Below are 576,716 nucleotides of genomic sequence, written 5' to 3'. Positions count from 1 at the left end.
GTACATTCCTTCAGTTATTTTTTGGATTTTAACATTATCTGAGTTTCAGGAAGTCAGAAGATGCCTATCAAACAAGGAAGACATGCCAATTTGGCCATTCTGAGGTTAGCCCTTACGAGACCTTACATTTTTACCCCCACCCCTTAGATCCTCAAAGGAGGAGAGCATTGCAGAAAGCAGAGCCAACATATATTTATTGAGTGCTCATTGCATGCTAGATACTCTTCTCATAGTGGGGAAGAGCCGTGAGAAGAGACAGTACCCCTGCCTTTAAGGTCATAATGGGGAAGCAGACAACAAATAGCCGAACAGTGACAACAGCAACAACAACAACGAAACCAAAAATTTGAGAATATGGTAAGTGCTATCAAGGAAATTACTAAAGAAACATGATTTAAAAAAATTAACCAAGAGTGTGTGTGGGTACATATGCAGAGGTTTATTTTAGCTAGGATGCATAGGGCAGATTTCTGAGCTGAAAAGACATTGAGGTTTAAGCTGAGACTTGACAGGTCAAAGTTGAGACAGTTATGGGAGTTTCTGGAGAAAAAGCATTTGAGGCAGTGGAAACAGCAAGTGCAAAGACTCTGAAGTGGGAATGACTTTAAGGATTCAAGAAACAAAAAGAGTCAGGGTAGCCTGAGTACAATTGAGGATGGACAAGATAGGGTAGGATAAATACACGGGAACTAGATGATGTAGGATTAGCAGACAGGGCGAAGAGTTTGAATTTTATGCTGAGAGTGAAAGGACATCTTTCTATTAATATCATCATCTCTTTACTATAAAACCTTGACATTTACCAAAAAAGTAGAAAGGCTATTCTTTTTAATATTATTTTAATATTTTAAAATCAGACACTAATATACACAGCATTCAGTTTAAAAAAATTTGCTGTGTCTGACAATCTTGGTTCATCTGTACCTCCTACTCCTCCACTCCAGATTATTTTAAAGAAATTCCAAATGTCATAGTTTTATCCATAAATACTTCAGAATGTCTAAGAAATAAGGACTAAAAATTACAACTGAAATATTGCCATGACAATTGAAAAATTGATAATAATTTATTAATATAAAATTGAAATCTCACAAATGTCTTTTTTATAGTTGGTTTGTTTGAATCAAAATACAAAACAAATAGGTAGATATATTTCTTAGATCTATAACAGTATCCACATGCTTCTCTTTCCCTTTCTCTCTCAATCTTAATTAACATTTACTTACTGGAAAAACCAGATAACCTGTTCTATACTATTTTCCAACTTTGCATTTTGCTCTTGGTTTCCTCCAGGACACTTAACACGCCTCTCTCACCCCTAAAATTTCTTATAAACTGGTTATTAGATGTAGGGGCATGATCATATTGTTTCAATTTTCTGGCAAGAATACTTCACAGTGGTGCAATGAACTGCCTGTTATATCATTTCACAAAGCACGTAATGCCCAATTGTTTCTCTTTTCTTGATGCTAAGATAGATCAGTGGTTTCAGATGTTGTCAGCCAGATAAAATCATTATGAACTGGAGAGTGGCAAGCCATGGTTTATACTGTAAAGATCACTCTAGCTAGTATGTGGCCAAGAAAAGTTGAAGACAGGGATGGTAATAAAAATATTTAACAAACTATATGGCATAGGTTTTGACCAACTATTGCTGCTGCTGCTGCTGCTGCTAAGTCGCTTCAGTCGTGTCCGACTCTGTGCGACCCCATAGACGGCAGCCCACCAGGCTCCCCCATCCCTGGGATTCTCCAGGCAAGATCACTGGAGTGGGTTGCCATATCCTTCTCCAATGCATGAAAGTGAAAAGTGAAAATGAAGTTGCTCAGTCATGTCCGACTCTTCGCGACCCCATGGACTGCAGCCTACCAGGCTCCTCCGTCCATGGGATTTTCCAGGCAAGAGTACTGGAGTGGGGTGCCATCGCCTTCTCCGTTGACCAACTACAGTGGACAGCAAATTTACTCATGGATTCTCAGCCCTCATTGTAGGAGTAGATGCTTAGGAAGCAATTAAAGGTCACTTGCAGTGGTGCATGTGAGAGATAATGGCAACTTAGATCAGGGAGGAGGCAGTAGAGATGGAGAGAGTAGTGAATTCAAGTTTTGGAAAGATCTAGTGGTGCCCAGTGCCTGGGTTTTCCTAACTGGAGTTGTCGTTTCTGTCTAGAAATCAGGTATTATGGGGCCCCTGAATTGAAGTCCACCCAACTTATTGTTACTAGGTTCTCCTACCATAGTCCTAGAACAAAGCCTGGTTCTAGAAACAAAAAGATGTTCGTTCTCATTGGTCTTTGAGACACCAACTGAGTAGGAAATGAGAATTGATGTAGCGCTGATGAAGAGGGAAAAAAAATCTGTTGGAGTTCTTTTTAAACAAAAAAGAAAAACATTTAAGAAATCAAAATATTAGTATGGTATGTGCTGTTGGGAGGTGTTTCAAATCATAAATTTTAATAAGTATATAGAAATAATTTTTATGTTTGCTATTGGCATTAGGAAAACAAAGTGAATCACATACATGTAAAACTCACTGATGATGTATCTCATTGCTGCTTCCTGCTTAACTCATCTCTTAATGAAAAAATGGTATGTGTCACCACAATAACTTGCCTTTAACCACAAGTGAAGAACTAAGTTTTATTTCCTAGACAAAAATGTAAGAGCCAATATTATTCACTTTTTTTCTCTCCAGGTGTAACATCTTGGGAATGGCCAATGACACTTTCCTACTGAGAAAGAAAACTTTTCATGGTAGTAGTAACCACAGGATCGGTTGATTACTCACATTACAACATTAGTAATATCTTTCGCTCTATACTCCACACAGGAAAAAAATGCTGAATGCAAAACCACAACCTCAGCTGTTGGTGGAAATGATAGTTAACGGCCCCTTGCTGCTGCATCAGTGGGCCAATTCTTGGTAGAGAGGATTACTTTGAATGTGGTTTCCAAGTCAATGGATAAGAGCTGTGGCAAAAGTCCAATGATCCAATTGCTCATCAGTCTTTAAACATAGATTGATTAATTTTCTTGGTAAGGGAAATCTGGTTATAAATTATATAAATAAACATATGCAGATACATTCTGTAAATAAGCATGTATATAAACTTAAAACAATTAAAAAAGAAATCCTTAGGGAAAGAATCAGTTTGTGCTTTCTAAACGTTATTTTGAAAGCAACTCTAAGTTATGGTGGGAACAATTAGAGGCCTCAAAGTATCAATTTAGAAATCTAATAGCCTATATTAGAGAGTTCAGGTCATCAAAAGAGCCAAGAGAAGTCCTAAGAAAATATAGACTTAGCAAATAGTCTGTCAAATTTCACAAATATCACTGAAACAAAATATGTTTAACAATAATGAAGCTTTTCCATTAACTATTTCTGCATTATTTCTAAAAATCTTAGGATTCAACCTGAAACTATCACAATGTTTTTAATTGGCTGCACTCCAATATAAAATAAGAAGTTACAAAACAAAAGATTAAAATCGTAGGATAATATTTTTCCCTTCAAGCATCACTTAAAAGACAGCTTTTCAGCATTTAATCCATTTGGATTTTTTATTTATCCATAGCTTTTCAATTCTATTCTCCAAGAGTGTTGTAACAGTAAATCTTAAAATTTATTATTTTAAATTTGTCATATAACAAGACATTTTACTTCAGAGCCCGTAATTTGGTGACAGTACTATCAAGTGTACAAAAAGTCAGTTATAGTATTGTGTAATGAGGAGTTATTAGTGTCACCATTGAAGTAGCAATCAGTAATAATGTGACCAGCAGAAACTTTAGGTGAATTATGATAAACATTTTAAGATAATTTTTGCCTATTTCCTACTAGTGAATATCTCAAATATTGATAATAAGTTTAATTTATTATTAAATAAATTGATTAAATAATAATCAATTTTTCTTTAAGTGATTCATCATTTTCTTTTTGAATAATTATTTTTGAAGAGAACTTTCCAAGATATATTACATAGTGAAAGTGAAAGTTGCTCAGTCCTGTCTGACTCTTTGTGATCCCATGATACAGTCCCTGGAATTCTCTAGGCCAGAATACTGGACTGGGTAGCCTTTCCCTTCTCCAGGGGATCTTCCCAATCTGGGGATTGAACCCAGGTCTACCGTATTGCAGGCGGATTCTTTACCAGCTGAGCCACAAGGGAAGCCCAACGTATCATGGGTTTACTCTACTTTGAACTCTGATTCCTACTTACTGAAATGAAGACATCCAGTTCAGTTCAGTTCAGTTCAGTTGCTCAGTTGTGTCCAACTCTTTGCGACCCCAAGAATTGCAGCACGCCAGGCCTCCTTGTCCATCACCAACTCCCGGAGTGCACCCAAACTCATGTCCATCGAGTTGGTGATGCCATCCAGCCATCTCATCCTCTGTCGTCCCCTTCTCCTCCTGCCCCCAATCCCTCCTAGCATCAGAGTCTTTTCCAATGAGTCAACTCTTCGCATGAGGTGGCCAAAGTACTGGAGTTTCAGCTTCAGCATCAGTCCTTCCAATGAACACCCAGGACTGATCTCCTTTAGGATGGACTGGTTGGATCTTCTTGCAGTCCAACGGACTCTCAAGAGTCTTCTCCAACACCACAGTTCAAAAGCATCAATTCTTTGGTGCTCAGCTTTCTTCACAGTCCAACTCTCACATCCATACAAGACCACTGGAGAAACCATAGCCTTGACCAGACGGACCTTTGTTGGCAAAGTAATGTCTCTGCTTTTGAATATGCTATCTAGGTTGGTCATAACTTTCCTTCCAAGGAGTAAGCATCTTTTAATTTCATGGCTGCAATCACCATCTGCAGTGATTTAGTGCCCCCAAAAATAGTCTGACACTCTTTCCACTGTTTCCCCATCTATTTCCCATGAAGTGATGGGACCAGATGCCATGATCTTTGTTTTCTGAATGTTGAGCTTTAAGCCAACTTTTTCACTCTCCACTTTCGCTTTCATCAAGAGACTTTTTAGTTCCTCTTCACTTTCTGCCATAAGGGTGGTGTCATCTGCATATCTAAGTTTACTGATATTTCTCCTGGCAATCTTGATTCCAGCTTGTGCTTCTTCCAGCCCAGCTCATGATGTACTCAAAATATAAGTTAAATAAGCAGGGTGACAATATACAGCCTTGACGTACTCCTTTTCCTATTTGGAACCAGTCTGTTGTTCCATGTCCAGTTCTAACTGTTGCTTCCTGACCTGCATATAGGTTTCTCAAGAGGCAGGTCAGGTGGTCTGGTATTCCCATCTCTTTCAGAATTGTCCACAGTTTATTGTGATCCACACAGTCAAAGGCTTTGGCATAGTCAATAAAGCAGAAAGAGATGTTTTTCTGGAACTCTCTTGCTTTTTCCATGATCCAGCAGATGTTGGCAATTTGATCTCTGGTTCCTCTGCCTTTTCTAAAACCAGCTTGACCATCTGGGAGTTCACGGTTCATGTATTGCTGAAGCCTGGCTTGAGAATTGTAAGCATTACTTTACTAGTGTGTGAGATGAGTGCAATTGTGCAGTAGTTTGGGCATTCTTAGCTGGGCTTCCCTGGTGGCTCAGAGGTTAAAGCGTCTGCCTGCAATGAAGGAGACCTAAGTTCGATCCCTGGGTCGGGAAGATCCCCTGGAGAAGGAAATGGTAACCCACTCCAGTATTCTTGCCTGGAGAATCCAATGGATGGAGGAGCCTTGTGGGCTACAGTCCACGGGGTCGCAAAGAGTCGGACACGACTGAGCAACTTCACTTTCACTTTCACTTTGGGCATTCTTTGGCATTGCCTTTCTTTGGGATTGGAATGAAAACTGATCTTTTCCAGTCCTGAAGCCACTGCTGGGTTTTCCAAATTTGCTGGCATATTGAGTGCAGCACTTTCACAGCATCATCTTCCAGGATTCGAAATAGCTCAACTGGTATTCCATCATCTCCACGAGCTTTGTTCGTAGTGATGCTTTCTAAGGCCCACTTGACTTCACATTCCAGGATGTCTAGCTCTAAGTCAGTGATCACACCATTGTGATTATCTGGGTTGTGAAGCTCTTTTTGTACAGTTCTTCTGTGTATTCTTGCCATCTCTTCTTAATATCTCCTGCTTCTGTTAGGTCCGTACCATTTCTGTCCTTTATTAAGCCTATCTTTGCATGAAATGTTCCCTTGGGGTCTCTAATTTTCTTGAAGAGATCTCTAGTCTTTCCCATTCTGTTGTTTTCCTCTATTTCTTTGCATTGATCACTGAGGAAGGCTTTCTTATCTCTCCTTGCTATTCTTGGAACTCTGCATTCAGATGTTTATATCTTTCCTTTTCTCCTTTGCTTTCGCTTCTCTTCTTTTCACAGCTATATGTAAGGCCTCCCTAGACAACCATTTTGCTTTTTTGCCTTTCTTTTCCATGGGGATGGTCTTGATCCTTGTCTCCTGTACTATGTCACGAACCTCCGTCCATAGTTCATCAGGCACTCCATCTGTCAGATCTAGGCCCTTAAATCTATTTCTCACTTCCACTGTATAATCATAAGGGATTTGATTTAGGTCATACCTGAATGGTCTAATGACTTTCCCTACTTTCTTCAATTTCAGTCTGAATTTGGCAATAAGGAGTTCATGATCTGAGTCACAGTCAACTCCTGGCCTTGTTTTTGCTGACTGTATAGAGCTTCTCCATCTTTGGCTGCAAAGGATGTAATCAATTTGATTTCGGTGTTGACCATCTGGTGATGTCCATGTGTAGAGTCTTCTCTTGTGCTGTTGGAAGAGGGTGTTTGCTATGACCAGTGTGTTCTCTTGGCAAAACTCTATTAGCCTTTGCCCTGCTTCATTCCGTATTCCAAGGCCAAATTTGCCTGTTACCCCAGGTGTTTCTTGACTTTCTACTTTTGCATTCCAGTCCCCTATAATGAAAAGGACATCTTTTTTTGGGGTGTTAGTTCTAAAAGGTCTTGTAGGTCTTCATAGAACCGTTCAAGTTCAGCTTCTTCAGTGTTACTGGTTGGGGCATAGACTTGGATTACTGTGATATTGAATGGTTTGCCTTGGAAACGAACAGAGATCATTCTGTCATTTTTGAGATTGCATCCAAGTACTGCATTTCGGACTCTTTCTCTACTCTGAGGGTAGTAGTAGATATAATGGTCATCTGAGTTAAATTCACCCATTCCAGGCCATTTTAGTTCGCTGATTCCTAGAATGTCTACATTCACTCTTGCCATCTCTTGTTTGACCACTTCCAATTTGCCTTTAATAATGGACCTAACATTTCTGGTTCCTATGCAATATTGCTCTTTACAGCATCGGACCTTGCTGCTATCACCAGTCACATCCACAACTGGGTATTGTTTTTGCCCTGGCTCCATCCCTTCATTCTTTCTGGAGTTATTTCTCCACTGATCTCCAGTAGCATATTAGGCACCTACTGACCTGAGGAGTTCCTCTTTCAGTATCCTATCATTTTGCCTTTTCATACTGTTCATGGGGTTCTCAAGGCAAGAATACTGAAGTGGTTTGCCATTCCCTTCTCCAGTGGACCACATTCTGTCAGACCTCTCCACCATGACCCACCCGTCTTGGGTGGCCCCACATGGCATGGCTTAGTTTCATTGCGTTAGACAAGGCTGTGGTCCGTGTGATTAGATTGACTAGTTTTCTGTGATTATGGTTTCAGTGTGTCTGCCCTCTGATGCCTCTCGCAACAACTACCGTCTTACTTGGGTTTCTCTTACCTTGGACGTGGGGTATCTCTTCAGGGCTGCTCCAGCAAAGCACAGCCACTGCTCCTTACTTTGGACGAGGGGTATCTCCTCACTGCTGCCCCTCCTGACCTTGGACGTGGGGTAGCTCCTCTTGGCTGCCGCCCCTGACCTCGAGCATTGGGTAGCTCCTCCCAGCTGCTGCCCCTGACATCCAGTTCAGAGACTACTAAACTCCCTCACAGCTCCAGTGTCTCCTACTGGCCCCAGGCATGCTGGCCTGTGGGTATGTGTGTGTCATATTTACTCCTTCCTTCCTGAGTCTGTCCATATATCTTTTCTTTTCCATAGGAGGACTTCTGCCAATGGCTCCCTCTATAGGTATTAATGCAGAGGTGATATCCCCCTCCTCAGTCTAAATGGAGCCTGGGGCTCCTGTCCTTCTGGGAAATAAGATTATTGTTCCCTCAACCTCCATACAACCCATGGCAGAAGTGAAGAGAGGAGCCATATCTCTGTGTCCTTAGTAGGATCCTTAACATTCATAGCTTCCCCACCACTCTGAACTCTGAGACCCCTAAGGATAATCCCATGGTGATCTTACCCTTGTTTAAGACAAATGCTATAGAAGCCCATCCTCCCAGATCCCTTCTCACCCTTGGGCTTTTCATCTCCAGAATGGCTCTGCACGTCATTTTCTCTGATTCCATTGCCAATTTTTAGAACCCACCCAATGTGTCCTCTGAACTCACTGTCAGTCACCAGCAAAACCCTTTATGTCTTTAACATTTTCCTTAAGCTTTGCCTTCTTGTTGCCACTGACCCAACTCTTCCCTGGTGATCTGGCTTCCTTGCAGCTCTCTCTACAAGAGGCTGCTCTTTCCCCCTTTCCTCTCTGCCCCTCTGTATGGGGGTGGAGGGAGTTTGCCCTTTTGTGGTTCACCACAAGTATCCACACCATTCTCCTTCCCTTCTTCCTAAAATGCATTAGCTTCTTCCTGCTTTAAGGACATATGTCACCCACTGGTCCTCTGCTGGTCACCACACACTGAGCTTTCAGTCACTCCTCCTCATTCTAGAATGATTTTACCTACAGGTTTGCTGTCATTCTCTCCAGCACCACTTCTAACATAAGCTTTTAATATGTATATAGATAGTGCCTTAAACATGTTGATCTCTTAATTCCATAAGCTCTATTTCACCAAGATCTTGCCTTTTATCCTCCTCAGCCAGTTTTCCTCATGGACAGAGTCCCATAACTCGCATTGTAACAACATCCCGCATTCCCCATATTATCTTTGTTTCATAAATCCTACTTTATGACTTCCCTGTTTCTCCCCTCTGGTACCCATTCCAGCAATCATTCAATCCCAATGACATAGAAAATCCATTAATCCTTACATCTTTTCCTTGCCCTCACCTTTTCTTATGTCTTTACCTCTCTTAATATCCAGCTTAGGGTTCACGGTCTGTCATCTGCCTTTCTCTTCCTTCTTCATATTCCCCTGGCAAAAAACTCAGTTATGGCTAAAATCCAGCTCTCTGTTGCATACCCTAAGCTCTGCATCTGATGGCAGTTTCTCAAGTCATAGGAGTGATATTTATCTCTTTGTAGCATTGTATTAGAAACTAAAGCTATGAGTGCCGGTCATCATAATCATCATTAATAACAACAACATCCTAGCTTACTCTCTTCCAGCCAGGACCAACATGATTGTTCATCACAATAACTCTATGAGATAGGTGCTATTATATTCTGTATTTCTAAACTGAGGAAAGTAAGATCCGGAGAGGCTAAGTAACTTGCTTAAAGTCACATAATCAGTAAGTAGCGAAGTTAGGATGTAAACCACAGTCCTCTGGTTCTAAGGTCTGGGCCATCTAAGGTCTTTTAATTGCCATCCCAGTAGCCTCCTGACTAAGGACTCACACAATGAAAAGCATAAATTGAACCAAATCAAAAATGTAAAGAAAAAGTAGATGTGTTTTAGTAGAGATGTTGTGCTAAGTGCAACCCTTATAGGGAGCCAGTGTTCCATGCATGTCCAGCAGGCTCTCTGAAAGTCACTTCATAGAGCCATCTTTATGTGTAGCCAGCATGAAATGCTCTGTGATCTTGCTGTGCACATACTGTGATATCTTCACTTCTCCTCTATTTTTGCTCCTATTGTTGGGATGGAACTTTTCTCTCTACCCCTTTTTAAGGGAGCACCATGAGTGTAACCCACCTGGTCTCTCTCCACTGTCTCACTCACTCTGCCCCCTGGTGTTGAGTGTCCCGCCTGGCTGCCATGCCCAGGAGGACAAACAGGGCATACACATTTTAGTCTCCTCCTTTTCTCTCTTCTTTCCCTCCTGGGAGTGACCACCTTAGGTTCTGTTCTGCTCCCTCCAGGGGCTTGTGTGTCTGTCCTGTCTAGCAACCCAGGGTGGGTAAGTCTTTAGTTCTGAGATTCAGCTTTAAGATTCTCACTTGCCCACAGATTTGAGCCATGTTTACTAATACCAGTCCAATCAGCAAAAGAATGATACTTCGCTCTTCTACTGCTCCCCCCTTTTTTAATCTTATTTTTCAACTGGCACAGAAACAGGAAGAAAAGAGGGATGTTATTTATTGGATGTTACATTGAACTCTAAAATGCACTCGACTTATAGCAAGAAATCCAGCATTTCCTTCTTACCAGTTCTTCAAACTTTGTGTTAGAAAAGCTTTGGGGACTTATAGATCCAAAAGGGTAGTTGCACAATGAAGTGGCTCTAGTAGTGGTAGTTCCACAGTGAATGGCCATTTCCTCTGCTGCTACTTATTGAAGAGTGGCCCTGAGCTGCCTGATGGGCAAGACAGCAAAGATCCTTGCACAGCCCACTGAAGCACTCCAAGGCGGGTGATTTCAGTCTTCCTATGATGAACTGCCCAATGTACCCCAACTTCAGCTTCAACCTTGCTGCTCTTTTTTTTATTTAAGTTATTTAGTTATTTTTGGCTGTGTTGGGTCTTCATTGCTATGCACAGGCTTTCTCTAGTTGTGGCAAATGGGAACTACTCTTCATTGTGGTGTGTGGGCTTCTCATTGTGGTAGCTTCTCTTGTGGAGTGCAGGCTCTAGAGACCAGGCTTAGTGGTTGTCATGGGCTTTAGTTGCCCTGAGGCATATGGAATCTTCCTCGACCAGGGATTGAGCTCATGTCCCTGCATCGGCAGGCAGATTCTTAACCACTGTACCACTAGGGAAATCCAAAGTTGCTGCTCTTAGTCCTCAGTACTTTCCGTCCCCATTCACACCTGGCCACCTCTCGTGTGCCTCCTGCCTCAGGAACACTTCCTCAGAACTGGTTCCAGCATCTGGCCCCTCATGCACTCAATGACCCTCTGTGTCCCAAGATTCATCCATGGTCATGACAGCTTTTCTCTTTTCAGTTATCAAAATACAAAAGGTCTGCTATTCTCTTTATTTTTGTCTTGCTGCATAATGGCAATATTCGACCTATGTTATTGTTCTGTGACTGATCATCTGCAAAATGGAAATAAAAATAGTACCTACTTCATAGAATTGTCAGAGGACTACATGAGTTAATACACACAAGTGGTATATAGTAAGCATTTATTAACTAATTTGACAATGTCTATCATTATAATTTCTTGTTAGAAGAGCAGCAATGACCTCCCTACTTGATAGAATGTAATTGATGAGGAAAATAGCTACGTGTGCATGAAAGGTAGTTGTGCTGGGTTGAATAGCTTTCTCCCCAAATTCTCATCCTCCTGTAACCTGTGACCTTATTTGGAAATATGGTCATGGGAGATAAAATCTAGGTAAGAGGAGGTCATGCTGGACTAGGGTATTTCCTAATCCAATGACTGATGTCCTTTTAAGAAGAGGGAAATTTTGACACAAATACACACAGGAGGGAGTCAGCTCATGCAGATTGAGGCAGAGATAGGAATAAGGTAGCCTCAAGCCAAGAAACACCACAGGTTGCTGGTAAAAGTCAAAAAAGGATTCTTCTGTAGAGATTTCTGAGAAAGTATGTCCCCGTTGATACTTGATTTTGGGCTTCTAGCCTCCAAACTTGTGAGAGCATACATTTTGGTTATTTAAGTCACTTGGTTTGTGGAAATTTGTTATGGCAGCCATAGGAAAATAATACATTGGTAAAGACAAAGGATCAAGAATGAAACATTTACCAAATAAACCCTTCCTTGTCTTGAAGAACCTCCTAGCTTAGTGGAGAAAGCATACACATAAACAAAATTATAATATGATATGTTTAGTTATCGAGATATACACAATACATTGAGAGTATGAAGTGAAGTGTTAGTTGCTCAGTTGTGTCTGAATCTTTGTGACACCATAGACTGCAGCCTGCCAGGCTCCTCTGTCCATGGGATTCTCCAGGCAAGAATACTGGAGAGGGTTGCCATTCCCTTCTCCAGGGGATCTTCCCACCCCAGGGATTGAACCTGGGTATCCTGCATTGCAAGTGGATTCTTTACCATCTGAGCCACTAGGGAAGCCCCAATTGAGAGTATAGAAGAAGGAAACTGTATTCAACTTGAATGAGTCCATGAAAGCTTCCTGGAAAAGATGTTCAAGATGAGTGTCAAAAAGTAGGAGTTATCAGGTGACAGAGGATTCACCAGGAGGGGGGGACTGAACTTACTTCGATGATTCTGGAGCTTAAGATATGAGTCAGAGAGTGCTGAGACAAGGACGGACAGGTGGTCGGAAGCTCAGGGATGGTCTCTTGTGTCACATTAAAGAACTTGTTGTGAAGTGTGGGCCGCTCAGTCGTGTCCAACTCTTTGCAACCTGGTAGACTGTAGACTTCCAGCTCTTTTGTCTTTGGGATTCTCCAGGCAAGAATACTAGAGTGGGTGGCCATTCCCTTTGCAAGGGGATCTTCCCAACCCAGGGGTTGAACCTGGGTCTTCTGCATTGCAGGTAGATTCTTTACCATCTGAGTCACCAGAGAAGCCTCCTTGTCATGAAGAGTAGTTCTTATTTGAGGAAAGGCATGCCTCAGTCATATTCAACTTTGAGAAAAGAATCTACATTTGGAAAGAGTTGAAAGGATCATGAACAGAGACCAGGAAATGGTTAGGCAGCTATAGGGGTTTAGAAAAGATGACAAGACTGTTTCCAAAGCATGGTGTCTGTCTGTGTGCTCAGTCATGTTCCCATGGACTGTAGCCCACCAGGCTCCTCCGTTCATGGGATTATCCCTGCAGGAATACTGAAGTGGGTCACCATTTCCTTCTCCAGGGGATCTTCTCAATCCAGGGATTGAACCTGGGTCTCCTGAATTGCAGGCAGATTCTTTACCACTGATCTACTTGGGAAGCCTTTCCAAAGCATGGGCAGGAGGCTGATAATATTAGATTAGGAGATAAAATTAGAAGACCTAAGAGATTGATTAAGTGTTGGCTATTTCTAAGTAAAAGGGACACCACCATCCCAGAGAAGGAGACAGAGAGAGAGAGAGAGAGAGAGAGAACGAGTTGAGGCAGGTTAGGTTAGATAGACTATGTCAGGAGTCAGCCAACAAACAGCAGGAAGCTCAATTCAATGTCTATTCCTCACTCACAATTGTCCCCTTTGCAGTTCATCCTGTACCTGGCAGCTATGGTTTGGATTTCACAGATGTAACAGTCAGGGTTTAGTGAAGAAAATGGAAGCTGCTTTAGGTATTTCATGTAACAAGGTTTTAATGATGGGAATTAGAATTTGATTCAATCATTGTTGGGAGATTTGGTCAGCCTACAGCAATGAGCTGTGTGGTTTTTAAGACTGGCCTGAAGCAGCTGTGAAGCTTAAAAACCTGTAGGAGGCTTCTATGCACCATCTCAGTTTGTAGCACTGACGTGGGAAATTCTCTGGAAGCTTGTTCAGAAGCCACTTTGAGCCTCATATCCGTCCATGTGTCTCCCTCAAGAGGATATGGCCTCTCCTCTCTTCTACCTTCTAAATCTTACTCAAGTGCCTTAACTGGCACACTCTAGCCAAGGAATAGACAGAGAAGAGGCTTCTGGGAAATGTAGTTACTGGCTTCATTGCATCACAGGGTATAGAGACCCTAGAATGCATGTGGGTTCTGCAAGGTTGACAACAGGCGAACTGGATGGATCATTTAATCCTATTGGAAATTTGATTTGTGATTCAGAGACAGTTGAGTCTCTGCCTCTGGCTGAAACCACAGGACAAGTAAAGACTCTCAAGCTGTGAGATGCCCATTTTTTTGTCCTGTGAGAGAACAAACAAATATGCAGGAAAAGAAAGATGAAGCAAATAAGCAAAGAAAGGTGATAAGAAATCATGTAGCCTATAGTGAGAAAGAGACATACAGAGAGAAGAGGTCTCTTGAACCATGGCTGAACTTTTTGCCTTGGAATGTCTAAGCAAAACATGGGTCCTTAGAATAAATTATGTTTGTTTGTTTGTTTGTTTCTTAAGCTAACTCAGGTTGGTTTCTAATCCTTCTTGAAAAAGGAGTCTTAAGTAAGTTAGCATCCATCTAGGGGTGTCTACTCAACAGTGGCATGAGTGGGTCAGAGGTCCTGGAGAGAGAGGTCTCTGCTGAAGGTAGAGATTAAGAGGCCATCAGTATATAAAAGTAGCAGAACTGTGAGAATGAAGAGTTAAGACAATGGCTGCTATATTCAAAGGTGAAAGATAATGTGGATTTTGAAAGAGTTATTAATATACATGAATCTTTAAAATGCTAGTGCTACTATGTAAAAAAGATAAACAGTGTTGTATGAACTAATGAATAAAATTATAGTGTGAAATGAAGTTCCAAGGATGAATAATATGGACAAGTATATAAATAAATGTCTTACTTGATAAATGCTATAGTGAAGTATATTTACCTCCAGGAGAGACTTTCACACTTTGATTTTTGGCATGCTACTTCTTGATAATTAATGAAAAGAATCTAATTTTAAACATCTTTTCCAATACACTGGGTAATAATTTTGAGCTTAGTGGGTTTTGTTGTTGTTGTTGTTGCTGCTGTGTTGGGCTCTAAGAATGCTGAGCCTTTTTTGTGATAGATTATAAAAACTTAAAAATTACCAATTAAATATTAGCATGTGCACTTAAAAGATGATGAGATTATCATCAAAGCAATATTTTCATGGGTTTTTTTATTTTAGGAGGAAGATGCAATCCTAGCTTCAAAAAACAGAAATTTCACAGCTGTAATATTTCTTTTACACACTAATATTGAAATATGATCCTAAGTTAAGAGGATACAATTATCTAACTTTTAAATAATCACTTTTTGTCAGCTAATTTGTCAATTAAACCTATGTGATGGGCACCTACTATTTGTCTGTCCAGCAACTTTCCTTCTTTATTTAACCTGGTTTATCTGGTATATGTGGTTTATTGGGAGAGCATCATTTTTTACATGACTGCATAGCTAATTGTCTCTGGGCTAGAGATTATGAAACCATCAGGGGACTTCCCAAATGGTCCAGTGGCTAAGACTCCATGGTCCCCAAGCAGGATGCCTGGGGCACTTGACATAAGTTTGACCTTTTAGAGCTTCTTTTGGAATTTTCTGGATCACTGCAGGGGCCTCTTAATTGGTCTCTCAGTTCTACTTTTGCCTCTCTGGAGTTAATTTCCTTTCACCAGCCCATAAAGATCCTGTTAAAACGTATGTCAGATCACTTCACTCTCTTGCTCAAAACCCAGTGGAAGCTACTCATTTGTTAACTAGAATAAAATCCACTTTTTTCCCCTATTACCTGGTCACTAGCTATTTCTCTAACCACACTACCTACTCCACAGGTCTGGCCACACCAGCTTTCTTGCTCTAACCCAGCCCGAGCTCAGGACGTTCCCATGTCGAGTGTTTTTACGTCGCTATTTTCTCTGCCTAGTCACAATCCTCCCAGTCACGACATTGACTCCCTAGAGTCAGGTCTCTGCTCAAATGTCCTTTCCTCACAGAAACCTTCTTTGACCTGTCTGTCTAAAGAAGCTCTGTCCCTTGTTCACTGCAGCATTAGTCACGATAGCTAAGACAAGGAAGCAACATGGATGAAGAAAATGTGGTATCTGTAGATAGATACGTAATATACCTGTGCTGTGCTTAGTCACTCAGTTGTGTCCGACTCGTTGTGACCCCGTGGAGTGTAGCCCACCAGGCTTCTCTGTCCATGGGGATTCTCCAGGCAAGAATACTGAAGTGGGTTGCCATGGCATACTCCAGGGGAACTTCCCAACCCAGGGATCAAACTCAGGTTTCCCGCATTGGAGGTGAATTCTTTACCATCTGAGCACCAGGGAAGCCCATCTAGATATATCTAATGAAATATTATTCAGCTTTTAAAAAAGGAAATTCTGTCATTTGTGATAACATAAATGAACCTGGAGGACATTATGCTAAGTGAAATAAACCAGATATCAACAAGTATTACATGATCTCACATGTGAAGTTAAAAAAAAAGAGTCAAACCCATAGTAACAGTAGAATATTGGTTTAATGAAGCTTAAATACAAGAAAAAAGGGGAAGCTTTTTTGTTTTTAAAGGAAAATAGAATGGAGTTTGCCAGGGGCAAGGGGGAGGCAGTCATTGGAAGATATTGTTTAATGGGTATAGAGTTTCAGTTTTGTAAGATGAAAAGAGTTCTGTAGAAGGATGGTGCTTATGGTTGCACAACCATATGAATGCAGTAATACTGCTAAACTGTTCACTTGAATATAGTTAAGATATCAAGTTTTGTGTCATATATACTTTACCACAAAAAAAACACAAAAAAACAAAAACAGAAGCCCTTTCTCTACTTACTTTTTCAAACAGTAGTCCCTTTCTGACATTATTTAAATAACTGTTTGTTTATGTATTGTCAAATCCTTCCACCAGTATGTAAGAGCCATGCGGACAGGGGTTTTACCTCTTTTTAAAATTATTGTTGCATCCTCAATGCCTAGAAGGATGTTTCTAGCACATTACCAAGTATTTAATGAATTAGTACAATGTTTCAAACAGGAACTGAAAAACAAAGTTAGTCTATTTCTGGGGGAAAAAATATGTGAAATATGTAACTTTGGAGGAATGCTTTGATAGCCAAATTTCCTTCCAGGTGGAGGATGCTGCTCTGTGGATGGTGAGATTGAAATTGTCTCACCAAGAGAAGCAGAGATGAGAGCCAGGGAGATGAGTCCTTGTCAACTGGGGTCTCTTGCTCCAGCTGTCCCTGAGGTTCTCCCTCTGTTACCCAGGTTCCTTCCAATAAACACTCTCTTTGATTAAAATGGTGTAGCTGGAATTTCCATCCCTTGCTACCTAGAGAATCCTGACAAATGCAACATATCAGTGCACTGTTATTATGACTGAAAAATAAAGGGTATAATAAAAATGGGAAAAATTATTGGGGAATAATTAATGGAGTGTTAACAGAACTGACTACAATAAACTCTGCTGGTGTTTGCCCTTACCTTCTCAGCAGCCTTCCTTCCTGTTCTTACTCACTGCATTAAACAGTAACAATTTACTGTTCTTGGTCTGAGGGTTTCTCTCTGTCCGCACTGGGGAAGGCTGAAAGTGTTAGGAGGTTAGTGCCCTGGGAGCAGCTCTCAGATAGTGAAGAAGTCAGAGGATAAATACCCAGCTTTCTTGGTGCTTGGGTAGGATGTCTGTTAGGTGTGATCTATGCCCTCACCCAGAGGTCTTCTGTGGGTTGAGTCCCAGTTGCATAGAGTGGCTCCTGTCTGTTGACCTGTTTCTCTGGACTTTCTCCCTTCCCCTGCGTCACCTCGTGGCTCCCTGCCTGTGCTTCCTGGCATCATCACCCAAATGTTCCTTGGCTCAGGCTCTACTTCTGGTGTAACCCAACATAATGCAGTTTATCTATATAAAATTTTCCTTTAAGTAAACAAATAAGTGAAACATGAGGAAATGCATAAATAAAAGTTTTGTAAGTCAGTTTGTAAATAAAAGGGACTTTCCTGGTGGCTCAGATGGTAAAGAACCTGGTTGCAATGCGAGAAACCCAGGTTCAATTTCTGGGTTGGGAAGATCCCCTGGAGGAATGAATGGCTACCCACTCCAGTATTATTGCCTGAGGAATTCCATGCCCAGAGGAGCCTGGTGGGCTACAGTCCATAGGGTTGCCAAGAGTTGGACATGACTTAGTGACTAACACTTTCACTTTTTAAAGTATAAATGAAAAAAACAAAAATGAAATAAAAATAACGAACATGCTTAAAAATAGTGAAGCTTGTGCTTACTACATGCACAAGCTTCATTCGTTTGATTCTCACAAATGCCCTGTGAAGTAGATGCAATTTTTAACAGCTAAATTCAGAGAGTTTGAGAACTTCTCCTAGGTTCACACAGCTGGTAGAAGATGGAGTCAGAATTCAAACTCAGTCTGGTTTCTATGTCTGTTCTGTTAGTTGTGATATGAAGTTGAAATAATTTTAAAATTTATTTTTTATTAATACCATGTCATCAAGCAAATATTATACACAATTAAATTGTTTGTATATATAGTATACATGAATAATATAGAGAACTAGTGATATTTAGATCACTGTATTCAAGGAAGAGGGTCACCATATAAATAGGTGCAGTTATGACACAAACACTTTCTTTAAATCCCACATTAGTCAATCATCGTTCCTGAGAGAGGTTTCTTAGTATGTAATAGTGAAAGACCATTAGCAGCTGATTCTGTGACTGGTGGTGAAACAGCTCTTAGGAAAACAGAGGCAGGTGTGCTAAGTTGCTTCGGTCGTGTCTGACTCTTTGCGACCCCATGGACTGCATGCAGCCCGCCAGGCTCCTCTGTCCAGGGGATTCTCCAGGCAAGAATACTGAAGTGGGTTGCCATGCCCCTCTCCAGGGGATCTTCCCAACCCAGGGATCAAACCCGTGTCTCTTACGTCTAACCCGCATAGGCAGGTAGGCTCTTTACCACTAGCACCATCTGGGAAGGCGGCAGGTATAACATAAAGCTAAAACCAGCATGTATAATGAGGGACTGTTTCCCACATGGATTTGGCACTAAAACAGATACAAAATTGAGGTCTCTTTGAGCTTGCAGTCCTGATCAAGTGGCTTCATCCTTGATGGCTTCCTCCTTCAGGCTGGTGGTAAAGAGTTAATGGCCGTTACTGGGCACCCATGTAAAGCTGGCACTTTGAGAGAGAGAAAGGAAAGAGTAAGATATAGTGCATACCCGCTAAGACCTTAAAATGTAATGATGAGACAGGCATGTGAAGATAACTTGGATTTTCTTCTTTTATGAGAAAAGCTTCCCGTGAGGTTATTCAGAACATTTAGCTTCATATAGATTTAGACCCTTTTGCCCGGTTTCTCCTCCTTGGCTTCAGCTGTTGCAGCTGTGACAGTGAGCGTGGTTCCCTCAGTAGAGGGAAGATGCAAAACCAACGGTTGCAGCCCTGGGAACTCTGCAGGTGGTTTTCTTATAGTTCTTCAAGTAAGAGGAAGTCAAAAAGCCTCAAGACTCCACGACAGAGAACACTGCCTGGCAACCGTCTCACCAGAAGCCTTGGTCCTCTTGCAGAGGCTGAAGCGTCTGTGAAGTGCCTCAAAACGCTGTGCCCGTGAGAGGAAGTCTGACATCAGGCCAGGTCCCAAATTAAAGCCATTTCCTTCTTTCTCAGGGTGACCCACAGGAAGGAGAGGGGAAGCCAGGTCAACTTGACTTGACACCTCTGTCCTGGGAAGTCCTATCAGGTGACTGAAAAGAAACCCTAACCCGCCAAGTCACTGCTTATTGCCAAGAGATGGAAGGCAGCTTGGGGGAAACCCCCGACCACAGGCCAATAGAAGAGAGTGGAGGAACTAGTCTTGCTGAGAAAGCAGACTAGAAAAGTATTTCTTCAAATTACATCTGGAGTGACAAGAAATATTTCCGTCTTGACTCTTTTCACTTTCCTAATGGAAGCATAGTCTGAATGCTTTGTAATATGTCATTTAGATTTCCCCTCTTGCGATTGACTTTTTTTTTCTTCTTTGAAAGAAGATAATCTGAGAGGATGCAGGGCATTTTTTTGGGGGGAGGGGTGTGGGTTTAAGAAATTTCCCAATGAAATCGGAAGCGTAACTAGAATATGTCATGATCAATGATTCTAATTAACAGATGATGTTTCTAATTTTCAAAAAGGGCAAATCATATATCAAGTTTGGGGATGCTGAATCTTAATTAAAGACTTTGATGTATACTTAGCTTCATCTGGAGTAATAAATCTGCTATGATTGGAAAGAAGCAAGATTACTTGAAATGAGAACTTTAGTTTTCTTACTTGGCAGTGTGGTACCTTTGCCTTTTAAAATAATAAGAATAGGCAAAACCTTTAAACATCAGTCACCTCAAATCCTTTGTAGAACTAGGAACATTCTATTAAAACAAGCAAGCAGACAAACAAGAACAAAAAAAGAAAAAAATATCAGAATGTGAAAAACAAAATTAGAAAGCGTGTTGAGTAGCAAATAAACAGAATGGTTTCATAGGCTTCTCAAATTGAAAAAGTCTTAAGAAGAAACTCCCAAGAGGAAAGTATATTAATAAACACCTTTCAGTGTTACAGTAAATATGAAGAGAATGGGTTTTAAGTGACAGGTAGTGACAATGTTTGCTTCAAAGGCTTTAAAGAGCATTAAATTTTTTTCCTTTAAAATATACATTTCTTTATATAGGTAAAAGCTGTAGTCAAGATACAGGGCTTCAAATCTATATTAGTTGATGTAATGTGAATGCCTACCAAATGTATAAATGGCTAAAACCTAAGAGAAGTTTATTTATTACTCATGTAAAATCCAGAATGTATCAGAGCAGCAAGTATTTTTCTTCTTGCAGGACTGGATGCCTTTCATTTTATGGCTCCACCATCTTCATTATTCGGATTGTGAGATCACTGTGTGTGTTTGTATCAGGCTGGTAAACACAGGAGAATTAACATACTCCATGGGCTAGAACTCAGTCATTTGTCCACATGGTGCTGAAAGGAAAGCTGGGAAATGTAGGTGAGATCTGCACCAGGAAGAAGAAACAGGTTTGATGAATGTCAGGTCGGTGTTAGCCCCAGAAGTCTTAAAAGGTGGAAGGTACATAAGCTGACTCAATATCTGAGCACTCACTGCAGAGATGAGCTTCTTTGCTATTGTTCATTCGAGTGCTAAAAGTTTCAAAGATTGTCTTAGAATGTCAAAAAGAAAGATAGTTCATAAATTCCACTAAAAGTTTTGTCATTCCATGAGGTCCTCTGAAAATCCATTCCTTAGAGGTCATTTTTCTTCTTTTGACAATCAAATATCTTTCCCCTTTCTCATGGTGCTATGGCTTTCTTTCGGAGAATCTCAACATCTATATGGGTAGTCAGGCTGGTAATCTGGGTTTAATGCACTCCCATCATAAAATTCTAAGGGAAACCTGGAAGATCCTTCTACCATATTTCTTTTTTCCTTCTTTTCTTTCTTGTGTCAACTGACACAAGATCAGTCAACTTTGACTTGATCCCTTGGGGTTTGATTCTGGAGCAGGGATGCAAAGATGGAAACAAAAGCATTAGAGTTTCTAGATTCATTCCTTCCTGGTGCCCTACAAAAGTATTGAGTAGTTTCTGGGGCTGAGACCTTCTGGAATTGCCAGGTACAGTCTACCTGTTTCGAGCATAGTTCTTCAGCTTTGTCATCCATTCATCCAACTCTCCATCCAGCTCCTACATATACCTTCAATAAGTGTTATCTTTTAACTAATATTAGTCAGAGATGTTTTTTAATTGAACCCAGGCCTCCCACATTACAGGTGGATTCTTTACCATCTGAGCCACCAGGGAAGCCCTAGAATACTGGAGTGGGTAGCTTATCCCTTCTCCAGGGAATCTTTCTGACCCAGGAATTGAACCGGGGTCTCCTGCATTACAGGCAGATTCTTTACCAGCTGAGCTACCAGGTAAGATTTTTAATACATATGAACAAACAACCCTAAATGATATAATATTAATTGCATCAAGCTTTTAGGACCAAATGAGGGATTAGAAGACATTCCATGATCAATTGCTAGCTTCACTGGAGCAGAATGGTTACCAGCTTAAGCAATGAATTCAGCTGCAACTGGCTTTGTCATTTATTAACTCAGTGACTTTGGACAAGTTAGTGAACCCCTATAAACTTCACTTTTCTCCTCTATAGAATGAAAATAAGTGTATCTTCCTTAAATGCTTGTCACAATTAAAGAAAATGATGTGCATAAAGCATTACTGTGGGTAGCTCTTACTTACTATTAAGTAAGTAAGTAAGTAAGTGTTAGTCGCTCAGTCGTGCCCAGCTCTTTGTGACCCCATGGACTGCAGCCCACCAAGCTCCTCTGTCCATGAGATTTTCCAGGCAAAGATACTGGAGTGGGTTGCCATTTCCTTCTGCAGGGGATCTTCCCAACTCAGGGATCAAACCCGGGTCTTCTGCTAGGTACCATTAGTTTTACTCACAGATATATTTGGCGGTACAAAGTTTTATCTCTAAGCTCCATTTCCCTGAGGCTAACTATACAGATTCATTGAGATTTTCTTGGACTTTGAGGCTAGGAACCTTCAATTTACATACTACTTTGCTTACAATGACCTCAGCTAAATTGGGAAATTATAACATATCAGTGAGGCTCACCCTTAGTAACCGCAATAAAGTAACAGTAATGAATATATCACACACTGCTGAAGCCTGGCTTGGAGAATTTTGAGCCTTACTTTACTAACTTGTGAGATGAGTGCAATTGTGCGGTAGTTTGAGCATTCTTTGGCATTGCCTTTCTTTGGGATTGGAATGAAAATTGATCGTTTCCAGTCCTGTGCCCACTGCTGAGTTTTCCAAATTTGCTGGCATATTGAGTGCAGCACTTTCACAGCATCATCTTCCAGGATTTGAAATAGCTCAACTGGAATTCCATCACTTCCACTAGCTTTGTTTGTAGTGATGCTTTCTAAGGCCCACTTGACTTCACATTCCAGGATGTCTGGCTCTAGGTCAGTGATCACACCATCATGATTTTCTGGGTTGTGAAGATCTTTTTTGTACAGTTCTTCTGTGTATTCTTGCCACCTCTTCTTTATATCTACTGCTTCTGTTAGGTCCATACCATTTCTGTCCTTTATTGAGCCCATCTTTGCATGAAATGTTCCCTTGGGATCTCTAATTTTCTTGAAGAGATCTCTAGTCTTTCCCATTCTGTTGTTTTCCTCTATTTCTTTGCATTGATCATTGAGGAAGTCTTTCTTATCTCTCCTCGCTATTCTTTGGAACTCTGCATTCAGATGCTTATATCTTTCCTTTTCTCCTTTGCTTTTTGCTTCTCTTCTTTTCACAGCTATTTGTAAGGCCTCCCCAGACAGCCATTTTGCCTTTTTGCATTTCTTTTCCATGGGGATGGTCTTGATCCCTGTCTCCTGTACAATGTCACGGGCCTCCGTCCATAGTTCATCAGGCTATGAACTACTCTATCTATCAGATCTAGTCCCTTAAATCTATTTCTCACTTCCACTGTATAATCATAAGGGATTTGATTTAGGTCATATCTGAATGGTCTAGTGGTTTTCCCTACTTTCTTCAATTTAAGTCTGAATTTAGCAATAAGGGGTTCATGATTTGAGCCACAGTCAGCTCCCGGTATTGTTTTTGCTGCTGCATAGAGCTTCTTCATCTTTGGCTGCAAAGAATATAATCAATCTGATTTCAGTGATGACCATCTGGTGATGTCCATGTGTAGAGTCTTCTCTTGTGTTGTTGGAAGAGAGTGTTTGCTATGACTAGTGCGTTCTCTTGGCAAAACTCTATTAGTCTTTGCCCTGCTTCATTCCGTACTCCAAGGCCAAACTTGCCTGTTACACCAGGTGTTTCTTGACTTCCTACTTTTGCATTCCAGTCCCCTATATCCGTGAACGTTCAGATGTTCAAGCTAGTTTTAGAAAAGGCAGAGGAACCAGATATCGAATTGCCAACATCTGCTGGATCATGGAAAAAGCAAGAGAGTTCCAGAAAAACATCTCTTTCTGCTTTATTGACTATGCCAAAGCCTTTGACTGTGTGGATCACAATAAACTGTGGACAATTCTGAAAGAGATGGGAATACTAGACCACCTGACCTGCCTCTTGAGAAACCTATATGCAGGGCAGGAAGCAACAGTTAGAACTGAACATGAAACAACAGACTGGTTCCAAATAGGAAAAGGAGTACGTCAAGGCTGTATATTGTCACCCTGCTTATTTAACTTATATGCAGAGTACATCATTAGAAACGCTGGGCTGGAAGAAGCACAAGCTGGAATCAAGATTGCCAGGAGAAAAAAAAAAAAAAAAGATTGCCAGGAGAAATATCAATCACCTCAGATATGCAGATGACACCACCCTTATGGCAGAAAGTGAAGAGGAACTAAAAAGCCTCTTGATGAAAGTGAAAGAGGAGAGTGAAAAAGTTGGCTTAAAGCTCAACATTCAGAAAATGAAGATCATGGCATCTGGTCCCACCACTTCGTGGGAAATAGATGAGGAAGCAATGGAAACAGTGTCAGACTTTATATTTTTTGGGCTCCAAAATCACTGCAGATGGTGATTGCAGCCATGAAATTAAAAGACGCTTACTCCTTGGAAGGAAAGTTAAGACCAACCTAGATAGCATATTCAAAAGCAGAGACATTACTTTGCCAACAAAGGTCCGTCTAGTCAAGGCTATGGTTTTTCCAGTGGTCACGTATGGATGTGAGAGTTGGATTATAAAGAAAGCTGAGCACAGAATTGATGCTTTTGAACTGTGGTGTTGGAGAAGACTCCTGAGAGTCCCTTGGACTGCAAGGAGATCCAACCAGTCCATTCTAAAGGAGATCAGTACTGGATGTTCATTGGAAGGACTGATGCTGAAGCTGAAACTCCAATACTTTGGCCACCTCATGTGAAGAGTTGACTCACTGGAAAAGACCCTGATGCTGGGAGGGATTGGGGGCAGGAGGAGAAGGGGACAACAGAGGATGAGATGGCTGGATGGCATCACTGCCTTGATGGACATGAGTCTGAGTGAACTCCGGGAGTTGGCGATGGACAAGGAGGCCTGGCGTGTGCTGTGATTCATGGGGTTGCAAAGAGTCAGACATGACTGAGCGACTGAACTGAGCTGAACTGAACTGAATGAGTACATCTATCATTCAAAGAATAGTTTTTTTTTTTTTAATGATTTTACTTGTATCAAAGTAATACATGTAAAGGTATTATTGCTTTAACATTTTATATATTCTTGAAAAGCTTCATGTTCTCAAAATCTCAAACTAAAAATAACAGGACCCATGGGGACAGTTAGATTTGGGACCATCCATTTGACCGCTATTGAACTTTGTAATCAGAGTATCAACAAGTAAAACAACAAAACAATAAAAATTCTAATCAAACTACAAGCATTGTTAAATCTTTAGGGAAGTTTCCCTCTACCATCACAGTGAACCAATTCATTGCAGCCTTACAACTTGGCCTGCAGCTTCCTCCTTTGAGATGCAGTACATTTGCCTTTGATAGAGAATGTTTGCATCCCAATTAGAAATGCTATCTGGGATGCAGCCATTTTTCTTAACCCACTGTTTTTTAACTGGAGGGAAAATCCTTTCAGCTTCTTCATCTGTACTTGCTGCTTCCCAGATAGTGAAAGGTACAGCACTATGTGCATTAAAGTAAAACACTTCTGTAACCTTTGACTTTTTATCTAAGGTCTTCATGTATTGCTAAGGCTTTCTTTCAGTGGTGACAAAACTTGTACTGAATTGCCTTGATTGTGCTTGATTAACATGCTGGGAGAAATCCAGTATGAACCAAAATGAATTCTGAATTATATCAACATCATTTTCCTATTTGTCATTTGGGTATGAGGCAATCATGTAAAAAGAAAACAAATGTTACGGTAGAACAAACTACAGAAAAAGCAATCAATACTGTGCAGTAATGGATTAACCTTGTCTGGAGAGAGATGTAGGAGATGCAGGAGATGGAGTCACTATCCCTGGGGTCCGGAAGATCCTTTGGAGTAGGAAACAGCAACCCGCTCCAGTATTCTTGCCTGAAAAAAAAATTCCATGGACAGAGAAGCCTGGTGGGCTACAATCCACGGGGTGGCAAAGAGTCAGATACCACTGAATGATTGAGCAGGCACGCAGAGGGATGTGGTCTTTGCTGTCAGCAGCAGGGAGGTACCACTGAAGCCTTTGGACTGTTCTGTCTGATAAGAGTATCATTGTTTATGGGGACCTTGCGGCATGTCAGATTGTTGCTACTACCAGTGTGCCTTGGGCTTTCCTAGTGGCTCAGACAGTAAAGAATCTGCCTGTAATGCAGGAGACCTGGATTGGATCCCTGGGTCATAAAGATCCCCTGGAGAAGGAAATGGCTACCCACTCCGGTATTCTTGCTTGGAGAATTCCATGGACAGGGGAGCCTCAGGGGCTATAGTCCATGGGGTCACAAAGACTCAGACACAACTCAGCGGCTAACGTTTCACTTTACACTTTGGGGGTATAGGTATCAGTTTGACCTCTGGAAGGGCTGAAGACTAAGGTCAGTCATGTGATTAGTCAAGCATGTCTATATGACCAAGCCCTAATAAAAACTGCTTCCCTTGTAGCTTACTTGGTAAAGAATTTACCTGCAATGCAGGAGACCTGGGTTCTATTCCTGACTTTGGAAGATCCCCTGGAGAAGGAAATGGCAACCCACTCCAGTATTCTTGCATGGAGAATCCCATAGATAGAGGAGCCTGGCAGGCTACAGTCTATGGGGTTGCAAGAGTTGGACACCACCCAGGTTGACAATACTCCATGCTTATTGTCACACATCATTACCGACAGAAGTTTGTACTGTTTATGACCCCACTGGGGGAGGGAAAATGAATGCTCTGCATATGGAACACTCCTGGATCCTGTGCTCATTTGCTGATTTTAATTTGTATTCTTTTGCTGTAATAAACCATAATCGTGGATATAATGGCTTTTCTGAGTTCTGTGATGGCTTTCAGCAAATTATTGAACCTGGAGATGGTCTTGGTAACTTCTGAACTTGAATTTGGTGTCAGAAATGAGGGTAGTCTTGGAAACTATAAAACTTCACAAATACAATAAAGCTTATGACACAAAGTCAGTAGCTCTCTCTGATCTGTGCATTTCTATTTCTGAAACACACGTCCAAGATAATCACTTTCAATTCACTTAGCTTTCATTTTTAGCTCAATTTCTATTTAGCTTTAAAGCACTAAAAATTTCTTACCCACTTTAGATAGCATCTATACACTTCCTACTATAGTAAATTATGACTGACTTACTTTTACCCTATATACATATACTCGACTACCCACTCTCCTATCTTCCCATGATAGCTATATTTACCTTTTGTTAGAGTTTATATGATTATGACTAGGTAAATATTGTTCACAATATTTGTTGTACATTTTTACTTTTTTTTCTTGCACAACATTTGTTTTTCCAAAAATTAATATTATAATTGGTGTTTGGTTGGTTTCCTTAGTTTTACACATATCCAGCGCCAAGTCACCATCTCTTCACCCTAAACTCTGATAAAGCTGACATTTTTTTTAATAGTACAGTCAAACACATTTAGTTACTTTTTTTTTTTTTTCTTGGAGACATCCCTCTAGGACTCTTTAGTTCTTCAGTTCCAACAAGCTGCTGGTTGTCCTGTAGGCCTGCTGCACATCTATCTCTAAGAGCACAATCTTTGCAACACACTTGGAAATCTCTTAGCTTCCTCCCTGTGTTGGATCCTCCGTTTCCTTGATCCCAGATCTTCTTCCGTGATTTAGTTTTTTATTTTGGTTAAATACTTTCTCAGCTTTCTCAAGTTCCTTTATGAGAAATTGTACATGGGAAATAAAGCTATGAGATCTTGCATGATGAAAAATGTCCTCATCTTAACAGTTGATTGATAGTGTGGCTGAGCATAAATTTCAAGTCTGGGCATGATTTTATTCAGATTTATTCAGACATTTGAATATATTTGTTGTAGGAAGGGGGGACACCTACAGGGCCCCAAGAGCGGGCTCTTGTCTAACACTCAGAAAATAATTGTCCGAGGAGACACATGCTGACCAACCAAGATATTTTACTGGGAAAAGGCACCCGGGTGGAGAGCCGTAGGGTAAGGGAACCCAGGAGAACTGCTCTGCATGATGTTCTTCCTCTTTCTAATCATGTCTCCCTGTACGGCTATTAATCTCTCCCTAAATGAGGCATATACGCTTGCAAACCATACTGCTTCTCGACTCAACCTAACCAGCCCCTTCTGGATCTGCAGTAATGGCAGAAGTTGGGGGTATGTCCAACCTATCCCAGGGTATCAATGGCCCACCCTTCCAGCTGAGCTACATGCTGTTACCCAGCGCACCCCATCTGGTCGTGGTATGCCCTTTTGGGAAAAAGGGGAAAAAAACTTCATGCCTTGGTATCAGCAACAACTGTCTATAACTACCCCCTCAATAATATCTGCAATCCCACCTGAGCCCTTATTTTCTCTTTTGACTAACATTCCCCAAGTGACCTTCCCTATCTGTCTAAAAAGCGACTCCTTGCCAGGGGTGTCAGTGGGAAATCTAGGCAACTCACAATGTGCGGTGACCTTCACTGTTGAAACTGATGGGAAAAACCGGGACCTAGAAATTTCACTAGGGCATTACGATTTAGCCCAAAGTCTGGGAACTAGAGGTTCTGGCAGAACTGACACACTATACCTATCCCCAAACATGAGGCTCTCCTCGGATGCTATTAACCAGTCTTGAAAATACATGTTCTGTTCTGGACGACCAAAGAACCACATCCGTTCATCCTGGTTTCTAAATCGGGCAGGCAACTCTGACCACTGTTATTCCCTTGTAGGGGTACCCACCCCTGAAAACCTAACCCTATGGTGGGAGCCTAAACGAAATACTCTTTTCCTTGAGTACAAAACCCAGGATGCCTCACAGCACTTGAATCCCTTCCTAAATGCCCTCACTGCTGCCGGTTTTGCGGCAAGTGGAGTGACAGTCTCCTCCCAGCTGCTAAAGGACTGCCCCTGTTCCATTATGCCACGTTCCAGTTGCAAGGCAGATGGAAATCCTGTTCCTCTTTGGCAAACCTGTTTTGGTGCCCAGCTTAAACCCAGTCATGGTGTCTATTTCACATGTAGGGATAAAGCTTATTTATCCCTACCACCTTTTTGGTCAGGAACTTGCTCCCTAGGGTATGTTACACCCCATTTGGATCTGGCCTGGAGTAATATCTCTTTGCCTTTACTAGTATATACCAACCAGAGGATATGTCGTGCGGTAATACTTACCCCTCTTTTCCTGGCATTAGGACTGACCGCTGGTTTGACAGGAGCTGCCATGGGGAGAACTTCTTTACATAAATTTCAGCAGCTTTCTACCGACACTGCTGTATCCATAGAAAAGACGGTGAGGACCCTCCAATGCCTACAATCCCAGTTAGACTCCCTAGCTGCAATGGTCCTACAAAATCGTCGGGCCCTAGATTTACTGACTGCAGGACAGGGGGGCACTTGTCTCTATCTAAAGGAAGAATGCTGTTTTTATTACAACCAGACTGGGCAGGTCCAAGAAGATATCAAGGGGCTTTTGGAACAGGCCACAAAGATCCGGGATTTGAGTTCAACAAGTGTATGGAGTTCTCTTTCTTTCCCTTCTTGGCTCCTACCATTCATGGGTCCAGTGGTAACTATCTTATTAGGCCTCCTATTTGGCCCCTGTATACTCCAACTCCTTACAAAGTTTATTTCCAGCAGACTCCAGCAGTTCCAAGCCAAATTGATGTTACTACAAGGGTGGAAGCTGGTTTCAGATGTGGAACACCCCAACTTAGATGGGGTAGAGAGAGACTTCTGCTCTGCTAGGCAGGCCTACGCCCACGCACAGCAGGAAGAAGTTGCAGAAGAAAGAGACCTCTGCCCCAATTCCCAAGAAGTATCTTGAGTATGAAGTCTCTCAGTGGGGGAGTTGTTAGGGGAAGCACACTGATTGAAACCGCCCACCCTGGCCAGGCACCATAGTAACCATTTGCATGAGTTGTTTTATGACAGGAGATCCTGATAAGGAATATGGAACTAATAAGCCACCACCAACCGGAAGAGTTCAGGAAAGGTCTAAAGGAGACACCGCATGTCCGTCCACTTCCCAGAATCCCTCTCGATAGCCTCCATCTTGGCTGAGCAATGCGTGCACCACCAGGAAAGACTCTGAATTAGAATGATTGGCCAAAGACTACCCAGAAACTAATCTCATCACCATAAAACCCGACATTGTGAGCCACACGGCAGAGCAGTTCTCCTGGGTTTCCTTACCCTACTGCTCTCCACCTGGGTGCCCTTTCCCAATAAAATCTCTTGCTTGTCAGTACGTGTCTCCTCAGACAATTCTTTTCCAAGTGTTAGACAAGAGCCCGCTCTTGGGGCCCTATAGGGGTCCCCCCTTCTTACAACATATTGATCTCTAGCTTCAAGAATTGCTATTGAGAAATTTGATAGCATTCTCTTTCCTTATCATTTGAATTTGACCTGTTTTTCTCTCTTGAATTTTGAGAATCTTCTTTGTTTACAAAAGTCTCTGAAATTTAAAAATATACCTTGGGGTCCATATTTTTAAATTCATTTTGCTAGAAATTCATTGGGTTTTTCATTTTGGAAACTCACATGTTGCAGTTATGAGAAATTTTCTTAAAGTTCCTTGATAATTTTCTTCCTTTGTTCCTTTGCTTTTTCGGAGCTCTCATGATTTAGGTGTTGGAGTTTCTGAACTGTTTATTTCTTTAGAAGTTTTTGTAATTTTCTTTACATTTCCAAGCTCTTGGTAAATTTGTTTATTCTTGAAGACTTCCGCAACTTTATCTTTCAACCCTTCTACTGATTTTTAAATGTCTGTTGCTATGGTTTTAAGTTCTAAGAGATTCTTTTTCTATTTTCTTGGTTCATGAATCTTCTCTTAAAAATATTTTTTTTTCTTTTGCTTTGTCTTTGTTTCCTCCAAACTTTGTCCTTTCTTTGAATTTTATCTTTTATCCCAAAGTATTTTCTAAAGCATTTTGTGTTCATTCATATTTTCTTGCATAATAATGTACTGCGAATTATTGGAATGGGGCTTCCCAGGTGGTTCCCAGTGGTAAAGAATTCACCTGGCAATGCAGGAAATGCTGGAGATGTGAGTTTGATCCCTGGGTTGGGAAGATCCTCTGGAGGAGAATATGATAACCCACTCCAGTATTCTTGCCTAGAAAATCTCTTGGACAGAGGAGTCTGGTGAGCTACAGTCCATGGGGGTTGAAAAAGAGTCAGACATGACTGAACGACTGAGCTGCTGCTGCTGCTAAGTCGCTTCAGTCATGTCCGACTCTGTGCGATCCCATAGACAGCAGCCCACCAGGCTCCCCCGTCCCTGGGATTCTCCAGGCAAGAACACTGGAGTGGGTTGCCATTTCCTTCTCCAGTGCATGAAAGTGAAAAGTGAAAGTGAAGTCGCTCAGTCGACTGAGCACCTCTATATTATTCATGGAAGTTGATTGGATGCACTGATGTGAAACCTGCAGGTATGGAGAGCCCACTGAACTATACAATTTTATAAAGTGGACATGAGCATCTGTGGGTTTTGGTATTCACTAAGGTCCTGGAACTAATCACTTGTGATGCTGAGGGATGGCTGTATTTTTGTTTGAATTCCTAAGTCTATTGGAATCTCTATCTCATATAATATTAGTTCTCAGTAATATATTCCTCATAAATCATAGTTGTAGAAACACAGACTGTTAGAAATGGAAAGAAACATAGTTCATTGAACCCAACTCTTCAAATGTTAAGATGTAAAGCATGGGTAAAGGCTTTGCTCAAATTCCCACATCATACCAGTAGTAGATTCTAGGACCAAAAATTGAGACTCCTTCTCAGGCCAAAGGTCTTTCCCCTATATTACTTTATGAATTTTAATTTTTCTCTATTACTAATGTTCTTGGAGGAACAGTTTTTATATTTTGCTTCTTTGTAAGAACTCATCTCAATCAGAGGCATAGCAACAAGTAAACCTTTGCCCTAAGAGGATAAAGAGATAATGAAACACTAATGAATTGGTAGATTTCAGTGCTGAAAAAGATTTGGAGTCTACATCTTAACTTAATAGGAAAGAACGCCAAAGCTAACTAGTGACATCTGCCAAGGCTATAGAGGGAGGGAATGCTAGGCATGTCAGATATGTGTTTTTCTCTCTATGCAATAATCAGTCTTCTTTACTTATATGAACCCCCTGGGAAAGATGTACATATATGGAGAATAATAGGAGAATATAGATACCTACCCAGTAACCAGAACAATGGAATCAACCCTAGCTCCCAATATGGTGACATAGGCTCCTGCCAGCTAGCCTCACTGTTAACTTCTTAGGTTATAGACATGGAGCTTTTGTTTTAGTAGCGAAGTTGTGTCCAATTCTTTTGAGACCCTATCTATGCTTGGAGTTGTGTGTGTTAAGTTGCTTCCATTGTGTCTCAACAAAACTGTCCCATTCCTGTGTCAGTCATAGTACTTAGCACTCAGTAGATGCTTTAAAATTCCTTGTGGAATAAAAATATGACCTTCAACACATGACCGTGAATCCCTAGATGAACAGCGTACAATTTCCTTTGACATAAAATTGAACATATTGTAAGCTGATGACTGTACTACATAAGTGTACATTATACATAGAATATACAAGTATACAGCATACAGTATGCAGAAGCATAATGTTTCTTACATTGTTCGAATCAACTCTCAAAGTTGCCCAGAGGACATGAAAGAAAAAGGGAGATTCAGAAAACTCTGCTCTAACATGGGATTTTTGAGTCAAATTGCGGGGAAAATCTGACTCCGCGTGGACTTCCATTCTGTAAATCACTTTCTTCCGTAGGCTCAGCTTGCATGATGTCAGGAGTTCCGGGAGTCAAGACAGCGTGGGGGCATGGATCCAATATTGACTCATACTTGGTGGAAGAAATCTACCCCAAAGTCTGGAAGAGATAATTCGATTGTGAGCACTAGGGATATGACTCTGACCGCAGAGGAAAAAAGGGCAACCGAGGTGTAAGTTTTGTCTTACGACTACCTACTCAGTGAGGCCTGAGGATAGTATGACATACGATCGAAAATCTTGCTGACGCTTAATGCATAGCCATGGCCAGTTTTTAGAAAGAAGACTGCCTGAAGAGAAAAAAGAAAGTTTTCAGTCCCTTCATGTTAGTAATTTGGTCACACTTTGGCTCCTGGTGGGTTTGTAAAACTTGTAAAGGATCTCTTGTGTGGTGAATGATCCTTCAGTCACAGTATTGGCTGAAGCATCAAAGTGTGAAACCTCTAGTTTGCATGTGCAACAGAAGGTGTTTCACAGGCAGAAAAGAGAGAGAACCACCTTCTTTGGTAAAGTTGACAAGACAGGAAAAGATCAAAAAATATACCATTGTAGTGACAACATACTAACTAAACGAATCATATGCTGAAAAAAAAAAAAAAAAAAAAAACCCCAAACCATGAAACTCTCACAGGATGAGATTCACTTCCATCCTGTGAGATGGGGGACCAGTCCTGGGATGCTGAACCAGTTACAGAATTTGTGGGAACCAGTGCAAAAGGAAAATGGGAGCCCCTTATTTAAAACTTATTAAGAATTTCAACAAGGTAACCACAGAGCAGTAAACCAAATGGGCTTCTCTAAGTGTGGGGTCTTGATAGACTGTGCAGGTTTTATGTACATGAAGTTGGGTCTGCTGGGATGTCTAACCAATAATTTCAAAACTTTTATTTGCAGTCTTACTATTTTTTAAGAATTTGAAGAGTGATTATTTTTGTAAAAATTTTTTATTGGGATATAGTTGATTTATGAAGAGTGACTATAATCTCACAAATTCTGCAGAAAATAATCCCAGAAATTAAAGCCTGATAGAATGTAATTATCTGAATTCACATGTCTAACACGATTATTGGCACATATAGTTGTTTTAATGGCTACTGACTGGGGACAGGTAGATTAAGGAAAAGGTTTTGGTTCTAAACTTAGCTCTGCATTGTCCAGTTGAAGGAATTTAAGCACAGCACTTCAGTTTTTTCCCCTTGGTCTTACTTTATAAATCTAAAAAATGATGGGCTAGGCAATAGATAATCTCTATAATTTCCTAATTCTGTGCTGTGCTTGGTCATGACATCAAGAGGTAATTAGAGCTTGAATTTTAGTTTTGTATTTACTAATCCTAAACATCCTAAAAATTAAACAAATTTTTAAATATGTCCCTAATGTATGTATACATTTGTCATTGTTTACTTGCTAAGTTGTGTCTGACTATGACTCCATGGACTGTAGCCCATCAGGCTTCTCTGCCCATAGGATTCTCCTGGTAAGAATACTGGACTGGGTTGCCATTCCCTCTTCCAGGGGATCTTCCTGACCCAGGGATCAAACCTGCGTCTGTTTTGTCTAACCTGCATTGGCAGGTGGATTCTTTACCACTAGTGCCACTTGGAAAGCTCCATATATGTATATGTACATATGTAATTTTGAATAGGAATTCACAATTTACAAACCCCAGATGATGAGTAACTCCCCAAAATGGACCTCACTATTATTAACTGCCTGTGCGTAACACCATAAATCAAGAGATGAGTAGAAGAAATTTTTACTTCTTTCCAGACCATTAGTAATTTTCCTTCCAATAACTTGGAGTTTGGTCACAGGTTTCCTGAATAGTATTGAGTGCATGCACTTGTCTCAAGTCTCCGAAAAGGGTTTCTTGTCACTGAGACACCCTGTAAACATATTATGTGGGCTGTTTTTTTTTTTTTTGCTTGAGAGGGGCTACAATAAAGCAACAGGGCAGCAATGTAATTTCCACTCTCCTCATTTACTTTACATGAGGCTTTGGTCCCACAAATACTCTTTGACTTTGTTTTTGGGAAGATAGTTCCTCAAAGGATTTTCTGGCCTTTGTCACAAAAAATAATACATGGAATTTTTCCAGTAAGCCGGAGTTGGCTAAAGAGACATAGCATCATGTTTCCAACATTAATCATGAACCCTCTTTAATTAAACACAAGCTTCCTACAGGTTAGTGCTGATAGCATTGGGGTTAGAACTTAAGGAAAATTGTGCATGTGTGTGCGTGGGAATGGAGAAGGCAATGGCACCCCACTCCAGTACTCTTGCCTGGAAAATCCCATGGATGGAGGAGCCTGGTCGGCTGCAGACCATGGGGTCGCGAAGAGTCGGACAGGACTGAGCGACTTCACTTTCACTTTTCCCTTTCATGCATTGGAGAAGGAAATGGCAACCCACTCCAGTGTTCTTGCCTGGAGAATCCCAGAGACGGGGGAGCCTAGTGGGCTGCTGTCTATGGGGTCGCACAGAGTCGGACACGACTGAAGCGACTTAGCAGCAGCAGCAGCAGTGTGTGGGAAGCCCTGAGGAAGATTATCTTGAGAGAAAAGTAGGCCCTGAATTAAGCATTCAAGCTCACTTTTATTCAGTGCTGTCTGTGGACAAATCTTCAAGCTACATGGCCTTTAGGAAAGAAAACGGGGCTGTAGAAGTGATGAAACAATATCTGATTTTAGGGAACTCGGTGCAGTATGGGAGAAGATACATAACTAACTCTAATATGAGATTGAAGGATCAAGACTCTAATAAAAATGTGAACCACTCTCCTAGGCCTATGTAGAGAATATGCAAGATTACTTTTAAGAAGGATAGTTTTGAGAGAACTCATGGAGATAATGATTTTTTAGGCTGGACTTGAATGGCTGGGTACCACTCTGAGAGGCACACATGTGGGAAATCAAGGAACAGCATGAGCAAAGGTTCAGGGTGTGCTTTTTTAGGAATGACTAGTCACCCCACATTCCTCAATTAGGAACAGTTCACTTCTACTGAGTGCTTACTATATGACAGGCAGAAGTCTTAGCACTTCATATCACCTGACAATTTTCAACTAAAGGCTGGAGGAGATATTAATATTAGGCTCATTTTAATGATAAGGAAATCTAGCTATAGAAGAGTTAAAAAGCTTACTCAAGATTAAATAGCTAGGTAGCCATGAAGCCAGAATTCAAGCCTGCATTCATAAATGCAATACTGCTGTGTATACACTGCAGGTTGAGACACAAGGTGGGCTGGAACCAAATAGCAGAGGGTCTTCTGTGGCATCCCTAAGTACTGTATTTCATAAATAAATTACTAAGGGAGGAGAAAATATTCTTTTTTTTGTGTATTTGAAATGAAAAGAAATAAAAAAGTTAAAAAAGAATCCATTATTAGTGATAATTTGGAACAATTGATCATCTAGTGCTTTGCTGTTCAATATGGTAGCCTCCGTCTGCATGTGGCTACTGAGCATTTGAATACGGCCAGTCTAAATTGAGATGTGCCATATGTATAAAATGAACTCCAGATTTCTAGAATTTAGTATGACAAAAAAGGATGTATAATATTTTATTAATATTTTTCTGAATTGATACATATTGATACATTTTGGATATATTGTCTCAAGTAAAATGTATTTTAAAATTATTTTTCTCTGTTTCTTTTTACCTTTAGTAATGGAGCTATTAGAGAATTGGCTTGCATTATATTTCTGTTGGGCATTGCTGGTCAAAGCAACATAGAGTTACGGTGGATATTATACTAACTGTCTTTGATAGAAGGACTTCCTACCACATTGGTTTTCTAACCACATTCTTTCCTTGCTTTCTGGCCATTTGCAAGAAAAATTTTAAGAGGCACCCCCTCTGTAAAGGTTTGAGAGCCCCTAGAATTTCCTTTTTAACTTGGTTCAAACCACAAAAGAATGATCAATGTAATCTCTGGATGAGGAGTCAACATTTTACGAGGGCAAAGGGAGGAGGTGTACAAAAATTTCCAATCCCTGGATGGTGTGAAGTGAAAGTGTTTTCAAAGGATCCCACAAGAATGGCATGGGTGGGCATAATGGGTCTGTCTCCTCGTCAAAAGACCCAAGGAGTTGAAAGGAAACTCTAACTACAACACCAAAATGCCACAAAACCATAGTTATTAATACCAACTAACTAGCATCTCTGTCTATCTGTCACCATCTCATCTTAAAAAACTTGTGAAAATACGTAATCTTGATGAGACTTCAATTAGGTATAAATACCAGCACCAAAAGGAGACACAGTACATTCTTCTGATCATCTGCAGATCAGCAATTAGAAAAGAAAGATCAGCTACCTCCTTGGGACCTGATCATAACACAGGAGCTACCGATTTCAACTACTCCGGCCTAACTCTCTCCTAAACAATGAAATATACAAGCTATTTCTTAGCTTTACTGCTCTGTGTGCTTTTGGGTTTTTCTGGTTCTTATGGCCAGGGCCAATTTTTTAGAGAAATAGAAAACTTAAAGGAGTATTTTGTAAGTATGATCTTTTAATGAGACTTTCTTGTGATTGAAATGACTTGATGTTTGATGTTGACTTGGAATTCTATCTATGATGGGCTCTCATCTCTAGTCTTCAGTCATTTTGAGAAGACTTGCTGTTATTGTGACTGTTAGCTAGATGTGTTTGTTTGTTTGTTTTGTTTTTTTCTGACTAAACAATCTCTGCTCAGTTTGCTATAGAGATTTAGAAGGGATTCATGAATCTTCCAAAAGATGGGCATAATATGTGTATACATCATAGTGTTGATATTTTGTGATAAGAATCCATTCAACTATGATGTTAAGTAGCAAGCATACTGAAAAGACAGCTGAGTCTTAATTTTTGATTTCTCATGTTACTATAATGATGACAGTCAGAAGTCAAGATCAGCATTAAAAATGGTCATTTGACATAATTGATCAATTAAAGAAGATGAGGTCCTTAAATATTTGGCTTAAAAACAAAAACACTTATAGGTGTTTTTCTCTAAAAAGTCATTTTAAAATTTTACTATCCCATCTAGATTGTCTGTGAATTACTCTTGGACTCAGTCACTTGCTGAGATTTTTTTTGTAGGAGTTATAATCTAGTTTATATTTTAAAAAATTTTTTGTCTTGTTTTAGGAATTTCTTAAAAATTTATTTATGGTTAATTAAAATAGCTTGGGCATTTTAAATATTTTATCATATATCCAAATTTAGCTGTTATAATTATAGCTGGAGCTATCTTTTAAAGGCGATATAATACCTTATAGGAGGACACAGGTAGAGGTTATGAACCGTATACCATAGGGGGGCAGTATTTTATAGTGAGATGATGTTGTTGTTTTTTTTTTTTTTTAACTATACCTTTTTCTTACCATAGTAATTTGGGACAGTTGAAGTATCATCAGTCTTGAATGAGTTCATTGTGATGTTATATTAGTAAATAAGAAAGCAAAAATCACATGATAGTCTTTGGCTGTTATCCAACCGGGTAGCTTTTGTGAATATTTTTTGTTAAAACTAAACAGTGTTGAAAAGAAAATCAGTAAATAGTGCCAGCATCCAAGTTCAATAAAACTTGAGGTACATTTTTACAGCAATTTATGGACTAATTTTAAGCCAATTTTTTATTGTGTTGTTTTATTTTCCAGAATGCAAGTAACCCAGATGTAGCTAAGGGTGGGCCTCTCTTCTCAGAAATTTTGAAGAATTGGAAAGATGTAAGCTGAACATTTCCATTTGGCTGATTTTCCTGTTGCTTTTTTTCTGATGGATAAATTCACATCAACCTCTCTTTGTGCTCTTTTCTCCCAAGGAAAGTGACAAAAAAATTATTCAGAGCCAAATTGTCTCCTTCTACTTCAAACTCTTTGAAAACCTCAAAGATAACCAGGTCATTCAAAGGAGCATGGATATCATCAAGCAAGACATGTTTCAGAAGTTCTTGAATGGCAGCTCTGAGAAACTGGAGGACTTCAAAAAGCTGATTCAAATTCCGGTGAGATGATCTTAATGCTTTCTTTGGTATCATTGCAGAGGCTCTTACAAAGCACTTCATTCCCAGAAAATAGAAATTAGATACCAGGTGTAAAGCTCTGAAGTGAACTTGTGGTCAAAATGCCTCTTTGCTAGTTCTCTTTTGACTTGGGTGACTTTGCAGAGTCAGTTATTGGAGGCACTTAAGTCTGTGATTTTGGGAAAATACTGGCATTATGCCTATCGCACAAAGATGGGTGAATGGACAAATCAGTGAGGAGGAAGCAGAGAAGGAGTTGGGGTGATGGGGACAGAGTACTGAAAACCAGTTCTCCCATTGCCCCTTGTCTGTGTGTTGGAAATTCTCTTGCTTTGAATAGGTTGCATGTCTTAATGGAAAGAGCAGTGGGAGGGAGAGGGAAGAAGATGTGTGCTCCGCCCAGCTTAGCCACCAAAGAAATGTGTGACTTCAGATGAATCACAGGCCTGGCTGGGGCTGTTTCCTCATCTTAAAAGGAGCCTGTTGAGTTCACTGTAATTTCTACGGTCTCCTTTGCTCTAAAATTCTACAATGCCATGGAAAGAAAATGAGAATGAGATAGGAGAAAGGAATAGCCTTTGAGGAGACAAAGGCCCTCCCACTGTCGAACTCTGGTCAATCACCCAGATTGTATAGCCCAAGGAGAGGTGACTGCGTTTGTTTTTAGAAAGAAAATAGGTAGAATTGTCCTATCAATGAATTTTTAAAGTTTTTAGAAGCTGAAAGATCACTTTGAAGCATAAGGACAAGTCACATTTTCCAAAATTTCATCTAAGGGACAACGGTCTCCAGATTTTTTTGCGGGGGAGAGTTGGCTTTTGTATAAATAGGCTTGGGTGAGAAGAGGAGGGGTCCCATTATGACTTGTGCTTTCAGGATTTGTACCAGCTCTTGCTCTAACCTGGTCTGCCTCTCAACAATCTCATATAAGCTCCCAGGAACTGAAATAAGTGGTTGCTCTTCAAGATTTCTCTAGTCTCCCATATATTAGATGGTATGAGAGTGGCTTGGAAAAATTATATGTAATGTTTTCCATGTTCAGCAGATCTCCATTGGTTGCAGGCTAGAGAATGAAAAGGCACTGTTCCTGACCCAGTGCTGCCTCTGGTTGCTGTTCAGTCCTAGAGAAGTCCCTTAGTTTCTTGGTGATGCTTAGAAAACTGGAAAGTTATCACTTGTAAACACACAGCTGGTAGAAATTTTTCTACTCATTTGTAACTGGGCCTTGAAAACAATAGGTTGGTCCCATCCTTCTGGAAGCTCCAAGCCTCCTTCTTCACAATGTGCAATCTTGAGTGAGTGCTCAACCATTGTCGTCTTTTGCTCAAATGTGAACATATTTAAGGCATGTTTTGCCTTTTTGTCTTGTAACTTAGAATCTCCTAGTCATTCTCAGAAATGTGGCAAGGTGGCTGCAGTGTTTCAGCTTTAGAAAGAAATGTAGTGGCAGAGCAAAGATGAAAGCAAATGGTCCTCATTTTATGAAGCATGAATTCACCTATATTGTCCTACTGGGAAGAGTGAGAAAATAGTTCAATTTGCTGGAGTGGAAGGCAGGGTACCGGGAGATTGCTTTCATTTCTAACTTTATTATATAATACCAGTAATTGATTATTACCTTTAAATAAGATCTGTGTTTATTTTTAATCCCATCATGGAAACAATGAGACTGACCTAATTTGGAGGAAATTAAAAATAATGGTTTTCCTCCTTCTAGAACTTGGTGTTTATAAAGTACTGAACCTATACCAATGGTTTTCAAACTTGGGTGGTGCCTAAATCACCTGGTGATGTTGGTAACCACACAATGGCCCAGGCCTAGTCCGATTTCACCCATCTGGGTGTCAGAGTTCTTCATTAGGTCCTCAGGTTACTCTTTTACGCACCAAACATGAGAGCCATTGGCTATAGTAACTCATTTGATGCTTACAGTGAAGACTAAGTACTAAGTGATAGAAGTGACGGAGACCCTAGGGATCATCTAAACACTCTCCTCATACTTAGTGGAGAAAACAGAGATCTGGAGAGCCTCAGTGACTGGTTTAAAGTCAGATGTATTGCACACACAGAATTCACACCCACATTTTTCTGTCACTCTACTTCTGGGGTTTTTTCACTATATAATTTTCAGATGTCTGAAGTGGTAAATTTATGAATATGTGATGTGCTCCATCCTGTTACAGTACAACTATCAGTTGAATTGTTATAATTTTAGTTTTTATCACTGAAGAAACCAACATTACATATTAAGGTTCATTACTGCTAGTGAAAATAATTTGTTTTAAAGAATACTTTGATTTTCTTGGGCCTAGACAGCAGAATATCCTAATGACTCATAGGCCTGAAATTAATTTTGCTGTTTTCTTTCCCAATAGGTGGATGATCTGCAGATCCAGCGCAAAGCCATAAATGAACTCATCAAAGTGATGAATGACCTGTCGCCAAAATCTAACCTCAGAAAGCGGAAGAGAAGTCAGAATCTCTTTCGAGGCCGGAGAGCATCAATGTAATGGTCTTCCTGCCTGCAATATTTGAATTTTTAAATCTAAATCTATTTATTAATATTTAATATTTTACATTATTTATATGGGGGATATATATTTAGACATCAAAGTATTTATAATAGTAACTTTTATGTCATGAAAATGAGTATCTATTAATATATGTGTTATTTATAATTCCTGTATCCTGTGATTATTTCACTTGACCCTTTTTTTTCTGAGTAACTAGGCAAGTCTATGGGATTTCAAGGTTTTATCTCAGGGGCCAACTAGGCAGCTAACCTAAGCAAGAATCTGTGGGTTGTGCACTTATTTCACTTGATGATGTAATGAATGCTGATAAATGAAATGATGCCATCTAGTCACTACTTATCTGAGACTAGATCTGGATTCTGAGCCACTACTTTGATGGCATGTCAGACAGCACTTGAATGTGTCAGGCTATATGACTTGTGCCCTGACAAAAACATAGCATCTCATCTCACCTTATACCTGGCGCTTCAGGATATCACTGACAATTGTGATTACACCCAAATGGAAAGTAATATGTTTGTTTAGTTTATCAATATTTAATATATATGAATAAAGTATAATTTCATAACTATGTATGTTGTGTCAGACTTTTTCTAAAATGGGGGCTGGGTTAAATGAAACACAGACTAATAAATTAATAGGAGGAGAGTCAATTTAACTGTGGAGATACAAGAGTTGGATTAAAATCTGCTCAAAGTGGTGTCTTTCTTCACTGACAATTTGCTGGTTTCCACTGTTCCCTTTGGTAGTTGTTTGAATGATATTTTCACAGCTGTGGAAAGTAGTCCAAACTGTTTAGCTTGGCACACAAATATTTACTTCTACTTTATCCCTCCTCAACTCCTCAGGGTATCCCTCATCTTGGTATCCCCTATTTCCTCCGGCCACTTTGGGTAAACACTGTTAGGTATGGAATAGTGAGTGGAAACTCCAGGGTGGGAAGCTTGGATTAGAATCTTAGTCCTGCCATTACAAGTGGTGTGACTTTTATACTCTCTAAGCTTCACTTTCCTCTCTGATAAAGAAGAATAATCATGCCTTTCTTATAACATGGTAGGCTTCCCAGATGGCTTAGTGGTAAAGAATCCGCCTGCCAATGCAGGAGACACAAGAGATGTGGGTTCAATCCCTGGATCGGGAAGATGCTTTGAAGGAGGATATGGCAACCTACTCCAGTGTTCTTCTCTGGCATATCCCATGGACAGAGAAGCCTGGTGGGCTACATAATATTGTAGTGAGACTTTATCCTTTCACTCAAGATATATTTACTAGAGCGCCTACTATGTGCCTGGTGCTGTTCTAAGTACTTGAGATTCATTTGTGAGCAAAACAAACAAGAATACCTGCCCTTTGGGAATTTCGAATTTAACAAAGGGGAGATAGATAGTAAACAAAATACGTAATATGTTAGTAAATTGCATGCTATGTTAGAAGATGATTGGTGCTACAGAAAAAACGTAAGAAAGAATAGGGGAACTGGGAAAACTATTGGACAGAGCAAATGGGCTAGGGATTAAACTGAGCAATTATACTTGGCTTCATTAAAGAGATAACATTTGAGGAAACACTTGTGAGAGCTAAGAGAGGATTTTTGGCAAAGGAAACATTCTTGCAAAGGCTCTAAAGTGGAAATTTGCCTTGACTGGTAAAAGAAGTACCAGTAGTCCAGTGTGGTTGGAGCAAAATGGGTCAAGAATAACTCTTAAGTTTTTAGTTGAGCAACTAAAAAAGTGAAGTTGTCATCAACTGAAATGGGGAAACTAGAGTGAGCAGGTTTGGGGTGGAAAATCAGAAATTCAATTTCGAACGTTAAGTTTAAGGAATCCATTAGATTTTAAAGTGGAAATGACGAGTAAACTATTGAATAGATCAGTCTGGAGTTGGGAGAGAACTCTGAACAGTTGATATAAATTTAGAAATTGAGGGTATTCAGTTCAGTTCAGTCGCTCAGTCGGGTCTGACTCTTTGTGACCCCATGGACTGCAGCATGCCAGGCCTCCCTGTCCATCACCAACTCCTGGAGTCCACCCAAACCCATGTCCATTGAGTCGGTGATGCCATCCAACCATCTCATCCTCTGTCGTTCCCTTCTCCTCCTGCCTGCAATCTTTCCCAGCATCAGGGTCTTTTCAAAAGAGTCAGCTCTTTGCATCAGGTGGCCAAAGTACTGGAGTTTCAGCTTCAACATCAGTCTTTCTAATGAACACCCAGGACTGATCTCCTTTAGGATGAACTGGTTGGATCTCCTTGCAGTCCAAGGGACTCTCAAGAGTCTTCTCCAACACCACGGTTCAAAAACATCAATTCTTCAGTGCTCAGCTTTCTTTACAGTCCAACTCTCACATCCATACATCCACTGGAATAACCATAGTCTTGACTAGACGGACCTTTGTTGACAAAGTAATGTCTCTGCTTTTTAATATGCTGTCTAGATTGGTGATAACTTTCCTTCCAAGGAGTAAGCGTCTTTTAATTTCATGGCTGCAGTCACCATCTGCAGTGATTTTGGAGCCCAGAAAAATAAAGTCAGCCACTGTTTCCATTGTTTCCTCATCTATTTGCCATGAAGTGATGGGACTGGATGCCATGATCTTAGTTTTCTGAATGTTGAGCTAGCAGGTATTTAAAGACCTAATACCTGTTGAACTCATGAAGATCATGAGTTTACATAGTGAAGAGAAGGAAAGAAAAGTATTGAATCTCAAGGTACACAATTGGCTTTGGGGTGTATAGTGAGGGCAAGATTGTGAGTGTCAAGGGGAGAAAAGGTTAAGTATCTGGGGCTTCCTTCTGAACTATTCTATTTAATGCTCCATTTAATTCCAATTAATAATAATAAAGTTAAATGAAATAATTCATGTAAAAGTATCAGTTTAGTCCTTGACAATAATCAGAGATTATTATTTTGATTATTGGATAGTAGTTGAGTAACAGTGGTTGAGACTCAATCCCCATTCCCTGGGGTTCCTCTTCCAGTCTAAGGTTTATCAATAATTTCTAACAGTCAGTATTACCCATAAAACAATCGAATCATTGTACCAGCTACTAAAAAAGAATGTCTTTTCTTTTTGGTTTATGACCTTTTTATTTTTCACTATAATTTTATGTGTTAGACATTCTTAAACAGTTACACTGAATGGATAGTTGATTGAAATAATTGGGCAAGATTGAGGTTATTTTGGCCTGTCTAGAATTCAAGTGGCATCTGAATGCTTGTAGGGGAGGAAAATTATTTTTTTTTTTTCTCTACTCTTCTAAAGTCTTGATTGGGATCCCATAACAAAAGACAGATTAACAAAAGGAAAGCATACATGTTTATTTAAATTATATGTGACACAGGGATCTTCATAAGGAAATAAGGACCTGAAAAAAAAAAAAAAAAACACAACAGTTAAACCAGAATGTTTTTGTGCTAGATTTGGTGAAGAATGGAAAATCATGGAAAGATATGGTAGGACAAAGGTGAGCTAAGTGTGGTAAGTGGTGCAACACTTAGCAAGATCTGCCGCTGTTCACATTCCCCTCTGATTTCCTTGTCTTTAAAGACGAGAATGCTCCCTTCTTCTGGTTATATGACCTACTTCAGGAGAAGGTCAGAAAGCCTTTTCTGCATATGCCCTTTCTCAGATTCCTTCAGCTTGAAATATTCAATATATCAAGGTGACATATTATGGGATATCATGTCCTGTACCGTGTCAGGCTCACAGAAGAAAATACAAAGGCAAGAGTTTCTTATCTTGCTCTCTTCACCTAAACTGAGAACCTGGCAACCCCACGACAGTGCTTCTTTCGGGCAGATGGTGATGAAGGATCAAAGGTGAAAGTGCCATCGTGATCAGAGCTGCAGATGCAAAGCCACATCAGAGAACCATTGACATCCTGGGCACAGCCACCCCCCAGGGATGTGTAATAGGCTGGTGTAAAATAATACTAATGAGTAACCAGTGAACATGTGCTAGGGTTAAGAACTCTTTTTCAGTAGAGCCCAAAGGGTAATAATGGTCTACTTCCTTCTTGAGTCAACTTGCTTATTTGGGGATTTTTGTTTATGGTCTCAAGCCTGTACACAAATAAACCTTCAAAAAAGTATCACAAAAAAGAACTCTTCTTTAGGATTCAATTAGACCTAGATTTTTATTAACTGTAAAACTTTAGGAATGTTATTGACTATTTTCAAGCCTCTTTGCTTTCATCTGTAAGATGGGAACTATAAAGTCATTGTGAGGATTACATTTTTTTTAATGTAAAATGTTGGAAGATAGAAAATGCTTTGTCAAGAGTAGCTATTATTATTAATGCTATTTTATTGAATAAATCAATGAATTACTGTTATTAACCCTTCCACCACAATGAGTTCTGTTTAGTTTTTCTTGATCTGAAAATTATTTTCCTTCTAGAAGAATAGAAAGAGCAAGCACAATTATGGATAGAAATTTGATCATTCTTATACCTAGAAAAATCAATGGCCATGTTGGGATTAAAAACTCTATTTTATTAAGATTATGTTTCTTCTTGGGCTTCCCTGGTGGCATAGTAGTAAAGAATCTGCCTGCCAATGCAGGAGATGTGGATTCAATCCCTGATCCAGGAAGATCCCTTGAAGAAGGAGATGGCAACTTACTCCAGTATTCTTGTCTGGGAAATCCCATGGATAGAGCAGCCTGGTGGGCTACAGTCCATGGGGTCTCAAAGAGTGGAACACGACTTAGCAAGTATTTTGGAAGACCTGACACTGTCACTCATCAGTTATGTGACCTTGACTAACTCAAAAGGTATTGTAAGGATCAAATGACACATTGTTTGTGATTTTCAATTGGAAATTTCTGTGTAAATGTGAGACGTGCTTATTATCACAGTGGCAGTTGAAAAATAGTACAAAAAATGCAAGCATGCAAGAATAGGAATAAAGCACTTGTTCTTTAACCATGATAAAAATAATATTAATGCTGAATGAAGAATAAAAAATAATCTCTGTATGTTCATGTAACTTTCACATACTGCTATGGGTACATCAAAACTTTTATTAGTACAGATAGAAAAAAAAGGATAGTCACAGTAGCAAAATTATGGGTAGAAATTTGACCATTCTTATGTCTAGAAGAAGCTTCTGTGCGCTGGAGTACATTTTTGATAGAATCCAACAGCAATTTATAAGTGTTTCTTGGCATCCATACTGCTTGGGGACACCCACCAGCAGATGCTCAAGCACACCATTATTATTTGCATGTCCTTAGCTTTATGAGGGTGAGTTTGCTGCTCTCTAGGAAGTACTGGTTATTAGCATATTCACTAGGTTGGGCTACCTCAGCATCCAAGCATATCACTTTATTTAGTCTTTCCAAATATGCTAATCCTCTTTGCTGCTCAGGTGTTCTGAGGACTTCACCTAGACAACTGGAAATCTTTCTGAAAATTAAGGCATCCATTGGTGAGCTAATAAGAGACCTAGTGCATATATGATCTATAATGTAGGCCTTCAGGTTCAGGGAAAATGAGTCAATATTGTGTATTACGGAAACTTAAAAAAATGCTAAACAAATATAAGAGAGCAGGTCGTGCTGCGTGGTTGTGTGGGTGGTCCTACCTTATTCAGATTGGTGAAGTAAAATTTATGCTTAGCTTTGAAGAGCAAGCAGCATAAAATATACAAAGACGTTTCAGCAGGCTAGACTTCAAACGTGGGGAAGTGAAGTAAGCTGATTCAAGGGAAAAGCAGTTTGTCTCTAAGGTAAAGGTGACTAGTCCAATTCACACCTCATGGGAAGGCAAGAAGAGGACCAATCAATTCAATGGAAAATTTCTAATTGTTGATAATTCATTGCCCAGTTCAGTTACAATGTTCAATCATTTAGACCCATAGGGGTGAACAGATTCATTTTGATCTCTCTTTTTCAAGCTTATGTAGTTTTGCAACACTTGCACTTGGCCATGGGGGTTAATTAATACATCTTGACACTGTGCTACTTTCAAAAACCTGGGAAATGGAAATATTTTTCCATTATAAGCCATTCAAAGACCACGGTTATTTCCTGGTTAAAGTAAATAGAACTCAGTATTTGTCCTAATAATATGCTCTCATGAAAACAACTTACCTTCAGGCCTATTGCTTAATTGAATGCTCAAATCCTACCATTCTTAAAGAAAAGAGATCCTACTAAGGCATAGCCTATTTACTCACATATAATTGCAGTAGAGAAAACAGAAATGTTTTAAATTGATGGGGAAAGATAAATGAATCTTCTGTGTCTCACAAGATTTTACTCTGTGATTTAAAAACAAGTGAGAAGTACAAAGAATGCTCCTGAAGCCTCACAAAGTATACTCAGTGGATCCCAATAGGGTAATGGCTCAAAATCACGTTAACACAATTGTGAGGGTCATATGAACTTTCAAGGAATTTTATCAGATTTTACCAAGACTATTTCTCTCCATTTAAAAATAATATGTCAGATACATCTCAATTTTTAAAATATTTTAAAAATAATTTGAGTAATTAATCTTTGAGCCTTTCTAGGAGCTTTCTGGTATTCCAAATGATTTCTCACTACCTTAGGTGGTGAATCATTTTTTTAAAAAAAAGCTTTTAATTTTATATTGGAGTTAGCTGATTTAACTATGCTATGATAGTTTAAAGTTGACAGCAAAGGGACTCCGCCATACATATACATGTATCCATTCTCCCCAAACTCCCTTCCCATCCAGGCTGCCACCTAAAACTGAGCAGAGTTCCCTGTGCTATACAAGAGGACCTTGTAGGTCATCCATTTTATTTATTTATTTTTTAAGACTTATTTATTTGGCTGTGGTGGGTCTTTGTTGCTGCACATGCTCTCCGCTCTCTAATTGCAGAGAGCAGTGTGGGCTTCTCCTTGTGGTTACTTCTCTTGTCGTGGAGCACAGGCTCTAGGTGGGCGAGTTTCAATAGTTGTTGTATGTGGGTTCAGTAACTGGCTTGTGGGCTCTAGAGCACTGGCTTTTGTGGCCCAAGGGCTTAGTTGCTCTGAGGCATGAGCGATCTTCCAGGACCAGGGATCAAATTGCTGGCCCTTACACTGCAAGGTGGATTCTTAACCACTGGACTACCAGGGAAGCCCGTCCATTTTAAATATAGTAGTGTGTACATGTTAATCCCAAACTCTCTAACTATCCCTTCCCCCTACTCTCCCTCCCATCCCCTGTAACTGTAAGTTCATTCTCTAAGTCTGTGGGTCTGTTTCTGCTTTGTAGATAGGTGCATCTGTATCACTTCTTTGTGGATTCCACACATAAGGGATGTTATACAACATTTCCCCTTCTCTGTCTGACTTACTTCACTTAGTATTGGCAATCTCTAGGTCCATCCATGTTGCTGCAAATGGCATTATTTCATTCTTTTTAATGGCTGAGTAATATTCCACTGTATATATTTACCACATCTTATCCATTCCTCTGTTGCTGGACATTTGGGTTGCTTCCATGTCTTAGCCATTGAAAACAGTGCTGCAGTGAACACTGAGGTGCATGTATCCTTTCGGACCATGATTTTCTCTGGGTATGTGCCCAGAAGTGAGATTGCTGGAGCACACGGCAGTTTTATTTTTAGCTTTCTAAAGAACCTCCACACTGTTCTCCATAATGGCTGTAGTTGGTGAATCATCTTTGATGTTTTAATGCAGGTCTCTGGGAGGGTCTTCATCCATCCCTCAGGGATTTGAGCAAACCAAAAGAACTGAAAGAAGAGTATTGTTTGGATGAGTCAAACAGAATGGTGAAGTTTCAGGATAAAGAGCTTCAAGCAATTAGGAGGGAAGGGAAAGGCTACCCACTCCAGTATTCTGGCCTAGAGAATTCCATGGACTATATAAGCCATGGGGTTGCAAAGAGTCAGACATGACTGACCGACTTTCACACACACACACACACACACACACACACGCCTTTCAATTAGCTTCCAGAAGAGCTTGTCTGATGGCAATAAAAGAGTTATCTGTAAAGTCACTATATAAACTAAGAAAAGTACTGTATGTGAGTTACATGGGACACAGGGAAATTCTTCATTGCACAGAATTGTCTCATGCATTACAAGACTTCTAACGCCCTAGGTTACTCTACCTGTGAAATTCCAGAGGAATCTTTGGAATCATTGTGATAATCAGAGTTTCCCTTTACATTTCCAAAGTTACTTTAGTGGAGGGAGGTAGGTATCACTCATTTAGATCTAGGACCATTGACCTAATTGAATTCTAAAGAGTTTTTCAGATCTCTGCATGTATGAAGCCATACTTTGCATCCTTGCCTTTTCTCTTGTTTTGAATCAATAATATATGATTAATCCTCCAATGTGTTTGGCAAGATAATTACAGATATTTTCCATTTAGTTTTTTGTTGTTGTTGTTTATTGACAGTAGTATGCACCAATATACACTGAGGTACAGGGCACTGAAAACATCAGGGGAATAAGAATCATGAACATGAATAACAGATACTGTGTTAGCTGGGGGATGCCAGATATCTTGGGTGGTTAGCTCTTAGCTATTCTTGTTTTTATCACTAAGTTGAAGAACCATGACCAGAGTAGAAAATGCTGCATAATTGGAAAATGACATGCTGGAAACTTTGGCTCAGGAGTCAGGAAATCCCCATCATCAGTTTATTTAGGCTAACACACTGGGGTTGAATTGGACATAAATGAAGAGGCCATATCAGTCTGCAAGTGTACCCCTGTCTATATATTGGGTTGCCAGAAAGTTTGTGTGGGTATTTCTGTAACATGTTATAGGCCAATCCAATACAACAGGACAATATGACTTTGATTAATTTACAGAATAACAACAGTGAATGCTGTTTATCATAATGTATTTAAGCCCAAGAATTGTTTCCCTGAGTTCTTTTTCTATTTTAATTTCTGACTTAAGACTGCTACACGTGAATCAGAAAATCAGAAAACATCAACTCAGAGGAGGCAGCAACAAAGAAGAAACACCATGAATCACTGAAAAACCACAAACGCCCAAAATGTCCATATGACTCTCAGACAGTAGTCTTAACACCTTGGATTTGGCATTTTTTCAAGTACATCAACTTGTAAGATTTTTAGCCTATATACATATCAGAGAAAAACGAACTGTCTCATTGAATTCTGGTTTGACTTCTGTTTACATGTAGTTTTTTATCTTTTAAAGGTAAGTCTGTGGTTGCTGCTGCTGTGGGGCTGCTGTTTCAGCCCCATTGCCCAAGAGCTCAGACAGGGTGACTCAAAGAAAGCCAGTTCAGGTCTGAAATTTAGAGAAATATATGTTGACCAGTGACGACCATTTTCATGATGGGACGGTAACCCACAGTCCATCTTGAGGTGGGAAGAGGAGTAAAGAGGGGTTAGGAGAAGATTCCAAGGCTTAGTCAGGGAAAGGATTGTTTTAAAAATCTCGAGGTGAGGACAGATTGAGTTGGGAACGATGTTCTACTCTTATGAGATTTTTTTCCCTGCCAAATACCTTAAAGGTCACATAGCTATTAGTATAAGAATGTTTTTAACCACATAAGTTTCAGTAAAATCAAAATCAAATGCTACTAAGGAAATCAGTTAAAAAACTTTTTTTAACAGTAGGTTAGCAAATAAGGAAAATAGCAGCCTCTAGGGCTGAATGACTTGACGTTGTGAATGGCATAACACTGCCAGGGAAACCGCAGTCTGGGTTTTCTACCTTAAAATGTGAAAACATATTTATTTTCATCTTTTTCCTATCTCAAAGCTAGATGAGAATGTTGGTGTTAAAACCCTAGTCACCAAAACAGTGACACTCAAAACGGCAAAACATGGAGGGACTTGCTCCGGGCAAGCCAGGGACTTCAGGTGTGGCTGGAGAAGCAGTTTCCTGATTCTGCTGACAAGGAGGGTTAGATGTTTGCTTTCTGCTCCTCACTAGAGACAGTCAGTGGGAAAGAGGTAGTCTTTGATGAGATGACAGGAAATGGCTTCTCAGAAGTGAAATGAGAGGCCATGTCTAGATTTATTAGATGGGAGAGGTAAGGGGGGACAGGAAAGCAGGCTGGTGGAAGAATCCAAGAGTAGGCAAAGGAGAGCTATGCTATCTTGCTGTGCTGGATGGAGAGAATGGCATTGGCAGGGCGATCAGGTTGGCTGAAATGGAGTGCTCCCAGCTCTAGGGCAGACAGTAGTGAAGGAGGAGAAGAGGTGGGACTTTATGTAGAGCCTCTGTGACTCGGAGATGCTAGGAATGCATTCCTTACCCCCTCCTTCCTTACTGTTTCCAAAGAGTGAATATGATAACACAAGTCACTAAAACTCTGTAGCACAGTGGCTGCCACAAAATAAGCTGTCATAAATGAAAGTCATTATTTTCTCATTATCACTTTTCATTTTAGTGGAGGGTTTTATTTCCAGCCCATTGGTGGGCACAAAGTAGTTTCTTAACTAACACTGGTCGGTTGAATGATTGGTTGAAGTAGTCACAGAGGTAATAATGGTAGCAAACATTGACTCTGTGCTTACTATGTGTGGCTTCCCAGGTGGCACAGTGGTAAAGAATCCACCTGCCAATGCAGGAGACACAAGAGATGCAGGTTTGATCCCTGGGTTAGGAAGATCCCCTGGAGTAGAAAATGGCAACCCACTTCATTATTCTTGGTGGAAACTTCCATGAACAGAGAAGCCTGGTGGGCTACAGTCCATGGAGTTGCAAAGAGTCAGGCACAACTGAGCCCTTAACCCAGGTGGGAGCAGACAGGGGTCTGCAGGGCCAGGGCCAGAGGTAGGGCCAGCAGGCATTTACTCTGTGGGTGTGCCCTCCACACAGGCCTCCTCACCTACCCCTCACTCCTGGGGCTGCAGCTCCCAGGCACCACCTCTGAAGCCATGAGAAGAAGCAGCTTGGACAGAGGTTATGGCAACCACAGTAGCAGGAAAGAACTAAATGCAATTTGTGGAGAAGATTTAATAAGGTGAAAAATATAACCGTGGAAAGAGCAATGGAGAAGAGTCCCATGTCCATCACAGGCCTGTGGTTGTAACTAAAATCAGAAGAAGAAAAAAGAGCACTGAGAATAAGGGTCACAGCTGCATTAATAAAACAGACATTGGTCTAAAGTGCGATGCTAAACAGGAGAAGTGATCACGGGGAGCTTGAGCCCTTAGAGGTCTGCACACAGAGCCCAGGGGAAAGTTAAAGCTAGGTGAACATAGAGCTCTGGGTAAATCTGCGGGCTAGGAAACATGCATCCTAGCCCCATTCACTTTCTCTTTGCCAGCCTCCTTCCTTACACCCTGATTTGTTCTGGACCTCAAAGCCCTTTGTTCAGGATCCCTCAGCGTGATGGTTCACTTAGGGCTGCCCTTTGTCCACAAGGCCTCTTGCCTAGAGAGCACCCTCCTGGTTTCTCCCATCACAACTTCACTTGTCTGTGATGCCCTACCTGGCTTGCTCAGCTGGAAGAAATCTGATAGGCAATTTAGCCAGATTGAATACAGGCCTTTAAGTGACTTATCCTAGAGATATCGATATTTTTAAAGAATATCCCTGAGTGTCAATGTCAGTTTAATGAATCAAATACTAAGGGAGGTGCTTCATGTCCTGGAGCGGCAGCCAGAGCACTTTTGCACATCGCATTAATCACAGGGCACCAGTGACCAATCAGTCTGCTCTTCTCCAAAGCTGTGAGATCTTTATGGCAAGAATTTTAAATGAAAGGCCTGGCCTAATGTATTTCATTTAATGCTTTCTTGTGCTAGTCTCCATTTTATTTCTCAAATGGATTACCAGTTTTACAGACACAGAAACAATTTCTCATACATTTCTTGTGCCACATAATAGTGTGGGAAGATATTTCACAAACAAACACCCCAATGTGTATTCAAGTGGGAGTATAGTGAACACTGTAGAAAGATTCATTTTAGGAAAAAAAGGAAATCTTAAGAGGGACATAACCCAGAGCAATCCCACCACAAAGATGAAACACTTTGGGAACTTCTACAAATTTAGTTTCATCAAATCCAGTTACTAACACCATCCTCCCACAACTAGTTTTAGGCCCCTAAGAAAGTGAATTTGTTTTTCAACCATTCAATGAAAGTTTATTGAGCACCTATGTAAACAAGCTTCCCTCATAGCTCAGTTGGTAAAGAATCTGCCTGCAATGCAGGAGACCCTGGTTCGATCCCTGGGTTAGGAAGATCCTGCTGGAGAAGGGATAAACGGCTACCCACTCCGGTATTCTTGGGCTTCCCTTCTGACTCAGCTGGTAAAGAATTCACCTGCAATGCGGGAGACCTGGGTTCGATCCCTGGGTTGGGAAGAGCCCCTGGAGAAGGAAAAGACTACCCACTCCAGTATTCTGGCCTAGAGAATTCCATGGATTGTATAGTCCATGGGTTTGCAAAGAATCGGACACAATTGAGCAACTTTCACTCTCACTTTCACATGTAACCACTGTTATCTGCACTGATGATCTTGAGACTTCTAAGAGCTGATTCCTATCCTGGTAGAACTCCTAATTTAATGGGAAAGCAGTCAAGCAAGTGTATAATATAAGGCCTCCTACAAAATTCACTGATAGTTCAAAAGTTCAGTTCAGTTCAGTCACTCAGTCATGTCAGATTCTTTCTGACCCCATGGACTGCAGCACACCAGGCTTCCCTGTCCATCACCAACTCCCAAAGCTTGCTCAAACTCATGTCCATCGACTCAGTAATGCCATCCAACCATCTCATCCTCAGTTATCCCCTTCTCCTTTCCCAGCATCAGGGTCTTTTCCAATGAGTCAGTTCTTTGCATCTGGTGGTCAAAGTATTGGAGCTTCAGCTTCAGCATCAGTCCTTCCAATGAATATTCAGGACTGATTTCCTTTAGGAATGACTGATTTGATCTCTTTGCAGTCCAAGTGTTAATCTGTAACATTATTCTGGGAGAGCTGCATTTATTATCAGCCTCTTTTATTTATAGATCATTGTCATCCAGCTGTCTCAGCTTTTCTCCTAAGGAAATTTTCCCTCACTCTCAGAAGGGATAGTATCGATAAGACTCAGTATGACTGCTGTTTTCTTGTAAAAGATAACAAAGACCTGAGAGAATGACAGAGATGTCATAAAGTAGGATGATAAAAATAGTTATTCCAGTTTTCTTTCAGGAAATAAAGGACCTCAAGATTTCTCCCTTAACTAAATTCTTCCTTGTAAAACAGTTATACAGCACCAACCCCATCTTCATGTGGTTAATAACCTGAGTTCTTAGACTTTTTAATCAATAGAAATTGATGAGACCAGAGGAGAAGTTCAGGCAAGGAAGCAAAACCAAATGGCAGTTTCCCTTGTTAATGAGATCATCAGGGGCAAGTTGGTTCCTTAAATGGGGTGAGGATGGGGATGGATTGGTGAGTGGGCCAGAGGCGTGGCTTAGGTGGTCTGTCCACCCCCTTGGTGGTGCTGTGTGCAGAGTACTCTGCTTTTGCTCCTGGCTCCTCACAAGTGGCAGTTGAGTGTTGGCCTTTTGGTATCTTGTTGCTCATAATTTGCATGGAGTTATTTTAATCCTTTGTAGTTTCTTTGTATTCTATTGCTTGGGGAGATGTTTGTCCAGGTGCAAGGACTGCAGAAAAGTGTCCCAGGTCCCAGTCTGTTTCACTAATATAGTTCTTGGGGAAAAAAAGTTTTGATCTTAATCAGAGTATTATCTTTTTTTTTTTTCAGCACACACCTCAGTATCATTTTAAAGGACTTTATTGTTAAATTCAATTACTGCCACCATCACGCCACAAATGGATTTAGGCTTCTAAAAAAATGAACTAGGTTTTCATTTCATTTCATTTCTATTCAACAAAAATTTGATTAAGCATCTATATAACTAAGCATTGTGGTATATCAATACTCCTAAGAGGTGATCCCTGCCATGAAGTAATTTCTAATCTAATAAAAAGGTTAACAAAGCCATGTAACTGCAAGATTACAAAATGGTATGATGGTGATGCAAACAGGGTGCTACTGGAAGATATGGTGCCTGAGTTAATTAGGTGAGGCAAGGACTAAGAACCTAACAGTATAGGATGGAAGATTTTGTTTTCCTCCCTTCCTAGAATCTGACACATCCCAAAGCTGGGAAAATAAAAGGGCATTTTTATGGCAACTCAAGTTAATAACAGAGACAGACTCTTGTAGCATCATAATAAAATTTAAGAGAGAATGTCAAAGAGGAAGGCTCTGCTCTGTAGACTGAACATTTATGTCCCTCCAAAATTCTTACTTTGAAATCATAACTGGCAATGTGACGGCGTTTGGAGGCAGGGCGTTTGGGAGGTGATCAGGTCATAAGGGCTCTGCCCTCAGGATGAGTGCCTTTATGAAAGACACCTCAGAGAGATCCCCCACCCTTCCCACTGTGAGTTTGTAGCAAAAAGACGGTGTCTATGAACCAGAAAGGAAGCTCTCACTAGACACCAAATCTCTGGCACATTGATCTTGGACTTCTCGGGCTCCAGAAATGTGAGAAATAATTTTTTATTGCTTATATGCTACTTGGTCTATGGTATTTTGTTTTAGTAGCCCCAACTGATTAAGACAAAAGGTGATTTTGGGTAGTAGAAAAAGTCTGCTTATATTACTACAGCTCCTTCTATAACTGCCCTCACTTGTGCTCAGTTGTGTCCGACTCTTTTTGACTCCATGGACTGTAGCCCACCAGGCTGTTTTGTCCATGAAAATTTCCAGGCAAGAATACTGGAGTGGGTTGCCAGTTTCTACTCCAGGCGAGCTTCCCGACTCAGGGATCGATCCCACGTCTCTTGTGTCTCCTGCATTGGCAGACAGATTCTTTACCACTAGTGCCACCTGGAGGGAAATAAACAACAGGCAGGACCCAGATGGAAGAGAAGAGAGTGTTGGGAAAGGGAAGGGGCCATAGGAGGGGCTGCCACTTGAAGTGGCTTTAAAACTTGAGACTGAAGAATCCCTTCCTGTTAAGTTGGGGTAGATCTTATGTAAACTGGAAGCTCAGTGGAAAGTTTGCTTATTTTTTTGCAATTTATGTGAGTGCTTGATAACAAAGCATCATGTTTCCCTTCTGCTGGTACCAGAGTTATGCAGCCAGATAGAATAACATGTACAACAGTAAAAAGGAAGGAGAAATAACAGATATCTTTTTTAATTGACATAGAGTTGATTTACAATATTAGTTTCAGGTGTACAGTATAGTGATTTGACATTTTTATAAATTATATTCCATTTAAAGTTATTACAAAACAATGGCTATAGGTCCCTGGGCTATATGACATATCCTTTTTGCTTATTTATTTTATACATAGTAGTTTGGGTCTCTTAATCCCCTACTCCTATTTCTCCCCTCCTACTTCCCCACTGGTAACCACTAGTTTGTTCTCTAGATCTGTGAGTCTGTTTCTGTTTTCTTATAGTCATTTGTTTTATTTCTGACTTTCCACATGAGTGATTATATACAGCAATTGTCTTTTTCTGTCTGATTTATTTCACTAAACATAATATACTCTATATCCATTCAAGATGTCACAAAGGCAGAATTTCATTCTTTTTTATGGCTAAGTAATAAAAAGAAATAATGATATCTTTTTGGGTTTCTCAGTACGTCTCTGTACTAACTGCTGTAAGTCTCTGAGATCTCTTTCTTCTTTCTTATCCTGTGTCCCATCCTTCCCCTCTTCCTGGAGTCCCTTCTCTGTGCCCTATAGAACCTGAGGTGAATCATCAAAAACATCCCCTGTATCATCAGCCCCCTCTATAAACGTTCTCTTGCTTTCTAACTGAAACTAGGCTTTCTGTTGATGATACCTCTTCCGTGAAACTGACTAAAAAGGTGACTCTTCTCTCTCACAGCCCTTGTACTCTGAGCTGAAGGAGGAGGAGGTAGGCATCCTCTTTATTTCTCATTGCCTCATTTCTTACCTTTGTCTCTCCTGATGCTCTTGTCCTTCATCCCATCTCAGTCACTTACAGCTACACTCAGACCTTGTCACTGCCAACAGCTGGTAACTTCTGCTAATTTCAAGGTCAAACATTCAGTTTTCCCACCACTATCTCTTATGTGTAGATAACTTCAGACTTGTTTCTCTATTTAAGATGGCTGTTTTCTTGCTCTCTGTACATTCTCTACTCAACCTGTCCCTGCTTCACTCACATGACTCTCCAGTCCTCTTAATTACAGGACTTAATTAGTCCCTGCTAACTGATAAGCCCAACTGATGTCAATTCCCCCTATAAACAGTAGCCTCCTAGCAAAGACTGCTGTCCTGTCCTGCCCGCTGGCTGCTGCACATGGTGGGGTGTTGCTCCAGACCTCCTGTTCAATAAACCAGTGATGATGTCTCTGTTGCTCTCCAGGTTCTTTCTTCAGTCTCAAGTCAGGGCAGCTCCAACACTTGCAGGCCTTTGGGGTACAGCCCAACACCTAGTAACCACGATCCTAATTCAATTTCACTGGAGTACTTGGAAGATAGAGTAAATGCTGTCAGCTTTTGGATCTGACAGATCACCACATTTGCCTTCCAGAATGAGAGTTTATTCAATTCATGACAACGCTAATAAAGTGAGAAAAAGACATCAGAAGATGTGAGATTTTGACAAGTTTCTGATGGAAAGTAGGTAGAATCATAATGAGATAAATCAGATCAAAAAAGATGTAGCCCAGAACACAGGAAAGGCTACAGTGTGGGTGGTAGAGTGGTAGAAGTTTGCCCCCACCCCCCGCACTTGTGAAAAAACAGGAATGGGAGGTAGATCAGAAATCAGAGAATAACTGAAAGCTGTGAGGAGAACAAATCAACCTCTGCCTATCATGGAAATGCTGGATGGTTTATCCCTTTGCTGAATCTGGATAATATTCTGTCAAATAACCTGTGTGAGAGACCTTGGGATGAGAGATGTATGGAAGATGACATTTAGTGTTTAGGAGCATTCGGCCTGCCTCTCAGTCTAGACACCTAAATTAAGGGCATTTAAAGGACACACCTGCCCTCACACAAAGCACTTAGAACTGGCAAATTTTACAGAAAAACCTTCTGAGTGTTGGCCCCTATAGAGGAACATATGCCAATTACTTATATTGATCTACCTGGTTCCCCAGTTGTAAATTTGAAAATATAGGAGGAATTCTAATTGTTTGGGGGAAATGAGGAATACAAATAAAGACCAAGTTGATGACACAGAAGAAATGATTCCAGGTGCCGCTTTACCCATTTTTAATTAGTACTCTTAGAATAGGAGAAGGTATTATAAAATTAAAAAAAATTTTGAAATTGTATTTACAAAGTTAAATGCTGAAATTAAAAATAAAATTAAAGAGATGCCAGAAGAAAAGGGCTGTAATATTTTGAACATGGGCTGGAAACAAGCTATGGACAAACTTCTGAAAAACTGATTTACTGTATTAGACTATAAATCTTATAAGCCTTGACAATGGTGGAGTTTTAGATAACAAGCTGAATAGCAGAGGGAAGCAATGTGAGTTGTCTTATTTTACAACTGGGAATCAAAGATGGATAAAGAAATATTTCTGTCATTTAAAAATATGAATACTGTATAACTAATGAAAGAAGTAGAAAAACTGTGGGCTGCCAGGCTGGCTTGAAAAAAAGAGTATAAATTAGTATTACCAAGAAAAATTTTGAGGAGGAGGGAACAAAGGTGGATAAACATCTTCATCTTTCACATCAAGGAATCTGTAATTCCTGTTGACGAATCAATGAGCATTTATGTAGAATAACTAATAAATAATTAAAAGTGATTTTCTTTGGGGAGTGAAACTAGGTAGAAATTAGGGGACCCAGGAAAAAGAGACTTTTACTCTCAGTATCTTTTGATACTGTTAGAACTTTTATTTTCATTTGAACGTATTTTAAAATACATTAGAAATCGATTGGACCAGAAAATAGTTACTGAGGAAAGAGGTGAGTCTAAGGGTAATACATTAAATTAGAAATTTTACAATATTCCTGTAAGTTAACAGTATGTTCTATGTGTGACAGATTCTAATGCTGATAGTTACACTGGGGAGTAAAGCCAGAGCTTCACATAAATTGCCTTGGTTCGTGCACAACCTAGTCCAATATGTCAGTGTTTTCCCCACCAGGTAACAAAAGTCGGGTTTACGGCACAGCAACGGCGCAGCAAGCTTCACAGGAGTACAGCGCTGTTCACGACGGGCGGAATGAGGGACGATTCACCTCGCTCCTCTCCTTCGCGCAGGTGTTGGCGGGGGCGCCATCTTGCAAAAGCAGGCTCAGTAGTCCAGTTCTCGCGGGTTTCGGGCAGTTTTCGATCGCCTCACGCGGAGCCGCCTCAACCTGCGCTTACAGGCCTTGTCAACAAATTTCATTATTTTAAAGGTAAGATATATGTTTACCTCATATTTCTTTCTTTATTACATATTAATGTTAAAAAATTGTGTTGCCTAATTTTTAATAGGATTGTTACTATTTCTCTTGGCTCTCTGGTTTCAAAGTTGAGTGGTTCTAAGTGATCTCTACCCCATCTTTCCTCCACCAGTACTGTTTTTGGAGTGTGATTTGAGGTTTCTTTGATATCACTTATACCCAGTTGTAATAGACAAATTTGTATTTTTAAAAGCTTTTTGTTATAAAAACTCTCAGATATTTACGGAAGTAGACAGTATAGTGTTTTGAGCGCTTAAGAACTCATTATTCTACTTCAACAGTGATGAACTCCTAGCCAATCTTGTTTTATCTATACTCTCCCCTGTCTTCCCTCCCATAATATTTTGACACAAATCCCAGCAATGATATCATTTAATTGTAAGTATGTATCTTTAAAATGTAAGAAGTCTTTTCTGTAACATAACCACAATTCTATTATTATACCTAATAAGATTAGAATAATTTCTTCAAATAGCCTGTCAATTCTATTGTGTGTGTATGTATTTATTTGACATGAAATAAAATTATTATTGTCCTGTTAGAAAACAAAATATGTTTGAAGTGAAATTTTAAGTTATGACTCCTCTTTCATCCCTAAACTGAGCTTTATCTCTATTAAATGTAACTCAGAAAGACGTCTTCTTAATCTCTGAAGATATTCCACAAGAAATATTTTATCAGGATAGCAGCTTATGCACATGGATGGCTCAGAGGCTGTATAGTTGATAATAACTGTGGCTCCAGCTGCCAGCCTTCCCAGAAACCTTAGGGGAGAGCAGAGATCTCTCCATGAAACGAACCTCCACATGTCAGCTTGCTTCTCAGCAGCTTTGCCACCCTGAAACTTCTATGATACTTCCAGTTTTCCAAAAAGAATAACCACCCTCAAAGCAAAATATTTGAGTCCCCTGACAGATGAAAAGCATGCTTGCTGCTCTTACTTTTGAAAGACACATAGGTAGAGCTTAGTTTTCGATTGTTCCCATATCATCTCACTGGTCCCATCTTTTCTCTATTCAAAGAAAATAAAGACAAAACTCAAGCCAGATGTGATGTCCCAATATTTCCCCGTTTTCCTCCTTTGTAGTTCAACACTTGGTGTTTTCTTTGGGGGGTTGATTTTATTTTGACTCTAGTTAATAATAAACAACTAGATAAAGATATATTACATACATGTCTCTGTACATTATCACTTTTATATATGTATGGCATTTAATATCTATCATCTATTTATCAATCTTTCATCTAGTTGGAGGTGGTGATTGAGTCACAAAGTCGTGTCCAACTTTTGTGACCCACTGGACTGTAGGCCACCAGGTACCTCTGTCCATGGGATTTCCCAGGCAAGAATACTGGAGTGGGTTGCCATTTCCTTCTCCAATCATCTAGTTATTTATCAGCTAAGTTCTGGTTTTAAATTACAGATGCATCATTTACTAACCACGTAAATTTGGGAAAGCTATCTAATATCCTTCTCATTTGTTAAATGGGATGAGTTTGCTGGGAAAATTACATGAGTTAGCATATATAAATGGTGGTTAGAATATATTATTTGCTCAAGGAAAGTTAGTAATATTATTAATACTTTAAGTGCCAATAAATAATACTGTGCTTTAATAGCTACTTAGAGAAAAACTTTCAAAGTTGTCAGTATTGATTTCATGTTAAAACTACCTGTCATGCAGTACTTTTATGATTCACTTATTTTTACCTTCTATCAGTGGATGTTGCCTTGTGATAAATATTACTATGATGTTCTTTTCTAGTGATGCTTTATTTCTCATATTCCTTTTTTGTTATTTGTTACTTAAAATTCTTTTCTACCAGAGAGTTGCCCCTCTTTCCCATTTATTAATTTTGTTGTTCTTCAGTTGCCAAGTTGGGTCCAACTCTTTGTGGATCCATGGACTACATATAGCATGCCACACTCATCTGTCCTTCATTGTCTCCTGGAGTTTGCTGAAATTCATGTCCATTGAGTTGGTGATGCTGTCTAACCATCTCATCCTCTGCCACCCGCTTCTCTTTTTGCCTTCAATCTTTCCCAGCATCAGGGTCTTTTCCAGTGAGTTGCCTCTTCTCATCACGTGGCCAAAGTATTGGAGCTTCAACTTCAGCATCAGTCCTTCCATGAATATTCAGTGTTGATTTCCTTTAGGACTGACAGGTTTGATCTTCTTGCCACTCAAGAGACTCTCAAGAGTCTTTTCTAGCACCACAAATCGAAAGCATCATTTCTTTGGCACTCAGCCTTCTTGGTCCAACTCTCACGTACATGAGTACTGGAAAAAGCATGGAAGTAAGTGAAAGTTGCTCAGTCGTGTCAGACTCTTTGTGACCCCACGGACTATACAGTCCATGGAATTCTCCAGGCCAGAATACTAGAGTGGGTAGCCTTTTCCTTCTCCAGGGGATCTTCCCAACCCAGGGATCGAACCCAGGTCTCCCGCATTGCAGGCAGATTCTTTACCTGCTGAGCCACAAGGGAAGCCCTAGCTTTGACTATATGGACCTTCAATGGCAAAGTGATGTCTCTGCTTTTTAATACATTGTCTATTTCTCCTAGCTTTCCTTCCAAGGAGCAAGTGTCTTTACAACTCCCCCAAAAAAAAAAAAAAATTGTGAATCTATACTGATGTTAATATATAACTAAGTTAAAAAATATATATTAATATCAGTTATAATCTAATAGTGTCATAATTTATTTTGTTCCTATTGCTGTTTTAATTTTGGCCATCGGGCGCTCTTTCAGGTTGTCTCCTACTGTTCTTTTTCAACATGGCTTTATTTATTAATTTAATTTAATTTATTACCACTTCCTTACTTTCTGGCACTGCAAGATGCTCCACTATCATTTATATTTTCTCTATAACAACAGTGGAATCAACTAGGGTTACATCCCTTCTCTTGAAGAATGATGTATAGAAACCAAGATCTCAGTACTAGGTGTGCTAATTGCTACTGAGGTATCAGTGTTTCTAGTTTCTCTTAATGAATAGAAGTAGGGAATATATGTAGGTACACTTACTCATGCATATATATACATGTATTTTTCTGTATCTATCTGAATGTATATTAAAAATAATACCATGAGTCATATTTTAGCCTTAACACTTTCCTTATTTCTAACTTTTTTTTTACAATGGTAAGAAATCTTGCTTTCATTATCTGTAATGTGTTTATGTTTATGTTCAAAGCTAATATACAGATAAAGTAGTTTTAGAATTGAAACCCCATACCCTGTGAGGAACAAACTTTTCAACAGTGTTTAAATTTTTTTTCCTTTGAATCTTATAATATCTGGTCAAAATGCTGTTTTCCAAAGTTAATTAGATAAGCTCCTTTTTACTCCACCCTCCTTCAGTGTTTTTCATTTGTAATACATACAGTCTACATTCCATATTTCCCCACATCCTGACTGATTCTGTTTAGTTTATGGAGGGCAAACTTAATATATTCTCAGGGGTGTACAGTTCTATGGGTTTTGCCAAATGTGTAGCATTGTATGTCCTCTACGTTTCCATTCTCTTTCACTTAGCCCCTGGATTTCCTGTGTTGCCCTTTTGTAATCAGATCCCCCACTCATTCTTTAATGCCTGGCAACCACTATCTGTTTCCCATCCCTATGGTTCCAGAGCATTATAAAAATGAAATTGTAACTAAGTATATAGCCTTTTCAGGCTTCCCTTGTGGCTCAGCTGATAAAGAATCTGCCTGCAATGCAGGAGACCTGGGTTTGATCCCTGTGTTGGGAAGATCTCCTGGAGAAGGGAATTATACTTCAAGAAAGAATAAATAAGGGAAGGCCAGTATTCTGGCCTAGAGAATTCCATGGACTGTATAGTCCATGGGGTCACAAAGAGTCTGACTCGACTAAGTGACTTTCACTCACTCACTCACTCATATAGCCTTTTCAGCCTGACTTTTTTCACTTAGCAAAATGCATTTGAGATTTGTCCATGTTGTTGTTGTTATGTGGAGTCAATAGTTTATTGCTTTTTGTTGCTAAATGCAATTCCATTGAATACATGTACCATAGCTTGTTTACCTATTCATCAGTAAAGGGTCTTTGGGTTGATTCCACCTTTGGGTGGTTATGAATAAAGCAGGTATACTTGCATACAGATTTTATAGGAAGATAGCATTCATTTTTCTTGGGAAATCCCTAAGAGTGGCTTGTTGGGTGATAAGAGTTTGAGTGAGTTTAATTTTATAAGAAATTGGCCAGATTATTTCCTGGAGTGGCTTTACTTTGCATTCTCAGCAGCAATGTACAAGAGTTCCAGAACGCACAATTTTAGTGTTTCCTGTGAACACCCAGTGGTCCTTATGGAGAAAGTGCCTCCTGCTCAGTTGCTTCAGTCGTGTCAGACTCTGTGCGACCCCAGAGACGGCAGCCCACCAGACTCCCCCATACCCAGGATTCTCCAGGCAAGAACGCTGGAGTGGGTTGCCTAGATGGTGCTTATTTCCCCAACTTTTGGGACCCCCAAAATCCGTTCCACTAGCTCTCACTTGCCCTTCACCAATTTATCAATTGTTCCACTTCAGTTCTTCTTCCATTTGAGAAAAAGTATATGTAGATGACTACAAGTATGAAAATGTGCATGGAGTAACAAACACCAAATTGAAGCTAGTGATTATCTCTGCTGGGAAGGAAGAAGTTCAAATGGAGATGAGAATTTAAAAAAGCCTTTATTATATTGATAATATTCTATTTCTTTTCTTTCTCAAATTCTTTTTTTTTTGCCTTTTTAAAAAAATTTTATTTTATTTTTAAACTTTACAATATTGTATTGGTTTTGCCAAATATTGAAATGAATCCGCCACAGGTATACATGTGTTCCCCATCCTGAATCCTCCTCCCTCCTCCCTGCCCATACCATCCCTCTGGGTCGTCCCAGTGCACCAGCCCCAAGCATCCAGTATCGTGCATCGAACTTGGACTGGCGACTCGTTCCATATATGATATTATACGTATTTCAATGCCATTCTCCCAAATCATCCCACCCTCTCCCTCTCCCACAGAGTCCAAAAGACTGTTCTATACATCAGTGTCTCTTTTTTATATTGAAGTATAGTTTACTTATAATATTGTGTTAGTTTCAGGTGTATAGAATAGCGGTTCAGTATTTTTGCAGATGATATTCCATTATAGGTTATTACAAAATAATAGGTATAATTCCTTGTGCTTTATAGTAAATGCTTGTTGCTTGTATATTTTATGTATAGTTGTTAGTATCTGTTAATCCTATGCCTGTAATTTTTCTCTTCTTCCCCACATTACCTCTTTGATAACAAGTTTGTTTTCTATATCTTTGAGTCTGTTTCTATTTCAATTTATTTGTATTATTTTTAAGATTCTACATATAAGTGATATCATACAGTATTTTCTTTCTCTGACTTATTTCACAAAACATAATATTCTCTAGGTCCATCCAGGATGCTGCAAATGACAGTATTTCATTTCTTTTTTATGGTGAGGAATATTCCATAGTATGTATAAATCGTATATCTTCTTAATCCACTTGTCTTTTGATGGATACTTGCTGCTGCTGGGGCTAAGTTGCTTCACTCTGTGTGACCCCATAGACGGCAGCCCACCAGGCTCCCCCGTCCCTGGGATTCTCCAGGCAAGAACACTGGAGTGGGTTGCCATTTCCTTCTCCAGTGCATGAAAGTGAAAAGTGAAAGGGAAGTTGCTCAGTCGTGGCCAACTCTTCGTGACCCTGTGGACTGCAGCCCACCAGGCCCCTCTGCCCATGGGATTTTCTTGGGTTGCCTCCATGTCTTAGTTATTATGCATAATATTGCTTTGAACTTTGGGATACATGTATCTTTTCAAATTAGTGTTTCATTTTTTTCTGGATACATATCCTCCAGTGGAATTTCTGGATTATATAGTAGTTCTGTTGTTAGCTTTTTAAGGAACTGGTAATATTTTATTTCTTGATCTGGGTTATTGTATTATCCTTAATACCCTTGGGCATGTTTAGAATCACAGAAAATTAAATAATAAATAATACAACAAAATAAAAGTATGCACTTTAAGAAGATACTAATTTAAAAACTAGATACATGGTATATATTTTCCTCCTCTATGTATGTCTGTTGTTTTAATTTAAATATTCATATATTATTTTTGTACTCAGAAAAACACACATGTTTTTAAAGAAGTACAAACATCAGACTTTGTAGACTTGGGCTTCCCAAGTGTCACACATTTTATGTCTTTGTTGAATGTGACAGGTCTTTTTAAAGCCTCCTTTCTTTACAAGATTGGGGGAAACCAATTACCATTACAATGCAGGTCTGAAATTGGGGCAGAATTTGGGGCTAGATTGATGTGGAAAATTTCCAGAATGTCACAAATCTTGAGTATGCTTGAATCATTTCCCATGAGAAAGTAACATGTTTTAGAATCAGATACACCACAAAGAAAAATCTGGTCTTCCTTTCTCACTGCATGAAGTCTCTTAATTTCTATTTCCTTACCTTTGAAGTGGGAATAGTAAAAACTCCCTTGTTAAGAGTGTTTTGAAGTTTATGGATATCTGTCATACGTCATACCCAACTCTATCCCTGGTTCATGGCACTCCGACCACACATGCCTTTTTTCATTTCTCCAACTGGCCCAGCTTATTTGTGCCTCAGGACCTTTGTGCAGTTTTAGTGACATGGAATGTTCTTCCTTCTCATCTTCCTATGGCTGCCTCCTTTTTATAATCCTCTTCTCAGTTTACATGGTGTTTCCTTAGTAATACTTTTCCTGACTACTCAGTCTAAAGTAGCTTCTAAGTCACTCTTTGTTATAGTCTGTATACCATTTACTGCTATCTGATATTCTTTTACTTATTTAGTTGTTTATCATCTGTTACCCAACCTACTCAAGCTTGGCCAGCTTACACTTAGAAGAACATGTAGCACGAAATAGTCAATGAATTTTTGTGGAAAGAAAGAATGAATAATGACCATTTTTCTTTTGTTATTGAGACAGTCTTAATATTGTTTGGTTCCTACAGGATGCCTTAAAATTCAAGGAATAGGAAGTTATTCCTTATTCTTTCCCTGTCTGCATTAGTCTTATTTTCTTTAACAATTGTTTTGATCAAAGTTTTTTTCTAGAGTAGTATATAGGAGTCGGACACGACTGAGCGACTTCACTTTCACTTTTCACTTTCATGCACTGGAGAAGGAAATGGCAACCCACTCCAGTGTTCTTGCCTGGAGAATCCTAGGGACGGGGGAGCCTGGTGGGCTGCTGTCTATGGGGTCGCACAGAGTTGGACACATCTGAAGTGACTTAGCATAGCATAGCATATAGAAAGTTGAACGTTTTCCTTAAAGAGACTTTGAATGATGTATTTTGAGGCAAGCAGCCTAAGAGATGATCTTTCTAGACCTCGGTGAATAAGAACCAGAGATGCCTCCTGTTGTCATGTAAATCATAGAACAGAACAAGGCAGACAGACAAAGAGGTGGCTGGAAAATAAAATAAGGAGCAAAAATTTTGTCAATCATTCAGTGTAGTAACTAAAGGACAGGGAGACTCTGAAGAGGCCTTGAGTTCTCTAATTTGAGCCCCTCGATGGATTGTGATACTCTGTTAGCAAGGTATTAGTATAGGAGCAGGAAGAGTGATACAAGAGCTGGAGAAGTGGGAAGACACAGGCAAGAGTATGTTAGGTATATTATGTTTGGTGCTCAGGCTCTGGATAAGACTGATAGATCTGGAGTTCAATATTTTTCAGATGGTAGTTGAAATCATGGAAGTAGTTGAGGTCACTAGCTAGTGTGTGTGTGGTAATAGAAGTGGGTTAAGGACCGAACCTGCAGTTACAGGTAACACTGAAGAACAGAAAGAGAAGAGGAGGCTGTAAAAGGGGTGGCCAAGCTGTCAGGAGAAACAAGAGAGCATCATTACATAAGCCAAAGGAAGAGGGTGAGGGTGTGGTTGGTGATGTCATTTGCAAAAAGAGGGCAGATCCTAAGACTGGAAACGAGTCCACTGATTTGACAATTTGTGATCATTGGTGACCTTTGGCAGTCACAGTTTCAGAGGTAATGGGAGGTGATGGTGATAGTACAGAACTTAGATAGCAGTGGGTGGATCAAGAAGTGAGAAAGAAGAGACAGACCTGGTTGTCTGTGCTCTTCAAGCTGGGGTAATCCAGTGCAGTAAGGTGGCCTTTCTAGGGAAGAGCTAGTTTTTGGCAAGCACATTATGTATATTGGTGGCTGATATTAAGTATGGTCACCTCTCTTTCTCTGTCTTTTCAACTTAGGCAAGATGTGCATAGTTATTTTTTAGAAATCTAATGCAGGTCTTTAGCATTCATTCCTTTCAAAAAGCACCTTTTTGAAAGCTTAAGTCAAATTTTCTGAACTTATTCTGCAACCTGATTTCATCACTATTCACTTTATAGTCCTGCCTAGGACCATACCCTTTGAGCTTCCCAGACCTTTTCCTTAGTAACCAGATATGGAGGTGCTCCTTTATGATAATGTTTGCATGTGGAAACCAAGAATTGAGTTTAGTATCATTGCAGGAAAAAACAAACAAACAAACAACTTTATTATCCAGCATGTAAACTCTTAACTGGAAATCCACTGATGAGAGATTTTTCAAGAATTTTATTTTGAAATAGCAAATGACTACAAGTCAAAAGACATGTACTATTCAGTGCCCTTGATTGACTTCAAGATTGCAGATTCTCAAAACAAAAATTGTCATTATGATGTACTTGTTCAATGGACGAATGTATTTTAGAGAAACTTTGATAAAGGCTAAAAACAGACAAATTTGAAAATAAGGGCCATTTCTTAGCTGAATTTTCCATTAATTGAGATTTTTACATTTTACTCTAGCATTGGAGTTTTCTTTCATTTTGTTTTGAACTTTTCAAAGTACCAGAAATTAGGATCCATGTGCAGTAGATGGACTACTTTCTATTTTCATTTTACTTGTGAGAAGATTGCTGTGCTGGGAGGTAAGTAACATGCCCAAGGAATATAAGTTAGATCTTCTGATTTTCCATCAAAAAATTTCCCATGGCTTTCCCAGCACTCTCGTCACATATCTTTGTTCACAGTTTTGTTGTGTCATGTTCAAGGTGAAAAATATAGGGAGGAGCAGACAGAAACAATTTTGTATATAGCTCAGCTAATTGTGTGAAGTTGGTGGTCATGAAGCTGTGGGACTTGGAACGCTGGTTACAGCGAGGCAGAATGTGGGCAGAAGATGCTTCCTCTAGGCAGCTCGGGCAAAGATTCGTGCACCACCCTTGCCTCTGCAGCTTATTTTTTAGCAGACACAGGGACCATGCAGCCATCAGCTCAGTTTCTGTACATGACAAATCCTGAATCCTGGGGAGGGACATACTTATGTAAACCTCCCCCAACCCCCAGTGCATCCTTGTCGTGCTGCCAGCAAATGTTTACTGGAGCAGCAGCCAGAGTCTGCTTGGGAACTTGCAACCTGTGTACATCAGATGAATGACCAAGATGCTTGGGTGTGTGCTGACTCATTTAAGAACGTCTGATTTAGAGAGCTGCAGGGGTGTGGGTGTTAGAGTACACTGTGGTTGCTTTTCCAGCATTCTGCCAAAAAAGCAATAAATGGAAGTGGCAAGTGATGAAGTCAAAACACAATTAAGGTACTGTTAAGAATCTAACTAGTTATTTCTTAAGTCTGTCTTTCAAGATACCCTGTTAGCATCTGATTTCAGCAATATTTTAGAGATGTTGAAATAGGGATAGTAATATTTGTTGAGCACTTACTGTATGCCAGGTGTTTTTCTAAGTCTTTACATGCATTAAATAAGTTGTTCCTACAACCACCGTCTGAGGCAGGTGCTATTATCATGTCCATTTTCCAATCAGGGCAGAAGTAACTATCCTGAGGATACTAGGGCATCCTTAGTAGAGCATGACATTCAAACCCAGGTCTGAATCAAGTCTACACCATTAACCATGAAATGCTATTAATACCAAGGAGTCAGTGCCATTTAAATAGAAGTAAATGGTTAGGGCTTAAAGTTCAGCAAATGCTGTTTCTATACCTCTTCCTGATTTTTTTGTACGTACAAAATAGAAGATGAAAGTTTGTCCATTTATTCTGAAATGTGCACTAAATTGTGATTAAATGGAGAGTATGAAGAAGAGACTACAGTCTTTTTACATATGATGGATAAATGAGTCCCTTTCATTCTTTCAGGTGGTTGATCTCTGCTCAAGGACATTCTGAAGGCCACCGTTTGCTCTGGGAGGGAGAAGCAGGTCTGTGTGAGCTGCTGTGGGCTAATCTGAGCTTTGATCCTGGTGAGACCCAGGGACTTTAAAACAGAGCCTGTCAGAGAGCCCTGGGGCCTTGGAGAGAATAGTTAAGAATGAGAGACAATTGAGGGTAAGTCAGTTACTCCAGCGGCATAATTTAATATTTCAGACATGACTTTTAATCTTCTGTAAAGTATTTGTTGACCCTGTCTCAGAGTTACTGGAATCTGTTTTCAGTGGGCCTATTCTCATGCAGTCTGAAGGGTGAGGCTGTTAGGAGCAGAGGGCTTCAGCCCACAGGTCTGAGGCCTCATCAGTATGACCCCAAAATAGAGAGATCCTTTAAATGTTGAATCATAGTTTAACTGCCTGAATAATGAAAGTTTGAACTACCTCCCCTTCTTTGGCACAAGTGCTAGATAATCAGTGGCCCCCTGCCTAAACGTTCTCTACTACATTGAGTGGAGTCTTAAGACCTCCACCCCTAGTCAAGTCCTCTGATCTCCCCTGTGCAGTCACAAACTCTCTGCCCCTGGGGTGCTGTGGTCACACCTGTCACCTATTGGGGAACATCCTCTCACTCTCCTCTTGACCCCTGCTTTCCTGTTTGCTAGCCTGTCTGAACTGTGAGGTATGCCCTTCCATAAATTCTTATGACACAACTGATATTAGACACATAAGCACAATTTAAATCACCTCTTTTAGCTGTGGCTTTTCTTAGAGCTCTCGAAATTGCTTAGTTTCCAGTTGGCCTCCACCTACCAGAGACCAGCTTCTCTCCTTCACTCTACCCACAGGAAGGCCCCAAGTATCAGAAACACTGCAGGTTTCCCCTTGGTCCCTGGAGATAGGAAATAGACTTCCCACATTCTGTCTAAATCCACCAGCCCAGTCTCACTCTCTGAAATGGAATTAATATCTGTCCACAATAATGACTAGGAATATCCATTAGCTTAAGGAAGTCCTGTTTTGATTTGTCAGGGTGGAAATTGCAACCCACTCCAATGTTCTTGCCTGTAGAATCCCAGGGACGGGGCGGCCTGGTGGGCTGTTGTCTCTAGGGTCGCACGGAGTCGGACATGACTAAAGTGACTTAGCAGTAGCAGGACCTTCCCAGATCCCCTATATCATCAGAACACCTGAATCGGCCTCTGGACTCCTGCTAAATAAAGTTGTCAGTGGGACCCTGCCAGTGGGTCAAATGGCTCCATACACCGTCAGCATCCTTTCCTTCAGAACAAGGAGGAATCTTCAAGCCTATGCTTCCTCATGTAGGTCTCTTTCTCTCAACATCCTAGCTCCTGTAAAGAACTCAAACATCAACACAGCCTACCTTGTAAGGAGGCCTGAGGAGTTGTCGTTCAGTCATTTGTGGGTAACTGTTTGTGACTTCATGGACTGCAGCACGCCAGGCTTCCCTATCCTTCACTATCTCCCAGAGTTTGCTCAGGCTCATGTCCATTGAATTGGTGATGCCCTCCAACCATCTCATTTTCTGTCACCCCCTTCTTCTCCTGCCTTCAATCTTTCCCAGCCTCAGGGTCTTTTCCAATGAGTCAGCTCTTTGCATCAGGTGGCCAAAGTATTGGAGCTTCAGCATCAGTCAATCCAGGGAATATTCAGGATTGATTTCCTTTAGGATTGACTAGTTGGATCTCCTTGCTGTCCAAGGGATTCTCAAGAGTCTTCTCCAGCACCACAGTTCGAGAGCATCAGTTCTTCAGCACTTAGCCTTCTTTATGGTCCAGCTCTCACATCCATACATGAGTACCGGAAAAACTATAGCTTTGACTCTACAGATCTTTGTTGGCAAAATGATGTCTCTGCTTTTTAATATGCTGTCTAGGTTGGTCATAGCTTTTTTTCCAAGGAGCAAGGGTCTTTTAATTTCATGGCTACAGACACCATCTGCAGTGATAGAGCAGACAGAATGCTTTCTAGGGAAGGAAACATTTCATTCTGAAATATAATTCACAAGGATAAAAATTTGTCAAAGGACACTCCCAGTTGACATTACTATGTGGTCGACAGTGTCTCATTCTAAACAGTGGCCAGTGCACAGAGGTAGTAAATACAGAGTAAACAAAGCTCACATGGATCTTAGAGGTATTTCACTGCACTCTATTCTTCCCAAGAAAGGTGATGTGTGCTGTCACTTTAGTCATGTCTGACTGTTTGCGGCCCAGTGGACTGTAACCCATCAGGCTCCTCTGTCCCTCAGATTCTCCAGTTACGGATGCTGAAGTGGGTTGCCATGCTCTTCTCCACGGGATCTTCCCGAAAGGGAAGGTGGTTTCACTCCTAGTTTGCGTAACCATAGAGCCCCCCTCTAGTTTTTTGTTCTTTTTTCCTTTTCCCAGAATGAGAGGACTCTCTGCCACAAAGATAAGTTCAGATTACCAGTTTAGAAAACAGAGTAACTTGCTAATTTTAGAATGATTCTTCTTCCATTTATTTCAGACATCAGCATTTACCAACATTTTAATTATCTTAAAGTAGTTGAAGTAGGTAGAACACTAGATGTGAAATTGTGAAACCTGCATTTGAATCCTGGTTTGTGTTTTATTAGACTTGTGTTGCAGGCCAAGTTATAATCTCCCTGAGGTTGAGCTTGTCATCTTAAATTGGGAACAGTTGAAGCAAGGTCCGATGCTGTAAAGAGCAATATTGCATAGGAATTTGCAATGTTAGGTCCATGATTCAAGGCAAACTGGAAGTGGTCAAACAGGAGATGGCAAGAGTGAATGTCGACATTCTAGGAATCAGCAAACTAAAATGGACTAGAATGGGTGAATTTAACTCAGATGACCATTATATCTACTACTGTGAACAGGAATCCCTTAGAAGAAATGGAGTAGCCATCATGGTCAACAGAAGAGTCTGAAATGCAGTACTTGGATGCAATCTCAAAAATGACAGAATGATCTCTGTTCGTTTCCAAGGCAAACCATTCAGTATCACAGTAATCCAAGTCTATGCTCCGACCAGTAATGCTGAAGAAGCTGAACAGTTCTATGAAGATCTACAAGACCTTGTAGAACTAACACCCCAAAAATATGTCCTTTTCATAATAGGGGACTGGAATGCAAAAGTAAGAAATCAAGAAACACCTGGGGTAACAGGCAAATTTGGTCTTGGAATACGGAATGAAGCAAGGCAAAGGCTAATAGAGTTTTGCCAAGAGAATGCACTGGTCATAGCAAACACCCTCTTCCAACAACACAAGAGAATACTACACATGGACATCACCAGATGGTCAACACTGAAATCAGATTGATGATATTCTTTGCAGCCAAAGATGGAGAAGCTCTATACAGTCAGCAAAAACAAGACTGGGAGCTGACTGTGGCTTAGATCAAGAACTCCTTATTGCCAAATTCAGACTGAAATTGAAGAAAGTAGGGAAAACCACTAGACTATTCAGGTATGTCCTAAATCAAATCCCTTATGATTATACAGTGGAAGTGAGAAATAGATTTAAGGGCCTAGATCTGATAGATAGAGTGCCTGATGAACTATGGACGGAGGTTTGTGACATTGTACAGGAGACAGGGATCGAGACCATCCCCATGGAAAAGAACTGCAAAAAAGCAAAATGGCTGTCTGGGGAGGCCTTACAAATAGCTGTGAAAAGAAGAGAAGTGAAAAACAAAGGAGAAAAGGAAAGATATAAGCATCTGAATGCAGAGTTCCAAGAATAGCAAGGAGAGATAAGAAAGCCTTCCTCAGCGATCAATGCAAAGAAATAGAGGAAAACAACAGAATGGGAAAGACTAGAGATCTCTTCAAGAAAATTAGAGATACCAAGGGAACATTTCATGCAAAGATGGGATCCATAAAGGACAGAAATGGTAGGGACCTAACAGAAGCAGTAGATATTAAGAAGAGGTGGCAAGAATACACAGAAGAACTGTACAAAAAAGATCTTCACGACCCAGATAATCACGATGGTGTGATCACTCACCTAGAGCCAGACATCCTGGAATGTGAAGTCAAGTGAGCCTTAGGAAACATCACTACGAACAAAGCTAGTGGAGGTGATGGGATACCAGTTGAGCTATTTCAAATCCTGGAAGATGATGCTGTGAAAGTGCTGCAATCAATATGCCAGCAAATTTGGAAAACTCAGCAGTGGCCACAGGACTGGAAAAGGTCAGTTTTCATTCTAATCCCAAAGAAAGGCAATGCCAAAGAATGCTCAAACTACCACACAATTGCACTCATCTCATACGCTAGTAAAGTAATGCTCAAAATTCTCCAAGCCAGGCTTCAGCAATATGTGAACCATGAACTTCCAGATGTTCAAGCTGGTTTTAGAAAAGGCAGAAGAACCAGAGATCAAATTGCCAACATCCGCTGGATCATGGAAAAAGCAAGAGAGTTCCAGAAAAACATCTCTTTCTGCTTTATTGACTACTCCAAAGCCTTTGACTGTGTGGATCACAATAAACTGTGGAAAATTCTGAGAGATGGGAATACCAGACCACCTGACCTGCCTCTTGAGAAACCTATATGTAGATCAGGAAGCAACAGTTAGAACTGGATATGGAACAACAGACTGGTTCCCAATAGGAAAAGGAGTACGTCAAGGCTGTATATTGTCACCCTGCTTATTTAACTCTATGCAGAGTACATCATGAGATACACTGGGCTGGAAGAAGCACAGGCTATAACCTCAGATGTGCAGATGACACCACCCTTATGGCAGAAAGTGAAGAGGAACTAAAAAGCCTCTTGATGAAAGTGAAAGAGGAGAGTGAAAAAGTTGGCTTAAAGCTGCCCATTCAGAAAACGAAGATCATGGCATCTGGTCCCATCACTTCATGGGAAATAGATGGGGAAATAGTGGAAACAGTATCAGACTTTATTTTTTGGGGCTCCAAAATCACTGCAGATGGTGATTGCAGCCATGAAATTAAAAGACGCTTACTCCTTGGAAGAAAAGTTATGACCAACCTAGATAGCATGTTAAAAAGCAGAGACATTCATTTGCCAACAAAGGTCTGTCTAGTCAAGGCTATGGTTTTTCCAGTAGTCATGTATGGATGTGAGAGTTGGACTGTGAAGAAGGCTGAGTGCTGAAGAATTGATGCTTTTGAACTGTGGTGTTGGAGAAGACTCTTGAGAGTCCCTTGGCCTGCAAAGAGATAAACCAGTCCATTTTAAAGGAGATCAGTCCTAGGTGTTCATTGGAAGGACTGATGCTGAAGCTGAAACTCCAATACTTTGGCCACCTCATGCGAAGAGTTGACTCATTGGAAAAGATTCTGATGCTGGGAGTGATTGGGGGCAGGAGGAGAAGGGGACGACAGAGGATGAGATGGCTGGATGGCATCACCGACTCAATGGACGTGAGTCTGAGTGAACTCCAGGAGTTGGTAATGGACAGGGAGGCCTGGCGTGCTGCAATTCGCGGGGTCGCAAAGAGTCGGACATGACTGAGCGACTGAACTGAACTGAACTGAATGTTATTTGGGAAGAATAAAGAGCTATATATGCAAACTAGGGTTTTGTATTATTACTGTTGTTATTATTATTACCCAAGGTTTTACCCATTTCAGGGCTTCCCGCTGCATCTTATGTTGAGACAGATTGCTCTAGGAAAAATATAATGAAAGACTAAGTTTCTATCCTTTTTCTAGCCTATGAAGTATTCATCCCAAGGATATTAGCAAAAGATAGTTGATACTCCTTTTCCTCAAATAGATGCCATTTGTTGAGCAGTGACTATGGATCAGATACTAATCTTAGGTGTGCTGGGAAAAATTTGAAGATAATAGAAACCACTTCTGACCTCATAGGGTTATAGTCTGGCTGGGAAGATGGACGTTACCATATAATTACATAATTAAAGAAATACAATCAAGGCAAGTGCTCTGAAAGAAAAACCTGAGACCAGTGTTCCCAGCTTTGAGGCTAACCAGGCATCTGCTCCTGTCACTCTCATTTTAGTCTTGCCCATGCCTTTTGCAAGCCCTTGGAAGATACCCTCCATCTTTTTGTGTCAGATACTCTCAGGAATTTCCCCCAGTGCTGGCCAGCCCTATTGAGTCTGGTGTCTGTCTCTTTTTAAAGTGGCTTCTGGGTTCTTTGGGACTTGGGCAATCATGTGTTTCCCATTCTACTCTAAACAAGCTTTATCCTGGACCTTCCAACAGCATCTCTGAGTTCTTTATTGATTTTAAGGAACTGGCTTGAAGCCCTCTTCAGTTGCACTGGGCATGCCTACCAGCATAACCCTCTGTAGTGTCTTGGGATAGGGATCAGTTGCTTGACCTCCTTCTTTCAGAGTGAGCTGTTTGTTCTCTGAATTCAGTAGTAGAGAGCCAAGAGCTCACCCCTCAAACTCTAATATGACCCAAGGTTATGATATGTTCTATTGATTGGAGAAGGAAATGGCAATCCACTCTAGCACTCTTGCCTGGAAAATCCCATGGACGGAGGAGCCTGATTGGCTACAGTCCATGGGGTCGCAAAGAGTTGGACACGACTGAGTGACTTCACTTTCCTATTGACTGACATGTAGTAATGCATTCACGCCCATGAAGGATAGTGTGGTTTATTGGGAAGAGCACTGGACTGGTAATCAGCAGATTTGACCTTGTCATCAAGTAGCTTTTTCACCTGGAGCAAAACTTCACTTCTGTGGTTCTCTGGCGTGACACCTACAAAATGAGGATACAGTAGTCATTGTTTAATCAATGTTTATTAAATTTTATGAAGGAACTGGGCTAGATGTTTATATATACACACATATTTTTGCAATTGAAGTTATTTGGACCTTAGATTTTTATATTCTTAGAATATATGTTATATAATGACTGGAAGAACAAGATGGCATATGTGCCTCATGGTGCATATTATGGATTGAATGGTTGTGTGCCCCAGACTCATATATTGAATCCCTTACCCTTCATGTGATAATATTTGGGGATAGTGTTTTTTTAGGCTTTGACACTGATACTTGTTTTTCATTATTCTGCTTTCCACTTCTCCATATCATGATGGGGATTATAAAGACCATTTGTAAACAAAATTTCATAGCTCATTTAAAAATATCAGAGAAGAGAAAGTGTACTCTTTGATCTCTTGTGTTCTTTTCTTTTTCTTCGACCCCACAAGTTTCACTTTAGTAAGGGAGAAACAAAGAAGAAGCAAGAAAAACAAAGATGAAGACTGAGAAAACTTGTATATCCAACTGCATGAGCTTCTCAAATTAGGCCAGAGATAAAATAATGTGTTTTGAGTTTGTTGTTGTATAAAACAAAGTTTTCTCATTGTACACTGAATATTTTGGGGGGAAGGCTGTTAAAATAATGTATGCTATCGTTGTGGTTTTTTTCCTTTAGTAATTGACAGGTTATTCAGAGAGAATGATGAATGAAATGACAAATGTATAGATGCCAGTCATATTTAGTGTTTTATCTAATTTTCTTTTCCATACTTTTCATTTTATTTAGTTATGATTTGAGTTTATATATACTTCTTTTTGTAAGTCTTGATTTGTGGTATAAATATCAACCTCATATTAACAAAGACTAGTTTTTCTCAGTTTTATTTTGAGATGTCTGTAGCCTGGATTTTTATCTATAAAGGAAGAACGTGAAATTTTAAGAGAAGAATTCATTTTTGGATGTGTGAGTTAGTTAAAGGCTAGTGATAGAAGCCAGGCTGTTTCAGATAATCATGGATTCTGAGACTGTCCTTGATACTTTTATGGACATGATTATTATCTCACCAAGAACTGAATATTTAACTGTCAACATAATTCTGATCTCATATTGGGCGATCAACTACAGCTAAAATCTACTGCTTATTTTTTTGATCTGCTGTGGAGTTTGGACTCTCATTGGAGTTGGTATTCAGTCATTTAATAAATATTTATATGCTAGGTACATAAATATCATATGCCAGGTCCTGTGCCAGGTATCTGGTATGAATCAGAAAAATTCTCATATCCTCACAGCCTGTGTTCTGGTGAGGGAACCAGATAATAGACAAGTATGTGAATGTGTACTATATAATGGGAGGTAGTGATAAGAGCTGGCAAGAACAACCAGGCAAGATCAGTTATTAGAGAGGAGGCAAAGTCTGTCTGAGGAGATGACCTTTGAGTGAAGGTGAATGAACTAGGAGGGAATCATTTGAGTATTTGAGAGAGGAGTGTTCCAGATGAGAACAGCAAATGCTAAGTCTCTGAGTAACGGTGAGTCAAGGATGAGAACCAACTAGGAGGCCAGTGAATCTATAGGCAGTGAGGGGAACATGGACAAAAATTGGATTCTAGAAGTAGCTGGAGGCCAGATCTCATCCTCAAAGAAAAGAATCAGATTAGAAAAATAAAAATAAGAAACATTTATGAACTACAGCACAGTGCATCATCCAGGAAAAAATTAGGTGTCATAAACAAGAATGCTACTGGATATTCAAAAAGAGAAGAATCTCTGTGACCTAGGCATGTGAGGAAGTCTTCATGGGAGAAGATGGCCTTGAGCTGTTCTCATTCATTTACTCAGCTTGTATTTGTTGAGTGACAAATGGGTGCTGGACTCTGTGGAAGGTGGTAGAAATATGATTATCAAAACAGACCAAGTCCTGTGTCCATGAACTTACTACCTAGTTGGGGAGAGAGAGGTAAAGCACAGAATTACACAAGTGAATATACAATTACAAACTGAAGAACGCTCTGTAAGCACAGTGTAGCAGTCTTAGATTTAGAGAGTCTAAAAATCTAAATCACATACTGACATAGCCTGTGTGCGTGTGGTGGAGGGAGGGGGTAGGTCATCAGAGAAGGCGAACTCAGAAAGTGATGAGATAACTGGGAGCTGGCCAGGTGAGAGTGTGTACGAACCGTCTGGATAGAGGATAGGCCGTGAAATAGACCAGTGTCAGGAGCTGCGTTAGGCATTACTGACAAGATGGAGGCACGGCCCCAACCCCCTCTCCTCATCTGGCAGGCATGGCCCCAGGATGAAGGAGTTAGGCCTTGTGATTCTAACTTGTTCTTTCCTTTCTTTGGTTGAGTTGGCTGGAAAGAATGTTAAGGTGCTTGAGAGAAGCATGAGAAAGCACAAAGCCTTCTACAGTTGTGCCCAGAAAATAATCTATAAAATAACCATTGACATTTGTTCAAGGATCTTTACAAAGAATGTCCCAGGATGAGTACGTAGGCTGCAGCTTAAGGCCATGGGAAAGATTGTTATCTGAGACCTATTTGTGAGGGAAATATTTATGGCAAAAGAAGATGGCTAAGTTTAGGGTTTAGGAATAAAGAATAGCTAGAAGCCTTTTTAGGAGATAGTGATCTTAAGATGCTAGGGGCAAACAGGATTAAGAAAGATAAAGAAATAACTGAGGAATGTAGCATGAGTTACAATGTAATCACAAGTTAAGTACAGTAAATCTGGGTGGGGAAAACTAAAAACATCAAACCTCTGACCTAATGCTTTTGTCAAAGTATAAAGGAGAACCTGAAGTTTGAAATAAACATGTAGTTCCATACTATGAGTCAGAGACTACATCATCGTCTGCCGATGTAGCTCTGTACTATGAGTCAGAGGCTACATCATCATCGTCCACCGACACCAACCCCTTCAGGCTGATTCCCTGGCTGCTGGAGCTGGACTCCGGCTTCCAGGTCTCTTCAGGCACCTGAAACAAAGCCAGTGTGGCATGGATTGAGCACAGTGAGCATGGATTGAGGAGACATAGGAAGAGATCAAAAGAGGAAGCAGGGGATAGTTGAGAGGGCATTGCAGGAGTCTAGGTAGGGCGATCCTGGCTTAGACTAGAGTGGTGACACTGAAGACCAATTGGAAGGGGAGGTATATTTGTGAAGTATTTTCATCAGGCAGATCTCAGGTGACATGCAGAATTTTCACGTGTCTCAGTTCAGTTCAGTTACTCAGTCGTGTCTGACACTTTGTCACCCCATGGACTGTAGCACGCCATGCCTCCCTGTCCATCACCAACTCCTGGAGTCCACCAAAACCCATGTCCATTTAGTCGGTGATGCCATCCAACCATCTCATCCTCTGTCGTCCCCTTCTCCTCCCACCCTTAATCTTTCCCAGCATCAGGGTCTTTTCCAATGAGTCAGCTCTTCTCATCAGGTGGCCAAAGTAGTGGAGTTTCAGCTTCAACATCAGGCCTTCCAATGAATATTCAGGGCTGATTTCTTTTAAGATGGACTGTTTGGATCTCCTTGCAGTCCAAGGGACTCTCAAGAGTCTTCTCCAACACCACAGTTCAAAAGCATCAATTCTTCGGAGCTCAACTTTCTTCACAGTCCAACTCTCACATCCATACAGGACTACTGGAAAAACCATAGCCTTGACTAGACGGACCTTTGTTGGCAAAGTAATGTCTCTGCTTTTGAATATGCTATCTAGACTGATCATAACTTTCTTCCAAGGAGTAAGTGTCTTTTAGTTTCATGGCTGCAGTCACCATCTGCAGTGATTTTGGAGCCCAGAAAAATAAAGTCTGACACTGTTTCTACTGTTTCCCCATCTATTTGCCATGAAGTGATAGGACTGGATGCCATGATCTTCGTTTTCTGAATGTTGAGCTTTAAGCCAACTTTTTCACTCTCCTCTTTCACTTTCATCAAGAGGGTTTTTAGTTCCTCTTCACTTTTTGCCATAAGGGTGGTGTCATCTGCATATCTGAGGTTATTGATATTTCTCCCGGCAATCTTGATTCCAGCTTGTGCTTCTTCCAGCCCAGCGTTTCTCATGATGTACTTTGCATATAATTTAAATTAAGCAGGGTGACAATATACAGCCTTGACGTACTCCTTTCCTCATTTGGAACCAGTCTGTTGTTTCATGTCCAGTTCTGACTGTCGCTTCCTGACCTGCATACAGATTTCTCAGCAGGCAGGTCAGGTGGTCTGGTATTCCCATCTCTTTCAGAATTTTCCACAATTTGTGGTGATATACACAGTCAAAGGCTTTGGCATAGTTAATAAAGCAGAAGTAGAAGTTTTTCTGGAACTCTCTTTTTCAGATCCAACAGATTTTGGCAATTTGATCTCTCGTTCCTCTGTCTTTTCTAAAACCAGCTTGAACATCTGGAAGTTCATGGTTCACTTATTGTTGTGGCCTGGCTTGGAGAATTTGGAGCATTAACTTACTAACTTCGAGATGAGTGCACTTGTGTGGTAGTTTGAGCATTCTTTGGCATTGCCTTTCTTTGGGATTGGAATGAAAACTGACCTTTTCCAGTCCTGTGCCCACTGCTGTGTTTTCCAAAAAGCTGGCATATAAATGTAGCACTTTCACAACATCATCTTTTAGAATTTGGAATAGCTCAACTGGAATTCCATCATCTCCACTAGCTTTGTTCATAATGATGTTTCCTAAGGCCCACTTGACTTCACATTCCAGGATGTCTGGCTCTGGGTGAGTGACCACACCTTCATGATTATCTGGGCTGTGAAGATCTTTTTTGTATAGTTCTTGTGTGTATTCTTGCCACCTCTTCTTAATATCTTCTGCTTCTGTTAGGTCCCTACCATTTCTGTCCTTTATTGAGCCCATCTTTGCATGAAATGTTCCCTTGGTATCTCTCATTTTCTTGAAGAGATCTCTAGTCTTTCCCATTCTGTTGTTTTCCTCTATTTCTTTGCACTGATCGCTGAAGAAGGCTTTCTTATCTCTCCTTGCTATTCTTTGGAACTCTGCATTCAAATGGATATATCTTTCCTTTTCTCCTTTGCTTTTCGCTTCTCTTCTTTTCATAGCTATTTGTAAGGCCTCCTCAGACAGCCATTTTCCTTTTCTGCATGTCTTTTTCTTGGAGATGGTCTTGATCCCTGTCTCCTCTGCAGTGTCACGAACCTCCATCCATAGTTTATCAGGCACTCTATCAGATCTAGTCCCTTAAATCTGGGTCTCACTTCCACTGTGTAATCATAAGGGATTTGATTTAGGTCATACCTGAGTGGTCCAGTGGTTTTTCCTACTTTCTTCAATATAAGTCTGAATTTGGCAATAAGGAGTTCATGATCTGAGCCACAGTCAGCTCCTGGGCTTGTTTTTGCTGATTGTATAGAGCTTCTCCATCTTTGGCTGCAAAGTATATAATCAATCTGATTTCAGTATTGGCCTCCTGGTGATGTCCATGTGTAGAGTCTTCTCTTGTGTTGTTGGAAGAGGTTTTTTTCCTATGACAAGTGTAAAACTCTATTAACCTTTGCCCTGCTTCATTCCATATTCCAAGGCAAAATTTGCCTGTTACTCCAGGTGTTTCTTGACTTCCTACTTTTGCATTCCAGTCCCCTATAATGAAAAGGACATCTTTTTTGGGTGTTAGTTCTAGAAGATCTTGTAGGTCTTCATAGACCTGTTCAATTTCAGCTTCTTCAGCGTTACTGGTTGAGGCATAGACTTGGATTACCGTAATGTTGAATGGTTTGCCTTGGAAATGAACAGAGATCATTCCGTTGTTTTTGAGATTGCATCCAAGTACTGCATTTTGTACTCTTTTGTTAACTATGATGGCTACTCCTTTTCTTCTAAGGGATTCTTGCCTACAGTAGTAGATATAATGGTCATCTGAGTTAAATTCACCCATTCCAGTCCATTTTAGTTCACTGATTCCTAAAATGTCAATGTTCACTCTTGCCATCTCCTGTTTGACCACTTCCAATTTGTCTTAATTCTTGGACCTAGCATTCCAGGTTCCTATGCAGTGTTGCTCTTTATAGCATCAGCCCTTTCTTCCATTACCATTCACATCCACAATTGGGTGTTGTTTTTGCTTTGGTTCCGTCTCTTCATTCTTTCTGGAGTTATTTCTCCAATGATCTCCAGTAGCATATTGGGCACCTACAGACATGGGGAGTTCATCTTTCAGTGTCCTATCTTTTTGCCTTTTCATACTGTTCTTACGGTTCTCAGGGCAAGAATACTGGAGTGGTTTTCAATTTCCTTCTCCAGTAGACCACATTTTGTCAGAACTCTCCACCATGACCCATCTGTTCTAGGTGGCTCTAAATGGCATGGCTTATAGTTTCATTGAGTTAGACAAGGCTGTGGTCCATGTGATTAGATTGGTTAGTTTTCTGTGATTGTGGTTTTCAGTCTGTCTGCTCTCTGATGGAGAAGGATAAGAGCCTTATGGAAGCTTCCTGATAGAAGACACTGACTGAGGGCATTGTCTAGGCTGTGAAAAAATTAGAAATGCAAAGAAACATAAGCTCCAAGTGTATACATTTTAATATTATGACAGTAAAATGTACTTCAGCCAGAACACCAGGTATTGTCAGTGTGGATCTTGTATGTTAGTAATTATCTTTGATTCTTGGGAAATCTTTGGAAGTCTAATTTATGCAAATTGTGAGGTAATAATGTACTTATTTGTACAACAAATAGAATACTTACTCTATACTAGGAACAGTTGTAAGGGCTGGGTCCCAAAGGGCTGGTATTCTGGTAAAACTTGCATTCTGTGTATTCTTCTAAGAACTATATATTTTAACCAAAAGAAAATAAATGAGTGATATTTTTCTTAATACATCAGTTTGATGTAGGAAAGTGTAAAATAATTTCTGAATTTTTGTGAGAAGGCTTCCAAACTTCTGTTTAAAACATTTTAGAAAGTAAGCAAGTAACTTACTGAGAGAGCATTTTCCTTTAATTAACCATGAAATAATGCTATTCCTATATTGAGATTTTGTAGAAATCATTAAATAAACAGAATTTCCTAACAGAAGAGGTATGCTAAAGCCATAAAATTTGTTAAAACAAATAATATAGTTTCCAAATAGTTATAATATAAATTTTAAAAGGTTGACCTCAGTAATAATAAAAAACAAAAGTTAAATCAACCGTATGCATTCGTTCCTCTAACCCTAGCAAAGATTTTACCTTTTTTGAATCATATTAAGTGTTGAGTGGGAGTGGCTGCACTAGTGTGAACGGGCACAGCTTTTCTGGAAAGCAGTTTGAAAATATGCGTGATAGGCTTAAAATGTTAAATCTTTTTCTTAATTCTGTTTTAGACACATAACCAAATAATAATCAGTAATACAGGTAAAGATTTCTATACATGCAAATGGGCAAAGGTTCAAGATGGGTCACAGATATTAAGCTTAGGAGGTTGAAAAATTAACTTTGTGACCCAAGATGTAATTAGTTTTTTGACACTTCTGGAGATCTTACTTTGATCAACTGTGAATGGATTGAGTAGCCTCAGCAAAGAGCTACACCATCGTTGGAGATGGAATCTCCTTCTGTTTCCTAGTTGAGAGATTTTATGCTGGCTTAGTCCCAAAACACAACTGCAGAGTTTAGAACTTTCTTACTCTCCTGCCTTCAGAGCTGTACCAAGATTCCTCTAGTCATGGATTAGGTCAGAGTTTACATATCCCTACTAGAAGCTCTCTGCTGCCATCTCCAGTCCTCTCTTCTTTATCAGTCCTACCTTCCACCTCCATTTTAGATTTTAGAACACACACACAAACACAGGAGTGGGAGAGGCAGAAAAGAAGTAAAACGTCAGTAGATTTGGAATCAGTAATAATAATTGGTAATGCTTATATAGTTTTTTATGTAGATTAACTAATCTAATCCTTACAATAACAGTAAAATAATAATATCATGAGGTAGATACAATGATGTTCCTCATCTTACAGATGAGGGAACTGATATGAGGTGATTTAACCAAGGTCATACAACTAGTGTGGGGCAGAGCTGGGATTTTTGTGCAAGCAATCTGCATTCAGAATTCTGCTTTTAAGATCACTCTATGATCCTGCCTCTTTAATCAAATGACTGGAGTGCCTGTCCCGACCCTCTTACTTACCGACTAGTGATTAGGAAAGACCAAACATCTCAGAGCCTGAGTTCGATACTGTGAAATGAGTATATAATGATACCAACTGCACCAAAGTGTCATGATGATACAGTGAGGTGAGGTGAAGTTATGCCAAATGCTTATGGCATTATTGGGCTTTCCTGGTGACTTAGCTGGTAAAGAATCCACCTGCAATGCGGGAGACCTGGGTTCCATCCCTGGGTTGGGAAGATCCCCTGGAGAAGGGAATGGCTACCCTCACTAGTATTCTGGCCTGAAGAATTCCATGGAATTCTATAGTCCATGGATCGCAGAGTCGGACACAACTGAGTGACTTTCACTTTATGGCATTATTGTTACTCATAAGTATATTAGAATTCCTTGTAAGTTTGTACATTGGCTTTGCAATAATATGTAACTTCTATTTAAAAATGAATGGCAAAGACAAAACTGTGCCCTCCTGAAACATTGTTGAGACATTTTTTATGTTATAGCATTTGGTGGCTATGCAGCTCACCAGAAAGTTCTGATCACTGCTTCCTCAACAAGTTGTCCAGACATCTTTATCATTTGGACACTTGAATGACTCTAGACCAGGGCTCTGCCAGTTGTGGGGTCTACAGAGTGAGTTTAACAAAGACTGTTGGTAAGCCCCTTTTGCTGTGGTGAAGCAGCAGCTTAGATTGGGGACAGAGGAACCCACCACCATGCTCCAGTACAGAACACTGTGGGTCTCTGGGTGTGTAATTTCCAAGTCGGCTTGCCTGTATCTTTGATCCCATGAGCTGGTGTCTAAGGAGTGGCTGTCGTACAGAACTTTATGCCAACCACAAGAATGCAACTAGAAGCACATCTTGATCTACTATCTCATTTATGTGGTCATTGTGTATACATTTTGATCCTGCAGAGTAAGAGTTCTAAGAAAAAGAGAAAAATAGGTTTCTTTTATAACTCCAGAGTAGAAGTGGAAATGGAAACACTTTTTTCTTGGGTAACTCTTATCTGTACAGTATTTAACAAGTTTCTGTATTTATTCAGGCAAAATATACATCTATTGTTCCTTTAAATTCCCCTTCTTTTTAAAAGAGATATGAGCTGATTTTATTCTTAACTCTGTCTCTGATCTCCCACTTCTTGTGTTTTAAAGTTATACTGATCTGGGTACATCTGGACCCAGCTACACGTCTGATTCTACTGTTGGCTGTGAGATTTTGAACTAGTTACTTATCCTTATGATCTTAGATTTTCTTATCTGTAAATTAAAAATAATAGTATGTAGCTCTTAGGATAGGTAAGATGATTATGTGGGATAATGTGTGTAATGAATCTTGCAAGATGTCTAGGTAAGTTATAGGGGTAGAGAGCATAGCATATACAAACACGGGTAGGCATGAAAAACAAGAGGCTAGAACAAAGGTAAGGAGAAAAAAGTACAAGAAATAATCAAATGACATATGGATAAAAGAGAAACAGATTTTGTTGTTGAATAAAGCAGCAGGTTTAGAATTCAAAATAAGATTTTTGTCATTTCCCAAAAACTACATAATCAGAACAGAAACTGGACTATTGGCCATATGTAAGTTCCTTAGCAGATCAAAATCACAGGCTTTGTTTTATATGTTAACAGATCTCAGACATCTGTTACCTCCAGGAATTTTGCCTTGATGTCATTGTGGGAGGAGGACCTTTAAGAACGTCAGGTAGGAGAGTGGAGACCTTTACTACTTATCAGAATGAGAAGGTAGATATGATTGCCAGTTTTGAAGGACTGTTTGAATTGAGTATTGATAGTAAGCTTTTGGAAAATGTTGCAGTGTTTATTTAGTAAATATCTATTTTTGTTAGGGCTTCCCGGTGGTACTAGTGGTAAAGAACCCACCGGCCAGTGCAGGAGACAGTAGAGACGTGGATTTGTTCCCTGGGTGGGGAAGATCCCTTAGAGGAGGGTGGCAACCCACTCCAGTATTCTTGCCCGGAGAATCCCATGGACAGAGGAGTCTGGCGGGTACCGTCCATAGGGTTGCAAAAGTCGTACATGACTGAAGTGACTTGAGCGTGCAGCACATTTTTGTTAGGAACTAAATGTACAGTGTTATTACATTATTTTGAAGGGGCAGAACTTCCCATCAGAGGGGAATAGATAGGTAGGTATTTCTTTAAGGAAGTATTACAAGCAAAGGAGACAATATCCATTATCTATTCATGCTGGATACCTATCCTATCCTATTCATCTATGATAACATAGGTGAATGAAATATGAATCTTGACATAGGAAAATGTTTAAGTTAATAATTATTTTAACCAACCATTCCCAAATTTGGTGGCTTTAAACTATAGCAGCCATTTATCATTTCTCGTAATTCTGCCAGTGACCTGGTTATTCTTCTACTGGTCTTGGTTTATCTCTCTCATGTTATTGCAGTGAAATGATGTCTGTGGCTGGAGTCCTGTGGAGCCTCATTTGGGATGTTGATACGACTGGGCTCTTCTTTTTCATACATTCACAAAGCTTCTTCCTTCCTACATGGCCTATTTGGTGTCCTGCTATCAGGTAACTGATATCTGTATGCTGTGCTTAGTTGCTCAGTCATGTCTGACTCTTTGCAGCCTGCCAGGTTCCTCTGTCCATGGGGATTCTCAAGGCACGAATGGTGGAGTGGTTTGCCATGCCCTCCTCCAGGGAACTGATCACTCTACATGATGGCAAAAATCAGCATTCAAGAGAAAGAACATGGAATCTGCTAGTTCTCTTAGAAGCAAAGTTCTGAACTGACACAGCATCATTTCCACTGCATTCTCTTTGTTAATGTGAATCATAAACCAAGGTATGTTGGGAAATTAGCTCTCTAAACAGAAAAATCCCACTAGTTTGTAGTGCTACGAATGTGACATCACTGAACACAAAATGGGAAGAGATGTGTACAGTTCTCTCTCAAGAGCTGATATGAGCTGGCTCTGCATACCCCTGGCCAACCAAAAGTCATCATGGGAGAGGACTACCAGTCAAGACCACCAGAAGATGTGGTTCACTGAAGGCCATCTTTGGAGACCATCACAGGAGCAAACAGTTGAATGTAAAAGACAGTTTCATAAATATCTCATTATGTTATTAGTATTCAGCAAAATGTGGTAAAATATCATATTAAATGGGTATGATCAGAAAGCTATAGGAGTATAGAGAAAATGACTTATTCTGCCAAGGGATATCAATAAAGATTCACAGTACAGACAGTGATTAAGCTAAGTCTTTAAGAGTTAAGCAGGGGGAAAATAGGAAGAAGATATCCAGTTAAGGGGGACAGTATGTACAAGTCCAGGAATTGTTACAGTAAGATGATTTGAAGAATGTATAATGTTTCTTTTCTCAACTGATTGTAGTGGATTAATCTTGGCTAGTTGAGATTTCTGTCCATTGTTCACATAAATCAGACCATGTGGCTCAACTTCTGAAAAAGTATCTGGTCCTTATAAGTAGAAAGTCCCTAAAGGGCAGATATAGAAAAGGAGGCTAAAAATGTCTTCAGTGATAAGATTATGAAAATTCTTGAATGTAGTTTAAGAAGTCTAGAATTTATCCTATAGGTAATAAGGCTTCATCAGATAATTTCAATTAAAGAAGTGGCATGAATTTATATTTCCTGTAGTTGCTATAGGGCTTTGGTGGCTCAGATGGTAAAAAATCTGCAGGAGACCGGAGTTTGATCCCTGGGTCAAGAAGATCCCCAGAAGAAGGAAATGGCAGCCTACTCCAGCATTCTTGCCTGGAGAATTCCTTAGGAGCCTGGTGGGCTGTAGTCCATGCGGTCACAAAGAGTTGAACACGACAGAGCAACTAAGATGCATAGATCCTGTAAAAGATTATCATATGCTTAATGGCTTAAGACAAAAAAAAAAAAAAAAAAAACTTACAGTTTTGGAAGTCAGAGGTTAAAAATCTGCCTCACTGGGCTAAACCAAGGTGTCAGTAGGGCTGGGTTTCTTCTGGAGGCTCTAGGAAAGAACATTTCCTTGCCCTGTTCAGCTTCTAGAGGTTCCCTGCATTTCTTGGTTCATGACCATTTCTCCATATCACTCTATGCTCTTGCTTCTGTTATCACATCTTCTACTATATGCTTTGACCCTCTTACCTTCCTCTTTAAGGGATCTTTGTGACTATGTTGGACTCTTGCAAATACTACAGAATAATTTGCCCATCTCAGTATTCTTAACCCAATCACATCTTCAAAGTCCCTTTTTCCTTGTAAAGTAATATAGTCAACAGGTTTCAGGAACTAGATTGTGGACCTCTTTGGGGGAGCCATTTTTCAGCCTACCACACATGATCAAATTTGTGTTTGAGGAATATCACTTTGGCAGTTAAATGCAGAATTGATTTGAGAGGCATGATACAGAAGGTTAGGAAAATAATTATAGGCTGTTGTAATAGTCCAGGTTTAGCCTTGAAATAAGATGTGACAATAAGGAGAGAAAGGGGCATATGAATTTCAAAGTTATCTAAGAACTGTGATTAACATAGTTTTCATGACCAGGAAGAAGTAAGGAGTAAAGCAGTGGAAAGAATCAAAGTTGACTCCAATTTTTGTCTTCACTTAGGTGATTGTGACATAGTTAAACTATAGAGGATGCATGAAATTTCAGGGTAGGAGGACAGTTAGTTCCATTTGGGCCATGTTGTTACTCCAATACTTTTGCCACCTGATATGAAGAGCTGATTCATTGGAAAAGACCCTGATTCAGAGAAAGACTGAGGGCAGGAGGAGAAGGGGACGACAGAGGATGAGATGGTTGGGTGGCATCACCGACTCAATGGACATGGGTTTGAGTGGACTCCGGGAGTTGGTGATGGACAGGGAGGCCTGGCGTGCTGCGATTCACGGGGTCGCAAAGAGTCGGATACGACTGAACTGAACTGTTTAAGTAGCTTCTGGAACATGATGGTTGTGAGGGCAGAGGCCATTGGAAATTCAGACCTAGAAAAGCCCTAAGAAAGAAGATCATTCATGGAGAACACATGGAGTAGGAAAAGAAATTCCAGAATAGAAACCAGCACCTCCAGTATTTGAGAATAATTGCCAGCTAAGGAGGCAGATAGGAAGAAAGAGAGGTGTCCCTGAAGGGAAGAGGTGAGAGGATATCAAGGAAGGAGCTGGCAATGATAATCAAATATCTTAGAGAGTAAAGTGAAATAAGGCCTGAAGTCTGTTGGACTATGCAGGCAGGTAGAAGGTTTTTGTTGTATTTTATTTGGAGCAATTTTAGAGGGGCTGTGAATACTGGGGCAAGATGAAGGGTAGAGGGTCACTGGGTAATGAGACAGTAGAGAAGATAACTGCAGGAATTATTCCATGATGTTTGGCTATAAATAGAAGTCAAGAGACTGTATAGTCTGTGTATAGAGAAGCCTGTTTCCTCCAGTGATGGTAGTGGCTCTCCCATTTTGTAATTTAAGGGAAAATTGTTGGAGAGGAAGACAGTGAAAATAAAGGTTCAAGAAGATATAGAAAGATATCAAGTAGAGGATGAAATGGGTCAAGAACACATGTTTAAGTGTTACCTCATGGACAGAAGTGGAGGAGGAGATACATCCATGATAAATAAGCACATGTATGGATACATTAAAGGGCAATATGGCAAAGATGCAGAAGCTTAAGCTTGACACACTTCTTTTCTTCTCTGAGGGGGATGGCAGGAGCACCTCTCTAACCAAGGGATCCAAACTTGAGCTCACAAGCTCTGTCTGAGATAAGCATGCAAAGATTTGGATCCCAATCCCATGTATTCCCAGCTGGATGACTTCTAATGAGTTTCTTAATTTATCTCAGTCTCAGTTTCCATGTCTGCAAATTGTGGATGCTAAGATTATTTACCCTAACATAGACTCATTATAAGGTCGAAATAGATAGTCAATGTAACATGCTTAAACAAGTGTTAGACATTATAATTATTGGTACAAACTCGAATTGACTCTCTTCTATCTTTTCTTTTGCCTTCTATGATATTTTGAAGATGCTTATTTGGTTCATTTATTTAACATTTTAAGATTTCTTCCAACAAAAAACTTTTTAAAAATTTTAACATTTAACAATGTACCCTTTGAATATATCTGACCTTTAGCTACAACATAATTTATTTAAATAATTTCATCCAGCAGAACAATCCCTCAGAGATATCTGAGAGACTGTATCCTGGGCTTACGTCCTCAAATAAATGCCCCAAATAAAACGTAATGCTCAAAAAAGAATTTAATCCATAAATATCATTTTAGCTCAACACACAAGAATATTAGACTCCTGGGCATGCCATGACATTTTAAGATTAACAAAATCCTGTCTTAAATCCATATCTGGGAGAACATTTGATATAATCTTTATCCCTGGAGCAAGGAAGTTTTACAGATTAATTTGTATGAGATTTTCATCTTATTACTTCTAATTTTAGATAGGCCTAAGGCTATCTGTGGGAGAAGGCAATGGCACCCCACTCCAGTACTCTTGCCTGGAAAATCCCATGCACAGAGGAGCCTGGTAGGCTGTAGTCCATGGGGTCGCTAACAGTCAGATACAACTGAGCGACTTCACTTTCACTTTTCACTTTCATGCATTGGAGAAGGAAATGGCAACCCACTCCAGTGTTCTTGCCTGGAGAATCCCAGGGACGAGGGAGCCTGCTGGGCTGCCGTCTCTGGGGTCGCACAGAGTCGGACATGACTGAAGCGACTTAGCAGCAGCAGCAGCAAGGCTATCTGTGACTTTATGGGAGGGAGCTCAGAGTCTGAACTGAAATACCTCTAAAATCACTCTAACCGGCTGGCTAGAGTGAGATGCCTACTAGGTAGGTTTCCACCAATCCTACATCGAATTGAGTCTAGGCATCGAATATGGCTTAATTTATCTAGAAATAATTTTATCCCAGCAAGGCACTTTGAAAAAATGGCACATATTTATAGCCTTTCGTGCATGTGTGTATAAGAAAGGCAGAAAGAAGAAGAGAAAGGGAGAAAGAGAACAAGAAAGGAAGCAAGAAGAAATGGGGAAGATGCACAGAGAGGGAATAAGAAGAGACATTAATGAATTGTTTTCTAGCCTTATGTTTAAAGTATCTATGTTCTTCTTTTTCTCAGTCCAGAAAGTCCCAAGATAATATGGGAGCTCTTATGTTTTAATCATCAACTGAGTTTGAATACTGGGGGAGCAAAAGTTGCTGAGCGTTACCAAAAATATAACTCTCATGGAAGGGAGAAAGGACGTGTATCAGGAGACTAGGTAGAAAGTATGTTATGGACATAATATGCCTAAAGTTGCAAAGATAATGGTGTTGGAGCCAGGATTTGACCCCAGTCAGTCTCTGAATCCTGAGCAGTGCTCTTTAGTTATTCCACTATAGGACCTCCCATTCAGATGTTGTATTAGTAATACTAGGTCAAAAATAGATATGATAATGATAGAGTGACTTCTCTCACTGAAGTTGGCCATAGTGGAGTGACCACAATTTGATCCCACCATCAGTATGCACTGACAATGCATATGTGGAGTTATGGAGTTGAACTATTCTTCCCTAGAGCCAAATATGTTTAGAACTTTAAAGTTATTATAATAATGATAATCCCTTTTTGTGGTATACACTCTTTTAAAATGCTGTTGAATACTTTCCAGTGTTCATGATTATTAGATTCTTTTTCTTTTTTTTTTTTGCATAACAATCTTAAGTGACATTGTTTCTAGTTTTATTTTTTTGGTAGCATTTTTGTTAGATTTGGTTTCACTCGTTTGCTGATTTTACAGAAAATATTTGAAAAGTTTTTTTTTCCTTCTCTGTGCCCTGGAACAGTTTAATATTCTAATCACTTGTCATTTAAAATTATTATAGAATTTACCCATAAAGCTGTATGTTTACAGTGACTTTTAAAGGATACACTCTAGCAGTTCTTAATACTTAGCTACAGTAATTGGTTTACTGATTTTATATATCTTCTGGGGTCAATTTGGGAACTTTTTAGTTTTTTAGAAACCATCCAGTTCTTTGTTACTGAATTTATATGCATAAAGTTGACCAAGATATTATCTTACAATTCTAACCTGTGACAGTGGCTATTTCTCAATTTTATTTTCTCCCTCTATAATTGCTTAGGCAATGCATGGTTTCCATATTTTAATGTTTGTTCATTTTTCAAAGAACACGTTTTTAAATGCATTTATTTGTTCAAATATTTTCCTGTTTTCTGATTGATTAATTTTGGATTTTATTTTTGGTATTTGTTTCCTTCTGTTTACCTGATAATTATTTTGAGTTTCCTTTTAGATCTTTTTTTTTATTCTTGTTTAGTAGTTTTTTGTATTTTAGGCTATAAATTTTCTTCTGACTTATAGATACATTAAACTTTCATTTATTTCATTATTTTTAGGTATTCTGTAATGTTTGATTTAATTTTCATTAAATTTCCATTTGAATTCCTCATGAATTGAGAGATATTCTAAAATTTTTGAGTGACAAATATTTTTTTAAAAATTGTCATTAGTTTCTAATTTTACTGAATTGTGATGAAAGAATATGATCTAAACTATTTTTACTTTCGGTACTGAGGCTTTCTATCTAGCCTGTGTGGGTTGAATTATATCCTTTGATAAGATACGTTGACATTCTAACCCCCAGTATCTGGGAATATGACCTTATTTGGAAACAGGGTCTTTGATATAATGAAATTGAAATGAAGTCACGCTAGATTAAGGTGGGTCTGATCCAATGATTGGTCCTTTTAAAAAGAAGAGTGATTTGGACAGAGAGATACACAAAAAAACATCTGGTAATAGTAGAGGCCGAATTTGTGATGCACTCACAAGCCAATGAACCCTGCAGATTGCTGGCAACCACCACAAGCTAGAGAGAGGCAAGAAGGATCCTCCTCTGGATCAAGTGTTCAGTTCAGTTCAGTCACTCAGTCGTGTCCGATTCTTTGCGATCCCATGAACCGCAGCATGCCAGGCCTCCCTGTCCATCACCAACTCCTGGAGTCCACCTAAACCCATGTCCATTGAGTCGGTGATGCTATCCAACCATCTCATCCTCTGTCGACCCCTTCTCCTCCTGCCTGCAATCTTTCCCAGCATCAGGGTCTTTTCCAGGGAGTCAGCTCTTCTCATTAGGTGGCCAAATATTGGAGTTTCAGCTTCAACATCAGTCCTTCCAGTGAACACCCAGGACTGATCTCCTTTAGGATGGACTGGTTGGATCTCTTTGCAGTCCAAAGGACTCTCAGGAGTCTTCTCCAACACCACAGTTCAAAAGCATCAATTCTTCGGTGCTCAGCTTTCTTTATAGTCCAACTCTCACATCTATGCATGACCACTGGAAAAACCATAGCCTTGACTAGATGGACCTTTGTTGGCAAAGTAATGTCTCTGCTTTTGAATATGCTGTCTAGGTTGGTCATAACTTTCCTTCCACGGAGTAAGCGTCTTTTAATTTCATGGCCGCAGTCACCATCTGCTGTGATTTTGGAGCCCAGAAAAACAAAGTCAGCCATTGTTTCCACTGTTTCCCCGTCTATTTCCCATGAAGTGATGGGACTGGATGCCATGATCTTAGTGTTCTGAATGTTGAGCTTTAAGCCAACTTTTTCACTCTCCACTTTCACTTTCATCAAGAGGCTCTTTAGTTCTTCTTCATTTTCTGCCATAAGGGTGGTGTCATCTGCATATCTGAGGTTATTGATATTTCTCCCAGCAATCTTGATTCCGGCTTGTGCTTCCTCCAGCCCAGTGTTTCTCATGATGTACTCTGCATATAAGTTAAATAAGCAGGGTGACAATATACAGCCTTGACGTACTCCTTTTCCTATTTGGATCAAGTGTTAGTCCTGATGATATTTTGATTTTGAACTTTTAGACTCCAGATTTGTGAAAGAATAAATTTGTGTTTTTTTAAAGCCACCTAGTCTGTAGTACTTTGTTATGACAGCCTCAGAAATGAATGCTGTTATTGTTGTTCAAGTGATCGGTCATGTCCGACTCTTTGCAACCCCATGGACTGCAGCACAATACACTTCCTTGTCCTTCAGCATCTCCTGGAATTTGCTCAAACTCGTGTCCATTGAGTCGGTGATACTATCCAACCATCTCATCCTCTGTTGTCCCTTTCTCTTCCTGCCTTCAATCTTTCCCAGTGTCTGGGTCTTTTCCAGTGAGTTGGCTCTTCGCATCAGGTGGTCAAAGTATCAGAGCTTCAGCATCAGTCCTTCCAATGAATATTCAGGCTTGATTTCCTTTAGGGTTTATTGGCTTGATCTCCTTGCTGTCCAGGGGACTCTCAAGAGTCTTCTCCAGCATCACAGTTCAAAAGCATCAGCTCTTTGGCGCTCAGCCTTTTTTACTGTCCAGCTCTCACATCCATACATGACTACTGGAAAGGCCATAGCTTTGACTGTACAGACCTTTGTAGGCAAAGTAATGTCTCTGTTTTTATTACACTGTCTAGGTTTGTCATAGGTTTTTTTTTTTTTTCCCCCCAAGGGGCAAGTGTCTTTTAATTTCATGACTAGAATATAGATATGGGAATTCTTTGTATATAAGTGATGGCTGAAGTCCTGGGTTAGTATGAAGCTACCAAGGAAAAATAGACAGCTGCAGTGTCTGATAAATAGCCACTAGTCACATGTAATTTTTTTAAATTTAACCTTGAGCTAATGGGCTTCCCTGATGGCTCTCAGATGGTAAAGCATCTGCCTGCAATGAGGAGACCTGGGTTCAATCCCTGAGTGAGGAAGATCCCCTGAAGAAGGAAATGGCAACCCACTCCAGTATTCTTGCCTGGAAAACTCCACGGACTGAGGAGTTACATGGACTGGTGGGTTACTGTCCTTGGGGTTGCAAAGAATTGGACACGACTGAGTGACTAACACACAATTAAAATTAAATAAAATAAAAAATTCAGTTTCTTAATTGTATTAGTCACATTTCAACACTCAAAAGCTGCATGTGACTTATGGTTACCACATTGGATAAGCACAGATTATAGAACATTTCCATCATCATAGAAAGTCGTATTGGACAGCAGTAGTATAACAGAGTGAAAAGAGCAGAGGTTTGAAATATATCAGAACCCTAATATTATTTATATCTGTGTGATCACTAAAATAGCCTGACAAACATAGAATGAGAAGGCATCTTCATCCATTAAGTGCCTTTTAATGGGCTAAGACTAAAGGCTTTCGTATGTTATCGCTGATTCTCAAGCTCTTCTGTAACTTGGTAATATTCATTATTTTTTTATTGAGGTTTGTTATGGTTAATTTTCCTAAGACCTCAAACTAGTAAGTGACTGTGTTGAAATTATAACCCAGGTGTACATCATATTTCAAATCCAATGATTTTTTAGTTGCCACAGGCTGCCCATCTTAAGGGGCCTCCCAGGTTGCGCTCGAGATAAAGAATCCACCTGCCAGTGCCTGAGACTTAAGACACGTGGGTTCAATCCCTGGGTCGATAAGGTCCCCTGGAGAAGGAAAGGACAACCCACTCCAGTGTTCTTGTCTGGAAAATCCCAGGGACAGGGGAGCCTGGTGGGCTGCAGTCTGTGGGGTCACAAAGACAGACACAACTGAATGACTAAGCACATTCACACTGAGCACACCCATCTTAAGAAAACACAGAGAAAATGATGCCAAGAAAAAAGAGACTTTCATGAGTGCATGAATGATAAATGGCACCAAGGATTCAAGTAAAGTCAGATCAAAAAAGTGTTCATTGAATTAAAATGTTGTCACAGACTTTGTTGAGAACATTTTCAATATAGTGTAGGGACTGAAAGCCCTATCAGACTGAACTGAGAGTAGCAATACAGCCATTAAGAGCATAGGCCATTTTAACTTGTTTTTTTTTAAGAGAGTACATGTAGGTGATTCTTTCTTTACACAAAAGACTCACTGAAAAGCCATTTCAGATTTTTATAAATTATATATTAAATGGCCTAAGGTTGCATCTTTTACTTGGTCTAGTCACTAAACTCTCCAAAATATTTTTTCTAGTCTGTGCACAGGGATTGAAAATATGTGCCTTGCTTACCTAATGCAGAGTCTTGAATATCAAACGAAATATTTAATAGTGAACTGAGAAGTGGTAGGAAATATAATTTACTATTCCTAATTGATCAGACAAAAACAGTACTTAAACAAGAATTTTATGTATCTAGTGGACTTTTCGTTTAATGTTATCAGCTCTGTATCTCTGGAGAAGAATAGAAAAATACACGAGCATTTGCTGAATTCTCCCAACCTGCCTTCCAGCTTGACATTTGAGTTTTTGATCCATGGACATCTGTGAATAGTTCTGATTTGAATTTTATTCTGGACTTCCCTGGTGGTCCAGGTGGTTAAGAATCTGCGTGCCAATGCAGAGGACATGGGTTTGATCCCTGGTTCAGGAAGATTGCACATGCTGTGGAGCAACTAAATCCGTGAACCACAACTAGTGAGCCTGTGTGTCACAACTACTGATGTCCATATACTCTAGAGCCTGTGCTCTGCAGCATGAGACACCATTGCAATGAAAAGCCTGCACACAGCCAAGAGAGAGTCCCCAGCCCACAGCAATGAAGACCCAGTGCAGTCAAAAATAAATAAGAAAAATTTATATTCCTTGACTGATCCCATCAAAGCTGGAAGAAGAGACAACTTTTCTCCTCTCCAAGATGTTTAAAATAAGAGGAAAATAGTTTAAACTTCCTTTCTGAGAAAACTCAGCTTGCATGATATGTATTTCTAATTGTTTTGTTAACTAGATAAGAACCTATATATATAGAACCTGTGGAAAAACTTAACATTAGTTCTAAAGGAAGCAAATTCCATTGATTACATTAACTGGAGAACTCATAGAATTGTTTGCTTTTGAGCTGTGCTAATGACCGGAGGGCAGAGTGTTGCTAGGAACTACCATGATTTTGTTAAAGTGAAGATAAGCGGGAAACGATGTGTACTTGTCACTACACCATAGAAAAACCTGAAAGGACTTCTCAGGTGCTTCTCCAGACCTGAAATTATCAGCTGAGAACATTTCCTGTCCTGCAAAAGTTTAACTCTCACTAAAGTCTTACTGCGTGTATCCTAGCTATGTCTGAAGTAACTCCAAGGAAAATCCTTAATATTTTCAGTCAGAATAAATCAGGAAAGGAGTATAAATTTTGTTAGTAAAGTATTTCTTAGTATCTTCTGAAATTTTTCTAGTTGCCTTAAGGCATATGGAACCCACAACAAGTTTACTGGAAACATCAGTTGTTAAATAGACACCTTACCGTAATTGAACGTTAGTGTCACACAGTTCAGACCACAGGCCCTGCCAGCCCAGAGAAAGGGTTGCTTGTAGCAAACTGCACTGACAGGAAGCAAACTTCTCAATAGGTCCCCCCCGAGTGCTCTGGCCTTAAGTTGCAAGAGAAAAGAATTACAACCACTGCCCCAGCAAGTCGCCCCTGAGTTACTATCATAGAAACAGTCTATGAGGGCCAGGTAAAATGTGAAGGAAACAAAAGTCCTGGTGGGATTTTTTAAAAATCCATTATATATAAATATATATATATATATATATTTTTTTTTTTTGCTTGAGGTTTGTCATGTTACTGATAAATGGTCACAGTAAGGTGTTGAGGAAATCCCCAACCTCAGTCGCAGGGGTAGGCCATATAGATTTGGTAGGCCATTGATTTGGACTCTATTTACTGACATTTTAGCAGAAGTGATATGAAATTCCTCTTTTTTAAAATGTGGTTTTAAGTTCCCATCTAATGACCACGAATCCATATAAGTTTGAGTGTTAGTCTCCTGACTCTCAGACAAATAGGGGAAACTCATTATCTATGCCCCAGATAGAATATCACTGTTATGTTGGCTGTGATCCTTGACTGGCTTTTGCATGTCCCTAGTCCTAGTAGCAAGATTGATTTATGAAGTGATGCTTAATTAGCCCTTATGACAACAAGGTTTCTAACCTTTCTATTTAGAGTTTATCCTCTTCTCTGTGTATTGCCCCACCTCTGGCTTCCTTGGGGTGATCTATATTTCATTCTTCTGAACCTCCGAAAGTACTCTATTCTCCTCCAACAAATAGAGAAAAAGCAAATAAATGACCCTTCTACATATGTTCACTCACCTCTACTAATAGTATCTTAAATTATGAACCCAGTAACATTATTATCTAAGGAGAATGTTTATATTTTGCCAGTCAGACCGTGTGTCCACTGTGTTAGTGTATCCCTGTATCAGAGATGAGCCCTGAATGCTGTCATAGTCTTTGAGTCACAAGTTGACTTAACCTTGTGTTAAGTAAGCCCAGAGTGCAGACTTAGGCTTTTTCCTTGATCCTGGTCTGCATTGTTTCTCTGGTGGCTCAGAATCCTTTCTGTGACTGGTAGTCCTTCATATATCCCAAATCCCCTAGGGACTAAAACTACAGTGCCTTGATTACTTCTTGAAAGCTCTCTTTCTCTAGGTTTGGATTTGACTTTTGTCTGTAGTGGGGATTCCTATTACATATGGACAGATTTTCTGCAGTACATCATTGTCAACTGACTGTCACACATGTCATACATGTCATATCATGTAGTGTATCATCAAAATAGTAGCTACTGTGTGTCTGCTGCTGCTGCTAAGTCGCTTCAGTTGTGTCCGACTCTGTGCGACCCCATAGACGGCAGCCCACCAGGCTCGCCCGTCCCTGGGATCCTCCAGGCAAGAATACTGGATTGGGTTGCCATTTCCTTCTCCAATGCATGAAAGTGAAAAGTGAAAGTGAAGTCGCTCAGTCGTGTCCGACTCCTAGCAACCCCATGGACTGCAGCCTACCAGGCTCCTCCGTCCATGGGATTTTCCAGGCAAGAGTACTGGAGTGGGGTGCCATTGCCTTCTTTGACTGTGTGTCTAAGGTTATTACTAAAATGAAGATAGTATTTGGGCTTCATGAATTTTTTTTTCTGAGCCAGATGCTAAGTAAGGAAATGATGAGTTTTGGTATTCTCAGGAGCTACTGTCTTTGTTTTGTGCCTGCCAGGATTGCTAGATGTGAATGGCTGAGTTGTTGCCATTTTAAAGAAAAAAAAAATGGTGCTCTGGTTTCCTTTTTTCCTACTCTGGATCCAGCCTGGCTTGGAAGGGAGCTTGGCCATTACCAGCCCTCAACACTGGAGAGAACATTCTTTTAAATCATGTAGACCCTAAAACAACAATGTCAGCACTCCCTTGGCTCCTAGCATTATGGTGACTCCTGCTCTCTGGTGACTCTTGGCTTCTCTTTCATGTTGAAGTCAGTTTGGACTGCTTCTGCATTTGTCATGCATTTGTTGTTTAATTATTAAGTTGTGTCTGACTCTTTTGTGACCCCCATGGACTGTAGCCCAATAAACTCCTCTGCCCATGGGATTTCCCAAGCAGAGTACTGGAGTAGGTTGCCATTTTCTTCTCCAGGGGAATCTTCTTGACCCAGGGATTGAACCTGTGTCTTCTGCATTGGCAGGTAGATTCTTTACCACTGAGTGACCAGTGAAGCCCTTGTCATGCATGTCCCTTTGTAGTTATGATTTGGGGATACTGACTGCCTGCATATCAGGGATCATTCATAAGCGAGTCTCTACAACCTTTGCTTACCCCTTCCCAGTTTCCTCTCTTCACCATCTGTCCTGTGTGTGGGGTGGGGGTGGTGGGGGAGTGACAGTTCCATCTAAAGTATGACCATTTCCTCTTCCAGGTTCAGCTCAGCATTAAAAAATATGAAGGAAAAAAGCAGAAAAAAACACTTTAATAAGCAAAATGAGTTAAATGTAGTAATGATGATGGTTACTTACTCAGAGAAGATATGCCATTATCTATTTGCTTTTAATGTGTTGATAGTAACATTAATACAATAATAACAATTAATGCTAGTAATCACAAGTACTACATATGCACTGTCTCATTGATTCTTCACAACATCCTGTGCTATGATTGTTTGTGTTTTTCTTGTTCGGAGGAACTTGGGGAAGTGAGTTGCTTCATCTAAGCCACAAGTCAGTAAGTGATGGAATCAGGACTTGGCTCTAATTTTGTTAGATTCTGTGACCTAAATGAGCTCTTCACTTCTATACCTAAGTAACCAAATCAGAAAGAGTCCTAGAAAATCTACTGTTGGCTGGCTAAACAGAGCCATTTAAATCTTAGCCTGAGAAGTTTGTGTTTGATTCCACAGGCAGTAGATGGTTAACCACAAATTTTTGAGTCTGTGGATAATGGGGTAAATTCACTTTAGGAAGACTGATTGGATATTAATGGACAAGAGAGACAACCAGATGAAAGTCAGAGATACAAAGACTTTGAAAATGTATTACAATAAAATACATAGATCTTATTTGAGAAAGTTATAAAACCTTAAACTGAAAAATATCTCTAAATGGAGAGAGATATAGTGTGTTTTTAAACATTTATAGACAAGAAGACTCATCACTATAAACTCAGTTCTTCCCTCTCCAATCGAGCTATAGAATCAATGAAATTCAGTCAGTACCTCACAGATTTTTGTAAAATAGTTCTTTACATATTCTAAAATGAATATGTCAAATTAAAGCAAAAAAACCCAAAACACTGCTGTAGAACACTAACTACTTGGTTATAAGACATTATGACTTATGAGTATACATCTGAGCTTTGAACAACATAGGAATTAGGGGTGCCAACCCTCCCTGAGGTTGAAAATCCATGTGTAACTTTACAGTCAGCCCTGCATATCCACAGTTGTACATCCTTGATTCAGCCAACCATGGATGGTGTAGTATTGTAGTACATGTTTGTTGAAAACAGTTCACATATAAGTGTACCTGCACAGTTCAATCTCATGTTATTTAAGGATCAGCTGTATAATAATTAAAACAGTGTGGTATTTGTGCACAATAGCAGACACTGGAGACTCTAATAACAAACCAAAGTATATATGGAAACTTGATATATTACAGAGGTGGCATTAAAGGATTAAATATTAAAAAGGGAATTGTATATTTGACTACATTGAATTTAAGAACTTCTATTCATCAAAGAGTCCGATACACTGTAACTGGGGAAAAGCTGCTAGCTACAGTATTACCAAGAAAGCCTTAGTATCTCAACTATATAAAGCACCTGAAGTGATAAAGAAATAACTGCTCACTTAGTAAATGAGCACAAGAAAAAAGTAGGTATTTTATAGAATAATAACTATTTGTGATAAATATATCTATGTGGAGGGGTGCTTAATCATCAATAATCTGAAAAGGCAAGTTAGAACCATAGTGAGATGTCATTTTACATCTGTTAATTGGAAAAAATTAAGAAGTCTGATGGTACTAGGTGTTAGAAAAAATGTGTATTAACACTTTATTGGAGCAAATAGCATAAAAACATTGAAAAACATGCTTTCAATGCTATAAAAAGCATTGAAAAACAATTCAGCTTTATTTTGTAAATCTATTTATATTCCAGGGGCTTCCCATGTGAAGCTAATGGTAAAGAACCTGCCTGCCAGTGCAGGAGATGAAAGAGATGCAGGTTTGATCCCTGGTTTGGGAAGATCTCGAGGAGGGCATGGCAACCCACTGCAGTATTCACGCCTAGAGAATCCCATGGACAGAGGAGCCTGGTGGGCTATGGTCTGTGGGGTCTCAAAGAGTTGGACACAACTGAAGCGACTTAGCATATACATACACACACTCATTCATATTCTGTGACCCAGAAATTATAGGCATACACCTTAGAAAAGTTTTTCTCAGATTTTAATGCTTATAGTAGTCTTGATAAAATACAGATTTGCAGTTAGCCAAAAAATTAAGTTTTCAAAATCCATAATTAGAAACACTGTGGAGAAACTGAAAAACATAATTTATTCATCTACTGAACAAATATTTATTGAGCAGAGCACTTACTGTATGCCAGCTAATTTTATAGCATTAAGAATACAACAATGAAAAGAAAGAAGGAAAGACAAAACAAGCCCCTGGCTGCATGAAGCTTATATTCTAGTGTACATGTTGTAAGAGAAGGGGTATTAGGCACCAAATAAATAAATATATATAGTTTGTCTGATAGTATGTCTAAATGCTTTGCAAAATATTTGACAGAGAAGGGAGGTAGGGAATTGTGCAGATGTAGTAGTTGTAATTTTAAATATACTAATAGTTATTAGGGCAAATCTCCTTGAGAAACTGAAAATTGACTAAGAACCTGGAAGAGGTGAGGGAATGAGCCATGTGATTATCTGAGGGGCAAATTCATGTGCAAAGGCCCTAAGGAGAAATTATGCTTTCTGTGATAGACAAATGGCAAGGAAATTAGTGTGGCTAGATATGAATGATTAAGAGGAAGATAAATAAGAGATAAAATCAGACAGGTAGAAGGGCCTCAATCATGTAAGAGCCTTGTAGACCATTAAAATGATTTTGGTTTTTATTCAGAGTCAAATGAAAAGCCACTGGAGGCTGTTAAGTAGATGAGTGATATTATGTGGTTCACAGAAAACAGCATCATTCTGGTTACTGTGTTGAAAATACACTAATTGGACGAAGGCCAAGTATAAAATCAAGGAGAACAAGTAGGAAGCTACTGTAATAAGCCAAGAGAATGATGATGGTAACTGAAAGCTGTGAGAGTGACAAGACATGGATTTTTTGGTAATATTTTAAATGTAGAGCTGGTGGAATTTTTGAAGAACTGAATGTGAGGTCTAAAGAAAAAGGTTTCCTTTTGTCCTAAGACAATGGAAAATAGTGTTACCTTTTACTGAGATAGGGAAGACTGACTGCTGAAGGAACACATTTGGGAAAAAGAGTGAAAATCTTATGGTTAGATTTGGGCGTGTTATGTTTTAGATGTTTTAAGAGGAGGTGTTTGTTATATAGGGCTTCCCTGATAGCTCAGTTGGTAAAGAATCTGCCTGCAGTGTGGGAGACCCGGGTTCAGATAATTGATTATGCCAGTCTGGAGTGAGGGAGAGGTCTGGGTTGAAGGTATAATTTTGGAAGTCATTACCATGTAAGTGGTATATATAGTTGTAAGACTGGCTGTGTTTTTCGAGGGCAAACTCCAGGAGATGGTGAGGGACAGAGTGGCCTGGCATGCTGCAGTGCACGGGGTTGCAAAGAGTTGGACACAACTGGGCAACTGAACAACAATAACAAGACTGGCTGAGATATCTAAGAGAAGGAGTGACAAGAGAAGACATCTAAGGTCTGAACATTCCAATGCTTAAAGCAAATATCTTAAAGGCAAATAAAGAGAAAAGACAAATTGCCTACAAATGACCAATATACTTACAGATTACTTTTTAAGAGCAACAGGGGAAGCCAGAAGAAATGGAGTAATATTTTTAAAATACTGTAAGAAAGCAAAATTATATTTTTAGAATAAAAATAGAGACATTTTCAAGAAAAATAGAGTTTACCATCAATAGGCCACTCTGTATCAATGTCTAAAGGATGCATTTCAGGAAGTAAGGAAGAACATCTGAAATGAAAGAATAGACTGAGTGGGGAATAAAGGAAGATCCTCAGGTTTCCCAGCAGATATCTTAACAGTGATACTTCAGACATCAACCCATTTGGATGAAATTGGAAATGTCTTACCAAATATCAGAATTGTTCATTTCCAGAGACTAAGCTATTGAGAATGTAGATTTCTAATTGATTTTGAATTTACTGTTTGTCTTCAGCATGATAAGCAAAATGTTTATGCTGCTTCTAAATGTTATTATTTATTACCTTTATTAAATAAGTACATAATAGTGTGCACAGTTTTTTTAAACAATTTGATGCTGTTTTATTGTTGATGTTGAGTCACTCAGTCATGTCTGACTCTTTGCAACCCCATGGACTATAGCTCACCAGGCTCCTCTGTACATGGGGTTCTCCAAGCAAGAATACTGAAGTGAATACTGAAGTGGGTTGTGAACTTCCAGATGTTCAAGTTGGATTTAGAAAGGCAGAGGAACCAGAGATCAAATTGCCAACATCCGTTGGATCAAAGAAAAAGCAAGAGAATTCCAAAAGAATATTTACTTCTGCTTTATTGATTATGCTAAAGCCTTTGACTGTGTGGATCACAACAAACTGTGGAAAATTCTTCAAGAGATGGGAATACCAGACCACCTTACCTGCCTCCTGAGAAATCTGTACGCAGGACAAGAAGCAACGTTTAGAACCAGACATGGAACAACAGACTGGTTCCAAATTGGGAAAGGAGTACATCAAGGCTGTATATTGTCACCCTGCTTATTTAACTTATATGCAGAGTATATCATTCAAAATGCCGGGCTGGATGAAGCACAAGCTGGAATCAAGATTGCTGGGAGAAATATAAATAACCTCAGATATGCAGATGATACCACCCTTATGGCAGAAAGTGAAGAGGAACTAAAGAGCTTCTTGATGAAAGTGAAAGAGGAGAGTGAAAAATTTGGCTTAAAGCTCAACATTCAGAAAACTAAGATCATGGCATCCAGTCCCATCAGTTCATGGGAAATAGATGGGGAAGCAGTGGAAACAGTGGCAGACTTTATTTTTTGGGGCTCCAAAATCACTGCAGATGGTGACTGCAGCCATGAAATTAAAAAGATGCTTGCTCCTTGGGAGAAAAGCTATGACCAACCTAGACAGCATATTCAAAAGCAGAGACATTACTTGGCCAACAAATGTCTGTCTAGTGAAAGCTATGGTTTTTCCAGTAATCATGTATGGGTGTGAGAGTTGGATTATAAAGAAAGCTGAATGCCAAAGAATTAATGCTTTTGAACTGTGGTGTTGGAGAAGACTCTTGAGAATCCCTTGGACTGCAAAGAGGTCAAACCAGTCAATCCTAAAGGAAATCAGTCCTGAATTTTCATTGGAAGGACTGATGTTGAAGCTGAAACTCCAATACTTTGGCCACCTGATACAAAGAACTGACTCATTTGAAAAGACCCTGATGCTGGGAAAGATTGAAAGCAGGAGGAGAAAGGTACGACAGAGAATGAGATGGTTGGATGGCATCACCGACTTAATGGACATGAGTTTGAGCAAGCTTCGGGAGTTGGTGATGGACAGGGAAGCCTGGTGTGCTACAGTCCATGGGGTCACAAAGAGTCAGACCCCACTGAGCGACTGAACTTAGAACTTAGACACCAGGGGATCTTCCTGACCCAGGGATGGAAACTGTATCTTCTGCAAGTCTCCGATTCTTTATCACTGAGCCACTGGGAATTCCCAACAAGTTGACTGGAAGTTTAAAAATAGTATATTTAAGTTAAAGTGTGAAGTCACTTGAGCTCTCTCTTCTAATCAGTTACCTGGTGGGAAAGTATTCCATTTAATAAACCCTGTACCTATTTCTAAGGGGGAATTTGGAAAAGTCCTGCAAGGTATTAAAGATGAAAATGTAGTTAATGATCAGTACATAAAAATGGCATGTCAAGATTTTGAAAAAATTTTCTGATGAATTAATAAATTGTATTAACTCTTCTGTTGAAAGAAGAATATTACTAGCAAAATTCTTTACATTAACTAGATAAAAGGAGGAAATCCATTTAAATTAATATTGAACAGGTATTTGTTAATCTTTAACATTTATTTACAGTTGGTAAGTAAAAACTTCATAGCAAACAGAAGAAAATTCTTGAAGAGTATATCAAAACCTTACAGTTAGCATTATGCTCCATGATGCCACATTTGAAGTATATCTACTACAGTTAGAAACAATGTCAAGATGCCTTGTATCACAGTTACTGCTTAATACTGTACTGGGGGCCTGTTCAATGTAATACCAAAACAAAAATATACAAGAGATGTAGCTGTTATCAACAAAGACACAAGAGATTGTAATTTATATAACATGTCTGATAGAGTATGTAAAAACTCCAAGAAACCAATACAAAAATTATTAGAACGAATTGGAGAGATTTAAAGGGGATATAGATCAACATGTAAAAATCACCAGCTCTTCAAAATGCCAGCAGTGAGAGGCAGGGTACAGACAAGAGGCTGGAGATGTGGCATTGTGGCCCTGTGGCCCTGGCCCCCTTTCCCAGGGAGGATGCTCAGGGTCGGAGGGGGGGCAGTATGTGTGTGCTGCCATTATGTGTCTGCACCTGAGTCCTGGGCCATCCCTGGTGCCCGGGGTTTGATGGAGGACACAGCCATTCACAGCCCCTTGGGCTCTAAAAAGAAAAAAAAAGTGCCAGCAGTGACCAGTTAAAAATGTATTGGAAAAAATATTTGTCATTGCAGGAAAATGTGAAATATTTAGCAACAAGCCCAATAAGGAATATTCAAGATATTTATAGGAAAACTAATGAAAATTTACTGAAGCCTATAAAAGAGTACCAGATAATATTGAAAATAAACAGTTGTACACAGTATTTGAGCATGGAGAAATTCAGTACAGTTGATCCTTGAACAGTATGGGTTTGAATTGTGTGGGTCCACTTATATGTGGATTTTTTTCAATAAATGCATACTGTGGGACTACACTGTCCATGGTTGGTTGAATTTGTGAATGTAGAATCATGGACATGCAGGTCTGATCATGAAGTTATATACAGATGTTTTTTGGTACATGCAGTATTACATGGTCTGTGCTTTTTGGTTGAATCTGAGGATAAAGAACCATAAATTTAGAGGACCAACTATGGAACTTGATCATGTGCAGATTTTGGTATCTGCAGCAGGTTCTGGATCCAATCCCCAGTAGATACCATGGGACAACAGTACCTATTTTCCCACTGTATGGGGGTCTAAGCCCCTAACTGCTGAGTTGTTGAAGGATCAACTGTACTTTAACAATGTCACTTATACCCAAATTACATTATGAATTCAACACAATCCCAATCAAAATCCTAAAGAAATTTCATCTTGAAATTGATGGATTTCAATTGAAATTGATTCAATCAATTTCTAAATTGATTGAAATTTCAATCAATTTAGAAATTTCATTAATTCTAAAATTAATATGGGAGAATAAATGCACAAGAATAACCAAGGAAATTAAAAAAACAAAATGAATAAAAAAGGTCATATGCACCAGGAAACAAAATATTTAGCAAATATATGGTAGTAAAAATAATGTGGTATTCAACTAAGGGAAAGAAAATAAATAGGAATGGGATTAAGAGTCCAGGAGTGAGGCATGCATATGTATGAGACAGTTATCCATTATAGATAATACAGTGAAATTTTATCAACCCCTAATGTAATCATGAAAATTAATCCAAGTGGATTAAATGAATAACTCTAAAATCTTTAAAATATTAGAATACAGGAGGATATGTTTATGACTTTGTAGTGAAGTGATCTTAAAGTAAATACAATAAGTCCATGATGAATAAAATATCATTTTTCAACATATTACCGAACTCCTGAATAACACAAAAGACTACATGCACAGAAAAAAACAGACAGCGATAAATAGGAAAAAGTATTGGCAACCTATCAAAGACTAATGAACAATATTCAGAATTTATAAAGAACCACTGATGATACATATGGGAAAAGCAATCCAACTGAAAAATAGGTAAAGGGTATGAGAATGAGTCACAGATAAAGAGTTACAAGTGGATCATAAACATACAAAATAACTCTACTTCTGGTAATCAAGGAAATGTAACCAACAATGGTGACATTTATTTATGGCATTGAAACGTTTTTTGAGAAATTCTCTTCTCCTACAATGTGATTTCAGTTAAGAACAATGGAACAAGTCTGTGCATATTGATACAAAAGCTTTCCAGGAAAATTGTTATTCTAAAAAGCTTCATTATGCTACATTATGTGTATGCATATTATGCTAACATTTATGTAAAACTTGCTTTCATATGCATATATGGATATATAGAGATACACTTAGTTGGATCCTATGCAAGCAGAGCCTGAGACAGTGATTGTTCTTCAAGCAGTTTATCAAGAAAGTGTTCCCAGGATAGGGGTGTGAGAAATGCAGAGTAGGACAGGGGAAGGAAAGCAAAGCAGGAATGTGGTCTTGGGTGGAGACCTGCTCGGTCGGCAGTGGTGCTCTGGAGCACAAATTGCTCCAAGATGGTTTCCACCTTGAGGTGATTTTATATCCCTCTGTGTCAGTTCACTGTTGATTAAATGTGGCCTACTTTCATACTCCAGGGGTACGGGGAGTAGTCACAACTCTCTTTTGGCCACGAACAATTCTTCAGAGAAAAAAGTTCAAAGTTGCTGTCAGCCAACTCTGACAGCAGCAGAAAAGGAAATCTGGGCAGGGCATCTATGACACACGTGCACACACAGGCGCAAACACACAGACAAAAGTAGGTGAGCTTTAGTTTTGTATTTGCTTTTTTAATAATCACAGTATGTTTTATTTCTTATGTAATTAGAAAATAAGCTTTTTAAAAACATGTGTTTTACTTTCTCACATAGGCAATGACTCCATTGTCCCAACCCATCCAGTCTTTCTTGGCTTTCTTATACTTATCTCAAATAAAATGTATTAAAGGAACCACATTAAGATTCCAGTGAGCTTTATTCATTCTTGGATTTCTTAGGTCAAGACAGTTATAGAATAGTTCTTTGAAGCAGATATTATTTCAATTTTCTGTTTAATAATAATGTGATCATTCATAGTCCAATTTGTGAAATACGAGAAACATGTAATAACTAAAACAGAAATCCACTGAATATATAGTGTTCTTTCTTCCAGTACTCAGTGACTTTGATTAGAGGTTCTTATGCTGAATGTCTTGGTGCAAATATTAATAGCAAATCACCATTTATTAATCAGTGTCCCTTTCTGCTAAAAAGGGCGGGAAATCTGATACTGTTCCCAGTGAATTTAAGGTTCTTGCCTCGTCATGGAAAGAATTCAAAAGTGAGGGAGGGAGGTTAGGAAGGTAAACTGAGGATTTATTTAACAAGAATACACGAGACAGGTGAGGGGACCTGGTGTCCTGCATTTCTTTGGAAAGCCAGTTATGAGGGGAATACAAATGAAGGGGCCAAATAGTCGTTGCCACAGGAGGAATTTGAGTTTCATTCTAGTTTATCTTCCAAAGGGAAGAAGGGATTTTTGTCCATATTTACTTTAGATACAGAGAAGATAAGAAGTGTCATGGTGTTGGTGCATGATGGTATTATCTGCAAGGCTTATCTTATTTTAATGAGAGCATAATGAGCAGCAGGTTACAGTTGGACACAGGAGAGTCCTGCCTTTCCTCGCCTTTTTTGTCTTCCCCGCTCCCCCCACACATCACTCAAAAGTGTGGTTTCCTGTCAGTCTGAAAGTTCCTGCTTTTCTTTGTCTGCTCGTGGACCCCTGATGTTTACAAGATGCATATTTCCTGCCACCTGCCCCCTGCCTCGCATTTCTCTGCTTATATGTAGCTACCTGCCTGCTGTAATAATACTAATTTTTATCTTTTTATTGAGGTATCGGAGCTTCCCAGGCTTCTCAGCCATCAAGAATCCATCTGCAATACAGGAGAGGAGTTTGGTCCCTGGGGTGGAGAAGATCTGCTGGAGGAGGAACTGGCAATCCACTCCAGTATTCTTGCCTGAAAAACCCCATGGACAGAGGAGCCTGGAGGGCTACAGTCCACATGGTTGCAAAGAATTGGACACCACTGAGTGACTGGGCATGCACAGTTAATTTAAAATGTTGTGTTTGAGTGTACAGCAAAGTGATTCAATTATATGTGTGTGTGCTGTGCTTAGTCACTTGGTGGTCTCCAACTCTTTGTGACCCCATGGTTTGTCGCCCACCAGGCTCCTCTGTCCATGAGGATTCTCCAGGCAAGAATACTAGTGTGGGGAAAAAAAAAAAAAGAATACTAGTGTGGGTTGCCATGCCCTTCCCCAGGGAATCTTCCCAACCCAGGGATCAAATCTGGGTCTCCTGCATTGCAGACAGATTCTTAACCGACCGAGCCACCATGTATATGTGTGTGTGTGTGTGTGTGTGTGTATTCTTTTACAGATTCTTTTCCATTGTAGGTTATTATACGATATTGAATATAGTTCCTTGTGCTATACAGTAGGTCCCTGTTGTTTACCTGTTTTATATATGGTAGTGTGTATATAGTAATCTAAAATTCCTAATTTATCTTCCCCCCCTGCTTCCCTGGCACTTTCCCTTTTGATAATCATACGTTTATTTTCAGTGTCTATGAGTCTGTTCTGTTTTGGAAATATATTTTGTTTATAATTTTTTAGATTCCACAAATAAGTGATATCATATGATATTTATCATTTTCTGTCTGATTTATTTCACTTAAAATGATAATCTCTAGGGTCATCCATGTTGCTTCAAATGGCATTATTTCATTATTTTCTGTGACATATATTCCATTGTGTGTATGTACCACATCTTCTTTATACATTCATCTATTGACGGACATTTAGGTTGCTTCCACGTCTTGGCTATTGTAAATAGTGCTGCTATGAATATTGGGGTGTATGTATTTTTTTGAATTAGAGTTTTCTCCAGTTATATATTCAGGAGTATGATTTCACAATCTTATGGTAACTGTTTTTATTTTTTAAAGAACCTCCATATTCTTCTTCCTAGTAAGTGCATCAATTTACATTCCCACCAACACAAAGCAAAGGAGGGTTCCCTTTTCTCCACACCTTCTCCAGCACGTATTATTTGCAGACTCTTTGATGATGGCCATTCTGACTCATGTGAGGTGATACATCATTGTAGTTTAGATGTGCATGTCTCAGGAGACATGGGTTTGATCCTTGATTGGGAAGATCTACTGACACAGGAAATGGCAATCCACTTCAGGATTCTTGCCTGGGAAATCCCATAGACAGAAGAACCTGGAAGGCTACAGTTCTTGAGGTTGCAAAAGAATCAGACAAGAATTAGTGACGAAACAACAACAAGAATAATTAGAGATATTGAGCACCTTTTCATGTGCCTGTTTGCCATCTGTATGTCTTCTTTAGAGAAATGACAATTGAGGTGTTCTACCCATTTTTTCAGAGAAGGCAATGGCACCCCACTCCAGTACTCTTGCCTGGAAAATCTCATGGATGGAGGAGCCTGGTAGGCTGCAGTCCATGGGGTTGCTGAGTTGGACACGACTGAGTGACTTCACTTTCACTTTTCACTTTCATGTATTGAAGAAGGAAATGGCAACCCACTCCAGTGTTCTTGCCTGGAGAATCCCAGGGACGGGGGAGCCTGGTGGGCCACCGTCTACGGGGTCTCACAGAGTCGTACACGACTGAAGCAACTTAGCAGCAGCAGCAGCCCATTTTTTGATTGAGTTTTTTTTTTTAATATTAAGCTGTATGAGTCCTTTGTATGTGTTCTTTGCTGACAAAGGTCCATATAGTCAAAGCTATGGTTTTTCCAGGAGTCACATGTTGGAAATGTTCTCAAAATGGAGTTGGCAGAATAGAACAGACAATCAAAAATGGCTCGGGCAAGGCAGTTTTCACTTCTGCAGAAGGGTGTGCTACAGATAAAAGATCTATACTGAGTGGGCAGCCCATTCGGGTTTTATTCCTAAGATGCAGGTTCCCTCCCCTGGCTCCTCATAAGCCAAGGAGCACAGAGTCCCAATCTTCCCAGATACTGTCTAGGATTCTTATTGGTCTATGGGGTCATGAGTAATACTTGCAAGCCCTGAGTGAAGGACTGTATTCTGTACCCCTATAGTTCTCTCTCTGCACATGCCCAGGGTAAAAGCCCGTGAAATTATCCCACCAAATAGTTTTTATGAGGAAGGGGAACCAGGAAGGGGAGAGGACAAGGGACTGGCAATGAGCTGTTTTTAGAAATCTTATTCAGAATCTGCGTACACACACACAAATATATATCTTCCTGTTCAGCTAAAAAAATGAATAAGAATCATTTCTCTATTCCTCATATCTTCCCCTTTGGTAGAAAACACTATATTTTCCTACATCACATATGAGTGTGAGAGTTGGACCATGAAGAAGTTTGAGCACCAAAAAATTGATGTGTGGTGCTGGAGAAAGCTCTTGAGAATCTCTTGGACAACAAGGAGATCAAACCGGTCAGTGCTAAAAGAAACCAACCCTGAATATTCATTGGAGGGACTGATGCTGAAGCTGAAGCTGCAGTGCTCTGGCCACCTGATGTGAAGAGGTGACTCACTGGAAAAGACCCTGATGCTGGGTAAGTTTGAAGGCAAAAGGAGAAGAAGGCCGCAGAGTTAGATAGCATCACCAACTCAGTGGACATGAATTTGAGCAAACTTTGAGAGATAGTGACCGATTAGGAAGCCTGGCATGCTGTAGGTCATGGAGTCACAAAGAGAGGACTTAGCGACTGAAAAACAACAACTGTCACATCATTTGCAAATATTTTCTCCCAGTCTTTCAGTTGCCTTTTCATTTTGTTTATGGTCTCCTTTGCTATGTGAAAACTTTTAAGTTTGATTAGGTCCCATTTGTTTATATGTGTTTTAATTTCCACTGCTCTAAGAGATGGATCCAAAAAAATATTGCTGCCTTTTATGCCAAAGAGTGTTCTGAATATGTTTTCCTCTAGGGGTTTTATGGTATCTGGTCTTAACATTTAGATCTTTAATCCATTTTTAGTTTATTTTTGTATATGGTGTTAGAGAATGTCCTAATTTAATTCTTTTACATGTAGCTGTCCAGTTTTTCCAGCACCACTGATTGAAGAAACTGTCTTTTCTCCGTTATATGTTCTGGCTGGCTGTGTCATAGATTAAATGACCATTGGTATATGGGTTTATTTCTAGGCTTTCTATCCTGTTTCATATATCTTTGTGTCTGTATGTCTGTTTTTGTGCCAGTACCATACCATTTGGATAACTTTAGCTTTGTAGTGTTGTCTGAAGTCATAGCATGTGATTCCTCCAGCTGTTATTCTTTCTCAAGATTATTTTGTCTATTTTGGGACTTTTGTGTTTCCATACCAATTAAAAACCTTTTTGTTCTAGTTCTGTGAGAAATGCCATTGGTAATTTGATGGGATTGAACTTAATCTGTAGCTTGCTTTGGGTAGTGTGGTCATTTTAACAATATAGATTTTTCTAGTCCAATACCATGGTATATCTTTCTGTTTGTGTTGTCTTCAGTTTCATCAGTATCTTATAGTTTTTGGAGTACAGGTCTTTGCCTCCTTAGATAGATTTATTCCTAGGTATTTTATTCTTTTTGATGATGCAGTACATGGGATTGTTTACTTAATTTTGCTTTCTGCTATTTTGTTGTTAGCATATAGAAATGCAAAATTTCTGTATATTAACTTTGTATCTTCCAACTTTAATGAATTCATTGATGAGGTCTAGTGGTTTTCTGGTGGCATCTTTAGTGACAGTTTACTTCTTTTTTTCCAATTTAAATTACATTTATTTTTTTTTCTTCTCTGATTACTGTAGCTAGGACTTCTAAAACTGTGTTGAATAATGGTGGCAAGAGTGAGCATTCTTGTTGTGTTCCTGATCTTAGAAGAAATGCTTTCAATTTTTCACCATTGAGAATGCTGTTAGCTGTGGGTTTGTCATATATAGGATATATATATGACCTTTATTATGTTGAGGTAGGTTCCTTCCATGCCTACTTTCTGGATAATTTTTTCCCCCCATAAATTGATGTTGAATTTTATCAAAAGCTTTTTCTATATATATTGAGATGATCATGTGGTTCTTATTCTTCAGTTTGTTAATGTAGTATATCACATTGATTGATTTGTGGATATTGAAAAATCCTTGTGTCCCTGGGTTGAATTCCACTTGATCACATTATATGATTGCTTTAATGCATTGTTGGAATTGGTTTGCTAGTATTTTGTTGAGGATTTTTGTATCTGTGTTCATCAGTGATATTGGCCTGAAATTTTCTTTTTCTTTTTCTGATAACTTTGTCTAGTTTTCATATCAGAGTGATGGTGGCCTCATAGAATGAGTTTGGGAGTGTTCCTTCCTCTGAATATTTTGAGAATAGTTTCAGAGGATAGATGTTAACTATTCACTGAATACTTTGTAAAATTCACCTGTGAAGCCATCTGGTCTTGAAATTTTGCTTATTGGGAGTAATTATTTTAGTAATTGTTCTGTTCATGTTTTCTGTTTCTTCTTGGTTCAACCCTGGGAGATTTTACCTTTTGAATAATTTGGACAAAGCTTTTCTTCTAGATTGTCCATCTTACTGGCATATAGTTGGTTGTACTGGTGTCTTATGACCCTGCAGTGCTGGTTGTAACTTCTTTTTCATTTCTGATTTTACTGATTTGGGCTCTCTCCCTTTTTCCCATAATGAGTTTGGCTAAAGGTTAATCAATTTTGTTTATTTTTTCAAAGAAGCAGCTTTTAGTTTCATCAATCTTTTCTGTAATTTTTTTAGTCTCTATTTCCTTTATTTATGTTTAACCTTTACGATTTCTTTCTTTCTGCTAATTTTGCATTTTGTTTGTTCTTTTCTCTAGTTGTTTGAGGTGTAAGGTTAGGTTGTCTATTTGAGATTTGTCTTGTTTCCTTAGGTAAGCTTTTATCACGGTAAACTTCACTCAGAACTACTTTTGCTGCATCCCATTGGTTTTGAATCATTGTGTTTTCATTCATTTATCACTATGTATTTTTTGATTTGCTCTTGGATTTCTTCAGTGATCCATTTGTTGTTTAGTAGCACATTGTTTGGGCTTCCCAGGTGGCTCAGATGGTAAAAGAATCTGCCCACAATGTAGGAGACCTGTGTTCAATCCCTGGGTTGGAAAGATCCTCTGAAAGAGGGCATGGCAAGTATACTCTAGTATACTTGCTTGGAGAATCCCCATGGACAGAGGAGCCTGGTGGGCTACAGTCCGTGGAGTTGCAAAGAGTCAGACACAACTGAGAGACTAAGCACAGCACAGCATACAGCATGTTGTTTAGGCTGTATGTGGTTGTTTTTTTGCAGTTTTCTTTTTCTTGTAGTTGATATCTAGTGATATTGATATTTTGTGACATTATAGTTGGAAAAGATGCTTGATATGATTGCAGTTTTATAAATTTACTGCAGCTTGTTATGTGGCCCAGCATGTGATCTATCCTGGAGAATGTTCCATGTATATTTGGCAAGTATGGGTATTTTGCTGCTTTCAGATAGAATGCTCTATAAATATCAATTAAGTCCATCACATCTAATATATCATTTAAGCCCTATATTTCCTTATTGGTTTTCTGGATGGTCTGTCCATTGATGTAAGTGGGATGCTAAAGTCTGCCACTATTATTGTGTTACTGTTGATTTCTCCTTTTATGTTTGTTAACATTTGTCTTATATATTGAGGTGCTGCTATGTTGGGTGCATATGTATTTACAGTTGTTATATCATCTGTTCGGATTGATCCTTTGATCATTATGTATTGTCCTGCTTTGTCTCTTATAGCAGTCTTATTTTTTAATTTAAAAATAAAAAATTGTAAATTAAAAAATGTTAAATTTTGGTAAAATTAAACCTAATTTAAAATTTTAATTTAAAAACTTAATTAAGAATTTTTAAAATTTATTTATTTATTTTTGTGCCATATGGCTTATGGATCTTAGTTCTCCAATCAGAGATCAAATCCATGACCCCTACAATGGAAATGCTTACTACTAGCCACTAGGCTGCCAGGGAATCCCCAAGAGTCTTTATATTATAACTTTTAATTAGAGGATAATTACTTTACAATATTGTGATGGTTTTTGCCATACATCTACATGAATCCACCATAGGTATACATATGTTGCCTCCCTCTTAACCCCTCCTCCTCCCACCCCCCTAGGTTGTTACAAGGCACCAGCTTTGGGTTCCCTGCATCATACATGAAACTGGATACCTGTTTTACATATGGTAATATATTTCTCATTGCTATTCTCTCAAATCATCCCACCTTCTCCTTCACCCACTGTGTCCAAAAGTCTGTTCTTTATGTCTGTGTTTCCTTTGCTGTCCTGCAAGTAGGATTGTCACAGTAAAGGACAGACATGATAAAGACCTAACAGAAGCAGAAGAGATTAAGAAGAGGTGGCAGGAATACACAGAAGGACTGTTTTTTAAAAAAAAAAAAGGTCTTAATGACCTGGATAACCATGATTATGTGGTCACTCACCTAATGCCAGCCATCCTGGAGTGTGAATGCAAGTGGGCCTTAAAGAAGCATTATTGCAGACTTGCTAGTGGAGGTGATGAAATTCTAGCTGAGTTATTTAACATCCTAAATGATGATACTATTAAAGTGCTGCACTCAATATGCCAGCAAATTTGGAAAACCCAGCAGTGGCCACAGGACTAGAAAAGGTCAGTTTTCATTCCAGCCCCAAAGAGGAGCAATGCCAAAGAATGTTCAAAGCTACTGCCCAATTACACTCATTTCACATGCATGCAAGGTAATGCTCAAAATACTTCAAGCTAGACTTCAACAGTATGTGAACCAAGAACTAGATATATAAGCTGGATTTAGAAAAGGCAGAAGAATTAGAGATCAAAATGCCAATATCCACTGGATCATAGAAAATACAAGAGAATTCCAGAAAAATGTCTGTTTCTGCTTCATTGACTTTGTGTGGATCACAACAAACTGTGCTGTGTTTGGTGCTCGGTTGCTTCAGTCCCGTCCAACACTTTGTAATCCCATAGACTGTAGCCCACCAGGCTCCTCTGTCCATGGAATTCTTCAGGCAAGAATACTGGAGTGGGTTGCCATGCCTTCCTCCAGGGAATCTTGCCTATGCAGGGATTGAACCTGCATCTCTTGCATCTCCTGCATTGGCAAGTAGGTTCCTTACCACTAGCACCACTGGAAAATCCTTAAAGAGTTGGGTATACCAGATCACCTTGCCTGCCTTCTGAGAAACCTATATGCAGGACATGGAACAGACTAGTTCCAAATTGGGAAACTGCTACTGCTACTGCTAAGTCGCTTCAGTCGTGTCCGACTCTGTGCGACCCCATAGATGACAGCCCACCAGGCTCCCCCATCCCTGGGATTCTCCAGGCGAGAACACTGGAGTGGGTTGCCATTTCCTTCTCCAGTGCATGAAAGTGAAAAGTGAAAATGAAGTCACTTAGTTGTGTCCGACTCTTCACGACCCCGTGGACTGCAGCCTACCAGGCTCCTCCATCCATGGGATTTTCCAGGCAAGAGTACTGGAGTGGGGTGCCATTGCCTTAAGGAGTACATCAATTGGGAAAGGAGTACATGTATTGTCACTCTGCTTATGTAATTTCTATGCAGAGTACATCATGTGAAATGCCAGGCTGGATGAAGTACAAGCTGGAATCAAGATTGCTGGGAGAAATATCAACAACCTCAGATAGGCAGATGACAGCACTCTAATGGCCGAAAGTGAAGAGGAACTGAAGAGCCTCTTGATGAAAGTGAAAGAGGAGAGTGAAAAAGTTGGCTTAAAACTCAACATTCAATAAACTAGGATCATGGCATCTGGTCCCATCACTTCATGGCAAATACATGGTGGAAAAAATAGAAACAATAACAGACTTTATTTTCTTGGACTCCAAAATCACTGCAGATGTTGACTGTAGCCATGAAATTAAAAGACACTTGCACCTTGGAATAAAAGCTATGACCAACCTAGACAGCATATTAAAAAGCAGAGTCATCACTGCCAACAAAAGTCCGTATAGTCAAAGTTATAGTTTTTCCAGTAGTCATGTATGGATGTGAGAGTTGGCACTCATGGAGAGCTGTCAAAGAATTGATGCTTTCAAACTGTGGTGTTGGAGAAGATTCTTGAGAGTCCCTTGGACAACAAGGAGATTAACCCAGTCAATCCTGAAGGAAATCAGCCCTAAATATTCATTGGAAGGACTGATGCTGACGCTGAAGTTCCAACACTTTGGTCACTTGATGTGAAGAACCAGCTCATTGAAAAAGACCCTGATGCTGGGAAAGATTAAAGGCAGGAGGAGGAGAAAGGAGTGACAAACAATGAGATGGTTGGATGGCATCACTGAGTCAATGGACATGAGTTTGAGCATACCTGGGAGATAGTGAATAACAGGGAAGCCTGGCGTGCTGCAGTTCATGGGGTCACAGAGAGTCGGACATGACTGAGACTGAACGACAACAACAAATGGTGGTTTTAATCCACCATTTTTTTTTTTTTTTTGTAGGAATATCCATACTGTTTTCCATAGTGGCTGTATCAATTTGCATTTCCGCCAACAGTGTGAGACGGTTCCCTTTTCTTCACAGTGTCTCCAGCATTTTGTTTGTAGACATTTTGATATTGACCATTCTGATCAGTGTGAAATGACCCCTCATTGTAGTTTTGTTTTGAATTTTTCTAGTAATGAGCAATGTTGAGCATCTTTTCATGTGTTTATTAGCCATATATATGTCTTCTTTGGAGAAATGTCTTTTTAGGTCTTCTGCCCACTTTTTTATTTGGTTGGTTGTTTTTCTGGTATTGAGCTGCATAAGCTGCTTGTGTATTTTGGAGATTAATTGTCAGTTGTTCCGTTTGCTATTATTTTCTCCCATTCTGAGGGTTGTCTTTTCACCTTGCTTGTAGTTTTCTTCATTGTGTAAAAGCTTTTAAGTTTAGTTAGGTCCCATTTGTTTATTTTTGCTTTTATTTCCGTTACTGTAGGAGGATCTTGCTGTGATTTATGTCAGAGCGTGTTTTGTCTATGTTTTACTCTGAAGAGTTTTATTGTTTCTGGTCTTGTGTTTAGGTCTTTAATCCATTTTGAGTTTATTTTTATATAAGGTGTTAGGAAGTGTTCTAATTTCATTCTTTTATTTGTAGTTGACCAGTTTTTCCCACACCACTTGTTGAAGAGATTTTGCTCTTTTTCTATTATATATTTTTGCCTCCTTTTGAAAGGTTGTTGTTGAATCATGCAAAGACACCAGGATTCTTGGCCCCCAGAGAAGAATTCAATCCAGGGCCAGAGACAAGGCTTGATCGCTCAGAGCTTTTGTGTAATAAAGTTTTATTAAAGTATAAAGGAGATAGAGAAAGCTTCTGACAAAGGCACAGAAGGGGGCAGAAGAGTACCCCCCTGCTAGTCTTCAGCTGGATGTTATATAGTCACTAGCAGTCTGTTAATGAAAGAAAGGAATGTCTTAAAATTCAGAATGACACCAGGCCCCTCACCCATAAGATGCATTTTGGGATAATCTTGGCATCAAATGGTTTATCCTGGGCCATAAAATGATTAACTTGAATCTTGAAGAAGGGCAGACCACCATACAAATAGTGTCATTTACATAGATTAGGGAAACAATATCTGAGTATAACATAGTGGTTTGTCAAGCAGGTTCTGAGCCAAGAGTTGGACTGACTTGAAGACAGAGTTTGGGGGTAAATGCATAGTACATTAGCATAGCTTAAGACAAACATTTCCATAAGAAAAAGGCATTGGTTAACTTCAGGAGAAACCAGGTGTCATTATGGCAACACAGCATTTTAAGAGAAACCTCTTTTTAAATATGTATAGAGAAGGAAAAAAAATATCGATAATTTGTTTCCTCCTGCCACTTAAAAGAGATAAAAATGTCTGACACTTGCAGGCTATTTCCTCCGTTTGGAGACCCCTGGCCTTCCTGCCTGTTACGCTCTCACTTTGTCAAAGATAGGGTGTGCATAGGTGCATGGACTTATCTCCAGGCTTTCTGTCTTGTTCCATTGGTCTATATTTCTGTTATTTTGTGCCAGTACCATCCAACAGTCTTTATTTTAAAGTCTGTTTTGTCTGATATTGCAACTCCAGCTTTCTTTTGATATCCATTTGCATGGAATACCTTTTCCCATCCCCATTTTCAGTCTGTATGTGTGTCTAGATCTGAAGTAAGTCTCTTATAGGAAGCAAATATATGGGTCTTTTTTTGGTGATACTAATTCTTTACCTTTTTATGTAAATGCTGTGAAAACCCACTTCTTTGCCCTCTTACTTGTTTTAGCTTGCTCATCTGCTAATTACTAATGTAAACAGGAAGGGCCCCCAACCTCTAAGCAGGTCCCTCTGAGCTTCTCTATCTAACCTCAGCCCATGGTTGTAGATACCATGTGTGGGTTTATGGGTCCCAGATGTTAGTTTCTCCCCAGCCTTTTTCAAGAAGTCTGTATTCAGCCTCCTGGTTGACCTTTCAACTTGTGCATCTTCAGTTAGCACCTCTATCTAAAGAGAACTCTTGATTCCTCTTCTACCTTCACCTCCTGCATACCTGTTCCTCATTCATCTCAGTAGAAATCATCATCATTTATTCATTTGCCTAAGCCAAAAATCTGAGTAATCCTTGATTTCTTTGTTTTCATCGTTTCCCCCAGACAGTTCATCAGAAAATCCTCTTGAAGATACCCCTAAAATATCTCAGTCTTTTTTTATAGCTCTAATTACTCCCTCATCCAAGTAGCATAATATTTTCTCATGAATTATTATAATAACCTAATTACTCCCTTTCATGTTTTGCTTTATGTTGTATACAGTAACTAGAACAGTCTTTTAAAAATGTAAATTGGATCATGTTTTCTGGATAAAACCTTGTGCTGCATTTATCATAAAATTCACATACAAAACTGTGGTTCCAACATCCCAAGAACTTTTCCCTGCTCTTTTCCCGTCATTTCATGTCATACTCCTCCTTCACTGTGCTTTAGCCATACAGGGCCTCTGCTGGTTCCATAGTACCTGCCAACACAGTTCATCATTAAGTCCTTGGTCTTTGTTAGATAGCACCTTCTCAGAGAGGTTGCTGCCCTTCCAATTCAATGTAGCTGCTCAATTTCTCTTTATGATATTACCCTAGTTTAATTTTCTCTATCGTAATTTTTACTTCTTATATTTTTCTTGTTTTTTTTACTATCCCATCTCATTTAAATTTAAACCCTAGAAAAGTAAAGATTTTGTGCACCCCATCTCCTCAGCATATATGTAGAATGAATTCTGCACATATGGTGGATGAATGGATGGATGAATGCATTTAAACACGGCTACTTTGTAAAAGGTGTTGTGGAAGATACATGATTAGTATTAACAGGGTGGTCCCTGTCACATATAGAGCTTCCAATCTGTTTGGACACCCAAACAATAGAGGATTGCATGACTAAGCAGTGAGCTATGTGGTATTGACCATAAGTGATACAGGAGTTCAGAGAAGAGTGTGGGAAATGCAAGAGACCAAAGTTTGGGGCCTCTGTTCCAGTATTTGTGTACTGCTCCAGTATGCAAATCATTTAACTGAATGTATAGAATTTCCATTCTCATCACTGTGGTTGCAAGCAGGAGATGAACGATGCTAAAACTGTCCTGTGGTAGTTTATGCCCCAACAACCTGTCCAGACAACATTTTTCCAGTGACATTCAAGTATGCTTTCAACAGAAATATTTTGAGTAAGTTTTAAACCTTATTCAAACTGGATATATGCTTTAGCAAATATCTGCCCTTTTTAAACAACATGCTGTTTGGGGATGACCTTAAAGATTTTTTACATTAATTCTTAGGCAATAAATTAAGGAGACATAGTGAAAACTTGAAGATATCAGCATATAAAGAACATTTGGATATATCTTTTTTTTTTTTTTAACTTAATTGGCTAATTTTTTTCAGTCTTAATTGATTATACTACTTTGGCTTTTTGAAACATAGTCCGTTCTCTTTAGATTTCCTATTACTCATGTATTTAACACCTATTGGAATTAAAGCCTTATTGGTATTTTAAGCCAATTAATAGTCTTGTCATTTATTCATGTGGAACTTGTACTCACTTCCCAGGGAGTTCTTACTGTTTTTATAATAGATACAACAGTCAACAAATAAATACCCCTAAAAGTTAAAAATGATTGTCTTAATCTTATGGTTTTCTGTTAAGGAAATAAACAAGGTTTAAAGAATCTGCCTGGAAGAAATGAGTGAGCAAGAAAGACACTGGAAGGAGAAGCTTAGTGTTTCTTTATCTTCTCTTTTGTTCCGGAGTAATCCTAACATTGTGAAGTCTTCAAAAATTTACTGCCTTTGCTTTTCAAATAAATGACTTGGGTGTGAAAAGCAGCACATCCGCCCTGTGGTTGAGCATTTTTTCTGAGTTGACTTATCTTTGAACTTCTCTGTAGTGGTGGGCTGGTGGCACTCCCCTGGCCTCTCTTGGAGATTCCTTTTCATTCAGTTACTTTCAGTTTACTAAAAGACCCCAGGATGGCCCCAAGAAGACTCCTCATTTCCTGACTTTAGGCTGCAGTGATCACACCTTCAAAACCAAAATTCTATACTTAGGGAAGTATATTGTTGTTGTTTAGTCACTAAGTTGTGTCTGACTCTTTGCGACCCCATGCACTGTAGCTCTCCAGGTTCCTCTATTCATAGGATTTCCCAGGCAGCAGTACTAGAATGGGTTGCCATTTCCTTCTCCAGGGGATCTTTCCCACCCAGGGAGAGAACCCTCGTCTGTTGCATTGGCAGGTGGGTTCTTTACCACTGAGCCACCAGGGAAACCCCTAAGGAAAGTATACCCATGTCCTATCCTATCAGGAAAGTGAGATCCCTGTTTATTGCATTTACAACTTCATATAATGAAATCTCCAATAACCCAATCTATTCCTGAATCTTTGATCAATGGTCCCCACTCCTAAATTCGGTTTCTAGGGAAAGTAGAAAATAGGAACTGTTTCAGGAATATATTCATTTACTTTTAAAGTATTATGATAAATAGGCATAAAATATGATTAATTTTTAAAAGTAAGACTCCACACTCTGTTCCAATTTACAATAAAATGATATTATTAGTGGTTTCCTCCCATCCTTCAGGGTTCTAAATAAAGAAAATATATATGAGGAGTATAATTAGATGAAAGTTAAAGTATTACTCTATTAATATTAGTAAAAGCCCTATAATGCCTAAAATGAAGCTTCTAGTAAACAAACGAGGCCCTTAAAAGCCAGTGTTCAATATATACTTTTTTTTTGGCAGACATGGGGTTAGTGACCAAGGTGAAATTGGGAGTGGGGCAAGATTGTATTTACTCTTTTCTCAACTCTCCAGTCCTCCCCACACTCTTTTCTTAAGGTTTGTTTTTCAAGTAATATTAGTTTATAAAATTATATTTCACATGTACAACATTATATTTCTGTTTCTGTATATCCTACAGTGTGCTTACCACCAAAAGTTTAATTTTCTATCTGCCACCATACAGTTGGTCCCCTTTACACACTTCACCCCACCCCCACCCCTTCCCCTCTGGTAATCACTACTTTGTTCTCTGTATCTATGTGTTTGTTTTTGTTTGTTCATTTATTTATTTTTCTTGTTTGTTTTATTTTTTATATTCCATGTATGAGTGAAATTATATAATATTTGTCTGACTCATTTCATTTACCATAACATATACTTTTTTCATACAAATTGAAGAAAGTACACGTGTTGTGCAAACTTACTGGTGACTTCATCCATCTAGAAGTAAAAAGATGGTGGCCTCTTCCCATTTCTGTTCCTAATCAGGGAAGTCCCTGACCAGAGGTGCAGAAACCTGAAGAGGACTTATTAATTTTGAGTAAATGGACAGGGACCTAACTCCTCTAATAAAATATGCAGCACTGAGTATTCAGCTCCAAATGATTAGAGCAAAGAAAGAAGGATTCCAGGGTGGAGGTGAAAGATATGACACACACAGTTTTACCAAGTGTAGAAGAGAGAGGCATGTTGCCATCTCTGATGGTACAAGTTGTGCACTGAATAGAAGGTGCACAAGGGTTTCATTTATATAGAATGTGAGGTCAGTATGCCCCTGTGGACTGGGCAATAACAGGAGAGAGTTTTACAGATTTCTTAGGACCTATATAAGAAACTAAGTAGTTATGTTACCCTGACCAAATGTTAATAATTAAATCTTCATTAGCCTCTGTTTCTTTGGTTAGAGACCACTGTTTTCCTAGTCGATAATCATTCTCCTCTATTTCCTTAGTAATAGATCCCTATTGATAGGGATAGATTTGTGTCTACATTTTTTAAAAAAGTTAAAGGCCATTTCTTAGCCTTCCTTGCAGAAAGGAGTGGCCAATGCAGAATCTCTAAATGAAAGTAAGTCAGTTGGGAGATATACCCTTTCTCCTTTCTTCCTTCTCCTTCCCAGAGCAAGATTTTGATTGCTGGAACTCCTGTAACTATACAGGAGGTCACCTTGTGGGTGGAAATCCACTGAAAATGAGGAAGCAGAAAGACTCTGGATCTGGGTCCCTGATGTCAGTGGAGCCACCAGATCAGCCTTGTACTCTGAGGCTTCCTGTTTACATTAGATAAAAATACAGTTCTATGTTGATTAAGCTATTGTTGGTTGAGTTTTCTCCTGTATGTATTTAATCATAATTGATAGATACTTTATCTCCAAAAATACTTTTGTGGGTGAAGAGGAATAAGCGAGGGAAAATTGGGAAACACTTTGTTAAGTATAAAATGCCACATTAATGTAATGACTTTGTAAGAATCTGGGCTCCAAAAATACCGCTTTGGGGCACAAACTTGATGACAAAGATTAACACAAAACGGTGACGTGGGTCATTTTATTCCTGCCCCCATTTTGCCCCAGACTATAGGGCATCTTCCCTAAGGCTTACCATGCTCATTCCCTGAGGTCACATCTGCCTGACCTGGTTGCATTTTCTGCACCTCAGCAGAATTGGTCTTGAGATCTTTGGGAGGAGCCAGAAAGAGAACAAATATAGAAGTAGACTAATCTTGAGATTAAGGGCTTGCTTTCCCCTAGATTTCCCAGCAGTAGGAGTCAGAGCTCTAGGAGATGCTAAGAAAGATCCTGAAGTTGTGCTGATGAGACTAGACCATAAAGACTTCCATACATGACCTAGAGGATCCTTGAACATTTAGATATTGTAACTTGGTCATCTGATAGTGATGTGTAAAAATGATCTAAAGTGAGAAAAGGAGAAATATTTATCTCTTCCTGGAGATCCCAGGAAAACTTTCCTCATCCTTGGGCCTAGAGGCTGGTCAAGAAGTCCACTTGCCCTTGAAATAGGGGAAAGAGGCTATATTGCTATAGTGAAAGCTTTGTCCTCAAGATCCTGCTGAGGACAGGAAGAGATAGGGATATCCTGGAAGCAGTTACATGAATCTCCTTTTCTTTCATTAAAGTATACTTGGTTTACAATATTATATTAGTTTCAGGTATATGGCATAGTGATTCAGTATTTTTACAGATTATTCTCCATTAAAAGTTATGTTAAGATAATGGCTATAATTTCCCATTTTATACAATGTCCTTGTTGCTTATCTATTTCATATGTTGCATATTGCATCTTTTAATTCCATTCCCCTGACTTGCCCCTCTTTCCTTCTCTCCCCTCATTGTAAATACTACTTTGTTTTCTGGATCTGTTTTGCTATATATATTCATTTTTATTTTTTAGATTGTGCATGTAGGTGATATTATATAGTGTTTGTCTTTCTCTGTATGACTTATTTCATTAAGCATCATATTCTCTAGGTCCATTCATGTTGCTGCAAATGGCAGAATTTCATTATTTTGTGGCCAAGTATTCCATCTCTCTCTTTCTATACACACACACACACACACACACACACACACACACCCTTCATCCATTTGTCTTTTGCTGGACACTTGGGTTGCTCTCATAGCTAGGCTATTGTAAATAGTGCTGCTATGAACATTGGGGGTGCATGTATCTTTTTAAATTAGTGTTTTCACTTTTTCTGGATATATATATCCAGAAGTACAATTGCTGGATAATATGGTAGTTCTATTTTTAGATTTTTGAGGAACCCCCATACTGTTTTCGACAGTGGCTATGCCAGTTTACATTCCCACCTAAATGAAAGATTTGATACTGTAAAGTTTGTAGAAGAGAATATAGGCAGAGCACTGTTTGTCATCGATCATACATAAATCTCTTTCTGCAGTGTCCTCAACAAGCTGTCATCTAATCTCTGCATACTAGCAGAGGTAAAGGGGTTAGGAGAGTTGTAGGATTTACTGCCCCTTTGAAGAGACCAGTCTGCTTTTGAGCTTCTTTCCTGTTGGTAAAACATGTATTCTTTATAGTAAACCTCAAAGAACTTCTCTGCAGCTTCTGCTCATGGGATACAGATGTTTTTGAAGGAAACGAAGAAAGCCTCAGTTCAGTTCAGTCACTCAGTCATGTCCGACTCTGCAACCCCATGGACTGCAGCATACCAGGCCTCCGTGTCCATCACAAACTCCTGGAGTTTACTCAAACTCATGTCCATTGAGTCGTAATGCCATCCAACCGTCTCATCCTCTGTCGTCCCCTTTTCCTCCCACTGTCAATCTTTCCCAGCATCAGGGTCTTTTCAAATGAGTCAGTTCTTCACATCAGGTGGCCAAAGGATTGGAGTTTCAGCTTCAGCATCAGTCCTTCCAATGAATATTCAGGACTGATTTCCTTTAGAATGGACTGATTGGATCTCCTTGCAGTCCAAGGGACTCTCAAGGGTTTTCTCCAACACCACAGTTCAAAAGCATCAGTTCTTCGGTGCTCAGCTTTCTTTATAGTCCAATCTCACATCCATACATGACTACTGGAAAAACCATAAGCCTTGACTATACAGACATTTGTAGGCAAAGAAATGTCTCTGCTTTTTAATACACTGTCTAGGTTTGTCATTGTTTTTCTTCCAAGGAGCAAGAGTCTTTTAATTTCATGGCTGCAGTCTTTGTCCACAGTGACGTTGGAGCCCAAGAAAACAAAGTCAGCCACTGTTTCTATTGTTTTCCCATCTATTTGCCATGAAGTGATGGGACTGGGTGCCATGATCTTTGTTTTTTGAATGTTGAGTTTTAAGCCAGCTTTTTTACTCTCCTCTTTCAGTTTCATCAAGAGGCTTCTTAGTTCCTCTTCACTTTTTGCCATAAGGGTGGTGTCATATGCATATCTGAGGTTATTGATATTTCTCCCCACAATCTTGATTCCAGCTTGTGCTTCATCCAGCATGGCATTTCTCATGATGTACTCTGCATATAAGTTAAATAAGCAGGGTGACAATATACAGCCTTGACATACTCCTTTCCCAATTTGGAACCAGTCTGTTGTTCTGTATCTGGTGCCTATTGTTACTTCTTGAGCTGCATACAGATTTCTCGGGAGGCGGGTAAGGTGGTCTGATATTCGTATCTCTTTAATAATTTTCTACAGTTTGTTGTGATCTACACAGTCAAAGGCTTTAGTGCAGTCAGTGAAGCAGAAGTAGATGTTTTTCTGGAATTCTCTTACTTTTTTTCTATGATCCAGTGGATGTTGGCAGTTTGATCTCTGGTTCCTCTGCCTTTTCTAAATCCAGCTTGTACATCTGGAAGTTCTCGGTTCACATATTCTTGAAGCCAAGCTTGAAGGATTTTGAAGGTTACTTTGCCAGCATATGAAATGAATGCAATTGTGTGGTGGTTTGAACATTCTTTGGGATTGACTTTGACTTTGATTTGGCTTTGACTTTGATTTGGCTTTGACCTTCTTTGGGATTGGAATGAAAACTGACTGTTTCCAATCCTGTGGCCACTGCTGAGTTTTCCAAATTTGCTGTCATATTGAGTGCAGCAATTTAACAGCATCATCTTTTAGGATTTGAAATAGTTTAGCTGCAGTTCCATCACCTTCACTAGCTTTGTTTACCTCCTAATCTTATCAGCACCTCTACCTTTGAACCATTGCTATAAAATTCTTCATCAAGTCCTCCCAGGTTGGGACACCCAGTTCCATGGACAGGACCCTGCTGTGGCCCCCTTTGCCTGGCAGAACAATAAAGCTTTTCTTATTCTGCTACACCTAAAACTCGTCTCTGAGATTCGATTTGCCACCAGTACATAAGAGGCCACACTTTCAGCATCAGCATCATAGTTTATTTACACATTTACAAATTTCCTAAGCTTTATGCCATTGAGAGAAATTACTTATAGATAGGAAATACAAAGTCACTTTGAAATTGATTGACACTGATACTGTATTTTGCTCCAATAGTGCCTGCTGATGGAGGCTGCAGGTCACACTATGTCATTATCTTCCAGTAACTTCTTCCTGTAGATTACTTTTAGGTACAGCAAGCCACTAGTTGCCAGAAAAAAGCTACAGAAAAAGTCTTTTTCTTCTTTTTTAAACCAAAAATCTATTCCTGACTCCACCAATGTTTTTTGATAATGCTGCTGCTGCTGCTAAGTCACTTCAGTTGTGTCCGACTCTGTGCGACCCCAGAGACGGCAGCCCACCAGGTTTCCCCGTCCCTGGGATTCTCCAGGCAAGAACACTGGAGTGGGTTGCCATTTCCTTCTCCAATGCATGAAAGTGAAAAGTGAAAGTGAAATCGCTCAGTTGTGTCCGACTCTAGCGACCCCATGGACTGCAGCCTACCAGGCTCCTCCGTCCATGGAATTTTCCATGCAGAAGTACTGGAGTGGGGTGCCATTGCCTTCTATAAACCATTTAATCTTTTGGCCCTTGGATATCTGAATTATAAAATAGAAATAAAATTCTCTGTGCCTCCCACCTCACAATATTTCAAATTGCAGAGGAAAAGTTGCTTATTTCCAAAAATGGGCTATGGCAATTGGAGAGCCATCTATAGGGAAAAACAGAGTCCATCTCAGTTCATACACCAAATAAAATACAATTAACATTTAAATGTATGAAATAAAACTATAAATTACCAGAAGATAGACTATTTTTATAGAGAGGCTGTTGAGTTTTAATATTCATCTTTATTAATTTAAACCTGAGTATGCATAGGAGGTGTTCTGGGTAGGAGGGAGATTTCTTGTAATTACCTCACAATATAATAATAAGTGAGATAGTTCACTTATCCCAGATCTTACCCTAGGGGTAATGAAATGAAAGCTAGGCCAAATGTCCTACGAGAGTAGCTATACACTACTGTGGGTTTTTTTTTTTTTTTCTGTTTATGTACAGGAAAGAGCCATCTGGTAAAAACGAAACATACAGCCATCCGGAAAGAAAAAAACAACTTAGTCTCCTTATTGAGGTATAGAAAGAATCCTAAGTTCTCTAATTGTTTTGGAAGGTAATTATGTCCTCCCAAGGGTCAGAGAAACCATGGGTGTCTTCACTGTATACCCTAATCTGATCAGCACCTGTATGCATGTAGGCTAGGTCACTTTAGTCATATGCAACTCTTTGTGACCCTGTGGACCGTATGTAGCCTTCCAGGCTCCTCTGTCTATGGGATTCTCCAGGCAAAAATACTGGAGTGGGTTGCCGTGCCCTCCTCCAGGGGATCTTCTGGACCCAGGAATCGAACTTGCATCTCTTATATCTTCTGTATTGGCTGGCGGGTTCTTTACCACTAACACCATCTGGGAAGCCCCATATGAAGATGTGTCCAAAGTCTGGACTTCATGCCTTTTAAAATGTAAATACTTAGAGCTCCCATCCTGACTGCATGAGGACTACCCTGGAGGCCTAGACCAGACTGTAACCATTTGAATTAGAGCAGTAAACTCGACAGTTGGTTACAGAATTTAATTCTCTTGGTATGTGCAGAGCAAAGTTCTTCTAGGGAAAGTGAAAATAAACATACCCTATCTTAGATACATGTCCATGTCTCAGGAGGCTTAGGACATTTTTACTAGGGCACTGAGAAATTAGGGAAATTTTACTTACCTATAGTGGAGAATATTTTTCTAAAAACATAAAGGCCAACACACCCCTAAAATAACTGACAGATTTGATGAGAAAATAATGAAAAGAAAGTTGAAAGACTAATGATAAGCTGGAAACCCCCTCAGATTTATAGTATATATGCTTGGCACAAAATTAATCTCTCTTAACTCTTAGAAAAGCAAACAAAAAAGACCTTTAAAATTTTTGCAGAGGGCACTAATTTTCTTTGCAAAAGAAGAATAAAACTCTATAGGAAAGGTGCTTAGGCTCTTTAGTAATCAAATAGGTGCTAAAAAAAGACTATTTGTGATATTGTCCACTGACAAACTGAAAAACAATGCCTAGAGTTAGTGAAGTAGTGGTGAATAGTCCTTTTCATACTATATTGGAGAGAGTGTGATGTTTCTACAGGACACTTTGGCATTATGTGTTGTGGGAGGCAGATCCCAAAACCCTAAAAATGTCCACATCCTAGTGCCCAGAACCTCTGAATATATGTTATAGGGCAAAAGGGAATTACAGGTGGAATTAAGGTTGCTAAATCAGATGACCTTAAAGGAGTTATTCTGGATTGCCTGGGTGGGCCCAGTGTGATCACAAGGGTTCTTAGAAGCAGAAGAGGGAGTCAGAAGAAGAGGTCAGAGTAGAATGGTGTAGGAGGCTCTGATTTCTTGTTGCTGGTTTTGAAGATGGAGGAGGTAGAAAAGCCAGAAGCTGGCAAAGACAAGGAAACAGATTCTTCCCAAGAGCCTTTTAAAGGGACATGATGTTGCCTGACAGAATAATGTCATCCCAGTGAGACCAGTGTCAGACTGCTAGCCTACAGAACCGTAAGGTAATAAATTTATGTTATTTGGCACCCCACTCCAGTACTCTTGCCTGGAAAATCCCATGGACAGAGGAACCTGGAAGGCTGCAGTCCATGGGGTTGCTGAGGGTCGGACACGACTGAGCGACTTCACTTTCACTTTTCACTTTCCTGCATTGGAGAAGGAAAGGTCAACCCACTCCAGTGTTCTTGCCTGGAGAATCCCAGGGACGGGGAAGCCTGGTGGGCTGCCATCTATGGGGTCGCACAGAGTCGGATACGACTGAAGTGACTTAGCAGCAGCAAGCAACTAAATTCATAGCGATTTGCTATAGCAGTGATAGAAAACTGGTATGTTTAGATTTTAAAAAGTATTCAGTCTTTGAGATAGATATTCCATTGCATATATATTCCATGTCCTCTTTATCCATTCATTTATTGATGGATAATTAGATCCTTCTGTATCTTGACTATTATAAATAATGCTGCTATGAATGTTGGGGTCCATGTATCTTTTCAAATTAGTGGTTTTTTCCTTTGGAAAAATACCCAGAAGTGGAATTGCTAGATAGAATGACAATTCCATTTTTAATTTTTTGAGGAACCTCCATACTGTTTTCCATAGGGGCCACACCATTTTGCACACCCACCAACAGTACATGAGAGTTCCCTTTCTCCCCATCCTCACCAATATTTGCTATTTATTATCTTTTTTGGTGATAGCCATATGTCCCTAATTCTTTGCTCACCTTGAAACCAAAACGTAGTGAAGTTATCTATACTTGCTGTCACAATTCTTTTCTTCCCATTACTTCTTGAACCATGTCTAAACAGGCCTTTGCCTCCCACTACTCCATAGATGCTGCTTTTGCCAAAGTCTCTAGAAACTGTCAGTTTCTTCAAATTCAGTGGTCATCTCTCTACCCTCATCCTATTTATCTGTTAACTGCATTTAACATAATTGATCACTCCTTGCTTCTTGGATATTCTTCACTTTCCTAGAAGATATCATTCTCCTGTTTTCCTCCTACTTCAGTGGCTACCTCAGACTCCTTTGCTGGAGCCTCTGTATTTCCCCAATCTCTAAATCTCCATATATTTGAATCTCCCATGAATTCAAATTCTTTTAAAAAATATTTATTTTATTTATTTATTTTTGGCTGTGCTGGGTCTTTGTTGCTGCTTGGGCTTTTCTCTAGTTGCAGCGAAGTGGGGCTACTCCCTAGTTGTTGTGCACGAGCTTCTCATTCCAGTGGCTTCTCTTGTTGTGGAACACAGGTTCTAGGGTGCCCAGACTTCAGTAGCTCTGGCCCATGGGTTCAGTAGTTGTGGCTCCTGGGCTCTAGAGCACAGGCTCTAGAGCACAGCAAAGGCTCAGTTGCTCCATAGTATGTGGGAAGGGATCGAACCTGTGTCTCCTGCATTGGCAGGTGGATTCTTTAGCACTGAGACACCAGGAAGCCCCTCGGAAATTCAGAATGTTCAAAATAGAATTCCTCTATCTTACTCTTCTCCTGTTCTTCATTTACTCAGGGAAAGATTTGACTCTCATATACCATGTTCATTTCCTTAACAAATCCTGAAAGCTCTAATTTCAAAATACATACAGAATTTACCCACCACTTTTTTTTTTAATAATAATAAACAGCAACATCTTCTCTTACCATCCTGGTCTCATCCACCAAGACTCTGTTACAGAAGATTCTTAACTATTCTCTTTATTCTCATCTATATTTGTTCTCAACAAGGCAAGCCAGAGCAGTCCTTTAAAATGTAAGTTAAGGCAGTACTCGGCAACTATCCCGTGATAAAGATCTATTTTAAAAATTTCATTCCATCATGGATTGATGCCTCTGTAAAATACAGTACAGAATGAACTACTGGAAAAATTAAATTTAAAAAGACAAGCAGAACACATCACTTTTATTATTTGATTCAAAAAGTATAAAATTAAATTTCAGTTACAGGTTGCTTTGTCACCAACTGATAATACACCACTTACAGATGGCACAGACCCATGGACCCCACTTTGGGTAGTACCATTTGAGAAGGCAATGGCATCCCACTCCAGTACTCTTGCCTGGAAAATCCCATGGACGGAGGAGCCTAGTAGGCTGCAGTCTATGGGTTCGCGAAGAGTTGGACATGACTGAGCGACTTCACTTTGACTTTTCACTTTCATGCATTGGAGAAGGAAATGGCAACCCACTCCAGTGTTCTTGCCTAGAGAATCCCAGGGATGGGAGCGCCTGGTGGGCTGCTGTCTATGGTGTTGCACAGAGTCTGACACGACTGAAGCGACTTAGCAGCAGCAGCAGCAGCAGCTTTGATCATGTTAGTTCCCTGCTCAAGCCTACTAGTCACTTTCTCCTTGCCCACGGCAATAGTCAAAGACTTAGTGGTGGCCTCAGAGGCCTCTGTGATCTGGCCTCCTATCATATTTTTCTGCTTTTTTTCTGGCAGCTTGCCTCTTGGCCAGCCATATTAGGCTCCTGCTCTTTTCAGAACAGGCCATGCATCTTCTCACCCCTGATCTTTGCACTTGAAATTTTCTCTGTTTAGAATGAGTTCTCCTCAGAAAGTCATATAGATCTTTCTCATCTCCTTCAGGTTGCCAATTAATGTCTCTTTTAAATACCACCCTCTTTCACTAGTTATTTAAAAGAAGCTATATTTTCATTCCTGGGTTTCAGCACACAATACAAGACAAAAATTGCCATTTTCACCCCTTCCCCCATATATTTAACTTTATTTATTGCCTGTCTTTCCACAGTAGAACATCAGCTCCTCAAAGTTGGGGTTTTTCTGTTTTGTTTACTGCTATTTTTCTAGTGTTTAGAATATAGCCTGGGATATAGATATTCAAAATATTTATCGAGTGAATAGATAAATTGAATAAATACAGCTTAGGAGTATACCATAAGGATATACCTGGGTCTCCTGCATTGCAGGCAGATTCTTTACTGTCTGAGCTACCAGGGAAACCCAAGGATATTATCAGATAAGTGCCAAAAGTTAAATGTATAAGAATGTTCAGAGTATCGGTAATTTAAAATATTTACTGAGAATTTACAGCACTAAAAATTGTAAGCCTCCTCTATGGTCATTTACAGGATATTGACTATGTGAATTATGGTGAACATCTATACTTTTGTCTGCTGAGTACCTTGGTTCTTCCAGGTCCTGCGTCTGTCCATTCCCATGGCTACTATGGAGTTGCTGCATTCTAATAGCTGATTGGCATAGGGGTGGAAATTAAGTAATGAGCCCCTTCCTTGAGATTTTGAACATTGTAGCCTAAAAAGTATAGTCAGTACAGTCAGAGCAATGTTTCCTACTGTGTGGAGAAATCCATACTTCTTTGAAAGAACATGAAATGGACCCAAGAAAGAAAACAGATGAGGAGAACAGAACTCTTAATGTTGTTTCAGTCCCTCCTCCTAAGTTTTTCCTGAGGTTCCACTGCATCCTTGCCCTTTTCTCAGTTATTTAGCCTTTCCTTGGATTCCACGATCTAATTCGCCTCCTATTTTGTTAAAGTCAGTTCATATTTGTGTTCTGTTACTTGAAGACAAATGCACATACAACACTGTACCGTGTAGTGGCAGAAGATGATGTATATCAATGTTTATGGATTTAAGAAAATTTCCATAATAGATTCCTGGGTGGAAAAGCAAGTTTTAAGTAAACATGACCCTATCATATAAAATAATATATATTTTAGCTTCATATGTGCATTTGGAAATGAATAACAATAAATATATGCCAAACTATGGTTATCTTTGGGTAGTGAGATTTTTGAGGACTCCTGTTTTTTTTTTTTTTTTAATCTTTTCTTTTTTGAATTTTTTATAGTGAACATTATAAAGATAATAAATTTTTGTAAATACAAAAGACTAGGCATAACTTCTCTTTACCGAGTTTATTATCCTGATATTATCACTAAAAATGCATCATATATAGGACAGAAAATGGGGAAATTATGCATAATTTTTCTGGGATTTGATCCATTTACCCTCTTGGTTACTTTAGTAATTTGATATTCATGCATATTGCCTCCTCCAGTCTCTTCCCCCAATGTCCTAATGAAAGATTCAATTAAAAATACAATTAGAACATATATCTTGTGAAATGTTCTTTTATTGCTCATTTCTTCTCTTTTTAGAGTGAAAGATTACATGGGATTTTCTTAGAATTAAAGATATTAATTTTTTTATGCCTCAAACATGTAAATATCAGGCATTTAGAAGAGTAACACAGAGTTTCTGGCAGGGATGGTCAGGGAAACTTCATGGGAGAGGTTGGATTCAAACAGGACAGAGAAGAAAGAATGGACACTTCAGGTTGGTGTGTGTGTGTGTGTGTGTGTGTGTGTGTGTAGGAGGCTCTAGAGTGAACACAGATGAGCATGTGAGAATAGTACAGAACATTTTGGGGGCCAGTGAGAATACTACTTCAAATGGAGCCAAAGGAGGTGGTTTGTGGCCAGATTGTTAAGTCCTTTATGACAGTATAATTTAAAGTTTTTATTTTGTATTGGGGTATAGCTGATTAACAATGTTGTTGTAGTTTCAAGAGAACAAGATGGCATAGGAGTAGGTGGATGTGGAGTGCATCTCCATGGATACATCAGGAATACATGTTCAGACACAGAAGTGCATGCAGAACACCAGCTGACAGCAGACAGGAGTACCTAGCCAGCGGAAACGAATATATAGACCCACGCAAAACTTGGTAGGATGAAGGGAAAACCAGGAGTGTTGTTGTAGCCATGCATTCTGGGAAACAAACTCACTCAGAAGGACAATGCAGATAGTGGAGTGCAGTTTATTACGCCGGCGGGCTAAAGGCAGAATCTCCTCTTAGCCAAGGACTCTGACCAGTTTTTGTGAAAACCTTATATATACCCTAAGTGTACGTGCTCAAACCCACCTCCCCAAATTCCTTGAAACTAGTCTGGACAGGGTAAAAGAGAGATACAATCAAAGTTAACCCATGATTCATGTGTCATAAGCCGATAGTTAAACAGTGGACATTTATTAATAGCCCTGTGGTCGTATCCTGATAAACATAATGGAATTTACGACTTTGTTCTGTTACAGAGATAATTAGCATATTCTTTTAGGCGATGGAGAGTCCAAGTACAAGTCCTGAGGCTCTTTTATCTGGGAGGTCTGGTTTTCCATTGGTATGCTATTTCTGTAGACACCAGGTGCAAAGTTCAGAGTCCATTGGAGGGTGACCATGCATGTAGCCTGATGTTTGCAGCCTGGCCTGAGATGCAGTCCAGCTCTGTCTGTTTCCTCCTTCATTAGTAGGACTGGACCTGCCCTCAGCGGGTAGGGGAACTGAAGCAGGGGTCCGGTCCCTGCATCGGGGCAGTTGCCTGAGTCAGAGGAGAAACATTTAAGGCGGAGAGTGAAACAGCTGATCTGTGGCAGCCTAAATGGAATGAGAATCAGACAGTCCTTACCGCAGCCATACGTACCCCGGGCAGGGATGTAGATGCCCTGGAAGGTGCAGCGGCTGGGAGCTGGAGTTTAGGAATTGTGGAGCAATCCCAGGGCAAGGGCTGCTGTTGACTGCGGAGAGACAGATCGAGGGGATGTGAGGGAGGAGATTGTGGTGGGAAATGCCTGTGGAGGAAAGCCGGGCGGCCATGGAAGCAAGGCGATACTGCTAAGTCACACGTAGCGGGTGGAGCCATCACCATAGCCTCTATCCTCCAACACGCCAGTATTGGCAGCTGAACAATAGAGAGGCTGGCCCATCAAATGCCTGACACACTGAACTACAGAGTAGGACCCCACCCAGTGTGTCCCATTAAGTGCCTGATGTGCCAATTACAGAGTAGGACCCCAGTCAGGGGGGTCCCTCTATGTGCCTGATGCACTGAACAACAGAGAAGGAACCCAGGCAAGGAAGCCCTCTTAAGTGCCTGAATGGGCAGAGCTATGGAGAAAGACTGGCCAAAGAGGCCTTCTGATTGCCAGCTACAAGAGGCTTGAAAAAAGACTCCAAAAGGGTCATAACTCTTGTGGTGGAGGCAGTCCGTGTCCCTGCGCACGTGGCGCCGCCAGGGTCCCCGCAAGCCAAGCAGCTGCGCCACCTTCATGCTTAACTCTCACTGGGGCACAGCTGCCACAGGCAAAAGAAGTCTTGCATCTATGAGTATAGGGTTGCTTTGGAAGTGTCCAACTCTTTGTGACCTTGTAGACTGTGGCATGCCAGGCTTCTCTGTCAGGGAGAGGGGTCCTCCAGGAAAGAATACTGGAGTGTATCGGCTATTACTGGTTGCCATACCCTTCTAGAGCACTATATTTCCTGCTGCCCTAGGTGCCAACTCCCCTGAGTACCTGGTGCTGCCAGAACCTCTGCGACCCAAGCAGCTGCACCACCTCCACACTTGGCCCTCACAGAGGCAAACCCAAATCCTCCAAGGCAGCCTCAGGAGCAAACCCCAGTGGACCACCCACATGTAGAGGTGGAAATAAAACCACAATTGAAACCCAGAGGCAGTGTGACTAAGAAAGAAGACCCAAAACCCCAGATTAAATCCACATGATCAACTAGGCAGATTCTGTGTTTATGGAATATATAAAAGGTCATTGAGACCTCCCACAGAAGAAGATGCACTAGTTATGATAGCTGTGGACATTGGAGGCAAGAACATAGAGGAGTAGGACCAGATTAGAATCTGAGCTGCCCCCGCAACAGGTCCAGAGATCAGCACAGTGTTGGAGGGCATCCTAGGGAGGTGAGGTGGACTGTGACTCCCTCCCCACAAGGGAAAGGACTCTCTTAGAAGTGATTCAAGAAAAACATTTATTATTCTTATGTTTTGACTTGTTCTGTAGATTCTTTTGAATTTTTTTCTTTTTTCTTCCCCCCCCCCCTGTTGTAGTCATCAATTTTATTGGTACTATGAAATCTAATTATTGCCAAATTCAGACTTAAATTGAAGAAAGTAGGGAAAACCACTAGGCCATTCAGGTATGACCTAAATCAAATCCCTTATGATTATACAATGGAAGTGAGAAATAGATTTAAGGACCTAGATCTGATAGATGGAGTGCCTGATGAACTATGGACGGAGGTTTGTGACATTGTACAGGAGACAGGGATCAAGACCATCCCCATGGAAAAGAAATGCAAAAAAGCAAAATGGCTGTCTGGGGAGGCCTTACAAATAGCTGTGAAAAGAAGAGAAGCAAAAAGCAAAGGAGAAAAGGAAAGATATAAACATCTGAATGCAGAGTTCCAAAGAATAGCAAGAAGAGATAAGAAAGCCTTCTTCAGCAATCAATGCAAAGAAATAGAGGAAAACAACAGAATGGGAAAGACTAGGGATCTCTTCAAGAAAATCAGAGATATCAAAGGAACATTTCATGCAAAGATGGGCTCGATAAAGGACAGAAATGGTATGGACCTAACAAAAGCAGAAGATATTAAGAAGAGATGGCAAAAAAACACAGAAGAACTGTACAAAAAAGATCTTCACGACCCAGATAATCACAGTGGTGTGATCACTGACCTAGAGCCAGACATCCTGGAATGTGAAGTCAAGTGGGCCTTAGAAAGCATCACTACGAACAAAGCCAGTGGAGGTGATGGAATTCCAGTTGAGCTATTCCAAATCCTGAAAGATGATGCCGTGAAAGTGCTGCACTCAGTATGCCAGCACATTTGGAAAACTCAGCAGTGGGCACAGGACTGGAAAAGGTCAGTTTTCATTCCAATCCCAAAGAAAGGCAATGCCAAAGAATGCTCAAACTACCACACAATTGCACTCATCTCACACGCTAGTAAAGTAATGCTCAAAATTCTCCAAGCCAGGCTTCAGCAATATGTGAACTGTGAACTTCCAGATGTTCAAGCTGGTTTTAGAAAAGGCAGAAGAACCAGAGATCAAATTGCCAACATCCGCTGGATCATGGAAAAAGCAAGAGAGTTCCAGAAAAGCATCTATTTCTGCTTTATTGACTATGCCAAAGCCTTTGATGTGTGGATCACAATAAACTGTGGAAAATTCTGAAAGAGATGGGAATACCAGACCACCTGATCTGCCTCTTGAGAAATCTGTATGCAGGTCAGGAAGTAACAGTTAGAACTGGACATGGAACAACAGACGTTCCAAATAGGAAAAGGAGTATGTCAAGGCTGTATATTGTCACCCTGTTTATTTAACTTATATGCAGAGTACATCATGAGAAACTCAGGACTGGAAGAAGCACAAGCTGGAATCAAGATTGCCGGGAGAAATACCAATAACCTCAGATATGCAGATGACACCACCCTTATGGCAGACAGTGAAGAAGAACTAAAAAGCCTCTTGAAGAAAGTGAAAGTGGAGAGTGAAAAAGTTGGCTTATAGCTCAACATTCAGAAAACGAAGAGCATGGCATCCGGTGCCATCACTTCATGGGAAATAGATGGGGAAACAATGGAAACAGTGTCAGACTTTATTTTTTTGGGCTCCAAAATCACTGCAGATGGTGACTGCAGCCATGAAATTAAAAGATACTTACTCCTTGGAAGGAAAGTTATGACCAACCTAGATAGCATATTCAAAAGCAGAGACATTACTTTGCCAACAAAGGTCCATCTAGTCAAGGCTATGGTTTTTCCTGTGGTCATGCATGGATGTGAGAGTTGGACTGTGAAGAAGGCTGAGCACCGAAGAATTGATGCTTTTGAACTGTGGTGTTGAAGAAGACTCCTGAGAGTCCCTTGGACTGCAAGGAGATCCAACCAGTCCATTCTGAAGGAAATCAGCCCTGGGATTTCTTTGGAAGGAATGATGGATGCTAAAGCTGAAACTCCAGTACTTTGGCCACCTCATGCGAAGAGTTGACTCATTGGAAAAGACTCTGATGCTGGGAGGGATTGGGGGCAGGAGGAGAAGGGGACGACAGAGGATGAGATGGCTGGATGGCATCACTGACTCGATGGACGTGAGTTTGAGTGAACTCCGGGAGTTGGTGATGGACAGGGAGGCCTGGCGTGCTGTGATTCATGGGGTCGCAAAGAGTTGGACACGACTGAGTGACTGATCTGATCTGATAAAATCTAATTAAGCGTTTGAGGCTTTTTTCCTCCTCAGTCACATTTTTAATTGTTGTTATAAACCTCTGCCTCTACATTGGGCTTTTGAAGTTCTGGGGAGTTTTCCTTTTCTCTTTTTTTAATTTTAATTTTTAGTTTTTTAAACCTATTATTATTTTTTCTACATTTATTCCTTTGCTTTTCCTACTGTTCTTTTCACCTTGCAGTTAATCTTTAATATATATAAATCTTTATCTACCTCTATTTAACTTTGCATATCTATTCTTTCTTTCCTTTCCTCTCAACATATTTGTTAGTTTTATTTTCATTGCTTTATTCCCCAATTGGCACCTTGCTTTAGTTTTGTTTTCAAGTTTGGGCTTTAGTTAGCTTTGTCCAGGTATATATAATTTTTGGTTTCCTTTGTTCTCCAGGTCAATCTATTGGACTTTATTTTTGTTAGACTGTTCTGATTTTGTTTATGGGTGTATATGTATATGTGTATATTCAGTCACACTTTTTATTGTTGTTATAAACCTTTGAATCTACGTTGGGCTTTTGCAGTCCTGTGGAGTTTTCCTCTTTTTGTTTTCTTTCTTCCATTTTTTTTTCTTTTCTCTTTTTTTATATTTTTAACTTTTAATTTTGTAAGCCTATTATATTTTTCTACATTTATTCATTTGCCTTTTTTACTGTTCTTTTCCCCTTGCAGTTAATCTTTAATGTGTATAAATGTTCACCTACCTTTATTTAACTTTGCGTGTCTATTGTTTCTTTCTTTTTTGTCTTTCCTTTCCTCTAACATATTTGTTAGTTTTATTTTCATTGCTTTATTCCCCACTTGGCACCTTGCTTCAGTTTTGTTTTCCACTTTGTGCTTTAGTTAGTTTTGTTGTTAACTCATAAATATAACTTTTGATTTCCTTTGTTCACTGAGTCAATCTATTGTACTTTATTTTTGTTTGTCTGTTTTGACTTTGCTCATGGTGGATATTGGAGAAAGCAGTGGCACCCCACTCCAGTACTCTTGCCTGGAAAATCCCATGGACGGAGGAGCCTGGTAGGCTGCAATCCATGGGGTCGCTAAGAGTCAGACATGACTGAGCGACTTCACTTTCAGTTTTCATTTTCATGCATTGGAGAAGGAAATGGCAACCCACTCCAGTGATCTTGCCTGGAGAATCCCAGGGATGGGGGAGCCTGGTGGGCTGCCGTCCATGGGGTCACACAGAGTCAGATATGACTAAAGCAACTTAGCAGCAGCAGCAGCATGGTGTATATGTATATGTGTATATTCCATGATTTTAATTATTATTTGCCTGGTTTTGTAACTGCCATTTTTTGGGGGTTCATCTTTGGTTTCTCGTTTTTGGATATTTGTTTTAATCTCACATAATGCCATAACAAACCACTTGTGGAATCTTCATTCCTGACCAGAGAGCAAGCTCTGACCCTTTGGAGTGTGAGCACTTACCAAGACCCTAGACTCCTGGAGAACTAACCCTAGGGAGTATCAAATAGTGAGAACTCACACAAAGGAAACCACCTGAATACAAGACCTGGCATCACCCAAGCACCAGTAGTACCCTGTGCAGGACACCTCATCTAAACAACAAACAAAACAGAAATACAAGCCCCATCATCAGCAGACAGGATAACCACCTCATGAAGCCTTGCCCATCAGAGGAAAAACAAAAACAAAAACTCAGCACAAATCTCACCCTATAGGAAGCTTACACAAACCACTGGACCAACCTTAGGAGGGCAGAAACCAAAAGGAAGAAAGAATTCAACCTTCAAGACTGGGAAAAGGAGACCTCAAACACAATAAGTTAAAAAAAATAATGAAAAGGCAGAGAAATGCTACACAAATGAAGGAACAAACTAGAAACACAGAAGTCCAAATAATGAAGAGGAAATAGGCAAACTCCCTGAAAAAGAATTCACAATAACGATAGTAAAAATGATCAAAAACCTTGAAAACAAAACAAAGAAAATGCAAGAATCAATTAGCAAAGACCTAGGAGAACTAAAGAATAAACACACAGAGACAAACAACACAATTTCTGAAATTAAAAATACTCTAGAAGGAATCAATAGCAGAATATCTGAAGCAGAAGAACGAATCAGTGAACTGGAAGATAAAATGGTGAAAGTAACTTCTGAAGAGCAGAATAAAGAAAAAAGAATGATAATAACTGAGGATAGTCTCAGAGACCTCTGGGACAATATCAGATGCAACAACATTTGAATCATAGGGGTCCCAGCAATGGCACCCCACTCCAGTACTTTTGCCCAAAAAATCTCTGGTAGGCTGCAGTCCATGGGGTCGCGAAGAGTCGGACATGACTGAGCAACTTCACTTTCACTTTTCACTTTCATGCATTGGAGAAGGAAATGGCAACCCACTCCAACGTTCTTGCCTGGAGAACCCCAGGGACGGGGAAGCCTGGTGGGCTGCCGTCTATTGAGTCGCACAGAGTCGGACACGACTGAAGTGACTTAGCAGTAGCAGAAGAAGAAGACAAAAAGTAAGGGTATGAGAAAATTTTTGAAGAGATTATAGTTGAAAATTTCACCAGCATGGAAAAGGAAATAGTCAATCAAGTCCAAGAGGCACAAGGGAGAAATCCAAGAGTCCCATACAGGATAAATCCAAGGAGAAACATGCCAAGACATACACTCATCAAACTGACAAAGACTAAACACAAAGAAAGAATATTAAAAGCAGCAAGGGAGAAGCAACAAGTAACATACAAGGGAAACCCCATATGCTTAACAGCTAATCTTTCAGCAGAAACTCTGCAGGCCAGAAGGGAATGGCAGTATATATTTAAAGTACTGAAAGGGAAAAGTCTACCCCCAAGATTACTGTACCCAGAAAGGATCTCATTTAAAATTGATGGAGAAATAAAAAGACAAGCAAAAGTTAAGAGAATTCAGTACCACCAAACCAGCATTACAACAAATATGAAAGGGATTTATACAGTTGATAAATACAATAGAAGAAAAAGGATCTACAAAACCAACACCAAACAATTAAGAAAATGACAATAGGAATATATATATCAATAATTACTTTAAAAGTAAATGGATTAAATGCTCCAACCAAAAGACACAGACTAGCTGAATGGATATAAAAACAAGACCCATATATATGCTGTCTACAGGAAACCCACTTCAGACCTAAAGACACATATAGACTGAAAGTGAGAGGATGGAAAAATATATTCCATGCAAATGGGAAGCAAAAGTAAGGTGGAGTGGCAATTCTCATAGCAGACAAAATATACCTTAAAATAAAGAAGATTACAAGAGATAAGGAAGGGCACTACATAATGATCAAGGGATCAATCCAAGAGGAAGACATAACAACTGTAAATATCTATGCACCCAACACAGGAGCACCTCCATACTTAAGACAAACACTTAACAGACATAAAAGGAGAAATTGACAGTAACACAATAATAGTAGGAGACTTTAACACTCCACTCACACAAATGGACAGATCATCAAAAGAGAAAATTAAAAAGGAAACACAAGTCTTAAATGATATATTAGATGAGATGGATCTCATTGATATCTTCAGGACATTCCATCCAAATGCAGAAGAATACACCTTCTTCTCAAGTGTACATGGAACAGTCTCCAGGATAGACCACATCTTGGGTCACATATCAAACCACAGTAAATTTAAGAAAATCGAAATAGTATCAAGCATCTTCTCTGACCACAATGCTATAAGACTAGATATCAATTACAAGAAAACTGTAAGAAACACAAGCACATGGAAATTTAACAACATGTTTCTAAATAAGAAACAGGTTACTGAAGAAATAAAAAGGGAAGCCAAAAAAGTTCTAGAAACAAATGACAGTGAAAACACGACAACTCAAAACCTATGGGATGCAGCAACAGCAGTTCTAAGAGAGAAGTTTATAGCAATACAAGTCTATCTCAAGAAACAAGAAAAGCATTGAATAGACAACCTAACTTTACACCTAAAACAACTGGGAAAAGAAGAACAAAAAACCCCCAAAATTAGCAGAAGGAAAGAAATCATAAGGATCCGAGCAGAAATAAATGAAAAATAAGTGAAAGAAACAGTAGTAAAGATTAGTAAAACTAAAAGCTTGTTTTTTGAGAAGGTGAACAAAATTGACAAACCTTTAGCCAGACTCATCAGGAAAAAAGAGAGACGAATTGAATCAACAAAATTAGAAATGAAAAAGGAGAGGTTACAACAGACAATGCAGAAACACAAAGGATTATAAGAGAATATTATGAACAACTATATGACAATAAAATGGATAACCTGGAAGAAATGGACAGATTCTTAGAAAAGTTTAATCTTCCAAGACTGAACCAGGAAGAAATAGAAATTATGAACAACCCAATTAGAAGCACCAAAATTGAATCTGTGATCAAAAATCTCCCAAAGAAAACAAAAGCCCAGGACCAGATGGCTTCACAAGAGAATTCTGTCAAACATTTAGAGAAGAGCTAATGCCTATTCTTATAAAACTCTTTCAAAAAATTGCAGAGGAAGGAACACTTCCAAACTCATTCTATGAGGCCAACAAACCCTGATGCCAAAACCAAAGACAACACAAAAAAAAGAAGACTACAGGCCAATATCACTGATGAACATAGAAGCAAAAATCCTCAACAGAATTTTAGCAAACAGAATTCAACAACACATCAAAAAGGTCATACACCATGATCAAGTTGAGTTTATTCCAGGAATTCAAGTATTCTTCAATATATGCAAATAAATCAATGTGATTTCCATTTTAACAAATTGAAAGATAAAAATGATATGACAATCTCAATAGATGCAGAAAAAGCCTTTGACAAAATTCAGCACCTATTTATGATTAAAACTCTTCAAAAAATGGGCATAGAAGGAACCTACCTCAACATAGTAAAGGCCATACATGATAAGCCTACAGAAAACATTATTCTCAATGGTGAAAAACTGAAAGCATTCACCCTAAGATCAGGAACAAGGCAAGGGTGTCCACTGTCACCATTATTATTCAACATAGTTTTGGAAGTCCTAGCTACAGCAATCAGGGAAGAAAAAGAAATAAAAGGAATCCAGATCAGAAAAGAAGTAAAGCTCTCACTGTTTGCAGATGATATGATACTGTACATAGAAAACCCTAAAGATAGTATCAGAATATTCAGTTCAGTTCAGTTCAGTCGCTCAGTCATGTCTGACACTTTGCAACCCCATGAATCGCAGCACGCTGGGCCTCCCTGACCATCACCAGCTCCCGGAGTTCACTGAGACTCATGTCCATCGAGTCAGTGATGCCATCCAACTATCTCATCCTCTGTCGTCCCCTTTTCCTCCTGCCCCCAATCCCTCCCAGCATCAGAGTCTTTTCCATTGAGTCAACTCTTCGCATGAGGTGGCCAAAGTACTGGAGTTTCAGCTTTAGCATCATTCCTTCCAAAGAAATCCCAGAGCTGATCTCCTTCAGAATGGACTGGTTGGATCTCCTTGCAGTCCAAGGGACTCTCAAGAGTCTTCTCCAACACCACAGTTCAAAAGCATCAATCTTCGGCGCTCAGCCTTCTTCACAGTCCAACTCTCACATCCATGCATGACCACAGGAAAAACCATAGCCTTGAGTAGACGAACCTTTGTTGGCAAAGTAATGTCTCTGCTTTTGAATATGCTATCTAGGTTGGTCATAACTTTCCTTCCAAGGAGTAAGCATCTTTTAATTTCATGGCTGCAGTCACCATCTGCAGTGATTTTGGAGCCCAAAAAAATAAAGTCTGACACTGTTTCCACTGTTTCCCAATCTATTTCCCATGAAGTGATGGCACCAGATGCCATGATCTTCGTTTTCTGAATGTTGAGCTTTAAGCCAACTTTTTCACTCTTCACATTCACTTTCATCAAGAGGCTTTTTAGTTCTTCTTCACTGTCTGCCATAAGGGTGGTGTCATCTGCATATCTGAGGTTATTGATATTTCTCCCGGCAATCTTGATTCCAGCTTGTGCTTCTTCCAGTCCAGCATTTCTCATGATGTGCTCTGCATATAAGTTAAATAAACAGGGTGACAATATACAGCCTTGACGTACTCCTTTCCCAATTTGGAAGCAGTCTGTTGTTCCATGTCCAGTTCTAACTGTTACTTCCTGACCTGCATACAGATTTCTCAAGAGGCAGATCAGGTGGTCTGGTATTCCCATCTCTTTTGGAATTTTCCACAGTTTATTGTGATCCACACAGTCAAAGGCTTTGGCATAGTCAACAAAAGAGTCCGAAATGCAGTACTTGGATGCAATCTCAAAAACGACAGAATGATCTCTGTTCGTTTTCAAGGAAAACCATTCAGTATCACAGTAATCCAAGTCTGTGCCCCAACCAGTAACGCTGAAGAAGCTGAAGTTGAACGGTTCTATGAAGACCTACAAGACCTTTTAGAACTAACACCCAAAAAAGATGTCCTTTTCATTATAGGGGACTGGAATGCAAAAGTAGGAAGTCAAGAAACACCTGGGGTAACAGGCAAATTTGGCCTTGGAATACGGAATGAAGCAGGGCAAAGACTAATAGAGTTTTGCCAAGAAAATGCACTGGTCATAACAAACACCCTCTTCCAACAACACAAGAGAAGACTCTATACATGAACATCACCAGATGGTCAACACCGAAATCAGATTGATTATATTCTTTGCAGCCAAAGATGGAGAAGCTCTATACAGTCAGCAAAAACAAGACCAGGAGCTGACTGTGGCTCAGACCATGAACTCCTTATTGCCAAATTCAGACTGAAATTGAAGAAAGTAGGGAAAACCACTAGACCATTCAGGTATGACCTAAATCAAATCCCTTATGATTATACAGTGGAAGTGAGAAATAGATTTAAGGGCCTAGATCTGATAGATGGAGTGCCTGATGAACTATGGACGGAGGTTCGTGACATTGTATGGGAGACAGGGATCAAGACCATCCCCATGGAAAAGAAATGCAAAAAAGCAAAATGGCTGTCTGGGGAGGCCTTACAAATAGCTGTGAAAAGAAGAGAAGCAAAAAGCAAAGGAGAAAAGGAAAGATATAAACATCTGAATGCAGAGTTCCAAAGAATAGCAAGAAGAGATAAGAAAGCCTTCTTCAGCAATCAATGCAAAGAAATAGAGGAAAACAACAGAATGGGAAAGACTAGGGATCTCTTCAAGAAAATCAGAGATATCAAAGGAACATTTCATGCAAAGATGGGCTCGATAAAGGACAGAAATGGTATGGACCTAACAAAAGCAGAAGATATTAAGAAGAGATGGCAAAAAAACACAGAAGAACTGTACAAAAAAGATCTTCACGACCCAGATAATCACAGTGGTGTGATCACTGACCTAGAGCCAGACATCCTGGAATGTGAAGTCAAGTGGGCCTTAGAAAGCATCACTACGAACAAAGCTAGTGGAGGTGATGGGATTCCAGTTGAGCTATTCCAAATCCTGAAAGATGATGCCGTGAAAGTGCTGCACTCAATATGTCAGCACATTTGGAAAACTCAGCAGTGGCCACAGGACTGGAAAAGGTCAGTTTTTATTCCAATCCCAAAGAAAGGCAATGCCAAAGAATGCTCAAACTACCACACAATTGCACTCATCTCACACGCTAGTAAAGTAATGCTCAAAATTCTCCAAGCCAGGCTTCAGCAATATGTGAACTGTGAACTTCCAGATGTTCAAGCTTGTTTTAGAAAAGGCAGAAGAACCAGAGATCAAATTGCCAACATCTGCTGGATCATGGAAAAAGCAAGAGAGTTCCAGAAAAGCATCTATTTCTGCTTTATTGACTATGCCAAAGCCTTTGACTGTGTGGATCACAATAAACTGTGGAAAATTCTGAAAGAGATGGGAATACCAGACCACCTGATCTGCCTCTTGAGAAATCTGTATGCAGGTCAGGAAGTAACAGTTAGAACAGGACATGGAACAACAGACTGGTTCCAAATTGGGAAAGGAGTACGTCAAGGCTGTATATTGTCACCCTGTTTATTTAACTTATATGCAGAGCACATCATGAGAAACGCTGGACTGGAAGAAGCACAAGCTGGAATCAAGATTGCTGGGAGAAATATAAATAAGCTCAGATATGCAGATGACACCACCCTTATGGCAGAAAGTGAAGAGGAACTAAAAAGCCTCTTGATGAAAGTGAGAGAGGAGAGTGAAAAAGTTGGCTTAAAGCTCAACATTCAGAAAACGAAGATCATGGCATCTGGTGCCATCACTTCATGGGAAATAGATGGGGAAACAATGGAAACAGTGTCAGACTTTATTTTTTTGGGCTCCAAAATCACTGCAGATGGTGACTGCAGCCATGAAATTAAAAGATGCTTACTCCTTGGAAGGAAAGTTATGACCAACCTAGATAGCATATTCAAAAGCAGAGAATTACTTTGCCAACAAAGGTTCGTCTACTCAAGGCTATGGTTTTTCCTGTGGTCATGCATGGATGTGAGAGTTGGACTGTGAAGAAGGCTAAGCGCCGAAGAATTGATGCTTTTGAACTGTGGTGTTGAAGAAGACTCTTGAGAGTCCCTTGGACTGCAAGGAGATCCAACCAGCCCATTCTGAAGGAGATCAGCCCTGGGATTTCTTTGGAAGGAATGATGGATGCTAAAGCTGAAACTCCAGTACTTTGGCCACCTCATGCGAAGAGTTGACTCATTGGAAAAGACTCTAATGCTGGGAGGGATTGGGGACAAGAGGAGAAGGGGACAACAGAGGATGAGATGGCTGGATGGCATCACTGACTCGATGGACGTGAGTCTGAGTGAACCCGGGAGTTGGTGATGGACAGGGAGGCCTGGCGTGCTGTGATTCATAGGGTTGCAAAGAGTTGGACATGACTGAGCGACTGATTTGATCTGATCTGATCTGATAGTCGTTAAAGCAGAATAGATGTTTTTCTGGAGCTCTCTTGCTTTTTCCATGATCCACCGGATGTTGGCAATTTGATCTCTGGTTCCTGTGCCTTTTCTAAAACCAACTTGAACATCAAGAAGTTCACGGTTCACGTACTGCTGAAGCCTGGCCTGGAGAATTTTGAGTATTACTTTACTAGTGTGTGAGATGAGTGCAATTGTGTGGTAGTTTGAGCATTCTTTGGCAGTACTAGAGCTAATCAGTGAATTTAGCAAAATTGCAGGATACAAAATCAATACAAAGAAATTACTTTCATTTCTATATACTAACAATGAAAAATCAGAGAAATTAAGGAATCATACCCATTTACTATTGCAATATAAAGAATTAAAAATCTGGGAATAAACTTACCTAAGGAGACATAAGAACTGTACACAGAACATTATAAGACACTGATAAAAGAAATCAAAGATGACATAAACAGATGGAGAGATGTTCCACTTTCCTGGGTAGGAAGAATCAATATTGTGAAAATGACTATACTACCAAACTCAGTCTACAGATTCAATGTGATCCTTATCAAATTACCAATGGCATTTTTCACACAACTAGAACAAAAAATTTCAAAATTCGTATAGAAACAAAAAAGACCCAGAATAGCCAAAGCAGTCTTTAGAAAAAAGAATGGAGCTGGAGCAATCAACCTTCCTGACTTCAGCTTATAGTACAAAGCTACAGTCATCAAGACAGTATGGTACTGGCACAAAAACAGAAATATTTCCAATGGAACAAGATAGAAAGCCCAGAAATAAACCCATGCACCAATGGGTACCTTATTTTTGACAAAGGAGGCAAGAATATACAATAGGGCAAAGACAGCTTCCTCAATAAATGGTGCTCAGAAAACTGGACAGCTACATGTAAAAGAATGAAACTGGAACACTTCCTAACACCACACACAAAGATAAACTCAAAATGGATTAAAGACCTAAATATAAAACCAGAAACTGTAAAACTCTTAGAGGAAAACATAGAACACTTGATGACATAAATCAAAGCAAGATCCCCTATGACCCACCTCCTAGAGTAATGGAAATAAAAACAAAAGTAAACAAGTGGGACCTGATTAAACTTAAAAGCTTTTGCACAGCAAAGGAAACTATAAGCAAGGTGAAAAGACAACCCTCAGAATGTGAGAAAAGAATAGCAAATGAAACAACTGACAAAGGTTTAATTTCCAAAATATACAAGCAGCTCATACAACTCAATATCAGAAAAACAAACAACCCAATTAAAAAGTGGGAAAAAGACAACCTAAACAGACATTTCTCCAAAGAAGGCATACGTATGGCTAACAAACACATGAAAAGATGTTCAACATTGCTCATTATTAGAGAAATGCAAATCAAAACCACAATGAGATATCACATCACAGCAGTCAGAATGGCCATCACTGAAAAGTCTACAAACAGTAAATGCTGGAGAGGGTGTGAAGAAAAGGGAATGCTCTTGCCCTGTTGGTGGGAATGTAAATTGATACAACCACTATGGAAGACAGTATGGAGATTCCCTAAAGAACTAGGAATAAAACCACCATATGACCCAGCAATCCCACTCGTAGGCATATACCCTGAGGAAACCAAAATTGAAAAAGACATATCTATCCCATTGGTCATTGCAGCACTATTTACAATAGCTAGAACATGGAAGCAACCCAGATGTCCTTCTGCAGATGAATGGATAAAGTTGTGGTACATATACACAATGGAATATTACTCAGCCATAAAAAGGAATCCATTTGAGTCAGTTCTGATGAGGTGGATGAACCTAGAACCTATTATACAGAGTGAAGTGAGTCAGAAAGAGAAAGATAAATATCATATCCTAACGCACATATACAGAATCTAGAAAAATGGTACTGAAGAATTTATTTACAGGGCAGTAATGGAGATGGAGAAGGCAATGGCAACCCACTCCTGTACTCTTGCCTGGAAAATCCCATGGATGGAGGAGCTTGGTAGACTGCAGTCCATGGGATCGTGAAGAGGCAGACACGACTGAGTGACTTCACTTTCACTTTTCACTTTCATGCATTGGAGAAGGAAATGGCAACCCACTCCAGTGTTCTTGCCTGGAGAATCCCAGGGACAATGGAACCTGGTGGGCTGCTGTCTATGCGGTTGCACATAGTCAGACATGACTGAAGTGACTTAGCAGCAGCAGCAGCTATGGAGAAACAGACATAGAGAATAGACTTATGGACATGAAAGAGGGGAGGAGAGGGTGAGATGCATGGAAAGAGTAACATGGAAATTTATATTACCATATATAAAATAGATAGCCAACGGGAATTTGCTGTATGGCTCTGGAAACTCAAACAGGGGCTCTGTATCAACATAGAGGGGTGGGATGGGGTGGGAGATGGGAGGGAGGTTCAAAAGGGAGGGAATATACATATACCTATGGCTGATTCATGTTGAGGTTTGACAGAAAACAACAAAATTCTGTAAAGCAATTATCTTTGAATAAAAAACCCAATGTTGTAGTAGTTTCAAGGGACTCGGGCATATGTATATGTGTATCCATTTCCCTCAAACCCCTCTCCCATCCAGGCTAGCACATAACATGAGCAGAGTTCCATGTACTATGCAATGGGTCTTTGTTGGGTATCCATTTTAAATATAGCAGTGTGTACATGACCTTCCCAAAGTCCCCAGCTCTCCATTCCCGCCAACAACCATAAGTTCATGTTCTAAGTCTTTGAGTCTCTTTCTGTTTTGTAAGTAGGTTAATTTGTACCATTTAAACTGTTGGTCCATGTTTATAAATAATAGCTTTTACTTTATGTACCAACCCAGTTAATAGTGGCTATCTGGAGTGCTTTTAGAAGAGTCCTGAGTAATTCCTGTGGAAAAAAATCCTGATGAATGAATGGTGTCTGTCCTGGGCATGAAGAGTGAGAGTGACATCACATGTGCTTGGCTATGTTAAACTCGACTGAAGACAATGAGAAACTGAGGCTTAGCTTTGTTTTATTCTCACTTAGTCTACTTCTTGAATTCTGATCCATGTTCGTGTTTTGACTCCCACGCAGACTTGTCTACATAGATATGAGGGTGAAACTAGCTTTTTGTATTAGTTGTGTTCTTAAGATATATTGTTCTGTGAAGTTTCAGTTTATTTCATTCTTGTCTGACGAGTTGCTAAAACTAGTAAGCCCATCTTTCTGACCAAGAATTCTTGTAAAAACTCAGTAATGACACTTCTCATTATAATGTGACTTCCTGTGTAGTTTGCCTATAGGTACAGGATCTGCTAATCACGCTAGATGAGTATGTCCAGTATGTGAGAATTGTGCTTCTCATTATAAACATGTTCATTGGCATCTTGATGTCTTTCTCTGGCTCTTGCATGTTTTGGTAGCATGGGTAAATTTATCATAGCTTGTCGAGAGCAAGTGTCAAATACCTGAAAGGGAAAGGCTGGATCCAGGCACCCTTCCCTTAGTGGACAGAGTCTGTGCCATTTCCAAAAGATTGCCTGTTTTCTACTGGTTTTAATTAACTCCTCTAGCTCTATTGGTCACTCTTTGTTTTTATTATGAAGTATTTGGCACATATAAAAGAATATAGTAACATAATAATGAAATATACACCCATGACTTCTGCTCCCCAAAACAAAATAACACATTACCAATGCATTGCTTGTATCATGTTCTCTCCTCCTGCCTCCCTCCAAGAGGCAACCATTATCCTGTAAATTGTAGGTATCATTCCTTTGCCTGTTTTAATTGGCAGTTTTAGTACTTACATATATATATATATATATATATATGTATAATCATGTAGTTTTGTTGTTTTGAGCTTTATTAAAATGGTGTTATACTGTTTGTAGGCTTTTGCAACTCATTTCTCCCATCTACAGGCATGCCATAGAGACATGACAGATTGGGTTCCAGACCACCTCAATAAACCAAATATAGCAATAAGGCAAGTCACAGGAGTTTTTGGTTTCCCAGTGCACATAAAAGTTACATTCATACTACTATATTTTAGTCTAATATGTGTACAATATCATTATGTCTAAAAAATAATGTACATATTGTAATGAAAATATTTTATTGCTAAAAAATGCTAATCCTAAACCGAGCCTTTAGTGTGTTGTAATCTTTTTGCTGGTAGAGGATCTTGCTTTTATGTTGATGGCTGCTGATTTATCAGGGTGGTGTTTGCTGAAGGTTGGGGTGGCTGTGGCCATTTCTTAAAATAAGGCATCAGTGAAGTTTGCTGAACCAGTTGACTCTTTCTTTGATGAACAATTTCTCTGTAGCATGCGGTGATGTTTGATAACATTTTATCCACAGTAGAACTTCTTTCAAAATTGGAATCAGTCCTCTCAAACCCCACCACTGCTTTGTCAACCAAGTTTATATAATGTTCTAAATACTTTGTTTTCATTTCAACAGTCTTCACAGCATCTTTACCAGGAGTAGATTCTATCTCAAGAAACCACTTTCTTTGCTCATTCATAAGAAGAAACTCCTCAGCTGTTCAAATTTTATCATGAGATTACAGCAACGCAGGTACATCTTTAGGTTCCACTTCTAATTCTCTTGATATTTCCAACATATATACAGCTTCTTTCTCCACTGAAATTTTGAATCCTTCAAAGTCATCCATGATGATTGGATTCAACTTCTTCTAAGTTTCTGTTAATTCTGGTATTTTGACTTCTGCCCATAAATCATGAGTAATCTTAATGGCATATAGGGCTGAATCCTTTAAAAATTTTTTTCAATTTTCTTTGCCCAGATCCATTAGAGGAATCACTGTCTCTTGCAGCTATAGCTGTACAAAATTAATTTCATAAATATTAAAGTGTGAAAAGTGAAATTACTGTTTGATCCATGGACTACAGGATGGATGCTATGTTAGCAGACATGGAAACAAAATTAATCTGGTAGAGCATCTCTGTCAGAGCCCTTGGGTGACCAGGCACATTGTCAGTGAGCAGTAACATTTTGAAAGAAATGTTTTATTTGGAGCAGTGGGTCTCAACAGTGGGCTGAAAATATTTAGTAAATAATATTGTAAACAGATGTGCTGTAATACAGGTTTCACTGTTCTAATAATAGAGCACAGAAAGTGAGAGTGAAAGTTGTTCAGTCTTGTCCGACTCTTTGCAACCCCATGGACTATACAGTCCATGGAATTCTCCAGGACAGAATACTGGAGTGGGTAGCCTTTTCCTTCTCCAGGGGATATTCCCAACCCAGGAATCCAACCCAGGTCTCCTGTGTTGCAGGAGGATTCTTTACCAGCTGGGCCGGGCAGAGTAGATTTAGCCCTTAAGGGCCCAGGATTTTCAGAATAATAAATTAGCATTGGCTTCAACTTAGAATCACCAGCTGCCTTAGCCCCTAATAAGAGCATCAGTCTGTCCCTTTGGTGGTTTGTAATCAGGTGTTGACTCCTCCTCTTTAGCTGTGAAAGTCCTAGATGGCATTTTCTTCTAATATAAGGCTGTTTTGTCTACATTGAAAATCTGTTCAGTGTAGACACCTTTGTAAGTCATGGAGACATCTTGTTTCCTTAAACCTCATGAACCGACCTCTCTTAGCTTCAAACTTACCTTCCGCAGCTTCCTTACCTCGTTCAGCCTTCATAGAATTGAGGAGAGTTACAACCTTCCTCTGTATTAGACTTGGTTTAAGGGAATGTTCTGGCTGGTTTGATCTTCCATCCAGACCACTAAAACTTTTTTCATATCTGGAATAAAGCTGTTTTGCTTTTTTGCCTTTCATATGTTCACTGGAGTAGCACTGTTAATTTCCCTCAAGAACTTTTCCTTTGCACTCACAACTTGGCTAGCTGCCATAAGAGGCTGAGCTTTCAGCCTGTCCTGGCTTATGACATGCCTTCATCATTAGGCTGAATTATGTATGCTGCTGCTGCTGCTAAGTCGCTTCAGTCGTGTCCGACTAGCTTTTGGTTTAAAGTGAGAGATGTGCAACTCTTCCTTTTGCCTGAACACTTAGAGGATGTTGTAGGGTTGTTAATTGGCCTAATTTCAATATTATTGTGTCTCAGGGAATAGGGAGACTTGAGGAAAGGGAGAGAGACAGGGAATAGCTAGTTGGTGGAGTAGTCAGAACACATACAACACTTATTAAGTTCACCATCTTATATGGGCATGGTTTGTGGCACCCCAAAACAGTGCCAGTAGTAACACTAGAGATTGCTGATTATAGATCACCACTGCAAATGTAATAATGATGAAAACATTTGAAATATCAGAAGGATTACCAAAGCGTGATAGAGACATGAAGTGAGCAAATGTTTTAAGTCTGTAGGATCTACCATCTCCTAGTGCTAGCTCGCAGACTGGGAGACCACAGGCAGGGAGAGAGACCAAACCTCTAATAATAAGAGTGGTCCTGAGAAAGTAAATGCCCTCACAAAAGTGGGTAATGTTTTTATATAGCACTTAGGTTCAAGGCTTCCTACTTGTTACTTTAAATTCCTTATAACAAGATTGAAAGTGAAAGTGAAGTCACTCAGTTGTGTCCGACTCTTTGTGACCCCATGGACTGTAGCCCACCAGGCTCCTCCCTCCATGGGATTTTCCAGGCAAGAATACTGGAGTGGGTTGCCATTTCCATTATTTTATCTATTTGGATGCTCAGAGAGCTTAAACAACTCTCTGAAAATCCCATTGCTATTTGAACCCTGAATTTATCCCACATTCACACACTTTCCACTCTAATACCCACAGGGACTTCATTAACAAAGTCAACTAAGGTGATGTAAGGGGGTCCAATCCAGTGGGTAAAGATTGAATCAGGAGACCCTTATGCAAGGAGATGCCCAGGGCTCTCTGATGTGTTTAGAATTCAGAAGTCCATCAGTAGGGTAGGTGAGTGAGCATGGAAAATGCTTGGAGATGCAGGCAGAGAATTTGTGAGCAACTTGAGTTCCTCTTCCTCAGAGTTGAATTTACAACAGAAATTAATAAGTTTACTAAAGTTTAAGGAAAGTTAAATAACTTGAATATGTGTAGTATACCACCAATGAGATCGTGTTGAGTAAACCAGTGTGCAGCCAAAATTTCTCCAGGTTTTACTAAATTTTGATAGAAAACACATTAGTGATATAATGTTCAAATCCCTCTGGTTAATTCTCCCCTGAAGCAGGGCTTGGATTCTTTGAAACAAGACCCAGTGGGTTCCCCACCAGCTTTATGGGAACCCTCAGGTGATGTGCCCAGAAATGAATCTGCTCACCTGGGACCACTGCCTTTCTGGCATGCACCTGCTGGGTGTTATCTCAGGAGATTCTCCATGGTCACCTGGGTGTCACAGAGTTTGTAAGCCTCCTGCCTGTCACCATCATTGAGTTCTGGAGATTTATCGCAAAGTGGGCAGAGGGATCAGTAAGCACCCTCGCCCCTGTGGTAGGGGCACCAAGTCCCACCTCAGCCAAAGAAATTCACTTTTATCCAGTTCATAAAGGGTTTGTTTCTCTCTCTCTTTTTTTTTTTTTTGTTGTTGTTTAGTTGCTAAGGTCTATTAAACTCTTTTGTGACTCCACAGACTGTAGCCAATTAGAACTTCTAAAAGTTGTTTGAAGACAGTTTCTCTGGTGTCCCTCTGGTGAAGGATTCCGCTATGTTCCAAGGTAAAGTGGGCAGAGGCTCAGTTTCCTGCTCAAAGTAGAATTCTGTCACCTGCAGAACAAAGCACTTCTGTTCAGACTCTGAGTCTCACAGACTTGCTTATTAAAATAATTTCTGCCATTTTGGCTTCCAGCTTCTTTCTTCAGAGGTGTTGGGCATGGTCCCTGGGTTAGACTGGAAATAAATAGCCAGTCCATCCACTCCTCATCTCTGTCAGAGTTCTCAGTTGCAGCTAATTGAAATGTAGTGTGAGCAGAAAAGGAATTTATTAGTGAATACAGGATATCTCAGGAGGCCAGAAACCAGACTGGGAGGCTCCCCAGCCAGGATCGATGCCCAGAATTGCACTAAAGAATTGCTCTGCTAGAAACTGCTCACTTGCCTCTGCTGGCCACAGACTCACTGCTGGTGTTCAGTCTTGGCTAGTGTGTGACCTTAGCCACCCCTCCCTCTGGCAACTAGAATTGCCTGCTGTCTGTTGCTCTAGAGTGGACCCCAGGTGGCACTTGTTTCTCTGCAGTGATTCAATGCCTTTCTGGTATATGTGTTTGCTGGGGCCTATGTTGTATGTAGCCCAGTGTCATAGCTGCCAGGGAGGTGGAAAATTCTCCAAGTGTAGCATGTTTGATGGTGCTGAGAAGCCCAGAAAAGTGACAGCATCTTCACTTAGCCATCACTACCCTCAGATTCCCATCCTGTCCCCATTTCCTACCTCTTGCATTTACCCCAACCACAGCTTCCTTTATCTTCAACTGTTCAAAACCAAAAAATTCATTAGAATTGAACTCTCTGAGGCATCACCATCAGCTCACTAAACAAGCCCAGACATGACTAAACTTCAGCAGTATAAAAGCCAGTATCAAGTTGAAACCTCTAAAGTGTACACACTGAAACAACCATCTATTCCCAAACTAGTCCACAAGACCATGGGATCCTAGGAAAGAATTGCCCATGACTAGTAGGGAGCACAAACATGTTTTCATTAGAGTGAAAGTACAGCTTACTTTATATGCCACATTCAATCAGGAAGGACACAAAAAATGTATTTCTTTCTAAAAAATTCTTTAGTCAGTGTTCAACATAGCTGTTTATTGAATGGATCAAGGTGCTGCTAGTAAAAGCAGTGAATAAAACCCAAAGTCCTGTCTGTGAAGTGCTCATTTTCTTGAGGGAGGAGCAGGCCATGTACAAGGAATCAAACATATAAATAACAATCTCAGTGATAAGAAAATAAAGCAGAGTTAAGGGAAAGAAGTGCTCATTATTATATTGGGTGATCAGAGAGATGGTATTTGAGCAGAGATGTGAGTAATGGGATAGGGCAGGTATAAAGTGATTTGGGAACAAAAGACCCTGAGACAGAAACACCTTCAGGCATTAGCATTAGAGGAAGAAGGTCAGTATGTGTGTGCTGGAGGGAAAGCCAAAGGTGAAATGAAAAGGAGAAACAGAAATCTGAATACAGGGGATCTTGTAGGCTGCCATTAGAGTTTAGGCTTTTATTTTAAGGATGATAGGAAGCCATTGGATGGTTTTAAGCTGATCAGTGTGACATGATCAGGTTAACATTTTTAAAAGTTTCACTGGCTCCAGTATAAATGAGAGATATGTGGGGCTAAATTGAAAGTGAAGAAGCCTCTCAGGAGGCTTTGCTGTAACCCAGGGAGAAAGCATGTCAGCTTGGACTCCAGGGGGAGAGGTAGAAGTGAGATCAAATTAGTTTTAGAATGTATTTTGCCCCCAGACTTGCAAAGAGTTTCTCATGCTTTGCATGAGAAAATGAGAGACAGAAAGAATCCAGTATATATTTCTAGGATCCACTTTGTGGTTGATTATATTTTTTAAAAAGTGAATATAAGGATATTTCTCTGTATGCTTTTCCAGAACTTGCCATTACCCATTAGGAGGTGGCATCTGTGTCTTTCCCCCTCAAAACTGGGTGGACTTTTGTTACAGCTTTGACTATTAGAATGTGTAGAAGTGACACATGTGACTTTTTAGGCTAGATCAGGAAAAGTGATGCCACTCTACCTATCCTGTCTGGGATGCGTACCCTGGTACTCAGCTACCGTAGCCAGACCACATAGAGAGGTCCAGGTGGAGAGAAACCAAAGGCGCTGGTCCTTAGCTGAGCTCCCAGCCAGGAGCCAGCATCGACTCACTGGCCATGTGAGTGAGCCATCTTGAAAGCATGTTCCAGGATGAGTTCCTGGATCCTTCTGATTACTCGAAGGATTGATTTTGACTATACTTGTGTCTTGAACTGTTAGCCAGAACAAAATAGCAAGGTCTAAGTGACTCTGAGCTCAGCTTCCATTTTGCATGATTCATAGAGGTCTTCTTCCTGTTTTTTTTTCCCACTTCAGACAATACATCTTTGATAACTAATGTGAATCTGGCTTTGTGTAATTCCACATCTGTTCTTACTCCTCTGCTGCCCTCTTGGGGCCACAAACCACATTGCCCCACTTGTATGTCAGGCAAAAAACAATGAGCACTTGTTACCTGGTGGGTACTATTTTGAACAGTTCATGTATACTTACTCCCGTGTTCTTGACAACCCTATGTGGTACAACCCTATGTGGCACTTTAAGTGAGTACCACTTAAAGATGTGGTACTCATCTTTAAATATGAGAAAACATGGATACATAGATACAAGAAATAAATTACCAAGGTGCAAGAATCAAGGTCCTATAATGGCCAAGCTGGAATTTGAAACAAGAGTCTAGTGTTGCACTATCCCCCTCTTCTTTGGTATGGCAAAGCCAATCCAGTAGGCATCCATGTGAGACTTGTGTACTTTCATAACTTGTAAAAGTAAATGTACTTTGAAGTATGGGTTTTTATCTCTTGACTGGGTGATGACATTAGCTGCCTAACTAATCTCCCCATTGCTAGTCTTTCTCATTTCAGTCTATTTTCCATACAGTAATCAGAGGGGTCTCTTAAAAAAATGATGAATGAAGGCATGAGCTAAGGAATATCTTATCTTTTCACCTTATCTAACTTGATAAAGGACAGAAATGGTATGGACCTAACAGAAGCAGAAGATATTAAGAAGCAGTGGCAAGACTACACAGAAGAACTATACAAAAAAGATCTTCATGACGAAGATAATCACGATGGTGTGATCACTCACCTAGAGCCAGACATCCTGGAATGTGAAGGCAAGTGGGCCTTAGAAAGCATCACTACGAACAAAGCTATGAACAAAGTTCATTGGAGGTGATAGAATTCCAGTTGAGCTATTTAAGATCCTAAAAGATGATGCTGTGAAAGTGCTGCACTCAATATGCCAGCACATTTGGAAAACTCAGCAGTGGCCACAGGACTGGAAAAGGTCAGTTTTCATTCCAATCCCAAAGAAAGGCAATGCCAAAGAATGCTCAAACTACCACACAATTGCACTCATCTCACACGCTAGTAAAGTAATGCTCAAAATTCTCCAAGCCAGGCTTCAGCAATACGTGAACCATGAACTTCCAGATGTTCAAGCTGGTTTTAGAAAAGGCAGAGGAACCAAAGATCAAATTGCCAACATCCACTGGATCATGGAAAAACAAGAGAGTTCCAGAAAAACATCTATTTCTGCTTTATTGACTATGCCAAAGCCTTTGACTGTGTGGATCACAATAAACTGTGGAAAATTCTGAAAGAGATGGGAATACCAGATCACTTGACCTGCCTCTTGAGAAATCTGTATGCAGGTCAGTAAGCAACAGTTAGAACTGGACATGGAACAACAGACTGGTTCCAAATAGGAAAAGGAGTACGTCAAGGCTGTATCAGAGAAGGCAGTGGCACCCCACTCCAGTACTCTTGCCTGGAAAATCCCATGGATGGAGGAGCCTGGTTGGCTGCAGTCCATGGGGTTGCGAAGAGTTGGACACTGAGTGACTTCACTTTGACTTTTCACTTTCAAGCATTGGAGAAGGAAATGGCAACCCACTCCAGTGCTCTTGCCTGAAGAACCCCAGGGATGGGGGAGCCTGGTGGGCTGCCGTCTATGGGGTCACACAGAGTCGGACACGACTGAAGTGACTTAGCAGCAGCAGCAAGGCTGTATATTGTCACCCTGCTCATTTAACTTCTATGCAGAGTACATCATGAGAAATGCTGGGCTGGATGAAGCACAAGCTGGAATCAAGATTGCTGGGAGAAATATCAATAACCTCAGATATGCAGATGACACCACCCTTATGGCAGAAAGTGAAGAGGAACTAAAAAGCCTCTTGATGAAACTGAAAGAAGAGAGTGGAAGAGTTGGCTTAAAGCTCAACATTCAGAAAACGAAGATCATGGCATCCGGTCCCATCACTTCATGGGAAATAGATGGGGAAACAGTGGAAACGGTGTCAGACTTTATTTTTTTGGGCTCCAAAATCACTGCAGATGGTGACTGCAGCCATGAAATTAAAAGATGCTTACTCCTTGGAAGGAAAGTTATGACCAACCTAGATAGCGTATTCAAAAGCAGAGACATTACTTTGCCAACAAAGGTCCATCTAGTCAAGGCTATGGTTTTTCCAGTGGTCATATATGGATGTGAGAGTTGGACTGTGAAAAAAGCTGAGCGCCAAAGAATTGATGCTTTTGAACTGTGGTGCTGGAGAAGACTCTTGAGAGTCCCTTGGACTTCAAGGAGATCCAACCAGTCCATTCTAAAGGAGATTAGTCCTGGGTGTTCATTGGAAGGACTGTTCCTAAAGCTGAAACTCCAATACTTTGGCCACCTCATGCGAAGAGTTGACTCATTGGAAAAGACCCTGATGCTGGGAGGGATTGGAGGCAGGAGGAGAAGGGGACGACAGAGGATGAGATGGCTGGATGGCATCACCAACTTGATGGACATGAGCTTGAGTGAACTCCGGGAGCTGATGATGGACAGGGAGGCCTGGCGTGCTGCGATTCATGGGGTAGCAAAGAGTCGGACATGACTGAGCGACTGAACTGAACTGAACTATACAGAAAATATAAGAGCCAGTCTTACCAAAGGGGTAAGATGAGTGAAGCCAGCAGATAGCCTAATACTCTTGAAACCACAATCAAAAATGGAGTCTATTGATGTGTAGTTATAACACTTAATATGCATTTTTTATCTCTGAGTAAATTTAGCTTTTATCTTATTCACCATCACACTTATCCTGCAAGGATGAAAGCACATCTTCTCTATTTTATAAGAGGAGAAATTGTACCATACAAATAGTGCTCTGGCATAGATGGAGTTACCCAAAGAATGTAGCTGAAGGTGGTCAGTGTCATGCAGAATCGAACTCTGACTCCAGAAATCTAACTGGTTTTCAGAAACTGAATGAGGTGTGTTAAGTGGAACCCTTTAAATATAGTCTGAACCAGAAGGTTAATATTTAAAGCGGATAAAGGTGCTCAAGCTGTTTAGAGGGCAGTAAATGTAGTGGGCATGTGCTTGGCTGTCTGCAGAGACTGTGGAAGCATAGCTGAGAAACCTCTTGGGCTCAGCTTCAAAAACTCCTGGAAAGCATATGTGGTGTCAAGAGCCATTACCAGCAGTGGAATGGGGAGTCCAGAAGTTGCCAGTCCCAAAGCCATAGTCCATATTGTACTTTTTCCAACATCCTTGAGTTACTTTCCTTATCTCTGGGTAGTCGAGGCTTCTCTACACATGAAAGAAAGATAAAAATAAAAAATGTTATTCACACAAAGTGAACTCAGGATCTCACCTGGAGGAGCGACAGAACTGCAGTGTCTCCCTGCCACAGCCACCAGGTTTGCCGCTTTGCTTTGCCGCCCATGTTTAGTGTAACAGACCACTGAAGTTTAACCTTCCTTGCCTTGAAAGTGGGAGTGGAGAGAGGAGGTGGCTTATCTGGTGTATATTCCAGGGGTTCTTTTCTGCAATCAGAGTTGTGCACCTGCTGACTGACTTGCCAGTTGACATGTAAACAGAGAGATAAAAAGACTCAAAAGAGGCAGCAAGACACTCCGTCAGGATTCTTAGATCTGTTTCCTAAGCCTCCTCCAGTCCTTTTTTACTGAGCAAAACCACTGTTATAACGTCAGCCTGAATCTAGATCATTACAGGGGAGATGATTTGAGATAAAGATTTCTTTACGGTTAAGTAGATTTTTGTCTCCTTGTTTTGTTGTGTTAAGAAGCCTCCAGGGTGACTCCCATGCAAGCAGGTCTGTTGCAAGCAATGCTGGATATAGGTTTGTCAGAGAAATTGGAATTTATTAAATAGAATTAACATTATTTCCTGTATTCTTTCAGTATTGGTCATTTGGATTCCTCCAAAGTGTTTTGTTTTTATTTTGCTTTAAACATAAATAGGCTTTTGACTTGTGGGAAAAACAATTTACTATGATCACATTTGGCCCTGAAGATCAAACTATTTCCAGATCCATCTGTTTTGACAGACATAAGTGATTATTCTTGCTCTGTTCTTTAAGACTCCCCAAATGTGTTTACCTGCCATGCCATTTCTTTCTCTTTATTTTCTACTATGAGCTTTAAAAATCTGTAGTCATGAATCTGTAGGTCTAAGACTGATGCTATTGCTTATTTTCATCTCTGCCTTTCATCACTGGAAGAAAAAATTGGTATCTTTGTGACAGTGTAATTACTTCTACCTCTGACATCCCTGCTCCATGGTGATATCTGTAAGGAAATAATTTGAATGGAGAGTAATACACATGTTCTGGGATTAAGGGCATAACAGATATGAACTGGAAGACTCAGAAAATTTGAGATGTTGAAGCAGCTGAAGAGATGTTGAAGCAGTTGAAGCAGCTCATAAACTAGCTGAGTCCCTAATTTATGAATGTAGTGCCTTGAATTTTTGAAAATCTTTGTTCTTAGTGTTCTACTACATTTTGGAATCTGCGGCTTGTCAGTGGAAAATACGATGCTCTAAGAGCCAGCCATGACGGTGGACTGGGTAGTAGTGATGGGTTATTTTTAAAGATACTTCTGCTTCACTCATAATAATGTCCTGTTCCTCCAAGCTACTATACTCCTCTTTATTTTTCTAAACTATTGGGTTCCAAGATACCTAGTCTGATTTAGGGTCAGTTTTTCAAGAGATCGCTGACTTCCCTGGTGGCTCAGATGGTAAAGCGTCTGTCTTCAATGCGGGAGACCCATGTTCGAGCCCTGGGTTGGGAAGATCCCCTGGAGAAGGAAATGGCAATCCACTCCAGTATTATTGCCTGGAAAATCCCATGGACAGAGGAGCCTGGTAGGCTACAATCGATGGGGTTGCAAAGAGTCAGACATGACTGAGCAACTTCACTTTCAAGAGATCACTAAGGTGTATGAAGTACAAAGCATAGGACCTAATTGGGTAGCTTTATAGTGAGAAGCTCTGATTTAGCTATTAACATTAATAGGTAGATCCTTTCATTAATATCAGCTGACCAATGGACTATAACACACTATAGCCTAAATGTTGATAATACCACTCTGTACTCAATTAAGTTTTCTTTCACTTGGTCAAGTGTGACATAATGTCCCATTCAGTGCATATTTGCCATTCTTGCTAGTCATATGAAGGCATACTTCAAGACTGGAAAATTGGTCCAGAAAGTTCCAGTTGATTCAGAGTATAGTTTGAGACCTCCATGTTTGTATATTTATGAATCTATTATTGATCCTGACCCACACAACTGGAAGGTGAGGTAGAGAAATGTTATTGCACTCAAGTCAAAAGGCTCACAATGGGGAAATAAGTCTAGCTCTAGGGAAGGTACAAATGATGGAGACTACAAGCCTAGAGAAAAGACACCTCTGTTTAGATCTTAGAGTCCTTAGGCATATATTAATTTGAAAAATATTTATTGGGTTGGCCAAAAAACTCACTTGGGTTTTTCTGTAAGATATTATGGAAAAACCTAAACAAACTTTTTGGCCAATCCAATATTTAGTAAGTTCCACTTGGCCCAGGATCAGAAATGAGTAAGATTAAAGATAGAGAACAGTGACTTTGTAACAAGGATTGATAAAATATCACTTGTGTCATCTTAGGTATGACTTTCCTCTGAAGGGCAAATTTGTGGAAAGTTAGAATGGATGGCCCTAGAGTGGGATAGTGAAACACCTCTTTATTAAAGGCAGTTTTTGGCCTTTCCTTTTGGAATTATTTAAGCAGTTAACTCCTATTTTCTCTGGGATTTGTCTTTTTGCTGAATCGGCTCAGTAGACCAATCTTAATATGCCATTGCATAAAACTGGAGTAACAGTACCTACTTTGAAGAGTCAATGTGATGATTAGAAAATGTTAGGTATGATACACATAGAAATACAGCCAGGACCCCCAAAGCCCCTTTGTCACAGGTTGGGTTCTTTAGAAGCAGAACCTGGGATAGATTTGAGCCAAATGACTTACTGAGAGAATGTTCTTCTGGAAAAACCTATAACAAAGACAGAGAGGCAAAACAGGAAAGGGCCCATTGTTCACCATGGATATAGTCACACGTAAAATCTAGTCTTGACCTGACCACTGGAGGACTCTGGAGAATAAATGGCACACAGAGTTATGATTGGAGCAGATTGGCCTTTTGTATTCCAAATGAGTCAGCCATTGACATTTGGAGACCCTGATGCTGGGAAAGATTGAGGGCAGGAGAAGAAGGGGACGACAGAGGATGAGATGGTTGGATGGCATCACTGACTCAATGGACATGGGTTTGGGTATATTCCGGGAGTTGGTGATGGACAGGGAGGCCTGGCGTGCTGTGGTTCATGGGGTCGCAAAGAGTCAGACAGGACTGAGCGACTGAACTGAACTGAGTGGAAGGTGGTGGTTGTGTTGATGGTAGGGTGAGGTGGTGGTTGTGTTGATGGTAGGGTGATCTCCTAGGCATATCTAGGTGAGCTGACTTCTGTTAGCCAAAGGCCATTCTCATGTATGTCTAACTTCTGATCCTCAAATGAAAACTTGTAACCCTTAGGATGATGTCCCTGAGGACTCCATTCTGTCTTCAGTACTTACTTCTTTGATCTCTAGTTAAAAGGTATCTTCGAGCTCCACTTAGAGTATCAAGTTTTTGCGAAACAGAAGCAGTATTCTTCAGGATTCTAGTGCAGTGCTTGGCAGATATTAGGGGCTCTATGGATGCTAGCTTCTGTTTTTTAATCTTTGGTCTCTAAAACTGTCTCTGCTGCTGCTGCTGCTGAGTCATGTCAGTCGTGTCCGACTCTGTGCGACCCCACAGATGGCAGTCCATCAGGCTCCCCCGTCCCTGGGATTCTCCAGGCAAGAACACTGGAGTGGGTTGCCATTTCCTTCTCCAATGCATGAAAGTGAAAAGTGAAAGTGAAGTCGCTCAGTCGTGTCTGACCCTCAGCGACCCCATGGACTGAAGCCTTCCAGGCTCCTCCATCCATGGGATTTTCCAGGCAAGAGTACTGGAGTGGGGTGCCATTGCCTTCTCCAAAACTGTCTCTAATTTTAGAGTATCACTGGCAAAACATCCTCCTGTCAAGCCATGACAAGAAGAGACTGTAATCAAAGCACTTAGCATTCAGTACATGGCTAAGAAGTGCTCATTAGCTTTATCTCAGGATCATTCATGCATTTTGAACTTTCCTATGGTATAGAAGAGCTAACTGCAGTCAGTCAATTCTCGTGGATATTATTAGCAGTAATCACCATAAATATTAGATGTATTTACAGAAGATAGTTAAGTTTTACCTTTGAAAAAAAATTTTATTTCTGATTCTTTTAAAGCACATACACTAGACATTATCACCCAATTTGGTACTTAAATATCTGTATTTTTCTTTTTTTTTTTGAATGGTCCTAAGGATAAGGACTTTCTTTTGTATCCTTTGACTGTCCCCATATCATCTGCCCCTGTCGTTTGCTCACTGTCAGAAGCAAGAAAAGTGCTCAATTAAAACTTATCTTGATTAAGTACAATAGTGGGCAAATTAAAACATCAATGAACCAACTGAAAATAATCCCTTAAAAAAGAGACAACATGAGGAATTTTTTCTAGAATTTTCTGCCAATAATTGTGCCAAAACTATTTTAAATGCTCATATAGTTTTGCCTACTAATTGTTTCTATGAATGTATCCTTAAAAACTTGGAACCAAGACCTATGTCCATAAAAAAAAATAAATTGTTACATTCAAAGGTCATTAAACAAGAATAAGATACACATACTGATGAAAAAAATCCAAAGTGTAAGTGAAAGAACAAATTGCATATATATACTTTATATATACACTCATATATGTATACTTCATATATATGTGTATATAAATTTTTGTGTTTAATTGTGAGATAAAGATTTAACAGACTTTTTTTCTAGTGAATCAACAATCATAGCACCATTTGTAAATAGCCTGATTTTTCCCCACTATATTGAAAATGTTAATTTTGTTATATATAATCATTGGTAATTGGATCTTTTACTGGCCACTGCTGATTTGTCTTTCTTTATCAGCATCACATTTAATTTGATGACAGTAATTTTGTAGATAGTTTTAATAGCCATATAACAAGTACTGCACCCTCCTTAATTTTCTTCTTTAAAAAAATTTATAGGCAATCTGCTACATTTATTTTTGTATTAATGTGCAAGTTTTCTCTGTAACTTACAACTTTCTGCTTTAGTTTTAAAAAAGTAAAGCATTTTATCTGATTGAAATTGCATTCAGTTCAATTCAGTTCAGTTGCAAAGTCATGTCCAGCTCTTTGTGACCCCACGGACTGCAGCATGCCAGGCTTCCTTGTCATTAAAAAATCAATAAACTAAAAGTAATATCAGCCCCATTATCCAAACATAAAGATTCTACACTGTACCATCTTTGCATCTGCACTATTATTATTAGTTAGAAAAATAACATTGCTATCTGCCAAACAATGATATCTTAGTGTTGTTTTATTTCTATTACCAACAATGAATATAAGTTTTATATACATATTGATTAGTTATAAATACAATAATTTTAAATTTCCCTGCTGTATGAATCACAAGCTAGAATCAAGATTGCTGGGAGAAATATCAACCTCAAATATGCAGATGATACCATGCTAATGGCAGAAAGCGAAGAGGATCTAAAGAGCCTCTTGAAAGTAGTAAAAGTCGCTTAGTCATGTCCAACTCTTTGTGACCCCATGGACTGTAACCAGCTAGACTCTTCTGTCCACGGGATTCTCCAGTTCAGAATACTGGAGTGGTTAGCTGTTCCCTTCTCCAGGGGATCTTCCCAACCCAGGAATTGAACCAGGTCTCCCACATTGCAGGCTTCCCTGGTGGCTCAGATGGTAAAGCATCTGCCTGCAATGTAGGAGACCCAGGTTTGATTCCTGGGTCAGGAAGATCCCCTGGAGAAGGAAATGGCAATCCACTCCAGCCCTCTTGCCTGGAAAATCCCATGGATGGAGGAGCCTGATAGGCTACAGTCCATGGGGTCGCAAAGAGTCGGACACGACTGAGTGACTTCAATTTCTTTCTTTCCCACACTGCAGGCAGATTCTTTACCATCTGAGCCACGAGGGAAAGTCCAAAGAGCCTCTTAATGAGAATAAAAGGAGAGTGAAAAAGCTGACCTGAAACTCAACAGTCAAACAACTAAGATCATGGCATCTGGTTCCATCATTTCATGGCAAATAGATGGGGAAAAAATGAAAACAGTGACAGGTATTTTCCTGGGCTGCAGAATCACTGTGGACAGTGATTTCAGCCATAAAATCAAAAGGCACTCCTTGAAAGAATAGCTATGACAGACCTAGGCAGCATAGTAAAAAGCAGAGACATCACTTTGCCAACAGAGGTCTAATAGTCAAAGCTATGATTTTTCCAGTAGTCATATATCAATGTGAAAGTTGGACCATAAAGAAGGCTGAGGGATGAAGAATTGATGCTTTCAAACTGTGGTGTTGGAGAAGACTCTTGAGAGTCCTTTGAACAGTAAGAACATCAAACCACTCAATCCTAAAGGAAATCAACCCTGAATATTCATTGGAATGACTAATGCTGAAGCTGAAGGGGGCAATAGAAGATGAAAAGGTTGGATGGCATCAGGGACTCAATGGACATGAGTTTGAGGATACTCTGGGAGATAGTTAAAGACAGGGAAGCCTGGTGTGCTGCAGTCCATGGGGTTCCAGAGAGTCAGACAGTTAGCTACTAAACAACAGAAACAATTTTAAATTTTTTAAGTATTTTATCTCCCCCCCCTTTTTTTTTAAACCCTCCCTTTTTATGTGGAGTTTTTGGTCAAGTTATGTAAGCTCCTAATACTATAAAGATATTAATGCTTTTAGTATGTTCTGTAGGCATTTCTACAACTTGATACTAAGCTCATGATTTTCAGAGTTTGTACATGAAGTTTTGTATTTTCATATAGTGTAATCTTTCATTCTCTCCCTTATGTCTTTTATCATTTTTAAGCTTAGTAAATCGTTTTGCCTCTAGACACTTGATAAATATTCATGTAGCTTCTTTCTTCCAACTAATTTCTAATTTTTTATGCTTTATTGCTTTTAAAAAATTTATTTATTTTTTAATTTAAGGATAATTGCTTTACAGAATTTTGTTGGTTTCTGCCAAATATCAATATGAATCAGCCATAGATATACATATTGATTTTTTATATTTACTTCCTTAATTTTTCTACAATTTGTTTTGGTTGAGTGAAATGAAATAAGGTTCTAAATAGATTTTTTCCAAATTGCTAACTAATCACTCAGACAGCAGTTATTGGCCAAACCTTCACTTTCTTGTTGATTAATGATGTCTCCTTTATTGACTATCATGATGCTATATCTAATAGCTTCTACTTCTGGGCTGTACATTCTGTTTATTTTTAGTCTAGTGATAAATTGTTTTTATTTTAAAGACTATAGAAACCCTATAGTCTATAAAGACCCTATATATTAGGGTATACGTAATAGAATTAGTCCAATCTTAGTTTGTACTAATTTTCTTTATTCTATCATCTCTATTACTTTCCTGATTTATTTTGGAACAATTTGGTTGTGTGTGTGAAGTTTTGATACTGTACTTTCTCAGAGTACACTGAAGGGTTTGAAAATGGAAAGTGCAAGCAGGTTGATTGTGGTAGTAAATAAGTGGTTAGCATAGCCACATGGACACTTTGATCAAGTTCTATAGCATGATCCTGTTTTGTCATCATTATAGTCATCATCAAAAGTTCATAATAAGCACAAAATGATCACAACATTTTCATTCTCAATCACAAGATCAGTTCAGTTCAGTTGCTCAGTCGTGTCCGACTCTTTGCGACCCCATGAATCGCAGCACGCCAGGCCTCCCTGTCCATCACCAACTCTCGGAGTTTACCCAAACTCATGTCCATCAAGTTAGTGATGCCATCCAGCCGTCTCATCCTCTGTTGTCCCCTTCTCCTCCTGCCCCCAATCCCTTCCCAGCATCAGGGTCTTTTCCAATGAGTCAACTCTTCATGTGAGGTGGCCAAAGTATTGGAGTTTCAGCTTCAGCATCAGTCCTTCCAATGAACACCCAGGACTAATCTCCTTTAGAATGGACTGGTTGGATCTCCTTGCATTCTAAGGGACTCTCAAGAGTCTTCTCCAACACCACAGTTCAAAAGCATCAATTCTTTGGCTCTATGTTTTCTTCACAGTCCAACTCTCACATCCATACATGACCACTGGAAAAACCATAGCCTTGACTAGCCGGACCTTTGTTGGCAAAGTAATGTCTCTGCTTTTTTTTTTTTTAATTAAATTTAAATTAGAGGCTAATTACTTTACAATATTGTATCGGTTTTGCCATACATCAACATCTAGGTTGGCCATAACTTTCCTTCCAAGGAATAAGCATCTCTTAATTTCATGGCTGCAATCACCATCTGATTAATTACTGGTTAGGTGCTAGGTATTGGGGGTACCAAAGGTAGAAGGCTTCTTCAATATGGCATAAGGCTTAACATGCTCTTTTGTACCTTCAGGTTTTATTCTCTCTGCTTGAAATGTCGTGCTTTCTGCTTCTCATCTTCATAAATTCTTTCTAATCCATGAAGATTGAAGTTTTATATAACTCTTTCTGTTGCTCTTCAAAGACCCTGGCAGTTAGACACTTACTTCTCTTTAACCCCAAGTACTTTGTTTATACTTCTCTGATCACCTTGTCTCTTTGAATTATAGCTACTTGCATATGCTCCTATTCTTCACTAAAGTCCTTGAGTACATGAACCTCAATTTTTCATTGTTATAAGCTGAGTGCTAACTATTGAGGATACATTTCAGCATTTGCTTACTGAGTGAATATGTAAATGAATAAAATAAAACACTTTTATTTCCCGAACATTTCTATAAGAAAATTATTGAAACAAAATTTCTCAGAAATTTTCAAACATTCTCATATGTTTCAAACATTCCGAAGTCAACTAAATAGAACTCGGTGAAACTAAAAAATGTTAAAAAGTGGTTGTGTGCGTATGTGTATGTGTTTTGTAGGCAGTAATTTCCTCCTAAGATTTCAATATGACATGTGTGGGTTAGTTGGCTCATCACTTTTGTTTTCCAAATAATGTTCAGCTTTAAAAAACATTACCCTGAAGCACAGGTAACTTTGTGAGCTGGACCGAAATGTCATCACCAAGCTGGACTTTCCCAGGTAGAAGGCCTGTGTGCTAAATAGAAACTGCAAAGACTACCTGTGAAAAACATTTTCATGTCAGCAGAACTGACTTATGTGTGGATGATGTTGATAATTCTCCACCTGGTATTTACTTCTTCCAAAAAAGTCTTCCCTGTCCAGCTGTGAGGGGACTTAGCACTCTCACCATTGTATTATTCTGTTAGGAGTGCTGAAACAAACTAAATCATTATGACCTTGAACAAAAAATTAAGCATGTGTTGTATTATATATGTTTTAAAATGGCCATTTTACCCCTGAGCATATTCCAAATCTTTTATAAAAGAAAACTCTTATTTTTTATTCCATATCCACAACATTGAACAAAAATTCTGATTCCAGCTGTCCTGGACATGAACTTGTCACCCACTGGTGCTTTACATCTTGGACTTGGTCCTTGGTTTCATTAATCTGGTTATATTTTTGGCTCTTCTTCCTCGGTCTTTCTAGTTTTTCACTTTCTGGGAGTTTTAAGTTGTCTCCAGTCATTGCAAATAAATACCATTTCTAATATCTTTATGCCTTGGAAACTTCACACCCTGTTGTGCCTAGTAGTAGATGAAGCTTCTTCAGGCTTACTCTGACACAAGTAGGAGTTAAATCCTGTAAGATACCATCAGTCAGGAAGACAAGGACTGCAGATGGCTGATCTAGGAGAGACCAATGCTTTGGGAAAATGTTAAATATTATGTATTTCTGGCATCACAATCAAGTCAGGACCATGGCATTAGGAGTGTAATATTATTCTAAGGTCCTACCATTAAACATTACATTTTGTTTATGATAATTAAACTGAAGGATGTGTAGTAAGAAGGTTTGATGAACTCCATTGTACTTCAGTGTTCACCCCACAACCAAGCAAGATTCCCACATTTCTCTGAGAGCCCTCCCTATCAAAGTGTATTTTATTAAAAGTCTATTCTTTGTAAGAAATATATGTAGAGCAGAATGAATGTCAGAAATGATGTGCTAAGAAATGACTAAGTTATCACAGTATTTGACTTATAATTTATAAAATACTTTCATTTACATGTTATTATTTGGTTTACTTGTGTCTAACCTTACTCTACTAAAATATGTTCTCAACAAAATAGATTATTAAAACAGAGTCAAGCCATGTTATTATATCACTCCTCTGCTCAAAACTCTGTAATAGCTTCTCAGATTTAAAGTCTAAGGCTTTACATTGAGGTTGACAGTTCTCTCTGTCACTCTCCCCCCAAATCTTCCTTTTTTGCCTATAAAAGGGTCTCAAATTCTCACCATTAGTATTGTGCATTCAGCTTAGGGCCACTAAAACCAATTAAGTCAAGTGATCTAGAACCTATGCTGTTGCTCTCATGATCTAGTTCCTCTTTTCAGATCTTAGCTCAGTTTCACGACTCATTTAGTCTAGGCACCTGGGCCTCCTTGCTCTTTTTCTATTAATAACACTGTACATCTGGGATAAACCCTTTCTTGACCCTGAGCTATTACCTTTTTTATATATTGTCACAGTCAACTTGCTAAAATTTTGTTAAGAATTTTTACATCTATTCTCATAAGAGCTTTAGTTTTCATTACTATCTTTGCCTGGTTTTGGTATCAGATAATGCCGGTCTCAGAGAATGAGTTGGCAAGTACTGTTGTTCAGTCACTAAGTCGTGTCCTACTCTCTGTGACCTCATGAACTGTTATGTAGCACGCCAGGCTTCCCTGTCCCTCACAATCTCCCGGAACTTGCTCAAACTCATGTTCATTGAGTCAGTGATGCCATCCAACCATCTCATCCTCTGTTGCCCCCTTTTCCTCCTGCCCTCAATCTTTCCTGGCATCGGGGTCTTTTCCAGTGAGTTGGCTCTTCGCATCAGGTGGCCAAAGTATCAGAGCTTCAGCATCAGTCCTTCCAATGAATATTCAGGTTTGATTTCCTTTACGATTAACTGGTTTGATCTTCTTGCTGTCCAGGGAACTCTCAAGAGTCTTCTCCAGCACCACAGTTTGAAAGCATTAATTCTTCAGTCCTCAGCCTTCTATATGGTCCACCTCTCATATCCATACATGACTATTGGAAAAACCATAGCTTTGACTATATGGATCTTTGTTGGCAAAGTGATGTCTCTGCTTTTTACTGTGCTGTCTAGGTTAGTCATAACTTTTCTTCCAAGGAGCAAGCATCTTTTAATTTCCCTCTTGTTAAATTTTTTAGAAAAGTTTGTTTAGAATAGGTATTACACTTTGCTTAAATGTTTGGTGGAATTCACTAATGAAATCATCTGGTCCTAGATGTTTTTGTGGAAAGGGTTTTCATTCAACTTTAATAGATGGCATTTAAAAATAGATTTGATTTCGGTGCTCTCGCAGGAGGAGATGAAGACATGTCCTTCTACTCCACCATCTTGAACCATAGATATAGGGCTATTCACTATCTGTTCTTTTCTATATAAGCTATGGTAGCCTACATTGTTCCAGAAATTTGTATGTTTCAGCAAGGTTAGTTGCATTCCTTGGCATAAAGTTGTTCATAATATTTCTTTATTTTTCTTTTAATAGCAGTAGAATTTGTCATGTAACTTCTCTCCTTCCTGATATTGGTAGTTTATGTCTTCTTTTTCTGATCTTGCTTATGAGAGGTTTATCAGTTTTATTGATTTCCTGAAGAGTAAGTTTCTTTTTTTTAATTGTTTCTCTCTCTTGTTTTTTTTTTTTTTTTTTGTGATTTCTATTTCATTATTTTCTACTCTGATCTTTATCAGTATATTTTATTCTCCTTACTTTGGGTTTTATATGCTTTTATTTTTTTGGCTTCTTAAGACAGAAGCTCAAGTCATTAATTTCAAACTTTTGTTCTTTTCTAATATAGGTGTTTTAGTTTTATAAATTTCACAAAATTTGGATATTTTGTGTCTTCAATTTCATTCAGTTTAAAGTACTTTCTAATTTTCCCTTTAACTTCTTCTTTGATCCATGGGGTGGTTAGAAGTGTTATTTAGTTTCCAAATATTGGGGAATTATCCAGAGATGCTTTGTTATTTATTAAATTTATTATCAGTTCAGTTCAGTTCAGTCACTCAATTGTGTTCCACTCTTTGTGGCCCCATGGACTGCAGCATGCCAGGCCTCCCTGTCCCTCACCAACTCCCGGAGTTTAATCAAACTCACGGCCATTGAGTTGGTGATGCCATTCGACCATCTCATCCTCTGTGGTTCCCTTCTCCTCCTACCTTCAATTCAACTTTGGTCTGGGAGCATACGTCTAATTTGATCCTTTTGTATATACCGGCACTTATTTTATGACCTTTAATGTAGCCTTGAGCTCTGTAGACCATGCTCTTGTTTCAGGGCCTTTGCCTTTGTTGTGTCCTCTGAAGGGAATGTTCTTTCCCCAGAACTTCCTACCTGGCTTGTTCCCTCAACACTTTCAAGTCTCTGTTCAAATGTCATTGTAAGGACTTCCCTGACCACCAGATGTGAAATGTGATATGCGTTGCAGCAGATACTCTTCACTCTTCTTTCTTGATTTGGTTCTCTCTGTTGCACTTGGGGGGGTGTGTGTGTGTGCCTGTGTGTGTGTGTTTAAATATCTTCCCTTTACTAGAGCATAAATTCCATGGACGCTGAAATCTTCATCTGATCTACTCACTAATGTATTCCCACCACCTGTGATGGTGCCAGGCACATAGCAGGTGCTTTATAAATACTAATGAATTTGATTTTTTTGAAAAAGCAATAAACCTGTGGGATTGGTAGGGATAATTTTATTATCACCATTTTATCAACATAGTAGCAAACTAGTTAAATGTAAAATGCAGACACTTTATGCGCTCTGCTTTTATAATAATTCCTGCCACTTAAGGTCAGTTACTTTGTAGCCATTTTGTGCTAGGTACTATGCTAGAGGTCAAACATTCCAAGATGAGTGAGCATGACTCTGGTCTTGAAAAGGTTATTAGGGGCTGGAGCTCAGGCTGCATGGTGAGTAGCTAGAGGTGAAACTGAAGAGTAGGAAAACTTTATTATATACTGCATAAAATGCTAAGATTTTAACTGGGTGGGAAGTCAGATGCTGGAGCACTTAAGAAAGGAAATAGCATGATCAAATTTTCTGTTTTGTGTTAAAGAACTGTTCTCAGTACCATAGAGAACAAGAAGCTTCTCAAAGCTTCCAGTCTGATAGAAAAGACTAACAGTAAACAACTAATCAAATACAAATTTGATTTGTAGTTTCAGGTGGTCATAAAGGCTTTGAGGGAAAACAGAGGAGGGTAAGTTGAGTAGAGAGTCATGGTAGGGGGAAAGTGTATTGTAAATAAGGAAGTCAAGGAAGATTCTACTAGGGAAGTTACAATTGTAGAGATATAAATAAAATTAAAAGGGGAAAACAATCCTACAGAGTTCCAGGCAGAAGGACAAGGACCACCACATTGCAATGCTTGTGACACAGAAATGAGCTTTTCCTGCTTTAATAAAATCAAGGAGGCCAAAGTGACTGAAATTGAGGGAATGGTAGGGAAGTGTGATGTGCAGTAAGGATAGCTAGGTAAGGGATAGATCATGGTGAGTCAGAGACTATACTGGGTTTTATTCTAGAGTAATGAGAAGCCATTGGAGTGTTCAAATCAGAGAAGCAGTAACATCTGACTTACTTTTAAAGATACCTCTGATGGATATATGGAAGATAGACTATGGCAGGGCATGAAAGGAAGCAGGAAAGGCAAGAAGGAAGCAGGAAAACCATTTAGGAGACTGTCTCAATAGAGCAGGTATAAGATAATGGTTGAACCTAGAGTCTGTAATGGAGGTGGTGGGATATGGAAATGGTGTTAATAACTTGCTAATGTGCTGGATACGTCCTACTCGATTCCTAAAGTTTTGGCAACTGGCCAGTGGTAGTGCCATTTCCTGAAATGGGGCCAGATTGTGGAAAAATGTTTTTAATGGACTGGATTCTGTCTTTCTCCCAGTTTCTGTTTGGAAACCCTAATTCCCAATGTGACTGTAGTTAGAGATAGTACCTTTAAAGAGGAAATTAAGGTTAAATAAGTTCATAAGACAGGCTCTAATCTAACATGGCTTGTGTTCTTATAAGAAGAGAAAGACATCAGGGATGCATATGCACAGAGAAAAGGCATGTGAAGTAAATGAGAAGGAGGCTGTCTGCAAGCCATGGAGAGGGACTTGGAGAAACCAAGCCATGGAGAAACCAACCCTGCTGGCACCTTGATCTTAGATTTCCAGCTTCCAGAACTGAGAAAATAAATTTCTGTTGTTTAAGCCTCTCAGCCTATGGCATTTTATTATGGCATAGCAATACCCAAGCAAACCTAGCAAACTAACCCAGAAGTGAAGAGGATAATGAAAAATTCAAGTTCTCTATTATACATGTTGAGTTTGAAATGCTTATTAGACTTTAAGGCAGAGAGGCTGGGTAGGTGGGTGGACATGTAAATCTGAATCTCAGGGAAGAGGTTGAAGCTGGAGATGTAGTAGAAAGTCATTAAAGTAAATTGGTATATTGTGTCCAACACTTGCAAGCCCATGGTCTAGCCTTCCAGGCTCCTCTGTCCAAGGGATTCTCCAAGCAAGGATACTGGAGTGAGTTGCCATTTACGTCTCCAGGGCATCTTCCTGACCCAGGGATTGAACCCGGGTCTGCTGCATTGCAGGAAGATTCTTTATCAACTGAGCTACAAGGGAAGCCCAACTGCTATCAGTGTCCCAGTCCTGACTTCTTACTGTCCTCTTAGTCACTGTTCCCCAGGGGAGGAGGGTTGACGTAACTAATTGGTCATTTTGGAAGACAGATGCACTATTCATAGTTAATTAATTCCGTGTATCTTTTGGGGATATCTACCTTCAGAGAATATACATTTTCTAATCTTTTATATTGTGAGTTTTCCAAAGTCTGTTTGCTTTGGGAGAAACCTGTGGTTGTCTAAATGTAACTATCTCTGCATGGGTTCGTCACTAAACTATTAGCAAGCCCAGTTATCTGTGACTCAACCATATTCTCCAGTATATTAAAAATCAGTAACAAAGTGACATTTTAATCTCCTCTTCTTAACTGTATATCTATTCTGTAATTGATTCTGAACTTGACAGTGTATTAGATAAGTCATGTATCCAGTAGATACTGGAAGAGAAAAATCACTAGGGCCAAACAGAAAGTTGGGGCTTTCCAACATGAAGATAGACAATGAAAGAGGAGTCATCAAAGAAGGTTGAGAGATTAAGACTAGAGAAAAGTCAGGACAGTGTGAGGGCTGGAAACCAAGTGAAGACCGTATTTTAAGAAGCACACCACAGTCATCTGTTTCAGAGGATGCTGGTAGGTTGATTTAAATGAGGATATAAGAGACTGGTGGCATTTATTATCACTCCTGTTTCTGGTTAGTTTTATGAAAGGGAGAGAGAGAAGCCATAATGTCAACTGGCTTCAGTGGAGACAGAACATCAGCACAGCCTTCCACATTGAGTCACTTAGTTAAATCCTGTACTCAGTCACTCCCTCTGGAAGGCTGACCAGTTGTTGGGTTTTGCCTGGAAGGCAGCAGTTTTCTGGGATGCAAGACTCTTAGTGCAAAAATAGGGGAAATTTGGTGGGGCAAACTGGAAGGAATTGGTTGCCCTATTCACAAGCAACACTTACCTCTTACACATACACGCACACAAACACACACCCACAAGCTCCAGTAATCGTACATAGTCATACTCATATCAGTATGGCCAACTGTCTTGTACCTATCATGGTATATTCTGCTGGCAAAGTATATCCTTAATGATGTAGGTATGGATTGAGGGAAAACAAAAAGATAGTGAAGAGGAAAAGTGACTCACCCATCCAGTCACAGGTAAGGAGACTAGCAGCAAGCCTATTTGCAGTTATTTAAGATGAAAATAATGATATCCTGATGTAAGGCAGTGATAGCGAGATGAATAAGAGTGCATGGATTCCAGGGGGTGAGGTTCCTCATCAGATGTGTGGGAAGTTTATTCTTTGGGCATGTAAGTAAATGGTATTTATCAAAGAAGGGAATGTGAGGTTTGTAAGAGAAAAAGGATGAGTTTGGTTTTGAAATGTAAAGTCTGGAGTGCCTGGGGGTTGAGGGGTCACCTGGAGAGTTTGTATAGCATAAATTTTAAGGGTTTGAATTTGAGGCTTTCTGCCTGGATTCAAATCCTAGCTCCATCAACCATTACTAGCTTTGTGACTTTGAGTAGACTTAATCTACTATACTTAAGCTTTCTCTTAAACCAAGTGAACAGAACAATGGTGTCTGCTTGATAAGTTGATAGTGAGAAGCTGACAGTTTCTCATACTGTAAGTACAGTACCAGATGGTACTGTAAGTACCATCACTTTCATAGTAAGTGATGGCTACTCTTCATAGACTGAAGAAACTGGAAATATGGGAATGGGATTAGTTAAAAGGACTGAGCTAGAAATATAGCAATATGGACACAGAGAAATGGAAAGTCCAGAAGAACATCTGATAGAGCAGGCAAGAGATTGGAGAATGTGTGCATGCATGATGTTGTTGTAGTCGTGGCAGTAGTGAAAGGGCAGTTAGACACTATACCTTGGTTTAATGGTTTAATGGTGACTGTTGAAGAAGATAGTATGTTGTATCATGGTATAACTTTAAGAGATATTAAGATTCTTTTCTCAATTTTCACTTGGAGTTTTTAGAAGTTATCTATTTCTTCATAACAAACCTTGCCAAAATCTACTTACTATTATCTGCTCATAAATTACTACATCTTAGCAGTTTGGGCAGGGAAGGTCTGAGATCTGAGGAGCCAGGGCTCAGCTGGGTGATTCTTTTGTTGCCCTGCCTGGGGTCACTTCTGATACAGCTGCAGTCATCTGTCAGCACAGCAGAGACAAGACGACCTCACCCACATTTCTCGAGGTTGGTTCTGTGTATTGACTGCAGTGGTCTCTCTCCTCATGGAGGCTGGCCAGGCTCTCTTACATGGTGGTCTCAGGGCAGCACAGTGGTTTGATGGCTTACTTGTCATGTCACTACCAGAGGCTTACCTAGTAGGGCCTCAGGTGTCCTATTACAATGTCCCTGCTGCCAGTTATGCCCAGAATAGGCCTTGTGCATGATACATGATGGGTATGATAAGGGTAGGAGTGAGTTAAGGTGCAGGTTGGTCCAGAGTCTGTACTCTGATAAGATATTACCTATGGTCAAACCCTCCCTTCATGAGAATATGACGGGCTGGCCAGGTACTCAAGTGAGCATAGGGATAGAACTAGAGAAGAGAGTATACTGAAACCTGAGAGAGAGGAAAGTTAAGGCCAAGCTGTACACTAGAAAAATTGAATTTGAAACACAATGTGTAGACCACTCAAGAACACAAAGCCTCAAAGACCAGGACAGCTTGGAGATAGTACCTGTTGCTTTCACAGCTCAATCCTGCTTTCCAGTGGGGTGTGCTGTTCTGGCTTAAAGGAAGGCAGGTACTTACTGTGGTGGTAGACGAGGGACTTGGTGCCCAAGAACAGTGCCAGACCAGATGATGCCCCGTTCTCTGCTCCGAACTCCTGTGGGGCCACTGAAGTCATTTCTCCTCACTCTTCTCACATGCCAGTCACAGCCATTAACTAAATAGAAAGTGAGAGACGAGTTTATTGGTTCAGTGAGAAGTGAATATGTTTTCTGTTTGGTATGCATCTTCTACTTACTACCACTGTATCTGCTTTATTCACATTATTTTTAGGTCACAGTAAATGACAGCGAATTAAAATAGAGGCAACACAGTGGAGGCAGAGGTCTAGGACACCATGTTTCCCTTGGTGTCCAAGTTAAAGATGACCCTGTGTATGATGGCCCACAAAATCTTTTGGAGGCTACGAAAAAAATTGTTTCTCAAAGTTTTAAAAAACCAAACCTTACTTGATCTCAGATCATGCCTCCAGTTCCTACCTAGCACCTCTAATTTTCAAATTTCTTTTTGAATTCAAATTCAAATAAAATAATACATTAAATGGTACTTTGAAGCACAATTCTGGTATCAGACTTCCTGAGATCATATGCATACAAGCTGTGTAACTGTGGTAAAAATAATTACCTCTCCTATATTTCAGTTTCCTCAAGTGTAAACTGAGGGCAGTAATGGCATCAACCTCATGTAGTTGTTGTAGTGATTAATACATGTATAGCTTTTGAAACAATGCTGAAAACATGGCTAGCATTCAGACTGGCTTAGCTGTTATTGTTACTGTTGCTTTATTGTTTTTTCTTTTTGTATGCCCCAATGAAAGTATTATAAAAATATACCCATATATTCCCACTTTAAATGCTTACTGTTAAATTGGAGAAACAAACTATGTATACATAAAATATTTAAAGAATAGTTAAAAGGCCCTGTTTGAGAAGAACAAATATTTAGACTAATTACCCATACAAGTAGTGAGAATGATCAGTATGGGGAAGAATATTCAGTGAGGGAACATGTCACTTAGAAAGAGGGTCTTGGGAGGGACCTTGAAGAAACAGTATTTTGGCTTTGGATTCTGTGGAGAATTAATGACCAGTGTGGACGACCTAAGTTAGCCAAGTTCCTGTCTGTCCCCCCAAGGTCAGATGTGGATGAGGGGAAGTGGTAGGCTGTTTTCTATTATTCAGACTTGATTCTTTTGAAACATTCTCTCCAGTTTTTTGGGTGTGGAGGTCAAAAGTTCAGTGACTTGTCTCTGTGACATAATACCAGTTTCCTCATATTGGGTTGCAGTTTTCGTTGTTATTTCAATAGTTGAATTTCCCACAACACCATCAATTTCTTTTCAAGGAAGTACAAGAGCCAATTCAAAGAAAACAGTGTTGGCCCTTCTTGGTGAAAAGCAAGGAATTTCTTAAGCTCTGAACACTGTTTACTTCTTTGCTTACTTCGCCCACTTTGTCCAGATTCCATTCTCTGGTGGAAATATGTGCATACTTCTACAGTTATTTTCTTTGTGTGTCTATAATTTTACGTGGCAGTTTTGCTAAGAACTACAGTTTTTTAATTTAATCTCATTAGAGGCAGTAATGATTTATTTTCATTCTTAGTGCAAATAATATTTGGTCCTTCTCTCTCAAGATTTTAATACAGTGGTGTATTTTGGTGTATATTTTAATATATTGGTGTGAAAAAAAATTCTGTTATACTTTCTGCCTCAAAATGGGTCTCCCTGATGTCTATACTTTCCACTTTAATCCACACACAACACTGCATGAATTGTCTTGCTGAAGCACAAGTCTGATGTCCTTTCTAAAACTCTTGGTGGCTCCCTGTCACACATAGAATGAAATCCACACTCCACTGTGTGACATCCATCACCCTGTCCAGCTTCCCAGGCCTCCGTCATCCTTGCTGTTGTTCACTGTTCACTCTGCTCTGACCCTGAGAAAAGGGAGTTCTCATTCACACCTCAGTGCCTTTGATCATGCAGGTTCCTCTCATTACACTGGCCTTCCCTCTTCTCTTCTGGAAATGTTCTGATTATGCATCAGTAACTTTTCTGGAACTGGCTGCTCCAGATCTAAATAATTGTTTTCCCTCAGGCTCTCCAGCCTTTTGACTCATACCTCCAGCTGGTTGTTGCTCTTTGGTGGGCTTCTGTTGACAACAGAAGCCATTGTTTATTTAGAAGTATTGAGATAATTGACTTTATAGACTAAAACTGCCTTCTGGATCAATTAAAATTTCAGAAAAGTACATTCTGGAGCATCCAATTAGTCCAACCACCCACCCATACATTTGCTGTTCTTGGATTCTCTAGATCAGTTCAATTCAGTTGCTCAGTCGTGTCCGACTCTTTGCAACCCCATGAATCGCAGCATGCCAGGCCTCCCTGTCCATCACCAATTCCCAGAGTTCACTCAAACTCACATCCATTGAGTCAGTGATGCCATCCAGCCATCTCATCCTCTGTCGACCCCTTCTCCTCCTGCCCCCAATCCCTCCCAGCATCAGAGTCTTTTCCAATGAGTACTGGAGTTTCAGCTTTAGCATCATTTCTTCCAAAGAAGACCCAGGACTGATCTCCTTTAGAATGGACTGGTTGGATCTCCTTGCAGTCCAAGGGACTCTCAAGAGTCTTCTCCAACACCACAGTTCAAAAGCATCAATTCTTCAGCGCTCAGCTTTCTTCACAGTCCAACTCTCACATCCATACATGACCACTGGAAAAACCATAGCCTTGACTAGACGGACCTTTGTTGGCAAAGTAATGTCTCTGCTTTTCAATATGCTGTCTAGGTTGGTCATAACTTTCCTTCCAAGGAGTAAGCGTCTTTTAATTTCATGGCTGTAATCACCATCTGCAGTGATTTTGGAACCCCCCAAAATAGATACTCTAGATAACCGACTTTTATTAGCATTTTCCTAGAATTCACATCGGAGAAGGCAGTGGCACCCCACTCCAGTACTCTTGTCTGGAAAATCCCATGGATGGAGGAGCCTGGTAGGCTGCAGTCCATGGGGTCGCTAAGAGTTGGACACGACTGAGTGACTTCACTTTGACTTTTCACTTTCATGCATTGGAGAAGGAAATGGCAATCCACTCCAGTATTCTTGCCTGGAGAATCCCAGGGATGGGGGAGCCTTGTGGGCTGTCGTCTATGGGGTCGCACAGAGTCGGACACGACTGAAGTGACTTAGCAGCAGCAGCAGAATTCACATAATACATTATGAGCGTACAGGTTGAAAATTAAAGGCACTTCATCTATCTAGGTGCTCCTTTGGTATCCAGGATTCTCCCTACACCATATCCTTCAACACATCACTAAGGTTGGCCTCATTATACCCACTTGACAATGAAACATAGATTCTCGAAGTCAGATGATGTACTGAGGCACATGGAGGCAGGGAAATGCAGTGGATGTAAGCCTGGTGTTTGAAGCCAGACTACATGGATTCAGAACCTACACTGCCTAGGTTTGAATCCTGGCTCTGCTCTTTACTAGCATGTACCATTTACTCAATCATTCTAACAGTGAAGGACTGTTTCTTTCACTGTAAAGTATGGTAGAAGTGTCTTCCTTGGTGGATTTTATTTTTCTCAGGACTAAGATGAGTTAACATATGTAAGACACTTAGAACAGTCTGGCATGTAATAAACATATGTAAGTGTTCAGTTCAGTTCAGTCACTCAGTCGTGTCCGACTCTTTGTAACCCCATGAACTGCAGCATGCCAGGCCTCCCTGTCCATCACCAACTCCCAGAGCTTACCCAGACTCATGTCCATTGAGTCGGTGATGGTCGGTGAGTCCAACCATCTCGTCCTCTGTCATCCCCTTCTCCTCCTACCCTCAATCTTTCCCAGCATCAGGGAGGATCATTTCAAATGAATTAGCTCTTTGCATCAGGTGGCCAAAGTACTGGAGTTTCAGCTTCAACATCAGTCCTTCCAATGAACACCCAGGACTGATCTCCTTTAGGATAGACTGGTAGGTGTTAGCTGTTGTTATTATCATTATTATTTAGTATTAATTTTAATGAGCATAGGAACTAAAAAGTGAATGAGTCAGGACTAGACACAGATTTGTTTGGCTCAAAAAACTGTCAGTTTATACATTTCAAACTGCCTCCTGCTATGCCCATTTGCCTTGAGATTAAAGAATGACAAATTCTTTTCATCTTTTCTCTCAGGAATCCAAACCTTTTATCAGGTTATTTCAGTCTCAGATGCCTGACCACTATTTCCTGCATGCTTTCTGGAGACTGAGGTCTCCCGAAGCATTAACATGAGTGGGGTTGGATTCTGAAGATACTTTGGTTTAAAGTGTACAACCAGTCCATCATGCATGCTTTTTGGAGGTTGAAGGCTCCAGAAGCTTTAGCATGAAGGAGATCAAGTTTTGCTCCCATACAAGGTCATGATGAAAACCATGGGTCTCTTACAAAAATTGTTCTGGGCCAGTTTGCTCTGCCTGTAATGTCACTGGTATTTGCCTACTGGTGTTTAGACTGACTATACTAAGCCGCGGGGGTACAGAGGTCTCAAACCAATCTGACGTGCTTCTTCTAGCACATGCAGCAGCTCTCTCTACCTTCCTTTCCCCCATTAAGGAGTGAAGGAAGGTTTTGTAAAGTTGTAGGAGTATGTCTCTTCCTCCCCAACTGCCTTCCCCCTTCTTCTGTTCCTCAGAAAGGCATGGGCCCCACATTGCCCAGGAAGAACAAAGCAGAGGTGAGAGGCAGATAAGAAGGTGTTATGTTTGGCATGACTGGTTTAGGCTTAAGCTTGTGCCTAAATAGCCATTTAGGGTAAATTTTTTATATCCCTCGAGTGTTAACTTGCTGTGTTTGTATCATATGACAACATAGTTAAACCAGAGTTTATAAGATCTGGTCCCTGAGGGTAGCATGTTTTTTAATTTAGCTGAATTCAGTTAAATCCAACAAATTCATTCTGGATTTCAGTCTATGACATCAGAGTAAGTTCTGTGGACATACATTTATTTAAGATAAGGCTGGTTACTTCCAGAAGTTTAAAGTCTTGTTCAGGAGACAAACAAATAAAGAAATAATTGTAAAGACCCTGGTGCTGGGAAAGATTAAAGGCAGGAGGAGAAGGGAACGACAGAGGATGAGATGGTTGGATGGCATCACCGACTCAGTGGACATGAGTTTGGGTAAACTCCGGGAGTTGATGATGAACAGGGAGGCCTGGCATGCTGCAGTCCATGGGTCACAAAGAGTTGGACACGACTGAGCGACTGAATGGAACGGAATGTGTTAAATTCTATGATCATGCACCAGGAGAAATGGCCCTGATGATTGGCTGGGGATGGTGGTAGTAGGGGGAGTTGTCAAGGAAGACTCTCTCTGAAGAGAATATAGGATATCACAACGTGGAAGAAGCAAAAGGAGAAGCAAGAGCTTGGAGATGTGAAAGCACCTGGGTGATTCAACTGACTGATGTAAGAAGGGTAGCTTGAAAACGTTCCAGATATTTTATAAGATTAATGGTTTACAACAGCTCCGTAACATATGTTCTGTTGTTATTTCCATTTTACAAATGAGGAAGCCAACTTCCCCAGTGACAAATTTTGAACAAGGCAAGCTACCTCCAAAGAAATATACAATCATTAGTCATTAAACTTAACTACTATCTTCTATACCACCCCTCTTGTTTGATTTTTCTCAACTGGGACTAGCCATTGGAATCATCTGGGAGATTTCTGGAAATATTCAGATCCTGGTCCTTTCCCCAGACAGTGACTTTGTGTCTTTTCTTGGTAAATGGCTCAGTTATTCAGCCTGATGCTCAAAGTTGAGCTTGGGAGTAATGATAAAGAATCTGCCTGCAATGAGGGAGACCCAGGTTCAATTCCTGGGTCAGGAACATCCCCTGGAGAAGGAAATAGCAACCCACTCCAGTATTCTTGCCCAGAGAATCCCTATGGACAGAGGAGCCTGATGGGCTAACAGCCCATGAGGTCACAAAGAGTTGGACCCATCTGAGCAACTACACTTTATTTCTCTCGTCTTTATTTTCCACATCCAGTTCATCTCCAGATTCTTTCAATTTTCCACCAAAATTTTATCTCAGATTCTTCTACTTGTGTGTCTACTTCCATTTTCAGCATTCATAACCAGAAACCCCCTAACCAACTGATCTCTCAGTCTCTAATCCATTCTAATCCATTCTCCAGATCACAGCCACAGCGATTGTATCATCTCTGGCTCAGAGTCCTCCAATGGCCCCAAGTTGCCCTTGGAATTCAGTCTAAACCTTCAGCATGATTTACAAGGCCCTGTATCACTAAGCCCATGCCTGTTCTCCGGGTTCATTTCATACCACCCTTCCTCTTGTCCAACTACGTGGATGCTGTTTTATTTCCTTCACTCTGAGAAGCTCTTTTCTACCTTACGGTCTTCCCACTTGCTGCTGTTCTTTCTGTGGGAGGGAACCTGCCTTCTCTGGTCCCAGAAATTCCCTGACACTCCTTGATGAAATATCCCTTCTGTCACTCTCTTTTAGTGCATACTGTTCTTTTCTTTGATTGTATAATTTCTTAATATGGTTACATGCAGTTACTTGTTGAAGTTAAAGTCCCAGCACAAGCCTGAATGTTCCATGAGGGTAGGGATTGCACCTGACATATTCACCACTGTGTACCTTACATGTGGCCCACTGTATGGTCCAGAGCAGTTGTGCAATACAGTTTTAATGGCTAATTGATAGGCAAACTGGATACAGAGATGAAGGAGATTTGATAAAAAAGGTCATTGGATTTGGAAAGGAGGCCGGTTAGGATATGCACTTGCCTGCTTTCAGTTGAATGATGGGGAGGAAACCAAACCTAATAAATCCTGAAGTTGAATGAGAAAGCAAAGAGGAAATAAAATTAATGTCATGTGGAGGTAATAATAATTACTATGTTCCAGACCAGACCATGAACTTGGCACTGTGCATCCATTATTTAATCATCATAGTAACCTTACAGGGTTCTGTTATCTTCATGCTTTGGATAAGGTAGAGAATCTCAGAGAGGTTAAGTAATATGACCTGAATCACGTATTAGACTATAGCAAAACTTCAGAGTTTATTCTCTTAACCAGGGAGCCAATGGCTCTTGAGTGTGCAGAGGAATCATGGCATTGGTTTATTGAAAACCACTACTGTCAAGAGATTGAAATCAGCAGCCCTGAGTTGAAGCCTCTGCCAGCATGTCAGCTTAAAGCTTCATGTCTGTCTGGCTTGCCTTAGATAGTCCCTCAGTAAGAATCTAGTTTTTTTTTTTTTTTGATGTCTTAATTCCTTACTTCTTATGGTGGTGCTTTTTTCTTTAAGATTTACTTTGTTTTAACATGTTTCACAGTTGATCACAGTGCCTGGTTTTTAACTGCCCTTTATCTCAAAATCTATTTGTATAGAGTATTAGAAATGTGTGTGTTCTTATTGCTTTTTTTTTTTTTTTTTTACAATGAACAACAGTCTATCTGGAAATAGACTCCATTTTGTTTTCCAAATTCACATTAATTTAATGTGTTAGTCAAGGTTCTCCAGAGAAACAGAACCAGTATATATGCACACACATATATAAAGAAATTTATTTTAAGAAATTGGTTTCTGCAATTATGCAGGCTTGGTGTATCCAAAATCTGATGGGGAAGATCAGCAGGCTGAAGAATCAGTAAAGAGTTATAATTTAAGTCCAAAGGCAGTTTGCTGGTAGAATTCCTTCTTGCTCAGGGGAAGTCAAGCCTTTTGTTCTAGTCAGGTTTTCAGCTGATTGGAAGAGGCCCACATACCTTAAGGACGGCAATCTGCTTTGCTCAAAGTCCACTGATTTAAATGTATATCTCATACAAAAAACACCCTCATAGGAACTTTAAGAATGGTGTTTGACCAAATATTTGGGCACTGTGGCTCAGCCAAGTTAACACATAAAATTAACCATCACACTTGGCATTTTTCAAGTTGGACTCTGCAGAACCATATTCTAGTTGTTAATAGGTTACCAGGAAGAATGAAGCAGAGGAGTTCAGTAGTTCACTGATTAAACATATTTGTCTTTTAAGAAAAAGACATAAACTTTTAAGAAAATTAAATGTGCATTAATTTTTTTAAACACCATCCTTGTAGAGAAGGGGGACAAAAAGAAGCAAATGTGGAAAAATATGAGAAACCTATTGAAAATGTGTCCATTTCCCCAGTACTCCTTGACTCCCCCATCCTGCAACACAAAATTAGTGCAGCCCTGTTTTGTATGTGTGAATATAGTATGTGTGTATATTGATGTATGTCTGTATGTTACACATTCATCTGTTAAAGACTGGAAATTCCTGAGGTCAAGGAAACTGCTCTGTGTAACTGCTACACCAGGAAGCTAAGGCTTCCATAACTATGTGGTGCTTCACCCATAGTTGAAGCACCCTCCTCCACCACCACATTGGGAGGAAGTGGGGCTGGGCTTGTTTCCCTAGAAATCCCAAATCCTGAACCCTGCTTCTCAGACCTAAATTGTGCAAAGACGTTTGTCTAAATACTAAAAATAAGTCATCTGGCCCTGGTTCCTGGTGGCTCCCATTTCTACATTGCGGCAACTGCTTGAATGATCAGACCCTGTATCTGAAAAACAGCTAGAACTCTTCTAACTGAGAACTTAAAAATCCACCCTCACTCGTGGGTTGTTTTTCTTGCACTTATTTTCCATTTAAAGATTTAGATACTCCCAAGTAGTTTAACATTAAAGCTGTTCTCAGAGGATAACTAATCTTTTATTCTCCCTAATTCCATAGTCTGTAGTCTACTAGGATAGATGAAGAGATAACCATCAGAGACTTGCAATGGAGACATCATAACCTCTGCCCTCTTTCCCTCCCCTGACTGGGAAAGGAACAGTAGAGGTGGATGCAATTTAGAAGATGAATGGTTATAAAAACCAGAAGTGGGTAAAGTCTCCATAGACTTTGAGGGTAGAGAAGAGATCCTTTGGGGAGTTGGTTTGGGCTGGATCTAGAGCTGGTGCAGGTTGATGCCTGGGCCAAGGCAGAGCAGGAAACCTTGCCCCTAAAGGCTGGGAGTACAGCACTCAAAGCTATGGTTTTTCCCAGTGGTCATGTATGGATGTGAGAGTTGGACTGTGAAGAAAGCTGAGCACTGAGGAATTGATGCTTTTAAACTGTGGTGTTGGAGAAGACTCTTGAGTGTCCCTTGGACTGCAAGGAGATCCAACAAGTCCATCCTAAAGGAGATCAGTCCTGCGTGTTCATTGGAAGGACTGATGTTGAAGCTGAAACTCCAATATTTTGACCACCTGATGCAAAGGGCTGACTCATTTGAAAAGACCCTGATGTTGGGAAAGATTGAAGGCAGGAGGAGAAGGGGACGATAGAGGATGAGATGGTTAGAAGGCATCACCGACTCAATGGACATGAGTTTGGGTAAACTCCAGGAGTTGATGATAGACAGGGAGGCCTGGTGTGCTGTGGTTCATGGGGTCACAAAGAGTCGGACACGGCTGAGTGACTGAACTGAACTGAACTGAACTGAAGACTGTTGGCATGAAAAGTAAAACTAATTTAGAGAAAGAAAAAGCAAAACAATCTGGAAACCACAATCTTGCAACGGGGGCTTAAGAGGCAGAAGAGAAATGTCAGAGTAGGATGTGCTACATTTCCATACTACACTACTGAGAGCAGGAGGCTGGCACTTTTTTTTTTCTGATGAATTGAACACCCCCACATAAAGGAACATCAAACCTTTTCAAGCTCAAAACAGATTGCTTATTCTAACATCCCAGAGTAGCTGAAGGAGGCCTGCAAAACCCAGTAGGAAACAGGAAGGCATTAGCTTGCTCTTACATGGGAATCTGTGTATAACCCTTAGTTTTCTCTTTATTAGAAATGCTTCCTGCCTGGCAGACTGAGCAGAGTGTGGCCAGCAGGGCAGGGCTGACTGTTAGCTGCTGTAAGGTTGTACCACCTATTTACCTTCTCATTTCAGCTACATAGTTCCAAATGGTGCAGGGAACCACAGCTAGTTGGCCAATCTGACCATTCTCTTGACACCAGGACTCCTGGATTCTCTCCCCTTGAGCTTGTCTATTCATTAAACAGGAAGAAAATAATATAGACTATTATGGAGCAAAATCAAGGTTTCATTACCACTGCCAGTAAACTGGACAGTAAATGTAAAAGTTAATGGTGCTTGAATTAGCTGGAACGTCATCTCAAGACCCATTCTATGACACCTCTCTAAGTCCACACCATTTGAAATACGGTGTCTGTAGAAATGTAGTTCTCTCTGCATATGCAGGTTATTTGGGAGGGTTTACAGTATGTACATGACAGTGACAAATGGCACTGTTAGTTTCTGAGGGAGACCACAAGAGAAGGATTGCATTTATACTGGTTGTTAAAAACTGTTTAAATTCTTAGTAAGCGATTGCTGAATAATTGAACCACAACCCACATTTCTATTAAACTAGGTCAAATTTAAGTTTGTGTTGCTTGGTTTTTGGTAAAGTAGGCTTTTGTGGTAAAGAACCAACACAGAAGTACTGTTTAACAAAGGACACGATGGGACTCTGGCATTTATGCTAAATGTGCCTCTAGTCATGACAGTTTTCTATCGTATGTTATTGCACTTGAATTCGGTTCAGTTCAGTTCAGTCGCTCAATCACTTCCAACTCTTTGTGACCCCATGAATCGCAGCATGTCAGGCCTCCCTGTCCATCACCAACTCCCAGAGCTCCCTCAAACTCACGTTCATGGAGTCAGTGATGCCATCCAGCCATCTCATCCTCTGTCGACCCCTTCTCCTCCTGCCCCCAATCCCTCCCAGCATCAGTCTTTTCCAGTGAGTCAACTCTTCGCATGAGGTGGCCAAAGTACTGGAGTTTCAGCTTTAACATCATTCCTTCCAAAGAACACCCAGGACTGATCTCCTTTAGAATGGACTGGTTGGATCTCCTTGCATTCTAAGGGGCTCTCAAGAGTCTTCTCCAACACCACAGTTCAAAAGCATCAATTCTTCGGCACTCAGTTTTCTTCACAGTCCAACTCTCACATCCATATATGAACACTGGAAAAACCATAGCCTTGACTAGATGGACCTTTGTTGGCAAAGTAATATCTCTACTTTTGAATATGCTATCTAGGTTGGTGGTAACTTTCCTTCCAAGGAATAAGCGTCTTTTAATTTCATGGCTGCAATCACCATCTGCAGTGATTTAGGAACCCAAAAAAACAAAGTCTGACACTGTTTCCCCATGTATTTCCCATGAAGTGATAGGACCAGATGCCATGATCTTCGTTTTCTGAATGTTGAGCTTTAAGCCAACTTTTTCACTCTCCTCTTTCACTTTCATCAAGAGGCTGTTTAGTTCTTCTTCACTTTCTGCCATAAGGGTGGTGTCATCTGCATATCTGAGGTTATTGATATTTCTCCCAGCAATCTTGATTCCAGCTTGTGTTTCTTCCAGCCCAGCATTTCTCATGATGTACTCTGCATAGAAGTTAAATAAGCAGAGTGACAATATATAGCCTTGACGTACTCTTTTTCCTATTTGGAACCAGTCTGTTGTTCCACATCCAGTTTTAACTGTTGCTTCCTGACCTGCATACAGATTTCTCAAGAGGCAGGTCAGGTGGTCTGGTATTCCCATCTCTTTCAGAATTTTCCACAGTTTATTGTGATCCACACAGTCAAAGGCTTTGGCATAGTCAATAAAGCAGAAATAGATGTTTTTCTGGAACTCTCCTGCTTTTTTGATGATCCAGCGGATGTTGGCAATTTGATCTCTGGTTCATCTGCCTTTTCTAAAAGCAGCTTGAACATCTGGAAGTTCACAGTTCATGTATTGCTGAAGCCTGACTTGGAGAATTTTGAGCATTACTTTACTAGCGTGTGAGATAAATGCAATTGTGTGGTAGTTTGAGCATTGCACTTTAGGAAGTAGGTAAATCAGTAAATAAATGAGTTGATATCACCTGGAAACTCTGATGCTCCAAGCACTGTACCCAGATTGATTGAGTCACTTAACCTTCCTTTGCCTTAGTTTCCTCATCTAAAAATGTGGGCATGATACTAAGACTTACTCCCTGGGATGTTTTAAGAATTAAATTAGATAATACATCTAACATGTAACAGAAACAAGCACATAGTGAGGACCTAAATAAACAGTGGCTATTATTTGAGCCTAGGAAATTGTAAACCATATTCATTTTGCAGAGGTAGGAGAGGAAGCTGTATTGCTCAAGTAATTTCCCAAGATCACCAGGGTAATGAAATGATGCTTTAAGGACTGGCACATGGAAGGTACCCCAAGTGTCTTCTTCCTCCCACTTCCCTGATACGTGAGCTAGGTAAGGCAAGAGTTCAACAGCAGAGGACTTACTGGGTTGAGAACACTGACTGCCACATTGTGAATGATGCCCACCGTGGGAGGAGGCAGCTCCTCATAGGTTTATCAGGTCAGCAAGAGTTCATAACTAGAGTAAGTTCTAAGGGTTAGGGATGACAGGATCTAAAGTGTGAGAATATGCCAAGGTGTTAAGGGAAATGAGGTTTGAAATCAGGAAAGTTGGAAAATGGTGGAGAAACCAAGAAGATGAGGCACACAGGGACTTATTTTCCTCTTAGTTATTTTAATTAGGGGTGCATTCTTCAAATTGGAATCTGAAGACCAGAAGATTCTGGGTGTTCTCTTGTGGGTTAGGGGTTGTGTTTCAGTTATTCAGCAGTTGATTACTAAAAATGTTAACAGTTTTTAACAACCACTGTAAATGCAATTTTTCTCTTGTGGTCTCTCTCAGAAACTAACATTGCTATTTCTCACTGTCATGTACATTATGTAACTTCTTCCCAAAAATCTGCAAATGCAGGTGGATATTATTGTAAAAGAAGTCTGTGCCTGAGTTAAAAAAATCCTAGACAGAGATCATTCTCTGCTTCTGACATATAATTGTGTTGATTAGTGTCCTCACATTAATCCAAACTTCAGAACTACTCTGTAAATTAATCCTTTAAATTATATCAAATTTAACTCATCTGTGATGGTATCAGTTGATTCAGATGATAGGTACTGCACAGCTCAGCTCCAGTTCTGCACTTGGGTGGTCACAGAGTTCCTTAGGTGTAGTGGTACAAATTTGTATGTGGCAAAAGTTAAATCTAAAAATACCTCAAACACCCTGAATTGCAATATGTGTTAATCAGATTGTTATAAAGCTCAATTTGAGAGCTACACCACCAACATTTTCAATCCCTCAATATTTTAAGATTTCTTTCACTTCAATTCTTGGAGTAATTTTTCTCTCTGTGAACATCAGATATTCTGATACTGTGATACCTAATTCTTAGCTCAGATCACATCACCTAGTGTGTCACCAGGGTGTCTCTATACACTGGTTAAGATGATGATAAAGCCCCAGGTGGAGCCACCAGACAGAAAAAGACTGGATCTTGGGATGACCACCTGGAGGGAAGCTGCCCAAGTGCTTGACACTTGCTTAGGAGAGCAAGAAGTCAACTTCTGTTGTGTTAGGATTCTACTTTCTCAAACTTTCTCAATCCAATAATTTAGTTGGAATAATATATCTATTCTGATACTGCTACATCTGATGTCTTAGCTCAGATAACAGAAAATCATGCTTTCTTGTATGAAAATTATGCTTTCTTTTTTGAAAATCATGCTTTCTTTTTTATCCAAAGCAACAATGTAGTTATGTTGACTATTATCTTGAATATTTATGAGTATTGACTAAAATGTCGGTTATTATTCTAATAGTTTTAAATGTATTACCTCATGCTGATCTCACAAGAATTTTGAGAGATAGGATTTTAAAATCCTTACTTAAAAGATGAGGAATCAAAAAGATTATGGCATAGAGAGGGGAAATGTTTTGCCTAGGATCAGATGACTGTTTGGAACCTAGATTGTTTTGATTCAAATTTATAGTTCACCTGTGAATTTTCAATCTTGTAACAGTTGTACATCAAAATCACATGAGGTGCTCACAGCAGAGACTAATTCTTGCTCACTGAAATCCACTTACTGGCCTAGTAGCTATACTGTATTATTCTCCCTTCCTTACAGTTAGGAGCGACCATATAACAAAGTTCTCCTTAAAAGAACAAGAACAAAAGGGAAAATCCATGCCACTTTTAGTCAGATGCATTCGAACTTTCCATATGAGCTCCTCCATGCCATTTCTTCTTCCACCTGGTGGAAGATCAAATACCAGTGAAACTATTCAGTATGAAAGACCCAGCCATAAGATGGAAAGGGTCTCGGTTACTGAGTGACTGCATGAAGGGGAGCCTCCCCACCAGCCTCACTCTGAGCAATTTTGTGAGCAGGAAATTAATTTCTACTGGACTTCCCTTGTGGCTCAGATGGTAAAGCGTCTGCCTACAATGCAGGAGACCTGGGTTCTATCCCTGGGTCGGGAAGATCCCCTGGAGATGGAAATGGCAACCCACTCCAGTACTCTTGCCTGGAAAATCCCATGGATGGAGGAGCGTGGTAGGCTACAGTCCATGGGGTTGCAAAGAGTTGCACATGACTGAGCGACTTCACTTGGCCTTGGTCTTGGTGTTAATCTACTGATACTTTGGAATCTGTTGGTTACTACAGCCTACCTTACCTTAACTAACACAGAGTGAAATACAGTTTCCTGGTCTGTACTCCAAACTTGGTCAAACTCTCTGGAAGGAAACCTAAGTATCTACAATTTTTTAAGTTCTCCCATGTGATTCTGATATATCTGGTTTTTGACAACAATATACTTAATTCCACATTCCTGTCTAAATCCTTCTAGTTAGGTATATTAAGGAGAGGTTTTCCATTTTCAGTTTTGCCTGAATTTTAAAAAATGCCATGAATCAACAATGTTTAGTGATTTAGAAAAAGTTTTACTTATGTTGTGATTTGTTTTGAATTCAATCCATTTGACCGAGGGAATTCAAGATGTATTTCTCATGATCAGGAGTCCGGCCTATCTCTTCCTTCTCCGTCTCCTACCACCAATCCATCCATCCATCCACCCATTATATCTGTCTATCTCCTGTCTCTTCTACACATCTATATTTGCATTTATCATTCTACCTATCAGAGCAGAACTTACCCCAAAGTATTTTCTGTCAATTTTATTTTATATATATATAAAATTTTTTCTCTGTGTAATTCCTTGGAAATAACATGTAGCAGTTAACAAGAGTGAAGCAGCTGTTGATGCATTTGATTATTTTGGAACTGTGACTGATCTCTAGATCTTAAGGCGGAGGGGGAACATTAAGAGATTTTGTACTTTAAAACTGAGATCTTGTTTTCTTACATTATTTCATCCTTTAAAGTGTATTTTTTTCTGAATGAAATTGATTATGGAATCTTATCAAAGTGATAAGTTTGATCTTTTTATCAAATGCCTTGAATGTTCATAATAGGATGACACCCTTATTTGTTTAGAGGGTAAATGAAGATAGACTTTAATATCCAGATCCATTGCTAATTAGTAGGGAAGCATCATATAAGGATAGCAGGGACTTTACATAATTAGGTCCTTTAATTCTCTAGAATAATCTTACGAGGTAAGTCCTGTGTTTATCCTTATTTCATATGAGGACATTGAGGCTTGGAAGCATAAAAGAACACGCCAAAAGTTTCATACCAAGTAGGGGGTGATGTTGGGATATGGACCCAAGTAAGCTGCCGTCTATAGGGTCGTACAGAGTCGGACATGACTGAAGCGACTTAGCAGTAGCAGCAAGCTGATTTTAGGCTCTGTGCCTTTAACCACTATCCACACTGCCTATTTTAAGAGGCATATGATTTTCCTTGGGGGCCTCTGAAGTGGCTCAGATGGTAAAGAATCTGCCTGCAATGCAGGAGACCAGGGTTTAATCCCTGGGTTGGGAAGATCTCCTGCAGAAGGGAGAGGCTACCCATGCTGGTATTCTTGCCTTTAGAATTCCATGGACAAAGGAGCCTGGCAGGCTGCAGTCCATGGGGTCACAAAGAGTTGGACAGGACTGAACAACCAACACTTTCACTTTCATGATTTTCCTTACCACTCTATGGGTATGTTAATTTTATTGTTTCATAACAAATTACTACAGATTTCAGAGCTTAAAACAACACGTACTTATTATCTTCCAGTTTCAGTGGTTTAGGAGTACAGATTCAGGTTAGCTGGGTCCTCTGCTTAGGATGTCACAAAGCTACAGTCAAGGTATCAGGCAGGTTTGGAGTCTCATCTGAGTTTCAAGTTCCTCTTCCAAGCTCATCTAATTGTTGGCAGAATTTGTTTCCTTGTAACTGTAAGAACTTATTATGGCAACTAGCTTCTGCAGAGCCAACAAGAGACTCTGACCTCAGTGAAGTCTGAAATCCTCTTTAAAACAGCTTCCAACTGATTAATTCAGGGTCACTGGATATAATCTCCTTTTTGATGAATTTGTCGATTAATTTAGGACTTTAATTACATCTGCAAAGTCCCTTCACTCTTGCCATATAATGTAACCTAATCATATTTGTAATACCCGGGGCAGAGATCTTGGGGGTTATCTTAGAATTCTGCTATGACATGGCACAATGAGTATGTCTTATCCCTTTTTCTGTGGGTGAAGGAGATAGGTAAATATCATCATACTTAAACAATGAGATGATATTTCCCTTAGGGCTTGACTCATCAACCTCAGCTTATAAAAATATCAAGGATTTCTTTTAAAAATATTTATACATAAAATTCTCCTTCTTTAACTCTGTCTAGAACTCTTCCCATTGAAGGAAGGTTGATGGTATAAACAAATTATTCTTTTGAAATTATTATTATAAATTTACTCTGCTGATTAGTTTTCCAGGATATTTCTTAAAATCACCTAATCAGTTTAGTCATAAGATCAGTCACTGGGTGAAAATCAAACTCCATGGTGTGGCCAACTAAGATGCCCTCCTATGCTAATCAAACATTCCGTGTTATCCTTATCTCTTATCACTGCCTTCTCCTCCCATCATTTTATTCCAAGTCACTTTTATGCTTCTGGACCTGTACATGATGTACCTATATACAGTTGACACTTGAACAACATGGGTTTGGACTGCATAAGTCTGCTTATGTGTGAATTTTTTGTTTTTCGTAAATACATGCTACAGCACTACATGATCTGGGATTGGTTAAATCTGTGGATGTGGAATCACAGATATGAAGGGCTGACTATGAAGTTATACTCAAATTTTCAACTGCACTGAGGGTCAGTGTTCCTAACCTTTGTATTGTTCAAGGGTAAACTACCCTTGTACTAAAATTCCCATGCTTAATTTTACCTGGAATACCCTTTATATCTCACTCCTATCTCCACACCAGTCTACCGGTAAATTCTCTGTTTCTTCAAGACCTGGCTCATATGTCCCTTCTTTTGTAAAACATTCCCCAGTTCCCAAGCAGAAAAATAAGAGTAGAAGCTATAGAAAAAGGACTTGAGTTCTAAGTCCAGCTGAAAAGTAAAAATGAAGGGTAATACTGATTTGAATACTGAAGAGCTCAGTTTCATTCTGGGTTTAAGTATGTTCTAAAAAATACTTTAGAAGAAAATAAAGTGCTAAACTAAACATATAAATGTGGACTCTTAACATGTGTTCTGCCATTGAAGAAGTTGAGCAGTAAAATAATGTCAACTCTGCCTTCTGGGATTTCACTTGCTCCTCTGACTCTCCACTGTGAAAGAAACCTGAGCTCTGTTAGGATTTCATTCTTGTCTGAATGGAAGGATGCTTTAAAGGGGGGTAGTGCTGAAAGGACAATAAAGTCAGCTTTGAGATACTCCCACTATCCAACTTGGAGCCATTGGCATTAAAAAATAATTATTCATAAGCAAGTTGAGTTCATGATTTTATGAATTCATAATGATATTCAAAATTGTAAAGTTCACAAAAGACATTGTAATACAAAAGGAAGTAGATATGCTTAATATTTTATTAATTTTAGGAGAATGGTGAAATTGATAGATGTGAGTTTATTCTTTCTTCTACTGAGTATACGACCCTTTATAAAGCATAGATATGTATTTTTCTTCACTTCTATTTGTAGGCAAGATAAAGAGAGTTGTGAGTAATCCCAGGAGTTCTGATAGAGTAAGAACTATACCAAGAATAAGAAAGATTGTGACAGTACTATAGGAATATATGTGTAGAAAGAATGTTTTGAAAGAAGATAGATTCACCACATTACTCAAGAGTAAACTCAATCTTTCATTTTCCAGGAAACAAAACCTCTTGAATGATGGTCCAATTATCAAGAGAAGCTAACAAGGCATCATTGATTCTAATAATGCTAATGAATCATGCCAAAATTATTATAATAGTGAAAGGACACACAGTATGTCTTGCTGGCCAAGTAAACTTTTAAGAATGTTTCATTTCAGGAAAATTTGCCTGATTGCCAGTCACAAAAACAATGTAAAAGCTGTAGGCTCATTGAAAAGACCCATTGATTTAATAAGTGCCGTGTGACTCTAAAAAGACAAAGGGAGGTGGGGATGGCAGAAAGATGATCACTGGACTAAGTCTGAATCACTCTGGAGTTTCAGTCAGACCCCAGGTCTGACTGAATTAATTGATCAGTAACCCAGAATTTGCAGATTTAGCTGGTCTGAGATAGTATTTCTTTTGTTGATGGCTAAAAGTTACTTTAACAGTGGAAAGGTATTAACTAATTAGAGAAATATGAATAAATGAGTCAATAGTTTGTAATATGCTAAAGAGGGTACAACCATTACAACTTTAACCATTGAGATAACTTATGTTCTACTTTTCCTGTTATTCTACTTGTCTGCTTTTAGTGTACAATATTATTTACTTATATTTTATTTATTTATTTAGTATATTGCTTATTATCTACCTCACTTTTTCTCATCCTTTTCCATCCTTGCCAAGTAGGAGGGCAAGGGCCATAGTCCACATTTTTAGCCACTTTTGGAGGTTTGATTGACAATCAGAATTTGTAGATATTTAATATATACAGCTTAATGTGTTTAGGATAAGTATACCTCTGTGAAACCATCCCCACAGTTAGTGCTGTAAACTTATCCATCATCTCCTAAACCTTCCTTGTCTGTTTTGATCACCTCTGCTGTATCTGAAAATCCCAGATAATACACATCACACAGTAGAGGTTCACCACATGTTTATTAAATAAACAAATAAGTGTTGTCTTTTTATAGTTTTTGTCTTTATGTAAGTTGTTTTAAGGTTTTGAATCGCTTAGAAAAAATTAACATATTTAGACTAATGTCTAGCATTCCAAAGACCCATGTAGACTCAAGTGATACATCATTTTTGGAGGGAACCAGACCACTTATGGAGGAGTCAGAGGGCTCTGATATGCCTTGCCCTTTCTGCCATGTGATTACATCTGCCCAGCCTTTCTACCTTTAGAAAGAGCAGAGGAAGAGAGAGGAAGCTGGAAAGATTAAACATTTATCCAAGGAAAAATGCATATGGAAGAGTCCATTTTAAAAAGGAGTGACTTTAATGTCTAACATTGGCAAATTTGAAAGAGTGTTTTCCACCCCATGGTACCGAGTAATGTGGATGTTTATGAGGAAGAGTAGATCTGTGATAGAAAATGAAGAAGCTGAATTTTCTTGATATACCTAAGTAGTTGAAGTTTCTGTCTCTGCTACCTGTGGGGCATATTCAAGCCCTGCCAGGTGTGAGGGGGATGACCTCAATCTCAATCTGATTCTATAGAGTGGGATGGTTTCCAATACACCCCAGCCTTCTATCCTCAGGTGTGAGCAAAGCTTGACTGTCCTACAAATTGGCCCTGGAGAAGGAAATGGCAACCCACTCCAGTATTCTTGCCTGAAAAATTCCATGGACAGAGGAACCTGGTGTGCTACAGTCCATGGACTCGCAAAGAGTTGGACACAACTGAGCGACTTCACTTTCTTTCACTTTCCTACAAATTGGCGCTATATGTAAACTAGCATAGCCTTAGATATTGCTGAAAATGATGGACAGGGAAGCCTGGCAAAATGCAGTCCATGGGGTTGCAAGGGGTTGGACACAACTGAGCGACTGAACTGAACTGATTGGAGCAAGGGAGTCATTCAAGTCTGGAAAAGGAAGAATTCTATTTGACCCAGGTTCAGGAAGGGGAGAATGTGATGGGGGATCCCTGAGGGGCACATACATACAGAAAGGAGTAACTGGGGGTGGGAAAAGTGAACTCTGCTATGCTCATGACATGGTCTTTTTCTCCATGTTTTTTCCTGTATGAATTCACAGAAGTTAGGTGCTCAGTGTAGAATAATAGGATCAACTTCTATGGGATCACACCAAGCAGCTCCTGGAAGATGGCTCAGAGCCCAGTGCATGCAGGTTTTTCTTCTGAAGCCCATTCAACTCTATTAAAGAATAATTTTGTTCCCAAAGGTATCGCAGCATAAGAACAGTCAGAATTGGCTGATTTAAAAGATGATTTTCATCAATTAGACATAACTGGGGCTCAACAACACCCATACCTAAAGAAACAAAACCTAAATATTAGAATACATCAAAAAAGCTGAAGGTGAGGAAGTAGAAATAAAATAATGAGCTATATTAGACAAAAAATAGACTTTAATAATTTTAAGACAATGCAGAACATTTCTATAATACAATTATTTCTGGAACTATTCTGAAAAATAAAAGAGAAACTGCAATTATTACATACATACTAGAATAATGTAAATAAACATTCTAAGCAATGTTCCCCCTTCCCAATTAGCTCTTAATATCCAGAATAATTGCACAGTATTTTGGCCAGATTGTGAAGATAATTTTCTCATCTCTCTAGTTTACTGTTACCAGTTCAGAGAGATTTGGAAGTAGTCCGAGGAAACATGCTGGTATTTCCTGCTGTACAAATGCAGTATTAGTCATGATCAGCCTCAAACCAACGAACACCATTTTGGATGTAGAAATATCAAGTTGATTCTAAATAATATGTATAGTTTCTCTCAAAATTCCTCATTTATGAAATGAAAGTTAGAGATTTTTATTCATTAGGGAGCCATGTAAGGTGCCATGTCCTGCAGAGGATAAGGATAGACCAATTGTGTTCAGTTCCAAGCCTAATTCAAGCCATTGCAGCAAAACTAGTTAAAATAATTTCTTTAAACCATGAAAATCAGTAATTCACCACCTCTTCCATGTACACACTCTTATCACAGGAAAAAAAAAAAAAAAAAAAACAACATTGTGACTTAAGTGAGAAAGAAAATAGAAATGAGAAAGGGGTAGTTGGAAGAAGGATGGTAGAAGGAACAGCAGAAATTTGAATTGTTTTACTTTACACACAATTTTTATTCTTAAGATCAAAATACCGTTCATTTGTGAGGAGATCTCATTGGCCTAAGGTCAGTAATCCAGTGCTGTGCTGGTTCCTGCCTGTGCATGCGCACTCTCTCATCATTCCTCCTCGACCAAATGTGCACTTGCTGATTGGAGTGAGGGAGGTGGTCCTGGTTTAGGGAGATGTTCACTGATCTATATGCAAATTGAATTCAAGACCTTGGCCTCATTGATTCAGGACTAGTTCATTCCTCATTTTCTGGATAGCAATTGCATTAATCAGACAGTATTTTTCTCAAACGTCACCAGGAGAGGAAGCATCACAATTTATCACTGCCAGCCTATATCAGTGTTTAATTGAATGTTTAACCTAAATCAATAATTAATTAATAAACGTATGTAGGTGAACATTGTTGAGAAGATGTTTGGGGATTTCATTCTTATAAAACATGACAGTTTTCCTCTCTTAACTTCTTCCTGTCCTTATTTGTACATATCTTATTTGCTTTAGGAATAAATTCGTTTTTGAAAGTAGCTACCCAGAGATCTCAGACTGTAAAATTAGAGAATCTCCAAAGCACAAGTTTTTTTTTTTCCCGTTTCTTAATGTCTTTTGCCCTCTAGTGGTAAAATCAGGGGGCTTTCTGTATTTTCATTTGAATCCTCCAAAGCAAAACATTTCATTAAAATAGAATACAGAAAGCATTCATCATAATTAGCTACTTATTGGAAATAAAGTGCTTCAGTATAGTTTATTCGATACTAAGAATGTGAAGTAACCATAGAATAATAAAGAATATTGTGGTTGGCAAAATTGGCCTAACCTTTCTAGAGCCTTTATCTTATTTCCATTTCTCCACCTTCACTTTTTAAAATGAAAACTTCTTAATTGCACAAGTACTTACTGCATACAAGCCAAGTCTTCTTTGCTGCTAAATTACATCTAATACCTTGCCCAGAAATGGAGCTCCCTGAAATCTGTTGCCTTGAACAATATACACAAAATTAGACTGTAAGAAACTCAATATCCACTGGGGTCGAATTATCACTAGAACTTAATTTACAGAAAAATTACATCATTACCTGTATCATATCCTCTAAAAATGTGAGCAATAGTTGGAAAATTAAAATACTGAGTCAGAGAGAGGGAATATACTGATCGGGGGGAGCATTTATGTAAAGAATGTATCTTTCCATGTACATATTTTAGCTTTTCATAAAGTAAAATGTATATTTAATGTTTTTATTTTGAGAAGAAAATATTGTTTTATTTGAAGAGGGTGTAAACTGTCCCTTTTAAAACAAACTTTTGTAACCATAGATGACAGAGTTTTTAAATACCTTTTTATTCTTTTCAGTAGTTTTAATTTTTAAACTTTTTACTTTGAAATAATTTCAGGCTGATAAAAAGTTGAAAAAAGTATAAAATACAGTACAAAATTCCCATATAGTCTTTAGCCAGGTTTCTCAAATGTTAATACCTTACTTAACTATGTACAATTTTCAAAATTAGGAAATTAGCATTGATACTATGCTATTAATTAATCTATAAGCCATCATTCAGCTTTTGACAATTATCTCTAATGCTCTATGATCCTCGTTCCAGATTATGATTAAATTCATAATGATTGTATTCATATTATATATATGTGATAAGAATACCACAGAAGTGATATTATGAGCTTCTCAATGTATCATACAGGGAGTCCATGATGTTGATAGATCCTATTATTGATGATGTTAACTTTAATCAGTTGGTTAAGGTAAGTGTTTGCAGGATTTCTCCACTGTAAACTAATCCTTTTCCCCTTCATACTTAATTAGTATCTTATAAAGAGATACTTAGGAGAAAGCAATGGCACCCCACTCCAGTGCTCTTGCCTGGAAAATCCCATGGGCGGAGGAGCCTGGTGGGCTGCAGTCCATGGGGTCGCTAAGAGTCGAACACGACTGAGCGACTTCACTTTCACTTTTCACTTTCATGCATTGGAGAAGGAAATGGCAACCCACTCCAGTGTTCTTGCCTGGAGAATCCCAGGGACGGGGGAGCCTGGTGGGCTGCCATCTCTGGGGTCGCACAGAGTCGGACATGACTGAAGTGACTTAGCAAAGAGATACTTTAAGACTGTAAATATACTGTTTCTTATTCTGTATTGGCCCACTATTTGCTGATCGGTGATTTTTACATGTTCATTATTTTCTGAACATTTATTAATTAGAATTCCATAAAGAGTGCATTCCCTTCTTTACTATTTATTGATTATTTAATTATTTATGTATATTGGTATGGAGCTTGGATATTTATTTTACTCTATATGTTATAATTCATTGCTATCATTATTTATTTTATTCTTTAAATTGGCCCAGATTTGATCATTGGAAGCCTCTTCCAGTTGACTTCTGTGTCCTTTCAACATGTGTCTATTGTTGCTGTTGTTATTTTGAGTACTTAGACCATAAAGTGTCTGCCTACAATGCAGAAGACCCAGGTTCAATCCCTGGGTTGGGAAGATCTGGAGAAGGAAATGGCAACCCACTCCAGTATTCTTGCCTGGAAAATCCCACGGATGGAGGAGCCTGGTAGGCTACAGTCCATGGGGTCTCAAAGAGTTGGACACAACTGAGTGACTTCACTTTCACTTTCTTTTTCTTTCTTGTATCTCAAGGTTTTCCAAGCTAATTTTATGCTTTTCCTGCCCTAGCCTTGAGATCAGTCATTTCTCCAAGAATCCTTATTTTGTTTTGTTTGTTTTTAAAATTAGAGAATGGTGTCTGGAAATCAAACTCTCTTTGCTGTATGCATTCTTTGCTATTGGTGTCATTGATTCTAGGCCCTCTCAGCAAACAAAGGCAAAAATATCTGTGTATGTGTAAACATGCACACATATGCATCATCTAAACATGCACATATATGCATCATCTAAATCTATGTATCCATGTGTGATTCTATCAATCATCTACCATCATCACGAGTTTTTACATTTAATCCAGTCTGACACCCCAGGATTTATTCTAGCCTTCCTCTTTTCCTCATTTGTAACCCCTTTCTCTGACAGTAAGAAATCTGCCTCTCATCACTCAGAGTTTACTTACTTATCTTAACAATCCTAAAATGTACATGAGTGCATTTCAGAATTACTAATTCATGCCATTTTGGTAAATGAAGGAACTTACTAATAGTGTATGATGTTTGTAGATGTTTCCTTTTGCCTTTAGTCTTTAATCTCAGAGTGTATCATCAAGATAGTGATTTTCAAACATTTATTTCAGTTTGTTGTTTTCTCTTCCACTCCTTTCAGTGTAGTCTGTAATAGAGTTAGGCTCATCTGTTATTGTTTGTATTATATTTTGGGTTCTTCCCTCATTCTGCTTGACTTGAATCATGTATTTATACTGTCATGGTTTCTGAAAGTCAGAATGGCACAGTGTCGTACCCAGAGAACTGCTCCTTCTCTGCCTCCATGATGTCTGTACTCAGTACCTCTCTCCCTTATCCCTTATCTTATTAGATTCTGGGTTATCTTTTCTGTGTTTCTTTTGGCACAAACAAGCAGATAAATGTTTGTTTTATTTCTCTCTTTTCTCTCATGAAAGGTGACACACAAAAGGCACTCTTTTGCACTTTTTTTTTGGGGGGGGGTGTCTTTTTTAACTTAATGTATCTTGGAAAACAATCCATGTTAGTTCATAGAAATCCTTTTTTACTTTTGTCTGTTACACAACTGTTCACATGTACATAACTTATTTGACCACTCTCATGTATTTAGATAATTACATTGTTCCCAATATTTTGTAACATCAGTGTTGAGGCCAGTAACTCTTTGCAAGTGTATTTTTGGATTATTGGAGGTATATCAGGGTAAATTCCCCAAAGTAGATTTGCTGAGTTGAAGGGTAAATAGTTATGTGATTTTCTTAGGTATTGCCAAATTTCCCTCTGAGAATACTGTACCAGTTTATGTATGATAATGCCTGTATCCCTAACAGACTGTGTTGTCATATTTTTAATTGTAACCAGTCTGATAACAATGTCTCAGTATAGTTTTAATTTGTATTTCTGTAATTATTAGTGTGGCTGAACATCTTTTTCTATCTTTAAAGGTCATTTTTATAACTCTTTTTGCGAATTGTCTGTTTATGTCTTTTCTCATTTTAATGGATAAAATTTTTTTCTCTCAGTTTTAAGAGTTCTTTATCATCAGTGCTTGTACTTTATCTGTAGTTTAATCTATGTTGTAAACATTTTTCCAAGTTTTTTAGTTGTGTTTGACTTTATTTTTTTATCATGCAGAAAAAATTGTTTCATATAGCCATTTATCAGTTTGTTTTAATTGCCTCTGAATATTGAGTCATAGTTAAGAAATCTTTTCCTACACCAAGGCTAAAAGAGGAATTCACCAATGTTTTCTTCTAGCACATAAAATTTTTAAAAATTAGATCCCTATTCCTTTTGGAGTTTATACTTATACATGGTATAAAATGTAGAGCTAAATTTGTTTTATTCCAAATGATTATTCTGCTGTCCCAGAATAATCTATTAAAATTACCATATTCTCCTAGTAATTTGGGATGCCACCTTATCATATACTAAATTTCCATATGCACTTGGGTTTATTTCTTGGCTTTCTGATCTACTCTCTTTGCTTGTCTATTCATGTGTCAGTGTCACACTGTTTTAATTAGATGACTTTATAGATTGTTTTATAACTGAGCTAGACCTTCCTCCTTGCCTTTCCTTTTTAATATCTTTTTGACTATTCTTACATGGGTTTGTTTTTCCACATGATTTTTTAAATATTAATTTGTCTGCAATAGTGGTAAAGAACTTGCCTGCCAATGCAGGAGATGTAATAGGCACGAGTTTGATCTCTGGGTGGGGAAGATACCCTGGAGGAGGAAATGGCAACCTACTCCAGTATTCTTGCGTGGAGAATCCCATGGACAGAGGAGCCTTGCAGGCTAGAGTCTGTAGAGCTGCAAAGAGTCAGATGTGACTGAAGTGACTTACCACACATGCACCTCCATAAAAACGTTTATTCATGTTTTTGTTGGGTTTGTGTTAAATTTTTCATTAACTTAGGTAATTGACAGTTTATGATGTTGAATCCTAAAAAACTGGGAGTGTCTTTCATTTGTTCAAGTCTCTTTTCATAGCTTTCAGGAAGTCTATGTCTTTCCTCATAGAGTTTGTATACCTTTCATTTAAAGTTTATTGCAAAGTGTTTAATCTTTTTCTTATTGTAAATTGTAATTTTTATATGTCTTCTAACTAGTTATAAATAATATATCTGTAAAATAATTTTGGTATATAATGCTTTTGTTCTGCTACCTTTAACTTATTTTATCATTTTAGTTAGTACCTTTTCTTGACTTGAACCAGAAATAAATTTTTATCATGTTAATAAGCCTTTGAGATTTGGTTCATTTATTTATTTGTTAACCAATTCTAATACAAGACAGATATAATTTTATTCCCATATTAAAATAAAGAAGCTGAGACCAGAGATAGAGACAGATGAACCTAAGGTCACAGAGAGCAATGGGCAAAACTAGCTTTTTAATCAAGATTCTCTGCTTTTAACCACTGCATAATATTTTCTCCTCAAGGGTGGACTCCCCAAATGTCTCCTTTTAGTTTCACTCAATTCTGTGAACACAGAAGACTATACAAGATTTTGTAGCTATAAAAGCCATAAAAGCTCAGCCCTGGTCTACCTTCCAACGTGTTCCCAGCATGCAATCAGTGTGATCTTTCAAAAATGAAAATAGTTTATGCCATCCCCCTTCCTTAAATCTTTCAGTGTGTGGATGTTGGTCTCAGGATAGAGGCAGAGCTCTTTTGCATGACCTCTGCTTTACTCTCCACACTCAGCGTCACCCCGTGTTTGCCACACGGGCACTGTAGCCACAGTGAAGTACCTGCAGAACTCGTCCTCCTGCATCCCATTTAGACAGCATCTCCTCTGGGACGTCCGTCCTGATCCCTGCGTTGTATTTCCCTTCCAGCCCTCTTAGTGCCTCTTGCTAACCTTGGCCACATTGCTTTTTAAACACTTATTTATTGACTGTCTTAAAAGCTCTTGAAGGCACAGACTATGTCATTTAGATTCCAGATTGTACCATCCCTCGAGCACTTAATATGTATTGCTGAGTGAGTGAAAGAATAAATAAATATTGTTTTATAACTCCAAAAAAATTACTGCATACTCATATATATACTTTAGAATATGTTATTTCCTGAATGGGCAATGATTTGCTTAATATCCTCAGGATTGTCAGCATCATGGACTGTCATGAACTTTTCAAGCTTTAAAGAGAAGCCTCAAATCAGTTATCTGTGTTTTTTTTTTTTAAGAAAATAATTAACTGACATTTTTTCTTACCATTTACTTTCTTTTCTGTATGGGAATGATTTGAAGTTGTCATTGGGATGAGTATTTCCCAGCCTTTTATAAAATGCAAATCTGAAAATCTTCTTTGCAAATCTGACTGCCATTTCTAAAAGGCATCACTTTCTGTCAAAAGTCTTGTCCCTCTCTGGCAATCAGTGTTTAACAAGTACCAGATGTATTCTCTGAACTATTTTTATTGGCATTTGGTAGTAATAGGAGGTGTTATTTATTGAGGTATTATTTATGTCTGTTAGACATAAACATATTATATACAGATTTTTTATGAAGCAGATTTAGTTTCACCATTTTACACTTAAAGAAATTGAGGCATACAGAAGTTATGTAACTTGTCCCTTGTACCTTAGACCCAATTAGTAATAAAAGGAACTTATATTGACCTTTAGAGGAGCCGAAACAGAGTACCTATTAAATTGTCACAGACCACTTCCTTTATCTATATTTCACTCTGTTACACCTCCTGGAACATGTAGTGTTGTATGTATGTCTGTTTTATCTCCTAAATAAGACCTAAGATTCCTCTTTTGAGGAAGTGCCTTATTTCTTTAGGCTCCACAATTTCTAGCATAGTGCTAGACACTATTTAAGAAGTGTTATCACTTCATAAATACGTGCTTTAATTCTTCCCCTGGTCTTAGGAAATTGTATATAGGGGTTTTAACAAGTTAGGGTAAAGCATATATTTTCCTTTAAATCTCAAAATTTGTTGATCCAATAAATGAATTTATGATTGAAGAGATCCCGATGACATCACTCATCTGCTGTCCCTCTTTCCCTACCAGATGGGTATAGTGATGTTTTGATGTATACTAATGAAACTGGGTGCCCTGCAGCCCATTTGCTTTGCATCAACACTGGTTAAGACAGCGTTTACTTAACTCATTCTCTTTCCTAGCTTCCTCTCTTGAGAGCCATGACACTTTTCTGAGGGTGGGGTAGGAAGTTTGTTGTCACTGTATGAAGGTGTAGCCAAGCCTCAAGGACATTCTCTACTCAGCTGTGTACTCCAGTTCTCCTGTAATGATGAGTACCTTCCCCAGCTGAAATGTCTCCTTGTGCTTGGGAAGTTAAAATATTCTTTTATGACACAATGGATGGGGTTTTGGAGGTCATGGTGGTGCCAGTCATCAACTACAAGAAAATAACAACATTACCAAGACCCTACATCTTTCATGCAAACAGATGCCAGCAAGCTACCAGACATGCCTATACATGTCTGAATTTACTGAAAGTATGTTTACAAATCATATCTGGAAAGTTACAATTCCATTATTATTCTCTCAAACTAACATTAAAATCAAGAAACCTAAAAGGAAAATGATTGTGTATATTAAATTTCTTCATCAAAGCTTCTATTGTAAGATAAAGTCTTCCTAGGAGAATTCCCTGGTGATCCAGTGGTTAGGACTCTGTGCTTTCACTGCTGAGGGCACAGGTTCAACCCCTGGTTGGGGAACTAAAATCCCACAAGCTTCACTGTGAGGCCAAAAAAAAAAAAAAAAATCTTCCTAGAATTTTGTTATATTATCCTTTTTATTAATAAGTGCTTTTTGTTCTAATCATTTTGGATTACAAAAATAATACATGTTCATGATAGAACTATTGAAAAGCATAACTATATTTTAAGTATTTAATAATTCACAATATCTTCACTCATTGTTAATAGTTTGGTATCTTTTCTTTGTCTAAGTAACTACCTGGATAAATAGACTTCAAAATGGAGACATAACTAATGTTGATATGCATATATAGATCTGTAGTTTATTTCCACTGACTGAACTCATGAACATTTTTCAGATCACTTAAGATTCTTCAGTGACCTTTTAAGAAAGCTTTATGATGTTGTATAACTACATTATGTTCCATTTAATGATATGACAAAGATTTTTTGATGCTTTCACGGAGATGAACACCAGATTGCTCTTCCAAATCTTATCTGAATAAGAGAGGAAAGTACGCCATGAACTGCATAAGACAGGGAGATTTTCTAAAAAAAGAAAAACCTTCATCTGCCCAATAAAATCCTGAAATTAAAAAATAAGGAAAAATAAATCCTTTTTTATAAAAGACCCCAGAACCTAGTTGCTTATCTGAGCTTCATCAACGTGATGCAAGTCCAGTGGAGTCCTATTTATGTCTGAAACCCCTCACCATGGTACACGGGCAAGAAAATGACTAGAGGATATCTTTGTCAGGTTTTCAGCTAATTCATTTTCTTAGGCCAAGCTGCAAATATCACAGATACAAACTTAACATGTGGTATTCTGGCTGTTTGTGGTGGTTATCAACTAGTGGGGAGACTAAAGGAAAAGAAAATTAGGAAGCCAAGAGATGTTTTCTAAGCCTTAAAACTGACACACAGAGATTGCCTCTACTTACACAAACAATTTACCTTTTCTTTTTTACTGTAAGAAGCAAACACTTGCTTTGAGATATATTTACCCAGAGAAAAATGGTGACTAATTTGTCAACCAAAATATCATGAACTAAAGGGAATTAGATTAGTCCTAAAAGAAGTTAGATGGGGGAATGTAGCAAGAGGAATAAAAGAAAAACTTCACTTTGGTATTCTGTAAAATGCAGCATACAAGGCTTTTATAGCCTGGAAATGCAAATAAAATCTTACATACTATTGTATACTTGTTGATGGTCTTTCTAGTAGTCATGTACCAATGGTAAAGCTGGACAGTAAAGAGGGCAGAGCACTGAAGAACTGATGCTTTTAAACTGTGGTGTTGGAGAAGACTCTTGAGAGTCCCTTGGAAAGCAAGGAGATCAAACCAGTCAATCTTTAGGAAATCACCCTGAATACTCTTTGGAAGGACTGATGCTGAAGCTGAAGCTCCAGTACTTTGGCCACCTGATGCAAACAGCAAAGACCCTGATACTGGGAAAGATTAAAAGCAGAAGGAGAAGAGGGCAAAAGAGTATGAGATGGTTGGATGGCATCACCAATTCAATGGACATGAACTTTGGCAATCTCTAAGAGATGGTGAGGGACAGAAAAGCCTGGGGTGCTACAGTTCATGGGCTTGCAAAGAGTCAGACATGACTTGGTGACTGAACAACAGCAAAACCTATTAAATTGAAAAGGTTTAAAATACTTCATATAGACATGGATGTGGACATATGGAAACACAAACTTCCGAGGAAACGCAGACCAGTTGTATAAGTTATATAACAACTTAAAAAGCTAAAAGTATATATGCCATCCAATGGAGTTCAGGGAAAGCCAGAGATAAAATAAGGTATTTTTTTGTTTGCTTTATATTTTAACTTAATAAGTTACTTCAAGGTTAAATGTCTTGCATCCTTTCTAAGACTTAGAAGAGAGATTCTGGAGCATAGGTGTACAAGGGTAGGACAATGGGAAAATTTATCTTCTGCATACGTATTAAAGGGGTGCATTGTCAGTAGCGAATGTAAAAACAGAAATATAACCAACTAAAAGCCAGTCTTCTTTCTTATTATCACCATAAAACAATAGTCCTTCTTGAAAAAGTTTTTTGTTTGTCTGAGTTCTTTACAATTGCTGTGATTATTACACATTTTAAAACTACTTATCCTTTGATTATCATGTTTCCTATGTGGAAATTAATTCAGGGAATTTTCAGTTATACATTCAATCCCTAGCAGTCATGGACCCAGATATCCCCCTATATATTAGGGGATAATGAAATTGAAGGGAGGTTTTCTAGAACAGGATAGATTTCACCGAATTGGTAGGTGAAGGGAAGAAGCCAGTGGAAAGGGACGGATGGAAGAGCAGGGGTGTATATAGTTAATACATCAGAGTCTATAGGCTTCTGTATTTGTGGCTCCCTTTGCTTCACACTCTCAAATGACTCTGGACCTTATCGTGACTTTGCTTGACCAATAGGACGATAACCCTTGTAATGCAAAAAAGAGACTTGTAAAGTGCTTGTCCACAGGAGCTTGCTCTATTTTGTGGCCTTTAGGGGCATCCTGCAATTGCTAACACATAAATAGGCCCAAACTAGACTCCTGGATGATGAGTAATACGTGGCCTAGCCAGTTTTATCACTCTAGCTGACATCAGTCCAATTTACAGACATGTGAATAAGGCCATTTTAGACTATCCAGTTCCAGACAAGCCTCCAGCTGGTCACTGAGGTGTGAGTAAATACAGCTGAAATTAGTCCAATCTGGCTCTTCTTACAAGAAATATCCAGTTTACCTTTAGACTTGTGAGCAATGATGTATGGTGGTGGTTCTAAGATACTAAATTTTGAAGCAGTTTGTTACACAGCAAAAGCTAACTGATACAAGGTTCTTGAATAGGTGAGTAAGGATAGGATAGAACTCAGAGGTAGAAGGGATAGATTAGTACTGAATGTCAAATAATACATACAGAACTATGTTCAAATCCCCTAGCCTCCATATACATGCACACATGCTTGCATGTGTGCACATGCGTGTGCACACACACACATACACTCCTTCCCCCACTTCAGGATCAGGGAAAGAATGCAGACTCTGAACTGAGACTACCTAAATGTTATTTATTTTTGTCAGAGTATAGTTATTTACATTGCTGTGTCAGTTTCTGCTATACAGCAAAGTGAATCGGTCATACGTATACATATATCTTCTCTTTTTTTGATTGCCTTCCCATTTAGGTCATCACGGAGAACTGAGTTCCCTGTGATATGCAGTAGGTTCTCGTTAGTTATCTGTTTTATACACAGTAGTGTATATATGTCAGTCCTAATCTCTTAAGCCATGCTACCCATCTCTATCCCCCTGCCACTGCCTTTCCCCCTGGTATCCATATGTTTGTTCTCTATGTCTGTGTGTCTATTTCTGCTTTGCAAAGAAGACCATCTATACCATTTTTATAGATTCTATATATATATGCATTTAATACATGATATTTGTTTTTCTCTTTCTGACTTCACTCTGTAGACAATTTCTAAGCTCATCCATGTCTCAGCAAATGATGCCGTTTCATTACTTTTTATGGCTGAGTAGTATTCCATTGTGTATATGTACCACATTTTCTTTATTCATTCTTCTGTTGATGGACATTTCCATGTCCTGGCTATTTTTTAAGCATGCTTCAGATTATATTGAAGTGTATATCTTTTTGAATTATGGTTTTCTCTGGGTATATGTCTGGTAGTGGGATTGCTTGGTCATAAGGTAGTTCTATTTTTAGTTTTTTAAGGAACCTCCATACTGTTCTCTATAGTTTCTGTGTTAATTTACATTCCCACCAACAGTGTAAGAGGGTTCCCTTTTCTCCACACACTCTCCAGTATTTATTGTTTGTAGATTTTTTTGATGATGGTCATTCTAACCAGCATGAAGTAATACCTCATTGTGGCTTTGATTTTCATTTCTCTAATAATTAATGATGTTGCGCTTCTTTTCATGTGTTTGTTGGCCATCTGTATGAGACTACCTAAATATAAATTTTTATTTGTTCTTTAGTGGTTTTGTTTGTTGGCCATCTCTATGAGACTGCCTAAATTTAAATCCTTGTTTTTGTTCTTTACTGTTTTGTTCTTTACTGGCTGAGTGATCTTGGGCACACATCTTATTCATCTGTAAAGCAGAGTTGATAGTATTTACCTCATAAAGGTGTTGAAAAGATTAGGTGATCTCATACATGTAAGGACTAAGCTCATAATAAACACCTTTTAAATGCAAGCTATGTAGGTACCTCAGTGAGGATATAGCATAATCTGAGATGAAGTGGTAGGGAAGACTGAGGGAGTGATTATCGGCTAACATCAAATCTTCAAAAAATGCAGGATGTAAGATGTTATCATACAGTAAAAGGAAGAGCAACAAGAATTTGAGGATAAAGAGAATGGTGGAGAAATTTTAAGAAGGTGGTTTTAGAGGAATTTTTTAAAATAGTTGAGTAGAAATGATAGTTCAGTTCAGTTCAGTCACTCAGTCGTGTCCGACTCTTTGCGACCCGATGAATTGCAGCACACCAGGCCTCTCTGTCCATCACCAACTCCCGGAGTTCACTCAAACTCACGTCCATTGAGTCGGTGATGCTATCCAGCCATCTCATCCTCTGTCGTCCCCTTTTCCTCCTGCCCCCAATCCCTCCCAGCATCAGAGTCTTTTCCAATGAGTCAACTCTTCGCATGAGGTGGCCAAAGTATTGGAGTTTCAGCTTCAGCATCAGTCCTTTGAATGAACACCCAGGACTGATCTCCTTTAGGATGGACTGGTTGGATCTCCTTGCAGTCCAAGGGACTCTCAAGAGTCTTCTCCAACACCACAGTTCAAAAGCATCAATTCTTTGGGGCTCAGCTTTCTTCACAGTCCAACTCTCACATCCATACATGACCACTGGAAAAAACCATAGCCTTGACTAGACGGACCTTTGTTGGCAAAATAAAGTCTCTGCTTTTGAATATGCTATCTCGGTTGGTCATAACTTTCCTTCCAAGGAGTAAGTGTCTTTTAATTTCATGGCTGCAATCACCATCTGCAGTGATTTTGGAGCCCCCAAAATAAAGTCTGACACTGTTTCCACTGTTTCCCCATCTATTTCCCATGAAGTGATGGGACCAGATGCCATGATCTTTGTTTTCTGAATGTTGAGCTTTAAGCCAACTTTTTAACTCTCCTCTTTCAGTTTCATCAAGAAGCTTTTTAGTTCCTCCTCACTTTCTGCCATAAGGGTGGTGTCATCTGCATATCTGAGGTTATTGATATTTTCCCCAGCAATCTTGATTACAGCTTGTGCTTCTTCCAGCCCAGCGTTTCTCATGATAGTTCAGTTGAGATTAAAAAGTAAAAATTTATGGGGGACATACTCAGTACAGCTGTAATTTTCTGCCACAATGCTCAGTAGCTCAGGAGGAGAATTGAGGAGAATAATGGGATTTGAATGGCAGAGAAAGAAATGGTAGCATCAAGGGGCCACTCTAGAATAATAGAATATTCTAGTATTCTGTTGCTAGAAATAGCTGGCTATGGGACCTGAGTTGGCATGGAGGCAAGGGAGACCATAAAAAAACTGATTGGCTGAGAGAACAGTGTGAGGTCAAAGGGCAAGGAGCAGGAGTCATGCAGTCATACGTGAAAGCAGAAGGCTACAACTTTCTTGGTGGATAGTATCATTTTTATCCTTAGTGACTTGTTCCATTGCCTAGAGCCTGTGGTCTTATTATCATATGATTTTGTGTGGTTTTCTTTCAGGAAAACTTATTCTCTCAAATTCTGTAAGGGATACCAAACTTTAAAAGAGAGCTCTGGGTTAAAAATCCAGCCCATTGTGGTGGCTCTCCTCTGAGGATGTTATGCCTATTGTATCATCTGTCTCGACTACTGAAACTTTTCTACAGGTGACCATTATTATCCTGCATGTCAGAGCACCAAGAAAGAGGATTTTCTCTAGCACTCAGGGGTGAATCTGGGGGTCTGTGTTAATTAAGCCACATTCAAGCATCCCCCACTCTCCTGAGTGAGCCTGTGAACTCCTGCTCCTCTTCTCTGCCTTCATAGGTTCTGTCCATTTTCCAAACCCAACCCATGTTCTCAGCCCCGCAGAGTTCTTCCTAGTTATTCCAGCCCAATACAGTGTCTCCCTTCTCAGACCCATTATAACAACTCATCTGACACTTAGCACATGACATATTTTATTCCAGGTTATTTTTTTAACCTAAGAAGCAATACATTTTGAAGCTAGAAGGGGTTTCAGTGAATACCTAATTCAACTCCCTCATTTTGCTAATGAGAGAATTGAAACCTAGATGGGACAACCAAGACTAGAATCCAGCCTGCCTTTGTCATTATTTGGTGATTTTTCTACTGTTACATCTATGCCCTGAGAGGACATCAGGTTCCTCAAGACAAGAACTTTTAAAATCTATAGCATTTACATGGTGAGATCCTCAGTAGATGTTCACCTACAGTGACATGGTGCTCTACCAAGCTACATGAGTCAGCTGGAAGACAAAGAAATTCTTACGTAGAACAGATTTTACAGTTAAAAAAATCAGATTTTTTTCAAACCCTTAGATGTATAAAGTTTTCCAAATGTATTAGATGATTTTTGTTTGTTATATAGTTTTGTTCCTTTAACTCACTGTTAAGGGTGGTCTTCTTTAAGATGTACATGGGCCAGTTTTGACCAGTATAGATTACAGATAGAGATTTGATCCCAACAGAAGAAAATTCTCCTATCTAACCCTTTAGCCAGTTAACTGGAAGAAGCTTACCTTTGTGGTTATTGATTTTAATTGCATTTCAGAAAAAAAATCAAAGTCAATCTAATAAAAGCATTTTTTACAGTTTAACCTAATTTGGCAGTATGGATTGAAAAAAAAGGAACCAAGCAAAAGCAACCTGCAAGAACACGTACTGGGAGCTGAACAAGTACTGCTACCAGAAGTTACCAATTTCTCGCATTTTGAATTTTAATTATATCAAAAAAATCAATCTTTTACCCAAGATTATTCAGGCCCTATATGAGGCCTGGTACTCATCACTTTGAACTACTTCATTGAATCTATCTGAAAGCTGAGTATGGAGCCTTCGTTCTCAGTCCAGCTAGTCCACCTGTGGCCATGTTAAGATGACATTCTCCAGAATCTCTCTATCAAAGCTTACTGTGAACACTATGCAATCTAATCAGCTCTACATGCACATTTCAAGGTGGTAGTTCTGAAATCCCAGGAAAGGTTTGTGAGCTTCCCGAAACAGAAAAATCCTTCAAGTGATCCTTCCCCTGAGCTCAGTTGGGGTTTTCTGGCCATGAAGACCTTCTTGCTTCTCTCCACCACAGCATTCCTCCTACTTCTCCCTCCCTGCCATCAGAGAAATGACAGACACTCCCCACTCCCTGCAGGGAGTTTTCCTAGTTTCACCCACAGGAGCCAAAAACCTAAAGGAAAACACATGTATTTGTTTACAGTGTAACTTGCAGAGAGCATTTGCACAGAAAAATGTTCTTACCCTCTTGGTGCTAGTCCACTGTGTATTTGTTTTCCAGACTCATTCTTCCCCAAATGACTACAACTTGTGCTGGCATTTCTCTGAACGTATCTTCAAGACCTCTTTTAGACGCAGAAAAGCTACCTGAATTTGCAGGCAGCTTCCTGTTGGGCTCACGTTTTGCAGCATGCTTGCTTGATGTGCAGAAGGTGGGGAAGGTGTTTGAAAAAACAGGAAGCAGCTGTGAATGTGCGACTTTATTCCTGGAAGCTGAAGGCTGTCTTGAGACAGCTGGACTGTATGTGCTTCCTTCTTTTTCACCCATGAACACTTTTACAAAGCTATTAGATACTCTAAAGACCATGAATGGGCTGCAAAGTCTGGTATATCCATAAACTTGGGTAGTTCTGTTTTCCCTTGTACAGGTTTCTCTGTTTGCTAGGGATATTGATATCCACGGAATGCCTGCAAGGTCAGCTTTCAGAAATTATTGTTACTGTGGTTAAAGAAACACATAACATGAGCTTTACCTTCTTCACAAATTTTAAGTTTTCTGTGTGGTATTGTTAACTATAGACATGATGGTGTATAGCAGTTCTCTAGAACTTTTCATCTTGCATGACTGAAACTTTATACCCATTTAACAACAACTCCCTATTTCCTCCTGCCCCAGCTCCTGGCAACCACCATTTTACTTTCTAGTTCAGTAAGCCTGACTACTTCAGGTAGTTGAATTATGCAGTGTTTGCCTTCTGTGAAATGACTTCTTTCACTTAGCATAATGTCTTCAATGTTCATCAATGTTGTAGCATATGACAGGATTTCCTCCTTTTTTTTATGGCTGAGAAACAATCCATTGTATGTATATATTGCATTTTATTTATCCATTTTTCTGTCAATGAACATTTGTGTTGCTTGGCTATTATGAATAGTGCTGCAATGAACATGGTGTGCAAATATCTTTTCAAGATACTGAATTCAGTGTTTTTGGATATGTACTCAGAAGTAGGATGGCTGGATCGTATGATAGTTCTATTTTTTCTTTTTGGCCACAGTGCACTGCATGAGGAATCTTAGTTCCCTGATCAGGGATCGAATCCCTGCCCCCTACAGTGGAAGTGCAGAATCCTAACCACTGGACTAGCAAGGAATTCCCAGTCCTATTTTTAACTTTATAAAAATTTCCATATTGTTTTCTGTAGTAGCTGTATCATTTTACATTGCTACCAACAGTAATAAGGGTTCCAGTTTCTCCATATACTTGTCAACACTTGTTATTTTTTGTTTTTTGTATACTGGGTGTCTTCATCAGTTAGAGGTGCTGTAACTGAAATACCATAGATTGGGTGGTTTAATTAACAAACATTTATTTCTCACAATTCTGGAGGTTTAGAAGTCCAGGATCAGGGCGCTGTCAGATTTGGTGTCTGGACGCTTACTCCTTGAAAGGAAAGTTATGACCAACTGAGATAGCATATTCAAAAGCAGAGACATTACTTTGCCAACAAAGGTCCGGCTAGTCAAGGCTATGGTTTTTCCAGTGGTCATGTATGGGTGTGAGAGTTCGACTGTGAAGAAAGCTGAGCGCCAAAGAATTGATGCTTTTGAACTGTGGTGTTGGAGAAGACTCTTGAGAGTCCCTTGGACTGCAAGGAGATCCAACCAGTCCATTCTGAAGGAGATCAGCCCTGGGATTTTTTTGGAAGGAATGATGCTAAAGCTGAAACTCCAGTACTTTGGCCACCTCATGGGAAGAGTTGACTCATTGGAAAAGATTCTGATGCTGGGAGGGATTGGGGGCAGGAGGAGAAGGGGACGCCAGAGGATGAGATGGCTGGATGGCATCACTGACTCGATGGACATGGGTCTGAGTGAACTCCGGGAGTTTGTGATGGACAGGGAGGCCTGGCGTGCTGTGATTCATGGGGTTGCAAAGAGTTGGACATGACTGAGTGACTGAACTGAACTGAACTAAACTGAAGGGCCTATTTCCTATTCATAGAAAGCTCTCTGGTCACTCACTATGTCTTCACATGGCAGAGAGAGTGAACTCTGGACTCTTCACTCCCTAGCAGTGGCACCAATCCCATCGTAGGGGCTCTACTCCCATGACCTCATCCAAACCTAATTGCGTCTCAGATGCCCTGCCCTTAACAATACAATCACAATAAGAATTGGGTTTCAGCATATGAATTTGGGGAACACACAAGCATTTAGTCCATAGCAGTGATCATTCTAACTGGTTATAGTGATACAGTACTTCATTGTGGTTTTGACTTGCATTTCCCAGATGACAAAGTGATGTTGAACATCTTTTCATATACCTCTTGACCATTTATATGTCTTTTTTATAAGAAATGTCCAAGTCTTTTGCCCAGTTTTTAATCAGGTTATTATTAGGTTTTGTTTGCTTGCTTTTTGCTGTTGAATTGTAGGAGTTCCATATATATGAGGTTAAGCCTTTGTCAGATATATAGTCAGCAGATATTTTTTCCCATTCTATAGATTTCCTTTTCACTCTTTTGATTGTTTCCTTTGCTGTGAAGAAACTTTTTAGTTGATATAATCCCACTTATGTTTTTGCTTTTGTTATCTATGCTTTCAGTTGTTATTTCCAAGAAGTCATTGCTAAGACCAATGTCATAAAGCTTTTCCCTTCTCTTTTTTCCTAAGAGCTTTATAGTTTCATAAAACATATAGTTTTATGTTTGTCTTTGACCCATTTTGAATTGATATTTCTGTGCTTTCATTCTTTTGCATGTGGTTGTCCAACTTTCTTAACACCATTTGTTAAAAAGATTATTCTTTCTCTATTATGAATTCTTAGCACCTTTGTTGAAACTAGTTATCTGTATACGCACAGGTTTATTTCTGTTCAGTTGCTCTGTGTGTCTGTCTATGCCAATATCATACTGTTTTGATTGCCATAATTTTGTAATATATTTTGAAAATAGGAACTGTGGTGCCATCTTTGTTCTTTTTGAAGATTGTTTTGGCTATTTGAGGTCCTTTGTACTTCTGTATGAATTTCAGGATTGTTTTTTCTATATCTACAACAAAATACCATTCAGATTTTATTAGAGATCACACTGAATCTGTTGATTGCTTTGGGTAGGATGGTCATTTTAACAATGTCTTCTAATCCATGGTCATAGGATGTCTTGCCATTTATTTGTGTCTTCTTTAATTTTTTTCAGCAATATATTATAGTTTTCAGTGTGTAAGTTTTTCGTGTCCTCAAGTTTATTCCTAAGTATTTTATTATTTTTGATGCTGTTATAAATGGAATTGCTTTCTTAATTTCTCTTTTCCATTGTTCATTGTTAGTGTATGAAATATAGCTGATTTTTTTTGTCCTACAACCTTGCTGAATTTATTAGTTCTAACTGTTTGTGTGTGTGTGTGTGTGTGTGTGTGCGTGCAATCTTTAGAGTTTTCTGTATGTAAGACTGTGCTTCCCTGTTGACTTATTGAAGAACCTGCCTCCCAATGCAGGAGATGAGAGTTCGATTCCTGAGTCAGGAAGATCCCCTGGAGAAGGAAATGGCAACCCACTAAAGTATTCTTGCCTGGGAAATCCCATCGACAGAGGAGCCTAGTGAGCTACACTTCATGCAAAAGAATCAGACACGACCTAGTGACTAAACAACAGCAAAATATGTAAGATCGTATCATCTGTGAACAGAGATAATTTTTCTTCTCCCTTTTCATTTGGAGGCCTTTTATTTCTTTTTCTTGCCTAACAGTTCTGACTAGACCTTTCAGGACTGTGTTGAATAGAAGTGACAGGAGTGGGCATCCTTGTCTTAAAAATCTTTCAGTTTTTCATCTGAATATGATGGCTATATATATATATAGCACTTTTTATGTTGAGGTTATTTCCTGGGAAAGGAATATGGCTAGGCTGTGTATTGTCACCCTGCTTATTTAATTTATATGCAGAGTACATCTTACAAAATGCTGGACTGCATGAATCAAAAGCTAGAATCAAGATTGCTGGGAGAAATATCAACAATCTCAGATATGTGGATGGATGATAACACTCTAATGGCAGAAAGCAAAGAGGAAATAAAGAGCCCCTTGATGAGGGTGAAAGAACAGAGTGAAACAGCTGACTTAAAGCTTAACATTCAGAAAAAGATCATGGCATCCAGTCTCATCATTTCATGGCAAAAAGAAGGGTAAAAAGTGGAAGCAGTGACAGATTTCATTTTCATGGACTCCAAAATCACTGCAGACAGCAACTGCAGCCATGAAATTAAAAGATGCTTCCTCCTTGGAAGAAAAGCAATGACAAACCTAGGCAGCATATTAAAAAGTAGAGACATTACTTTGCCGACAAAGGTCCATATAGTCAAAGCTATGATTTTTCCAGTAGTCATGTACAGATACGAGGGTTGGACCATAAAGAAGGCTAAGCACCAAAGATTTGATGCTTTCAAATTGTCATGCTGGAGAAGACTCTTGAGAGTACCTTGGACTGCAAGGAGATGAAACCAGTCAGTCCTAAAGGAAATCAACCTTGAATATTCATTGAAAGGACTGATGCTAAAGCTCATCCCTAATACTTTGGCTACCTGATTCGAAGTGAAGTGAAATTGCTCAGTCATGTCTGACTCTTTGCAACCCCATGGACAGTAGCCTGCACCAGGCTCCTCCATCCATGGGGTTTTCTAGGCAAGAGTACTGGAGTGGGTTGCCATTGCCTTCTCCAGGGAATCTTCCTGACCCAGGGATCGAACCCAGGTCTCCCGCATCGTAGACAGACACTTTACCATCTAAGCCACCAGGGAAGTCCAGATTCGAAGAGGTGATTTATTTTAAAAGATCCTGATGCTAGGAAAGATTGAGGGCAGGAAGAGAAGGGTGTGACAGAGGATGAGATGGTTGGATGGCATCACCAAATCAATGGACATGAGTTTGAGCAAACTCAGGAAGATAGTGAAGGACAGGGAAGCCTGGTGTACTGCAGTCCATGAGGTTGCAAAGAGTCAGACATAACTTAACAACTGAACAATTTCCAGCTATCCAGTTTTTTTCAGTTCAGTTCAGTCACTCAGTCGTGTCCAACTCTTTGCGACCCCATGAATCGCAGCACGCCAGGCCTCCCTGTCCATCACCAACTCCCGGAGTTCACCCAAACTCATGTCCATCGAGTTGGTGATGCCATCCAGCCATATCATCCTCTGTTGTCCCCTTCTCTTCCTGCCCCCAATCCCTCCCAGCATCAGGGTCTTTTCCAATGAGTCAACTCTTCGCATGAGGTGGCCAAACTATTGGAGTTTCAGCTTTAGCATCAGTCCTTCCAATGAACACCCAGGACTGATCTCCTTTAGGATGGACTGGTTGGATCTCCTTGCAGTCCAAGGGACTCTCAAGAGTCTTCTCCAACACCACAGTTCAAAAGCATCAATTCTTCGGTGCTCAGCTTTCTTCACAGTCCAACTCTCACATCCATACATGACCACTGGAAAAACCATAGCCTTGACTAGATGGACCTTTGTTGGCAAAGTAATGTCTCTGCTTTTGAATATGTTATCTCGGTTGGTCATAACTTTCCTTCCAAGGAGTAAGCGTCTTTTAATTTCATGGCTGCAATCACCATCTGCAGTGATTTTGGAGCCCAAACTGTTTAATATAATGAAGTGGTGTTGAATTAGTCAAATGCTTTTTTAATATGTATTGAGGTATGTTGTGATTTTTAAGCTTTGTTTTGTTAGTGTGGTGTATCTTATTGATTGTTTTTTATATGTTGAACTGTCTTTGCATCCCAGGATAAATCTCACTTGTTCATGTTATATTATCCTCACTAAAAAGTGCTTCTGAATTCAATTGTTGCTAGTATTTTGTTGAGGATTTTTGCATCTGTATTTATCAGGGATATTGATTTGTAGTTTTCTTCTCTTATAGTATCATCTGGCTTTAGTATTAAGAGTAATGCTGGTCTCATAAAATGCCACTGAAAGTATTTCCTCCTTCTTCTTCTTTTTTTTTTTTTGAAGAGTTTAAGAAGGATTGGTGTTCATTCTTGGCTAGCCAACATTTGGTCCTGTTCAAAACATCCATAAGACATTTGGTTCCATGAGACATTTGGTCCCTAAGCCAAAATAAAATGTTGCCTCTTTTCCTTTCTGATTTTATTAGTTTGAGTCTTCTTTTATTTATAGTTAGTTTAGCTAAAATTCTGTCAATTTGTTGATCTTAAAAAAAAACTCATTGTTTTTTCTACTTCCTGTTTCATTCATTTCTGCTCTAATCTATATTATTTCCTTTCTTTTGCTCATTTTAGGTTTACTTGGTTCTTCTTTTTTCAAGTTTCTTGAGGTGTAGATTTAGGTTATTTATTTGAGATCTGTCTACTTTTTCAATGTATTTATTGCTGTAAAATTCCCTCATAATACTGCTTTTGCTATATCCCATGAAGTTTGTTATGTTGTGCGTTTTTTTTTTTCACTTGCGTTAAGATGTTTTCTAATGTCTTTTTTGATCTTCTGTTTGGATTTCTAGCCATTATTGAAATCAGGGTATTGAAATCTCCTATCATTTTGTTACTATCTACTTTTCTTTTCAGTTTGTCAATATTTGCTTTATATCTACCTGGTAATTTGACCCTTTTGTCATTATGCGATGTATTTTTTTGTCTCTTGTGATAGGTTTTTTCTTAAAATTTATTTTGTCTGATGTCTCTACTGTCTATACTGTCTGATGTCTATGACTGTCTCTACTCTTTTGGTTAGTGTTTACATGGGATATTTCCCCCTCCTTTCAGCCTATGTATGTTCTTAAATCTAAAGAGAATCTCTTATAGACAATGTATTGATTTTTAAAGATTCATTCAGCCACTCTATGTCTTTTGAATGGGGAGTTTAATCCATTTACATTTTAAGTATTATTACTAGGGAAGGACATGCTATTCATATATTTTAATATTTTCTGTCTTTTATGGGATATGATAAATTCCTTCTACACTCAGCATTAAGCTTACTGGTTCAGTTCTGGGATCCACACCAATAGGAGAGGCAATTTTGTCAAAGAAGAAAGAAACAACCAGTAAGGAAAGAAGGAAATATCTAGACATCATGATGTGATAAGGAAAGGTTGGAAATACTGAGGATATCTTGCTTGGAGAAAAGAGTACTTATGGATTATTATAGCTGTCTAAAAATAGTTGAAGTTTGGGGTAGGAAATTGAATTTTTTATAGTTGAAGGTATGAATATTCAAGTAAAGAAGTTAAATAGGGGAATAGATTTTGGCTGAATATATGGGAGAAATTTTATTATTTCTCTGAAAATGGCATGAACTACTTCTTGAAAGAACACGCTTATCACTGAATGCTCCAAATATTATCATAGGAGCTACTTACAGGTGATTTTATTATAGGAAGGAATCATGCATTCAGTAAAGGGTTGAATTAAGTGGCTTCCAAATTTGCTTTTATCTCAAAAATTATGCTTCTAAGAAGCATCATCTCAGATTTTTCCATTTCCTAAATTATACTTTTCCACACTTCAGTTTGTTTAAATTAAGGCACACTTATGATGTGGCAGTATGTATGCACTTGCTGCAGTTGCAGTTTCTGCAGGCCCCCAGCAAGATTAATTTGGATTCAAACTGACACTGTCCTCCTCTTCTGTAGTCAAGTGCAAATGCAGACAGTGGTGAGCTGGCAACAGAGCAGCACATGGAGTTTCAGTTCCTCTCGGGGAAGAGAGGACATGCCACCAAACAAGTGACTTTGATTAATAGAACTGCTGCTGCCAAGGAAAACAGAGGGAAATAATGAAACCACCAAGGAAACAATGACAGGTGGATGGGGGTCAGTCTCAGAGTCCTCTGGAACATCGCCAGAGAACGGTCCCACTAGGCCAGCACAGGGAAGATTAATTGAAAAGAAGAGCAATAAAGCACTGCGTATTCTGTAGGTGTATCTGTCTCTGGCAAAACTGACTTCCCTTTCAAAGCTTTAAAGCACGTGAAAAAAAACAGGGACTACAGGGAAGGAGGTTTCTACTTAATGAGTTGACAACAGAGATGTGCTTGTGATAATGACTTCCAAATTGGGAATGAGCATGTAAAACTCCTGAGTACAGCCCATTCGACTGCACTTTGACTGTTCCCAGGGCTCTGGAGCCTTCCTGGCCCCATGATTCCTGGAGCACAGGCACTTCTGATTCATTTGCTGAAGTTCACCTCCAACACTGCTTCCTCTCCCTCTCTTTTTAAGAGCAGTGGCAAGAGGGAATGTTCTCTTAGCACAAGGCCAAGAACAAGCTGTTTTAAAAGCATTATGAGTTTATTTTAATAGAATGGGTAGAATGGTCAAGGAGGAATACAGATTAGAACATCTTTGGTCAGCAGCTATTAATAAAGTTAATACATTAATTAATATATATTAATACAGTTCTCTTCAGAGCCCCTGATTGCAGTGGCATTTCCAAAAGTGAATTTTTTTTTTTTTTTGCTCAGGGCAGATCATGTACAACCAAAGCACACAAGGTCATTGTCTGAGTCTATTTGGGTTCCTGCAAGAAAATACGACAGATGGGGTGACTTAGAAACAACAGAAATTATTTCTCACAGTTCTGGAAGCTGGAAAGTCCAAGATTAAAGTGCCAGGAGGCTTAAGTTCTGATGAAGGCCTGCTTTCTGGTTTATAGCTGGTGACTTCTCACTAAGTAGAAAAAGGGTAGGGATCTCTCACATGGTGGCAAAGGGTGAGAATCTCTCTGGGGCTTATTTCATAAGGCGCTGATTTCATTCATGAGAGTTCTCCCCTCATGACTAAAGTATCTCCCCAAATCCCATTTCCGAATACCATTACATTGAGGAATAGGATGTCAGCACACGAATTTTGGGGGAACACAAACATTCAGACCGTAGCAGGGGTGGTGTGGAAGGTATGTCACTTGGTTCTCCTTATCTCCCTTTGTTGCAGAGAAGAAGCCAATTCTGACTCCATATTGGAACTGTTTCTTTGACTTGCTTTTCATTACTTTTGTTTCTATAGTTGTACAGAATGGCCTACCTCAGAGAACCCTCCCCCTCTGTTTGGCTTTAAAGTGCCTTGTGCAGAACCCTGTCCACCTGTAGATGGCAGGAATTAAGACATTAACACATCCCCTGCTTAAGGCTTGCTGTTTAGTTGTTTGCAACATTAATGGCCTTTTTACTTTGTTTCTTCACCTCGCCTCATCTCTGATCTATAAAAGAACCTGGCATCCAGACCCCAATAAGATGGTTATTTTGAGGTGCTAGCTTGCCATCTTCTTGGTCAGCGGGCTCTCCGATTAATGTCTCTTCCTTGCCTCAACCCCTCGTCTCTCAGATTCATTGGCCTGTCATGTGGTGAGCAGAGCAAGCTTGGACTTGGTAACACCTTGAAAAATAAGAATTTATTACCAAGCCATAACACCAGAAACCTGGTATGCTAGTTAAGTACCTTCTCTATAATTTGTTTATGATTATTATTATTTGTGATTAATATTACAAAGGGTCTGTGAACCTGTGAGTAAAATACTTAGTTATATTCTGAGTCAAATGGCTCCTTACTCTTAGCTGTAAACCTTGTGCTGCTGCAGAGGAAATATAGGGAGGTTCTGACTCCATTTGGTTAGCATCGCCATGAAGCCACTCTCATGTTCCCAAAGGGTCTCAAATAAAGAATTCCATCCCTGTCACATTTTCCTTTCATGGAACTCAGATATTCAGGAATACTCTTCTGTAAAACTTGGTTGGCAAACATAAGAATTTCAGTTCCAGGATATAAGAATTTCTGATTACTTGTACTGGAATAATTCAAAAGAGTAGAAAATAAGGATTCAGAATAGAAAATGAAGGAAAGCAAGCAAATTTTTGAGGAAAATCCTAAGTTTAGAGGGGGAGATTAAGGAATATAAGAAAACATGAACTTGGCTTGTATTTCCTATAATCTAATATCAATACCCTCTTTGAGGATGGAGACAGTATGAACCTTGACCTGCAAGAGATTTTCAAAATTAGAGCTGATGCCCCTCTCTGAAGTCAAACTGACTTCCTGTATTCTGATCACAATGAAAGAACGTTTTCATGACCCCGTAGATGGAGAACTGTTTGTTTTTCTGGGTTACTTCCTTGACAATTTTTTATTGTGAAAGGCAAGACTAAGCTGAAATCAGATGTTATGCCCATTGCTTTTATTCCTCTGCCAATGAAAGAACTCATGCCTAGTCATAGTCCAGGCTTCCTGACCTCACACGGCTTCCTTCCCAGAGAGGCAGACACCAGGGAGCTGGTCCACTACCTGTAACTAAGCCCTGCGGACTTGGTGGCACTATTATTTCAGAGGGGGGATCTTCCAGGCAGAACTTGAAGTCTCTTGGTTACATCACAGCCTCACTTCAAAGGTGACATCTAACCGTCTTTCCTTTTCCTCATAGAATCACAAGAGGCAAACAAATAGAATTAACAAAAGGGAGTCTCACTACAGATTCTGTCTGAATGTGTAATTTTCTTCTCCCTTAGTATTGTCCATCTTCTTGGAAGAGGCTTTCAGACCTCGAGTAGTTTCCTTGAGAATAACAGATAATAGTCATACTCTCCTAATTTTATGAGCTGCTCAGGAGAAAAAAAATACTACACACAGAATATGAGAAGATCTTTAAAATCATGACATATTGCTGTTTTATTTTTCTGTTATAGAAATGTACTGTGTGTGCATAGTGTAATATTTTGAGAATGTAGAAAAAACAGAAGAAAATTAAAATTACCCACACCTCTGATATTTTAGAGGAGTCAGTCCGAGTTGAATCCTGCCTAAGGCCTGTTTTTGTATGCCTTTGAGCTGAGTGTTTTTTACATTTTTAAAGGGTTGTAAACACCTTCACCTTGTGTGCCTGCAAAGAAGAACATGCAGCTGAGACCTTTTGTGTGCCATGAAGCCTAAAATATTTACCATCTAGCCTTTCATAGAACATTTTTGCTGACCCTTGATCAAGAACTAACCACTATTATTTTGGTGCCTTTTTCCCCCAACGTCTATCAAGTCCTTGCACAAATTTTTAAGGAAAAAAATCTGTGCTATTATTCTCTATGGTTTTGCATCTTTCTTCCCTCACCTACTTTCATGTTACATCATGAGCATGTTTCCAGGTCATTGAAGTTTTTAAATCAAAGTCCATTGTAACTATACAGGCAAATGTAAAGAGCTACCTTATGGAACAAGACTCTTAGTAGTTAGTCCTATTTCCCTAGAGTTCAAAAATTTCAAAGCATGAAAATTTCAAAATTTTGGGTTAAACTACACATAACATGCATGGTTCATGCTGAGTTGCTTCAGCTGTGTCTGATGCTTTGCAACCCTATAGACTGTAGCCCGCCAGGCTCCTCTATCCATGGGAATTCTCCAGGCAAGAATACTGCTGCTGCTGCTGCTGCTGCTGCTAAGTCACTTCAGTCGTGTCTGACTCTGTGCGACCCCATAGATGGCAGCCCACCAGGCTCCTCCGTCCCTGGGATTCTCAAGGCAAGAACACTGGAGTGGGTTGCCATTTCCTTCTCCAATACATGAAAGTGAAAAGTGAAAGTGAAGTCACTCAGTCATGTCCGACTCCTAGCGACCCCATGGACTGCAGCCTACCAGGCTCCTCTGTCCATGGGATTTTCCAGGCAAGAGTACTGGAGTGGGGTGCCATTGCTTTCTCCGAAGAGTACTGCAATGGGTTGCTATTCCCTTCTCCATGGAAGCTTGCCAACCCAGGGATCTAACCTATGTCTCTTACATCTCCTGTATTGGCAAGTGGGTTCTTTGCCACTATTTCCACCTGAGAAACCCAACACATAAATTTTACATCTTAAAGAGTTTTTAAGTTCATTGGCATTAAGTAGATTCACATTGTTGTGCAGCCATCACTACAACTCTTTTCATCTTGCAAAACCGAAACTCCATATCCATTAAACAATAGCTCCTTACTCTTTTATCCCCCCAAGATCACAATTTATAATACCTATGTAATATTTGTTTTGGTTTTATGCTTTCTGGATTTTTAATTTGATATATATTTCTCTATCAACACAAGAATTTAAAGTGTTTCTCTGAGCCTTGCTTTTTGAGCTAATGAAGGGAAAGTAACAAAAGTGTTGCAGAAAAACTGTCAACAGTGCTTATGACAGTAAATTTTAAAAGTTTACTGTGAAATACTGACTTAAGACTTAGAATTAGTCACTTTGAGTCTCAGTGTTCTTATATGAAAATGAAGGGTAATAATAAAACTGATAGGGTCGATGTGATATTTAAATGAGATAAAGTATGTGAAAATTGTTTAATGTAATGTGATACAAGTATTAGTTATTATTGTGTTGTAAAGTCATTTGATATCAAGCAAAGCAGTCACATATCAGAGAAAACAGTTTTAATGGGGGACTTCTCTGGCAGTCCAATGGTTAAGACTCTGTACTTCCAATGCAGGGGGCACGGGTTCAATCTCTGGTCAGGAATCTAAGATCCAATATGCCAAAAAACATATTTAAGGCAACTTTTTGAGTACCAAGGTCAATATATTGAAATAATAAGGGAAAGAGGACAATTTCAGACATGACTTTTTAGCAGTTCAGTTTTTCTCTTGAAATTTACTGTTGTACTGGGAATATCACATGGTTCAAAAGCTGAGCACTTCTGTATGGCATTAAATTAAAATGCAGCTTGAACATGCTATGTGAAGAATTTTAAACAGTCTTGCTCAGTATAAGATATGCCCAATGTCAGTATGCTGACATATTATGACATCTTTTTTTTTTTTTTTTTTACTAATAGTTTCCCCATTGGGATGTATTTAATAGTCAATCTGTGAAATGTACAGATTGGAATTTTGTAACCTTTGAAATGCTTCTTAATATGCTATCTCTGTTTTGTGATAAATTTGTATTTATTACTTACCCATTTGCAAGGGTCTAGGAGATTAAGGTCCATCTAGTCAAGGCTATGGTTTTTCCAGTGGCCATGTATGGATGTGAGAGTTGGACTGTGAAGAAAGCTGAGCACCAAAGAATTGATGCTTTTGAACTGTGGTGTTGGAGAAGACTCTTGAGAGTCCCTTGGACTGCAAGGAGATCCAACCAGTCCATTCTAAAGGAGATCACTCCTGGGTGTTCATTGGAAGGACTGATGCTAAAGCTGAAACTCCAGTACTTTGGCCACCTCATGCAAAGAGTTGACTCATTGGAAAAGACCCTGATGCTGGGAGGGATTGGGGTCAGGAGAAGAAGGGGACGACAGAGGATGAGATGGCTGGATAGCATCACCAACTCAATGGACGTGAGTTTGAGTGAACTCCGGGAGTTGGTGATGGACAGGGAGGCCTGGCGTACTGCGATTCATGGGGTCGCAAAGAGTCAGACATTACTGAGCGACTGAACTGACTGAACTAAGTACAGGAAGACAGTAATAAATTACCTTCAGTTGAGGCAGATTAATGGGGAATTATTAGAAACGGAAGAATTTGACTTGACCTAGATTTGGTGTCAGCAGGAAGGCAGATTTTGTCTGTGCTGCTGCTGCTGCTGCTGCTAAGTTGCCCCAGTCATGTTCAACTCTGTGCGACCCCATAGATGGCAGCCCACCAGGCTCCCCCATCCCTGGGATTCTCCAGGCAAGAACACTAGAGTGGGTTGCCATTTCCTTCTCCAGTGCATGAAAGTGAAGTTGCTCAGTTGTGTCCAACTCGTAGCGACCACGTGGACTGCAGCCTACCAGGCTCCTCCGTCCATGGGATTTTCTAGGCAAGAGTACTGGAGTGGGGTGCCATTGCCTTCTCCGTTTGTCTGTCTGGTGCTTCTAAAATGTCCCTTATTAGAGACCAATGCAGAGAATGTAATCATTAACTGTACACATGTGTTGTCTGTAACAGCAACTGATTACTTGAAGCAGATGTCTAACCCATATCTCTTAGTTCTTCAGAGCATGCTAGCTGGACTTCCAACTACCAGTCCCTGCATTTCTTTTCCTGAGGACTTTTTCTGACTGCTAAAGCCCAATTTGCTTCCTACATGGTAGACAGGTTTGCCAGGACAATTAAGCCTCCCAGGCTCCTCCCTTGGAGGAGCCATCAACTAATAAATTATGAGTTGGTGTATAAATAACTCAGCTTCCTTACAGCTCCCTGAGGCATGTGTTTCCCATTGGTCTGTAGAGTTTTCCCACAGTGGTAGCTGTCTTGATGATGCACTCTTTCTTGGTGGCCTTCCCTTCTGTGTTTCACTTTCTTTACTTTTTTTTACTTGCATCCGAATCCTCATCTCAGGGCCTACTTTTCTTCTTTGGAGGGAACCCAAATGAATATATCACTGTGTTAGCTGGGGACTTACAGAAAACCTCAGGAGAGTGCACCTGTTTCAGACATCCGTTTGCAAGAAAGAGCAAACCTAGATTCAGGAACTTGAAAAAATGAGGAGTGTTTTTCTTCTATTAGAAAAATTCCAATGGCAGAAGTAGGTTAGATTCAGCTGCTCAGAGTAGATACAGCTGCTCAGTAAACAGCTGTTTGAAGGAACTCTGACCTTTCTGTTTTTCTGCTTCATCATCTGTAGCTTTCATCCTCAAACATTTTGTTCATATTACAAAATATTGGTTGCATCTCAAAAACCAGAACACATTCCAGACAGAAAAAAAGAGAAAGTTTAAGTTTTCCTTTCCACAGAACTTTGTCTTTTTAGTCAGGCAGAGGAGCTCTCTCTTGCTTCTCCACACCTCATTAGCTGAACTATATCGCATGCCCATTATCAATCAATCACATCCCAGAGGAATGAGATTAGAATGTGCGATTTAGATCAGTTATGGTTCATCCCTGGTGTAGGTCCCTACTGAACAAATCAGGGGACCGTTAGCTGAGAAGAAAAAGCCAAAATGGCTTGGGTGGATAATGGGCAGCATTCCCCATAGCACCCCTTACCCCAGCAATATCATATTGTTTGTCAGCACCATGGTAAATATTTCAGCTTCCTTTTCCCACATGAACCATTCCATCCCGATTGCATATCAACAGACACATACTTGAGGGCATGGGAATATAGATGTAGAGGGCAGATGTTTTAACATGCCTTTCTTAAAAGTCTGTTTCCTATTCTCTTTTATTGAGTTCTGTATACCTTTACAAACTTTATTTCTGATTCAATCCAGACAAATAAAATTCTTTTTATAGCCTAAAAGCTACAATATATAGTAATCAACAAATATCTGTAAAGGGAATCTGCTCAGATAAGAGTCCTGTTTTTTCAGATGTGAGAAGAGGACAGAATTCTAAATAATAAAGCTAGTTGGAAACATGTTAAATGAAATTGAAGACTGAAAACATTCAAAAGAACAATATTCTATTTAGTTACCATGAAAGTGTCCTTGCAAAGATGTCTGTAGGAAATCTTCTTGGGAAATGGACAGTCTCTTTCAACAAAGAAGTGAGGAAACTGGATAGTCTTACATAAAAAAATTTGACCCTTATCTTACACCATATACAAAAACTAACTCCAGTGTATTAAAGACTTAAATATTATAACTGAAACTATAAAACACCTAGAGAACACATAGGGTAAAAGCTTTATACATTGGTCTTGGCAATGATTTCATGAGTGTGACACCAAAAGTAGATGCAACAAAAATAAAAATAGATAAGTGAGACTACATAAAACCAAAAAGGTTTCCTATAATAATCAACATAATGAAAAGGCAACCTTCATAATGGAAGAAAATATTTTCAAACCACATATCTAATACAGGGTTAATTTCCAAAATACAGGAAATGTAGGAGTTCCTTCAACTCAACACCAAAAAACTAATAATCCAATTAAAAACTGGGCTAAGGATTTGAATAGACACTTCTCCAAAGAGTGCATGGAAATGAGCAACACATATATGAAAAGGTGCTCAATGTCACTAATCATCAGAGAGATACAAATCAGAACCACACTGAGACATTACCTCTTGTCTGTTAGGATGGCATGCATATATATATACATATGTATATGCAAGACAAGAGTTGTTGAGGATGTGGAGAAATTAAAAGCTTTTCACACTATTGGTGGGGATAGAAAATGGTATAGCTGCTATGGATAAAAGTATGAGACTTTCTCAAAAAATTAAAAGTAAAACTACCATGTGATATAGCAGTCCTACTTCTGAGCATTTATCCAAAATAATTTGAATTTAGATATCAAAGACATTCCCATATTCATTGCACCACTATTCACAATAACTAAGATGTGGAAACAGCCTAAATGTCCATCTGCTGATGAATGGATGGAAAAAATGTGGTATACATATAGGATGGAATACTGTTTAGCCTTTCTGCTAAGTCACTTTAGTCGTGTCCGACTCTGTGCAACCCCATAGAGGGCAGCCCGCTAGGCTCTTCTGTCCCTGGGATTCTCCAGGCAAGAATACTGGAGTGGGTTGCATTTCCTTCTCCAATGCATGAAAGTGAAAAGTGAAAGGGAAGTCACTCAGTCGTGTCCGACTCTTCGCGACCCCATGGACTGCAGCCTACCAGGCTCCTCTGTCCATGGGATTTTCCAGGCAAGAGTACTGGAGTGGGGTGCCATTGCCTTCTCCGCTGTTTAGCCTTTAAAAAGAAGAAAATTCTGTAAGATATGGCAACATGGATGGATCTTGAGGACATTTTGCTAAATGAAATAAGCCAGACTACTGAAAGACAAATACCACATGATTCTACTTATTTTAGTATCTAAAGATAGTCAAATTCATAAAATCAAAGACTAAAATTGTTACTTGAGGCTGGAGAAGAAGAGGATGGGGAGTCATCAACAGGCATCAAGTTTCAGATAAGAAGGACAAATAAGCTCTAGACATCTGCTATAAAACATCGTCCCTTCAGTTAACAACATACACTTAAAATTGGTTAGGAGAAGGCAATGGCACCCCACTCCAGTACTCTTGCCTGGAAAATCCCATGGATGGAGGAGCCTGGTAGGCTCCAGTCCATGGGGTCGCTAAGAGTCAGGCACAACTGAGCGACTTCACTTTCACTTTTCACTTTCATGCATTGGAGAAGGAAATGGCAACCCACTCCAGTATTCTTGCCTGGAGAATCCCAGGGACAGAAGAGCCTATTGGGCTGCCGTCTATGGGGTCGCACAGAGTTGGACACGACTGAGGCGACGTAACAGCAGCAGCAGCAAAATTGGTTAAGAACATAGAGCTCATGTTAATATTCTTACCACAATAAAGTAAAAAAATTTAAAGAAAAAGAAGTCCCCATGGAAACAGGTATACTTCTAGTGTTGAATGCTGTTCCCTGGAGAATGTAAGCATTAATCTTAAAACATTACAAACTGACTGATTGTCATAGGAAAGTAGAAACTGTATTCTAGTTGGTGTCTGAAAGTTCTAAAAAAGTACAATAATGTTTTCTTTTGAGGGGATAAGAGCCTCAAAATTCATTTCTGTTCTTTCCGTTAGACAAAGGAGAAATGAATAAATCATTGACTCCTAGATATCTAATCTTGAACTGCACAAGGTATTTTCTGTCTACAAGAACAAAACATCCTTGTTTGAAGCAGAATCTACTCCATCAAGGGCCAGAACTTGGGACTTTTGCCAGTCATTTGAACTGGAGCACTCCTGCTTTCTAGGGAGTCACGTAGAACAATTTAAGGAATGAAATGAAAATGGAAACTCACGAAACTCACTTCCCTAAACTAGAATCACTTCTGCTCCATGAAACTTTATGAAGCAGATGCAGGTAGTTTTGATCATTCCCTGTCTTATAATTTTGAAATCCTATTGATTTCTCTTGGGAAATCAAAGTTAATCCAGAAAAATCCTGTGCTCTGCTGTTACAGGCCAAGCATTGTCTCAGGTGCCTTGGCTGAATTAACTCCTAATCTTCTCAATAGTCTAAAAAGGGGAGTGCTCTTGTTACCATCCCCATTTTACAGATGGGGAAAACTAGGCACAGAAAAGCTAAATACCAACATTACAGAGCAAGTACGTGGCAGAAGCAGGATTTTCTCCCAAGCCTACTAATTCTGGAGCCATTTTTAACCATTTTCACTTACATGGGAGGTTACTGGATAAGTCTTGACTGTATAAACTGAGTTGTGGGTCACTAACCTATAAATATGCACTACCCTGGTGGCTCGGCAGTAAAGAATTCACCTATGGTATAGGAGACGGGTGTTTGATCCCTGTATTGGGAAGATTCCCTGGAGGAGGGCATGGCAGCCCAGTCCAGTATTCTTGCCTGGAGAATCCCATGGACAGAGGAGCCTGGTGGGCTCTATTCCATAGGGTCACAGAGTCAGACATGGCTGAAGCAACTGAGCACTAATGCATGCAGCCTACAAATACATCAGGAATGGTAAGGGGGAATCCTTCAAAGAATTACCTTGACATAAAATTAGGGGTTATTGATATTTCTCCTGGCAATCTTGATTCCAGCTTGTGTTTCTTTCAGTCCAGCATTTCTCATGATGTACTCTGCATAGAAGTTAAATAAGCAGGGTGACAATATACAGCCTTGATGTACTCCTTTTCCTATTGGAACCAGTCTGTTGTTCCATGTCCAGTTCTAACTGTTGCTTCCTGACCTGTATATAGATTTCTCAAGAGGCAGATCAGGTGGTCTGATATTCCCATCTCTTTCAGAATTTTCCACAGTTTATTGTGATCCACATAGTCAAAGGCTTTGGCATAGTCAATAAAGCAGAAATAGATGTTTTTCTGGAACTCTCTTGCTTTTTCCATGATCCAGCGGATGTTGGCAATTTGATCTCTGGTTCCTCTGCCTTTTCTAAAACTAGCTTGAACATCAGGATGCTTACTCCTTGGAAGGAAAGTTATGACCAACCTAGATAGCATATTGAAAAGCAGAGACATTACTTTGCCAACAAAGGTCCATCTAGTCAAGGCTATGGTTTTTCCTGTGGTCATGTATGGATGTGAGAGTTGGACTGTGAAGAAGGCTGAGCACCGAAGAATTGATGCTTTTGAACTGTGGTGTTGGAGAAGACTCTTGAGAGTCCCTTGGACTGCAAGGAGATCCAATCAGTCCATTCTGAAGGAGATCAGCCCTGGGATTTCTTTGGAGGGAATGATGCTGAAGCTGAAACTCCAGTACTTTGGCCACCTCATGCAAAGAGTTGACTCATTGGAAAAGACTCTGATGCTGGGAGGGATTGGGGGCAGGAGGAGAAGGGGACGACAGAGGATGAGATGGCTGAATGGCATCACTGACTCGATGAACTTGAGTCTGAGTGAACTCCGGGAGTTTGTGATGGACAGGGAAGCCTGGCATGCTGTGATTCATGGGGTCACAAAGAGTCGGACACGACTGAGCGACTGAACTGAACTGAAAATTAGGGGTTTTAAAAGAAACTTTGTGTCATTTACTAAGTCTAACAGTAATTATGTTACTATGGAAATAAAATCTGCATATTTTATTAGCAGTCAATATTTACTGGAGTGGTTTAAAAAGCCATCAAAGTATGGCTCTCCTAGAATCTCTATAATTCTTTTTGCTTCAACCTCAAAAATTCCTGAGACACTAGTGAAAATAACCTGGATAAGATAAACCCCACAGATGATCACATTCTGAAGAACAATATGTCTGATTAACTGCTTTTATAGGATTCTGACATTAACTGCTGTCCTTTATAAAGGACAGAAATCATATGGACCTAAGAGAAGCGGAAGATGTTAAGAAGAGGTGGCAAGAATACACAGAAGAGCTATACAAAAAAGATCTTCATGACCCAGGTAACCATGATGGTGTTATCTCCCACCTAGAACCAGACATGCTGGGATGTGAAGTCAATTGGGCCTTAGGAAGCATCACTACGAACAAAGCTAGTGGAGGTGATAGAATTCCAGTTGAGTTATTTCAGATCCTAAAAGATGATGCTGTGAAAGTGCTGCACTCAATATGACAGCAAATTTGGAAAACAGCAGTGGCCACAGGACTGGAAAAGGTCAGTTTTCATTCCAATCCCAAAGAAAGGCAATGCCAAAGAATGCTCAAACTACCGCACAATTGCACTCATCTCACATGCTAGTAAAGTAATGCTCAAAATTCTCCAAGCCAGGCTTCAGCAATACGTGAACCATGAACTTCCAGATGTTCAAGCTGGTTTTAGAAAAGGCAGAGGAACCAGAGATCAAATTGCCAACATCCTCTGGATCATCGAAAAAGCAAGAGAGTTTCAGAAAAACATTTATTTCTGCTTATTGACTATGCCAAAGCCTTTGACTGTGTGGATCACAACAAATTGTGGAAAATTCTTCAAGAGATGGGAATACCAGACCACCTGACCTGCCTCTTGAGAAACCTGTATGCAGGTCAGGAGGCAACAGTTAGAACTGGACATGGAACAACAGAATCTGGTTCCAAATCGGGAAAGGAGTATGTCAAGGCTGTATATTGTCACCCGGCTTATTTAACTTATATGGCAGAGTACATCATGCAAAATGCTGGGCTGGAAGAAGCACAAGCTGGAATCAAGATTGCCAGGAGAAATATCAATAACCTCAGACATGCAGATGACACCACCCTTATGGCAGAAAGTGAAGAGGAACTAAAAAGCCTCTTGATGAAAGTGAAAGAGGAGAGTGAAAAAGTTGGCTTAAAACTCAACATTCAGAAAACTTAAGATCATGGAATCTGGTCCCATCACTTCATGGCAAATAGATGGGGAAACATTGGAAACAGTGGCAGACTTTATTTTTCTGGGCTCCAAAATCAGTGCAGATGCTGACTGCAGTCATGAAATTAAAAGACACTTGCTCCTCGGAAGAAAAGCTATGACCAACCTAAAAAGCAGAGACATTACTTTGCCAGCAAATGTCCATCTAGTCAAGGCTACGGTGTTTCCAGTAGTCATATATGTATGTGAGAGTTGGACTATAAAGAAGGCTGATCACCAAAGAATTTATGCTTTTGAACTGTGGTGTTGGAGAAGACTCTTGAGAGTCCCTTGCACTGCGAGAAGATCAAACGAGCAATCCTAAAGGAAATCAGTCCTGAATATTCTTTGGAAGGACTGATGCCGAAGTTGAAACTCCAATCCTTTGGCCACCTGATGCAAAGAACTGACTCGTTGGAAAAGACCCTGATGCTGGGAAAAATTGAAGGCAGGAGGAGAAGGGGCTGACAGAGCATGAAATGTTTGGATGGTATCACTGACTCAATGGACATGAGTTTGAGCAAGCTCCGGGAGTTGCTGATAGACAGGGAAGCCTGGCATGCTGCAGTCTGTGGGGTCACAAAGATTCAGACATGACTGAGCAACTGAGCTGATTAACTGAACTGCTATGGGATTATCAGAGAAATTTTATTGTATTAAAAAGAGAACTATGTTTTTTATTTAAAATTCTAGAATAGTGCATTATTTTGGTGTACAATATGGCACTTTGAGTCCAGTATCTCAAATCAGGAGTAAATTTTATAGGTAAATTAGCCTAATCTTTAATCAGCAAAAGAAGGAAATATTATAAACCAAATATTCCAAAGTTAGTATCAATATCTGTGATAGTGTCATGTAGCTTTTACCAGCTAAACAGATAATCATTGATTGAGCCAGTCAGTCACTGATTCGTCAATAATTTATTAATTATCTAGCACGTATCAGGTACCTCAGAACTGGGGAGGCAGCAGTGGAAGAAACAAAGTCTCTGATCTCACAGATCTTACAATATAGGGGGATGGTAGTGCTGGGACTCTCAATCCACATATTATATAAACAGGTAAATGGATATGTCAGGTGGTGACAAGTTCCAGGAAGAAGAAACAACCAGAGTAGGCCTTTCTGATAAGGTGGCGAAGAGCAAATGACCTCATTTGGTTTCCATGGTGTATATTTGGTAAATAGTTCATTATAGGAAGCATCATTGCTTAAAGTCAGGCAGTTCTGTGGCTATTTTATTGATATTCCATGTGGCCAAAATAGTTGTCTACTTATATAAACCTTAAATGTTTTTTCGGGGCTAAAATTTTGAATGTGACACAGAACTTTATGCTTTTGATTTTTCATCCATCTCTGGCTTATTTGGTGCTCAATAAATGTTTTCTAAGGAGAGTCAGGAAGCAACAGTTAGAACTGGACATGGAACAACAGACTGGTTCCAAATAGGAAAAGGAATACGTCAAGGCTGTATATTGTCACCCTGCTTATTTAACTTATATGCAGAGTACATCATGAGAAGCGCTGGGCTGCAAGAAACACAAGCTGGAATCAAGATTGCTGGATTCAGTAACCTCACATATGCAGATGACACCACCCTTATGGCAGAAAGTGAAGAGGAACTAAAAAGCCTCTTGATGAAAGTCAAAGAGGAGAGTGAAAAAGTTGGCTTAAAGCTCAACATTCAGAAAACGAAGATCATGGCATCTGGTCCCATGAGAAGTGCTGGGCTGGAAGAAGCACAAGCTGGAATCAAGATTGCTGGAATCAATAACCTCAGATATACAGATGACACCACCCTTATGGCAGGAAGTGAAGAGGAACTAAAAAGCCTCTTGATGAAACTCAAAGAAGAGAGTGAAAATTTGGCTTCAAGCTCAACATTCAGAAAACGAAGATCATGGGATCTGGTCCCATCACTTCATGGGAAATAGATGGGGAAACAGTGGAAACAGTGTCAGACTATTTTTGGGGGCTCCAAAATCACTGCAGTTGGTGATTGCAGCCATGAAGTTAAAAGACGCTTACTCCTTGGAAGGAAAGTTTTGACCAACCTAGACAGCATATTGAAAAGCAGAGACAAAGGTCCGTCTAGTCAAGGCTATGGTTTTCCAGTGGTCATGTATGGGTGTGAGAGTTGGACTGTGAAGAAAGCTGAGCCCCAAAGAATTGATGCTTTTGAGCTGTGGTGTTGGAGAAGACTCTTGAGAGTCCCTTGGACTACAAGGAGATCCAATCAGTCCATCCTAAAGGAGATCAGTCCTGGGTGTTCATTCAAAGGACTGATGCTGAAGCTGAAACTCCAGTACTTTGGCCACCTCATGCGAATTGACTCATTGGAAAAGACTCTGATGCTGGGAGGGATTGGGGGCAGGAGGAGAAGGGGACGACAGAGGATGAGATGGCTGGATGGCATCACTGACTCGATGGATATGACTTTGGGTAAACTGCGGGAGTTTGTGATGGACAGGGAGGCCTGGCGTGCTGTGATTCATGGGGTCGCAAAGAGTTGGACACAACTGAGCAACTGAACTGACTGAAGGAGAATAATGGCCTAACATAAATATTAATTTAATTCACTTCCAAATAGAGTTAAGAAACCTTCTATATTGATGATTGTCCTTGTAAATAAACACTTATGCATTTTCAAGAGGATCTTGGCTCTGCCCCAGCTCAATTTTCTATTAAGGCATATTTAATTGGCAAACAGGAAGAGCTGTATTCTGGGTGCTTGTCACGGAACAAAACTTTGAACACTAATAAAAGAATTAAGTATTTAAGTATTTATGGGTATACTGACATGTTAAGCCTTTTACATCTTTTGCTTCATTATTATAGCCACTGTACAAGACAGGTCCTTCTGCTAGCCTTTTGCAGATGAGGAAGTGGAGGCCTAGAGAGGCTGCCCACGTCCTAAGGTCAGACTGCTGGCTAGTGCTATATGGGACCCAAACCCAGGTCTGTGAGCTCAACCAGGTACGCTTCAGTGCCCACTCTCCTTTTTTTCTTTTATCTTTTCTGTTTACTCCTAATTATGCAATGTTGATAGATTCACTGTGTTCTAATGAGCTTTCCTAAACTTTTCTTTGAATAAGGCAGGGAATTAATAAAACATTGATTTTACAGGTTTTTCTTGTCTGTCCTCCAGGAGACTTCTCATCCTGTGCTTGAAAATATTCCATTAATGACCTCTTTCCTAGTCTTGTGTCCTTTCCCAACCACTGCTGTATCCCACCCTTCTGCCTGCTTCCTCATCTACTTTGCTCTTTCTCAGAGCCCATCCCCAGCCTGTTTTCTGGAGTAACTGCTTAAGAACTCTGAAAGCTACTCAAACTTGTCCAGATTTTGGTGTAGCTATGTCTTTTCTCCATGTGAATTTAAAGCCCTGCTTTGATCTACCAGTGCCTGAGAAATTTTATGATTTTTATACATTAAGAGATGACTACACCACAGTTACAAGGTTATTAAGAAACCAAGATACCACTTGAAAGCATAAAATTATGCAATTCGTGAGTGCCGAAGCTTATTCGGGTTTCATTTTTGATTCTTGCCATCCTACACTCTTCTTTGACCTTGTCATTTAAAACTGTCTTCAGTTAAATTGTATATCTTCGATATGTATATGTAGATTAAAATGTTCAGATTAAAATTTAAAGCTGAAGAAAAGGCTGTGGTATTTCATGAGATATATGAATAATATATGAATGAAAATGTGATGATTTTGGAAGGAAAATATGATGTAAATCTAGTTATTACTGTATTCTTGCATAAGTTGTTTCAAATATAAGGGCAGATTCTGGAAATGTGAGGACCAGCCTATTAAATGACTCTCACTTCCCCTCCATTCCAGTCCTGTCTTAACTGTAGGATCTGAGTGGTAGGCCTTGGGTTCTTGGGTCTGCTAACTCTCAGGTAGCTGGTTTGGGGCTTCCTCCCTGAGTACAGTTTGAAAGAAGATCTGAATTCCAGGCAGGTTTGGTAAGATAAACACAAAACAGAAAACATAACTTGGCATGTTGTAGGAAAATTCTGGAACTGCAAGCATGAAAAGAAAAATTTTCATTCTTCCAGACAGAAAAAATAAGACACCTCCCCCAAAGAGAAAGAATTAAAAAGTTATTAGTGAAACAGGGCACAGAGGCTAAGCATAATGACTTGAAATGCACAGTCTAGTTTTTATTTCTGTTTCTCCATTTACTGCCTGTGTGACCTTGATTAAATTACTTAACTGTATTTCTGTTTTCTCATATAGAATAGTGATAACAATGGTACTTAATCCATAAGGTTTTATGAGGATTAAAATAACCAGTGGTTAACTGATATATAGAACTTAGAACTGCGCCTGACACAGACTAGCAGTGATACTAATATTGCTATTATTATTAGATTATCTCAAAGTTGCAAGTCAAAAGACAGAAGAAAATGAACAGCAGCAAAAAAGAACTATATTCAGAGATCCTATCCTGCCCAGTTGTCCTCTCTTCTGGTGCTGTCACTGGAAATTTGTTGCTATTCAAGAATTCAGGGAGTATATCCATATACCCCCATCTGAAGAATTCTGAAAAATGCATGTTCCTTTTCTTAAGGGAATATGAAGAAGGGAGGAAAACAGAGACCTCCTTCGTCTTACACCTAAGTGAGAGGGACCTCACCTAGGCCTCATGCTTTACAGGGCTGCTTAGATCACAGACAGACTGGAATAAATTGACTGAAAATGACAGTCTGAAATGAATTTACTGGATGGCCCTAGAGCTAGATATCCCTAGATGCTTAAGGCTAGTGCTCACAGGCTGCGTATACAAACCATCATGGTAAATACCCACTGTTGAGATGAGCGTTGTCCAGGAGCATGCTTCTCCAGAGCTCTCCCAGGGCATGGAGGATGTGGGACACAGAACTTAGGTTTGGAAAAAGTATTGGAATTAATTTATCAAAACTTCCTCTGAGATAACATGAGTGCAATAGTTCTTCCATGTTGAAGTATCATTTTTCCCTAGTACTGAGGGTTTATTTTTTTTTCTTGCTTCTCTTCTCTTCCAATTCCTGGCTCTGTAGGTACCAAAAAATTAGCATACTATTTGCAGTAGTTGAATATTGAGACTGAGAAATATTTTGCATTATTAACAATGCAAATTACTTTTTAACTGCACATATGTAGATTAGACATACTATGAATGAAGTGGGTTGTGTATTTTGAAATCTTTGATACTAGATGGAAACTGAATAGTAAAAATAGAGAATAGTTTTACTTTTGAAAAAGATAAAGTAAGATTTCTTATATGTTTAAAATTATATCAAAACTCAGCCTTTTAAAAATAAGCTTAATTCAAGATTTTCTTAATTATAAATTATATTTTAGTTTTAATTTGAGTAGTTTATATTTGAAGGATATTTTTGAAAACACAAACATTTTAATTTTTGATGAAATTATATTTGATGTTTATATTTGTGATGACATTTTATTTTTCATCTCAGCATTGAACCTGGCAGTGAAGACACAAGAGTCCCTGCCAGGGAATTCCTTGCTACTGGCTTTTAAAAACTATAGCTTTACCTATACTGTTTGATTTTGTCATTTTATAGAAATACATTTCCAACACTGGAAAATACAGCATATTTTATTTAATAGTTTTTTAACCTGACTTATCATCTGTTTATACATGAAGTATGTGGACATTCATTTGTCCTCTTGTCCTTGTCCTACAAATATTGAGGGAAGGCCTGGTAGTAAACAATGAAAATTAACCCAGACATAGATAATGATAGACTATCAGGGAATGTAATGTTAGTACTGAGTAAGAACTCTTAAATTTTGAGGAAAGAGCCTCTAATACTAGCCTAGAACTCTTAACAATTGAATAACTTAAGCAAACCCAGGAGTTGGTCATTGGGAAAGAAGGGGAAAATTAAGTCATTCTTTTAAAGTCTCATTAGGAGTGTTGAGGGAGAACAAGAGAGTAATATTCGATGTCTTATTTTCAAAGATGTAGGGAAATTTTCATTTGAGTATGAAAGGTAGGGATGGAAATATTTATATAATTCGAGATAGAGTTTACATACACACATATACAGATACCCATACAGAAAGATTTTAAAAGCACACCTATGAATAAGATGAACTAGTCATCAAACTATATGCTGCAAAGCCATCTAACAAGATAATTATATACAGCAAAAAGTTACAGATGCAAGGCATGCATGACAGAAATGCAATCATTACAGCAGAATTCAGTGTATCTAGTTCAGCATGAGCTCTGACACCTCTAAATAAGTGACAACATAGAATATATTGACAAGAAACCCAAATATCTGACAATGCATTTGTTATTATGTTGACAAAGCTTTGTTAAAAATTGGACATTCATTTGACCATAAAGAAAATTTTAATGAAAGTTTCAGCATATATATTATAAGGCCATAATTTTGATCATATTCAATAAAGTTAGAAATAAATATTTTTAAAGTGACTAAGAAAATATCTAATAGTTTGGAATAAATATATTCCTGGGTAACCTTCATATCTAAGAAGAAATAAAAAATAAAGGTAAAATCTATCTATTAGCAATTAGTAAAAAAAAAATGAGATTCTTTATTAGCATAACATTCTAAAAGGGAGTTAAAGTTGTCTGAATCTGTAGCATCTTTTGACTTTTGGCAGAAATAGACAAATATACTTTACTATAGAAAATATATCCATGTTAGGCCTGCAGAATTCCTATGTATTAAGACAAATAGGAGGTTGCAATAAAACATTGACCAGCGCATATGGAATCAAGGCACCTTAAGGAATATTCAGTGGAAAACATACATATTTAGACTTCTAGAAACTTCAGATTTTGAAGCTTATGGAATAGTCAAAAAATAAAAGATAAAAATCACAAATATGAACAAGCAACAGAAAATTTTTCATAGCACAGTAGAATGCCACAAATGAAGAAATATATGTTAAAAAAAAAATAGCCCAGGAGAAAAGTTAATCTACAAATTATACACAATGGAGAAATTAGTGAACTAAAAAAAAATACCAGAAGTAGTTATCCAGAATGTAGCACAATGACACAAAGATATGGAATATGTTTAAAAAGAAGGTGAGATCTATAGAATATAGAATGATAATGTCCAACATATCTAATTAGTCTCAGAGGAAGAAGATAAAGAAGAGAAACATTTGAAGAGGTTATAGCTATGAATCTCAGAGAATTATGCTGCATATATAAGAAATGCACATCCAGATACATTATAATGAAATGGATTATTATCAAAAGTAAAAAGCAGCCAGAGAGAAAAAAGCGATCACCACAAGGGAGCAATAATTAGGTCTATGGCAAACTTTATGGCAACGATGGGAGCCAGGAGCCAGTTGAGTAATGTCTTCAAAATGTTATTGAGAAAATGACTGTCAGCCTACAACAGTACACCTATCAAAACTCTCTTTTAAAAATGAAGGTGAAAGAAATATATTTTCAGATAACAATGACCGAGTTTTATCATCAACAGACCTGTATGAGAACATCTGAGGAAATATGTACTCTGGGAGGAAGGAAAATATTGTCTGGGACGGAAAGAAAAAGGTTGAACAAAGAACATGAATATAGATAAATCTAAAGTGAATACCGCATGCTAATGTGACAGGTTAAAATGCAAACCTAAGTACTGGACAAGAACAGCATGTAAATTGTGAGTGGAGTGGGAGTGAGAAGCTTTAAAGTGTTTTAAGATTCTTGCATTACTTGAGAAGAGGGATAAAGTAGTGTTTAATTTTAGACCTTAAACATGCATTTGGTGAACCTCTGGAAATATAAGATGAAACAAATGGCAATAGAAAGAACAATTTCCTAAACATAGGAACATAAAAGGGAGAAATCAAATCCTAAAAAACCACGATGCATAGAAATCAACACAGAAAAGGACAAGCAATTCTATTGTCATAAGGAATATAATAAAACTATGGTAACCAGTTAAATGGATGCTATATTGGGTTTAAAAATTAAATATAAATTGTTTTACAAGGGACACAGCATGTTCTTACACTGTCAGTTTCCTGAGAAGCCTATACAAGGAAGGGATCAGATGCGTAAGAGATTTATTAGGAAAAATGCCTATCTGAAGATTTAGGGAAAGGGAGTAGGAATATAAGGAGAGAGCCTTCAAACAGCGAGGCAGGTCAGACCCCTTAAGAGGAAAAGAAGAATAGTAGGAGCCTCAGAGAGCAGCACAGTTCCAAGAAAGACCAATGGTGCTCTGCTGTGCTAGGTCGCAGTTGCGGCCAACTTTCTGTGACCTTATGAACTGTAGCCTGCCAGGCTCCACTGTCCATGGGGATTCTCCAGGCAAGAACAATGGAGTGGGTTGCCATGCTCTCCTCCAGGGGATCTTCTGGACCCAGGGCCTGAACCCATGCCTCCTGTAGCTCCTGCATTGCAGGCAGATTCTTTACTGCTGAGCCACCAGGGAAGCCCTAAGACCAAAGGAGTCCATAGCAAAGAAGAATCATTAGAGAGACCCCCATATTGGGCTTCAGTGGCCAGTCTCTACTACCTACACTGTTCTCAGTCCTTGGCTGAGAACATCTCTGATGAAGCATGTCCTTGGTGGGAAAATTGTGGTGGATTTGAAAGTGCAGCAATTGGAGGTTGTCGGTCAAGGACCTCTGTACATCAGGTTCTGTTAAAAGAGTTGAGCAGTGCCCTATTTCAGTGCCACACACAGAAATGGCCAGACTTAAAGATGGGGAAGATATACAAAGCTAATACTAACAAAAATAAGATGAGGTGCCTATATTAAAAATAGAAAAAATAGACTTTAATACAAAAGGCTGTCTTTATGAAAGTTAATCTCATTAGTTTCTGGTTTATTCTTCTTATATTTCTCTTTGCATGTTCATGAATATTTTTATTTCCTTTACACAAAAGTTAACATTATATTCTGTTATTGTTGTTGTTCAGTCAGCTCATGTCCGACTCTTTTTGTGACTCCATAACTGCAGCATGCCAGGCTTCTCTGTCCATCAGTATCTCCCATGGGTTTGCTCAAACTCGTGTCCACTGAGTTGGTGATGCCATCCAAACACCTCACCTCTGTCACCCCCTTCTCCTCATGACCTCAGTCTTTCCCAGCATCAGAGTCTTTTCCAATAAGTTTGGCTCGTCACATTAGGTGACCAAAGTATTGGAGCCTCAGCTTCAGCATCAGGCCTTTCAAAGAATATACAGGGTTGATTTCCTTTAGGATTGACTGGTTTGATCTCGTTGCTATCCAAGGGACTCTGAAGAGTTTTCTCCAGCACCACAATTTGAAAGCATCAATTCTTCGGTGCTCAGCCTTCTTTATGGTCCAACTCTCATATCTGTACATGACTGCTAGAAAAACCATAGTTTTGACTTTATGGACCTTTGTGGGCATAGTGATGCCCCTGCTTTTTAATATGCTGTCTAGGTTTGTCATCTGTAGGCTTCCCTTGTAGCTCAGTCAGTAAAAGAGTCTACCTGCAGTGCAGGAGACCTGGGTTCAATCCCTGGGTTGGGAAGATCCCCTGGAGAAGGAAATTGCAACCCACTCCAGTATCCTGGCCTGGAAAATCTCACAGACACAGGAGCCTGGTGGGCTGCAGTCCATGGGGTTGCAAAGAGGCAGCCACGACTGAGCGACCAACACTAAAGGTTTGTCACAGGTTTTCTTCCAAGGAGCAAGAGTCTTTTAATTCATGGCTGCAATTACTGCCACACTGATTTTTGGAGCCCCCCAAAATAAAATCTGTCACTGTTTCCACTTTCTCAACATCTATTGGCCATGAAGTGATGGGACCAGATGCCATGATCATTTTTTGAATGTTGAGTTTTAAGCCAGCTTTTTCACTCTCCTCCTTCACCCTCATCAAGAGACTTTTAGTTCTTCCTTTTCTGCCATTACAGTGGTATCTGCATATCTGAGGCTGTTGATTTTCTCCCATCAGTCTTGATTCTAGCTTGTGATTCATCTAGCCTAGAATCTTGCATGATCTACTCTGTGTATAAGTTAAATAAGCAAGGTGACAGTATACAGCCTTGATATAATCCTTTCCCAATTTGAAACCAGTCTGTTGTTCCATGTCCAGTTCTAACTTGCTTCTTGATTGACCTGCATACAGATTTCTCAGGAGGCAGGTCAGGTGGTTTGGTATTCCCATTTCTTTCAGAATTTTTCACAGTTTGTTGTGATCCACAGAGTCAAAGGCTTTAGCACAGTCAATAGAGCAGAAGTAGATTTTTTTTTTTTCTGGAATCCTCTTGCTTTTTCAATGATCCAATGGATGTTGGCAATTTGATCTCTGGTTCCTCTGCCTTTTCTAAATCCAGCTTGTATATCTGAAAGTTTTCAGTTCATATACTGTTGAAGCCTAGCTTGAAGGATTTTAAGCATTACTTTGCTAGCATGTGAGATGAGTACAATTGTGCAGTAGTTTGAACATTCTTTGGCATTGCCATTCTTTGGGATGAAAACTGACCTTTTGCAGTCCTGTGACCACTGCTGAGTTTTCCAAATATTGGAAATGCTGGCATGTTGAGTACAGCATTTTAATGGCATCATCTTTTACAATTTGAAATAGCTGGAATTCCATCATCTCTACTGGCTTTGTTCATACTGATGCTTCCTAAGGCCCACTTCACTTCACACTCAAGGATGTCTGGCTCTAGGTGAATGACCACACTATCGTGGTTATCTGGGTCATTAAGACCTTTTTTTTGTATAATTCTTCTCTGTATTCTTCCTGACTCTTCTTAATCTCTTCTGCTTCTGTTAGGTCCTTGCTGTTTCTGTCCTTAATTGTGCCCATCTGTGCATGAAATATTCTCTTGGTATCTCTAATTTTCTTGAAGAGATCTCTACTCTCCCAATTCTATTATTAGGTTAACATATTATAGTTTATTATCTTATTAAGAACTATTATTCTTTTGCACTTTGCATTTTCCCTTCATCAGTTCAGTTCAGTTCAGTTCAGTCACTCAGTCGTGTCTGACTCTTTGTGACCCCATGAATTGCAGCACGCCAGGTCTCCCTGTCCATCACCAACTCCCGGAGTTCACTCAAACTCATGTCCATTGAGTTGGTGATGCCATCCAGCCATCTCATCCTCTGTCATCCCCTTTTCCTCCTGCCCCCAGTCCCTCCCAGCATCAGGATCTTTTCCAATGAGTCAACTCTTTGCATGAGGTGGCCAAAGTACTGCAGTTTCAAAGAACACCCAGGGCTGATTCCCTTTAGGATGGACTGGTTGAATCTCCTTGCAGTCCAAGGGACTCTCAAGAGTCTTCTCCAACACCACAGTTCAAAAGCATCAATTCTTCAGGGCTCAACTTTCTTCACAGTCCAACTCTCACATCCATACATGACCACTGGAAAACCATAGCCTTGACTAGATGGACCTTTGTTGGCAAAGTAATGTCTCTGCTTTTGAATATGCTATCTAGGTTGGTCATAACTTTCCTTCCAAGGAATAAGCGTCTTTTAATTTCATGGCTGCAGTCACCATCTGCAGTGATTTTGGAGCCCCCCAAAAATAAAGTCTGACACTGTTTCCACTGTTTCCCCATCTATTTCCCATGAAGTGATGGGACCAGATGCCATGATCTTCGTTTTCTGAATGGTAAGCTTTAAGCCCACTTTTTCACTCTCCTCTTTCACTTTCATCAAGAGGCTTTTTAGTTCCTCTTCACTTTCTGCCATAAGGGTGGTATCACCTGCATATCTGAGGTTATTGATATTTCTCCCAGCAGTCTTGATTCCAGTTTGTGTTTCTTCCAGCCCAGCGTTTCTCATGATGTACTCTGCATATAAGTTAAATAAGCAGGGTGACAGTATATACCCTTGATGTACTCCTTTTCCTATTTGGAACCAGTCTGTTGTTCCATGTCCAGTTCTAACTGTTGCCTCCTGACCTGCATATAGGTTTCTCAAGAGGCAGGTCAGGTGGTCTGGTATTCCCATCTCTTTCAGAATTTTCCACAGTTTATTGTGATCCACACAGTCAAAGGTTTTGCCATAGTCAATAAAGCAGAAATAGATATTTTTCTGAAACTCTTCTGCTTTTTTGATGATCCAGCGAATGTTGGCAATTTGATCTCTGGTTCCCCTGCCTTTTCTAAAACCAGCTTGAACATCTGGAACTTCACGGTTCACATATTGCTGAAGCCTGGCTTGGAGAATTTTGAGCGTTACTTCATAGTATGCATAGTATACCATAGAAATTATTCCATATCAGTCTGTAGAGATATTTCTCGTTATTTTATACACCTTCATGGTACTCAACTGTAGGATATACCATAGTTTATACAACATGAATGTGCAAAAATAAATGTGGGAAGGAGAAACCAAAATAGTGAAATTGCTCTCCTATATGAGTGGATGGGAAAAGAATGAGGAGATGGGTGAGAATTGGAACATAATAAAAAATAGTATAATCGCATTACCAAGGATATGAAAAGTCTTCAAAATGGTATATAAACAGAAACACATAAACTTGACTCTTCCAAATTAGTAACAAAGTCAAACTGAATAGATAAAATGAATAACCAAGTGACTTTTGAATATATACATTGATTTTTTTGTCTTTTATCAGATTGAAGACAAAAAGGATTAGAAACAGATATGAATTTCAATTAATGTTTTTTGTTTGTTTGTGTTTTGCAGTAGTGGTATGGGCTAGCAACATGAAAGTTTCTGTGCAAAATCAAGATTGAACAAATGAATAAATACAGTGAGAAAACTGGAGCCAGTTTTTTCACTTTAAGAGCTACAATATGGATAGCAGGATGATTGAACCATCTGGAGCTGACTGCAATTGGAGATATTAGCATAAACTCATGGACAGTAAGATATAAATAAATATATCTCTCACCCCTTCAGTACCCCAGGTTGCCTGCAGAAAGAGCCTAGAAATAAAGACATCTCAATAGAAATAAGTACAACTATTCTGGTTACTAAATGCCATTGCCCACAAAGATGAAGTTGAACTCCTTGAAATAATATCTGATTCTAGACTGTGACAACAGAAGTCCAAAACAAACCAGGAAAAACAGAACATCATTAAAAAAATTAATGGGAGTGTATCGAAAGGATCCAGGACACATCTGGGTGGGGAGTGGGTAGCGTTTCTAGATTAGAGCCTTCTTACTCTGTCTCAGGGAGAAACTGTTATGCTCTGTGGAACCTGTCCTCATTTTCTGAAAAATTCTTTTTCCCCTTAATACTCGCCATGGCCCATCTGAAGTGGAATCTGGGAATTATTCAAAAGATCTGTAGAGTTTTCACTGTTAATTATTTCACCCGTGGAAGTTTAGGGTTCCCAGGGTGTTAAGACTTGAATTCAGTTCAGTCACTCAGTCGTGTCCGACTCTGTGACATGCCGGGTTTCCCTGTCCATCACCAATTCCTGGAGCTTGCTCAAACTCATGTCAATCTTGTTGGTGATGCCATCCAACCATCTCATCCTCTGCCATCCCCTTCTCTTGCCTTCATTCTTTCCCAGCATCAGGGTCTTTCCCAGTGAGTCAGTTCTTCACATCAAGTGGCCAAAGCATTGGACCTTCAGCCTCATCATCAGTTCTTCCAATGAATATTCAGGACTGATTTACTTTAGGATTGACTGGTTTGATGTCCTTTCAGTCCAAAGGACTCTCAAGAGTCTACTCCAACACCACAGTTCAAAAGCATCAATTCTTTGGTGATCAGCTTTCTTTATAGTCCAACTCTCACATCCATACATGACTACTGGAAAAACCATAGCTTTGACTAGATGGACCTTTGTCGGCAAAGTAACGTCTCTGCTTTTTAATATGCTTTCTAGGTTGGTCATAGCTTTTGTTCCAAGGAGCAAACATCTTTTAATTTCATGGCAACAGTCACCATCTGCAGTGATTTTGAAGCCCGAGAAAATAAAGTCTGTCACTGTTTATATTGTTTCCCCATCTATTTGCCATGAAGTGATGGGACTAGATTCCATGATCTTCGTTTTTTGAATGTTGAGTTTTAAGCCAGCTTTTTAACTCTCTTCTTTCACTTTCATCAAGCGACTCTTTAGTTCCTCTTTGCTTTCTCCCATAAGGGTGATGTCATCTGCATATCTGAGGTTATTTTTCCTAGCAATTTGATATTTTTCATGGCAATTTTTATTCTAGACTGTGCTTCATCCAGCCCAGCATTTTGCATGATGTACTCTACAAATAAGTTAAATAAGCAAGGTGACAATATACAACCTTGACATACTCCTTTCCCAATGTGGAACCAGTTCGTCATTCCAAGTCCAGTTCTAACTGTTGCTTCTTGACCTGCATACAGATTTCTCAGGAGGCAGATAGGGTGGTCTGGTATTCCCATCCCTTTAAGAATTTTCCACAGTTTGTTGTGATCCACACAGTCAAAGGCTTTAGCATAGTCAATGAAACAGAAGTAGATGTTTTTCTGGAATTCTCTTGCTTTTTCTATGATCCATCAGATGTTGGCAATTTGATTTCTGGTTCTTCCGTCTTTTCTATATCCAACTTGAACATCTGGAAGTTCTTGGTTCATGTACTATTGAAGCCTGGCTTGGAGAATTTTGAACATTACTCTGCTAGCGTGTGAGATGAGTCTTTTCTATATCCAACTTGAACATCTGGAGGTTCTTGGTTCATGTACTGCTGAAGCCTGGCTTGGAGAATTTTGAACATTACTCTGCTAGCGTGTGAGATGAGCACAACTGTGCAGTAGTTTGAACATTCTTTGGCATTGCCTTTCTTTTGGGATTGGAATGAAAATGGAACTTTTACAGTCCTTTGACCACTGCTGAGCTTTCTAAGTTTGCTGGCATATTGAGTGCAGCACTTTCACAGCATCATCTTTTAGGATTTGAAATAGCTCAACTGAAATTCCATCACCTCCACTAGCTTTGTCCCTAGTGATGCTTCCTAAGGCCCACTTGACCTCTACCCTCCAGGATGTCCAGCACCAGGTGAGGGATCACACTATCGTGGCTATCTGGGTCATTAAGATCTTTTTTTGTATAGTGCTATGTATTCTTGCCACCTCTTCTTGATATCTTCTGCTTCTGTTAGGTCTGTTCTGTTTCTGTCCTTTATTGTGCCCATCTTTGCATGAAATATTTCCTTGGTATCTCTAATTTTCTTGAAGAAATCTCTAGTCTTTCCCATTATATTGTTTTCCTCTATTACTTTGCATTGATCACTGAGGAAGGCTTTCTTATCTTTCATTGCTGTTCTTTGGAAATCTGCATTCAAATGGATATATCGTTCCTTTTCTCCTTTGCCTTTCACTTCTCTTCTTTTCATAGCTATTTGTCAGGCCTCTTCAGACAACCATTTTGCCTTTTTGCATTTTTCTTCTAGATGGTTTTGATCACTGCCTCCTGTACAGTGTTTCAGACCTCCGTCCATAGTTCTTCAGGCACTCTGTCTATCAGATCTAATCCCTTGAATCTATTTTTCACTTCCACTGTATAATCCTAAGGGATTTGATTTAGGTCATACCTGAATGATCCAGTAGTTTTCTCTACTTCTTCAATTTAAGTCTGAATTTGGCAATAAGGAGTTCATGATATGAATCACAGTCATCTCCTGCTCTTGTTTTTGCTGACTATATAGAGCTTTTCCATCTTCAACTGCAAAGCATATAATCAATCTGATTAGTATTGACAGTCTGGTGATGTTCATTTGTAGAGTCATCTCTTGTGTTGTTGGAAGAGGGGTGTTTGCTATGACCAGTGAGTTCTCTTGGCAAAATTCTTGTTAGCTTTGCCCTGCTTCATTTTGTACTCCAAGGCCAAACTTTCCTGTTACTCCAGGTATCTCTTGACTTCCTATATTTGCATTCCAGTCCCCTATGATGAAAAGAACATCTTTTAGGGGTGTTAGTTCTAGAAGGTCTTGTAGGTCATCATAGAACCATTCAACTTCAGCTTCTTTGACTTTAGTGGTAGGACATAGACTTGGATTACGGTGATATTGAATGGTTTGCCTTGGAAACAAACAGAGATCATTCTGTAGTTTTTGAGATTGCTCCCAGGTTCTGCATTTCAGACTCTTCTGTTGACTGTGAAGGCTACTCCATTTCTTCTAAGGAATTCTTGCCCACAGTAGTAGATATAATGGTCATCTGAATTAAATTCACCCATTCCAGTCCATTTTAGTTCACTGATTACTAAATGTCAGTGTAATCTTATCATCTCCTGTTTGACCACTTCCAATTTACCTTGATTCATGGACCTAACATTCCAGCTTCCTATGCAATATTGCCGTTTACAGCATCGGACTTTACTTCCATCACCAGTCACATCCACAGCTGGGTGTTTTTTTCTTTTGGGCTCTGCCTCTTCATTCTTTCTGGATTTATTTCTCCACTCTTCTCCAGTAGCATATTGGGCACCTACCAACCTGGGGAGTTCATCTTTCAGTATCATATCTTGTTACCTTTTCATACTATTCATGGGGTTCTCAAGGCAAGAATACTGAAGTGGTTTGCCATTCCCCTCTCCATTAGACCACATTTTGTTAAAACTCTCCACCATAACCCGTCTGTTTTGGGTGGCCCTACATGGCATGGCTCATAGTTTCATTGAGTTAGACAAGGCTGTGATTCATGTGATCAGTTTGGTTAGTTTTCTGTGATTGTGATTTTCATTCTGTCTGCCCTCTGATGGATAAGGATAAGAGGCTTATGGAAGCTTCCTGAAGACTTGAATAATGGTGGACTACTATAGTGGGTTTTTTTGGGGGGTGGGCAGCAAAAAGCCCTCAGAAACATAGTAGAATTTTGATCTATTTGTTTCCATTCAGTCCCATGTATCAGGAATCACATCCCAAATTAATTCCTAAGGGTCATATGACTTAAATATACGACTGTTTCCTCTCTCCAAGCCCCTGTTTTCCACCTTAATAGTATCTGCTTTGGACACATTCAAAGAATAGGCTTGGGTGGGACTTCAGTAGCTTTATGCTGATTTTTGCGATGGGACTGAATCACTTTACCTTAGGATTCTTAACAGTCTTCTGTTTCTCAAAGGTTTTATTTTTCAGTTTTCTACTTCTTAGATTCTAGAGGAGTTAGCTTTTTCACCTTTTTGATTTCCAGCTGTGATTTCAAATCAGCCTATTTTTGTGTAATGTTGTTTTTTGTTTGTTTTGCTGTATTTTGCTAAAAGCAGAAAGAAAAGGTGCCACACAGTAATAGTCTTTCCAACCACTTTTCCTAAAGACACAGGCTCATAAGCATTTAGTCTGTCTGAATTATGACAAGTGGCAATTTTACCAAATATTTTGCCCCTGTTATAGTATTGATTTCCACTTTTTCCAATCTGCAAAATCTTTCCTCACTGCCTGCACTTGACCTCCAAACCAGTGTAATTTGGTTTTTGTTGCAATGTACTCTGTGTTAAGGGGCAACTTTCTGTATTAACTAGGCAGGATAGCACCACCTACTGCACCACGCAAACCCTAAGCTGAGAGTTATACCTACCAAACCTCACGATCTAATGAGTGCCCTGATTGGTGGGCAGTTTTCCTTTACACAGTGATTCACTCATTGGATTCCTCCCATCTTATGCCTCTAGAGCCTTGATGTCCTCTGTTCCAGCTGATGGATGGAAAGTGAGATCATGCAACCTGGAAGTTAACACATGTCACTTCAGCTCACATTCCACTGGTAAGCAGTAGTCACAGAATCTCTGTGTAACAGCTCCATACTCTGGAAAATGAAGCACAGATTGTTTGTGGAGAACTGGCTTTCTCTACCACTGTTTGGAGTCAGCACTACACAACCCTTTGGTTAAACGTAGACAATTAGTTACCCAAAGCTGGACTTGCTTGTCTGCTCTCTCTCCCAGTATTGGTCAAATTAACCTTTCTTTTCCATATAGTACAGTCAAATCCCTAATGTAAAAATACACATTTTATTGAGTGTAAGGCTTTGCTTCTGTTAAACTTCATCATGGTAGAAGCATCTTTATTAAGATGGCCATTGTTTAAAGAATACATTTTGAGTAAAACTTTGTGACAGAAGGTAGAAATAATGCAATTGTTGTTTCAAGGTGGTTTGTAGGATTCACTCTTTATTGTTCAAAATAATTTGTTCTCTCTGCTCTCAAGACTTCCATTGCTCTTAACGTTTCTCAGAGAGGCAGTGAAATAGTATGCAGGCATATTATGGATTAAACCAGGTTCACCAAAAATATATGTTGCAGTCCTAACCCCCAATACCTCAGAATGTGACCTTATTAGGAAATAGGGTCATTTCAGGCCAGGGAAAGGTAAAAATTTAAAATCAGATAAGAGTTTGAAATGTTAATATTACTCTGGAGAGAGAGAGAGAGAGCATGTGTGTATGTGTATGTGTGTGTGTGTGTATGTGTGTGTGCATGCGTGTGTTGAAAATGAAACTCATGATTTATTATCTGAGAGTAACCAAGATTTCATCCAGGGGTGGGGAAAAACAGGTTGAAAGAATATTTTAGACAACAAAGTTGCAAACTGCTTGTATCCCACTGAGTTAAGTTCTTTCAATAAACTGTTTATAAGTTAGGCATATTTCTTTGACTCACTAGAAGTAGCTACCAGTGTGAGCTAATAAAACAATATAAAAAGTTTTTTCTATTAATAAAAACTAATAAAATTAAACATGGCAATTAGTTTTCCAATTGTCTATGCATTGAAGGATGTAGTTATATGAATAAATAAGTATTAATCCATCTCTGATATTAGCCTGCCCCCTTATTTTACTTACATAAAGAGAAGGAAACTCCCTCCTCCCTATAACTTAGATGCTGTGTTTCTTTCTAGCTCCTTTGGGCTGAAAAATTTGGTTGAAACAAATTCTCTGCTGTCAGTTTCCCTTTAGTTTCTGGGCACAGTCACCTGTTTAACACATAGTCCATGCTCTTTTATTCCTTCCCCAATGCTTCATCTCATGAAGAAGGCAGGGACAGCAAGGTCATGCCCAGATGTTGCCCTGTGGGGTTCACTCTCCTAGAATGGGAATTAGGACAGTAGGGACAGCAGGAGAACAAATTGGAAGAAGTTCTGAGTGCTTATGCAAACAAACAAACCACAGACACAGTTTTAAAAGGAGAAAGAATAGCTCTAGTTCATGAATGTAGAATAATAGAATGGAGAAGGTAAAAATGGAAGCCAGTAGTTTATGAGTCTTAGTATTGCCCTAAATATTTTTGTATCACACGAAAACCTTCAAATTAAGTGATAAGATGTCATTTTATCCACAAGGTATGAGATTAAAAATCTAAATCTCTTTTGATTAATAATAATATATTTACTGAATATCCACTATCACTGCAGATGGTGACTGCAGCCATGAAATTAAAAGATGCTTACTCCTTGGAAGAAAAGCTATGACCAACCTAGACAGCATATTGAAAAAGAGATATTACTTTACCAACAAAGGTCCGTCTAGTCAAAGCTGTGGTTTTTCCAGTAGTCATATATGGATATGAGAGTTGAATCATAAAAACAAAAACAAAAACTGAGCACCAAAGAATTGATGCTTTTCAACTGTGGTGTTGGACAAGACTCTTGAGAATCTCTTGGACTGCAAGGAGATCAAACCAGTCAATCCTAAAGGAAATCAGTTCTGAATATTCATTGGAAGGACTGATGCTGAAGCTGAATCTCCAATGCTTTGGCCTCCTGATGTGAAGAATGACTCATTGGAAAAGACCCTGATGCTGGGGAAGATTGAAAGCAGGAGGAGAAGGGGACGACAGAGGATGAGATAGTTGGGTGGCATCACTGACTTGATGGACATGAGTTTGAGCAAGCTCCAGGAGTTGATGATGGACAGGGAAGCCTGGCGTGCTGCAGTCCAGGGGGTTGCAAAGAGTTGGACACGACTGAGTGACTGAACTGATACTATGTGCCAAATATTGTTCAAGGCACTATGCTTATTCTTACTCATTTTATCTATAAAACAAATTCTGCTAGGCAAAGACTCTCCTTATATACATTTTATAGAAGAGAAACTGAGAAATTGAGAGGGCAAGGAAATTGTTCCAACTCTCAGTGCACAGAGGTGATGAAGTCTTGATCTGCTTTAGGCAGCCTGGGTTCCAAGCCGTGGGATGAACCACTGCTGCTTGTTGACCCCTCCACACAGTGGCAACCTTGGAGCCAGGCATCTCACCTTGATTTAAGCCTCACGACAATCTTCAAGATAGCACTCTCAAGGTACAAATGAAGGTGCAAAGGCTTGGAGGTTAAGAAACTTGGTAAAGTCTATATTTATATGTTTATAATCGGATCTTCTGATTACTCTTACTTAACCTTGGGGTGACCTTGTAATTTATTGTCTAAAGTCAGTAAAGGACTGTTGTTAACAATTACCCTGGCCCTGTAGACATAAACCAGAACTTGTGGGCACAGTGCCACGTGTGATCACCCTCCACTCTTCTGAACCTGGCTAGCTGGTGATACTCTACTTCAGATCTCTAAAGAGTCCTTCATTGTGACAAAAAAGTATTTCCCTAGGCTTTGTGAGCCCATACTGCCCTTCTTCTCCCCTTTCCCTACATGTTTATTTCTCCTTTAAAGCCCTGTTTGACCAACTTCCTCTTCTGTATTTCAAGTCTTTTTTTTCTTTTAAAGACCACAATTAGATCTTATAAATGTATTTTCTTCAAGTTTGAAAGGATGGTTTATTGGAGCCCTAGAGAAAATAACAACCTTTCAACTAACAGAACAGAGCTGAACGAAATGGGAGGAAAGAACAGCGAGGACTAATAATTTAAAGAGAAATTTATAGGTCTGCTGCTCTCATGACTAAGAAATAATTTGCTGTCTGCAGCTTCAGGGGCAAAGAAATAGTGCTCAAAACCAGCTGTGCATGGGAATCTCCTCTGGCATTAATAACAACATGGATGCCCAAGTCCCATCCCAGACGCACTGAATACGAGCTTTAAAGGGGTGAACGTGTCAGTGTCTCACCGGTGAATCTGATCCTCAGCGAGGGGAGCAGATCATTAAATCCCCTGACCCTAGTAGAAACATGAAAGTGCATTTTCATACTCATCTTGCGCTGGTATAGTTACCAGGCAATTCATCCTGGGTTTCCGTCAACATATTTAGACAGAACTTCTTTTGGTGGCTTTTCTAATCTAAAATAGTCAGACTTCACCTTTCAGATCTGTTTAAAGCTTTTGCAGTTTTTCATGGTTCCTTTATCTTATTCTTTTTTTTTTTTTAATTTTATTTTATTTTTAAACTTTACATAATTGTATTAGTTTTGCCAAATATCAAAATGAATCCGCCACAGGTATACATGTGTTCCCCATCCCGAACCCTCCTCCCTCCTCCCTCCCCATACCATCCCTCTGGGCCGTCCCAGTGCATCAGCCCCAAGCATCCAGCATCGTGCATCGAACCTGGATTGGCAACTCGTTTCCTACATGATATTTTACATGTTTCATTGCCATTCTCCCAAATCTTCCCACCCTCTCCCTCTCCCACAGAGTCCATAAGACTGTTCTATACATCAGTGTCTCTTTTGCTGTCTCGTACACCGGGTTATTGTTACCATCTTTCTAAATTCCATATATATGCGTTAGTATACTGTATTTATGTTTTTCCTTCTGGCTTACTTCACTCTGTATAATAGGCTCCAGTTTCATCCACCTCATTAGAACTGATTCAAATGTATTTTTTTAATGGCTGAGTAATACTCCATTGTGTATATGTACCACAGCTTTCTTATCCATTCATCTGCTGATGGACATCTAGGTTGCTTCCATGTCTTGGCTATTATAAACAGTGCTGCGATGAACATTGGGGTACACGTGTCTCTTTCCCTTCTGGTTTCCTCAGTGTGTATGCCCAGCAGTGGGGTTGCTGGATCATAAGGCAGTTCTATTTCCAGTTTTTAAGGAATCTCCACACTGTTCTCCATAGTGGCTGTACTAGTTTGCATTCCCACCAACAGTGTAAGAGGGTTCCCTTTTCTCCACACCCTCTCCAGCATTTATTGCTTGTAGACTTTTGGATCGCAGCCATTCTGACTGGTGTGAAATGGTACCTCATAGTGGTTTTGATTTGCATTTCTCTGATAATGAGTGATGTTGAGCATCTTTTCATGTGTTTGTTAGCCATCTGTATGTCTTCTTTGGAGAAATGTCTATTTAGTTCTTTGGCCCATTTTTTGATTGGGTCGTTTATTTTTCTGGAGTTGAGCTGTAGGAGTTGCTTGTATATTTTTGAGATTAGTTGTTTGTCAGTTGCTTCATTTGCTACTATTTTCTCCCATTCTGAAGGCTGTCTTTTCACCTTGCTAATAGTTTCCTTTGATGTGCAGAAGCTTTTAAGGTTAATTAGGTCCCATTTGTTTATTTTTGCTTTTATTTCCAATATTCTGGGAGGTGGGTCATAGAGGATCCTGCTGTGATGTATGTCAGAGAGTGTTTTGCCTATGTTCTCCTCTAGGAGTTTTATAGTTTCTGGTCTTACGTTGAGATCTTTAATCCATTTTGAGTTTATTTTTGTGTATGGTGTTAGAAAGTGTTCTAGTTTCATTCTTTTTTACAAGTGGTTGCCCAGATTTCCCAAAACCACTTGTTAAAGAGATTGTCTTTAATCCATTGTATATTCTTGCCTCCTTTGTCAAAGATAAGGTGTCCATATGTGTGTGGATTTATCTCTGGACTTTCTATTTTATTCCATTGATCAATATTTCTGTCTTTGTGCCAGTACCATACTGTCTTGATAACTGTGGCTTTGTAGTAGAGCCTGAAGTCAGGTAGGTTGATTCCTCCAGTTCCATTCTTCTTTCTCAAGATCGCTTTGGCTATTCGAGGTTTTTTGTATTTCCATACAAATTGTGAAATTATTTGTTCTAGCTCTGTGAAGAATACTGTTGGTAGCTTGATAGGGATTGCATTGAATCTATAAATTGCTTTGGGTAGTATACTCATTTTCACTATATTGATTCTTCCAATCCATGAACATGGTATATTTCTCCATCTATTAGTGTCCTCTTTGATTTCTTTCACCAGTGTTTTATAGTTTTCTATATATAGGTCTTTAGTTTCTTTAGGTAGATATATTCCTAAGTATTTTATTCTTTCCGTTGCAATGGTGAATGGAATTGTTTCCTTAATTTCTCTTTCTGTTTTCTCATTATTAGTGTATAGGAATGCAAGGGATTTCTGTGTGTTGATTTTATATCCTGCAACTTTACTATAGTCATTGATTATTTCTAGTAATTTTCTGGTGGAATCTTTAGGGTTTTCTATGTAGAGGATCATGTCATCTGCAAATAGTGAGAGTTTTACTTCTTCTTTTCCAATTTGGATTCTTTTTATTTCTTTTTCTGCTCTGATTGCTGTGGCCAAAACTTCCAAAACTATGTTGAATAGTAATGGTGAGAGGGCACCCTTGTCTTGTTCCTGACTTTAGAGGAAATGCTTTCCATTTTTGACCATTGAGGATAATGTTTGCTGTGGGTTTGTCATATATAGCTTTTATTATGTTGAGGTATGTTCCTTCTATTCCTGCTTTCTGGAGAGTTTTATCATAAATGGATGTTGAATTTTGTCAAAGGCTTTCTCTGCATCTATTGAGATAATCATATGGTTTTTATTTTTCAATTTGTTAATGTGGTGTATTACATTGATTGATTTTATGGATATTGAAGAATCCTTGCATCCCTGGGATAAAGCCCACTTGATCATGGTGTATGATCTTTTTAATGTGTTGTTGGATTCTGATTGCTAGAATTTTGTTAAGGATTTTTGCATCTATGTTCATCAGTGATATTGGCCTGTAGTTTTCTTTTTTGTGGGATCTTTGTCAGGTTTTGGTATTAGGGTGATGGTGGCCTCATAGAATGAGTTTGGAAGTTTACCTTCCTCTGCAATTTTCTGGAAGAGTTTGAGCAGGATAGGTGTTAGCTCTTCTCTAAATTTTTTGGTAGAATTCAGCTGTGAAGCCGTCTGGACCGGGACTTTTGTTTGCTGGAAGATTTTTGATTACAGTTTCAATTTCCATGCTTGTGATGGGTCTGTTAAGATTTTCTATTTCTTCCTGGTCCAGTTTTGGAAAGTTGTACTTTTCTAAGAATTTGTCCATTTCTTCCACGTTGTCCATTTTATTGGCATATAATTGTTGATAGTAGTCTCTTATGATCCTTTGTATTTCTGTGTTGTCTGTTGTGATCTCTCCATTTTCATTTCTAATTTTGTTGATTTGATTTTTCTCCCTTTGTTTCTTGATGAGTCTGGCTAATGGTTTGTCAATTTTATTTATCCTTTCAAAGAACCAGCTTTTGGTTTTGTTGATTTTTTCTATGGTCTCTTTTGTTTCTTTTGCATTTATTTCTGCTCTAATTTTTAAGATTTCTTTCCTTCTACTAACCCTGGGGTTCTTCATTTCTTCCTTTTCTAGTTGCTTTAGGTGTAGAGTTAGGTTATTTATTTGACTTTTTCTTGTTTCTTGAGGTGTGCCTGTATTGCTATGAACTTTCCCCTTAGGACTGCTTTTACCGTGTCCCACAGGTTTTGGGTTGTTGTGTTTTCATTTTCATTCGTTTCTATGCAAATTTTGATTTCTTTTTGATTTCTTCTGTGATTTGTTGGTTATTCAGCAGTGTGTTGTTCAGCCTCCATATGTTGGAATTTTTAATAGTTTTTCTCCTGTAATTGAGATCTAATCTTACTGTATTGTGGTCAGAAAAAATGCTTGGAATGATTTCTATTTTTTGAATTTACCAAGGCTAGCTTTATGGCCCAGGATGTGATCTATCCTGGAGAAGGTTCCATGTGTGCTTGAGAAAAAGGTGAAATTCATTGTTTTGGGATGAAATGTCCTATAGATATCAATTAGGTCTAACTGGTCTATTGTATCGTTTAAAGTTTGTGTTTCCTTGTTAATTTTCTGTTTAGTTGATCTATCCATAGGTGTGAGTGGGGTATTAAAGTCTCCCACTATTATTGTGTTATTGTTAATTTCTCCTTTCATACTTGTTAGCATTTGTCTTACGTACTGTGGTGCTCCCGTGTTGGGTGCATATATATTTATAATTGTTATATCTTCTTCTTGGATTGATCCTTGATCATTATGTAGTGACCTTCTTTGTCTCTTTTCACAGCCTTTGTTTTAAAGTCTATTTTATCTGATATGAGTATTGCTACTCCTGCTTTCTTTTGGTCCCTATTTGCATGGAAAATCTTTTTCCAGCCCTTCACTTTCAGTCTGTATGTGTCCCTGTTTTGAGGTGGGGCTCTTGTAGACAACATATGTAGGGTCTTGTTTTTGTATCCATTCAGCCAGTCTTTGTCTTTTGGTTGGGGCATTCAACCCATTTACGTTTAAGGTAATTACTGATAAGTATGATCCCGTTGCCATTTACTTTATTGTTTTGGTTTCAAGTTTATACACCGTTTTTGTGTTTCCTGTCTAGAGAATATCCTTTAGTATTTGTTGGAGAGCTGGTTTGGTGGTGCAGAATTCTCTCAGCTTTTGCTTGTCTGAAAAGCTTTTGATTTCTCCTTCATACTTGAATGAGATCCTTGCTGGGTACAATAATCTGGGCTGTAGGTTATTTTCTTTCATCATTTTAAGTATGTCTTGCCATTCCCTCCTGGCTTGAAGAGTTTCTATTGAAAGATCAGCTGTTATCCTTATGGGAATTCCCTTGTGTGTTATTTGTTGTTTTTCCCTTGCTGCTTTTAATATTTGTTCTTTGTGTTTGATCTTTGTTAATTTGATTAATATGTGTCTTGGGGTGTTTCTCCTTGGGTTTATCCTGTTTGGGACTCTCTGGGTTTCTTGTACTTGGGTGATTATTTCCTTCCCCATTTTAGGGAAGTTTTCCACTATTATCTCCTCAAGTATTTTCTCATGGTCTTTCTTTTTGTCTTCTTCTTCTGGAACCCCTATGATTCGAATGTTGTAGCATTTAATATTGTCCTGGAGGTCTCTGAGATTGTCCTCATTTCTTTTAATTCGTTTTTCTTTTATCCTCTCTGATTCATTTATTTCTACCATTCTATCTTGTAATTCACTAATCCTGTCTTCTGCCTCTGTTATTCTACTATTTGTTGCCTCCAGAGTGTTTTTAATTTCACTTATTGCATTATTCATTATATATTGACTCTTTTGTATTTCTTCTAGGTCCTTGTTAAACCTTTCTTGCATCTTCTCAATCCTTGTCTCCAGGCTATTTATCTGTGATTCCATTTTAGTTTCAAGATTTTGGATCAATTTCACTATCATTATTCGGAATTCTTTATCAGGTAGATTCCCTATCTCTTCCTCTTTTGTTTGGTTTGGTGGGCATTTATCCTGTTCCTTTATCTGCTGAGTATTCCTCTGTGTCTTCATCTTGTTTAAATTGCTGAGTTTGGGGTGTCCTTTCTGTATTCTGGCAGTTTGTGGAGTTCTCTTTATTGTGGCGTTTCCTCACTGTGTGTGGGTTTGTACAGGTGGCTTGTCAAGGTTTCCTGGTTAGGGAAGCTTGTGTCGGTGTTCTGGTGGGTGGAGCTGTATTTCTTCTCTCTGGAGTGCAATGAAATGTCCAGTAATGAGTTATGAGATGTCTATAGTTTTGGGGTGACTTTGGGCAGCCTGTATCTTGAAGCTCAGGGCTGTGTTCCTTTGTTGCTGGAGAATTTGCTTGGTATGTCTTGCCCTGGAACTTATTGGCCCTTGTGTGGTGCTTGGTTTCAGTGTCGGTATGGAGGCATTTGATGAGCTCCTGTCAATTAATGTTCCTTGGAGTCAGGAGTTCCCTGGAGTCAGGGTTTGGACTTAAGTCTCCTGCTTCCGGTTATCTGTCTTATTTTTACAGTAGTTTCAAAACTTCTCCTTCTATACAGCACCATTGATAAAACATCTACATTAAAGATGAAAAGTTTCTCTACAGTGAGGGTCACTCAGAGAGGTTCACAGGGTTACATGGAGAAGAGAAGAGGGAGGAGGGAGTTAGAGGTGACCCAAATGAGATGAGGTGAATCAATAGTGGAGAGAGTGGGCTAGCCAGTAGTCACTTCCTTATGTGCACTCCACAACTGGACCACTCAGAGATGTTCACGGGGTTATACAGAGAAGAGAAGAAGGAGGAAGGTAACAGAGGTGGCCAGAAGGATAAAAGGGGGAATGAAAAGGAGGAGACAGATCCAGCCAGTAATCAGTTCCCTAAGTGTTCTCCACCATCTGGAACACACAGAAATTCACAGAGTTGGGTAGAGTAGAGAGGGGTTAGGGAGGAGACACAGGCGACCTGGTGGAGAAAAAGCAGAGTCCAAAGGGAGAGAGAGCAGTCAAGCCAGTAATCTCACTCCCTAGTGAAAAATGGGTCCTGAAGATTGGGTCCTTAAAGGTACAAAATTGGTAACAAATACATAAAAGCAAAAATTAAAAATCTAGAGTAGAGTTTGGAATTTCAAAAATATGATGTTAAAGAAGAAGAAGGAAAAGAGAAAAAAAAAAAAACAAAAACAAAAAAAATTATAAAGAAAAACAAACAAAATTGATAACTAATACAAAAAGCAAAATTAAAAATCTAGAAATTTGGAATTTCAAAAATATAAAGAAAAGAAAAGGAAAAGAAAGAGAGAAAAACGAACAAACAAAACAAACAAGGTCAAAAATTATAAAAAAGTACAGGTACAAAATTGATAACTAATACCAGAAAGCAAAAATTATAAATCTAGAGTAGAGTTTGGAATTTCAAAAATACGATGTTAAAGAAAAAGAAGAAGGAAAAGAAGAGAGAAAAACGAACAAACAAAAACAAACAAGGTCACGAAAATTATAAAGAAAGTACAGGTAATGAAATTGATAACTAATACCAGAAAGCAAAATTAAAAATCTAGAGTAGAGTTTGGAATTTCAAAAATACAATGTTAAAAAAAAAAAAAGAAGAAGAAGAAAAATAAGAGAGAAAACAAACAAACAAATACGAACAATGTCACAAAATTATAAAGAAAATACAGGTACAAAATTGATATCAAATACCAAAAAGCATAAATTAAAAATCTAGAGTAAAGTTTGGAATTTCAGATATACAATGTTATATAAAAGAAGAAGAGAAAGAAACAGAGAAGAAGAAAAAAAAAAAGTCACAGAAATTATATTAAAAAACTATAGGTACAAAATTGATAACATATACCAAAAAGCGAAAATTAAAAATCTAGAGTAGAGTTTGGAATTTCAAAATATAATGTTAAAGAAAAGAAGAAAAAAAAAAAACAAAAACAAAACAAAAAAAAAAAAAACAAGGTCAAAAAATTATAAAATATATATATATGAAGTTTGCTGAAGAAGAAAAAAAAATAGGGTCTTTTTTTTTTTTTTTTTTTCAAAGTAATAGGTTATAAAAGTGAAAATTAAAGGAACAATAGAGAACTTAAAAAAAATTTTTTTTTAATTAAAAAAAAAGAAAGAATGATCGTAAAAATAATAAAAATGTATCTAGGACTTTTTGTTTTTTTTTTGTGGTGTTAATGGGTTCAGTTCATTTTTGGCTAGTTCCTTGGTCAGATTTATATTTCTCAAGATCTATAGGCCCCTTCCTATGTAGTCCGTAGTAACCACAGGGTTTTGATCTATTGCCTGTAGCTTCCAAGGTGTTTCCCTCTGTTATATCTTCTTCTGTTTGCTAGTCTCTTCAGTATCTGGTTTCCGCCCTGACACAAAGGGCACGGTGGAGGACACTTTTTTTTTTTTTTTTTTTTTTTTTTAGGCTTACTTGTTCAGTCGCGCTGTGGGGAGGGAGGGAGGGATGCTGCAAACAAATAACACTGGCGTGGGCTCGCAGTGCCTCAGCCACCCTGGGTCTGCCCCCGCTCACGGCACGTGTAGCCTCCCTGTCCACACTGCTCGGACTCTAGGTTGTTCCACCGGGAACAATCCGAGGCTGGCCCTGGGCTGCATGCACCTCCCAGGTCCAAGCCGCTCAGGTTCAGGCACTCGGGTAGTCCTCAGAGGCGCAGACTCAGTTGGGCCTGCGTTTTGTGCTCTTCCCAGGTCTGAGCAGCTCAGGTGATGAGGTGTTTGGCGAGCGCCAATGCTGCGACTTATCACCTCCCCGCCACTTGGTTATCTGGGTGTAAAACTGGCGCACCTTCTCAGGCAGATGTTGACCGTCCAGACCCCCAAGAAGTTTTAGTTAGCAAAGAAGCCTGCTTACAGTTTTATAGATAATGTCTCTCTGGGGCTGCGATTGCCCCCTTCCGGCTCTGGCTGCCTGTCACCGGAGGGGGAAGATCTGCAGCCGGCTATCTCTGTTCAGTCCTTTGTTCCGTGCGCGGGCCTGGCGGTCTTAGGTTAGGGCTGGCTTTTCGCATGGTAGATATCCCACAGTCTGGTTTGCTAGCCCAAATTATTTCGCTCAGATAGCGCTCAGGGTATTCAGGCCAGATTCTTACTCTCAGCGATGCAGCCCACGCCGCGCTTCCCTGCCCAGCCCCGGCTTGCTAATGGCGGATGCAGGCGTCTGCGCTGCTTCTCCGCTGGGGGAGTTACCGTAGGGCTCGCAATCTGCGAGTTTTAATTGTTTATTTGTTTTTTATCCCTGTTATGTTGCCCTCTGTGCTTCCAAAGCTCGGCACAGATTCGGCAGTGAGAAGGTTTCCTGGTGTTTGGAAACTTCTCTCTTTTTAAGATTCCCTTCCCGGGACGGAACTCCGTCCCTCCCTCTTTTGTCTCTTTTTATTTTTTTAATATTTTTCCTACCTCCTTTTGAAGAGTTGGGTTGCTTTTCTGGGTGCCTGATGTCCTCTGCCAGCATTCAGAAGTTGTTTTGTGGAATTTACTCGACGTTTAAATGCTCTGTTGATGAATTTGTGGGGGAGAAAGTGTTCTCCCCGTCCTACTCCTCCGCCATCTTGGCTCCTCCTATCTTATTCTTTATCACCCCTTCATTCTTTGTATTCTCTAATACATATGTACACACATACATATATATACATGTATATGCAAGTGTATACCTACATATAGATAATCCAGGTAAATACATTCACATATATATTGATAATTCAGATAAACACATATATATCCTTCCTTTTTCATGAAGATCAAGCTGTGTTGACTATTGTCAATATTAGGAAAGACTTCTTGTAGTTGTCTTTATCAAATGAATATCTGGTAAAATAATTCTGAAGAAATCCCATACATTAATTTTTTTAATCATAGAACTATTTTGTTTTGCTTCCCACTGACTTTTTCCCAATATACCATTATGAAAATTTTAAAACATATAACAAAGTTGAAAGGATTTTAAAGTGAACACCCATGTACCCACCACCTAGGTTCTACCATAAACACTGCACTCTACTTCCACTATCACATATCTCTATCTATTATTCCTCCCATGTATCTACTAATCTATCTTATTTTTGAAACATTTTGTAGTATATTCATACATTGATTTTAATAAATGTTATTGATGTTAATAATGTTGACAATGACAAAATACTTCAACTTTGTATTGCCATTCAGTCAAGCACGTTTTTATTCAAAGTGACTCCATGGGAAAAGATAGCACAGGTCAGACTCTGTTCTGAGGAAATAAAACCATATTATCTTTTGCTGGTAAGGACATGTAAGGATTGGGATTAAGTAACCATGTATTATAATGTGTATTTTAACAGTTAATTATTTTTGTAACAACTTGAAAATATCAGGTTTTTTTAACCAAAATATTAATAAATGATTGCTACTTGCCCAGTATTATTTAGGATAAAGCACCACTTTAAAGTAGGGCTGTTAAATATTAACAGGTATCTGATTTTTGTCACTGTTTTCTTAAATGTTAAAAATATAAGTAACAGGAGGTTTTCATAAAATAAAGACTTTCATGTCAGTTTTATTTAGGACACAATACAATGCTTCTCTTCTCCTCCAAATATCTCCCAACACCTGCCTGAAATCCCACTGCCATGTTTCATGGCTTTTGGGAAGATCCTCTAAAAATGTGGAGAATCCTCATGGTCATTCCCTACTTTCCTCAGTCCTCTGGGAAAGAGATGGAGACCGATAGATGCCACACACCCTCAATAGGCAGAGGTTAGAATCAGTCTTGCTGCCTGGTATTTTGGTGTCTCAGAAACACTTCAGTTCACCCAGGTGCCCACAAAACACTTGGACCTCAGAATCAAGGCTGCTCCACACAGCACCATCTCTGAATTCCACCTCCAAGGAGCAAGTAGCTCCTAATGTTTCAGATAAAGTTCCTATGGGCCCAGAAACGTAAAGGGCTAAACACATACGTGATGAACCCTACTGTTGGAAAGGGAACTGGACCATGAAAAACAGAGCCAGCTCCTCTTGGCCTTCCCAGGTGGCTCAGTGGTAAAGAATCCACCTGCCAATGCAGGAGATGCAGTTTTGATCCCTGAGTTGAGAAGATCCCTCGGAGAATGAAATGGCAATCTACTCTAGTATTCTTGCCTGGGAAAGCCCATGTTCAGAGGAGCCTGGTAGGCTATAAAGCCCATGGGGTTGCAAAGATTTGGATATGACTTAGGGACTAACCAATAAAACCATGTTGAGGGTTCCCTGATCTGCATTCTCAGAAATCTGTTCTAGTTTTTAAAATTGAGTCCAGTCTTGTAACATTATTCCTTTTCTGTGTGTTTTCTCAAAGGTTTAAGGCAGCAGCTTCTTATTTGAGTTCCCACAGAACCCTTGGATGAGATTTGTCTAGGATTCAGACCTTCAACTCACGTAAAGTTGTCACACGCACCCTCACTTCATAACTTTGTTATACTTTTGTTTTTAAAATTCATTTTACTAATGACTGTACTTGTTTTGCTTCATTATTACTTTGGTAGATTGATTGGTTTTCTGACAGGATATGCCAGGGTAGCAAATCACCACTTTATTTTTAGAGCAACACTGAATGTTGCTCTAAATGAGATTAATGTTCACATGTCAAGACATCCGTTTAGTGGGAAAAGCAAGTGGACGTGATAAGGTGAATAAAGAAGGGACAGAGGGGACAGAGATTGAGATGTGTGAAAGGCATTTTATAATTTATGAAAATAATTTTTTTAAAGTCTACATTTGAATGTATCTTGGACTTTGAAATTATCATAGATATGTTTATTCTATATTCTCAAATCTGAGTGGAAAAGATAGGAACAAAATATTGAATCTTTCTTCTTCAGACTGCCAGAGGTTCTCATTACATCTTCTGAATCAGCAGATGGCCTTCTCTCTCTATTTCTTGTTATGTGTGTGTGTGTGCTGTGTGCTAGGCCGTGTCTGGCTCTTTTGTGACCCCATGGACTATAGCCCACCAGACTCCACTGTCCATGGGATTTTCCAGGCAAGAATACTGGAGTGGGTTGTCCATTCTTTACTCCAGGGGATCTTCCCAACCCAGAGATTGAACCCATGTCTTTTGCATCTCCTGTATTAGCAGGTGGACTTTTTACCACTGCACCACTTGGGAAGCCCCATTTCTTCTTATGAATGTGGCCAAATAATAAATACCCTCATAACTGACCTTGGCTCTTCTGAAACTTTAAAACAGTTCTTCAGTTTCAACCAGAGGTCTCTTCTCCTCTCTCCATCCTTATTGTTCTTCTCTTTCTCTTATCACTTCTATTTCAGGTCAAGCTGCTTGCATGGATTTGCTTTAGAATCTAGCATTAGAGTTGTCTGAAGAAACAGAACCAGTAAGATATATAGCTGTGTATATAGCTTTAGATATGGAAAGATTTGTTATGGAGAGTTGGCTCATGCAGTTATGGAAGCTGAGAAGTCCTACAATGTGCTGTCTGCAAGCTGGAGGCCCAGAGAAGCCAGTGGTATAATTTCAGTCTGAGTCTGAATGCCTGAGAGCCAGGGGAGCGGATGGTATAATATAAACCCCAGTCCAAGGGCAGGAGAAGATCAAAGTCCCAGTTCAAACAGATAGACAGGAAGCAAAGGGGATAATTCCTTCTTTCTCTGCCTTTTTTTTTTCCTATTCAGGTCCTCAAGAAATGGTGCTCGCTCACTTTGGAGAGGGCGATCTACTTTACTGTAGAGTGCCCTGATTCAAATGTTATTCTCATCAGAAACATTCTTACATACACACCCAGTAATAATTTTTCATCTGGAAGCCCACTGGCCCAGTCAGGTTGACACATAAAATTAACCACTGCATGTCATTAGAATGAGTTGAAAAGAACACTTGGAGTATGAGGGCTTTCATGGAGCAAAACGTGAAGATAGATGCACACGCTTCACTGCTAAAGTAGCCTTTGGTCCCAGTGTCTGCCACTAGGTGTCGCTAAGTAATCTAAGTAAATACCCAATTTATGACTCCAACAAATGTCCCGACATTGAGCTGAATGAGGCAGAAATAAAAATTAAGGTGATGTGGTCTAAATAAAATCTTGTGTATTACAACAGCTGTTTAAAAACAGCATAGTGTGTCTCTGGACTACAAATGGGAAAATTCATGAATGTGTCTTTCCTTTTTCCTCTACTGGTAAATTGGTCATCCTGCTGCCTGCATTTTCATGAGTATACCTAGATTTTATGTGATCTAAACTTATTGCTGGGCTGTTAGCATCTGCTGGGGTGACTGTATTCTCCCTGATCCTTTATTGGCTCATACGCTCATATATTATTGTTAAACTTTTTAAAAGACTCTTTTTGAGGGTGCAGACCTGAACTGCCTAAAAAGCAAGCTCAGTAAACATAATTCCTAACCTTATGAACATCTCTGGGTGAGTTCTTATTCACCCTTTAAAACCCCAGTCAGATGTTTTCCAGTCTATCAGACCTGATCCTCAGGCAGCTTTTCCTCTTTCTTCTCTCCCATAGCACAGCTCTGTATCTTCCAAAAGGCGTTTTTCACCTTACCTGGCAATTAATTTTTCACGTATCTGTCTCCTCCACAGACTGTGAGCTCCCTAAGGAGAGGGAACAGCTCACGGAAGCCACATCTCCGCAAAACCCAATGCTGTTGCCACTGCTGCCACTTTGCTTCTGGCTCATCTGCTGATTTAGAGGCATAACAAGTGAGGGAGCAATTACCGGTGCCCTTCAGCACTTCACTAGAACCTTCTCTCATGTCATTTCAGCAGGAGGTAAACTGAGTGTATGTATTCCATGTTTTATAATACTGTGTGCTTAGGAAGAATAATTAAGGCCTCACTACATCGATGTGGAAAGAGGTTTTTGTTTTGTTTGAATGGTGTCTTTAAATATTTGTAAAAGGAGTTGCTTATTATTCATCCATTGCCAATCCATTTAAAAACAGTTACACAGTAGAGAAGAGGGGATTATATTAATAAGAGTTGCTAAATCAGTATTTAACTTAGGGGGAAGTTTTTAAGCAAATTGCTTCACTTTTCCTTCATAGGAGAAACAACTTGAGATTAGGAAACATCTTTTCTTAAAGAGATGAATGGACTTGCATATTCAAACAAATATATCAAAATGCTGCCAGTAGTTACATCTAAATTTTCTACATATTCTTAGTTTTATAAAATAAGTGTAAGTTAGTTTAAGAAATTTATGGTGAAATTCAGTACTCATTTACTTAATGGTTCGTGTGTGCCTGGTACTATGTGGAAAAGGGGAGAAGATCGATCGCGTGGTTAGTGTTTCCCCCTCCAGAAGCTCATGGTAGGTAGGGCCATGTAAACAGTGAATCTAAATACAATTTGCTAACAGCCAGAAATCAAGAGATTTAATTAATCCCACACAGGAGGATGAGACTGTCAGGGAGGTTTCACTGAGAGGCATGACATTTGAACTGGAATTTTACCATCTGTGAAATCAAGAAGCTTTACAGTTTCTACTTCATGGCTTAGCTAAATTGAATCACTAAGAGATTTCAGCAGTACTTACATTTTTTAAAGCCTAGATTTGTAATTTTATTAACTGGTTGGATGTATCTTTTAATCTACTTTAATGATAACATTATTAGAGTAAATCAAAATGACTCTTTTCTGGTATTATACTGATATTGCCCTAACTTGTTGGGTTTCAGGTTTGGACATGCCTCCAAATCATCAGCAAGGTTGGTAAAAAAAAATGCAGATTCCTTGTCAAAATTGCTGAATCCCAACCTCCTGATATGGGGAGACAATGCATTTACAACAAGGTTTCCATGTGATTCTGATTTAAGTATCATTATATAAGCATTTAATAAGTCAGAGGTAAAACTGAGCATATCAGGGCATGTTGCTACTACTGCTAAGTCACTTCAGTCGTGTCCGACTCTGTGCGACCCCATAGATGGCAGCCCACGAAGCTCCCCCGTCCCTGGGATTCTCCAGGCAAGAACACTGGAGTGGGTTGCCATTTCCTTCTCCAATGCATGAAAGTGAAAAGTGAAAGTGAAGTCGCTCAGTCGTGTCCAACCCTCAGCAACCCCATAGACTACAGACTTCCGGGCTCCTCCGTCCATGGGATTTTCCACAAGGCATGCTATGGTTACTAAAATATATCTTCTAATCTATTAACGAATGTTCCTCTTGAGGGGAGATAAGAAAATTTAACAATTTATTAGGCATTCTGCTCTTTGTTTCAAGGCTATGTATGAAACATTTTCTTTCCAAAAATTGAAATACCACCAAGACTCCCATTTTAGAGATGAGAAAACTTAAGGTTTAGAGAGCTTAAGAAATCTGGGAAGGTTCAGACATCTAGTAAGTGTGAAACTGGTAATAATACATTTGCTGACCCCTGCTCCTTGCCCCCTTCAGTTTATCCTGTTTATCTCAGCCTCAGAGACATCAATTTTTAAAGCAAGTTTTCTACAAGACAACTAAGTCCTTTCCATTAAAAAGAAGAGACTAGGGTGATTTTCCTGCTCCTGTGTTCTAACCTGACTGGTGACAACTCAATTTCCAGGAAAGAAAAGGGCCAGCTTCTGTAACTGACTGTCTCATTCACCTCCATCCAGCCCTCAGGCTGGCGTTCTTGAATCAAAAAGCAAATGTGGACAAATCTAAATCAGTTGTGGGTAGATGTGGGCAGATCTAAACCTTAGCTCTCACTCTGCCTTGTAGTCAGTGTTACTGAATTCCCTTGAGCAAGCATTTAAGCAGTGGGACATCCTTGCAAGTGACCCATTTGCTGATATAATGCATCAATTACATTTACATAAACCACTCCTTTTGCAAATGGACAATTGGTATTTAGCCAAATGCAAAGAGAAAAAGTTCTGATACTTATGCCTGAGGGCAATCTTGGGTGTGACCAAGAGGAAGCTTCAGTGCACTAATTCTTGCTGATATCTGGAGAGTTAGGAGACACCAGGGCCTGAGATCCTACTTGAACCATGAGATGACCCCAAGAACTTGAGGCACAGAGTTTCTGTTGCTTAAGTGACAGGGATGCTGAAGGTATTATCAGAGATGGGTTGTACTTTGTTTTATTTTATTTATTTTTATTTGTGTTGGCAATTGTAGCCTCTGAGGACCCTGAAGTACATGAAAGCAGGATTTTTACTATTATCCCTTGAATAATGAGAACCCTGAGTTCAGAAGCTGCTGCTCTTAAAAACACCCGCATTTACAGGGCTTCTCTGGTTGCTCAGCTGGTAAAGAATCTGCCTGCAGTGCAGGAGACTCTGGTTCAATTCCTGGGTTGTGAAGATCCCCTGGAGGAGGGAATGGCTACCCATTCCAGAATTCTGGCCTGGAGAATTCCTACAGATCATGGGGTTGCAAAGAGTCGGACATGACTGAGCCGACTTTCACTTTTAACAGTTATCAAAAACCAACAGGAGTAGTAAATACAATTTTAAGGCTTAGCAACTGAGTTTTTTTAAGATAAAATCATTGTTAGGCAGATTTAAGGTTTCGTGTCTTTTTGAAAAAATAATCATCATTCTGTGGATTTATAGTCAAACTTTGTTTGCCCTTGCATTTGCCCATTTGAAAATGGTCAGTTTTTGCACAGCATAAGTGTGTAACACTTCCAGTAACAATTTTAATGTATCTGTATTAATAGAGTTCCAGAGCAATGGTCCCTGAATTCTGGGACAAAGATCACGAAGGGAGTCCCAGTGCCTCCTCCAAAGGCTATCATGGCAGCCTCTCCACTGTATTTCTTCCCAGGAATCTTTGTTACTCCTGTCTATAGAATGATTCATCATCTTCCTGAAAAGAATAAGCCAAGCTTTAACATTTGTTTTTCAACTTTATGTTTTGAAAACTGCTATATCAAGTAGCCAGAGAGACTGATTGAACTGGCAAGTAAATAGTCTCCTCTCAACATGCCATTCTGGCAAGATAAACCAGCTGATGGAGTAATAGTAGAAATCCCCTTGCACAGGCAGTTCAGGAGCTGGCAGAGGTGGCGGGAATTTTTCTGCACAGTGTTCCCAATGGCCTGTCCTGTCTGGTCTGTCTGTATCCCATTGTTGCTGAAGCTTGGCCTCCATGCTCAGGCTTCTTTCCCGGATGCACTGCCCCGCCCCCCGCCCCCCAGCACATACTGATTTGAAGAATTAATTTTGTGATGCCACCGATAGGATCCAGGGAAGTGCTGATCCCTACCTGTTCTTTGGGAATATCCCAGGAACGAACTTGGGTTATTGACTTTATAACGGGACCTCAGTAGGGTTGGGCTGCGTTGATATACACATGTACACAAAATGATATTTGACTGGAAGATACAGCTCTGAAGGGAAGCATTTTCCTCCATAGCCATATTCCTATTTTTGCATTTATCCATGAAAGATGGATCTGTTTTTGCATGTGTATGTGTCATAGAGTGGTGGTCCTATTTTATTCAGAGAAATCCATCAATTTTCTATTTATCTTTAGATCACAGGGGAAGAAAATTTGCCAGTTCTTTTGTGTTCTGGATACACTGGGGAGTGGGTCTTAACTTCCCTTTCCATCTTCTCCTCTGCCCTGTAGGACTAGTCAGTCATTCCCTACCTACCTTCCTAACCTACACCATGGTTGGTATGCTTTTATTTTGCCAGCACCATGTCGAGATAATAGACTGCACATCCCAGCTTCTTGCAGCCAGAGGTGCCAGTGAGATGGAAGCAGACACTGTGGGTGGGGTTCCCAGGGAACCTCTGATTCACCTGGGAGGCATGTCCTTTGCTCTGGCCCCATCCTCTTTTCCGTTGTCTGGATTGTGGATGAAATATCTAGAGCTTCAGTGGCTACCTTGCAACCTCATGGTGACCTTGAAAATAGAAGCTATACATCTAGGATATGAAGTTGAAAATAAATTCTTAGTCCCTGATAACTGTGGGCAGCATTCCCAGTCCTGGCTAACTTATCTCCGAATAGTATTTGAGGGAAATGAAAGTAAATGTGTATCTTTTTAACCCATTGTTACTTGGGATTTTGTTCAGCATTGCTGAACCTAATCAGTTTCAAACGATATGCAAGTCACATAATCATAAATAGCTCCATTTGCCTCTTCTCTTCCCCTTCTCCCTCCCATACCTCACACCCCCAAATCCTTGATTTTTGCCCTCCTTTTAGCTTCTTATCATCAACTGGTGAGAACTGGATCACAGAGGAGGTTTGCCACTATTGAATACAGATATCCAGCATTGGTAAAACCCAGACCTCAATTTGCTTTCAGGTATCCGAGATGACAGTAGGATCCTGTCTCTTGGCTTGAGGCAAATAAACCAGTCAGATTATTAATCACTTCCATTTCCATAAGGAAGATTAAGGAAAGAGGGATTGGGAAGAACAGACGTTTCCTTTACGGCATTTCTGAGATAGTTGGTGGAAGTTCCTTCTTCTGTGGGATGAGAGGGGAATGTGGGAAATAGAAGAGAAAGTTTCCCTAAAGACACAAATATTTAGTTTCATCATGTGTGTTTAGATTTCCACATCAGTCTTAGCTTGTCTGTCCTTTCTGCTTTTTTGGCTGTTTCAAAAGGAGGAAAGGACTGGAGTGAAGAGCTGGGCCACTAGGTCCAGGGTCTTTCTGTCCAACATGTAATTCAGCCTTACCTCTCCTTTATCTGGTGGCCTGAGTTTAAATTAGGGATGTAGGAAGCAGGCATGTTTTTACCCGATGAAGGTACACAGTACTCACTCTCTCTTCCATAGCACCTGCATAGCAGTGAGGGGCGAGGGTGGCACAATGAAGCCATGGAACAAGAGTCTCCTTGCTTTGGGTTTTACACAGTAGGAGTCCTAGACCCATTTGTGTAAATTGCGACTAAGGAGCAGGAGGATTCTTTTCTTAGACTATGATTTTACAGTGAATTAAGTAATTACAGTAATTTTACAGTGAATTAAGGATAGGCAGCCAGGATTTGCGATGGTTGTTTGAAACTCAGGATTCAAGGCACAGCCCTTCCTAGACTGTGTCTGTCTTCTGAGGAACGGTAAGCTAACAATGTTTACTACCTAGAAAATGAGCTAAGGTACCCTTTTCACATTTTAGTATCTTATTCTTCCTGTCCGCTGCCTTGAAAAACATCTGAAGGAAGAGGATGTCACCCTCCATCCCTTTGCTTGCACCAAAAGTGATCTGAACAGCACCTCATGAGCACCAGTTTTCTTCCTAGCCAGATGAAGACTGTTGTGTATTATTTTCTAAATGAGTCATCAGGGCTGATGATTTTGTCAAGATTATTTATTTTGAAGACAGAATTTAATATTCAGGACACCATGATAATTGGAATGATAACCTAGTGCTTGAATCTCAAAGCTGTGTGTGTGTGTCCCAGGCTTTGCCCCTGTGGCTGATCCCCTTGGAGCCACGAAGCACCACATGTGCCACTTCCTGGCTGCGGGAAATGAATACCTGCCTGTGTGTTTAAGATTCGACTGCCACACTGTGACTCTATTTAAAGCTACCTAGTGTTCACCATTTCCTGTATTTGTTGCCTTATATTTGTATGTCACCTTTTACTGGAAAACATAGGCTTTTCAAAAATACACTCAGGCCTTATCACAAATATGGGTGACAGATGTTGTTCCTCTCTTCCTCCAGATAAGGAAAACGAAAGCATAGAAAGGAATTATGTGACACATGTAAACTCACTAAAGCCTTTGTAAAAACTTAAGACTCCATTTGCCTTCAACTTAATTTCGTATAATGTGTTAAATCAGCAATTGATTTTTCTCTCATGCAATTTTTAAATTGAGATCTAATTCACACACTATAAATTCACCCTCTTAAATTATAAAATGTAATGGTTTTTAATACATTCACAAAGTTGTACAACCACAACCATCTTCTAATTCCAGGACATTTTTATCACTTCAGAAAAAAAAAAACTCTATAGACACTAGCAGACAATCCTCATCTCCTTTATCCCCTGGTCTCCTGGCAACCACTACTCTGTGTCTGTCTTGATTTGCCTGTTCTGGACAGTTCATATAAATTTAATCATGCATTATGTGGACTTCTGCATCTGGTTTCTTTCGTTCAGCATCATGTTTCCAAGGGGAATACTTCATTTCTGTTTATGGCTGAATAATATTCCATTGTGTGGATTTACCACATTCTGTTTATCCTGTCATTAGCTGATGGGCATTTGGGTTGTTCCCACTTTTTGGCTGTTATGAATACTGCCTCTAAGAATGCTCACAGAAGTTTTCTGTATATGTAGTTTTCAATTACCTTGATCATACACCTAGGAAGGAATTGTTAAGTGTAATTGTAACCCTATGTTTAACCTTATGAAGAATTCCCAAACTGTTTCACACACAGCCTGCACTGTTTTACATTGCCATAGCAGTGTATGGGGTTCGTGTCTCTGCATCTTTGTCAACACTTTTTATCATCTATCATTGTGATTTTAGCCATCCAGGTGAATGGGAAGCTATTGATTTTTAAGCAATAACAAAAGGGATATGAAATTAAGAGTCCTTTGGGTCACTTTCTAAACTGGGTGAATGGCTTATATGGCCCATGGAATGAAAACTCCTTTCTTCACAGACTTCCCTCATTTTAATTACTGTATTCCTTACCTATGACAGACATTTTGGAGTCTGCACTTAATAGGAGAGAAGAAGCTATTCGAGGCCTCACCCTCTCTTTCCATTCCAGAGTCCCCTTCTCAGTGTACATGGAGGCTTTTCCAATTTTAACTTCCAACTCTACACAGAAACGCTTCTATCTTTATCACCCAGCTCAGTGAATTTAATATCTTCTTCAGCTTTTTTAGAATACTGTTTATTTTCCCATTTGATTCATTACATATATTAATGATGATACTGGATAGACAATAAGATCCTACTGTATAGCACAGAGAACTATATTCAATAACCTGTGATAATCCGTAATGGAAAAGAATATGAAAAAGAATATATATGTATAACTGAGTCACTTTGCTGTGCAGCAGTAATTAACACAACATTGTAAATCAACTATACTTCTCTAAGAAATTAAAAAAATTTTAAATGATGATACTAAACACCAAATGTACCCATAACACTTATTATACATGGTGTCATTTGACCTTTTTAACAACTCTGTGAGGCATGTTGTTACTGTCCCAGAAATTCTCAAGATGAGGAAATTGACAGTGACAAGTACAAGGTTAATGGCTGTGTGGCCATTGATGGTAAAGTAGGACTAATTAGGGAGGGGTGTAATATCTCCTTTGTTTGCCCTGGTATTTACTTTTTCTTAGCCTTTCTTACGGAGAAGGCAGTGGCACCCCACTCCAGTACTCTTGCCTGGAAACTCCCCTGGACAGAGGAGCCTGGTGGGCTGCAGTCCATGGGGTCGCTAAAAGTCGGACACGACTGAGTGACTTCACTTTCACTTTTCACTTTCATGCATTGGAGAAGGAAATGGCAACCCACTCCAGTGTTCTTGCCTGGAGAATCCCAGGGACGGGGGAGCCTGGTGGGCTGCCGTCTATGGGGTCGCACAGAGTTGGACATGACTGAAGTGACTCAGCAGCAGCAGCAGCAGCCTTTCTTAGTTCTGAAAGTGTGGAGGACTCCTTCACACTGGAAAATCCTGAAAAGTAATTTCTTCAGCCTCCGTCCCTCAAATGCAACCAAAATCCTGGGGGGAATTATAGGAATTAATAGCCTTGGGATGACTTGGTTTTATTTAATTATAATTTTAATTATTCCATTAGGCCATCTATGTCTCTAGAGTCAATTCTCCTTCTCCGATATTTTCTGATAATTAGAAAATAAATTTACAACTATTTTTCTCATGATTTCAAGCAGAGTCCTATCAATTGGGTCTATTTCCCTCGTAGCTCACATGGTAAAGAATCTGTCTGCAATACAGGAGACCCAGGTTCAATTCCTGGGTCAGGAAGATCCCCTGGAGGAGGGCATGGCAACCCACTCTAGTATTCTTGCCTGGAGAATCCCATGGACAGAGCAGCTTGGTGGGCTACAGTCCATAGAGTCACAAAAAGTCAGACACCACTGAAGCGACTCAGATGCAAGTTTAGGGTAATTTCTTAACTTGGCAGACAGGAATAATCAAGGCTGACTCCATACACACAGCCTGATAATCACAATTTTTCTTGCCAATGAAACAGAATCCAGCCTTGTCGCTTCATACCAGGTAAAGGATGGCTGTCACTGCAACAAAATTTTTTCCCACAACACATTCTATACTTTTGCTGGTTTGTAAATTGCATATCTGGAGAAGGCGATGGCACCCCACTCCAGTACTCTTGTCTGGAAAATCCCATGGACAGAGGAGCCTGGTAGGCTGCAGTCCATGGGTCGCGAAGAGTCAGACACAACTGAGCGACTTTGCTTTCACTTTTCACTTTCATGCACTGGGGAAGGAAATGGCAACCCACTCCAGTGTTCTTGCCTGGAGAATCCCAGGGACGGGGGAGCCTGGTGGGCTGCTGTCTGTGGGGTCACACAGAGTCGGACGTGACTGAAGCGACTTAGCAGCAGCAGCAAACTGCATATCAGATTAGATGGCAACAATGCTAGAGCATCCTCCACATTTTTGATGCCAGGCTGCCATTAAACGGGGAAAAGAGAATGTAAATCTCGACAATCCATGAGAAATGGAAATAAAGGGGCCTCTTTTTAAGGCCCTGTTTAAGTTGAAATAGTATCTTTCTCAGTATTGAGCTTTGAGTCATATATTTTCTCATAGCTTCAAACATCAAAATGAAAAACTCAGGGCCTTGGATACTTTTTAAAAGCTATTCTAACCCTCTAACCCTCTTAAGAGCAAAAACAAAGGGTTAATACTGCAAAAGGTAGGCATTATCTTTTTGCATTGGCCTTGACTATGCAAGGGCAGTTAGATCCTGCTTTTCCTTATTATCTTTTGATCCTTCCTCTCTGCAAACTAGAAGTCAGGATTCTTCTCAGGTGATATGATATGTGGTGTTTTAGTCGCTAAGTTGTGTCCAACTCTTGAGACCCCATGGACTGACTGTAGCGGGCCAGGCTTCTCTGTCCATGGGATTTTCCAGGCAAGAATAGTGGAGTGGGTTGCCATTTCCTTCTCCATGGGATTTCCAACCCAGGAATCGAACCCCAGTTTCCCGAATTGCAGGCAGATTCTTTACCAACTGAGCTACAGGGGAAGCTGGATAGGATATGATGAAGGTGAAATATTTTTTACATTTCTTCTCTAGAAGAGGAGTGTGTGTGTGTGTGTGTGTGTGTGTGTGTGTGTACATGTGTCTGTTTGAAAATCTTTAGAAAAAGGCTAAAGAATAACTAGAGAATAATGGCAAATTAGTTTTAATTAATGTACAGTAATAAAGCCAACCCCTTAGAACTGTCCTTCTGGATGTTGTCATAAATAACACTCATTTCATTACATAGGCAAACATGAGCTCAAAATAATTGAGCTTTTAAAACATTGAAATTTTTTAAGGGGCCATATAACTCAGAGTTTTACTTAAGATTTCTATTTCTTTTCTTTTATTTTTTTTTTCTAATTTTATTTTATTTTTAAACTTTACATAATTGTATTAGTTTTGCCAAATATCAAAATGAATCCGCCACAGGTATACATGTGTTCCCCATCCCGAACCCTCCTCCCTCCTCCCTCCCCATACCATCCTTCTGGGCGGTCCCAGTGCACCAGCCCCAAGCATCCAGCATCGTGCATCGAACCTGGACTGGCAACTCGTTTCCTACATGATATTTTACATGTTTCATTGCCATTCTCCCAAATCTTCCCACCCTCTCCCTCTCCCACAGAGTCCATAAGACTGTTCTATACATCAGTGTCTCTTTTGCTGTCTCGTACACCGGGTTATTGTTACCATCTTTCTCTTTTAAAAATGCTCCCTTTTAACTCTGGTTAATAAGATTCAGGGGGAAATGTGTTTTTGAGTTCCAAGGATCTCTTACTGGAGGTTTTTTTTTTTTTCTGATGCTCATTCTCTGATACAAATTGTATGTAACTGATATTTGAATGATTCTTATAACTGGCACAGTTTTTAATTAAAGTGGACATAAATTGTTTTCCATTTAAAAAGTCTTAAATAAGCCTACATTTCAATGATTGAGACTTTGGAGGGCTATTCAACGTTGACTAGAACCTTGTTTTGTGTGATTAAAATACACAGGAATACTTCGCCTGTCGTGGCCTACATGCTTCCCAGTGCCTCTCCACTTGAGCCTTGAACTTACACTTCAACCCTCTGTTTCACCTGAGCTCTCTATTTCTAGCTCTTCTAGTTTCCATCTTCTCAATGCTGCAGTAATCTCTGAGGGAGATAAATTCAATGGAAATAAAGTTGGAGAAGGAAATGGCAACCTACTCCAGTGTTCTTGCCTGGAGAATCCCAGGGATGGGGGAGCCTGGTGGGCTGCCGTCTAAGGGGTTGCACAGAGTTGGACACGACTGAAGCGACTTAACAGCAAAGTTGGAAAACCTGAATTGACTCTAAGCTTACTTAATGACTCTGGGTAAATTATTTGACTTCTTTGAGGTAATTTAGTCATTTATAAAATTGAGGAAATAACTTAATATATGTTACTATTAGGCCTTTAACCTAGCATCATGTATAAATCTCTCCTATCATAATTCATTTAGAATCAATGGTGGTTTGAAAAATTAGATATACCAGTCATTTCCTTCTGGTCATTCTCCTCATGCCACATCTCCACACTCACCACTGGTATCAATATTTGTCAGTGTTTAAATGAATTATAATGACCTTCCCCTCTGAGAGATTTTACTATTTTTATTGTTCAGTATTGACATTTTTCTGTGTTTTATTATTTTTGGAAGTGAGTGAGTAATGAGCTAAATGAGTATTGATACATCCTTGTCAAACAAATTGACTACTTTGTTTCAGAGAACAGTGCTGACACTTCATGGAGTTTCTCAAAGGATCCCTGTGCTCAGTCACTAAGTCATGTTTGATTCTTGTGACCCCGTGGACTATAGCCTGCTAGGCTCCTCTGTCCCTGAGATTTCCCAGGCAAGAATACTGGAGTGAGTTGCCATTTTCCCCTCCAGGAGATTGTCCTGACCCAGGGATGGAATCCACATCTCTTGCATCTCCTGCATTGGCAGGCAGATTCTTTATCACTGAGCCACCTGGGAAGCCCCAGAGGATCCCTAGGAAAGACTTTATGGGCAAGATTGCTGTAGGACAAGCAGAAAGAAAGGTCAGGGAATGGTAAGAGAGGGTCCAGTGAAAATAACCCAGGAACTAGGGGCTAATCTTCATGGGAAGGGCACAGTGTCCTCGAATCTGTGGGACTCACAGAATTGATCAGGAAGGTTTCTGAGGCTACTTGACTAGAGCTGAGCATGCCCAGTAAGAAGATGGTCACCCTGGGAGTGAGAAGAGGACTTGGGAGGGGAAGGTACTGAAGTTGCCTGCTGGCACAGGGCACCTTAGTCAGCAAGGACAGGGGAGGGCAGCTGTGTATGACTCAGCCCAAGCTGGCAGTAGAATTCCTGCCATGAGAACTGGAAGCACATTGCCCCCACAAAAGCAATCCTGCCACTCAACCCTGGTACAGAATTATATTAGCCCCCTGAAGTAATGGTAGTCCTTGTGAGCTGCTAAGACAGTATAAAATGTTTTGTTCCTAGCAAATGGTATGAACTCAGGAAATATTTGATGAATTTATTCCTACATTTGTTCAAAAATATTTATGAAATTCCTGTTAGAAGTCCAAGACTGTATTAGGTTGTAAGGATATAGTAAGGAACTGGATAGGTTCATAGCATTTATATCCTAGATGGGGAGCCTGACAAGAAACATGTAAGGAAATAAAGAGGATGACATCATCAGATATTGAAAAGTTCTGTGATGACTTATCTGGAGTGATATTTTTTATAGAGCAGTCAGGGGAGTGGTCTTAGAGGCCTGAGTCATGAAAATTCACCGTCCATCCTGAGATTTAGGCAAAGGAAACCTTAAGTGAATTCAGTAAACACATGATGTTTGCTGATTTTTTCTATCTCTTAGTAAACCTCATTCTAATATACTATAGACAAAAAGCTTAATTGAAACTAGTTATTGAACATGCTCTAGATTTCAAGAAATGTGTTAGGTGCTATGGATATAAAAGTAAAAACCATGTGCTATACCTCCAAGGAAGTGACATTCTCGTGTGGAGAGCCACAGGTAGAAACAAATGCAATGAAAAGTAAGAACTGCCATGATGGAGGCATAGTGGCATTCTACAGGAGACTTGTTGAAAGGTGCCTTTATTGTCACTGAAATAGCAATATATTGGTAGAAAATTCTCGTGAGTTTCCCATGTTTCTACATGCCTTGTCAATAGAGAGACTGACCACCTTTTTTTTTTTTTTACCTGTCTTGAGCTATTTTTCAAGGATATTTATATCACTAGGAAACATGTTGGAGATTATTTCTCTTCCATGGTAGAGAGATTTGATTATTTACTAGGATACTAAAGAAAATTGTTGTCATTGTTTAGTCACTCAATCATGTCTGACTCTTTGCAACCTCATGAACTGTAGCCCACCAGGCTCCTCTATCAGTGGGATTCTCTAGGCAAGAATAGTGGAGTGGGTTGCCATTTCCTTCTCCAGGGGATCTTCCTGACCCATGGATCAAACCATGTCTCCTGCAAGTCTCCTGTGTTACAGTAGTGAGCCATCTTTACCAGTGAGCCATCAGGGAAGGTCATACTAAAGAAAATGTTTTCCTCCAAAGCGAAGATTGGACAGCTTTCTTTTAGACTCTTTGTTGAAGTTTCCTAAGTTGGATTTCCTCAATTGTGATGTGAAGTCACTGTATGGCACCATCTCCCTGGACCACCCTCTAATGCCCCATGGAATTCCAGGGCAAGAAGAACCAAGAGACCATTAAGCTTGTGCTGCCTGCTGTGCCATGAGTAACAGAGTTCTTTGTCTCTGACTCAGGAATCTCATCTCAGAATCCATGTAACTGTGTAGGCTACCTTGTTAATAGCTTAGAAGGAGGTAAAATGAACAGTTTTTGATATGGTAACAATATGCAAACTATGAATGATTTCTCATTGTCTCTTGTTTTATACAATGCTATTTATGTTTTCTGAGCCTTAATTTTCTCATTTGGAAACTTGGCATAAAAATCTTTGCCTCAAAAAAATCATGCTAAGGATCAAATGGGGTGTCATATGAGCAGCAGAGACAATTAGCTATTCCCCAGAATCCATTCTTTCTTTCTCCTACACCAGAGGAACATTGTTCTATAGCAGTGGCCACCAGAGTCAGGAAAAAAAATACATATTCCAGCCTTCTTTGCAGGTCAGTGGAATTAAGCAGTGAAGTTCACAATGGTATATGAGCAGAAGCTGTAAATGCAACTTTCAGCTTGCTTGAAAGGAAGAATTCTCTTCTCTACTCCTTCCCTCTTTCCGACTGCCTGGAATATAGACATAGAGGTGAGACACTTTGGACCATGTGGATGGGAAGACAGCCTACATATGGCAGAGGACTAAGGCTGAACGAACCTAGGTCTCTGTCTTTTTGGCAGAACTATTCAAATCTTGAACTGTTAATGTACAGACTATTAGGTGAGAGAAAGATAAATTTCTGTTTTGTTTGAGCTACTGCTGTTTGATATCTCTGTTGCAGCAACATACCTGAATCCTAATCAGTGGAGGAGTGAGAAAATCAGAGTGGTGTATCAGAAAGATCCTCCTGGTGATGACCAGGAGAGAATCGAGGCAGGGAACTTATGAGGAGGGAGATCACCTAGCTACCCAGCCATGTGTTTCCTTTTCCAAGATGTGGAATGTTATTAAGTCTTACTTGGTCTGTGGATTGTTACAAGAATTTTGAACTTCAAAGTAAAGTAAGTTAGAGATACACTAAGTTGCAGTTAAACATGATTCTTTATGATAGGTATGACAGGTGTTTTCAGCATTAGAGAATTTTATGCCTCATACAAAGGAGCACTGAAAATGAAGTGGTCTTTAAACTTTGGAAATGGACCCTTTCATCCTAAAGCCTCTAGTATTTGTGGCTACTAATGTTCAAGGGAATGCAGTTCAGGAAACATGATCCAGTGCCTATTAGATTTAAAGGCACCTATCCAACCCTGTCGAAAATTTTAATCTAAGATAGCATACAATATAAATAATCTGCAGAGCATTTCATAAAGAAGGGTATTTGTCAGATACAAGGATTCAATAAACACCTGCACAGTGTACACACAGCCTCTCCAGCAAACTAGACAAAAAGTTACAGATACACCAAATACAATTTAGTATCAGTATTCCTCCATACAGAGTTAAGCTTTCGTTTTGTTGCAGGATGTGAATGAATAGGACAAGGATGAAAAAGGCAGCGAGGTACTACTTTGAATCCACTTGGAGAGATCTTCATGAGGAAAGTCTTTGCAAGAACATAAATGGCCTGACTACTAATTGTCTTAGCAAGAGATGAGGTTGTGTGGTGGACAGCCTCCTTGCTCGAGGAGTTCATAACAATCTAAGAGGCAAAATTAGTGGTGGCAAAACAGAGCATGTAAAGTCAGAATCCTGTGACTTTGGCTTTGAGAGTGTTTGATCTGGCAGGAGTTCTTTTCCATAAGTAACTGAGTCCTGTCCAGCACTTATGGGATCAAATGGCAGTATAAATTGGATCAGCAGTTAACATCCTAATTCTCTTCCATGCCAACGTAGGGAAAAGCAACTCTCATTAAACCTTTCATAGAAAAATACTTTCTGCAGAATCCTCAGGGAAAAAAATTCTTAAATCCTGAGTCCATGCCAAATATCCCTATGGTTTTCTCAACAGTACAACTAATCCTCTGTGCTGGCAAAAGCCAGTTTCCTTTCCTTATTTTGGTCTGTGTTGGAAAAGGGGTTCTTAGGTGCAGAAGTAGCACACACAGAGGTGTCAGACCACACTTGACACTGTGACTGTGGTGACAGGGTTTTCCCCAGCTGTCAGCTGCAGAAGCATTTCATTTCATTGGATGCCGCACAGCTCCATGCTGAGAAGTGGCAGGCAGGCCCTTTTATCCTTTGTAATGTCTTCATTAGTAACAGCAGTTATGAATGAATTATACAGTTATACAGTTATAACCGTATATACAGTTATAATTATTCAGTTATAACAGTAATGAATTGCCTTGGAGAAGAGGGGTACAGAATAAGTGGTAAACATCATCAGCTAGGGTCTTTATGTGGATATCTTCTTTTATTTCCTCCAGTTGGACTTGAATTCTTTAGCAGTAGGAATTTTGAATGCTGGGAAGGTAGGAAGAATTCTTTGATTTCTCCTCTGCTTTTTGGTCACTTTAAGACATCCTCGTCTTCATGCACCATTTCCCCATTTTCTTCTATGGATTGGGTCATTACCCACCTAACAACCCCAAAAGCAACGACAAATTGTGTCTGTAGGTCTATACAACGCAAAGGTGACTTCTTTTTAAGGGCAGTGGAGAAATTCTCAAGATAAAAGAGTCCCTGTTAGAAACTATGATAGTATGCATCATAAAAAAACTTAAGGGTTTCTCTATCAAATCTTAGTTTGGAGAACTCTAGTTTATGTACAGTTAATAAGGTTTCTTTTTCTTATAGGGGTTCCTTTAATAAGACAATGCATATTATGAAACTTCAAGGGGAAAAGAAAGTATATAGAGTTCTCTGAATTTATTTCATCCAGAAACCTTTGTTATAGGCCTAAATAGTGCCAGGAAACATTGATATTTTTTTTTGAGAAGCCTAAAAGAATCAGTTAATCATTAGCTTTTATGTCTAAGGAGTAGTCATGTAGCAAAAACTAAGTTTTCAGGACATGTCTAATAACCTGGCAATCTGACCAAAGTCCATACTCTTGGTGAGGAGCTTTAGACCTGACAGTGTTTTAGCAGAGAAAGAATCTCAATCTTGGGATTACTATATAGCAGTAAAGTTTGCTCACTCTCAGAGGTAGGCTGCAGGATTTGTGCAGTTCCCAGCTCCCTGGTTGGAATTCTCCCTTTTCTCCTATTTAAGAGAGGGAATGCAAGTGAACTAGAGGGACATTATTACAGAAATGCAACTCACGATCCTCTGACCATCTCTAAAATGTGAAATGGTGATTCAAAAAGGCTGTATTTTACTATTTGACACCTTAAAATTGTGCATCAGAATGGCCCTCTTGGTGAGAATTAATGGCCCTGCAGTGGATTTGCAGGATCCCGGTGAGTTTTTGATGTCAATGAGTGTGTGAGTGTGTGCAGCTACATGTGTGTGCTCAAGTTCACACACACGTGCTAAAGTGCTGGACTGGAGGGGTGGGAGGAGAATCTAGAGAAAGGGAAGTAAACCCCATCCCTCTAAAGTTTTCTCAGGTGGTGAGAATCCCAGAGAAAGCAGTTCTTTTGAAGCTTGTATGTCACATCTTATTGGCATTTGTTTTTCAAATTATAGATCACTGACACTAAGATTTGGTCATGTGAATTTTTGCCTCATGATAGAGAGAAGTCGTCACTTGACATCTTCGATTTGCTGCATCTGAGGAAATGTGACAAGCAATTAAATATCCTTTAAATTTTAAGGTAAACTAGGAGTAATATTTTGAAAAATATAAAATGAATGTGATAGGCACCTTAGCATGGTGATTAAGAATATGCTTAATCATGTAGAGCCATTCTCTGTTAAGTCTGAACCTGAGCTCTGTGCCCTTGGGCCAAGTTTTTTATCTACTCTGTGCTTCTGCCTCCTTGTCAGTAAAATGGGAAGGATAGTAGTACCCACTCATAGGATGACATGAGTTCATATTTGGAAGGTTCTCAGAATAGTGCTTGATACTTAGTGTTTCTTACATTTAAAAATATTTTTAAAATGTGTTTCTCATTTTCTCTCTTGCACATTGAGATACACAGAAGTCAGTCCACTGTATATACAGAGAATATTGGCAAGCCAGTGCCCTTGGGACAGCAGCAGAATCGGTACAGGGGACTGTTAGCCACCTGGAGAGAAGCAGCTGGCCGCAGTGGACGGCAGCAGGAATAGGCAAAGTGGGCCTGGAGTCACCTATTACAGCTGCCCCAGTAGGAAATTCCTGAAAGGGGACTGAAGGGACAAATGGAAGGCTAAGTAGAGAGCAGAGTGGAATTGTCCTCATTTCCATCTGGGGCTGTGGGAAGACGCAGTCTCCCAGATGTCCCTCCTCCCCACTTGCCAACATGGATGGCCCGTCAGAGAAGACTAGGCAGCTGGGGCACGGTGAGGCAAGGGAAGCCTGCACTTAGTTCTCTCCCTGCACCCTCGGGTGCTCTGAAGCTCCTGGACCCTGTGAAGAGACGTGCAGGAGCCAGCTAACAGCACTGGAGGGTGAGTTTACTTGGGATGTTGCTGTGGTGAGAATAACAGACCTTATAAGCCAAGGGCTACTGGCCAGACTGCCCCAGCCAGGATTCAGCAGGTCTCAGCCACTGACACAGATGCCTCCTGCAGGAAGCAGAGAAAGGGAGCATCCGAAAATGGAATATCCTCCTAAAGACACTAGATTCGGATACCTAAAAATTTCCAATTATTTTATGTAACTGAGTTTACAACCATATTGTTTTTTAGAGGGGTAAATGTTTATGAGGAAGAGCAAACAACCTATAGAAAAATAGAGGAACTGTATTTTTGCACATCTTAGTGCTGCTGCTGCTAAGTCACTTTAGTCGTGTCCGACTCTGTGCGACCCCATAGACGGCAGCCCACCAGGCTCCCCCATCCCTGGGATTCTCCAGGCAAGAACACTGGAGTGGGTTGCCATTTCCTTCTCCAATGCATGAAAGTGAAAAGTGAAAGTGAAGTCACTCAGTCGTGTCCGACCCTCAGCGACCCCATGGACTGCAGCCTACCAGGCTCCTCCATCCATGGGATTTTCCAGGCAAGAGTACTGGAGTGGGGTGCCATTGCCTTCTCCACATCTTAGTGCAATGTGATTTAAATACATGTCTCTACAATAGAAAAATGTATATAAATATATAAAAATGGCTTGATAGCCAACAGCATGTAAGGTGTTGTGCTAAATGGTTAGAGGGCTAGAAAGTTGAGTTGGATAAGGGTCCTGTCTTAGTCTTGAGCAAAGGAAAGTCCGGGACTGAAGAGATGGTGGCGCTCAGGTTGTGGTGTGTTGAATTGAAGGGGTGGTTGAACCCTGTGTGACCATGTCTAGCAACGAGCTGGAAATGTAAGGTGTCAGCTCAGGAGAGAGATGAGGACACTAGGAGCCCATCCACCTAGAGGTGATAACTAGAGCCTCAGGATTTCCAAGATAGTTGGAGAGAGAAAAGGTCCAAGGTTACAATCATTCATCTTTTTAACAAACATGAACCAGTTTCTTCTTGATGCAGGTGTAGCAAGGAAGGAAGGGTGGTAAGTCTGAAAGTGGTTATGGTATTGCCCAAAGAGAGGTCTGGAATCTAATTTTGTTTTGCCCCCATATGGCAGAGACTATTTGGGCTGACCAGTTGCCAAGTTCCCTTCTTAAGCATCTGGCTGGACCACATTTTCTAGTCTCCCTTTCACCAGATTGGACATAAGACCAAATTCTGGCCACTGGCACTGGAGTGCTTGCAATATGGCTACTCACAGACTGGACTCATGAATACATCCCTCGAGCCCCTTTTATCTTCTGCAAGAAAGAAAAATTGCTTTCTTTCCATGACTGCCAGCTTAATAAAACACACTGAGGATCTAAGACTGAATCACTATGTGGGGCAGAGTCCTTACCTGTACCCACCTGCAGTGGATGTGAGGCTACAAGTGAGAAATACACTTTTATTGTTAAACCACTAATGTTCAGGGTGTTTCTCTTTCAGCAGCTAGTATCATTGAGTACCTAATAAATATGAATCAGGATGGATCTGAATCCTTAGCTCACACCAACCAAAACCCATGAAAGACTGGGGTAGCTATGAGAATGCCTGTTTATTCATTCAAATTGACAAGCGTGTCTCAGACAGACGATGAGTTCTCATGCTTGCACCATCCCCATCCAAGCCTTCTCTCCCTGTCATCAGACTGCTTGGGAGCCAAACATAATCAGAGTCACTTAATCTACTGGCCAAGAGAGATCGCTGCTCAAGGACTGGGAACATAAGTTCATACAGTACATGTTCCTGGTCTGTATGAAGATCCAGAGAGGAAAGAGGACGATGCTTGGTAAGCATGGAAGCCAAACAAGGACAATTAGATGAGACCAGGGTTTAACAGCAAAGAGGTAAGAGACTCTGAAGCATTTGTCTCTTGAAAATGCTTTCCCTATGTGGATAAAAAGATTTGAAGCCAAACAAGCAAGATTCCGCATCAGAAAGTTCTTGGGAAGGTTCTCCCACTCCTGCTTTCCTAAATGCTTCTCTTCCACTTCCCAGCCCCATTGGAAGGACACATTCTGTCGCTCACTGTGTTCGTGCATTTAATCAGGGCACCATTCTGTCTCCTTTCCCTTTGTGTTCATTTTACAGTCCCCTGGACTGTGGTTGAGGGGATCCACCTGGAGAAACTTTTTTAAAGCTTCCAAGGAGGACCATCACCTGCACCGTCTTAAGTAGAGAGGAATAAGGTGGGCAGTTGCCCTCCCAGGGATGACAGCCCAGTAGGGGAGACGGACAAGTTAGCACATAAATGCCCAGGTTACAGTGTACCATAGGAGCGGGTACAAGGAACAGGTATAACTCAGAGGAAGGCATGATTAACTCTTCTTGGTCAATGAGCATTAGAGAAAGTAAGGGAGAGCTGCCTGTAGGAGGTGATAATTGAGTTGGAATACTGATGTAGGTATTCCAGAAAGGAGAAATAGCACAACAAAGGAACAAGGCATAAAATGCTTGGTGTGTCCAGGAGAAGATACCAAGTTAACTATTTGGTGTGTGTGAGAGAAATTGCTATAACAAAATAGCACAAAGTAAGTGACTTGAACAACAGAAATGTATGTCTTGCAGGTATGAAGGTTGTAGGTCCAAGATCAGGGTGTTGGCAGTACTGGTTCCTTCTGAGGATCTTGTGGGAAGGCTCTGTTCCAGGTCTCTCTCCTCACTTCTGGGGCTTTGCTGGCATTGTGGGGTTCCTTGGCTTGTGGAAGCATCACCCTTATCTCTGTCATCATTTTCATATCTTGTTCACCCTGTGTGCATCTGTGTCTAAATTTTCCCTTTATGAGAGGACCCCGGTCATACTGAACTAGGGCCCCCACTAATAACCATTTTAACTTTATTTCTTTGAAGACCCTGTCTCCAAGTAAGGCCATGTTCTGAAGTCCTGGGGGTTAGGGATTCAACATATGAATTTTGGAGGGGCCACAATTCAACCCTTAACAACCTACATTAAAGGACAGGCTAGAGAGAAGGAACAAAAGAATCATCCAGGAAAAGAGCAGGAAGATGCAAGGTCAGAGAAAAGTGGGGCAAAGCTGCTTGTCATTTAGGGCAAGTAAATGGAAGCAGCAGATTCCAGCTCCGACGTGTTCTTTGCTTCTGAGCCTCATTTCTCATTTGCATGGTAGGGGGCATACTGCTTCTCCAGTGGGTTGCTGAGAGGATTAAATGGGATCATGTACATAAACTCTTAGCAGATTACTACATATAAATGTACTATGTTGTTAACATGGTAATATATGATACTTATTTTATATATAGTAATATGTAAGTATTACTAAAATGTTTTAAGATAAAACAGCATTCAATAAATAGCAAGTATTAAAAACTAAATAGTAGCATAAAAACTGGGTTTAGTCACACAATAGTGAAATCTTTAGTATGCACATGCTACATTATGCCAGAGGACTCTGTCATCAATTTGCTAGATAATACAACACTATTTATAAGCCAACACCTTGGAGGCTGCTCTTGGCTCCCACCCCGTGGAGAGCTTGTCAAATTCCACACTGGCTTCATGTGACCAAAAACCTATGGGAATGTACGAGCATAAAGAAAATGAATTGTGGCTGCAAAACAGGATTTTAAAATACTCCCCCTTATACATTTTGTGGAAATTAAACATCTGATTTGACACCTCCTGAATCTTTTTCTCCCAGAAGTGTGGTTGGGATTTAACTCGGTAACTGATCTGCCCAGGAGGGCAAAACAAAACCCAGCCTTGCTCTGTGCATCGAGTGACGAGATATTCAAGAAGTAAGCCCCACCTCCTTCCATCATTCCTACCACCAAAGAGATTCCAAGATCCATCATTTAGCACAGTGACTGTTTTTGTTTTGTTTTGTTTTATTTTTTATTCTTGGTTGCAATGTGAGATCTTGTTTAGACAAAATCTCTCTTGGAAATGTATTTTCTGACATTCATGGCACTCTCAAATGATGCTTAAAGTGGCCATCTACATCATGACTTGTCATGTTAGACCTGGAAAACTGAGTTGGTTTAATCTGATCTTTGAGACTCTCCCAGCCTCCAGGCACTGGCACTACTGATATTTTATAGGTATGATTAAGAAGCCCAAGTTCCCTTTGGTGATATCCATCTAAGCAATGTTTCTGAAAGCATCTAAGCAAAAGTTCTGAAACATGCCCGTTGTCTAAACATTTGTGAGCTATGGCTCCTCATATGATTTTTTTTTTTTTTTGCTTTTAAATAATTTTATTTTCTATCAGCCCTAAATCTTTTGTTGTAAGAGTAGAACCACCCTTTTACTTTACTCATCCTCAGCTGTTCCAAGCATATATACAAGCAGCCTGTTCAGAACAGAAGGGAAATTCCCAGGTGCTGCCAGTCATTGTGAGCTGCCTACCCCACTGCTGCTTTTAATGTGTGGAGGACCAAGATGAGTGAAGAAAGCCCTCCATGCTCGCCTCTTGGACTGTGAGCTCATACGTGTTCACATGTTTCTTTTGTCATTTGCTCTCTTCCTCTAGTACTACTCCTTCAGAGGGTGGCCCTCACCCCTCTTGCCTGGATTCCTGCAAGAGCCTGGGAATGGTCTCTCCTTCTCAACATCAACATCTATGTTAACTTAAACTCTGAAGACCTAGCCTTTACCTTGGGCTTCTGGATACTCATTGGTCTCCACTGCTCTCAGAATAAAGTCCAAATCTCCTCACCTATCTTTCAAGGTCTTTCACATCTGCTCCCAAGCTTCATCCCCCTGCTTATGTTCCTTGAGAACCTCCAAACACCATTTGCTCTCTCTGGGTGGACCTTGGTGGGTGCTTTACTTATTCTCTTCCCTCTGAGTGGAATGCAGGCACCCCCATCTCCCTCAGACCACGACCTACCTCCTCCATGAAGTCTTCCTGACAGCTCTATGTAGGAGTGGCCCCCCTCCCTGTGAATTCCTATAGCCCCATCTCTGCCTCACCTAGGGCTCATATTACTTTCTATTTTCTACTGTTACTGAACATGCAACAAGCCAAAATGCTAAGATGCCGAAGCTTCCAGCAAAGAGAATGTTTATTTGAAAGGCAGTCAAGCTAGAAGAGGAGAAGGCAATGGCAACCCCACTCCAGTACTCTTGCCTGGAAAATCCCATGGACAGAGGAGCCTGATAGGCTGCAGTCCACGGGTTGCTAAGAGTTGGACACGACTGAGCGACTTCACTTTCATTTTTCACTTTCACACATAGGAGAAGGAAATTGCAACCCACTCCAGTGTTCTTGCCTGGAGAATCCCAGGGATGGGGAGCCTGATGGGCTGCTGTCTATGGGGTTGCACAGAGTCAGACACAACTGAAGTGACTTAGCAGCAGCAGCAAGCTAGGAGATGGGAAAATACATCTCAGATCCCACTCCCCCCCCGAAGGCAAAGAGCTCAGGGTATTTAAGGGATGAAGAATATAGCAGCTGGGCCATCTGAGGCAAGGGGAGCTTGGGAAAAGGTGACTGGAAAAAATATTGTAAAGTAATTAACCTCCAATTAAAATAAATAAGTTTATATTAAAAAAAATAAAATAAAATAGAACTTTAAAAAATAAATAAATAAAATATCTAATTATGATTCTGTGTAGGTGTAACTAAGGTACAGGCTTCTGCACATTCAAACACTGAGGCACTTAGCATGATTTAAGGGTAAAGTTTTCAGCCTTCTGATGTCAAAAAGTCACCATATGGACACTGACAGTGGTCTAATCCAGTCTTAACCACCTCAGCTCCAACTAGACGCAGGTGACTCCAAGTTCCTAGAAAACAGCTGGGGCAAACATCTTCTTGTTTAGACTGTGTGCAGCTTGGAGGACATGCAAGTCATTTGTAGCAACAGTTAAAATGACCTGCATTAGTGAAGGCAGGTAAAATGGACTTGACTGATGATTACCTATGGTTTCACTACCGTATTTACTTGTGTATCTGCTCAGCTCTCTCCTGGACTGTGAACTTCTTGAAAACAGATATATCTGGTTCATGCCCTCAAAGTACCTCTTGAAGCTTCTTACACACACAGCAAGCACCAGATCAATATCCAGGAGTGACTGACTGCCAGGCATTGAGAGTGACTTGGCAGACATGAGAGCAAGGAAGCCTCACAAGAGATTTTTCTAGTGTCTCAGCAAGTTTTTATATATTGTGGCTGCTTGGTTTTCTCAGCTGAAATTAATTTGCAAACAAGAGTTTACAGAGCAAATTGCTTTCAAATGAATTCAGACTTGCAGCTAATAGATGAAGTACAATAAAAATCTCAAAAATCTTCATCATGCACTGTCTACCCGGGTACAAGCTTCAACCACACTTTTATAAAAAACACCACCTGCCGTGCAGACCCACCAGATAATTTACCCCCCTGTGACAGCCCTCTTTTGCTTTCTCTCATATATTCTTAGCACAGTCCCCATGGTAATAGAAACTTACTCTGAAAGCAAGATGGTTGTGTGGGGGTGGAAAGGAGGTGAGTGGTGGTTTTCTGTCTGACTTGGCCTGCTGTTGCTTCAAGTTCATTATTTGCATTTTGTCTTGGTTTTGATAAACTAAATTGCTTATCAAGTATCTTGTTTTCTGGAACTTCTGCTGAAATGCATTTGAGCGAAGAGCTCTTGGTGTTCAAGGCCTCAAGAAGTACCCTTACTTGGGACCTTGTGATTTTTTCCCATGGAAGGCAGAAAGGCCCCAGTTAGTTTGTATTCTTTACTCTGCACAACTAGGTTTCTAGAAATAGAGTTGGCCAAGAAGAACAGCAGAGTGAAGCAAGCACCTGGGGTTATGCCTCTGTGCCTGTGTGCGTGTGTTTATGTGAGAATGTGGGTGTGGGTGGATGGAGGGAGTATCAAGCGCAGATGAGACACTGAGTGGTAACTTCACAGCTATAGGTAGAGAAAGGAAGAGGCTCTGTCAACTGATACTGAAAAAAGATCTGGGGTCTGGACGGCTCCCATCAACCCATGAACATAACTCATGGAGTCAGAGTGAGTGAGAAATGACCCTCAGCCACAGCATCCCCAGACTGAGGATGTGATTTGGCGACTTTCTCTTTTACTATTTATTTTGGCCTTTGATATTTCTTATTATCATCCCTCCTCTGACTCAATAGTCCTGAAGAAAGATTTGCAATGTATGTGTGTACCTTCCTTCTCCTCATTTTCTTTTTACCCACCTCCCAAAGTTTGGGCCTGTTCTGCGAGAAGAATTTCAGACTTTTCTCTTTGGAAATAGATTCTCTATTTCCCCTTTGCCTCTCTGAGAGTCACTGTTAAAATACTGAGATAGAGAGTCAATGATCATCTACTCATAATTCATATAGTATTCCAAAGTTTCTTTCACACACAGAGTACCAGGTGAGTGAAATCTGCATTACCTGGACTCACCTGACACTTCTCAACCTTTCCTGTACAGTGAGGTTGCTTAAACTCCTGATTTGTCTGTTGGTGGTTGTAAAATGCTTGGAATTGAACCCACTTTTTCTGCCTTTCTCCCACCTCAAGGTACCTAGTGCCCTGAGATTATCTCAGGCCCCCTGGCATGGCCTGGCCATGCAGTATCCCCCTAGATGTTATTCTGGGGTATAGCCCACACTTGGTACCTATTTTTCTCTTCTATTTTCTCCCAGTCTCAATATTCTTGAATGTAGTTTCTCTTCTTCAGGTTGACTGGACAGGTAGTCATAAACTCCTTCAAAATCTGCTTCTGATGACTAATAGTTCAAGACTTCCCCTTCACTTTAAATATGTATATAAATCAGGGATCTTGACTTAGAATATATCAGTTGGGTTTTACTATCTGGACAAATTGTGTGTGAGAGAGAGAGACAGAGACAGAGACACACACACAGAGAAACAAAGGGGGAAAACAAGGGTCTTTTGGGCATGCTTCAAATTGGGCCGTATCCACCATCATGACTTCCTTCCCAAGTGGTGCTAGTGGTATAGAACCCACCTGCCAATGCAGGAGACATAAAATACCCAGGTTCGATCCCTGGGTCAGGAAGATCCCATGGAGGAGGGCACGGCAACCCATGCCAGTATTCTTGCCTGGAGGATTCCGTGGACAGAGGAGCATGATGGGCTACAGCCCATAGGGTTGCAAAGAGTCAGACACGACTGAAGCAACTTAGCCTGCTCGCACCACCCTCATGCCACCTAACTATAGTCTGTCATGGGAAGGCACTAGGTGGTAAGTGTGGAGCCCTGAGTAGTGAATGCAGCGAGGAATAAAAAATGGTTACAGATCTTGCAATGGGTTGACAGTGTGTGGTGCCCAGACATACTCTCACAATAGGTGCCTCTAGGTACATGTGGCTGATGAGGCAGTAGTAGAAAGGGTGTTTGTGAATCTGCTAACACTCCTTTGCTAGTTGGTAGCATGTGTGTCCTGTACATTGTATGAAAGAAATGACTTGTTCTTCAACATTTAGTAGGATTGCAAAGGGTTTTGTCATGTATCTTCATTAAATTTTGAATATATCACAGCCTTTTATGAGGAAGCTTTCAGCTCTTTAGTCAAGTTACCTGCAAAACTTAGAAAAACCCATTTCATTTCAAATGGCGTGAAGCAAAATTTTTTCTTGCTAGCTTTGTATGAAGTTTTATAATTGAAGTCCTGAGAAATGTCTCTAAGATTAATTAGTGGCAATGATGAAGTTGTGATTGTGGCATTCTGCCTAGGTTATTTACAAGAAAAGAGTTTTGTACATTTTAAAAACATGATTGCTAAAACTAAGCTAATGGTGTTAGCCTGGAATAAAGATGCCTGTGGAAAAGACAGAGCTTATCCACTCACACATCTTCTATCTCAAACATCTACATCTCAACATTTTAAAATATAAGAGTAAAGCTATACCAAGTGATTCTTTCCTTTTGGTGTCATTTTTCACCAAACAGTTTCAAGTAATGATTATGTTTTTAAAAATCCCCTGAAAAGTAATTTTTCCTGAAAATAATATATTTAATGCAATTAGTATAGCATTTTAAAATTACTGGACATCTCATATCTTATTTTGTCTTCACAGAATTGCCTGAGACAGATTTTCTCATCCCCATTTGACATCAAGCAATAGTCACTGGGTGGTGAGAAAAATAAGGCTAAAATCTAGATTTTTTTGATTCCCAATTTTGCATTGCTTTTTTTGGCTCATAAAGGAAAGGGAAAGGAAGCAGTACTAGCTGAAAAGTTGTAGTAGAGGTCTATGTTTCCTAAGTGAATATGATGGTACTGGTACTAATGTATAACTTCAGATCAGATCAGATCAGTCACTCAGTCGTTTCCGACTCTTTGCGACCCCATGAATCGCAGCACACCAGGCCTCTCTGTCCGTCACCAACTCCCAGAGTTCACTCAGACTCACATCCATCGAGTCAGTAATGCCATCCAGCCATCTCATCCTCTGTCATCGCCTTCTCCTCTTGCCCCCAATCCCTCCCAGCATCAGAGTCTTTTCCAATGAGTCAACTCTTCACATGAGGTGGTCAAAGTACTGGAGTTTCAGCTTTAGCATCATTCCTTCCAAAGAAATCCCAGGGCTGATCTCCTTCAGAATGGACTGGTTGGATCTCCTTGCAGTCCAAGGGACTCTCAAGAGTCTTCTCCAACATCACAGTTCAAAAGCATCAATTCTTCAGCGCTCAGCCTTCTTCACAGTCCAACTCTCACATCCATACATGACCACAGGAAAAACCATAGCCTTGACTAGACAAACCTTTGTTGGCAAAGTAATGTCTCTGCTTTTGAATATGCTATCTCAGTTGGTCATAACTTTCCTTCCAAGGAGTAAGCGTCTTTTAATTTCATGGCTGCAGTCACCATCTGCAGTGATTTTGGAGCCCAGAAAAATAAAGTCTGACACTGTTTCCACTGTTTCCCCATCTATTTCCCATGAACTTAGGGGTTCAAATTCACATTCTTTCTCTACTTTTAGGTAATTTTCTGGTCATAGTTTTGGTAGTCTAACACAGTGGTAACTAAGTGTTTTTAATTTAAAATTCCTTTAATAAACCAGCATAAGAAATTATCTTAACAAAGTTTTACATAAATATCTGCCTACACTTTGGGAATTACTGGATACTACTAGATAATTTATTATCAATCAAAATTTAATTTAGCCCTCAACTTTTCTCCAGACTTTTGTTAGAATTCCCCTTTTTGGTCTATTTTTAATTCTAAATGAAGTGCACACTCTTTTTTAGATTACTCCGAGGCTCTAATACTTGAGGTTACCTCAGGTTTAAGATCCTTCTTAAGGTATTATAAGTATATTAGATTGGTGGAATGGTAAACTCGGAAGTGGTAAGTTTATGAGTCTTTTTGTTTATTTGGATTTTTTCATTTTCACAATGGGAATATATTGTACTTTTATAACAGGAAAATATTTTCGTACCATTTTAGATAAGCAAAATTATAAAAAGGAGGAAAGGAGGGAAGGAGGGAGGAAGGAAGGAAAAAAGAGAAAAAGAAAACAAGCTTTGAGACGAGCATTGTTGGGCTGCTGCTGTGATTATCTTGCCGTGATTATCCTGTTGGGGCCATGGGGCCAGACCATACCCTTGAAGGTGATGTTTTCGTGAAGGAATGAGTGTTCCCACTGTTGGCTGTCCTGGGAAGAGGCTAGTTCTGGATCTGAAAAGCTCCATTTGGGGGTTAAGTTGGAAGGTGTGGAAATGCCAGAGTGTTCTGACTGGTGGAACTGAAGTTAGAGCCGACCCAGGGAGGAAGAAGGCTGACTGTGACTCTGTTGCATGGACTCAGTCACCATATCTAGTAGCAGCTGAAGGGAAGGACCTGTAGAAGCCCCTCAGCTGGGCTAAAGTAAGGACAGAATCACTGCAGATGGGTGGCCCTGGAGAGTAGTGACATCATGAAGATGGTGGACATCGGGTACAACCAGGTGACCAGAGGGGGATGCCATGGTGTTGAAACTGGAGGGGTAAAGGGAGAGGGGAGTGTGTTCCCAAGACGCAAGAGACTTGCCAGGAGACCCCTTGAGGCAGAGAAGTTCCCCGGGGTTAAGCTGGTGGGGGTTAAGTTGGGGCAGTTGTGGCTCTTATCATTGCCGAGTTAGATATAAAAAGCAAGCATGACATTTTCTCATGCCTCAGACTTGTGAGACCTGGGACAGAAGTGGTGGGGAGTAGGCATGGATGAAAGAAAATGAGTCAAAATGTGGAATGAAAATACATGTAAGTTGTTTAATTAGAGGCATTTTTTTCTTTTTTCTTTTTCTATGATTTTCAAGTCATGTACAGTTTCTGCCACAATTAAAAATATCAGCATGTTATAAAAGTTATGTGTTGTGTTTGGTTTCAACCCTCAGGCCCTGTTCAATCAGGGTGTCCTTGCTGCCTCTCCTAGTATTGCAGCTATGGAATTATTATTCTTACTATGTCAGTGTATGGAATTAGTCCTTTGCCAGCTCTCTGGGATCTGCTTCCAAGTTGACACTCTGTAGGCTCCAGCTCCTTCAGAGTCCCTCTTTCCCCCTTCACAAAGGAGAACAAAGGAGGCTAAATCATATCATATCAAATCTAAATCATATCATATCTAAATATTCAGAAGTGGCAAAGCTGATTGTTATTTTGTAAAACAGTCAGGAAGTAACTGTTGACTGAACCCTTCAAGGGATCTAGAAACCTCTTAACTTGCCCAGCATATTTTAAGGATTCAATAAAGATTTGTTGAATGAACAATATAACCAATCAATACATTAATTAATTCTCTAAGTAATTGCATGCTAGGTATTATTTAGAATTTAAATATTGACTCCTTTGTAATAGCTCTGTGTTCCTAATCTTTTTCAGTACTATAGACTGAAGTTCACCAAAAAAGCTTCCTGAGAGATGTGTAATATATACTGTAGGGTTATACTGTTCAGTTGGAGAAGGCAATGGCACCCCACTCCAGTACTCTTGCCTGGAAAATACTATGGACAGAGGAGCCTGGTAGGCTGCAGACCATGGGGTCCCGAAGAGTCGGATATGACAGAGCGACTTCACTTTCCCTTTTCCCTTTCATGCATTGGAGAAGGAAATGGCAACCCACTCCAGTGTTCCTGCCTGGAGAATCCCAGGGACGGGGGAGCCTGGTGGGCCGCCGTCTATGGGGTCACACAGAGTCGGACACGACTGAAGCGACTTAGCAGCAGCAGCAGCAGCAGCAGCATACTGTTCAGTATAGCAGCCACTAGTCAGATTAAAGTGCAGGTAGAATGGATTAAGATGTGTTGTAAAATACACACTGGATATTAAATTATTTTATTAATGTTTTAAAATTTTGGTTACATACTGAAATGATAGTCTTTTGCATATATTAGGTTAAGTTGAACATATTATTAAAATTAATTTCACTGGTTTCTTTTTATTTTTAAAAATATTTGTGGACTTAAAAAATGCTCACAGCCTGAAAATTAAGTGTTATGTTTTATTTGGTGGGAATTTTTAGAACTTCAAGCCTAGGAGACAGCATCTCAAGTAACCTGAGAGAACTGCTCCAAGGAGGATACCAGGGGGAGCCAGGTTATACGGAAGTTTTGCAACAAAAGTCAGGTGGTCAGAACATCAAAAGATGATTAATTAAAGAAAATCAGATATCACAAATTAAGAAATTTAGCACTTTTCTGTGGGAGTCTGGGCTCATTGAAATAATTCTTTTGATTATGCATCTCACCTATCTGGGGCCAGTATCCTGTGTTTCCAGGAAAACATCTACTTTTGCTTCATTGACTATGCTAAAGCCTTTGACTGTGTGCTGCTGCGAAGTCACTTCAGTCGTGTCCTACTCTGTTCGACCCCATAGACGGCAACCCACCAGGCTTCCCCGTCCCTGGGATTCTCCAGGCAAGAACACTGGAGTGGGTTGCCATTTCCTTCTCCAATGCATGAAAGTGAAAAGTCAAAGTGAAGTCGCTCAGTCGTGTCCGACTCTAGCGACCCCATGGACTGCAGCCTACCAGGCTCCTCCATCCATGGGATTTTCCAGGCAAAAGTACTGGAGTGGGGTGCCATTGCCTTCTCCAAATCACACCAAACTGTGGAAAATTCTTAAAGAGATGGGGGATACCAGACCACCTTACCTGCCTCCTGAGAAATCTGTATGCAGGTCAGGAAGCAACAGTTAGAACCGGACATGCAACAATGGACTTGTTCAACATTGCAAAAGAGTACATCAAGGCTATATATTGTCACTTTGCTCTTTAATTTATATGCAAAGTACATCATGCAAAATGCTGGGCTGGATGAAGCACAAGCTAGAATCGAAATTGCCAGGAAAAATATCAATAACCTCAGATATGCAGATGACACCACTCTTATGGCAGAAAGCGAAGAGGAAATGAAGAGCCTCTTGATGAAAGTGAAGGAGGAGAGTGAAAAAGCTGGCTTAAAACTTATTCAAAAAATGAAGATCATGGCATCTTGTCCCATCACTTCATGGCAAATAGATAGGGAAACAATGGAAACAGTGACAGACTTTATTTACTTGGGCTCTACAATCACTGCAGATGGTGACTGCAGCCATGAAATTAAAAGACACTTGCTCCTTGGAAGAAAAGCCATGACCAACCTAGACAGCATATTAAAAAGCAGAGTCATTACTTTGCTGACAAAGGTTCATCTAGTCAAAGCTATGGTTTTTCATGTATGGATGTGAGAGTTGGACCATAAGGAAAGCTGAGTGTCAAAGAATTTATGCTTTTGAACTATGGTGTTGGAGAAGACTCTTGAGAGTCCCTTGGACTGCAAGGAGATCAAACCAGTCAATCCTAAAGAAAATCAGTCCTGAATATTCACTGGAGGGACTCATGCTGAGTCTCCAATACTTTGGCCTCCTGATGCAAAGAGCTGACTCATTGGAAAAGACTTTGATGCTGAGAAAGATTGAAGGCAGGAAGAGAAGGGGAGGACAGAGGATGAGATAGTTGGATGGCATCACCGACTCAATGGACATGAGTTTGAGCAAGCTCTGGGAGTTGGTGATGGGCAGGGGGACCTGGTGTGTTGCAGTCCATGGGGTCACAAAGAGTCGGACATGACTGAGAGACTGAACTGAACTGATCCTGTGTTTTCACTTCCAGTTTCCTCAGGGTTCACCATGGGGAGTGACTGCAGGGAGTGGCAGTAGTCTAATGGCTGCTAGATGGCAGGTATTCTTTTCCTCAGACTCACCAGCTCACATTGGAAGAATGCAATCACTGATGACTGTGACATCCTTGTTTATTCATATGGCATAAAATATTTCATTTCTCATATGGTTACTAGAAATTTTAAAATCACATATGTAGTTCATAATATTTCTATTGGATAGCACTATTGTAACAAACATTTTTAAAAGAGGGGATTTATCACATCTTAATATGTTTTATTGTAGTACTGAAAATCTCCTTTCTCACTCTTCTGCTGTATACTGTTGTAAACCCTCATTTCTTCTCTTGGTCATGTAATGATTATTTGACGGTAAGAAGATCATACAGTCAAACAGCAGTATAAAAGCAATGCTGCCACTGTTAACTGCAAAATATGGGGTAGGCTAGAAGTTCAGGGACTAAAAGTACAAGAACTTTGTTTAGAGGAACTGAATAGATGCTAATGAGTTCATAGGAGCAGAATACACCAAGTACATGAACTGTTAGGAATCTGAATATATGTTCGAAAAAGAGGGACATTTGTTAAGCGAGATTATTGTGAGATGGTGCAGTAGAGTATTGTATTTTCACTTGTGATTCCATCATTTGATATCTTAAAATCTTACGGATCTATTTTCAAGCAAGATGGACCATCTGTACTTGAGGTACTTTTCAGAAATCCCAATCTTAACTGTCAAAACCTTGGTAAGAATGAATGATATTGCAAACTGCCAAAGAGAACACTAACCATCCATCTGATAACATTCTGCTGCTGCTGCTAAGTCACTTCAGTCGTGTCCGACTCTGTGCGACCCCATAGATGGCAGCCCAGCAGGCTCCCCCGTCCCTGGGATTCTCCAGGCAGGAACACTGGAGTGGGTTGCCATTTGCTTCTCCAATGCAGGAAAGTGAAAAGTGAAAGTGAAGTCGCTCAGTCGTGTCTGACTCTTAGTGACCCCATGGACTACAACCTACCAGGCTCCTCCGTCCATGGGATTTTCCAGGCAAGAGTACTGGAGTGGGGTGCCATTGCCTTCTCCAGATGACATTCTAGCCAACAACTAATACATTGGGATAGTATAAGCCCATTTTCTCATCCAAATGTCCTCGCTTCAATTCAGTTCAGTTCAGTTCATTCGCTCAGTCGTGTCTGACTCTGCGACCCCATGAACCGCAGCATGCCATGCCTCCCTGTCCATCACTTAAACATGGTTATATACCATAATCTCAACTACTTTGAGTTGATGTAAGAAATGGCCATGTGATATATATGTGACATGTTTTTATAGAACGGATATTAGCCAGTGGGTTTCTCAAAGTCTCTGTGATTGGGATCCATATGAGTAATTTGTCCTTGATTTTAAAATGTGTTAAAAAAAAGTTCTCTCCTTAAAAACTCATCTTTCCTTTTGCTTGACAAAGAGGTCCCATGATACTGCTCTTTTGCCTTGGGTAATCATAAGCTCGGAATTAATTTAGTACTTAATTGTGGTAATAGTTTAATTTCTGGTTCTTGATAAAATTATCTTTCTCTAACTCCTCTCCACTCTCTTATTTCAATTCGAAATACCCTCAATACCTAATTATAGAGGTGGCTCTTAGTGGGCTGGGGCTCATGCTCAGCTACCCTGACATGAAAAGTACCCACCACTTCCCCTGTGTGCCCAGTGCAGCCACACGTGATCCCAGGGAAAACTCTCACTCTGTCCTGAGTTAAGGTTCAGCCACGTATTAATTTTTCTGATGGAATATGTAGGGGGTCCCAGACTAAGTAGAAATATAACATATTAAGATATGCCTGAGTATATTCTAACCTTAATTCAAGATAAGGGGAAAATATTCTCCCCCTCTGTGCCCCCTTTTTTTGCTTTTATAAAGAATGAAAGCCCTAAAGGAAAGAAAAATCTCTCTCTGAAGTAGTGATAGAAATAAGGAAGAACTAAAGGATTGCAAACTGAGAAAGGTCACAGTGGTAAAACCTTGAATTAAAAGTCCAGTTGTGTAATGCAATTGTGCCCAGTACTTTATGCAAAATTCCTACTAGGTTATATAATGCCCTATATGATCAATTTCCAGCCTGCCTTCCTGGCATTGTCCTGTCACGCTTCTGCTCCAGGCATACTGACCTTCATATTCCTCAGCGGGGCCAACCTCATTTTTGCCTTAGGACCTTTGTTCTAGCTGTGACTTCTACCTGAAACACTCTCACTACATGTTTACATGTCTGGCTCTTTGTTATTATCCGAGTTTCATCCCAGGGCTTCCCAGGTGGTACAGTGGTAAAGAATCTGCCGGCCAGTCCAGGAGATGCAAGAGACATGGGTTTGATCCCTGGGTCAGGAAGATCCCCTGGAGTAGGAAATGGCAACCCACTCTAGTAGTCTTGTCTAAAAAATTCCACAGACTGAGGAGCCTGGTAGACTACAGTCCATGGGGTTGCAAAGAGCTGGACATGACAATGACTGAGCACACACACATTTCATCCCCAGTAACAATCAGTGAGACGGTTTCAGACCATTTGAAGGAGTCCCTGTAACTTCAATCCCTGTCACATCAGTTTTTCTTCATTCCTTGCTCTCATCACTATCTGAAATTATATTTGGCCATGTTCCATCTTTAGAATGAAAGCATCTGACTAGAGATGTTCTTTGTTTTGTTCTCCTCTCCATCCTCAGCACCTCATGTTACTGAATCAAACTTGGGTCCACTCACTCCTGCACAGTAAAGCCAATCTACTGACCCCAGATGGTGGTGAAGGAAAGTGCAGCATTCATTGCAGGGCATCGAGCAAGGAGTCCAGGGCAGCTAGTGCTCAAAACCCCTGGACTCCTGGACAAGTTACAGTAGAGCATTTTTAAAGGCAAGGTGAGGGAGGGGCATCCCAAGCTATGTGATCAGCTCCTGTACAGTTCTCTGACTGGCTGATGGTGAGGCAACTGGGTAGTGTCACAGATGTAACATCATCAGTCTTTAGGCTCCAGTAGGTCTGGGAACTATGTGCTCATGATCATCAAGTAGTTAATTTCTTCCATTTGGTGGTGGTTTCAGCATCTATAAAACAACTCAGGAAACGTGCATCAGATACTATTATCTAGGTACTTCAGAGAGGAGCTAAAGCAGAGGATATGGGGGATGGGTGTGTTCCAGGAAGGCCTTATAGAGTCCTGCTTAGTTACACTAGGACAGTGTCAGGCATATGAAAGGTTCTCAATAAATATTTTTAAATCTGTTTATTTACTCATTCATTATTGTCTTAGGTCAGGTTCCCTGTGAAACAGACTTTCAAATGGAGAATTTAGTGATAGGAGTCTTTGGGATCAACACCTGGGGACAGGGAAGAGGTAAGACTGGACAGAGGGAGGAGTTGAACTGTGATGAGGTCACAACAAAACTTTAGTCAGTCCCACAGGAAACTGGAGTTGGATGATCCTTGGAGTTGTCACACCTTGAGGCAAGAGGGCTTGGATTTCATACCTCTGGAAAATGGACAAAACCTTGGGCCACTCGGCTGTCTTCAGTCAGGGTGATCAATCCTAGGCACGAGACTCAGCCACCAACTCTGTCCCAAAAGGGGAGGAGGAACCTGGGCCATGGGACAATGAGCACTGCAGTTCATTACCTGAGCCAAGAACAGGTCTAGGTGTTGACGGTCCAGCAGTGAGCTAAAGGAGGAGTATGGGTCCCTCCTTAGTCCCTGCCACTCCAACTGATACACTATCATGCTGCAGGGATTTCTCATTCCTAAGATACAGCTTATTTAGACTCCTGGAAATCGAAAGTAGAATGGTAGTTCCAGGGGCTCAGAGGTAGGGGACTGGTCAGAGGTTGATCAAAGGCCTCAAGCTTCCAGCTGTAAGATGACTGAGTTCTGCGATGAGTTCTAAGATGTGAGTTTTAAGATGAGTAAGTTCATGCACAGCATGGTGACTATAGTTAACAACACTGTATTATATACTTGAAAGTTGTTAGGAGAGTAGATCATAAATGTTATTACTGCCAAAAAATGGCAATTACGTGAGGAGTTGGAGGTGTTACTAACCTTATTGTGGCAACCATTTCACAGTAGATCCATATGTCAAATCACGTTGTACACCTTAAACTTACAGATGTTATATGTAAAAAAAAAATCCCAATAAAAGTGGAGGGGGGAGACAGAGTAGTTTGGCTATCCTTGTTCAAGGAGGTCTGTGTTGTTTGACCCATCATGCCTAAATACCATAGCCTGACATTTAGAACTTTTTGTCATTGTCCTTTGCCTTTGCTGTCAATACTCACTGTGTCAATCCAGTCTCCGTGTTGTCTGCCTAGCACACAATGGACTCATTTCTTCGTTTGCCTATATTACGTCTCCCACTCCTCTCTGACAACTGTCTTACCCTCTTACACTTCATTACAAAACTCACTCTTGCACAATAGTCCCCATTAATACAATGCTATTTTATCTCTTTAATACATCCACATTTATGTGATACCAGAGAAGACGGTATGGGAATATTGGAAGATATAACTGAATGGGAATAACACCTGCCACATAGTAAGTGCCATTTTAAAGCCCTTTCTATGTAAATGATTGATAATAAATATTAAGTGTTGTAGCCACAACAATAAAAGAATGTGTGCATTCCCTGTTATTTAATAAACCTAATTCATGGCTTACTGAAGTAAGACAGGGAAAAGAAGATTATCTAGTCCCAACATCTTATTTTCAAGATGGGAAAACTGGAGCATGGTGATTTTAGGTGAATTGTCTGAGGTCATGTATGTGGCTGAACTGGGATGAAAGCTCAGACTACCTCATTTGTAAAGCGTTATAGTTTTCACTTCCCCAGGCTCAGTCTCTTGGTAGCTAGTTGTTCATGTGAACAATGGCCACTCTCATCTCTACAAGGGAGGTGCCAGATGCTGAGAGCTTGAGGTATTTATGGAGGGAAGCAAACACTTTGAGTTGCGGAATTCAGAGGGAGCTGGGGACTATAGAGACTCAAGCCCCAGGACTGATAGAACTGAGAAAGGTGGAGGTTGTAGGTGAGTTGGGGCAAACATTTCATTTGGCAGGTGTTAGGAAATGAGAGAATGTAAGGTATGTTCAGGAGGAAATCCATGGACAGCCTAGCTGAATATAAGAAATATAAGAAATAAGCTAAAAGACAGCCTGTCCTGTGTGCTACAGGCAATTCCTAATCTGTCAGGAAAGGATGTCATTCTCCCACCAGAATTTATAACTTGACAGCTGAGAAGGTTTCTACGATTATGGCACTAAACGTTTGTTTCTAATGGGAGAGGAGTCATGCATTCACTGCCATGCTGCTATCACAAAGAGACCTGCTGCTTTTGTTTTGTTTGCCAAGAACTAAAAGGCTGGCTTCACCATCCCACTCGTAACTTGGCCAGCATGCACTCTTTTCTCTTACTATGAATACTCATGTGAAAACTTTGCAACTATTTTAGGTACTTTGTGTAGAGTGGCCTTCTAGATGGTGCTGGGGCTCCCTGTACTCTTACAGTGAGCTAATAGTGGCAGATTTCAAGAGGAAGTGCTTGCTAGCAATGAAATTCTGATGAACAGTTAGGAATGGAAGTATTCCAGGAGACAGAGCTCCGCAGAGGCTAAGTGTGCACTAGCATTGCAAGTGTGACCAATCACATGCTCATTTGGCAGGCAGTTAGTCTCCATGACCACCACAGAGCACAAAGGCATTGGCGTTGAGGGACGCTATCAGTGACACTGAATGTTGTCAACAAGCAATGGTCTCCCATCAGCAGGGAAATCCTGAGGCAATCCAAAATCATTTATCAATGCATACATCAAAGCCAAAGCAAGAAAGTCATTTCCAAAGTGAGAAATGTCTAATCTGTGTCATGGTTCCCAGACAAATCCCTTTCTTGTATGACACCAGATGACAGATGATGCAGCTGCTCCTCTATTGGATGCCTGCACAAAACAGCAAAGAGGAACAGTTGCTACACATGCCATACATAATCCCTATCCCAATTGGCTCAGAGAATTGCTTTCTTTTCTATGTGTCATAAATCACATAACATGGGGAAGTCATTTTAAAAATAGTCCCTTCATGGTAATGCATGAGTTCAGTTGTTTCAGGAGGCCAAGTGTTAGTTTCAATTAAAAAAAAAAAAAAAAGTATTGCTGCTTTATATGTAGTGTTATGAAAAGGTGTGGCATTTGAATGTGATTGCTGAGATTTGGAATTCCAGAAATATCAGGCATTTTGAGTAACACATGAATAAGAGGTAAAGAACCTACTGGTCCTTTACTTAATACTTTTTAATAATACAACAGAAGTTGGAGATTCACACTCTCTGTTTCCCATTTTCTGGATGACTCTGGTCTTTCAGATTAGATCCATAAATTGGAAAACCAGGGACCAGACAATTTGTTCTTGCTTTCCTGACATGGGTCCTTGATATCCCCCAGGGTTTCAGTGAGGATCTCATGGCTTTCTCACTATGAATGAACAATTCTTGGTTGCCATGATTTCTGGCTGTTCTAGGTCAGGGACACATTCATAATAAACCTCTACCCTATAATTCATGTAACAGGTTTGTATTAAATCAGCACCATTATGTTCTCTTCAAAAAAAAAAAAAAAAATAGAAAGTAGTATCTGGTCCCATCACTTCATGGCAAATACATGGGGAAAAAATGGAAACAGTGACAGATTTTATTTTCTTGGGCTCCAAAATCAGTGCAGATGGTGACTGCAGCCATGAATTAAAAGACACTTGCTCTTTAGAGGAAAAGCTATGACAAAGCTAGACAGCATATTAAAAAGCAGAGACATCACTTTGCCTACAAAAGTCCATATAGTCAAAACAATGATTTTTCCAGTAGTCATGTATGGATATGAAAGTTGGACCATAAGAAGGCTGAGCATTGCTTTTGAACTGTGGTGCTGGAGAAGACTCTTGAGAGTCTCTTGGACAGCAAGGAGATCAAACAAGTCAATCCTAAAGGAAATCAGCTGAGAATATTTATTGGAAGAACTGATGCTGAAGCTGAAGCTCCAGTACTTTGGCCACCTGATGTGAAGAGCTGACTTTTTGGAAAAGACCCTGATGCTGGGACAGATTGAAGGCAGGAGGAGAGAGGGGCAACAGAGGATGGGATGGTTGGATGGCATCATTGACTCAATGGACATGCTGCTGCTGCTAAGTCGCTTCATTCGTGTCCGACTCTGTGTGACCCCATGGACTGTAGCCCACCAGGCTTCTCTGTCCATGGAATTCTCCAGGCAAGAATACTGGAATGGGTTGCCATTACCTGCTCCAGGGGATCTTCCTGACCCAAGGATCGAATCTGAGTCTCCTCCATCTCCTGAACTGGCAGGCGAGTTCTTTACCACTAGCACCACCTGGGAAGCCCAATGGACATGAGCTTAAGCAAACTCTGATAGATGGTGAAGGACAGGGAAGCCTGTTGTGCTGTAGTCCATGGGGTTGCAAAGAGTCAGACACGATTGAGTGACTGAACAACAGCAACAGCATTATGTTGTCATTGCAGCTGGTTTCACTTCTAGTGCCTTTGTGCTTGCGTCCCTGTGTTGGTTTGCTGACTGTTAGTTCTTTCGGGACTGGATTCAGTTTCACCCTCCTACTCATTTTAGAGATAAGGTAACTTCCTCTAAACTCAGGTTGCCTGACTGCAGCCCCACAACCTCCTGCTAGATCTCTTAAGGATCTCTGATTGTGCCAGCTCCTTGGACTCTCTTTTCCAACCTGTAGAGCTTCCTGGTCTCTGGGTCAGGCTTTATCTGACCCAATCCCTCAAGCTAGTTTCAGTGGCTAAGATTGTAGGACAAATACTTCCTTAGTTTTAATTTTTATTCCTAAACATTCTTTAAGCTGCAGCTGCCACCTTGCTACTTCCAATGTTTATTCATTTAAAAGCATTTAAAATTTCTGTATTTTGCCAGGCACTGAAGCTGATACCAATAATAATAATAATAATAAGGCATGATTCTTTCCTTGAATTCACAGTCTAAGGTAACATTGTATATAGTAATATCTTATGTTTGTATAACCTTTCAGTGTTCACAAAGAACTTTCATATGTTATTTCCTGACCATTATTCTTAAAGCAATAGATTAATTGATTTTCCATATTCAAGACTACAGCTATCCCAAAGGAGTTATGAAACTAACTTTCCCATGATGTAATTCAGTTTCATATTGGAGAGAAACCTTATAAAAGTAATGAATGTGGGAAAGTCTTCAGCCAGAATTATCACCTTTTTCAACACTCAAGAATTTGTACAGGAGAGAAATGCTATAAATGTTTCATTGCCTGAGAAACTGGTTTTGACCTATATTAGCTAGTGAATTTTTTATTTAAAGAGGTCTCCTATTCAGGGCCATTGGGGTTTTAATACCAGGTTCATCTCTTTTAAATTGAGAGAATGTGGAATTTGTGCTTTTGAATTATATTTATAAGTAGCTTTATTAATCAAAGTTGACAGCCTACAGAAAGTCTGATGGGCTTACATAATAATATTTTTGTACATTTTGGTAAAAGCTGACATAGGATGAATAGTCACTATGGTTACATAAGGCACAGCAGTGCCACTGGGAAGTACGGAAACACCTAAGAATGTTCTGTTGTCAACTGAAAAACATGCCTTTGGGAATTGCAAGAAACAGTTGCCAGTGACATCCGACGCCAAGTCCATAAAGGTGTGATGGCAGTGTCACTTTATGGAGCTACATTTTTTAAATTCAAATATGCCAAGCTTTTATTTACTTTTAGGTAATTTGCTATAACTATAGGGTGAGTTGCCCACCAGCTGAGGTTAGCACCATATGTATATAAAATCTGTCTTCTTAAATTCAGCAAGTAGATGGCAGGAAGGAAAACAGAGAAACTAATTTCAAAATATCTACTGCATCTTGGCAACCCGGGAATGCTCAGACCCCTCAAGACAATTTTGAAGTTGATTCTTCAAAAGATGGAAAAATAAAATTGGTACCTGAATGGATACATTTATAAGAGCACCTTGGATTGTCAGTCATAATCATAAATTGACTTATTATTTTGATATGTATGTTAAAGTTAAATTTTTGTGATCATCCAATAAATTATTGCAAAATTTTATCTACTCCTTTAAACTCTGTCTTTAAAGATGGCTTTAGAAAAATACTCATGAAATAGCTCTTATCTTAGAAGAAGAAACAGTTTATGCCAAAGCATAAACTGTGGTAAAAGAATCAAGAATTCAGATATTTTATGCTGACATTGTATCACTGGAGTTTCAATGTAAAAATGTTCTCTCTCTGCACTCCCCTCCAAAATGTAAAGCTGTTTCAGATGAACATACAGAAATGTGCTCACAGCACCAGAAAGCTGTGCCTTACCACATGCAGCAATTCTGTGCCAGAAAATGTGCCAAACTTCACACAATATCGGAGAAGGCAATGGCAACCCACTCCAGTACTCTTGCCTGGAAAATCCCATGGACAGAGGAGCCTGGTAGGCTGCAGTCCATGGGGTTGCTAAGAGTCGGACACGACTGAGCAACTTCCCTTTCACTTTTCACTTTCATGCATTGGAGAAGGAAATAGCAACCCACTCCAGTGTTCTTGCCTGGAGAATCCCAGGGATGGGGGAGCCTGGTGGGCTGCCGTCTATGGGGTCGCACAGAGTCGGACATGACTGAAGCGACTTAGCAGCAGCAGCAGCCACACAATATTCTCCTGGGCACTGTTCTCTGTCCCCTTCTATCTTATCATTACAACCGTAAGGGAAACAGCTGAGTTGGGAAACCAACCGTGAGTGACTTCCTCCCAGGTGTTGAAATTCATGTTACAATATGTTGACTCAAAGAGATTGTATTATGTTTGTGTGATTATTCCCATTTTACCTGTGGGAGAACAGAACTGAACAAGTTTAATTACTTTGCTCAAGACCACACAGCTCATTATTTAAGCCTCTCTGCGCTTCTGCCACCTGGGAGTATGTGGTGTTTATGATGCACAGATCCAGGAAGGTCAAGGTGGACTCACTAAACACATGCTACCCTCATGGAGCTTACATTCTTTTGGAGAAGACCGAAAAGAGAGAAAGGAGAGAGGGGAGAAGGAATGAAGGAAGGAAGAGAGAAGGAAGGAAAGAAAAAATGGAGGGAGGAGATGGTTTAATAGTGATGTGTGCCCTGAGGAAAATGAAACAGGAATGTGTAAGCACAGGATAGGAATAAGAGAAATATTAAATGGTAAAGACAGGGAGGGACGGCAGAGAAGATGACTTCTGAACTAAGAACTTAACAGAGAGGAGGAACCAGGCACTCAAGGATCAGAAGAAAGTTTTAGCTGAGGGACCAACAGGCCTAGGCACTGAGGCAGAAAACAACTTCATTTGTTTTAGAAACATAAATGCAAGTGCAAAAATCCTACAACATACTCAGTAAATTGAATCCAGCAGGACATTAACAAATCAATGTCAAGTCATGCAAAAGGTATTTCAACTTTTCAACATCTATTAGGGTAATTCACTAAATTAAGAGAGGATAAGTTAGATGATTATATCAGGAAACCTGAATTAAATATTAAATCAGATATAACCCCTTCATGACAAAGAGGGAAAAATGTCCTTCAGGAACTAGAAATACAAGGAAATTTCCTCATAGAGGCTAAGTGAACAGCTTTAGCAAACATCGTACTTAAGAGGGAAATAGTAGAGTCAATTTGGTTTAAACAGCAGTGTCATCTCTCAGGATATTATCCAACAGATGTCTGTGGCCATCAAAATAAGGCAAAGGAAATGAGGTGTAATTATTGAAAAGGAGAAGATAGAATTTGGCAGATGATATGACTGTCTACCTTTGAAATCTAAGGCAATCAACATACATTCTATTACAACTTAAAATAGCTCATCAAAGAGGCAGAGTTTGCAATCAACATACAAAAAGCAATAGTTTTTCTTTTTTATTGTTTTATTGTAAAATGCTTAACACAAGATCTACCCTTTGAACAAATTTTTAAGTGTGCAATACATTATTGTTGACTGGGAGTACACAATGCTGTACAGCAGATCTCTAGAGCTTGACTAGAGATTATGACTCCACATTCCCCTTCCTCCAGCGCTTGGTCACCACTGTTCATTCTTTGCTTTCCTGAATTTGACTACGTACTATCGATGCCTCATATAAATGGAATGGTTGCAGTACTTTTTTCTGTGACTGGCTTATTTCACTTAGCTTAATGTTTTCAAAGTTTGTCCATATTGTTGCATATTGCAGAATTTCCTTTTCAAAAGCTGAAGAGTTTTCCATTGTATGTATATACCACATTTTCTTTACGCATTTATTTTTTGGTGGACATTCAGGGTGTTCCCACATGTAGGCTATTGTGAATAGTGCTACAGTGAATATAGGAGTGCTAGCTTTTCTATCCACCAACAAGAACCATTAGAAAACATAATTTTTAAAAGATAATTCAGATTTACAATTGCCACAGCAACTAAGTAGTAGTCAAGAATAAGCTTCATACAGATATAGGAACTTTATAGAGGAGGATATAAATGTATACTGAAAGCAGTAGAATAAGCTTGAGTAAATGGAGAATGACTTGTGAATTTAATGATTCAATATTATAATGATGAAAGTTATTCCCAAATTTGTCTTCAGATACAATGGATTCCCAATCAAGATTGCCACAGCATTTTTCATAGAAGAGTATATATGCAAAATTGCCAAGATGATTTTTAAATTTTTAAAATATGTTATTATAAAGTATAATAATGAAAACAACATGACTTTGTAGATAAATAGAACCATAGAACAGACTAGAAGGTCTGGTTTAGTATAAGAACCACAGAACTTTGACTTTGTGGGGAAGGGATGAACATCTCAGTAATGACGTGATAACTGATTATTCACTCACAAGCATAAATTCTTAATAAAGAATTATGTGTGTATATGTGTATGTTTCTGTGCACACATGAACTACACACATTTACCCTGAGAAGTACATGTGCACAGGGAGGCTTGTACAAGGAGGATTTCGTTATCATTTTAATAATGAAATATCAGAAAAAAATGTCCATTATTGCTCAAATCGTGAAACAAATTATGGCATATCCCAAATATGAAATATCATGTAGTTGGTAAAAGAAAGAGGTGCATCCATATGTAATCACTTTGAAAAATCTCAGAATCATGTTTTTGAGAGTAAAACAAATTATAAAATAATCCAATATTATACCATTTTTATAAATCAAGTTATGGAAGTTATTTCACACAAAACTCCTGATTTATTATGTCTATATATGTAAATATATATACATATAAAGCAAGGGAAATGTTTTAACAGATAAAATTTTTATATATTATACAAATACTTTCACATATTTAATGTATTATATATGAACACACACACAAATATATATATATGTGTGTATGTGTATATAATTGACTATGATGTTTTTATTCCTTTAGGGAAGGGTCTGATCAGGGTTTTCAAGACTACATGGCAGAAAATTACTTTGTGCTTCAGAGATCATCTAAATATGTCATATTATGTGTTATTACATTTCCTAAGTAGAATAATGTGAAGTGAATCTTCTCAGAAGAATCCCTGTAAATAAAAGATTAAACTATTGTGGGCTAATGAATGAAATTAACTAAGAGGCTAAAATCCAATAATTTTTCACTACTTTCTGGTTAAGTATTTTGGAAATATGAAGAAAGAATAAGAAGGAAAAAGGAAAGGCTAATTATTTAACCATATCCCTGTAAAAACCATAGAGTGCTTTGGCATAATTATTCACAGTCTACTTTCCTATTGTATTAGGACATATGTTTGTCAAGACATATGTTAGTCCAGGGCTTAGATAGAATGTTGATTTCCATTTAAAGATGGCATCACACAAGTATACAGAAACACACTGTTTAGATGCATCACAGAAGTATATAGAGTGGTTATACAAATTCTTCTGTTCTCAAAAGGAGTGTCAACTAAAGCTTCAGTCAGAGCATATCAGTTCAGTTCAGTCGCTCAGTTGTGTCTGACTCTTTGTCACCCCATGGGCTGCAGCACGCCAGGCTTCCCTATCCATCACCAACTCCAGGAGCTTGCTCAAACTCATGTCCATCGCATCGGTGATGCCATCCAACCGTCTGATCCTCTGTCGTCCCCTTCTCCCCCTGCCTTCAATCTTTCCCAGCATCAAGGTCTTTTCTAATGAGTCAGCTCTTTGCATCAGGTGGCCAAAGTATTGGAGCTTCAGCATCAGTCCTTACAATGAATATTAAGGACTGATTTCCTTTAGAATTGACTGGTTTGATCCCCTTGCAGTCCAAGGGACTCTAAAAGTCTTCTCCAACACCGCAGTTCAAAAGCATCAATTCTTTGGCACTCAACTTTCTTTATGGTCCAACTCTTACATCTGTACATGACTACTGGAAAAACCATAGCTTTGACTAGCTTTAAACCATAACATAGCCAGTGCATATAGTCAGAATATATTTGTTGATTGATTGGAACAATGTGTTTGGGTTTTACAGAGGATTCCCTAGCTACACAACTACAAAAGGAAAGAAGTTTGATACTCCCCCATGACCCCACCGCCACCAGGAGATGCATCAAAGAAATTCTCTATGCATTCTAAAAGCATCCTATAGAGTTCTGTTCCTTGTTTGTATACTGTGCACTGCTTCACATGGTGATAAACGTAAGAACTTCTGATGTCTTATTGAATGTTTATATAATTGTATGGCTCTCACTATCAAACTCATCCACTCAGTGGAGGCATTTGTCTAGTTAAGATTTATGGAGCTGATTTCTGAAAGGATAAGGAGTAATAAAAATTGTTTCTCTGACATTCTAAATAAATAAACTCCCAGCAGTTGAAATCTACTGAAGTTCTACTCTGAAATACAGACCTGTCTTGAAGACTTAACTACTGAATTGAGAAATGAACAAATACTGAATTACACTTAATCCTTCTCAAAACACATTCAATTTTACCAAACAACTTTGGATTTTTGTACCAAGAAGCATTTTAAAAAATTAGAAGTGTCTTGGTGTTAAATGAAAAATAATCCTGTAGTCTGCCTGCTGTGACTCGTTTGTTTTCTTGCAATAAAACAGCGAGAAGGTATTTGTTTTCAAACAGATCTCTCTCTCTCTTCTTGCCTGCAAGATATCTGATGCTTGATTTATTTCCTCATCAACTTTTTAGATCACCAGAACTCTTTCTAACACACTCCTCTCAAATTCTCACATTAAATAGATAGGAGAAACCAATTAAATTTTTATATAATTTTAAAGGTTACTTTCCATTTACTTTCTATTTATAGTTATTACAAAATACTGGCTGTATTCTTCATGTTATACAGTATACTCAGGAGCCTGTTTTATATCCCAAAATTGTTTGTACCTCCCACTTCCCCACCCCTATATTACCCCTCCCTGCTACTCCCCACTGGTAACCACTAGTATAGTCTCTCTTGAGTCTGCTGCTTTTTTGTTATATTCACTAGTTTGTTGTATTCTTTAGATTCCACATATAAGTGGTAGCATACTGTATTTGTCTTTCTCCATCTGACTTAGTCACTTAACATAAAGCCTTCCAAGTTCATCCATGTTGTTGCAAATGACAAAAATCTGTTCATTTTATGGCTGAGTAGTATTCCATTGTGTATGTATAAATATATACATATATATGCATACATTTATACATACACACACATACATATGCACATGTATATACCACCTCTTCTTTATCCATTCATCTGTTGATGGACATATAGGTTGCTTTGATATATTGGCCATGGTAAATAATGCTGCTATGAACATTGGGATGCATTTATCATTTCCAACTAGTGTTTTTATTTCTTTCAGATATATACCCAGGAATGGAATTGCTGGGTCATACAGTAGTTCTGTTTTTAGTTTTTTGAGAAATGTCTATACTGTTTTCTACAGTGGCTGTACCGATTTATTTCCTCCAGCAGCCTAGGGCTCCCTTTTCTCCATATACTTGCCGACATGTGTTATTTGTTGTCTTCTTGTTAATAGCCTCTTGATGAAAGTGAAAGAGGAGAGTGAAAAAGTTGGCTTAAAGCTCAACATTCAGAAAACTAAGATCATGGCATCTGGTCCCATCACTTCATGGGAAGTAGATGGGGAAACAGTGGAAACAGTGGCTGACTTTATTTTTGGGGGCTCCAAAATCACTCCAGATGGATACTGCAGCCATGAAATTAAAAGACGCTTGTTCCTTGGAAGAAAAGCTATGACCAACCTAGACAGCATATTCAAAAGCAGAGACATTACTTTGTCTACAAAGGTCCATCTAGTCAAGGCTACGGTTTTTCCAGTAGTCATGTATGGATGTGAGAGTTGGACTATAAAGAAAGCTGAGCACCGAAGAATTGATGCTTTTGAACTGTGGTGTTGGAGAAGACTCTTGAGAGTCCCTTGGACTGCAAGGAGATTTGACCAATCCATCCTAAAGGAGATCAGTCCTGGGTGTTCATTGGAAGGACTGATGTTGAAGCTGAGACTCCAATATTTCGGCCACCTGATGCAAAGAGCTGACTCATTTGAAAAGACCCTGATGCTGGGAAATATTGAGGGCAGGAGGAGAAGGGGACGATAGAGGATGAGATGGTTGGATGGCATCACTGACTCGATGGACATGAGTTTGGGTGAACTCCGGGAGTTGGTGATGGACAGGGAGGCCTGGCATGCTATGGTTCATGGGGTCACAAAGAGTCGGACACGACTGAGCGACTGAACTGATTCTGACAGATGTGAGGCAATATCTCACTGTGGTTTTGATTTGAATTCCCTGATGATTAGCAGTGTTGAGTGTCTTTTCATGTGCCTCTTGGCCATCTGCATTTCCTCTATGAAAAAATGTCTGTTTAGTCCTTCTTCCCATTTCTTAATTGTGTTATTTTTTTGATGTTGAGTAATATGAGCTGTTGATATGTTGGACTTAATAGTCCAACTTATCAGTCATATAATTTGCAAATATCTTCTCCCATTCAGTAGGTTGTCTTTTTGATTTTGTCAATGGCTTCCTTGACTGTGCAAAAGCTTTTAAGTTTAATTAGGTCCCATTTGTTTATTTTTACTTTTATTTCCTTTACTAGACAGATCCAAAAAATATTGCTGCAATTTATGTCAAAGAGTATTCTGCCTATGTTTTCCTCTAGAAATTTTATAGTATTTGGTCTTACTTTTAGGTAGGACAAGCTAATTTTCACCACATATATTTTCTGCCTTACTCATTGCCTAGCTCATTTCCAGCAAATAGATTGGAGGTTTTGTAGCTCTTTTGTTATACAGAATCCCATGGGATACACTTGAGGTGCAGCTCTCAGCTCGGATGATCCAGGCTTTAGGAATTTTTTTGGCTGTCTTTTAAATCCTCCACTACAAAGTCTTTATTTCCAATATAGTACATACAATGGACTAGTCTTTTATGTACATATTATTGTATGGATGTAGACTAGTATATATGTATGTATATGTTGTATGTATGCAGACTAGTCCAATTTCTATTGGAACTTTTAATAAACATAAAAAATATGTCAGAGAATGGAGCTTCACACCTTCCCCACCCCCATCATGCCAGCTCCTCAAGCCTCTCCCTTCTTAGCAAAGCCCCCACTAAGGGTGGGATCAAGAGTAACCTAGGTCAGCATCCTCAGAGTCATCCAAATCCTTCTCTTTCTTTGAAATCATATATGCTGGAAATTGTATTATCAGGAAATTTTGTCATCAAAATATACTTGTGACATCGTCCTCTCTCACCAGTTCCATGCTGGTCTGAGCCTCTGGTCCACTGACCTCCTCACTGGTCTGCATGTTCTCTACCTCTTAGAGACTGTTCTCCGAACAACTATTTGAAAGCCCCTTTTGAAATGTAAAACTTATTGTGTCATTTCGCTCCCCAAATCCTTTCAGTGGCTTCCTATCTCACCTAGAACAAAATTTGTAAGTCTTACTTAGGAAACCAAGATTTTGTATGACCTGACTGTGATTTCTCTACATCTTGAGTTTTTTCCTTCTTGTCTCCCCTGCCCATTCATTCTGCTTCTGTGACACTGCCAGCCTAGATTTTCCTCAGAGGGAGCAGAAGCATGCCTCTGCCCCGGGGCATTTGCACATGCTACTTCCTACTGGGAATACACCTTCCCCAGATATTCATATAGTTCACTTCTTCACATTATTCAAATATTACCTCCTCAGAGAGAATGTTCCTGGACACCCTATTTAAAATGGAGCAGCCTATCACCATTGTCTTACTCTACTCTTTTCCTTCTTAGCCCTTAGGTTATATCTTTGTCCATTGTCTCTCTTTCTTTCTAGACTGGAAGATCTTTGAAAGTGGAAACCTTGTTCACCTTATTCACTCTAGTATCCCCAGTGGCTAGGACAGGATGTGCACTTGTCAGCATATAGTAATATAAGTTTAAATGAATGAATTATACATTAAAATGGGTAAATTTTACATTATATTAAATATACTTCAATAAAGTTAAAAAAAAACAGATTCCCCCATTTAAAAGTTGAGGGAAAAATGAGTTGAATGAATGAATGAATGAAAGCAGTAGTTAACTTTAGTTGTTTAAGCTTCCCAAAATAAAAGTATTGATCTATAGAAAGCAGTGTGTTATGTTTGATTTCATCCAGTGAAAGTCTGTTTCTTTTTCAATGATCTGCTTGGAAGTCTGAGACATTGTAATATAATATTTAAACATTGTTGTTGTTCAATCACTAAGTCGTGTCCGACTCTTTGTGACCCCGTGGACTGCAGCACACCAGGCTTCCCTGTCGTTCACCATCTCCTGGAATTTGCTCAAATTCATGTCTGTTGAATTGATTTACAAATTTGAGCGTTTTCTGAGTGACCAGAGACTGAGCTAGTTTGTACATAAATTATCTCACATACTCCTCCAAGGCAGGTAGTGTTATGGTCTCATGATGAGGAAGGTGTGACTTTGAGACTTTTTTGCTTGCCCAAGATCACAGCTATTGCATGACAGTGCTTGGATTTGAACCCAGGCATTTCCAGAACTAATCCTTTTTAGAGACTGAGCTAAAAGGATAGAAAAAAGTCAACGAGATGGATATCAAGCTGCCATTTTTTGGAAACAAAAAAAGTATCCAAATTCAGTCGGATGATGTTCCTATTTATTGCCACTCAGAACTGACATCTGTTCATGGTCTTGTCATCATGAGTAATTCTCAGCCCTGAAGAGTTTCCCCAAAAGAAAGTCCATCACCCCCTCTTTGCCATTACCCTTTCCCCACAGGTCTTGACTTGCCCATCCATTCCATTCTCATCTGCTCCCTTTTTCTCTGCCTTCTTTGGAGTTTCCTTTTTAGTTTCTCCTCTTTATTTTCAACTTCTCATGTCTGGTCTTACCAACATTTCCTCACATTCAGTTACATGTTCTCAAACGCCATTGTATTTTGTGTTGAAGCAAGATCATCTTTCAACAGTGGACTGGCCCTTGGAATACCTTGCATTTATATAACATTTTATGGTTCTCAAAGGTTCTAAGTCTCCCAAACAATACTGTGAAGTACATATTACCATCACAATTTGAGAGAAAAAGAAACTGAGTCACAGACCTTGTCCCTTGCCCCATACTACCCAGAAATGTAGAAATGGGAGTAAAATAAAGGCCTTTTTTTCATTTCACCTCAGTGCACCATTCATTAGTTTATTGCAATAAAATATGGTAGAATTTGTATTATCCATTATGGTAGATACTAGTCACATGTGGTTATTTAAATTTAGATTAATTAAAATGAAGCAAAGTTATTCAGTTCCTTGATCACATTAGCTGCAATTTAAGTGATCAGTAAATACTTTCAGAAAGTAACTACTGTTCAGACAGCACTGATAATGACCATTTCCATCCTTGCAGACTGTTTTATTGGACAGTGCTAGCTAGGTCCTTGTTATAATACTGATGCTGGGAGAAAAGAAGAATTTCCACTGCTTTCCATCTGCAGTTGCATTGGGCAAGAATGTACCCTGTATTCCCAGGAGATACAGGATCATCTCATTCTAGTGAACACCTAGTGTATAGTCGTTCCCCAATCTGGATCATCAGAATTACAGATTCCTGACCCATTAATTCTTAAATGAATCCATAGTGTTTGGAGATGGATTATTAACTCCTAATCTACTGTTAACTGATCAATCAAAGACTCAGAAAAGGTGAGCTGACCCTGGAATCCAGTAGACATTATCAGTTGCAATCCTGTTATTTTGTCATTGCAGAAATTGACATCCACAGAGATAAAATAACTCTTCCGAAGTCTCCCAGTTAGAGGCAGAGCCAAGAACAAAATATGAATTTCAGATTCCCTATGTATTCACTTCTCTAAGCCAGGTTATTTTACTGAGTATTTGTAATCTACCAGACCCCATCCTAGACAATAATTAGGAAAGGAAGTTGGAGGGCAGCTGCTTCTTCACTCATGCCTTTCCTCCTGCAATCATTAAAAACGGAGGGGCTGTTTTTCTCTGGCTGTGTCAGAAAGAAGCAGCTGTATGGGGCTCCCAAGACAGCTGGCCACAGGATTACACAGCCTCGCCTTGGATAATGAGGCTGTGTCTCAGACCATACCTCACACAACTTGTTCCAGAATGTGTCTCTGCCGAGAACACCTGCCGTGTGGCCCTTCCTCCACAGTCCTGAGCTTCTGTCCACAGGAGTTCTAAATAAGTCAGTGCTAGGGAGCTCGAGAAAACTCCACGACTTCTTGCCTACTAAGTCATAACACAACAGCTGGATGTGAATATATAACCCCTGTCGTTTTTCCAAACAGCATGAGACCTGGTCTGCAGGGGCCTGAGGAAGTTCTTAGGCATGTTGTAATTTACAGCTGCCAGTGGAGTAGCTGTCTCCCTCCTCGAGTTTTCCAGGGGCAGAGGCTCGGAATCTTGTTCAAAGACTGCTTCTCTTCCTTCTGACCCTTCTGTCCAGGCACCACTAGGCATTTGCTACCTCTAATCTTAAATGTTTGTGTGTGATTTGGTGTGAATGTCAGTAACTTTGGGAGGGTAACATCCCAAAGCTACTTTTTCATTAACCCCTGTAAGAAAAGCTGAGGTTTCTCAAGCGGAAGGCAAAGCAAGAACCAAGCTCCTCAGTTGACACCCTTTTGTGCTCGAAATCACCAGCTTGCTAAATTTGGTTGCCATTTCTTTTTTAGCAGGGTAACACAAAAGGCTGGATTTCCCATGTAGAGACATAACATTAACCAAAGGTGATGCCTATTTGAATTTCTTTCCCTAGCATCCACTCTTGTTGCCACTTCCGATTTGATTTCTCACTTATAATGAATAATTATGGGGTAAAATGGATTATGAGTTTCCGTAGCACAAAGCAGAACTGAATAGTTAGCAGCAGAAATCCAACAGCTGCCCGTGTTCATTTTTATCCTGGGGATCTGATGAACAAAACAGGAATGAATATGTTTTAAGTAAACAGCCCCTGTTCAGAAGGGACCTTGATGCAGGGAATGAAACCAAGCCTTGGTCCAACTGAGCTCTATAATCAGCAAACCCGCCACCATCTGTCAGGACTGGCCTCCCCCCTCGGGCTCTGCTGACAGACGGGCATCATTAGCTGGCACGTGCGCTGGGTCACCCCACTGAGACAGGTCACCTTGTGTCTTGGGGGTGTTTTATTCTCCCCCTCCCCACCCCGTTCCCCATTCTGATCCTGAGAAAGGAAAATTGAATTTTAGTCTTAAGATTAAATGATGACAGTATGCAATCTGTCAGCTCCTTGCTGGTAGCCAAGCAGGTTTGCTAAATTAAAAAGAGGGGGAAAAGACAAGCTCACTTCCTCTTGCCTCAGTTCACTAGGATCAGAAGCGGGAAACCCTGACTGCCTACAGCCCATTTAAATGCAAACACTTTCAAGATGCTTCTTGCCTTTACAGTGCTGTGTGGATTAATGCATAGACATGGAGATGTTGTATATTCCAGCTAAAATGTAGTGGAAATGAGAGAAACTGGCATGACTGGAGAATCAAAGAGATTTAACAAGCTGGTTAAGTAGTGGCAGGGTCAATGCAGGGAATCACTTAGAGGCAGGGAGAGAAAATGAATGGAAACTGCAAACACACACTCTGTCCCCCAGCCTCCTAATTTTTTCAAATCAGTCATATGTCTGAATGCCTCATTCAGTTGTACAGACTTCCTTTCACAATTTTTTCATGTATTTTTTTTCCCCTTAACGTACCTAATACTGTGAGCCCTGCACGTCCTCCACTTTCTCTAGAGGCAGCTGTCAATCGCTTAGCTCCCCAACTGAAGGATGCCTCTGGCCCTGGCTTCTTGACCCTTGAGCCAAAGTCATATTTTTCTCTTCTTTGGTTTCTCAGGGCTTTCTCGTGAGTAACAGTGACCTAGTTCTGAGCCTCACTTTAGATACAAACTGGCAAGAATTTTTATTACTCAAATCTCAATGTAATCAATATTCTCGTCTGAGATAGCTCAATTAATTCTCTTAATAAAGGAATTCACCTTTTAAACAGGGATATAATGATAAATTCAGCTGCATTTTAATTTGGAAGAAGGAGAATGATTGTTAGAGCCCAGACACACAGTAGAGACTCTTCTAGAAGTCTTTGTCTACAAAATGGTGCAAATGTTGCCATTTCATCAGGGAACTGCTCCAAACTGTCTACATAGTGAACCACCCCCACAATACAGGATAATTTTAGTTTAAGGATCACAGAATTTTTATAGATCATGGCTATTTTTTAGAAATTCCCTGGAATTCCCTGGCAATCCAGTGGGTAGGACTCTGTGTTCTCACTGCCAAGGGTCTAGGGTTGATCCCTGGCCAGGGAACTAAGATCCTAAAAGTCACACAGCAAACCCTCCCCTGTCCGCCCCCCAAAAAAAAAAAAAAAAACAGAGAAAAGAGAAATATCACAAAACACAGTAAAGACTTGGCCTTCTCTGCTGATTTCTCAGGTGCTCAGCTACCCTGGAGGCAATCATGCAACAGTGGCAGCGGAGGTCTCTACAGACTTGGCCTTTGAATCTCAGCTTTTATATCCAGGTATAAATCCTGGTTCAGCTTCCGTTCTGTGCCTGCAAGTGGTTATTTCAGACCTTTAAGCAAACAGATTGGACCCTTTTGAAACCATGGGTAGTCATCAGTGAAGTCTATTTCACCTTAACCTGCCTTCACTAATCCAGGTCCTTTTAATTGTTGCTGTAGAAGACTTACATGTCCTCCAAGAAGCACTTAGCCTAAACAAGAAGGTGCATGCCTCAGCTATTTTATAAGAACTTGGAGGCAGCTGTGTCTAGTTGCAGATGAGCAGGTTAAGACTTGATCAGACCATTGAATCCCCTCTAACTGCACATGTTTAGTGACGTTTTGACGTCCCAGGGCCGAAACTTCACCCTCAGATGGTGCTAAGCACCTTGATGTTTGAACGTGCAGAGTCCTGGAGCTTAGTTGCACTTGCACAGAACCACGAGTATCGTACCTTTTTTCTTGTTCTTAAAATTTATTTTTAATTAGAGGATAATTGCTTTAAAGTGTTATATGTTAGTTTCTGCCATACAACAGTGTGACTCAGCCATAAGTATTATGTATGTATATATATTATCCCCTCCTTCTTGAACCTCCCTCCTCCCCCACCCCATCCCACCTCTCTAGGTTGTCACGGAGCACTCGGTTGAGCTCCCTGCGCTATACAGCAACTTCCCACTGGCTATCTATTTTACATTTAATAATGGATATATTGTTTCAGTGCTACGCTCTCAATTCATCCCACCCTCTCCTTCCCCCATTGTGTCCACAAGTCTGTTCTCTGTGTCTGTGTCTCTATTCCTGCCCTGCAGATAGGCTCATCAGTACCATTTTTCTAGATTCTATCTATCTATCTATCTATCTATGCATTAATATGTGATATTTGTTTTTCTCTTCCTGATTTCATTCTGTATAACAGGCTCTAGATTCATCCGTCTCAGTTCAACTGACACAAATTCATTCCTTTTATGACTAAGTAATAATGCATTGTATATGTGTACCATAACTTCTTGATCCATTTTTCTGTTGATGGATATCTAGGTTCAAAAAGACACATGTAGCCCAGTGTTCGTTGCAGCACTATTTACAGTAGGCAGGACATGGAAGCACCACACCTTTTTCTAATCATCTTTCTTCACGTTCCAGTTCCCCATGCTTCTGATGCCTTCAGCTGCCCTGCTGCTTTATTTGCATCTTATGAATACCCCAGGCCCCTCCCCTCTGGGGAGGCATATCTAAGACTTTCTTCCATCTTCTCACTTGGCTACCTGGTGAATAATCTCTCTCTTTGCTACAGACCTTGGCGTCTCAGCATCTGCCTTGCTGTGTATCGGGCAAAGCAAACCTCCAGCTTTACTGAGAAATTAGAGAATGTTGAGACATTTCCCTCATAAGCCCTGCTGCAGCACCCAAGGGCCCATGTTCCTGTCTCACCTCCTTCCAGCCCTCAGTGGGAGAAGTGACTCTTCTCTACTCCTGTCACATCCTACCCTGCTTCCTTCACAATGGGGCCTTCGCTTGCTATCTTCTCTTTCTATTAATCACACTTTCTAGAGTTTCCTCTGCTCAGCCTATGAATGCATTCTACTCTTGCCTGTGTTAACCTTCTACCTCAGGAAAAAAGGAAGGCTTAAGCTTGCTGTTTCGACTTCCTCAAGACTCATGCACTTCTGTAACTCTGCACTGTGAATTTGACCTTCCTGAGATCCTCAGGCAATATCACTGACCCAGGAATTTTGGAGTGTAAAGGATTGGGTGGGCGGGAACAGGTGTGGAGTAGAGGGTCTTCACTTGATCTTGTGCACCTTGGGAAGCTGCAGCCCACTGAGATCAGTGTGGGTACAGCTCTCTCTGACTCTGTGTGCTGAATGTGAAGAGGCAGTTCTGGTTCAAATATCACCTTGGGCTTCTCTGGCTATGTATCTTTGGGGAAGTTGCTTATTTTAGCTACAAGTCATTACAGCTTTATGTTATTAAAGTTAAATAGCTAACATGGAATGAAAGACTTAAAATTAGTTGGGCAGGTGCAGGGCTGGTTCTTTGTATGCAATATCTTGTTCTTACAGCAGCTCTGAGATAGCTTTCATTATTCCCATGTTATAAATGAGAAAATGAAGGCAGAGGTTAAGCTACTTGCCCCTTCAGTCACTCAGGAAGTGGTAGAGCTTAAGAATGCTATTTCTGTCTTCTACTTTGTCTCCAAGCTCCTGTTAACTCAAATAAAATATAAACTCTTATGCCAGAAAGATCTTTTCTCATGAGTTTCTCAAACCATAAGCCTTACTTTTCCCCCAGTCTTCCAAGATTTCCTACCTTAGTTAATGGACCAAATGCCCCCTCTCCAGAAACGCGAGAGCCCACCTTGATTCCTTTGTCTCCCTGATCCCTGCACCTCTCCTGACATCCACGTCCACTGCAGTCTACTTCCTTCATATTTCTCATATCAGACTCCTCATCTCAGCTCTGGTGACCCTCTGACCCTCTTTTTACCTGCCCAAGCTCTAAAATGCAAGAGCCAGAGCTTGACTTCAAATCTGAGGAGTCAATAAAAACCTGCATTCTTAACTGCTTGCCAGCCTTGCCTCTATGAAGGAAAGAGTAATTCCAGCAAACCTTGCCCCATTGCCTGTTCTCTCCACCAAAGGTTTCCTCAGAGCTTCCACAGCGATGCTTTACCTGTACCCAATTTTGTCTCACTGTCAGTTAGAATCGGACAACCACAAAACAGGATGTCAAATCCACCAATTTTTATTGATCTCACTCATGTTTAAGTCTCTACTTGCACATGAGGACACTCATGCCAGAGTAGGTGCAAAAGATTTCCTACAAACACTGGTTTGTCTGCTGCTGCTGCTGCTGCTGCTTAGTTGCTTCAGTCGTGTCTGACTCTGTGCGACCCCAGAGACGGCAGCCCACCATGCTCACCTGTCCCTGGGATTCTCCAGGCAAGAACACTGGAGTGGGTTGCCATTTCCTTCTCAATGCATGAAAGTGAAAAGTGAAAGTGAAGTCGCTCAGTCGTGTCTGACTCCTAGCGACCCCATGGACTGCAGCCTACCAGGCTCCTCCATCCATGGGATTTTCCAGGCAAGAGTACTGGAGTGGGGTGCCATTGCCTTCTCCAAACACTGGTTTGTCTAATCAATGCTAATTTTGAAGGGGGGTGATGATGAAAATATAAGCTCTCTAATGAGATCAATATCTGACTTAATTTTTCTTTATTGAAGGCATCCCAGATCAGTTATTGATCATTTTTAAAAATGAAAATACGTGTCGATTCACTAACTAGTTTTAAGGTTGAAGCTGCAGTTCAAAGAAACTTTGAAACGTTTTTAATTAATGGTCATCTTTTGTATGGGTTTGTGAGTTTTCATTTGCTCTTTTCACTAAGACTGTGTCAGATCATCATTTTTATCCCTATTTTATTCCTTTTGTTTTTGGCCGTGCTGGGTCTTGGTTGCTGCTCAGGCTGCTCTCCAGTTGTGGCAGGGAGGGGCTGCTCACTAGTTGTGGTGCACAGGCTATCACTGCAGTGACTTCTCGCTGCAGGGCACAAGCTGTAGGACGCTGGCCTCCGTAGTTGCGGCTCGCCGGCTCTGGACTATTGAACCTGCAATCCCCTGCACTGGCAGGCAGACTCTTAGCCACTGTACCACCAGGGAAATTCTCATCCCTATTTTATGAGTGATACCAAGACTCAAAACATTCAACCAAACTTATCGCAAGCTGTCCGACTGGATGGTTGTGGAAACAAGATTGAAATCTAACCTTCTGATAAGACCCCCCAAGCTATTTTCACTGCTCAGCCTTTCAGATCTGCAAATAGTTTTAAAATAAATTTTATTTTAGAATAACTTTTATGTATACCATCAAATCATTTTCCCCAATGCCAACATCTTACATTCTGATAAAAACAATCATCAAAACAAAGAGGTTTACATGTGGACGGTACTATTGTGTGTGCTAGTCACGCAGTCATGTCCGACTCTGTAATCCCATGTACTGTAGACATATGACTAATGAAATTCTAACTCTTACTCAAATTGCACCTGCATTTTGTTAACAACCTTTCTCTGTTCCCGGGTCAAATCCACGGCACTGTATTGACATTTAGTCATCAAGCTTTGTCTCTTCCAGTATGTGACTTTGAGTCTTTTTCTTGGTTTTCATTATTTGACAGTTTTGAAGAGCAGTGGTCAGGCATTTTGTAGATACTGAAAATAACTTTTGATATTCAAATATCACTTTTGTGCTTATAGCACTTTATTCTATAACTTTTCAATTTTGAGATCTATTTCAGAAGGTAAATTTCTTGTGCTTTTTGCCTAGAAATGGCCGTGCATTTCTTCTTGACTCTATTAGACCTAGAACTTCTGTAGCACTGTTTTTACCTTGCAAATAGTTATACTGTCTATCCTCAGATGAATGCAATGCCTATTCTCATGTTCCCAGATAATTGGCTCCATAAGGTCTAAAATAGCAACTGAGCTGAAATCATTGCAGAAAAGATGATGAATACATATGCAAAATTAAGACATTTAATTTAGCTACTATTCTGTAATTTTAGGAGACAGAAGAGCAGTTAAATTAGATGTAAAAGGTGAAGAAACACCAGTGTTTTGCTGTAAAAGAAATCAGGTCACATGAATGCTAGACATGAGGGGTCACATTGGCTTTTCCTTTTATTTCCAATTACTTTGGGCTTAAGGAATATTTAAGGCTAAATTCTGGTGTCTCACTTCAAGTAGTAATAGCTTATAAAGATATCAGCCCCCATCCAGTACCTGGCACACAGTGGGTACCTGGTAAACGTGAACGTCTTTTCAGAGAATGCTTACCTAGCATTTACTGTGTGCCAGGCATTCTCTAATGCTTTACACACATTAACTCATTAAATCCTTACCACCACCCATTTTACAATCAAGGAACAGATTCAGGGAGGTTACGTGAGTTGCCCAAAGTCACACGGATAGGAGGTGGTATGGCTGGGATTTGAACCCAGGCAGCCTGGCAACTGTATCCACTCTTAACTGTGATACTCCACTGCTTCTCTGTTATCTGTGCAGATTAGTCTGAGAAGTTAGCATTGCATGAAACTGAATATTCAAGATGCCACATTTTAACATAATTTATCCTTTTTCTGTTAGAACTGCTTTAAAATACATCACTTGTCTACTTCATGCAGATATCATATTTCCTGGTATCAGAGGGTTATTAATGTGAACACCAAATCTTGTGTTTTGCTTAACTATTTTTAACTTTGCCCAACACAGAATTGCCCTACACTGATAAAATATTGAGTTATTTTTCCTGCCATTTTTATAGATTGGTTTCCTCTGTCATTATCGGTTCTCCATCACTTCTTGTTTTCAGTTGTGTTATCCTAAAAACATCCTTTTTCTCTCTTTGCAATCATCTGCTTCCAGGTTGTTATTAGAATTGTGTCTCAAAGAAAAGTATGTATATCTGGAGGCGTGCCCTAAGACTGTCTCCTGTGAGTTGAGAGCATAAGAGGGCATGTAGTTTGTGACATATATTTCTGTTGCTCAGGCATCACTTGGATGGCTTCTTTCCTATTTCCTTGGCTCTCCTCCATACCATCGAGATCTATTCTGGAGAAGTGAGCTAATACATCACATCTTGAACATATTATCTTTATAAAATAGATAATAAATTACCACTGGTTACTTCATATCCTCAACCAAATTACTAAATGCTGTGCTATTTGTGGCAAAAATGAGTGGTTCATCTTCTAAATATTAATGCACATATGATTAATTGTATCACTTAAATCCTCATTACCATCATCTGAGAATTGGGGCACAGTGATTTTCCTTTAGCTTAGTTGAGAAATTCCCCCCCTGTGGCAAATGTTCTAACCACATGTGCCCTCTGAGGGCTGGAGTTGGGGCTCAGTTGTGCTTGGTGTCTCAGCAAGTATTTGGTGCTTGAGGAACATGTAGAAGTGATCTCTGGGGGACAGCACTTCCCGTCCTTAAACCTAGATCCTTATCAGTGAAACCCTGAGACTTCTTTTCTTTTTGTCTTCCCAATGCTGAAATTATTCCAGGCATTCTCAGATGGATGGAGTTTTTATTCCTGGCTCATTCTAGTGGAAACAGAGGAGTCCTCTGTCTGGACAGCATTGGGGCCAACTGGGGAGGAGGTTCCTTCAGCTGCTATTTTCAGACCTAGCTGTGTCTGGGAGAGGGTGGCTAGATTCAGAACAAGGTTATTTGTTTACAGCTATCAATTCATCCATAAGCTTTGGTATTGCTTACCTCGGTGACATCCCAAAGCATTGACATAGCAGAGGAGGCCCACCTGGTGCCACTCGGGAAATTCCACAGGGACACATTGTTTCCATAGCTTAGAATTTTTTCCACACAGGCACTCAATGACTTGAAGCTGGTTGTTCCTAATTCTGAGTGGGAGACTGTTCAGGAGTGGAGAGTTACTTAGTTCTCAGGTTGTAAATATAATGCTCAAAACGAACCTTTTATTGGTCTCAAGCCTGCTGACTATTTTATCCTTCTATAAATGGAACTGAATAACTAAGTTGTTTTAAGGCATCAATGATAAACACTCCCATTAATTACACAGGGAGAACTTCCAGTCTGAGAGTTTAGTTTATCAGCTAACAAATGTGATGGAAGAATTATGGAAGGAATGTCCATTTTAATTCCTTAAAACTATTCAATACATACTTCTTATCCTTAAATTACACCTAAAGTCTTGCCAAATTTGATAGACACATTATCAAATTAATTTCCTGACCACTTGATCTGCCTCTTGAGAAATTTGTATGCAAGTCAGGAAGCAACAGTTAGAACTGGACATGGAACAACAGACTGGTTCCAAATAGGAAAAGGAGTACGTCAAGGCTGTATATTGTCAGCCTGCTTATTTAACTTCTATGCAGAGTACATCATGAGAAACGCTGGACTGGAAGAAGCACAAGGTGGAATCAAGATTGCTGGGAGAAATATCAACCACCTCATATATGCAGATGACACCACCCTTATGGCAGAAAGTGAAGAGGAACTAAAAAGCCTCTTGATGAAAGTGGAAGAGGAGAGTGAAAAAGTTGGCTTAAAGCTCAACATTTAGAAAACGAAGATCATGGCATCTGGTCCCATCACTTCATGGGAAATAGATGGGGAAACAGTGGAAACAGTGTCAGACTTTATTTTGGGGGGCTCCAAATCACTGCAGATGGTGACTGCAACCATGAAATTAAAAGAGGCTTACTCCTTGGAAGGAAAGTTATGACCAACCTAGATAGTATATTCAAAAGCAGAGACATTACTTTGCCAACAAAGGTCCGTCTAGTCAAGGCTATGGTTTTTCCTGTGGTCACGTATGGGTGTGAGAGTTGGACTGTGAAGAAGGCTGAGCACCGAAGAATTGATGCTTTTGAACTGTGGTGTTGGAGAAGACTCTTGAGAGTCCCTTGGACTGCAAGGAGATCCAACCAGTCCATTCTGAAGGAGATCAGTTCTGGGATTTCTTTGGAAGGAATGATGCTAAAGCTGAAACTCCAGTACTTTGGCCACCTCATGTGAAGAGTTGACTCATTGGAAAAGACTCTGATGCTGGGAGGGATAGGGGGCAGGAGGAGAAGGGGACGACAGAGGATGAGATGGCTGGATGGCATCACTGACTTGATGGACGTGAGTCTGGGTGAACTCTGGGAGTTGGTGATGGACAGGGAGGCCTGGTGTGCTGCGATTCATGGGGTTGCAAAGAGTCGGACACGACTGAGCGACTGAACTGAACTGAACTAAACTGAACCAAGTTGAACACCAAGAGGTGTTGAGTTTTGCCACTGAGTTATAGTCAGGGCAGTTTCCTGATGGATTAATTATTAACATTCAAGATGAATGGAATTACCAGGAAACTTTCCAGCATGACTTTTCAAGCTATAACAAATGCATCTAGGGCTTTCCAGAAATGACATCGTGATCCAGCTTATTGCCCATCACTGTCTCTGGTTTTATGTGTGATAGAACACAGCTATGAAATCCAGACTCTGTTTCTGAGGTAGTTATCCAAACACCAGTAATCTCTAAAAATAGCAGTGACCATATATTAATAACCAATTAAGGCATTGGTCTGTGCTCATGGTCTGCCTATAACTTCATCCTCAGTCATCCTAGAGAAGTGGATTGTATTTGAATAACAGGAGGGGAAGATCCTGCTAATTTTTTAAAGTAGCTGACTCTGTGTAACTAAATAAGTTTTTCTCACAAGGCCCCAGAATAGGTGTCAAATTTCCCCTTTGGTTCAGTTCAGTTCAGTCACTCAGTCGTGTCTGACTCTTTGCGACCCCATAGACAGCAGCATGCCAGGCCTCCCTGTCAATCACCAACTCCTGGAGTTTACTCAAACTCATGTCCATTGAGTTGGAGATGCCATACAAACATCTCATCCTCTGTCATCCCCTTCTCCTCCCTCCTTCAATCTTTCCCAGCATCAGGGTCTTTTCAAATGAGTCAGTTCTTCGCATCAGGTGGCCAAAGTATTGGAGTTTCAGCTTCAGCATCAGTCCTTCCAATGAATATTCAGGACTGATTTCCTTTAGGATGGACTGGTTGGATCTGCTTGCAGTCCAAGGGACTCTCAAGAGTCTTCTCCAACACCACAGTTCAGAAGCATCAATTCTTCAGTGCTCAGCTTTCTTTATAGTCCAAATCTCACATCTATACATGACTACTGGAAAAACCGTAGCTTTGACTAGATGAACTTTTGTTGGCAAAGTAATATCTCTGCTTTTTAATATGCTGTCTAGGTTGGTCATAACTTTACTTCCAAGGAGCAAGCATCTTTTAATTTCATGGTTGCAATCACCATCGGCAGTGATTTTGGAGCCCAAGAAAATTAAGTCTGTCTGTCACTGTTTCCCCATCTATTTGCCATGAAGTGATGGGACCGGATGCCATGATCTTAGTTTTCTGAATGTTGAGTTTTAAGCCAACTTTTTCACTCTCCTCTTTCATCAAGAGTCTCTTTAGTTCTTCTTTGCTTTCTGCCATAAGGGTGGTGTCATCTGCGTATCTGAGGTTATTGATATTTCTCCCAGCAATCTTGATTCCAGCTTGTGCTTCCTCCAGCCCAGCGTTTCTCATGATGTACTTTGCATATAAGTTAAATAAACAGGCTGACAATATACAGCCTTGACATACTCCTTTCCCTATTTGGAACCAGTCTGTTGTTCCATGTCCAGTTCTAACTGTTGCTTCCTGACCTAAATACAGATTTTTCAAGAGGCAGGTCAGGTGGTCCCATCTCTTTCAGAATTTTCCACAGTTTGTTGTGGTCCATGCAGTCAAAGGCTTTGGCATAGTCAATAAAGCAGAAGTAGATGTTTTTTTTCTGGAACTCTCTTGCTTTTTCGATGATCCATTGGATGTTGGCAATTTGATCTCTGGTTCCTCTGCCTTTTCTACATCCAGCTTGAACATTTGGAAGTTCATGGTTCATGTCCTGTTGAAGCCTGGCTTGGGGAATTTGGAGCTTTACTTTACTAGCGTGTGAGATGACTGCAATTGTGTGTTGGTTTGGTGGTGGAATCTAAAGTGTATGGCTGGTCTATTACTTATAATATGGCAACTTTGTAAAGCAATTAGCTTAAGAAAATCCCTTTCTATAATTAATAAATGAGTATTTAAAACATTGCCTTACAGTTTTGTTATTTTATTTTCTCCTCCCATTTTTGAGTTTTTCTTCTCATATCCTTTCACTGACACACTTCTTACTGTTCTTCAGATTCCAAAGGAGACTTACCTCATTATCAAGCATTTCACTCTGCTTGGGCCTGTTTCAGTTGGGTTTTCATCTAAGGGTTTAATCTAGGATGACCAGCACAGAATTAGCATAGACTGTCCCCTTTTGGGTAGCAAGGGAGAAAGTGCTTCAGGTAGGTTGACAGCTGAGGCCTAGTATGGGATAAAAAGGGAACAAGAATTTCTCCTTTCATTTCCAGCTCCCTTGGGCTACATAGGATCATGGTCTTTTCTGAAAGACTGAGGTGAAGGCAGGTTGAAAGGAAGAATGTGGAAGAAAGAAGAGATTAGTCATTTCTACATGTATTGTGGGGCTTCCGAGGTGGGGCAGTGGTACAGAATCCGCCCACCAATGTAGGAGACCCAGGAGATGTGGATTCGATCCCTGGGTTGGAAAGATCCCTGGAGGAGGAAATGGCAACCCACTCCAGTATTCTTGCCTGGAAAATTCCATGGACAGAGAAGCCTGGTGGGCTGCAGTCCATGGGGTTGCAAAGAGTCAGACACGACTGAGCACACATGCATGCACTTGCCATGTATTGAGGGTTTTCTTAAAATCAGGATCTTCATCTACATTAGCTCGTTTAATCCCACAACAGTCCTCAAAGGATGATTATCCTTGTTTTAAAAGTGAAACTTGTGAGGCTCAAATTCTAAGCAACTTATACATGGGGATGTTCAGCTGGTAGGTTGCATAGTCAGAATTTGAAACCAGGTCTGTGTGACCCAATGGTCAGCTGCTTCTACCATTCATTGGTACATCCACAGAGGTGAGAGTGAGGGTGAATTTCGCTCCCGGAGTGCCCAGGTCACTGCTTTCTCCTTCTCATGGAATCTCATTGATTGAGGCAGAATCAACAAACTAGAAGCCAGGCTATCAGTGAAAATGTTGGGTTTTCAGCTGCTACTTCCCTCTGTGGAGGAAAAGTGCTTCCCACACAGCACATCTCTCCGCCTAGAAGATGTTGACCTACAGATAGATGACTTTGTTACTCACTGCCAAGCAGACATTTTTAGTAAGTATTTTGGGGCAAAAAAAAAAAAAAATGAACCCACTGATGGCTAATAAATGAGAATTGATCCAGCCGTAATTTTTAAGCTTGTGTGTGAGACAACTGCTGATGGTAATAATCACAGAAGAGCTATTGTTCATTGAGTGCAAACTATGATCCAGAAGCTCCTCATAGCATTTCTAACACCAGGAGTTAAATACTGTATCTCCATGTTATAGATGAGAAAACCAAGTCTCAGGAGAGTTAGGGAAATGCCCAAAGTCAAACAGCAAGAAGGGAGCCAAGATTTCGAGATTTAACTGGAAGCCAGGTCTGTGTGCACGCAAACCACAAGCTGTGCCCTCCGTCACCATTGCTCCTTTCCTGTACCTGCCAGACAGGAAAGAAGCCTGGCAAATTTGCCTTGAGCGCCCGTACCTGGAAACAATCAAATTCTCATCTGTGATCAGACTGGATAATTGAAAAGACCTTGTTTAATTCTTGAACTAGGGCAGACTTCCACAATCCAACCTCAGCCAGCTTTCCTGTCTTGTCCCTGACCATCTTCTCACTAAGCCTGTGGTCCAGTGGAACAGTTTGAATTTCTTGACAAAACACCGCATCCTTGCCCACTGCTCACTTCTACCTGCCCTAAAAGCTGCGCCTTACCTTCCTACTGAAACTGCTCCAATCTCACTTTCTAAATCATCTGGAAAATGCAGACCCAAGGACTTACTTTCACCTTCTACTCTAACAGTAGTTATTGTCAATATGGATCATTTGCCCATTAATGTGTATACATAGAGGTACATCTATTTCAGGACCTGGGTACACTATTTAAAACTGAGAATGCTATTTATCTTCTTTAACTGATCGCAGTTAGGAATCTCATTCCTAGACCCTTTCATAGCACCCATGAAGCACAAAATGTAATACCTGGCAGACAGCAGATGGAAGAGCTTGGGCATGGTCTGTTTCCTTAACAACATGCAGCATAGCACAAGCCACTCAGGTATACCTCTGTGATAATGTCAACCGTATTAGCAGAGTTAACCCAGTGCTGACTGTTTTACCTGGATGAAAGTCAGTTATGTCATAGATTTGGTGCTAACTTTCACTTATTCTAAAAAGACAGGAATGGAAAAGAAAGATGTAAAGGGACGGGACATTAACTCCAAAGAATGAAAATGAAATTTGACTTGGAAATGAGTCATCTTTTTTGTGTTTTTATTCATTTACATCACACCATTTTTACATCAGCCTCTATACCTTTGTGTGTGCAACTAAAAGAATTGGGGGGAAATCAAGGTTGGTTAAAAGATTTCCTTTAAACCTTGGTAAGTCTGATGAACTGCCTCCCTGGAAAAATATTTTACCTTCAAGAGAAGACTGGGTCAACCAGTCACCCCAGAGAGGCCTAACCATAAACAAACCATGTTTGATGCTTCCTTTGATGTTTGTTTATTTGTTCACCTGCTTGAGAGTCAGTGGTGGGAAAAAAATGGCTCCAGTGCTGGAGGTTGGTCAGCCTACCTGCCTGTGATTCTAAGACCCCAAAGTTCCTTTCATCTTGGATAAATTATTGAGGTGAATAACAAACCCAATCCCCCAAAAGTGGGAAAGGTATGTCCCTCCCAAAGACTATTTGTACATAGCTTATTCCTTTTCAACCTTTTTTTCTAGAAAATGAGAGGATAAGAGCCTTCATGGATGAGAAGGCTAATTATAATCATTACCTAAAGTAACAAATCTTTCCTGACAAGGGGCAAAGCTGTCATATTAAGACTAAAACTCCGTGTTTCAGCTGAGTACAAATTACTTTCCTGTTCCCTTTGACAAATGCCTCCATTTTCATCTCAAAGTTCTTCTTAGAATGAATGTGTAATTATCTAGTCTTGTTTACAGCAACAAAGGTCAGGTTCTTTAGCAGATATTAATAACCATTGTGCTAAGAGCATTCTTCCAGCTCATTCTACATGCTGAGCTTTGCCCTGATTTCAACCTTGTGAAATTTTCATGGTGCCCATTCTGCACCCTACCAGCTTCTTATGCCTGCATATCCATGGTGACAACTATTCTCAGCCAAATTTCCTCTCATTAAATGCAATCATTATGTAATTAGAAAGATATCAGCTTGTTCTATGAGGGTTAACAGAGTCCGTCAGGGTAATGTACAAAAATTTATCTAATTTTTTTGGACCTCCCAAATCTTGAGAGCCTGAAAGAGTGGGACAAAGAAATTACAGATGATTCAAAAAGATCATAGTGGCAGTGTCATTCCTGAGGTCAGGTTCAAGCTAACAAAGTGGAAAATTGACATAGTTCAAAAAGAAAGCACAGTATAGCACCAAAATAATTTTACCTCAACTATTTGGCTATTTTAGATCAAAGGAGAGCCAGTTATTCAATTTTATACCTACCTTTTTATTTATAAGTCTGTAATCATTAACATCACATCACATTCTAGGCTCTATTCAAAGTATGGTTTAATATTCATAACATTCCTATGGTGTGGCTACTACTCTTGTTCCCATTCTACAGAGGGAGAAACTGGGGCATAGAGTTAAGTAGCTCCCCTAGGCTATGCAGCTAATAAATGGTGAAAATGGGATTTGAACCCAGGCAGTCTGGAATTGTCAGGGGTCTAAGCCAGAGGACTCAAACAAGGAAAAAATTCTGGCTAAGTTTTATTTCCTTTTGGGTCCAGAATCCCTATGTAGGAGCATGATTTGTGATTTGTTCAATATTAGGTACAAGGATCAACACTAATGCAAGCCAGAAAAGTCTGTTCTGGTCCAACCTATAAGGGGAAGGTTAATTCTCTAAGGAAAGGGAAACAAAAGGTGTTACTTATCTATCACCTCACAACAACTCTGTAAGGTTGAATTTCTTATCCCTATTCCTCCTTTGCAGTTGAACAACTCAAAAGAGTTAACTAAGTTACACAAGGCCATATAGGTAAGACAAAAGAAAGGGTAAAACTCACCGCACTTTATCACTTTTTGCCCCTAAGGCAGCAGTGCCCAAAATGTTTTAATAAATGTTATGTGAAAAAATGACACTCCCCCTCCCCCACAAAAAAAAAAAAAAAAAAGAGGTGGGCAGGGAAGGAAGGGAAATTTCGATGTTCAAAAATTTAGGAAACCATGATTAATCAGCTTTGTAGATGTCTTAACTGCAGGACTTTCAGAGTCTTTAAAATGTATTAATGTGCATTGTAACGACATAATATGAAGAATTTATTTCATTCAATTTTTTTGTAAGATATTTTAACAATGTTCTATGAAGTACATTTTGAGATCTGCTACTCCAGGTATTTGAAGACATTCTAGGCAAAGTTTGTGGTGAAGGAAATGTATTTTTTTTTTTTTTTTTTTTTGTCATCTTTAGGATAAAGATCAGGGCATATAAAATGGGAGACCTAACCTAGTTGTACTTGGATTTTTGCTATCAGGTCTAGGTCAAAACCATAAAAAGCATACAGGCGAGGGTAAACTGAGGCAAACATGACTTTAAGACAGATAAATGCATTAATATTAAACTCCATATTTACTTTGTATCTTAACTCTGTGTACTTAACACATCTTCCTTACTGTTGCTAACTATTTATCCGTGTTTGTGTGTGATTCTGTTTAAAATGTCCAGAGAAATTTTACACCACTTCATGTCATAGATTATGTCCTATGATTTTTCTGTCAGTTTACGATATTGTTCTTCTGCCCAAAATATGCTTGCATGTATTTAATAATTTGAGCCAGACGTTTACGTTTTTTTAAAAAATAAATGATTCAGCAGAATTGTAAGTTGGACTAATTGAAAATCTATTGGAATTTTATAATCAAATAACATAATTCCTGAAAATGATAATTCTTATTCTCATAAAAATGTTAATGTGAATTCACAATACTTCAGACTTGGAATTTCTGCAAATCAGAAGCTGGATGTAAAAATTATCTCATTCCTTGACAACTCTTCAGTCTTCAAGCCCTGTTGGGACTCTCAGCCACATGTGACAGGTCTAAAATTTGAAGGGGGCTTCTCCATACCAGTTGGAAAATCTAAGTCTGTCTGTTCCCATAGTTAGCCAATTGCTAGCCTTTCAGGTCTGTCCCTTCCGGTCATTCACTCTTTTGTTCTCCTTATGTGTATTTGGTCTTCCAGCTGGATTTCAAATGGCTTAAGACAATAATCATTTCATTCCACTTCATGGTCTCTATGAGTCAGGAATTTAGGGAGCGCTTGGTGTGGCGGCTCTGGCTTAGTGTCTAGCGTGCAGCTGCAGTGGGAGTGGGGACTGGAGCAGCTGAGGGCGACTTGTGTCTATTAGACTTCACATCATCTCGGGCCTTTTCCTTGTTGCCTCTCCACAGGAGCTAGTTTGAACTTCCTCCTAGCATGGCAGCCTCAGGGCAGTAAAGCTGCTTACATGGCGGCCAAAAGCTTTGGGAGAAAATTCCAGTGGGCAAGGTGGAAGCTGTTTCTCCCGTTATGCCCTAGCCTCGGAAGTTTGTATCGTTTCCACCATCCTCTGATCACAAGAGTCACGCAGTCCATCCGATTGCAAGAAAGAGGGAATATAGACTGCCTTACCCATTAAGAGTGTGAGAGTTAATTTTGTGGTTGACTTGGAAATGCAATTGTCACATCATCAGAATTTTTGACATGGTGCTTTGCAAAAGGTGGATGCTCAGTAAATGTTTGTCAAATTAGTAAAATAAAAGCACTATTCCTAGAGGTGCAGTTTGTCGACTTAAAAATATGCACATGTGAAAGTTATAAGTTTTATTTGGGGCAAAATGAGGACTGCAGCCCACGAGATAGCACCTCAGATAGCTCTGAGACACTGCTCCAAAGAGACACAGGGGAAGGTCAGTATACATGTGATTTTGGTGAAGGGAGGATACATACAATCAAGCACATATTTCTCCAAAGGTTTCTACTAGTCTCGTGAAACTTTTGCTAGTCACAAGGAATAGTCATCACCATGTAGGATTTTAGTGTTTTTCTAGATATGAGGCAATACAAGAACCAGGCTCACAAAATCCGTTCCTGTAAGTATTTAACTATCCGAAGACCTGTCCTGCCAGTTTCCCCACCACCAGCCCCCAGACACAGAGTGCCTCATTTCTGTTCTCCACCCTGAGCTCCTCTCAGCGGGTGTTGAAGGTCAGCAGCTGCAGGAGCATATGACTTAATCCTCGTAGGGGTAGATGGCAAGTGCCTGTGGCAAGTGTCAATTTGTAGTGGACAAAGTGAAAAACCAACCCACCAAATTTAATTTAAAAGTCTTGACTGTATACCCTGCCACTCTAAGAAACTCTTGCAATTTCAAAAACTTCAAAAGAAAGATGTCACTAACTGTTCTGCCTTGTTTACAACTCTATTAGCTGACTGTATTATTTGCGTTATTTGTGGAGGATTCTGCGTCCTTTTCTGCTTGAAAGTGTTTGCAGTAGATGTTGAGAGTAACCTTATCTCTATCCTTAGACCTTCCCCATCTCCCCAAACCTTTCCCAAAGTCCTACAAACCATGTAATAGAGTCCACATGGGTTGATTATAGCTTTCACGAACTCTGGAAATGAGGAGAGTCAAATACTTGTGCAGAGAGGGAGGGGTGATTTATTACCCCCGTGCATTCATTCCCACTTTGGGATAGAGAGAGATAACAGTGGTGTTCAACCAATGGGAAGTAGCACCCAGAGAGATACCATTAACTAGACAAAACTTCACTATCCAGAAGAGAATAGAATCAGGATTTTTGCAACAGAGGAGTCTTAGAGATTCTCTGTGAACAATTTCAGTTAGTGAAGAGAAAATGAAGTTTATTTAATGTAACTGAATTTGCAAAGCAGGTTAGTGCTGCTCTAATGTTGTTTTTAATGAATTTTCCTAACAGTGAGCAAAACAACTTAAGGCTAGAAAAAATTTGAGGAAGAATATTTGAATTCTGAAAACTGTGCCTTTCTAGATTCCAGGAGTATTCTAAGTGGTCAATGGCTGTTAATCATTATACAAAAAAAGGGCTATGTGAGCTATGCTGAGTTAAAAAATGTATGTTAACAGGTTTTTACTAAGAGACATCTTTAATAAGCTAACATTTACTGTGAATTTAAAGAAGGGTAGTCGAGGAGATGACTACTGGAAGGAACTATAGCTTTGACTATATGGACCTTTGTCAGCAAAGTGAGGTCTCTACTTTTTAATACACTGTTAAACTCTGGTGCTGGAGAAGACTCTTGAGAGTCCCTTGGGCTGCAAGGAGATCAAACCAGTCAATCCTAAAGGAAATCCACCCTGAATATTCATTGGAAGGACTGATTCTGAAGCTCCAATTCTTTGGCCCCGTCATGCAAAGAGCAGACTCATTGCAAAAGACCTTGATGTTGGGAAAGATTGAAGGCAAAAGGAGAAGGGGGCAGGAGAGAATTAGATGCTTAGACAGTGTCACTGACTCAGAGGACATGAATTTGAGCAAATTCCAGGAGATAGTAAAGGACAGGGAAGCCTGGCATCTGCAAGCCATGGGGTTGCAAAGAGTCAGACACAACTTACCGACCAAACAACAGCAGCAACAAAGTCGAGAATTATTTTTCAACAGCACCCTTCTGTTTAAAAGTATTTCTCAGGTCAGCTGTATTACAGAAAAAGTTTTGAGAAACACTGAAATCCTTACCCAGAAAGCTATAATATCAAGATTTCAGTTTGTATGGGTGCCAGAGCCACTATACAGGCTAAGAGCTTTGTGAAGATTCCCAAGTTTCAAAAAGATGTTCAAGCAGCCCTTAGCCAGCATCCCTTTCAAATGATACTTTGCACAATGTCTTCCTTTTGAATGTATGAATGAGCTAGTCAACTAAATCTGTAAATGGATGTCATGTGTTCTGAATTAGATTAGTTATTTGGTAGAATACATATATTCTAGAGTTTAATGTTGTAGCCATTGGAAAGTTATAAGCCATTTAGGGAAATTCTGATCGTGAAGTTAAAATTCCTCCTATCTTCTGAGTTGTAGGATATAATACCTCTACTCAAGTAAAATCCAGACACTGTGCTTTAGAAGATTTAACATTCCAAAGTTAGAAGATTTAACATTTGAAAGAGACCACAAAGATCAACTCCATGTAGAAATTTATCACTTTGCTGTAACACAAATTTGAATCTCATGTGCTGTGAGCTATGAGTGTGAGTGTAAGCAGATCACTTAATTAGGTGGTAAGTCTTTCTAACCACCAGACCAGGTACTTGCAACTCAACATAGACTTTTTATTTTACATATACTTGATTTTGTAATTTATAGGGGTAGATAAATTAGCTATCATTGCATTCAGCTATGAGTAGCATTAACATTTATAAGTATGAATTAGTTAAATAAAATGATGATTCTTGCCCTTATAATAAGGAGTATGAAGTGAAGTCACTCAGTTGTGTCCAAGTCTTTGCAACCCCATGGACTGTAGCCTACCAGGCTCCTCTATCCATGAAATTTTCCAGGCAAGAGTACTAGAGTGGGTTGCCATTTCCTTCTCCAGGGGATCTTCCTGACCCAGGGATCGAACCCAAGTCTCTGCATTGCAGGCAGATGCTTTACAGTCTGAGTTACCAGGGAAGCCCTAATAAGGAGTCTGGAGGTAGTGAAATTGTAGGTAATCTTTAGTCAAGTTTATTTGACCTGCCTTTAGTCCTTTTCATTGTTCCTAAAAAGACCAGTATGTTCTTCAAACAGCACATAGCCTAAATAAGATGTTTGCCTAAGCTATTCTCCAATAACTTGGAATACTCTGTGTCTAGTTCAAGTTGAGCTGGTTAAGACTGGCTAGGATCACAGCTCTGCAACTGGGCATGTTTGAGTATCTGCTCAGTGACCCTTTGACCTCAGAGGGCCTACCACACTGAAATATCTCCAGTTGAATGTGCAGAGGCTTAGCTGTGCCTGTTAGATCCATGATTACTGCACCTTTTTTCAATCACCTTTCCTCATGGTCTCCATGCTTCCAACAGCTCTGCTGCTCTATTTCTCATCCCATAAAAACCCTGAGCCCCTCGCCTTGGGAAGGTGGATCTGAGACTTCCTCCTGTTTCCTCGCTTGGCTGCCTTGTGAATAAACCCTCTTTTTGCTGCAGACCTCGGAATCTCAGCAGTCCAGCTTGCTGTGTGTCAGACAGAAGGAACCTGCTTCAGTAACTAGTAGCAGCCCAGAGCCAATAGCGGCTTCCAGATTCTGTCAGAGCTCTGCTTTCTCCTCTTTGTCTCCACCAGTCTTAGCAAGTAGATTTTTCCTGTGGTCGCAAGATGGCTGCTGAATCTGCAGGCACTGAAACCGCATTCCAGTCAAGCAAAAAGGGAAAAGCCTAAGAATGGATGAAGCACGAGGGCATATGTCATTTATGTGCTCAGTAACGTCCGACTTTTTTCAACCCTGTGGACTATATACATCCCCAGGGTCCTCTGGCTGTGGAATATTCCAGGCAAGAATACTGGAGTGGGTTGCCATTTCTTCCTCCAGGGGATCTTCTGAACCCAGTGATCGAACCTGCATCTCTTGTGTCTTGTGCTTTGGCAAGTGGATTCCTTACCATTAATGCCACCTGGGAAGCCCATGTCATTTAAGTTTATTCCTTTTTTAAATCAAGAAATCCATATTTTTCTTAAAAGCCCTACCATAGATTTCATCTTTCATCTCATTACTCAGTACTTTTTCAAATAGCCACTGCTGTCTAGAAGGGTACCTAAAAAAGTCGTTTGTTTTTTTTATTTTTGTCTGTTAAAGCCGAGGACACTGCTGCCACCATTAAAAAAAAAAAAAAAGTTTCTGTCGTAGAGTCCCATTCTGGCCTGATGGAAGGTTGTGAGTGTTCAGACCCTTCTTCAGTAGTCATAGTAACTCACGGTAAGTCAGGTGTTCATTACACCTGTCAGACACCTGAGGTTGCTAACTGCCTCCACCAGCATCCTCTCACTTGGGCCTGATGAGAGAGGCTCACTCTGTTAAACTACATTTTTTGTTGTATCATTGATTTTTGGCCTTTATCAAAGTTTGTGCTCCTGTAAAGCTGAGGATCAGAACTTACAGAGATGCAATTTTTATTCTGTTTCACTGGTAATTCCAAAAGTAGATTCCAGTGGAGTCCTTTTTTTGTGAGGCCAAATAATGAGCTCATGATCATTCCCGAGGTGCTTAGCTAGCTGGTACTGTGCTAAGACCTTACTAAGGCATAGGAAGAAAAGATTTCTTCCCACCCACCGCCTCCCATCCTGTTCTCTCCTTACCACTCCTGGATGCCTCTTATGCCCTCCATTTCTGGTCCTGCAGCTATCTATTCAGGGATGCCAACCTGAGGGAAAGTGTCAGAGGCACAAGATGGGGAACGATAAGGGGGTAGCAGTGGGAAAAATACATAGTGCTTCCTTCTTCATGGGCTGATGGAGATTCAGACTGGTTGGCCAGGGATCCCTGATGGGGTGGGGTTCTGAGCCCAGTAGGTGTGAATCTGGCCCTGTAGGGTCTGGGATGGGAAGATCGCAGGCAAAAGTGGGAAAGGAGTCTTTTCCAGGACAAAAAAAGCAGTGTGCAAACCAGTGACCATGGGGAAGCCGGGGCATCAAAGAGAGGAGCCTGGAGGATTCTCAGACTTCTCTCTCGGTAGCTGGTAGATGACAAAGTCATCACCAAAAGAGTAAGACAGGAAAAATTCTCATCGTGTAGGATAATCAGGGGTCTCCAAGCCCTTTGGAAACCCACTGAAGTGAGGCAAAATACCCGGAGTCCCATGCTCCCACCCATTAGGCCCTAGTTCTTCCATTTTTTCAAAGTACATGAAACAATTACTACTGCCAAAATGGGGTCGTGGAAATGTTAGTACTTCTTGTATGTTAACATTGTGCAGATTACCACTTTCAAGACACAAATACTCATGTGGGCACATTCATTACAATGCCTGTGTTTAACCTCATTTGGACAGAACATCTGAAGTCTATACCCGAGATCATTCATGACCCGGAGACTCCAATAAATGGCCCTCCTGCCTGCCTTCTCAGGATCCCCACCCACACCACCTCCATGTCAGGATCTGCCCTCAAAGTCAAGGGTTCTTTCACTTCAATTTCATAAGTGTTTCTCTGATAGAATAAAGTCCAAATCAGCAATTTTCCTCTTTGCTCCCTCCTCCCCAACATATAATCAATAATCATCAGTTAGATAAAGAAAGGTATCTGATGCTGTCTTTTAAAGGAATAAACTTGGAGTAGGCACTGGTGGCAGCAGTCTCAACTTTACTGTTTTACCAGCTGCTGAAAGAGAAGTCTGGGAGTCCTCCAGGCTCCTTTCCCTGATGCCCTGGCTTCCTCATTCTTAAAGACTTCTAGCCAGTCATCTGGATGATAGTATTTCTGTACATTGGTTTCTTTCCTCATTTGTTTTTTAATTGGTTAAGTTAACTAGGCCTGGAGTTATCTTTGAGGGAAGTTCTAGCATCACTGGATTATTTTAATAGTGTGTGTGTGCTTAGTCGCTCAGTCATGTCCCACTCTTTGCAGCCCTATGGACTAGCCCGCCAGGCTCCTCTGTCCATGGGGGTTCTCCAGGCAAGAATACTAGAGTTGGTTGCCATGCCTTCCTCCAGGGGATCTTCCCAACCCAGAGATAGAACCCAGGTCTCCCGCATTGCAGGCTGATTCTTTACCATCTGAGCTACCAGGGAAGCCCTTTTTAACAGTAATAAGAATATTTAGGTTTCCCAATTACTGATTTTTTCCTCAGCATAATCACCTTGTATTCAGAGCCAAGTATATAATCAGTTTTGTCAATGCACTATGTAGGAAATGGCAACCCACTCTAGTATTCTCACCTAGAAAATCCCAAGGACAGAGGAGCCTGGCAGGCTTACAGTCCATGGGGTCGCCAGGAGTCAGATGCAACTGAACACATGTGTTCTTAAAGTGTTCACAGTTGAGGTCAGTGATCTATGTCCAAGAGGTTGTTTACTAATTGTGTTCTAGCATTTTCTATATTTCACTAATTTTGTCTGCTTGTTACACATAAAGAATATGTGTTAGACAAATTCACAATTGCAGTGAGAATTTTTTTTCCTGATACAGTTGTGTTCATTTTAGACATGTTACCGAATGCATACAAATAGAAACTACCATATTTTTCTGGTGAATTGAACTTGAATTTTAAAGTGACCATCTTTTCTTTAGTAATCTTTTATTAATATGGCTATACTAGCTTTCTTGTACTCAATTCCTACATGGCAGATCTTTTTTTCTGTTACTTTAAGCTCTTTAATGTCCTCATATTTAAAATACATTTCTTGTATGCTGCCTATATTTGACTATTGTTGTTCTGAAAATCCTTTTCTTTTGACTGGGGCACTTAGTCTATTTAAGTTAAGTGCAATTATTGGATTTTAAATTAGGCAGTTTTTTATTTTGTCAGTTGTTCTGTGTTCTTTTTCCTCCCCTTTCCTGTCATCTTTTGGATGGATTAGTTTTATGATTCAAGTTTTTCCATCTATGATTCCCTCCAAATATACTTTTATGGTTGTATACTCTTTTACTGGACGTCCCTAGTAGCTCAGATGGTAAAGAATCTGCCTGCAATGCAGGAGACCTGAGTTCAGTCCCTGGGTTGGGAAGATTCCCCTGGAGGACGGCATGGCAACCCACTCCAGTACTCTTACCTAGAGAACCCCCATGGACAGAGGAGCCTGGCCGGCTGCAGTCCATGGGGTCGCAAAGAGTCAGACACGACTGAGCGACTAAGCATGCATGCACTCTTTTACTGTTTTCAGTAATTTTCATAGAAGCTGCAACATGCCTCCTTGAACTACCAAAGTCTGGTGTCAAAGTTTCATGTCCATTTCCCGTCCTGTCAACAATGCCAAGACCTTAAAACTCTTTAATTCATTCCCTCCCATTTATATGCAAATACACAAGACATTGCTTTTCTTTTACATGGCCAGTCTCACTTAGTATTACTCACATACTACTTTCCTTTGGAGAAGGAAATGGCAGCCTACTCCATTATTCTTGCCTGGAGAATCCCATGGACAGAAGAACCTGGCAAGCCCCAGTCCATGGGGTCTCAAAGATTCGGACATGACTGAGCAACTAACATGTCATCACTCTTTCCTGACCAGAATGATCTGGGATCATTTTCCTTCTGCCTCCCAAACATCCCTGAAAATGTCCTTTAGTTTAGATGGGTCTGTGGCATGATCTCTGAATTTCCATTTGTCCAGATATGTTTATTCCACCTTCTTTCTGTGGGATGTTTTCAAGAGATGAAAGTTCTGAGGGATTCCTTGTTGGTCCAGTGGTTGGAACTCCGTGCTTTCACTGTCAAAAGCCTGGGTTTGATCCTAGGTCAGGGAACTAAGATCTCACAAGTCACATTGGTGTGGCGAAAAAAATAAATAGGTTCTAAGTTAGTCATTCTTTTTCTCCAGCATACTTAAAGTTGCTCTGCTTTCTTCCAGCTTCCATGTTTGCTGTGGAGACTTCAGCTATGAGTCTATTTGCTGCTCCTTTGAAGGAAATCATTTTCTAACTGCTTTTTAGTTTTCTTTTTCTGTGATTTCATGCTGTAGATTTGGGTTTCTTTTTATTTATCCTGCCTGGGATTCATTCAATTTCCTATCATCAGTTAACACCTTCCATCAGTTCTGGACAATTCTAAGTCATTAATCTCTAAATCCCTTCTGCCATGTTTCTATCTTCTCTGGTCCAGTTAAAAATATATTAAACTTTCTCACATATCCTGTGTGTCTTCCTGTTCTTTTTCCCATCACTTCATGCTTCTCTTTAGGTACTTTCTACTAACCTGTTGTCAGCTGTTTGGGTTTTTTTTGTTGTTTTTTTTTTTCCTCTAAATCTGTCCACTAAGTTTTAAATTTTTATTATGGTTTTTTTTAATTCTAGAATTTCTATTTTTATTGAAATATATATTTCTGTCCCCCCACAATTTTATGCCCCACCTTTTATCATCTTGAATATGCCAAGCATTGTTTTATAATCTATGTCTGATAATTCCAGTATCTGAAGTCCCCCAGTATTCATTTCTATTTTGTTACTTTTGATTGGCTCTTGCTCATAGTATCTTTTCTACCAATCTTCCTTCCCATGTATTTGAAAAATTATTTGTAGAAACAATTTGAGGCATAAAGTGAAGTTGTTTTTCTTCTAGAGAAGATTTATTTGCTTTGGCCAGGTATCTGGGAATGCTAGCAATCCAATCCAACTTTCCTCCAGTTTCAGAGCTTGAGATTTCTGTGGACACTCGGAGATGTAAAGCTGGGATTTGGTCACTGTGAGAGATGACTTCGAACTTATTTGACTCCTAGGGCTCTGCTCTGTAGGTCCCACTCCAAAGTCAAAATGTGAAGTACATAGTTCCCACCTTTGGACCTTTAGGATTCTTTTTTCATCCTTAGCACTGGGAGGCCACCTAAATAGTTTCTGAGCTGCCTCTGGTGGATCAACAAATGTCATCAGGGTAAAAATAGCTCCAGGTGCTATGCTCATCCCTACAAGTCCCCTTTTCTTCTAATAATTCCTCACTATCTTGATTGTCTTTTAATGCTTTAAATATTTTTCATATATCTATATATATCTCATTAGCCAGTTGTCATGAGAAGAGTGGGGCTTCAGTGGGTAAAGAATCTGCCTGCCAGTGTAGGAGATTGGGTTTGATCCCTGGGTCAGAAGGCTCCCCTGGAGGAGGAAATGGCAACCCACTCCAGTATTCTTGCCTGGAAAATTCCGTGGACAGAGAAACCTGGTGGGCCACAGTCCATGGGGTTGCAAAGAGTCAGACATGACTTATCAACTGAGCATCTGCACACACATGAGAAGAGTATTTTGATTTTCCTAATTCAGCATTTACCAACATTTTAAATATAGAAATTCCTATCTGGGATCTTCTCCCCTTCCACTCTAGAAAATGCCTGTACTTGTGAATGAAGACGTGTCCAGCAGTATATTCTCCCACCTTTATTTTCTCCTGGAGCAGGGATACCAGCTCATGATTACTTTACATGTACAATAGTTTCTTACCCTTTTGGGGAAGAGAGTGTAACATGTCATTGTAATTGTTCTTTCTGTATTCATAACTCACTATTCATTCAGTCAATGTTTATTAAGCATTAACTACTATATAGCTGGATAATTTTCTAAGCATTCAGAATACAGGGTGAACAGGGCAGACACACTTCCTGGCCATATGGTGTTTGTGGATTAAGATAAAACAACAGTCCTTTCAAAATACATCTCCAGATGCATTTACTTAATGTATGTAGCTTTAAAAGTGACACAATAATCACCTCCCTAATTAGAGTTCCTAAAACTAAGCAGTGGGAAAACTGGAGAGCCAGATTGAGAATGGGCTGGGGCTTCTACCAAACTCCAGAATCTCCACAGCATTGCTTAGCCTTGCTACCCACCTCGACTGCAGGAGCTATTACAGCTGCCAGTCTCTACCATCAAGGCACATTTCCCCATTCTGGCCCTTTGTGACTAACTCCTGACTCAGAGTCTGTATCTGCCTGACTGAGCCTGGGTCACGCAGCCACCCTAGCCATAAGGGACACTGGGAAAGAAAGGGTCTGCCATTCTCTGGCAGGTTCTATACTCACGCACTGGCTCTGCATCCCAATTAGACTTAGAATATAAAGAATGTCCAAATAAAATAAAGTGAATTAAATGAACAGCTCACAATAATGACAAATGCCTACTTCACTGCCGTTTGTTGAAAGTGGACTCTCTATCAGGCACTGTGCTTAGATCTTAGGATGCATCATTTCACATAAACTTCATAACAAACGTACTCTGTTTTTACAGATGAGGAAACCAAGGCTTTGAGAGGTTAGACAGCATTTCCATGGGCCCATAGGCAGTATGTTCCAGAACTGAGCTGTTTATCTGGATCATTCTGACCACAGAGCCCATGCCTAACCACTTCACTACACTGCCTTCACCCTGGCGCCTACCTCCTTTGCTAGATTTAGGCTTAAGGTCTCTCTTCCTAGTAGTGAGATACGAGGGCCATCATTAGAATAAACCTGATTGTATATGATATTTTCAATTATCGTTAAGATTTAGGAAGTCTCCTTCCAGGAAATTCATCAGCATAATCCACTGAGGTACTGATTGTTGATTACTGCAGACCAGTTGTTACATTACTGGCAATGTAAGTACTGTGTGTTTTACTCTAACAGTCTTTTAAGATCCCATCTTTTGGGCCTACTTAATGTCAGTCAGAAATGAATTGCCAGAAATGACATTTTAATCCATGATATCATTCCTTCACTCCCAGCCAGGAGGATGTAACAGGAAAAGAAAGTGTAACCTAGGATAAAACATATGTATACAAAGGCACAGATGTGATACATTAAGGTATATCCCAGTTCTTTTTCCAGCTAATCCTTTTTCAAGACAGCCATTTAAACACTTGCAGAGCATAAGAGTCAAGAAAGGACTATCTACCATCTAGGTTGCAACTATGAGTAACCACACCTAATACTGAGGATTCTGAAAATGAAGTTGTCTTTGTCATGCTGGGAACTTTGACATCCAAAATGGAAAAATAAAGGCAACTTGAAAGCTATTTCAAAAAAGTATGACAGTGCAGACACAAAGGTAGCAGGACAAAGGGGGATCTCTGAAAGAACAAGACAGGCTGAAGTTATAAACTGGGTGTCCTGACACAGAGGGCTTTTGAGGTGACTTTTTAGGTCTTTGACTCTGTGAAACAGAGAACCACATGTCGCGTGACTCAGGTGGATCCAGGGAAGACATGAAGAGGAAAATGAAGTGAAAAATGTGAAATGGCAAAGGAAACTGACAGATTTGTGAAAAGAGAAGCAAGCCAAACAAGGTTCTCATCCCTGTGTTCACATTTCAAAGCATTTGCAGCATCATTAGTATTATCGCATGGATTTACTGTATTTTAATTCTTTATTATATACCTTTTAATAAATACAAATAAGTTTACATTACCACAAGAAGTTTAGAGATTTCTCACTTTTGAGAGTGTAGTCTAGTCGATGCCCTAAGGATATGTATGCATCTGACTTCCCTAAGAAGGTGATTGGACTTTTCTATCACTCGAAGGTTTGTTCCAGAGGAACTGCCAAGTGGAGTCACCACCACATGACCTTGGAAGAAAAGGATGTCTTTAAGAACAGAATTCACCCCATAACTATTTTTGCCCAAAGAAACCCTCTTAAATGTACACTGCATTGTGCAAGAAATTTTCTGTGCTCTGCTTCAAACTAAATTGGCCTGGGATTTTCAGTGGGTGCTCTGAGAAGCATTCAATGCTAGACTGTGAAACAGCTCCTGGTATCCCCGGGATGCTGCTCAGCACAAAGAAGACAGTCCTTCCCATCCTACCCCACAGCGAGCATTTTTCCAAACACGTGGTTCTCACTGTTCAAAGAGGTCGCATACTGAATCTGGAAGTCAAGGACATGAAAACTGGCCCGTTCCCTTTGGCATTTCCCACATTCCAACTTGTACAACATTGTGAATCATAACCATACTGTATACAACCAGGCATATAGTTTCTTGTCATCTGGATCAGTCTACTTTGTTCTTTTCTTCCCCAGCACAGAAAACCTTTAGATTTAGCCTTGCAACACTGTAGCTTCTATAACCCATACAAAGTAAATACAAATAAAGTCCTTTTAATATCCATGAAATAAATTTTAGGCTCCATCAAAAAGTAAATACAAATAAAGTCCTTTTAATATCCATGAAATAAATTTCTTGCTCTTGCCTGAAGCTGGTACATGCAGATCAACTCCCCCTCCACTGTTCTCCTCCCTACCCATCACAAGGGGTACTTTGAGTTCCTGAGTATTTCATACATACTGTAAACACGTTGGTGCCTCTAGTCCCTCTGTGATGTGATTTGCCTTATTCTTTTTCAGATCCCACTCGTCCTTTTCCTATAAGTAACTTAAGAACTGCTCCTTGCCACCAGTGTTAATGGTGCCCACCACCACCAGCCACGTCCATGCCAAAGGCATGAGTTCCTGCTCCCAAAGCCAGCAGTTCCAGTGTTTCAGGGTTTTGTTTGTTCACTGGGTATTTACTGACTGCCCACTTTTTCAGACATTGTGGAGGTACCCTCCCCATCTCTGTGCCATACTCAGCCACTTGGACCACTAAGTGATACCACTTAGGCTAAGTATTTTAGAAAGATCTTAGTGAAACCAGCTTCTTTAATCTTGATTAGTATTAATAATTCACTGAGCAGGGATTCAAAACCTGTCCAGTAGCCAAGAGAGAGGAGAAAATTATCCTGCCCCTTCCACTGACCTCTCCCCTTTCTGCTCCATCAAGCACCCTTCCAAGCAGACTAACAAGAAAATAAACAAAAATTTCTTTATTCTTTTCCTCAAAAGTGCAAATCAGTGCACGGTCATTCATGCAGACTGATTATCAGAGAGGTCATAAACCCTCCACTTTCAGACATAGCTGCCTTCTCCCTCCTAGCCTTAATTTAACTACTACATTCTGCTGTGTTATTCTGTTAACATAATTTCTTAACTTTCCTACTTGATTACCAATAACTTGAGAACTTATCAACTTTATTCTCTTCTCTCCCCTACAGTACCTAAAATACTGTCTCCCATGTCATTATTTAATTGACTTGATAATGACCTTTTGGGTGTAAACCTAGTAAATCCCAAGGATATGACTCAATCTCTTCATGGAGTCGCATTCAAAGGAAGCACAAGTTGGCTTGCATAACTTGAGGAAAAAAAATTATTATCTCCATTATTGGTAAAGCCTTAGCATTTGATATCATGCATTCGCTGTCCAGAATTTCCCAGAAGGCTGATCTTGGTTATCATTCCTTCTCATTACTTCAGTCATTCCTCTCACATCAATAGCAATTACAAAAACCAACAAAGCAATACAATACAATATTATAAAGTAATTAGCCTCCAATTAAAATAAATTTTGTATTAAAAATTTTTTTAAAAATCAATGAAGCAAAGAGCCAAACCTCTTCTACTTTTACTTATTTCTTCTCCTAGCCCTTCTCCACATTCCCTACTTGGGACACCTCATTCTCTGCCCCTTCTTCTCCAACCTGTCTCTGTGAAAAGCCACCTGTGAAGTAGTTTCATTTCTTATTGTAGTCACTTTTTAAGTAAGAATCATCAATCTGAAGGGGGAGGAAAAATGATCTTTCAGGACCTGACTTGGAAATAAGCCTATGAGAATGAGACAGTAATATTTTTTCCTTGTTAAACAAAAATAAGCATGTTGTCTGTTGATCTGTGTATTATTTTAAAAACTAAAAAACAAAGCTTGAGCTGAATCTATTTTTAGATCTTTCTGGTAATTTTCTCCAAAGGAAAAAAATTCTGAAACAAAATATGAAGGGCTAAAAAGGTATTTTTCTGCAGTATTTTGACAAGCTATTTTTGTAATATTTTTGCCCTTTTCAGTTCAGTTAAGTTCAGTTTAGTTGCTCAGTCATGTCCGACTCTTTGCAACCACATGAATCGCAGCACGCCAGGCCTCCCTGTCCATCACCAACTCCTGGAGTTTACTCAAACTCATGTCTGTCGAGTTGGTGATGCCATCCAGCCATCTCATCCTCTGTCGTCTCCTTCTCCTCCTGCCCCCAATCCCTCCCAGCATCAGAGTCTTTTCCAATGAGTCAACTCTTTGCATGTGGTGACCAAAGTATTGGAGTTTCAGCTTCAGCATCAGTCCTTTCAATGAACACCCAGGACTGATCTCCTTTAGAATGGACTGGTTAGATCTCCTTGCAGTTCAAGGGACTCTCAAGAGTCTTCTCCAACACCACAGTTCAAAAGCATCGATTCTTCGGCACTCAGCTTTCTTCACAGTCCAATTCTCACATCCATACATGACCACTGGAAAAACCAGTGGTCTAGACAGACCTTTGACTAGACGGATCTTTGTTGGCAAAGTAATGTCTCTGCTTTTTAATATGTTATCTAGGTTGGTCATAACTTTCCTTCCAAGGAGTAAGCATCTTTTAATTTCATGGCTGCAATCATCATCACCAGTGATTTTGGAGCCCAGAAAAATAAAGTCTGACACTGCTTCCACTGTTTCCCCATCTACTTCCCATGAAGTGATGGGACCAGATGCCATGATCTTAGTTTTCTGAATGTTGAGCTTTAAGCCAATTTTTTCACTCTCCTCTTTCACTTTCATCAAGAGGCTCTTTAGCTCCTCTTCACTTTCTGCCATATGGATGGTGTCATCTGCATATCTGAGGTTATTGATATTTCTCCCAGCAATCTTGATTCCAGCTTGTTCTTCTTCCAGCCCAGCGTTTCTCATGATGTACTCTGCATATAAGTTAAATAAGCAGGGTGACAATATACAGTCTTGACGTACTCCTTTTCCTATTTGGAACCAGTATCCATCTATTACAGTGATTATCTATAACTGTGTTTTTTTTTTTTTTTTAAACTGCAAAGTGTACTGGCTTTAAATAATAACCATTTTATTATCTCATATTTTGTGGGTTGACTAGGCTCAGCTGGGCAGTTCTGATCCATGCAATGTGGATCAGGGCTACAATCATCTGAGGACTTGACTTGTCTGCAGCATCCTAGCTGGTTCACTGGCACATCTGGTGCTTTGACAGGCACAGTTCAAACGCTAATGCTTCCATCCATCTTTTATTTATCTGAACTAGGAGGCTGGGTCTCTCTCTCTCTTTTTCTCTGGTCTGAGGTCTCTCCTACTCCCCATATTCTTCATATCACCTTTCCAGCACAATATCCATGAAGCACAGAGGCTACCCAGCCTTCTTCACACTTAGGTATAGAACTTCCACATTCTGTTGGTTAAATTGATAGATAGGGCCCATCCAGACAACATGGAAGGGAGTGAATACTAGAAGATGTGGTTCATGGTAACCATCTCTGGAGATTGGCTGCCTCCACCACATACAATTAGCTGGAGCAATTCAATGACCCTTATTATTAAAAGGGCCATTATTATTTTTTTCTATTCAGAACATTAATTTAACCGGATTCTTTTTTTCAGTGAAATTTCCCCCCAAGTGTCCACTAGTACAGTTTTGGAGTCAATGCATACATTTTTTTGTTCTGAAATAAAACTGTGTGTGGTTTACTACAGAAACACCAATATTCACTATTTTAGATGATTTAGATATCTAGAGGCCTGAAATGAAGATATAACTAATGATCACTAAATGTGAAAACTCTGATAGAATAGAACTATACACTTAAACCTAAAGACATAAAGCCAAGTTTCCCAAAGAATGTTCCATAGCATTGGTGCTCCAGATTATAAATGATATTGTATGGATAAAGAGTTTGGAGGAAATTCTAGGCTAAACAAAGTTGATTAAAGGGGAAATTTATTAGATCTTTAATATGCAAAGTGGGATAGAATATTTTGTTTCCTTAACTTATTTGAGCATGAAACTTTCTGTCTTATCCCCAAGAACTGAAGCTCCACCTAATACCATGGGAAAATGATCTCTATAAAGCATCATGTGCTGCGAAGACCCCATTGTGACCCAGTGCCTTTATGCTCTGTACTTTATTGGTGTAAAATATATCCTTAAAGCATTGAAGTTATGTTAATCATTATAATAGCCAATTACATTATTAATCATCTTGCCACATAATAGATGCTAAGTACTTAAATCCACTTAAAAGGCAACAGGTATATCACACACATTATCCCCTTTAATCCTCCTAATAGATGCACAAAATAGATACTACAATTTTCCATTTTATAGATGAGGAAAGTGAGTCAAAAGAATACCTGCAATTAAGAGGCAGAGTGACGACATGAACCTCTGTTGGTATGACTGCAGAGTCCATGAGCTTGACTACAACCCTATATTACCTTCTGTTCTGCACATTGAATCAAGTTTACTGCTTCTAATACTAATGCTTCAGTTTACTTTGAGATTCCACAACTTCAGAGGAAACTAATGTTAATCAAGCACCTACAACAGACAGTCCTTATGCTTTTGTGCATATTTATTAGGTGGTTTAGTCCTTACAATAATCCTGGAAGAAAAGTGTTGAACATTCTGTGAGGAAAAAAAATAAATTTCCTTGCTTTGATACTGAATGTTTTGCCAACATAAGATAAGCATCTCATAAGTCACTTCAGATCATCACTCAGGAACTCACTCAGTTCTGAAGTACAAACTATCATCCCTCAAATTCCTCCAGAGAATTTCTTCACTGAACTACCCACAACATTCAAACTGATTCAAGCATAAATAAACCCTTCCTCCAGCCCATTAAGTATCTTCTTGCAGTCCTAGTGAAAATTATACAGAATAATCTGTTTGGAATCTATACTTATTAAATTCTGTGTCCATGTGAGTTTCTCTCTTGATTGTATGCAAATATAAAATAAGTGAATGGAAATTAACAGTACAGCTTGAATCTTTGCACAATGCCATTTCAATGCAGCAAAATGGCCAAAATAACTATAAAAAACATACTTACTTTTGAAGTTATTTTAAGATGGAATCTGAGCACAAATTTACAAGGCCTTTGAGGGTTCACTGAAATAAAAAGATAGAAACACAAGGAACAATCACAGCAGAGTACATTAGATGGGGGTATGAAGAATGGTGGTCATTAGTGAATGAGATATTTCAACACATTTCTGGGTGACTGGATGCAAATGGGAGCCTCTGAGGAGGTGAACTAGCAGAGAATTTGCTACAAGAGGCACTGCAGTGAGGTGAGAGCTTTTCTATTGGTAGCAAAGTTGAAACAACCCCTAGCCCAGAGTTTTTAAATAAGAAGCATAGGGCCAACAATATATCAATATGTTCTTTATTTTTTTAATGTATTTATTTTAATTGGAGGCTAATTACTTTACAGTCTATGTGAAAACTACAGTCTATGTATGAAAAGATGTTTTAATTACTCCTCAATTCCCACCTCTACTCAGAGGGAAATCAGCCCAGAAATGTAACCTAGAGATGAGCAGAATGGACTGTGGAACATTGGTTCAAAGCCTGCTTCTGTCACTTACTGCTTGCTGCGTGACTTTGGGCAGGTTATTTAATCTATCTGTGCTTCCATTTCCTTGTGTGTGATAATAACAGTAGCTAACCCAAAGGATTGCTGTGAGGGACAAATGACTTTATGTATGTGATGTTCTTGGGGCTGGCACATGACCAACAGCTCTATCAATATTAGCTATTGCGTTTTTCAGCAGCAGCATCATAACCTCTGGAACAAATCTCTTGAATCAGCCACAGAAGAATATCTGTGGTTTACAGTTTGGGAACTGGGGTCTCCAAGTAATGCCCTCCTCAATCTGGAACTTGGGGGACTAGTACCTAACTGCTGGCTCCCTGCCCAACTAACCCTACAGCAATCCTGCCCATGAATGCCTCCCCTCAACTGCAGAAGGTTTTTAGTCAGGCTCCCCACCAAAGGAGAGGCAAAGTATATCAGGAAATAGACCCACTAATATAAAGTGAACCCCCTCCCAACTATTCAGTTTGAAATATAAATAGAAAACCAAAGATCTCTAAGCACAGTTTACCAGCATCTTTTTTTAATAGTCAAAGTAATTTTCTATTTTATTTTGATTTTGTTTCCAGCTTTATCAAGATATAATTGACATATAGCTGTAATTTAAGGTGTAAAATGTGATGCTTTGATATACATAAATGTTATGAAATGATCACCACATTGAGGTTGGTTAACACATTATCGTTGTTGTCATTTAGTCGCTGAGTCACGTCCAATTCTTTTGCGACCCCATGGACTATAACGCACCAGCCTCCTCTGTCCATGGGATTTCCCAGGCAAGAATACTGGAGTGGGTTGCCATTTCCTTCTCCAGAAGATCTTCCCAACCCAGGGATCGTATCCACATCTCTTGCATTGGCAGGCAGATTCTTTACCATTGAGATGCCTGGGAAGACCCATTATCATTGTACATGGTTACAAATAGCAGAAATTGACCCTAGAGGAACTAGAGATAATTCAAGGAGCAGAGAGAAGTTAAAAAACAGCAACAAACTCCAATTAGAAATCTCAGATTTGAGACTATTTATACCTACCAAAAAATACATATATATATACACACACACACACACATATATGCAATGGACACTAAAAGAAGAAACCAAGAACAACAAGAAAAAAGAGCTTTTGGTATTGAAAACATAATTTCTGAAAATGCAAAAAAAATTTTTTTTTAACTAGAAGTTAAAATCAAGGCAGTTCCCCAGGATATAAAGCATGATGACAACAAGATGGATGATGACAAGATGGAAACTAAGAGAAAAAAGAACAAAGCCTTAGAGGGCCAATTGATAGGAATTTCATGTAAAACTAATGGGTTCTGGGGGAAAAAACTCAAAATGGATGGCCCAGGGGTACCAAAGATGAGGTTGGAAAATACATCCCATGGCTGAGGAAGGATTTAATGATTCAGGTTGAGATGCCCTGTGAAGGTGGAACAGGGGAGTGAAGTCCACACTGCTCACTGTGTTAAGGAACTTTAGGACACTAAGGCCCAAGAGAAAATCCTGAGATGAAAACCCAGTGAGAATAATTACATTTCAAACAAGTAAGAAGAACAGAATTTGAATTTGAGCAACACTAGCTGCGGTAAGCCGGCACAGCGATGCTTGCCAAGCATCACCCACTCACCTCAGTAATGGGTGGGAGTGCTGATTGCATAGCCTTTACGAGCGGCACCAGCCTAGACGTGAAAATAAGATCATAAAGGTAAACAAAACAATTTTTATTGTTTGTCCCTCTTTAGAAAGAACTGCAGCTAGCCTTCAAACTCCTAAATATTTTAGGATTTCCCCAGCATGACCTGCAAGTCTTGACCCAGAGAGGTAGCAGCACCCCCACCTCTCTGGGAAACCTTCATTCTGCAACATTGTTGCCATTGGTGCCAATGTAGCCAGAGAGTCTGCTGTTGATAACTGTCCAGGCTGAGGTGGGCCATCCCAGCACTTCACTGAACAGGCCTTATCAACAGTCTGCTTAGACTGGAATCCCAGCCCCATCACATGCTAAAGTGTAACCTTGGCCTCTCTAGGCCTCAAATTTAACATCTGTAAATTTGGGATAGTAATAGTATTTATTTCACAGTGCTTCTGAGAGGATGAAGTGAGATAATCACATTTAGGAATGGAGCACAGTGCCTAGCACTTAAGTTAGTGTTTGATAAAGGTTTCAAATTGCCAACATTTGTTGGATCATAAAGAAAGCAAGGGAATTCCAGATAAGCTTCTGCATCATTGACTACACTAAAGCCTTTGCCTGTGTGGATCACAACAAACTGTGGAAAATTCTTAAAGAGATGGGAATACCAGACTACCTGACCTGTCTCCTGAGAAACCTGTGTGTGGATTAAGAAGCAAGTTAGAATGGGACATGGAACAACGGACTGGTTCAAAATTGGGAAAGGAGTACAACAAGGCTGTAAATTGTCAGTCTGATTATTTAACTTGTATGTGGAGTACATCATGCAAAATGCCAGGCTGGATGACTCAAGCTGGAATCAAGATTGCTGGGAGAAATATCAATAACCTCAGATATGCAGATGACACCACCCTTATGGCAGAAAGTGAAGAGGAACTAAAAAGCCTCTTGATGAAAGTGAAAGAGGAGAGTGAAAAAGTTGCCTTAAAGCTCAACATTCAGAAAACTAAGATCATGGCATCCAGTCCCATCACTTCATGGCAAATAGATGGGGAAAAAGTGAAAACAGTGACAGATTTTATTTTCTTGGGCTCCAAAAACACTTGGGCTCCAATGGTGACTGCAGCCATGAGATTAAAAGATGCTTGCTCCTTGGAAGGAAAGCTGTGACAAACCTAGACAGTGTATTTAAAAGCAGAGACAACACTTTGCTGACAGAGGTCCGTATAGTCAAAGCTGTGCCCTCTTCTCAGCTCCATATTCCCTGGACTTATCTTTATTGTTCTGTCCACTTTCTTCTCAGGATCTGCCTGAAAATTAAGAGAAAGATGTAGTCCTCTTTGAGTGACCAGCATCTACCTACACTGCTTCCTCCCAGTTCTTCTCCTATCCTACCCTGGCATGAAACTTGTCTCCAGTGGAGAAGGAAAAAGTTGTGATTCTGCAGTATATGTGCTCTGTATGGAGGACCTTGGGGACCTGTTGCTTTGGGCTCCTCAGCTTTGATATCTCTAGGATGGGAGGAACACAAAGGACAAAGCAGAGAAGAGCAAGGAGATGCAAAGATACACAAAGTTACTTAGGAAAGTCAAGATGTTATCTGCCACAGACCTGCCGCAATTTTGATAACTTACAGACCAGTCCCAGGCATCATGTACTGAGTGAAAACTTACTAGATGCCAGGCATTCCTCTAAGCACTTTGTGTGTGTTATTAACTCATTTACTATCATAGCAACCTAGGAGGCTGGTAGGATTTTATTCTCCCTTTTCCAGATGAAACATGGAGGCTTGGACAAGTTAAAGAAACTTGCCCAAGGTCAGTGAGAGTGTCCAGGAGAAAAGTGGAATTCTAGCCTAGGCAGTGTGGCTCCAGGGCTGGAGTCTCGACCCCCCTCCCCTCAACCTCTCCTAGACTGTGAACCAAACAGCCCCTGTGTTTTTCCCTCGGTCTCTGATTGCAGCTCAGGGCATGTGGTTGGAGCAGCAGGCATGTGTCAGGGTCACCCCCATGCCCTCCTTATCCTTGAAACTGGTATGCCTCCTGCATCCCACCCCACCCCAAATCCCCTCGTTTTGGATGGAGTTACTTCCTATATGAATTCCGTTTCAATGGTAAGTTGCTATGCGACTGTGGGCTCACCCCTGGCCCTCCAGACTTCTTCATCATGATAGGCTGTGATGCCTGCTTAGAAAAGCACAATGTGGTATACACGGTCAGCTTCAACCACCACCCCACCACCACAGCTATGAGACAGTGATCCAGTTTATTTTCTCTGAGTCTTAATGGCTTCATCTCTCCTTCTTTCATGAGCACATAGGTGCATTCTAACCTGGGGTGGCATAAACCTATTCCAGTTGCTCTGTGTGAAGCCCTCTGCTTGAGGTCCTTTTTTCTAGAGGGTCAGTCCCATTGTCTGGTTATGTGCATGTCAGAAGCAATATACTGAATGATTCACTCTTAGCAAAGGTTTTTTTCTTTAGAGAACCACTGCTCCATATCTCAGGAGAAGGCAATGGCAAACCACTCCAGTGGTCTTGCCTGGAGAGTCCCAGAGACGGGGAAGCCTGGTGGGCTGCTGTCTATGGGGTCGCACAGAGTCAGACACAACTGAAGCAACTTAGCAGCAGCAGCAGCCGCAGCTCCATATCTGTTGGGTTATAATCAGGGTTAAGTCAGTCAATTTTTCCCTGAAGTTAATTGGACACGTTATCTTAAATTAATGTGCTTAATAATAATATTAATAGCTATCATGTAAAAATGAATCAATATGCAAAACAGATTCACAGATATAGAAAATAAATGTATGGTTAACCAAAGAGGAAAGGGAAGGAGGGACAAATTAAGAGTATGAGGTTAACATATACAAATTACTATACAAAAACAGCAAGGATTTACTGTATAGCACAGGGAATTACACCCAAGATCATGTGATAACCTATAATGGAATGTAATCTGAAAAAAATATATAAAATTTAATCAGTTTGCTGTACACAGCACAATATTATAAATCAACTATATTTCATAAAAAATAGCAGCTACAATTTGTATAATACTCAGTATAAGCCACAGAGAAGGCAATGGCAACCCACTCCAGTACTCTTGCCTGGAAAATCCCATGGATGGAGGAGCCTGGTAGGCTGCAGTCCATGGGGTCGCTAAGGGTCGGACACGACTGAACAACTTCACTTTCATTTTTCACTTTCCTGCATTGGAGAAGGAAATGGCAACCCACTCCAGTGTTCTCGCCTAGAGAATCTCAGGGACGGGGGAGCCTGGTGGGCTGCCGTCTATGGGGTCGCACAGAGTCAAACACGACTGAAGTGACTTAACAGTAGTAGCAGCAGCAGTATAAGCCAAGTACTGTGCTGAGGTTGATTCGATTTTTAGTCTTGTGAGAGAGGAAATCTTATACCCATTTTACCAGATTTAGAGGTGAAATAACTTGCCTACAGTCACAAAGCTAGCACATGGCAAGACCTGGACTCTGACCAGTACCCACTGGAATCCAAGCCCATGCTTTCCATCACTGCTTTCAAGTAATATAATAGTAATAACAATAGAGCATAATGAGAAATTTAGTTTCTATATTCTTTTTGTTTTCAAAAAAACTGCATATTAGTCCAAGTCACATGTTCCATTAAGCCTTGAGAATAAAATAGAACTGGTCTTAGTAGAATTGTTTACAAGACCAAGGGAAAGAGAAGTCCTGAGAGAAGTTTCAATTATCTGAACATGTACAGAAATCTCTGGGAAGTGGACACTTAAAACAAATTATTGAAATTGGGTTTGCTGGTTTTATTTAAATTTTCAATGAATGTATTCACTGGACCTCTCCAGCATAAAGATATGAGACAGTCCCCAGTTGACACTTCAATTAAAAAGTCAAATTTTCTAATATGAATATTCAATGCTGACTTATTTATTCATTGATGTTTGCTATAATACCCAGTAACATGAATTCATTTCACCCATTTCCCTTGAGTATTCAGTTCGCAAACTTCCGGGGGGGTTGGGGGAGTTGGGAAATTTGAAAGATAGCAAATTAGATTCGATAGATAAGTGATACATCACTGTTCAGAAACTATTATGGCTTTAACAGAAAATAGAATCCAACACCCACACCCTTTTATAGACCTGATTAACAAGAAATTTTCTCCAAGCAGATGGAGCATGAAAATTGCTGCCCCTTGGAATAAGTTGTCTAATTGAGTTTAATATTTTCATTTGGTTTTCCACTGTTTTTATTATTATTGCCATTTTAGTTTATGCATTACAGCCATAGCATATGCCTCTGGGTACATGAGGAAGGAAAAACTCCATTTTAGTGTTTGTCTTATTTCACTTTACTTGAAGCAATTTGGTTTGCCACATGGAGTGAATAAAGCTGTCACGTTACTTTTTTTCCAAAAAGAATACAATAACTATAAGGGACTATGCATTCATTACTGAGTAGATTAATTTTTTTATTCCATTGAATGGCATAAAATGGGGTATAGTTTCAAACTGAGTTGTGCCTGTTGAATCATGATGCACACTTCCCACCTACGCATGTAATAGGTTCTGGCTTTTGTACCAGTGTTTTCCAAACACGTTATCTTTTTCTGAAGAATATTACAGGCATCCCTCCGAGATATGGTGGGTTTGGTTCCAGACCACAGCAATAAAGCAAATACTACAATAAAGCGGGTCACACAGTTTTCAGTGTTTCAGTGCATATAAAAGTTATGTTTACGCTATATGTAGTCTATTAAGTGAGAAATAGTATTATGCCTAATGAAAATGCACATAATTTAAAAATACTTTATTGTTAAAAAATGCTAACTGTCATCTGAGCCTTCGACCAAGGGTAATCTTTTTGCCGGTGTCTTGCCTCCATGCTGATGGTTGCTGACTGATCAGGGCGAGTGGTTGCTGAAGGTTGGGTGGCAGTGGCAATTTCTTAACCTAAGACAGCAGTGACACTTACATCGATGGATTCTTCCTTTCACAAATAGTTATTTCTCTGTAGCATCTACACTGTTTTATAGCATTCTACCCACAGTAAAACTTTCAAAATTGGAGTCAAAGCAACAGCAGGGTTTGAGAAGATTATCAACTAAGTTTATGTAATATTTCAGCAATCTTTACTGCAGCATTACCAGAAATAGATTCCATCTCCAGAAACTACTTTCTTTGCTCATCTACAAGAGGCAACTCCTCATCCATTCAAGTTTTATCACAAAATTGCAGCAATTCAGTCACATCTTCAGGCTCTACTTCTAATTCTAGTTCTCTTGCTGTTCCCACCACATCCACAATTTCTCCCTCCACTGAAATCCTCCACCCCTCAGAATCAACCACGAGGATGGGAATCAACTTCTTCCATGTTCCTGTTGCTGTTGATATTTTGACCTCTTCCTATGAATCAAGAATGTTCTTAATGATGTCCAGAATGGTGAGCCCTTTGCAGAATGTTTTCTATTTACTTTTCCCAGGTTCATCAGAGGAATCACTAAAGCCTTAGAAACTGTATTTCATAAATAATAAGACTTGAAAGTAAAAATTACTTCTTGATCCATGGGCTACAGAATGGATGTTGTGTTAGCAGGCATGAAAAAAACATGAGTCTTGTACATCTCCATCAGAGCTCTTTGGATGACCCCGTGCATTGTCAATAAGCTGTAGTTTTTTGAAAGGATTTTTTTTTTTTTCCTGACCAGTAGGTCTCAACAGTGGACTTAAAAATATTCAGTAATCATGTTGTCAACAGATGTGCTGACATCCAGGCTTTGTTGTTCCATTTATAGAGCACAGGCAGAGCAGAGTGTGCATAATTCTTAAAGGCACTAAGATCTTCTCAATGGTAAATGAGCATTGGCTTCAGCTTAAAGTCACCAGGTGCAATAGCCCCTAACAAGAGAGTCAGCCTCTCTTTTGAAGCCAAACACTGACTTTTCCTAGTCCTAGATTGCATCTTCTTCCAGCATAAGACTGTTTAGTCTACGGTGAAAATCTGTAACCACCTTTATTATTCATCTTAACTAGATCTTCTGGATAACTTGCTGAAGTTTCTGCATCAGCACTTGCTGTTTCAGCTTTCACTATGATGTCATGAAGACAACTTCTTTCCTCAAACCTTATGAACCAACCTCTGCCAGCTTCAGACTTTCCTTTTGCAGCTTCCTACCTCTCTCGGCCTTCACAGAAGAGAGTTAGGGCTTTGCTCTAAGTTTTAAGGAAGTGTTGTGGCTGATCTGATTTTCTCTCCAGACCACAACTTTCCCCAGATCATCAATAAAGCTCTTTCACTTTTATATGCTGTTCACTGGAGCAGCGCTTTTAATTTTCTTTAAGCACATTTCCTTTGCATTCACAACTTAGCTAGCTGTTAGGCCAAATCTGGAGAAGGCAATGGCACCCGACTCCAGTACTCTTGCCTGGAAAATCCCATGGACGGAGGAGCCTGGTAGGCTGCAGTCCATGGGGTCGTGAAGAATCGGACACGGCTGAGTGACTTCACTTTCACTTTCCACATTCCTGCATTGGAGAAGGAAATGGTAAGCCACTCCAGTGTTCTTGCCTGGAGAATCCCAGGGACAGGGGAGCCTGGGGGGCTGCCGTCTGTGGGGTCTCACAGAGTCGGACACGACTGAAGCGACTTAGCAGCAGTAGCAGCAGGCCAAATCTAGGCCTTTTGAACCAGTCTCGGCTTTCAACATGCCTACCTCACTAAGCTTAATCATGTCTAGTGTTTGATTTAAAGTGAGAGACATGTGACTCCTTTCATTTGAACACTTCTAGGCCATAACACAGAGAAGGCAATGGCACCCCACTCCAGTACTCTTGCCTGGAGAATCCCAGGGACAGGGGAGCCTGATGGGCTGCCATCTATGGGGTCGCACAGAGCTGGACACGACTGAAGCGACGCAGCAGCAGCAGGCCATAACAGGGTTATTACTTGGCCTAATTCCAGTATTATTGTGTCTCAAGGAGTAGGGAAGCTGGAGGAGAGTAAGAGAGATGGGGGAATACTGGGTCAGTAGAGCAGTCAGAACATACGCATTTATCAAGTTCACTGTTGTTTATGGTCATGGTACATGGCACCCCAAACTGATGACAATACTAACATCAAAGATCATCAGTCACAGAGGACCATAACAAATGTCATAATAATAATTTGGAAGTTTGAAATATTGCAAGAATTACCAAAATGTGACCCCAAGACATGAAGTGAGCAAATGCTATTGGGAAAAATGATGACAATAGACATGCTTGACACAGTGTTCCTTCAGTTTAAAAAAATGAGTTACCTGTGAAACACAATAAAGCAAGATCTGGCTGTACTTAAGATGCAATAAAAGACATTTTCTGGCTTATACATATTCATTTTCTAAAGGAAAATGTAAATTGAAATATGATCTTTGACTCCTAAAAAGTACTCTGTTAAATATTCATCTTTCTTCATCTCTTGGGGACTTGAATTTATCTTACTTTTTTCCCTCTTTTTATGTTGTTTCCTTTACATTCTCATCTACCATCTAGCCATTGCCAAATCCTTCTTTATATGTTAGTGATCTTCACTGTGTTTATACCAGGATTCAGACTTGTCTGTCTCTGCCTGGAGGTTCACTGGTCGACCCCTCAGAGCTCTGTTGGCATGAAGTTTTGAGGATCTCCCTAGGAAATAGCTTATGGTAAAATGAGAGGACTGGAGGAGAGTATGTTTGTTTCAAGACAGTGGAACAGGGTTGGAGGAGAGGGTCATTTGGGCAAGAAATGATCATTCAAATCATTCATTCCCCACTCAGTTCCCTTGGGAGTAGAGACTATAAATAAAAACCTTTAAGAGCTGTTTTACTAAAAATATATTTAGACAGTGATAGCATAAAGAAGCATATTCGGTAACATGGACGATAGATGGTCATATAATAATTAACGTGTATTGTACATTTTCTAATCACAAAACACCATATATAATCTTAATCAAACACATTGTCATGATCATCACAGTGACCCTATGTTATGGTCATTATTTTTCCCATTTTACAGAAAAATAAACTACAGAGGAGAAATACATCTTGCCTGTGAACATGCAGCTAAAAAGTGCCAGATCCAAGATTCTAACTCAAATCTCTGATTTTAAAATCTACCGTCTAGGCCACATTGAAGTACTGTCTTCCACCAAGACAAACTGGAGCACACTGGAATATGGAACAGAAACCGTAGGCTGTAGAAATCACATGTGTCTGCCTACGTCTGTGGTATAAGACGTGAGGGTAATGGGTCACTTAGGACGGGGACCTGACACCTTCCAGCCCAAGTCACGGGGCTCTCATTGGCTTCTAGCAACTTCTTAGCTGCTGAGTAAGTCAGGAGAAAAGTGGTTCCTGGCAGATGGTAGCCTAGATGACTGGCTTGAGAATACAAGTGAAGTAACTTTTGGGTTTCCAGGATAATGAGGGGAAATTCAAAAGCAATGGAAGTTCTAGTAAACCAGGGCCAGAGTAAAATGAATTGTTTTGTTCTGTCTTTATGACTCTGTTTTTAACCTCAGGCTGGTTAGGCCTAGAGAAACAGGTTACTCCAAGAACCCCTAAATCAGGATCCATTTGATAATGAAACAAGGAAAATGGCCCCTTGTTTTTACAATCTGTTGCTTCTTAACGTCGGTTTGTGACTTCCGGGAAAGAAGACAATTCCCCATATGCCGTATTTTGCTCTATTTTCTTCCTGCTGAGTGTACTGAGGAACAGGACAATTTTTGCCTCTTTTCCTCCTAAACTCAATTATTATTAAAAACTATTTCTAAGTACAGGTCCTTTACCAAATGAAAAAGTGCTGTCACTAAGCCTATTTGGAACACTGACTCTCTGCATAAGAGGCAAGGAGCAAGGTCCTGGAGCCTTCAAAGGTGACTGACTAAGCTGTGGTTCACTGCTCTTAATTTCACTCTTGTGGCCGGACTTAGACAAGTATTTAACTTATCACACACAAGACAAAATAAAACAGCTAAGTGAAGTCCAAGTAACAAGATGGCAGGGGTCATTAGGCATGGAGTGCCGTTCTTGCATGGGGACTTTGCCCCTGTTCTCTGTCAGTCCTGGCTATGTTTAGGGTAAGCACCGTTTTCACCCGATTCTTCTTGGCTTCTCCACTCCCTTCTGTCAGTTATTTCATCCATCATGGATTGTTTCTCCCCTTCCAAATCTTTTCTCAGACACTCACTGAAATTACTGAGCTCTTAGGAGCCACCTTCAAATCAAGCTACTAATGACATGTTCTTGCCAACCCTTACTCTTCAGGCCCATCGTTTTCTTATTTGCTTAGAAGAGTCCAGAAGCATTTCTCCATCTTTCACTATCTTTAAGCTACATGGGGGGGAATGTATTGAAAGCCAGTTAATAAGACCACAGACTAAGGGCAAAGCACTAAGGTCAACTTTCATGTGCTCAAATACCACCTAAGATGTCAACTGTGCACCAGGGGGTCTGTAATGAATTATGTGAGAGAGAGGACAGCTTTGAGATGGCTTGCCCTTTTCTCTTTCATTTATAACCTGATGTCTGTCCAAGTCTACTGAATAAGCAACTACAAAATGCCGAAGAGAACAGCAGTAAGGAAAAATCTTCACGACAGAGCAGTGAACACAGACAAACCATGAGCTTTCTCCACTTGCTAACACGTGAGACCAAATGAATATTTGCTAAAAGAGAGGGGGGTGGGGATTGAGTTAAACACTGGACTTAGCTTGTACCTGATGAGTTCTAAGATCCTTCCTTGCTGAGATTTTATGACCCAGTAAGAGGGAGAACTTTAATTTGAATATCTACATTAAACTCACCATGTTCCATTGTTTCCTAGCCCAATCCTCTCTGTATATACAGATTGCTAAGCAATGTGGTGGCCAACATTGAAATCAAGTCAGGGAGAACAGAATCAAGGCAATGGAAAGAATTTCAAAGGCCATTTATTTTATCCCCAGTTGGCAATTAAATCATCCCATAAAAGGATGGAGGATGATATAATGGAAAGTATACAGGCTTTGGAGCCAAATAGAGCTGGGTTTGAATTCCTATTCTGCTTCTCACAGGCTACATGTCTTCAGGCAATTTAACAGCTTTGAGCCTCTGTTTCCTCTTTGACAAAACATAAACCATAAGAAAATATGTTAGAGGGTTTTTGTGGCCTGCACAGAATGACACACAGAAGGACTTCAAATTATGTTAGTTCCATCCCCTCCCTAAAAGCTCTATGCACATGATTAAATATTTAAAAGAAATGCCTCAATTTCCCTTAGGATATCAGCACCTTACAAATTTCTAGTCTCTTAATTCTAAAAATTTTATAATTCTGGCCTTTACTGTTTTTTAATATTTTACTTACTATTAGTTGGAATTGCAGTTGAAAAATATCACTACTGCCAAATCCCCATTTGTACAATAAGCTTTCATAAACTCAAAGATCATTGTCAAGTCCCTTGTGTGCCTGTTGTAAAACCCAACCCTCTCTCCTCATTTGGCAGAGGTCTTTGAAGAAAAGAATTCTTTTAAACACTTAGGGTATCACAAGGTCTTAACCTGCTCTGAGACAGGAGCTGGATTTTCACTCCAACAGGCAGAACCTCAAATGTTAATAGGAATTCTATGTATGGCAGAAACATATCAGAGCTGGAGTAAAAGAAAACATGTATTTTTCCTTCTACTAAATTAATGTTAAAGTCTTTCCAAAGATCTTTAGCTTAAAATAGTTATTGGTGACTTGCAAGGTGACTGGAAACAGAGGAATCCCCATCTTTCAAACATGGGGATTGTTTGAAAGTGGAGTAAATGTATAGTACAGGGAACTATAGTCAATATCTTGTAATAACCTATAATGGAAAATAATCCCAAAAATAATATATATGTACATGTATAACCGAATCACCTTGCTGTGCATCTGAAACACTGTAAGTCAACTGTACTTCAATAAGATATATACATTATCAAATTTTAAAAAGTGGAGTAAAAATCTTCTAGGGACTGAGTCTTAATCCTTGGTGATTCTCAGGGACCGGGGTCATGCCTGGTACCCAAATACTAACCAGAAATCTCCACTACACCAAATTAAAATAACTTTGTCACCTCCATAAAAACTATAAGACTACACAGGAGTACTTTTAAATATAAAACCAGAGAATATAGACATTAAAATCTAATAATATTAATATTTTAATTATTATTTTAAAGTGGTATTACGATTTCCTTAAGAATGTTGCCCTTTTAAGCAAACAATATCACTTTTGTTAAGCTACTGAAAAAATATTTCAAAGGTTATTAGTTCTAGGTGATAAGCTACTAATTCTTTAATTCTTTTCTGGCTCCAATTTAAAATACTCAATAAGCTTTACCGAAAAATGAATTTGTCTCTGTGGAATAGATTCATTTGCTTATGCTTCTGCCTGCAGTAGACAGAGGCATTCTGTTGTGTTTGCTTCAGAGCTTCCATTTCCTTTGATGACTGATATTCATTCATGCGAATGTAGCAATGCACAGATTTCATAAATGCATGAAAGTGAAAAGTGAAAGTGTTAGTCATTCAGTCGTGTCCAGCTCTTTGCAACCCCATGCACAGTAGCCTGCCAGGCTCCTCTGTCCACGGAATTCTCCAGGCAAGAATACTGGAGTGGGTTGCCATTTCTTCCTCCAAGGGATCTTCCCAACCAAGGTATCAAACCTGATCTCCTGCTTTGCAGGTGGATTCTTTACCATCTGAGGCACCAGGGAAGTGCTCATAAATTCATGAGGGAAACTTATTTAAGGCATAAAATAATCCAAATACTGTATGTCAAAGTCCTCTATCACGCAACTGGGTAAGAATGCCAGTAACTGCCTTATGGGGTTGCAGTGCAGTGTAAGGGGGATAATGAATAGAAGCCATTCAATATATGTCTGGGATATAGAAAGTTGGTTGGCACCAAATTAATGTTATCAGTGATCATAGGAGCAAGATGTGTTCATCTATTAGGCAGGCCTGAGTTCAAATCCCAGCTCAACTACTTCACTGCTATGTAATTGAGGGCAAGTTTTTTAATCTCTCTAAGCCTCAGCTTTCCCATTTACAACACAGGGCACTTATGGCATGTACCTAAAAGAATTTTTGAAAAAGTTGAATTAAAAGATTTTAGCACAATGTATATGCTTTGTATGCAGTAAATGCCTATTATCATCATAATCATTAATAATAATAATAATTCTGTCTGTACTTTTCTCCAGGGAAAGTGCTGGATATAAATAAAATATATGATATAAATAAAATAATATGATATAAATAAAATATATGATATAAATAAAATAAAAATAAAATATATGATATAAATAAAATATATATCAAGAAAAATAGTAAACTGTTCTGGAATATTTTACTGCTGAATACTTCAGTAGCATGGTAGTATAAATAATTTTTTATTTTACTTATTTCTTTCTTTTTAATTTTATTTTATTTAACTTTACAATATTGTATTGGTTTTGCCATATATCAAAATGAATCTGCCACAGGTATACATGTGTTCCCCATCCTGAACCCTCCTCCCTCCTCCCTCCCCATACCATCCCTCTGGGTCATCCCAGTGCACCAGCCCCAAGCATCCAGTATCGTGCATCGAACCTGGACTGGCGACTCGTTTCATATATGATATTATACATATTTCAGTGCCATTCTTCCAAATCATCCTACCCTCTCCCTCTCCCACAGAGTCCAAAAGACTGTTCTATACATCAGTGTCTCTTTTGCTGTCTTGTACACAGGGTTATTGTTACCATCTTTCTAAATTCCATATATGTGTGTTAGTATACTGTATTGGTGTTTTTCTTTCTGGCTTACTTCACTCTGTATAATAGGCTCCAGTTTCATCCACCTCATTAGAACTGATTTAAATGTATTCTTTTTAATGGCTGAGTAATACTCCATTGTGTATATGTACCACAGCTTTCTTATCCATTCATCTGCTGATGGACATCTAGGTTGCTTCCATGTCCTGGCTATTATAAACAGTGCTGCGATGAACATTGGGGTACACGTGTCTATTTCAGTTCTGGTTTCCTCAGTGTATAGCTGACTTGCAATAAACTTAATTTCAGGTACACAATAAAATTTCAGGTATACAACATAGTGATTTAATATTTTTATAGATAATACATGTAAATTTATTATAAAATATTGATTATATTACTTGTGCTGTACCAGTATTCTTGCCTGGGAAATCCTATAGACAGAGGAGCCTGGCAGAGTTCAGACCCGGGGTTGTGAAAGAGTCAGACATGACTGAGTGACAAAACAGCAACAACAACATTATATCCTTGTATCTTATTTATTTTATACATAATAGTTTGTGATTTTTTTTCTTAAATAGTGTTCAGATACTTGTGGTATGTTTTATTTATTTATTTGTGTCTGCATGGCTTACAGGATCTTAGTTCCTTGACCAGGGATTGAACACAAGTCCTCAGCATGCATGTGCAGAGTCTTCACCACTGGACTGCCAGGGAATTCCCAGTACTTTGTGCCTCTTATTCTCTTTCACCAATCTTGCCCTTTAATCCATCCTCCTACCTGCTGATAACCACTAGTTTGTTCTCTGTTATCTGTGAGTCTGTTTATTTTTTGTTATATTCATTTGTGTTATTTTTCAGATTCCACATGTAAGTGAAAGCATAGTGTTTGTCTTTCTCTGTCTGATTTATTTCACTAAGCATAATATCCTCTATGTCCATCCATGTTGTTACAAATGGCAAAATTTCATTTCTTGTGGCTGAATAATATTCCAGTGTGTACTTGTATATATATATGCCACCTCTTTATCCATTCATCTGTTGATGGGCAGTTAGGTTGTTTCCATAGCATGGCTATTGTAAATAAAGCCACTGTGAACATTGGGGTTCATGTATCTTTTTGAATTAGTGTATTCCCTTTCTTCAAATACATACCCAGGAGTGGAATTGCTGGGTCATATAGTACTATTTTTAGCTTTTAAAGGAACTGGTAATATTCTATTTCTTGATCTGGGTGATGACATAGTGAAGGTATCCTTAACACCTATGGGCATGTTTAAAATCACATAAAATTAAATAATAATATAATCTACTTTGCTGAAGCTCGTCTTTGCCACATAATATGTCATAATGATATACTAATCCTGTCAATTTAATGTGAAAGAAATTCATTTAATTAATTGTCAAATGAACTGGTGTGTCCTGTAGCCCCACAAAACCAGCATCTCCTTTTCTTCCCTCAACTATAACTCATTTTTATGGCCAGTAATGAGATGGCCTCACAGCCCTCAAAAGTTCTTGAGGCTTTCCCATCATATATTTCATCTTTGGAGCTCTCAGACACTTTACAAAATAATTCACATTATGCCTCAGAGATCACTACCCGATTAATATAGGACATTAGTGACATTTTTAAGGTCCCAGGCTCCACTTTATCCTAAGTTTGTGAAAGGTTACTATTTAATGACAACTGTTCCATTCTCAGATTTCCCCTTTATGACAACTGTCACAGCCTCAGAACATGCTCCTCATGTTTAAATAATTTCCTTCACATTAAACTGATCCCCCTAAAACACACCAGTCTCATTTCAAAAATTGTAATTAAATATTTCAGTGGCATCTCAGTGGCATTGGTTTGGTCACATGTCTGTTTCTAAGCCAATCACTGTGGACACGCGAATATGAGGCTTTGTGTGACCAAGTATGGCTCAGATACCATCCTTCGTCCTATGTTGAAGGCAGCTGCATCAGGACTATACATAGTGAGAGTGGCAAGTATTGGATTCTCAGTTAACAACTGGGGGTGGACTGGACTCTGATTGGCCCCAAAGTAACAAATGTCTACTACTCTAGGGAAGGCCCATGAACCAATGGAACACAGAATAGCAAGACTGGGACTTTTTAGTTAGGGAAGATGAAAGCTGAGAAACCACCTAATGGAAATCTTTAAAACTATAAACATTTTGGGCTTCCCAGGTGGCACTAGTAGTAAAGAACCCGCCTGCGAATTCAGGAGACATAAGAGGTATGGGTTCAATCTCTAGGTTGGGAAGATCCCTTGGAGGAGAGCATGGCAACCCACTCCAGTATTCTTGCCTGGAGAATCCCATGGACAGAGGAGCCTGGAGAGCTACAATCCATAGGGTCACAAAGAGTTGGACACAACTGAAGTGACTGAGCAGCAGCAGCATAAACATTTTATATTCATGAATATCAAACCCTTAATTATTAAAATAAAAACATCAGTTTGAACTTTTGAAAGTTATTTCAGTAGTGAGAAGTGAGAAACACCCCAAAACTCCATGACTCCCTTTGAAATGTGAGCCACAAAATCCTCTAATGTCATCTGTATGTGTCTCCTGACACATACAGGACTTTTTAGTTAGGGAAGATGAAAGCTGAGAAACCACATAATGGAAATCTTTAAAACTATAAACATTTTGGGCTTCCCAGATGCCCAAGAGCCTAGATTGTCCACCAACCTCGGTAATCGTGTTCAACTCAACGAGCATGATGGGAATGGTTTACATGCAGTTTTAAATCACTGGAAAAGTTTAGGGGTTAAGCAAAGAAGAAAGACGCACTGGACTATAAAGAAAAAATGCTTTCTGTTACTTCATTTCCACACCCAACAGAGAGAAGAAAATGCAGCTGTAATCTGTAGCCATGAGTCAAGAGAGTGAGGAAAAAACGTAAAATTTGGGGAAATTTTGCTTGAGACCAAAAACAAAGCAAACAAACAAATGTTAGTGTATTAGAGATAAATATTTATATTCAAATTTTTGTGATTTTATTTTTTCATGTTATACCACATATAAAAAATATTATATATTATATAACATAAAATATTGTGTTATTATACACAGTCTCCTAGTAGGTAATTGACTATTTGATGAGCACTTTTGCTTCCTTTTCATCTTGTTCTCCTAAAGTAAATGTCTGATGAAGTTTGATTCATTCACTGTGGGTTATTTTCTCAAAAAAGCTAGAAATTCTTAAAAATGTAAATGTGTCCTTTGGGCAGGCTTCATTCTCTTTGCTTTGTCCTGGGATATCATTGTGCTTTCCCAGTGACTTAGCCACTGAGAGATGATAAAAAGAATGATCTATTTCAAAGATTTGTGGCTCATTATGGGCACTGAGGGACAAAGTTGAAATAAAAGGTCACAATGAGATTTGATTGTTCTTTGTGTTCTGTCACAGACAGGAATAAAGGCACACCTTGGAAAAGAAATTGGGAAGAGAACTTTCCTTTGTAAGGTATGCAAAAAGCACAGATAATGTGCATTTACAGAAAGTAAATGTCTTCAGGATGTCAAGCATGGTTCGATACTGTGCCATGAAAATTTGAAACAAAACCTTTTTAAAAATATATGAATGCTACATTTCTAGTAGTTTAGGATCTATAGATTCAGGATACAATCTTTTTTTTTAAGTGTTGGGGGTTGGTATGGGGCAGCCACTCCTTGTTTTACTCATCTGTGCCCACTGACCTGATCAAAGGTGTGATGACAAGAGTAAAACCTTATACATATTTGCTTGCTTTACCAAACAACCATCTATGGGACTCATTCCCTGTGTCAGAAATAACAACACAGAACAAGAGAAAGCCTTTGCCTAGTGAAAAGCCAAGTGGAAAGACAGAAATTCAGTAAAGAAAATATTGAGATTGTAGCAAGAGATGTAAAGTATAAGCAAGGGTGGGATATCCAACTAGGATATCAGAGTGGTCTGGGATAGAAGGAGAGAGATCCAAGTGGCATCTTGAAAGAGTTAGATGAGGGGAGGTAGCGAGGGGACATGGCAAGAAGAGAAAGCAGTACTATTTCAAGCAGAGGGAACTACACCTTTGAAGGTTCTGAGATGGAAGGGAACATGAAGTGTTCCATGAACTAAAAGAATATGGCTCAGAAGAAAGCAGGGGGAGGGTGAGAATGGAAGCTGGAGAGGTAAACAGAGGCAGAGCACTTGGAGTCTTGGTAATACAAGGATCTGAAGCTTTAGAAACTAGCAACAATGAAAATCCATAGGAGGGGTGGCATGTTTTTTTTTCTTTTTCAAGTCCTTGTCATTGTCATATTTTCTTATTTTCAAAGATCTCCTTTTTCACAGTTTGGGGAATCAACTGGAAAAGTGTAAGTACAGGTATAGGGAGACAATTTGTGTCTATATTCATCATTGTGGTCCAGAAGCAGATGGTGACTTTGTCCACCAGAGTGGCCAAGTTGATAGAAATAGAAGGATTTAAAAGATATTTAGAAGACAGAGTCAATAATTTAATGGATGAAAGTGACTCTCATGTTTCTAGACAGAAAGGAGGTATGTCCCTGACATTGAGACCTCCAAAGGCAGAGGATGATTTAGGAGAGATTGAGTTCGGTTCTGGAAATGTTGCTTGTGTCATATCCAAGTGGAGAAAGGAGTTGACAGTTGGGTCTGGGATACAGTGGAAAAGTCTAAACTAGTTACATTTGCAAATTTAATAAACACTTTCAAATGCTTGCTAATTACCAGTCACTGCCTACATGCTTTATAAATATTGTTTTCTCTTCCTAGCAACCCTCTGAGGGAAGTACAACTGTTAAATCCATTTTACCTATGAGAAAACTGAGACCCAGAATTATTAGAGTCTCCCAGCTAGGTCCTGAGCCAGAATTCAAACCCAATCTGGCTCCAGAGTCCACACTCTTAACCACTAGGCTACCAGATGGAGCCCAGCAACAAAGTAGGTGTGGGTGAGACTGCAGAGTAATAAGAAGGGAGAACAGAGCCCTGCGGAATTCTAACTATTAAAGATGGGGAGGGGAGGATGAATTGGCACAGACCGATCACTTCCACAGATCCGTGAGGCCCGTTTGTCCCGGCAGGTTTGTCCAGTGGGACCTCACTCTCTGAGGTTAACAGAGCCCACCAGGGAGTCAGATGATTCTCACCTCCATGAATCTGGACAGGCTCCCCACCATCTACCAAGTCTGACGTTTATCCTGCTCAAGAAACCAGGACTCAGCAACCATACCGCTTTCTAAACTCTGCACAATTGGTGTTCCTCCAAGGCTGACTCTTTTGCCAACAACTTGACTTGTATTATTTTTAGTGAAGTACCATGTAGCAAGCTGTTCCTTAAAATATTTCCAGTCTGGAATGTTGTCAAGACAGAAATCAAAAAAGAAAAAAAACGGGAGTGGAGGGTGACGGTAGGAAGAGAAAAAGAATTAGGAAAGAGATTGAGGAACACACCCCAAAACTGTTGAGGAAAGAACATAATCTTCTAAGTGAGAAGACTGGAAAGCCATCCTCACATCCCAGTCACTCTCAACCTCAAGAAACTGCCACCAACTCACATCCATATCATTCCTAAGTAAACTTTCAGTGATGTTGTCAGCTGGTTTCTACTCAAGGTAGAATTTTACTTACCTTGTCATCAGAAAGCCATGTAACATTGTATTTAAGAGCACAGGCTTTGAAACCAGCATGGTGTGTGTGAATACTGGCTCTATGCTAAATGTATGACTGTAGGAAGTTACTTACCTGTGGCCTCAGTTTCCCATCTGTAAAATGGGGATGAAAACAAAATCTCCTTTGTAGGATTCTTATGAAATATTTACTCATATCTTATGCACAGTGCAGTAAATACTAAAGAAGCATTAATTAATCTTATTTTTATTATTGTTAGAAGGGCTGGTGTTCTTCAGATGCTTTTAGTAGCATAAAACCATGGTTACTTTCAAGAGCACCAAGATACTGTATTAATAGCCATGGTCACAGGCCATTAAAGGTGGGTTTTATTTTTTTTTTTTTTAATTTTATTTTATTTTTAAACTTTACAATATTGTATTAGTTTTGCCAAATATCGAAATGAATCCACCACAGGTATACCTGTGTTCCCCATCCTGAACCCTCCTCCCTCCTCCCTCCCCATACCCTCCCTCTGGGTCGTCCCAGTGCATCAGCCCCAAGCATCCAGTATCGTGCATCGAACCTGGACTGGTGACTCGTTTCATATATGGTATTATACATGTTTCAATGCCATTCTCCCAAATCTCCCCACCCTCTCCCTCTCCCACAGAGTCCATAACTGATCTATACATCAGTGTCTCTTTTGCTGTTTTGTACACAGGGTTATTGTTACCATCTTTCTAAATTCCATATATATGCGTTAGTATACTGTATTGGTGTTTTTCTTTCTGGCTTACTTGACTCTGTATAATAGGCTCCAGTTTCATCCATCTCATTAGAACTGATTCAAATGTATTCTTTTTAATGGCTGAGTAATACTCCATTGTGTATATGTACCACAGCTTTCTTATCCATTCATCTGCTGATAGGCATCTAGGTTGCTTCCATGCCCTGGCTATTGTAAACAGTGCTGTGATGAACATTGGGGTACACGTGTCTCTTTCCCTTCTGGTTTCCTCAGTGTGTATGCCCAGCAGTGGGATTGCTGGATCATAAGGCAGTTCTAGTTCCAGTTTTTTAAGGAATCTCCACACTGTTCTCCATAGTAGCTGTACTAGTTTGCATTCCTACCAACAGTGTAAGAGAGTTCCCTTTTCTCCACACCCTCTCCAGCATTTATTGCTTGTAGACTTTTGGATCGCAGCCATTCTGACTGGTGTGAAATGGTACCTCATAGTGGTTTTGATTTGCATTTCTCTGATAATGAGTGATGTTGAGCATCTTTTCATGTGTTTGTTAGCCACCTGCATGTCTTCTTTGGAGAAATGCCTATTTAGTTCTTTGGCCCATTTTTTGATTGGGTCATTTATTTTTCTGGAGTTGAGCTGTAGGAGTTGCTTGTATATTTTTGAGATTAGTTGTTTGTCAGTTGCTTCATTTGCTATTATTTTCTCCCATTCTGAAGGCTGCCTTTTCACCTTGCTAATAGTTTCCTTTGTTGTGCAGAAGCTTTTAAGTTTAATTAGGTCCCATTTGTTTATTTTTGCTTTTATTTCCAATATTCTGGGGGGTGGGTCATAGAGGATCCTGCTGTGATGTATGTCAGAGAGTGTTTTGCCTATGTTCTCCTCTAGGAGTTCTATAGTTTCTGGTCTTACGTTGAGATCTTTAATCCATTTTGAGTTTATTTTTGTGTATGGTGTTAGAAAGTGTTCTAGTTTCATTCTTTTACAAGTGGTTGACCAGTTTTCCCAGCACCACTTGTTAAAGAGATTGTCTTTAATCCATTGTATATTCTTGCCTCCTTTGTCAAAGATAAGGTGTCCATATGTGCGTGGATTTATCTCTGGGCTTTCTATTTTGTTCCATTGATCAATATTTCTGTCTTTGTGCCAGTACCATACTGTCTTGATAACTGTGGCTTTGTAATACAGCCTGAAGTCAGGTAGGTTGATTCCTCCAGTTCCATTCTTCTTTCTCAAGATAGCTTTGGTTATTCGAGGTTTTTTGTATTTCCATACAAATTGTGAAATTTTTTGTTCTAGCTCTGTGAAGAATACCGTTGGTAGCTTGATAGGGATTGCATTGAATCTATAAATTGCTTTGGGTAGTATACTCATTTTCACTATATTGATTCTTCCAATCCATGAACATGGTATATTTCTCCATCTATTAGTGTCCTCTTTGATTTCTTTCACCAGTGTTTTATAGTTTTCTATATATAGGTCTTTAGTTTCTTTAGGTAGATATATTCCTAAGTATTTTATTCTTTCCGTTGCAATGGTGAATGGAATTGTTTCCTTAATTTCTCTTTCAGTTTTCTCATTATTAGTGTATAGGAATGCAAGGGATTTCTGTGTGTTGATTTTATATCCTGCAACTTTACTATAATCATAGATTAGTTCTAGTAATTTTCTGGTGGAGTCTTTAGGGTTTTCTATGTAGAGGATCATGTCATCTGCAAATAGTGAGAGTTTTACTTCTTCTTTTCCAATTTGGATTCCTTATTTCTTTTTCTGCTCTGATTGCTGTGGCCAAAACTTCCAAAACTATGTTGAATAGTAATGGTGAGAGTGGGCACCCTTGTCTTGTTCCTGACTTTAGAGGAAATGCTTTCCATTTTTGACCATTGAGGATAATGTTTGCTGTGGGTTTGTCATATATAGCTTTTATTATGTTGAGGTATGTTCCTTCTATTCCTGCTTTCTGGAGAGTTTTTATCATAAATGGATGTTGAATTTTGTCAAAGGCTTTCTCTGCATCTATTGAGATAATCATATGGTTTTTATTTTTCAATTTGTTAATGTGGTGTATTGCATTGATTGATTTGCAGATATTGAAGAATCCTTGCATCCCTGGGATAAAGCCCACTTGGTCATGGTGTATGATCTTTTTAATGTGTTGTTGGATTCTGATTGCTAGAATTTTGTTAAGGATTTTTGCATCTATGTTCATCAGTGATATTGGCCTGTAGTTTTCTTTTTTTGTGGGATCTTTGTCAGGTTTTGGTATTAGGGTGATGGTGGCCTCATAGAATGAGTTTGGAAGTTTACCTTCCTCTGCAATTTTCTGGAAGAGTTTGAGTAGGATAGGTGTTAGCTCTTCTCTAAATTTTTGGTAGAATTCAGCTGTGAAGCCATCTGGACCTGGGCTTTTGTTTGCTGGAAGATTTTTGATTACAGTTTCAATTTCCGTGCTTGTGATGGGTCTGTTAAGATTTTCTATTTTTTCCTGGTCCAGTTTTGGAAAGTTGTACTTTTCTAAGAATTTGTCCATTTCTTCCACGTTGTCCATTTTATTGGCATATAATTGTTGAGAGTAGTCTCTTATGATCCTTTGTATTTCTGTGTTGTCTGTTGTGATCTCTCCATTTTCATTTCTAATTTTATTGACTTGATTTTTCTCCCTTTGTTTCTTGATGAGTCTGGCTAATGGTTTGTCAATTTTATTTATCCTTTCAAAGAACCAGCTTTTGGTTTTGTTGATTTTTGCTATGGTCTCTTTTGTTTCTTTTGCATTTATTTCTGCCCTAATTTTTAAGATTTCTTTCCTTCTACTAACCCTGGGGTTCTTCATTTCTTCCTTTTCTAGTTGCTTTAGGTGTAGGGTTAGGTTATTTATTTGACTTTTTTCTTGTTTCTTGAGGTATGCCTGTATTGCTATGAACTTTCCCCTCAGGACTGCTTTTACAGTGCCCCACAGGTTTTGGGTTGTTGTGTTTCCATTTTCATTCGTTTCTATGCAAATTTTGATTTCTTTTTTGATTTCTTCTGTGATTTGTTGGTTATTCAGCAGCGTGTTGTTCAGCCTCCATATGTTGGGATTTTTAATAGTTTTTCTCCTGTAATTGAGATCTAATCTTACTGCATTGTGGTCAGAAAAGATGCTTGGAATGATTTCTATTTTTTTGAATTTACCAAGGCTAGATTTATGGCCCAGGATGTGATCTATCCTGGAGAAGGTTCCATGTGCGCTTGAGAAAAAGGTGAAGTTCATTGTTTCGCGATGAAATGTCCTATAGATATCAATTAGGTCTAACTGGTCTATTATATCGTTTAACGTTTGTGTTTCCTTGTTAATTTTCTGTTTAGTTGATCTATCCATAGGTGTGAGTGGGGTATTAAAGTCTCCCACTATTATTGTGTTATTGTTAATTTCTCCTTTCATACTTGTTAGCATTTGTCTTACATACTGCGGCGCTCCCGTGTTGGGTGCATATATATTTATAATTGTTATATCTTCTTCTTGGATTGATCCTTTGATCATTATGTAGTGACCATCTTTGTCTCTTTTCACAGCCTTTGTTTTAAAGTCTATTTTATCTGATATGAGTATTGCTACTCCTGCTTTCTTTTGGTCCCTATTTGCGTGGAAAACCTTTTTCCAGCCCTTCACTTTCAGTCTGTATGTGCCCCCTGTTTTGAGGTGGGTCTCTTGTAGACAGCATATGTAGGGGTCTTGTTTTTGTATCCATTCAGCCAGTCTTTGTCTTTTGGTTGGGGCATTCAACCCATTTACGTTTAAGGTAATTACTGATAAGTATGATCCCGTTGCCATTTACTTTATTGTTTTGGTTTCAAGTTTATACACCGTTTTTGTGTTTCCTGTCTAGAGAATATCCTTTAGTATTTGTTGGAGAGCTGGTTTGGTGGTGCTGAATTCTCTCAGCTTTTGCTTGTCTGAGAAGCTTTTGATTTCTCCTTCATATTTGAATGAGATCCTTGCTGGGTACAATAATCTGGGCTGTAGGTTATTTTCTTTCATCACTTTAAGTATGTCTTGCCATTCCCTCCTGGCTTGAAGAGTTTCTATTGAAAGATCAGCTGTTATCCTTATGGGAATTCCCTTGTGTGTTGTTTGTTGTTTTTCCCTTGCTGCTTTTAATATTTGTTCTTTGTGTTTGATCTTTGTTAATTTGATTAATATGTGTCTTGGGGTGTTTACTTTGGGTTTATCCTGTTTGGGACTCTCTGGGTTTCTTGGACTTGGGTGATTATTTCCTTCCCCATTTTAGGAAGTTTTCAACTATTATCTCTTCAAGTATTTTCTCATGGTCTTTCTTTTTGTCTTCTTCTTCTGGGACCCCTATGATTCGAATGTTGTAGCGCTTAATATTGTCCTGGAGGTCTCTGAGATTGTCCTCATTTCTTTTAATTCGTTTTTCTTTTATCCTCTCTGATTCATTTATTTCTACCATTCTATCTTCTAATTCACTAATCCTATCTTCTGCCTGTGTTATTCTACTATTTGTTGCCTCCAGAGTGTTTTTAATTTCATTTATTGCATTATTCATTATATATTGACTCTCTTTTATTTCTTCTAGGTCCTTGTTAAACCTTTCTTTCATCTTCTCAATCTTTGTCTCCAAGCTATTTATCTGTGATTCCATTTTGATTTCAAGATTTTGGATCAATTTCACTATCATTATTCGGAATTCTTTATCAGGTAGATTCCCTATCTCTTCCTCTTTTGTTTGGTTTGGTGGGCATTTATCCTGTTCCTTTATCTGCTGGGTATTCCTCCGTCTCTTCATCTTGTTTAAATTGCTGAGTTTGGGGTGTCCTTTCTGTATTCTGGCAGTTTGTGGAGTTCTCTTTATTGTGGCATTTCCTTGCTCTGTGTGGGTTTGTACAGGTGGCTTGTCAAGGTTTCTTGGTTAGGGAAGCTTGTGTCAGTGTTCTGGTGGGTGGAGCTGTATTTTTTCTCTCTCCTTTTGAAGACTTGGGTTGCTTTTCTGGGTGCCTGATGTCCTCTGCCGGCATTCAGAAGTTGTTTTGTGGAATTTACTCGGCGTTTAAATGTTCTTTTGATGAATTTGTGGGGGAGAAAGTGTTCTCCCCGTCCTACTCCTCCACCATCTTAGCTCCTCCTCCCCTAAAGGTGGGTTTTTAAACTTAAGTTGAGTAGTACAAGTTGACTGACTCTCAAATATTGTTTGTATCAGGGAGCAGTCAGAGAAGCGGTGTGGGTGTATGTCTGCACAGCACATGCATGTGTGTGGAGAGAGGCAGACAGACAGACAAAGATTACGATTTGTCCTAGAGATTTGACTTAATGCAACTGTGGGATTCTGGTTTGTCAGTCTCTGTAAGTATATTGCCTCCTGTCTGACACTGGAGCTGGAAGCCACAGAACAGGCCAGCAGAAGGGAAGAAGGATGTAGAGCCAGGGAGAATAAGGTCAGTTGGGAACCCACAGATATGAGCTGGAACCCCCAAGGACAGACTGAGACTTTCCTCAGTTCTCATTACCCTTGACTGATTACACTGCTACCGTACAGCAGTGGGCCTTCAGTCAAGGGACTAAACTCAAGCAAATGGTCCAGGAGTCAGATACATTAAGGATGGCTCAGGGAGAAGTTAGGCAGTTCTAGGCCCATCCGCTGCCTCACGCCAGTGAGGTGAGGAAACAAATGAATAACAATATGTGTAAAATACACAGTGATGGTCACCTTGCTTTGGCCTCTAAATATCCCTCTTAAATCTCTTCTGACAGACGGAGAGAACAAATGTATGGACACCATGTATTTTTATGGCAGTGGGGTGAATTGGGAGATGGATTGACATATACACACTATTGATACTATGTATAAAATAGATAATGAGAACCTACTGTACAGTTCAGGAACTCTCAGTGCTCTGTGTGTGCTGTGCTTAGTCGCTCACTCATGTCTGACTCTGCGACCCCGCGGACTATAACCCACCAGGCTCCTCTGTCCGTGGGGGTTCTCCAGGCAAGAATACTGGAGTGGGTTGCCATGCCCTCCTCCAGGGGATCTTCCCAACCCAGAAATCGAACTGGGGTCTCCTGCATTACAGAGCTTTTACCAACTGAGTTTTCAGTGCTCTGCGGTGACTTAAAATGGGAAGGAAGTTCCAAAAAGAGGGGGTATATGTATACATATGGCTGGTTTACTAGGCTGTACAGCAGAAAATAAAACAACATTGTGAAACAACTATATTCCAATAAAAATTAAAACAAAAAAAAACAGAAAGCTCTTCTGTTGCCCACTCTAAATGGAAAAGGAATTCTGGGAAATGTCATTCAGCTAAGCCAATTGTTGACACATTATAAAACCACCAAAGGGTCCTTACCATAGATATTTGCTAAACTTGCTATGTGCCCAGCACTGTGTGAGCTGTTTTAATTTCCTTATTTCTTCTATTTTCACCGTAACTCCACATGTCTGTCTGTTCATCACAAGTGAGAAAACTGAGGACAAGAATTCTTCTTCAGTAACTTGGCCAACGTCAGATGAGATTTGCTTATAAATGATGAAATGGACAGCTAAGTTTTGGAGTTTGTGTCTGCATTAACCATATTTTCTGTAGCACTAGGATTCCTCTCTAAAATGGCTTAGCTAATAACTGCAACAGATCTTATCAGTAAGTTCCTATCCCTGCTCTTGTTAAAAATAATAGGGCGAGATTGGCCCAAGGCACTGATATACCTAGTGATAATTGTACACTCTTGGAATCTTATGAAAGTGAAGTAATTTTCAGGTACTGTTTATATATAAATATTATTATCTTAAAAATGAAGTAGATATCAACACCAAATGGAATTATTCCTTAGGCCCATCTTTTTCATTTCAAAAGCTATAAATTAATTTTAGTTAATTCTAAATGTAAGTCATAGCTAGTATACTATTATCTTATATGTGGGCATGTAATTTGCATCAATTTGCACTGATTTTAATAAAATTAAATGAAAATCCTCACTGACACTTACTTAAGAGTAATCAATATCTAGGAGGCTGAGATCCCTGCAGGCAACCATGGGATGCCACCCACACAGGCAAAAATCCCAATTTACTAGTTAAAAGCTGGCTGTAAAGAAAATGTGAGGTAATTGCAAAGTAAGATACAGATCCTGCTGCAGATAATAGCAATAAAATCTGGGTATAATGTGAAAAATTGGTAGCTGAAGTCACTAGAGAGTGAAATGATATAACCTGATTCTTATGGAGGAGTTCATGCTCATAAGAAAGGAGTTGTATAAAGTGAGTTTCCCTTACTGTCCTTTTAGCCTGGGACTAGGTATGGTCAGTAGGGATTCAATGACAGTGGGGGCACTGATGAAAAAACTGCAGTCTTTTTGTCCTGGGAATTTACAAAAGACCAAATAGGAGGGAACCAATTAGTGAAGAAAGATGGGGAGCCCTGTAGGAAAAATGGTCAGAAAGGGATTCTCCAAATTCCATCTGAAATTTGAACCATTCATGTACAAAACAGATGCAAGACAGTTATGCTAAGACAAAAGACAGCCTCTAAGCTTGGACCTACTACACAGAAATTTAGTTTCTAGTTCTAGTACAAACCATGAAAATTGTTTGCTTGACAAAATAAACAGCAGTCACCAGAGAAAAGTATTACAATCTACTCTCTACTATAACTTAACATTCATAATGTCCTGGATATAATCACCATCAACAGATGAAGAAGAAAAATGGGGCATACTCTTCTTTTTGTTCAAAGAGTAAGACTTTTTATTATCTTTTCAAACATAGAGTGTTAGCAGTATAAGAGTAATATGTTTTCATCCATACTCTTAAGAGAAAAATTAACCCTAAGTATATCTAAATGTTTGACTTAACAGATAATGATTTCAGGGCAGCTATACTGACTTCTCCAGAAACTTAAGGTAGATCAACAAAAATTATCCAAAGTAAATATCAAAGAGATTGGAGAAGGCGATGGCAACCCACTCCAATACTCTTGCCTGGAAAATCCCGTGGACCGAGGAGCCTGGTGGGCTGCAGTCCATGGGGTCACTAAGAGTCAGACATGACTGAGTGACTTCACTTTCACTTTTCACTTTCATGCATTGGAGAAGGAAATGGCAACCCACTCCAGTGTTCTTGCCTGGAGAATCCCAGGGACGGGGGAGCCTGGTGGGCTGCCATCTATGGGGTCGCACAGAGTCGGACACGACTGAAGTGACTTAGCAGCAGCAGCAATATCAAAGAGAAAAAAGATTTTTAAGCAACCAAACTTCAAAGACCCAATAAATTGTATCAAGTTGTTGAATATACATGTAATTATAACTCCTTAAAGAAAGAGACAACTGGGCAAGAAAAAAATTGAAAAATTAATTTCCCCCCAATTTGATGAAACATATAAATTCACAACTTGATATCCTTGGTAACACCAGGCATGACAATATATGAAGGCTTTGTTTCAAATTGTTGAAACCTGAATATACAGAGCAAAGCTTGAAAACAAGAGAAAAATGACGGACTGTGTACAAAGGAATAATCATTTGACTAACTAGTTGCTTCTTGTCAGAAAGCGTGGAGACCAGAAAAAAGTCCAAAAACATCTTTGAAGTATTGAAAGGAGAAAAAAAAAAAAAAACTGTCAACCTAGAATTCTATATCTAGTAGAGGGGAAAAACCCTTTAAGAATGAGGGTAAAGGTGAAATAAAGATATTATCACATAAAGGAAAACTAAAAGATGCATCACCAATACATCTTTTGTACCTGCAGTACAAAAGACAAAAATATGCTGAAAGAAAATAATTCTGAATAGAAGTATAAATCTAAAAAAAAAGTGTCACAAATTAAAATATCCGTGTAAATACAAAGATTGTATTTTTTGCTTTGTCTTCCCTTAATTTCTCTACAAAACATATGCGTGTTTAAGAATTTAAAGGGAAATCCACAAGACCACTCTCATTCTGATACCAACTGGAAGTTCAGGGTCCCCAAGACCCTCAGATTCCGTAATTCATTAGGATTCACAGAGCTCATCAAAAACTGTTACACTTATCGTTATAGTTTATTTCAGCAAAAGGATACAGATTAAAATCCTCAAGAAAAGAGACACATGGCAAAATCCAGGAGAGTTCCATGGACAGAGCTTCCAGCTCTCCTTTCCCAGTAGAGTCATGGAAAGTTCTAACTCATCCCCGAAATGCTATGTGATAGCACACATGGAATACTGCCAACTGGGAAAGCTCACCCAAGCCCTGGGGTTCCCTTGCATAGACATGGTAGATCACCTGCATGGCCGACCTTAGTTTCCAACACTTCCAGAAATTGAGCTGATACCATGTGACCCAAAGGTCTGACCATGAATCACATTGGTGTGGCTCAAAGCCCCCAGACACTGGGTATCAGGCAGAACATTCCAAGAACTTGGGAATCACCTCACAGGAGCCAAGAGCAATGACGGACCTCTCTGAGCAAGATTAATTCCTTACTACACAGTGTTTAAAGTCCAAAGTTATAGTATTCTCTTGTGCTGTTTGATGATGAATATAGATACAGCATAGAGGACAAAGAGGAGATATGTACCTATGGGTTGAAAGGTTCTGTATTTTATATGAAGTAGTATAAGATTAGCTGAAAATTGGTCTGTAAAAAGTTCAAGATCTACTGTATATTGTAGCCCATAGAACAGCCGAAAAAATGCAAACAAGTATAGTTTAAATGTTAGTATGAACATTAAAATGAAGTTCTAAAAAAATCAAATAACCCAAAAAAATACAGGCAAAGAGAAATATAAAGCCCTGTTTTTAAGAATATCAAAAGTTAAAATATTTAGGTTAAATTCAACAAAAGATAAGCCCTATTATACACTAATTTCCTTCAAAATGTTTTTTAATTTTTAAAGAAGATCTAAGTGAATGAAAGTCTATTCCATATTCAAGAATTAGAAGATTTAATATTATCAAGATTTTAATTCTCACCCAAATTATCTATAGATTCAGTGTGATTCCATTGAAAAACCTATCAGGCTTATTTTGATATCAGTCACACTGATTTGAAATTTTATGTGAAAAACCAATAGCCCTAGAATACATAAAACAATTTTGAGGACGTAAATGGCTGGAGGAATGACACCATCTGATTTCAAAGTCATTGTAAAGCTGTTATCATCTATACAGTGTGATGTTGACATAAGAGTAAACATAACATCAGTGGAACAGAAGAGCGATCTCGGAAGTAGATATGTATTTCTAAATCAATTGATTTTTTTTTTTAAACAAAGATGGCAAGGTAATTGGACAAAATGATAGTTATTTCACCTAATAGTGCTGAAACCAACAGATGTCTGTATGCACGAAATAGAAAGAAAATCAACCCCTACCTCACAACAAACACAAAAATTAACTCCATGAATAGGACATAAGTACTAAAGTTAGAAAACTTCTAAAAAAAAACCCAAAATTTTTTGTGAAATTGGATTTCTTAGGCAGCACAGATTTCTTAGCAACAGAATAGCATGAAAAGAGAAGAAAATTAGATGAGAATGGACTTCAGGTTTATTTTTAAGTTAACTTTTAAAAAATACATTTCAAGTAACTAGAAAACAAGTCATAGACCAGGACAAAAGATTTGCAAATCCTAGTGCTTGTATCCAGTATACCAAGAATGTCTTACAACTCAATGAGAAGGCATATATTAAAATTTTAAATGGGCAAAATATTTGAATGGGTGCTCTAATATGCATATGGTCAAATATCAAGTGAAAAGATGTTCAACGTCACAAGTCATCAGGGTAATTACAAACTGAAACCACCATGAGAAACTGTTAGACAACCTAGCACAATGGCTTAAATTTGGAAGACAATACCAAGTTTTGACAGTGATACAAATCGATCAGAATTGTCCTACATTCCTGGTAGGAATGCAAAATAGTACAGCCACTTTGGAAAGCCTTAGCTGTTTCTCACAAAGTTAAACATATATATGACTGAGCAGTCCTATTCTTAAATATTTACCCAAGATGGATGAAAATTATTATCACACAATAAATTGCGTTTGCATGTTTATAGCAGCAGTGTTCATAATAACCAAAAACTGAAAACAATCCAGATTTTCATCAACTGATCAATAAGTAAACAGATTGTGGTGTATACATAGTATGAAATACTACCCAGCTGTGAAAAGAATAAAATAGTGGCATGCAATAAAATGAGTGAATCTCTGATATATGAAAGAAGTCAAGTAAAACAGACTACATACTATATGATTCCATTTATATAACTTCTATAAAAGGCAAAACTATAGTCACAGAAAGCAGATCACTGCCGGGATGGCGAGACTCGGGGAAGAGAATTGACTGCAAAGGGAAACACGGATACTTTCTGGAGAGATAGAAACGTTCCATGTTTTGACTGTGAAGGTGGTTATATGACTGTAGACACTTGCCAAACTCATCAAACTGTACATTTTAAATGGGCAAATTTTCTTAAAAGTAAATGATGCCTTAACAATGCTGGGGAATAAAAACTAAAAACAAAAATAGCAAATACAGTATTAATTCCAGGACCTACTCATGAAATATGTCTGAAGGGTCTCTTGGTAATGCTATGAAATAAGATACCGTGAAAAAGAAAACAGGACTTGACCCAGATCCTTGGAACTAGGGGTTTGGGATTCTTATCCAATTCTGTCTCTAGAAATTTCTTCTATCAAGAGACAATTTCTCTGGATCTCAATTTCTTCATAAGAAAAATAATAAGGAGCATGGTTCAACGGTCTCTAACCTCCCCTGCAGACAAATGACTAGCTTGTGCACTTTTCCTCTGTTTCTTGCTCATGTCAAGCATTGCCGTTTGATCATGGCCAAACTCTCACGGAACCCAGAATTCCAGACTCCCTGGCAGTACAGCACTCCAGGCAACCAATACCAACTACTGGATTGTGTCTTGTGGGAAACATTTTGTGCTACAGCTGCTCTAGAAAGTGAATCTCTATAATCACTATGAATAGAGACCTTAGGATCATAACTCAATTGTTGCTTATTGTAGTCCTAATTAGTTCTATTAACTGTCTCCAGATGGAGAATGACTAGCAAATTCTATATGACAAGCTGCTGCTGCTAAGTCGCTTCAGTCGTGTCTGACTCTGTGCAACCCCATAGACAGCAGCCCACTAGGCTCCTCTGTCCCTGGGATTCTCCAGGCAAGAATACTGGAGTGGGTTGCCATTTCCTTCTCCAATGCATGAAAGTGAAAAGTGAAAGGGAAGTCGCTCAGTCGTGCCCGACTCTTAGCGACCCCATGGACTGCAGCCTACCAGGCTCCTCCATCCATGGGATTTTCCAGGCAAGAGTACTGGAGTGGGATGCCATTGCCTTCTCCGTATGACAAGCTAGTGTAGAGCAAACCATGGTGCAAGCAAGATGAAAGAATTGCTCTAAATTTTCATGGAAGTCCAGCCACAAAGAGTCAGACACAAAACGCGGAGTTCAAATAAACACTACCAACATCCCATGGGCCCAAGCTCATGCCTATCCTGCATGAAGCCTGTCTTTTCTGATGACTGGACATATAGGGCTACTGTATTTTAATAAAATTACTTCATACAAGTATCACCCCAAGCTGAGTCTGGCTCAGCAGAAAATTGTTACATGGTTGATTAGCAATGTCTGTATGGGCAAGGAGACCATGTCATATGCCACCCCAGCCCCCATTTTTTTAGCGCACTTAAGTGGTATGGACCTAAGAGAAGCAGAAGATATTAAGAAGAGGTGGCAAGAATACACAGAAGAACTGTACAAAAAAGATCTTCACAACCAAGATAATCATGATGGTGTGCTCACTCACCTAGAGCCAGACATCCTGGAATGTGAAGTCAATTGGGCCTTAGAAAGCATCACTACGAACAAAGCTAGTGGAGGTGATGGAATTCCAGTGGAGCTATTTCAAATCCTGAAAGATGATGCTGTGAAAGTGCTGCACTCAATATGCCAGCACATTTGGAAAACTCAGCAGTGGCCACAGGACTGGAAAAGGTCAGTTTTCATTTCAATCCCAAAGAAAGGCAATGCCAAAGAATGCTCAAACTACCACACAGTTGCACTCATCTCACACTCTAGTAAAGTAATGCTCAAAATTCTCCAAGCCAGGCTTCAGCAATACGTGAACCATGAACTTCCAGATATTCAAGCTGGTTTTAGAAAAGGCAGAGGAACCAGAGACCAAATTGCCAACATCCGCTGGATCATGGAAAAAGGAAGAGAGTTCCAGAAAAACATCTATTTCTGCTTTATTGACTATGCCAAAGCCTTTGACTGTGTAGATCACAATAAACTGTGGAACATTCTGAAAGAGATGGGAATACCAGAGCACCTGACCTGCCTCTTGAGAAACCTATATGCAGATCAGGAAGCAACAGTTAGAACTGGACATGGAACAACAGACTGGTTCCAAATCAGGAAAGGAGTACGTCAAGGCTGTATATTATCACCCTACTTATTTAACTTATACGCAGAGTACATCATGAGAAACGCTGGACTGGAAGAAGCACAAGCTGGAATCAGGATTGCTGGGAGAAATATCAATAACCTCAGATATACAGATGACACCACCCTTATGGCAGAAAGTGAAGAGGAACTAAAAAGCCTCTTGATGAAAGTGAAAGAGGAGAGTGAAAAAGTGGGCTTAAAGCTCAACATTCAGAAAATGAAGATCATGGCATCTGGTCCCATTACTTCATGGGAAATAGATGGGGAAACAGTGTCAGACTTTATTTTGGGGGGCTCCAAAATCACTTCATATGGTGATTGCAGCAATGAAATTAAAAGACACTTACTCCTTGGAAGGAAAGTTATGACCAACCTAGATAGCATATTGAAAAGCAGAGCAGAGACGTTACTTTGCCAACAAAGGTCCGTCTAGTCAAGGCCATGGTTTTTCCAGTAGTCATGTATGGATGTGAGAGTTGGACTGCGAAGAAGGCTGAGCGCTGAAGAATCGATGCTTGCCTTTGAACTGTGGTGTTGGAGAAGACTCTTGAGAGTCCCATGGACTGCAAGGAGATCCAACCAGTCCATTCTGAAGGAGATCAGCCCTGGGATTTCTTTGGAAGGAATGATGCTAAAGCTGAAACTCCAGTACTTTGGCCACCTCATGCAAAGACTTGACTCATTGGAAAAGACTCTGATGCTGGGAGGGATTGGGGGCAGGAGGAGAAGGGGACGACAGAGGATGAGATGGCTGGATGGCATCACTGACTCAATGGACGTGAGTCTGAGTGAACTCCGGGAGTTGGTGATGGACAGGGAAGCCTGGCATGCTGCAGTTCATGGGGTTGCAGAGTCGGACACGACTGAGTGACTGAACTGAACTGAACTGAACTGAAGTGGTTTACAAATATTATCACTGAATGCTCACAGCAACACTCTGAAGTAGATAATATTTTCTCCATTTTGCAGATGAGAAAGGTTGCCTAAGATAAAGAGGTTGCCTAAGTTTCCCAAAGTCTTCCTCCATTCCCTCACCCCAAACCCCACCATTGTAAATGATGGGAGTTGAGCTTCAAAACCTGAGTTTTCCCTACCATTCCATGCTGTTTCTCTTTATAATGCCTCCCACCACCTGAGTGGCTTCCCTGGTGGCTCAGATGGTGAAGAATCCACCAGCAATGCAGGAGACCTGGGTTCAATCTCTGGATTGGGAAAATCCCCTGGAGAAGGGAATCCTTACCCACTGCAGAATTCTTGCCTGAAGAATCCCCATGAAAAGAGGAGCCTGGTAGGTTACAGTCCATGGGGTCACACAGAGTTGGACACATCTGAGTGACTTTCACTTTTCACTCACACACCAGGCAAGTGCCTAGCAGAAAACAGGTTCTTAGTAAACATTTTAACAGCCTTAATAAGTAGGAGGTATACCAACCTGGCACACAGCAGCCTAAACAAGGGGGTTATTTTTATGTCATCCATGAAGATGAAGGCAAGTCTGAATCACAACAGAATTTTTTAAGTGGCAGCCACATTGGAAAATTACATGTCTATAAATCAGAGGGCTGTGGCCAGATAAACAGGTCTTCAACCGATTAATCAGAGCATCATTACACTGAAGACAACAATGTTAGAATCCATATGATGATTAATATATTATTTTATCATGGCAAAAACTGTCATCAAATGAAATTTTAACCATATATTTCATGCTTAAAATGCTTCATTGAGTTTTCATGCATATTGATAGCCACAGCCTCAGTCCCAAAAGGTCTTTCTGATCAGATCATTACCTTTACCCTTAGCACCATCCCTACGTTCATTCATCGGACTAGCTTCACCTCAGTCAATGGGCTAAGTTACTTAGCCCATACAGTATTTATTCACATACAGTATTATTTCTACATGAACTGCTCTCTATTCTTCTTTATTCTTTGACACTAATTTAAAGCTTCACCTTTGCTTACAGTTCTTCTCTGACCCCTCTGAGCCTAGTCAAATTTCCCTCGTTATTACTCAGAATAGAAGCTTGGATTCATCAGAGCATTGTTCATTCTAATTGTTCATTGCATTTTCACTCTTGTCCCTGACCATAAGCTCTTTGATGATACATATCATATCTGATTTTATAACTGTATTACCCAGCATAGTGTCTGCAACTTAACAGGAGCTCAATAATTATTTTTTGAATTAATATGAGTTCTGTCCCTAGTTGACACATGCATGTAAAAGACAAAACGACTATTTATCTTTGGTGTGGGGGAGGAAAGCCCTGTGCTTCTAGGAGATGCGATAATTTATTTCCAGGCTTCTATTAGTCAATCTAATGAAGACTGTGCATGTGTACTAAGTCTCTTAAGTCATGTCCAACTCTTTGCTGTAGCCTGCCAGGCTCCTCTGTCCAAGGGATTCTCCAGGCAGGAATACTGGAGTGGGTTGCCATGCCTTCCTCCAGGAGATCTTCCTGACCTAGGAATCGAAACTTCATCTTACGTCTCCTATATTACTGGAGAATTCTTTACCACTATTGCCACCTGGGAATATCTGGTAAAGACTGTCGTATTCACCAAAATATATCCCAATCTCCCTTGCTGTTTGGTTGGTTACGTGAAGAGTTATGGTGAATAGATTATATACAGGAAGGATATAAACCACTTTTCAGCATCACTGAGAAAGGTTTCCCACGTGTAATCCTTCATTCTCATGGTCTTCCTCCTATCTCCTGTTGGATGATGCTAGCATGACTTTGAAACTGGAATGCAGTGGGGCCACAAGATGGAAAGAGCCTGGGTTGCTGAGTCACTGCTTGGGTGAGAGCTGGTGCAGAGCGGCCTAAATAGGAACATTCTCACTGAAAGTCATATCACTGAGATTTGGGGGTTATTTATTACAGGAGTTTATGTCCTTTATCATATATAATAAAGTCAAATAAAAAAATTATATTTCTATTTCTTTCCACAAGATCCTACAGATATCTGAAATATAAGCTTTTATAAGGCTTTAAAGGAGAATCGTTAAATAGCATTTACTGATTCTTCTCACTATAATGTGTTCACAAAAGAAAAACTGGAAGTTGCAAAGGAAAACATTTCAGAATAGATCGGGTGGGCTGTGTACCCAGAGGGGTCCTGAGATGTGTGTATGCTGTCAGAAGTTTTCCTCTAGAGAGGTTTCTAATCAGATGCCTGACTGTCCCCTTTGGGCCTGTGTAATCAGCAGAAATACAGCTTGTTTGGCTCTTTTAGTGACCAGCTAGGGAGAGAATCAAGACTGTAATTTCAATGAATCCTGAGACTTTTGTGGATGGGAAAGTCAGGAAAAAATGTGGCTGGCAGGGGAGGGGGAACTCTCTTTGGAATATTGCCCAGAGGGGGCCCTCTTCTTCCCCTCAACGGGCCCCTGCCTGATCCTTCCTGCTCCAAACTCCTGTTTTCCTCCCTGCAAGCGATAGTGTTTCTGCCACTAAAGCCACAATCTGCCTGTTGAAGTAGCAGCCAAAGCCACCTCTAGAGCTGTGGTTCCTGGCAGACAAAAAGGTGGAGAAACCTGTGAGTAAGGGCATTTACATAATCAAACAACCTAAAGCCATTCCCTTTAGGTCTCGTTACCCAAGGATGACTTTCCTATGATACTGTTGGGGACATCTGGTTCAACTCTATTTCACTTGCCTAGGATCTTAAAATAAAATGTGACAAAACAGGATAATGCAAAGCTGAATGGATATGGTAGGAACTCAGGAATTACCGGGTGTGATCAGACTCAGTGGTTTGGTGCCAAGAGAGCCCTAAAGAGGGCCATCACTCAATCCTCAAGAATTCATCTCTAAATGCCATCTCTTGGGTGACTTCTCAGTCCTCTATGATTCTCTCTTATTGAGGAACAGCTCTGTGGCAGTCATGGAAATGTACTACTCAGGTCTCCTGCTATGAGAATGTCACTGATGGATGGTGGCCCAAGCTGCTGCACTCTGAGCCCATCACAACATTCATGCCCAAGGCCACCCTTCCCATGGGCTGCTCTCAGCCAGTTTCTGAGTATGAAAGGGATAGTAAGGCAAACCTCTTCTTGCAAGGTTGCAAGGATTTTCTGATTCTTGACTTTGGCTCAAGGACTCCCATGGGCTTGGCCAAAGCTTTTTTAATGTTGCAGTCTTAGATTCTGCCAGTCCAACCTTGTTTTCTTCCTTCTCTTCCTCAGAAGGATTAGATCTGCGTGAATGGTGTCCTCTGTCCCTCCTCTTTTATCCTTTTTTTTTTTTTTTTTTTGAGGCTCTACTGATTTTATTTTTCTTTTTCTCTCCAATCACATCTCCCCATTATTTCCTCCAAACACAGTGACCTCCTTTACTATTCCTCAAACATTCTGGGCAAGCTTTGACCTAAAGATTTTGCACAAAACCCTGATTTTACCTTGAGTACTCTTCCTATAAACAATGTCCTTGACAGGTGTTTCCCCCAGTAAATCTCTTGCACATCTAATGCTTTTATCTTGACATCTGAAGACCCAACCGAACTAGAGCATGGTCAAATCTGTAGGTGGGATCTGAAGAATGAGTCTGAGTTCTAGGATCCTGCCATAATTGCTGTAGGACTAGACAGTTGACCAAGACGGAATCATGGGATACTCAGTTCCAGGAATTTGGAGTCCGTGGAGCTTGGGCATATTCAAGAGCTCCTTGAGAAAACAGTCTGTGGGTTTGAATATCAAGATCTGAAGGTGCCTTCATATATTTTTCTCCTGATTTCTGTCTTTTACTATTTCTTTATATTTTTGTGATTCTTTAGTTTCCTTCCACTGAATTCCCTCTTGTTCCTCTTTCTCAAGCTAGTCAGAGTTGATTTCTGTCACTTGCAACTAGACAAGTCTGAAGGATACAGTGAAGCACAGGCCATGTTTTTCCATCTCTTATGCTGCAAACTTTATCCAGCTCCATTCCCAACTCATTTATGCATCAGTCCTCTAACACCATCCCTGTGGTACTTAAGTTTTACCCTCTGTGTGAAGCAGGCTTTATTTTTAAATTGTGAAAGTCTTTATTTTTCAAACATATTGAACATAAATCTAAAAATCCCAAAGTGAAGTTAAAAACAACAACAGCAACAACAACAAAAACATGACTCAGAGGGGACAGTTTAATAGTCAGAAGTTATGGGAAAGGATTTGTCAAGCATCATTTGCTAAATCTCACACATAAAGAGAGCGTGCCCAGAAACCATCAAAAGGGGTATCTTGTCCTACGTAAGGCAGCTAGTGAGGAAGTTCTGAAAGTAAGGGTACTTAAAGCAAGATACCATTTTCTGTTTTGGTCTTAAAGGAATTTTGTACCTTTTAATGTTGAATCACTAATAAAATAGAAACCATCTTAGATAATGGGGAAAGAAAGTAAATACTGCAAGAAGACACCAAATGAAGCAAACGTAGAAGATTACAGATTATGTTCTTTGACAACACTTTCCACCTGTCTAGCAATGTCAGCATGTTTCTTAATTCCCCCAAGGCACCTCTCTGAGGATGGAACTCATCAAACAAATGACAAAATGGCCCCAGATCATCTCACTAGTTCACTGTTAACTTAGGAACCACAGTCAGAGTTGAGATAGGCAGTCCAGCATTCTATAAACTGCTGGAGACATCCATGTGCTAAAACAGGTCATACCACCTCTGAAAGTACAGCTGCTGCTGTATTTTCAGTTTTATAAGAAAATTTCTTCATTTCTTCACTTGGTTTTCTGAGTGATTCAGAAACAGATGGCAGAACTTCTAAGGGTTGTTTTTAAAGGCTCCAGAAAACTTTTTTTTTTTTCCTATCTTTCTTTTGAGTCAAATACCAGTCCATTAACCACACTTAATGGGGGAAAGGTGAAAAAAGTTACAAGCATAATGTACCTTCAGATACATGGAACCCTTGTCAAATAAAATGATGTGGTCTAGATTTTCAACCTAAAGAATTAGGTGATATGCTGAGAATCTATTTGGCCTCAAGAGGTCCCACATATGTTTCCACACACCAGACCAGCTCATCATTCCTGGGCTGAGTGGCAAGGTCTAGATATATAGTACAACATTATCTCAGTACAGTACCCCAAAGTCTCCTTGGTAATTTCAAAAGCTTTTTATTTAGCTTGGAAACAGAGGAAGAGTGATGATTAGTCATCTGCCTAATCTCCAATGACAGAAATAAAGAGCACAGTTTTATTTCTGGCTTGACTTACTTCTGTCTCCTTCTTAGAAGCAGAGGAAAGATGGCAATCATGCTATGGAACATTCCTTCCAGTGTACTCGAAGCAAAGATCAAAGCATGCCTTTCCGTCAGAGCCCCAGTGACATATTTTCCTCCACAGAGGATCTGGAGCAAGGTGAGGTTGCTGCCTCATCTATGTGTGGCTAGGATGTCAGCCTTGACTCTACCAGGCCTCCTAAAATTACCTCAGATGGATGGATAAGGTCTAAATAAAAAAGGCCCCATCCCCACCTGCTTAACCATGGGGAGTCCCAACTTTCACCTGATCTTCTTTCCAGTGAATTGGGGGCAGTCTCCAGGGAATGCTTCTGTGTTCTACAAATTTGGCTTTTGTTCTTGTACTTGGCCATTCACTAACTCTGGGCTGCTGATTTCTTATTAGGTACACAGCTCATGTAACAGTTCAACTCTTCCCACCAGTGGGGTTGCATGGTCTTTGCTCACAGGATTGCGTTAGCCATTGCCCAAACAAAAACAAAACTTTTCCCAGGGACAAGCAATAATTTGTAATCCGTTTGAAGAGCAGTCCAAATCCAGATGGATAAGAGATCCAGCTCCACACAGTAACAAATGAACCGGCAGTTAGACAGCTTCCTGTGAGCCAGGCTCTCTGTGATTTTTCTTACATTCTTGCTACAACTCTGAGTCTATACTAGTCTTATTAATGAAAATTTACAGATGAAAAACTGAGGCACAGAGAAAGTTTTTTTTTTTTAATTGTTAAAGTTACAGCATTTAGTAGGGAGTAGAGCTAGGATTTGAGTCCAAGCAGGGGCTTCTCTGGTGGCTCAGAGGTAAAGAATCTGCCTGTAATGCAGGAGACCAGAGTTCGATCCCTGGGTCAGGAAGATCCCTGGAGAAGGCAATGACTATACACTCCAGTATTCTTGCCTGGGAAATCCCATAGACACAGAAGCCTGGTAGGCTACAATCCATGGGCTCACGAAGAGTCAGACATGATTGAGCGAATAACACTAACTAACTAGGCTGGTTGCAAATGCTGGGGCTCTTCACAGTGATGCTCTATTTCCTCTCTGCCTCCTAGTTAAGTAAACAATCTGCAAAGATACCACTTTCATCCATCATTAAAATAACATTGCATGATAATCTCTTCATAACCTTTTGGCCTCTTGGAACTCAAACTTTTCCCCTTCAAGTCTTGACTCTCAATGAACATATCTAACAGAAACTCACAGAGATGGCCTTCCCCAAAGATGAAGTCTCCATCTCTTTGTGGAATGTGAACCTCTGTGCCCAGAATTCTGAAGGTTTTGTTTTCATTGTCTTCCTCTTGTCTGCTGCTGCTGCTAAGTCACTTCAGTCGTGTCCGACTCTGTGCGACCCCATAGACGGCAGCCCACCAGGCTCCTGTCCCTGGGATTCTCCAGGCAAGAACACTGGAGTGGGTTGCCATTTCCTTCTCCAATGCATGAAAGTGAAAGTGAAGTTGCTCAGTCGTGTCCGACTCTTCGAGACCCCATGGACTGCAGCCTACCAGGCCCCTCTGTCCATGGAATTTTCCAGGCAAGAGTACTGGAGTGGGTTGCCATTGCCTTCTCCATTGCTCTTGTCTAGTTATGTGTGTTTTTGAAGTCTGTCCTCTGCAGCTAAACACGGTGACTGACTTCCCTGAACAAAAGGAAGCTAGTGGTCCATGAGGCACCTGCCCCACCCCTATTCCAATTGACTTGGTTTCATGTTTTTAAATCTCTTCTTGACCGTGTATCACCTAATACAGTGTGTGAAACATTGTGTTTGAAAACGTGTGATATAATAGTCTATTAGGGGACATACTATTCAAACTTATTTCCATGGTATCAAACATGAAGATGGGGAAAACTATGAGGGGTGCATGAAGAAATACTTATTCTGATTCAACTGTGTGAAAAGTGGGAAGGTATAAAGGAAATAAGAGGCACAGCCCAACAGGAGATAGTCTGGCTAAGACATAACCCCACCCCTGACTAAAATGCATTCAACACTCTGAAAGCGATTTAATGAGTAGTCAAGATTCCTAGAGTCAGTTACTTCTGTTGTCACCACTGCTTGCCCGAATCTAGAGATGGGAAATAAACAGCTTATTTCCAGCCCACATAAAACACAGATGCCTCCCAAACCACAAGTTTGCCCTGGAAACTGGTCACAGTCTTGCCAGCTGCCTGTGTTGTTACTTTCCACAGATGCTAGCTGCAGACAGGCTGATTTTATTATTGCAGGAAAAAACAGCCTAAGGAAGCAAGCAAAAAATAAATGTGACCCTTTCCAATTGAATAATGATAAATGTGAACATTTATTTCAAATTTCACATAAAACAGGAAGTCAAGGAGTTGGGGTTGTCCAACCTCATACCAGCCAGCATCCATTGCAGAGCATGGGACACAGCAAGTGCTCAGAAATGTGTGATGAATGGATTTCTGTAAAATGTGTCAGATTAAAGGATTTCAAGAGGTACATAAAACAAGGCTGCAAGGCAGTTACCTTGCAAAGTTGTTTCAAAAAGAACTAGCCCTGGCTTCTGGTCAACAAAGAAAAGACTGAGGTGTAGGTTCATGCTTCTGAATGTGTTAGTCTACTGTTGGACCAGCAGCTCAGGTAAGTGGGGAAGTCTAGAGAGGAGGGTGGAGATTGCTAAACGGAGTTTCTTGCCATTTAACCAATTAATAAAGCGTTTTACTGTGCAAGCAGCCTGAAAGCTATAGATTACCATGCAAAATGATTATCTCTACCTCCTGCTTCTTTTACCAATGCCCACACTCTAGGGTTCTAAGGCCGATCATTTCTAGGTCCTCTAAAGCAGCTTAATAAGTCTGTAAAGAACTAGGTGAGGGACAGTGATAGCTCACCAAATAGCCCTTAAATTTTCTTTTAAAATCAATTCAAATGACTTTGACTAACTCTACTTTCCTAGTGTTGCCCAGGAGACAACTTGTCCTACAGTTGTACCCAGATCAATACTTTGCTATTCTCTTTCCTCTTCTGTTTGAAAGACTCACCCCTGTGACTGCATCACTTGGGCTCCTCTGCCATCTGGCTTCCAGTTTTGTGTAGTCAGTGAGACGTACCAGCAGGAGATTAGAAGGTGAGAGAGGAGAGGAGTCAGGACATCTCTTCCTGGCCCTTCCAGGTACACATGATGCTGGCAGTCGTCATGGGCTGCTTGATTATACATCCTTCTCACAGATCCAGCTCCTTCCATAGTCATTGTCATTGGCTGCCCCGCCACTGCTGGTTGATTGCCTTAAATCTTCTCCTACTGATGCAGTAGTTTCTTCAAGAAATTATTTTCAGCTAAACACTTTGAGTATGCCTTCCGATGGATCAACCATGTTAAAGAGTTTCATTTTTATCCTAAGTATCTCAGAAAATCATTGAAATATTTTAAGCATTGGAGGAGGAAGGTGGGAGAAAAGTCATAACTAAATTTGAATTTCAAAAATATAACTGTGGCTTTGGTTTGGGAAATAGATTGTAAAGGAGTGAGAGTACATATGGATAGATTGGTTAGGCGGTGAGCAGTGATTCAAGGAAGTGATGGTGGCTTGGACTCTGGTATTGGTAAAGATGAAAATGGAGGATTAAAGAGATGTTTGAATCAATAGAACCTAGTGATGGATTCAACATGAACAGAGGGAGGGAGGTGAGATATCAAAAGTCATGACTTGGTTTTTGAATTGTGACCATGCTAGGTGCTACAGCATTTGAAGATTTCTAGGATAATGCTCATGATATTGATACAAGGTATGCTCATTTTGATTTGTCTTTAACATACTTAAGTAGTCAAATAAATGCATAAGTCTTATGACTCAGAATAAAGGTATAGACTTGAGATGTACATTTGAGAGTTGTCTGTTGGTGTTAATTAACCCTGTAAATTATGACCCCTGGGAATGAGAGGTGCTTTCAATACCCCAGATAGAACTCTTCTGAAAACTCATGAGGGACCCTGGAAATGAAGACAAATGATCAAATATTTGAAGTGAACCTGCCAGTTGGTTTTTTATTGACAAACATCTTAATATAAGCATTAAATTTTTTAAATAATAAAAAACTATATGTTATTAAGTACATATTATATCATTTTTCATTACTGAAGTCTGATGCAAAGTGTTTGAATGCCTTATGAGAGGATGCATGCTAAGTGAACAAAGCGATATACTCATGTTCTCAAAAAGCACATTTTTTTTTTTTACCCTGAAGTGCTAGGACTTTATGTTGCACACATTTAAGAGAAGTTGTCATGGTGACTAACTGCAGAGGATTGCTATCATCGTTTGTGCCATTTCCTGTCCCAGCCATATAGCCTGGGTTCCTATCCTTCTCACCCATATCCAATTCAAAAAACAATTTCTCTTTGATCCAGAGTCCCTTCTTCAGCAATTGCCAGAGAAACTTCCCTAGATTCACATTTCCATAGTCTCCAAGCATGTTTACTGGATCTGATCATGCTATAGGAACCCATTTTTATCCATCTTATAACTAAAATGGCTGAATCTGAACATGGAGAATAATATCTGTTTTTGTAAATGCAACCAGACAAGGCTACCTTTTGGCAGAACAAAAGACATTCTTTTAGTTATAAGCATATATATGTGTATATACAGATACAAATGTACTGAAACATCTCATAAAACAAAACTTTTTTTGCCATTTGCAATATACTCTGAAATTTTCTATTTTCTCCTACTTAGGTGTTTAGACTGCTGACTGAGGTCCACCAGCTTGGTTTCATAATCCACTCTTGTGTCACCACATCCTGCTTGGAAAACATTCTCTAAATCCTGGTTCCTCCACTGGTGTCATAGTTGTGTTATACCATCAGTGCATCTTTGGACTCTCACAATGACCTGGTGTTTGTCATCCACTTTTGCTAATTTTTGACCCAGAGTTACTAGGTGAAAAATGGAAGGACTGGTAACGTGAGCAACCATGAGGATGCAGCTATGTGTATGTGTACGTATGTGCGTATATACACACACATGTCTTTGTTACATTTCCAGGGAATTCACCATTTTGTCTGCTCTAGGGAATCAATTATTTTGTTCATTGTATCAGGCACATTTAGGAGAAATGCTTACCTGTATTTAATTACAAGAGAACTTATGTTTCTCCTAAGCAGCTGGTACATGTTTAACTTAAGGACACAGTATATTGTGACAGTGACTAGCTTTCCATTTTCTTGTTGGCTGCCAGAAACCTTCAAGGTAAACACACATGTACATTCTCTTCATTTATAGATCCAAATTCCATTCTTACTCTTATTTTCCCTTCATCCCTATCTGTATGCTATTTTGTGTTTTATGTATCTTTGAAAACCCTCTCTGACTTTTACCCGACTCTGGGACTCTGCAATATATACAGGAACAAGGGCTACTAGAAAGAAAATTGGGAAACATTGCAATGAGGTGGTCAAGAACGTGAGCTTTGGAAACAAGCAGCTTGAGTTCTATGGGCATGTTACTTGACCTCTTTACATGCTGGTTTTCTCAATTAGATAAAGGAAATAAGAACATATTCCTCAGAGGCTTAGTGTCAGGATTAGGACATAATATGAAGTACTTAGCAGAATTTATCACATATAGTAAGTGCTCAATTAATGTTAACTATTGTTGTAGAAACCAGCATATTTGAGTTTGTATGTGACGTGTTTCTGGACTCAGAAACACACATGAAAACACATGCACACATCAATATACAGGCATGTGGCATGAATAAACATTGACAGCTCTTTATTGCCCTGAAGTTAGTAGGATCTGTGAAGAAAAGACTTTTCCATGATGTCCTGCTGCCCTCAAAATGTTCACATGAAATTTTGGCTAAATAGTAGTTGTTCATCAACTCAGACACCATAACAGAATACCAAAGACTGAGGGGCTTAAGCAATAGAAATGTATTTTCCCACAGTTCTGAAGGCTAGAAGTTAAAAATCAAGGTGCCACCAAGTTCCATTTCTCAAGAGACCTCTCCTGTTGACTGGTGGGCAGTGGCCTTCTCACCATGTGCTCAATGGCCTCGTCTCAATGGGAACACAGAAAGAGGTCTCTGGGGTCTCTTTTTCTTCTCATAAGAACACCAGTTCCATGGAACCAGGGCCTTCTGACCTCAACACCTCCTTAAAGGCTCTGTCTCCAAGTACAGTCACATTAACAGTTAGGGCTTCAACATGTGAATGTGGCGGGGCGGGGACGGGGAGGTGCTGTAGACACAACACAGTCTGTGACACTAGACACTGGCAGAGAGAAGTACAGGGCTATCAAGGAGAAAGGAAAAAAACAACCCCAAAAACCTAGAGAATGAGATTTTTTCCCGCATGGGAAGGGGAGGAGAGGGAGAGGAAAAGGGATCGTGGCAGGGGGGCCCAGAACATCCACCAGCTCAGAGGAGGGCAAGGCTGCTTGTTGACACTGTCCCAGAGGCTCTGCTGGGAACGCCCTGGCTTTCCTCTCCTTGAGAACTATAGCCTCAGGTGATGTGAGCTAAGCTGGAGTGTTTCGGGAGATGAGGCATTTTCCCATGCCTGAAAGAACTGGCTGGTTGGGCCAGAACTGCCATGGAAACTGTGTCTAGAGGCCCTGCTTGTATCCTCAAATAGCCCCTCACCACCTTGTCATTCTCTCTTGACCAGTCATCACTAACAAAGGCATTTTTTCAGATTTCACTTGTAAAAATCTCTAGGCAATGTCCTTTAGATGAAATTCAACAGGGAGCAAGTAATGACCCTCAATTAACTACCTACCTGATGCTGGGAAAGATTGAAGGCAGGAGAAGAAGGGGACGACAGAGGATGAGATGGTTGGACAGTGTCACTGACTCAATGGACATGAGTTTGGGTAAACTCCAGGAGTTGGTGATGGACAGGGAGGCCTGGCTTGCTGCTGTCCATGGGGTCACAAAGAGTCAGCATGACTGAGCGACTAAACTGAACTGAGCTAACAATCTGCCAACTGTTACAAAACTAGGGAAGCAAGTGTAAGTGTGTGTGTACAAATAACAGCCAAATTTTATTCTAGGAGAATCCTCAAACCAGTCACCTTGCCTAAAATGAGTTGATAGGAGAGCTGATATGAAAACTCTTGTTCAAAATATCCTTCTATTCAAACACCAGCTAAAACTAAGGTGAACTGGGATTAAGATGGGACAATAATCAAGCCTGAGCAAATCTTACATAGATTTCACACAGTTTAGCTTATTGTTTCTACCTTTACCAACAATTAAAAATATACAACTCATGCAGCTCAATATCTAAAAAACACACAACCCAATTAAATATTGGCCACATGGAACAACAGACTGGTACCAAATAGGAAAAGGAGTACGTCAAGGCTGTATATTGTCACCCTGCTTATTTAACTTATATGCAGAGTAAGTACATCATGAGAAACTCTGAGGTGGAAGAAGCACAAGCTGGAATCAAGATTACCAAGAGAAATATCAATAACCTCAGATATGCAGATGACACCACCCTTATGGCAGAAAGTGAAGAGGATATATGGCAAAACCAATACAATATTGTAAAGTTAAAAAAAAAAAAAAAAAGACAGGAGCCAGAAACCAATACAATACTGTAAAGCAATTAATTCTCAATTAAAAATTAAAAAAAATAAAAAGCTTCTTGATGAAAGTGAAAGAGAAGAGTGGAAAAGTTGGCTTAAAGCTCAACATTCAGAAAGCTAAGATCATGGCATCTGGTCCCATCACTTCATGGGAAATAGATGGGGAAACAGTGGAAACAGTGTCAGACTTTATTGTTTTGAGCTCCAAAATCACTGCAGATGGTGATTGCAGCCATGAAATTAAAAGACGCTTACTCCTTGGAAGGAAAGTTATCACCAACCTAGATAGCATATTAAAAAGCAGAGACATTACTTTGCCAACAAAGGTCTGTCTAGTCAAGGCTATGGTTTTTCCAGTGGTCACGTATGGATGGATGTGAGAGTTGGACTGTGAAGAAAGCTGAGCACCGAAAATTGATGCTTTTGAACTGCGGTGTTGGAGAAGACTCTTGAGAGTCCCCTGGACTGCAAGGAGATCCAACCAGTCCATTCTAAAGGAGATCAGTCCTGGGTGTTCATTAGAAGGACTGACGCTAAAGCTGAAACTCCAATACTTTGGCCACCTCATGTGAAGAGTTGACTCATTGGAAAAGACTCTGATGCTAGGAGGGATTGGGGGCAGGAGGAGAAGGGGATGAAAGAGGATGAGATGGCTGGATGGCATCACCAACTCGATGGACATGAGTTTGGGTGAACTCCGGGAGTTGGTGATAGACAGGGAGGCCTGGCGTGCTGCGATTCATGGGGTCACAAAGAGTCGGACATGACTGAGCGACTGAACTGAACTGAACTACTGCTAAGTCGCGTCAGTTGTGTCCAACTCTGTGTGACCCCATAGACGGCAGCCCACCAGGCTCCCCCGTCCCTGGGATTCTCCAGGCAAGAACACTGGAGTGGGTTGCCATTTCCTTCTCCAATGCATGAAGTGAAAAGTGAAAGTGAAGTCGCTCAGTCGTGTCTGACTCTTTACGACCCCATGGACTGCAGCCCACCAGGCTCCTCCATCCATGGGATTTTTCCAGGCAAGTACTGGAATGGGTGCCATTGCATTCTCTGAAATATTGGGCAGAAGACCTAAACAAACATTTCTCCAAGAAAGACACAGAGATGCACATGGAAAAATGTTCAACATCTCTCATTATTCGAGAAATGCAAATCAAAACTGCAATGAGGTATCACCTCACACCAGTCAGAATGGCCATCAACAAAAATTCTACGAACAATAAATGCTGGAGAGGGTATGGAGAACAGGGAACCCTCTAACACTGTTGGTGGGAATGTAAATTGATATAGCCACTACAGAGAACAGTATGGAGATCCTTAGAAAACGAAAAATAGAACTACCATATGGTCTAGCAATCCTACTACTGGGCATATACCCTGAGAAAATCATAACTCAATAGACACATGTACCCCAATGTTCACTGCAGCACTATTTACAATAGACAAGATGTGAAAACAGTTTACATGTTCACTTACAGAGGAATGGATAAAGAAGATATAGTACATGTGTACAATGGAATATTACTTTTGTTCTATAAAAAGGAACAAAATTCGGTCATTTGTAGAGATGTGGATGGACTTAAAGTCTGTTGTGCAGAGTGAAGTCAGAAAAATAAAAAACAAATATTGTATATTTATTCATGTATATAGAATCTAAAACAATGGTACAGATGAACCCAGTTCCAGGATAGGGATAGAGACAGACGTAGAGAACAGATGTGTGGACACAGAGGGAGAAGGGGCGGGTGGGGTGAATTGGGAGATCAGGAATGACACATACACACTGCCATGTATAAAACAGCTAGAAATAGCTGGTGAACCTGCAGTACCACACAGGGAGCTCAGCTCAGCACTGTGATGACCTAGAGGGCTGGGGTGGGAGGGGATAGGAGGAAGGTCCAAGAGGGAGGAGATAGTGTATATATAGAGAGAGAGCTGATTCACTTCGTTGTACAGCAGAAACTAACACATTGTAAAGCAATTATACTCCAGTAAAAAATATATATACATAAAGTAAATGAAGATGGAGAAGGCAGAAGAAGAATGGGGAGGGGGGGTGTGAAGAAGAGGTTGGAGGAGGAGGGGAAGCAGAAGGATGGAGACTTCTAGGTCCAACTGTCACTCTTGAACTTACAGCCTTTGAACTTAAGTGTGAGCATTTTGCATTTTGGGGGGCCTCAGTTACTTTCTCTGCATACTCATGGACTATTTCTTATCAGCAGTTTTAAAAGCTTTGTTGTTTATTTCTGTAGTTTTTTTTTTTGCTCCATTTTTTTCTGCAGTGTATTTTATTTTTGACTAAACAAAATGTTACAGATAATATGGAATTCAGACAAATGCAGAGCCCCTGGGGATGTAGAAGGGGGTGCAGAGCTCTCTTTGTTCAGCAGCTACTGCTCCAAGGACCCCAGAGAACACTGGCAGACATCTGGATTCTAGTGTCTGAGCCCTCGCAAGGCTGACTCTGCCACCCTTGCTATTGCCCTTAGTCAGTCCTCTCTCAGGAAGTCTCACGCTGGCGCCATCCACAGCCCATGCAGTAAACTGCTTTAGGTGACTGTGCTGCCTACATGAAGTTCTGTGGGTGCTTGAAGCATTTAGATTTATTTCAACGGGAATCAGCCCACTCTATACTGAATTTTACTCTCTAAGAAACAGCAAGATCACACTGCAATTTCAAATGTTTCCAAAGTTTTTGATGAATTAATCTCTCTATGCTGGACATAAGATGCCTGCGCCATGGGAGACACTCTGTGTCATCAGACGTTACTGGCAAGACCCCAAGCACAGCTGGGGTTCAGGCTGCTCGACGTCGGCTCTCTCTGGCACAGTAGAGCCTGACTCACCACCATGCAGAAGACCCACACTGAAAAGTCTGGCTTGGAATTATTGCTGAAACAGTCCCAGAAACCCTTCCACCACCACCATTGTGCATATGCAAAGCCTCTGCAAAACGTAAACTGAATTCACAATGCTACAGAGAAGAGCCCGCCTAAGAATTCTGTAACCCAAACCTCAGTCCAGGAGCCAAATCATTTAACACGCTGGCATCAGACAGCTCAGAAAATGAGCTAAATTTAGATCATCCAAGTAAGCACTGAAGTTCTTTCCTTACTGTTTGGGTCCAAAGAGCTATTCTGGACATCACACCATTAAACAAAGCAGTGTAACTGACAAGCAGCAGTGGCCAAAGTGAATTTCCTTTTGGAAATGAGTGAGGCTCTTAGCTTCTCCATGGATTAGCCCTGCAGCTGTCACTCACTGGCAAGCGACAGAGCCAGGCTGTATCAAACAATACACATTTGGGGGATGACTTCAGGGCTCCCCACATTTAACCATTTACAGACTTTCAAAAATGGTCCATTTGGGCCATTAAAACCTTGTTCTCGAGCAGTTTGTTCCCAGAATAAGCTATTTCCAAGGAAAGAGCAATTACGTGGAATCTACCATCAGGTCACAGAAAACAGAATAAACATTTGATGTATTTAAGCAATCATGCCCGTATTTCTCTTCTATTACCCTAAAGCAACTCACTGACTCTAAGTATTTTCCCTTTCAGCCCCAACGAACACCAGGCAGCTGCAAAAATAGCATTTGCAAATTCTAAGATTTCAGAAAAATTCACAGAAAGACTACAGTTCCTGTAGGATAAGACTGCAGAAGCCAACTAGCATATCAAGGGTCTTCGCTTTAGGCTGGAATTATATCATCTTAATGTAGTAAATAATCTCATGCTGATTCAAGTTTTGATTAGCGTTTATTTAAGCCTTTGGGTAATAAAAAAAAAAAAGATACCAAATGTAGTTTGGTAGATTGTATCTTTTCAAACATGGGACCCAGGAGGGGACAATAATAAAAGGAGTCCTTGAGGGTGAAAATATGGGAAACTACTGAGAAATTATTCTGAGAAAGTAATTAAGGGAATGCAATCACATACACAAGTATCCCAGTCCAGCCTGTGATAAGAGAAGTTTAAAGCAACGTGAAGGACCAGTGATGGAAGATTAGTTCATAAATTATGGCTCACCTATATAATGCAAATACTAAGCCACCACTAAAAGATGCTGTGTGTGTTAACTTATTGAAAGGAAAAAAGTGTCCATAATGCTAAGTGCAAAAGAACAGGCTATGAAGAAATTTAATGACAAGGGTAAACCCTAAAGAGAGGCTGTCTGTAGGATGGTAGGATTGTGTGTATTTTATCATTTTCATTTGATTATCTATCATTTCTTTTTTTATTATTTTTTTTTAAACTTTACATAATTGTATTAGTTTTGCCAAATATCGAAATGAATCCGCCACAGGTATACATGTGTTTCCCCATCCTGAACCCTCCTCCCTCCTCCCTCCCCATACCATCCCTCTGGGTCGTCCCAGTGCACTAGCCCCAAGCATCCAGTATCGTGCATCGAACCTGGACTGGCAACTCGTTTCTTACATGATATTTTACATGTTTCAATGTCATTCTCCCAAATCTTCCCACCCTCTCCCTCTCCCACAGAGTCCATAAGACTGTTCTATACATCAGTGTCTCTTTTGCTGTCTCGTACACTGGGTTATTGTTACCATCTCTCTAAATTCCATATATATGTGTTAGTATACTGTATTTATGTTTTTCCTTCTGGCTTACTTCACTCTGTATAATAGGTTCCAGTTTCATCCACCTCATTAGAACTGATTCAAATGTATTCTTTTTAATGGCTGAGTAATACTCCATTGTGTATATGTACCACAGCTTTCTTATCCATTCATCTGCTGATGGACATCTAGGTTGCTTCCATGTCCTGGCTATTATAAACAGTGCTGCGATGAACATTGGGGTACACGTGTCTCTTTCCCTTCTGGTTTCCTCAGTGTGTATGCCCAGCAGTGGGATTGCTGGATCATAAGGCAGTTCTAGTTCCAGTTTTTTAAGGAATCTCCACACTGTTCTCCATAGTGGCTGTACTAGTTTGCATTCCCACCAACAGTGTAAGAGAGTTCCCTTTTCTCCACACCCTCTCCAGCATTTATTATTTGTAGACTTTTGGATCACAGCCATTCTGACTGGTGTGAAATGGTACCTCATAGTGGTTTTGATTTGCATTTCTCTGATAATGAGTGATGTTGAGCATCTTTTCATGTGTTTGTTAGCCATCTGTATGTCTTCTTTGGAGAAATGTCTATTTAGTTCTTTGGCCCATTTTTTGATTGGGTCATTTATTTTTCTGGAGTTGAGCTGTAGGAGTTGCTTGTATATTTTTGAGATTAGTTGTTTGTCAGTTGCTTCATTTGCTATTATTTTCTCCCATTCTGAAGGCTGTCTTTTCACCTTGCTAATAGTTTCCTTTGATGTGCAGAAGCTTTTAAGGTTAATTAGGTCCCATTTGTTTATTTTTGATTTTATTTCCAATATTCTGGGGGGTGGGTCATAGAGGATCCTGCTGTGATGTATGTCAGAGAGTGTTTTGCCTATGTTCTCCTCTAGGAGTTTTATAGTTTCTGGTTTTACATTTAGATCTTTAATCCATTTTGAGTTTATTTTTGTGTATGGTGTTAGAAAGTGATCTAGTTTCATTCTTTTACAAGTGGTTGACCAGATTTCCCAGCACCACTTGTTAAAGAGATTGTCTTTAATCCATTGTATATTCTTGCCTCCTTTGTCAAAGATAAGGTGTCCATATGTGTGTGGATTTATCTCTGGGCTTTCTATTTTATTCCATTGATCTATATTTCTGTCTTTGTGCCAGTACCATACTGTCTTGATAACTGTGGCTTTGTAGTAGAGCCTGAAGTCAGGTAGGTTGATTCCTCCAGTTCCATTCTTCTTTCTCAAGATCGCTTTGGCTATTCGAGGTTTTTTGTATTTCCATACAAATTGTGAAATTATTTGTTCTAGCTCTGTGAAGAATACTGTTGGTAGCTTGATAGGGATTGCGTTGAATCTATAAATTGCTTTGGGTAGTATACTCATTTTCACTATATTGATTCTTCCAATCCATGAACATGGTATATTTCTCCATCTATTAGTGTCCTCTTTGATTTCTTTCACCAGTGTTTTATAGTTTTCTATATATAGGTCTTTAGTTTCTTTAGGTAGATATATTCCTAAGTATTTTATTCTTTCCATTGCAATGGTGAATGGAATTGTTTCCTTAATTTCTCTTTCAGTTTTCTCATTATTAGTGTATAGGAATGCAAGGGATTTCTGTGTGTTGATTTTATATCCTGCAACTTTACTATAGTCATTGATTAGTTCTAGTAATTTTCTGGTGGAATCTTTAGGGTTTTCTATGTAGAGGATCATGTCATCTGCAAATAGTGAGAGTTTTACTTCTTCTTTTCCAATTTGGATTCCTTTTATTTCTTTTTCTGCTCTGATTGCTGTGGCCAAAACTTCCAAAACTATGTTGAATAGTAATGGTGAGAGTGGGCACCCTTGTCTTGTTCCTGACTTTAGAGGAAATGCTTTCCATTTTTGACCATTGAGGATAATGTTTGCTGTGGGTTTGTCATATATAGCTTTTATTATGTTGAGGTATGTTCCTTCTATTCCTGCTTTCTGGAGAGTTTTATTATGATATCTATCATTTCTAATTGTTCTCTGTGCTTTTGTAATAAGGGAAAAAATGAAGTGGAAGATTAAAAAAGAAAATGTCCTGGCCAGCAGAGAAGGGAAGTTATGATCCTAAACAACAAATAGCTTCAGAGTCATCAAAATTGCAAATGAAATAGAATAAAATGTTGTTGAAATAAATATATAATGAATTCAAGAAAATCCAAAGTATTGAATCTGGGTGACCCATTATCTTCATGACTCTAGTCTAGAATTTCTTCCCTGTGTCCTACTCCTCTCCCACATGCATAAAGCTTTCTCTTACTTTTGCAACCCTGCTTTTCAAAGAAGATTCCTTGTGAACTAATATTCAGAATCATGTTCAAGATTTTATTATACTTTTTTTAAGTAGCCTCATTTAGTTCTATACTAATGTTAGCCTTTATTCCTAGTTCTTCCCCTCACCTCCACCAATTTTCCAACCATTTTGAAAACCTCCTGCACACAGGAAGTCTCCTTATAGTTTTGTTTTTCACTATGGGCCTTATCTCCCCTTGGGTCTCACCACAATATGGAACATAACTAGTCCAACACCTTGCAAGTAGTACACACTCAATACACCTAGGTATACATATGTAGGGTTTACTGTATGTATACCTATGACTGATTCACGTGGGTGTATGGCAGAAAACATCACAGGATTGTAAAGTTATTATCTGCTGATTAAACATTAAAAAAAATACCCCTCCTCACAGTTGTCTACATGACCTTTCCTTTCTTTCTTTTTTTAAAACCAGACTATGAATTTCTTGTGGGCTGGGTCATGTCCTGCTTATCTGCACACTTTCTTTAGTGCCTTATAATAGATAACTTACACAGTAAGAGCTCAGTAAATATTGGTGAATAAAATGTGTGAACAAATTATATAGACTGACTCTGACTTATTTTATGTTTACTAGAAAATTCCAAGTCATTTCTGTCTCCCATTAGCTTAGAAGTTCTCAGTGCAGACAATGGGGGGATGGGGGGCAGGCTGTGGGTGGAAGGTCACTTCTGCTCCCTTGGGACATCTGGCCATGTCTGGAGACATTTTTAATGTCATGACTAGAGGGAGGGGAGATGTTCCTGGTGTTTAGTGGACAGAGACCAGGGGTGAGGCCACCGCTCACCCTACAATACAGGGGACAGATTCCTACAATGAAGAATTATCTAGCCCAATATGTCAATACAGATATCTTCCGTTCACCGTATATTGCTTCTTAGAGTTGTTACATTCTTTTTCCTCCTCTTTGACTCCCCTCCACTCACATGCTTAGCTTTTAGAGAAAGTCTCCAAGCTTAAGACTGATATCAGCAAGTCTATTGAAGCCCAGTTTTGTCATCTGTTTACTGGTGGATAAGACCTGCCCACCTATCTTTCAGGGTTACCATGAGGGTAAAATGAATCAATCTTCAGATGCCTTTAGAGACAGATGGAATATATTAATAATCTCTGCCAAGATACATACTGAGAGGGAAATGGGAAATTTAGTAGAACATGAATTTCACTCCTTCACCAATAAACACATTTATTTTCTATTCTGAGTCAACCAATAAGCATTTATTAAGCATTATCCATGTAGAATAAAAAATGGTACCAGGTTTTTGATAGAAATCATGCAATTTTAAAACATGAAAGTAAAATTGTAGTCATTTCTGGGCTCTAGGCAACTAGAAATATTTTTAAGTGGGAAAATGCCTTCCTTATTTCTCTATATGGGCATAAAGTAGGATTGCAGAAAATACGGCTAACTTAAACCCAGGTCTATTACCATGCCCACATAATCAGACGGTGATCATTTTTGTTGAAGATTTTGCTGAAGTTTTAATTTATATGAAATCTGCATCCTTTGGTTTAGCTACCAACTGTTAAAGGTTGAAATTCCTAATCCATAGATCACATGTGTTGGGAACTGGGTTCCAGGGAACTGCCCCAAGGAAACAGCAGAATCCTCTGAATGGAATGTATGAGTCCTCAGAACTTAAAAATTCAGATCTTAAACAGAACTTAGCAACATTTAAAGGCATGAGCAATTGTTTTTAAATAACCCATGTACATTGACTCTTTGGTCAGGCTCATGATTTGATCTGTCACAATGATGTAAAACATGCATGATTGTGTCTCAGGGAGCCCTATGTCTGCTGCTCCTAGAACCACAAACCTGTGATTTTATGTGCATGCTGAAGAGACATGTTGCATTCCCAATTTTTTCCAAAATTTATGACCTTAGTTTTTGCAAATTGGGTCCCTGTGAGAATATGAGCCAGTTATGGAGCTCTGAAGGAAGAATAGCTGTTTTTAAATGTCTATAAAAACAAAATATCAAACACGCTTAAGACAATTTTGAGTCAAAAGTGTAGCTGTGTGAATTGATAACTTTGTCATCTGTTCAATGAATATTTATAGAATGACTTTTATGTAAATATAGCAAGAGTAAGGTATTGTGTTAGAGGCAAAGAAGAGCTTACAATCTATCTGGAAACGTACATGCATGAAAATATGTCATTCAAGATATGTCTTCAGACACTGAATGAGACATGCCAAGTGAGCAGTAAAGCCAATGGTTTCTATAGGTGAGAAGAAAGATATCATGGGATTTAGAGTGACAGAAAAGGATTTATGGGGAATAAAAGACTTGAACTTGTTCTTGAGGGACAGGTCAGGTGAAAACGAAGGGAAGGGAAAACATTTTTGAGAGGAGTAGTAATGAAAGAAAAGATGCAGAGGTGGAAATTCATTGATCCATACAGAAGAGCCATATCTGAAGTCATGTTTATGTCCAAGACGCTGTGCTAACTTCCATGAGTATAAAACTGAATTAACCATGTACTGTACAGCCTTACAGAATACACAGTCCAGTTTAAGGACATAATTACAAACACCCAAATTATAATGCATTGATCTCTGAAGTCAGGTGCAAACTCTCCAGGGAATGTACAAGATGAGCTGTTGGGGTACAGATGCAAACAAGAGATTTTCTAATTATATTTACTTTAATGTAATCATTTCAATTTGCATATGTATAAAAATGTACTACTACAGTAGTTCACATAATTTACAAATAAGTGTACATGTATTAAAAAATTAGTGCTCAAACACATTTGCTAGGAATAGTGCAAGCTTAAAAACTAGTGGCAGGCTGCTATAATGTACCTGTCCCACTGGAAGAATAAACATATCCTCCAGGAAGCCAAATCCCTGAGGTTGGGCACTGTTCAAATGATACAGGACAAGGGATGAGACTGAAGGGAAGGAGAGTAATGGGAGATAGGTAAAGAGAATTATCATATCCCTTATATACAGAATCTAAAAAGAAATGATACAGATGAGGTTATTTACAAAACAAATAAACTTGCAGACTTAGAGAATGAATTTATGGTTACTGTGGAGGAAGGGGTAGTTAGGGAGTTTGGGATGGACACATCACACGGCTATATTTACACTAGATAAAAAACAAGGACCTATTGTATAGCTTGGGGAATATTCTCAACGTTATGTGCAGCCTGGACGTGAGGGGAGTTTGAGGGCAAATGGAAACATGTATGTGTATGGCTGAGTTCCTTTGCCGTTCACCTGAGACTATCATAACATTGTTAATCAGCTATGTGCTGTGCTTAGTTGCTCAGCAGTGTCTGACTCTTTGCAACACAATGGACTGTAGCCCTCCAGGCTCCCCTGTCCATAGGGATTCTCCAGGCAAGAATACTGGAGTGGGTTGCCATGCCCTCCTCCAAGGGAGCTTCCCAACCCAGGGATCAAACTGGATTCTGCTACATTGCAGGTGGATTCTTTACCAGCTGAGATACCAGGGAAGCCCTAATCGGCTATACCCCAATACAAAATAGAAAGTTAAGGGAAAAAAAGGGCAGGCTGAGGACTACATTTGGGCAGTTTTGGGGAACCTAATCCCACAAGAGCAGAGGGACATTGTTTTGAGTTGACCAAAAACTTTTTTGGGCGGTTTTCTGTAACACTTTACAAACTTTTTGGCCAATCCAATTTATGCACGGTGGGGGCTACACTAGACTAAGCAGAGGCCAATTCCTAACTGCAGAGGAGTAATTTCTCATTCAAATACTCTACAGAAATTTTAGCTAGAGAAGAACTAGGTGACATAAAGGCCAAGATGGTCTGTTTTGTGGACTTTACTAATTTGCAACTAGGTAGAAAAGTCTCACCCTTTCCAATAAGTTAAACATTCATGGTTCGTACCCCTTGGGGGCTCATATCCACATTGTTCAGGTGCTCAGTTGTATCCAACTCTTTGCAACCTCATGGACTGCAGCATGCCAGGCTCCATGTCCTTCACTATCTCCCAGAGTTTGCTCAAACTCATGTCCATTGAGTCAGTGATGCCATCCAACCATCTCATCCTCTATCACCTCCTTCTCCTCCTGCCCTCAATCTTTCCCAGCATCACAGTCTTTTCTAGTGAGTCAGCTCTTCACATCATGTGGCCAAAGTATTGGAGCTTCAGCTTCAGCACCACTCCTTCCAATGAATATTCAGAGTTGATTTCCTTTAGAATTGACTAGTTTGATCTCCTTGCTGTCCGAGGGACCCTCAAGAGTGTTCTCCAACACTGTAGTTCAAAAGTATCAATTCTTTGGTGCTCAGCCTTCTTTAGGGTCCAACTCTTACATCTGTGCATGACTACTGGAAAAACCATAGCTTTGACTATATGGACCTTTGTTGGCAAAGTGATGTCTCTGCTTTTTAATACACTGTCTAGGTTTGCCATGGCTTTTCTTACAAGGAACAAGTGTCTTTTAATTTCATGGCTGCAGTTACAATCCACAGTGATTTTGGAACCTGAGAAAATAAAGTCTGTCCCTGTTTCCTTTTTTCCCCTACTTTCTATTGAAGAAAATAGACTTTATTTAAGGAACTATATAAGGCTGAACTCCTGTAGCCTGTTACTTCCAAATAAGCCATGCTCTGAGCAGATGTCACTGCCAAGGTTAAATCCTATCTGCTGCCAAGGTTAAATCATATCCCCAGGACTTTCCAGAGCAAATACTATAGACATATTAGTCCTCATTCCTTATGCTCTACTTAGGTATTCAAGTGGAGTTTCAATTCCTCCAAATCCCTGATTTAGCCTTAATGTGTATGTAGATGAAAATCAGCTTACAAAATATTGCATCCAAGCCCAGCGGAAATACTGCTCAATACTCCTATTTTATTACCATGGACTGTGAGAAGTGCTGAAATAGTCCCTGGAGACAGAGACCATATAGTTGGAGAATTGTAATTATGTTGTACTCATATACTATTGCCCTGGAGAAGGAAATGGCAACCTACTCCAGTACTCATGCCTGGAAAATCCCATGGACCGAGGAGCCTGGGTGGGCTACAGTCCATGGGGTCACAAAGAGTCGGACATGACTGAGCGACTTCTCTTCTCTTCTCTTCATATACTATTATGTGTTAGGACATAAAGAAATCAGTGTCACTTGTGGCTACTAGTTTGCATGGCTGCTACTCTATTAAATGCATTATATTTATTATACTTTTAATTCCAACCAGAACCCACAAACCTCATAAGCACAATCATAATACAGAGTATCAACAAGAAGTCTGTTTAACCTGCTGCTGTACTTCGAGATTATTGTGACCGCTAGTAAGGAAAATATACTCTTCTTCTGAAAGCTTTAGGTTGCTAATTATTTGTGCCCTCAGGAAGCAAAATATTAACAGAGAGGAAACTCCAAATTATTCTAGAATGAATCCTTGAATTTTCATGGTCTATCATATAAAGGAAATATTTCCTAAGAGAAATGACATATGAATAAATGCTTGATCATCATCATAACGTAGGTAAACTTTTCCACAGAGAAGTATGAGAGTTCTACTAAAATTCTTCTCCATCACTCCTCACAGTATGAAGGTCATCTGAGGTTCCTGTGAGCAAAGAAGTGGTTCCAGTGGACTGACTCCATTTCTCAGTGTCAAACTGCAATGATCTAATAAGACCGCATGGGGGAAAGCAGAAAACAGCACAAACTAGATTTCAAAGCTGGATTAGAGATGCTTCAAATTGTGTAAAATAGAACTCTACAATTAGAAAAAGATTACAGCATGGAGAATTAGTTAATTCAAAATTAAACAAAATACCCATTGGCTTTCAAGTTTAGCATTCTCTGGAGAAGAAGGATAAATACTATTTTTTTTAAATAAGAAAAAATATCTAAATCATAATGCTTTTGAGATCTATCTCTACAGTGAGAAGATTTGGAAAGAGTCGTTTGTGCTTTGTCTCCATTCAAATATTACTCTTGCTTCATCTATCACCTGTCTGAAATTTCTTGAATGCCTTTCTTGAAATGATAACGTAGAAATCCATTCGAGTATCTCAAAGACAGCTGGACCACCCTAATAATCTAGGGGACTCCAAAAGTTATATTTAATCAAATGTAACCTCATGTGGAAAAGTTCTAAGTTTTGCATTAGAGCACATAATAAATAACAGGCTAGAATCTGGCACTTGCCTTAGCGGGGCTTTGATACTGCTCTTTCATTTTTCCTTCTAACCTCAAAACAGTTTCTTAGACTTCAGTTTGGGGCTACAATTATCTAGGTCATTGTAGTATTACTATCTATTTGAGAAGGTTACACTACTCTGTTTAATATATAGCAGTGTCATCATTTACATTTACCAATATGAACGGCTAGATGAACTGATGGACGAGTGTAGACAGAGATAAGTAAATCCTATGAGAATCTAAGCAAACTCTGGGAGATAGTGAAAGACAGGGGAGCCTGGCATGCTGCAGTCCATGGAGTCAAAAGAGTCAGACATGACTTAGCAACTGAACAACATGAGAAGCGTGATGGTTTGTACACTTACCAACAAATAAAATGTACCCTTGATGGCAGTTGTTAATAATGTGTATTCAACAACAGATCAGAGAAGGCAATGGCACCCCACTCCAGTACTCTTGCCTAGAAAATCCCATGGATGGAGGAGCCTGGTAGGCTGCAGTCCATGGGGTCGAGAAGAGTCGGACACGACTGAGCGACTTCACTTTCACTTTTCACTTTCATGCATTGGAGAAGGAAATGGCAACCCACTCCAGTGTTCTTGCCTGGAGAATCCCAGGGACGGGGGAGCCTGGTGGGCTACTGTCTATGGGGTCACACAGAGTCGGACACGACTGAAGTGACTTAGCATAGCATAGCAACAACAGATAAATGCTCAGCCTTCACTTTCTCTTATTCAGTTAAAATTTTATCTTTACTTGAAATGATATGTATCTGAAACACAGAGTGGTTTAAATTTTTCAGAAATATATCTTCCAAACACTATAATATAGATGATTATAACTAATCCATATTTTAATATATCTATCTTTATTGGATGAAAATGTAATGTTCTTCAGCCATGGGATTAAAAAAGTATAATGTTGTGTATTAATAGTAAATATGTACAGTCCATGGAATCTGAGCTGGAAATATCTTCCTAGATAATCTGGTCTGAAGACCCACCCAGTGCAGAAATTCCCAGTAAAACATCCTGGACAGATGGTTTTCCTGTCTGTCTAAACCTACCAGAAACCAGGAAATAGCTTAGAAGGCAGTTCATTCATTGTGGAAGTCTCCGTTTTCTCAAAATTCTTGCCTTCTGGTGGGATATGCATCCTTGTAACTTCTTAGTCACCTTGCAGGCTTCTAGATCTATGAAACTGTTCTTTAGGAGACCCAGGCACATGTCTAGCGACTGTCACTTTCTCTTAAGTGTTCTCCACTCACAGGCAAAGAGGACAAGAGCAAGATGGGAGAGTAAAAATCCTGGATATCAAAGTTATCATCCCCAAAACACTAGAGTCTTACAAGGCATGTCATTTTCAACACTATGACATTGAACAGAAATAAATGAAAGGCTGTAACACAATTCAATAAACCAATTACTTAAATTATGGAAGACACTCAGCAGAAATATGTGTTTAAAAAAACACTGATGCTTCTCTTTCCATTCAGATTTCAAATACTGAAGCTGCACCTAATTGAAAATAATTAATGAGAAACTACAAGTGAGTCAGTAGTGTGACATCAGCAAGAAAGTCTGAACAATCATAGCCTGATATTAAGAGAAACATAATTTTTTTGAAGAAGGAAAGTAAGATTATCACCTTTTAAAATCATGGTCAGAACACAACCTTGAACTCTGCCTTAGAGATTCTTGGGCAAACTGAATTTGTGCAGTAGAGAGCAAGTAGGATGGTGAAGGATCTGGAAACCAGATCAGATATGAAAAGGGAACTTCTGAGTTTTAATGTGGAGAAGGCTGACTCAAGATTGTGTTGTAGAAACAGAGCTGGTCTCAAGAACCGAGAACCAGGGACACAGATGAAAACTGCAGGGAGTCAGATGCTGGCTTACTGTTAAAAAAAGTGGAGGGGGCAGATTTTCTAAATGCAGAAGTGGCTCAGAGACCACACTCCTTGAGCATGAGGAGTGTCCAGTGTCAGCGGTGCTCCAGCACCATCAGAGGTACTCATGATGAAAGTATGATCGAAAGAAAGCAACCACTGTAAACAGAATCAAATGTCAACTGAACGTCTCTTATTTGCCAGCTTCAGGGCATCCAGCCTCCACTAAACAAGACAGATACAAGTGCTAAGCTCAGAGTTTAGCATCTAAGTGGAAAGGGGTTGGGCTAAATAGTCTTTAAATTTCCTTTTAGTTCTGAGATTCTAGGACATTATTAGCCTAATATGCTCTATTATACATAATGTTACACAGAACTGGAAAAATGTGTCAAATGTGACTGTACAAATATTGGGGGGTAGAAAGCTTTTTATAGTATTTGTTCCCTGATTCAATATTTACCAATTGCCAATATTATACCCTAAGTATTGAGGTGTCCCATAAAACAAAACAAAACAAAAACCTATCTTAAAAGAGGTCACAGTCTATAATTTTAAACAAACACTCTTTAAAGACTGTTTACTCCAGTACTTTGGCCAGTTCAGAGTCACAATACCAATATGTAAAGTGAACACCTAATCTATCTTCCATGGCAAGACATTTTTGAAAGTGAAAAGGATGCTATTAATAATTTCATCAAGACAACAGGTGTAAGAAGGACTGTCCAGACAAACTAGGACATCTGGTCACCCTATTAATAAGCCTCTAGATCAAATAGAAGCTGAGGCCTTCTCAGAAAAACAAATCCTCTTTGAAGTTGAAGATGCAGACTGGGCCCAGTATGTTAACCCAGCTCCTTCCCCAACTCTCTGCTCCCCACTTTGTGCATTCCAGAAATGTGATTCTTAGTCACTCTTGATTCATCCACAGGTAGACACCAGACCCAATCAGTCTGTCCCTGGGGTGTTTTGGGAACTGGTCCTCTCCAGTATTGAGACCCACAAGATATCAAACTTGAGTGCTGCTGATGAGAGAATACTGTATGCCCAGGGAGTGAAGTCTACTTGGAGTGGCAGTTGAGAAGGATCCTGGCAGAGTCTGACTCCCCAGTTTCAGCTCCCCTGATGCTCTCTCTACTGTTCACCAGAGTTTCCTATGATCTATTGTTCAGTACCAATATTTTTCTAATATTTTTTACCTTTTACTCTAGCTAGTTTGACTTGGGTTTATGGTACTTTCAGTCCAAACTGCCCTAATTCAGATGCAAAGAAGTAATTTAAGTAAAAATGATGGCTTCCCAAAAGCTTGTCATTTTCCCCTCTCCTATAGGTTTGGGCCTGTTGTCGTTTCCAAGAGAAAAAAAAAGATATTTAAACCATTCTGAGGCTTGGCATCAATTCACCTTTTCTCTTCATTCACCCCAACCTTGAGCATATGTTTGAAAAATAAGCTCACACCCGACCTCTGAGACTCTCTTTATCTTTGCCAACAACTTGTGTCACTGGATGTCTTTCTTGCCCGGTTTCTGAGTCTCTGTTCTGGTACTTTGCACTCATCACAGGTCTGTATGAAGTCAGACAGACTTTATTCACTTCCTTCATTAGGGACTAACTCTTTCAGCTGTAAATGTGGCCTTGACACCTGCAAAGGATGCTTATTAGTCCTTATTGTACTTGACCTCTCTGTAGCGTTGATGCCACTGGTCCTGTTTTCTTTCTTGAATTTGTCTTTTCTTTTGACTTCTGTTACATCAGTTTCTTCTTATTCTTGTCCCACAGTTCAAAGCACTTCTCAGTGTTTTCTAGAACCATCTTTTTCTTTGTCCATTGAAAAAATGTCGGAGATGTGCTTCTTCTATTCTTCTTCTATTCTCCGCTTTTGTTCTTCCTTGACAATTTGATTGAATCTCATGGTATCAACCATCAACAATATGCTGATGGGTCTCAATTTTATTTTTATAGGACAGATCTTTCATGAGCTCCTGATTCATAAATCTACTGTACATCTTCTACTGAGTGACCCAATAAGTGCTTCAAACTCAAAGTATCCAAGACTAAACTCCCCATTTTGCAAAACAGTTCCATTTCTGATATTCCTATTGTCTTTAAATAGCATTACTACCTACATAGCACCTAAAACAGAAGCCTGGGAGACCATCCTAGCTCCTTCCACTCCCTGGCACCACATTTCAGAAGTTACTATGTCCTATGAATTCTACCTCCTAGTAATTCTTGAAGCCATCCCTATCAACTCTAACTGTCAGTGCTTTAATGCCATCCTCCTCTCTTTGCAGTGCTATCTTAAATGGTTTTTCTTTATCCAGTCCCACTTCCTTCAAACAACCTTCCTTTATGCTGCCATCACAGTATTTCTTTCATACTCTCAAATTCAAAACTATCCAGTGATAATTCTCTAATTAACTTCAAAACAATGTACAGACTCCCAGTAAGACTTGTGAAGTTGCTCTTGGCCTGGCCTGGTGAGGCCACATGTCCTAGACTCTTGTTCCAGCACTTCAGCTGCCATAAATAAAGGCCAGACACACTGGGCAGTTTGTCATCTTCTTAATAGGCCACTCCCTGTTATCTGGTAGGGCAGATAACCATGTGACTCGGCCTGGTCCTTTTGGAATTTTGACTCTCAGTCTGTTCCCTCTTGAAACTCACAGTGTGAGAAGCTCAAGTCACATGGAAAGACCTAATGCAGGTGCTGCGGGGCCAGCTGAGCTCAGCCCAGGTGCCAAACACATGAATGAAGAAGTTTCATTCTTCTGAGTCACTCTGACCATCCCAGCCAGGGCCCCAGACCTCATAAGGCAGAGACACACCATCCCTGATGTGCCCTCTCTGAATTCCTGACTCACAGAATCAGTGAATGTAGTAACACAATGGTGTTTTTCATTGCTCAGTTTGGGGTAGTTTGTTATTGAGCAGTAGATGACTGAAATACCCTCTTATAGTATTAATATTTTGTTCTCTGGAGTATTCAATTCTAGGATACTTCTGTCTTCAAGAGTTTGCCTCACAGTTACAGCACATTCCACAGGGTCGTGACTGTCGCATTCTTGAAGAGTATGTTTTATTCTTTTTTTTTTTTTTTGCCCAGTACCTAGTTTGCAGAATATTTCCAATCCATCTTGTTAATGGGATCCCCAAGCCTTCTTTCTAGTTACTCAGTACTGTGCATAGGCACCCAATGGGACCTTCCCTGCTCTGCCTTTTATTCTCAAGGCTCCCCTTTGCCTCTCAAAATAAGTCCTTCAGCAACTGCAGCTCTAGCAGGTCACCCAGACCCTTGCCTACTAAAGAAGTCAGTCTGGTTTCAACTCAGCATCTCCCCATGAGCTCAAAGTAATTATGGAAGGCTTGGCAGGGGGTCATAGAAAATGTCAGGGATCCATGTCTACTGGTCCATATAAGGAAAAGTGGGGGAGAAAAACACTTATGTTCTGAATACCCACTGTGTGTCAGGATCTCTCCTAGAAGGTCTTCATATATTATCTGATCTAGTCCTCTCAACAGCCCTGTGAAATAGACATTTTGGTTTCCATTTTACAAGGAAAGAATGCTGATGTTCAGTGAGGTTGTGATCTACACAGGGCCACTTGCTAACAGAATGAAGGATCAGCCCAAGCCTACTGGCTCCAAAGCCAATGCAGTTCCTATAAGCCATGCATTCTGGAAAACTCTTTAGAGAGGACTGATGGATAAAATTTCAGAAGTTCAATTTTATTCTGATGACTTTAACCACAAAGAGGACTTATTCTCTAATCAAATGTTGACTATCTAAAAATAACATAGTAACTAGAGTCAATCAATTATACTTCAGGATGCCTGTGTTTATTCAAGGGCAGGTCTGCCTGAGAAGGAGGATCAGGGAAGGAAAAGGAAGGAAGGAAGAGAACACAGAAGGCCTGAGCGAGAGGAAGGAGTTGTCTTAAGGTGAGGTCAGAGGAAAACTGCAGAAGGGAAGGCCTGGAATCTAAGACAAAAGGCTTTTCCCTGGAGACTTGGGTGGGGTCGTGTCCTGGGGAAGATCAGAGGATTTGGGACATCCTTTTGTACAATACAGATAGGAAACTGAATACTTTTACCTCTAAGCAGAGGAGCTTGAAAACTTTGTTAAGTCAAAGACTTATATCCTCAATGAAACTTGGCCCATAGGATTCTATTTTTCAATTTTCATTAATGTTAATGTTTTATCATTCTTTTTACTTACACATAAATTGATTTTTTATTTTCATGGTTGTCAAAAGATTATTCACAGAAAAGTTCAGATCAGGATCAATTTCTATTTCTTTTTCATTAGATCAATATATTTTAATGAAGTGTGATTGATTAATATTTTAGGGAGAAAGAAATAAAACTCTTTTCTCCAGGCATCATTGATCTATGTCTGAGCCAAAGGATTACCAAAGACTAGTGTCTGTTTTTCTTGTTGAGTAAGTCCTGGGGTCTTGGGTCACACTGCCACTTTGATGCCATTAGAAAATCAAATAAGCGCATTTTGGCAAGCTACGGTGTATCTAGCATCCCCTACCTGCATACATATAAACAACTTTTATGTATGTGCATTAGGAACTAGGAAACAAGATCACATGTTTGAAATCTCATTTCCTAAGCAAGATGCTTAGAGGGTGCCTGATAAGATCTGGTTATACAAAATTAGTGGGTTTCACTCTCAATGAGGACTCATCCCTCCACTATCCCTCTGAGTTGAAGTTATAGTTATGCCAGTGCCTCTGCCAGGACTTGTTCTATAGTTGAGTGAAGACATGTTATCTATTTTCACACACACACACACAGAGCTTAGATTTCCACAGAAGCCTTTTAAATACTATACAAAGTGTTTCAGAGAGCAAAGACTCTAATGCTAAGTCATCCAGGTGGAGCCATACGGGGTTCTAGAGCTCATTTCTGTTCTTTGTTACATGCCACAGTCAAACAGGTATGTCAATCCTATGATGATTGCTCCAAGAAAGAGAGAACTCCATCTCATGTACTTGGTTCTTCATTGTTCTCTCACCTACCAAAGACACATGAAGCTTCTTTTATGCTGTAGGGCTTTTACCAGACTCTGGAGATGGCGAGGTAAGTAAGATCAACTGGTCCCCTGCTCTTAGGAAGTCTACATTCTAGTGAGGGAGGCAAGACAATAAGAGAAGCAAGTAAATGAATTAACATCCCAGTTATAGATTGTGATTATTGCCATGAAGAACATAGGCAGAATAGCTGGACAGAGAGTGACTGTGGTGGGGAGGATGTCTGTTTTAGATACAGGTGACTGGGGAAGATGGCCACTGGACTGACCCCGATGGAGAAGAAAAAGCCAGCCATGTGAAGAGCCAGAGTGGAGCACTGTGATTTGGGATGGCATGTGCAAAAGCCCCAAGGCCCCAAAGGCCCCGTGGCATGCTTTGAAAACTGTTAAGAAAAAAGATGAAGACTTCAAAATACATGAAGCAAAAAACCGACAACATTTAAAGGAGAAACCAACAAATCTATGTCTCACATTGGGAGATTTTTAACACATAACATTACCATAAAATCTGAGCCTTGGTGGCTCAGATGGTAAAGCGTCTGTCTACAGTGCGGGAGACCTGGGTTCGATCCCTGGGTAGGGAAGATCCTCTGAAGAAGGAAATGGCAACCCACTCCAGTACTATTGCCTGGGAAATCCCATGGACAGAGGAGCAAAACTTAGCAACCTAAAAACTTCAAGTATATATAACATATGTTGTCATCACTGCTTAGTTGCTCAGTCGTATCTGACTCTTTGCAACCCCAGGACTGTAGCCCTCCAAGCTCCTCTGCCCATGGGATTCTCCAGGCAAGAATACTGCATTGGGCAGCCATTTTCTTCTCCAAGGGATCTTCCCAACCCAGGAATCAAACCCATGACTCCTGCACTGCAGGCAGATTCTTTACCACTGAGCCATCAAGGAAGCCCATATGCTACATGTATTCTATGTGTATTCTGTAAGGCAGGTATTCTGAAGCAGATTAGCTGGATGGTTCTAGCTTGGGGGTTCTCATGAGGCTGCCATCTAGATCTCACCTGGGATTGCAGTCCTCTGAGGGCTTAATTGGGGCAGGAGGACCCACTTTTGCTCTCATGGCTTCAATTCCTCACCGGCTCTAAGCAAGAAGCCTCAATTCCTCACACCTTGGGCTTTTCCATAGGGTTTCTAGTGTCTTTTAAGACATGCAACTGGTTTCCCAGAGTGAACTCCAGAAGAAAGAGAAGCATCATGACTTTTTCACCTGGTCCCAGAAGCCACAGACCATCACTTCTACCATATTCTATTCATTACAAGTAAATCACTAAGTCCAGCTCACACTCAGGGAGAGAAAGAAGTGTAAAAAATATGTGGTTGTTTTTCAAAGTCATCACAGGCATGTTCATTTAAATACATGCTGTGAGACACCCAAGCAAGTGGTCTTGCTCGTGGGAAATGCTAGTCTACAGTGAGAGGAGAGAGATCCGGGTTGGAAATGCAAATCTGAAAGTCATCAGCATACGTGAGGGCAGGGGGATGCCAGTTTGAAAGTAGCCAGCATCAGTGGTAGTACAGACTAGGGGTAACATCATCTAGGGACAGAGTGCAGTGGGGGAAAGAAGGCCTAGCACTGAGCTCCGGGGTCCACTCTAACATTCAGCAGTCAGATAAAGGAGGAAGAACCAGGGAGGGAGAGAGCCAAGAAGCCGGTGAGGTAAGAGGAAGCCAGAAATATGCAGTATCATGGAGCTTCAGGGAGACTGCTTCAATACTAATAATAATTGTTGTTTAGTTGTTCAGTCATGCCTGACTCTCTCTCGACCCCGTGGACTGTAGCACACCAGGCTGCTCTGTCCATGGGCTTTTCCAGGCAAGAATACTAGAGTGTGTTGCCATTTCCTTCCCCAGGGTATCTTGTCGACCCAGGAATCAAACATATGTCTCCTACATTGGCAGGCAGATTCTTTACCACTGAGCCACCAGGGAAGCCCAAGTACAAGTACTCTTGTACTAATAATTAGTACTAATAAATAAATAATAACTAAATAACTAATAAATAAATAATAATAAACAAATAACATTTATTGAGTACTGTCTATTGTCATAGGCATTGTTCAACTACTTCATGTGTATATGAACCTTTAGTCTTAATAATGTATGGTAGATTCTTTATGATTCCCTAATTGAAGTTAGAAAAATTGAAATACAAAATATTTTTCCAAAGTCTTGCAGATAATGAAGTGGGAAGCTGAGAGAGCAAAGTAGATGCTGGGTGAAAACAAATCCTGATTATATTGAACTCTATGCCCATTCAGTGCCTGCACCCAAGTGACTAAAAGATTTTAGATCTTTTCTGTCCTTATCTCACTCAATCTCTCAACAGTTGAGCAAATACCTATTTTTTTTTTTTTTTAACCCAGACCCCTGGGCGCTGGGGGTCTCGTTCACCCACCCGAGGTCTGGGAAGTCCTCTTGAAGGGGGTGGGCTATGGGCTCCCTCCAGCTCCCCCCTCTCCTTGGAGGCCGCAAATACCTATTTTGTGCCAACTCTAGGTAGTGAAGATATAGTAGTAAGTGAAATATTTTAAGACTCCTGCCCTTTGGAATTTCCCTTTCAGTGGAAGAGAGATCCTTAGATTATATCTATCTATATATATAGATAGATAGATAGATATAGATATATTCACACAGCATGTAAAATAGTAGTAATTGCAAAGGTGAAGGGTAAAGCTGGAAAAGGAGCCAGAAGGGGTGGAGGTGGCCATGAGGGCACTTTTAGACAAGGCTGTTCATGGAAGGCCTCGACAGCAAAATGACATTTCTGTAAGATTTTTAAGTGAGGGATGAGCCATACAGATATCTGGGGAGAAGTTTTCCAGGCAGAGGAAAAATTAATTTAAAAGACCCTGAAGCAAGATTGTGCCTGGTGTGTGAAGGAAAAGCAAAGAGGCCAGAGTGGTTGAAGTGGAGAAAGCAAGAAGGGTATCAGGAGAGAGCACAGAAGGAACGGGGTCATACAGGTAGGGTCTTGTAAACAGACTGTGAGCTTTGACTTGTGTTCTGAGTGAGATGGAAAAATGTAGGGCGGTTTTGACCTGATTACATGACCTGATTTGAGATAGATCATGCTGGCTGCTGTGTTAACATTAAACTATATGGAAGCAGGGCTTCCCTGGTGGTTCAGATGGTAAAGAATCTGCCTGCAGTGCAGGAGACCTGGGTTTGATCCTGGGTTGGGAAGAGCCCCTGGAGGAGGGCATGGCAACCCACTCCAGTATTCTTGCCTGGAGAATCCCCGTGGTCAGAGGAGCCTGGCAGGCTAAGGTCCATGGGGCTACAAAAAGTCAGCCACAACTGAGCAACTAAACACATATGGAAACAAGAACAGAAGCAGTGGCAAAAAAACAAACAAAAAGTAGATACAGATTAGTTAGGAAGCTATTGCAATAAATTGGCAGTAAGTGGTGATGGCTAAGCCAGATTATTATTAACAGTGGAGATGGTAAGATGTGGTTGGACTCTGGAAATATTTTGAAAGTAGAAAACAGGTTTTATTGATGAATTAAATGTGGGATGTGAGAGAGAAAAGGAAGATAAGGATGACTTCAAGGTTTTTGGTCTGAGAAACTTAAAGAATGGAATTGTCATTTATTGAGATGAGGAAGACTCGGAGAAGGCAATGGCACCCCACTGCAGTACTCTTGCCTGGAAAATCCCAGGGACGGCGGAGCCTGGTGGGTGGCCATCTATGGGGTCGCACAGAGTCGGACACTACTGAAGTGACTTAGCAGCAGAGATGAGGAAGACTACAGAAGAAGCAGGTTTGAGGGGAAGAAAATAAATTGAGGTTTGAAGTGCTTATTAAATATCCCCTGGAGAAGCTGAATAGACATCTGGACACATAAATGAATATGGATATGGAGCTCAGGGAAGAGAAGCAGAGTAAGAAATAAAATAGTAATCAGAGCACATATATGGATTTTAAAAATCATGAGACTGGATGAAATCACTAAAGGACTAGTGTAGAAAGAAGAGAGTCTAGGTGTACACACTGATCCCTGGCCCTCTCCAATGTCTAAGGCTACGAGGAACCAGAAAGGAATCCAAGAGCAGTGTGCAGAGAGGCAGGCAGTACTCTAGGCAAGCGTGATGTCCTGGTTGCCAGGTGAAGCAAGTATTCTTAGGAAAAGGGCAATCAAATGCTGCTGGTACATCAAACAAGAACATGGACCTTTGGACTTAACAACACTGAGGCCATTGCTTGATCTCATTAAGAGGTGTTTTCTTGCAGTGAAACGAGAGATTGGTGGGGTAAAAACCTGAGTGCAATGGATTCAGAAGAGAATGGGAGGAGAGCTACTAGAGACATCAAGTGTAGCCTGCTCTTCCAAAGAAACTGGCTATGAAGGTGAAGCCATGAGTAATCATCAGTCCCATCCACTTTACCTGTAATCTGGCTTTACTAATCATTTGTTTTAATTGATGCTATAGAAGATTTGTGGACTTCCCAGGTGGCATTAGTGATAAAAAAAAACAACAACAAAAAAAACCCACCTGCCAATGCAGGAGAGATAAGAGACATGGGTTTGATCCCAGGGCTGGGAAGAGCCCCTGCAGGAGGGCATGGCAACCCACTCCAGTATTCTTGCCTGGAGAATCCTATGGACAGAGGAGCCTGGAGGGCCATGGTCCACAGGGTCGTCATGAGTCGGACTGAAATGACTTAGTGCACACACACAGAAGATTTTCGTGTCCTCCAAGCAGCACACAGCCTAAATAGTATTTTTGCCCAAGTTCTTTTTCTGAGAACTTGCAGTCAGCTGTGTCTAGTTCAGCTGAGCCTGGAATCAGCTGTGTCTAGTTGGAGACTGAGCTGGCTAAGACTGAATAGGACCACTGACCATCCAACTGGGCATGCATGAGCGTCCCCTTGACGTTTTCATGTCAAAGGGCTGAAACTCCACCCTCAGATGGTGGTAAGCACCTCCATGTTTGAACCTGCAGAGGCCTGGAGCTTAGTTGGGCCTGCGCAGAATCATGATACTACATGCACCTTTTTTCAATTACTTTCCCCACGCTCCCCATGTACCCCACACCTCAGAATGCCCTGTGACTTCATCTTCATCTAATAAATACCCCAAGCCCCTCCTCTCTGGGGAAGCAGATCTGAGACTGTCTTCCATCTCCTTGCTTGGCTGCCTTGTGAATTAAGCTCTCTCTTTGCTGCAGACCGTGGCGTCTCAGCATCTGCCTTGCTGTGTATTGGGCAAAGCGAACCTCCAGCTTTACTGAGAAATTAGAGAATGTTTAGACGTTTCTCTCCTAAGCCCTGCTCCAGCACACAAGGGCCTTTGCTCCTGAACTCACCTCCTTCCAGCCCTCAGTGGAAGAAGTGACTCTTCTCTACTCCTGGCACATCCCAGCCTGCTTCCTTCATACTGGGGCCTTCACTTGTTATCTTCTCTCTGTTAATCATACTTTCTCGGGTTTCCTCTGCTCAGCCTAAGAGTGCATTCTACTCTCATCCTCTTAACCTTCTACCTCATGAAAAAAGGAAGGCTTAAGCTTGCTGTTTGGACTTTCTCAACTCTCATGCACTTCTGTAACTCTTCCCTGTGAATTCAACCTTCTTGAGATACTAGGGCAAAGACAATCACTGACCCTGGAATTTGGGGGTGGAAAGGGTTGGGGTGGGGTGGAAAGAGGGGTGGAGGGTCTTCACTTGATCTTGTGCAGCTTGTGAAGCTGTAGCCCACTGAGATCTTGGGGTACAGTGTCTCAATCTGTGTGCTAAATGCAAAGAGGCAGTTCTGGGTTCAAATATCACCTTGGGCTTCTCTGGCTATGTATCTTTGAGAACGTTGCTTATTTCAGCTACAAATCATTACAGCTTTATGTCATTAAAGCTAACATGGATTCAAAGACAAAATTAGTTGAGTCGGGGGCAAGGCTACTTTGTATGCAATATCTCCTGTAGTTCTTCTAGCATAGATAAATATTATTACTACTTATAAGTGAGATGGAGGCAGAGATTATGCGACTTGCCCCTTTAGTCACTCAGCCTGTTAAGTGCTAGTTCTGTTTTCTGCTCTCTGTCTCTAAGCCCCTGTTCACTCACTTGTGTATGAGATAAAATACAAGCTTCTGTATCAGGAAGGCATTTTCTCAAGAATGTCCCAACCATGAGTATTACTTTTCCCTGCTCTTCCATGATTCCCTATCTTAGTTAATGGACCTAATCCCCCTCTGCAGAAACCCAAGAGTGCACCTAGATTTCTTCTTCTCCCTGGTCCCTGCACCTCTCCTGACATCCACCTCACCTGCAGGCTACCTCTTTCATGTTTCCCACGACAGACTCTTCATCCCAGCTCTCATGGGCCTCTTTACCGCCCAAGTCCTCATCACCGCTCCCTAAGACTATACCCTTCACCTCCAGGGAGGCGGACCTGAGGCTTTCTTTTGCCTTCCCACTTGACTAATTTATTTTGAATAAACCCTCTTTTTGCTGCAGACCTCAGCATTTTGGCCTTTTCGACCTGCTCTGCTTTGGGCAAAACAAACCTGTTTCACCTGGTTCGATAAAAAGTGGAAGCAAAAGAAACGGGAGTGGGAACTGGAGAAGGAATGGGGCTAAGTGAAGTTTGGGGGCTTACCACGTTGCTGCTATTTGCCAGAGAAGAAGTGACACTTCTGTAGGGTGCTGGCAATAATCTAGCAGAGAGGGAAACATTGATGCAAGAGGACAGGGCAGAACTACTGGGACAGTTGATGAGTAGGTGAGAGAAGGTGGGATTCAGTGCACAAACAGGGCTTGACCTTCCTTAGGTCATGGGCACCTTGCTTAACACAACAGAAGGTTGGACACAGGCGAAAGTAAGGTGGCGGGCGATTCAGCCGCATGCACTGTGAGAGTTCTCTTCAAACTGTTTTCTGTAAAACTAGAAAATAGGAAGCAAGGTCATCTACTAGGGTGAGAATGGGAAGGTATTGGAGGTCCAAGAAAAAGTATAAAATACTCAGGAACTGGGAGTGTAGATTAACCAGAGAAATACAGTGTAGCCTCTGGACAGTGCTAAGAACCACTAGCAGTGATTACAAATTTAAAGTCGATCAGCATGGGTGTGTGGTTAGCACCAAACCCTCTTAGCTGTACTGGTGAAGGTGAGAAGAGACACAAATGAAGTTTCAGTAGAGTAATGTAGGAAGAAGCCAGATTGGGAAGACTCAAAGAGAAAACCAGGAAGTGAGGAAGCAGAGTCCAGATTAAGACAACTTGTCTCAGAAGGAAGTCTTACTGCTCAGAAATCATGGGATCCTTGGAGAAGGATGTGGGGTTGGGAAACGTAAGATTTTTTTCTAAGGTGGGAGACTCTGAAGCATGTTTGTATACTATTGACTGAGAAAGCAGAGAAGAAATTCTTGATGGAGGAAAGAGGGGTCATCAAGGAAAGGGGTAATAAGGGGAGAAAGTGCATGAAACACAGGTGCTGGAGTGGACAGTGGGCCAGCTGTGAGCAGGTTTGTGGAGAAGAATGGCAGGAAGGTCAGGTTTCCACTCTGAGGGCTGGTATCATTAAATGAACGATAAGATGAGCTCATTGGTGGAAGAAGCAGGTGTGGGAAGTGGGAGGGAGGAGAAGGTATGAAACAACCAACTGGAAGAAGACAGAAGTACATTTCTGTGGAGGCCCGGTAGGATTCCTGGCCACTGGCAAGTGTCCATATTGTGGTTTTTATCCAAAACTTAAAGGAGTCAGTCTGGTCCTGTGACATGTTTCTTCAGCAAGTAGCTACTGAGAAGGTGGAGAGTTGGGTTCCCCAGGAAAACCTACACATCTACAGAGCGTCATGGATGAAAAATATTCTATCTCTGTGGAACCAAGGGAGAGTGGCGGAAAGGAGTGAACCAGAGGGTGACACTGAATGTTATTCTGACTGCTGATCCCTCTAAATGAGTTTCTATTTTAAGAGCCTGGAAGTCAATAGTGCTTAATTTAATCAGCTTCTTGCAGGTTAAAAGGAAATTGAAAATCTTCATGAGTACTGGAACAAGTTTTTATTAGAAGCTCCAGCTAACGTGCTCAGGGTATTGTAGGCAAAGGAAGATGGCTTATCTATATATTCCAAAGACAGTTATGACCCTTCAGGACAAATTCTTTGGGATCCTGTTTATCTGGATCTTATCAGGCCAGACTAGTTGCCATTTAGGATTTCTCCCTTAACCCAAGGCATGATTTTCAGCATAGCCTACAGAATCATCCCTGTGATCAGTCCTGACCTTGGTATAAGGAGATTTTCAGAAGCTCTAGTTTGAAACTCAACAGACCTTAACCTCCTTACTCTGGGATGTAAGGCCTTTTATTATATGGCTTCAGCGTACTTTCCTACTTAATATCCTACTGCTCCACCTATACCAGGCTGCTTGCAGATCCCCAATAATCCAAGCAATCCCCCCTCTTCACCTAGAAGAATATCCTTCATTGCCTGTCAACCTGGGCCACTGTTACTGTTCCCTCAAGAATCCTTAAATATCACCTCTTCAAGCTTTCTCTTGTTCCTTTCATCGTTAACGCCCCCTTTGCTGCTGCTGCTAAGTTGCTTCAGTCATGTCTGACTCTGTGCGACCCCATAGATGGCAGCCCAGCAGGCTCCTCCATCCCTGGGATTCTCCAGGCAAGAATACTGGAGTGGGTTGCCATTTCCTTCTCCAATGCATACATGCATATGCTAAGTCGCTTCAGTCGTGTCCGACTCTACGCAACCCTATGGACAGCAGCCCACCAGGCTCCTCTGTCCACAGGATTCTCCAGGCAAGAATACTGGAGTAGGTTGCCATTTCAGTACTTAATACTATGCTTTATAAGCGCTTACCACATGGTGCTGTGATTTATATATTTTGTCTATCACAATATTCCTTGAGGGACTCTATCAAGTTTATCCCCATAGGCCCAGCACTTAGCCCAATCTCTTACATATGATAAGCTACTCAAATAAATAACAGCATCAGATCCAACTTGTAGAGTGAGAAATTCTGATGCTAGAAACAGCTTCCACCTTTTTTTAACTAAACCTTAAACTTGTTTCAAGAGCTCTAGCATTTGGAGAATCAGTGTGGTGAAGCAGTTAGGTTTTGAGGTTCTAGTCAGAAATCGGGGATTTGAATCTCTGCTCCATTATTCATTAACCAAGTACCTTTGGCCTCACTTTCCCCATATGTTTAATGATGAAAATAAGAGTACCACAATGGAGTATTACTCGGCCATAAAAAGGAATGAAATTGTGCCACTTACAGAGAAAAACAAGTATCATTTATTAATGCATATTTGTGGAATCTAGGGAAATGGTACAGGCAAACCTATTTGCAAAGCAGAAATAGAGACACAGACACAGAACAAATGTATGGACACCAAGGGGGAACAAGGGAAGTGGGATGAATTGGGAGATTGGGATTGACATTTATACACTATTGACATTATGTATAAAATAACTAATGAGAGCAGGAGAGTTCCAGAAAAACATTTACTTCTGCCTTATTGACTATGCTAAAGCCTTTGACTGTGTGGGTCACAACAAACTATTTAAATTCTGAGAGAGATGGGAATACTAGACCACCTCGCCTGCCTCCTGAGAAATCTATATACAGATCAAGAAGCAACTGGACATGAAACAACAGACTGGTTCCAAATCGGGAAAGGAGTATGTCAAGGCTGTATATTGTCACCCTGCTTATTTAACTTATACGCAAAGTACATCAGGAGAAATGCTGGGCCGGATGAAGCATAAGCTGGAATCAAAATTGTGGGGAGGAATATCAATAACGTCAGATATGCAGATGATACCACCCTTATGGCAGAAAGCGAAGAAGAACTAAAGAGCCTCTTGTTGAAAGTGAAAGAGGAGAGTGAAAAAGTTGGCTTAAACTCAACATTCAGAAAACTAAGATCATGACATCTAGTCCCATCACTTCATGGGAAATAGATGGGGAAACAGTGGAAACAGTGGCAGACTTTATTTTTGGGGGCTCCAAAATCACTGCAGATGGTTATTGCAGCCATGAAATTAAAAGACGCTTGCTCCTTGGAAGAAAAGTTATGACCAACCTAGACAGCATATTAAAAAGCAGAGACATCACTTTGTCAACAAAGGTCTATCTAGTCAAGGCTATGGTTTTTCCAGTAGTCATGTATGGATGTGAGAGTTGGACTATAAAGAAAGTTGAGCATTGAAGAATTGATGCTTTTGAACTGTGGTGTTGGAGAAGACTCTTGAGAGTCTCTTGGACTGCAAGGAGATCCAACCAGTCCATACTAAAGGAAATCAGTCCTGAATATTCATTGGAAGGACTGATGCTGAAGTTGAAGCTACAATACTTGGCCACCTGATGCGAAGGAAAAGACCCTGATGGCTGGGAAAAATTGAAGGAAAGAGGAGAAGGGGATGACAGAGGGTGAGATGCTTGGATGGTGTCACTGACTCAATGGACATGAGTTTGAGTAAAGTCTGGGAGTTGGTGATGGACAAGGAGGCCTGGCATGCTGCAGTTCATGGGGTCGCAAAGATTAGGACACGACTGAGCAAATGAACTGAACTAATGAGAACCTTCTGTATAGCACAGGGAACTCTAGTCAGTGCTCTGTGGTGACCTAAATGGGAAGGAAATCCAAAAAAGAGGGAAATTATGTATACATATAGCTGATTCATTTTGCTGCACAGCAGAAACTATCACATTGTAAGTCACTATATTCCAATTAATAAAAATAAGAACATCAAGGTTATAGGATTACTAGAAAAATTACGTAAGACAGGGAATTCCCTGGCAGTCCAGTGGTTAGGACTCCATTTTCATTGCCAAGAGCCCTGAACTGGGAACTGAGATCCACAAGCTGTGTGGCAGGGCCAAAAAATAAAATTATACAAGACGATGCATACAGTGCATACAATATGCTTAGCTCAGTGTTTTCCAGGCTTGGCACATAATGGGTAATAATCATTAGTTATCATAATCATTATTACGAACTGTAATTATCTGGAAGCCAGATTCTTGCTGATTTGTCTCTGCCTGCACCCTTGTCTTGAAACCTTAAGTAGTTCCTCTTTGCATGCATCTTTGCCTTGCATTCCTTGCCTGCTCTCCCCCATCTCTTCCAAACTACCATCCCACTCCAAGATGCCTGGTCTTCTGGAGGCAGGACCATGGCTCCTAATTAGCCTACCTCCTACACTGCCTCCCTGAGATTCCTCTTACCATGGCCCCCTGTGCCCCACCCCACCTGCCTCTGCAGGCACTGTCATCTCTGGGGTCTTTCCCGGACCGTAGCTTCTGCCTGGGCTTCCATACCTGGCTGTCAGTACACAAGTCTCAGCCTTCCTTCCCTCTATCGACTCTGCCTCCATCCTCGGTATCTGCCCAACCCCCACTTTTCCAGGGCCCTCTGGATCTGCACAGAAGCACCATGGTTAACTTTTATCCATACCTGGCCATAGTGCACATTATACACTTGCTGTGTGTACTTTTCCTGAACAATACACACAGAAGGATGTGCTGCTGATCCAGTTAAATTCTCTCCTGCAAGGATTCCCATTATCCATCTGCAGTATTCTAAAGGTCTTCAGTTTACCAGACTGTTGACCACTCTAACCCAGTCACACAGATTATGCTACAGTTTTAAGAAAGTCACTCAGTTGTGTCTGTTTGTGACCCCGATTCTCCAGGCCAGAATACTGAAGTGAATAGCCGTTGCCTTCTGCAGGGGATCTTCCCAACCCAGCGACTGAACCCAGATCTCCTGTATTGCAGCCAGATTATTTACCAGCTGAGCCACAGGGAAGCCCAAGAATACTGGAGTGGGTAGTCTATCCCTTCTCCAGCAGATTTTCTTGACCCAGGAATCAAACTGGGGTCTCCTGTATTGCAGGCAGAATCTTTACCAACTGCTTCTGCTGCTGCTAAGTCACTTCAGTCGTGTCCAACTCTGTGCGACCCCATAGACGGCAGCCCACCAGGCTCCCCCATCCCTGGGATTCTCCAGGCAAGAACACTGGAGTGGGTTGCCATTTCCTTCTGCAATGCATGAAAGTGAAAAGTGAAAGTGAAGTCATTCAGTCATGTCTGACTCTTCACGACCCCATAGACTGCAGCCTACCAGGCTCCTCCATCCATGGGATTTTCCAGGCAAGAGTACTGGAGTGGGGTGCCATCGCCTTCTCTGCTTTACCAACTGAGATATCAGGAAAGACTTAGTTTCAATCAGGGCCATCTAAAAGATCATTTCATCCTAGCTGGAGCTCTGAAGCAGAATTCCTGCTGTGGATGATGGTGGTTACAAATGCTGTGGCTTTGACTTCTTATTTCAATGCATTTCCCAATCAGAAACTTTAGGCCTATGCAATATTTTGACTATAGCTCTTCACTCAACTACCAAACAGTCTGGGGAAATTAGTGAGTTTTGTTGCAGAGGCAAATATGTGGGAATAAGGAGAATACCATATTTTAAATGTTTCCCAAGCCTCAGAGTTAGAAATGAACTTGGCCAAATCTGAAGTCTTAGTCAATTGAAATGGCAAATGTAGCAGGGAGAGAGAGAGACACAGAGCAAAACTGCCCCTGGAACTGATCATTCCTGGGTTATTGTTGTTGTTTAGTTGCTAAGTCGGAGAAGGCAATGGCACCCCACTCCAGTACTCTTGCCTGGAAAATCCCATGGACGGAGGAGCTGGTAGGCTGCAGTCCATGGGGTCGCTGAGGGTTGGACATGACTGAGCGACTTCCCTTTCCCTTTTCACTTTCATGCATTGGAGAAGGAAATGGCAACCCACTCCAGTGTTCTTGCCTGGAGAATCCCAGGGATGGGGGAGCCTGGTGGGCTGCCGTCTATGGGGTCGCACAGAGTCAGACATGACTGAAGTGACTCAGCAGCAGTTGCTAAGTCATGTCCGATTCTTTGCAACCCCATGGACTGCAACACGCCAGGCTTCCCTGTCCTTCACTATCTCCAAGAGTTTGCTCAAACTCATGTCCACTGAGTCTATGATGCTATCCAACCATCTCATCCTCTGTCACCCTTTCTCCTTCTACCCTCAATAAACTACCCTTAAAACAGAGCTACTGTTACAAGTCCATTAAACAAGGCACTTCCTCCATATCATCAAATGAGTTAACAACTCTTTCATAGAATGTTACTATATTATATAAAATTATATATGGACTTTGTAAGAAATCAATTTATATGTAATTATGTTTTACTTATACAATTATATTTTATAAAGGAAGATATACTTTTAGACCCAGAGGCTTCTGCAATGTGAAATAAAACCTTTTTAGTACCAAAGATACATTTTCTGCAAAAACCAAAGGGAGGCAATTCCTCTTATTTCCTCAGTAGAGAGAGATCATAAGGCAATAAAATTATTCCACGCATTATATTAGTGGTTAGTTAACTCGATATGGGAGAAGAGGGCTGGAGGGAGACAAATCGCTGTTTACAACATTTTGAGTGATGGTTCATTCAACAATCATGGTTCCTTTCCTCCATGTTAAAAGAAACAGCAGAGATGAAAGGGACTTCTTCCCTGACCTGGAAAAGATGCCATGCAGACACTGGAGGAGGTGGAGGGAGGAAGAGCCCAGCTCTTTCCCAGGGCTTCAGCCTCCTCCGTGGGGACTGGAGTTGAGATTCAATGCACAACTGCATTCCCGCAGCCCCCTCCCACGTGGAGCTGCTATTCCCTGGGGCCTGATGCTAAATATAGCGCCTGCCTTTCAGACTGACAGGAGAGCTCCTGCTGTGTACACCGGGGAGCTGAATCTTCACACATTCCTAATATGGTAGCCCGCAGCCCATCAGAGGGAAGCTGGCGGAAGACCAGCGGGGCTGACACAACACGCTGCCTTGAGGTTAACCCTTTCATAGAAAGCAGGGTGGACGCTAGCTTGAGCACTGGTCACAGCAGATTCGCCAGTTACTGAGAATCTAAAAACCAGGATCTAGTCCTCTTTGCAAATAACAGTATTTGCAGACAATAAATGCTAGATCCAGGAAGCGGGGCAAAATAAACTGTCTCAACCCCAAGGGTCACTGAAATAAATCCAGAAGAAAGAACAGTCTCAGGAGGGTGGGAAAGGCTGTAGAAAAGAGGACCACAGAGGGACTGACAAGTATGTGCCAGGCCTGCCCCACAGACCATGTGTCACTGTCACAGCAGCTGCGCCCACCTCAGAAGGGCGGGCGTGCAGGTGTTCCTGCTGGCTGTTGAAAACAGACCCAATAGTGAGCAGAGACTGCAGAGTGTGGCTCTCATGGCTGCTGGCTCTTCCCAGCAGGCAGGAGACCTGGCTAGCCCAAGGACTGGGCCATTCAGCATTTCACAATGTCTCCAGGAGGCAAAGGACTATGGCCATTGTACGAGTAATAAGAGGCAGCCCAGCCCATGGTTAAACAACTAATGTCCCTATTAACTCACTAAAGGGTGAAATACTAAAAGCTTCCTCTTCTCTCTCCACAGGGTGGTGGTGGGGGTGGGGGTGGAGGGAGAAAACCAATGTGGCAGCTTCTGCATCCCCAGCTTACCTTCTGATGACAACATGGGGTCAAGGGAAAGGAGACCAATTTCACTGAATATGGAATGGGCTAAAGACAGATTTTCATGGGTGGAGGTCCTCTCTTCAAGGCTGAACACTTAAACTTTCCAGAGCTACAAACAGAGGCCACATGACTCTCAGCAACAGTAAGGCCTCAAGGGTTCCAATAGAACATCACTTAATATTGACAGCTTCTTTCACACGTGCCTTCCTTAGTCTCAGGCTAGAGAGAGGGTGAGTTTGGAGGTGCTTATGAAGTGCTACCCAAGGAACAGAAGCATAAATCCTGGGTCTAATTAGTGATGCTATTCGGCTTTCAGATGAGCGGACATGCCCTTGGTAGGGCTTTGGGTTGGTAAAGCCTGTGGATCAATATCAGTTTAAGGTGGTATCTCTCTGTTCACCCACGAAACACAGCAAAGGACAGGATCCTTCCTCAGAAGCAGCAGAGAGATGCGTTTCTTCAAAGTGGACAGAGGTAGACAACAGCCATTCTTCATACTAAATGTGAGCTGAGCTATTACATTTTTTAAACACTGATTTATTGGGCAGGTTTGTGTGAATGTGTGTCTTTGGCAAAGTTCTCAAGAGCTGTCTTTTTCTTAGGGCAAAAAGAAAAAAAAAAAATACTCTCAGCCAAGGCCAAAAAATGATTTCAGCCAAGAAAGGAACTGCTATAGCCTGTAATATAAACCATGAAATAACTGTAGCCAGAGCCAGAGAATATGGTCATTAGAAAGGCTTCAACAAGAACCAGGCTGTAACAGCCCCCTCCCTGCCCACCGCCCCCCCGCACCAAGATAAATGTGCTTTCATCTTTATGGCTTCCACGACAGGCAAATGACCTTAGGCTGACTTTCAAGTCCTGAATTTCTCTCTGAAAGAAAATATTAAGGAATAAGAAAATCATAGACAGGCCCTAAAATTGAAGGGGAATTTCTTATGAGTTTACTTAGAAAGGAAATCATTAAAGTCTTTGGAAATGAACTTTTCAACTACAAAAGAAGGACTTGGGGAACAGAGGGGCCACAGGCAGGACACACAGGGTCAGATCAAGTCTTCACAGACCAGTTGCTGAAAATAGAGGAAATTAAAAGCTGGGATAGAATTAGGTCACCTTAGCACTTTGATCAGGGGCCCATTTACCAAACGTGATGCTGCTCAATATGTGGCTATTACAACTGAAGGAAGAAATGAAGGATGATTGGTGTAGTAGCCACTCTGGATGCGCCCATGGAACATCTAATAGGAGGTGGGTAGGAAGGCTGGTCTGTGGACTCTAGATCCTGCACGTTCTTTCCTCCTGCTCCTTTCTCTGTCTCTGTTCTGCATCCCCAGGGCAGCTGTCCATGCTCCCAGACAGCAGACTTCGGGGTGGGTTTGAGGCTAGAGAGTGAGAGGAGAGACAGCCTGCTTGGATATTTCCTGCCTGCTTGGCTCCTGCTCCTTGCCGTCCTCTGACAGGCGGCATCCTGTCAGGTCACTGCCTTCAGGATTCCTGTTCTCACTGGGCTCTGGAAGCAAATTCCCCTTCCCCTTGCTCTTCAGCCCTGGAGGAGTAATGGCTTTCTGCTCTCTGATCTCTGCTTCACCAACCACTATTTGCTCCCTTGCTTGTACCCTACCACTCACATAGCCCCATCACTATACTCTCTTCACTTAAAACTACTTGTGTGGAACTGTATCCTCTGCCAGGACACTGAGCCTTACTGGAGACATGGCCACAAAAAAGATGACCTCATTTAGCTTTGCCTTAATGTGGAAAAAAACAGGTAGTATCAGTACAGAACTTAGATTGGTGGTTCACTGTTTTCTTTAGGCATTTTCAGCAGGAGACTCATGTCTTTTATATGTTATAGGAAGTCTAGGCCTGAGCCCCCAGATAGGTATGGTCAAATTTCCATCTGGAGGGACCCAGCAAGAAGATGCAAGGCCGCAGAGGTGAACTGCTGCAAACCTTCCCGTTGGTGAGCTTAGGACTCTAGAAATAACCCCTGATATACAAAGGGGTAGAAGTATTTTGCATTTATTTTTCTTCCTGGATATGAATACATGGTCAAGACAGGAGAAAGATGAAAAAGAGACACAGGAGAAGAGAGGAACTGGGATTGAGATGGAGCGGGAGGAGAGGAGAAAGTAGAGAAGGGAATGGAGAGGAGAAAAAAAGAGAGCTACTAATTCTCAAATTTCAGTCAAATGAAGTTTCTTTCGTAGAAGACGAAACACTTTTACTTGCAGAATTAATGCCAAGAGTTTTGCTTTGAAAAAAGGGTCAGCCTACATAGATACTTAATTTACAACGTAGAGCTTAGACGCCTTTCACACACACCTTATCTAAAATATCCCCATCCTCCATGATGCTCAGCCCGTCGTGTGTTTGATTTTGTCCTCATGACACTTAGCGCCACCTGAGATGACATTATAGTACTTCTGTGAGTGTCACTGGTCAGTCCTGGGCCCTGGCATGCCAGCTCCAAGACACCAGGCATGCTGTATTCCTTCACCAGTGCCCAGGCAAGAGTGGACATCAAGACGAAGGTGGTATGACAGAAACCAATATGACATTGTAAAGTAATCTTCTTCCAGTTAAAAAACAAAAACAAAACAAGTAAACAAAAAACCTAGGAGGGAAAAAAAAAAATCCCTGAACTTATGGGATCCAGAGAAGTTCCAGCTTGATGAATATGTAGTGGTACTGGGCGGGTAGTGAGCTCTGATGGGGCATGGAAGTTCTGCACCCTTTTACCCACCCTTGCTTTGTGTATCGGAGAAGGCGATGGCACCCCACTCCAGTACTCTTGCCTGGAAAATCCCATGGACGGAGGAGCCTGGTAGGCCGCAGTCCATGAGGTCGCTAAGAGTTGGACACGACTAAGCGACTTCACTTTCACTTTTCACTTTCATGCATTGGAGAAGGAAATGGCAACCCACTCCAGTGTTCTTGCCTGGAGAATCCCAGGGACGGAGCCTGGTGGGCTGCTGTCTATGGGGTCACACAGAGTTGGACACGACTGAAGTGACTTAGCAGCAGCAGCAGCAGCTTTGTGTATCTCTTCCATCTGGGTGTTCCTGAGTTGTATCCTTCTATGTGCTAAGTCGCTTCAGTTGTATCTGACTGTGACTCTACGGACTGTAGCCCACCAAGCTTCTCCAACCATGTGATTCTCCAGGCAAGAATACTGACATGGGTAGCCATTCTCTTCTCCAGGGTATCTTCCTGACCCAGGGATGGAACCTGCGCCTCTTAGGTCTCTTGCATTGGCAGGTGGAGTCCTTACCACTAGTTCCACCTGGGAATCTAGTAAGTATTTTCCTGTGGCAGCGGGTTGCGGGGGGAGGGTGGAAAGAGGGAAGACTAAGGTGAACATGGGGATCTAGAGAGTCCAGGAACCTCAAGTGGTCATTCCTCTTGCAAAGCAAGTGGGTGAGCAGTGATGAGCATATGAATAACTGATTACTTTCTGTCTCCAGAAATCTGAATCAGGGACACTTACATATTCAAGAGTGAGTCTCTCCCAAAATTACTTTCTGTGAAAACCCAATTCAGGGCTTGAGTCACATGTTAGTGGCAGAGAATGAAGGGTCCCTTTTTTCTCTTGCTCAGTGCTGGATTTTCTTCCTATGAAAATAAGGAAGAGAAGACTCCAGATGGAAAGCCTCACATTGTCGGCAGATTTAGAAAAAGCTCCCTGGGAATTTGTATTGGTGATGCAGTCTGGTGCAGACTGACAAGCGAGTCATCTTCCATCTTATTGCTTTAATTTCAGGCTTCAGAGATGCCCAGCTCTGTTGTTCAAAGCATTTTATTAAAAATTTGTGAGGAGGGAAAAGCGGTCTCTGTGGGCCTGTCTGATTTCATTATCCCTGACACAGCACACAAACGGAGCCCGGCTTCAGGAGGCTGGAGATGGCCGTCTGTGGCACTGGGGTGAAGCAAAGGCCTCTGGAACCTTCCAGTACTGATCACAGATATTCTAATCTGCTGGGGGATCTCTTACGTAATCACGAGTCTCCATATATAACTAACTGCATACTTCTCAGCCATTAAACCACCAGTATCCTAATCAGAAGACAGACACCCACCAAAGCCCAATCTTTAACTTATCCCCTTAGTCTAACTTCCACTATAGATGCTCTCATTAGCAAAATTCCAATCTCTAAGAATTTTGAGTCCAGATTGAGCAACAAAATGCCAGCCGTTCCTCTATGGCTTTGATGCATGAATCCAACATTCCAGAAAGCAGGAACGCTGCCATTCAGATTGTGATCCAGACATCTGAGTCCTCCAAAGCCTAGGTACAGACCTGACAATATCCTGAAAGGCAGAGATTGCCTGATGGCACCAGTTAAAACGGAGCCCCTGTGAAAAGAGCAGATGGGCTTATATGTCCCTAGGAAGGAGCCCTAGGTCACATGAAGGTCGTCAGTGCAGTTAAACAATCTAGCTTCTCCCAGACATATATTTCTGGTTGCCAGGAGAGAGAGATCTCCAACCTCAAGAGCAGCCCTGTTGAAACATGCCCAGTGCAGTTGTATGAAGGTTTGGGGGTACAGGGGTGGGAGAGGGTGTACTGGCAACATGGATGGAAATGTAGAAAGCAAAAAGAGCCTCTGGCAGGCTGTCTAGACTTCAGCTTCTGGGCACTGCCTAACTCCATCTCAGCCTTTCTTAACCTGAGATAAATGTTAGGATCGACTAACAGCTTTTAAAAAATACCAGTGCCTGGACAACACCCTCAAAACAAATAGGATCAAATTAGAATTTTTCTTCCCCCCCATCCCCCAAATTTCTAGTAGAATGTATAAAGGTATAAAAAGTTTGGGAAAACTTTGAGAGCAGAATTGCAAAGTTAATACCAAGGATGAACTTCTTTGGTTCCTCTGGTCATACTCTCACTTTGAGGGATAGGGGTCGCCTTGCCAAACCCAAGGGGGTTTCACTGCCAGAGAGGAAGGTGGACCGAGGATGACCAAGAGAGGAGGGAGGGCAGCGTCTACTGCTCAGGCCCCAGTGCCCTGAACTGCCTAAGGGCAGGCCAGGACCTGATTCCATAACTGGTTTGGGAACTTTGCAAATTTCTGAGCCAATGCCCAGGGCTAGAGAAACCACCAGGCCTATGTAAGACCCAAGATCACACCTACAAATGAAGATCAAAAGATTCCTCACTCTCTCTACAGTAAGCCTTCCAACTCAGCAAAGTCGTCCCTGCTTAACCTCCTTCCCCTGCTCACAGGAGAATCGGGGCAGTTCTTTTTTCTGCTGTGTCCGGGGCCTGTATTAGGCTTGGCAGTGGTCCTGATCTTGACTCACAACATCACGGCCCTATTCAGGGGGTGAGGAGTGGGAGTGAGGCTGCATGATTTGTATGACTGTGGATGATGACCCTAAGGAAGCCGTGATTAGACAAGCAGACCATATACACAAATGTGCAAATGACTGAACGCACACACACAGTAAACCACCAGCATGGCCAAGAAAGAAAAATAGCAACAACAAAACCAGAGACTCATTTTACCCTAGACAGGGATCAAACGGTTCTGTGTAAACTGTGATTTTATTTGCTTCTTCCTCAGCCCTAGAAATTATGCTTTCCTTTGAAGAGCTGATGTAGCACTCTAAATGATACATTCAGTACTGGAATTCAGTGTTCTGTTTCTCTCTAGGATGGTAATAGAGACTGGATACATGTCCTAGTGTCTAATTCTCAAGTTATATAATTAGTAACTACATCATGCAAATTTTTTTTAAGTCCTGCTACAAGATAGCATCTCAAAGGAGGCAAAGCTGAAGTTGTTCAGCAGGTTCATTTTCTTTTTCTTTAAGTACTAAGGCTTCTTTTAGCCACAAATCTTTATGTTTCTTTTTATTACTACCATTATTATTATTACTATTTGACTACAGTTAAGAGAATATTCTAGAAATTTGAGTTAGTGAGAGGAAAAAGGAGTATGACATTGAAATCTTCTCAAAAGGACAGCTCCTTGCTTCTCCTGAGAAGTCATTCAGAGAGGGATTTTCTCAAACCCCTAATTTTCATGATCATGATTTCTATCTTACCAAGTGATTCAGTTCAGTTCAGTTCAGTTGTTCAGTCGTGTCCGACTCTTTGTGACCCCATGAATTGCAGCACGCCAGGCCTCCCTGTCCATCACCAACTCCCGGAGTTCACCCAAACTCAGGTCCATCGAGTCAGTGATGCCATTCTCTAATTTTTATGAGACCCCAATGCATGTCATGATTCACTCTGGTTTAAAAACAAAAAAATCTGAGGCGGGCAGGACAGACTAAAAGAGAGGAGAAGTCAAATTATATTAACTAGGAGGCACTAAGTCTGGAATGGAATAAATCTACCAACTTTTGGTTTTCAGCTATATAATTATTTCTTATCCACAGTCCCAAAATATGCTATGATACAGTTCGTAGGCCAGACCTTAGGGCTCTGATCTTCTGAAAGGTTGATTTTTGGCTCATTGACCACCTTGGGAGACCCACAGAGGTCTGCTCATAGTAGGTCAAGTTAGGGGCTGATGTGAGCACCAGCTGGAGTCAGCACCTTTTTAAAATTGCATTTTCTCTCAACAGAGAGAAGTTGCTCCTTTGGTGAAGTGCATCTCAGCAGAGCTAATGGTTGAGGTTGATCTGTTGTTTTTTCTTAGGGGGCATTTTATCTAGAAAGTACCAACGCACGCTCCGTCAGACTGATAGTGCTCCCCCTCCCCCACCCCTGGCCTTTCCTTCTCTCCTCCCTGTAAACACACAGGCACTTGCTTTCAAGCCTGTCTGCTTCTGGGCATGTCCTTTTCTCTAGCACACACAGAAGATGAGAACAGCATCACCACCGACTGACACCTCTCTTAAACTTTGAGAACCAGTGTTGGCAACTGCAACCACAACAAACAATCCACGTGGAGGGCCCACAGTTCTGCCTCAAACCTGGGAATTCAGGCCAATTCAAATATTTCCAAAACACTTCTCAGAGCCAAACGCTCATCTCTGCACACTTAAGGGGCAACACTCCTCGTCTCGGAGGGCTGTTTATAAACAGCCCTCCGTATTAGTGTTCGGGGTAGGTTTATGTAAGAAAGTCAACACAGGCTTCTAGTTACCTCTGGACCTAGTTTCTTTGGGGTCGTGCAAAGTCAAAGCTTAACACACTACACCACAGCTCATCAGTATCGGAGAAGGCACTGGCGATCCACTCCAGCATTCTTGCCCGGAACAGCTCATCAGTATAGCCCAGTACTAATGGTAATTAGCATTTAATAGAACCAAACAATATACAAGTTGTTTTTGTATCCATTGTGTCTGCTGTAATGAATGAAATGGAGAAGTCTGAAATTACACAGTTTTCAAGAGATTAAAATGGTCTGTCAGTTCTGAGGAAGAAGGTGACTAGGACTCACCCTGACTGGCATAGTATGAGCTACATTTTCCAGGAGAAATTCCCATACTTAACACAACATTCCTTCCAGATTTTCCAAAACAATTCTGGTTTCTATCAATTTGCCCTCTTGTTGCCATAAATATCTTTGTACTTGCCATCTTGGGTGCCATGTATTTTGGGTTTATAATCAGCTTAATAAGCATTCACTGCAACTTTCGGTACATATTCAGGCCATTTAAATACAGGGGAGTGTTAGTCACTCAGTCATGTCTGACTCTTTGCAATCCCATAGACTGTAGCCTGCCAGGTTCCTCTGTCCATGGGATTCTCTAGGCAAGAATACTGGAGTGGGTAGGCATTCCCTTCTCCAGTGGATCTCCCCAGCCCAGGGATTGAACCTGGGTTTCCCACATTGCAGGCAGATTCTTTACCATCTGAGCCACCAGGGAAGCTGTCTAAACATAGTTCACTCTCAAATTTGGATGCTATAAGCATACTATATTTTTAAAAGGAAGGATGGCACCAAATCATACCACAGCTTTTGTAACCCTGATTTAAATATTGGCGTTTAAAAATTTAATACCTTTAACCATCCCCCATACAATGTCATATAATTGTTTTGTTTGCATAAATTAATAGACTTCTGTGTGCACACAGACATGTACACGCATGCCCCGTGCTGGTGTAGGTTTCAGGCTTGTCCTTGGATCCCCTTATCTCTGGCTAAAAGTATATTTAGACCATGTTAAACATCTAAATGAAAGGAGTTTCATGACTTTGGTCCTGCAGGGTAGGAAAAAATTTTCCTCCACCTTTCTAAGTTCCTGGCTGGGGCCCCTGGAACGAGAGAGAGATTGCCAAGAAAAAAAGTAACATTTACTAACGTGTACATCCCACACACATGGGATACACCTAGAAAAATAAGTAACTCAAGGAGGCAGCTTAGAATTCAGGCTAAAATACCACCCTTAGATAAATCAAAGAGAGGATAGTGGTGGGGGGAGGTCACGTGTGGACAGGTGACCAGGAACTAAATAGGGTAAACTTCTTTATACAAACTTCAGCCTGTGGCTTCACCACGGCTAAGCCTCTTCTGGTTTAGAGTCATCCTTCTCTTCCTGGTCCAGAAAGGGAGACCCCCTTCTCCCTCTTTCAAATGGAGATCTCCTTTATAGGCATAAATTTTCTTTACAAAAGGGCAACTTTTATTCTGTTTCCAGAACTTCTCTCTGTCTGCTGTTTCTCAAAGCAATCCTTATGCCTAGGGGCCTATTTGGGGGTGGTGTATGCTGGCATCCTACAGTAATACAAAATGCCCTTCTGGCCTCCAAGTGAGAGGCCATTCGGTGAATACTCATAAAGCAGCCTCCAAAGTGAGCACAGATCCCAGTAAACATGATCATGCGCCTGATGGGATAACGCCAGTCCCCAAAATCCGGGTGGGAGCTCCATCCTCTGAACGCTTGGCTCTAGAAGCCTGGGAAGAGCTGGGCAAAAATCCCTGAGGCCTGGAAACAATTTCACAGGCAGATACATTTTTAAACTAACTACAAGGTTGCTGGAGCTCCAACTTTGCACTCTTTTCCCCAGTAGCTTTCAGGGGAGCAACATGGAAAGTCAACCTTGATCAGCTTTCCAAGGTTGCCTATCTTCCCACCTGCTGCTGCCAAGGTGTCCTGGGGTGAACGGTGGGGAGCTGGCCTGTGAGAGAGGACCGTCTGCTTCCCAAGCCCACTGGGAGAAAATCTGTTAAAAGCAAAATGAAATCTTCCCCTGGGGTCATTTCTAATTAGGCCCAGCTCTGAACACAATGCATGTGAGAAGTCTTAGGGAAGTTTTAAGACCTAGAAGTGGGACCTTTTTTCACCTGTGCATATTTACCAGCAGTGGAAACCTCCATCCTCACACGCTATTCCTGAGATGACAGCACGAAAGTTGTGGTCAAACACTTCCTACTAAATTAGGAGAAAAAATACAACACGGCAACCAGTCATAAGACATGGGAATCCCTGTAAGATCTTTCTCATTGAATCACTCACTCCTTGCAGGTGGAGATTGGGGCTGGTTTCATGGAATAATGTCCTTTCTAGATTTTAAACACAGCTCCTTCCTCACAACTCTGTCCTTCCCAACAGTCATCTGAATTCTAGGGCAGTTCATTAGGTGAAGCCTTGTATCAACTGTATGTCTGATCCCTGATCCCACATTTATTTTAGGGATTAAAGAATGACTTCCCTGGTGGCTTAGATGGTAAAGAATTTGACTGCAATGAGGGAGACCCAGGTTTGATCCCTGGGTTAGGAAGATCCCCTGGAGAAGGAAATGGTAACCACTCCAGTATTCTTCGGAGAAGGCAATGGCACCCCACTCCAGTATTCTTACCTGGAAAATCCCATGGATGGAGGAGCCTGGTAGGCTGCAGTCCATGGGGTCGCTAAGAGTCAGACATGACTGAGTGACTTCCCTTTCACTTTTCACTTTCATGCACTGGAGAAGGAAATGGCAACCCACTCCAGTGTTCTTGCCTGGAAAATCCAAGGGATGGGGGAGCCTGGTGGGCTGCCATATCTGGGGTCGCACAGAGTCGGACACGACTGAAGCGACTTAGCAGCCAGTATTCTTACCTGGAGAATTCCATGGACAGAGGCACCTGGAGGGCTACAGTCCATGGAGTCACAGAGAGTCAGACACAACTGAACTACTAACACACAGAAAGGATGGAGGGGAAGTAGGAAGCAAGAGATGCTCAGAATTGAAACATTATCCCAAATCCTTGGCCCCAGATAGCATTAAAAAAAAAAAAAAATGCTGTACTGTCCATGGGCCTGTGTCTAAGCCTTCAGCCATCAGTCTGCTCAGAGCACTGTGGAGCAGGTAACATTGCCAATGGCTTGACAGTTAGAATGGCTTCTATTCAGCACCCCTTATGTGCTAGGCATGTTGCTGAAAGCTACACAAAATTATTTAATCCCCTCAACTCCTGAGAGGTTTATATTATCCGCCCCCTCCCCTTTTTTCCAAGAGAAGAAATCGAGGTTTAGAAAGGGCAAGAGACTCATCCAAGGTCACACAGTATGATTCTGAAGCCTGCGTTTACCAGCCCTCACTAACTGCAAACAGCACAGTGGCAGAAAGGGAATCTGTGCTTCAAAAAATCTCAGTGCATTTACTGCTCATAGATGGCAAGAGTGGTAAAGAACCCGCCTACCAATGCAGGAGACTTAAGAGGAACAGGTTCAGTCCCTGGGTCAGGAAGATCCCCTGGAGGCGGGCCTGGCGGGCTACTCCAGTATTCCTGCCTGGGAAATCCCATGGACAGAGGAGCCTGGTCTGCTACAGTGCATGGGGTTGCAAAGAGGCAGACCCGACTAAAAGCTTAGCACGTACGCACTCAGTCATTTGGGACTTCCCACAATCTAAAATGTTCCATCAATTTTCATTTCAGATTTTATAATCCCACTAAGATTGCAAATTCCTTGAGGTCAAAGACTGAATTTTCCATTTCTCTGTGTTCTTCAAAGTGCCTAACATAGTAATTTGCACAAAATAAGCAATTAAAATATGTGTTAACAAATCTGAACATGGTAGAGGTAAATTACTAATTATCAAGTGAGTTGAGAAAAAAAAAAAAGAGCATTCTAAAATAAAAATGGATGAGGGTTTGTCTTATCCATTTCCCAGGATGTAGGTCATTTTTAAAAGGCAAATTTGAAGTCCATCTGGAGTTCCAAAGGAGGGGAACTAGCCCAGGTTAATTAACTTTCTGAAATTGCTCCATAGCAAATGAAGAAGGGCAGGGCCAACCTCTGCCAACCTCCAAATACATCAGCGGGAAATGATCCCAGCAAAGCTCCAATGTAAATCAGGCTGGGTCCCTGTAAGTCCCAGACTCGTACAACTTCAGAGGCACATCCTTTCATCTTTTCACTTTCTCCTGAGGGCTTATAACTTCTGCAGTGGCCGGAGGGCAGGAATCACAGAAGCTCAGCCCTCGTCCCAACGTGAGCAGTAGAGCAGCTACGCAGCTGCAGGAGCCAGGAAGATAAGCAGGGAAATCCTTTAAGCAGAGACCCTAGGGGCAGAAACGCCAGGGACTGAGAGTACTGGAATGTACAGAGATTCCAATCTGCAAGGAGAGGGGAGCCGTCTTACATCCCCGCCTAAAATCACGTAGAGGGGTCACACTGCGTTCCTCCCTGAGGGCTGCATCGTCTACACTGTCCCCTCTAGAACAGTGTGTCCCCTCCCCCTCACCTCCTTACGAGTAGGTGTTCGAGCACACACAGCACCCTAACTGCACTCAGTCCCCTCTTTATCAAAGTGCCCAGCTGGGATTCTCCTAGAAGGTGCTAGACTCCAGGCCTCCTCCTGCTTTCCCGGGGGCAGCTGCACACTAAATAGTGTAAATCAAGGACATTAACACTACTGTGTTCAGTGAATAAAATTCTCCTCTCCCTCTGGTCCTTTATGAATTCAGCAGGATCTGTCACCTAGATTTTGTTTCCTCTTCTTCCAATACGCAAGCAGGAGGTATCATCCTTTAAAGCATCTTTCTGGGGATGGGGAGACTTTTTGCCAACCTTTGTCTGGCACCATTTCTGGCTGCAAATCTGCAGCCAAAAGCAGAGCCTAGCCTTTGCAGGCCATTTCCCTCCAGACATGGCCCTCAGCCAGGAGTGCACATGTGTGCTCAAGGCTGGAGAGACTGCCCCCGCCCAACAAATGTTCCATTAGTCATGCTCCCTGCTCCTCTCCTGTGGCGCCAGAGCCTGCCACCACGCTCTGGTTTCTCCCACTGTAACGGGACCCACAGCCACTAGGGACTGGGTGCTATGTCTGCCTTTTTGAAAACAAAAATATCTGCTTCTAACTCCAGTCACTATCTGGTTGGTTGTAACCTGTACTCCTATCCACAGGCCAGCATGAAACCACCACTGTAGCCTTTGGGTCTCCTGGACTTTTACAACAGACTAGCCACTAGCTTCCCCTTGGAATCTTTTGAACAGCCAATAGCCATTGTCATGAGCTGTTTAAGCGTAGTCCACATTTGTTAAAGGGCTACCCATCGTATGTCACTTCCAGGCTTCCTTAGTGAGGAGCAAGGAAGAGGAAGAAAGGATCAGAAATTAAAGTATGAAAATCTGCAAACCCATAGAGTTGATTACACTTTTCAGACTATAACTGGGTAGATTGAAAAGAAGGATTTTGTTTACTATGTCTGGATAACAATGACATACCAGAAAAGGGAGAAACCTATTTAAGGAATAAAACCTGTGGAAACTGAAAAACTTCTGAGAATATGTGATATTTATCTCTGGAAGAGATGGGATGGAAAGAGATGCAATAATGATATTGGTTGGGATTTAATTAAGCAAGTCTAGTTTAAAAGCCAGAGAAGGCAATGGCACCCCACTCCAGTACTCTTGCCTAGAAAATCCCATGGACGGAGGAGCCTGGTAGGCTGCAGTCCACTGGGTCGCGAAGAGTCGGACACGACTGAGCGACTTCACTTTGACTTTTCACTTTCATGCATTGGAGAAGGAAATGGCAACCCACTCCAGTGTTCTTGCCTGGAGAATCCCAGGGACGGCGGAGCCTGGGGGGCAACCATCTATGGGGTCGCACAGAGTCGGACACGACTGAAGCAACTTAGCAGCAGCAGCAGCTTAAAAGCATGTGTCAAAAGAAATATTCAATTCTGGGTGGTTGGCATCTTAGCAATCAGAACCTTAGAAGACATTTTTTAATTCAATGCTGGCATAAGATAGAAGACTCCAGTTTTACCCAGGCACTTGGCCATATGTCATTTATCATTTCTTGGTAACCAAGAAAATTATCAAAATATGAGTTTGCTCTTCCACAGAGCAAGCAGGAATTTCAATATCCTCTCTCACGGAGGAAGAGGTAAAAATCTAGATTGGATGGGCCAGTGATAAGAGAGAGAAGGTACCATCCCAGCCAACCCCTCATGAGTAGTTGAACAGTCAGATGAATAATGTAAAGAGGATATGAAGTATTCACCTGCAAGTCAGCCAACCCAGTGCAGAGGGAGCTATGGTGGGAATCCAGAATCAGATAACAATCCAATCTTCTAGGCATACAAAGTAAAATTAACATCTAGAAAGTGTAGGTGTTACTGTCAATAAATAACATACCTTACAGGCTCTGTTCTAAGAGCCTCACAAATTTATTTCACCAAATCTTCAAAACCAGCTAGTGTGTGTGTGTGTGTGTGTGTGTGTGTGTGTGTGTACACACGCTTAGTCATTCTCTGGTCATGTCCAACTCTTTTCTACCCCATGGACTGCAGCCCGCCTGGTTCCTCAGACATGAGATTATCTTGGCAAGAACACTGGAGTGGGTTGCCATTTCTTTCTCTAGGGGATCTTCCTGATCCAGCAGTTGAACCCACATCTCCTGTGTCTCCTGAGTTGGCAGGCGGCTTCTTTTACTGCTGAGCCACTGTACTATTTTTATCTCCTATTTTTCATGGGGAAATTGAAGTTCAGAAATGATAACCCCACCAGAGTAGGGATCTGAACTGAAGCTCAGCATTTTTCACCCTGTAGAATCTAAGGAAAAATGTATTAATACCAGGAGGCAAATACTATTCTCTTCATTGTATAGCTAGTGAAACAGTGGCTCAGTTGGTTGACTTGTCCATGGCCCACAAGCTAGCAAGGAGCAAACCTAGAATTTCAGCCCACATCTTGTTTGAAACCAAAGCCAGAACATTTAAGGTTAAGGGCAGCCTCTTTTGGCCTTAGTCAGTCATGGTAATTCATTGACTGGTGATGGTTTAGGGACTTAGACCGATCAGCGTCTAACACTTCCCTATTTTATTGTTGTTACTAAAATTGGTCTGAGAAAATTCATGGGAAGGATTTGGGTTCCAAAGATCAGGTTCAAAGATTTCTCTGTTTCTTTCTCTGCCCCTGCCTCTCTCCCCGCCTATCCCCTACCCCAACCAAAATGCAATAGAAAAGCATATGGTACTAGTTATTGAAGCCACCACACTATCAAGCAGAGAATCCACTTTAGAATGAAGTCTGTGTTGATGGCTATGTGGAGAGATAGAACATTTGGTCAGGGGAGGTGTGGGAGAGAGGCTGGATGATTCTTTGTATGAGCCAATAAATGTCCGCACTGTTTGTAGAATTGAATTCAGTAACCATTCTCTGCAATGCAAAGCATCCTAATTCATCCTATCTCCTAAAATACCTCCCCTATGAGTCCTCTTCAGAGAAAAAAGGAGTCATCAGAGTCCTTACAGATGACCTCACAGTGTGAGGGTCTACAGTGTGCTCCTTTCATAGATGAGAAGGGTAAAGTCCAACATGCCTACGTAATGTGCCCTAGGTTACATAGCTAGTAAGTGACAAGCCTGGAATTTGTACTGCGGAGGGTCTGATATCAAAGCTCGCATGCTTTCCAATATGCACAATGGAAATCTTGGCCAATAATGAAAGCTTCCAGTCTCCTGCATAAGTTAGGCGAGGGTTCACTAGGGACAAAACCTAACAAGAAATCCGGTTTTCACAGCAGAATGCCAGGTTCAGCAGAGAACTTGTGTGCTGGATGTGGAGAACCTGTGGTGTGACTGGGCCAACGTGGCCGGAGAAGGAAAAGGCTGGGATTTAGAGGCTACACCGGCACACTGGACCACACTGAAGGCCAAGTCATCACTTTCAGACTCTTACAGATGGTTCACTGGTAGATGCTTACCCATGTCCCTGCCTGCCCTGGTCAGGACTTGCTCAGCCACCAGGGAAGAACACAGCAGCTTAAGTGGAAACACTCAAAAAAGACAGAGGTTGGTAAAATAAGTAAATAAAAAAAGGAAAAAGGGAAGGGGTATATACCCACAGATATTAGAAATATGATTATTACAAAAGTGAGGGATGCAAATATGAATAACATTTCTTCATGAAGGATAAAAAGCAAAACGGAGGAAAAAGAAAGAGAGAAAAGGTGTAGGCAAAGAAAGATAATAGGTTAGAAAGGGGAAGAAGATATACTTGCAAGAACCTTGTCAAGATTGTCTGAGTGACACGCATTTCTGTGTGTTCTGACACACAGGCTGCCTGAGCAACCTGTCTTTAAGTGCAAGGCAATGCCTGACAAACAGATTGATATTATCTTTTTTAAAGTGTGTTCTCCAAAAGATTAAATTTTAATTTAGGAAGATAAAAATAAATAAATGTATTAGAAAATTGCAGCTATTAAAATGGGCAGCTGAGAGCATTGGCAAAACCGCCACAGTATTAATTAATCTATATGGTGCACCTCTGAAGCAAACATGATGACCCAGGCCCGAAAATGGCTTCAGGATAAACGGAAAAGTTGAGAAGGCAGTTCTTCAAATGTGCCTTTGGAACATGCACCCCATTCTGTCATCTCGTTTGCAGAAAATTGTAAACAAATTGTCTTCAGTGAAGGAAGATGAAAAGAAAAAAAGGAAAAAATAGAAGCTACATTCAGAGGCAGGCTCAGCATCTGGGAGGCAAGCTTCAGAAACTCTGAAATATTAATGTTCTTTTTGGAATCTTGAGCCCGTTACTGCCTCCTGCTTTTCCTGCATCCTGCCCGCCCAGACATCCCATCAGCTCATCTGCAGCCCACCAGCCTCCCTCCACCCTTAGAAAATGAAGATCCCAGGCAGAGAGCTTCACATTCTAAGCATTCTCCTCTCTTATGCTGATTTTTGTCTGCATCCATCCATTCATCCATTCGTCTACAAATATTTTCTACTATGGACTTACCGTATAACAAGTACTGCACTAGGTCTGGGGCGCTCAAAGAATCTGCTAGCCCCTCCAACTCTGGAAAGATTTATTTTCTCTCCTCAGGGATCATAACCTTTAAAGGTTTTTATTTTGCATCTTAAAAATATTTCTGATTCTTCTTTTTATACTCGCTCAGGAAAAAATACAGACACACTGGATTCTGTTTGATGATCAATGTGGCTGATTTATTTCATTTACTATCACACTTCATAGTCTGTCACTTTTTTGAACAGAATTACTGTGTTTCCTGCCTGGGTAGGGTTGTGGAGACTTTATGAGAAGGACATTAGCGGGGCTAGACAGTTAGTTATATAACAGGACTATGTGAGCTGGAGTGGTGAGGGTTGCTGTAATGCCCTCCTCCTTTTTCATCCTGGCATAAGAGTTTGTGCACAGAGTTGATTGTGGAATCCACAGATAAGATGAAGTGTTCAGAGTAGTATATTGTAGTACAGAGGATGGAAAGCCTTCTCTGTGAAAGACCAAAGAGTAAATGTTTTTGGCTCCATGGGCCATATCATATGTCTCTACATCTGGATGTATGCCCACCACACTAGGACAAAAACAGCCTTGAGTAACACATAAATAAATGGGCATGACTGGGTCACGGGAAAACATTATCAATGGATACAAATGTGAATTTCACATAATTTTCCCACATCATAAAATAGTATTCTTCTTTGATCCTTTTCTCAACCATTTAGAGAAGTAAAAACCATTCTTAGTTCACAGGGTATACAAAAATGAGAGGGGTCGGATTTGACCTCTAGGCAGTAATTTGTTCGGAGAAGGCAATGGCATCCCACTCCAGTACTCTTGCCTGGAAAATCCCATGGACGGAGGAGCTGGTAGGCTGCAGTCCATGGGGTCGCTAAGAGTCAGACACGACTGAATGACTTGACTTTCATTTTTCGCTTTCATGCATTGGAGAAGGCAATGGCAACCCACTCCAGTGTTCTTGCCTGGAGAATCCCAGAGACAGGGGAGCCTGGTGGGCCCCCGTCTATGGGGTCGCACAGAGTTGGACACGACTGAAGTGACTTAGCAGCAGCAGCAGTAATTTGTTCATGCTTATTGCAGTAGAAAGACAGTCATCTCTGTGTGTGAACATTGTCTATGTCACTTTTCATCTGGACGCCAAAGAAACTAATGTAATATTTTGGGGCCTCTATTTTATTTTTTTTAATTATTCAGTTCAGTTCAGTCTCTCAGTCATGTCTGACTCTTTGCGACCCCATGAACTGCAGCACGCCAGGCCTCCCTGTCCATCACCAACTCGCGGAGTCCACCCAAACCCATGTCCATTGAGTCAGTGAGGCCATCCAACCATCTCATCCTCTGTCGTCCCCTTCTCCTCCTGCCCTCAATCTTTCCCAGCATCAGGGTTTTTTCAAATGAGTCAGCTCGCATCAGGTGACCAAAGTATTAGAGTTTCAACTTCAACATCAGGCCCTCCAATGAACACCCAGGACTGATCTCCTTTAAGATGGACTGGTTGGATCTCCTTGCAGTCCAAGGGACTCTCAGGAGTCTTCTCCAACACCACAATTCAAAAGCATCAATTCTTCGGCGCTCAGCTTTCTTCACCATCCAACTCTCACATCCATACATGACCACTGGAAAAACCATAGCCTTGACTAGACAGACCTTTGTTGGCAAAGTAATGTCTCTGCTTTTTAATATGCTCTCTAGATTGGAATGTAATTGCCTTACAGTATTGTTAGTTTCTGCTGTACAGCAAAATGAATCAGCTATATGCGTACGTATAATCCCTCCCTTGTGAGCCTCCCTCCCACTTGAGTCACCCCATCCAACCCCTCTAGGTTGGGCCTCTATTTTCATATCTGAAAATGGGAATAATTTTACCCTTGCATTGGTTACAAAGGATTAAATAAGAGAGGCAACACAAACAAGGCATTTTCCTAGGAATAAGGGAGCCAGGTGGGCTGGAGATCAGATAATGGGACATGTTGGTGGGAAGAGAGAAAAAGACCAGCAGGAGGCAACTGTTCCTTGCCTGAAATGGAATAGTCACTTAATAAAGGAGAGCTGTTGTTATTACTATTATCATTATAATTAAAGAACTAATATATATAGATAGAAGAGACAGGTGTCAACAACAGATTCAGAGGCAGAAAGAGGAGATGAAAAAGGACAGTAATAAGTAGCAGGAGACAGAGGAAGAAAAAGTCATTAGAGCATCTGATTCCAAAACCCTCCCCCTGCCCTGATCTCCCTCCCAAACCCACAAGTGGATTTCCATCACTCTCTTGAATTTGTTCACTGGAGTAGCTCACTAGCATCTCAAATGGAACATGACACAAATTAATTTATCTTCCTCTAATTTTAACTCTTGGATAAGGAAATGGCAACCCAGTCCAATATTCTTGCCTGGAGAATCCCATAGACAGAGGAGTCTGGTGGGCTACAGTCCATGGGTTTACAAAGAGTTGGACACAACTGAGAGGCAGGTCAGGTGGTCTCGTATTCCCATCTCTTTCAGAATTCTCCACAGTTTATTGTGATCCACACAGTCAAAGGCTTTGGCATAGTCAATAAAGCAGAAATAGATGTTTTTCTGCAACTCTCTTGCTTTTCCCATGATCCAGCGGGTGTTGGCAATTTGATTTCTGGTTCCTCTGCCTTTTCTAAAACCAGCTTGAACATCAGGAAGTTCACGGTTCACGTAATGCTGAAGCCTGGCTTGGAGAATTTTGAGCATTACTTTACTAACATGTGGAAAATTCTGAAAGAGATGGGCATACCAGACCACCTGACCTGCCTCTTGAGAAACCTATATGCAGGTCAGGAAGCAACAGTTAGAACTGGACATGGAACAACAGACTGGTTCCAAATAGGAAAAGGAGTACGTCAAGGCTGTATATTGTCACCCTGCTTATTTAACGTATATGCAGAGTACATCATGAGAAACGATGGACTGGAAGAAACACAAGCTGGAATCAAGATTGCCGGGAGAAATACCAATAACCTCAGATATGCAGATGACATCACCCTTATGGCAGAAAGTGAAGAGGAACTCAAAAGCCTCTTAATGAAAGTGAAAGTGGAGAGTGGAAAAGTTGGCTTAAAGCTCAACATTCAGAAAAAGAAGATCATGGCATCCGGTCCCATCACTTCATGGGAAATAGATGGGGAAACAGTGGAAACAGTGTCAGACTTTATTTTTTTGGGCTCCAAAATCACTGCAGATGGTGACTACAGCCATGAAATTAAAAGATGCTTACAAAGGAAAGTTATGACCAACCTAGATAGCATATTCAAAAGCAGAGACATTACTTTGCCAACAAAGGTCCATCTAGTCAAGGCTTTGGTTTTTCCTGTGGTCATGTATGGATGTGAGAGTTGGACTGTGAAGAAAGCTGAGCACCGAAGAATTGATGCTTTTGAACTGTGGTGTTGGAGAAGACTCTTGAGAGTCCCTTGGACTGAAGGAGATCAGTCCTGGGATTTCTTTGGAAGGAATGATGCTAAAGCTGAAACTCCAGTACTTTGGCCACCTAGTGCGAAGAGTTGACTCATTGGAAAAGACTCTGATGCTGGGAGGGATTGGGGGCAGGAGGAGAAGGGGATGAAGAGGATGAGATGGCTGGATGGCATCACTGACTCGATGGACGTGAGTCTGAGTGAACTCTGGGAGTTGGTGATGGACAGGGAGGCCTGGCGTGCTGCGATTCATGGGGTCATAAGGAGTCCAACATGACTGAGCGACTGAACTGAACTGAACTGAACTGAGGGACTAACACACAATCTTAACTCTGCTTTTCTCCAACACTTTCCATTTCTATTAATAATACCACCAAGCTCCAAACAGCCAGGTCATATTTGATTCCTCTTTCTTTTTGAAACTAAACTTTAAAGTTTCCCATTTAAATTTTTGCAAAGTCTGTATTCTCCTAATCCTGCCATTCACTCTCTCCTTGACTCTCTTAATAACCCACTACCCAGGCCAACCCCACTGTCCAGCTCTCAGTGTCCTCCCAATGCCAACACATCTGACCCTCAGTGTATCCCTAGAGGAATGTGCTTCACCAGAACTGAAGCCAAGAACAACCCTCGTTAATCAGAAGTAAGTAACCTTCCAGAACTGCCCCAATACCCCTCTGACATGAATTTCTGTAAAGTTAACTACTCCGTGCCTCCATTCCTTACAATCTGCTGTTCCCTCAACGTGGGCTGCCCTTTGCTTCATTCTGTTGTAAAGTCTAGGAATTGAGAGAGCAGCACTGACATATATACACTACCGTGTGTAGACAGACGGCTAGTGGGAAGCAGCCGTGCAGCAAAGGGAGCTCAGCTCTGACCTGGGGGGTGGGGGAAGGGAGGCTCAAGAGGGTGGGGATATATGCATACATATAGCTGATTCACTGTGTACAGAAGAGACCAGCACAACACCATAAAGCAATTATACCAATTAAAAAATAAATTTAAAAAGGAGCCTAGGAATTCTTCAAGATTTCCTTGTAAATGCTTTCTTTGCCAGGAAGTCTTCAACCAAAAGAAATTCTTACTTGCTGTAAATGTCCATAGCGCTTATCTGTATTTTCTTATCCATCATTGGCACATGTTTTATCATTTGTACTAGACTAGTGCTTCTCAAGCAGAGGTGATTTTGACCCCAGGTGACATTGCTCAGGGCAATGGAAAAATAGCAGATGTTTTTGATGGTCACAATTAGAATGGAGCGGTGGGGGTGGTTAGTACTGGCGTCTATAATGGGTGGAGGCCAGGGCTGCTGCTGCTGTGTGTGCTCAGTTGTGCCTGACTCTTTGCAACCCCGTGGAACAAACATCTTACAAAGCACAGAACAACCCCCACAACAAAGAAACCTCAAAAGTGTGAAGGTGAGAAACCCTGGGCTAGACTCTAAGCTCTTGAATAAAGCGTTTCATAACTTTTTCCTTAGTTCCTAATTCAGTCTTTTTAAAAAATATTTATTTGGCTACTCAGGTCTTAATTGCAGCACGTGGGATTTTCATTGTGTCATGCCAGATCCTTTGTTGCAGCTCACAGATTCTCTAGCTGCGGCATGCAGGCTTAGTTGCTTTGTGGCGTGTGGGATCTCAGTTCCCCGATCAGGGATTGAACTTGTGTCCCCAGCGTTGCAAGGCAGATTCTTATCCACTGGACCACCAGAGAAGACCCCCTAACTCAGTCTTGCATATCAGTCAGTTCAGCTACCCCATGGACTGCAGCATGCTAGGCTTCCCTAACCATCACCAACTCCTGGAACTTACTCAAACTCATGTCTGTGGAGTCAGTGATGCCATCCAACCATCTCATACTCTGTCGTCCCCTTCTCCTCTTCCCTTCAAACTTTCCCAGCATCAGGGTCTTTTCAAATGAGTCAGTTCTTTGCATCAGGTGGCCAAAGTATTGGAGTTTTAGCTTCAGCATCAGTCCTTCCAATGAATATTTGGGTTTGATCTCCTTCAGAATGGACTGGTTGGATCTTCTTGCAGTCCAAGGGACTCTCAAGAGTCTTCTCCAACACCACAGTTCAAAAGCATCAATTCTCCGGCGCTCAGTTTTCTGTTTAGTCCAACTCTCACATCCATACAGTCTTGCATATAGTCACTGCTAAAAACACTTTTTGACTTAATGAAACAATACAAGTTTTGGAAGAAGATGTGCAGATCTGAGGGATGGTGACTGATGCTGTTTTGTCGCAGTATATGGTCCATGTTCACTGTAGATCTGCTTCTCTGTGTGGGAGGAGCCAGGACTTTCCAATATCTCCAGGTTTTCATCATCTCACTTGATCACAGGGTACCACTGACAGCCTCAGAGGGTCTTCTGAGCATCATCCTTAGTCTGGTGATTCACAGTTTTAAAAATTCTTTCAAAATAAACTATCTTTCTATTTCTTGTTGTTAGTTAGTCATGGCAAACTCTTTCGCCATCCCATGGACTGTAGCCTGCCAGGCTCTGTCCATGGAATTCTCCAGGCAAGAATGCTGGAGTGGGTTGCCATTTCCTTCCCCCCCGGGGATCTTCCCAACCCAGGGATTGAACACAAGTCTCCTGCATTGGCAGGCAGATTCTTTACCACTGAGCCACCGATTAAATGATGCTTCATTTCCTATTAACATGCTAGGTGTATATCTTAATTCTGAGTGAGCTGGATGATTTTAAACATGCCAAGGTCATCACACACTGAAAGTTGCACCCCCCCCCCCCACCGCCCCGCCGCCTCCCTCAGCAAGGCCAGCAATAAAACCATCCCAGAGAGACTCAGAATTTTCAGATTGTCAAAGAGTATGTCTCTGTGGCTGCCATTAACTCATGTTGTTTAAACAATATTATTTAATATTTTGAAAAAATCCTTGCTGAGTTTTCTTCTAATTTTTACCCCCTAGAGTTTAAGCTTGCTTATTTTTAATCTGCTCTCAGAAATAGAGAACCACTCAAGGTATTATAATACAAATAATAGTAACAGTAACAACTAATTCCTTCTGCTTTATAAAGCACTTTTTCACCATAAGCTTTCCCATGTACTAAATTAACAATGTGACCCCAGCGGTGGTCAAGATGAAGTCACCAGTCTCTCTCACTTTCCTTCTCTTTGCCGTTCATTGGCACCCTCTCCATGGCTGGGACAGGAGACACAGAAAAGAGACATTCATCAGACATCTGCTATATCTTCATTTTAAGTAATTGTTCAGTTTGGGCTTGTAAATAATCTTGGGATTATCTGCCTTCTTTATCCATTAATATAAAAAGCTGCAACTTTTTGGTAATTGTATTTAAACCCAATTGTTCTGGGTAAATCTGAATTTGTTAAATAATTCCCCAACTCTCAAGTCTCACTTCTCTACTCTCAAACCATTTCCCAAGAATGTCTCATTTCATAAGAAATAAAGCTTTTAAAACAGTTGTTTCTAGTATAGTATATTATATCAAGAAGTAAAATGTGTAATAATCCTATGATGCAGTTATTTATTGAGTTTTTCATGCAAGAAGGATTAAGTGTATATGAATTTCTCATCTATCCTACATATTAATAAATACTGTGAAGATTGCAGCATTACTGAAGCTTGCCCGTGAAAATATAAAGTAAGGATTTGCTGCCAAAACAGCTGAGATTTTATTTTGTATCCTGGTGACCTCAGTCCCTAAGTATGAAAACACATTTGCTTTTCAATGGGATTTTTTTATTCCCAGGTGTCATTTCGTCTGTGTCTTGAGAGTCATGGGATGGGATGTCCTCACTAAGCAGCATCATGATGCTGCAGCCCATGTGAGTGGAGGATTTGGAGAGAGGCCAGTCCATTCCCTCCCAGCAATATATTATTGCTGATATGAGCAATGTTTTTCACTTTATTGCACAGAGCTTCTAGCTAAGGTTGTCCACATTACACGTATAAGGTGCTGTGTCATCAAGGTTACTGGATACAGCAGCTCACGTGCATGGCCTTATTTAATCCTCTCAACCACAGCATGGGATCAGTTCTGATATTACTCCCATTTTGCAGATGTAGAAACTGAGGCTCAGAGGGTTAAGAAGTTTGTCCAAGCTCACATACCTAAGTAATGCCAGGACCAGCCATGTATTTGAGCTCAGGTATATTAATTCCAGAGCCCAAATATGATATATGTGTACATGACATTATTCATATTGCAAACCCAGGTTCAAGTCTTAACATTATCATTTGATGTTTGTCCTTAGTAAATTACTTAAAACTTCTATTCATTCTCATTTCCTTCAACTGTAATGGAGGCAATAGGATGTATTCCATAGAGCTGTTATTGTGACAATTAAATGAGATAATTCTCCAAAGGGTGATAAAGTAAAAAATAATTGTGACAGCTGGCACCAGAGTTATACTAAGAGACAGAATTATCATGGAAAATAATATCCCAAGCTGCTAGGGGGTGAGGCTGAGGATAAGGGTTGGAATAATGTGAAGAAACAGCAAAAATGATAAACTCCCTGCAGAAGAAATAATCAGGGCTTGGAGGAAACCAGAGAAGGAAGGAGAGTGCTTGGGGAAGGGAGCTGAGCAAGGTTTGGCAGCCTCAGGAGAAAGGTACCAAGAGAAAAAATTCCAAGAGTGACTGAGGTCAAAGAATTTTGCAGAGGCCATTGGAGTCAGACATGACTAAGCACAGCGCATCTAGCCTTAGGTTTTCTGTTTTTGTGACGTGAACAGATTTCACCTCAAATACCTCCCCATTCCCCACCCAGAGAAGCCTTCTTCAGACCCTCTCTAAAATGTCTCCATCACCTTCTTTTTCATACTCCACTGAACTTTTCCTTGTAGCTTCTATAACTACTTAAACTTATTATACACACACATATCCAGATAGAATAGAATGGACAGATGATAGATAAATCTGTTCTTGCCACCAGGATACCAGCAAACACACTGTTCCTTGTCCTCATGAAGCTGGTATCATGAAGACAAGGAACAGTGTGTTTGCTACCAAAGCCACAGCCTGTAGAACAGTACCTGACACCTGAAGACATCCAAAATATGTTTGAATTAATGAATCAATGGTGCTGATGAAACCAGGATTAATGAGGGTGTCCCTATCCTCATTCAAGTACAGTCCTATCTTTATTTTTGTGTTTGAAGTCCATAAATTTCCCACCACTTCTTTGTTTCACCAAATGAACTGTCTTGGCTCCCTATAAATTTGTCTGTGTTCATTGTAGAGAACTCAGAGATACATACACAAAGGGCAGATTTTTATCTCCGTGACCTGGTGCTAACAGTTTTGTTTCTATCTTATTTTGTATTCTTCCATTAACTTGCTGTTGCAATGAAATGGTGTCTGCAGAGATGGGAGATGAGATGCCTTTAAAATACACCCAGAATCCCTGTACATGCCCTCCTCTGTGTCCTGCAGTGGTGGAAGGGGTTCCTTGACCCCAAGAGAGCTATGAAGTTGAGTGATTATTAGGAATCTGAATCATTTCCCTCTAAACAGTAGAAGTAAACTAGACAGCATCCAAATAGGAAACAGGAATATTTATTGCACTGCAAAATGTGACTTCCCAAACACTCTGAGCCACACAAGAAAATCAAACTGCTTTAGAATCTCATCTTTCTGTTTTATTTCATCGAAGATTATAACACTGGTTGATCTTGCACTTTATAACACTAATTTTAAAACGAATAACTTTCAGTTTGTCCCTTCTACACTATCATGTTAAAATAGATAATGGGAAGCTGCTGCAAACCATAAGAAGTTCAGCTTGGTGTTCTGTGGTGACCTGGATGTCTGGGATGGGGATGGGGTGGGAGAAATGCCCAAGAGGGAGGATACATGCATGCATACAGCTGCTTCGCTTCACTATACAGCAGAAACTAATTCAGCATTGTAAAGCAATTACATTCCAATAAAAATTTTTAAATGTTTAAAAACACTTCCAAATATTTCCAAAATTCAAATCAGTCTTTAGTAGAAGAAAATCTACCACTACTAACAATATTCAAAAAGAATGTGCTGTAAATCCTTAAGCTAATTCTGAAGAGACAGTCCAAAACTGTTTTGAGAGGCACCATCATGGAAATAAATGAATATCTTCCTCATATGACCAGTCAATTAAATGTACACATTTTATTAAGATAATTCTGTTTTCAGGTATACCTTCTATCACACTTGCACATATTTAGTTTGTGGTACATTAACTCTGCCAGTGTGCATTTCAGTTAATTAAAAAGTGGTTCATTACAACTTGTACAAATTATTTATGCAAGAACTATATCTTTTCAAAGATTACTTACTTTGGAAACACACGGTGCTGTGCAAGCATTTTAAACTATGCAAATAGCTATAAAAATTACTATCCTCTAACTCCATTAATTTCCTTGAGGCTTTACTTTAAAAAGAGACCTTCTTTAAAAGGGTGCTTGTTCCAAGGACATTCCTGATTAAATGCCGTTATAAGTAATAAAACTATTAAGAAGGAGAAGGTAGGAGGAGGGGAATGGAAGGAGGAGGAAGAAGGAGGAAAACAAACATTTCTGGGTGACAAAGATTTCCAAATTCCAGTCAAGACTCCAGTGATTTTCAATAGTTATTGTTGTTCAGTTGCTGAATGCTGTCCGACTCTTTTGCAACTGTGGACTATAGCCTGCCAGGCTCCTGTGTCCACGGGATTTCCCAGGCAAGAAACGAGTGAGTTGCCATTTCCTTCTCCAGGGGATCTTCCAGATCCAGAGATTGAATCCCCGTCTCCTGTGGTAGCAGGTGGATTCTTTGCCACTGTACCACCTGGGAACTCACTACAGAAATTTTAGTAAGTTAAATATATTTGAAGGACCTTTGAGTCTCATTCCCAGGCTTGGTTGACAGTAAATTAAGATGTGTGTCCCTTTTGAGCCGTTACTATATTTGAAATTTGAATTTAGTGGCCAATCTACCCACCTTTGCCAGTTCCTTCAAGCTGACACTGATCTATTTTCATACGGTCTCGATAGGCCACTTCAAATAATTCACCGGTTATTTCAGTCAAAAGTAGCAGATTGGTAATATACACAAGCTCATTCATTATAATCTCAGGAAAAGCCACAGGAGTATATTATAAATAATAGCACCCCAGGAGAGTCATGGAAAAGGCTGGCTTAGAAAGTTCTCTGCTCCTTCATTACTTTGCTGAGGCTTGCTCAGTCTACGTTCTATGAGACAGAGATTTCTCATATTGATCTGGTAAATGCACTGTGGCATATTTTAATAAAAAGATAATCATTATACAGGGTGCTCAGGTGCACTGGGATGACCCAGAGGGATGGGATGGGGAGGGTGGTGGGAGGGGGGTTCAGGATGGGGAACACATGTACACCCATGGCGGATTCATGTCAGTGTATGGCAAAACCAACACAATATTGTAAAGTAATTAGCCTCCAATTAAAATAAATAAAATTTAAAAAAATAGTGAGAGAGTTTCATGCTGAGGTCAAAGGCACTAAGGGGAAGCAACGAACACAGAGGTTTCCACTTACTAGGGAACACATCAGGGGCTCAGCTCTGGTTATGACAAAGGAGTCTGATTCTGAATCATTCAAGAGATGTAAATTGCTCTAGAAGCCTAGCGCTTGTTATAGACTGCTGGCCTTGAAATGAAACTACCACTAGGGAAAATGGAAACAGAAAAGCTTAAATATATTCCTTTGTAGTTCCCTAGAGCTTTTCTTTATGCCCAGGGTGTTTCTGGTGGAAACAGCCTTAGGAGACAAGAGTGTTGTTTTGAAAATTATCCTTGTCTTTTCAGAACACTGAGAAAAATACGTATTTCAGTTCTACTTCTGCCTGCCTTTTGAGCAAAATTAACTCTGGAAATAGTTTCTCTCCTGATTAATTATTTAATTTTGCTCATCTAAAAATTAAACTATTGATTCAATGTTTTAGCAATTTTAAAACTTCAAAACCAAATTTAATAATCATTTATACCACATGTATTTATTTGAGCTCCTATAGGATACCGGAGAGATGATAGTGGAAACCCAACAAGGTCGTTACTCTTATGATGCTGACTTTGTAGTTAGGACAGTGAGTGAAGGGATTACAAAAATAAGTAAGTAAAAGAGATATCTAGCAAATGGTGCTCAGTACTGGAATCAAAATAAAAGTCTATGATGACCTAGAGGTGTAGGATGGGAGTGAGGTGGGAGGAAGGTCCAAGAGGGAAGGGATATATGTATACATATAGCTGATTTACACTGCTGTACAGCAGAAACTAACACAACATTGTAAAGCAATTATAGTTTAAAAAAAAAAAAAAAAGCCAGTCTGACAGAGGAACAGACAGGAGGCTATTCTAGATTGACTGGTCAGGGAAGTCTTCTCAAGAGGCAACAGCTGAGCTGAGGATTGAATGATAAGAAGGAGCCAGCCGTGCAATAATCAGCCAAAAAAAAAAAGCATCTGCAGAGTCCGACTACTGAGCACACATACACAGCCAGTGTAAAAGCCTGTGAGTAGAATGAGTCTGGTCTGTTCTAGGAACAGGAAGAAGGCCAGGTTAGGTAAGTGGGATGGAATGAGTTCCAGCCCCGAAATGAGCAGCGAGGGCTGCCCCATCTTGATTGCATTGGGAAACATCAGGGCAGTCAATTCTGATCTGATTTCTCTCTGCTTCCGATACAATTTGCACTTCACTGTTAATTAACCTAAAATATCATATTAATTGATTCAACTTCCCTGTTCAGAAACCATCTAATATACCATGTGCCTATAGAAGAAGGTTGAAATTATTTAGTTTGACATTTCCAGACCCCTCAAAACTTACACTTAACCCGTCTGTACAACTTTATGCCCCTCTCCTCTTCTAATGGAGAACGCAATGGCACCCCACTCCAGTACTCTTGCCTGGAAAATCCCATGGACGGAGGAGCCTGGTAGGCTGCAGTCCACTGGGTCACGAAGAGTCGGACACGACTGAGTGACTTCACTTTCACTTTTCACTTTCATGCACTGGAGAAGGAAATGGCAACCCACTCCAGTGTTCTTGCCTGGAGAATCCCAGGGACAGGGGAGCCTGATGGGCTGCCATCCATGAGGTCGCACAGAGTTGGACACGACTGAAGCGACTTAGCAGCAATAGCAGCAGCTCTTCTAATAAATATTCTGTTCTAGCCAAACCTTGATTCCAACCTCCTGTTATTTTATCCTCATGATATTTTTCCCTCCTGCCATCCCCTGTTATGTGGCAAGACCTTTTTCCTTCTCTCAACAAAATTCACATCAAGTTCTCAGAAGTCTTTTTGAAACTCTTGAAACAAGAATTCAACAGAGTGACTTAAATAAAAATAGAAACTTTCTAGCTTAAGTAAATTAAATATACAAAGTAAAATAAACTTTAGGCAGAGTTATATCCAGAGGTTAATGATGTCATTTACTTTGAGATCACCTTGACTCTGTATGGCTTCGTGTGTTGATGTTGACTTCATTCTCAGGCTGGCTTCCTTCAGGACACCAAAACTGGCTGCATAAGGCCTTGTACTGGATTCAATCAGTTCAGTTCAGTTCAGTTCAGTCGCTCAGTCGTGTCCGATTCTTTGCGACCCCATTAATCGAGGCACGCCAGCTGCCTGTCCATCACCAACTCCCAGAGTTTAACCAAACTCATGTCGGTTGAGTTGGTGATGTCATCCAGCCATCTCAGCCTCTGTCGTCCTCTTCTCCTCCTGCCCCCAATCCCTCCCAGCATCAGAGTCTTTTCCAATGAGTCAACTCTTCGCATGAGGTGGCCAAAGTACTGGAGTTTCAGCTTCAGCATCAGTCCTTCCAAAGAAATTCCAGGGCTGATCTCCTTCAGAATGGACTGGTTGGATCTCCTTGCAGTCCAAGGGACTCTCAAGAGTCTTCACCAACACCACAGTTCAGAAGCATCAATTCTTCGGTGCTCAGCTTTCTTCACAGTCCAACTCTCACATCCATACATGACCACTGGAAAAACCAAAGCGTTGACTAGATGGACCTTTGTTGGCAAAGTAATGTCTCTGCTTTGAATATGCTATCTAGGTTGGTCATAACTTTCCTTCCAAGGAGTAAGCCTCTTTTAATTTCATGACTGCAATCACCATCTGCAGTGATTTTGGAGCCCCCCAAAATAAAGTCTGACACTGTTTCCCCTGTTTCCCCATCTATTTCCCATGAAGTGATGGGACCAGATGCCATGATCTTCGTTTTCTGAATGTTGAACTTTAAGCCAATTTTTTCACTCTCCTCTTTCACTTTCATCAAAAGGCTTTTTACTTCCTCTTCACTTTCTGCCATAAGGGTGGTATCATCTGCATATCTGAGATTATTGATATTTCTCCTGGCAATCTTGATTCCAGCTTGTGCTTCTTCCAGTTCAGCGTTTCTCACGATGTACTCTACATAGAAGTTAAATAAGCAGGGTGACAATATACAGCCTTGAAGTACTCCTTTTCCTATTTGGAACCAGTCTGTTGTTCCATGTCGAGTTCTAACTGTTGCTTCCTGACCTGCATATAGGTTTCTCAAGAGGCAGGTCAGGTGCTCTGGTCTTCCCATCTCTTTCAGAATTTTCCACAGTTTATTGTGATCCACACAGTCAAAGGCTTTGGCATAGTCAATAAAGCAGAAATAGATGTTTTTCTGGAACTCTCTTCCTTTTTCCATGATTCAGCGGATGTTGGCAATTTGATCTCTGGTTCCTCTGCCTTTTCTAAAACCAGCTTGAATATCTGGAAGTTCACAGTTCACGTATTGCTGAAGCCTGGCTTGGAGAATTTTGAGCATTACTTTACTAGCGTGTGAGATGAGTACAATTGTGTGGTAGTTTGAGCATTCTTTGGCATTGCCTTTCTTTGGGATTGGAATGAAAACAGACCTTTTCCAGTCCTGTGGCCACTGCTGAGTTTTCCAAATGTGCTGGCATATTGAGGCAGCACTTTCACAGCATCATCTTTCAGGATTTGAAATAGCTCCACTGGAATTCCATCACCTCCACTAGCTTTGTTCGTAGTGATGCTTTCTAAGGCCCACTTGACTTCACATTCCAGGATGTCTGGCTCTAGGTGAGTGATCACACCATTGTGATTATCTGGGTCGTGAAGATCTTTTTTGTACAGTTCTTCTGTGTATTCTTGCCACCTCTTCTTAATATCTTCTGCTTCTGTCAGGTCCATACCATTTCTGTCCTTTATCACGCCCATCTTTGCATGAAATGTTCCCTGGTATCTCTAATTTTTTTGAAGAGATCTCTAGTCTTTCCCATTCTAAACTCATGTCTACTGGGAATCAGTGAGTGTGACCTTATTTGGAAATAGGATCTCTGTTGGTGTAATCTCTGGTAGCTCAGATGATAAAGAATCTGCCTGCAATGCAGGAGACCCAGGTTTGATCCCTGGGTCAGGAACATCCTCTGGAGAACGAAACGGCAACTCACTCCAATATTCTTGCCTGGAGAATTCCACGGACAGCAGAGCCTAGCGGGCTATAATCCATGGGGTCGCAAAGAGTTGGACAAGACTGAGCAACTAACACACACAAACACCAGTGTAATCAAGTTAATATGAGGTCAAACTGAGTTTTAATAAAGGGGGTGGGGAGTATGTGGTTTTTCCCTAGAGCTTTCAAAAGGAGCACTGCTCTGTCAACACGTTCCTTGTGGACATCTAGCCTCCAGAACTGAGAGAATACATTTCTGTTTTAAGCCACCTAGTTCATGGTGCTCTGTTACAGCTGCCCTAGGAAAATGAACACAGCCCATCTCTGCTTACCTTCCATGCAGGGAAGTAGAAAAAGATATATCTGGTATTTCTCATGGGAAAGAAGCGTCTTTTCAGAAGCCTCAGCAGCTTTCTCTTGTCTCTTATCCCTGTGTCTGTCTGAATCAGTCATGGCATCCAGAGGTACTTGAAACCAATAGATTGTCTCTCCCATTTAAGTCACAAGGAGAATTTGCTGAGGGGGTATTCCTGCCCTTTCCCTACTCAAAAACAAACAAAAACAACCCACATAGCATTTAATTTATTTCCTTTGTTGGGAAAATATGGAAATGCATGCTAGCAAAGGAATCAGCTCCACTGTTGATAGCAATCTGCATGATTTTGGCTGGCAGTTACAGAAAATCTGACTCTATTATGGCTTAAACACTGAAGAAATGTACTCTCTAACAAAATAGGAGACCTAGTACTGTCTCACATAACAGGCAGTCTAGAAGCAGATCAAGCTCCAGGTGCAGTACAAGTGGGCCTCCTGCTCTGAATCTCACCTGTTCTCCAGTCTCAGCCTTCTTGCATGTGTCAGATTTGTCTTTGTGCTAGGGCTCCTCATGACGTTAAAATGACTGCTGGAAGCAACCAGGATGACGATCTTTTTCCTACACAGTAACAGAGAATAAAAATCTTATTCTCAATTGTGAAAGAAAAGTCCTTCCTTTTAGATTCAGTTCAGTCACTCAGTCATGCCCGACTCTTTGTGACCCCATGGACTTCAGCACGCCAGGCCTCCCTGTCCAACACCAACTCCCAGAGTTTACTCAAACTCATGTCCATTGAGTTGGTGATGCCACCCAACCATCTCATCCTCTGTCGTCCCCTTCTCCTCCGACCTTCAATCTTTCCCAGCATCAGGGTCTTTTCCAGTGAGTCAGTTCTTCTCATCAGGTGGCCAAAGTATTGGCATTTCAGCTTAGCATCAGTCTTTCCAATGGATATTCAGGACTGATTTTCTTTAGGATGGACTCGTTGGATCCTCTTGCTGTCCAAGGGACTCTTAAGAGTCTTCTCAAACACCACAGTTCAAAAGCATCAATTCTTCAGTGCTCAGCTTCCTTTATAGTCCAGCTCTCACATCCATACTTGACTACTGGAAAAACCATAGCTTTGACTAGATGGAGCTTTGTTGGCAAAGTAATGTCTCTGCTTTTTAATACGCTGCCTAGGTTGACCATAACTTTTCTTCCAAGGAGCAAGTGTCTTAATTTCATGGTTGCAGTCACCATCTGCAGTGATTTTGTAGCCCAAAAATATAAAGTCTGTCACTGTTTCCATTGTTTTCCCATCTATTTGCCATAAAATGATGGAACCAGATGCCATGATTGTAGTTTTCTGAATTTTGAGCTTTAAGCCAACTATTTCACTCTCCTCTTTCACTTTCATCAAGAGGTTCTTTAGTGGGATGACCCAGAGGGATGGTACAGGGAGGAAGGTGGGAGGGGGGTTCAGGATGGGGAACACGTGTACACCTGTGGCAGATTCATGTTGATGTATGGCAAAACCAATACAATATTGTAATTAGCCTCTAATTAAAATAAATAAATTTAAATTAAAAAAAGAGGCTGTTTAGTTCCTCTTCACTTTCTGCCATAAAGGTGGTGTCATCTGCATATCTGAGGTTATTGATATTTTTCCCGGCAATCTTGATTCCAGCTTGTGTTTCTTCCAGCCCAGCGTTTCTCATGATGTACTCTGCACATAAGTAAAATAAGCAGGGTGACAATATACAGCCTTGACAAACTCCATTTCCTATTTGGAACCAGTCTGTTGTTCCATGTCCAGTTCTAACTGTTGCTTCCTGATCTGCATACAGATTTCTCAGGAGGGAGGTCAGGTGGTCTGGTCTTCCCATCTCTTTCAGAATTTTCCACAGTTTATTGTGATCCACACAGTCAAAGGATTTGGCATAGTTAATAAAGCAGAAGTAAATATTTTTCTGGAACTCTCTTGCTTTTTCGATGATCCAATGGATGTTGGCAATTTGATCTCTGGTTCCTCTGCCTTTTCTAAATCCAGCTTGAACATCTGGAAGTTCATGGTTCATGTCCTATTGAAGCCTGACTTGGAGAATTTTGAGCATTACTTTGCCAGGGTGTGAGATGAGTGCAACTGTGCGGTAGTTTGAAAATTCTTTGGCATTGCCTTTCTTTGGGATTGGAATGAAAACTGACCTTTCCCAGTCCTGTGGCCACTGCTGAGTCTTCCAAATTTGCTGGCATATTGAGTGCAGCACTTTCACAGAATCATCTTTTAGGATTTTAAATAGCTCAACTGGAATACCATCATCTCCACTACTTTTTTCATAGTGATGCTTCCTAAGGTGCATTTCACTTTGCATTCCAGGATCTGGCTCTAGGTGAGTGATCACACCATCGTGATTATCCAGGTCACAAAGATCTTTTTTTTGTATAGCTCTTCTCTGTGGTGTTGGAGAAGACTCTTGAGAGTCCCTTGGACTGCAAGGAGATCCAACCAGTCCATTCTGAAGGAGATCAGTCCTGGGATTTCTTTGGAAGGAATGATGCTAAAGCTGAAACTCCAGTACTTTGGCCACCTCATGCGAAGAGTTGACTCATTGGAAAAGACTCTGATGCTGGGAGGGATTGGGGGCAAGAGGAGAAGGGGACGACAGAGGATGAGATGGCTGGATGGCATCACTGACTCGGTGGACGTGAGTCTGAGTGAACTCCGGGAGTTGGTGATGGACAGGGAGGCCTGGCGTGCTGTGATTCATGGGGTTGCAAAGAGTCGGACACGACTGAGCGACTGATCTGATCTGATCTGTGTATTCTTGCCACCTCTTCTTAATATCTTCTGCTTCTGTTAAGTCCATACCATTTCTGTCCTTTATTGTGCCCATCTTTGCATTAAAAGTTCCCTTAGTATCTCTAATTTTCTTGAAGAGATCTCTAGTCTTTCCCATTTTGTTATTTTCCTCTATTTCTTAGCACTGATCACTGAGGAAGGCTTTCTTATATCTCCTTGCTATTCTTTGGATCTCTGCATTCAAACAGGTATATCTTTCCTTTTCTCCTTTGCCTTTCACTTCTCCTCTTTTCATAGCTGTTTTTAAGGCCTCCTCAGACAAGCATTTTGCCTTTTTGCATTTGTTTTTCTTGGGGATGGTCTTGATCACTGTCCTCTGTACAATGTTACTCCATGCATGGTTCTTCAGGCACTCTATCAAATCTAATCCCTTGAATCTATTTGTCACTTCCACTGTATAGTCATAAGGGATTTGATTTAGGTCATACCTGAATGATCTAGTGGTTTTCCCTACTTTCTTCAATTTAAGTCTGAATTTGGCAATAAGGAGTTCATGATCTCAACCACAGTCAGCTCCCAGTCTTGTTTTCGCTGACTGTATAGAGCTTCTCCATCTTTGGCTGCAAAGAATGTAATCAATCTGATTTCAGTATTGACCACCTGGTGATGTCCATGTGTAGAGTCTTCTCTTGTGTTGCTGAAAGAAGATGTTTGCTATGACCAGTGCATTCTCTTGGCAAAACTGTTAGCCTTTGCCCTGCTTCATTCTGTACTCCGAGGCCCAATTTGCCCATTACTCCAGGTATTTCTTGACTTCCTACTTTTGCATTCCAGTCCCCTCTGATGAAAAGGACATCTTTTTTGGATGTTAGTTCTAGTAGGTCTTGTAGGTCCTCATAGAACTGTTCAATTTCAGCTTCTTTAGCATTATTGTTTGGGGCATAGACTTTGATTACTGTGATATTGAATGGTTTGCCTTGGAAACGAACAGAGATCATTCTTTCGTTTTTGAGATCGCATCGGTACTACATTTCAGACTCCTTTGTTGACTATGATGGCTACTCCATTTCTTCTAAGAGGGATTTTAGATTGACTGGCCCCATTTAGGTCTTGTTCCTAGACCAGTATCAATTACTGGGGAAAATGCCAGACACTGATGGGCATTAAGTTTAGTTCCCTGGACAAATCCTGGGGGAGGAGAAGAAGGAAGGGATACAATTACCATGATGCTTCATAGACTAATCAGGGGTCTCCCTTGGAGCTTAGGATAGAGTTTGCTTTCCCTAAGATATGTGTCCTGCATAGGAGAGGATTTCTGAAAAATATGCAAAGAAGGCTGAATGGATGGTGGTTAGGCAACAATATGTCCATCAAGGTATCCTTTCAAATGCAAATTGGATCCCACCTCCTCCATGAAGCCTCTCTAGACTAAGCTGAAACAAAGGCTCTCTGAGTTCCTTCAAGCACTTAATGTTCGCGTGGGTATTTCACACTTCCTTCTGTTTTTCATAATACTTTTATGTACATATTTCTAATCTGATCTAAATCCTTAAAATTAGAGTATGTGTTACTCTCCTCTGTGTATTGCAATATATTTCATGTATCACCTTGTCTGGAATAGTTTACGCTCAGTAAAATCTGTTGCCTATTTGAGTTACTTCTTATTTAAACATAAAGAACCAGGCAGCTTTGAAACTTAGCAACAGAAATATAGATTCAGTTCACTAATTCAGTTCTTCCTTATTCCTAATAGAAATCTCCCCCTGCTCATTATCTCTCAGGAGTCTTTCATGCAGACATATTTGTGATTCTCACCTTTGAATCTGTACTTAATAAAATGGTTAGATTTTTAACCTAATTAAATACTGAAAAAGCACTGATAATACATGGCTTGGCTAATATTTTGGGTGAGAATCTGAATAAGATACAAAAACCAAAGTAATAATAGAAGTTTCATTATGGAAGCTGAGTAAGGTGAAGGAAGACCTTTTCAATTGGGCAGAGATGTTTTCATCATTTTTTGCATTTTAATAATGAATCACAAATGTGCTTACCCATGTAAATGATAGACTTTTCAGCAGATGCTAGGTCTAATCTAGTAGTCATGCATGAAGGTTTTAAGAGTTCCATTACTCAACATTGTTTTATTAAATTTTTCTTATCTTTGTAAATGATTATACTATGTTCAGTAGCAGAATTTTTAAGAAGGATTTATCTAAAAATCTCGGTTATCTAGCATGGATTTTGATTGCAATTCATTAAGGGGATTATCAACACTTGGAAGATGTCTTGAGGATATCTGGAATTTTCCCTACAAATGAATTCCAGTATTTCTAATAGTTATTATTGTTATCATTAATAAGTATTATAATGTTCTGGTCTAGATACACAACCCAAAGTGATCAAAATGGTCAACCTTGTGTTTCAAGGAAATTTCATTTTTCAGACGATGAAAGTAAATAATTTAAATCCTTTATTTAAAAATAGAGTTGAAATAAAAACGTCAAGATGAAATCACCCTATTTTCCCTCTAAGAAGGAAATGGAGGCAAGAAAATTGGAGGCACATGCTCCTCACAAGCAAGGGTTTCCCAGGTGGCACTAGTGGCAGAGCACCTGCCTGCCAATGCAGGAGACTTAAGAGATGCACGATTGGTTCCTGGGTCAGGAAGATCCCTGAAGTAGGAAATGGCAACCCTCTCGTATTCTTGCCTGGAGAATCCCGTGGACAGAGGAGCCCGGCAGGCTACAGTCTATGGGATCGCACAGAGCTGGACACAACTGAGGCAACTCAGCACACACACTCCCAGCAACCTTCCTCTGGGTTGGTGGAGACATCAAAGGCTGCCTTAAGTGTGCAAGGGGATTACCACTCATCTCCTACTCTGAGTAAGTTTGGCCTCAACCTAGAGACTGTCACACAGAGTGAAGTAGTCAGAAAGAGAAAAATAAATATTGTATATTAACACATATATGTGGAATCTGAAAAAAAATTGGTATAGATGATCTTATTTATAAAGGAGAAATAAAGATACAGACATGAAGAACAAACATATAGACACCAAGGGGGAAGGAGGGCATGGGATGGATTGGGAGATTAAGACTGACATACATACAGTATTGATACTATGTATAGAATAGATAACTAATGAGAACCTACTCTATAGCTCAGGAAACTCTACTCAAAGCTCTGTGATGACCTAAATGGGAAGGATCCAAAAAAGAAGAAGTATGTGTTATGGCTGATTCACTTTGCTACAGCAGAAACTACAACGTCGTAAAGCAACTATACTCCAATAAAAGTAAACAAAAGAAGAAAGAATAATACTATGAAAATAGGCTTTAAAAAATTTCAGCCAAGAAGAAGTTGAGCTCTAATAGTGACTCAAATCTCTAGGAACATTTCACGTCTACTGGCCATACTCAAGTCACTAGACAGAGTGAGGAAGAATATGGTCAGAGGTTTCAACACCAAATCTTAGTTCTGAATTCTTCCAGGCGCATCTTTTCCCTCTTCCTTTCTAAGTAGGTATGTTTTTAACTCTTCTGTAGATCAACTTCAAGAGCTCTCGGGGGGGAGGCTAAAGGGAAAGGCAGGTGGAGAGCAGGTGTTTCAAAGAGAACAGGATACAAATAGTCGAACTTGGTTTGACAGGAAGTATTTCCAAGGCATAAGATTAAAAAAAAAAAATCCCCAATTTCCTGAAAAGAAGGTGGTTTGGGATAGTGAGGGTGGGGCTCTGGCAGTTACATACACCAAAGCCCTCCTTACCCAGCAGGCACAGCGTAGCAATGGGAGGTAGCAGCTGAGGGAGCCACGGCCTATCTGAGTCCAGACACCAAACACCAAACACACCAAACACCAGACACCAGACACACTTCTTACTGTGTGACCTTGAAATGTTACCTAACTTCGCCTAGATTCAATTTTCCTATCTATAAAATGACAGTGATAACAGGTCATTCTCAGCAGGGTGGTGGTGAAGGTTAAATGATCCAATCCATGTGAAACAGCTAGATAAAGGCCTGGACCATATTAAACATTCCTTGAATGTGAGCTACCATTGCAATTTCTAGGGGGAAACTGGTCTACTTGGGACCCACTCTTGATCCTCTGCCCCATGGCTCTTATCGAGCTGGGCAATATTCTACAGATAGAAGAGGCTGCTTCCCTGTGTCTCATCTTTTCACTGTCATTTTTGTCTAGAATGGTTTATTCTCAAAAGAAATGAAAGTAATAGTGTTTCCATTTATATTGTATTATCCTTATTTTCTTTAGTCCCTCAGAAATGCTCTGGCATTATCGAATTAGGCACATTCGAACTCATGTGCCATAGAACTAATCAAACTGAACCATATTTTGTTCCTTGATAATACCCTGGACTCTCATCCATTAATGTAACAGCTGCACTACTTTTAAAGGAGACTGAGAACGCACGCTGCAGACTTTCAGCACTCGGTAGCTGCAATCATGATTGTTTACTGAACACTCATACTCTGTATGTGTTATGTGGTTTAGCTTTCTAATGTCAACACTCATTCACTGTAGATAATCATGAGTCTGCAGCACAGAGAGGCAGCCCTGCTCAATTCAAAATCTTTTATTCTGGTTCAGCTTTCTAACTCTTTATCAACACTAAACTCTCATATCAAATTTCCGAATACATCTAATGAAAGAATCATTTGGAAACCTTTCCTCTTGAGTACCAAACTAGTATTTCAACATTGCATAACCTGCTAACAGTGGAGTGCTATTCGAAGTTTGTCATTATGTCTGAAACATACATCTGATGTGGCCTGTACATATAGATGTCCTCCTTGTTTGAGATGTGACTTACACTCTTATTTCCCCTGCATACAGTTCAGTCAGTTCAGTCACTCAGTTATGTCCAACTCTTTGCGACTGCTGGACTGCAGCACTCCAGGCTTCCCTGTCCATTACCAACTCCCAGAGCTTGCTCAAACTCATGTCCATCAAGTTAGTGATGCCATCCAACCATCTCATCCTCTGTTGTCTCCTTCTCCTCATGCCTTCAATCTTTCCCAGCATCAGGGTCTTTTTCAATGAATCAGTTCCTCATATCACATGGCCAAAGTATTAGAGCTTCAGCATCAATTCTTCCAATGAATATTCAGAGTTGATTTCCTTTAGGATTGACTAGTTTGATCTCCTTGCTGTCCGAGGGACCCTCAAGAGTCTTCTCCTGTATACAAATGTCCCCTAAAATGCAGGTGTAACACCAAACGCCTTCTCCCCTTTTCTCTAGGCTATGTCTTAATTCTAACAATATCTGCATGCATGACAAAGGAAAACTTCATCATTTACATACTCTTTGTAAATGATAGAAAACAGCTAATTATTTAGAAAACAGCTAATTATTATTTCTGACTAAGGTTTCAGATGCTTGACCCAGATCATATCTGTAGACCTCACTTTTTATCTGAATATTTTGGTGGATTCCACTTAGAGCATGTATTTATAAACATCATTCAAATAGTAAGAAAACTGAAACACAAGACCACCAAACTGTGGTACATTTAAAAGACTTAATATTCTGTTGACATATTTGGTTGAGAAAAAATTGTCTTCTAGCTTTTAAAATCTATTGGTAGTTACTACTGCTTATGTTGACCACTCTTAAAAAATGCTTTCCTTCTTTATTCTTAGCATAAATATGATATATGCTCATTCTAAGGGGTCAAACGGTCAAACAGAAAAATAGCCATGATAGTAGAAATCACTTGAAACCTACTCTCTGAAGACAGCCACCATTTGCATTTTGCTGAAAGCTTTAAGAGAGTGGAAAAGTTGGCTTAAAGCTCAATATTCAGAAAACTAAGATCATGGCATCCGGTCCCATCACTTCATGGCAAATAGATGGGAAACAGTGGAAACAGTGGCTGACTTTATTTTTCTGGGCTTCAAAATCACTGCGGATGGTGATTGCAGCCATGAAATTAAAAAACACTTGCTCCTTGGAAGGAAAGTTATGACCAACCTAGACAGCATATTAAAAAGCAGAGACATTACTTTGCCAATAAAGGTCCATCTAGTCAAGGCTATGGTTTTTCCAGTAGTCATGTATGGATGTGAGAGTTGGACTATAAAAAGGGCTGAGCACAGAAGAATTGATGCTTTTGAACTGTGGTGTTGGAGAAGACTCTTGAGAGTCCCTTGGACTGCAAGGAGATTCAGCCAGTCCATCCTAAAGGAGATCAGTCCTGGGTGTTCATTGGAGGGACTGATGTTGAAGCTGAAGCTCCAATGCTTTGGCCACCTGATACAGAGAGCTGACTCACTGGAAAAGACCCTGATGCTGGGAAAGATTGAAGGTGGGAGGAAAAGGGGATGACAGAGGATGAGATGGTTGGGTGGCATCACCGACAGAATGGATATGGGTTTGGGTGGACTCCAGGAGTTGGTGATGGGCAGGGAGGCCTGGTGTGCTGCGGTTCATGGGGTCACAAAGAGTTGGACACAACTGAGTGACTGAACTGAACTGAACTGAAAGCTTAAAATTATCTATGAATTTGTACACATAGATATAATTCTACATTACATCCTAGATCCTGGCTTTTCCAGTCAGGAGTGTTTGGACATTTTTCCATGCCAATAAACACATGACTCTGCATCTGTGATTCTCATTATGTCCTCTGTTCCCTTCCAGATAAGAGTAGAATGTAAAAGTTGAGTAGAATGTACAAGTGGAAGGATGTCGAAATAGGGAAAAGGGTTGAGAGACACTAATCTCCATCATCACAGCTCCTAATTTAACTTAATCCCTTCATGATTGATGTTTGTTTCCAGTATTTCACAATTATAAATGTGTTGGGTCCCAGCACAGAGACAGTTGTTTGAAAGGAGCTTGGGTCAGACCCACTTGCTGATCTTGGATAGCTTCCCAGAGAGGCAGGAGGCAACTGGAGCTCCCCCTAGAGATATAGATGCTGGTGGCAACCATTTCTGAGAGTTCATTCTACTACAAGGAACTGATGCCCACAAGTTCCACTGTGGAGTCCACCCTCTAACCTATTAGCACCAGGGCCTTGCCTGTCCAACAATGGGCAGGCACCAGTCCCCGACTCCCTGGGTTGAGCAGCCAGCCATGAGGGGACCCAGCCCCACCCTCAGAAGGTGAGCAGCCATTGCACAGACAGGGGGACAACTCTGTTTATCAGTGTACCAGAGCAGTCAGCCCATCACAACAGAAGAGCCCATGGAGCCCACACAGAGGGCAGAGTTGGGCATGACTGAGTGACTAAGCAACACTACAGCAAAGTGGAGATAAGCAATCTACTCAGTGAAGATTTTAAGGCAGTGGTAATAAAGATGCTCAAGAAACTCAGGACAAGTGTGGATGAATACAGCGAGAATTTTAACAAAGAGTTAGAAAATGTAGAGAAGAACCATACAGAATTGAAGAATACAATAACTGAAATGGAAACTAAGCATGAAGGAATCAACTGTCGATTAGAAGATACAGAGGAACAGATAGCCAACCAGAAGACAGAGTAGTGGAAATCACTACTGAACGGAACAAAGAATTAAAAGAAATGAGGACAGTTTAAGAAGCCTCTGGGAAGATGTTGAATGTACTGACATTCTTATTATAGGGGTCCCTGATGGTGAAGAGAGTGAAAGAGGTAGAGAAATTATTTAAAGAAATAATAGTTGAACACTTCCTAACCTAGGAAAGCAAACAAATATCTAGGTCCAGGAAGCACATAGAGTCCCAAACAAGATGAACCCACAGAGGAACATACCAAAGCATATTATAATTAAAATTGCAAAAATTAAAAATAAAGTAAGTAAACCTATTGATCTATGTAATTCTCCACTACCAGAGGATTAAAAATTCTTTTTTAAAAAAAAGTCAACCTCTTCTTTTTCTTTCCTCAGCAGGTTAAACATATTGAAAACTACCATATAGAAAAATAAAACCCAGGCACCTTCACTCAGAAGCTTGCATGGCTGTGGCTAGGGTTTGGTTCCCGATTTTTATCTCTACCTTGGTTCTGAATCATGTTTCAAGGTCTAAGTATAGTGATTCAGTTACTGGTCCTTTATTCAAAAGGAGGATCTTAAAGATCAATGAAGAAGAAACTGTGGTATGAGATGATTTTATCTTATCCCTAGTCAGAAACTCTTTTCACCTACTGGTGAGTTACTATGACTGTCTCATTCAGAAACAGATATGAAAGCTGCTAAGAACCATCAGCTCATGATTGTGTCAAAGTGTCTCCTCCATCTCTCAGCCCCAGGGAATGGGAGAAGCAATAAGAGTGTGGTTTAATGAGGAGTCCTCTGTTATCTACCCACCAAAGACCTCTCCATATTTCCCTCTTTCTCCAGCTACTCCTGACTTGGTAAGTTTTTCATCTCCTCCATCTCCAAAGTCCTTTCCTCATCTTGTTCCTCTCTTCCCAACAGAGAATGTTGTAAAGAGAAAATATTTTCATCTTTAGAACCACACAATCTTAAAAGGAGGGAAAGTCTTTGTGATTGTTGACACCAAACCTTTCTTTCTTCAGAAGAGGAAAGAGTGTCAGAAACTGAATTAAAATTTGGTCCTGGGACCTCCAGACCAATTCATCTCCTATTAGCTGAATCTATGAAGTACGCTACATCGTTAGCTTTTAAAGTAACTGTGGTCTGTATTGCCTGCCCAAGGAGGAGTCACACCAACTCAGGCAGCCCAACCCTCTTACTGATGGCTCCCTTTCAGTCAGTTCAGCCACTCAGTTGTGCCCCACTCCTTGTGATCCCATGGCCTGCAGCACGCCAGGCTTCCCTGTCCATCACCAACTCCCGGAGCTTGCTCAAACTCATGTCCATCGAGTCATTGATGCCATTCAACCATCTCATCCTCTGTTGTCCCCTTCTCCTCCTCCCTTCAATCTTTCCCAGCATCAGGATCTTTTCTAATGAGTCAGTTCTTTGCATCAGGTGGCCAAAATATTGGAGCTTCAGCTTCAGCATCAGTCCTTCCAATGAATATTCAGGACTGATTTCCTTTAGGGTGGACTGGTTGGATCCCCTTGCTGTCCAAGGGATTCTCAAGACATTTCTCCAATGCCACAGTTCAAAAGCATCAATTCTTTGGCACTCTGCTTTCTTTATGGTCCAACTCTCACATCCATACATGACTACTGGAAAAACCATAGCTTTGACCAGATGGACCTTTGTTGGCAAAGTGATGTCTCTGCTTTTTAACATGCTGTCTAGGTTGGTCATAGCTTTTCTTCCAAGGAGCAAGCATCTTAATTTCATGGCTGCAGTCACCATCTGCAGTGATTTTGGAGTCTAAGAAAATAAAGTCTGTCACTGTTTCCACTGTTTCCCCATCTATTTGCCTCGAAGTGATGGGACCAGATGCCATGATCTTCGTTTTTTGAATGTTGAATTTTAAGCCAGTTTTTTCACTCTCTTCTTTCACTTTCATCAAGAGGCTCCTTTAGTTCCTCTTCATTTTCTGCCATAAGGGTGGTGTCATCTGCATATCTGACATTACTGATATCTCTCCCCACAATCTTGATTCCAGCTTGTGCTTTATCCAGCTTGTGCTTCATCCAACTTGGCATTTCACATGATGTACTCTGCATATGTTAAATAAGCAGGGTGACAATAAAGCCTTGAAAATACTCCTTCCCCAATATTGAACCAGTCCATTGTTCCATGTCCTGTTCTAACTGTTGCTTCCTGACCTGCATACAGATTTCTCAGGAGGCAGGTAAGATGGTCTGGTGTTCCCTTCTCTTGAAGAATTTTCCACAGTTTTTTTGTGATCCACACAGTCAAAGGCTTTGGTGTAGTCAATAAAGCAGATGTTTTTCTGGAACTCTTTTGCTTTTTCTATGATCCAACAGATGTTGGCAATTTGATACAACTGATTAAAACATGGGGGAACTCCATCAAGTGTCTGCTTGTCCTGGACACCCTTCCTCCATCTCACTCAACAGAGTCCATACCTACCATCTCCATTTATAATCATCTACAATTCCTGCTTTTCATGACTGGTAATAGGAGAACGTATGTGGCAATGAAAGGCTCTATTGCAATGTTTTGACAACAAGCATCTTTGTTTAATATATTCTCCTTACAGGACATTAGAATTTATTTTATTTGAATTGTCATGCCAATTTTTTGCCTCTATTAGAGTACTGTATATTTAAGAAAAGCATTGTTTTAAAATTAAGGTTTTCATTTAAAATGATCATTTATCTTTTCCTGTGCTTTTTTTGCAGTAAATTGTGACATTTTTCTATTATTATTGTAGCAAGACAAATTCACTCTGGGAAGATAAATGTCACATTTTAATGAAAACCAGCTTTCAGTGTGGTTGGAGAGAGCGATCCGAAAGGGGGAACCAATGCGTGTACATTTTGACATTTCTCATTCTTCTTAGCCACAGCATAAGATATATGTTTATTTTTTAATATTGGAGAAGTTACCCTGTAAATCCCATCAGGAAGATGAACAAGATACTTTGGGAGCTCACTGACTCTCACAAACTAAGTCCAGAAAAACTTTCTGACATAAGAAAAATTTGCAGTGAAATGGGAGATGAAATAAAGCAAATGAGAATTGGAATGGGGAGCGTTCTGTAGTCCAAATAAGAAAGGGGCCATGTGAACACGCCACATAACACAAGAGAGCCGCTTCTTTCATCTGACATTAGGAATACGAGCGGTGAGTCCAAGGCTAAACCGTGTGGGAATTTCACCTGTGTACTTTGGCTCAGGTAAAGCTGAGATACACACGTAAATGAGCCATGTTTTACACATAAACTCACATTCATGGTGGACATTTATCTTTTTTTTTTTGGCTGCCCAGCATCTGAACCTCCTTCTTAGGTTTGGGGAATGTCTTATATTGTGGGTCACAGCGGAAAGCAGGATTCGCCCCCCCACTACAGAAACAGAAAGTGCTCCCCAGGTGGCACTAGTGGTAAAGTACCTGCCTGCCAATGCGGGAGACATGAGATGTGGGTTCAGTCCCTGGGTTGAGAAGATCCCCTGGAGGGAGGGCATGGCAACCCACTCTAGTATTCTTACCTGGAGAATCCCATGGGCAGAGAAGCCTGGCGGGCTACAGTCCATAGGGTCAAAAAGAGTCGGACATGACTGGAGTGACTTAGCAGGCTCGCACAGAATCAGAAAAGAGCAGGTACCAGGTTCCTCTATTCTCCAAGGAAAAGACTGCGGGTGTGCTCCCCTGGCTTGGTCAACCAGATGCCCACACTCAGCTCTCAGAGACTGGAGCCATTACTGCAAATAGGAATTCAGTCCAGCTTCAGGGGCTACAACAGCTTGTGTCCAGTGACACCAGGGGAAGCTGAGGGCAGACAGCGGCTATTGTTGGTGGCAGTGACGTTACCAGAGGCCCACCCAGCTGGCATCAGCGAGTATCCTTCCCAGACTCATCTGGCAGTTGATATGGGGCTGAGAGTTTCCATGCCTTACATATCTCCTCAGTTCTGCCCTGTTTCCCATCTTGATTCTCTGAAAGCCCTTGCTACTCTAAGTGTGGTCTGGGAACTTGTTAGAATATAGACCCTGGGCCTTATCCCAGAAATACCTAGTCGAAATATTAAAGTGCAGTATAAAGCCTTGCACATAGTAGGGCCTTCAAGAGTATTTCTTGAACGTATAGATATATAAAAATATGCTGAAATTAGGTTCAGCAAGATCAATTTGAAACATATCTCTTCAATATATATGTATGTGAACAGCCCTTAACCCAAGGGTTATACTCCTGAAAAGAAGTATTGTACATAAGTATTAAGTATTGTATATACTGAATTGCATTTTAAATGCATCTTGTTGATATTTAGAAGATTCTTGTGCAAACTCATTACACCTTTTCCAAGTGGATAATCACCCTTTCATTCATCTGTGCTGCTGACTTGTATTCTTTAAAGCAGGGAATACCACAGTCAAGATTCCTCAGTGAAAAAAGTTTTCACTAAGATGACCATTGAAATTCTCTCCAAGGCCTTCATTATTTTGGTCCTTGTCTGTCTTACTAGGGGTACCCTAAAATGCCAGCTGCATGTGATTTTAGTGTGTATTTGTACTCAGCTGAGCACCCAGGATACAACAGTTTCTTTACAAAGTCAGCCACATGCTATAATTCTAAAGCACTGAGCTGTATTTCGCTATCTGCAATTATTGTACATTAGGGGCAACCTGGCCTTCCAGTTGGTATCACGCCAGCCTCAAGAGCCTCCAACAGCCTTCTCAAGCCGATGTTGGCAGAATGCCACTAATACAGTGCCTGAGAGAACACCCAGCGCTCTCATTCTCACCTAGAAGAGAACAGCTCCTAAAGAGCAAACTTATTTTTTAAAAGCTTTGTTGAAGAAAACTGGAGAAGTGAAAGAAGCAGCACTGGAGGAGACAGTACAACTTTGCAATCGGACAATCAGCCACTGCCCTGTTCTCAGCAAAGTTTCTTAATCCTCTGAGTCTCCAGGGTCCTCTTACTTCATCTGGAGCTGGAAAGAATGCTTATCTAACAGGGTGCTGCGGGCATTAAGTGTGAGAGTGGATATAAAGCACCCAGTCGGGCACATAATTATTGTTCTGTAAATATTTGCTATTACGATCACTGTATTCCTACTTCAAGATTCGAGGTCATCAACAATTTATGAAATGATCTAAAACTAGTCATATGTCATAGATAGGATGATTTTTCAGTGAAAATGAATTTGATTCTCACTCTCCTCCCCCAAACCACCATGACTTTTAAAATCTGTTCACCACAGATTTCAAGAAATAGTGCAACACAGAAAAATAAAGCACAGGCTTTGGTGTTAGATCAACATTAGAACTGCAAAACCATAAATGTTGCCCCCTTTCCTGTTTCTAGGGATACCCAGGTTTTTATTTAGGTATCAATCTCTCCTCTCCACAGCCCATAGGCTGGAGGGCAGGCTGACTCAGACAATGGACTTAAAGCGCCTATGGAAGATCCCATCCCCCTTTCTAGAGTACTTGGTTCAAGAAATCAGCCCTCAGCCAATAGGCTCATTTAGCTGGTAAAGAATCCGCTGCAATGCAGGAAAACCCGGTTGGATTCCTGGGTCAGGAGGATCCGCTGGTGAAGTTGTAGGCTACCCACTCCAGTATTCTTGGGCTTTCCTTGTGGATCAGCTGGTAAAGAATCAGCCTGCAATGCGGGAGACCTGGGTTTGAGCCCTGGATTGGGAAGATCCTCTGGAGAAGGGAACGAATGGCTACCTACTCCAGTAGCCTTCCTGGAGAATTTCATGGACAGAGGAGCCTGCCAGGCTACAGTCCATGGGGTTGCAAAGAGTCAGAGACAACTGAGCGACTTTCACTTTCAATGAACTAGGAGGGGTGGCATCGCAGTCAAAAGAATGGTATTCAAACACCCACTGTCCTAGGAGCATCATTGACCAAGGACTCCAGGTGCTGCACTTTGAAACCCATTCCCCAATATATGGATCTTCAGGGTGCTAAGACAGACCAGTTCCTGGGAGACACTGAACTCATCTCTCAGCTGATTTTGGCTATAGTATTCCCCTAAGGCTTAGCTTGGAGGGCACAACTTTGTAAGATTCTTTCTCCCGCTTTCTCCCACGGCACTGGAGACTTCCATCAAGGTCTGACAGCTCTTCCAGCCTTCCCAGCGACTATTTCCTTTCACAATTGCATTTTCTGTTAGAAAAGCTCACCATGTATAATCCTACTTTGATATCAGCTCTTGGAGGACCCTAACACAGGGGGCTTGCTGGAGGCTTCTAGAAAATAAGACTCTTTGCTCTTCTTAATGTGCTGGGAATGATGCTCTTTCTTCCTCTGAATGTCATGTAAAGCCTAGAATTGCTCTAGTCATTTTCCTAACAAGCGTTGTCTTCTCCAATTTAAATGTCCCTAGATTCTTCCACACCTCTTTATACTAAATGGCGTTTTAGACCCTTTAACTATTCTCAGTGTACCCAGAAAACAAAATTGTGTAGGGGAAACAGAACACAACAAGTATATATTCTCTCTTGCTTCTCATATCGCAGCATTATATGGCTTGAGCTTTCATAGAAACTGTGTATATGTGTGTCTGTGTGTGCTCAGTCATGTCTGAATCTTTATGACCCCATGGACTGTAGCCTGCCAGGCTCTTCTGTTCATGGAGTTTTCCGGGCAAGCATAAAGTCGGTTGCCATTTCCTACTCCTATATATATACTCTTAGGGATCTGGTAGCCACTTTGACCTATTAGAAAGACGGACACACAGAGTGCAACTATCAAAAGCTTATTAATTCACCCTTCAGTAAATGGAGCAGCAGAAAACCCAGACTCCAGAGCCAGACTGAGTTCCCATGCCACCTTTGCCTCTTACAAGCTTTGTATTCTTGGGAAATTCAATTAACCTCCCCAAACCTCCATAACCACCTCTGTAAAGATAATTATAGCACCTAACACATAGGGTTCTGTTAATTACTTATGAAGTCTTTAGAGCAGTCCTGTACATTCAAGGTGCAAAGTAAGTGTTAAATAATTAAATATTTAAAAGTACCTGTTCTGTGCCAATAGAGAAGGCAATGGCAACCCACTCCAGTACTCTTGCCTGGGGAATCCCGTGGACGGAGGAGCCTGGTGGGCTGCAGTCCGTGGGGTTGCTGGGAGTCGGACATGACTGAGCATCTTCACTTTCACTTTTCTCTTTCATGCGTTGGAGAAGGATATGGCAGCCCACTCCAGTGTTCTTGCCTGGAGAATCCCAGGGACAGGGGAGCCTGGTGCACTGCCGTCTATGGGGTCGCACAGAGTCGGACACAACTGGAGCGACTTAGCAGCAGCAGCATTCTAGGCCAACCCCTAGTCATGCTCAGAGAAGAACTAAGATAGATAAATGAATGTGAGAATTACCTTTTAAGTAACTATTCCTAAGAACAGAATAGCTGCACAAGCTATAAGATTGTTGATTTTGGCCATGGGTATGTCAGGGATGTTGATAAGAGGCTTTCTAAAATACCCTTTCAACTCTCAAAGTTCTGGGATTCTACTTCTGAATTTCAAAACCAAGATGTCACGCTGCACTAGATCTGAATTTGGCAAACTTTCTCTGTAAATGGTTGGATACTAAGTATTTTAGGCTTTGCAGGCCATGAGGATTATGAAGCAATGACATAACTGTACCACAATAAAGCGAAAACAGCCATGGACAATGTGTACAATGGCCAAGCGTGGCAGCATTCAAATAAAACTTGATTTGGAGAAGCCAAAATGTCAGTTTCATGTAATTTTCTTGTCACAAAATGTTATTCTTTTGATTTTTTTGAGCCATTTAAAAATATAAAAACCATTCTTAGCAGATAGACTAAGACCAGGTCCATGAAGCACAATTTGACCCCTGTGCTAGATGAAATAAGTATAAGGGAGAGCCCCAATCATGGAATAGATGTCAATTGTGGTAACATTTCAGAAGAAAGATTCCTAGTGAAATGCACTCTCAAGAGCACAAAAGAAATTCTGGGACACAAGAAGTCGAGAGAAAACCTGTACATCCCAGGGCCATGGCCATCAGACATGATCAACTACAATCATCCATCTTCAGTAGCTACTGGGCATTGGTTCCAATATCCCTCAGTTTAGTTCAGTTCAGTTCAGTCGTTCAATCGTGTCTGACTCTTTTGTGACCCCATGAATCATCCCTGCTGCTGCTGCTGCTAAGTCGCTTCAGTCATGTTCGACTCTGTGTGACCCCAAAGATGGCAGCCCACCAGGCTCCCCCGTCCCTGGGATTCTCCAGGCAAGAACACTGGAGTGGGTTGCCATTGCCTTCTCCAATGCATGAAAGTGAAAAGTGAACGTGAAGTCGCACAGTCCTGTCCGACTCTTCTCGACCCCATGGACTGCAGCCTACCAGGCTCCTCCGCCCATGGGATTTCCCAGGCAAGAGGACTGGAGTGGTACCAAATTCCATGGATGCTCAAGTCCCTTATATAAAATGCCATAGTATTTGCATACAACTTATGCACATCTCCCATATACTTTAAACCATCTCTATTACTTACAATAGCTAATACCTAATGTAAATGTTATGTAAATAGTTGCTAACACTTCAAATTCAAGCTTTGCTTTTTGGAGTTTTCTAGAATTTTTTTTCAGAATGTTTTTGATCCGTGGTTGGTCGAATCTACAGACGCAGGACCTGTGCTGTGTAGGATCGAGAGGTGATCACTGGCACTAGAGCCAGAATTCACAAAGGTTAATGCCTTAAGGAGCTCTCAACTTATCTGTTTTTTAATACCTTATTCTTACCCCACGTGACTTTCTGCCTCTTGAACCTCACATCTATAAATCATGATAGAATGTATTAAGCGTATGTTCTTGTTTTGAAGGGAAATATTTGAAATTTCTTGTAGGTAAGCTACATAAGTCCTATGAATAAATATACATTCTTTTCTCCATTTCCCCATCCTCCAAAATGTTTCTAAAATTCTCCTGGGATCTCCTGTTTAATCTAAATGTAACATACACTCATTTTTCTTAGTATATATTTTAGAAGTGTTTTGCACTTATAAGATATCAGCTTTGGGTTTAAAAAATTGAAAAAGAGCTATCAGACCTTAGCTTTACTCTGAGTGTAAGGTACAGGGAAGCAAGCAAATGCATCCCAGACGGTTGGAGACCATTCAGTTTATCTGGTGAGGTAAAGGTGAGAGGATGATTTCCATACTCAGATAAATGAAAGTGTTAGCGAGGCAAAGAATTTTGTGATTTGAATCATCTGATGGCTTGCTTACAATGAGTAAACAAAGGGGTTGATTTCCTGCCTTTAATTCCTATTTCTTGTTTATGCAGTTTATAGTCCCAGAGACGCAGGTTCGATCCCTGGGTTGGGAAAATCCCCTGGAGCAGGGCATGACAACTCACTCCAGTATTCTTGCCTGGAGAATCCCATGGACAGAGGAGCCCATAGTCCACAGGGTCGCAAAGAGTAGGACATGACAGAAGCAGCATGGCATAGCACAGTACCAGAGAGTATAACATATAAATGATACAGACTAGAGAACTAAATGTATACCTCTCTGCTGGGTGAGCACTGCACTTCCTCTTTGCTATGTTTTCCTTTCAAATGTCTGCAAGATGAGTAGTATAAAGGAATAGTTCTAGATTAAGAGAATTTTTCAGGAAATTATCTTTACCTGGCCTACAAAATCACACACTAGAATAGTAACTGATTCTTATCTTAACCATCTCTGAAAATATTTGCATCACATTTTCTTAATATCTGAACTCACCTTCTGTAATGTAGTATGTGAGTTTTTGATTAAAAATAGCATTGAAACATGTATATTACCATATGTGAAATAGATCACCAGTCCAGGTTTGATGCATGAGACAGGGCGCTAAGGGCCGGTGCACTGGGACAACCCTGAGGGATGGGAAGGGGAGGGAATAGGGAGGGATGTGGGAGGGGGGTTCAGGATGGGGGACACATGTACACCCATGGCTGATTCATGTGAGTGTATGGCAAAAACCACTACAATAATGTAAGGTAATTAGCCTTCAATTAAATTAATTAATTAAAAAAAATGAAACCTACATCATAGCATAAAATATACATCTTTGCTACCTTTAGTTTAGACCAAAATATCTAAAATACACAGAAATATAGTTACAAAGTGGTTTTGAGACTAATGTCACATCCTTCTTCCTCAGGAAGCATGTAATTTTTTTAAAAGGAAGAAGAAAAGGCCATTCCATTCCATATATACAGAAAAAGACAAGCTATTCCAAATTCCTTTCGGTTCTAAACACGCCCAACCCAGGCGCTCATACACACACACACACACACACACACAATCCTTCTTCTTTAGAAGCAAAGCTCAAAGCTCTCAGGCTGAGTTGTCCCTTTTCCTCAAAGTTCTAACCTCTTGAACTTCTCTCCTATGGACTGAGTCTCTCTCCTTCCCCCATGCTAGTGCTCCACCAAGGAAAGCCTTGATACCTTTTGGATAACTTGGTCTTATGATGAAAATTATAGAGATGTTGATAGATAACAGCACAAAAAGACTTTAATTAATTCACTTTCTCCCATCAGGCACTAACATATGTAGACTGTGCTACAGCTAAATCTAAATAACCATGAAATTTCAGAATAGAGTTGTAGCCTCCATGTTCCCAAGACCCTGCAGTGCTGGAGAAATGGTGGGGGCAGGTGGAGGTGGGGGTGGTGTTCAGAATCCCGTGTTCCATCCTCCTTCTGCCACTAACACACTGCTAAGCGGAGGTGGATCCCTGACAATAAAGTGCATGGCATATCTTCTTTACATACCACCTCAAATCCATCGGTATATTCAGTCTTCTGCCCTGGCTTTGGTTTGCCCCATGCTTGTGCTGTTATTTATCAGCTTCTCTATAACTTTCATCATAAGAACAAGCTATACAAGAGATATCACACCAACCTCTCTCCCACCATACACACACCATCATTATCCCTGCCTTCCTCTAACTGGGGAATATTCAGAGCACCTGCCTACTCTAAAGCCCCACCATTAACAGGTGTTTTCCTTAAGTAGGTCAGTTTTATTTTTAGCCAAATCTGACCATAGTTGGAATGGTAAATCTTGTAGTGGAAAAAAATAATTCACTTTAGTGAAATAATCATAACTTATCTAGCCTTCACTATATACTACTCATAGTAGTATATAAAGTTACCTCCTCTGAAACAATATTCTGGTGAATTAGGCATCACCATCCATGTTTCACAGGTGAGGCCTCGAGCTTATATTCTTTATGTTACTGTAAGTCATAAATCTACTTTGGACATGAAGCTGGAATTCAAACCTGGCTCTCCTGAAGTCTGCACCAGCAGGAGAACCAAATGTCCCTTCTGTTCTATTTTCCACAATGTGATTTGATTATCCCTTCCACCTTCTTGGCCCACATAATTGTGACCTCTTCTTTAAACATCCACTCTCATCTCCAAGTGACAAATTGCTTTTTAAAGTTAAGGTCGTTTAAAGCAAACACCTCCATTTTGAAGTGGGTGTGGAGTAAATCCTTCCTTCTTCCTCTGCAGGGCACCCCTGGGTCTGGTCCACACTGGTTGTGTCTGAACCATGGCAGGCAGCCCAGAGATTGTGGACAGCCATGACTTTATGAAGACTCTAGAAAGGTTAAAGTCTGCCTTCTAGGATGTGGACAGAAGGAAGGAAGTTTACTCGATGTCTATATGCCAATTACATAGCGTCCTCATTCCCTCCTCCCACTCACAGTCACCAGGGAGTCCTGCCTGTTTTCCACAGGTTCCAGCTGGTCCACCCCTACAAGGACGAGGCGTGTCTTATGCAAAGAGCATGTGCTTTGGTTGTAACAACCCTGGGTCCAACACCACTTCTGTAAAAAGTAAATACTACACCCTCCTCCCCCAGTCGTTTGGAGGTTAGAGCATATCACACGCAGAGTCCATCGTGCGTGGTAGGTATGCGATCAGTCTCCATGGTTTTGGCCTCCCGGCTACTGACAAGTCTGCTTCCTTTCATCTTCCTGATGTCAAAGGAGAGAGCCTCCATGCCTTCCCCTGAGGGTGGAATCCAGCCTCACTCAAGCCTCTGAGGCTTCTGAATCAGCCTTTTGCCCCTCCTGCCCACCACTCAGGGCTCCCCGCCTTTCCTAAGTCCCTTTTATTACTATACCATTTCTTTATTCAGTTCTCAAAAAAAAAAAAAAAACCCTACCTTCAGGAAGATGTGCATTGTTGCAAACCAGTGAGGAGCCCTAAATCTTAGCGTATTTAATCTGAATCGCACTTCCCCCTGCTTGATGATTCATCACACCATATTGTTTTCTGTTTATGTTTCTCTGAGGCAACCTATGCTCCCAGTGCTTGGAGGCAACCTGTGTTGCGTTGAGTAGGGCCACTTGTCATGGCCTCAAAAATGCTCGTTCTTCCAAGGTTACACAATGCAGCCTACTGACTCTGTATCTAATAAAAACATATTAACTGGGCAGCAAAATTCACCTGACTTTGATTTCCCATGGCTTCAGACTGCCATGCAGGGCTTCTGAGAAATCAAACTTTGGAAACTGCCTCGTTTTTGCAGCAAAATTCAGGTGGAATGCAGGGAAAATGTTAATATTCACCCACCGACTCTGTGGTCCCCAGCCTCCAAGATCTCCCCCAGTGATCCCCACCTCCCTCCAACAATGCATCAGGGTTTGTCTGCGCTATGCTCTGAATGTTTGTGTCCCTGCAAAATTCATGCGTTGAAGTCTTAATGCCAGTGTGATGGTGTTCGGAGGTGGAACCTTTGGGAGGTGCTTAGGTTAGGAGGATGGAGACCTCATGAATGGGACTGGTGTTCTTATAAAAGTGACCCCGCAGAGATTCCCTGTCTCTTCTATCATGTGAGGACAGTGAGAAGGTGCCGGCTATGAACGCAGAAGACAGCCTTCACCAAGACCGTGTGGTGACCATGCCAGCATCCTGATATTGGACTTGCAGCCTCCAAGAATGTGAGAAATAAATTTCTGTTTCTAAGGCACTGAATGGGTGGTATTTTGTTACAGCAGTCAGAAAGAGCTAAGTCTGTCTGTGTAACCAATGGAATACAGGAGGAGGGAGGGCTTACCTGGCAGTTCAGTGGCTAAGATGCTTCCAGGGAACTAAAATCCCACATGCTGTGCAGTGTAGCCAAAAAAGAATACTAAAGGACAGGATGTTGCTCTAGAGGCTGGATTATAAATGTCATTGTGGCTTCTGTCTTGCTTTCTCTTGGATCACTTGTGTGAGTGGAAGCCAGTGGCTATGTCTTAAGGACACCAAGCTGTCCGGTGGGTACTCACATAGAGAACTGAGGCCTCCAGCCCATTGCCCAGAGGGTGAGCCTTCTTGGAAGCAAATCCACCAGCCCCAGCCAACACCTAGCTTACAGTTTCATGGGAGATCCTGAGCCAGAACTACTTTGTTAAGTCACTCTAAGTCTCCTGATTTTTGGAAAAATAAATGTTATCTTAGACTGATATGTTTCAGAACAAAATTTTATGCAACAAAATATAAGTAATACAAACTCTCTATTCCTATTTGCTACTACCTCTTTCCTCTGCAGAAGTGCCCACCACCCCCTGTGAAGTAAACTTGACTTACAATTGAAAACCGATTATACATACATTAAAATTATTTGTCTTTTTATTACCAGATGACATACCCAACAAAGTCAACCTAACTGTCCTTAACAAGAATATATAGTTTGATTATATCATAACTGTGACCAAAACATAAAATGTATTTGAGTTTTTTTCCCTAGAGAGTCGGGGTTTTAATGGTATACATTAAGAGAACTTGAAGAAAACTGCCACAACTGATATTTTCAAAGTCAAGCACCCTTCATCATTATAAATACAGAAAATAAAGTCATAAATCACCCCCTAAGGATGCTTCTTTCATCCAAAGAGAATATCTCTGAGGACTGATACCATGCACATGAGGTACAAACCTTCCACCACCTTCTATTCAGCACCTTCATGTGTCAGGCTTCAGGCAGGAACATGCAATATATTACCTCCACAAATCCAGAATCTATATGCTCTAGAGAGAATCAATCATCAGATCACAACTTTGAATTCTGCTTTATCTAGAGAAATACATGTGTGCAAGTGCACACACATGCACACATCACCCACACAGTTGGGTTGGCCAAAAAGTCTGTTTGGGTTTTTCCATTGGATCTTATGGATGAATCCAAATGAACTTACTGGCCAACCCAATATATTTCAAATAAAGATTATTTACCTTAAAAAAATGTTAGTTTATAGCTACTTGCTCCATAAAGATACTCAGAGCAGATGATTAGGAATGAAGCTAATTCCAAGGAATTTTAAAGTCAGACATTTATTTAAAGTTACAGAAACACGATAGGCAATGCACAATTTGTAGGGCTTAGTACAAAGTACAAAAAGAAACACACGGTCCTTGTTTGGAAATGATCGAGAACTTCAAGATGACGGCACAGCATTAAACTAAGCACAGGGCTTTTCTGAGCACCAGGCCGTGCAGCCACCTTGATGATGGGAGACATTTCGTTGCTGGTTAAAGAGCTATCTCAGGAGTTATGTACTAGAAGGAAAGAGGGACCAGCAGGCATCTGTGGCTAGCTCACTGAGCGACACAGAACCATTTATTAGTGTGAGGGTAACTCATATTTCTTTCATACTCCATAGTTCCCAAAGCTCTCCCCCCAGATCCAGTATCTCACCTAACTGAAGCAAAAATCCTGTGAGACATTCATGTTATCCCTCTAGGCAAACTGGGGTCCAAAGCGGTCAAGCGACTCCTTTAAGGCAACTCAGCCCACACAGGACTCAGATAGCAGGTCACCCCTGACCTCAAATTCAATTTTCTTTCCACAAGATCAACACAGCCTGGTTAGGATTTGTGGGTTTCAAAGAGGCCAGAACTTCATGTGTGCAACCCAGCCATTCACGGGTGACAGCTGGGTCACAGGTGGCACTGATGGAGTGCATGGTTGCAAGTTTCCACACCTGTGGATCTGACCCAACTTCAGAGCCAACACCAGATCAGATTCCCTATTTCTGAGCCCTCTTCCCCACCTTCAAACAACAGCTTCAGACCTCAGCCCACCAACAGTTTATTGGACTGGACAGTAACGTGCCCATCAGACAAGCAAGTTCCTCTTCAGGTTCACCCTTTATAATATCTAAGAATCTAAAGCAAATGTCCTATGTTTGACTGTTGCATAGTCTTTTTTAATCTAAAGCATGAATATATAGCTTTAATAGCGGCTTAGAAGACTCTCAAAAACTGTAGACATCATCTTAACTGATCTCTCATCTCTTCGAAAAAAGTAGATGAGAGCTAGAAAGAAACCTGCCAGCATTAATCTACCTTTGAGGAAAACAGAGCTAATAGTCATTCTAAAGCTTATTTCCTTTTTTCCACTGTTGCACTAAAGCCATGACAATCTATGTGGTGTTTGGATAAATTTCAATTATGAGAGATCCAGAAGCAAATAATTAGAACAAAGCTCACACTGTACTACTCTCAAATGGCATTAGTGTGTGCACGCTTAGTCGTGTCTGACCTTTTGTGACCCTGTGGACCGTAGCCTACCAGGCTCCTCTGTCCATGGAATTCTCCAGCCAACAATACTGGAGTGGGTTGCCATTCCTTTCTGCAGGGGATCTTCCCAACCCAAGAGTTGAACCCAGGTCTCCTTCACTGCAGGCAGATTCTTTAGCATCTGAGCCACCAGGGAAGCCCCTAAATGACATTACTTGTAAAATATTAGCTTTTAATTAGTAAATACATAAATGTGATTAAAATACTTCCACAACCCTAACTTAAAATGTTTCCTTCTTATTTCATGTTTCCTGGTACAGAAAGTCCAATGTTGAGTGTAAGGCATTTCCCTCAAATTCCAGCTTCATTTCTGACTTGCTGGAAGGCACCAGCGCAAGCTCTTAACATCTATTTCAGTTTTCTTGGCTATAAAATTGCGAGTGCACAGTGCTTGCCTGGTTTGCAGGGAAGCTTTGGAAATTCTGGCTCTAGGAGTGCAAGACATTTTAAAAGTACAAAGTGTTATTATATTTATGCTTACAACTTGCTTGACAGTTTCATCGTGCTATAATATTAATATAAGAACTACATATTTCAAAATAATGGTAAAATGGAAGTTGGACAGTTTCTGAGATCCAGCAAGAAGTAGAATATCTTGAAAAGGACTGTGAACCTTCAAGTGCCAAGATAAAACTCAAACCTGGAGTCTATTCATATCTTACAATAAAAGAAGACTTTCAAGAATGGTATATGCTTTTTCTCAACTGCAAAGCCAATATTAATATACATGAAGATATTATAGCATATACTATATAATCATACATATTAGTATATGTAATACATAATATATTATTGTCAACTTTTGTTTTTATTGCTATTATCCTACTTCCTATTCCTTATGGCAATTAGGTGAGGAATATGAAATATCACAAGTGACCAGATAAGAAACTTTCATTAAAAAAATAGGAAGCATGGCAACAAATGAAGATGCTGTAAAGGGACGGTGATGAGAACTCAAAGGATCAAGATAGAAAGGCAGAGACCTTCTAGAGAAGCTTCCTGAGCTAATTTGTCCACCCCTTTTGGGGTCCTTCTCTGTTCTGACTGGGTCTGTTTTTTTCTTCCCCTCTTGGGCCAAAATTCCAAAAGGAATATTCCCTAGTATTAAATAGAGGAAAGGTCACAGTGCAAACCTTTGAACAAGATGTTTTTCTAATAAATGATTTAAATGCCTCTGCAGACCCAGCAATTATACAATGCTACATGTTTGACTGGGCTTCCCAGATGGTTCAATTGTAAAGACTCCTCCAGGTGATGCAGGAGACACAGGAGACACGGGTTCGATCCCTGGGTCGGGAAGATCCCCTGGAGAAGGGAATGGCACCCCCCTCCAGTATTGTTGCCTGAAAAATATCATGGACAGAGGAGCCTGGCAGGCTACAGTCCATGGGGTCACTGATTTGGACACAAATGAGCTTGCACACACATGTGTTTGATTGGCTTTTTCTAAAATGCCTTTTTAAAGACTTTATTGGGGGGGACAGTTTTACAGTAAGATCGAAAGGAAGGTATAGAGATCTCCCACATCCCCTCTGTCGACACATCCACAGCCTCCCTGGTATCAACATTCCCCAACAGAAAAGTGAGCTTTCTTTTTTTCTTTCACATTTTCCCTGGCTTGTCCCCAAGTAGCTGCTTCCTCCCAACTCGCCCTGTGTATTATTCCCTCCCTACTTCCCTTCATTTGTTTTTCTTCTGGTTCTCCTACACTTTGTTTTGTTTGTCTTTGGAGCCATCATATCCTCTATTAGCTGAGGTTATCTCTGGGGCTGGTTTCCATCGAGACAACATTCATTTTATTCTGACCCTACTTTAGAAGGGAATTTGAATTAATTATTCAAGCATTTTTTTCCTCCCAAAGGGGTGATCCCTGAGATTTGCTAAGGTCCCTGCCAGCCCTACACAATTACTGAGGTTCTTCAGCTGGAGGCCAGCTGTCAGGGAGCACACAAGCCCACCCTTCCCTCTATTTAAGGATCACCTCACTCCCAGCAAGCACTAGCCAGCCTGCCTCCAGCCTCATCCATCTCTTGGCTCTATTTTTCAAAACTTCTTCCTTGATCTCTAGGTATTGTCAGTTGAAAATTTAAGAATGAGAGAGAAAAAAGTCCCCTGAACTCCATTCCATTCCAGGACACAAAATATTGTCAAGATAGGCTCAATCCTAATCCTATGGTAATAGTGTAACTGAAGGCTTTTTAAAAATAACTGTATTTGTTTTATTTTGGGGCTGCGCTGGGTCTTTGTCGCACTGGCCTTTCTCTGGTTGCAGGGAGTAGGGGCTGCTCTCTAGCGGTGGTGCGCGGGCTTCTCATTGTGGGGGCTTCTGTTATTGCAGAGCATAGGCTCCAGGGCATGCGGCCTGCAGTGGTTTGGCGCTTGGGCTCTAGGGCACAAACACAATAGTTGTAGTGCCTGGGCCTCGTTGCTCTGAGGCATGTACGATCTTCTCAGACCAGGGGTCGAACTTATGACTCCTGCATTGGCAGGTGGATTCTTTTACCACTGAACGAACAGGGAAGCCCCTAACTGAAGGATTTTAATATCATTTTCTACAAATGACTACTTCTGTAAAGCTGTGTTCATTCCCAAGCTGCTGGGGCAGACATAGGAGCAGCCACAGAACAAGTGTGTGAAGGCAGAGACACCTGCCTCAGACAGCTTTTCTTTAGGGACCATGTCTCAGCAGTTTTTGGTAGTATGTGATCCTATGAGAATTTCTTCTACTTCCTCCCCATTAAAAAACAAAAAAACAAAAAAAAACTATCCTGATTTTCCAGCATATGTGTACCATTTTAAATAGGTTAAGGAAATTTCCGTGGCACATCTTAAGCGGCTGACTTTTGTTCCAAGGGTTTTGTTGTTGTTCAGTCGTTCAGTTGTGTCTGTCTCTTTGTGACCCCATGGACTGTAGCCCACCAGGCTCCTCTGTCCATGGAATTCTCCAGGCAAGAATACTGGAGTGGGTTGCCATCTCCTTCTATAAGGGATCCTTCTGACCCAGGGATCAAACCTGCGTCTCCTGCATTGGCTGGCAGATTCTTTACCACTGAGCCACCAGGGAAGCCCTCCAAAAGTTCAAAGCACCTAGAAGATAGGATCTTGTACTTAAGAAGAAGAAATGCCAGGGTCAGGGAAATTGGAACCAGAGGCTAAACTACTTGTTTCACAAGAGGACTGATGGAGAAAGGATTAGATGTTTAGTTGCTGGTTCTTTATGGCTAATGCCCTGTCCATGTGCTCAAGGCTCAGGGACACTAATGAAAATCACAGTGGCTTCCACAGAAGACCTGAACCAGAGACTCCTAATATTGCCTATTATAGCACCCTGGGTGAGTTTTTTCTTTCATAGCTTTATCACAATTACAATATCCATTATTGTAACTGATATGGAGTAACCTGCCCCAAGCAGGTCAGTTCTTCTGTCCAGCAAAACAAGAAAGGTCCAATTAAATGCAGAAATCATTGGTCTGAAGGCAGTGGAGAGCTGCTGAGGAGCTGGGAGTGGAATAAATAGATCCTCAGAGAGGTGATCTGACTCCAGCAGCTGCTCTCATCTCTTGTCCCAACAGGAGCTGAGAATTTGGGGACAGAGAAACCACAGAATTTGTCATCAGGATACGGGGGCCCTGCAATACACAATCAGATTCCCCTTCAGTGTATTTCCTGAACTGGAGTATATGAGGCTTGGCAGCTAAAAGGCAGAAACAGAAAGCCCCTGAAAATCATCTGTTTTCAGAAGTCTCACAAGAGGAAAATCAGAGTCCAGGACCCGCTAAGAGGAGGGGCCATGTGAAGACATCAGACTTTCAGGCCAAATTGGACCACTATCTGGCCTCACACCAAACCAAAAATTAAATTGAGATGAAGCAAGACCTCAACACAATAGGTAAACACCATAAACTTCTGAAAGAAAACAGGAAACAGATTGATAACCTGGAGTAAAATTTCTTTTTTTCCCCCCAGTTAAAAAATACGATGCTCTATTTTGCTTCCAAAACATTGCAGTATTCTGAAGAAATCAAACCTTTATATTAGGAGTGAAGATGGAGGTTATCTGTCAGGGTGAAGGGGAAGCTGTAACTGGGAGGGCATGCGGAGGGGTGGGGCTTCTCATCCTGGGTGCTTGTCACCCAGCTGTGTTCACCCTGTGAAAAAACCCATGAAGTTCCACCCTGGCTAGACATGTACTCTTCTGTCGTACGTCATGCTTCAGTGAAAACATTTACATGAAATGGAAGTCTTAGCTTTCTAAATATACCAAACAAAAAAAGTAAAACACAGAATGCTGCAAATTGGGTGTTAGTCAGAAGGCTTATGCACGTTCCTTGAAGCAGTGACTATCCACTTCTCTGACAGTGAAGAGTTTTACAATTTGCTTTCCAACTACCAGATTTAACAAAAGTTAATCAGAACACTTCTCATGCCAGCCAATGTTCCTCTTCCATAGCTAAAATGTCAGCAGAATGTTATGTCACTGTATAGGAAACAGGACAATGTGAAGCAGAACCAACAGGCTGGGCCTCATCACTGAACTCACTACCACAGGTGCCGCCTGGATTCCCTGGTGGTCCAGTGGTTAGGACTCTGCTTACACTGCACAGGGCCTGATTTGATCTCTGGTCAGGGATGGGGGAGCCTGTTGGGCTGCCGTCTATGGGGTTGCATAGAGTCGGACACGACTGAAGCGACGTAGCAGCAGCAGGAGCAGCAGCAGCAGGAACTAAGAACGTGCAAGCCACCTAGAGAGGCATTACAAACACCAAGCTTGATCCACAGAGGTTGCCCACTTTGTTTTGTTCTTTTTACAGACTATAGGTATATACAGTTGATAACTCAGGGTTTCTAATGGATAACACTACCTTACAAATAAATTACAAATAATTTTAAATTCCGGAAACATTTTAATGGCCCTCTCACATGAATCTCTAAGTTGATAGAATGAAGGCAATAAAAGTGTCTTTTTGTTTCAGAATTACTCAGAAATTTGAACTGTTTTCTTGATGGCAGTTGGCCAAGGGTCTGTCTCAGTTCTTTAAGATTGCTTAAATGCCTTTCACATGGCCTCCATCTTCAAGTTATATTCCCTTCATTCTTTATCTCTCTCTGACTTATCCTTCTGCCAACTGGAGAAAACTCCCTGCTTAGGAAGTTTTCATTGATTAGATCAACCCACCCAGATAATCTATTTTAAGGCCAACTCTGCCATAGAATGGATTTCCCCTGTAGCTCAGTGGTAAAGAATCTGCCTGCAATGCAGGAGACTTAGGCTTGATCCCTGGATTGGGAAGATTCCTTGGAGAAGGGCACAGCAACCCATTCTAGTATTCTTGCCTGGGAAATCCCATGGACAGAGGAGCTTGGCGAAATACAGTCCAGGGGGGTCCCAAACAGTTGGGCATAACTCAAGTGACTGAGCCTGCAGGCATGCTGTCACAGAACACGATCACCTGAGTGAGTGACGTCTCATCCCTTTTATAGGAATGAAAATTAATTCCTTTTCCAGGAATTAGCACAAAATATCTTTGTGTGCGCATTTTACTAATTCTGCATGCCATAATATGTCACCAGCTTTTTGTCCACATCTCCAATGGAAATGCCTGGATTTGTGGATTTGATCTTGGGCAGAGGTCTATGTAGAAGAGGAAGATGCCAGATGGGTTATGGAGGGTATTTGGGATATTGTGATCTTTTTTTATTACCTCTCTTAACTCATCTTCAATTCTCCATTTCTTGCTCAAAGTGCACTTTGCCATTTCACCAAATTTGTATTTCTCTTTCCCACACAATGTATTGCACCTCAGAGTACTTGGAAAATGCAAAGTACACAAGATCTTCAGATTTTTCTCCACAAAGATGGCATGAGCAGACATCTCACGTCTCATCATTTGGTTTCTTGGGGTCCCCTTTACTATCCTGACTGTAGTGTTTGCTGGTCCAGGCAACACAGTGCATAACAATTTTCCAGCCTTGCATTAGCTGCTGCCACAAGAACTGCCTCAGGCAAAGATTTCTTAAGACACAGAAAGCAATAACCATAAGGGGAAAAATATTGATCAATTGTACTACATTAAAATTAAGGATGCCTGTTCTTCAAAAGTATTAAGAGAGTGAAAAAGATAAACCACAGACTGGAGGAAGAGAGTTTCAATACTTATCTCTCTCTGACTCTGACAAAGGACTCTTCTCTGGAATATATAAAGCAGTTCTTCAAATCAATAATAAAAAGGGAGAGAACTCAATAGGAAAATGGACAAATGTCACAAAAGATAATTCATGAGAGAAGACATCCAAACAGAAAATAAACGTGGGAAAAGACATTTGGTTTCATTAGTCATTGGGAAAATGCACATTACCATTATAATGCAGATACCACAATATACCTTCCAAAATGGCTAAAATGGAAAAGACAGACAATTTGGAGCAACCAGAACTTTTATATTCTGCTAACCAGAGTGTAAATTGTGACTATTTTGGAAAATTAATTAATAATATCAATTAAAACTGAATATATTCATAGCTTACCCTCAAACAATTACATTCCTAAGTATATACCCAACAGAAATGCATGCATATATTCAACAAACAGTGTGTAAAAGAAAGTCAACTGCAGTATTATTGTGGTATTCCCAAGCTGGAAACACCCCAAATGTCATCAACAGAGTGGATATGAAAACCATGGCATATTCATTCATACAATAGAATAATATGCAAGAATGAGAATAAATAAACTATAGCTCACACACAAAAAGGATGAAACTCACAAACATAATATTGAGTAGAAAAAACCAGTCACTAAAGAATACATGTTATGATTACTTTTGCCTCTTTTTAAACTTTATAAAAAGGTAATCTGTGGTTTTAGAAGTCAGAGTGTTAACCCTGGGGAGGTGGGTGGGATTTTGAGTGGAAGGGGGCACAGGGTGTTATCTAGAGGTGCTAAGAAGATTCTTGGTCTGCATATGATCTATATATGTGTGTGGTCATTTTGTGAAAACTGAGCTATACACATTATTTATGCACTTTCTATATGTACTTTATGTGCATGCGTGCTCAGTTGCTCAATCATGTCTGACTCTTTGTGACCCTATGGACAGTAGCCCACCAGGCCCCTCTGTCCATGAGATTTCCCAGGCAAGAACACTGGAGTGGGTTGCCATTTCCTCCTCTAGGGGATCTTCCCTACCCAGGAATCAAACTGGTGTCTCCTGCATCTCTTACATTGGCTGGTGGATTCTTTTACCACTGAGCCATCTGGGAATTCTTCATATGTCTACAAAAATTTTACATTATGCAAAGCAATTTATGTATCTCTTTCCTACTCATGAGTGTGGAGCCACATCTGGTTTGTTCACTACAATATCGGCAGCCCCTAGACTGTGCCTAACACTCTGTTACAGAGTGGTTGATTAATGATGAGTTTGAATTTCCTTGATACTGCTGATGCTTTTTTTAACCTTCCCCTCATCAGTGGAGTAACCTTTACCTGTGTTTTAGCAAATATCTTTAGATATTGTAAGGCAGGTATTTCAGATAGATCAGCTTGTGGAGAAGAGAAGGGAGAATGAAGTGCAATAAGGAGCTGGAATTGAAGCTCCCTGAGGGCAAGAGCTTTTGTACCACTTGTTCACTTGTCCTGATAACTTTTGAATCCCCACAACCAACAAGGCACTTCACAAATGAGGTAACTGATGAGAAAACTGAGGCTTAGAGAAGTTTGATACAACGATAGGCAATGAAACTCCCAAGATTCAAATCCTGAATATAAGCTTGATCATAGAGTTGTGTAGTTACCTCTGGTCATAGTAGGCTCTTGAAAAATATTTGTGGAAAACACAAACGGACCTCTCAAAATCCCCATTGTTCTCCTCCCCACTCCTGCACACAGTCATCATTACCTACTAATAGTCGGGTCACAGGTGGGCTTGGGGGCTGAGTACCTGAGGGAGGGAGAACATTTTAGCCCAGACTTCCAGTTTAAAAAGTCTCAAATACGGACTTTTGATATCATTCCCACATAAGCATACAGATGCAGTAACCTTCACTCTATGACTGGAAGGAATCGTCCATCAGACAACCTTAAACTTGGCCCCCACTCTCTACAGCGTACCCTACAGAAAAATGCTGCTTATAAATGGCGTAATCTTTGGAAAAGCAAGATCATTATATCACATCTTTTTTCACATGTTAAATTTACTAATTTTTAAAATATCAATGTTTAAAATGTATCACAATGTTTGTAATTATATTCTGGCTTTTCACTTTTGAACCTCCCAGGAATATTAAAAAAGAAAAACTGGAAGTGGCTCAGGCATTGCGATTTGTGGGGAGGCCCTGGCCAGTGCACAGGCGGGTTCTGTGTGCACAGAACCATTTCATGTCCTGCCAGCTCCGGTGTAACCGCTGCTGCATGGGGAGAGACAAAAGGGGAGCCCTCAGGCTAATTTGAATCACTAAAACCCACAGAAAACTGAAAGCCTCATTTAGTTTCAACTTTATACCCTGCAAGGCTTGTTCCTAGGGTGGCTCTTAAATAGCAACCAAATGCTTGATTTTCCTTTCACTTCCCTCCCCATCTCCAGCCCCTGGTGGTGGAGGTTCTCCTGAGGTTTTGCTGACAAAGGCAAACAGTAACACCTTCCACTGACATGAGCGTCTCAGCAGCTCACAGAACTGAACAGAGGTTCAGTTCCCTTCTGTCCTCTCAAGAGCCCCATCAATAGCAATTGCTACTCTTGTTGACAGTCGTGGTGACTGTCACCCCAGTCCCCAAAGCAGAAGTGACTTCTTCCAGGCCACAGAATAACGAAATAGCCAAACATGCATCTCACCCTGTCCCAGATCCCAGTGGGGAGGAAAAAAATACAGTCCATGGACCAAGAACTTTAGTATTGCCTTAAAACCTCATTGCTCACTGGTGCCTTCACCTTCAATTACAAGGAAAATACAAAAAAAAAAATTTTTTTAAATTTCAGTTTGGCTGCTTTACCATTTTCATCTTGTGGAAAAATCAGTCCACCTCAGCTTCTTTTAGCATTCACTCTAAACCTATAGAACTGTTTGTGTGACTCACGCAAAGGAATTAATTTTCATATGTTGCAGAAATTAAAAGTGGGAAGACATATTCAGCAAAGGATGAAGTCCTGCTATTTCAAAGGGGGGAGGGGAGCGAATATAGCATAAAAGGGAAAATATTTCAAATTTGTAAGGAAAAATATTTTTCACTAGAAAAATTTCCTCATGCTCTCATTTTTGTTTGGCTTAGCCGTCCCATGGCATTCCAAGCAACCTGTCTCTTAGCACCACAGCTGTGAAATATACACACTAAGGAGACTCAGTTGGTTCTAACCCCTCCCCCAATTTTATTAGCCTTCTCGCTTTCACTGGGTTTCATTGTAAGTGGTGTCTTGCCATTGGCTCACACATGGTACTGGCTGAGCTGTTTCATAATTCTATTTTACAGAATAAACATTTTCATCTAAGAGAAGTTAACATGGCTTGGGGAAATGGTAACGATCAGAATTAGAGTCACAGGGGCTTCCCTTTGTGGTCCATTGGTTAAGAATCTGTCTCGCAATGCAAAGGACACCGGATTGTTACCTGGTCCGGGAAGATCCCACATACTGTGGAGCAACTAAGCCCATGCGGCCACAACTACTGAGCCAGCACTCTAGAGCCCACAGCCAGAATTACTGAAGCCCACATGCCTAGATCCTGTGCTCTGCAACAAGAGAAACAACCGCAGTAAGAAGCCATGCACCGCAAAAGAATAGCCCCTGCTCACTGCAACTAGAGAAAGCTCTTGTGCAGCATAGAAGACCCAGCACAGCCAAAAAATAAAATAACTAAATAAGAGAATTACAGTCATAAAACCAAATCGCCATCTTTGAACAGCAATTTATTATGTACACTATTAATCAGGCCATCCTAGAATAATGGGCTAATTTAAATACAACTTAAATACAGACTTTATATAAGAAATATGCATCTGCTAGATTAGGAGCTCACAAACTTTTTTTTCTTTTGGCAAAAAGCTAGAAAACAAATATCGTAAGCTTGGCAAGGTATACAATCTCTCTCTTTACTACTCAACTCTGCCATTGCAAAGAAAGCAGGCATAGACAGTAGACAATAGCCAATGAGGGCTTTCCGGGTAGCTCAGCTGCTAAAGAATCCACCTGCAATGCAGGACTCTGGTTCAATTTCTGGCTTGGGAAGATTCCTGGAGAAGTGATAGGCCACCCAGTCCAGTATTCTTGGGCTTCCCTGGTGGCTCAGACGGTAAAGAATCTGCCTGCAGTGCGAAGACCTGGGTTTTATCCCTGGGTTGGGAAGATCCCCTGGAGAAGGACATGGCAACCCACTCCAGTATTCTGGCTTGGAGAGTCCCCATGGACAGACGAGCCTGGCAGGCTACAGTCCTTGGGGTCACAAAGACTCAGACACAACTGAGCAACCAAGCACAGCGCAGCACAATAGGTAAATGAACAGGCGTGGCTGTGTTTTAATAAAATGTTATTTATAAAAACAGATGGTAATCAGATCTGACATGAAGCCACAGTTTGCCAACTCCTGCTTATGTTTGTGACTGCCATTCAAAGGCTGAGCCTAGACTCTAAGCCCTAAACATCTGTTTGACAACTTACCCCCAATAAGTGTGTGTATGGGGTGGGAATTAAATTAAAATGAATTTTCTCATGAGAAAATATTTTTAAAAGTATCTATCAATATTTTCCAAATATGTTGAAGGATGCATTAGTTATTTTTCTACATTATAGCAAAATTCACATAAAATAGGTTATTGGAATGAACAGAATCTTTTTAAAAATGCTGATACATTGAATAAACTGACAATACCCAATTGAGCCTTGAGCACTGTTCACCTTGACCTTCAGCTTTGCCTATGAGCAGAATCTGGTCCCATCACTTCATGGCAAATAGATGGGGAAACAATGGAAACAGTGACAGACTTTATTTTCTTGGGCTCCAAAATCACTCCAGATGGTGACTGCAGCCATGAAATTAAAAAACACTTGCTCCTTGGAAGAAAAGCTATGACCAACCTAGACAGTATATTAAAAAGCAGAAACATTACTTTGCCAACAAAGGTCCATTTAGTCAAAGCTATGGTTTTTCCAGTGGTCATGTATGGATGTGAGAGTTGGACTATAAAGAAAGCTAAGCACCAAAGAATTGATGTTTTGAACTGTAGTGGTGGAGAAGACTCTTGAGAGTCCATTGGACTGCAAAGAAATCAAACCAATCAATCCTAAAGGAAATCAGTCCTGAATATTCATTGGAAGGGCTGATGCTGAAGCTGAAACTCCAATACTTTGACCATCTGATGCCAAGAACTGATTCATTAGAAAAGATCCTGATGCTGGGAAAGATTGTAAGGCAGGAGGAGAAGGCAACAACAGAGGATGAGATGGTTGGATGGCATCACCGACTCGATGGACATGAGTTTGAGCAAGCTCCGGAAATTGGTGATGGACAGGGAAGCCTGGCATGCTGCAGTCCATGGGCTCACAAAGAGTTGGACACGACTGAGTGACTGAACTGAACTAAGAATCTCCCTTCCAGGAATTCTAGCATACAAAGTCAATGTCACGTGTTTCCTGGCCTCGTTCCTCCTCCTATCTTGGTGGCACTATGGGCCTTATATTGTGCTTTCATCCAGGCCAAGGACATGTTTGTAGAGAGCTCAGAGTGGCTTTCCAAGGCCCCTCTTACTTTCTAATTTCTGTCGATGGTGATGGTCCTTCCCTTTACTTGAGCCTTTTTCTAAGATTTTAACAGACGCTTCCCAATGAGGATTTTATGTAAATTTCAAGTAAACCAGTGAGTTGAAAACATCCTGTGCCAGGCAGCACATGGCGGAGCATCAGGGGAGAGCAGTGTCAGTCCCTTTGCTGCAGAACCTTCTTGCTACACAGAGCTGCCAGTCTTAGATACAAAACTCTGGCAAGCAGTTTAAACAATTGTATTCCAAAATCAGTACTTGTGTATTATGATAACTTACTTCAAAATATGCAAGTAAATTGCATATACATCAAGAGGGAGTATAGTGTGAGGTATTGAACTATTTTGTAGGCTGCCATGCAGAGTCCAGGATAACAGAAGCAGGCCTGCCCTCTTTTTTCTCAGGAAAACAGGAGGCAATAGAGGGAGCAGAGGAAAAGCCTGACTGAATTTTTTCCCTAGCTGAACCTGGCTTAAAGACCTTTCTTGGTCTCTAACTGAGCTTTTCCAGTGGCATAACCACCACGGCAGCTACTCTCTACTATTTGTTTATACTATGCCTGACTGCAATGTTATTCTCATATTTGCCATTGGGCTTTTAGCGCCCTTTCTCCTTGAGGTGTTCGCACACAGGAGGGGTGGGAGAGGCTCATCCTTTGTCAATATCAACATCCCCCAAATAAATAAATGAATGAGATATTCCTTTATTCATTGACCCCATGATGCCTCCTCTCTACTAGTCACTGTTCCAGGGCTGGGAGTAAGCAGTCAACAAGACAGGCAAAATTTTTCCCCTTGTGGAATATACATTCTCATGGAGGGAGCTGGAAAATTAAAAGTAATTTAACAAGTGGTAAATTTTGTGGAGAAGAGTAAAATAGGAAAGGGAGAAAATGATGCTAGAAGAAGGGCAGGGATATGATTTTGAATGTGGTAACTTGGGAAGGCTCCTTAACTAAGGAGGATGTGTTTGAGCAAAGACCGAAAATGAGGTCCAGGGGAGACAGCTATATGGATTTCTGGGGGAAGAGACTTCCAGGTGGAGACAACAGCAAGGGCCCCATTTGGCCTAGAGGAGCAGCCCCAGGCCCTCAGGCTGCACCAGAAGGGAAGAGGATTAGACCACAAAGAGGACAAGGGCATTGATTCTCAATGAGACAGGCCAGATACTCTTTACCCTTGAATAACACAGGTTTGAATTGTGCAGGTCCATTTACATGGGAATTTTTTCCATGAAAAATGTATGTCCCCACATACTATAGTACTACACAATTGAAGGTTGGCAAAGTCCAGGGATGGAGAACCTCAGACATGGAGGACCTACACAGTTATACACAGATTTTCCACTATGCCGAGGACTGGCGCCCCCAACCTCTGGGTTGTTCAAGGGTCACAACTGTAGTTGCTTTTCTGGGCTTTCAAAAAATCTGTTTGGGCATGACCTATTCTATGGCCTCAATCACCTCTTCCCCATACAGTTGACCCCAGATGTCTGTTTATTCTTTCATTTTCTATGTTTAATTTACTTACACTTGAAGTTGGGAAAAATAACTGTAAATTTCAGAGAATGCTGAAGGGCTCAAATGACCATTACTATGGGAGGTTAGACTGTTCGGTAAACACAACTATTTAATCAACAACTGTCTATTGAGTGCCATCATGGTGAAGGCAAATGTTACCTGGAGGAGGAAGGGGGGTTTGAGAAATTGGAGCAGGCTGGAAGAAAGACAGCAAAGTCAGAAAGATAGAGAAGGAGGAAAGGAAAGGGAAATAAAGGTGATGGTTTCACATGTCTAACCACAGGGGTAAAGAGCATGACCTTGGGGATTTGGTTGACGTTATTTCAAAGCTTAGATATTCCACATACAGGCTGTGTGACCTTGACTATGTTACCACTTTGAGACTGCTTGCCTCCATATAAAATGGAGATTGGATATTTGCCTTCTAACATGTTGTTGATATTAAGAGAGATACAGTACATAAATATCTAATACAATGCCAACACTAGTTTACTCAATAAATAGTAGTCACTTTACTATTGTAACTGTCATCATTATCATCATTCCAAGAGGACAGGAAACTAGAAGCAGCCCACCATCTTCTGACAGGAAAAGATAAAAGCAGGAATGAGTTTTTAAGGAGAAAACTCACCATTAGTATTCATTTTAAAAGCGTCCATGGGGTCGCGAAGAGTCAGACATGACTGAGTGACTTCACTTTCACTTTTCACTTTCATGCATTGGAGAAGGAAATGGCAACCCACTCCAGTGTTTTTGCCTGGAGAATCCCAGGGACGGGGGAGCCTGTTGGGCTGCCATCTATGGGGTCGCACAGAGTCGGACATGACTGAAGTGACTTAGCAGCAGCAATGGTATGATTATGCACTGGATCCAACTTATTACATGAATGGGGATGATCCTACAGGGACAGCTCTTCAATAGTAATTTAGTGGATCCCCTGGAATTTGGCTCAACTATGAAACAATTTATCCCAGAGAATATATATCTATAGGAAAAAAGAGTTCTAGAAAAACATGGTGATGATTCCACATTCAAAACAAATATAGGAGACCTTGTATGACTTGGATACAGACTGTAATGTATTAGCAGTTCCAGGAAAGGCAGAAGACAGATTTGTAACTGAGCAATGCAAAAATGAAGTCGTGCTATGCCAGGGAAGAAGGGATTGAATTAATCAACTGCCAAGTGCTTTTCCATTTGGGACAGATAAGGTTTATAGCATGCAGCAGGAACAGCCAAAGACTTGATATACATGAATCTCATAAAATTATCTGAATATATTCTGTGCTGTAATGGGCATCTGCCACTTTTTTGGTTTGTCTGGCATCCTTTACTGCAGAGGACGGCCCCTCTCCAATTCCATATGATTCTTGAGTCTGTCAATCAAGGGGCCCTGCTACCTACACCACAGGGATGGATTGTGACCCAGGGTATTTAATAAGAATATCCCATTCCCTCATGGCTCTGTGGTGAAGAATCCACCTGCTAATCAGGAGATGCATGTTTCATCTCTGGAGAAGAAAATGGCAACCCACTCCAGTATTCCTTGCCTGGGAAATCCCATGGATAGAGGAGCCCAGCGGGCTATAGTCCATGGGGTCACAAAAGAGTTGGACACAACTTAGCGACTAAAAAAAAAAAAAAAATTCCCTGTGCCACATTGATTGGTCCAGAAGAAGACACGTGACCTAAGCATCACCAATCAGGGTTTTCTGGAGGGACTGATAAGGATGCTGAGAGTTAAGAGTCTCTCCTTTTGGAATTTCTGACAGCCAATACCTCATAAGCCTGGAGCTTTCCTAGAGTCCTGTGTTACCATGTGGAACAATATTAGCAAGCCCAAACCTAGACAAGAATCCTTTTCTCTTTGTCCAGGGAGAGAAACACAGAAACAAAGATTCCTGTTGATACTATTTGATTGTTTGCACCCCTTGATTCAGTCATGCCTGAATCTGCCACTTCTTGGGAGTTTCCAATTATGTGGGCTGGTAGATTGCTTTTTTTTTTTTTTTGCTACTTTTGCTACTTTCAGTTTGAATTGGAATTTACAACCAAAAGAGTCAATTAATAAAAATTTGAAAGAAATTGAATCTAACCAAAAGATAAAAGCAATTTGTGGCAAACTAAACAGAAATACATAACTGAGTCTACCAAAAAAATATAAGTTTAAAGATGTTATGAAAGATCCAGGTAAAGATGTAATTTGGGGTTGAAGTGGCCATAGGACACCATATGCCAAATCAATCTCAGAAAAAGGACAGGAGATAAAACAATACTCAGTAAGTATATCTGTCTGTAGTTTGAGCAGAATCCTTCTAGAAGTTTGTAACCGTATGACCCATGTCCTGGTCTTGAATATTTGGTAAGTAAGTAACTATATCACAGCCTCAAGTCTATTAACCCAGTAGCCTCGGTGTACCTGAGATTAAAAAAAAACCACTCCTCTTCATTGGGAAATGATTTTACAACTATAGGAGGCTTAGAATTAAATATAGATCATGAAATAAATTGGATCTATAAAACTATTTATTAATAGGCTTAGGAATAGAATTTATAATTTGTGTGTTTAAAATGTTAGTAATGTTTAATAAAATCTGACATATTAGAGAATCTAAAAATTTAGCTTCATGATTTCAATTTGAATTTATACTTAATTTTATTCTCATTATCTTAAGTTGCAAAGTTCTGATAATTTGATGTTTACAGTCTTTGAATGTTTTGACTCATTATGTTTTTAAGGGCCAATTTTTAGATTTACAAGTACTTGTGCTTTGTTGAGGTTTAAATCAGCCTTGTCAGGCATCTGAGTTGCTTGATATATTAAACTGTGCATATTGTTAAAACCTTAGGGGAATTTAATGGAGGGTTTATTAATATGACTAATTGTATAGGGATTTTAATCTGCTAAAATTGAATGAAATAAATGGAAAGATGGTTTTAAATTTTATAAAAATTACTCAGTTTATAAGTAAAATCAGAATTGCAAAGTGATCTTAAAGGCCTAAGAATATTATAGTATCAAATTTGTAGCTTAAATTAATTAAATATTATTCCAATATTCAAATATCTATTTCTCTGTGCACAAAAGCCCTCACTTCCCTCAAACTAAAAAAAATACCTCAACACGCATGGTAAGGAATATCATTCTAGATGCAAAAGCCATAGATGAAACAGAATTTTCTGTAGAGAATGAAAATGCAAGGCTTGTATGGGGCTGGAAATAAGGCAAATGATAGAATAATATTTGGAATAAACAATGATGAACCAACTGGATCCATTACAGGAACTAAAAGAAGATCAAATATCAACACTCAGGTGGTAGTAATCAAAACGGATTCATTTGTTTGCTTTCGCTCAACAAATATTTAGTGAATGTGCACTACATGTCGGGTCGTATTCTAGCAGTTCTAGGATAGCGAGAAAGACAGGAAAATATGGATTACAAATTGGATGTGAAAAAGACAAAAACAGAGTAAGTGAAGTAATTGGAAATGAAGGAGAGATGCCAGTAGAAGCTTGCCTGGATAAAGGAAAGAGCAGGTTGTCTTGTCTCAGATTTCTTTCTTCGCCTGATGTCAGTAAGCATAGCAAATAAGGAGCAAGAGCATCTCAAGACATCCACAGAAGACAAAAAACAGCAACAGAAAAGAAAATGAGGATAACACATTCTCTAATAATAGACTCCAGACACAAAAGAGAAAAGGCTGGAGGGGAAAGTAATCGAGCCTGAGACAAGTAGAGGAAGCAGCTGGCACAGTCATCAATGAGAAGAATGGGGGAGGTTCAAACCAAGGCTTATGGGACTAATTAAAATGACACAAATACGGTTAAAGCACAGCATAAGGTAGGGACAGGCAGTACAGATAACAGGAAGGAAAAAAAACACTCTGAAGGGGTAAGTCTGTGTGATTCTGAGAAGAAAATCTGGAGATAAGCTGAGACACAAGAAACAAGCCTGAACATCAGAATGGCTTGTTCCAAAGGACTGGGGTTGGGCGCTGTACGGGGATCTGGAGAGGAAGGGAAGACACATGGTATAAGAACAGCTCAAGAAGAGAGGGGTGTGACCATGCTGCAGAGCAAGGAGGATGAACTGGTTCCTGGGCCCCACAGCTCGCGAAAGTGCAAGCCCCTGGAGGGCCAGCTGATGACATCTTGGCCATGCCTTCCAATGACCCAGAGGCAGACAGCCAGAAAAATGGAATAAGTAATATAAATGATGATTTGGGGAAGGGTGTAATTTTGTTCTGATTATTATGAAATATCCCCTAAATATAAGTTAAATATAACCATTTTAGAAAAATGAGAAAATACAGATAACCAAAACGATGAGAAAAGAAAAACCACCACCCTAAACAGAAGAGTGATACTTCTGAGGAAGAAAGGGCCACTGACTTTCCTATCTAGTTATTCAAAGTTCTTGCAGGACTTGCCAGCTCATCCTGATCCCATCCTGAAAGTTGATAGTGATGGTTTGTACCCAAGAAAGGTAGTAAACAAGACTACCAAACCCCAATTGAGAAGAAAGCTTTTAATTAGCTCATCTAAAATATCCCCTTTCGGTTCCTGCAAAAATATGGTGACAAGATCTATAAATGTTTCAAGTATTCATCAGACCAGTGGTTCGTACACAATGAGGAAACAATGCAAGACCAGGGAAAGAAACATCCAGAGGATTAGAGAGCACAAATCAAGTGCTCACATATGGTGGGGCATGATGCCTTTTCCCACAAGCCAGACTGGAAAATTTTATATTTCACAGGTCCTTGAGAGCTCAGAAAAGCCTTGCCTTAGTAGTGCAGCAAAGTTAGTCCACTTGCTCCTTGGAAGTAAAGCTTTGACAAACCTATACAGCATATTAAAAAGCAGACATTACTTTGCTGACAAAGAGCTGTCTAGTCAAAGCTATGGTTTTTCCAGTAGTCATGTATGGATGCGAGAGTTGGACCATAAAGAAAGCTGAGCGCCAAAGAATTGATGCTTTTGAACTGCGGTATTGGAGAAGACTCTTGAGAGTCCCTTGGATTGCAAGGAGATTAAACCAGTCAATCCTAAAGGAAATCAGTCCTGAATATTCATTGGAAGGACTGAGGCTGACGCTGAAGCTCCAATATTTTGGCCACCTCATGTGAAGAATGGACTCATTGCAAAATACCCTGATGCTTGGAAAGATTGAAGGCAGGAGGAGAAGGGTATGACAGAGGATGAGATGGTTGGATGGAATCACTGACTCAATGGACATGAGTTTGAGTAAGCTCTGGGACTTGGTGATGGACAGGGAAGCCTGGCGTGCTGCAATCCATGGGGTCGCAAAGAGTTGGACATGACTGAGTGACTGAACTGAACTGAAAGTTAGTCCTAACCTCAGTATTGCTGAGGTCCTGCCTAACAAATCTTAAACGTATGACCTGAAAGAATCAAACTATTTTCAAGTAACTTAACTGCATCCCCAAACAAAGCTTAAGAAGATTTATAGGAATAACAATTAAAAAAAAAACACTCAACAGGGAAAAATACCCAATATGCCAAAATACGTATACAGTAAAAACATTATGAGGAGAGTAATATAGCAGAAAAATATAACATGAGGAAAAATTGTCAATTGAAACCAAACCAAAACTGAGGCAGATGTTAGAATTAACAGACAAGGATATTAAAACAGCTGTTATAGCTGTGTATTGTATGCTTTAAAAGTTAAGACATGGAAGATATTAAAAAGATACCAGTCAAACTTCTAGAAATGCAAAAATATGTTTGAGGTGAAAAATTACATGAGTAGGATTAATGGCAGAATAAACATTTCAGAAGAAAAGATTAGTGAACCTGAAAACTCAGCAATACAAACTATCCAAAATGAAATTTAGAAAAATATTATATGGGGAGTAAAATAACATCTATTGAAGGTAGACTGGGGTATGTGTGTGTGTGTGTGTGTGTGTGTGTGTCTCGCTCATATGTGTATGTGCTTAGTCGCTCAGTCGTGTCCGACTCTTGGCAACCCCATGGACCGCGGCTCACCAGGCTCCTCTGTCCATGGGGATTTCCTAGGCAAGAACACTGGAGTGGGCTGCCATGCCCTTCTCCAGGGGATCTTCCCAACCCAGGGATCAAACCCAGGTCTCCCACACTGCAGGCAGATTCTTTACCGTCTGAGCCACCAGGGAAACCCATGTATATGTACATATATACACATTTATATAACTTTAAATAAGTTATAGCTTATATACAACAAAAGGATATAAAATAGAATCGTAAAAGAATTTAGTCAATCCCAAAAGAGGCGAAAAGATAGGAAAATTTTTAAAAATGATAGGGGATTAAATAAAACAGCAAGGTGGTAAATGTAAACCTTAGCATATCAATAATCATATTAAGTATTATTTAGATATCCTAATTGAGATTGTCAGGGTTGGGTAAAAAAATAAAATCCAACTATGTTCTTTCTATAAGAAATGTATTTTACATACAGAGAAACAAATAGTTAATATAAACAGTAGAAAAGATACACCATGCTATTACAAAACGAATTGTGTATCACCCCCAAACACACACACACACACACACACACACACAAATTCCTATGTGAAAACACTGACTCTCAATGTGAATATGCTTGGAAACAGGGCCTTTAAAGAGGTGGTTGATGTTAAATGAGGCCATCAGTGTAGGGTCCTAATCCCATAGGATTTATAAGAAGAGGAAGAGACACTAGAGCTATGTCATCTTCCTCTCTGTCTTTCTGCCCTCGGCACACAGAGCAAAGACCACGCAAGAGCACAGTGAAAAGGCAGCCATCTACACTCCAGAGAAAGTAGTCTCACCAGCCCAACCCTGTTGGTACCTTGATCTTGGACTTCCAGTCTCCAGAACTTGAAAAACTTCTGTCGTGTGAGCCACCAACCAGGCTGTCTTATTTTGTTATGGTAAACTGAACAGACATGCTAAGATGAATCAAAATGAAGCTCAAGTGACTATGTTAACGTCAGACAAAGTAAATATTAGAGCAAAGAATAGCACTAGGGGCAAAGGTCATTTCATAATGACTAAGAAGTTAAATCATCAAGAGTACATAACAATCTTAAAATGTTTGTGTACCCAACAAAAGCAATTCAAAATACATGAAGCAAAAGCTCATTGAACAGCCAAGAGAAATAAATCTACAACCAAAACAAAAATATCACTACCCCTCTCTTAATAATCAATAGGACAATGGAGAGAAAATCAGAAAAGAGCTAGAAGACCTGAACAAAACTATCCACTAATATGACCTAATTGATATTTATAGAATACCTCACCAAACAGCTGTATATACACTCTTCAAGTGCACACATAATATTAACCAAGACAGATCATGCCTCAATAAATGCAAATGAATTCAAGTTCAACTAAGTATAATAGAATTGAATCAAAAACCAATAACAAAAAGATTTCTGGAAAACTCCCACATTTTTGCAAACAAAACAACATACTTCTAAATAACCCATGGATGAAAGGAGAGGGCAGAGGGGAAACAGAAAGTATTTGAGCTAACTGAAAATGAAAAAAAAAAAAGAAGAAGAACATAAAGAAGTTGGGAGGATGTCATTAAAGAAGTATTTGTGTGGGGTGGGAGGGATTTGTAACACTAAATGCCTTTATTAAAAGAGAAGAAATATCTCAAATAAGTGATCTCAACATTCCCTTAAGAAGCTAGAAAAAGAATAAATAAACCCAAAATAAGCAGAAGAAAGCAAACAGTAAAGATCAGAGTGGAATTCAATAAAATTGAAGTCAGAAAGATAATCAAGAAAATCACTGAAACCAAAAGGGGATATTAAAGATCAATAAAAATTATAAGCCTCTAGCCAGATTGGTCAGGATAAAAAGAGGGAAGACACAAATTACAAATATCAGGACTGAAAAAGGTGACATCACTACAGATTCTAGATATTAATGGGATAATAAGGGTGTATAAACAACTTCATGCCAAAATTATATACAGCTTAGATGAAATAGAACATTTTTTTGAAAGACAGAAACTACCAAAGCTAATCCTAAAATTCACATAGTACAGCAAAAGGCTTCAAAAATTAAAAGCAATCCTAAGAAAGAAGAACAAAGCTGGAAGCACCACAATTTCTGCTTTAAAACATATTATAATACAGAATACAATATATTACAAAGCTATTACAACAGTATGGTACAGGAATAAAAGCAGACCATTGGAACAGAATAGAGAGCCCAGAAATAAACCAATGCATATGCAGTCAAAGGTGCCAAGAATATACAATGGGGAAAAGATAGTCTCTTCAACAAAACTGGATATTCACATGTAAAAGAATGAAATTGAACACTTATCCTACACCATAGGTGAAAATTAACTTAACATGGATTAAAGACTTAAAGTATAAAACCTGAAACTTAAAAAACTCCTAAAGAAAAACAGGAAAAATCTTCATGACGTTGGTGTAGGCAATGATACCTTGGATATGACACTAAAACATAAGAAACAAATCAAAAGGAGACAAGTGGGACCACATCAAACTAAAAAGCTTCTGTGCAGTAAAGGAAACAGTCAATTGCCTTTCATGCAGTCAACAGAGTGAAAAGGCAATTTACAGAATGGGAGAAAATATTTTCAAACCATGTATTTGATAAGGGGTTAATATCCAAAGTATATAAGGAATTCCTGCAAACTAACAGCAAAAAAAAAAAAAAAACTCTGATTTTAAAATGGGCAAAGGACTTGAGTAGATATGTTTTCAAAGAAGAAATGGGCAAAAGATATGTGAAAAGATGCTCAATATCATTAATCAACATGGTTGCGTGAGTGCTCAGTCACTCAGTTGTGTCCAGCTCTTTGCAACCCCATGGACTGTAGCCCACCAGGCTCCTCTGTCCATGGGATTCTCCAGGCAAGAATACTGGAGTGGGCTGCCATGCCTTCCTCCAGGGGATCTTCCCAAACTGGAGATTGAACTGGTGTCTCTTATGTCTCCTGCATTGGAAGGCAGTTTCTTACCACTACTGCCTCCTGGGAAGCCCCTAATCAACGTGGAAATGTATATAAATCAAATCCACAATGAAATATTTCACACCTGTCAGAATGGCTATTATCATAAAAATGAAAGTCAACTAGTGAGGATGTGGAGAAACTGGGGTATTTGTACATTGTTGGTAGCAATGTAAAAACGTAAAGTGATGCTGCCACCGCATCAGTAGTACGGAGGTTTCGCAAAAATTAAAACCTGAACTACCATATGATTCAGCAATCCATCTTCTGGGAATACATTCAAGAGAATCAAAACTGAAATATATTCAAACTTGAAATGTACTCAAGAGAACTGAAATATATTCAAGAAAATCTCAAAGAAATAACTGCATTTCCAAGTTCATCGCAGTATTACTCATAACAGCCAAGGTATGGCAACAGACTACATGTACGCTGACGGACAAATGGATAAAGAGAATGTGGTGTTACATACAGTGGAATGTTACTCAGGAAATCCTGCCACACGCAACGATGGGGATGAACCTGGAGGACGTTATGCTAAGGGAAATAAGCCAGTCACAGAAGAAGTACTGCAGGAATCCACTTATATATGTAAAATAGTTATAGAAACAGAGAGTAGAAGGTGATTGTCAGGGGTTTGGTGTTGGCGGAAATAAGGTGTTGCTCTGTTCAATAGTACAGGTTCAGTTATGCAAGATAAATAAGCTCTGGCGATCTACTGCACCACATTATGCCTATATTAATACTGTATTGTGCATGTGGAAATTTGTTAGGAGGGCAGATATGATGTTAAGTGTTGTTGCCAAAATAATTTGAAGAAAGATATAACCTGAAAGTCTTATATCTATTAAGAATTCTATCAAATTCATACAGATTCTTCCAAAAAAAATTGAAGAGGAGAAAACACCTTCCAACTCATTCTATATTGCCAGCATTATCCTGATAACAAAACTAGACAAAGAGATTAAAAGAAAACTATAATTTCTCATATGACAGATGTAAAAATTCAAAACAATATTTTGAAAAATCAAATACTGTATATGTGAGGCTAAGTCTCTTTGCTGTCCACATGATTGTTAATCAGCTATACTCTAATACAAAACAAAAAGTTAAAAAAAATTAGAGAGAGGGAAGATGAAGGAGGGAGCTTATAGACCAAAAGCAATTAAAAAAATAATAAAATCAAATTTGGCTATAAATAAGAGGGTGCTACTGCTAAGTCGCTTCAGTCGTGTCCGACTCTGTGTGACCCTATAGATGGCAGCCCACCAGGCTCCCCCGTCCCTGGGATTCTCCAGGCAAGAACACTGGAGTGAGTTGCCATTTCCTTCTCCAATGCATGAAAGTGAAAAGTGAAAGTGAAGTCGCTCAGTCGTGTCCGACTCTTTGCGACCCCATGGACCGCAGCCTACCAGGCTCCTCCATCCATGAGAGTGGGGTGCCATCGCCTTCTCCAAAATAAGAGGGTAATACGTAGCAATTAAGAAAGGTTTATCCCAAGAATGCAAGATGGGCTTAACATTAAAAAATCAATGTAAATTATCATATTAACATTTTTTAAACATATGATTATATCAGTAGATTTCATATATGAATGCAGTAGCTCTATTTGTAATTGATCAAAAACTGAAGGGAAAAAACAAATTTCTACCAACAGGTGAGTTTGTTCATTGTGGTTTATCCACACAAGGGATGCACTATTGATACCCTCTGTAACTTGGATGAATCTCAAAATAAGTATGCTGAATGAAAGAAGTCATATAAAGAGTACATAGTGTATGATTTCATCTACCTAAGATTTTAGAAAATGCAAACCAAACTGTTGTCACAGAAAACAGAACAGTTGTTGCCTGAGGAGGAGGAGTGGAAAGAAGTGGGAAGAAGGAATTGCAAGGATCTAAAGACAGGGAAGCCTGGCGGGCTGCAATTCATGGGGTCGCAAAGAGTCGGACACGACTGAGCGACTGAACTGAACTGAAGACGCTTCAGGGCACAATGAGTGTGTTCATTATCTTGATTATAGTGATAGTCTCAGAGGTGTGCACTTATGCCCCAAACTTAACCTCTCCACCCTTCTCTCTAAACCTCCATTCCAGAATACTATTAGTTTTACATTTGTTCTGTAACTCCAATTACTTTTGGATGCATTGTCTATAAATTCTTTTTATTTTTATTGAAAACTAAAAAACAGTATCCACAATACTGTCTGTATAGAAATGTTGTTCACTACAGAACTGAGAAGTACCAGTAAGGCTGTAGAAGTACCGTTAAGCCTATAACTCTTGTCAGTAAGACTTTACTGTTGGAAGTAGAAAATAACTTGAAAGTTTGGAGAGGATTAGGATGGCACAGGTTTACAATGATGTAACATGCCTTTGCCTTGTCACCAGATCACCCAACTTCTTAATCACCGTATTTGTTAGAAGAAACCCATATTCTACCAAAAGAGATTCTTCACAGAGCCTCTGACTTCTGGTTCTAATTTGAACTGAAGGCTCTCTAGGTCTGCTTCTAAGTTCTCATTTATGGAATTGCTTTTCACTACAATCCTGGGTTAGATCCACTGCTTCTTGGAACCTATGACTTCCTCTTACTTGGATTCTCTTTGTTTTGCTTGAGTAATTCTTTTAGAAATAGTCTGTGGGTGGTAAATGGTCTGAGCTCTTGCATGTGTGAAAATGTCTCATTCTCGACTGATAGTTTGGCTAGGTACAGAATTCTAGATTCAAAAACATTTTTCCCCTCAACATTTACAGACATGCTGTTTGTTTATTGTTTTGTTTTTTCCCTGCCATATAGAGTTGCTGATGATCTATCCACTGTCACCTGGATCTCCATTTCTTTTTGAGTGACCTATTTCATTAGCTTTCAGAACATTCCCTCTTTTCCTAGTATCTAAAATGTCACAACAATATGTCTTAGGGTGAGTTTATTCATCCATCATCTGCATTTCCTAAGCCCTTACCATCTGAAGAAGTCCTATGTGTTCACACTTAGAAATTCTTCATTGTGCTTCTCTGTTTCGTGAGTTTTCTCATTCCAAACATCCTTTTGGATATTAGAAGTTTGGGACTGTTCTCTAATCTCTTCATTTTTTCTCCTGTATTTTCCATCCCTTTAATTTTTTGTCCTACATGCAGAGATAGTTCCTTCCATTGTTTCATCCACTGAATTTTTAACTTTGACAATTATTTTTATCATTTTCAGGACATTTTTTAGGTTAAATTGCTCTTTTCCTTAGCAGCCCATTTTGCTTCACAAATGCTTTTTTTTTTTTAATTTTCTTCTCTGAGGAAATAGAATTATTTTAAAGATATCTTTCTGAATTATCTATTTCCTCCAGGGTCAGTTTATTGCTACCTGCCTTTCTGTCCTCATTTTTTCTCAGGTGTTTATGATCCTTGGTTATCAATTAATAGTTGTAACTGAGGCAGACCAGCTTATTTAATACAGATAGCTCTGCTTGCCTCAGTTGGTCTCACCTTCTGTCCATGTGCTTTAGACCTTGAGGGGAGAGAGGAGGTGGAAAATGCCCCTCCCTTTCACCTCCCAGCCTGAAAGAGAATTTTATTCAGAGTGGGCATCACCCCTTCTAGGGCTACATCCTAAGCAGACACTTCTCAACTATTTCAAAGATTAATCCTCTGGTTTTAGCCTAAGCATGTGACGCAGGGAAGGGGAATGCAGGCTATGACTCACAGTTATTCCACAGTTGACTTCTGTCCAACTTTCTCTCATGCTCCAAGTTTTGAGCCTCTCTGTGAGTCTGCTGCCAGGAAAAAATAACTCTGGCCCTGACTGCAGCCCTCTCCTGTAAATGCGATTGAATCTGTTAATAGAGTTCCAAGTAGTTTTTACTTCTGAGCAATGTGTCTCTGTCTCTAGTTTCCCAATGCCCCTTCCCCTGTGCCCAGGACTATCTTTCATGTATTATTTTCTGTTCCTCTTGACTGACATCACTGTGGGGTTTGAGAGCCAAAAAGAGATGCATGTATGTGCTCTGTCTGCCATCTTGAACAAGAATTCCCATTGTCTCTTTGGACACCTTTGTGATTCCTTCATTTTTGTTGTTCAGTTGCTAAGTCAAGTCTGACTCTTTGAGACCCCCAAGGACTGCAATGCACCAGTCTTCCCTGTCCTTCATAAGATTTCTTTCTTATTTTTGGGCAAAAAACTGCTTATAGCTTCCACTGAGGGTCAGCCATAGGATCATGCAAACAAGGCTGAATTTCTACTTAGGCTCTCCAAATATCTGAAACTAGTTTTATATCCTCCTATCTTCCCCAGGTCAAATATTTTCAGTTTTACTAACTATGCCTCTTTGACTTCCTATCATTCTGCTCATTTTCTTCAGGTCCTCCTCCATCTCTCTAAAGGAATTCAGTGTAGTGCCTAGGGGAATGAGACTGGAAGCTGGTTTGCAGTGTCCCAGCCCTCCCTCCCACAGTATGCATCCACCCTGTCCAGCTGTTTCCCTGCCCGAGACACACACCACCAGCACCTGCTGGAGAGACTCTCTGTAATGGTGCTATATTTAAAAGCCACAACATTATGGGAAGATAGCATGAAGAATTTTCATCCAAGAATTTCCAGGCTCTCTAGTCCAGCTTCTAACTTACACCAATTATTTTATCACTTAAATAAAGGTCATTTTAAAACACAGTTTTAGTTATTTTGTAAAGAATGGTACTATGGGATGAGGAAGACATTTGGGGATAAATTGTTCCAAGTTTGACTGAATCATGCAACTGAATACACTATATATATTTTTAAGTATTTCAAAGTGTTAGTCACTCCATTGTGTCCAAATTTTTGCAACCCCATGGACTGTAGCCTGCCAGGCTCCTCTGTCCATGAAATTCTCCAAGCAAGAATATTGGAGTGGGTTGCCATTCCCTTCTCCAGGGGATCTTTTCAACTCAGGGAATGACCTGGATCTGGGTCCCTGGGTCTCCTATATTGCAGGTAGATTCTTTACGACAGACCTGAGCCACCTGGGAAGCCTCAAGTATTTGAAATGTAACTTCAAACCCCAACGTATTTCTCAGTAGAAAAAATGAACCCTTTTCTAAGAGCCTCAGATCATTATAAAATTATTACTAGTTAAAATATATATAAAACTTAAAGATCAATAAAAAGAAGATAAAGAAAAGCATTATGCTAAAACATCACAATTATAGTGACATCCCAATATAGCAGACAGTTTTAAAAGTCAAACAAACTATTGCCATGTTAATGGCAATTGACAAAATGACCTGGTACAGTTATCAGCTAATACAAATATTTTTGTGATATGTATACCTTCCTTGGAATATCCCCTGCCTTCACTTCCTTGAAGAGCACATTTTAAAACTACTGTACAAGAAAAGGTTTCTGAGTATATTAATATATATGGAAAAATTTATAAATCTTACGAAAGACCAAAACATTTTATAGCAATTTTGTAGGAGTTTTCAAATTCTGTTTGTTAAAGACAGTTGTTTAGGAAACTACTATGTGCTGGGTATTAGTGGTTCAATAATACACTAGCAAGATCTGCAGTCTATTTTCATGGAGTCTATTTATTCAAATTCATTAAATTATTTTCATAGTCAATTTTATCAGATTTATTAAAGTGCCTTTCTTTTACAACTTTGGTTAAGGAAGATGGATTCAGATGTACATGAAATGATGCCACCAGCCTCTAGAAGGCAAGAATCTTTTCCATTCTTTAGTGTCTTTTCCATTCTCTGGGCCAAGTGGACTATGTCAGTAACATTTGTGGAATGTTGACTATGAGGAATCAGAGCTGAAAAGTTGGCAAGAAGCTAAGAAGTCATCTCAGGAAAAATTTGTTATCCCACCCTTGCTTTCTCTGATAAATCAACAGTTACTTTCTTTGGTCACTGGTAATTTGGGGAGAAGTCATTTCAGTTCCTACAGGTGTGTGGCAGCACCTGGCATCACCTGGCATCGGTGGCCCTGTGGGATCCCCTACCTTCACGACTGGCTCTCCTACAAACCTCATAAACACACACTGTGTTCTAGGCCTGGGCAGCTATTTTTAGTTCTCTGTGGCTGTCACACTCTCCCATACCTCCTTTCTTTTGCCTGAAATGCCCTTCCTCTCCTCATTCAACTGGAGTCCCCTTACTCAGGTTCTGGGGGACAGCTCCAACATGGCTTCCTCTGAGAAGCCCTCACCTGGCTGGCTCGTCAGCTCAGTGGCAGTGTAGAACGATGGTGAGAAAGGATAGACCAGGAAATGGATCTGGGGCTCTAGCTTTTACCAGGTGCAGAACTGTGTAAACTTTCTAAACATTAGTTTTTCCCACTGATAAAATACAGAGGCCTTTCAGGGCTGTTTTGAGGTGACAGTAAAGCGTCCCAAGCAGAGAGCCTGGCACACAGGCAGCGCTCAGCAAATACTGCTTTCCACACCCTCCTCTCTGTCACACCTGGAAATGGCACGAACTTGGCATTTATGCTAGATCAACATAGTCCTTATTTTGACAACCACTAGGATTATGATAATCTAAAGTTTCAAATTAAAAACAGTGTTATAAATCAAAGCTCATTAAAGAGTTTCCAATTACTCACAAAGATCCTTTGCGTGAAGAATAAAATAATTAGGGTGATCTTTTACTTGAAGTGTATGCATGCAATACTTTCAAAGATCTTGATCAAAAGCCTCTGCACAGTGTGTTCCAGGCCTATAAATTTTACATAGAGGTCATCGCTATATTCTTAGCAATCACGTCTGCTCTTGCACCCATTTTACAAACTCAGAGCTACTCCAAGAACAGCAGTACATCGATAGCAAAGGTTTCTAAAAGACAGTAACATTATAAAAGCAATCATTTTGCATGTAATGAGAATTTGCATTTTTTCCCAAGTTTCTCACTCATGCCTTAAACACATTACAAAGACTTATAAAGTCTTAAATAGTCTTCTTCATGGCATCTTCTGTGGGAGGTCAGTGGTGCTGGGGGGACTCAGTTGTCCCAGTCTCCAGAGTTGTGTGCAGAAGTCCTTCCATATCAGTGTAGCCGAGCAATGCTGGGTGTGTTTTTTGAATAGGAAGAACCCAATGAGGAATATGGAATCCTCCCAAACCGGCCAGAAAGTTTCATTTTCCAGTATAGTTTTCATTCCATTTGAAGATATTTGGGAATCTTTAATACCTTACTTAGCTATTCACTCAGCAACTAGTGGGTAGAAACACAGAATCTGAGTTCAAATTCTAGCTGTACCACTTGTAGCTATGAGGCCTTAGGCGAGTTACTTCCTCTGTGGTTTAGCTTCCCATCTATAAAACTGGGAGAACTACAACACCTACATCCTAAGACTATGGGCAGCAATGCCCAGGACATAATTAATATTCCTGATTACTGGGAACTATTAGCATTAACTTTTATTCCTGTCCTGGGACCTGAGATGCAATGGTAAACAAAGGCACTCAGTAAATATTTACTTGATGAATAATGTAAAACCATAATAGAATGAAGCTTATAAATATACTTTTGGATACTCAGTGGCTTCCACAAATGGTTGATGTCAGAGAACAAAAATTTAATTTAACAGTCATATGATTAAGTCTCAGCAACATGCTCATTTGCCCAAGAGCGAGCAGAAATAGAAAGATAAAATGAAACTATTCTCCTGACATCACAAAAGACAGACCAATGAGAATAAGCCAGGTAGCTCTGTGCACAAGTATTCTTTCTTAACTTGGCTGTATTATGAATTTTTTAATAAGCTTATAAATCTGGTTTAATTTTTAGCTAAATACAGTGACTCTCCAATGAGGTCATGTTTGGAAAAATATGTATCAATACTTAAACAACTCAAAACCATAAGAAAATCTTAAATACCTCAGCCAAATTCTGTCTCAATATTGAAATAAGTAAAGTGTGAAAATTAAAGGAAGGCATACTCTTAGGATCATTGTTTTTTGTTACCTTTTATATATGAGTGCTGAGTAAAGGCATTTCAGGATATTATCATTAAAACCGTTTGCAGTTATAAACCAGTTCTAATCATGGCCAAACTCCCAGCACTCTTTAAAAATACTCAAGAGAGCAGAACCACAATATTTATGTCTGTCTATAAGCACATAATCATCTTCAGTCTCAATTTTAAATATAGATATCTTCTTTTAAAGTTCTTCAAAAGGTATGTTCTATGGAAAGAATTCTAAAAGCATTACCTAAGGCTGCAGAAGAGCTAGAGGTCTTAAGAAAGGTGTGCAAAGAGTCAGTGCAAGCAACTGATAGAAATCAAAAGTGGCGCAGCAGGTCAAAGAACAGAGGGGAATGGAATAAGACAGTCACTTTCTTCCAACTGCTGAGAGGAGAATGCGTGGCCACCTGACTAGGAGTGCTGGCTTTTTATATTTCCCCAGAGATGATGAAATATTAGGAACCAGGCATACCTAGAAAGTTGACCTTTTAGAAGTCAGGACAGATAGAAGGGTTGTTGTTTTTAAACAACTAATGAAAACAGATTACTGACAAGAGGGAATAGAAAACCAGAAAGAAGGGGGAAGCTGTCCTGGCCTTCAAAATACAGTCATGGGACGCTGCCTTCAGGAACTGTGCACCCTGAAAATCATACACGCATTCAAAAGAAATGATTGATAAAGGACAGAATTAACTGGCACTCAGAAATACTTCTGCAGGAATTCCCTGGTGGTCCAGTGGTTAAGAATCCACCTGCCAGTACAGGAGACATAGGTTTGATCCCTGGTCTGGGAAGATTCCATATGCTGAGGCGCAAAGAAGCCTGTGCACCACAACTATTAATACTTAACAATAGTTTTGGCATCAAAAGTGTGGGGTTTTTCCTGATCTCAAAAAACCAGGTCTTCGATTCTCCAGACACCAAACAGTTGCCCTACCACTGAATTCAATTCTGACACTAACCACTGGAGTCAGTGCAGACTGCATAGGACTGCACTACGAGGTGCGGTCCTACAAGGACTCAGTCCCACAAGCCTTCTCCCACTCCAGACACCGTCATAAGTCCAGGTTGTCACCTGGACTTCTGACCAACCTGCTCTAAATTGGGGGTTCCCACTACTCCCTTCCAGGTTCAATTTGCTATAAAGGCTCACAGAATTCAAGGAAACACTTTACCTAAGTTTACCAGTTTATTATAAAGGATAGAATAAAAGATGAAAAGGCACATAAGGGTGAGATGTAGGAGAGTCCCGAGCACAGAAGCTTCTATTCTTGTGGAGTTAGGAACCAATCTTCCTGCTTATAGATACCAACCACCAACCCAGAACCTCTCCAAACCCTCCAGTTGAGAGATTTTTATGAAGGCTTTGTCACAGACAGGCATGATAGGTTACTAACTCACTCTCCAACCCCTCTTCCCTCCCCTGAGATCAGAGGGTAGGACTTGGTTTTGCCAGTGACCGACCCTATGCTGACACCACCTAGGGGCCGCCAGTCACCGGTCATCTCATTAGGTTACAAAAAGACATTCTTATCACTATGGAGATTCCAAGGGTCTTAGAAGCTCTTGTGTCAGAAACTAGGGACTCAGATCAAGTACACATTTCTTATTCTACCACAATATCATAGGTTTCAACATATGAATTTGGGAGGGGCAAGCACAGTTCAGTCCATAATATCATGTCATCTAACATATTCAGAGCCTCTGGGAATTAGGACACGGACATGTTTGGTAGAGCCATTGTTCCGCCTGCCACAGGGCGGTCCTTTGAGCAGCAGCCCCACCATAATATGCTCCTGAGGGCAAATGAAGGCACAATGGTGGGCTGATCACAGACAGGACTGGAGGAATGACACTGTATGAGACAATGGCTCTTTGGTTGTCATGGATGCTTGGGCCACTTTCAAACAGAGAGCTGGCTTCCCTTCCTCTCTGGCACCGGTTTAGAGTAAGATCAACTTGAGCATGTGCTCAGAGTAAAAGGAGAATGCGGCACTGGTATAGGGCCCTCCAGAGCTTGGGGCTGGGACGGTTACAACACTGAGGTGACTTTTAATCTGAACGTGGTTAAATGGTGTGTGCTGAGCAGATCCTGGGGAAGTGCCTGGGGGTCAAACACTCCGCACTGGGTTTTAAACTCCACATTTCAAGAGCGCGTGATGCATGAAAAAGACAAGCAATGAGCGCAGTGCACCGTGTGTCATAAAGGAGTTGCCTCTGTGAAGTCCAAGGGGAAGAAGCTCCTGATCCCGAAGAAGGCAAACCTCCCATGTGGATATTCCCCTTTTATCATTTATGAAGGTCACTGGGTTAATCAGGCCCATTATTCATCATTTGTATGTCAGGACACGCAGGGATGCGGCCATCTTGATAAAAGGCCTTACTGTTCTCAAGAGGAAGTAATTAGCTCGGGGAGTAAGAAATTTGCGGATTCCAAGGCTCAAAGGAGACAGCAAGTATCTGAAGAATGAAAATCTGCAGTTTCCTCTCTGTCGACCTCTTACTGCTGGCCAGATGCTTGGTAATAAATTTTTACCCAGAATTAGCTACCATTCTGATATCACCTGAAAGATCTAACAGTGATAGGAAATACTTTTTTGTCCTCCCATCCCACTGAACACACACACAAGCCGTACTGATATAAAAAGCATTTAAGCCCTTCACGTTATGTTGATTCGTCAAGAAAAAGAGAAAACCAAACACCTATACATTAACTAAGGTCTAGTCTCTGCCATGTCCTGAATACAATGTCCACACATCAAGACAGGACTTGAGGCAACGCTTAGCGGAATATAGAAAAGTCTGTTTGACCACTAAACCTTTCCTATGCCCATGGCAGGCATTGCTAATCAATCATAGCATTAATTCCTATGAACCCAGAGGAAACTTTAAAGTCCCAAGGTAAGATTCTAGGTAGCCACTATTCGGGGCTGACATTAAATATGGTACCTTTTCCTGCCTTTCTGGTATACAATATCTCTAATTTCTCCCTTGCTACTGTCCTTTTCCTCACTTCCTCCAAATATACAATAGACCTTACTCTCAACAGCAAATGTTTGTGGAGGACTTACTGTGTGTTGGGCTTCCCAGGTGGGGCCAGTGGTAAAAGCCCACCTGCCAATGGAGGAGCCATCAAGAGACATGGATTCTATTCCTAGGTAGGGAAGATCCCCTGGAGGAGAGCATAGGAACCCACTCAGTATTCTTGCCTGGAGAATCCCATGGACAGAGGAGCCTGGCAGACTACAGTCCGTAGGGCAGCAAAGAGCTGGATGTGACTAAAGTGACTGAGCACACACACACATGTTGTGTGCCAAGCACCATTTGCTGCTGCTGCTGCTGCTGCTAAGTCGTATCAGTCGTGTCCAACTCTGTGTGACCCCATAGACGGCAGCCCACCAGGCTCCCCCATCCCTGGGATTCTCCAGGCAAGAACACTGGAGTGGGTTGCCATTTCCTTCTCCAATGCATGAAAGTGAAAAGTGAAAGTGAAGTCGCTCAGTCATGTCTGACTCTTAGCGATCCCATGGACTGCAGCCTACCAGGCTCCTCCATCCATGGGATTTTCCAGGCAAGAGTACTGGAGTGGGGTGTCATTGCCTTCTCCAAGCACCATTTAAGGCAATGGAAATACAGAGATAGCAAGAATTAGCACGATCTCTTGTATGGAGATCAAACCAGTCAATCCTAAAAGAAGTCAACCCTGAATATTCATTGGAAGGATTGATGCTGAAGCTGAAGCTCAATACCTTGGCCACCTGATGCGAAGAGCCAACTCATTGGAAAAGACCCTGATGCTGGAAAAGATTGAGGGCAAGAGCAGAAGGAGGTGACAGAGGATGAGAGGGTGGATGGCATCATTGACTCAATGGACATGAGTTGAATAAACACCAGGAGATAGTGAAGGACAGGGAAGCCTGGCATGCTGCAGTCCATGGGGTAACAAAGAGTCAGACATGACTGAGCAACTGAATAACTAGTCTAATGTAAGTTACACTTAATGAGGGAGACAGACAATAAACAATCATTAAACTTACAAGTAAGATAATTCCAGATACTAATAAATGTTTTTAAAAAAATAAAACAGGGCAGTATGATGGAGAAGGACTGGGGGTGGGGGGATGGGCATTGGTAGGGTAGTCAGGGAAGTGCTATCTGAGTAGGTGGAATCAGATCTAATGAATGATGAGTCAAGCAGCACACAAAGAGGGGAGGAGTGTCTCAATGGAGGGAGCAGGAAGTACAAAGGTCCTGAGGCAGAATGAGGCAGACATCCAGGGGTCACACAGAAGACAAGTATGGCTAGAGCATACTGAGCTGGGGAGAATGAAGTCAAATAAGGTTGGAAAGAGATGGGAAACAGATGGTGGAGGGTTTTGAAGGAATGTCAAGGAAATGACCCATTTTATCAGTGTGATGAGAGGGCACTGGAGAATTTAAGTAGAAGACTCAACAGCATGATTTACTTTTACTACTCGGAAAAACATCTTCACTTGACCCACCTTTGCTGGTCATCTTTCTCTGCATCTATCCACTGTTGGGACTGGATCTGCACCCACCATTTCCTCACACGGCCCTCCTCCTTCACCACTTGAGGAAACACTCCATTTCCTTCACTCTCCTGAAACCTGTTGCACGCATCTCTCTTTGACCCTCTCCAAGCACTTTTACTTACTCAAGAGTTTTTACTGAGGCACCATTTTGTCCCAAACTCTATACTAGTCTCTGGGGATTCCATAGTAAGCAGTCCTGGCCCTCATGAAACTTAAAGGCCAACAGTCAAGCCAGTCCTAACAATGAAGCTGAAGGTCTCTGAAGGCAGAGCTTGTGGGTCATTAATGGGAAAGCACAGTGGAGCAGCTCAGACAGCCTGGGGAGGCCTGAGTGGTGTGGGGGACAGGGAGGGCAGAGAAAGCATGGCCACCTGCGGCTTAAGGACAGCAAGCATTAGCCAGGCTGCAGAGAACCGGAGAACCACATCCAGGTGGTGGAAACTGGAGGTGAGAAGAGCACAGCAAGCATTAGGAGCTGAAATGGTCCAGGAATGTGCCCGAGAGCCGGAGGAGACAGGAAATGAACTGTCTACTCATTACTAAAGTGCTCTGCTCACAGGATCTATAGCAATCTACTTCTCTTTTGTCTTCCTTTACAAATACTTTTTTCTTAAAGTATATTAGATTTAAAAAAATATTAAGATGTGAATGCTTGTTGTGAAAATTGATGGAAACTATCTAAAGAAAATTAAAATTAAAATCAAATCCCTGCTAAAACACTGGTCTATTTCTCTTTGTTTTTCCTTTGCCATCTCTCTGCCTCTGCCTCCTTTGGAGGAGAGGGCATTCAGTTTTGAATCTTATTTTTGAAGGGGAAAGTTTTTGGCTTAATATTTTGATGTGAATATTTTCCCCATGAAAATGCATAAATTTCTTATACTTTAAGCAATTCTCTGACAGATACAAGGTTTCTCCTTAGTTTGAAGGCAGGAGGAGAAGGGGACAAGAGAGGATGAGATGATTGGATAGCACCACTGACTTGATGGACAAGAGTTTGAGCAAGCTCCAGGAGTTGGTGATAGACAGGGAAGCCTGGCATGCTGCAGTCCATGGGGTCACAAAGAGTCTGACACAACTGAGTGACTGAACTGATATATAATTATGATTATGCTTGTACACAAATCTTTGTTTATATCATGGATTATTCTGAGAGATATTTCTGGAAGTAGAATTGCCAGGTAAAAGGATGTGAGATTTTCTGAAGTTGTCATGCAGGTCACCAAGTTACTCTCCAGAAAGGTTCTGCTAATTGTACCCCAGCAGCATCAAATGAATGTTTTGAGCCACCCCACACCCTTACTAGTAGGGAGGATTTTTGTTTTATTAATTGTTGATGTTTTATTTATTATTTATTTTTATTGGTTAAAAAATTTTCATTGTTCTAATTTACATTAATTTGGATCACAATTTTAATTTTTTTTGGTCAATTTATGTTTCTTATATAAAATTTTCAAACATGTCATTTGTCATGTTTGTGGTTTATTAATGTGTTTTTCTTAGTGATTTACAAAGTCCTTAATAGATTAATTAAATTGAATTGGTGCACCTTGAGATTTTATAGGCAAGTAGTCCTCTCTCAGATTTGTTAGATAGAAATGTTTTACTTATCTGTAATTTTTATATAGTCACATTTTATAAAACACACTTTCACCTCAGTCTACACAACTCTAGTTATAACAATAACAACACAAATGGTACCTTTGGCATGGTCTTTTAACCCCCAGCTCACCTCACTTCCTAAAGAGAACCTGTGGTGTGGGGCCTTTATTAATCCTATCAGACTTTGTCCCTAAGTTCTCTCAGGCGGTTAGGGCTCCACTGTCTCACCAAGTCTCACCGTTTCCACTTGGCTCCCTTCCAGTGTTTCTCCAGAGGAAATCTGAATGACTGTTTAAAAATCTGCTTTAAATGCTTCAACAGCTTCCTGGGGCATTCAGAACAAATTCCCAACTCCTCAACGTGGTCTAAACAGCCTTTTCTGTGGTCTGGCCTCCCTTTTTCCTCCTCCTCATCTTGTGTCATCTTTCCCTTTGACTCCAGTCAGCATTCTTGCCTGGAAAATTCCATGGACAGAGGAGCCTGGTGGGCTACAGTCCATGGGGATCACAAAGAGTCAGGTATGATTGCACACACACACACACACACACACACACACAGTTGATTAACAATGCTGTGGTAGTTGGTCACCAAATCCCAAATTCCAGGTTCACAGGCCTTCTGCCATGCCCTGGGATTTCCTTTTTCTCTTTTAACTGATTTTATTTAATTTTTTAATAATTTTTTAACTTTTTTATTTTACATTGGAATATAGGTGATTAGAGCTTCCTGGGGTGGGGCGCACAGTGGTAAAGTAGCCACCTGCCAATGCAGGAGATACAAGAAACACAGGTTCGATCCCTGGGTCTGGAAGATCCCCTGGCGAAGGGAATGGCAACCCACTCCAGTCAGTATCTTGCCTGGAAAATTTCATAGACAGAAGAGCCCGGTGGGCTACAGTCCATGGGGGTTAGATAAAGTTAGATATGACTGAACATACACACACACACACACACACACACAGCTGATTAACAATGTTGTGACAGTTTCTGGTGTACAGCAAAGTGATTCAGTTATATAAATTCATGTATCTATTCTTTTTCAAATTCTTTCCCCATTTATGTTGTTACATAATATTAAACAGAGTTCTCTGTGCTACCCAGCAGACCCTTATTGATTATGTATTTTACAGCAATGTATACATGTCCTGGGCTTCTGAGCTGCCCTCACCCTTCAGAATACCACACTAACACCGTCATACCAGAGGGGGCTTTGCTGACTGCCCAGTCCACTTTTCTTTCTCACAATATCTAGCTCCTTTTCCCTCATGACACTTCTCATGATTTATACCTGATGTTTTCAGGATTATCTGTTACACATCTGGCCCCCCTCCTCTATTAAAATGGTATCTCCAGACACCTCTCTGCTCCTGCTCTGTTGGCAGTGAATGCCCAGAGGGTAAGATGGAGGGAAGCAGGGCAAAGGATCTCACATCATTTCCACTCACCTTCTACTCAGCAAAATTTCCTCCCAGGTGCTAAGACTGCCAATGTTAGCTTTTGGAAAGGGCCACCTTGCCCAAGCTCAGGTAAAGGAGGGCTTTGGAGAGGAAGTGATGATATCTGGCCTGAACTGAGGCCCACCGAGAAACAGTTTGGGAAAGGCATTCTTCACAGAGCATGCATTTGTACAGGAGTTGTGACTTGAGAATGTGCCACATCTGAGGAAACCACAAGACAAAAAGGCTTCACCCTTCAAAACAAAGGAATTATCCTTTGCTTTCTTATTCTGCAAAAAGCAAACAAACAAAAAAAGCTCAGTCTCTGCCTAGCCCTTACATTAGGCCAAGGAAAAAAATCATATACACAAAGTCCTTAATAAATATTGGATGACCAGAAGAATGTATGCTACATGCCAGGCCCAGTTGTAGTAAGTCTCTTCTAGAATGCTCTTTTTCTCTCTACCAGTTGGATCACCAAGACCTGGCTGGAGACCCACTCCCTGAAGCTTTCCTTATCTCGCAGGAGCACAAATAACCTTTCCTTGCTCAGAATTTCATCTTTTATTAATATTTTCTATCTAATCTTATCTTCTGAGTTAACATAAAGTTAACTGGAATCTATCTCCTTCACCTTCTCTTTTTTCTTGGGGTGGGGGTGGTCATTTTGTTTTGTTGTATTCAAATGTCTGTACACTAAAAGTATGACTTCTATGGAAAGAAGGAGGGAGGGAGGAAGAGATGATGGAAACCTAAAGAAGAGGATAGCTGTTGGGGGGTGATTTGGCTTAGCCCACCTCCACAAGCCCCCTTTTCCATCTTTTTTCTTTCTTTTTTACAAATTCTTTTAAACATACAATTCCTGAAAAATTTTTTAATTCAATTAATAAATGAGATTTGACTCAAAGTCCTCAAATTTCAGCAAGAGATAAATAGCTTACTAGTACTTTATAATAACTCTGTATCAAAAGGCATTAATCTTCACCCTTCTCTTTTCTCCAGCAAACCAGAAACTGTATCTCCTTTTGATGCAATGTAGCAAATCAGACACTAAAATAGCAACAGCTACTTTTCATGCACAAAGAAACACCACTATTATTTCTACCTTAATAATTCTGCATCTTAAAAAGCCCTCCAATCCATCCTCTTTGAAAATCTCCATTCCTGCCCTAGGCTCTCAACTTACATCTCCTGAGAACACTTTGCATTGGTTTTCTTTCCTCTACTCTGACCCCTCTCAGCACATTCTGCTAAAGACAGCCAGGGACAGTCCATCTGCTCAGGGCATTTTCCTCCTTAAAATCCCATGGTTGCTTGCACATAGGATAAAAACCAAAATCTGTGACAGCACCTACAAGGCTTGGCATGGCCTAGGGCCCAGTTAGCTCCCCAGCTTCATGTCACACCAGGTTCTCTCATTCTTGTGGTTCTTGCAAGTTTCAGCTGCAAGGACCTTCCTTTAATCGCTCACACATGCCTTGCCCTTAGCTCAGTGCTTCTGTCCATGCCCTCCTTCCTCTGTTCACTAGTGAAGCCATTCTTGATCCATACAACGCAACCTCCCCACTTTATCCTCACTACACAACACCACTGTACTTTTTCTTTACAGCTTTTCTTACACTTACGACTATGTATTTATTCGTGTATTTGCTTGTCTAATAGCTTATTTCCCAGTCTAAACACCTAAAGATAGGAACTGTCTGTTTTGTTCACCAACATATATCATTAGTGCCTAATACCTGACATGTAGTAGGCATTCAATAAATATTTGACAGATGAATGCCATCTACAATAGATATTAATAAGATGGATATCTGGGGGTGGTTGTTTTTGTGTTCTTTTTTAAAATGTAAGGCTACTCAAGCCAAAAACTCAAATAAATTGAACTCTAGATAAAAGGTAAATTAGGTTAGGTATCCCTCTTCAGAAAAAAGGATAAAAGTATCAGCCCAAACTTACCCATGCACGTTTTCCTGAAAATCTTTATAAACTGCTTGTACGCTAATCATATTTCCCCCTAAACAACAGAAAACTATTCAATAAGCTCTTAAATGACGCAAGCCTGTTCATGGGTTTTTGTTTTGTAAATAACACACTTCGTTTCTATAAGGGAAGAAATAGTTTAGATACTTAAAACTCCTCAAACTTAGGAGGGGAAATAATTTGGAGGAAAAAGCAAGGAAAGACACAATATTTCTGTTTGTAAAATTGGTTTATTTACAATTTGGTATTTTTAAATTTGGAATTTTAATTTTTATATATTTCTTTGGCAGGCATTCTGTTTCTTAAATAGGGAGGCAAAGGAGAGGAGGAAACCTGAGTAAGTTTGAATTTTAGAGATTTACCTGCTGCTAGTCAGTCAAATTTAACTTTTAATCCCTGAGATTTAGTGAAGAATCAAAAATATCTTCATACATTCATATGTAAAAGCATATGTTAAGAACAATAAAGAATAAAGCCATTATAATTAATCTCCCCCCATATGGCAATATGAGAAGTCCCTCTTTCTTAAATTAACTAAAGGGTGTGCTGACAGTGCATTTAGCTATTAGATATACCAAGAGACTAAGCTACCCTAGGCCTCAGTTTCATTTTGCTTTTTCTTTGTAGTTTCTCCCCTTTTAAAAAATATTCTTGGAAACTGATACACAATTTATTCAAATAATAGAAATGCCCACTGCTAGCTCAAAATTTCTCCCCTTTCTAAATTTTTGGTTGTGATTTACAATTAGGGATTTTCCTTTATTGTCCAAGAGCAAAGTTCTTTATCTGATTGCAACCTGAGGCCGTTTTTTTGCAGTCACTTTGGAGCAAGTCACTTCTATCAAATTAGGGTAATTACAGTTCAGAGGGATGAACAAGGCTGAAGTGATGTTCATACACCACCATGAGATCTGGGAGGCTTTCTTCATAAAGAGCATACAAGAAGCTCTGGAACACATGGGAGTTGTTATATGTCTTGTTGCTCCCTTCTATAGATGGCTAGTTAATACTCCTAAAATGTCAGCTTTCCTCAGAGGAATGAATATTAATTTAGTTTGCTCATTAAATGTCCTTGAGATGCAAAGGAATGGCAATTATGTTTCTTCTTCCCATATATACGATATGTAGCAGATATTAAGGATGTGACCACAGCAAAACACTAAGTCAAAGACAAACCAAATAAACCAAATCCTTTGCAGTAAGATGCAATTTTCTTACGTATGTGTAATGCGCTGGCAAGTCATTTTTCATTTTGGAAGGTGTTAAGCATCACTCATGACAAGTGTTTATTTGCCTAATTGCCCAAAGGAAATGCAGTGTAATTCAAACTTTTTTAAAACAGCAATGAAACAAAGTCACAAATACCCTTTTTTCAAATCTCTCTCAACAGTTCTTTTTCCAAAACAGAAAATAAACTAATTTCTCTTGCTCTAAAACATCAATACCAATGCCAGCTAGGAACACCCTCCAGTGCTAGTTTGAAGACAACTTTGAGGTTCCAAGAATATTTATGTATTTATTCCAAAAGATTACAGAAATTCAAATAAAAAGTAGCATATATCAATTTAAGAAAGAACTTTGAGAAGATCCGATGATAGAGAATGAACAAGAGCTATCATCTGCTCTGTCAAATCTGGACAATATTTTAAACTGTAGCTTTAGCATCAACTTTCATTTTCATACATAATGCACATCTCTTAAAAATTCATATCAAATATACTGGGTTTCTTGGTTGGTTGGTATTTTGTCATGCGTAAGAACTCTGAGAAACAAGAGAAGCAATTCCGGAAGTCCACGGCCTAGGCTGTGATAAGACCAAGCCTGGGGCTGGGAGCTCCTAGCATGCCCTCGTTTTCGGTGTAGCCCCCTTCTGCTGCAGGAAGCCGCACTAAGTAGTTCCTCTGCTGTTGCTGGCAGGACGGGTGTAAATAAAAATGTGAGGTAGTTCTTTCCACAAGAGGGAAATATTTGTCTACATAATAACCCTGCAATGTCTGACAAATTACCACAGCATCTGCTCACTGTCATCTGTGAGTAAACTCTCCGCTTGGTATTAACTGAACTTGACAAATCACGAGCTAGCTGCAGTTCACAGGCCTTACTTTCTGATCCAGCCATGACTAAAGGAGCCACTAAAAACTCCCAAAAATGTGAACCAAAGAGACCACGAGTACAAGAACTGCAAAAGCATAAGCGTTAAAAAAAATATGGAGGAGCTGGTGAGAGCACATTAAGAATAATTTACCAGGACTTTAAGTACAGGGGAGAATGAAGACCAGTGGGAAATAATTTCGACTCTGCTCCCAAGGCCCTGAAAATTAAAAAGAAATTAAAACACACACACACACAAAAGATCTGAAGTTCTACAAGATACTAAATATAAGATAGAGAATATAGCAGAGGCTCATAAAAATAATATAGGTAAAAGAACAAAATACATTGAGAAAAAGCAAGAGTGATCTAACTAAAACTCTAGCCTTTCTGACTTGGAATCTGTACATTTATATGGAACTAATAAAAAAATAATTGGTGATTGCTGAAAAATATTTGTATTCTAAACTCTCTCCAGGCTACTAGACCAAGACTAACACCAGAAATGGATCAGGAGTAAAATTACAGTTAGAAAAGGGGAGAAAAGTAAGGTAGGACATTAAAATTTTATTCTGAAATTATCTCTGGCCACGACAATAAAATTTAACAAATATTCACTGAACAGTCTTACTCCTGTCATCAGCTGTACAATACATACAGTATCATAGAACTGGCCACTAGGATTAAAATCCACTAGAACATATTTCATGTTAAGTGGCGACAGCAGCATCTCACAGAAATTTTTACATACATATATACACAGTCCACATTCAACCATTTTCACATATTTTCAGTACACACAGTTGCAGCATATTACAGTCACGTGTCTAAGTTGTTGCTCGATAGAAACCCAAGCCACTGCCTAGACATAACTGTAGCAGTTGAGCTGAGTATAATTACAATTAATTTCATCTATGTCCATAGCAGAGATGTACAAGCCCCTAAGAAAGAGAGTTCACAAATACTTTTTTTTTTAATGCTACCACAGCATTATGTTGGGCAATATTAAAACCTTTACCGACCAAATCAGTTTGTTTTTAAGTCTTCTGCTTACCAGAATATTCTTGATGAAAAAAATTACAAAAATGAATGCTCTCTTGAAAATAATTCACACTTTGAAGATTCCAATATGGCCCAATGCTGACGCCTAAAGTGTTTCCTAACATTCTGATGGAGTCCTTCCACATGACTCCAAACCACCTAGTAAGTTTAAAAGTGGCTTAAGTGCCTTGCACCCAAATTGTAAAAATCCCTGGCCATCCTTACTAGAGCCAGGCATATATAAAAGGAATGCACTTTGGTTCATACCAAATGCCCTGGGATTAATCACACTATAAAATTAAATGGTTTGAGGTAAATTTTTACAAATACAGTCGATTTTTGTCTAGTGTTAGCATAACAAAAAAAAAAATATCATTTAAAAAATCAGTCTGATGTTAAGATACAACAAAGACCATCTTTAACCCCTTAAACATAGGAATTCCATGCGTAACTAACCAGTGGTGACCTTTTTTGGTGCTTGACAATGATATACGCCTTATGGTTTCTATTAAGGCCAGTAAGTATCTGGATGTTTAAGACAGATGTCTCTTTGCAGAGGTGGGTTCCATTCTTACTGCCTAGTATTCAAAGAGTTAAAGAGGCCAAAAAATGCATGCCCTACAACATGGCATTCAGAACAAAAGGCACACTGTTATCACTAAGGGCACAATTTCTCCTCTACTGTTAATCTACACTGTCTTGCATCACTGTTGTAGCAACACACGGAAGTGGTGATGCACGCCCTGGGGGTGCAAGAAACGGAGCCAGATGAGACCACAACCAAAGACCAGACCACACTGTGCTCTTAAATCTGAAAACAGCTCAGACATCCCTAGACAATGGTAACCTGTGAGACCAAGGACTGTTTCCAAGCCAACTCCTACTAGCCTAGCAGAGCCCTTCACTGATTTACGTTTTAAAATCACAACGATGCAACATTTGTCTTTTTCTTTGACATTATAATTAAGCTAGACTTAAAAAGCAGCTCTATCACTAAACACTGAACGTGGTGGCTCTTTGTGAATGAGGGGAGTTTCACTGTATTTAGGAAGTGCAGTGGGGGGAGCCCCAGTGCCGCACATTTTAGTTTGGCTTAAAAGCTTCCGGTTACATTTGTGAATAAACACAGTCACAAATGCACTGTTGGCATGTGAAGAACCAGTTCTGTGTGGTGGGGGAGGAGACAAGCAGTATTAGACTGTTTATAAACTTTAACATGGATAATCATTCTATAGGGAAATTCATATTAATGGCAGGCTCAGGTTCATTTATTTCAGTGAAAATCTTGAGAGTGGATACGGCGGAAGAGGAGCATTGCAAGGGGAAAATAGCCTTTATGTTTCTGTTTGTTTTAATGACCTAAAGACACTAACCATCGTTAAGAGGCTTATGGTTTTCTAAAGCCACCACGAGTCTTACACTTCTTATGCCTTTAAGCCAAAATTTTAATAATACACAATCTTTAAATTCTATAAGCCACTGACTGATCACATGAGCATCATTTAAAATGCAACTAACATTATTGCACTTCCATAGATTACACAGAAATGTGTACAACAGGCTAAAGAATTTGACTAGGGGAAAGAAGCTATAATTTCTAAATACAGAAGTATAAATTAATTTATCAGTGACACCCTTAAATAGTAAAGCAAATATCAACACCACTACTTTATTAATAAGCTAATCTTATTACTGATTTTTTGGCAAATATCTGTAATATTTCCTGAGCATTTTTCTCCACCATCAACTGACAAAGCCTCAAGATAAGTAAAGTGTTTTATTCAAAACTACTCTTTTTCTTTTTTAAAGCAAGAGAAACTGTAGGATTAATATTAAAAGAACTTAACCGGAAACTTTCTTGGCCTCACTGGGGACCATGCTTTAAGTACTTGTAAATCAATTTACAGGCAATCCATACAATAATATCTGTGCATATAAAAGAGTATTTATCCTATTTTATACTACCCAAACCTATTGTCCAAACAGGCAGAAATCTTTCTATATTAAATTGCACATAACTAAATTTTTTTCCACGTGCCTTGAAATTGATATGTATCACTGCTCATACATTAGTGATAAAATACTGAAGTTTTCACTGTGAAAATAATTATTATTCAGAGGAGAAAATATTCTTTTACCTAACTCTCAAGAGTTACTTTTACAGGTAAAGTGTCATTCCCATGAAAACAATCAAGTGCAATCCAAACAAAAGTAAAATAAAACAGGAATGCAATGTCTATGGTTCTTCTAATGATGCACAGAGTAAGTCAAACCATTTAACTTGAGGCTGAAATTTTCCTCCTTAGATTTTGTTAAAATTGGCCTTGCTGGACAAGGACAATTGACGTCTGTTGAAGAAGAGGATTTTCAATCCTCTTTCTTTTTAAAGAGGTGATGCTTTCCCAGGCTACAAGAACCTTACTGTGGCACCTGAAGTGTGAACTCACTCGAGTCTGCTAAACTGTCTTTGGACTATGGAAATCCCCACTTTAAGTAGCTAGGCTATTCTTTTTTAAATTGGAATATGAAAAAGATGGTCATAATCACAGCTAAAAATGTCTCTTTTCTGTATTAACAGTCTGGGATATGTATTTGACGGAAGGAAAAGAAATTAGATGCAAGCAACAGATGTGTGGTGAAAGAGGAACAGCGGGGAGAAAAGCAAAGAGAAGGGAAGAACAGTTAGTTCATGGAATACATTTCTAACTTTAGGTGCAAAACCAAATTCTGTTAAACGAGACTTCTTTGCAAAATGGCTCACTGATTACATTGGAGAATTTGGAGGGACACACGCGTTTCCATTCATCCACCAGGTTTGCTTGGCTGGCCTTTAGAACGTCAAAATGCTAACTGAGCATTTCAACTGTGGGGATTTTGTCTCTGAGCACTATTTCAGGGGAAAAAACCTCTAAGGTGCAATTTTTCTTACAATATCATTTTCGTCCTGACCATCCTCCTCCCACCATCACTACCACCCAGGTAACTTATGGAAAACAAAGCAGGACATGCTGCACCTGTGCATGACCCTGGAGTGTGGAGAGAGAAGGGCTTGTTGGGGGCGGGGGGGCCTTCAGAGGCAATCACCTTGGGGAGAATACACTATGAACCATGAAGACATAGTGAATGTCTCTGACACCAATCTGTAGATGCGCGGCAGTCATGATGTGATCAATGGCCTGCCACTGATGTTTATTACTCTGCCACACTAATTACAGTAAGGCTCATCGTACTTTTAGAACACAAAAACAGTTTCAGAAAGTATAAAAACTTAAAGCATTGTCCCCATGTATTTTATAAAACAAAACAAACTTTCTTACATTAAAACAAGTGCCGAAAAGATACAAATGAGTCGAGTTATTGAGCAAATAAAAACAGGTCTGAGCTACTCTTTTTCAACCCAATAAGGCTCAGCAATGTCGTATCTTTCAGAATTACCAGCATCGGGGGGCTCAGCTCAGCTAACCAGTTTTGGCAATACTGTCCTCTGCTGAATATTCCCATTGGCATCTGTCATCTGTGCCAGATTAGTCCTCAGTTTGGAAGCTGAGCTGGAAGGTGGAGGTAACTTGGAAATGGATGTGATAGCACCAGTGCTCTCAGTGATCCTCTTCACAGACGTCTTCTCCCCCGTCGGAGGCTTTGGCAGCCGCCTCCTCAGCCAGGGGTGCCGCAAAGCCTGGCCAGGGGTCATGCGAACTGCAGGATCCCATTCTAAACACTGTTTTAAGAAGTCAAGGAAGAGGGGATCGTCACACCCCTTCAGTGCATTCCCCCACTCTCTGCTCTCTGGTGGGCCCCTCAGTTTCCCCCTCCGGGAACGGCCACCATTGAGGACCACGGAGCCGTCTGAGAGAGTCGTGACAGTGCAGTAACGAGGATAACCCTTGGAACTCACAAAATTTTTGGCTCGTTTGGATGCATCCAGCAGTTTCTGGGAGGGCATGCCCAACAGTTCAATCATACAGGCCAGCTGGTCCCCTTCATCCTCCCCAGGCAAGAGGGGGTAACCAGTCAGGAGCTCTGCGAGGATGCAGCCCAGGCTCCACATGTCGATGGGCATGCCATACCTGGCACCAAGGATCACTTCCGGGGCCCGGTAGAAACGGGACTGGATGTATGTGTAGACCCGCTGGTGCTCGTAACAACTGGAGCCAAAATCAATCACTTTAATCCCGCTTCTACCCTGCTGCTTCAATAAAATGTTCTCGGGCTTCAAGTCACAGTGAATTATCCTGTTTTTGTGCAAAGCGTCCAGGCACTGCAGGATGGAGTGGGCGAACTTGCGAACCAGAGGCAGACTAAAGCCCTGGAACTTGTTCTTCTTGATGAGCTCATAGAGGTTCATGCTGAGCAGCTCGAATGTCATGCAGATGTGGTTGCGGAAGGTGAAGTTCTCCAACATGTGGATGACGTTCATGGTGTTGTCCTTGTCCTGCTTGCGCAGATGCTCCAGGATGCGGATCTCCTCGGCCGCCTGCCGGTGGAAGCGCTTCTCGTTCCGCACCATCTTCAGGGCCACGTGCTGGTGGACTTTGTGGTCGTAGGCCTTGACCACCTGCCCAAAGCTCCCCTTCCCAATGACCTTGAGGACCTCGTACCTGTAAGCCACGTGATCGTGGGGCACCTGCACATAGGACCCCTGGTCATCGTCGTAGCCACCGTTGTTGGGCCCGCCTGTCATGCCCTGGCGCTTCTTTGCATTTGGACCTAAGAAGTATATTTCAGGGTAGCTGAAAATCTCGTGGTGTTCAAAGCTGGTTAGTTTTTGCATGTATTGCTTCATCGCTTGCTCCGGAGTCATGGGGGTGGCTTTCACCTTCCCCATGCCTTCCAGAGACTTCAGAGAGGTGGAACTCCCCTGCCGTCTGTGGATGCTCTCCAGCTGCCGCTCCGGCACCACTGGCAACCCCGTTTTGCCCACCGTGGTAAGCCCATTTGGTTGTGTCGTGAGCACTGTCCGCTTGTTACTGTTATCCTCAAACAGCTGCTGAACCTGGATCTGTCCGTGGCTGCTGACGTGTAGGTGGTCATTCATTGTGTGCTTACTGCCGCCAATCTGGAATTCAGAGAGGGAACATCAATGGAACAGAAGAGGTTCGTTCAAAAGGGCTATTTTATACGTTGGCTCCCACCCCCACCTTTACGAAATCCAACTTGGTTTGAATGTACAGTCGGTATCAGGTTTCTTCAAAGGAAAGAGCTGTGCACGCAGCAGGGACCTCACCAACATTGCCACAGGGAGAGTGGACGTCGTGATGCAGAGAGCCTCAAAGGCAGAAGAGGCTGAGGGGCTGGGGATGGCTATGAAACGAGGGATCTGGAAAAAAAGAAAGGACCCCAGAACTGCTGCACCTAACAAAGAGTTTGCTGTACATGTTTTCAGGGTCCTTAGAGTAAGTTCTCAGTGGAGGCAGAGATCAGGTTTCTTGGTCATCATTCTCTACCTAACATTTAGCACAGGCACTGTGGTATCATAGACATTCCATTCAACCCATACTTGATATCACGATGAAAGGATACAGAAAGAGCATGAACACATGGGCACTCTACTGGCTCTCCCGCCCCTGGATTACAACATTTTTCACACTTCACTTAGTAGCTTCTTTATTGCCATGAGGGCAGGGACCAGGTCAGTCTTGTTTACTACTCCGTCTCTGGAATTTAGCTCTATTCTGAGAGCACTGCTGTCTTCATTCTTGGTCTTCTCCACTACTCGCAAATCAAACTAATTATACCTAGGAAAGTACTTGATCCAGAAGCAGAGAATTGTACTTTTAGGCTGGAAAAGATTCCCATGTAGATATACACTGTAGTATCTTATAAACCCCAAACCTATTTTTAAGTCTCTGGGCTGTACTGACTGTGATGACCATTTAAGGCCATCCAGCCCAACAATCCAACCGCCTCACTCGGCGGGCCTTCCTTTGGTCAATGGCTTGGCTCTCTCAAAACATGTATTTCTCCCGGCTGCTGGGATACTCAGCTTTCCAACAAGGAATACAATGTAGCGATTTCTATTTCAGGCACACAAGCCATCCCTGAACATTCCTGTATGAACAAAAGTGAAGGCATAAGCCAGGGGGCCCCAGCCTTCTCACAGAGAATCTACTTGGGATTTCTCTCAAGCATTATTATGGCCAAGAGGTGAGGGGTGGAAGAGAACTAACAGCCAGGATCCCCTCCCAGTTAGGAATTCTTGCCAGCCTCAGACAATAACTCACAAGTCTTAAAAGCATCCCAGCAGGTGATTTTTTTTATATGAAAGCTTAAAGATGAACTTGCTGTTTGCGATCCATCTCATTCATTCAGTGTTCTCTGAGGTCTGGCCACACAGCCCTTCAGGAGTATACAGTCAATTAGCTGAAGTCCTAAACTTTCAGTATTTTCCCCATCATCTCCTAAACCCTATCTCTTGGACTTTACATATCACTAAATGCATAGAAGTGCTCTATGTAATATTATAATTCAAGAAATGGTTTGGGACTACCTAGATTACAAAATGAAATTCCAAGTCAATCTCACTAGGAGTCCAAGACCTTCAAATTTTAACTGATGTACTATCTGAGGCATGTGCTTTCTCTCTGCAATCTTCTAAAACAAAGGAGAATACAGTTCAGTACTTGGGCCTGTCTGAAGTGGGATTTCATTGACTGAGGGATTTTACTTCTTAGATTTCTGCAAGACTTCTAGTTGAACCCTTCTACTAAACTCACAGATGGTATTCTATGCTAAATGAACTTATCTTCTGTCAGTGTAGCCAGACAAGTTATTTTATCCTCATTCTTTGCCAAAAGCAAAGCAGTTTGTAAAAATGAATTAGGGAAGTCCTGGATGTATATATGAAAGTAGTACAGTCTTGTCCAATGCTTTTTGTCTAAGCCTCACTCTCTGTACCTCTCCTCCTCCCCACTGTGGTCTTTCAAGTACCAGGAATGAAAGGACCTGAAATTAGAAATATATGTCTCCTAGTGAACCGTTCTCTTCAGGGCAGCCTGGAGAGATTTCAGAAGAAAAACCAACATTACCAGTATACACAGTACAAAAGCATGAGGCTTCATTGGGGACAAAATTGACCTTGGAGCCATAGGAAGTTCTAAAAAGAGGGCAAAGTAAAACATTCTGAGCTTCAGAAACCGACTTCAATTTTTATAATAGCAATTTTAATGTTCTGCATAATTTAAAATACCATCACAAAAGCTGAGTGACTAGAACTAGAGTTTTCCAATTAATTGGATGACCTTCTGTCTCTCCCAACTATCTACTCTTGGTCTCTTCCACAGCAGCAATCAAGGAGGGTTCCAGGGTTCCCCCAGGGTTCAAGCCTCAAGTTGCTCATGGCTTTTACTCCCAGAACACCTCCAGCTTAGACAAGCCCAATCCATGACTCCTGAACTCAAGACTCGCTGTGTCCAACTACAGATCAGCTGCCTTCCTCATGTATTTCTCCATGAAATACTCAATGCAGGAAACCCAGATTCTAAATGAATCTAAGCTCCACCACTACAAACTATATGACCTTGGGCAATTAATCTCTCTGAACCTCAGGGCCCTTATCGGTATAAAGAGGGTAACAAGGCTGCCTCATTAGGGGCATTAGGAGGGTTAAACAAGGTAACTCAACTCAACTCAAACTCAACTCGCACTTTTCCCACTCAAACCACTTCTTCCTCCCATAACCCTGCATTTCTGACCAAGAAAACGCTGTGCTGCTGTGCTCAGTTGTGGCCAACTCTTTGTGACCCCATGGACTGTAGCCCAATAGGCATCAATGTCCATGGGGTTTTTCAGGCAAGAATACTGAAGTGGGTGGCCATTCCCTTCTCCAGGGAATCTTCCCCACCCAGGGATCAAATCTGGGTTTCCTGCATCGTAGGCAGATTCTTTACCGTATGAGCCACCCTCCCGAATAGTCACTCAGTCCATCTCCATATCTCCTGTACCTTCCCAAGTCACCATGGAGCCCCACCATCATTTCTAACTGACCCACTCCCCTCCAGCCTCGCTATCCCACCTGGAGTTCTTGTGTCTTTTACTGGGACAACAGAAGCAGCCTCTTCACGTGTCCTTTTGCTTCTAAGCCTAGAATTCACCATCTCTCCTCTCCATGATGTTTCTGGAGTTACCACTGAAAATGTCACTCACACTGCCCTTGACTTTGCTTAAGGCTCATGTGGGCACTCCATTTCCACAAAGAACTGAAGAACTTACAGGCAAGAACATGAGGTTCTAAAATGCTGAGCCTAAATGACCTGAGTCTTTCCAGTGTCACCTACCACTGTCACACTCTCTCTGAGAATAATAAGCTGGATTCCCTACGACCCATGGAGACACCACTCTCTTTTACATTCCTCTCTTTTCGGTGAAGTCATGTTTCATAATGGTTAGGTGTTCAGGGATTTTCAATTAGACACATGGGAAATGAATCTAAGCTCCACCACTTCAAACTATATGACCTTGAGTAATTAATCTCTCTGAACCTCAGGGCCCTTATCGGTATAAAGAGGGTAACAAGGCTGCCTCATTAGGGGGGTTAGGAGGGTTAAACAAGGTAAAAGGCATAGTGTGCTTAGTATAGTAGTGAGTAAGCAGAGACATTACTTTGTCAATAAACGTCCGTCCAGTCAGGCTATGGTTTTTCCAGTGGTCATGTATGGATGTGAGAGTTGGACTATGAAGCAAGCTGAGCACCGAAGAATTGATGCTTTTGAACTGTGGTGTTGGGAGAAGACTCTTGAGAGTCCCTTGCACTGCAAGGAGATCCAACCAGTCCATCCTAAAGAAGATCAGTCCTGAATATTCATTGGAAGGACCAATGTTGAAGCTGGAACTCCAATACTTTGGCCACCTGATGTGAAGAACTGACTCATTTGAAAAGACCCTGATGCTGGTAAAGATTGAGGGCAGGAGCAGAAGGGGACAACAGAGGATGAGATGGTTGGATGGCATCACCGACTCAATGGACATGGGTTTGAGTGGACTCCGGGAGTTGGTGATAGACAGGGAGGCCTGGAGTGCTGTGGTTCATGGGGTTGCAAAGAGTCGGACACGACTGAGCGACTGAACTGAACTGAAAGGAGAGCTAGAACTATCATCCTTTCCAAGTGCTGCTTGAAATCTTGTTAACGTGGGCCATGTGGAAAACTCCTACTCACCCTTCAATGGCCAGTTCAACTCTCACCTCCTCTTTGAAAAGGTCCCCTTCCCTTCCAGGGTGCTTACAGAGCACTGATATATTAAAATACTTATTTCATTTCACACCTGTTTTCAAACCTGATATACCAACCAGGATGTGAGCAGTTCCAGGGTGGGGTCACCTCTTATCTTTTTAAATCCTTATTGACATAAATCCAAGCATACAGTAAGCACCAGTCAATTTCTGCTGAATGGAAGAACGTATGTCAGTAACTCCTTTTAAACTCTCACCTCTTTAAGTTATTCTTGACAACTACCTTTGTACCTTCATAACAAAACATGAAGTTAACACCCAGGGAATCAAGACTTGTCCCTGGTGACTCAGTTAGGATTGCAATACATAAGCAGAGACATGGAGGCAAGGACAGCCCGTTAAAAGAATAATAGCATCAACTAAATACCTAAAAGTGACATGTGGAATCTTAAAAACTTTCCAGATGTTAAGGAAATTCATTTGAGGGGCTCCAGTAAAGGAGGCAGAGAAGGCAATGGCAACCTACTCCAGTACGCTTGCCTGGAAAATCCCATGGATGGAGGAGCCTGGTAGGCTGCAGTACACGGGGTCACGAAGAGTCAGACACGACTGAGCAACTTCACTTTCACTTTTCACTTTCATTCACTGGAGAAGAAAATGACAACCCACTCCAGTGCTCTTGCCTGGAGAATCCCAGGGATGGGGGAGCCTGGTGGGCTGCCGTCTATGGGGTCACACAGAGTCGGACATGACTGAAGCGACTTAGCAGCAGCAGTAAAGGAGGATATTGTCTTACACACCATAGGAATCTACAATCACAACCTGGGTCAGAAGCTCAATTAACTGTTCTATAAAAGGCGGGGGAGTGGGGGAGAAACCCTAGAAATGCCAAAACATTTCCAGAATACATAGGCCAGAACTATACCATAAACTTAAGGATGTTTAAAACCTCTTACTTGCTTTTTCCTTTTTGGCCAATGCCTATCTAGCACAGTGCCTGTTGAATTTAAAAATAACACAGTGAGTGGATGTAATTGTTAGATACCTAAAATGTATGGATTAAAGCAGAGATACCTAAAAAAGCCCTCGTTGACCATGAAACATTTTTGCATTAAAAATTATATAAGAACAATAGTCTAGCCAATTTGGTAGTTTTAATCTCTTCCAAAAATAAAAGGGAAAATTGCACATACTTCCCTGTGTTAACATTTCTGGGAGTTTTCAAATTTCACTGGAGTCATCTTAGAAATGCTATATGGTGTTATGGGAATAGAACTGAGTCCAAAATGATCGGAATTTTAGCTCCTCCTCAAACACTGATGGTCTGTGTGGCCCTGAGTCAAATGTCTACTTTTCTTCTACCAAACTCTACTATTTTTTAAAATGGAATATTCATTCTTCAACTCCAATTATTTTACAACAGTAAAACTGGTAACTGGAGAGTGCTTTAAACATTAAGCAGTTATAAAAGTGATACAATACTAATATTTCAGAATTTTAAAAATAAGCAAATTAATATCCCCCATAAAACATTAAAAAGAAAAAACTATTAAGAATCAGAATAGTTACTAGGTATGTATGCTTTTAGGACCAAAAGAGATACACAAAATGACTAATGTACAAGATATCCATGGAGACAAGGAACAAGAGGGCAATGCACTAGATAAATTCCAAAGTTTATAATTCTCAGTCATATATTTATCTACCTACTACATCACTCACAAGGGAAAACATAGGCAAACACTAGTTTCTTCTGCATAATGCTTCCCCTACTCAATCATTAATAGCTATTCCTAGTTGTAACTCCTGTGAAATTAAAAACTAAAAACTTTTAAAAATCTCAAAGACGTATAGAAACATGGATCTTTAAGGTTTGTGCCTTTATAAAGAAACCAGTTCAATTTCCTAAAATTAGCAGTCAAGCAGTATGTAAAGCTGAACTCAGGAGGGCCTGGGCTTTAGCTCCAGCTTTCATAGAAACTAGCTCAGGCATCTCGACCAAACCAGTTAACTTGTCTGCTCTCCTCATCCAAAAAATGAAGGAGCAGAACCAGATAAAACCCCGTGGTCCTTTTACTCACCCATTTGAGGAAGTCTGCGATATTCTGTAAATATTTAAAACCAAAACTAAACAACAACCAGAACCAAAATTCATACTTTCAAAACCAAGCTTCTAATCAATGGCACACTGAAGTTTTAGGTGAATCAAATAGACACCACAGTAAAATACAAGCACTATCATTAGGAGAGCTGAGAAGCACCCACATATCTTTTCATTTCTGGTCTCCCACAGACTACTCCTCTAGTAGTCACCTTTCATTTTCCATCATCTTATACACATTTCATTTGCAAAGAGGTTCTGATCAAGCAAAGCCCACTCTTAGAAAACCAGAATCCAGATGCAAACCCAGTAGTATTTCATTTCCAGGTCACACCAAGTCATGTGATCACATTCGGACATGGAAAAAAACTGGATGTTATACTTTCCAAGTTGTCAGATGATTCCAAACCAAACAAACAAACTGAAACACCTAAAACCCAATGGCAATTTCTCAACTAAAACATCACCGTGACAAGAACACGCAGAATCAGCAGTCTACTGATTCGCTTCCATCAACCACAGCCCCAACAGATTGGTTAACTTCTGTGCAGTGAATTCTTAGCCCCTGGGTCTAGATGTGTCATGAGAGACAGAAAGAGGAGGAGAGAGAGAAAGATTTAACAAGAAAACATTTTCCTGTGGAACTGTACACAGATGTTCAGGTCTAACAGAAAACATTCCACTTTGGCCATTCCCTCACAAATTCTCCCCTGATAAACAAGTTTCCGCATAGCACATGACCTTCAGAGCTACCCCTCTAGGCTAGAAATGGCCTATTCTACAAGAACTTAACTTTCACTTGGCAAACAAAGCCATATCCCTAGCAAGCGCCCCTCATTTAGAACCATCTTAGGCGTTTCCTCTGAAAGATTCAGAGGAATATGTAAACAAGTCCCTGGAAACCATCACCTCCTCCGGTGCACAGCTCTGCTAGGCTGTCAGCCACCATCCAAGGGCTCTCTCTGGGACTGAGAAAAGAGGTACACGCTGAAGTCAAGTCCAGCTTGCTGATCTCTGCAGCCACCGGTCTGGTGCTGGGCTCTCACCTCCCTCTTGGCCCTGTCAAGTGCCCTGCCCTTCCCACCTCCCTGGGAAGCAAAGCTGGCCCTTTCCTTCTGAATAATACCCAACTGCAGAAACCTACAGGGGTGGCTTGTTTTGACTGCTGCTGCGGCTCTTATTTTTGTTAATGTTAATTACAATTTCTGCTATGTTCAAACCTGTAGCACTCATAAAACATGCTTCCACACGCGGGGGACAATTGGCGGTGCTCCCTGCTGGCTGAGGCCAGGCCTGCGAGGCTCTTTGGGGGATCTATTTTCCGGGCAGGACAGCCGGGCTGACCCTAACACAGATCTATTTCTATAAATATCCACTACCCAACGTGGTGGCGGAGGGGGAGGGATGTTTATCCGGTCGGGGAAAGGAGCTCGAGGAAGCAAAGACGGGGGGAAAAAAAGAGGGGAAAAGAGCCGGAGGAAGTTCGAAGGAAGGGGAGTGCAGGGGTGGGCGGGCTCCAGAAGGGAAGTGAGGGGCCCGTGCCACGAATCCTCCTTTGTGGCTGCAGCTTTGGGCTCGCCCAAGTTCCAGAGGGCGGCGTCCCGGAGAGGCCACTGGCCAGGGGCGTGGAGACACTCGCACTTCGACCTCTCTCCCCTCTCCCGGCTGCAGACGCCCCCAAGTACGGGTGCTGGTGCCCCGGGCCCCTCTCCCGCCCCTCGTCCCCCTCCCAGCCGCCCACGGGCTGGGTCTCACCGTGGGCTGCGGTGGCAGCGTTGCTGGCTCGGAGAGGCGGCAGGGCGATGGGGGAGGGCGGGCCGGTCCCCACTCCGCTCCGGGGAGCCCCCGCACCAAGCCCCGGGGAAGCCTGAAGCTGGCGAACGGCGCTGTCCCCTCCTCGGCCTGGCAGCCACGCGCGGGAGGAGACAAAAGAGGGTCAAGGGGGAGAAAGTCACTGGGACCCCGTGGCCCCGCCCCACCCCACCCCTCCAGGCTGCGGAGCCCGCTCTGCCCCGGGCCGAGCCAGGGACCTTGAGTGCGAGCGCCGGGGGAGCGGCGGGAGGCCTGGGACGCAGAAACCCGGCGCGCCCGCGGGCGGGGCTTCGGCGGCTGCAAAGTTAGGTAGGGTTCCCCCGCTCGAGCGAGTTCGCGACCCCGCCAGGGAGCCGGGCTGGGCCGGGCCGGCGGTCCACTCTGCTGGCGTCCGTAGGCCCGGAGCGGAACTGGACTGCCGACCCGGGCGCCGCCGCATCACCGAGCCCCAGAGTGGGAGGTCAGGAACGGGTCCTGTCCGGCCGGAGGGCTCCGCTCCGAGGAGCCTCGGGGCCCGCGTGTTAACAATGAGCCGAGGCGAGGGCGCGCCGTCCACCCGGGGAATCCCGCGCCGCCCAGCCGCGGCGCAGACTTTGTTCGAGGTCCTGCTGGCAGCGGGCGCCGGCGCCACGAGGGCTGGCCCGGTGGCCGGCGCGGGCAGCGGGGCCCCGGCCTCCTTACCGGTCGGGTAGGCGGCGGGAGCGGCGGCCGAAGGTTTCCTGGTTAACATGGCCGCTGGAGAAGAAAATGCATCTCAAGGCTGCCGTCTCCGCCGCCGCCGCCGCCCGTCCTGCTGCTACTTCTCGCGGCCGCCACCGCGGCCGGCCCCTGGTTGCCCCTTTGGCGGATCTCCGGCGCCTCCTCGCCGCCTCGCGTCAGCTACAGCCAGACACACACAGTCCGCTGCATCCCCTCGGCCCGGGCCCGCCGCCGCGAGCCCCCCGCTCTCCTCGCCGCCGCCGCCGTCCTCCTCTTCCTCGGGCGGCCTCAGCTCCCTCCGGCCCGTGCACATGCCTCGCCCTCCCCGGTGCGCCGCGGGCCTCCCCGATTCCCTCACATAGGGCGCGGGGGAGCGGCGGGCTGCGCCGCCTGGGCCGACTCGCTTGGGAGCCTCCTCCCGGGCCCGCGCAGGCGCGCCCCCGCGCACACTCGCCGGGAGCCCGCGCGCCGCTCGGCCCAGGAGGGCAGCCCCGCCCCCGCTCCCTCCGCCGCCGGGCAGGCCCCGCCCCCGGGCTCCCCCACCGCCGCCGCGCCACTCACTCCCGCGCCCACCCCTCCCCCACCTAGCCGCCCACCGAAGTCCCTCCCTGCTCGCCCCCGCCTCCAGTCGTCGGCGTAGACACCCCTCCACTCCCCGGAAAACTCTGCAACCTCCTCTCGCCCTTCGCCTCCCCCTCCGGCCATCTGCACTGCTCCCCTCGGCGCCTCAGCTAACGACCTTCTGCCCTCCCGGGCCTCGTCCTCTCCCCGCCCAGCGCAACCCACCACCGCTTCCCTCCCACCGAAATCGCTGCAGAAAACCCCCCTCCTCTTCCGAGCGCTTTCCCCAAACACGTATGCATTTTCAGCTTTCCGAACCTAATGGCTGCTCACAGACAATACTGCCCGCCCCCCTCCCCGCCTTCCGGGTCCCAGTGGCTTAACCACCCCATCGCCCCATCTGATCATGGAAATAACTTAGTTGTGCAAGGGTCACCTGGCTAAGGTAAGTCTAGCCCCGTTGGAGGACCGAGCCTTAGCCTGGTGACCCAGAACGTGGGCCAAGGAGGGGGCTCCCCTCCCGCTTCCACTTCCACCTCCACCACACATACTCCCTCCCCGGTTTACTGACACCAAATGACCGCTCTCCAGTCGCTAGGACGAGGGGAGGCAGCGAGGCGCTTGTGGACGGCTGCCGGGGAAGCAGCTGGCTGTGGGTTGCTAGGCAAAAATAAACATCAAAGACACCTCCCATTTCCTTAACAACTCCGAGCCTTTCCCTGCGCAGCCACTGGGAGAGACACACCTTCCTAAGCGATACCTTCAATTCCTCTCCTCCAGAGACACAAAGTCTCTTTCCCTTTCCCATCCAAGACACGTGGAGAATTTCCCTTTTTATTTTGCTATATACAGCCTCTCTTTCCCTTGCAGACGGAAAAACTGCTTGCCCTTCTCACACCCGCCTCGTGTCGTCTGTGGCACAGGCCTTTGTGCAAAGGTCACAGGTTTTGTTACTTCAGCGGGAGGGGAGATGGGAAGCGGGAAGCTTGCCTTGCGCTTTCTTCCTAAGATTTGCCTGGTTTCTGAACTTCTTCTGGCGGCCTGGGTCCGTTAAGTCTGTCCTGGGACTCTGCGGCCGCTGGCCAGATCAAGTGTGCAGGCCTGAGCTAGTGCAGACTCAAATCAGAATGGGGACCCATCCCCTCTACTGTTTGCAAATTGTCATAGCAACCTGCCAGCAACATCACTCTCAGCTTTGTACAAATGCCCCCAAATGGGTGTTTCAAAGTTACAGTGTGACCCTCTCAGAGTCTCCAGGGATCCCACACGGGGCAGCAAGGATTGAGGGCACTGGCAGAGAGAACAGGTGGCAAAGCATAAAATTGTGACTGGTAATATGTACCTCAAACGGGTCCTGTCTGTGCCTTCTCTTAATAAAGTAGAACCACAGTGAAACAGTCAATCCAGTAATAAGCCTTTACAAAAGAATCTGGTCCTGATCTGGTCCCAGAAGAGGATAGTCTCCTTTGCTTGTCATCACAGGCTATCACATTCAGATTCACCTGGGGAAACATATTCAGTATTCTCAATGAAAAGAGATTTCTTAGTAGCAGAGTTGAAGCTAGAACTCATTTTCTGAGTCCCTGTAATCTAACTCTGCTCTCTGTTACACTACCTTGGCTTTTTAACAAACCTCACACCTCTTTTCCTTCCTTCCCTTTCAAAACAATTGTTTTCATACTGTTTTCCTTTTCTTAATGAGCCTTCCATACAACTGATGTTCAAATGAAAAATGTGAAGCCAAAAATTCAATTTTGATATAATGTGACAGTTATTTTACTCAAATAATTATTATATTACTTCAACAGAAGCTAAATATTCTCCTGCTTTTTCATGAATAAGAAAAACAATAACTGCTAGATGTCATAGTTTGTGAAATCCATATTAATAATATTAATTTCCACATTAAACATGAGGAAAAGGAACACTGACTTTTTTTTCCAGGGAAGGGACACAATGAATCATTAACTTTGATCAAAGAAAAACTGTATGTTTAGAGAACTTTTCCTAGTATATTGCTTTATGACATGACAAGTGCAATTTCCATTTTTTAATTTTTGCTTTCTTAAGGAAAATTTGCAATTAGTCTAATATCTTTCACTATTTTAATTATAAATGCTATACCTTTCAAATCAAAGACCTAAAAATCTTATTCTTACTGACCTCTGAATTAGTATTTACAATTGCTTGGACTTCTCTCATTCTATTTTTTATTGATGGCTCCAACCTGTGTTAATGGCAAATATAGAAAGATGAACAAAAGCACTACCCGAGCTTTCAAGGAGAATGAACTAGGTGAATTCTAGGAGTTACCCTCAAACCTTATTATTCTAATGCATCATTACAAAATTACATTGCAAAATTACACTGCATTAATCTCTGTATAGAACCCTTTCACAAATACTATCGTATTTAATCGTCACAACTCATAGCCAGACCAGAGCTGTATTGATGTTAATAGTAACCACATCAGGGGCTCCACTCAGTAAGACTCTGCTCTTTGGTTCTTGCCCATTGTAAAAATGTCTACTGCTCTGAATGTTTACAAAATCCAGATTGAAATAACAGGTAGGCAGGGTGAGCGAGAAAGAAACTTTGGGGAATTCAGCCTGGTGTCTTGTAGAAGGGAGTTGATTCTTCACTAGGAAAAGTGCTGATCATAGAGAAAATTGGAAATGTACAAGAACATCGCTGGTTTCAAAACTTATTCACTCACTTAATATCTTTATCCCAGAAACATTTACAAAGAATTTAGTATGTGCTGGGCCTAGAGGACAGGATGAATCATCAGATGCAGTGGGAAAGGCTTCAGTCAGGCAGTCTGTTAGGACCTCATTCTTTTATTCAATGAAGCAATAAGCAGTAAGCACCTAACATATTTTTGACACTATTGATACTGGAGCTGTACATTTAAATAAAGAATCTTTGGCTCTGGCCATGGATATTAATAATCACAATCCAGTAGGGGAGATGAGATACTTAATGATGTGATGGGACAGAAATCAAGGCAGGCAGGAGGCACAGTGGTGGTCCATGGGAAGGAATCATGACTTCAGCTTAAGTGGTGACTGGCCTCAAAAGTGCTGTGATGTTAAAGATATGTGGGAGGTTGGCACTCAGACAAGCCAGGCTAGGACATTCTAGGCAGAAGAATAGGATGTGTAGTGGCACCAAATAGAAGAAAACATAGTGTCCTTTGGGAGAAGCATAAGCAATTCAGAACAGAGGAAGCTGGAAGTGGCAGGGAGAGAGAGTACTGCTATGTTCATAAGGTTAGGGATACTGATGATACATTTGGGGTAAGAATGATCTGAAACTTTACTAGCTATGGAAATGTGAAAACAAAGTACAGTCTTTTAAAGCAACTAAGGTAATTCCTAAGAAACTGACTCATTTTGGATAATCTAGACCTGTCAGTTAGGCCCAACGCCCCTTAGAAGGGTAGCATTTACTGATGGTATCATCCCTGTGTCCATCACCAAGGTCCAGAACCATCTAGAGAAGAATATGAAGACCACATGGCCTGAAGTTCAGGTGTAGGGGGCATGGATGTCATAACCAAATGGCCACTGGTGTTTGCATTTGCCTCTGTGGCCACTGCTGGTATAGAAATCTGGAGGAAATGTCTGTACCACTAGAGAGCTGGTGATCTGAAGTGTCTAAGCAGGTTGGTGGTGTTCTGGTCAGGGTACTTACAGAGCCAGTTTCCTTAGTCCTGGGAAAGGGGGATGCATTTGTCCCCTAGGTGAACTAGGTGTCTGGAAAGGCTAGGCATATTATCCAGCATTTCTTAGGGCTGGTTCATCTGCTTTTTTTCCAACTGCATCCTAAGGCCAGAGTTAATGTTAAAAAGAAGTAAGAAGAGAAAAGAGAAAGCTATATCCTGGATGTGGAGAGTGCTGTGTGGGGCCTCTACCTTTGATGCCACCAGGACAAGTGCCAGCAGAGTGGTGCCCAGTGTGTCCAGGAGCTTCAGAGGGATAGGAGGGCCATCACTAGGTAGGGCCCCCAGCAGCAGGCCCCTAGGCCAGGCATCCCCTGCCACTGGCTCAACTTACAGAGCACTCGCTAGTAGAGTCAGTCACCAGGAGACAGGATCACCAGGCCACATTGGGAGCTACCAGCCAGAAACAAGCTGATTCCAGGACGTCAGCAACCATGCAGGTCCTTGTACCTGGTAAGGAATGAGTAAATAAGAATAGTACAGCAACTCCAAGAGTGACTCTATCCTGGGAAGTCTGCTGTAAAAGAAACAGTGGTACAATTCTGCAAGCCAGAGAAGAGTAGGGGACAGGACCTGTAGTTCCAGCTCTTGGGCTATCTAGAAGCTGCTGCTGCTGCTGTCACTTCAGTCGTGTCCAACTCTGTGCGACCCCATAGACGGTAGTCCACCAGGCTCCTCTGTCCCTGGGATTCTCCAGGCAAGAATACTGGAGTGGGTTGCCATTTCCTTCTCCAGGAATCTGAAGCTAGGAAGGGGCTAGTGGGAAGGAGCGGGTGCCCAGGGCTGCAATGGGCACTGCTCCTGGCTTGCCTTAGCACAGACTCAATAAAAACATTTAAATAGTGCACAGTTTAGCTTAGCCTAGGATGGACTAAGGGCGAGCATCCACATTCAAACTTATAAACAATGAAAAGGGATTCCACTCCACTTTACTTCTACGAAAGACCTATAAGAGTACCTGCTTTCCCTAACAGAGAGAAACCCAAACAGGATTTTCATTTTTACAACAACAAAAAGAAAGCAAAAACAACACCCTTCAACATTTGTTTTGCAATGAGTTTTTAAAGGCATCACACAGCTCAAGGAACCAGAGTGATGCCACAAAATTCCTTCCCCTGAAACTGCATCTCAGCCCAAAGCTACCATCGCTTTGAACCTGTCTGCTTTATCTGGACTTATTCTGCTCCTTTGTTAGCAGGGTATGTCCTAAGATCACTATTTCTCCACTTGATGCCATTTTGGCTTATGAAAGGTTTCAAAAGAATGCTGTACTTTGAATAGTGGGGGGGTGGGGAACTATATATGTATGTATATAATCAATTATCAGCTCCTACTACATGACAGGCATTGATCTTGGTATTTGGAACAAAGCAAAATAAGATCCTTGCTCCATAGGTCTTGTCTTCTGTTGCAAGGAGGATAACAAGTAATGGACAATACATATATCACATGTCAGAGAGTGGTAAATACTGTACAGAACATGATGTGAGGTAAGAGGGGACAGAGAAATGGGAGATGGTACTGTTTTACTGAGGATCATCAGTGAAGGCCTCTCTGATAAGACAACATTATAGCAGACTTGAAAGAAGTACAAAGCATGTGGAAATCTGCAGGCAAAGGGCCCAGCAGATGCACAGGCCCTGAAGTGGAAATATACTTGGGGCATAGCTAGAGGGCATATGGCTAGAGTAGTGGCAGGGGCAAGAGCTAGGAAGTCACAGGGTTGAGGTCAGAGGGACAGCTAAAGCCACATTAAGGAAACTGGATTTTACTTTGAGTTGGGAAAGTAAGGCTTAGATGCTTCAAAAGATAGCAAACCAAAAGTGGGAAATAGGGAGGAGGAGGTTCAAGAGAAGGGAGATTGCATATATATGTACGCATGTGTGCTAAGTCACTTAAGTTATGTCCGACTCCTTGCAACTCTATGGACTGTAACCCACAAAGCTCCTATATCCATGGGATTCTCCAGGCAAGAACACTGGAGTGGGTTGCCATGCCCTCCTCTAAGGGACTTTCCCAACCCAGAGATCAAACCTGAACTTCTTACGTCTCCTGCACTGGAAGGTGGCTTCTTTACTACTAGCACCACCTATAATTATGTTATGTTGTTGTGTGGCAGATACCAACACAATATTGCAAAGCAATTATCCTCCAATTAAAAAAAAAAAAGGTGTGGGAGGTTAGAACCAGCCCTCTCCCCCTTTATTTTTCATACAATCTCAATGTATATGCATTTTGACACCTTTCCTATTTCACACTGAGCTAAGCACTGTGGAAGACAAAGACCAATCACAAGTCATGGTCTCTACCCTTTAAGTCTAGTTTGGGAGAAAACTTACACTCCAGGAAACTTTTCAACCCCACATAAAGACCACATGTTGCGTGTTTTCCTTTTGCCCCTCAGATCCACTCTTTGCACCCTACTCTGTGCCATGGGGGGCTTTACAGACAGCATCAATGGGCTCTCATATCCACTGGCTTCCAGCTGGATTTAGCTGATGGAAAGTTCTGGCAAGAGACCCAAGGCTCAGGACAATGAGGTCAAGCTCTTGATCTTCCTGTCTTCCTGCCATGACAGCTTGTCACAGACAGGCCAGGTTCCTTGGCCTCAGCTCTTGTCCGATAGCCCTTTCCTACAGCTACAGCTTGGAATTCTCTAAACCATTCAGTTCCCTTGCCCTTTCAAGCCTACAGATGGTTAAGAGTTTCCTGAAGTTGCTAGCTCCATGCTGCTTCATTTTCCTTTGCTTATTTCTCTTTACCCAACCCATACTTTTGCACATAGTCTTTTAGCTAAACTCTGTGTCATGTTTTTTTCCATTGGGTCCTAAGTGATAATCGAGCTTCCCCAGCAAGTAAAGAAGGTAAGCAACAGGCTCAGCAGGTAAAGAATCTGCCAACAAATCAAGAGACACAGGAGACGCGGATTTGATCCCTGGGTCAGAAGATCCCCTGGAGGAGGAAATGGCAAACCACTCCAGTATTCTGGAGAATTCCATGGACAGAAGAGCCTGCAGACTACCAGTCTAAAGGATCACAAAGAGTCAGACATGATGAAGCAACTAAGCACACTTAAGTGATACAGAGGATAACATATATATAAGTCCTATATAGTATAGGTTATGGGATCTAGATATCATAGAACCTGCAAGGGCCAGAAGGATCTGGGTTTGTTGGAAAAGTCAATATAGGAATCTTGGAAAAGATAGAATTTGATCTTCGTATTCTAAATGGGCCTCATAAAATGGGCTGCTGCTGCTGCTGCTGCTGCTGCTGCTGCTAAGTCACTTCAGTTGTGTCCGACTCTGTGCGACCCCATAGACGGCAGCCCACCAGGGTCCTCCGTCCCTGGGATTCTCCAGGCAAGAACACTGGAGTGGGTTGCCATTTCCTTCTCCAATGCAGGAAAGTGAAAAATGAAAGTGAAGTCGCTTAGTCATGTCCGACTCTCAGCGACCCCACGGACTGCAGCCCACCAGGCTCCTCCATCCATGGGATTTTCCAGGCAAGAGTACTGGAGTGGGGTGCCATAATGGGCAGGCTTCTCTTAAGCAGAAGAAAAAGCACTCTGGGTCAGGGGAACAATGTTGGGGTAGGCAGAGAAGTGGGAATCAGCACTGGAGAAGCAAGAGCCCCTAGAGTAGAGAAGAGGACAGAAAATAAGATGGCGGACGGGGAGAGTGCGTGTGCCCAGGTCCCAGACTACAGTGGAAGCTGGACGGGAGAGTTTCTACTGGTGTAGATGGAAACACGGAGCCACTGGAGATTTCCATGTTAAGCAAGAAATGCAGATCAATTTGGCTGGAGGGGGCTTCCCTGGTGGCTCATAGGGTAAAGAATCTGCCTGCAATGCAGGAAACCCAGGTTTGATCCCTGGGTGGGGAAGATTCCCTGGAGAAGAGAATGGCAACCCACTCCAGTATTCTTGCCTGATGAATTTGATGGACAAGAGGAGTCTGGTGGGTTATGGGATGGCAAAGAGTCAGACACACCTGAGTGACTAATTCTTTTCACTTTCACTAGAGCTCAAGAGAGAGGTCTTTGAAATGGGGAGAGGCCAGAAGTAATGGAGGGGGCAGATGGTTTCCTTACTACATCTGGGTTTCAGAAGCAGACACAATTCTTAAAACTACTTATCTAGGAATTTTACAATAAAGCTCATTGAATGATCTGCTAAAAGTGAGACATAACTTAAAAAATGTTTGAACCCAAAAAGATTCTCCCATCATGCCGTTTCTCAGTTGTCTATAGAGAAGATTTACCAATCACTCAAGGAGAAAATAAGGTATTATAAATAAGAATAAATGGTGCTATCACTTCATGGCAAATAGATGGAGGAAAAGTGGAAACAGTGATAGATTTTATTTTGGGTGGGCTCCAAAATCACTGAGGATGGTGACTGCACTCATGAAATTAAAAGAAGCTTGCTCCTTGGAAGAAAAGCTATGACAAACCTAGAAAACGTATTAAAAAGCAGAGACGTCACTTTACCAGAAAAGATCTGTATAGTCGAAGCTATGGTCTTTCCAGTAGTCATATATGGATGTGGGAGTCAGACCATAAAAAAGGCTGAGCACCGAAGAATTGATGCTTTCGAACTTTGGTGCTAGGGAAGACTCTTGAGAGTCCCTTGGACTGTCAGGAGATCAAACCAGTCCATCCTAAAGTAAATCAACCATGAATACTCATTAGAAGGACTGATGCTAAAGCTGAAGCTCCAACACTTTGGCCACCTGATTGCGAATAGCCAACTCACTGGAAAAGACCCTAATGCTGTGAAAGATTGAAGACAGAAGGAGAAGAGGGTGACAGAGGATGAGATCGTTGGATGGAATCACGAATCCAATGGACATGAACTTGGACAAACTCCTGGAGATGGTGAGGGACAGGGAGGCGTGGCATGCTGCAGTCCATGGAATTGCAAAGAATTGGACACAACTTGACTGAACAACAACAACAAGAGATTTGACAAGATCACCACCATGATGACCTCAACCTCATTATTACCAACAATAGCATTTTAAGCACACAATGAACTTTTAGGAGAACCCTCTCATGTTTATACGGTCATTCAGATCTCTGGTTATACTTGGTAACCAATAGCTCAAGGCAAGCATATGTAATAGATGAGTAGAGTGAGAATTCCTTGGACAGAGGATTCTGGCGGGCTGTGGACCATGGGGTTGCAAAGAACTGGACGTGACGGAGTGACTAACACTTTCACACTTTCACTTTCAGAGTGAGATGAAAACAGCAAAGTGACACACCATGCCCAGAACCACCAGTAGGAGTAGAGGAGTAGAGGAGGTCAGAATTCAGTTTGCCTGATTATAATACAGTTTTTTCTCCCACACCAACTTATTATAAAATTTCCTCCATTTCAGAGATGAAGGGATATATACTCCTTAAAGGGATGTATGCATGCCACATAAAGGACAAGTCTTAAAACATTGGGACTCTGGGGACAAATTTTTTATTGTGGCTTCCCCCAAGAATGATTTCAGTCTGGCCTTAATTAAAAACCAAAATTAAAGACTTAACTTCACCAGAGTCACAAAGTGTCCAAAGACAAGTAACTCATTTCTTCTTTATATTATTTGTAGCAAACCAGCCCTTTGCCTCAGGCAAATGGAAAAGAGGAGTCTATATTAGTTGAAGTCGGTCCTCTCAACCAACATGGCCTTCCCATGGTGGAATCTAGACCATGTAAAGTTTTTGGGGAATTTGCTCTTCATTTAATCATACATTTACATACATCTACACTTTTATTCAGGTTAAAGTCTGACTTAACAGTGCTCATGCTCATTAAGGTAGTATAAACAATCAGTGAATCAGCTAAGCCAGACCCACTTTCGTCTTCAATTACCTTGGCAAAAGCAAGACAAGTCATTTTTGGTGAGTAATTTGGGTAGTTGTTGTTAAATAGTCCTGGACAATTTTTTAACACTTTTATATTCCAAAATATCTTTGTTTGAAGAAAAGCCACTCTAAATATCACTATGGACAATTACACTGTGCTTGCTAGTTATCTCTAAGAACATGATAATGGACAAGGCCCTTTGTTCACATAGCAATGTTCTCTAACAAAGGTTTTGAAATACAGAAAATCTGAAGGCCAGTAAGCAAACACCTGCATTTAGCACATGTGCAGGTGAATGGGCCTTGATCATCTCCAGGTGGCATAAATAACAAAAATTAGCCAAGAGAAGATGAGCGACCAGTGGGCAGATAATAATGGATAAGAAGGAGAGAGGAGTTTGTGAAGTAAAAAGAGGATTGCTTTTGGAGAAAGAAAAAATAGTTTTCTCATGATCTGGAAGGAAGAAAAAAGAAGGTAGCGGGTAGGGTAGAGGGAGTAATGCTTTACAAGAACAGCAAAAGAGAACTAAATCATAATGAAAGTACCAGTAAGAATTAAGAGGGAAAAAAATGGGTGCGGGAAGAGAGCAAGAATGAGAGAGGAGAAGGGGGAGGAAACTTACAGAAAACTTTGTAAGGAAGAAGAGGGGCATGGTGAAACGTGTGAGGTGAGGCTGAACACAAGATAAAAGTGAGAAAACAAAACACAGGACTGCAGGAGAGCCAGAATGCTCAAATTGAATGATTTTCTAAAAATACGCACGGTTGTGCCTGTGGCTTGCTTTACCTAAGGGTTCTTTCTGTTGCTTTGTCTGTCCCTTTCCATGTAGAGTTATCTGTGGTCCCCTCTCGCTGGAGTTTTTCCATTCCAGTGCTCTGATTTCCCTTCTTTCTCCTCTCCCACCAATGCTTTATCATCTTTCCTCTTTGCCTAATCCACAGCAAGTGAGAAACCTGCCAAATGTTTCATGTAATACATACACACTTATAGCAAAAAAAAAAAAAAAAAAAATTCTCGATGGCTTTCTCCTGGAGCTTTGTGTCAAGTTCTGTGCGTGTGCACTGTTTTGTCTGAACCATCTCCTTCAATTATCCTACAATTCAATGGAGGAGGTCTAGTATTATCCTGATTTTAGAGATGAGACTCGGGTCTCAGTGAGTTGTTAGTAATGGGCAGTGAACAGATTAGGATTCAGGGAAATCCAGAGCTCACTCTTCTCCATCCAGAACTGATTAAGAGGGAGATGGCATATAGTTCTCAGACTGCATACTGCTTGGGGCACGAAGGATGCCCACAGAGCTCCATCTGACCTAACAGTGTCACCTTCACTTCCCCGCTGGTATTTCTGTACTTCCCCTCAATAGCCGAGTAGTGGAAAAACAGAGAATTCCCCTCCATAGACGTCCCGCCATTAGTGTGCTCAACCTAAGCAGAAGCCAGGGCCGCTTCCTCTTTTGCTGTAGGTCCATTTCCATGGTGCTGTTTCCCAGCTTGGCCTGGATTTTGTCTTCCCTTCCCTCAGCTGAACAGAACTGCTTCCTCTAACTACTGAGCTCTTAAGGCAGCACGTGGGAAATGATGAAGCAAGACCGAGGGGATTTAGGCAAAGAAATGAAGTATCAACTATAGGAACTAGTAGACAATTACCCATTTCTGATGTGATTCAGTCAAGTATCATGCTATTTGTAAATGAAAATGTTAAATAATAATCTCACTTAGTAGAGAAAGATTATCTAACACTAAGAACCTACTATCTTCTATTTCAGATCTTTGAAACAAGTGTTTACTAACATGGTATTTGGTGAGTTTTTCTTCATTGAGAAATAAAAAGTCAACATACTCTTTTACTGTAAGCACCCCTTTATCTAAAACTGTTGTGGACTGAGAACATAGATCTCATGAGATGACTAACATCCATAACCCAAGTTTTTAATCAGAATAAAATAATATGCTGACCCTCTAAAAAGAAATAATATGCTCTAACCTGATAAGGCAAGGGAAAAGAGAAAAGACACTTCCCTTTCTTCCCTTTTTCGATAAAAGGAGTTTCGCATGAAGCTAACTGGTAGTAAAGGGTATCTAAAAGGTCCGTTTATGAAGAGTAAGTCAGGAGGAAGCACTAATATCCTGAAACCCTACAGGGTTTTACAAAGTGCCAAAGAAATCACTGAACAAACACATGGCTAGCAGGCATTTGCCCCAGAGCCTACAGCAGAGAACTTCCTTATTTGTGAGCAGGGTCTCATTTTCAACAGCAGCTTCTGACCTCAGGCTTACCCCTCCTTAGCCCTATGTCAGCAAATCTCTCCAAAGTTTGCCTAGGAAGACCTGCTCCATTTACAGGTAACTGACCAAGATAGATTTGTCAACTTGGAGCCAAGCTCTTCCACTTTGCTTTTTTTCTCCACAGTTTTCCATACATCTTTTCCATAGTCAGGAAAGTTTTCCTGAAGGCATCAGAGATTATACACAAAATTGGGGTTGGGTGAAATAAACTAAAATGATCCTTCCTCTCTCTAAATTCTAAGCTCTTTTCTATTTTCATCTGGAGCAACAGATACGTAAAAAAAAAATCCCCCTAAAAACCCCAGAGCATTTTGATTTGTCACTGCATGGAGATTTGAAGTCTCTAGCTGCACCCTCGCTCTCCTGGGAATTAGAGTTAGTGCTAGGCAGAATTAAGTGACACCTCACACCTCCAGTTCATATCCTTTCCAGACTTCTGGAGCCTCTGTCGTTTCTTCTTGCTCTTGCTGTCTCAGCTGCCTGCCCCTGTTGAGAACAGAAAAGAATTAAGTCATTCTCTCACATAACGTGTTAGCTAATAACTGTTTTAAGACATCACCCTGCTCTGGGGTATCTGCTTTCTCAATTATTTTAGTAAAAAGAATGAAGACTCCTGCCTGCCACCCCATCTATCTATATGAGTAGAAATGAAGCCACCATAGGGCAAGCGTCCCTAAAGAAAGTTTCCTGGAAGACAGAACTGTGCCCAGATCTTTTTCAAAGCACAGGGCCGGAATCCTGGTCTAGCTGTCTGCTTGGGTTAACCCAGCTTAGAGGACATCTGGATCCAAACCAAAGGAATTCAAGCATTCCTCTAAAGCTATTCACTCATCCAGTATGCTTGCTTTTTAATGGAAATTTCTATATTGAATGATGGAGAAAATGAGTTATAGGAAAGACTATGTAGACTGATCTTAATCATAATGAAAACTGCTCCCTCCATTTGTTCGTTCCAGTTAGAACCAGTCCTTTCCCACCAGCTATATAATTTCTGAAGCTGAGCATCCTCAAAAAATTATTTCATGAGAAGTTTGCAAAATGTCAACCTATTTTGGAAGCAGCAGGGCATGGCTGCCTCATTCTGCATTATACTTAATTTAATGTAGACTTTAATTTGAGGAGATTTATGCAAGAATAGTAACAAAAGTCAGTAACTTTTATTTTTAAAAACCCCCAAAAGGAATTATTTTTATTATATGATTACCTTATATTTATTCTTTATATTAGGACTTCATAGTGAAACAGAAACTCCAGGTCCTACACAAAAAAGAATGGGTTCTCCTGTGCAGGAGAAATGATTGTCATAACTATGTTGGAATTTAATGACTCAATTTAGTCAATAGTTAAAACTATTTGTATGTAAATAGCAGTGTTAGAAGTTGTGAAGTGGGGTCTAAAGACTGAAAGCAGCTTGCAGATACTGTTTTGTTTGGTTTGCATAGTGCCCTTTGGAAATGTGAACTAAAAGACAATATTTACAAATCAGGAGATTTCACATAAATATCTAGATGTCTGGCTTTTCTTAAAATCAGGTAAGATCTGACCGCTCTGTGCCCCCAGTCTTATATGACAACAAAGAGCCTTCCCCCCAACCCCCGCACCCCGGCAAGCTCCCTTTCGGAGGAAACCTGTGCCCAGCTGATGGATCACCTCAGTCCCCACCACTTCCTGTTATTGTGTATGTGTGCGCATGAGCGCAGGAGGCTGGCTTTACCCATTGACACTACCTGCCTTTCTCCAGAAGGCATTTGGTTTTCTAACCTCTACTTTAAGTTTTGTATTTCCTGAAATTTCCTCACTGCCGTTCCCTGTTGCTCCGAATTTCTCTCTTCTATTTCCATTTCTCACGCTCCATGTCTTGGTGCCATTGCCACCCCTGACAGAGGTCAGTCGCAATTGGAGTGTTCATGCTGAGAGCTTTCAAACTATTTTGTGCAAAAATACATATCTGGCACAGGAAACATTGCTTGCCCGTGTGCTTGAAAATCAAACCAATCTATACTTAGTACCAAAGAGCGTGGAAACACTTAAAACCACGGCCTATTTGAGATTGAACTGCAGTTAAACCTGCTCTCTTTTACCCTTTGGTGCCTGTTGCAGCTGCTGTTGGCAGAATTAGCTCTATCTGGGAGTCTTTCTCGGAGAAGGCAATGGCACCCCACTCCAGTACTCTTGCCTGAAGAATCCCATGGACAGAGGAGCCTGGAAGGCTGCAGTCCATGGGGTTACTGAGGGTCAGACACGAGTGAATGACTTCACTTTCACTTTTCACTTTCATGCATTGGAGAAGGAAATGGCAACCCACTCCACTGTTCTTGCCTGGAGAATCCCAGGGACGGGGGAGCCTGGTGGGCTGCCGTCTATGGGGTCGCACAGAGTCGTACACGACTGAAGTGACTTAGCAGCAGGAACTCTTTCTACTCATAAACATACAAATTATATTCTTCCTGTTAGTATTTTGCTTTCTCTGAAAGCAGTGTTGAGGTTCCAAATTTCTTCTAGAAGTTCACAAACATGTTTTATATCAAGTGGCAATTCATGTATGTCTCAGTAGTATAGAAACACGTAGCTGGAAGGACTATATTCAGGACACAGAAAAATCAGAAAGCCAACTGCATATTCCACACTGCTGCTTAGATAGCTAATAAATAGACATTTCAAACTTATTGTGTCTAATAGCATATGTCTAATTTCATCTCTCCAAACCTGTTTATCCCAGTGGGATTCCTATTCAGCAAATGGCAACTCCAGCCTTTCAGTTGTTCAAGCTAAAAGCCTTGGAGTCATTCTTGATTTCTCTCTTGTTCTTATGTATACCTCACATTTCATCCATTTGCAAATCCTGTTGGTTGCACATCCAAAAATGTCCAGAATCCATCCATTCCTCACTGCTGCCATTAATATCAGCATAACCAAAGGCACTATCTCTCACTTGCTTTACAGAAGCAGGCTGTTACCTGGTCTCTCTTGTCCCCTTTAGTTCATTCTCTAAACAATAGCCATACCATTCTTCTTAAATGTAAGATCGTGACACTCCTCATAACTCCCCAAATTTCCCATTTTCCAGACGAAAAGCCAAAATCCTTAGTGTAGTCCAGGTTACTATATGATTTACGTGCTGTCCCCTCATCCTTATGTCTCTAAACTTACATCCTGTTCTTATACCCGGCCTTGCTTAGTTTGCTCCAGTCAGACTGATCCTGTTCCCATTCCTCAAATACACATGCCCCACCTCAGAGCTTTAGCGTCTCTGGGTCCTTTGCCTAGAATGTTCTTCCCTTAGAAAAACTCAACTCCTTGAGCTCAGTCATGTCTGACTCTCTGCAACCCCATGGACTGTAGCCCACAAGGCATCTCTGTCCATGGGATTCTCCAGGTAAAATACTGGAGTGGGTTGCCATTTCCTTCTCCAGGGGATCTTCCTGAACCACAGATTGAATTGTCTCCAACATTGCAGGGGAGATTCTTTACCATCTAAGCCACTAGGGAAGCCTCATCTCCTTGAGGTCTTTGCTAAACTTCCTCATGGTGAGGTCTTCCCTGACCACTCTATTTAATGAATTTTCTGTCACATAGCACATTGCCCTCACTTGTTTTTTCTTTGTCTGCCTCTGCAACATATACACTCCATTATGTGTACACTGTGCAGTGTATACACTCCACAATGAGTGCTTTATGAGGGCAAGGACTTTTCCATTGCTCTTTTCAGTATCCAGGACAGTGCCTGAGACATAATAGTTTCAATAAATATTTGATGAATGGATTAGGTAGGAATGCCATCCACTTTGTAATTATTCTATTTTCATCACTGAAGTATACAAAGAGGAATGCATGCTTCCGATCATGAGCATATTTCTGTGATCTTTAAATGAATGGAAACCAAAATAAAAAAGTTTATTTCTTATATGTTCTAGATATGAGCAGCAATTCTTGATTTATCAAAGTTAATCCCTCCTGCTGAATTCTAAACATGTGGAAACTTAAATATCTGATGAAAGGAAAATTTGCCATTTCAAGTGAAGTCAAGCTAAGGGGTTAAGGATTCTGGTTTTGATATTATTTTGACTCTTGTCAACTGCACTGAGGATCCCAGTGCTTTTTAAGTAAGGCCCTTTGGGGAGACATGCTTAGGCTATTATGTGGGGCATGGTTCTGGGTCTAAGGTCCACTCTGTTAATTCAGTGGCATCATTGATTGCTGTATTTGTTTTGCTCAATTAATTAAACAAGGAGACCATTATACCGAGTTTGTTCTAATGCCTCAGTAGCCCACATGCATAAAGAAACCAAAACCTTAGCCTGTCTATCCCTCAAGGTGAAGGTCTTGAAACCTGAGGACAACTCACACAAACAGGAAACTAGGCTTTCCCAAATAATGCAAATAGGTAAGCTACTGCCAATCAAATAAAGTACTTGCATACTTCCGCCTCAAAAAGCCTGTCCCCCCGCTCCTGTGGGCAGAGGGCTCCTAACAATTTTCAGTTGGGTACTGCTTGATTCAAATTGATTTTCACTCACATCAACTCTTAAAATTTTTCATAGGCTTCCATTTATCTTTTAACAGTTGTAACACCTTAATGTGTGTTAAGACCTTACAGCCATTGACAGTGAAAGTCGCTCAGTCGTGTCTGACTCTTTGCGATCCATGGACTATACAGTCCATGGAATTCTCCAGGCCAGAATACTGGAGTGGGTAGCCTTTCCCTTCTCCAGGGGATCGTCCCACCCCAGGATTGAAACCAGGTCTCCCGCACTGCAGGTGGATTCTTTACCAGCTGAGCCACAGTTCAGTTCAGTTCAGTTCAGTCGCTCAGTCGTGTCTGACTCTTTGCGACCCCATGAATCGCAGCACACCAGGCCTCCCTGTCCATCACCAACTCCCAGAGTTCACTCAAACTCACGTCCATTGAGTCGGTGATGCCATCCAGCCATCTCATCCTCTGTCATCCCCTTTTCCTCCTGCCCCCAATCCCTCCCAGCATCAGAGTCTTTTCCAATGAGTCAACTCTTTGCATGAGCTGAGCCACAAGGGAAGCCCAAATACTGGAGTGGGTAGCCTATCCCTTCTCCAATGGATCTTCCCGACCCAGGAATCGAACCAGGGTCTCCTGCATTGCAGGCAGATTCTTTATCAACTGAGCTATCAGGGAAGCCTGTTAGGCTATATTATTTAAATGCATCATGCTTCCTCTGAACTTGAAAAAAATATAACTGCAGGAGAAAGACAAAAAACACAACAGAGAAGCAGGAACAATTACAAAACAAAACAAAACGGACACAGATTGACCGTCTTAAAGTTTCTGACTTTTGTTTGTCAGGGTTAATTTTCCATGGCTGTGATCCTTGTTCATTGCATATGCCACTAAATAAGTTAAAACATGATGTGACCAACTATCCAATGCACCTATTAATTCTGGAATTGCCGTTCACCTATTTCAGGGGATTCTTTAATGCTGATTTTTATTCAAAGCACTGTGGGACAACCTAAGACTTGACAGATAATCATAGCTAATATTTACAAAACTCTCACCTTGTACGGGCACTGTTCCCTGGGCTTAAGCATATTCACTAATCGCAATGCTGTGAAGTAGAGACTGTCATACAAGAGGAAAAGGTTGTTCCCGACCTTCTTCTGGGTCAGAAAATTTAACTGACAAAGATTAATAGGTGAAAAGCATATTAAGTGTGACTGTATTTTTACATTATACATGGAAACTTTCATAAGATGTGAGGAAGTAATCAGAGCAGGAAGCTTTTATACATTTTAGACAAAGAAACAATAAATTTGTGAAGAACTAATAAGATAAAAGGCTTGGACTAGGGATAATAAGCAATGAAGAAGTAACTAGGAAGAATGAGTCTAGTTTAACAAAGTTTGCTTGTACCTGTTTCTTAGCCCCCTATTCCCTATCTCTGGTAATAAGAATGTCTTCCTTCCTCTTGGTACATGGAGGACATCTCTCATGTGGGAGTTTTACAATCAGTTTCAGGGAAGAAGGGCAAGAGTGAGGAGGTCAGAGTGACCTTCCTGCTTCTGCTGTGTTTTAAATTTCTTCAGTGTAAGAAATTTAACATGTCAAGGTGGCATATTTTGTGTAGTGTCTCTTAAAACCCCACTGTTATTATCGCCATTTTACAGATGAGGAGACTGAGTCAAAAAGAGGTTAAGTAGTTTGACCTAAGGTCACAAATCTAGTTAGTTGCAACACTTGGTTTGGACCCACGTAGTCTGGTTCTAGAGCTCATTCTCTTACCCATGGCTATAAAAAAGGGAAATAATACTGTAATATAATAAAAGGCTTCCCAGGTGGCACAGTGGTAAAAAAATCCACCTGCCAATGCGGAAGACACAAGAGACGTGGGTTCAATCCCTGGGTCAGGAAGATCCCCTGGAGTGGGAAATGGCAACCTGCTCCAATATTCTTGCCTGGAGAATCCCATGGACAGAGCGGCCTGGCAGGCTACAGTCCATAGCGTCACAGAGTCAGACACGACTGAGTACATACACATAATAAAAAATATATCTGGTCTTTGTCCCCAGTTTCTGGCAGATCTCCTAAAATCTTTGAAATTTCCTGAGAGATAGGAGTGTCTTTTACTATTCACGAGGAACCCCTTTGGAGCACATCTGAGTACATATTAGTGAAGCGGCTTAAACTTAGTCTTCTAGATAGTCTCAGAAAAGGGCTGTCACCGGAAAGAACAAATGATCAGAGGGTTGGAACTTTCAGAACCACCCACCGACGTCTGAGAATTAGGAAAGAGGGGGCTGAAGATTAAACTCTTAATCTGTGGGATTTGAGTTAAATTAGTAGGACACCCAGAATCTGCTGAGAATTGGAGAACTAACTTGGTGGTATTGGAAAACATGCCAGAAATACGAAACCAGAACTCAAATATTGACAATGAGATAAGAATCCTCACTGAGAGTTATTCAAAGTCTTATTCATAAGTTCTGATGGAGGTACCTGATAAAATCTCTTTCTTGCAGAATCACTAGCACTGTTTTGAGTTTGACAAAATTTGAACACATATATTTAATCAAGGATGTAATACTCTAACCTCAATCAATATAACCTCTTCTGGAAATGCTTTTTACCTCCCCACAATCCTCAACTCTCTGATATGAAATCATGAAAGTGATTAGAGATCATTTAACATCAGAAAGGTGGAATAAGTTTACAGAAGGATATTCTGCCCCAGAGATTCTTTTTATTGAGGCCCCTACCAGGAGTCTCAGGACACCATTGGCTATTTGGAGAGTGTAGCAGGGAAGGGTAACTCTTGACACTTAAGCTATACTCATGGTAGGGTGTAACACCAATGACAGGATGGTTAGCCTTCCCAGTCAGATAAGGCCAGGAGCTTATAGAGAATGTAACTTTGCCTCTTTGTAAATTCTAGTCACGTGTATCAAACATACTTTCAGAACACATGTCAGCTTGCTTCTGTTGCACATTTCTGAAGCAACAACAAAGTTTTCTGACGTTGAAAGTTGTAAATGTATTCCTTCTCAGTCAGCTTTTTGAACATTTAGTTTTTAATTTTAGGACATAAAGAAAACTGAATTTAACTTATTTAATAATAGTAAAATTAATTAAAAGGAAAATAATTCATTTAAACTAAAATTTTTTATATCTTTTCCATATTGTAATTAACTTTGGAAAAACAAAGTTTTTTCAATACCTCTTATTCTTATGCTTAAGACATGGTTTACCAATACAGTTTAAAATTTCTTTCCTTAGGCATACCTTTTAATTTCCCCCCAAGCACAAAGAAAAAGCATTTCGATTATTGTAAGCGTTTGATAAAATGCTTGTTTAATACACTTTGAGAATCAGAAGACAGTGTGCTCTTTCTAAGAGGTAAATCTGGTCATGTTACACTCTGTTTCAATGTTTCCATGACTCCCTACCACTCTATCATGCCGGACCTTTGAACATCCTGCCTCCTTCATCTAGAATGCCTTCTGCACACTATGCCCTTCATCCAGCCTCCTCCTGCCTCAGCTCTCAGTCTGATGATCTGTCTTCCTGAACGCCCCCCACCCCCGGTTGGACCGGGTTGGGTGCCCCTGCCATGTGCGGCTAGTCTACACATTCACTGATGATAGAGATTATATTTTCTCTTCCTTGTATTGCTGAGACCTAGGACAGTGCCAATACATAGTCTGACAGATGACTATTTGTAGAATCAACAAGTCAACAACATTAATCTATATCATCAAAAAGTTGATATGAGACTAAGGTAGATCATGGATACCCAGACAAATGCTGTCCACAGCATACTGTCTGTACTTTCCTTTAAAAATGTTTTTAATTCATTCCACAAATAATATTTGAATGCCAATTTCCAGGTACTACTCTAGGTCCTTGGGATATACATTGGTGAACAAAACAAGGATCTCTACCCAGCTGGAACTTAATATTCTAACAAGCAGAGTGACACCAGACATAACAAATAAGTTAGGTGATAATTTTTATGGAGAGAAAATGTAGAGCAGGGCAAGGGGGTTCAGATATGTGAGGACAGGGTACAGCTTGTAACTTTAAATAAGGGAGTTAGATAGGCCTCGTCAAGAGGCAGTCATCTGAGCAAGTATTAGAGTAAGCAAGTATTTGCACATGGATGTTGAGGGGAATGGAGTCGCAAAGAGTCGGACACGACTGAGCGACTTCACTTTCACGTTTCACTTTCATGCATTGGAGAAGGAAATGGCAACCCACTCCAGTGTTCTTGCCTGGAGAATCCCAGGGACGGCGGAGCCTGGTGGGCTGCCGTCTATGGGGTTGCACAGAGTCGTACATGACTGTAGCGACTTAGCAGCAGCAGTTGAGGGGAAGAAAATTTAGACACAGAACAGCTAATGCAAAGGCCAGATCTGGAGTAGGAGTTTGCTCAGCTTATTCCAGGAACAGCCCGGAGGCCAGAAGGGTTGGAGCAGAGTGAATGAAAGGGATGAAGGGGAAGGGTGAGGCAGAGAGGAGGGATCAGAGGTAGGCACTAGGTGTATAGGACCTGAGATCTGTTCTGAATCAAACGGAGGGCCTGGAGGAGTGGCACGCGAAAATTATCTTTCTTAATTGATAGTTTCCACTTTCATTTTCTTGTGCAGCCAATTCTGTACCAAAGAAAAGCTTCCTCCTGTATGTCTGAGTCTTATCCAGTATTTCTTAGCCAAGTGATCTTGGTGCACAGGAATGTTATGACCTGTGGCTAGAGTTTTTTCAGAATTCACAGCCAAGTTGATTTTTAGGATGTTTTAAGATGGAATATAAAAAATGTGATTTTAATTCTGATTTTTAAATATTATTTCAAAATAAGGAGTGGTCAGTCAGTTAGTTCAGTCGCTCAGTCGTGTCTGACTCTTTGTGACCCCATAAATTGCAGCACACCAGGCCTCCCTGTCCATCACCAACTCCCAGAGTTCACTCAAACTCATGTCCATCGAGTTGGTGATGCCATCCAGCCATCTCATCCTCTGTCATCCCCTTCTCCTCCTGCCCCCAATCCCTCCCAGCATCAGGGTCTTTTCCAATGAGTCAACTCTTCCCATGAGGTGGCCAAAGTACTGGAATTTCAGCTTTAGCATCATTCTTTCCAATGAATACCCAGGACTGCTCTCCTTTAGAACGGACTGGTTGGATCTCCTTGCAGTCCAAGGGACTCTCTTATATGAAGGAGCAGATTAATGATGTGGTATGAGAATTGATCATTATAGCTACACAATTGTCCTGCAGAATGTTACAGTATCATTGAATCAAATGCTCTGTGTGAACCTTAGGAACAAAGCCAACATTAGAGAAACCTCACTTCCAGATTCTAGTGTTTTTACCACATCAAAAGAAAATGTATTTTCTAGGAACTGGTCCTAGACATGTTTTGTTACCAGTCCAAAGGAAAAGCCACATAAAGAGTATTTCCAAAATGCACTAGAGAAGGTATTTTATAGAAGATAAGTAGATAATAAATCTGACAAAAACTGTTTAGCTACAAAAAAAATGCAAAATCTTTAGCTGCAAAAAAAAAAAGGGCAAAAAATGAGGTACTTAAATGACTTTTGAGGGGAAAAAAGGAGAATATTAGAATATTCAGATGAGAATATAGAAAGTTAGTGAAACACATTCTCAGACTATTTGGGAGTGAGAACATCTCTGTTCTCGCTGCTGGTGAACA

General features: G+C 40.5%; 2 protein-coding genes and 1 pseudogene across 4 annotated transcripts; 1 reads left to right on the top strand and 2 right to left on the bottom strand.

Annotated features, from left to right (window-relative positions):
• Positions 1-36,926: 36,926 nt before the first annotated feature.
• On the top strand, positions 36,927-41,655 carry IFNG (interferon gamma). The gene is made up of 4 exons (XM_005909049.3): positions 36,927-37,124; positions 38,268-38,336; positions 38,432-38,614; positions 41,008-41,655. Exons 1-4 carry the CDS (start codon positions 37,011-37,013, stop codon positions 41,140-41,142), a joined length of 501 nt encoding a protein of 166 aa, XP_005909111.1. The 5' UTR covers positions 36,927-37,010; the 3' UTR covers positions 41,143-41,655.
• Positions 41,656-364,072: 322,417 nt separating this feature from the next.
• On the bottom strand, positions 364,073-366,040 carry LOC138987870 (tigger transposable element-derived protein 1-like; annotated as a pseudogene).
• A 177,433-nt stretch (positions 366,041-543,473) lies between these two features.
• On the bottom strand, positions 543,474-554,610 carry DYRK2 (dual specificity tyrosine phosphorylation regulated kinase 2). Of its 3 annotated transcripts, XM_070370553.1 has the most exons (3): positions 554,093-554,610; positions 553,341-553,501; positions 543,474-545,388 (listed from the first exon to the last, which is right to left on the bottom strand). In XM_070370553.1, exons 1-3 carry the CDS (start codon positions 554,139-554,141, stop codon positions 543,787-543,789), a joined length of 1,812 nt encoding a protein of 603 aa, XP_070226654.1. In that variant the 5' UTR covers positions 554,142-554,610; the 3' UTR covers positions 543,474-543,786. The 3 variants fall into 3 exon arrangements, with proteins under 3 accessions (XP_070226654.1, XP_070226652.1, XP_070226653.1); XM_070370551.1 differs by lacking the exon at positions 553,341-553,501 and having other exon boundaries at positions 554,093-554,606; XM_070370552.1 differs by lacking the exons at positions 553,341-553,501; positions 554,093-554,610 and adding an exon at positions 545,471-552,959.
• Between the last annotated feature and the right edge of the window lie 22,106 nt (positions 554,611-576,716).

Source organism: Bos mutus, chromosome 5 (assembly GCF_027580195.1).
Source record: "Bos mutus isolate GX-2022 chromosome 5, NWIPB_WYAK_1.1, whole genome shotgun sequence".
Lineage (NCBI taxonomy): Eukaryota > Metazoa > Chordata > Mammalia > Artiodactyla > Bovidae > Bos > Bos mutus.
Note: the sequence above shows the minus strand (reverse complement) of the source record. Positions and strands in the feature narration are given on the sequence as shown.

Bases quoted from the DNA above. Each gene is read 5' to 3' on its own strand.
- IFNG (XM_005909049.3), top strand. From the start codon at position 37,011: ATGAAATATACAAGCTATTTCTTAGCTTTACTGCTCTGTGTGCTTTTG. The intron at 37,125-38,267 runs GTAAGTATGATC...TTTATTTTCCAG, and splicing joins AAAACTTAAAGGAGTATTTT to AATGCAAGTAACCCAGATGT. The intron at 38,615-41,007 runs GTGAGATGATCT...CTTTCCCAATAG, and splicing joins AAAAGCTGATTCAAATTCCG to GTGGATGATCTGCAGATCCA.
- DYRK2 (XM_070370553.1), bottom strand. From the start codon at position 554,141: ATGTTAACCAGGAAACCTTCGGCCGCCGCTCCCGCCGCCTACCCGACC. The intron at 553,502-554,092 runs GTAAGGAGGCCG...CGTGGCTGCCAG, and splicing joins TCCCGCCGCCTACCCGACCG to GCCGAGGAGGGGACAGCGCC. The intron at 545,389-553,340 runs GTGGGCGGCTGG...TCTGAATTCCAG, and splicing joins CCCACGGTGAGACCCAGCCC to ATTGGCGGCAGTAAGCACAC.